Below are 576716 nucleotides of genomic sequence, written 5' to 3' on the forward strand. Positions count from 1 at the left end.
GAAAAATGCTTCCCAGAGTGACAGTTTGCAGTTTGTTTTACACATTTGGAATTTAGGAGGAAATGTAAGGAAGATTATATGAATGTGGGACAAAGCAGGACAGGGAAACCTCTCTGATCGGATTACAGGATAGTCATGAAGAATATGTGCCCTCTTGAGGGTGGTTTTACTTTGGGGGGGGGCGGTGAAGGGTGGTTTAAAAAACAGGCATTTCATAAGTGTGTTAACCTAGATGCACAAAAATAATGGACATGGCTTGCTTCAGGCAAGTATAACCTTTCACTAGGGAAGTTATAGGCCTGGGGCATGACTACAGAGCATGACCTGCTCAGTTAGGAATTTATGATCAGATCTCCCTGTGAGGTTACTTTCCACTAGATTTATTACACAGCCCCTTTTCATACACAGCATTCATCTATACATAATGCAACATTTCTACATCTCTAAAACTTTATGTGCCTTATGTAATAATTTGTATAAGGTCGAATTTGCATATGTCAAGTGTAACTAAATAGAAAGAAAAAGAGGAAAAATGGGTAGGATAGATTTTTTTTTTAATTTGGAGGTTAAGAAGGAAAGAATTATATGGAATAAAGAAATGGGAATGGGAAGAAAAAGAGAAATTATGAGAAAGGAACAGCAATTGGAAAGAGGCTAATTCTTACTTAATCATAAAAATGCTGTGCTAGCCTGAATTCGGCTCACTTCTTTATTTCTCTCTCCCTCCCTTCTTTCCTTCCTTCTTTCCTTCCATGTTTTGTTAAGCTCTTTCAGATTCTCAGAATCATAAAAGTACTCAGGGCATTTTAATTATGGTAGTTATTTTCAGGGTACTGAAGAAAATAAGAAAAGTTAAGAAAGTAAGGAGAAACAGAAAAAAAGTCTAGCAGCCAAAACACCAGGCCTTGGGGGTAACAGAAGTTTGCTCACAAAGTCAGACCTCTAGGAGAACTGGAACAGCATCCAGCTACTAGCACAGTAGTGTCTCATTATGTGCCTTCCCCTCGTCAACGGGCCTCCAGTCTCTCTCTCTCTCTCTCCCTCTCATGACTTATATTTTGCCACCTCTAATTCTTATTACTCTCTTTTCTACCTTTTACTTATTCTTGACTTGGACTGCATCATAGCCATGCCTTCTTTCTATATAGATGCTGATGTGAGAAATGTTCAAACCTGTAGGGAATTTTTAATAAGAGTTTATTTGAGCCAAACTGATGACGTATGTCAGGGAGTAAGATCTAAAATGCTTCAGAAAGTAACTGTTTTGCAGCTTCTTTTGTGCGTTTTAAATTAAGGATGAGAGTTAAGGAAGATTACATGGAGGTGGGAAAAACCAAGACAGGGATTAGATTACAAAATAGTTAACAAGATGATGTGCTCTTGTGAGGGTTAATACCCTCTTCCAGGGTATTCTAGTATTTCAAAGATGTGTTAACCTAGATGCACAAGAGCAATGAATAGACAGGGCTGGTTTAAAAACCTTTCACTACAGAAGTTATAGGCCTGGGGCATGACTACCCACCATGACCTGCCCAGTAGGAATTTATGATCAGATCACCCAGTGAGGTTACTTTCCATAGAACCCCTTTTATTTGTTAACATATATCGCAGCTTTTGCCAGACCATCCAAGGAAGTCCAGTTTATTCATTCTTTCATTCAGCTTGGATTAGACACCTCTCTTATACGTTCCCTTGACACTTCTTCCCTATATTGAATACTTTTTAGAACATCCGCCCAATTCACAAGAATCCCCTTAACTGTCCCTTTCACCCCCTTAAATTCACCCCCAAGAGTCATTTTTACACCATCCCACTTCCCTATTAGTCAGACCAGTCCCAAGATGAGCCAATCAGAGTCTTTTCTCTGGCAATTTGAAATAGTGGTGTAGCTGGCAGAGAACGGCACCAGGTGTTAGACTGGTGGAGTCACACTAGACCTGGGTTCAGGAACCTCGGTACTTGAGTTCTGGCTAGAAAAGAATTCAGAGCCAAGACTCCGACTACAAGACAACATTTATTTGGTAAATTATAGAGGTGGAAAATGTAATTTACAAGATGGCCTTAGGAAACAAGTTATAGAGGCAAAGGAAGGGTCCTTGGAGCTTGGGAGTGAGGAAGCTAAAGGTAATGTGTCTGGGAGGGTGGGGGAGAAGGTGTGGGGTGCCCCTGGGAGGGAGAGCACACTGGGTCCTCTGTCCTAAAGGTTTTAAGGGTGGAGATCTTAGAGGAGGTCCCAGGGGAAGATCTCACTATAATATTCTGCAGCTTTCCAGGCGCATACTTTCAGGCTGGGGTCTCCACTGAGAGACCCCAACCCTACTGATTGGTTGGTGCCAGGGCAGAGTGGGGAGAGGAGGTATCATTATCCATTGCAGCTGGTTCTGAGGTCAGCTGTGGCTGGTTTTGTTGCTTTTTCTGGGCCTGGAGCTGAAATACCACTGAGGCCTAGATGTTATCTCTAGGGAGGAAAAGTCAGGGGGTCCAAACTGCAAGACCAATGATATGCTAGGGGAGAAAAGGTCGCCCTGGGGGCGAAGTCCCACCCTACAATTTTCCTTCCCTAGGCACCTGTCACTTTCCACCCTGGTGACCTTCTGTACCTGGCCCGTAGTCCTTGCTCTGTTCATGTCTGTCTAACTGCCTACCACAGTAACAGAGAGAACTAGCCAGTCTCCCCAGGTGGCTGAGCCTTTAACTTGTGTAACTTGGTTATCCTTGATTCTTGCCTATTCATAGACTATTTTGTTTTCCTACAACCCAGACAGAATTCAGCTTTCTCACTAGTTTCCATGAAAATATCTGATCAGTTTTTGTAGTCTCTACTGTAAATGAGGTGAAGGGGAGAGAGGTCATTCAGTCTCTCTCCTCCTCTCCTTCCTGTCTCTTCTGGGTCACATTCGTTCTTCCCCATGTTTTATGCATAACAGTTTAGAGAAATCATCTTTTGCAACTTTTGCATGCCCTGAGGGCTCAACCACTAAGCCAATCAGCTTATCAAGGTATTACTTTCAAACTAGATATTCCTCCTCAGGGGAATTCTTGTCAATATAATTATCTTCTTCAGAAAGGTTTGTACTTGGAAGATGTGACCAGCTTTATAACAGCACTTAGACTGGTAAGCAAAGAAGTCAGTCTTTGGCAAAAATGAAGAGAAGCAGAGAGGAGAGTCAGAAAGAGAACACTGCTTGTGTAGTCGATGGCTCTCTAATTCCTGGTCCCTGTCATCCCTAAGGTCAGGATACCTTCCTCCCTTTGTCCTATGAAATAACCTGTTACCTAACAATTCTCTTTTACACTTAGATTAGCTAGGCTACATAGCACTTGTCCCCTGATAACCGAAATTAATATATTCCCCTGCCAAAAAATCATCACTTTTTATTACCATTGACAGTTATCTTGTCTGAGCTCTTCACTTGAATGAAAACTTCTTAAGGGCAAGGACTGCATTTGTCTTGTTCACTATTTTATTCTCAGCACTTAGAATGTTTTCTGGACACGTAACGACTATATTTTGGGTTTGTTTTTTTTTTTAATATATCTTTATTGATTTCAGAGAGAGGAAAGGAGAGGGACAGAGAGAGATAGAAACATCAATGATGAGAGAGCCATTGATCAAGCCCGCAATCCGGGCATGTGCCCGGACCGGGAATCGAGCCCCGATCACCTGGATTCTAGGTCAATGCTCAACCGCCCAGCCACAACCGGCCGGGTAAGACTATATTTTGAATGACTGCACAATTACTGACTGCCAGTTGTGCGCTATGCACTGTCTTAGGCACTGTGACTACAAAGATGAAAGACATGACCCTTGACCTCACACTGCTTGAGTCCAGATTACTCCCAAATCAGCCCAGTTCTACTTCTATGTTAATTCCCCCTTGTCTTAGATAATGTTCTCAGCTTTGGTGAGTAGGGCAGTGTTGGCTCAAGTGACCAAATATCACAAAAGGCAGGAATAAAACTGGGCCTTGGGGACAGCTAGAACCAGGGACAAATGTGGTCAGGACTCTTCTCCCTCTCTTGTCTCTACAGGTTGACTTCGCCATGTCAAACTTATTTCCTCCTATATTATAGCAACCACCAGCAGTTTTCACACTTACCTTATTTCAACTTTATTATGATTTTCCATGGTTCCAATTTGAAAAATCCTGGAGAAGCCCTCCAGTTGATTCAGCTTTGTTAAGTGTACTTCTCTGGGCCAATCACTGTGGAGGGAAGGCACTAGAATTATTTAGTTTGGGTTTCCATCTCGACACCAACAATGACCAGTAGTATCTGTAGAACAGTAGCACCTTATAATCCTAGTCACATGGATGGGGTGTGGCCAGAAAGGGGGTGAGTGCTCTTCCAGGCAGACAAAATAAAATATATCTGCCCACTCCATCTCCTTAGCCTCACATTCAGCAACTCCTTTCCCTGACTTTAATAAACAAATATCTATTAAATGCTCATATCATGCAAAGCATTGTGCTATGCTCTTAGACTAAGCATTTATATTTTATGTATCAAAATTAATTTTTAAAAGGAAAATGAATGTCTCTTCTTAATCCCTAGAATCATAACCCAGTTTTTCCTGCATTTATTTTTCAGAGTCCCAGCATAGCGAAACCTTCCAGCACAGTTTTATTTGGACCATCCAGAGCACATGAATCAGGTGATTTTATCTTTTGCTCCTATCCTTGCCATCCCTAATCTGTCAGGCGGTCCTGAATCTATACCATCAGGCTTGTTTGTTCTACTTCTCTATCCTTTTATCATGGTTCCATTAACTCACATCCAAGGATGTCAAGAGAATAAATAGCCCAATAAAACAAAAGAATACACTTCTAGATTTAAAAAGAAAGAAACATACAAGAAATACATAAATCATACTGTATGACAATAGCCCAGAAGATTGCATGGGAAGATCTTTGTGTTTTCTGTAGAAGAAAAGAAAAATGGAATTTCCATTCCTTGCATCACCATTTGACAGCTGGAGTTATTATATATTGGGCACTGAAAAGGAGGGATGGGCGTAAGGAATAATTTTGCCTGAAATAAGCACAATTCCATGGAGGATGACCACACATTTTCTCTGGTGATTATCTTATAATCAGGGGTAATTTAAACATGAGCCTAACTTACAGTTTGTCTAAGAAACTCTTAACCATGACCATTTCCTCCTGATAAGACATGTTCCCGTACAACATGGGCTTGGCCTGCCAACTTCCTATCACTTAATGTCTCCTATATAATGGAGACTCATGTCTCAATGAACTCTCCCCAGATAAACAGAAGGTGCTTGTCCAAGAGTAATAAACACCTGGCACACAGGTTGCTAAGAGCACAAATAAAGATAAATTTGTTAGCCTGACCTAAATGTTCTCTGGATCTCCAATTAATCTAATGTTATCTGACATTTGGCACTTTCTCTATCTAAACCAAAAAGACCCCTCTTTGGTCAGGGTCTCATCACTCTTCTTCAATTGTAATTATTTACCTGCTGCTTCAGTAGATACACTGTGACTTCGACGTTTAGCATCCAAAGTCTAGCAGAATATAATTCTAAGTCATTCTAAACCAAATAAATGTTTGGTTCCTGGAGTCAGTACTAATGTAAGGCTAAGCCTAACATCAAAGGGGAACTTTTTTTTTTTAAGATTCTCTACCTGACTTGAATTAGAGATAAATTATTTTAGCATTTTAAAACCCACTCTAGAGATCTCTTAATTTAAGTTTATAGTTTTACAGTTGAGGAAACTCAGACTACAAGAAACAATTTCCCCAAGGTCACACAGACCTTAGCGAAAGAGTGCTAGCTCACACCAGAACATTATTTTGTTTTACCTTAATTATGGAGAAAGTAAAACTATTTAACTGTTCAAAATATATTCTATACATTTTAATACATTTAGTTAAGACAAAGACTTTTTTCTGTCAATAGAAGGCTGGATCGGCAAACAGACAGCAATATAGATTCTGCTTCTTCTATAGATGCACAAGTTAGTAATTACTGACCTTTCTAGGAAATGAAGATTCAATGAACCAAGCTCTGAGGGGGAGAAGGCACTGTAGAGGGGAGTGAGAAACCACTGAGAAGGTCACGAGCTTCAGATACAGAAAACACCTGCCCCAATCTCCCCATGAGGTAAAAACAGACTTATACTAATATTATTACTACTATTGCTATTATAATTTAATGTAATCTCTGCGTCCTTCCAGAGCAAGCTCTGAAATGCAGTTTACAGCTCTTCGGAACCTAGTCCCTTTTCCTGATCAAAGCCTGTTCACTATTTACTCTCTGGAAGCTGAGCTTGCTGATAGACTGGAATAAAAGTTTTTCTCGCAACTCCCACTGGAACCTACCCTAATCTTCTGGCTAGGACAGAAGAGATGGCTTTATAGTAGGACAGAACAGACCACTGGAATCACATCTCATGTGCCTCAAACCCAAGAATCCAAAGGGCTGTGTGATCACCGTGCTCCCTGCAAACCCTTCTGGGCTTATACATTTCCTTTGTTCACCATTTTGATCAGCTGGTCAATCCCTCTCCTTTCTGGCTCTGCCTACCCTCTCCACAGGATTACTGCACAATGCCACATATTCTCCCAAACATCTGCTCATTTTATTTATTCAGCTCTCTCCCCAACTAAGTTCTTTCTCCTAGAGGACCAAATGCTCTTAGCAGAAATTTTTTTTTATTACCTGAAATTTTCTCCTCTTAAGACAGATCATTTAATTATGTATATGTTTAACATCAGAATGAAATTTAAATAAAAGGAAATTCACTAACCTTTTCTATGTTCTTTAGGAGACAGATTGCAGAAATTGTAAGCCCAGTGACAATACTGCACAGCAATGAAAAAGAATGAATTCTATCTATGTGCTCATCATGGATGAATCCCCCAGACATAATGAATCTCCCAGGTGAGCAAGAGAAAGGGGACACAAAAGAGTACAGGCTGAATAATTCCATATTTATCAAGTCCAAGAGCAGCAAACCTAATCTATGGTGATTTGAGTCAGAGAGTGTTTGCTCTTGGCAGGGGTATCAAGAGCAAGTGGGCACCAAGAGCCTGCTGGTGCTGCCAGGAAAGTTCTGTCTTGATCCAGGAGGTAGCAAAATTAATTTATACTTCTTTAAATATTCACCCAGTTGTAGACTTAAGATTTGTATATATAAATGTATATATAATATGCTTTCATTTTAAAAATTATAAAAGTATGTCATACTTGTATTTTTTATTTTTAAATTTCAAGATCTAGTGACTTGTTACAGTCTCTGATTTATACAAGGAGCATTCTTTAGGGTAACCATTCCTGTAATTACAAACTTCTTTTTCAGGATGCAAAAAGTCTGTCCTGCTAGTCTTTGTCAGTGGAAAGGCCAATGGCTCCCCCCAGCATGGTTGCTCTTCTGGGGCAACCACAGCCAAGTTGCCTCACTACACTCAGGTTAGTCTTCCAGTGTTGCTAAGATCACCTGGTGTCTTCTGATCAAAATCATCTTTTTTTAAAAAAATTTATCTTTATTGTTGAAAGTATTATAAATACCCCCCTTTTCCCCCATTGACCTCACTCCTTCCCACTCCCATCCCATCCTCAGGGCTTCATCCCACTATTATCTGTGTCCTTGGGTTACGCATATATGCGTATGCGTTCCCTGATGGATCTCTTTCCTTCTCCCCCTTCCCTCTGAGATCCCTCAGTCTGTTGCATACTTCTGTCTCTGGATCTATTTTGTTCTTCGATTTATTTTGTTCATTACATTCCACATATGAATGAGATCATGTGATACATGTCCTTCTCCTACTGGCTTATTTCACTTAGCATAATAGTTTCCAGGTCCCACCATGCTGTCTCAAAGGGCGAGGGATCCTTCTTTTTTACAGTTGCATAGTATTCCATGGTGTAAATGTCCAAGAAGATGCCTCATATGCAGAATCATCTTTTTTTTTTTTTAAATGTCTTCATTGATTTCAGAGGAAGGGAGAGGGAGAGAGAGAGAGATAGAAACATCAGTGATGAGAGTCATTGATCAGCTTCCTCCTGCATGCCCCCTACTGGGGATTGAGCCCAAAACCCAGGCTGGTACCCTGACTGGAAATTGAACCACGGTCTCCTGGATCCTAGGTAGATGCTCAACTGCTGAGCCAGGCCACCTGGTCAGAATCACCTTCTTGATATCCAGAGTATCTGCACATCTTTCTGCAGTATGACATAACCAAAAGAACATACAGAAATCCTCCAAGTATTAGAAAAATATTTTATAAAAGCAAAGCATATTATAGTCAATTCATAATCCTTGCAAAACTAATACAAAAAACACAAGAGTGGGATCCCATGATTATAGCATGCTAACAAATCACTTCTTTTCTCATATCCATTTTCTTTGTTCATCCTTGTCTATATGTATAAATAATGTAAAAGATTTTAAAGATATAATTATATGTGTAACATTTTTACTTAACAATTCATCATATAATTTTGAAAAATACTTTGTTAAATTAGTGTACTGTCACTTACAATCATTTTTAAAGCATTTGATGTGTTTCCAGTTTTTTTGGTGTTATGAATAAAATAATATCTTCAAGCATGTAGCTTTTTAAATTGTTTTGACATTGAGCATAGTGTAAATTTTCAGGGACAAGATTATTGAATGGGAAGACTTGGATGGCTCGTGGGACATACAGGCAAACTTGCTTTAGAAAAATATTACACTGCTTTCTAAGCTGCTAGCAATATGTAATAGTACCAGTTTTACCACAGTCTTGCCAACACTGAATACTTTCTTTTTTAAATAACAGCTTTATTGAAATATCATTCACATACCACTCATACACATTAGCAATCACTCCGTTTTCCCTCCTCTCAGGCACTGGCAAAAACCAATCAACTTTCTGTTTTTATGGACTTGCCTATTCTGAACATTATGTATAACTGGAATCATATAATCTGTGATCTTTTCTATCTGGTTTCTTTCACTGAGGCTAATTTTTTTTCCTTAGGTTCATCTATGTTGTAGTGTAAATCAGTATTTCATCCCTTTTTATTGCTGAAAAATATTCCATTGTATGGTTATAACGCTCTTCTTCATCAGTTCATCTGTTGATGGACATTTAGGTTGTTTCCACTCTTTGGCTATTATAAATAATATTGTTATGAGCATTTGTATACAAGTTTTTGTGTAGATGTGTTTCAAATTCTATGAATACCTAAGTAGGAGTAAAATTGCTAGGCTATAGTAACTCTATATTTAACTTAATGGAGAATTGATAAACTGTTTTCAAAAGTGGCACACTGTTTTTACATTCCCACAAGCAATGTATGAGGATTCTAGTTTCTCCGCTTCTCCCATTCCTTGCTCTTTCTTCTCCGCTTTCTTGATGGTGTCCTTTGAAGCACACATTTTTAATTTTGATGGAGTCTCATTTATTTACTTATTCTTTTTGTGCCTTGTTCTTTTGCTGCTGTATCAAGAAACTATTTCGTAATCCTAGGTCACAAAGATTTACATCTATGTTTTCTTCTAAGAGTTTCATAGTCTTAGCCCTTACGTTTAGGTCTATGAACCATTCTGAGTTAATTTTTGTGTGAATTAGTGTTTAACTTATTTTTTGCATGTGGATATCCAGTTGTCCCAGCACTATGTGTTGAAAGACTCTTCTTTTCCCTATTTGAATTGTCTTGGCATTCTTATTGAAATCAATGGACCCTAAGTGTAAGGGTTTATTTCTAGATTCTCAATTCAGTTCAACTATGCCTTATATCAGTAATGCACTTTCCTGTTTACTTTATTTTTGTAGTAAATTTTAAAATTGAGAAAGATATGTCCTCCAATTTGTCAAGATTGTTTTGGCTATTTTAAGTTCCTTGGATTCCCATGTGAATTTTACAATAAGTTTGTCAATTTCTATCCAAAAAGGCAGCTAGGATTTTGATAAATAGTGTGCTGAATCTGCATATTAATTTGAAGTGTGTTGCCATGTTAACAGTGTTAAGTCTTCTAATCTATAAATATAAAATATCTTTTCATTTATTTAGGTCATCTTTAATTTTTTTCAACCATGTCTTCTGGTTTTTAGTGTACAAGTCTTACACATTTTTTGTTAAATTTATTCCTAAGAATTTTATTCTTTCAATGTGATCACAAATGCAATTGCTTTTAAAATTTCATTTAGATTGTTCGTTGATAGTCTTTAGAAATACAGTTGGTTTTTATATATTATCTGATATCCTGCAACTTTGCTAAACTCATTTATTACTTCTGATAGTTTTTGTGTACATCCCTTTAGATTTTGTATATAAGATTATGTCATATACAAATACAAATAATTTTACTTCTTCCTTTCCAATCAACATAACTTTTCTTAAAAAAATTTACCTGCCTACTTGCTTAAACTAGTACCTCTAGTACAATATCAGACAGTAGTGGTGAAGGATGCTTGTCATGTTCCTGATCTTAGGGAAAAGTGTCCAACCATTAAGTACGATGTTAACCTCAGGATTTTGTAGTTGTCCTTTATTAGGTTGAAGGAGTACTCTTTTATTTTGAGTTTATTGAATGTTTTTCTCATGAAAGGGCATTGGATTTTGTCAAATGCTTTTCTGTGTGTGTTGAGGTGATCATGTGGTTTCTTTTCCTTTATTAATGTGGTATATTACCCTGATTGATTTTTGTTGAACTACCCATGCATTCCTAGGATAAAACTTACTTGGTCATGTTGTATAATCTTTTTTTATGTTACAAGACTTGGTCTACTAGTATTTTGTTGAGGATTTCTGCACCTATATTCATATGAGCTATTGTTCTGTAGTTTTCTTGTAATACTTGTGTTCAGTTTCAATATCTGGGTAATACTGCACTCATAGAATGAACTGGGAAGTGTTTCCTCCTCTTACATTTTTTGGAAGAGTTTATGAAGAATTATTGTTCATTCTCCTTTAAACATTTGATAGAGTTTACCAGAATATAATTTCTTTTATACATTTAAATGGTACACTATTAACACAATGTAATTTTGGCTTCTATTTCTTTGACGCCTAGCAAGGTTAACTATTTTCCCATATGTTTGCTTGCTAATTATCTCTATTGGTATGTATTGTTTGTTCATGTCCTTTGCTCATTTTCATATTAGGGTCTTAGTGATCTTCTTATCAATTTTAATGAGCTTTTAATAATAGTAACCCTAGATCATTATATTTTAATCTAGCAATTTTTCATTGTCCAGAAGTGTTACTGTATTTTAGGCAGAGGGAGGATAAGTCAAGTTTTAAAAACACTTCTGTTTATAATTATTTTCTCACAGTTTTATCCTGTTGGCATGCAAAATTATTCTATATTTAAGGGGGAAAACAAGATGTTACAAATCTAATTAAATATAACTTGATGTTCCTTGATGCTCAGACCAATTTTTTAAAATTTATTTTCTTGTATATATATATTTGTTTCTACTACACCAAACTAGGCATATCTATTAGACATGGCATATATATTAGACATATCAGATCCATAAGGTTTTACCCGTTTTCTGAGTGTTTGCTGATGGTTCCACTTGCTGAGTTTGACTTACTGAGTACCATGCCTATATGCTCAGTTTAACATCAAATTCAGCTTCCTCTGATTTCTTGTTTAACCCCAGAAGACATCAAAATGCTAATCAAACAATTTAACTAATATGTATATTAAAAACTTAATTCTGTTTACCATACTAATGAACAGCTAATGAAGAGGACTTGATGAGTCCTCTACAGTGCCAAACATTTGATTAAGAAGACCAGTTAGCATACAGGCTGATCAGACGATTTTGATAAATATCATTCCCTACAGGCCTATCACAATACCTGGACATCTCACATTAAACATGTATTATTTATTTTCACTTAGAAATATTTATAATAGTTAGATTTATATACACTGGTTAATATACCCACATACATTCTTGCAAATTAGTCAAGAGGGCCAAGTAGTAGGACACCCTAGTAAGCTCTGCTCAGAGTCAAGGACACCTCACAAAACGGAGCAGACAACAGGAGCAGCTGTGCCTATGAAGGCTATGAAGATTACTAGGCCCCATCTCATACTTCCTCTCTGCTACAAGGCGCTTTGACTCATGTTCCAGCTTCCTTTTCTGGATTCTAGCATGAAACCTGACTTTCTGATAATGGAGAGAGAGAGACAGAGAGAGAGAAATATTTGCAATCTGATCTGGAAAAATTTTATTCCACATATATTTCATGTGGGTCATGTGTGTGTGAAGTTGGGTGGATGAATTTAAATGCAGAAAAAGTAAACACAACTCACAGAGACACAAAGGTGCATTTTTGCTAGCAAAGATTATGAACCAAATCACTCTTAAATCTGCCTTAAGAAAGCAATTTAAACTGTCTGGTGTAGAAGATTTTGCTTGGCTCTTTGCACACTCACCAGAAACAAAACTACCATTTGTGTTAGATTTTTATTTTCTACTCTCTTTTCACATTAGATGAGTATACGTACAGTTATACAATGTCTTCTCCTTCCAGACCTGCAGGAACCATGCCCATGCTAACTATACAGAGGAGAAAAAGATATAATCATCCCTGGCCAGTTTGGCTCAGTGGTTAGAGTGTCGGCCTGTGGACTGAAGGGCCCTGAATTCAATTCCAGCCAAGGGCCACGTAACTTGGTTGCGAGCTGGATCCTGGGCTCCCATCAGGGTGAGTGCGGGAGGCAACCAATGTGTCTCTCTCACATTGATGTTTCTCTCTCTCCCTTCTACTCCCTCTGAGAAGCAATGAAAAATATCCTCAGGTGAGGATTAAAAAAAAGGTTTAAGCATTGTTTTTAGCTTTTTATTTTATTTTTAAATTTATCTTTATTGTTGAATGTATTTAATTATTGGTTTTAATCATTCTTGTGTTTTCCCTTCTTCTTTGGTCCATTTCTCCTGATCATAAATGTCACTATCCCTACAAATTTTATTCCTTTAAGAAGGTCCCTACAGAATATATATGTGCAGTTTAATCAAGTATAACTATAGATAGAAGCTTGCTAGACAATATATGAAATAAAATTATTTTTTCCCTAAGTTATTCTCATTCTTTTTTTTTTTTTTTTTAACTAGACAAGGCTACAGGCTCTATCATTTATGTCTACATGATCCTTATAAAAAAGGCACTTACCCTCTCTGGATCTCAGTTTCCCTATTCTTACAAGGAGTATAATTCTTCCCTTTTAAGATTGCTGAGAGGACCTATCACACATTCGTTCCAGCCCTCTTGGCAAATATAGCAAGAATAGAGGCCGTTAGCCAAGGGGCAGATAAAAGGCAGCATAGGACAGAGGAGCATCACTGAGGACCCAGCCCTGTCTTCTCTGCTGCCCAGATGATTCATAGCCCTTGCCTGTTAGCTGAAAAATCACCCTGGGTGAAGGGAATGAGAAAAGAGTAGAACAAAATCCTGGAATAACATGACTATATAAAGCCAGGGGAAACCCAGCAAGTACTGTTGTGAGGGTGTCCATCATGTGTTAGCCAGATGGATATTTTTTTCATTAACCTGCAATTGTGAGGCTCCTTCTTAGTCGTCTCTCTGATAGATGCTACAGCCTCTTCTTTTTTTTAATCCTCACCTGAGGATATTTTTTTGATTGCTTTTCAGAGAGTGGAAGGGAGAGAGAGAGAAACATCGATGTGAGAGAGACACATCGATTGGTCGCCTCTTGCACATGCCCCAACCAAGGCCGGGGATCGAGCCTGCAACCGAGGTACATGCCCTTGGCTGGAATCGAACCCAGGACCCTTCAGTCTGAGGGCTGACTCTCTAACCACCAAGCCGAACCAGCCAGGGCCACAGCCTGTTATTGTCTTCAATCCTAGTTGGATTTGGGTTGACAGAAGAGCTGGAAGATTTGAGGTAGAGGGTTTAAAGACTGTTTCTATACCCTTTCTTTTTTTTATGATATTCTCATGGATATTCTGACCATTATTATATTCTAAGTGTTGAAAACAGAAAAATTTGTGAGTCACTGCTTGAAAACTTTTCTTCAACCTGAAATCACCATTTATGTTTGAGCTGTTGCTAATGAAAACATTCTACCTAAAGTCTAGGATAAATGTACCCTTTACCCACCTTACTCACTTCATCATCAAATTATGAAAGCATCTATCATCCTGACTAAGTGTATCAACATTGCAATTAATTGCAACTGGGTCGTAAGAACTTGAAATAGATAATAAGTATTGCCATTAGCAAGAGCCTAGAGAGCAGAGGTCAAGAGTTGGGTTTTCATACAAACTAGAGGCTTCTAAAAGCTTTAACATGGGAAACTGTTTATCAACTGTGTACTTCCAGGGAGATGGATATGTTTTATTTATCTAGGGAGGACACATTGATGCTGAGAAGGAAGCACTTCCCTTCTTACAGACAACTTGCTTATTGCCATTAGCGATGAAGCTTCTGATAAAAGTCAAAGCTGTGCTTTCACATTATCTCTTTCTACAACCATGAGCCTTTCTCAGCACATCAGCAAGAACAGGAGAGTGAAGAGCAAATGAAAACCCCAAAACAACTGGTAGGAGACAAAAGCACCTAGTTTCTCATTACGAAGTTTAATTGATTTGAAAAGTTTTCTCTAAGTTTGGTGCAAACTTATTTGGCAGCAAAATCTGAACTTATATAAGACTGTTTAAAGACTGTTTATTCTACTTAGTATGAATATTCATTCGTTTCTCTGCAGAAATACCAATGTGCTTGATTGCAGGGCACAGACCTGTTGGGGATGTTATGTTACCTACTAGCACATTACATAAGTTATATGCATGAAATTATCTTCCTGAAACCTAAAAATTTCTGAATTCTAAAATACTTCCAGCCTCAAAAGCATTAGATAAGGAAGTGTGAATTTGTATTTGTTTACCTACTCAGATTACATAGAATTATTCTAGACATTTTTACTTTATATGGCATTATGCTTGGCCCATGTTTCTGATCCTAGTTTCCTCATCTGTATCCAAAAATTATAACCTATCTCTTCTTAACCAGACTACTAGGTAATTAAGGATAGCTAAGTACTTAAAATAATATATGTGTGTGCATATGTGAAAAACATATATGTTTATGTGTATATAAATACATACATACATACTACTATGGCAAAAACCTTAAATTTAGTAAATACGAATTTAATTGATACTTTCATTCAGTGATGTATTTCTCAAAGGCAAAGCTTTAATCAAGAGCCCTGGCAGCAGACTGGAAGGAGAACCACTTAAATGTCTGGTTTTAAATTGCCTGTCTTCAGGCAGAGAACACACACTGCTCTCCAAATTCCTGAATATTTTAAAGGAGGCTGATGTTCATACTGAAAATTAATTTGCCTACATATTGTTTAAAGAGCTTGTATGTGACATCTATAGGAGCACTGCAAGTATTTCTTCTTGATTACATTGCAGGAATAGGTAAGATTTAGATTATGTTTTTCAAAGAGCTGCAATATATATTGTCTATATTTGATTTTGCAGAATGGGAATAATAATAATAATAGCCACATCAAGAGTTGTCTTGAGAATTGGATAATACATTTAATGTCAAGCCCAGAGCATTCCACATGGTACTGCTGTGAGGCAATATAGCTAGCATGAGTATCCCCACTTTTCAGATGAGGCCTAGAAATTGTAGGTGGCTTGCCCAAGGTCACAGGACTAGTAAACTGAAAAACTGACACTTGATGTTATTTTGTTGGCATCAAGGTTGGTGTTCTTTTCCTACCATCTCTCTTTCTAAAAATACGTGATGGTTTCTTTTACTGTAGCTTAATCCAAAATGAAAATGGCTTTGTTATTTTTACTGAATACTCAAATAATACATGCTTATTACATAAACAATTGCACAGATCTAAAATTGGATAACTATAAAGAAAAAAAGTACAAAAATATTACTCATCATATAATCACCAAGAGAAAAACAAGTTTAATAAGAAATATAAACTTTAAGACATTTTTCTTTGCATAAATGCATGTAAATAAAATGCCACAATTAAAACAGGATAATAATGTCATGTTTTATAGCACAATTTTCCATGTAATAATATATTTAGACACTTTTCCATATCGATAAATATGTGATAGTTATGAATTTCAAAATATTTATTAAGATGCATAAAATTGCACCTAAGATACTACTTAGATTATTCTTAAAATCTACAAATAGTAAGTAGAAAAGTCAATCTGGGCAATTCATGGTGGACTCTCTTTTTCTCCTTTACTTCATCTGAGGCAATTTTTTTGATTAATGGGCAAGGGCTATGAATCATCTGAGAAGTAGAGAGGACATGATTGGGTCCTTGATGCTGCTGCTTTGTCCTATGCTGCCTTTTATTGGCAGTTTTAATTCTTACTACACTGTAGGGAAAGTGAAAACACTTAGGCTTTCTCGCCACCTTCTCCAGGTGGAGGCCCCAGTTACGTGAACATGACACAGCACAGTCATAGCAGATGCCCTGTCAGCTGACTGATGTCTGACCCATGCTGGCTGAGAGCCACTATTGTCCTGGGTCCTATAAGACTGGCCTGGGACTTTCAGAGGTGCAGGTTTGCGGTTTGTCCCAGGGGTCTGGTCTGTCCCCCGGGGTGCTGTGTGTCCCCCATGTATGCCCGGCTGGCCACCACCGGGAGAGAGTGTGGGTTTGTCTATCTTGCACGTTTGGCCTGCTGCAGCCAAATAATAAAGGAAATGTCTCATCCGCCTTCGGCTCCACGGCCTTCTCGGGATTGTCCGGATCTAGAGTGAACCTCTCTGGCCCTAGAAGTCGCCCCTACACTTGGCCTGATCCTCTGCATTATGTACATCTTCTAGAGAGTTGGAATCATTCTTTGACATATGGCAGTCAGATTGTACAATTTCCATCCATCTTATTCGAAACACAAGGACTCTTAAAGTCTTCTCACCATTCCACCAGTCTTAGTCTGTTCAGTCTGTTATAACCAAAGTGCCATAGGCTAGGTGGCTTACACAACAGACATTTATTTCTCATAGTTCTGGAGGCTGGGAAGTCCAAGACCAAGGCACCAGCAGATTTGGTGTCTAGTGAGAGGCCGTTTCCTGATTCTTAGAGGGCTGGCTTCTCACTGCGTCCTCACCTTCCAGAAGGGGTGAGGGAGCTCTCTGTGGTCTGCTTTGTTAGGGCACTAATTCCATTCATGAAGGCTCCACCTTCATGACCTAATCACTTCTCAAAGTCTCCATCTCCTAATACCACCACCGTTGGGTGTTAGAATTTCACATATGAATTTGGGGGGGGCACAAACATTCAATCCATATTACCATCTGTGCTCTCTCAGCTGCTTTCCCCATGCCAAATTGAGATTGCTCTTGAGACCACCTGCTGACACATCTAATACAGTCATTTGTATTCTACTGCTAGGGTACCCTGCTGTGGTAGACTAAATAATGGCCCCAAAAGATATTCACACCCTCATTCCCAGAACTTGTGAATATGTTACCTTATATGGTAAAAGGGACTTTGAAGATTATACTGGATTGTCCTGGTGGGCCTAATGTAATCACAAGGCCCTTATTCTAGGGAAGCAGGATGATTAAAAGCAGAAAAGGAGATATGATAATGGAAGCAGGGACGGGGCAAGACTGGAACATGCTATGCTGCTGGCTTTAGAGATGAGGAAGAGGTCATGAGCCAAGGAAAATAGGCAGCCTCTAGAAGCTAGAAGAGGCAAGGAACAGATTCTCCCCTAATGCAGCCCTTCCAAACACTGTGCTTTTTGCTCATTCAGACTAATTTTGGACTTCTGATATCTAGAATTATAAGATAATATACATGTATTGTCTTAAGTCACTCACATTGTTGAAACTTGTCATAGCAGCAATAGGAAATTAACACAAATACTAAACAAAGATTTTCTTTAAAAAGCCTGAATGTCCCTAGGTTATACCTAGGTAGGTAACACATAAGTACCCTCTCCATTGGTGCTCCCACCCAATAGAAATTTGACTTCTATTGTTCCCACTTGCCCCACCTTTAAAGCTTGACCAACGGGGACACAGAGAACTATGATCCTTCTCAGAGACCACCAGCATCAGCCAAGTCTATTACTCTAGTCTCTGTCTGTGAAAAAAACCTTTTTGCTTGCCCAGAAAGAGGAAAGAACTGGTCAGACAATCATTCTTCCAAATCTACCATTTCTTCTTAACACTTCAGGGCTTTGGCTTCTAATATGCAAAGCCAAACTTTTCAAACTCAACACCTTTCTCTCATAAATTTCAGCTCTTGCAAACCTAGAGCTTCTTGATTTAAGTTTAAATTTTCACTCACAAACATGTATGTCTATTATAGTTGTCCTCTTCTTGAGCCAATAAATGCATTGATTCAGTGATTGGTGGGGATGGAACCTGGGTTAATATCACTAGTTATATTATAACCCTGTTCATATAGATCTCCATAAACATTTTTAGTGACTGCATAATATTCCATTTCATGGTTACTCGAGAATTTTTTAATCTAATTCCCCTTTGATGGACATTTTGATTGTTGCCAATTTTTTAGTAGTATAAAAATGCATAAATGAATATAGTCATCCCTCAATATCTATGAGTAGCTGGTTCTGACCCCCTGAAGATACCAAAATCTGCAGATTGCTCAAGTCCCTTATATAGAATGGTGTAGTATTTGCATATAACCTATCACATCCTCTTATATACTTTTAATCATCTCTAGATTACTTATAATACCTGCAACAATGTAAATACTATGTAAATAATTATTATAACACAAAAGAGTCTTCACATATTAAGTATAGATTCAACAGTCATAGGCCTAACTACATAGTACACATCAGCAACAATGTAACATTTTAAAATACATTTTTGATTTGCAGTTGGTTGAATCCATGGATATGGAATCTGCAGATACAGAGGGCTGACTTTATTATTGTAAGTACATTTTTGATCAGTTATAAAATTATTTCTTTAATGAAAAACCCTTGGAAAAGATTACTCTTATTTTTTAATATATCTTTTTTGGTTTCAGAGAGAGGAAAGGAGAGGGAGAGAGAGAGGTAGAAACATAAGTGATGAGAGAGTCATTGATCGGCTGCCTCCTGCACTCCCCCGACTGGGGATGGAGCCCGCAACCCAGGCATGTGCCCTGACCAGGAATCGAACCCCAATCGCCTGGATCCTAGGTCGATGCTCAACCACTGAGCCACGCCCAGCCGGGCTAGGAAAAGATTTTCTAGGTCAATGTGTATGCACATTTTATGTTTAGAAATTTTTGCCAAGTTGTTTTCCTTTTATAGCTGAAATAAAGGAAGAATCATCCCTTTGGTTGTTCCAATTTTTGCTTTCATCTGTACTCCAATATGTGAAAGTTCTAGTTCATACACAGTCTGTTCAATTATAGGTGTTATTTTTTCCCCTATATTCAATGGACCAAAAATAATATCACATTGATATTTTACTTTGTATATCTTTGATTATTAGTCAGGTTAATAATTTTTTTATTAAACATTATTTTAATGTTTACTGGTCATTTTTCTTCCTTCTCCAGATTCACTAATCATATTCTTAGTTCACTTTCCTTTGTAGTCTTCATAGTATACTTTATAAGCCATCACAATTTTTCCCCCATACTTGTCAGTTGTGTTTCTACTTTTAATTTATTTTTACTTTTTATTTTACTTTTATGGTTTCTCTGCCCCCATGAGATTGTCAAGCATGTCAATCATTCTTTTAGATGTTCTGATTTAGGTGGCATGCCAGCTTTAATTTTAGTGCTATTTGTAATTTTCAGAATATGATATCTGAATGTTTAGATTAAGTAGAAACATTTAAAAGTAAAAACATTTTGTTGACACATGTCAATACGCTTTATTTCATAATAAATAAATAAGTGTACTTTGATTTAACTAAAGATTCAGGGTCTTTAAAAGCTGTCAGGCATAATTGAATGACTTTCTGAAGTTATACAGTAATGTTTATAATAGCTAGTCTCCAAGAAAGCACAGTCATTTAATGCTGCAGTGTAACAAATGAATTATATTTCACATTTCGGATGTTCTATAAACTAATAGATTCTCTAGAACCCAGTCACCTGGGACTTCTATTTCTGCCATACCTGTTCTTTGCAGAATTGTTTGAATTTTCAAGAGAATTTGGAACACTTAGTCTCTACACAGTTTCTTTCAATGTAACCTCTTGCCATTTAGACATGGGTGACAAGAGTCAGATCACTGTTGAGCACACGAGAATTACCTCTGTGTCTGCTTAAAGGTTAGCCTACTTTGGTAGGTAGGTGTGTACCTTGTCTCCCTGAGGGAAATGTATCCTGTGAAGTAACCAGGGGGGAAGTCTGGGACAATGTCTACACTAGACTACCACATTAAACATTTTGACTAAAATGACCGGTCAATTCAATTAAACTATTTAACTGGCAGTTAAGCAAGTAGTTGTTTCTGTGGAGTAATGAATTTAATCAGTGACTTGGTATTTTGTGATCATACACTTTATTTTGGATTCTTTAAAATTGAAATCCTTATCATGGCCTTGGTATTTTATTTCAGGACATTGTCACTTGATTCTCTGAAGTGTGTGTGTGTGTGTGTGTGTGTGTGTGTGTGTAGAGGTAGGTAAAAAAGAGAAATTCACGCATATAATTGTGTTATAGGTAAAAGTATTTTAACATGGGATTTTTTTCAAACATCAGTAATTCCTTCAAAGACACTTTCTATGAACTGATAATAATAAATAATTCTCTATGTAAACACTATTATAATTATATTCCAGATAACTTAAATGTACCTACTTAAAATAACAAAGTAAAAGATACTGTGGAATATTACATAGCCACGAAAAAAATGAATATAAATTTAAAACTCCTATTTGTTGAGGATTTTTTCTGTAATGTACTTCTATCAAGTTCATCTAACAGACAAACATACTTTAAAAATTGTTAAGCTATGAACAGCAGCAAAATCAATGCATTTATTTTTAAAAGTTATAATTTCTGGCTCAAAAATATATTTAATATTTCTAAATGTCAGATAGCTGGAATGCTAGAAATCTTTATTTTGATTTTGCTAAAACAGCTTGGTTAAAAGTTGAATCCATAAGTACTATGTTTTTTCTCCTGATAAATTCAAGTAGCTTGTATAAAAAATATCTAGTATATTTTCATCTTATAATCTTTACTACAGACATTCAAAAAGCTTTGATTCCTCTTGACCACATTCCATCTAAAGCAAATTCATTTTTGTCCTATAAAATCTCAGGCAGACTGCACAAAAATATTATTAATATTGAAATATTAGACATTTTCTAGATAATTCTATAAAAATGATAATTCTGAATAGGATTATTTTTTCCTTAATAACATGCTGCTATTCATTTTTCTTGGAACCATTTTTTTTTTCTTGATATGTACAGTTTTTCTCCTGTGGTGGTGAAACCACTATTTTGCTAATAGTTAACAATATATCTCCAAGATGGTCATCTCCTCTGCTTTGGTTCCTTGACCTTTTTTCTTTAGCACTGCAAAATTCTTTTCAACAAATTATTTCTAAAGATATCCACTAGCTTTTAACAAGGAGGTCTTCAAGGAACTCAATAAGCCCTGTGTCTAATTGCTTTTCATCTTTGACCAGCTTGTCATATTTAGCTGCTGATTTACATGTGTCCAGAATACCTAAATTCCTTATCATGTGTGTTATCAGTTGTTACTTTGACAAGATCTTTATTATTTCTAAATTGCACAAATTCCATTTCATTATTCCTGTTAATGAGAGATTTTTTTAAAGAAACAACTTCAGTGTCACAGGCATCTAAGAGACATAATTAATTTCATGCTTGTCCTCATTTATTAGCAAACTTACTTCATTTTTCTGTATTTCCTTCCCCTGATATATTTGTTAACACCCTACTGATTAGTGTTAATCCTTTATATTATTAGAATGTTTTGCTCACTCACAAACACATATCATTTCAACTAAAGTCTTGTCTCATCTAATGTGTTCACTTTACTTCCTTGTCATCTCATTTCCCACACAGATTTTATTCGTCAAAATCTTTTAGTGGAACATACTGAAGTAATTTGCTCTATAGAGTGCTCATTTCTGAAGGAGTTAAAAATATATATACTGGGTTTTTATTAAAATCTATTAGCCTGAATACTTCCTTTATACCTCTAGGTTTTATATATATATTTTTTCCCTCTGAACACTTGGATTATTTGGGATCTTTTTCATTAGTCAAGTCTTCACTATTATACTGAAGTTGATAATTTTCCTCATCTATATCTGCTTATATATCCATAATGCTCTACAAAACAGTTATATTTTATCAACAAAATATCCCTTAAAAGTTCCTAAAAAGACAGACATTGTCCTCTATTTTTTTTTTTTTTTTGTAACATCTAAGAATCTAACATTTAAGATAAAGAACTAATTTAAGAATATAATGATTCATTCTCAGGATTATTTGGATTTTGGAATTTTTTCTCTATGCATAACTTCCTTCTACTTACTTAGTAGCAAATAGCTTGAGGCAGTTTGTTGAAATGGAAAAAGCACAAAATCTATTTTTAAACAATGTTTAACTCTTGGTACTGCTATTTACTAGCTATGATCTTGGATGGGCTACATAAGTGATCTGTGTCTAGTGTCATCATCTCTAAATGGTAATGTAAAGAGTAATTTTGAGAGAAAAATAAGAGTATGTCATTGAAAGAGCTATGTAAATTGTAACACACTCTACATAAATTCCTATCAAAAACTCCCTCTTTGTTTATGTGGGGGATCAGAAAATGTGGTGTTAATTGATTTATACGTAAAGGATTGATCTGGGGGAAAGTATATACATTAAAATAAGATTAGGTGCAAGAAATGAGGTTGGAGGAAGGAGGAAAAAGAGAGGCCTAACTCTTCTTCCTTTGGAGCCTTCAATTCTCTTTTTTTCACTTCTGAATAAAATTAATTAAGAGAACCCCTCAATCTCTCTCACCATCTGTCTTTTTTTATCTTTCTACCATCCCATCATTTTAGAACAGTTGTGACCTTGAGCTGGAGGATGCAGCCAAGTCATACGGACTCAATAGGACAATGTGTCATTATCACTGTCCCAGGAAGCTCCTTAGACATTTTATACCTGATTAGGTATAAACATTTTATACCTGATCACCTCTCCCCCCGCGGAAGTTTAATACTACAGATTTAGTGTATATCTGTTTCTGTATTGTGGCCCCGTATAGAGCCACAGACCATTGTAACTAGCTAAAAAAATTTTTGGCCCTAAGTACCAATTTTTACCCTCTACAGAGTTATTATTGCTTCCATGTAGAACATGTGCCATGGGGACAAATGGTAGAACTAGTACTTCAAGCTCACCCTCCTCTGATGCAATCTCATAATAAAGGCTCTCCTTAGCTGAAAGCTAGGAGGCAAAGGGTTCACGGATAAAGTCTGTGCAGGTCAACCTCCTAAGACACAGATCTGGATGAAGAAGGGTGAACAGTGGGTCTAGATGGGTGAATGGAAGATATTAACATAGACAGTAAGCCAATTGTCATGAAATACATTTTCTATGTGCAGTGGTTTTGAGAACAGGAAAAGTCAAAAGTCGGAGAAGCTATTGTCTTAGAGGAAACAGAGCAGACAGGAAATCAAAGTAATAAACAGAGGGTTTAACACAGAAAACAAACAATGATTAGGCCAACTCAAAACCTAGCTCTTCCAAATCTAAAACGCATGAGACCTCAAACCTCATGCTACAATTGACACTCTACTGCGGGTATCTCCATGGGTTCTTTGTTTATTAAAGTTCTGCCAGGAATGTGGCCCAAAAGGGTTGAGTACATTTCATTTAATAGAAGGATAAATGAGGCTCAGGAGAAGAAGTGATGTGGAAGAACTAGAACTTGCATCTAAATCTCTAATATACCCCAGGGTTTTCCTAGTATATCACATTATAACTCTACATTTCTCTTGCTGACCCAAATTTCCCTACTCTTTCCTGAAAGCTTCTATTTAATTATTTCCCAATTCATTTGCCTTCCCATCAGATTTTACAAGTAGTATTCAGTTATAAAGTTTTATATTGGGAAATCATACCTAATAAATTATCCTCAAGCATTCACATATTTGACTAACTATAAATGACTCCAAGTTTTCACACTATATAGTAATTTGTAATTTTGCTGGGGTTATTTACGTTACAGGGTGGCTGTCATTAGCTAGTAGCTAAGACTAGCTTACTATCCTGCATTTAGATGACACATAAGAGAAGTCTTTAAAAAATGAAGTTAGAAAGAAAAAAGGAGAGACTTAGTCATTATTCTCTTCTTGATAAAGTCCTAAAACAAACTGAGTTTTCTCGATTTATCTAACACCCTTTATAAGAGGCACAAAGTAAAACAAGTAGTAATTTTAAGAGCATAAATATTGACTCTATTCTGCTTAAATATAATCACACATTCTCATGTAAAAGAAAAGATATTGGAATTAGCACAGAAGAATGAATTCATGTTACTGAGAATTCACAATTAAAATATTGAAATTCTTGCCCAGCTGGGAGTGGCTCAGCGGTTGAGCATCGACCTAGGATCCAGGCGATCGGGGCTCGATTCCCGGTCAGGGCACATGCCCAGGCTGCGGGCTCCATCCCCAGTTGGGGGTGTGCAGGAGGCAGCCAATCAATGACTCTCTCATCATTGATGTTTCTATCTCTCTTTCTCCCTCTCCTTTCCTTTCTCTGAAATCAATAAAGATATATATATATATATATATATATATATATATATATATATATATATATATATATATAAATTCTTACATTATAGAAATGCTTATAAACCCACAGCTATCCTCTGATGTCAGGATGATATTTTAGGCATTAAAAAATAATATAACCTAGAAACTCCATTCTGAACAAAGTAATTAGATAGGAGAATTTTATTAAATAAGATCAGCATTCCTAAAGTTTGACATCTACATTGAATAACTTTTGCTATTGTGAACTGTAAATATGAGCATTAAGTACAAATTTAAACCTGGTGAGTTACATTTACTATTTATTTTAATCACATATTGAGTTCTGCAATTTGTAGAAACTACTAGCAAGTTTATATTTAGAACAACTTTCAATGTTTATGTGCATATTTAAGCATTTATTTTTAAATTTTTATTTTTTTATTGAGTCCAGAGATAGGAAGAGGAAAGAGAGAGAGAGAGAGGTTGATGTGAGAGTGAAACACTGATCAGTTGCCTCTCTCACATGCCCAGACTAGGGATGGAACCCACAACCTGGGCATGTGCCCTCACTGGAAATCTAACCTGCCACGTTTTGGTGTACAGGATAACACTCCAACCAACTGAGCCACACTGGCCAGGGCCATAGTTAAGTATTTTAAAGGAATATTTCTTAGCAATATGACACCTCAATAAGTACTATATACAGGATGGGAGGAAAGTAGGTTTATAGTTGTCTGTATGGAAAATAATACAAGAATAAACTCTTGTCTCACGTATCACAACTGTAAACCTACTTTTGCCCCACCTGTATATAGTCAACTTAGCAGTGTGAATGAATTGTATTCACTTATATGTTCAATAAAAATAGAATAATATTTATTCATCTTTGTCTACATAGTATAGCAGCATTGGCAGGTAGTCACCTTTAAGTGCCAGTCTGAATCTACCCCTAGCTTTATACTTTATCTGACATTAGAAGTGAATATCAATTAGTGATACAGTTTTTAATAGAGATGGAAATATGCAATACAACTGCAAACTTACTTACTAATACTAATATATTTATTCACACGAGTGACAGTGTAACAATAAACAAATATTTTAAAAACATATTTACCCCTATGCCAAGTAAAATAGAAAAAGATATCCATATTCATTGTGAAAAATCAACTTTTTTATTTGCCAAGTTTTCTTCTACTCTGAGCTATATGCATTAGTAGTAAAATTCTCAAACTTTATTAACAAAGATAAAATTCTGTGAAAAAAAAATTTTTTTTATGATGAAGAAAACAGTGTTTCTTACTTTACAGATCATGACATTTGGCTTCTATCTTACTGGGAATGTGAAAACAAGGATATTATAAGTGAGCTGGTTTTAAGATTTTAGGGGACATTTAAATTTTGTGTAACAAAATTGTCATTTTCAATATACTTCAGTAAACTGTTATTTTCACTATCTTCATACATATATTCTCTACAGAAACATATTTTGATATGTCAGGTTCATTGTAGTTTTATTGCAAATATTTTCAATTTAACGAGAAACATCTTTGCAAATCATACTAACAATTTTTTTCTGCACTTATTTTTAGTCCCAGTAACATGCATTTCTTTTTGTTAACTATCCACCTTAATTTGTAACAAGACAAATTTTTAGGTTTTGCTATAAGAATATTTTAGTTACTAATAAGAATGTCCTGAGACATAGGATATTCTGGCCCAGTTATTTATTCTAACACTATGATTAAGTGTCATTAAGAATTAATATTAAGAATTATGATTATATACTACATGGTTTATCATTTATGATTATATGTTAAGAATTAATGTTGAGTTTTCTTTTCCACTGCCACCTACATACACCTTTCTCTTCTCAGTCAGGTGTACATGGTCACCTCTCTATCGTCTTTCTGAAGTCCTTCCATAGTCTTCTATAGACCTTTCCCAAGTAAGCAGAATTGCACAACTGCCTTTCCTTGTAAATGATGATGGATGTTAATCACTTGTGGAAGGCAGAATAATGGCACCTCAAAGATGTCCATGTCCTCACCTCTGGAACCTGCGAATATGTTACCTTACACAGCAAAAGAATGTTAAGGGTGCAGTGTAATTAGAGTTGCTAATCAGCTGACTTTAAAATAGGGAGATTATACTTAATTATCCAGGTGGACTCTTAAAAACAGAAGGGCAGGACTGAAGAGTCAGTGAGATGCAATGACATACAAAGAGGCAGCAAGGTTTGCTGCATGAGAGGAACTTGGTCTGCTGTTGCTGGGTTCGAATAAGGAAGAGGGCTATGAGGCAAGGCGTGCAGTGGTCTCTAGAAGCTGGGACTAGCCTTCAGCTGACAGACAGCAAGAAAATGGGAACCTTGGTCTACAACAGCAAAGGCATGGGTTCTACCAACAACTTGCATGAGCACAGACAGGAATTCTCCCCGTGAGCGTCCAGAAAGGAATGTGACTACACTGATATATTCATTTTTAGCTTGGAGAGACCCATTTCGAACTTCTGACTTCCACAACAGTAACTAAATTTCTTTTGTTCTAAGTCTAGTTTGCAGTACCTTGCATAGCAGCCATAGAAAACTCATGCAACCACACTTACCTCAAACCATTAATTAATTTATTAATTTAGTTACCCTATAACCTTTTATTAACTGTCTCATAGATAGACAGGGTTAATTCTTTTCCACTGTAGCAAACTAGTTGAAAGGGTTTACCACCCTTTCCCCCCCAAATTTTATTGAAATATTACTAAAGTAGTAAATAGGAGAATGTATTAATAAAAGAATAAAAAATAAGAGTGTGAACATCAATAGATAAGAGAGTTTGATGAATTTGTAGAAGATAGAGAACAGATGGAACATATTGAGGGGTAACCTGGAGCAGAAGAATCTACAGACGAAAACCTACCCAAGAAAGCTTAGGGTGGAAGTGAGCATGGCTATTTCCTGCCAAGTCCTGGGAGAGTTTGAATTCTGTATTAGAAAGTTTAGAAATAGGGAATAAAAAGTGGGACAAAAAGTGAGGTGATTATGTGAAGCTAAGTCAATAGATCAGCTGTGTAAGTTTCCTTATTTGTATCCTCAGGTTAAAAATAGATGGAATAATCTGCCAGAGAAAAGCTACAGTGTCTAGTGTCGGGGTTACTCACTGGCACTTGAGGGGTACTCTCCCTCAAACTGAAAGATGGGAGAGAAGACTTCCTGCCTATTCCTTCACTTAAAGTGAAGATAGTCAGTAGATTTAATAATATTTTTCAGATAAATGTTATAAACCTTGACAATGTAAACACAATAGTCTCACTGATAGAAGTGGCAGTTGGGAGCTGCCAACGCAGTGGTGGAAGGAACTAATCTCCCCATTTTATAGTAGTTGAGAGATTTCATCTAAACATGTTGAAATAAGAAACAATATTTAAGTAGGTACATTATTTAAAATTATGAATGTGACATACTGTGGTTGGCAACCTCTAAGATAGCCCCCAGTGATTCCTGTCTTCTGATATTCCCATTTTCTGTAATCTTCTCACTCTGATTGTGGGCTGGATTTTTTCACTAACTCCTAAGGACTAGAATACAACAGAAATGATAGGATGACACTTGAGATTAGGTTATAAAAAAAGACCTTGACTTAAAAAAAAAAAAAAGACCTTGACTTGTACCTTGAGTGCTTTCTTAGATTGCTCAACTACCAGGTTGTGAGACATTCTTGTGGAAAGGCCTGCAAAGTGATTTTTCCCCTTAGGTAAGGCTCCAGGAAAGACTGAAGTTCTAGGTGATCATTTGACTGCAACCTCATGAGAAATCTTGAGTCAGAGCCACTCGGTGTAGTGACACACACATTCCTGACTCAAAGAAATCATGAGATAGTAAATTTTGTTGTTCCATTTTTTGTATTATCTATTTACTATAGATAATAAATAATATAAGTATTATATAAGTAATATAAATGTAGGCAATTTATTATGCAGCAATAATGAATATACATGTTTCTATACATATTTACATATACACACATAAATTTTCTATTGACTTTGTAAATAAATTTTGCCATATAAAAGTTATAATTTTTGTATAGTCAAATATATATTGTCATTTCTCTCAGGAATTTTAGTTTTCCTATCCACAGATTGTACATAGAGTATACTAGACTTACGTTTAAGAATGTCTTTAAAATTTTACATTTATAAGTGTAATTCACATGAAGTGTATTTTTTGTCTACAATAGGGTCCAATTTGACTTTTCCCATATGTCTAGTCATTTTTGCCAGTAAAACTTGTTAAGTAATCCATCATTTTCTCTCTTATGTGATTAATGTAACAAATGTAATGAAATATCATACTTGGATTTGTTTCTGAAGACTTCTGCTCTGCAGATCTTTTCTCTTCCTGTACCAGTCTTAGTGACTTGAATGCATGCTCCAGCTAATTAATAAAGCAAGTTCTGACCCCATCCAAATTGCTTTTTCTGTTTACATTTATTGGCTATTCAATCTATAATTTACAAAGAACTCAAGAAGGACAAGAAAATGACAACTCAATTAAAAAATGAGCAAAGAATATAGAAAAGGTTATTTACAAAAAAGATCCAAATGACCAACAAACATAAAACTAAGTTCAAATTCTTTAATAGTTTCAATAACAGCAAATTAAATTAACAATGAGATATCATCTTACCCTATCCAACTGACTGACAACAATTTAAGAGCTCTAATATTTATTTCTGGTGAAGATGCAAAGGAAAAGGGATTGTTTTACTTTGCTTTACTCACCCTACTTTACTTACAAGGACCTGAAATATGCATTGCTATAGCCTTTGGTAATCTATCTGGAAATAGCCAGGAGAATTTTTTTGAAAAAGTATAACTTTGACCTAGCAATTCCATTCCTGGACATCTATATCACAGAAATAAATCAACAAGTACTGAAGAATATTTGTACAGAATGTTTTTTGAAGCAATGACCATTGTGGCATAAAACTGCAAGTATTTTTTATGCCCATTTGTAAAGGAATGGTTTGATACATTATAGTACATGTAGATCATGAAATCTGCAACCATTTAAAAAGAATTTTTTAAAATTATACCAGTTGATTTAGAGAGTTTGCCACAAAAAAACTGTTGAGTGAGAAGAGGAAAATGCAGAAAAGGGTGGGGAACATGATCTCAATTTTATATAATAAACAATGACCAAAAAAACCTATATAGGCATCATCTCTTTGTATGTAGGACCTTAAGAAAGATTATGCAAAGGGAAAAAAGACCATGCAAACAGAAACCATGAAAACTGATCTTAATAAGCAATAGAGAAAACTATGATTATTCTGAAATCTTTAAAAAATTTAGTCAAAACATTCAAATCTCTTTTACCCTCAATTAGTTATAAATGTATAGAGAAAGTAATTACAAAACTAACATGTATTCAGTACACTGTAAATGAAAACATTAGGAGCATTAAGAGTTAAAGCGTTTTATTTCTTTGTAAAAATCTTATTAAAACTTATTAAGAATAGCTGGATGAGTGTTGCCTTCTTCTCCTTGGATAACTATGAAATGAAGCAAGTCTTAATGCAATGCCTTGGCAAATTGTCATACTTTTAAGCTTAAATCAGCTTCTAAACATTTTATTCTTTGCACTTTTCAATATTATGAAATATCTCCAGAAATGCCTTTAATGTGAAGTTTGCTTGTTGGTGTCACTTCCTCAGGGATCTCCTTCTTTCCATCACAGTCACTTTCATCATTTCTGCTGATAAGTCCACCCCCGTTACGTTCCTGCAGCTGCCTAGCAAGAGTCTCTCGAATGGCCGCGGTGGCTGCATCCCCAAGGCTAGCTATTTCTTTTCTGACTCCACTTATGTTCAATTCTAATTTCACTTTTCATTCTTTGCTGCACTTTCATCTTTGTTGCCCATTTCCCTCTTTTGATTATTTATTTTTGTAGCCTTTGGTTTTATTACTGGGACCCAAGGAGGTGACTCAACTACACGCTTTGCTGTCTGTGCATGAACTGAGTAAAAAAATGTGCAGTGACCAGTCACCAACAGATTTTGAAAGAACTGACATGATGAGTCACTGATCATGATGCTCATTTGTTATTTGCATGGTGAGTTGTAGACTGACAGGCCAGCAGTGAGGTTGGTACTTCATGCAATCATTCACAGGTTATATTCTATAGCAACTGAAATTTGGCCATGTTGCCAGGGCGCTGGTGTTGTTTAACTGAACTGTGGTAAACGAAACTCATTTATGTAGGCACTGTGCAAAGAAGACTCCTTATATTTAAACATGTACACAATTATATAATTGTGTATTTTTAAAAGTTTTTGAATTATGTAAAAGCATATAACATAAAGCTTACCATTTTAACCATTTTTAAGTGTGACATTCGGTGATGTTAAGTATATTTACATTGTTGTAGAACAGATCTTCAGAAGTTTTTCATTTAGCAACACTGAAATTCTTTATCCATTAAGCAACGTGTATGTTTTATATGATTATATAATCATGAAGAAATATTAAATGATTCTTAATAGGCTGCAAACATTTGCTAATGTTAGAGACTGTGTTTCTAAATTGAAAGATGAAGAATTAGTCAGGAAAACATAAGGGAAAAACTGCATTGAGACGAAACCATATTATCACATTTATATAGTTATAATAAATGTAAAGATATTTGTGTGCATATATATGAATAAAAGTAAAGGTAAATAAATGAACAAAAATAAAAGTTAAATTAACAAAAACTGGGAGGAAAAGAGGAGTAGAAATAAGCTAATTTTCTCACTTGCATAATAGCGTCAGTTGGTACTCTTGAATACCAATAAATTGAAAAAATAAGGCATACATATAATATTCAACATTATGGAGGTAATGACCAGAAGAACTTGAAATGAAAACAGCTAAGTGGGGAGGTCTTTGCGAATAGAACTGGGAGTGAAGACTGGAGCTTTTTATTTTGTGCTTTATAATCTTCCATTATGTTGGATTTTTATTACTATATTTATTTTAACTTTATAATTTAAAAAAATGATAAACTTAGTAGATATTCTCTGGATGCTTACAATCAACTTATACACCACTGAAGAATTAAAGTATCACACAGGGCAGTATCATTCAACAGTACAATGATCTGTTTTAAATATATATATGTATATTTCATAGAATATAATCATTTTTCTTTAAGAAGTGAAGTTTAGTAGCAGCACTAATGAGGAGAAAGGAGGCCCTACATTTAAAACTTCTGTGATCAGTATGCAGACAGTAATGTCTAACACCATATAATACTAAGATGAATTAAGGTAAGTAGCAGGACAGCAGTAAGAACATTAACCTAAAATTTGAAACCAATTTAAATATTCTATGGTCAGCTATATTATATAATGGAAAACCATGTCAGTTTCTTCCTTAAGTGGATTGAGGCACTTTCACAATACTAGTATTAGGCAGACATAATAGAAAAATGGATCCTGATCTAAAAGGTTTTCTAGAACATGCTTGATGTCGAGTAATTTTAGTAGAAGTCATTCATTTCTTTCAAAACTAGTCACATTTAAATCATGGTTTTGAATATAATTGTGGGCAAATTTCCAGACTTCCAGGGAATGTGTGAATGTACATGAATATGGGAGGGGGAATGACTGAATTTGCCAGAATTTATGAGTAAAGATCAAATAGCCTTTTATAGATGTCAAATGCCTCAGAGAGCATGAGAGGTTGGTAGCAGCTGTGTTTGTTTTCTTGCTGCTGTTTTTAGACAAATGCATTTTGGTATTTTTGCATGGAGCTAACGAATGATGTAGATTTTTTGTTTGTGCATGATGTAAGGTTGTGGCTGGCAATAGGCATTCTTCTAAGTTTTGGTATTGAAAGATGACATTAATGTGAGAAATTCGATTTTGTTTACCAAGAGGAGCAGAAGATTCGATTACACTTTCTCAATACTAATGTTCAGAATGACTCATGTAAATGGACAGAAAGAATGAAGTAAATTAGCAAACCACATGTAAGAGAACATCTGTTGTTCCATCTTATACATGGTGATTAAGGCAAATAAACTATTTGTTTGGCCCCAGGTATCTCTGAATGCACGTGAAAATCCATCTTGCAGCTGTGACTGTTGCTTTCCAGGGCTATTATAAAGGCTTTGAATCCTCAGGGTTAAAAGAAAGGGGAGGAGAGTGGGGGTGGGAGCAAAGATAGATCGTATATTTTACATTTAACAGGTTTGCTTCATGAAAAATAAAAGAATTAAATATAGACAGAATCACTGCACATAAAAAACTTTATATTTTCAGTTGCATGATATATTTTGCAACCACATACAAAAACGTACCATGATTAAAAATAGTATTAGTCTCAAATTTAGTTTTGAAGGTATAGTTCATATTAACAAAAGGAAAGCAGAGAAAAGAATCGAGGTAGTTAGGCAAATAATTGTCAAAATGCTTAGCTTTAAAGAAGACTGACTTTATATTGGTGACTGGCCAATTCTCCATGTTACTCTGTGCAGTGAAAGCAAATGTTGATTCTATGTTTATATTTTTCTTTTACCAATTTTCTTGTTTACAATGAATCCCCTATTCAGCTCTTCCTTGACATTAAAGTTAATTCCCTCCTCTCTGAGGTTACGGAGAGCCTCTATCTATTCTTCAATAAACTTTCAATAATGCATGGGTGAGGTGTAAACAGTATACCCATGTGTAAAAGAAAGGAAACTCTGGGCTCCAGTATGGAAAGTTGAAGGAGAAAGGCACCGAAATCAAACAAACTGGACACCTAAATACGTGATGGCCAGTAGGGAATGCCTATGAAGGGGTTTGCCCTAGGATTCTTAGGAAAGTTATATTTGGTAAAATTTTCTAATTCTCTCTGTTATCTCCAAATCGTTAGAAGAGTTTTGTTTATCATTACGGGCTGTTCATTTGTACTGAGGGAAATTAAGGGACAGATCAAATCTTTACAAATAATGTGCACTGTCATTACCTGTGAAAACAAGCTCTGGAAAAAAGAATCATAGTCTTCATATTGTGAACACAAGTTTCTTGTCACTTGTCCTGCCATTGTTCTTCAGCTTCCTGCCAACCATTTTATATGTGGGTTTTGCAGAAAAGGCTTAGAGCCAGCCAGAACCACTGGGCAGTTTACACATAAATTTGAAAACTGATATCACTATCTTAAATTAATGATAATTTTTTATACCGTGGGCTTCACACTAACATTAGGAAATGTAAAAGAAATTAATATTTATTGACTGTCTATAATGTAGGATTAATCATCTCATTTTTATCTTCACAACTGTGGGTCAGAAAGATTAAAAACCAATACAACCATTGAGGCAACAAGCCAAACACAGTGGGTTTCATGTGATAATTTCCGTTTTCCTGCTCAGGATACTATTCTGTCCCAATTTTATTATTGATAAGAGCACCCCAGTTTCTTCTGAGGTACTCCCCACCAATTCCTTGTGGATTGGATGTATCTGTCCATCGTATCTCCCTCCAACCCCCATCCCCTACCCCCTACCCCAGTCCCCTGCCTCAATAAACCTAGGCATGCCACTTAGGTCTGACCCTTCAGAGACCTCTTCGAGTCTTGATTTGCTTGAATTAACAAAGAAGACTGGCTAAGCCAGTAGCAGAGAGTGAGGAAAACACAGAAAAGACAGAGAAAAGTGGATATGAGATGTTAGGAAGAAAGAGAGAAGGAAGGTCCTGGTTGACTTGAGTCATGAGCAGGACCAGCCTCATGGGTACGCAGCCTGTATGGTCACGCAGGATTCTGCACTTGGAAGGACCTTGCCCATAAGGTTTAATGCTCTGTTGTAGCAATCTTGAAATTCTTAATAATTCTGAAACAGGGCATCGTGTTTTTTTATTTTCCAAATTATGTAGCCAGTAGTGATCCTCAGGCCCAGCTTCTGAGATCTAGTTCCTTCTATTATGTGAACTTCCCTAATATTTCTTTCTGCTTTGTGGGAAAATAAAATGCCCTTCTGTGCTTAAACTAGTTTGAGTTGAGAATTTGTGACTTGCAGTGGAAACAATTCTGGCAAACGTATCTCCAAACCTGCACTTTTTATCAGACCCAGGTTGTGAGAGCTTCAACCCCTGATTATTTGTGAAGGATAAATTATCTACTTATGAATGATTTATGACATAGTTTTAACACTAAATGTTGTTTTCCTGCCATCTGTCGTGCTTTCAGCTAACCTCACAACATCAATTAGATAGTCCCTGGGATGAAAAATGTTAATAATTCCTAATATACCTTTTCTTTTCTTTCTTTTCTCTTTCCTCTTTCTTTCCTCTTTCCTCTCCTCTCCTCTTCTTCTCTTTTCTTTTTTTCTTCTCTTTCTTTCCCTTCCACCTTCTTTTCCTCCCCTTCCCTCCCCCCCCTTTCTCTCCCTCTCTCTCCCTCTTTCTCTTAATTGATTTCAGATGAGAGGAAGGGAGACAGAGAAAGATAGAAACATCGATGATGAGAGTCATTGATCGTCTGCCTCCTGCACTCTCCTTACTGGGGATGGAGCCTGCAACCTGGACATGTGCCCTGACTGGGAATCAAACCGTGACCTCCTGGTTCATAGGTGTTCAACCACTGAGCCACGCTGGCCAGGCATATTTTATTATATAATATAAATATTTATAATACAGCATTTAAAAAATAGAATATATGTTATCTATAAGTTATAATTTATGTTTTTAGGGTGATTTCCAGTTTATGAAGTGCTTTTGCATACAATATGTTACTATAAGTAGTTTTCTATTTAAATTAGAACTACTGAGCCACTAATTGGTAAACCATTCATCTGGTAGTGGGTACATTTTCATGTTTGAATATTTTGAAGTCAAATGAAAATAGTATCTCACTGCCCTATAAAAGCATGGTTTATCTACATCTGAAATTCAGTTTGTGGTACTGGCCATCGTATGCTAGCAGAGATAACAATGAAGTCCAGAAATATCCATCTATGATCAATCAAAGCAACTGAAGGGATCGGGTGCTGCTGTATGGAAACAGTTTCCAAAGACAGGAGTGCTTTCAACTGGCAGAGTGAAGGCTAAGGGAAGACCTAGCCAAAATGCAAGAAGTCACATGTACTAATTAGATGAAAAAGATCAGCTACTTCACATTCTGAAGTATTGGCATGAGGTCCTGTCTTCTGAACCCTCAGTCTAGAAAGCTAGGTCAGACCACAAGCACTACTTAATTTCAAAAAGCATTTGGGCACGTGGTTACTAAAAGTAAATAGCCTATGGCTGAACATTAAGGTCTAATGTAGATTTGATGGAGGGCTAACTCAGGTTTCCAGTCTCGTGGTTTTATCTGTCAAAAACATTCTGGGCTAGAGTCCCCTGGGCATTCATCTTCCCCGAGGATTTTAACAGGACAGGGGTGTACCTTCTTTCTGCCTCCTCCACAGCTCTTCCCATTTCTTCCTTTGCCAGGGTAATTTGTCCTTGCTCAAGACCACTATTCAGAGGATGGGTAAGGAGCAATGTTTCCTTGTCTTGGTGTAAACGAAGAGAGGATGTTTTATTTTGTTTGCAACAGTGGGCTCCCTCCTGTTAGTAAGAAGTAGAAATCAGGTTTAGGGAATCATATCACTGAGAGAGGTGAGAGATGGTTATAGAAATGGCAAGACCTTAAAATGAATTCGGGATTTAGTAACCACCTGAAGGACAACAACAGATGGCAAGTTCAGAGGTGTACAAATACAATGGGAGGAGGTCAGATGAATTTCGGTAGCAGCTGCAGAACTGCGTGATAGTTTTGAGGAATAAAGAAGAGAGGAGAAACCATATGGTGAGATGATAATTAGGCTCCAGCATTTGCCTTTAAGAAAAGAAAAATCTTGGAAAGTTGCTTTTGAAGACACAACCTAAGGTAAAGGAAAAGATTTATTGGAAAAGAAAAGAAAGAGAGATGGCAATACTATAGGTCTAAATTGCAGAATTTTGAAGAGATTTTGCAGTAAAATTAAAATTAGAAAAATGAAGAGAGGAAATACATAGAAATTTAAACAATTCAGAACTATGAATTAGGCTTCCTAATTATAAGAATAATAGAACAGTACTGAGAAATTAGACAGTGTTCCCAAAGAAATTGTTTATAAAAACTAATCAAAAACATTTTGGCATTGGACATAAACCGAGTGACTTCTTTACTTGTTAAAATGCAGATCTCTTCATGTGTGGAAGGAAAAGTAAACATCTTAAAGTGCAGAGAAAAGTCTCTGCCAAGTGTGAGTGACTGGATAAGTGTATTAAAAGCTCACTAAATTCAGGAATCACTCCATTCCCTATGTTAGGCCAAGTTTGTTTCTTTTAAGGTCAACAGAAGGCGGACATTTATGACATCCAGCAATTCGTCAAAATGTATTTCTGCTGCCAGTTCTCTAGGAAGGCAATATTGCCACATCGGTTTGTGGCAGTTTCTGCTTGACAGCTTTCCCCTCTTGTTCTTTTGGAGGGATGGGAAGGTGGAGTAGCTGGATTTTAACCCCAGGGAGTAACTAGACTATCAGGTAATCTGTTCAGAGAGATTCCTGTGGCAGCTGCAGGCAGAACGTGCGCAGGGCTCAGGGTGCGGGCTGAGAAAGAGGTTGGAGGTTTGTTCAGCCGTGGGAGTGAACAGGGAGCAGAGCTTGTTTTGAGGCAGGGGCAATGCATGCAGAGAGAATGGATTCGAGAGGTATGAAGGAGGAAGGATTGTTAGGATTTAGGGCCTAGATGTGAAATGGAGCAGGTGTCTGTGAGGTAACTGGGGAGGTCTTGTTGCTATTCATTGAGGTGAGCTTCTGAAGAGAAAAATGCTGAGTTCATTTTTGTATGTGTTAAATTCTGGGTGTCTCTGGGGTAGCCTCATGTTTTCTCCTTTCTAATTCTGACTGCCAAACTTCTGAGCATATTCTGCCATACATGAATTAATATACTTTTCTGTTGTTGTTGTCAATCTTCACCCCAAGGATATTTTTCGATTGACTTCAGATAGAGTGGAAGGGAGGGAAGGAGTGAGGAAGGGGGAGAGAGAGAGAGGGAGAGAAACATTGACATGAGAGAGACATCCATGGGTTGCCTCCAACATGTGCCGACTGGGGCAGGGGATGGAACCTGCAACCCAGGTACGTGCTTCTTGACTGGGAATTGGAACAGAGACCCCTTGGTGCTAGGGTCAATGCTCTAACCACTGAGCCATAGCCAAGGCATGCATATATATATATATATACACACACACACACACACACACACATCTATATACACATATATATACACACGCATATATATATATATACATATACACTCTTGAAGTCAAAATTGTCAATCTTTTAACCCATAAAAAACCCAATAACTTCCCAGCATATGCTAAGTTAATTAGTTTAATCCTCAGAAGACCAACCTTATTTTGCTCTTCCTACAGATTTTGGGGTGGCGCTCACTTTTTATCTTATACCGCCTTGAGTTAGGTATAATTTGTCCAAGAGAAGGGAAAGCCAAAGAGAACTTTCAGGCTTTCTATCTGGAACATGGGCAGTTGAGATTCGGATTGTGAAAGGTTCGGTTTTGTTAATGTTTAAATTGGGAATATCCAAGTAGAATTGTGATTTCATAGAATGTCAGATTGTTGTGACTTTCAAGGAGAAGAAAACTTAACATTTATTGAGCATATATTAATGTATCAAGCACTTTTCTAGAACCCTTTCATATGTTACCTCAATTAATCTTGATAATATGCTAATAAATTATTTCTCCTGTTTTGTAAATGAAAATAGAGACTCTCAGAGGATAAGTAAGTAGCTCAAAGCCACTCAGTTATTTAATGGGTTATTTAGAGCATTAGAGCATGGGAGGGAAGCCACTATCACACTTAGTACCCCATATCAAAAGTATGAAAATTGGTTCTTAGGGGATAAAAAAATGGTCACTTTTTATGTAAAGAACAGATAAATATATAGTACTTAAATATATAGTGTACCTAAAATTTCACAGAGGAAAAATGTCTACAAAGACTCTACAAGGCGTGATAATAAACAAAAGGTTGAGAAACACTGATTTAGATCCCATTTCACTTAATAAACTTTTTACTCTTTTTTTCCTTTTTTGCAGAATTTTTTTTTTTTTAAATTCTCACTGGAGGACATGTTTTTATTGACTTTTTAGAGAGAGAGGAAGGGAAAGGGAGAGAGAGAGAGAGAGATAAGCATCAGTGTGAGAGAGAAACATTGACTGGTTGCCTCCTGTACCCTGCCCAACTGGGGATAGAGCCTGAAATCTAGGCACGTGCCCTGACCAGGAATTGAACCCATAGCCTTTCGGTATAAGGCCAATACTCCAACCAACTGAACCACACTGGCCAGGGCTGCAGAATTCTTTTTTGTTTCACATGAAAAGCTTGCCAACAATAATACATACAACAGGTAAAAGCAGTGTTGCTATGGAGAGGGTCTAGATCATCCTATTTCTGATGCCTTTTCCCTCACTTTCTGCAGAGGCCCTTGAGGTACTTATATGAAAGTTTAGAGCTCTGGGCATCTTAGCTTAAATATCTGAGGGACACAATTTCACCTCTTCATTCTGCAGATTAGTGAACTGAGGCAAGCTTGTAAGGTGTAAGCATTAACTCCTCTAGTCATTTTATTATTTGGAGGTCACACACCAAGTGGAAATGAATCAGGCTTTACACCTTGAGGCATACCATGGGATGAGACATACTATCACACTGGGAGATGGAGAAGAGAAAAATGGCCTGAGCAGAGGTCAAGCAAAGAATGCTTAGAGAGAAGATGAGAGAAGTAAATGAGATGTTCAGGAAGGATACTCATCAGAAGGGAAAAAAAAATTATGTTTGGTGACAGATGTTAAATAGACTTATTGTGGTGATCATTTTGCAATATATACAAATATCAAAGCATTATGTTGTACACCTGAAACTAACATAACATTATACATCAATTATATATCAATAAAAATGAATTTAAAGAAGAAGCATACTGTAACCAATAGCAGCAAATGGAGAGATTCTTAAGGATTGAGAATAAAGATCTGAGAGCATAAAATTCTCTGGTGACCTGTGACCACAGTTTCAGGACAGTGTGTAGACAGAGCTTGATTTCACTGGAAATTGTAAATATTTCCATCATCATAAGCATAAATGCTAAGAATGTTTACTTTGCTAAATATTACATCTAATTATACATTACCATTTCATATCTAATAGAGACATCAATACATTAATCACAACAAATTGACAAAACAGGTTTTAGTCTATTGTATTAAGATGTGTTCAACTAAAGAGTCAGAACACAAAGCAAATAATGCACACAAATGAATGCCTTCAGGAGAGATCTCAGTAAAGACAGGTTTTATGTATATTTGATTTCATAGAATGCCCTGAATACAGAAATTCACCTGAGGATAAAAAAAGGGAACATATATGGTGATAAGAAAGAGACCTGGATGAAAGAAAAAGAAAATGTGAAATTTTCTATTGGGCACCATAGAATCCTTCTCCTTTATTTACATGTGTTTTTAGCTTTGAGTGGCATAGTTACTACTTGCTATTATCAGACAAATTACTATCCAAGTTACTCAGCAAATTATACTGGGGCATTACTAATTGTGCTTTAATATGAAGGAATTAAACTGTAATCTTACAATAGTCTTAATAATTACTTAATTTCTTTTTGCTATTTATTTCAAATATTGGGAGTGCAATCTGGTGATGACATATAACACTTTCAACGTAACCTTAGTTAACTGTCTCACACTAATAGAAATATTCCTGTTCTCTTTTAAATGGTTCTATCATCGACAAACAGGGGCAGATTAATTTTCTAATCAAAACGTCCTGGGAAACTATTAAGCATGACATTAAACTGTGTTATACTAATTACATTCCCTATATATACTCACATATTCATATAATACTTTTGGTTTTCATTTTGCTTCAAATCATCTCTGTTGTCCACAGTGGTTCATTATGGTAGCAAGATGTTCTTGACTTTGTTAATCAGATCTTTTAAAAAAGGTGTTAAAAGCTGTGTGAGTATGTAATATTGCAAAGGAACATACTTAACTCTATTGTGAACGTTTGTCTAAAATTAATACTTGCTTCTTACTAGAATACTATTCTCATTAGAAAAGAAAAGGAAAGAAAAGAAAAAGAAAGAAAAATAACCTAACACAAGTAATTGTTGTACATCAAGGGGAAAAAATCATTTAGCAGGGGTCAGAAAACATTTTTCTGTAAAAGATCAAATAGCAGACATTTTATGCTTTGCAGGCCATACAGTCTCTGTTGCAACTACAACTCTGCAGTCGTAGAAAGAATAGGTATAGCTACAGGACAAAACATTTTATTTACAAAAAATAGATGGCAAATCAAAACCACAATGAGATACCACTTCACACTCACTAACATGGCTAGATTCAAAAAGTCAGGTAAAAGTAATTGTTGGTGATGATGTGATGAAACTGGAACCCTCATGCCCTGCTGGAGGGAATGTAAAATGGTGCAGCCACTTTGGAAAAGTCTGGCAGTTCCTCAAACATAGAGTTACCTTATTACCCAGCAATTCCTCTCCTGTGCATATATCCAAGAGAAATGAATACTTATGCCCACGCAAAAACTTGTATGTGAATATTTATAGCAACATTATTTATAATAGTCAAGAAGTAGAAACAACCCAAATGTCCATGAACTGATGAATGGATAAACAAAATGTGCTATATCAGTACAATACAATGAAATATTACTCAACCCTTCAGGGATATTTGGAGATGCTGGATCAAGTTGGGGTGACATCTAGGGCAAGAGTCATTATTACCTGTACAATGTGGTTAGCTGAGACACATTTTAGGAATGCTGCTATACATCCTAAAATGCACAGGACAGCCCCCTACCCCCCACCCCCAACAGAGCATTATCCAGGTTCAAATGTTAATGCCAAGGTTGGGAAACCCTGGCATAGACACATACATTATAGGACTATACTAGTGATCATTCTGTGCATATAATTTGCTTTTATCCTGTCTAACGTTACATTGTAAAACAGCAGCAGTTTTAACCAAGACAGACACTCTGGAGACTGTGGAAGGAGCCATGCTGCAAATCTGGTAGGGCAAGCAACACCGTTATTTCCTGCCACTGAGGGTTTGGACTAAGAGTGCAAAGTCAGATAATTATTCTCACACCTTGTCATTAAGTACAAAATGCTATAGAATTTGTGAATAGTGAGCTGTACCCTGCTTCAGTCAGGTGCTAAAACAATGGTGAAAGTGGTAATGTGAAATCAGTTAGGTTTGTAATTACGGGGTTCTTGTGTTAATCCACTGACCACTCGGAAAGCATGCATGACCAAGAACAGCTGTGGTAGCTTAACCTGAAACCTAAAGAGGCAAATGCAGTGGATTTCCTTGTTCCTACTTCTTGCCTCTGTGTTACTTTAAGGGAGAGAAGAGAAATGCATGTGATAAGAGAGATAAAAGAAAGTGGAAAGACTGGGTGGAGGGTAGGAAATAAATTTTATTACTCAAAATTAAAAAATAAACTTAAAGGCATCCTAAAAGGAAATTACTTCATTTTTTTCCTTACAGGAATTTGATAGCTCATTGTGGTCTCAATGCCATTACTGAGCTATCAGTAGTTTACACTAAGATTTTCTGGAGGAATAGGAGGAGTTAAGGGAGCTATCTCTAAAGTTCCTATATTTCTGCTAATTTGTATATTTTGTTAAAAACTTGATATGAAACATTTCCAATAAATAGAAATTACAGAAAATAATAAAGACACAAATATACCCACCACTGAGATTAAATACGTGAACATTTTGGTAGACTTAAAATCTTTCCATTTTAATACATGAAACATTTTTAGATACGTTAGCTGTAAAGCTTCAGCTCTAATTCCTTGCTCTTTCCTCTCTGGAAGTAGGTGAGGTTGTTTGGTATATTTCCCTTTTGTTTCTGTAGTGTTATTGATACCATTGTAATAACCTGGTTGTTATTTAACAGGAAAGAAGTAAAAAGGGAGTAAAAAGGGGATAGAGCTTTGCCAAAAAGCTACATTTAACATTCCAGGTCTATTCCTCGCTGATCGGTGGAGAACAGGACTAGACAAAGGCAATACAGACACACGCTCAGCAAAGGTCTGAGTGATGTGAGACACTAATTGCCCGTCAGTCACATATGGGAACAGGTAATTGGCCGGGATGAGTGTGGCCACTGCAAGCCCTCGAAATCTAAATATATAGACTTCCAAACAAAGGAAGTTCGCTCTCTCGCTCCCTTGGCCCTCTTGCCTCCAGGGCACCTGGCCCTCTCGGGACTTACATTGCAGGGGCCCACTCTCTTGCGCGTATGGCACATGGCCGTGTTGGCCTACACACATGGACCGATAGACTTCACTCTGGCCTGAATACTAAACCACACCCTGCCGCAACATGGAACAGGAACTCTGGACACTGGCTCTGTTTCTGACTCGGCTGAACTCCCAGGTGCCCCCTCCCAGGACTGGCTTATGGGGCAGCGGCTTTGGAACCTGACAAATGTAACTTTATGCAAATAAAGCCTATTTCTGCATTCTATCCTCCTGTGTACTCTTAGAAAATTCGTTTTCTGAAGATATCACAAGAGCCTCATACCCACTGGTGTCTGGGAAGTCTGGCCCTTTAATTCCTTAGGCATCATTATTACACACACACACACACACACACACCATTTATATATATGTAGACATATACATATGTGATTTTTCTCTTTATTTTTGAGACTTACATGTAGGCCTATTTATTTACTTATAATTTATCTTTATTATTGAAAGTACTACAAATGTCACCTTTTTTCCCCCTCATTAATCCCCTCCACCTGCACCCACCCCCCCAGGCCTTCACTACACTATTGTCTGTGTCCATGGGTTATGCATATATGCATATAAGTTCTTAGGTTATCCCTCCTCCCCCCCACCTTCCCTCTGAGATTCATCTCTCTGTTCTATGCTTCTATGTCTCTAGATCTATTTTGTTCATTGATTTCTTTTGTTCATTAGATTCCACATATGAGTAAGATCATGTGATACTTTTCTTTCTCTGACTGGATTAATTTGCTTAGCATAATAGTCTCCAGATCCCACCATGCTGTCTCAAAGGGTAAGAGATCCTTCCTTTTTACAGCTGCATAGTATTCCATGGAGTAAATGTCTGAGAAGATGCTTGATATGATTTCAAACTTCTTGAACTTATAGACACTTGTTTTGGGTCCTACCACTTTGTCTATCTTTGAGAATGTCCCACGTGCACTTGAGGAGACTATATATTCTGCAGCTTTGGGGTGAAATGTTCTGTAAATGTCAATTAAATCCATCTGATCTAGTGTGTCATTTAGAGTCATGGTTTCCTTCTTGATTTTTTTGTCTGGAAGACCTATCCAGTAAAGTCAGTGGGGTGTTAAAGTCCCCTATTACAATTGTATTGCTGTCGATCTCTCCCTTAAAGTCCTCCAAAAGTTTTTTCCTTTTCAGCCTATGTGAGTCTTTTGTTCTGAGGTGGGTCTCTAGTAAACAGCATATATTTGACTCATGTTTTCTTATCCATTCAGCTACCCTATGTTTTGATTGGAGAATTTAATCCATTTATATTTAAGGTTATTATTGATAGGTACTTATCTATTGCCATTTATTTCTTTATGCCTATGTTTCTGTTTCTCTCTATTTCAACGTCTTATTATAGCAGTCCCTTTAACATTTCCTGCAATGCTGGTTTGATGGTGATAGACTCCTTTAGCCCTTTTTTTAAAATCTGGGAAGCTCTTTATTTCACCATCTACTTGGAATGATAGCCTTGCTGGATAGAATGGTCTTGGTTTCAGATCCTTGCTTTGCATTACCTTGAAATACTTCATGCCATTCTCTTCTGGCCTGTAGAGTTTTCTGATGAGAAATCAGCTGACATCCTTATGGGAGCTCCTTTGTAGGTAACAGATTGCTTTTCTCTTGTTGCCTTTAAGATTCTCTCTTTGTCTTGAATTTTTGGCATTTTAATTATGATGTGTCTGGGTGTGGGTCTCTTTAGATTCTTCTTGCTTGGGACTCTCTGTGCCTTCTGAACTTGTGTGACTTTTCCCTTGACCAGGTTAGGGAAATTTTCTGCTGTTATTTCTTCAAACAGGTTCTCTAACCCTTGCTTACTTACACCTCTTCTGGCACTCCTATAATGTGAATATTGTTATGTTTCATGTTGTCCCACACCTCCCTTAAACTGTCCTCCTGTTTTTTAATTGTTTTTTCTTTTTTGGGTCTCTGATTTTTTTCTACCTTGTTTTCTAATTCACTGATCTGATCCTCAGCTTCCTCTAATCTGCTGTTTATGCCTTCCAAAGTAATTTTTATTTCTACTATGTCAATTTCCTTCATAGTTTCCACATCTTTTCTCATGCTGTTGAATATCCTTATGATCAGTAGTCTGAACTCTATATCTGATAGATTGCTTATCTCCATTTCACTTAGCTCTTCTTCTGGAGAAGCCTTTTGTTTTTTCACTTGGGGCTTGTTTTTTTTTTTTTTTGTCTTCCCATTTTGGCTGCCCGTTTGAATTTGTTTCTATGTACTAGGTAGATCTGCTAGGACTCCCAGGCTTTTAGATGGTCTCTGGTTCAGGCCAATGTCAGATGCTGTTTGTGACTGGCCTTGAGTACCCTGTTTTAAGATTTCTGCACTTCACAGCTTGTGGTTCCCTCTGCTGAGGCCCTATTTTTTTTATTTTAAATGCGGTATAAGATTCTACTATATAATGTACCTCCACGTATTTTATTCTTTCCCTGACTTCAGGATGGTTAAATAGTAAACCCTTTTTTGCTATTAGAAAGCATTCAAGATATATCTTTGTATGCGTATTTTTGAGCTTTTCCAGGGAGAAATCTAGACATGGAGTTGCTGTGCCATTGGAACATGCACCTTCGCCTTACTAGGTATTGCTAAGTTGCTGTCCAAAGTGGCAGTACTAGTTTTACACACTCCCACAATTGTTGTAGGAATCCCTACCTCTTGGCCCAAACTTGGTAATGTGGGGCTTCATGATATTTGCCAATCTGATGAAGATAAAATGGTATCTTAGAAAATTATTTTTTATTAAAAAAACACACAACTGATAGGGAATGATCCATCCCTTCCCTCAATTTTTCACCACTTTCTTGTGCAGTCATTAAGAGTGAATTCTCAGAAGGATTATATTAGTAAGTATTTGGATGTTCAGATTACACAGATGTGATAAAGAAAAGAACATATTTCTGGATTCCAAGTTTCCCTAGGCCTGTCTTTTGTCTCATTCAACTTTGTCCTGGCCCCGTTCGCCAAGCCTGGCAGAAGGTGGCGTTTCTAAAATCGTTGACTCAGTGGGGTATATCATCTTCTTATTGAGGCATCAGAATGAGGGGTAGTGCATGCTCTTATAAGGTTTAAATAATAAACACATATAAAAAGTACTTTAAATGTAAAACTTTGACAAAGGTATTATTTTCACAGGTGCATTGCAGTTGCAAAGAATTCCTATGAGAAAAATTTCAGTGTGCTCTATGTAAAGCTTGAAAGTTAATAATTATAATAGCTCCTGCTTATGTATATTTGGTACCTTCTGCATGTCAAGGACATGAGAAAGAAAAGAGCAGTCCTTGACACCAGGGAACTAATTTGACACTTACAGCTAAAAGTCTCAGTGTTTTTAGAAGCTAGCCTGACACTCACAGCTAGGCCATGTTGTTCTCTGCATGGACATAAACAACCTTACAAAACACCAACACCAGATAAGGTCACTGTGACTGTGAAGTGAGACAGAACAAGGCTACTAACTTTCACTAAGTACAGACAATAACAAGGTCAATGTGCAAATCACAAAATACCAAACACCCCCTCTCCCGATACTATGAATGACTGCTGCTGCTTTGTCAGTTACAGCTTTAGCCTTGTTCTCTAGCCTGCCATCCTTCCAGATAAGATTTATTAAGATACCCAATCATTGAACTGTCCCCATACATGACTGGAATCTAGAGTAACCCTCTGGAGCCATTCTGCTTCTGAGGGGTTTTCTAAAATCACCTAATCAAAGTCCAAATCCTTTAAGTCCTTTCTAGTACCCTCTTACTGAGAAAGCCCATGGCTCTCCACAGTGCATGTTCTCATTCCCTGTGAGTAGTAAACCCCATTTATTCAACGACATGTGTTCCTCCTGGTGGTCTCTGGTGGGAGGGGCTTTCACAGACATGTCTAAAAACTTTACCTATGCTATATCATTTACGCTTGACAGTACCCTATTTGTTAGGCATCGTTATCATCCCCTCCCCTTTTTTTTCAGATGGAAGGGCAAAGAAAGTTTAATATCATCTCCAATATCACATAGCTATTAAATAACAGGAATTTGCATCTGGGTCTAACAGTCATCAAGACATTACAGAGCCCAGCTGGTGTTGCTCAGTGGTTGAGCATCCACCTACGATGCAGAAGACTATGGTTGGATTCCCGGTCAGAGCACATGCCTGGGTTGTGGGCTAGATCCTCAGGAGGGGGTGTGCAGGAGGCAGCTGATCAATGACTCTCATCATTAATGTTTCTATCTCTTTCTCTCCCTCTCCCTTCCTCTCTCTGAAATCAATAAAGACATATTTAAAAGAAAAATAGAAAGATTAAACCTATGTAAATGGTTTTTCTGGAAATTATCTCTTATACTATTTTAAAGGGGGGTGGAAAAACATCTTTGTTTATAGGACAATGTAAAAAAAAAAAGACATTAGGAACTGTTCACAATTCTGCTGACCTTGCTGTTCTCCTGATCTTTCTCCTAAAGACTAGCTACTCTTTGAGGGCAGAGACTGGCATATAAAGTCTGGTACAAAAACAAACCACTCCACCTCCCACAAAACTGTAGTGTCAAGACTTAGTTGGAACTAAGTCCTATTTTCTGAACCTTTGTGCCAGTATCCCTAGAGTTGCTAGAGTTGTTTCCTGAACCTAGATCACTACTGCATGTTTACCAGGATCTTGGCCCACACCACCTCCAGGTAGTCAAGAGATGGACAACTTAAGGAAAGAGTTCAAATAAAGGATGACTTTTAAACAGGGAAGAAGCACGCTGACGAGTAGATAAACTGCTTTAGTCTTATAATTGGATCTTGGGTGTACACAACAAATTCTTTTGCATGGTTTCAGCTCCGGGCCGTTTATTATATGCCCTGGAACTCTTCTTCAGTTCTATGCTCTTGACCCCTCTTGGCCTTGCTCCCGCCAGGAATGCCTTCTATCGGATTGCCCCACCACTCTTTTCTGTCTAAAGTCTATGCATTCTTCCTTTCACCTTTCCAGTTCTGCTCCTTGATTTAATATCTTCCATCCTTGTTCTCAATGAACTTTTAAAACAACTGCTATAACATTTATATTATTTTGTTATAATGGTTTGGGCACCACATTGGACTGTCAGCTCCATAAGTGCTGATTTTTGTGGGCCCCCTCTGCCACGCAGGTGGGCTCCCAGACACTCAGCAGTCGCTCAGTCAATACGTCGAGAGAGCATTTTTTTTTAAGCGTCGGGGGCGCTGTCGTTCTCTCCCGCCTAGCACCCCTTCAAGCACAGATCCCTCAACTACTTTTACCAGCCGCCCTCGCACAGGGCCTCCCCACGCCTGCAAGGAGCAGCCCACGATGTCACATTCCAGAGCTGCTCCCATGGCGGCGCAGAGGGGTCTCGCCTGCCTTCCAGGTTAGCGGGGACCCGTCTCCAAACCCCAGATAAACCCAGACAAGTGACTTCCCCAAGGCTCCGTGCGCCCCCCAGCCCCGACTCCTCCGGGGCCCTTAAGGCGAGGGGTCTGACCCCGCACAGGAGCTGAGTGGTCGAGCGAGCGGAAGGCACGGCCAATCGCATTTCTTTGTGCCCGGAAGGGGCGGGCCCGGGGGCGTGTCAGTGACCTAGCGGCGCGCGATTGGCGGGTCCCCGCGAGGGCCGCGGTGGCGGGAGTTTTTGGACGTGTTGGCGGCGGCCCGGGCTGCAGCGGTTGGGCTGAGCCGGGCTGCAGACGTCAGGAGGCTGGTCGCGCCGGACCCTTAGGCTTCCCGCCTGTGACTTGCCGAGCGACCGCCTTTTTTCCGTCCCCCGGAGCTGCGGGTGAGATGGACCGGCCCCGGCCCCGGCCGCACCACCCGGCGCAGGGCTCCGCCGCGGGCGCCCCCTACCCCTCCTCCGCCTCGCTCCGCAGCTGCCGGGAGAGCAAGATGTCGCGCCGGAAGGGCCCCCAGCGCCCTCCGCCGCCCGGCGGCCCCGAGGTGCCGGGAGAGAAGCGCCCCAAGTTTGTAAGTTTCACATGGGGCTGGGGAGGGGCAGCTCCCGCCTGGCCGACCTGAGCGCCGCTCGGGTCCCGGTGTCCTAACATTTCTTTACAGTGGGTGGGTCCGCAGGGCCCGGGGGCTAAATTTTATTCCATGTTTCCAGAGCTGACAATCTTTTTAGGCCGACTCGGTCCAGTTCTGTCTGGATCCTCAGACATGCACTGGTCATTGTGTTGCCCCACGTTTCTTAAGGCTGTTCATACGTGTATGTATTGACGTCACCTAGGTGGATGTTGTATTTTTTCTTTGTTAATTCTCCCATGAGGATATTTTTTTCCATTGCTTTTCAGAGAGAGTGGAAGGGAGGGAAGGGGGGTGGGGGAGAGAGAAACAAATTCCAATGAGAGAGAGACACAGCGACTGGTTGCCTTCCACACGCGCCCCAACCGGGGAGGGGAGCGAACCCGCAACCCAGGATGAGCCTTTCACCGGGAGTCGAACCTGCGACCCTTCGGTGAGCAGGAGGCTGAAACCCTCGGGCCACATCGGCCTGGGTGATAGTGCATTTTTTAAAGTCCAACTTCTCCCCACACCCCTAGCATCTGAGGATATGAGACATATCAAAGTGAACTTTTAGGTGTTTTTCCCCCTTAATATTTTAACCCGAGAAAAACTTACCCCCCCCCCCCCCCAAGAAAACTTTTTAAGGTAGGTATAATTTTCCAAGTCCAAACGGTTCGTTTTAAAACTTGGGCGGGGCCATTGGGTCATTGCTAAAGAATGTTGTTTTGGTTGGAAAGGAGTCTGAGTTTTTGAAATTTGCTGTTTGGATCGCTTCTCTTACTCACTTTAACACCCAGGGAGGGTGCCCTGGTTAGTGCTCTGTAAATCTCTTTGTCGGTATCAACTAGTGGAAGAATAGGCAGTGATGATAGTTTGGTGTGTGTGTCTGTAGAGGTAAATGACAGAGTATTGACGGGTTGAGACCAACAGAATTAAAAATTTAATACTGACCCTTCCATTTTACTTAGGAATATGGAAAAACACTTGTTTTAGTCACAGGTGAAATTTTACAGTACAGAATGTGCCTTCTGTGAACAAATAAGTCATTAGGAATTTAAGTTAGGATACACAGATTAAGGGGATAAAGACTTGTGGGAGAGGAGCGAATTGCTAAGTATAACAGTTAAAAGTGATAATTGAGTAAAATGGGGAGCAGAGCTCTGAGATGCTTCAGAACACTGGAAATGAGAGCCAACATGGATTAATTATGACAAATTAAGTACCAAGATGCCCACAGGAATGGTGAAATTTTGCTGGAGGATCAGATGTGTTGTTGATTGTTATCTTGACAGAGTTGAGGAATTAATAGGATAGGGTTAAATTGGCAATGAAACATCCTGCCCAATATGAGAAGATTCCACTGGGGCAATTTCTGTTCTTCCTTTTACAGTTTGCTCTCTGGGTTAAAAACATCATTTCATTTTGTCTTTGACTCCTGTACTCCAGAATATGCAGGATGTAAGTTTCTGTGACTCACTTGGAGCAAGAATGTGATGAAAACAAAACCTAAATTAATATCAGGTGATTTGAGTTCTAGTCTATGCTGTTTTTCATTTCTTAGGTGTTTGGAAAGGGTTATTGTAAAGATGAACACAATAAAACAATACTTTTAAGCTCTAAAACTAATAAACATACCTGAACTACTGTGTTTTCAGATAGGAGTCTTATTTGAACCATGACTTCATAATTAATTTAGAAGTAATTTAGACCCTTCATACTCTCTGAAACTAATTTAGATTCTTTTTTTTTTTTTAAAGGTTACTTTTTAAAAAATGGTTTTATTGATTTTAGAGAGAGAGGAGAGGAGAGGGATAGAGAGATGGAAACATCGATGAGAGAGAAACATTGATGGGCTGCCTCCTGCACACCCCCACTGGAGATTGAGCCCGAAACCCTGGCACGTGCCCTGACTGGGATTTGAACCGGTAAACTCTGGCTGGGCTAATTTAGATTCTTGCTTACATGCTAATGTAACCGAAACCTAGGTTCCACTCCCTGCCACCATGAAAACCAAACTTGTGAGACAGATGCTGCTGAAAAGGAAAGAGGTTCTAATCAGGTGCCAGTCACCTGAGGAGATGGGGGACTCTTGTCACAAAGCCCATCTCAGTATCTCAGTGTGGGCAGAGGTTTTTACAAGGAGGGAGAGGGAAAGCAGAACAGAGAAATCAAGGAGAGGGGGTTGAAACGTTCTCTATGTGCAGGCCAGCAGAGTCCATTCTGATAAGGATCTCAAAAGTGGTCCAGTGATGGTTTGGTATGCGCCATCCTGGTCTTCATCGTGGTTCTACTTCATCCTGGTTTTGTGGTTGAAGGTCAGCAAATCTCCTGGAACTGGCATGACTAAAGGTCGGGGCCCGTATCTTCTGAAGTTAGTTCCTAGGATTTTTATACAAACATGCTGTTTATCTACAAGCTACATATTACTCAGAGTCAGCGCTACAGAAAAAATGTCAGAAGAATAGTGGGGGTGGGGTACAGTTTCCACTGTTAGTTAATTCTTTAGATATGTTTTCCATTTTACAGATTTTGTTAGCTATGTCTAATCTGTTGTGTAAGCTGTTCTATTTGAGTTTAATCAATTATTTTTTTATTTCTGTAAGTTCCATTTGCTTCTTTGTCAAATCTGCCTGGTCATTCTCAATAGTTCTGTTTTTTTACTCTTATTTCTTTTCTTTCTTTCTTACTTGACTCTTTCTTCCTTATTTGATAGTCCTGGTATGTGCAATCTTTGGACTGCCTCCATTGACTTGAACTCAGTGGTGGCTTGCTCTCTCCCCCCTGTGCTTGTTGATCTTTGTAAGCTCATAGCTTCATCTTAACCTATTTTCCAGGAGGCCTAATTGGGGATGCTTGTGTCCTGAGGTTATTTGAGTGTGTTTCAATCAGGCGCCTGGGGGTGCCACTGATTTCGGACCACCTCCCTGTTGAACTAGGACTCTGAGAGGGCCTGGAGTTTCATTCAGTCTTAGCTCTAACTCTGTTCCTGGCCCAAAGCTCAGAATTCCAATTTCAGGGCTGTCTTCTGAACAGCTCTTCCCAGTCTGCCTACTTTCTCATTGCTCTCAGTCCCAACCTAGTAACTCTTGTTTTTGGGATGGAGGGTGATCTTTGGAGAGCAACCCTTCCTCATGAGATCTCAGCAGTGCTTCAAAAGTAATTGTTCTGTAGTTCAGTTTGCCATACTGCTGTCAAGTCGGTTTTGGTTTTCTCTTGATTTGGTATGAAGTGATGTTAGCCTGAATCTCTTCAGGTCACCTAGTCATTAGGTCACCTAGTTGCCTGAGGCAGCTGCTTTTGAGTAGGACAAGTAATGTAGGTTGGTGATGTGACTGGAGTAGTGAGAACTTAGGTGTTTGGTATTTTGCATACTCTACAAAGCTGCAAGCTGGTCCTGTCTTAGTTTAAGAAGGTAGGAGTTCTGGTGCCCACTGAGACCCTGGTTTACTTTGAGCCCTGATAAAGCAGACATCTTTGTTGTCTACTGAATGTATACTTGTGGGCCTCAAGTTACTTTTGAATTGTGTATAAAAGTTTATAGTATAGAACTGCTCCCCCATAGATATGTGTAAATAGTAGAAATTAGTCTATTGTAAATGTGTGATAGTTTGGCTGGACAACGAATTTACCGTTTTTGGGCTGTTTATGAACTAACCAACTTTGCTTCTGTAGAAAATGGGTGAGCAGTGAGCATTGAGATGCTGGGATAGTTGCTAGGAGACAGGATACAAACTGGAGGCTGGGAAGACAAAGCAGGTACCTGGGTGAAGACTTTGTAAAAGTGGATAGTATTTAGTAGGATCATTAAGCTCGGTACCTGCCCTAGGCCACACCCTTAGTACACCTGGACCTGTTTCCCTTCCAGAACAAAACAAAGCAATTGCCTTTCAGGGGTACTGGACACTCCATTCCTACCTCCCGCTACTGTTAGAAACACATGGTACACACAGCAGTGGCCACCAGATCCAGAGTGAGAGCAGGATATGTGGCTTCTGGAGAAATCTCTCTCTCTGGGATGTAGGCCAGTCTTTTGAAAGGGGGCCTGTAAATTTGGTGATATAACTTGGCAGAGGAGCTCTTTTTAATTAGGAATATCCTTTAAAAGTTCTTACAGACTTTAGTGTAAATCTTGCATCTAATCTTATGGTTTACATTGAATAGATTGTTTATTATTGTTTAATTATGTCATTACAGTACCCTCAATTTTGGTTGTGAGAGATTTTTTCACCCTGTCCATTAATAATATCTGTGTGTCTGCAGTGTTGGGCATCATTAGTAATAACAGTTTTGATTGAGTCAAGCACTGTTCTAGGTGCTGATATTTATACCACTGATATTTATCAATATCAGCTCCTTTAATACTTGCAACAACCCTATGAAGCAGATAGTATTATTAGCTTTGTTTGCTAGATGGGAAAACCTGGCACAGAGGTTAAATTGCTTTTGGTCACACAGTTGCCAGTTGGTGAGACTGGGATTTGAACCCAGGCAAGCTGTCTTTGCTCTCCCATGCTACTGGGAGGGAGTTTTAATCTCTACTGTTTCTTTTCTCATTCAGGAACCATTAACAGTAGTTAGCAATGCCTTTAACGAATATAGAATTAGCAATTTCCTGATTATAGGCTGGTTGTGAAGAGGAAGAGGTATTAAGTTGGAGAACTTTTGCTTACTGGACAGAGAACTTGAGTATAGTTGATCAGAGTAGGCTTGAAGAGATTAGCATGTGCTCGCCTAATTGCTTAGGGTTTATTTGGAGGCAGCTGTGGCAGGCTGGATAATGGTCCCTACCCCCAAATATATTCACATCCTAGTCTCCAGAACCTGTCAATGTTCCAAAAAAGGACTTTGCAGATATGATTAAATTAAGTTTTTTTAAATTTTAAAAAAATAGATCTTTATTGATTTCAGAGAGAGGAAAGGAGAGGGAGAGAGAGAGATAGAAACATCAATGATGAGAGAGCCATTGATCAAGCCCACAACCCGGGCATGTGCCCTCACTGGGAATCGAACCCTGATCGCTTGGACCCTAGGTTGCGCTCAACCGCTGAGCCACGCACGGCCGGGCTAAATTAAGGTTTTAATAATGAGGAGACTATCTTGGGTTATCAGGATAGGCCCTAAATGCAAACACATATATCCTTATAAGAGGGAGGCAGAGGAAGGTTTGATCACAGAAGAGAAAGCAGTATGACTATAAGGCAGGGATTGGTGATGCAGTCGCAAACCAAAGAAGGCTGGCAGCCATCAGAAGCTGGGAGGGACAAGGAACCATTCTCCCATGCAGCCTACAGAGGGAGACACTTGGTTTCAGCTCAGTGAGCCTCATTTTGGATTTCTGGCCTCCAGAACTGAGGGACTGCATTTTTGTTTCAAGCCATCAAGTTTGTGGTAATTTGTTATAGCAGCCATAGGAAGCAAGCACAGCAGGAATAGCTAAAAGGGTGACCATGTTCAAAAGTTTTGTTTAACAGTTTAAAAATGTATGTTTCAGGAGAACCATCAGGTTCACTTAAATCTCTTTCTTGTGGTTTACTTTGGAAGGGTTGTGATTTGGGAGAATATAAGATACCCAGTTTGGTCCTGTGGAATAACAACTAGAACCTTTACTCGTTTTGGTCTGCTGTGTCATTTTCATTGTTGCTAGAAAGCTGAGAAAAGATGGAGGTGATGTCTGTGTGCTCTGTTTTGAATTTATTTCTTCATTGATTCCGCAGCTAAAGTGATGTTTTCAGTTGTCCTAGAGTTAAAGTCAAGAATTGGAGGTAGTGTTCTTAGTTGAAGGCTTTAGGCACCTGAGTTTTATTCATGTCAGATTCCACCTAACCCATCAAACACTGAAACCTTTATAAGGGAGAGAAATATCAATGCGAGAAACATTGATCCGGTGCCTCCTGTATGCGCCCTGACTGGGGATTGAGTCTGCAGCCTAGGTATGTGCCCTTACTGGAAATTGAACCTGGAACCTTTTGGTGCAGGGGATGCTGCTCCAATGAACTAAGCTACCTGGCCAGGTAAAATTATTTTATTCAGGCCAGTCTTCTAAGCAAATTACTCTGAATTGTCCCAGACTTTCTTTACTTTCTGTTCTTCCTAACAGAGAATATAAAGTTTATTTGTTAATATATGATTTTTTTCAAAAGAAACAAGTTATATCAACTGGGTTTTGGGGAGTACAGTTAGCTGCTGAAAGTAGATCACATATAGTATTTATTACTTCTGGATCACTCTGGATCTTTTCTTTGTGGGTTAAGAGGGGTGGAATAGAGATGAATGTTTCAGATTTAGAGCATGGCTTAATTGCTTTTTTCAAAGACTCATGTCTTTAATTATGAAGCAAGCAAACTGACATACATTTATTACACTGTGTAACCTGCATCTCATCTAGTCTGTCTTGTAGCAATTGCTTCTGAACAGATGTTACCTGAAGCACCTTTGTGCAGTTGGTAGAATGCTAAAATTTGTCATGCCTTTATTATTGTTGTCTTGAATTAACTCTACTTTATGGCATAACTTTATTGCTGTGTCCTAGAATTTTTATGTATTTATTGCCTTATGAATTGGATTTAAAATTGGCTTTTTATATACAATGTAAATTAACATGTGTATAACTTGTTTATGCTTGCAGAATAATGCAAGAAAAAACTGCTACGTATTACACTAATGTAATTGTCTTTAACTCAGCACATAGTATCCTCTAAACTAGGAGTGAAATGAATGCTACAGAATGTGCTTACCGTCACACTCTGCTTATTTATCCCAGAAACTAATTTGACTTTTAGATCTATAAAATATAGATTAAGCATAACCTTTTACTTTGTGGGATATTAAAGATCAAAGCATAAGCTTTCTTTGAACAGGATCTACAAAGGTAACTTTTCTCTCACTAGCAGCATGATGGCATTGAAATACCTTACCATTGGGAGTAATTTTCTCAAATAGCAAATCAAAACATTATTATTAACTTAGGGGAGAATTTAGAGTTTCAATAAATTAGGTTCAGGCTACTAGCTAATTAATGAAAACAATTTGGAAATGCTTGCCATAGACTTATTCTGCAAAAAGACCCACTGCCATCCTTTCGTACAGTTTTTTAGTACAAGTGGCATTGTGGATAACATTAATGAACAGTGACTTGTACCACTTTTAGGGCTTGAATCCTAGCTATGTCATTTATTGGCTGTGTGAGCTTGGGCAAGTTACTTAACCACTCTCTGTGCCTCTGTTTCCTCATGTGTAAAATAGGGTTGTTGGGAAGATTAAAAGCTAATGTGATGTGCCTAGAATAGTACCTGGCTCATTGTAAACAATGTAAATATTTGCCACTTATAGGATTGTTGTTTTCTTCATTAGTAGTAATAGTAGTATAATTTTTGTCTAGATTTTAGGGCATCGGGGATACTACATTGCATATTTGAATAACTTTCTTATACTAGAAAGTCTGAATTGGGCCAGGCTTTTTCCTCATGGTGTGGCGGAGGCAGTCATTTTGTTCTCAGTTCTTCTCCTAATGAAGCTCATACAGCTATGGAACTTGCGTACCAATGAGACTTAAAAAAAGAAACCTACAAAGGAAACAACCTCAAACTTTGAAAAAAATTCTGATACTTCAGTGTGGACTTTAATGATAATAAAAATAATGTTACATATGTATGTATATATAGAGATAACACTACATATAACCCTTTATGCTTTTTACAGCTATAAAACCAAAACAGATTTACACATATATTATTATATATTTTTAAAAATATGTTTTTATTGATTTCAGAGAGAGGAAGGAAGAGGAAGAGAGGAACATCAGTGAGGAGAATCATTGATTGGCTGCCTCCTGCACGCCCCTTGCACGTCCCCCTACTGGGGATCGAGCCCACAACCAGGGCATGTGCCCTGACTGGAAATCGAACTGTGACCTCCTGTTCATAGGTTGATGCTCAACTACTGAGCTACACCGGCAAGGCAAAACAGATTTACATATAAACTCCAAAACAAAAATGTAGAGCCTATAAAATTCAAAATGAACAGTAACATCAATTTAATGTGATTGATGATGATGATATTTGGCTAAAATTAAGTCGTTACTGGATTTAATAGTAGGAAGATATATGTATGGTTTGCTGTTTTCCTTTTTTGTCGTCTTGACTCTGGATGGAAATGGAATCCCAGAGGCTGAGGAAGCTTAGCACAGAGCAATCAATCCAGACTCAGCCCCACGCTTCTGGAAGAGGCCTGTCATCGAGCATCATTTGCCTCTCTCACAAGGTCTTGACTTGAGGCTCTGGGTGAAGTAGTGTGAACTCCTTTTTTGTTGTTGTTATTTCTCACCCGAGGATATTTTTTCCATTGATTTTTTTGGAGAGAGTGGAAGGGAGGGAGGGGGAGAGAGAGAGACACTTGATTGGTTACCTCCTACATGCATGCTGACTAGGGATTGGGACCAACCAGCAATCTAGCTACGTGCCCTTGATCAGAATGGAACTCAGGACCCTTTAGTCCACAGGCTGATGCGCTAACCACTGAGCCATGTCCTCTAGGGCAGAAGTGTAAACCCTTATAAGGCTGTTTATGATAAAACAAAAATAGCCATATGTAAACTCTTTTTTTGGAAATTGTTGAAAAAGAGCAGAAGGAATCAGTCAAGACTATAAGCATCTATATTCAGTTTTCTCTTAATATGAGTTTTCATAGCTCTGGGAACATGGTTCTTTGAATAGTGTCATTTTGGAATTATGAACAGCCATTTGGAGCTGAATACTTCCTAAGCGGAGGAGGCTTGTAAAAACCTACGTGGCATGATGTTGATGTCTGGCCTTCATCTGTCACCATGTTGGTATATACCCAATGCAAGTGTGGCCACCAAAAGTGCCTGCCAGGCCATGGTTGGAGAGTGGTCATTCAGATTGTCTAGAATATGCTTACTTTAGTTCTAATGTTTAAGATAATTCTGGGAAAAATGCACAATTTAAAAAAATCTTACATAATTGAAGAGTCTGTGGAAGGGCTCTGTAGGCCTCAGTTTGAGGAGTCTGGAGATGACTCAAAGAAGTTAGAAGAGCATTTGAACCAGGCAAAGGTTGGCATCTTCAGTCCTTTGTCTCATGATGGATTAAAAGTGATTAGTAAATATTTAGGATGTATCAATGTGCCTCTAAATAAGTTACTCCTAAGGAGTTTTCTAAGTAGTTTTCTAAGAGTAAACATTTTTCTTGCAATCTTTAAAAATATATTTTATTATACAGAAGAGGCAAAGAACACCATATACTCACCAGTAAGCTACAGAAATGAAACTTCATAAATCCTATTCGTTTTTCTCCCTTTCTGTCTATATCTCCTGGTAATCTTTGCTTTTCATTTCCTTGAGGTGCGGACTAACAGGGCTTTTTAAAAAATTAGATTAGTTTTTTGTGTTGTTTCAGTTATATCTATCTCTTTTCTCTAAAAATAGATCTGTGAATGGAAATAATATCCAATATCTTTCTATCTCTCTGTCTTTGAGCATCATAGTCCATCTTAAATGCATTAAATCCTAGTCCCACCTTCCTTTCAAGTATGTTCTAAGAGCATTCTGTTTGCTGAGGGACTAGGGTATATCCAGGTAGCTGTGGTCCAAGTAAGACAATCATGGGTTAAAGATGGCTAACTGCCTATTCAGCTCTCTTCAAGGAAATTATTGCCAATCCTAGGTCATTCTAGAAGTAAAAAAAAAGTGCATGATCCTTTTGAATTTATGATGTAGAATTTATTGAAACTCTTAGTAAGATACATGGGTTAGTCTAATTGTAAGATCCATAATATTGCATTTATTTGGCTAATTTTATTATGAAGTTTCTTCTCAGGATGTGGGGAGTTTATCTTGTAATTGCTACATTTTGCCGAGGTGGGCTGTTTATTGGGCATCATAAATTGAAACTCTGTAATGTTCAGTTTTTAACTAGGATTTGCAAATTGGTAACATTAATTATGGACTGTACCATAGTATTAAACTGTTTTTGTTTATCTAAACCTTGGGTAGAATGCAATTCATAGTGGCAGTTACAATTCATTTCTAATGAAAACTTTGACAGCCTGAGGAATGAACATGAAAAATATAATGCACATAATCTGCAATCAGAAATTCAGTGTGGCAGTTTCATTTCTTTATAGAAGGTGACGGTCTCCAATTAAAACCATGTTCTAACCTAGCCTCTCCTCTGTTCTTCTTAATATGTTATCTTAAACCTGCTTTCAGTTGCTTTGTTCATGTGGTTCTAAGCTTCTGGAAGTCACTTTCTCTCTTGGTGGTGTCTGGTATAGGCTTGAGCTTATAGTAGGAATGTGAATGCTTGGGTAATTAAAAATCTATGTAAAATTAACCTTGTAACCTTTCACCCCCTGGTTCATTAAGTGATACTCATGATCAATTTAAATTTAAATGTTATTGATATACCTTAAATGTCTATTTCTTTTTATAAAAGATTTCAGTGATGGTGGGTGAGGGCATCAACTATATCGGGGTCATTGGAAAACTGAGCCTGCCAACTCAAGCTCCTCGAGGGGCCTGGCAATGTGGCTTTAGAGCCCCACCCCTAATTCAGATATGGCTGTATGTCCTTGGGCAAATTAACTTCCTTGCCTCAGTTTTCCTATCTGTGAAATGGAATAGAGAAACACAGTATCAATGCTTATAGATTGTTGTGAGGATTAGTTGTGGTAATGTATGCTACAATAATTTGGGCACAGTGCCTAGTAGTGTGACAGCTATTTTTAGTATTATTCTTTTGTGGACACCAAAATAGGGGAGATTGTAGTGTTGGATTCTCTAGACTTGGTCATCCTGAAGGGGATGTGACAGGATCTCTGTTGTTGACAGCACTTTGACCTTTCTTCTCCCGCTTCTCACCTCCCTCCCTCCTTATACCTCCCTTCGTGCTGGATACCTGCATTGATTGTGCCCAGGGACTGGACCTTAATTTGAGTGGGGAACAAAACAGGGGGTTTGGTCACTGATCATAGACCTCTAGCCACTTGACCTTGCCTCTTGATCTTTCTCTGTTAGCCTCCTGTTGACAACATGTTTTCCACACTAAACCCCTAAGTAACCCTGGACCTCCTTTTGACCTAGAATGCCTTCCTACTCCTTGTCTCCTCAAGCTGACATAAGGTAGAATATAAATAAATAATAGAACCTCAGATCTGCAAGCCTGGAGCCACCTGACAGGCTTCTCTGTGGCTGAACCAGGCTTCCGCATCCTGGTGGAAACCTTCCCAGGCATGTGAATGGATGCTCTTAGACACGGTATCCATGGGCCTGCTGATTGGCTGGGTCCTCAGAGCTGCTGGATATTAATCATCACCACAGTAGCTACCTTTATCCAACTCTAGTCACTTACTCTTAACAGTGCTTTGAATCAGGTATCCTCACTACCTTTGTGTTGCCGCCTGATGGAACAGAGACAGGGAGAGAGATTTGGGAACTTTCCTGAGGTGCTCCAGCCGGGAACAGGGAATGATGGATATAAACACAGTCATCTGGTTCGAGACCCCTGGCTTTGAACTAGTTGTCTGGTTGTCTCCTTTTCCATTTCTCTCAGCATTTATGCTAAACCATTATCACTCTCTTTACCTTCTTCTCTATGGACCTGATTCCTTTTTGTTGTAAATAGTTTTTTAAATTGAAAAACTAATGTATGCACCTCTTAAAAAGCCCAGCACTGTTAAGAGTACAGAGTGAAATTCACTAAGCTTCCCTTACAGCCCAGAACACCAATTCAGGCTTTTCCCTTACAGAGGCAATGATCACTTCTATTATTTTCGGTTGTATCCTTTAATGATATTCCGTGTGTATGTGTAAAGCACTCGCTTTGCATCCACACGGGCACATACCACAGCATTCACTTAAAAGATCTCAGAGATGGTTACCCCTGACTCTTAGCACTCACTTTGACACCTTCAGAGAGAAAATAAAGGCCATATTGCTTGAACTTGCTCAATTTCCCGCTTTTGCAGCTGTAATCTTCTACATCTGCATCTCTTCATCTTTCCTCCTCCAATATCCACTGAAGAAATTTAGCTTTCCTGATCAAGGTTAATCCCTTTACCCCTGTTCTTGACCCAGCCCCACCCCATTAGGAACGTTTCCCTCTTTCCGGGCACCTTCCTGTAACAGTGCTCTCCTGTCCCCCAGGATAAATGAAAAAGGGGAAGCAAACAAAAGCAAACAGCCTCCCCTCTTCAACTTCCCCTTGGCCCTTTTAGCCAAGTTCTTCGAAGCAGTTATTTTCATTTACTCAGTAAATATTTGAATGCTCTTTATATGAAGCATAGCAAAGATATGGTTTGATCCTTGACTTTGAGAGGCTCACATTGAGTCTGGTATGGAGAACGAGGTGTGAACCAACAAGTGTGAAGGCTCCCGGGGAGTCCAAGTCGTGTAATCTCTAGGAACTCAGGTTCTGGAGTTAACTGGGGTTTAAGTCCTGGCTCTGTGTTTGATAGTTGTGTGACTGTGGGAAATTACTTTTGCCCTTTCTTTCTTCGTCTGTGAAATGGGAACATTAGTATCTGTATTATAGGTTAGATAGGATGACCCAGTGTGTTACAATGGGGGTAAACACGTAAGTACTGAACAGCTCTTAGCTTGTGGCTGCTCTTGTGATGGCATTGGGGAAGGGTAGGTGCACTCATACAGGAGGGGTTCAGCCACTCCCCGTGGGTTCCTCATTTTTGCTTTTGCTGTCATTTCACTGAAATTGCTTTGGCAGATCAGTAATTGCCAACCCAGTGGCTGACATTCAAGCGTCATCTTTCTTCTTCACAGTGTCAGACTGACCCATCATTTCTTGCAATTTTTGCCATAATGTGTTCTTTTCTTCTGATCGTTGCTCAGCCCTGTTCTCAAATTAACGTTCCCAAGTACTATCTCTGATTTTCTCTTCTTTCACTTATACCCCATTTCAGCACGAACACATTCATTTCTTTAGCTTTTATTACTGCCTAGGTCAGTAGAGCTTTCTGGGATGATGGAAATATTCTGTTCTGCTGTGTTGATGTTGATAGTCACTAGCCACGTGTGGCCAATGCTACCAAAAAGCTAAATTTTTAATTTGAGTTAATTTAAATAGCCACATGTGGCTAGTGGCTAATGAAAGACCTACATCCATGTTTAAAGGGACTGTGGCCCTCAGCCTTCACCTGTGAATCACACTGCCTGCCAGTGATGAGGTGATTTACCCCTGCTGGACAACATGCACGTGTTATTCCAGCAAAGATGGTAGCCTCTGAAGCTACCCTCAATGATAGGTTTTTGAGCAAAACAAAATCAGCGATGACAGAAACAGGCATGGGATCACACATGTTAGAATGACTGTCATCAAGAAGATGAGCTAAGTGCTGCCAAGGATATGGAGTAAAGGGAACCCTTGTGCACTGTTAGGGGTTGTAAATTGGAACAGTCACTATGGAAAACAGTAGGGAGGCTCTTCAAAAATTAAAAATAGAACTACCATGATCTAGCAATCACACTTTTGGGTATATATCCAAAGGAAAGGAAAATTAGATCTCAAAAAGTTATTTGTACTTCCATGTTTATTGCAGCAGTATTCACACTAGCCAAGATATGGAAAAAACCTAAATGCCTTTTAGCAGATGAATGGATAAAAAAGATGTACACACACACGCACATGCACACACTGGAATATTAGTTAGCCATGGGAAAGAAGGAAATCCTGTCATTTTTGACAACATGGATGGACCTTGGGGACATTATGCTTAGTGAGAGAAGGCAGACGGAGAAAGACAGAAATTGTAGGATATCACTTATATGTGGAATCTAAAAAAGCTGAACTTGAAGAAACAGAAAGCAGAATGTTGGTTACCTGGTGCTGGCGGGGTGGGAGGATTGGGGAGATGTTAAAGGATCAAACTTGCATCTAGAAGATGAATAAATTTTGGGGATCTGATGTACAGAATAGTGATTATAGTCAACAGTGCTGTGTTATATACTTCAAAATTGCTAAGAGACCAGACCTTAAATGTTCTCATCACAAAAAACACATGATAATTATGGGAAATGTTAGCTAAAGCTACAGTGGTAATCATATCACAATACATACACGAATGAAATAAACACATGCACCTTAAACTTACACAACATTATATGTCTGTTCTATCTCAATTAAAAAAAAGAAACAGGCACAGGAGAATTGTCTTCCTATCTTTGCAAGATCTGCAGTCCTCAGTAATTCACACTAGGTTATTAGGATCATTGGGTGCCTCCCATGCCTGTGGCTGTCAGCTGCTGATTTCCACATAACCCTTGTTGGCTTGCTTTTGTTAGTGTGCTTGAATGGTACAGTAATGAACATGAAACTATGTACTTTTAAAATGCAGGGATGGGCAAAAGTAGGTTTACAGCTCATATGGGAAAAGCCATATGGATTATGATTATAATAATACAAGAATAAACTCTGTGTTTCCCGTGCTCACGACTGAAAACCTACTTTCGCCCACCCCTGTATACTTAGGTTATTGCTGGAGAGTCATTGCTGAAGTCTCCTTTGGCGTTGCTGGAAGATTGCCAAGGGTAGTTTAGGCTGCAGTTTGAGCTTGCAGCTTGACTATAGAAATTGGTATGCTCAAAACCTAACTTGTGACATAGAAGGTTATGTGTTAGAATTTCACTCTGTCATCCTGTGACACAGTAGAAGTTTGGTAGTTCAGTATTGTATTGGTTTGTTCTGTATATAATCCTGTTCAAGGATTTATCTCTCCATATTCCCCAAATTCTTTTGGATGACAAGTGCAAAGGAAAGCATTAGATGAGGAACCCAGGTATATTTCAGTATGTATAGCCCCAGCAGACAGTTATTTTTGTTATATTATTTTTTGAATCACAAAAAACGGAAAAAATAAGTGACCCAGGCTATTTTTTTTCTCTAGAACCTTTTGGATGATAAACTCCTTCAGGGCAGGTGCTGTGTTTTGTAGGTCTTTATATGCCTGGCCTAGTTTGATGTCTGATTAACTTAGGTGCTCAATAACTATATCCTGCTTGGTTAATATTTCTAAAAGAAATATAAAATGTGACAACACTTTATGCATAGTGCTGGGACTGCATGTAAGAGCTGGAATTGTCCCCTTTTCCTCCACTTTGCAGATGCTAACTTTGTAAAATGCAGCCATCCTTTTGACTTATTTTCAGTGATAAACCAATTTAGAGGGTAGCGATAAAAAGTAGTCAAATAATGCAAGAACATTAATGGTGATTTAGTTAATTTCCAAATTTCTTTGCCCCCGAACAACTCAGAAAAGGCTTCATTTCCACCGTGAGTCTTTCTCCCTGGGTTTGATTACAGCAGCTGTCCCATGGAGCAGTGGGAGCCATGGAAGGGAAGGGGAATGAGCTTGGGTTTGGGAGTCACAGTGACTCAGGTTCCATTTCCAGCCTGGCCACTCACCACTCTGGAAAATTCCTTGTGTGGCACTCAATGTCCTGATCTCTAAGATGAGGATAATGGCTAATTTACAGGATTGTTGGTTGTATTAGTAATTATGGCAAGTCCTCAGTAAATGGTGGTAGTAATGGTAGTGAGGAGGGCTAGATGGTATGGGTACCTAGGAACCTGTTTTGCATCTTGGGTTATTTCTCAGTAAAGGACTATTTGGCTTAAAGGAACAGACCTCATACAATATAGCTAGTTTAAGCTAGGAAAGAGTAATTGTAAAGACAGACAGGGGTGTGTTCCGGGATGAAGCACTGTACATGTAGATGGTCCTCACAAGAGATTGGAGCCAAGAACTGAAAGCTGGCCGCTTTTCTCATTCTCTTTTCTGGGGTCATACAGTCTTGTTTTGCTTTTCACTGGGACTTGCCCCACTATTGTATCTCAGACTACTGCAGCGTCTGCTGCTTCCATCTTCACATAACCAAGTCCAGAGCCGCACAATTCCACATATACATACATGCTCCTGGTCTATGCAAGAGCAGATCCTGATTTTCATCTCTGAATTCCAAATCCAGGTTTCTGGGAAAGTGAGCATCAGATTGGCTCTGCTTGGCTGGCTCACAAAGGATATTGAAGACTGCTGGGCCCACGCCCATAACAAAGAAGTGATAGTGTTCATGAGGCTGGTAAATCAGCAGGTGTCCACCACATCTACACATGTGGGTCTTTGGAGATTCCTTGATAGATTTGGTTCCAAAAGACTGAGTTCATAATACAGGCTTGTAGAGATATTAAAGATTTGGTTCCAGACTACTGAAATAAAGTGAGTTTTATGATAAGGCAGGTCATACTCTTTGCTGGTGGAAGTCTTGCCTTCAGTTTGTAAAAAACACATCTGTGAAGAACAATAAAACGAGGCATGCCTGTAGTTTACCCAATTTAGTGGTTTCTAACCTGGGTGCACATTAGCGTCACCTGGGGGAACTGTAAAAGTACTTATTGCAGGCTGGGTGTTCAAAGATGAGGGAAACATGGTCTCTGCCACATTAAAAAGAAAAAAAGACATAAACTGTAAGACAGTGATCAGTGATCCAAGGGAATTATAAACAAAAGAGCTATGGTCGGACAGATGGAATTTTTATTTCTTGATGACAGTGAAGGTTGACCCACCCTTACTATAAATTCATATGTGTAGTACCTATTCAGTCTGCTGTTTACCTCACATCTCAGCTGTCACTCTCAAGGCCCAGGCAACATGCTGGCTCTGGGATGGCAATGGGAAACTGCCACTGCTTAGAGTTCTCAGCCCCAAGAGCTGAGCCCCAAAGAAAAATGACAATACATGAGAGGCTTCAGCAGCTGAAAGAGGATGGTCCAATGTAACTGACACCCAGCAAAATAGAGCTACTGGCAAAGTGACCATGACAAAAATCCTTGCCTTCCAGCAGCCCAAGCCTGGGGGGGAGACCTGTACACATTTACATAAATCACAAATGGATTTAAGTGGATTAGAGAATGATTACAATGCTCAGGAGGAAGGAGACTTTTGGGGTGGCCTTGAGGAGAGTGAGGATGACTTGAACCAAGGTGGTGCCTGTGGGGATGTTAGTGGGAAGGAAGGAGACTACGGTTTATTAAAGCCGCCTCACCACCAGGTGTAGTATGTTATGTACTTTACCTGGCCTCAGATAAGGCTCCTAACAAGCCTATGGGGGCAGATACTTCCTATTCTCCTGGTACAGATAGGAAATTGAGGCTCATAGAAGGTTCCAGTGCTCAAGGTCACACAGCTGATCTGTATCAGAGCTGGATTCCCATCCAGGTGAGTTTAATTCTAGAACCCAGGCAATTTGCCTTTGCCCAGTAAATGCAAGCCAGTATATAAGAGAGAGACATACTCGAGGTCGGGGAGAGTTAGAGAATCTTCCTGAAGCAGGCAGCTTTTAAAAGTGAGTAGGTGGGTATGCAGGGTAACAGAAATCAGCCTGAGCACAGGTATCGAGAGGGAAGGGACTGAGGCACTGAAGTAGAAACCATGGTAGGTGGATTTAACCTGGGGGTTGCTACAAGGATTGGAAAGGGAAGGGCAAAAAGGAGATTCTGTCTGAGAGCGTCTCTGTGGCTAGGGCTCAGAAATCTATGTGCCCCTCTACCATTTGTGTTTAGACCCCTGTGGGAGGACTCTTAGGGCTGACCTCAGCCTTCTGAGGGGTCTGAGGGATTATGTTGTAACTAAGCTGCTGTAATTAAAATTTCTTTCTCACTTCTCCAAACATGGTTGACTATTTCTTCCACACTCTCTGGACTAATCCTATATTTAAAAAATAGTTTTGTTAATGCAATAGAATTAACTGAGTTTGTCCAAAAATTGCCTTTGTAAGCTTTATAGTGCTTTGGGAATATTTCTCATACTTCCTAGTGAAGGACTCCTGGCAGCTTAACCAAACCAACCACTTAAAGGGCCCTGCAGGGAAAGGATTATTTGAGAACAGACCTGTTGCTTTCCTTCCCTTCCCTCTGGTGTATCTTGTATAATGTTCAGATTCCACTATTATTTACTGTTTAAGTTGATTATTCATAATGTGTTTTTATACTTAAACACTTGTGACTATTCCATTAGGAGAATAAATGCCCCTGTCCTTAAAATGGTCTGGGACGCACCTGCCGCCGCCTCCCTTTTCTCTGTTTTGTGTTGCTGTAGCTGGGCTGGCTTCCTGGATCCTTGAACACGGCAGAAGTGCTCCTTCCCCGTGGCTTTGGTTGTGGCTGTCCTTTCTCCCCAGCTACCAACTTAGTCCACTTTCAACACTGCTTAAATGCCACTTTCTCAGTCAGGCCTGTGCTGACCCCAATTACCCACATTTAAAATTACAACCTGCAAACCCACTGGCCTTACCCTGCACTATTCATTTTTAGAAGAGCAGTCATCACCTTCTAACTTATTTGTTACGTTTATTGTCTGTTAGATGAGTTCCTTTAGGTAAGTTCTTTTAGGACAGGAATCTTTGTTTTTGTTTCCCATGTCAAGAACATAGTAATGTTGAATAAATATTAGTTGAATGAATGTTTTAGGAATCTCATTCTGTAAGAACAAATTCTGTATTGTAACTTAGTAAGTCATGGCTAAAAATTAATTGGACTTTAGTCTTAGATTCATGCTATAATGTTTGCGTGTTAATTAGCATGTATTTGAGCAAATATAATTAGCAAGTCGAGGCTCTGCTTTTCTTTCTAGTCACCATTGAATGCTCTGTTATGGTGCTTATCCCACTGCCTTGAATTATGGTTATTAACTTGTCTTGCTGTGTAGTAGAAAAAATAATTGGATTATGAACTAGGTCTTGATTGAAAAATCATGTCTTATATTTTATTTTTTGTATTTGGTATCATGTCTTCATCTGCATGAATGGGTTATCAAGTGAGTGGTTTTTACCTTAATTTTCTCAAGATGAGATAGTTTACATTTACAATAAATAAAAATGTTAGATTTCTTTTATCTCTGCCATTAAAATAAGTGTCAAAAAATACAAAAATAAAGCTAAGTTAATATTTTATGTTGCCACAGAAATTGAATTTGTGTCAGAAGGGTTTTTGCTTGTGATGTAGTGATTTGTATATTTTCCTTGAAATTAAGTCTCTAGCAGGTGACATCAATAATTCACAAAACCAAGGAGCTTTTTGAGATTGGTTAATTTATATATATATATGTGAATTAGAAAACAAATGAATAATGCGCTTAATGTACTCTGACATCTGAAAATATGCATTAAAGACCCAGCCTATTAAAAAGTTTATAAATAGCATTTATTAGATGTTTTAGATTTTCATTTTTAGTTCTTTCACTAGTACATACTTTTGTTTTTTGAAAAGGAGCTAATCTATATTTTCTGCCTGGTGTGAAAAGTATTATCCATAGTAATGTAAAAAGCTTTTCTCATTATAAAAATAAATTTATTCATTCTAGACAACTGGGAAAATACAAGAGTATGTGAAAAAAATTGCTCCAAATGCCCAAATGCCACAATCCAGAAATATAAAATTAACAATGGTTTCTGTCTTATTTTTTCCATAAATGTATTAATAAAGTTAGAATTATATTGCATATGCTATTTTAAATACAACTTTTTTCATCTAACATTGTTTCGTAAGTATTTTCCTATGTCATTATAGTCCATATGGCAGGACTATAATTTATTTACTGTACTTTTATAGTCTGGGAAATTTTAGGTTGATTACAATTCTAGCTATTTAAAATAATGCTGTAGTGATACCTATTTGTATATAAACCTTTGGTTGTGTTATTTCCTAAGTATAGGTTCTAGAAGTAGATTTAGTAGGTGAAAGAATGTGAACATAGGACTTGATTGACCAATTTGTTCTCTAAAAAGGCTTAACAAGCCCCGGCCCGTTTGGCTCAGTGGTTAGAGCGTCGGCCCTCAGACTGAAGGGTCCTGGGTTCGATTCCACCCAAGGCCATATACCTCAGTTGCAGGCTCAATCCCAGGCCCCAGTTGGGGTACATGCAGGAGGCAACCAATCGGTGTGTGTCTCACTGATGTTCTCTCTCTCCTCCTCTCTGAAAAAGCAATGGGGAAATATCCCTGGGAGAGGGCAAAAAAGGCTTAAGGAAATCCATTCTCATTACGGTGATGCGAGAATGTGAACAAAAGTCCTCACATGCATGTGAGATCATGAGTAGTGCTCTATTTTTTTTTTAATATTTCTTTATTGATTTCAGAGAGAGGAAGGGAGAGGGAGAGAAACAGAAACGTCAATGATAAGAGTCATTGATCGGCTGCCTCCTGCACGCCCCTGGCTAGGAATCGGGCCCGCAACCCAGGTATGTGCCCTGACCCGGAATCGAACCGTGATCTCCTGGGTCCTAGGTTGATGCTCAGCCGCTGAGCCACACCCAGCCGGGCGAGTAGTGCTCTGTTAATCTCTGAGATATTCAGTCTAAATTTGCACCTTGGACAAGACATCTTGAGGCACCCTCAGAAATAATCTAGTAGTTTGGATAAGCTTCAAGTTGATTCTGGACACTCAGGGACCATTTAAAATCTACCTACAGCTAATACTTTAAATACTTTTCAGCCTTCTCCAGATGATGAAAAAGGTCTAGAACTAAACCTACTTGTAAAGCTGTTTAAAAATTTAAATGACTTTTTCCTGGGCCCATTTAAGGAGTTTTTGATCTGGTGATATAGTGAAAAGAACTGGAACAGCTGAAGAGAATATCTTAAAATAGGTATTAAAGCTGTGTTACTGAAATTAGTCATTATGATTTCCCTTTAATTTTACTTCAACATCGAATGAGTTTATTGACAGAAGAAGAACACTAGGGTTCTTTTTAGAATAAAAAATGACTTGTTAGGTGCCCAGTGCCTTGATGTACAATCTAGGTGAAAGTTCCAAGTAACGATTTGATAATTGTTCTTTTTAGAGAGGTGGTTGTCTTCTAGCAGTTATGTTGCAGTCTTTTGAAAACCTTATGTTCTCTTAGAAATGAATCGTTCTACTTCTTTTCATGCTTGAATGTCCCCTGAAAGCTGATCTATCTTGATGATTCTCCTTGCCCAAGGAAGGAGTTATGGAGAAGGGAGGTCTTGATTCTTGGGTGGATGAGAGTAGAGAAGCCTTGGACAATGGAAAATGGACCGGTATTTATCTTTCTGACGTAAGCGGGATTATGGTTTTGAATAAATGGACAGATTAAAAGAAGCTGGAGAGCTTTCTCTAATTCTCAACTGTACCTAACATCTCCTCTCTCACTTCTCTCTACCTAAGATTAAAAAAATGACTACATGAAGAGCCAGTAAACTTAAAAGTTTCTCTTTATGGTATCAAAGAGCCAACTCTACTCTTAATCTCTGCTAGGAAAGCTTCAGTATTATTTTTGGACCCTTCTGAGATGTTAAATCTGGAGCCCTTGAAGAATATTTTCACATCTATGTGTGTTGTGTAGTTGCCTGGGAGATGACCCTTAGAAAAACTCTGTAGGTGTGTTTAGTGTCATGGTTAGTAGTAATATCACTTTACATTTCTACCATCTTTATAATTGGTGTTCACATTAAAATAAACACAGGTGTGTGGACCAGAAGTGTTATTAGGTCAAAATACATATTCGTAAGTGTATTGGTGGAAAGGAATAATCTGGACTTTTAACACAAGTGTGAGCAACGCTTTAACATATTACCATTATCCACAGATTATGATTAAGAGAAGACTGATTCTTGCTTTTTTTCCCCTTAAGGTATAACTCTGTTGTGCCAGTAAGTAATCTGTCACTGACTCATTTTAACAAGCAAATAGTGCCATGTCATGGTTAGATATAATGAACAATCTTGGATACTTAGGGTCTAAGCATGCGCTATGAGATTGAAATACGTATTTTAGAGATAGACTAAGCATTTGAATAAATGATGCAATTGGTAATTCATCCTGGGCACCACAAATTATTTTAAGGGAAGGTGCCTGTTACTTCATATCAGTAAACCTGTCCCAACTGTACTAGCTCCCTGTCTCTTCACTTCTTTTGAAATCCTCTTGTTTTTTTTTTTAAAAAATCTATCTTTATTGATTTCAGAGAGAGGAAGGGAGAGGGAAAGAAAGAGTAAGAAACATCAATGATGAGTCATTGATCGGCTACCTCCTGCACTCCCCTCACTGAGGCTGGAGCCCGCAACCTGGGCATGTGCCCTGTCTGGGAATGGGACCATGACCCCCTGAATCATAGGTTGATGCTCAACCGCCAAGCTATGCCGGCTGGGCTCTTGTATTCTTCTCTGTACTCTTCATTTAGCTCATTTCAGACACCAGTTTTAAAGTGAGTCTCATGGTGAGAAATTTGTGTGTGTTCAAGCTGAGGGAATGTTTAATGACTGGTGGCAGGGTGGTATGTGGAGCCCATTTCTCTGGGTCCTGGGTTTGCTGCGGGGCCCCTTAAAGTTGCAGGTTCTCCCTAGCCGGTGTGGCTCAATGATTGAGCATCGACCCATGAACCAGGAGGTCACAGTTCGATTCCTGGTCAGAAACATACCTGGGTTTTGGGCTCAATCCCCAGTAGGGGGTGTGCAGGAGGCAGCTGATCAATGCCTCTCTCATCATTGATGTTTCTATCTTCCTCTCCCTTTCTCTTTCTGAAATCAATAAAAAAAAAAAATATTTAACCACAGCAACAACAATATCATGCAGGGTCCTAAACCCCACCTTAGATCTACTAAATCAGAATCTTGGGAAGCCCAGGCCCTGTAATCTTCTTTTAAAAAGATAATCTCGATGTGTTCTTTGTGCCCACTACCCAACTGGTCTAGAGGGTCTAGTTTATGAAAATTGAGTCTGAGTCGAGTTCAGCTTTATTCTTATAGGGTTTCTTCTTGCTGGTAACTTCTCATAATGACCCAGTTAAAAGATGTAAATTTAATGGAATTACAACAGCTAAAAACTATTTTTAAGTATTATCATGTGTTTGGCTCTGATGACAGTGATCCACGCCTGCAGTCTCGACACCTGGTGGTGTCTGTCATGTATTTGATGACATTAGTGGACAGATCCTTTGCTCCCTGCTAGTTCAAATGTGGTAACCAATGAAAGGAAATGTAAAAATTGCTAAAAATCTTGGCTACAGTTGAGAATCCTTTTCATTCCGTGTGTATTCCAGGGGTTTGTATCTTGCTTTGTGTTAATTTATTTGGTCTTTGCTACATACTCATAAACTTTTACTTGAAACTAAATGGGTGGAGGTGGGACTGTTTCTTCATACCTCTTCATATTTACAGCACTTAGCACAGTGCTTTGAAAGCTCCAGATCTATTTTTGACAGCATGTACTGTCTTCAGTAAAGGTTTTGATGGGAATATAGGGATCTATGTTCTGTGTTTCTGCTCCTTTTTTGGGATCCTATGTTCTTTAGAAGAAAAAAATCTATAAAGACTTTCTCTTTCAATTCCAGAGTGCTCGTCTCGATCACTCATCCTAGGAACTGTCGACATCTACATGTGGTGTTTCTTACTTTTTAGAGAGAAAATAGAATTTGCAAGTAGAGAAACAATAGAAACAGGAAGAAGGGTGAGTTTTTGGCCCTAAAAAGTTAGGGCTAGGGCAGGAGCCCCAATGTGCTTTAATATCTCATGCTAACCAATTACCAGTGGTCCTGTGTTCAGAGCTGTTCATATTTTGATTCTATCCTCAGTTTTATTCTGTCCCATAAAGGAATAATAACATCTGGAGGATCATAGGCCAGGTAATTTAACTAAAGGTCAAAAAGTTACCTTTGTGTGACTGTTTTAATGTCTGAAACTATATGCTTTTAACTTTTTTGGGGCAAATATGACAAAAAGTTGCTTTTGGATTGTTAATATTTTAAAAAAGCATTTCTATTTAGTCAGTTTTATGTTTCTATTTCCTTTTTGGTTTGGCTATCAGCAAGTGCTTCTCCTGAACTGGATTGATGCGTGCAGTTCCCATTTTCCCTAACCAGTAGTATGGCTGGTAGCTGTAAAACAGAAATACTTCATTTTCTAAGTGTCTTAGTTAACCAGACATTTAAACAGTACCTCAAGTTCCAGTATAACAGCAATACTTTTTTATAATACAGTTTTTTCTTTTTTTAATGAAAGATATCACCCTTGTAGTTTTATACCTACAAAAGGCCAAAGCCCTATGGAATTATCTGAGGTTTTAGTCAGTCATCCACTCCCTCCACTGTCTAGAAGTCTATAATTTAAAAAGGTTGGACCTTGAGATAATGTAAACTTAATAAACTCGAATTAATATTAACATTCAGACATCACACAAAAGGATACCATTTGACCTAACCTTTACATTTTCTCAGTAAGTATTTAGTTTGTTTTTTTTTAAGTCCTATTTGAAGTGGACTGTGATTAGACATTCCAGATTTTAGTGGAAATTACTCATGCTTAGATCTATTAAAAAATTTTTTTAGTAGTTTCTTTCAGATTGCATGTGTGTAAACAAAAAGCTATGTCATCTGTTTTTCTGGAAGCTAAATCTAGCAGTCAAACTTATTCTGACTTTCATGTTTTGATACAGAAACTATTTTTAGATCAGTTTTTCAGTCATTTACTCTGTTAGTATCTCCAGTTCTATTATGGGGCTTTGAAATGATATCATTTCCTGCCCTTCTGGCTTCTCTTGCTGGTGGTGAGTGAGAATCGATAGGTAAGTGTTTTCCCTAAGAGAAGGAATAATTAGCTTCTTGCTTTTCGCTCAGACTGTTAAACTCCCCACTCTTACATTGCCTGGTTCTTACTGTTTTATGTAAGCTGCCCCTGCATTATAATTCTGTTGCAATTCATATGTTCGTTTTTGTGCAAGTGTGTGTGGAATAATGTAGATATCATAACTGGGCCTGTATACGTACCTTTGTTTTAAAAACACAAGTCAAGCATTTAACAAATTGAATCCTTTTAAAAGTCAGACCACTTAAACATATCAAAGAGCCATGCCCCCCCCCCCCCAAATTCTTATGTGTCTTGTTATTACACGAGTTACTCTTTGTTCTTTTTCTGAAAATTGTAAGTCCAACTCTAATTTAAAAGTCTGCTCAACTTGAGGCCTTTGAGGTATATAAAAACATACTTTGATATTGACATCTCAATTTTGCATTATGTAACCTACACCCCTACTTTTTCTGTCTGGTAGTTTACTTTCTATATCTTCTGTGCAGTCTTCAGCTCATAAATCTTGCATGGGCTCTACTCTCATTTCTCTTAAAATTGTCTATTTTCATTGTCTTTCTCTCTTTTGTAACATAAACTTTTATGGCATTTTCCTCAGGCAACTCAAATTGGGATTTTGAAATATTTCATTTGTGTAAGTAGATGTTTTCTCTTTGTTGTGGCATACTATTCTAAATAGGATTTCAGCTTTATACTTTTTTTTTTTTTTTTGGCCTTGCATTTTAAGCGCTAGGCCACCTAGAATGCTATTGTCAGAAGTCGGCTATATTGCTCTTGTCAGAGAGCCTTGAAATGACCCCTTTCAGGTGTGATGAGAGTTGTGGTTAGGTGATACCTTTGGTTGGAGAATGAGATGTGGTTCGCCTGATAAAAACATGCTGGAAATCTCTCTTGGCAGGAAAGCACAGACGGTAGGCAGTTAGAGGAAGGAACCTCCAGGCAGCCTTTCCACTGTTCCTTTTTCTGTGGACTTGGGGTAGAATTGGGTTTAATTCTAGTTGTGGTCTCTGGGATGAGACCAGGGCCCTAAGTGCCTCAGATTTTACAGTCTTGCCCTTGGTCACACTCTTAAGGACCTCCGTGCATACTTGTTAATTTCAAGGACTAGAGATAGTATAGATTAAAAGCAAATTCTACAGCCCAGAATTAAATACTAACCCCTTGTTAATCCCGTATTATTATTTCTTTGTTTCTAACTTAACCGGCAGTTCAATCTGGAGCCTAGTGGTGTGGCTAATGGCCAATAGTGTGGTCATTTATTCAGCTGTATTCTCTTTGGTGTGTACAAAGCTCATTTTGGGTCCCTGAGGTTGGTGTTTTCTCTGTACTAGAGAAGGAACATCTTGGTGAAAGACAAGAGAATCTGGGATAGTTTTTACACTGTAACAGTTTTTAATCTGGATCATCATTGAGGTAGATTCATGAGCGTAAAGGTGTACTCATTGCTAACAGGTCCTTCTATACTTACAAAATAGTACATCTGATTTTCTACTTAGGAAATGCACTTGATCCCTTTTCTGCCCTGTTAATGATCTAATGCCACAATGAATAAGAGGAAGGAGAATTGGAAATCGATTCTAGCTACTGGGATACAAAATCTTTCCCGACTCTGGAATTTATAAAACCGAAGATTTCTGTTTTTTCCGTCCCTCCAAATACTTCTTTTGAGCTCCACTTTGCAGGAGACTAAAATTATTCATTTTCTAAAGTGGCCTTATGTTTGTCTAGCAAGGAAATCAGCAAAAGGGTTCTCGAAGAAGCTAGCAATGAAATTGGAAGTGTCTACTGTCACCACTAGTGATAAATGAAACTGATGTTAAAGATGCAAATACTTGTTCTAGTATTCTCTTCGTTTCTAGAATTGTTTAAGTTAATTAAGCCAGCAAAGTACTTCATTATCTACTATGCTGCATGCTAATGGTAGATTTAAAGTTTCACTTTTATAATATGAACAAATTCTGAAAATTAGATTTAAATCTTTATATCCATTGTGTTCTAAGTTCATATACTTAGTGATAATTAATAGTTACTTGGGAGACTACGGTAATTGTATCACAGTTAGGTTTCTAGTTTGGTTTACAAATATAAGAAATTTTAGGCAGTGTTTGGTACTACCACATTCAGGATAACTTTTGCCCATCTTCTCAAGAAAGTGATTAAAAGAGTATATAATGCATTTTTATTAGGCTGTCAGGAATTTAATTATATTCAACTTAGCATTGTAAAAATTTAAATGTACTCTATTAACTAAAATTTTAAATAGCTGTTATAAATTACTGATGCAATTGGTTTCTTTCATTTGCAGCATTTAAACATTAGGACATTGACAGATGACATGGTAAGATTGTTCTCAGTATTTCTTGTGAATTTAACTAACTGTGATGTTGATGGCATGCTGTGCTAACACCTTTGACATTGCTAAAAACTGCATGTTTTGGAAATGTACTATTTTTATGGTGTTAAAATAAGAGGCAGAACTGGTAAAATACATTAAATTGTTGCTTTTAAATAGGGACTAGTTGACATGTTAGTTTAAAAAATTCATTCAATTACAAGTTGTTAGTCAACCTTGAATCATTCATATCAGCTCTCATACTTCAAAAAAGAGGTTTAAAAAAAAAAACTAAAGACATGTCAGCTTTTCAGAAATATGTAGTTGCTAATTAAAATAGACCAGACTAAAATATCATGTGTGTACTTTTAAAAATTTTACTTAAAAACAGGAGAACCAAGCATCCTTAGTATACATTCTGCATGCTGAAAATAATAGACCTTCTTATAAGTAATTAACATGTCATAGCACCATTACAGATTCTTGTATATTCAATCCATTATTCTGATAACTATTTCTGAATATAATTCTTGGTTAATGATAAAGGAGTAACAACAAGCAAGACCCAAATAAACAATAACACCAAAAATACGTTAGCGTGGTATAGAGGACAGAGCATTTCACTCTACTGACCAAGTTTTGAATTCAAGTTCACCTTGTATCAAATAATGAAGCAGAGCGCTTAAAACATAGTAAGCACTCAGAAAATGTTTAGCACCCCTGATAATCCAAAGTACCATCGTAGACACTTGCCATCTTAGGGTAAGGTAAACATGCAAATGTGAATAAGACATAGATCTTGACATACAAATTTAAAAAATTGAATTAGTGTTATGTTTTACTCCTCTGTATTGTATCTAAGAAAAGGGTATTTGTCAACTTTTCAGGATGACATTTATTTCTCATGTAATAGTATTTAGAAAATGGTAGCAATATGGAGCAATTATGCAGATTATTTATGTAACTTCTTACCCTGTGAAGTTGATGTTGCTCTCATTTTACCGAGTGCATTGAGGCTGACAGGTTAAGTTGGTGGCTCTCTCAAGTATGGACAGCTGGCAAGTGGTGCAGATGTGACTTGAGTCTTGTTCCACTTAGCTCCAAAACTGTATGCTTAGTCTGTTGACTTAGCTTTCAAATGGCTTCTTAAGGCTGGTAATAAAACCATCTACAATTTTTTATTTTTTAATATATATTTATTGATTTCAGAGAGAGGAGGAGAGAGAGAGAGAAAAACATCAATGATAGGAGTCATTGATCAGCTGCTTCCTGCACTCCCTTCACTGGGATCGAGCCCACATCCCCAGGCATGTGCCCTGACCGGGAATCAAACCTTGATCTCCTGGATCCTAGGTCGATGCTCAAACGCTGGGCCACGCCTGGCTGGGCCATCTACAATTTTTATGTTTGAACTTTTATGAGAATATACAGTGGTATGTTTGTAACAGCCTTATTGAGCTATAATTCACATATCATATATTTCACCCATTTAAAGTTACATTTCACTGGTTTTTAGTATATTCCTAGAGCTGTGAAACCATCACCACAATTCATTTTAGAACATTTTCATCACCCAAAAAGAAACTTCATACCCTTAAGCAGTCACTCCCCAATTACCAACTTCCCTAGCCCTAGGCAATTGCCACTCTGCTTTCTGTCTATAGATTTGCCTCTTCTGGACACTTCATATAAATGGAGTCATATGATATGTACTCTTTTGTGACTGAATTTTTTTACTTAACCAAAATATTTTCAGGGTTCATCCATGTTGAAGCATATATCAGTACTTCCTTTCTATATGATATTTTTGAGGTTTTTTTCCTATTTTATGGGCACTGTATATTTCCCATTTTCACTCAGCCTGTGGCCTTGCCTTTGTTATCCCTTTGTTATATAACTCTCTCCTTGCACATTGCCAGCCCCCAATCTCTAGAAACACTCATGTTATGGAATTGCTTCAACAGGCTACTCTCGAAACCATCTTGCTGTGATTGTACATTAATAAGTGGGTTCCTCCTCAGTGAAGACTTTCTTAATCTTTCTCCACCCTGCCTTCCTTCCTCACCTCTCCTCTAATCTTTGCAACTGGACTTGGTAAGGTCAGAGCTTTTGGATTGTTGCCACAGTGCCCTGTGCATGATTTTATCAAGGCAGTATATCATCTATTATCTCTTTTTCATTAGTTTAAATCTTTTGAAGATGGAGATGATGTGTTATTAATATTTCCAGGCATGTTCTCTGGCACACGTTTAGCATTTTCTTAAGTTCTTTGTTGAAGGAGTGAAAGAATGAGTTACTGTTTTGATAATTGCGTGGTATTGTGGTTTCCTTGGATCTGGGCCTGGTTGGTCCAGGTCAGGCTTCCCAGAGATGGAGTCTTGATTTTGCACAGGGTAGAGAAGCTTTGACAAGGACTATCAGTCTTTCTGACCACCTGCCTGGGTCGCTGACCGTTGCCTTGCCCCTGCCTTCACCTTAGATGCACACATGACCGTCTCTCCTGGATTGCTTGTTGACTCTCTTCACATTGCCTCATTGGCTGAACTGCTATGTCCCCAGCTGTCACTGTTGTTCTCTTCTGATCTTGTGCTTTAGCCTGGTTCTTGAGTGGCCAAGGCTTGAGCCCAGGAAAGGATGGACAGATAGTCTAGTGTGGGCTTTGGACCCATTGTGGAGCTTAGAGAATAAGCATGACTCCCTTGAATAGGAGACACTGACAAGTAAAGTTTTTCTTACTCACTGTTGATTGATGCAGTGTGGAAGGAGCATTGGATTTGGAATCAAAAGACTGTCATTGAAAGACAGAATTCACTTCTTAGCTCTCTGACCTTGGCAAATCAATTACGTGTTCACTTATTTGTAAAGAATGACTAATTATACTGCCTCTGCCTTCCTTACAGGGTTTTGGTGTGTTTCACTTAAGCCTAAGTAGGTTGAACTGTTGCATTTAGTTCTGTCCCTTTTTAATGCCTTTTAAAAATATTTCCTGATCGGCAGAGAGTGGCAGTGTGATGCTTTTGCAGTTGAGGCTTACAGGGTATGTGTATTGCAGATCAAAGCAGAGCTAAGAAGGGCTGGCTGGCTAGCTGAATATTTTGAGGGCTCTTTAAATTATTTCTGGTGAGTTAGAGCTCAGGGAAGTATTGCCACTGACTGATGCTTTGATGTATGCTAGCATTATGTTTCCTAATTAAAGTTTGCCACTCCCACAACATACACGTTGCACATGTGCTTATAAAAAAATTTGATTTCAGAGAGAGGAAGAGAGGGGAAGGAGAGAGAGAGAAACATCAATGATGAGAGACTCATTGATAGGCTGCCTCCGGCACTCCCCTCACTGAGGATCGATCCTGAAACCCCAGGCATGTGCCCTGACTGGGAATCGAACTATGATCTCTTGGATCATAGGTTGATGCGCAACTGCTGAGACTTCTTAATGTGAATAGCTTTTTTTGGGGGGGGGGGGCAGAACTTGAGAGAAGGCATCTAAGAGTGGTGCCCACTGTGGTCATATGTATGAATAACAAGGGTTTTAGAAACATTAAATAGAAACATTCTGGGAAGTATTAATATTAAAAACCCATTTCTTTAATTTGCTTTGCTAAAGGCCTGCAAAAGTACTTCACCCTTTAAGATTATTTGAGTTACTATTAGAATTTAATTTCATAGGACACTGTTTGGTGAAAAGAATGAAGAAGTACTATAGCATTGAGGTCCGTAGGCAAAGTTAATATGTTTTAAACAGTGTTTATTCTGTACATGTTTGAGCATTCACTGTGTATAAAGTGCAGTCCAAGGTGCAAAGGTAATACAAAGGTGAAAAGTCATTGCGTTTACCACCCTCCATTGTATTAGCTGGGTTGAAAAGAAAGCTTTCCTTGTAGAGATAAAAAGATTGGGAGGAGGACAGTGAGGGGAAACAAGTTTGAAAAGGTAAGCTGGAAGAAATCGTGGAAGTCACAGTACTGAATTCTCCATCTCTGTATCCACTGAATGTTTCTGCTCTCTAGGAGTTGTTTGCCTTGCTTTTTTTCTCCCTTGTCCCTCATAGACATTTGTCAGAAGTACAGTCCTCCTAATGATAACCTCTTCTTCTTGCCCGCTGACTTCAGCATTGCTATTGTAACCCCTTGTTGGCTTTCATACATTGACTGGGACCCACACTAAGAACTACATTTGATTTTGTAGCCTGACACACACACACAAATTCTCTCTCAGTTGAAACACGTTTTAAGAAACAGTATTTAACATTTCTAAGCATAATAAACTCGGATCCTTTCCCTTTCAGTCTTTTCCATTCTTTTTTACTCCATTCCATTGAAAAAAACCCCAAAACAAGAAGAAGAAAAAAGTGATCCAGTCCACTCTATTGATTTCATGACCCACAAACGGTTCACAGCTATAGCTAGGAAAATGGACGCTGGCCTATGTAGCAACTAGAGGAAGTTCTGAGATCTTCGTCGTTTGTCTTTCACGGAATTTTTTCATATCTATTTTATTGAATTATGAGTTGTTTGTAATTCTTTTTTATCCTTTAAATGTAGAATCTGTGTTGATATGCCCATTTTCCAATCCTGATATTGATAATTTGTGCTATTTCCACCCCTCTGATTAGTATGACTAGAGGTTCGTCAGTTTTACTGATCTTTTGAAAGAACCAGCTTTGGTTTCAGAAATTTTCTTCATAGTTCTTTTGCTTTCATTTATTTTATCTTCATTATTTTCTTCCTCTTGCTTTATTCTGTTTCTGGTTTCTTAAGGTGGAAGCTTAAATAACTGATTTGAGGTATTTTTTTCCTAATATAGGAATTTGTATGCTATAAATTTCCCTCAGAGAGCTACTGCATCATTTTCTGAATATTTAAAATACTTTCTAATTTTCAGTGGATTTTTTCTCTTTGACCCATTGGTTATTTAGATATATGTTTAATTTTCAAATATTTGAGGAGTTTTCTGATATCTTTCTATTACTGATTTGGCATTTAATTCCCTTGGCCAGAGAGCATAGTTTGTGGGATTTCAGTCCTTTTCAATTTTGAATCTTGCCTTCTGTCTGAGAATGTGGTCTATGTTGGTGAATGTTCCATGTGCACTGTTTGTTAAAACTGGTCTATCAATAGTAAGTAGGTCAAGTTGGCTGATAGTGTTGTTCACATCTTCTATATCTCTGATTTTCTGCCTGCATGTTCTGACAGTTACTGAAAGAAGTGTTGAAGTCTCCATATATAATTTAGGATTTTAAAATTATCTTTTCACTTTTATTCATTTTTTGCTTCATTTTTTTGAAGCTTTCCAATCAAGTGTATATACATTTAGGGTTGTTATGAATCCTTTATTATTATGAAATGACCGTTTTTATCCTCAGTGATATTCATTAGTTTTAGTTTTTGGAAATTTACTGGAGCATAGTTTGTGGGATTTCAGTCTCCACTCTGCTTGATCCAGTTGGCTCCTTCCTGTTTGAAAAACGAAGATTTCTTGGCTCTGTGATACTTGATTATCAGTTTCATATCCCTCTGACCTTTCCTTTTCTGTCTCTGTTACGTGTGTTTTTCCTTTGCCTGTCAACTATTGTGATTTCTCAGGTTTCTTTCCTAAAGCCACTGTTCTCCTCTGTATGTGGTGCCTGATCTGGGCAGTCACCTTTGTCTATATCTCTATGACCTTTTCCTCAAGGTGAGACATTAATGCATTAGCCTCTGAATACCTTCATGTGGATATTTCATCTGTACTTGAAACTCGACATGCCCCCAAATCAAACCCTTTACTTTTCTCTTACACTGATATTTATTCCTATATTATCCTAGAAGATAGCTTCGCCCCTCTGTTTCTAATTATTTCTTGAATCTATTTTCTTCTCTGAATTCCTTCTATTAGAGCACTGTTTCTTTTATCATCTCTTGTCAGGACTCACAACTTCCTATTGCTTCTCTCAAAAAGCCAACTTCCTGCACAGCAACCAGAGTGACCTGTATAAATTGCATTTCTGATCATATTTTACCCTATTTGAAACTGCTTAATTGCACCTGTTATGTATAGATCAAGCCCAAGCTCTTTAACATGGCACATAAGGCCTCTGTGGTAGGAATCTGCTTCTCTAATTTGATACACATTTCTCAGTCAACATGCAGGAGCCTTCCAGGGAATAGAAAGATGTGAGGTAAGTTGTTAGAGATTTTACTTATAGCTGCTGATTGGAAGAAGGTGTGTGAAGTGATAGTAAAGACCATGTAATTATTAGACCATGTGCTAAGTAGTGTTCCAAATATTAGCTTTATAAGCACATTTAATATTTTGAGCAAGCCCCTGAATAGTCATTATTATTCCCATTTTTAAAGATTGAGAAATTGACGCAGAGAGAGATTAAGCAACTTGTTTAAAGTCATGGGGCTGCCAGGAAACTCTGGCAGATTGGCCCGAGAGAACACCATCTTTAACAAGTGAGTTATACTGCCACTTAAGTGCGGTCCCTTTCTCCGAGAGTGCCAGTGTAAAATCTCAAAGTATGTCTCATTAGTTTCTCTTTTTTTCCTTAGAGGCATCTATGTGAGACTTCTGACCTTTAAACGGACAAGGAAAAATTATATCATAGCTGTTGGTCTTAATCCTGAGAGAATTATAATTGTAAAGACATTGTAGTAAGAAGTTTCCTGTGATAAGAACTATTGTGAATATTTCTGGTGAACAAAACTGAGAAAGGTTTATCCCAAAGGAACAGTGATGTGTGTGACTGAGATGGCAACAGGTATAGGATGTGAGATTATTTAAATTGCAAGGACATGGAAAGACTGGATGGAAGCTACTTCACAGATCTAGCAACTGTGGTCTGCTCCTAGTACAGGCTTTTCTGCTTCCCCTTAAGGTTCCCCATGGGGAATGGGTCCTGGAACCACTGAGGAGTCACCTGGCCTGGGTGTGGGTTCTGGTGAGTGCTTTCAGAAACATTCATTGTTCTCTATGGGCCTTCTGACTCACTCCGTATACCTAGCTGCTACCAGAAAACTCCAGCACATTCCTGAGGGGTTTTCTGTGAGCAGGATTCACTCAAAGATGAGTTCTCCAGGTGACCGTGCCTAACAGAACTGGGTTTTGTCTACCTGCAGACTGTTCCTATACCTAGACGTGATATGTCTTGTGGAATATATGCTAAATCAGACATCATTCATACAAAAATAAAATAAAATGATTTTAATGAAAGAAAAGTGACTTTGATTATATGAACATGTGCCTAACTTTCAAGTCAGTTAACAAAATATAAATTAGTTTTAAAAAAGAGCTCAACTTAAAAGAATTATTTAAAATAATATCTTATTGGTCCAGTAGGATATAAAGCTTTTATACTGTAATTTAAGTTCATTTTGCGTTTTTATGAACTTACTATATTTTTTTTTATAAATTAAAAACAATGGTAATATTTTCCACAAGTGTTCTGTAAAAACTATATACTCAAAATATATTATTTCTTCTGTGTAAACTAGAAATACCAGTATGGACTGGGGCAACTGAGTATATGTGGCAAAATACATCAAAACAAGTTCCATAAAATTAAAATTATTCACTAAGTCAGGTGGGCCTTTCTGAGCCCATTAATAAGAGTTAATTAAAGCTTCCTGTACTTAGATTTTCAGTAGTAACACTTAAGTACTACCTTAGGATCTTTAAATATTTATGAAATAGTTTAGAGAGCTCCTCCTCAAATCAGTACAAACTTGGGAATAAGATAAGAGCTCTCAGGGTTGAATATACTAAGATGTAGTAGGGTGTGCAGACTTGTTTGTTCATTCTTTTATCCATCCATCCATTCATTCATTAAACATTTATCGAGTGCCTGGAACTATTACAGGAATAGAACAATGAATACGACTGTTCCTTCCCTCTGGGAACAGTGGTGAACCAGATGTGTACACGATCACTATACATTTGAGTGCAGTGTGATAGGGGTTGGAACAATAGTATATAAGGGTCAGTGGAAGTCATAAGGTTAGCTTTGATCTTGGGGAAGACTTCATAGAGAAGGTGACTTCAGCTGAGCTTTGAAGGATGAGTTGATATCCAGGCTGGCAGGCGTTGTAACTTTTTTCACTAGTAATTTTACATCCTGAATGTCAACTGAATGAATTCCTAGTGGAAGTGTCAGGTTGGCATGTAGAAAGCAATTGCTGATATCTTCAGAAAATTTTCATGAATGGGTACTGTTGGTCTGCCTTCTAAAAAATAAAGTGTAGTAGTCACTTACAGAGCTAGTTTATATTTGTTCTTAAGTATAGATAACTAATATAGATAACTAATATATACAATTATTATACTTTGAGTAGATGTAGGTAGTTAGAACTTAAGTGTTTTTTGAATATTAAATTCTTTTAAAATGATTTTGGGCTCCTTCTCTTTCAGTGGAGATTTTCCTTGTTATCTAACTCAATGGTGTTACATTACAGAAATTCATGCTTGTTTTTATTGTAGCCCGCTGCTCTTTGATCAGTGTTGGAAGAGTCTTGGTTTTCTTATTGAATACATAAAAGGCATAACACCTGGCATTCTTCCTGATATTGTTGAGAAGGATTTAGAAGGCAAGAAGCAGTGGCTTGTGTCCCAGCTATAGAAGATAGAAAGCTATTTATTAACTTAACAAATATTAATAGAAGACACACTACATACTTAGGACCATGCTAAGTTTTAGGAGGGGTTTAGTGAGTAAAATAACAATTCCTGTTCTCAAGGACTTATACCCTGAGTAAATATCTATGATCTGAGGCAGTTTCAGAGTAGTATACCTACTATCCTGTAAGCAAGCAAGCCCTAGGTCTGAAGGATCTAACTCAGTCTTGCGGAGTCAGGAAGGCTCCTATATGAGATGTAGCTCAAACTGAGAACTGAAGATTTAATTGAAATTCTCCAGATTAGGTAGGTGGGATATCAGTTGTGGATGTGGATAGGTTCTAGGCACAGGAAACAGCATGGGCACATTTAGGAGGTTCTAGGTTATTTATTACATCTAGATCATTGAGTGTAAGGGTGGTGGGATGGTGAAGAGGTTGGAGAGGAAGTAAGGTTCCAATTACGAAGGGTATTTGAGCCATGGTAAGATACTTGAATGACACCCCTGAGTAATGGCGATGCAAAGATTAAAGGATTTTAAGCACAGGAATCATGTGGGACTTGATTGGATTTGCATTTCAGTAAGATCAAAATGATGTCAGTGTAGAGAACAGCTCCAGGGATGGTAGGGTAGAGGGGCAGTGAAGGCATAGAGGCAATTTTAGGAGGCTATAGCAGTTGTCCAAGTGGCCTGAACTAGAGTAGTGGCAGTAGGGACAGAGAAGATGAATTAAGATGGCCGTAGTTTCATGATTTATGTTTCCTTATTTTCATTATTACAATTCAACTCACTTTTCTGCTGACCTGAGTCAACATCAAGAAGTCATAATTTATCCGTATCATCAGCGAGCACCTAGAGGCTTCTCTCCCTATGCAGGTCCGTGTTTTCTTCTCATCTGACGTTATCTTTCAACTCCTCCAGGCCTCCCAACCCTCCTACTTTTCCCTTTGTATCTCAAAGCCTGTCATTTTGAATGTTTTCTTTCCTTCTTGCTCTGTGGAAACCTAGACGTTCTTTGAAGGCTTTACTTTCCTGGTATATTCTTCCTTCAAAAGCTTCCAGCTCTTCTTAAGCATTTCTGTGCATTTCTCCTAGTTGATCTTAACTGTAGGTTTTCTCCCCCCTCCCACTAATTCATTGAAGGTGTTAGAACTTGAGTTACTCTCTTCTTTTCCACCGCTGTTTCTGGTACTATTCCATGTCTACCTACCAGGGGTTCTTAACCTGGGGTTTGTGGACCACCAAGGGGTTTGTGGTAGAATTTATGCCCTTGAATCCTTGAACTTGAATAGGAAAAGATTCATTAACCTTTAAATGAAAGTTAGTATTTTTAAAACTTATGAATAATGGTACGCCCCCCTCACACACAGTAGGATATGACCTGTGACTTTATCACCACAGAAGTCACAGATGTTTTCAAAACAGATTGTAGTTATTGAAGGTATTTCAAAATATGGTTTATATTCAACACTGTTGAAATTAGACTTTGTTACCCCTTGTTATTTAATGCATTTGTGAAGATAAAAATATATTTACTATATTACAATTACTTAAAAATATTTTATAACCCCATTTTAGTTTTCTTTGGAATTGTATATATTTTAGGCATTTAAAGGTATTCTGTGAGGATCTGTATTTGTCATCTGTTGCTATATAGTAAATTATCCCAAAACTTAGTGGCTTATACCAGTAATAAACACTTAACATTTCACAGATTTTTGGTTCAGAAATTTGGACGCATCTTATTAGCAGGATGGTTCTGGTTTGAGGTATGTGAGATTGTAATTAAGACACTAGCTCGGCCACAGTCATGTGAATCCTTGATGGGGCTGGAGAATTCCTTTCCAGGGAGGCTTACTTATTACAGGCAAGCTGGTACCCAGTGCTGTTGGGAAGCCTCAGTTCTTCCCTCTATGTCATCTCTGCTGGCTGCTCTGCAACACTTGGCTGTAGATACATACTACATGTTGTAACTTACTTTCAAGCAATTGAAAGGATTTTTTTAAAATTTTCATTTTATTTTTTTCATTTTCTTTTTAAAAATTTTTATTGACTTTTTAATATTTTCATTTATATAAACATTTTTTCAATTACATTTTACATTCATTATTCTGTATTAGTTTCAGGTGTACAGCATAGTGGTTAGACAATCATATACTTTACCAATTGTTCCCCCTGATATTTCTAGTACCAAACTGGCACAATACATAGTTATTACAAGATTATTGACTATATTGTCTATGTTGCACTTTAAGAGCATAATTATTATGTTTTTTATTTAACATTAAAATACTATATGATATCTAAATGTAAGCAGATTATTGTAAGTAGTTTTTTTTTTTTAAATTCAGGTAGTGGTAAGTTTTCAGAGTGGTGGTGGTTCTGTATTTTAGTTGTAATTTTGATGTGGTTGCGGGAGGCAGCGGGTGCAGCTGTTACCTACGTGCCATCTTGTTGTTCCCCCTGTAGTGGTAAGTTTTCAAAGAAGCATCTGGCTAAGGAACTTTTTATGATTTCCTTAAAATAAATTTAGAGCTGGAAAAGACTATTCGTAACATTTAGTAATATTGAAGTTAGAATGCAATAGTAGGTGGAAATTGTTACCGAGTGATAAAATTGTAGTCTGAGTGGAATGGTTAGCTTATCACACCTAAAACCATGAATGGCCACCTCCCCCCCCTCCCCCCCAATAATAGTGGTGTCAGTAGCATTCTAGTAAAGACCATGGAACAGACAGGCATACTGTTTAGCTGATAACATGTACTATCTCCTGTAATTCTGACTTATATTAGCTTCACAGGGTTCCCTGATGGTATCACCTTTCCATAGCCTCTCCTCTCCAGAATTAATCACTGGTTCCTATTGTTGCTAATTCACATGGCTTATGATTTTCTTGGAGGTGTTTACAGTATTTTACCTTAATTTATAATTAGTCCTTTATCATATGTTTTTCCCTCGGGTGGTGAACATCTATCTGCAGGGATGGCACTGTATTTTATCATCTAGTAATTGCTCATTCATTCATACTTCAACAACTATTAATTGACTGCTAGCTAACTGCCTGCTACTATGCTATAGGCTGATCACACCATAGTGGCTGTAATAGTTACCTGTTGCAATGTATAATTATCCCCCAAATTACCCAAAGATTTAATGACTTTAAAACAGCAGTTATCTCATACTGTTTCCCTGGATCAGGAATTTGGTAGTTGCTTAGCTAGGTGCTTGTGGCTTGGGGTCTCATGAGGTTGCAGTGAAGATTTTGACTAGAGCTTTCTAAAAGTGTTATTTTTGGGGGAGCTCTGTATTAGTCATCTCTTGTATATAATAAATATCAGTTATCCAAAGGCTCAACCGGGGCTTCCAAGGAGTGCTGGCAAGAGGCCTCCATGCTGCTTGCTTCTGTAGCTCAGTTCTTGGCCATTGGGCCTCCTGTAGGTTGTCTCCAGTGTCCTGATATGGCAGCTGGCATACCCCAGAGCAGGTGGTCCAAGAGGGAGTGAGACCAAACCTGTAATGCCTTTTATGATCTACTCTTGGAAATCATACTCCATAATTTCCACAGTATCCTATTGGTTATACAAGTCAGGATTACCGGGGGCCATTTTATTTTTTATTTTATTTTTTTAATATATATTGATTTCAGAGAGAGGAAGGGGGAGAGAGAGAGAGAGAGAAATATCAATGATGAGTTATTGATTGGCTGCCTCCTGCATTCCCCATACTGGAGATCGAGCCCGCAATCCAGGCATGTGCCCTGACCGGGACTCAAACTGCAATCTCCTGAGCCACACCGGCCAGGCTGGGGGCCATTTTAGAGACTCGCTACCACAGTGACTAAGACAGTTGTTAGTTTGTCTAGCATGGCACTCACACTTTAGTGGGAAAGAGAGTCAACAATTATAAAATGAAATAATTACAGGCTTTGATAAGCCATATGAAATGACATATAAAGGGAATAAGCTGTGCTTGATAGAAAATGGGGAGTGTGTAGGCACATGTGCTACCTTAGAGTAGTCAGCTAAGGCATTTCAGGCATTTTAACCCTAGGCCGAAGGGTCAAAAGTTTTATTAGTATTAACAACTCACTGTGATAGGTACTGTCATGAAAAGTTTAAGTAGCTTGGTTAGGGTAACACAGCCAGCAGGTGGTTGGGCAGGATTCAGAAGTCAGACTCCACAGCCATGTTTTTTATCATCAATTTCCTTGTTTTAGTAATAAAGCTAATTAAAAAGTAAAGCTATTTAAACTGTTAGGTTTTCCTTTCCACTTAAATAATAGTATAAGATTGCATGGAAGTTGATAGCTTTAATGATTTTTTTTTTCTTTCTGGATTTCAGGTATACGTTCACATAAAATTGATTCTATAATTACAGTGAACTTTTGTTTGCTTAATTCTTCAGGATTGTATGAAAATATCTATTCCCTTCTGGGCTCTAAGGAAGTATTTTATGATCATACATAGTTTTCCAGACTTTTCAAGTTGTAAGGTGACGAATAATTACAATATCTTCCTTTTGTATTAAATTAAAAAATACTTCTGTTAGTATTTAAAATGTTGTAAGAGTTAAAAACTTCATTTTCACTGTTACTGAGTTATGCTATAGCTAAACATCTAGATAGTTTATAAGTCTGTGTGTTTTTTTGTTTAATTAATTTTATTTAAACTGTCATTACTGATTATCAGTGTGAGATAATACTCAGTAGGGTGCTCATTTAACTTCTCCTGAAGATAAGTGATACTAATTTATAAAACTCAGTACACCCCAGACACAGCTGTAGCCATATTAAGTGTGGTGTACTACCTCCAAATAGCATTATGATAGAATTCCCTCAGTCTTCTGTGTGTTTAACCAATTCTTTAACAAAGGCAAATTGTTTGTGTACCTCATCTACTTGGGTTGTGTTTCTAGCTCATCTTTAAGATGAGAATTTTATATAAAACTAAAAATAGCTACACAAGTGCATAAATTGTAAAAGACATACTCCCAGCCACATTGCCAAATACAAAATAACAACCATTTATAGTCAGTATGGGGGTTTCTATTGTGTTTTTATGTACAAAAGTATTTTAAAAGTTTACATTTATGTTCTGTTGTGCCTTTAAGCAAATTGTATGTGCAGTTCTATGAAAGATAAATTAGTGATTCTTTTCATTTATAAGTGAACACATAGTATCACCCCTTTTAAAAAATGAAATTTCTTCAGAACATTTAAAATGATTTGATAGTAAATTCACTTTGCATCTAGTTTTGTAATAATGTCTTGATTACATGGAATCTACCTGTAGTGCTCATTAGAGCATCACATACCTGAGAACACTTTTACTTTAAGCCTGAGGTATTCAACAGATTCAATTTACTGTTCTAGTATGGGAGGAAGGATTGTATTTATTTTTCTCCTATGGTTCCTTCCTTATTTTGTCTTTCAAGCCTACTAATCAGGGAAAATAGATTAAAGCATTGTAATGAGATTATGAAACACTGATCTTTTGTATCTCCTATTACTATTTGGACCTTTGAAGATTTAGAAGCTAGAAGAGGGATATGTTAATTTTCTTTACCTTGCCTGTAGCTAGCTGTGCTAGTGGTAATGTGCAAATTTGTTTTTTCACTTGGATAAAATCCAGCCTTCCCCAGAGTTTAAGTGCTACGCCTCCGGGAGAGGTGTGTTAATTCTATTTTATTATTATTGTATAAATTCTGATATTGTTTATTTATACAAATGTAGTTCTACTAAAAACGTAATAGGTTGTGTTTTATTTTTTCCCCCTTTATGCTATTTTATATACCAACTATTATGAAATTTTTATGTAGAAATGATTTGGAGCTTGTCCTTTATTATTTAGACATTCAGTTTCCTCATTGTAAGGATTACACAAATGCATTCAGCCTGATGCTGCAGTTCAAGCTCTTAGCACAGTGCCGAGCATGTAGCCATTGTTATTTCTATGACACTTAGAGATTTTTATTTAAGAAAGTTTTTTTGTTTTTTGTTTTGTTTTTGTGAAAACTAAACTTTTATTTCTTCAACCACTGATGGAACCATTAAGTTATGTTATCACAAAGCAGCTTGTGAATTGCTTAAGTTTACTATTCCCATTCATTGACATGTTTACATTTATAATATTGATGTTGTATTAATGATGTTTTGTTTAATTTCTTGTCATGTTTAGCATATTAATCAGGTTACACTTTTGTGGTGTGTGAAGAGTCAGCATAGTTTTTACACTGAGGGATTGATATACCTTATATAGCAGTGATGGCAATGAAGTGGTAATTCAGAAGACAGAGTAGCCAGTCTCATTTCTTAACAGTTTTTTGCTTTTTTTTTTGGTGTCTTCTAGTTTTTTTAAAACAAATATGAAGAATTTGGGGTACTAATGTACATAGGGACAATAAGTTCTGGGAATATATTCATGGGAAGACAATTTTATGTTTCTGGGTTATTCCTAAGTAGAGCATGTTTATCTTGGTGAGCTTAGATGTCCGTTTTCTTTGCTACTGTAATACATTGTACATACCTCCTGCTGCATTTTCTATATAGCTATATAATTACCTGCTTATGTGCTTGTCTCCTTTACCTGGTTGTTAGTTATTTAGGTCCTAAATAGCTCATTTACCTGTGTATTGCCAACATCAAACAGAATAACCTCTCCAATGCTCTTCATTTCTTTTTGTAAATCTGGGATTCCATTTGGTATATTTCTTGTTGGCCTGAGAAACTTCTTTTGACACTTTTTATAGAACAGATCTGCTGGAGACAGACTCTCTCAACTTTTGTGTGTCTGAAAAGGTCTTTATTTTACTTCTATTTATGAAACGTATTTTCACTAGACATAGAATCCCAGGATGACAGGATTTTTCTTTGGGTACTTTAAAGATGCCATTCCATTGTTTTTTGCCCCCATTGTTTCTGGTGAGAAATTAGTTATCATTTGTATCATTTTTCTCCTGTGTATATAATGTCTTCATTTCTATGGCTGCACTTTGATTTACTCTTTATTTTCCTTTTTTTTTTTTTTTTCCCCCCCAGCAGTTTGACTAGGAGGTTCCTAGGTGGCTCTTTTTTAAATTTTATTTTAAATCAATTAGAACAGACTTCTCAAAGTATATTTTCTCTACCATTCTCACTCTTCCTTGTTTTTTGGGCCCCAATTACACTTGTATTACAATATTTCATGTTGTATCACAGATCTTGGTTGCTGTGTTCTTTCTCCCCCCCCCCCCCCATTTTTTTCTTTCAGTTTTGATACTTTCCTTGATCTGTGTTTAGGCTCACCAGTTCTTTCCTCAGCAATGTTTAGGTTCTGTTAAGCCCATCTGATGAATAAAAGACATTAAAAAAAAGTTTCCATGACCTTGCTGCTGAAATTCCCCATCTCTCATGCATGGTGTCCACTCTTTTCATTATACCCTTTATCCCTTATATCCTTTATTTTTTTTTTCTCAAAAATATCTTTATTGATTTCAGAGAGAGGAAGGGAGAGGGAGGGAGGGGGAGAGAGAGAGAGAGAGAGATAGAAACATCAATGATGAGAGAGTCATTGATTGGCTGCCTCCTGCAAGCCCCCCACTGGGGATCGAGCCCACAACCGGAGCATGTGCCCTGACTGGGAATCAAATCTCTGTCTCCTGGATCATAGGTCGATGCGCAACCGCTGAGCCATGCCCGGCTGGGCCTTTGTTATTTTTATAGATTGATTTTAAATAGTTTGTCTGGTTATTCCACCATCTGGGCCATCTCTGGGTCTGCTTCTTTTGACTAGAGGACACATTTTCTTCACCTTTGCACGTCTCACAATATTTGATCATATGGTGGACATTTTTAAAAATTGTAGTAGAAATTAAATAATACTTGCTTCCCAAAAGGTCATGCCCTTCTTTCAGGCTGCTAGAATGGGAGGCTGAGTCAATGCAACCTCTACTTGACTGGGTTTTGGCTTCCTTGCTACTTTAGTTTTATTCAGCTCATTTGTGGCCTCAAATGTTGTGAGGGCCTGGAATCTGAGCAGTAATGAGGTTCTGGCTGTGTGTTTTTTGACTTCACAACTGAACTACCAGCTTTCAAAACATGGGGTATCTCTGTTTTAAAGTCCTGATATCCACTTGTAGGGTTATGGTAGAGTTTTCTTTATGTTTTAAGTTCCACTTCTGGCTCTCTGTTTCTTCAGGAAATCTTTCTGACCTGGAGTCCTCCTCCCAGCCTTCAGATGACAGCTGTCCTCTACTTTGTAAAAGTCCAGAATGTGTTATTGGAATTTCTCTGAGGTTATTTGTTTAGGCCAGAGGCTTCAGAGGACAGCTGCTCTGCATTGGGAAAGACCTCGCATGCCTCAGGGACCATCTTGCCCAACTTTCTGCCCTCCCCACCATTGGCATGTTACCCATGGAGATGGTGAAGACTTCAGGGGAGGAGCTGGTAGGTGGGTGCAGACTTGCTCCATGGCTGGGCTTTGTGACTGGTGCTCCTTGGAATTCTAGTCTCTCATGCCTGTACCCATGCTCCTGTCAATAGTAGTTCATTAAAAATTTGGTTTTTCTTTACCCTTGTTTAACTACTTCTTTAGAGCTGTTTGTCAGTGATGAAGGCAGCCTGTTACTTCTTGATAGTTCTTAGAGGTTTTGTTGTGTCTGCAACTTCCTGATGGGTTGAAGTCAATAGCTACTACAATTTTTTAGTTTTTGTGGCTTGTTTTGGTTGTTAGGATGAAAGCAGTGGTGTTTTGTGACTACTTTCTAAATCTCACTGGAAGCTGTCATATTCTTAGTACTTTAATGTTTAGGTCATGTTACACAGACCATGTGTGAGTGGGGCACAGAGTGTTTTCCTTAGGCATTATCTTCAGTTTAAAGACCTATTTCGAAAGATAAGTATTATTGTATTTGCATCTCATTATTTAAGACATTCTGTTTAAGTTGAGAATTTTAAGAGTCGTATTTCTTGAATGGGCTATACTTGTTCTAGCCTATAGACCCTTCTGTGGTGATAGAAATGTTCTGTATGTGCTTTGACCAGTATGGGAGCCACTAACCACATGTGGCTCTTGACCACTTGATATGTGGCTAGGGCAACAAAGAAACTGAATTTTTAATTTTATTTATGTTTAAATAGCTACATGGGGCTAATGGCTACCATAGTGAATGTAGCACGGCTCTATGTACTATACATGTTATGGCAATACAAGTAGCTTAATGTACACAGTTATGGTGAACAATTCACAGAATCATTGTGCCTTTAAGAATAGTTCTGTTCTCAATATCTACTTTAAAAGACTTTTTGCCTTTTTGATCGTTACCATTTGAAACATTGTATGAGTCTAAGTTCTTTGTGAGAAATAGAATTTGTAAAATTCAAAATAAATGAATAACTAGTGTTGCAAACTAATATACATTTCAAATATTAGCAAGCTATTTGATCTAATTGTAGAAGAGATCCCATTACAACAAAAATCGTTTTATTTCCTAAGGCTTTAACCAGCCTAATTTACAGTATTCATGAAGTTTAGATACAGACCATTCTGAGTAAAGAGAAATGTGATTATCAGGCCAACAAGCTATGGAGATAAAAATAGAATGCTTAAAATTCCTAAATCACACCAACCCACACTTCTCCAGAGTATAGTATGTATTGTGAAAAGGGCTCTGGACAAGGGAGCTGAGGGCCAGGATGCTGAATAATAGTTTGATTGCCAGCTACTAAATTAGCTAAGTTACCTTTGTAAAAGTGCTTAGATTGATAATCCGTAAAGCAAAGGCCACCTGACAGTAGATTCTCAATTCTATAATTTTAAGATTAAAAAGAATCTTTTGAGGTGGTCTTATTTCTCTTCTGCTTTTAGACAGAATGGTTACTGTAAACTTTTTACTAAAACACACACTCTGTGTGTGTGTGTGTGTGTGTGTGTGTGTGTGTGTGTGTGTATTTAGTTTTAAAGATACCGGTGCTGAATCCCTTCTGATGAAATCAAATTGATAATGTGATTGACCTTGTTTGCTTGTTTTGGGGATTAGATAAAGGTTGAGAAGGAAATATTTACATATGTGCTCTTTTATTCTTTCTTGGTAGCTGGACAGATTTGCCAGCATAAAAATTCCAGGGAGCAAGAAAGAGAGGCCTCCACTTTCCAACCTGAAGACTGCATTTGCAAGCAGTGACTGTTCTTCAGAGGCGATGGAAAACCTTCCAAAGCCACTATCAGAGAAGGAACTCTTAGAACTTTTTGAAAAGATGATGGTAAGAATTTTGTTTCTTATGAAATATCTGATGTAAAAGCTTTCTCTTTTGGTCATGTTTTAGGAGCACTAATACTTGGAACTGATGTTCCATAGAGTGGTTTCTGATGTCATTTAAATGGCACTTTAGGCATAGAATCTTTAAGATTACAGGGAGAAGAAAGTGAAGAAAAATGTCAGACCAGTTTTTTGTTTTATACAGGATATCTGAAAACACAAATACTCTAAAGTATGAAATGATACAGTTTGTCTGGACTAGATTATCTAAATGGTGTCTGTCTGGATTTGGTTACATTTTAGAATGATGGTCATGTACTCTGCTGTGTGTGTTAAGTGTGCTGATCTGTTAACTTGTTTTATTTATTTCTTGGTTCTCAGGATAACCGGGTTCTTATAGTCCTGTAATAGGTGTATCTGTAGAGGCTTGAACTCACTCATTTGGGGTTGAGACACCTGGGGCCTTCTTCAGTTGGTTCTAATGATGGGTATTCTCTGACAGACTCAGCTCCTGGCTTTCAAGCTGGCTGAACTAATTTGACCAACAACCCACATGTTAAGTATATTCAAACAATTTACCACAAATGAATGCTAATTTTATATAAATAGGTGATTTACATATATAGTTTCTACCCTCAAGTTGTTTATCTCAAAGGATTCAAAACAAACAGTTGAAAAAGTAAATGAGTAAAAAATGCCAGAAGGTAGTATTTAATGATTAAGTTATTTATAAGTTCAGAACAGGAACAAATTACTTTAATTTTTGAGATACCTCATTAACTTCAGGGGAAACCAAAATTGAAAGGAAATTGTAGTAGTTTAGGGAAATTTAGCAGAGAGGGTGGACTAGAGACAGGTCTTAACTTAGGGAAATTATTTCTGATGTCATTTAAGATGGTACTTAATGTTAGGACTGCAAGAGGTGCTTGGAGTTTGAGAAAAAGTGAATAGCTAGCTGGTCTTGTTCTTGTTCAGCTGGAATCAGCAGGTGTATTGCTGATGACACTGCCTTATTTCCTTTTCATCAACAAGTACTTGTGTTCAGTGTTGCTCCTGGACCTTCAGAAGACCTCAGAAGGAAAGGATGCCTAGTTTGCGTCTTTGTGGGAATTTTAATTAGTGTTAGTGATTCCTAACTTATCATTATTGAATATTTTATTAGTATTGTTTTGCATGAATCCTAGGCTTGGGAACTTCTTACCTATTATGTCAGTTCTTGATGAAGTGCTGATTTTGGTTTTAGTTACTTATACCTGTATACCCCCTTACTAACCCTTGTCACCATGAGTTGGTATAATTTCAGCCTAGAACAAAAAACTTATTTTGTACATTTGTAGTAATGAGGCTTGTGTAAAGGTATCTCTCCACAGTACTTCCTTGGAGGACTCAAGATGGTCAAGTACCCTCCCCCCCCCAACCACTCATTGTGTGTGGAACCACTCACCTAAACTATCTATGAGATTCTGGAAGGGGACTTTTTTGGTTCACTTGTGACTACCTTATAAGACTACTTTATAATAAGAGATAAACATTTCTTTTTCTTTTTGATCATAATTGCTGGTGCCATGTGAGTAAGTAGAGCGAGTGGGCTGTAGATATTAGATGGTCACGGAGGCCACATTTTATCGCCACAAGCCATTAAGCAACTACCTGGACAGCACTGAATACGGTTTATGGTATTCTGTCTGAACATAATTACTTTGGAAGTGTTTTCCTGTTAGTCTTAACCCTTCTCCTCGTGGAGAGCATCAATTTTAATAGTATTTACAGGGGAGATGGATATTGATATTTCTAGTGTTTACAGAACACGTATTTAATAACTGGGCCAGATCACTTGTTAAATCTTAAACAAGTCTCCATTGGCAGGTCTTTTGCAATCAGTTTCACTTTACTAAGCAGAATATGAAATTGTTGCTTTCTCAAGGCTGCCCATTTTGCTAATGAATGAGCTTGTCAAAACTTCATTTTTTTAAAAAAATGAACTCTAAACAGCCACATAATCTCAGTGACATTCCATAATAAACATTTATTTCTCAGAAAAAAATATATAGGTTCTTTCTTTTCTGATTCCTTGATCATATCACAGTACATTGTAGGGAACACCTGCTGATTCTGAAGATGAGAAGGGTCTTTTTCCTTAAATGTGGATTAGTGATATTTCTCAGGTTTTCCAGGGCACCACATTTTTGACAGATTTGAAGCTGTTTCTATGTCTGTGGGGGATGCAAGATTTAGGTTGGGTTTGAATTTTGATTTGCACCTACTTGTGGTATTTTATTAACAAAAATTCTCTTGACGAAGCAACTTTCAGTAAATTTGCCACTTTAACCTTTAACCTTCTTTACCAAAAATGTTTCATATGGTTTAAAATTTGCATTTAGATTCTTTATTTTGGCAGTGTGCAACTTTTAAAATCTCATTTAACATTATCTAAGGTATTTAAATAATTTTTACATGAAGTAGAAACTTTGTTTTGAAGAACCTCTTTCCCCTCCTCAAGACAGTCCTTTGAAAGACAGTGTGCTGATTTGATTACTTAATGAATGTGAAGTACACTGTAGCACTTCAACATGGGTACTCATTTCACTTATTTAGGAAATTGATTTACTTGGTCTCTGGGTAATAGTTTCAGTGTGCTTCTTGAAAAGTAGTGATGAATTTTAGTTCTACTTCTTAAGGGCTTTTTCTCCCATTTGTCTTTTGGTGAAAGCAGAATTTTTACCTGGGAGCCCATATTGGTTTCTCTATGGATCTAGTTATGTGAAATAGTTCTGTGGATTTCACTGTATATAAAACTTTGATTTCTGGAAGTCAGATTTTAGTAGTTACTCTTGAATTCACTGTAGATGTACGTAACTGGTCTTTTGAATGAGGCGAATGTTGTAGGTACAAGTAGAAAGTGACTCGTATACTCCACCTGTTGCCTCTTTAAACCAGCCCTCTCAGCTGCTGTTTTTCTGCCCCTGGATGAAATTCCAGGCAGGTCCTAGAGCTTTCTGTTCACTTTCGGATAACAAAAACCTTAGTTCAATATAAGTAACTTAATTTTCATTTTAAGGAAGCTTCTCTCTTTTTTTTCAAGCCCACTCCACCTAGAGTCTCCAGTAGGGGCTGTTCTTGGGGACTGAGTTTGGCCTTCTCTCTGTTTTTCCACATTCGTTTTCTCTATACCAGATGGAATGCCTCCTCCAGCGTTACACTGGAGATGAGGGGAGGAGGAACACTAACACAGGTGCTGACCTATGATATTTGTAGTTTGGCATTGGTGCCCTGGGGTGTTGTGTGTTTTATTGCTGCTCTAACCAATTACTGCAGATTTGGTGACTTAAAACACCACCAACATACTTCTCACAGTTCTGAAGGCTACAAGTCCAGGTTGGTTCCCCTTGTTTCTCTAGGTGTTACAAGGCTGAAGTCAGTCCTAATGCCTGGGCAGTTACTGGAGAGGCTTTGGGGAAAACCCTCTTCCAAGTTCAAGTTGGCAGAATCTAGTTCCTTGCTGTTGTAGAATTGCGGTTCCAGTTTCCTTGCTGACTGTCACCTGGGGGCTGTCTTAGGTTCCAGAGGCTCTCTCCATCCTTCATGTGGGCCCCTGTATCTCAGATACATTAACTCCATCCCACGCTTAGAATCTTGGACTTCCCCTTCTGTGGCATCTCTTGCCTCCCTCTGGAGCAAGTTCTCTGCTTTTAAGGGCTCATGTATTAGATTGGATTTACCCAGATAATCCAAAATAATTTCCCTAGGGATTTTAAAGTTCGTAACCTTAATTATATCTGCAAAGTTCCTTTTGCCTGACATTGGTGTAGGAGATTACAAATGCTGATTCATTGCTCCTGTGGTATTTTTGTGGTCTTTTTCTCAGTCTCATGTACAGTTCCCTTGCCACTGGTGACATCTTTGTCTAGCCTTCTGCCCCAGCCTTCAATACCCCATTCCTCTGCTGGGGTCACCTTTTTGGTGCAATACCTCTAAGATGGCCCAGGTCTGCTTCTTCCTTGGGATCCACATCCTGTCTATTGAAAGCTAGTGAGAGAGAGAAAAAGAGAGAGAAGCATCGATTGGCTGGTTGCCTCCCACATGTACCCTGACCTAGGGACCTGGCAAGGGCTCTCTTTTTTTCTTTGGACACCATGATACTTCTTTCCCTTTCCTGTATTTTCTCCTTTCTGGTCATTTCTTATCAGTTTATTTTCTAGGTTTCTTCTGTCTGTCCTTCTATTTGCTCTGAGTGTTGCCTCTGGCCATCTTGTCTTTATCTACTTTGGTTCCCTACACAGGCCTCCTGGGGCACTGGAGCCCTTTCATGTTGTAGAATGTCCCCTATATTGTGATACTTTGCTGTGTCTTCTATAGAAGAATAACTACAATCTCTCTCTCTAAAATATGCTAAACCTTAACAAACCAGACACTGAACTCATTTTCTTCTTGTTTTTTCTGCTTTATTGAGATATAGGGGACATAAAACATTGTAAGATTAAGACATTCAATGTGGTGATTTGTAGACATATATATGTAAAAAATATTCACAGGGCCACTTTAAAATGGAATTGGAACTGTCATCCCAGAGGAATTGCCTTGTAAGTCTTAAGTCCTCAAACCTTTCAAATGTTAAAATGGTAAAATAACCTTTTGGACTGAGCCTAAACATGGCATCTCAAACAGCTGCAAAGATACCAAGAAAACATATTGTGACTATAGGACTGATGACTACTAGACTAAAAATAAAAATATTGTTTAAAATTAGCAGTCAGCTTATCTACGCCAATAAAAATTCATTCTGATTGGTGCAGCCACTGTGGAAAGCAGTATGGAGTTACCTCAAAAAATTAAAAATGGAACAGCCTTATCACCCAGCAATCTCACTTCTGGGACTAGATCCGAAGAAACCTGAAACACTAATTCTGAAGAATATATGCATTCCTATGTTCATTGCCTTGTTATTTAGCCAATATTTGGAAGCAGCCCAAGTGCCCATTAGTAAATGAGTGGATAAAAAAGCTATGGTACATTTACACAATGGAGTACTATTTGACCATTAAAAAGAAGGAAATCTTACCTTTTATTACAGCATGGATGGACCTGGAGAGTATTATGCTGAGTGAATAAGCCAGTCAGAGAAAGACAAGTGCCATATGATTTCACTTATATGTGAAATATAATGAGCAAAATAAACTAACAAAGTAGAAACAGATTCATAGATACAGAGAGCAGGCTGATAGCTGGTCAGAGGGGAGGGAGGTTGGGGGCTGGGTGAAAAAGGTGAAGGGATTAAGCAAAAAAACATGAGAAAAAAACCAACTCATAGATACAGACAACAGTATGGCGATTACCAGAGGGAGGTAGAAGAGGGTACAAATGGTAATGAAAGGAAACTTGACTGGGGAGGTGAACACAGTCCAATATACAGATGATGTATTATAGAATTGTACACCTGAAACCTATATAATTTTATCAACCAATATCACACCAATAAATTTAATAAATAGAAAAAAAGTTAATTCACAATCTATGTTAAGGTATTAGTAGAACTTTAATAACAAAAACAATTACTCTTCAGACAGAAAGAAACTAGTGTTCATGGCTATTCAAGTGATATTTTTTGAATGAGATAATCAGTCAAGTGATAAGATTTTTTTTTTCCCATTTAAAGAGTAGATATTTATTTCTCAAACATACTGAAATGTTAACCTATTCAAATTGCTCATTAGGCCCTATACAATGATATGTTCTTTGTATTTTCTGCTCAGTATTTTTTTGATAGATATTTAATGAATTGTATGCATATATCAGTATATTGCGGTAAACTCATTTTAGAGCTGTTTTAAAATCAGCTTCAGTATAATTTTACACCTATGCATTGTAGTAGGTGTCCCAAGGTGTGTGTGAATGGAAGAATTGGTTAACACACAATGGTTCGTATATTGCTTGTTTAGGCCAGATATGCGTGTTCCTGTGTTCTGCTTAGAAAGAAGCCTTATTAAAATATAAAGTAAGTTATGTTCAAATGGTGCTGTGGATACAATTGGTGCCTCTACCCAGGGTGGTGCATGCATACCGCAGGTGATGAGTGTTGGCTCCTGGTTGACAGCTTCCCCTCATCCAGAGATTTGGCCTCAGGGAACTGGTGTCCTGCAGCTAATGATGACTGACTTGGGGTCTCCCTCCAGGTGGGACTGACTGTGGTGCAATTCTGGCTGAAGTGAGAATCCAGCTGAGGCCACGTTTTTGAATGTCTTTTTTCTGTCTTACCTGGCTTCCTTCACTCCCCTCATTCTGAGAGCACCCGCTCTATTAATCCTCTGCACCTGAATCTGTCTCAGGTCTGCCTCTAGGAAACCTTACCTAAGACTAGAGATACCATATGATCACTTTGAGCAAATGTAAACTTAAACAACATGCAAATTGATGACTTGCTTCCCAGTATTGTTAATGGGAAACCCCAGTGGGATTAGGGCTGCCTGTCACTGTATCCAATTCAGTGGAGGCAAGGTTGATTCATATAAGTTTATTGAGAAGGCTAGCCAACCAAGAAGACAGGGAGCATATGAGCATCCAAAACCTGTCTTAAAGAATGGCCTGAGGGATAGGGTTATATAGGGAAATGTGGTAAACTGAGGCTGGGAACAGAATGTAGCTATTGGGCAGTGCCGGAGGCCCACAGGCGTCAGCTATTGTTCTTGGTCATCTGGCGATGTCTCGATGAGGTGGTATCTTGACTCATTGTTGGGTCGGCCTGACCATGCATCTTGGTTGTCTTGAGAAGATGATAGCCTGACTTTGTTCACAGCTGTGTCGCCTTCTTAATTGCTTCGTCAGGGATCAAGGGGAGTGTATGGGTGCAAAGGCCTAGGAGAAAGAAACTTGAGGAAAAAAGAAACTAAAATCCCTGCTCACATAAGTATATGTGTTCTACAGTTTTATAAGTAATATAAATATATTTTAAATTCAGGTGCTCAACCTTTGGACATTGTAAGTGCCCCTATATCATTATGATTACCTGGAAACTGCACTAGACAGGGAATCTGGGCTCCAGCTCTCAAGTTCCTAAAAGCAGCTACCTCTGGCAAGTCATTTAATTTCTGTTAGCCTGTCTCTTCTGTTCTGTAATATATGAAGCTTAGACTATGAGTTATTCAGACTCTCATGTTGAAGGTTTTATCTTAAGGCAGAGGGTTATTAAATGAAGATGTTTGGCTTCCTTTGATGCCCCCAACTCCAGTTTCTAGGATAGCCTTAGAAGATGCCCAGCTTTACTCTCTGGAATTGTAACATAATTTTCTAGGAAAAAGCTTTCAATACATTTCCTAAGGAGTTTGTGACCCCAGAAGTTCAGTGCCAATGACTTATAGGGTTTTCTTTTATTCCTCTTTATAGATAGAAGTTCAAAATCTATTCTAAAAATACTGCACCCTTTATACGTATATACGTGCATACATTCACGCACACACATTTTTTCTTTTCATTGTTTTTGTATTTTACCTTTTGTAAAGGGCAGTTTTTCGTACACTTTCCAGTGCCATTTCCTCCTGGACATGCAGAAAAGTACCTTGTGTTAGATGAGGTTATCTCATGAGTGCTCCTGAAAGGTTTTGTGCTATTATGTACAGTGGTGCCTTGGTTTTCGAACTTCTCCAGTGATGAACACTTCGGTTTATGAACGCCGTAAACCCGGACGGAAATGCCTCGGTTTTCGAACACGCCTCGGGAGTCGAACATGTCATGTGGCTTCCGCTGAGGGCTAGATCCTGAGGCCCAGCTGTCGGCTGTTGAGTCCTTGGTTTTTGAACGTCTCAGAACTTGAACTGTCTCTGGAACAGATTACATTCGAAAACTGAGGTACCACTCTAGTTGATTCCAAACTTCTTTGTAGTATCATTTCTTCTTTGTTTCCTCTTTGTTTTCAAACAGGGACTGTCATCACACCTTTGTCATGAAGCTGAATGCCATATTTAGACAAGGGAGGTCAGATAAGCCACAGGAAAGAGGTTGGGGGAGCTCTGGGCCTCTTCCTTAATTCTGAATACACTACTTTTGTGTATAAGCTCATGTTACCTTAGAGATGCTTTTACACAAAGCAATAGCCTTTTCATCTTTCTTGTCTATCTTGAAATTTTATTTTGATTTCAGCCACGGCTAAATGGGTTTTCTGTTTGTTTTTTAGTGTTCTGTACCTATTAAGTGTTTTAATATGCTGGCTAAGGAGCCTGGGTCATGTTTGGTCATCAGACAAATAAAAATAAAAATATAGCGAATAATTTAAAATAGGTTTTCAATGTTCTTAGATCCCCCACCTTTTGTAATAATTATTCCCTAACTTCCCTGTTTTTCCAGTGAAAATCTTTATAGATAGCTAATATTATCTATACTTATAATAAACCCATAATGCCTCACCATACTGTGTAATAAAACAATATGTATCTCAGTATAAACAATTGGCCATGACTACTCATGAAGGTACAGCACAGCCATATTCTAGAATCTCTGCCTCATGCCCCTGTGAGTGCAATAGCTGCACTGTGGGTTGACACAGGTGTGCTGTTCTGGTGATTCATATATCAAAGGCAGTATTGTCCTGGGATACCTAAATTTCAGAAATGGAGCACAGCTATTGGTAAAGTTAACAACAACAACAACAAAAAACTTCAAGAAGGAAAAAAAACTGTGACTATAATTTTTAGAGTAGTAGTTGGATTCTTGGAATATCCAATGTATATTAAAACCACACAATAAGAAGTATTTAATATGCAACAATTTATATATGAATTCCATTTTGTATCTGATTCCATTGAATTAGAGTTTAGGCTTAGATAATTGATATTCTCTCTCTCTTTAAGGTATTTGCACCTGTCTATCTTTGAGAGACAGGACAGTTGTTTTATTATTCATTTATTTGTGTTATTGTGGAGGATTAGCCCACGTGTTGCAGAAAATCTAGCACACCTTCCCCCTGCCAGTCTTGGTAGTATCACCTCAGTCACAGTGGCAACCAAAATGCCCCCAGACATTTTCAAAATGCTTCCTAAGTGGTGTCAAAGGCCTGTTGAGAGTCACTGGCTTAGAGGGAAAAAAAATGAAACAAAACAAACCATTATTCACATAACAGGATATTACTAACCAGAACAGCCATGAGAGACATTACTAATACTACCTTTTATTGGAGTGTCAAATGTAATAGCTTATAAGATCTTAAATATTTGTATCACTGTGCAATGAAGGGAACTTTGACTTCTAAGTGCTTGAATGGTTTGGTAGCCAAAAACTGAGTCAGCTAAAGGCTAAACTACAGTGTCTGATGAATTGTAGCACCCTTTAAAACTTGGAAGAAATTTAACTTGCTGGGCTCCAAAGGTGGTTCAAAGTTCTGAATTTTATGGTCCCATTTCTGAGTGGATATGGTGTTTATATACATCCAGGTGTTTTATGTTGTGTATCACAAATGACCCAGGGGTGAGATCAGGAGGAAATCTGCTTGAGCTGCCCTTCTCCTTCAGCATCTTCTGTCTTAGGCTCCTCTTCCTTTGCCAGAACAGCCTCTTACTTAAGCAACTTAATTGATAGATCCTGGAAACAATTCTTATATTTATGTGGATATACTTGACTTGTATTTTTAGTGAGGATTAGTGCTGTAGCAATCAATATCCAGTCACTTAAACCCTTGGTTTGAATGTTGCTTGATCAATGTTTTAGATTTTTAGGTGGTACCTCTTTTTATAAGTGTAATTTTTATATAATTTAGAACTGAGTAAAGTTAAGTAGTTAACGAATATTTTAGATGGGTTGGAGAAGAGCCCATTAAAACTATAGAATGCTTCACCTATTGGGTACTAGGCATTTGATAAGAGGTGCTTGTAGCTATCAGAATCTGGAAAGTGGTTGGCTTATTTAGCTTTTAATTCTTATGATACATGGAGCAGCTCTTTCAAAAATGGTACCAGATAGTATCAGGTACAGCTGTTGTAAAATATATACACACATTTTGAAATTGTTAATCCTAATGACTTTATGAAAGGCAGATATCTTCAACTGTCTAATTAAATCTATAGTAATGCGAATGTAATTTTACTAGCCTGCTGTGAATTTAAAAAGCTGTTTTGGTGTTTTATCTCTAAAGATGATCTAGAATACTTTCTTCTCTGTACCTCAGCTCTTTTTCTCTCTCTTCTCCAGGCAGAACTACACGTAAATAATTTCAAAACAATTAATGCTGCTTTAGTCAGAAATTATTGATTTTCCGTTCATAGTGTATGTAGAGTGGCTGCTCTACTTAGATTCTAAAATGAGGCTTTTTAATTGTGTTTTCCAGGAAGATATGAATTTAAATGAAGATAAGAAGGCACCATTGCGAGAAAAGGACTTTAGTATCAAGAAGGAAATGGTGATGCAGTACATTAATACTGCTTCAAAGACAGTAAGTAAAACTGTTAAGTGGAAAAATACTGCTGAAATGTGGTAGTATGAAAAACAATGCATTTGTCTAATGAAGTGCTTGAGTTTGTGGGCAACTGAAATCAGAGGGCTTTTGAGTATATAATTAAAGCCACAAGGACTATAAGATTGTTTAATTTAAAAGTAGTTCTCATAACTTTTAAACTGCTTTTGTATTTTAGCCACTCACATTGCTGAGAAACACTGATTAGTTGGTTTATGTACTCCAAGACAACTTTTCTTGGTAGTGAATTAAGATGGTTATTGATTTTTGTGTCACTTGTAAATTGGGATAATATTTGTACTATAGAAAAGGGAGACTGATTTTACTCTACCTAAATCAGGATACATTATAGTGACTTAGAGGTATGTCTTTAATGTGAGTTTTCCTATGGAGAAAATTAACCTTGTAACAAATTATAAATGGAGACATTGAAAGGAGCATTGAGCCTTTACATGGCTACCAGTTTTCTGGAGAAACATGAACTACGTGGCTGGAAGTAATGACTAAATGTCTAAGAAACCATGGCTGGCACACAGAATCAATTACATTTATTTCATGGACCGACAAATGAGCTTAACCGGTCATATAAAAATTGTCAATAAATAGGTTAGATTAAATTATAAAATGGAAGCTAATGAAGAAGTGATCGGTAGAAAGACCATAGAAAATGACTTTGGCTGAACTTAAGATAGAATTGGATTAGGGAAAAATAACATACTGTAGCTTTCACTGGATAACTTTAACTAAGGCCAGGTTAAATGAATATGTTACTAATACTTTAACTGCATTTATTTGCTAGACCAGTCAGTAACTCTTTTGGAAGAAAGACTCAAGTGATGTTAAATTTTTAAACAGGTCTCATGTTTGGGCAGCCTGATGTTCACTTGTAGGAATCACTGAGTGCTGTGACTTCAGCTCTTTATATAGATGGGCTCTGTATCTGCTGTTGTGATACAAATTGCCTTTGTCCCTTAATGATACTTGGACATCACAGATTAGCATTAGGAGTCAGAGGTCTTCTGTTTTAGATCAATTTATTTGTCTTCTATTTCATTGGAGTATCCTACTGTACCTCCCTGATCCTTAATTTCCTCATTCATCAGATGGAATGAAATTCCACATAGGCTTGTTGTTAGAATTAAGCTGTATATTCCGGTTAAAACATAACATTTATTTTTTAATCCTCACCTGAGGTTATGCTTACTGATTTTTCTTTTTTTTTAAATTGGGGGGGGGGGGGGGAGAGAGAAGCAAACAAACATTGATGTGAGAGAGAAACATCGATCAGCTGCCTCCTGCATGTGCCCCAACCGGGGATCAAACCCGCAACCTAAGTACGTTCCCTTATTGGAAATGGAACCCACACCCTTTGGGTATACAGGGTGACGCTCCAACAAACTGAGCCACCGGGCCAGGGTGGATTTTATAACTGGTGACTGCCTTTGTGGTAGCAGTGGTGGTAGTAGCAATTGTTTGTTTTTTCTTTTTCTTTGTGATTTATTGTTTGTGCTGCTGAATTATTACATCATAATTAAAAATATAAGAAATGTACATCAGCAAAAATACAATTTTACTAGTAATGAGTCTACATTTTGAAAACATTCATTTGTTCACCTGTCATATTTATTAAGTATCTATGTGTCAGGCACTATTTTAGGCCCTGGAGATGGAGCACCAAGATAATCATGTGAGTTATAGAGCAACATGCAAAGGCATGTAATAGGTGAAATGTGACATGAAAAAAATAGCAAGGGAGGGGTGGGGATGGTATAACTTTTATATAGAGTAATCAGGGAAGAGTACCCTGTTTGGGAATTTTAATCCAACAAGCATGAATTCACTTAATATAATTATAAGAGATACAATATTAGAACTGGTTTAGAAAACCTTGTATTTTAATTCTTGAATTTCAGGTAATAAACAAAGAAACCATTTTGAACTTCATTATAGTGGCTCTATTTCAGTTTGCATTCACTGATGTTAAACTTTAATCCTCTAATCATTTTGACTAAGGTTGGAACCTATTTACCAGAATTAGTTAATTAGATTATCAGGATTGAAATAGAGTAGTTATCTAATGTATGATTAAAGCATTGGCTTATTTAATTAGTGTGTGAGGATCATGGCTTTTCCTAAGAGGATTCTGAATAATTTGGCAGATGTTTAACGCTGTAGAAAGTTCAAGCTGACCAGTCACCTATTTTTGCTCTGGAAGTAGAAACACATTTTATTAACTCTAGGATACAAACTGTGTTATGCCAGTATATTTAGGTTAATGAGTACTCAAAGAGTTTCTCTGAGAAAAACAATTAAAATTCATCCATAGGTTGTTTTAGAGAGGATGTGGGGAGTTTGTGTCAGATATACTTTTGTTATCATTTTAGCCTTAGAATTTGCTTTTTTTTTTTTTTTTTTGGCGATTCTCTTTTGTGGGTTGGGTATGCATTAATATAATTTATTTTGAAGTATGCTTTTGTTGATTTTAGAGAGAGAGGAAGGGAGAAGGAGAGAGAAACATCAATCATTTGCCTCCCACATGTCCCCTACTGGGGATTCAACCTGCAACTGGGGTATGTGTCCTGACTGGGAAAGATGTCTGGTCCTTTGTGGGGAGGTGGAGTTTCAGGGAGAGAGAGAAACTTAAGATTTTTAAGAGAAATGTTGTTTGTCCCATACAGTGTTCAGGTTTTTATTATGACTCCAAGAACCACCCAGTGCTTCTGGAATCATCTTTTTCTTTTTTCCAATTAATTTTTATATACAAGATGATGAGATTGTTGACTTGTATACTGATTGCAACTGGACTGCTACCTGTCGGCACCTAGTCTTTTTGTTGTTGTCCCACTAGAGGTGGATAAAAGGCTTTAGAAATTTCTCTTTGAAATTTATACTTCTAGTTCCCCTGTACTAACTGGGAATTAAAAGCTCTTACAGGCTTTATTGCCCCTCCCCCCATTTATCATTGGAATTTTGTATCATAGCTGACATGATCATAACATGATCATTTTGCGTGGGCTGATACCTGATAAGGATGGCCTAATTTCACTTTCTAAGCTTCTTAATTAGAACATCCTTTATTGCCTATTTATGTTTAGTTATCCCCCCCCACCTTTTTGATGTCTTTTTCCAGGTAAAGAAGCAGAATTTCTCTTTAATAAGTGCTCCTAGAAGTTTGCTAGCTTCCTTTGACTTTGTTTTCAACTTTTTCCTTTCCTAGTCAGTCTGGTCTGCAGTCAAGTGACTGCAAAGGCTCTTTGGAGGCATGCATTGGAAAAGTTTGTATAGTGTTTCACTTTACTCCTTGAATCCTTAACTGTTTCTGTAGTTCTTGCTTAGGCTTCTTTAATAAGAAATAGAATTAAATATCAAATATTTATAGAACTTGACTTTCAAAGGCATATAGAAAGACTAACAAGTTTATAAGCAGTATGATAAAATGGATCTAAATTGAGTTTATCTAGAGGGAGATACATACCAAAGAGGAACCAGAGGGCATAGAGTCTGTATTATTCAGAAAGCTTCTTTTCCTGGCATGTGCACAACCCCACATCCATTCTGCCTCCACGAATTCCTCCTGAAAGCAGGTGATCACCTGAATAGCTAGTCCACAGCAGCATCCCCAGGACCCCGAGCCCCTCCTGGGTCCTCCAGACACCCCCTTGTTTGTTTCTGGGTCAGCTGTGAGTCATTTAAGGACCTGTGGTCACCACAGCATGGATACCTTTGATGGTTGCTCCAGGGCCCACACCCCTCTCAGGCATGCAGCTGTGCCCTGCATGTCCACAGATTGGAACTTTTTCTTTATGTCCAAACTGTTGACAGCATTTATTTTCTCTCACAGCACAAGATGGGGTTTTTAGATGGAGAAGCGTGTGTTAGTAGGGCCTCAACAGTTTTTCTTTGAGATTGGCTTTTCACATTGACTTCCTGTGCTGGCTTAGATGACCAGCCAAACCTACCTGGATGGATGTGTCCAACACTGGGAGAAACAGAAAGGTCACTGCACCTGAAAAAGCTGCTGGACCACCCATCCTCCAGCCTCAATCTGGAAGGCAGGGGGTGTTTGTATGGTCCCCCTGCTCCTGGTGATCATCCAGGCAAGCCTTCCTGTTAGGGAGCCTGTGCACAGTGTTGTTCTGCCAGTACCTAACTCCTGACCGACTGACCCAAAATCATTCCACCCAGTTACCTTAGTGTGACTTGTTTAGAATCACCACAGCCTAAAGACATTTCTTCATTGAAACCAGTTCTTCTAAGGAAAGAACATATAGTTTGAAAGAACATATAGTTCAACTTAAATTCTCACCAAATTTCTTATTGTCTTGTAGAAATTGTTTACCCAGTTATTTAGCTTTTTAGCTCCAATAAGGTTTTCAGAATAGAAAACAATTGGCATTTATTCAGTTGTTTTTGAGGTGTAATTCCCATACAGTGAGGAGCATAGTCCAGTTTGACCAGTTTTGACAAATGTGTCCAGCTGTGTAAACCTGCACACCTATCATGATAGAAACATGCCTGTGGTCCCTGAAGGTCCCCTCATGTTGTGGACTGAATGTTTGTGTTCCCAGTTCCCCAAGTTGAAGCCCTTACCCTGTGTGAGGATGGAAGTGGGTCCTTTAGGAAGTTGTTAGGGTTTCATGAGGTCAGGAGGTTGGGTCATGGTGGGATCAGTACCCTGATCAGAGGGGAGAGACCCCTGTCACGGCTCATGCACCCAGGAGAGGCCACAGGAGCACACAGTGAGGGGACCCTGCCTGTAGGTCAGGAAGGGGCCCCACAGGCCCGGAATCTCCCAGCTCTAGTCTTAGACCCCTCGGTGCTCCCACAACTTTGAGAAACAGGTATGATCTGTGCCAACTTGTCATGGCCACTGGAGCTGATGGAAACCTCTTAAGCCTTTCCATACCCGACCCCCAGAGGCAAGTGCTCTGTTTTTTGGCACCACTCCTTATATTTGCCTGTGCAAAACCTCCTTTTAATAGAGCCTAACTGCAACTGCCCATTGTGTCCCGTCGGGGTTCCTGCGTCACCACTCACTTACTCCTGGACATGTGCCCCAGGCGCTGGCCTGGTCTCTGATGGAACTGGGGTTTCTGGGGTTTGGCTCGCGTGACAAAGGTGGTACCCATTCTTGTACATGTTTTCTGTGACATGTTCTCATTTCTCTTGGGCAGATACCTAGGAGTGGAGCTGCTCTGTGGGGCATCTCATGCTCTGAGCAGTGGCTTTAATTTACAGTTCCTTGAGCTCACTGACCTGAGCACTTCCATCTGCTTCGTGCTCATCTGTACCTCTTTTCTGAAGTGTCTGATCAAGACTTTGCCCCTTTTTAAAATCATTGAGTCCTTTATGTCTTCTAGATACAGGGCTTGTCAGATGCATGCATTGTGAATGTTATTACCTCCCATTCTTTGACTTGCCTATTCATTTTTTTATGGCCTACAGTATTTTTAAAATTAAAAAAAGTTGAGTTCATAAGTGTAGGACTATAGATTCTTGCGTGTGTATGTGTGTCTACATAGTGTTTAAAACCATTTTGAAGGGTGTTGCCATTGTGCCAGTTGTTCTAGCTCAAAAAGGCATGATCTAAAGTATGGAGGACCTGGTTTTCTGCAGTATTGTCCTTCTGGGCATATATTGATTAGAAAATAACTGTTTTGAGAAAATATTTTATGTTCAGATTTGTGTATATTTTGTCTAGATAGAAAATGTAGAGTTCATTTGTTTGAGTATCAATTTGCTGATGTTATATCATTTGGGGGCATGTTCATACTTTTCAGTGTATAATTTTTAGTTCAGTTTTTTTTAATTTTATTTTTTTAAATCCTCACCTGAGGATATTTTTTCCCATTGGTTTTCAGAGAGTGGAAGGAAGGGAGAGAAGGGTGGGGAGAGAGAGAAAAAAAAAACCCACATACAAAACATCGATGTGAGAGAGACATATCTGTTGATTGCCTTCCTCACTTGCCCAGACCGGGACCAGGGATCCTGCAACCGAGGTACATGCCCTTGGCTGGAATCAAACCCAGGACCCTTCAGTTCATGGGCTGACACTCTAACCACTGAGCCAAACCAGTTAGGGCTAGAGTTCAGTTTTATATGTTAATTTGGAAAGCACTGATATACACGTAAATCAGGTTGTTCTTTTGTTTTATTTTCTTTCACTTTCCATCACTATTTTTCTTTAAAAGGTTTATATCTTAATCATTGGAAATGTAGAGGAACCAGACAGATTTACACATTCTTGCTAATTAAAGTTAACGTGGATTATTTTTTGTCTTCCATTTCAGGTTAGGGATTTGATTGAAGCACCCTTATAATAAAAGCATAGTAAAAATTTGTGGCCACTACTTGGTATAAGACATATTAATTAGCAGTGCCCTTCCTTAAGGTACTTTGCCTGTTTATCTCCAGGTCTTGCTTGCTGACTAGGAGAAAATTTCAGAGCCTTAGGGCAATGAACCAATTTCTGGTTAAGAGTATTTCCTAATAATCTATCTGGCACTTTAATTTCCATTTGTGCCTATATAGGACAGGCTTTATTTATGTACTGTTAAATGATCTTTCAGCAGCTCAGATTCATCCGCCTTCCTTATGAGTCATTTCTGGGCAGCACCAGTGGTGTTCATTGTTCTCCGATATTACTGCAGTGTGTTTCTTTTCAGGCAGGAGGCGATAAAGAGAAAAATAGTCATCTTTTTTTGTTGTTGTTTGTTTAATAGGAAGAAATTATATTAGGTTCAAATTAGAATTGTATTTTTGGTCTTCTAAAATTATTGTTATGTAAGATAAGATTTTTATATATAAATCTTTATTATAAAACTTTAAAAAAAGACTCACCAAATATAGAAACATTGTTATTACTAGTAAAATTTACTAGAATTTTAGAGCTTGATATGTTTAATAATGTTTATACTGACTGTGGTATTAGAGATCATCTGAGATTGTTTTCATCTTGGTTATTTGAATTGTTTATTGGTCTAAGATATTTTGCTGTGCCCTTGCTCACTTTTTAGATTTTTATGAATGTAATTACATTTATCATGTCTCATAACTGCAAAAGTTGTAAAAACTGAAAGTGCCAGAAAGAAGAGGCATGTGGTTATGATGGAGATGAAAATGATGAGAAATTATTCATATGGAATGAACTTTTTGAAAGAAGGAATAGTTCTGAAGGAATAAATGAAAAACAGAAAGGTGCTACATATATACAGTTCCTTTCACTGAACAAAAGGGAAATGTAATTGATGAAATGAGGGGGAAAATCATCAGGAATAATGGCTCTTAACCTTGATATCCATTAGAATCATCTGAGGAACTTTAAAAATCAGTGTTGCCTGGCCGGTGTCGCTCAGCGGTTGAGCATCGCCCTAGGATCCAGGAGATCATGGTTCGATTCCCGGTCAGGGCACATGCCCGGGTTGTGGGCTCGATCTCCAGTGGGGGGCATGCAGGAGGCAGCTGATCAATGACTCTCTCATCATTGATGTTTCTAGTTCTCTCCCTCTCCCTTCCTTTTTCTGAAATCAATAAAGATATATTTAAACAAAAAATCAGTGTCTGGGTCCTAACATTTAACAAGTACGTTAGAATCATTGCAAGATGGGGCTCAGGTTTCTGTAAGTAGTGAAGGTCTCTGAGTGATTCCAGCATATAGTCAAGGATGAGCACTATTGGGCTGTAGGTGTCCTTTATTGTACATTCATTAAACAAAAGACTAGAAGTTGGTAGAATTTAAAGGTGTTAAGCCTGGTGAACATTTACTAATAAAATTGTTATTAAATCATTATGGTTTCAAGGCTAGTTGGTGTGTTGCATAATATCAAAATGAGTATCCAAGCAGTATACTATAGCTACTAAGAAATTCTCTGACACTTGGCTACTTGTAGAAATAATCTAGAGGCAAGATGCCTACTGTAACAAATAGAAGAACCTGGTCTGTTTTGGAAAAAGATGCCCAATAGAACAGGCGTTAACAAGGAGGAGAACAGTGAGTATGCCTGTTTTTAAAGATTTAACGCACTGATTCACCTTCTTAGTTGGTGGTAATAAACTTAAATCTCTCTTAATTCAGTTTGGACTTAAGAGACATCTTTTTTAGTTTTTACTTCTTCCTAAATAGAATAAATTCTATACAAACTTAAAAAATCCTTTATGGATTAATCATCTTGATGCACAAAGATATTATTTCCTAATTTCATGCTGCCCTGATTCATTGCCATTTCCTAACTGGTGCAAAATAATGATTTCCTCCCACCCTTAAGAGATGGTATCTCTTCTTACCCTTAGTGAAAGAATTTGAAATAACTTTGTATTAAATTATCAGAAAGCCTTCCAGGGTAGATTAAATAAACTGAGAGCTCTGCCCTTGGTATTTGTTGAGGTGGGAAAGCAGAATAATCCAGTTATAAATTTAGACAGTCTTATGTTTTGACTACTTCTTGTATATTATTACTGTTGCACTTGGTAGACTTTTTCTTGGGAAAGCTGTATTGTACTATTTTCATGAGTTATAAATTTTCAGACATTATGTTTGTTAAGGATGGCTTTGTTATTTTGTTTAGTAGATATTTTCTTAGTTATGGAACTGTTTATTTACATGAGATCTGGTATATTTTAGAGTATCTCTACATTTTCAGATGAGGAAAGGCTCAGGGAGTGTGTGACATTCCCAGGTTAGTGCTGCAGCTAGAACTAGAAACAGGGTTTCTGAATTTTTAAAACCTTTTTATTATAAAATAAAACAGTTATGGAAAACACCCCAAAACAAGTAGCTTAGTGAATTATTATAAGAACACCACCCAGATCAATAAACAGAACCTTGCCAGCCACCCTAGGAAGCAGGAAGCCCTCCATCTACCCTATCCCAGCCTCAAACCTCCATTTTTTCTCTCTAGAATTAATTATTAGCTTGACTTTTTTGGGTATTGCTTCCTTGAGTTTTATAGTTTTATCATCCAGAAGTATATCACTAGACACCATAGTTTATTCTTGCTTATATTTTAAAATTTTGAGTATCTTTAAAAGGCTTTTAACCATCAGGTGCCCCATCCATCCCTTTATTTTATCCAGGACAGTCTGGACTCTGCTAATTGCATATTCATGGAGAAGTTCACATGTTTCTCTTTCCTTTGTACTTCCTGCAAAGTGGCAGCTAGATCCAGAGGCTTGATCAGATTCGGGTTTGATCACTTTGGCAAGACCGTAGGAAGTATTATGATGTGTTATTAGGAGGTATTTTATGTTGGGTTTGTAATTAAAATTCTATAATTTCATTTTCATTTATTAGTTGGAATACATTTCTAAAGAGTTCCGTAAATATTAATTACCTCATGATATAGGAAATTTAAGATAAATACTTGGTTTCTTTTTTTTTATTTGCCAGTTTTCAAGGTACTGAGTTGGTTCCTTATCATCCTCTGAAGGCGATCAATTATTTTTAATGTCCATTAAAATTGGTGCATCACAGTTACTCCTAGTAAAGCTCAGATTGTCCAATATTTGTCATTATGAACTTGCTTAGTTTCTTCTTCAGGGATTCTGTTATCTGTATTTTGGATTTTTATCTTCAATATGACACTTTTTCTCAAATCCTATTTATCTTATGCTTTCATTTTGCCTGGGGAAAAAAAAAGTTCATTTATGAGTCTCTTATGACCTCACTTACTATGTTTTTTGTTCTTAAATTCTAGTTTAGTTTTTATTCCTGAAAATTTTTTTTTCTTTCCATTTTTTCTGGAGCTTTCTCACCTCATTTCTGAGTTTTTCTCTTTCTGCTTTAAGTAGTTTTTTCATGCCTTGTATAGTCTCTTAATGTCTCAGCTCATTTTGAAATTGGGCGCTATAGTTTGCCATGTTTTATGGGTTTGTTTTTGTGGTGGCCTTTCATCTTCTGTAGGAATGTTCTGCTTCATTGTGATTTCTCTCTCAGCACTTTCTCTACAGTGTGTGGGGCCTTGTCCTGGAACGAAGCTCTGGCAGCTCAGTGTTGTGAGTTCTCAGGACATAGACCGCTCTAGCCTTTTCAGATCTTTTCTGCCTCTTGTGTGTACTCACAATTGGAGTGGGCCAAGCTCCAGCCACTTTCAGCTGCTCCTCCCATACTGGGCTGTGATTTCCAATGACTATCTCTGGGTGATTTTAGAGCTCTCCTGTTTTCATGTTCATCAGGCACTTTATTGCTTTTTCTGCTTCTTCCCACGCAGACGCTGATACTGCGCAGGTCTAGTGGCTATTAGTGGTTTGTGTCCAGCTGTTTCTGTTTGGAGAATCTTGGAGATGCGGGCATCCCTCAGATATTGCGGGTTCCGTTCCAGACCACGGCAATAAAGCAAATATTGCAACAAAGCGAGTCATGTGTTTTCCCAGTGCATATAAAGGTTATATTTAGGTTATACTGTAGTCTATTAAGTGTGCAATAGCATTCTGTCTAAAAAAAGATGTACCTGCCTTAGATAAAATATACTGTATTGCTGAAAAATGCTGAAAATTCCTGCCTGTTGGAAAAATGGCGCAAATAGACCTGTTCAAGGCAGGGTTGCCACAAACTTTCAATTTGTTTTAAAAAAGAAAATGTGAGAAGCACAATAAAATGAGGGTGTGCCTGTACCTTGTCTCTCAATATTGTTGGGATTTTGGTTTTGCTATTTGCTTTTTAGTTGTTTTCTTTGTTTTTCTGTGGGTATCTAGAGAGTTTCAAAAACTAGACTGCTGCTGCCATCTGCCCAGATTATCTAGTCTTCTGATTTTGAATCTTATATTCTATTTTTTCTATGCCAATTTATGTCTTTGGTTAAAAAACAATTCTGGATTATTAGCATAATTCCTCTTGCTTGCCTCCCCAAACCATTGACTTTCAGGGGAAAAATTGTGATATATTAAGAAAGGACATTTTGCTGTGTAACTTGAACTAATAGCTCAAGGTTTTGCTGTTTAACCTTTAAACTTTCATCAAACCTCCTAATGGTCCATGACCAACAAATAGGTTTAAATAAAACACTAGTTTTAGCCTTAATTTCTATATTATGTTTGTGCAGTGCTATTAGCTTCTCATATAATTTCAGTAAGTTATGCGGAATGCATCCTTTTTTATATCCCAGTGATAGGGAGAAATTCAGACTGCCCTTCAGTACTTTACTCCACCCCTGGAAAAATAGGTCTCAGCTGCTTGTGTGTGTCTATAAATTAGTGAGTGTGTTAAATCTATCACAGCATGAAATCACTTCAAACGCTGTGAAAGACTATCTTAAAGAATTTAAATTGATTGCAGATGTTGGTGCAATTAAGCAGGCCTGATGAGCTCAGAATCATGTTTCTCAGATTTGAATATCAATGCAGTTTAAAAAAAAGTGATTTACTCCATGTAAATGGAGTTCACAGGCATCTGAGAGTTTCTGTCACCTTGTTCTTAAAAATGGTTCAGCAGTGTGAAAAGTAAATTTTGACCCTTTATGCAGATACTTGTATTACTTAGAATGAAGACGTATTAGTCATCATAAGTATGTAGTCCCTTGCCATCCTTAACCAACTAGAATGGACTTTGAATGATTATATCCTTCATTATTTCATTTGTCTACCAATTTGTTTGTCTACCTTTTGTGCCTATAATTCATTTATAAAATGAGTATAACAAGCCAATGAGTTGGCTTAGATAATAAAATCATAGGATTTTTTCCCCCTTCAGCTTAGATCTTTTGCCTAGTAAGAACTCTGCCTACTTTTAGTTGCTTTGACTTTAAATTGCTGAAATGTAAAAGGAAGTTCTAATTATTAAAATATAACCTATTGGGTTGCAAATTAGAAAGTGAAATCTGAAACAAGACTGTAACAAGATTAAGTAGAGTGTACTGTGTGTTCATTTTCAATTTACTTCAAATTGATCCGTGCACATAAAGTAATTAAACTCATCAATTTCTGTTACACATTGTAAAATAGTATGGACATTAGGACTTTATTACATATACAGTAGCAAAATAAGTTATAAAAATGGTGAGTAACTTTATTTAGGTACTTTTTTAAATACTAAGAAAATTATTGAAATATTTGAAATGTAGTAACATTAATGATTTGAAATAGGAACAAAGAATACATTAAATTTTTCCCGAAGTTTTGAATTAAAGCTGTGTTCGACAGTATTTTATAAAATTTACTCAGATTATATGTTTTTTTTAGTTAAGAATTCAGCTTGGTTACTTTTAGCTTTGTGATTTCAGAAAATTTAATATCCCTCTTTAAGACTTAGTTTACTGAATAATAAAATTTAGGAGTGTTGGTGTGGGGAACCTATGCCATGGGAAGTAGGGCAATGATTAAGTCTCTTAAGTTATCTCGGTATATTAAGTTCAGTCTTATCAGAGTTAAAAGTGTAAAATGGGAGTGGGTGAATGAATGCTACAGCAGAAACATTCTTAAATCTGATTCATACTGGAATAAAAAGTTGAATAAAATTATTAAATTTGGGTATCATAAAAAATAATACATACAGCATTTTTTCCTACTTAAAATATGTATTCACCTGCCACTCTTGGCTATCAATCAAAGCCTTTTTCTTTGAGTGGCTCGTACTTTGGTGTTTCTTACATAAGGCATCCCCATGAAGTATCATCTGTGCTCACCATTGTGTGTTTTAGTTCAACTAACAACTTACACTTGTGGAACAGTCGACATTCAGACTTATAAGAGATTTGTATGATGTTTGCAGTGATGTTTTCAATTATCTTACCCATACCTAATTTAGAAATGAGTTTTTTAAAAGAACTCGCTCTAATCTTGTCTTTTCTAAGTATTAAAGTAATTTATCACAGAAACAAGTCTTGTTTTTGCTCTCATGATCACATTAACAAGAACAGTTATCACAGTTCATAAAGTTTGGGGTACAAAAAAATCAACTCTTGCCCAGCTGGGCATGGCTCAGCGGTTGAGCATCGCCCTATGATCCAGGAGATCGCTGTTCGATATCTGGTCAGGGCATGTGCCCAGGTTGTGGGCTTGATCCCCAGTGTGGGGCATGCAGGAGGCAGCCGATCAGTGACTCTCTCATCATTGACGTTTCTCTCTCTCTCTCTCCCTCCCTTTCCCTTCCTCTCTCTCTGAAATCAATAAAAATATAAAAAAAAAATCAACTCTTGGTATTCACAGAAATAAGTTCATAGGTGTAACTGTGTAGCCTACAGCATGCTTTGGGCATTTTATCACTGATATTGGATGTCTATCTCTTAGCACCTTTGAGAAGTCCCACTTTGGTGAACTTTATTTTTATTCTTCCCTTTCTCTCTGCAATGGGGTCATTAAAAATATAATTTTTTGTAACTTAAAAATTGTTTTTCCTACTTAATTGTTCTGCCCTCAGTTAGAAATAATTAACTCAGCTCAAATTAACTCAGAGGAAAATAGGAGCATATTGGCTCAGGTATCTGAGTATCCCTGGGGTGTATGGGCTTCAGACAGGCCTAGACCTAGGTTCCCAAATGACCCAAGGACCCAGTCTTTCTATATCTCTTAGCACTGCTTCACTGACTTGACTTCATTTATGCAGGGTTTTTCCATGGTAAATCCAGATGGATAGAAGAAGTTTCTGACTTATCTCCTGTTTCAGTAGTATTCAAAATTTTAGATCTATCAGTTTAAAAAAGTTGGTCATATATTCCACTAAGCCAGTAAATGTTTATCATGAGCATGTTCATTGTATTAGTTTCTCATATTTGTTATTCATTTTATTTTGTTATTTTTTACGTTTTTTTCCTCACCTGAGGATATTTTTTCCATTGCTTTTCAGAGAGGAAGAGGAAGAGGGAGGGGAAGAGGGAAACATTGATATGAAAGAGACACATCAATTAGTTGCCTCCTGCACGAGCCCCGACTGGGGCCGGGGATCAAGCCTGCAACTGAAGTGTGCGCCCTTAGCTGGAATCGAACCGGGGACCCTTCAGTTTGTAGGCTGACACTCTAACCACTGAGCCAAATCGGCCAGGGCTGTTACTCATTTTATATATAACTAGATTTAATGTATTAATATTTTATCTCTAATATATAATATGAATTGACAATATCAAGATAAAAATTAAAGTATTACTGTTTCATTTGGAAGTCTTGCCTCATATACACAAATGAAATTGGTTCCTTTTTGTTTTATCACATTTTTGCTATGCTAGATTCATCACATAAACTGCTAAACATGCCTTTTTTCTACTCAAATATTTTTACACAATCTACAAATTACTTGACTTATTTTAAAGAACTATAAAGCTTTCTGGGCTTGGTGCATTTTTTTAAGGTAAATTTTTAACTTTAAAATTTCTCTTATTAGTTTTCTTTTAAAAGGTATACTCCTGCCTCTCAATTTTAAATGCCTTTTTAATTTGAAATCACCAGTTTTATTCTGTCTTATAAGTGAACCTATCATTCCCATTCAGGAATGTTCTGGGAGCCCATGCGCATGCAGTAACCATTGCCTTGGCCCAGACTTCAACCCTTCCTTGTTCTTGTCTGTACTGTTTCTTTTGTCCACTAACCAGCTCCTATCCTCCATTTAATTAAAGACTTGGTTTGGGTTTGCTGTTTTAATGTCAGCACTGCCACCCTCTGCCTATTAGGTTAGGGCTTAGGGCCCTGAGTAAGATGTGATATGCCCTAGCTCTGCCATTATGTGTTGTGCGTGGAGAAAAAGACATGAAGACATGCATCGAAGCCATGAGTCATCTGGACAAGAAAGATTCCTTTAGGACAATATTTGTGTTAATTCATGGTTGTCCATATGTGACAGATCTTGAAGTCTCACAAACTTGATTGATCAACATGCTAAGACTCAGTATGCATTCGTGAGTTGGTATACAATCTAAGCTATTAGAGACGTGTATAAAAATTCAAATATCACTTTATAATCAGAAATAATATTAAGGAGAAAATTCTTATATTCTCTTCTCTCTTTGTAGGCTAGTATATACAGGAAGCCAAATGATGGAGAGTTGCTTACTTGGTTTGTTGTATGGTACACTATGAAGATAATGGGGTGTGTGCCTGTAGTATCATAGGCTTTTGCTGTTTTAACTGTTCTCGTATTTCATGTAGTTATCCATTGGATTCATGTGATGGACTAGAAACTCCATGAAGTAAGGGAATACCTGATGTAGCACAAATTATATATTTGTGTCAATGTTTTTGTCACCCCCTTTCTGAAGGGGGAGGTGCCTCTCTGAAGGACTTTGGGTTCTGCAGGTAGCCATGTAGACTGCCTCCTCCTATAACATAACCCACTAATGTTACAGTGCCCTGAAATTGCTGAGGCCATACTTTTTTCAGTAATTAAAATCATTTTATCTTGAGGTAACACTTGATCTTGGTGTACATGTGTAACCTCTTTGGTCATTTTAATAGTTTTATCTGTTACATTTTGATATTTTTCCTAATATCATTATCTGAACTTAATTGTAATTTAAGCTTTGGGGGTATCTTATGGTTGGCAAAATGTATCTTCCCAAAGATTCACTTCTTGTCACGTTACGTTTTAGAGAATTTGATAGGAACTGGTGTTTTCACTTTATTTTCTCAGTATTTCAATTTTATAGCTCATGATCTTTATACATTTTCCCCCTGTCATTTTTGAGAATTTTCATAGGACACAAAGATTGTTTAAGTAATCAAAATGATTAGAAATTCTAAGATCAACTTGTTTAGTAATCAAGTAACATTCCAAGTATCATTCATTTATTCCACTGCTAAAATTTAAAATTATTAAAATCAAAGATACAATTTAAAAAGATAGAGTATCACTTAATGAGGTGGTCTTCAACCAACATTGAATCATTTCTTACTATCTTATTGCTTTGTTCTTCAGTGAAAAAGGTATATGCTCTCTAAACACTTTCACATTAGCAGTTCTGTAGAAGGAAAGCTTTTCTTGTGAGATCTGATCAGAATTCAAATGTCATCTTAATGCAAAATGACTACATTCATACATACTAAATGTATGAATGACTACAGTGGCTTTAAGTAATCGTTTACTTTTGCGTAATGCTTATTTTTAAGATTAATAAAACACAAGAATGTGACTAATTAGGAATATATTAAATATATTAAAATATAACAATTTTAACAATATTTTTTCTCATTTCAAAAATAATGCATTTTTACAGAAAATGTAGAAAGTATAAGACATCTTAGAGAGGAATAACCACACCAAACACTCTAACCCAAGATGAGGCATCCAGCTAAAATATTGAGGTTGTTTTGATTTCAAAAATGCCTAAAAACAATTATGATAACAGTAAAACTAAGGTTTCTGTAGCAGAGATATTAAATGTGACTTTCCCTGTTTTGTGAGAGTTTTGGCAGAAGTCCAAAGGCTGAGGATAGCAGGTGCCATCACAGTGCGGCCATGAAAATAGATTGTGAAACCGATTGCACTGCCATTAGCTCATCCTTCACTTCCAGGCTGTATAAGAATAGGTTCACAAATATTTTTAAATTGGAAGATGGATAGAGAGGCTTTCTTTGGAGGGAGAGGTGTCATCCATTGTACAGCGGCATTATCTCCAAATATTTGTGAGGGAGTAGAGAACCTCTCAAAGGTTGACTGTATCCCTTCCAATTTGGGGACACAAGGACTGGAAACTGCAAATGGTCGGCTCTAAAGGCAGGAAGCTGTGTGAGCTTCTGTGGTGGCAGAACAAGGAGAAAGGATTAGACCTTTCGTGGGAAAAAGTTTCTCATACCAGAACATTGACTGGATGTGGACCTCTCAGAGCTGACTTTGAGTTGCCGGGGGAGGTGTTTTGTCCAAGGGAACTACCGGCGCATTAAGTGACCCAAACAGAGGGAGTCTTTGTAAGGCTGTACTGCTAAGTCTCAGCAAGTGAGTCTCCAAGGAATCCACATAAGCGTCCACAGAAGGGGACAGCATTTGCATTTCAGCCACATCCAGAGGACAGTAGCACCAAAGTGCAGTAGTGCTACCTAATTACAGCAATTTTCTGTATCTTTGCTCTCTTTCCTCCCCACTCTCTTTGGTCCTGAAATGCTGAAGGAATCCTGATGAGTAGGGATCATGGTATTGAAGGACAAGGTGGGAAAACAGTGCAGGACCATACCTCTGTTTGTCATTATAGATTTCCAAGTCTGAGTGAGGGCCACACTGAGGAAGGGGAGGAATTTTAGGTTAGCTCAGATTGAAGTTTTAGTCCTGGCCGGGTGGCTCAGTTACTTGAGTGTCGTCCTGTATACCAAGAAGGTGGCAGGTTCATTCCTGATCAGGGCACATACCTAGGTTGTGGATTCGATGCCTGGTTGGGGAGCATGCAGGAGGCAACCTATCAATGTTTCTCCCCCCCCCACCCCCCCAAATCAGTAAACATATCTTCCGGTGGAAGAATTGTCCTCATTCTTCCTTACTGGGCTGGAAAAGTTGTGTGAAATGTAGACTATTATTCTGAGGTGATGTTGCTAAAAATAACTTCTGAGTCAGAGTGTGTTTGTAAGCAAGTTTAAATCCAGAAATTGTAGAGCAAAAGATGGATACATGTGATAGGTGCATGGGTTAATGTACCTAAAAACTTCCACATGGATGGTGATGGGGAGAGGGAGGGAGTAAACAAAGTTAGAAGAAATAAAAAACTGCAAGAAAATTTGCTATATATAACTAATGTTTAAAGAACACCTACAAATCATTAGGGAAAAGATGAATAACCCAATAGGAAAAATTTTAATACACAGAGGCAATTTACCCAAGAAGAAATACAAATGGTAAACAGCTCTTTGAAAACATGTTCAATCTCAATATGTAAATTAAAATAGGTATGGAGGGCATTTTTCAGCTGTCAAAGTAGAAAGGCTAAAAAAGATTGCTGACAGTAAGTGTTTGGTGAGAGTGTAGAAATATATAGCAATGCAACCTTCTTGGATTATAATTTGACAATATCTATCAAAATAAAAAACTTGTATACCCCACTGATGTAACAATCTCACCCTTTTGAATCTATTTTTATAGCAGTAGCTTGAACTTGTAAAGATCTACATATGAGGTTGTTCCTTGTAGCACTGCGCAAAATGTCAAATTTAAAACAACCAAAATATCCATCAGTAGAGAATTGATTAAGTAATTTACAGCACATTCATGCGGTGATGGATGATAGAGCCATTAAAATGAATGAGTTAGATATGACTTGGAAAGTTAGCTGATATAAAAAAACAATATAGAAGTATGTGTATGGTATGAACCAATTTTTGTTTAAAGAAAGTTGTCATGTGAGTACATACATGTATATGTGAATGAGTAGGTGCCTAAGAGTATCTCCTCAATTAAAGGAAAACTCTTGCTAGAGTCTCAACCAATTTGTAAAAATCATTTGCACTGTTTGTCTCAGGCAAAGATTGGAGAAAACAAGTCAAGAATTTACATTTCCTCCTGTACTTAAAAAGGACAAGTGGGATTATGAGTGAATTTTAGATTTTAGTGTTTTGTGTATTTCTCAGGATAAACTTTTATTTTTAGTTAAAAAAAAATGAAAAGGGTAATGTGGGGTGTAGAACTAGGGGAAGAGGGAGGGCAACCATCTACCAGAGTACGTCCTCTGATTTTTGGATGTGGCAAGGTGTGAGTGCTGAGCTTCAATGCCTGCTCCTTGATTTTAGGCTGTAGTAATCCATTCTTTTTTCTATGTGCAAGAGACTTGGGGAAGCCAGTGTGAATAAGACAAGGTCTCTAGTACTTCAAGTAGCTCACAGTTTAGTAGAGACAAAATATGTAAGCAGATGAGAAGAATACAGTGGGATATGTGGGCCATGAGTGTATGGTAAAGCGCTGGATTATTGGCTGCAGGACAGTGTTGAGAATGCATTGTACTGTTTTAGGGAGTGAATGGGTGAGGCTCTGAATCTCATCAGCCTCTTAGCTGGCAACCTAAGCAGTGCAACCGCCTGCTCCTCTTGTGGCTTTCTTCATCCAAGTTTTCAGCATTGGTACCAGAAAATGTCTTTTTACAATATTTTCTTAGCAGAAATAAAATTGAATGTTGTTTCTAACAGAAAATACCATTTTTGTCTTGTTTACCAAGTCATTTTGCTGTGGTGCAGATGGCCTGATAACATGGACCACATTTCAATTAGAAAAATAAAAACAAATCAGCAGACCTGATAGTATGCTGTTTGCAAAGCCTTTAAGTGTAACTTGGAATAGCACACAGATGCATTGCACATTCCTGTAGTAAATTGGCATTCATTTAATAATCACTTTTATTTACAAAACTTAAGTTTTGGAAACATCTGAATAAATCTGTGAATAATTTAAATGTTCAGTTTGTGATCATTGCCAAATAGTGTTTATTAAGCATTTACCTATGTGTGATGATGCTGGCTGCTGTCAGTACCACAGTAAATGAAAAATATAGGAAACTTGAAGACTTGACTCACAGAAGAGGGATATTACTCACTAAAATATGTGAAGTATTACTTATGTTTGAAGCATTTCATGTGATTTTTCTGTGCCCTAGAATTTATTACCTGAACGGTTTTGTTTTCAATCTGAAAAATTAGGGGATAGATATGATAACATCAAAGTTACTTTCCATTTCTGAAAATTCTTTGATTCCTTTCTTTACCAGGATACGTCACTCAATTTCAATCTCTGCTTTCAAAGCCATTTATTTAGTTGAAAACTTCATGTTTTCAAAAGTAATGTGTAGTCATTGTGAAACATACCTATACAGCAAAAAGAAGAAAAAACCATACCATAATTTCTTCACCAGAGATATCTGTTGTTAATGTTTTTAAATTACTTTTTTTTCATTCTGAAAAATGAGGTTGAGAATATGAACCTCAAAAGTGTTTGTGGAGAATAAATGAAATACTGCATGTTGTCATTGCACTTGTGGTTTCCGGCATGTATCCTAGGTGAAGCAATACTAACGATAGGTCCTTTCTCTAGTCATTTTTAAAGTGTCAGCCTGATCTCTAATAATTTTTCTTTTTTCTTTTAATAATGTACTGATTATGGTCCTGCTTTTATTCTGAGGCTTGATAGGCATCCTTAGTAACTGTTAACTTACAGTAAGTAGTATAAGGTACTCTTTGATAAAAATGGATTTGTCATCTAGTGTTTTTTGATATTCCCTATTTCAAGGGAAATTTTAATGTTGCCAGAGATGAGTTTTCAACCATGCCCTTGTACCAGTGAACATGAAAACTAATCAATGAAGGTAGCTTAGCAAGAAGAGAGAACTGGTGGAACCGAAGTCGAAAGCCTCTGTTAAATGGGGGAGGAGAAACCCAGTAGTTTGGACACAAGCTGCTGCAGCCACACCTGCATCTTTCGGTGCTGTGCAGAGAATAATTAGTTGGAGTGGTCTAGGGGTCAAGCAGAAAAATACAACAGTGTTTGGCTTTAGGGAGAATGGCACTGAGAAGATACCTAAGGATGAGGAGTTCCCTGAAGGACATTTGTAAGAGAAGCTCTGGGAGAGGTTAAATGGGGCCAGTAACCAAATCAGTGACATCGGTGCTGGGATTAGAACGATAGTTTAACATTAAAAGCCTTAAAAATAAGGAAGTATACATATTTCTCTGGGCAGCAAGATCTGGTAAAAATAGAAGAAAACTGGTTTCCTTGATGGAAGAGGAAAGTTGAGTCAATTTATACTGTCTAGTTTTGCTATTTTAGTACAGCAAAGGGCAAAGTCATGGTAAGAGTAGGGCAGAGAATAGGGATAGTTTCAGAAAGAGCTAATGGGTTTTGAGCAGGTATTGAGAGAATGGAATATGAGCAAAGATACCTGAAGTCTATCTTGAGGGCCCATTTGAGGTTGGAAAATATAAACAAATACTAATATATTCTAATGGTTCCTAAATTCTGTTTAGTGCAAGCCTTTTATGAAAATGTAGTCTTACATGGATAACCCCCCTCCCCTATATATCTCAAAGATAAAAGTGAATGTTTTGTTTGAGAGACTAGTGAGCCTGAGAGGCCAACTTATTTTTCAGCTCTGAGGCGCATCTACCCAGGCCTAGAACTGCAAGGGGCACAATATAGACTGATAGGAGACAAGTAGAATGCTCAGAAAAGGAAAATTATGTAGGCTAATTAGAAACTTCAAGTCTTCTCTTTGGCTATGAAGAGGCCAGAACAATCACAGTTGGGTAAATAACACCAATTCAAGGAACCCCGAGTTTAAGGTAAGACTGAGGAGGAAGTGAATGTCAGAAGATCAAGTAAGAAGCTACAATACATGCCTAGGAAATCATTTAAAGAAAGAAGCAACATGTGGGTTTGAGGGGTTCACATTAAGCAAGAGCCTCCTTCCATGAGCCTGGGAATCAAAAGAGAAGATATATAAACATTGTAGCATATGATTGACTCTCATCCTACCTCCATGCTGCCTTTGGGTATGGATAACTGAGTCTGGTGGGTGGGTTGGGAAGGAAGTCTGAGGACTAAAGATTCATCTGCTTCTGGATTTATGTGTGGCCATTGTTGGGAGACTTTCTCAGCATCTGATTTTGTGGGCATTGCAAGCAGTACTGGATGCTTCAGCGACTCTGTTGCTGCCTTCAAGTGTCACTTTTAAAGTTCAAGGAGTGAGTTGCAATAGCTTGTCAAGTTTGGGTAAATTCAATTTGAGCTTTATTCAGATTACCCAGGGGTCTTTAGAGGGGTTTATAGATCTGTTTTTGCCCCAGATTCTGAGAGCTCTTTTTATGCATCCTTCTGTAGCTCAGCTGTATAGTGAGCCTTTATGTCTGATTTCTCACTTTTCTCCAAGCACCAGATGACCTCAGCACAGGATATTTGGGGCAGCAAAACATTGACATAAATTTTGTCTTAGCGCATGGTTACCAAATGGTTATAATATAGTTTGACTTATTATTTCTCATCTTCTAAATTTTAAGTGGAGGAATGGTAGAATTATATAGGAACAAAGCTTTTCAGAATCTGGGTTTTAAAATGAGAACAAACATAAAATTGTAAGTATTTTCTAAAATTAAGAATTAGCCTTCATATCCATAACTTTCTGGCCCAGTATCTGGAAGTAAAGCTTACCTCACTTATGGTATAAAAAGAAAAATTCAGTGGATAAAAATTATGTGAAATTATGTGTTAAGAAAAAGACACATTTGTCAAATCGTAGTTCTTAGGAGTAATGTAAATAATACTGTCAATTACACATAAATTTCAAAAGCTTTAGCTATTGGTGCATTAAGAAATCATTAGAGCCCTGCCGGGCGTGGCTCAGCGGTTGAGCATCGACCTAGGATCCAGGCTATCAGGGTTCGATTCCCGGTCAGGGCACATACCCAGGTTGCAGGCTGCAGCCGATCAGTGACTCTCTCATCATTGATGTTTCTCTCTCTCTCCCTCTCCTTTCCTCTCTCTCTGAAATCAATAAAGATATATATAAAAAAAAAAATCATTAGATTTCATTTTCCTTAAACTATGTAGTGATAGTTTCTCTATATAAACATGTGGAAGTTTAGACTCGTAGATAGGAGAACAGACTCACAGCTGTCAGAGGGGAGAGGGGCTGGGTGAAAAAGGTGAAGGGATTAAGGAAAAACACACAACCTTCATAGACACTGACAATAGTACGGTGATTACCAGAGGGAAAGGGGGTGGCGAGAAGTAAGAGAGGCTGAAGGGGGATAAATGGTGATGGAAGGAGACTTGGCTTGGGGTGGTGAACACACAATACAATGTACAGCTGATGAATTACAGAATTGTACCTCTGAAACCTATTTAATTTTATTAGGCAATGTCACCCCAATAAGTTCAGTTTTAAAAAGCACCAACATGTGGAAATTTAGGAAAACCCACAAGGGTAATGAGAATGTGAAATAATTTTAGTACTGGTTTTTGGGTCCTGGCATAAAAACCCCAGTTTAACAAACTTACTAATTCACCTGATTAAGTACATCACAGTATTGGTCAAATCTCTTTTAGTTGTTAGTAATAAAAGCCCAAGTTGAACTAATGAACAAAAAAGACCTTTTATTGACATTTCTATCTGGAAGAGAAGGGATGAGTAGAATGAAGGTCTAATGTTGGGACTTTCTCTCCCCTCTTCCCTTGGCCTCTGAACATTGTTATCTTCTCTGACTACAGAACAACTTTCTGCCAGAAATGGAAAGCTTGCAACTGTAAAAGAAAACATAGGCATAATCAGCTGTTTAAAAAGAAGCTAAACCTGTTTATATACCAAATTGAGCACAGACAAAAGACAAGAGATGTGGTTAAAAATATTTCTAATGATCTTGACGAAGGGTTAATATTTATGCCCTATAGTGAACTTTCATGAGTTGACTAGAAAAAGAGAAAACAACCCAATTTAAAAAATGAGCTAATGACAATTCAAGAAGAACAAATCCAAAGACATAAATACGTATGTAAAATTTGTAGTTATATATTCATACTAAAGTCACTTGACACCTATTAGATATTTTTACTATTCTAGTAGAGAAAAAGTACCTTTATCCATTGTCAGTGGAGCTGTAAAAGGATACATATCAGACTATATGTATATACTTGATAAATATTAGTTGAGTAAATTAATTGGGAGATGTAAATTCAAAGAGAATTAGACTTTCAGCAAGAAAAAATTTTAACTTGTTATTTAGAATATATTATATACATGTAATAAGCATATAGCCCTTTAATTCATTGTCATCTCGTTATATTTAGGTTAACTTGTTAGTTAATACAGGGATGAGCAAAAGTAGGTTAATAATAATAAAATAATAATACAAGAATAAACTGTGTTTTGCATACTCACACCTGTAAGCCTGCTTTTGCACACCCCTGTATTGAGATGAGATGGAATGAGATTGATGGTTGAGCAAATCTAAAAAGAATATAAGCTGATGCCAACTTAAGGCAAAAGACATATCGGCTTGTTAAAGATTCTTAAGCAATTTGAAATTCATATGGCATTGTGCTATTTTGATTTTCACAAGAACTCTAATGTCACCAACGGCAGGGATTGTATAATTTTTATAGTGCTTCCATCCCAACCTGGAACATAGCAATGCACAATAAGTTATTGATGAATAAATCAGTGACTTATAAATATAGTATGTACCAAACACCAATTAGTCTAGCACAGTGTATTTTTCATAGGTGGTCTAGAGCCAGTTTCTCTATCATGTTTAGTAACATTGCAGTGGCTGCTTGTAATCAGCCATCTGGGGGTATTTATATCCCATAGGTTGGCAAACACTACCAATAAGTTGTTAGTGTTTTCCTGAGAGGTGGTTTTTAAAGACTTACCAGCAACGCCATTGTATTTAATTATGAATCATAACCTGTTATATGGACTGTAAAAATGGGAAAACAATTAGACATTTTAGAATTGTTTTATCTGGAATTAGTAGTGTAACATATTTATAACATATTGCATATTTACTTATATTTAAAATTTTGTTGTTATGCATTCTTATTGAAAAATTCAAGTGTGAATTACTCCATTTCCATTATTAGATTTCAGGATGGTGGTGCTTCAAGGATAACCCTTTACTTTTATGATTATTAAATGGCTTATTGCTTATGATACATATCAATGAATGGAAATTGCACTCAGCATAAATTTACAGGAATATAATTTTATCTATTTGAATGTTCTTAGTCTTTTTATAAAGATGTTTTATTAAAAGTGTTATATTTTATTTTGCTATTTAATAATGGTTTGTAGGGAATGGCAGGCTGGGAAGATAGCCTATTTATAAACTACTTTGGAATTTATGAAAATTGTATTTTACAATCAAATCCAGAGATGAAAAATATGTTGATGGATTGATATAGGCCAGGTCTTCAAGTCATGATCTTTATTTTGAGTCATTATAATAGCTCTGTATGTCTTAGATTAGTGGAAATGTTTAATCTCATTCATTCATTCATTAAAAAAAATATTACCGTTTACCAGTAAGGCAGTATTCTAGGCAGTAGGGATACTGTAATGAACAAAGCTGACCTTGTCGCTGCTCTCATGTAGCCTACAGTTTAGTAAAAGAGACAATCAATATATAAGATCAGGTCTGGGAAGTCAAAGAATTTGTATTAGTTATTTTCGTATTAGTTATTTTCTTTTTTTTTTTTACTATTTGTCTGGATTCTTCCACAGCACAGAGCTTGATAATCTGACATGTTCATCTTTTCTACCAGGACAGATATCCTTATTTATCCATGCAGGTCATGAGGGGCAGTGCTTGGTAGATACCTGAAGGAAAAGTTTAGGAGGTAATTGAAAGGAAATATGTTGAATCGCTATCTAAGTACTAATGATACCAAATCTACTTTGGAAAGGAAAGAATGACCTCCCAAGTTGGTAAACATCCCAGAAGTACATTTCTAAAACTTAATAGGGCTTTTTGCTAGTTTAGTTCATTTCACTGTTTTTAACTTGTTGAACACTGGCTGCATATAATAGATGCTCAGCAAATACTGTTGAATGAAAGAATGAGTTGTAGCTAGATTGTTTTAATCAACTGCCCTAATGTGGTTTTGAATAAGGTAGTATTTATAAGATTTCTTCAATGGTTTGAGTTCCCATTTTCTGGAATACATGTAAAGATGAGCTGAATATTTATCCTATTGCCAAGGAGTTTTTAATATGGTAGGAGTCATAAAATGTATAAATATGTTAATGAAGCCAGCTAATAATCGAAGTACAACAGGAGAAATAAACTTGAAGTGGTAATTTGGAGGTCAGAATTATCCCTTGCTGAGGTGATTAGAAAAGGTTTCCATGGGAAGGCAGCATTGTGTAGGAATGTAGGACAGGTAGGGTTTAAACATTTGAGGTAGGGATGCGGAGGTATACAAGGCTGCAGGAATCACACCAGCAAAGATGTGTAGGTGGGGAAACCGTGATGTGCATACGTAGTTGGGAAGTTGTTCATTTTATCTGTAGTGAAGTTCCCATGAAAGAGAACAGTGGGATATGAGGTTGAAAAGCTAGGTTTGTAAAAAAATTTTTTCCTAGTAGAACATTGGATATTATGAGAAGAGTGGGAGGGATAGGAAGAGGCTCCTGTGTGTTTATTCACAGGAGAAATGATTCCCCCTGTATTTTGTCTCTTAAGTGCTTTGGAGATAGAACATGCTAGGTTCCCTTGAACACACTTTTGTGGTCAACTCTACTAACCTTCCCAGCTGTTTCTTTTTCTTTTTTATAGGTTATAGTAGAACTGAGAAAATGAATTCCTTCTTACAAGTTCACCTGAACTGGCCTTGTCTCTCTAACCTCTATAAGCTGCCTCAGAGGCTCCTGTTTCTGTATTCCTTACTGTTGCTAGAGTGTCTTCCTAACATACAGCTTCTTGTATTTTCTTCCAATTCTGCAGTGACTTCCTGTTATCTTTGGGTTAAAGTTTACTTTCCTTGGTATGAGGCAGGAGCCTTCCATGTTTTGTTTCTGTGTATTTTGTGTTTCTATTCTCTGTACTCTGCACCACCTGTAATGTAGCCATGTAGTTCCTAAAATACACCAGCTCTTTCACCTCACTGTGCCTTGGCCCATGTTATCTGTTCACACTGCCCGTCAAGTAAGACCTGGTTCTTGAATCAGGGAAGCCTTCCCTGATCACCCAGTTGACAGTGGGGGCATCCTCCTCCTGCCCACTGAGAAACTGTTTAGATGCTCTTTCCCATCTAATGATGGTGAGTATCTCATGGGCAGAATTTTCTCTTACAGTTTTCTCTTTTTCTTGGTCCTCACTTGAGGATATATTTATTGATTTTTTTTTTTTTTTTTTTTTTTTTAGAAAGAGAGGAAGGAAGAGAAACATGATGTGAGAGAGAAACATCGATTGGTTGCCTTCCATAAGTGCCCCGACCAAGGATCGAACCCACAACCTAGGTTTGTGCCCCGACTGGGAATCAAACCTGCAACTGCTTTGGTGCGCGGGACAACACTCCAACCAACTGAGCCACCCGGCGGGCTCTTCCTTGTTTTTGAGTCCCAGTATTCATAATGGTTGGCACACATTAGGCACTTATGTACTTGTTTATTGAATTACTCAGTCTGGTGGATAGCTAGGTTTAATAGAACATCCTAGAAATTATGTACTTATAAAATTGGTACCATGTGACTATCAAAGGTTTTCAACTTAACATTTATGGATGCTCTTAGATGGAACTTAGTAGTTACGTAAATTTAGGCCCGTTACCTTCTCTATTCTCTCATTTATTAAGAAGCATTTATGTAGTATCTGGCAGTTATTCTGGGAAGTAGAAAAGAGATATGAGACTGTTTATGACTTTTCATATCTGTATACTTACTAGTTACAAGGAGGATTAACATAAACAAATGAATTATTAACCTCTTTGTTGGACTTGAGTTGCTTCCTCTCATTTTAGTTAATTCAGTTGTTCATGTTGCTCCCTCCCTCACCTACCCTGTAGACTATGGGTCCTTCCTTCCTTCCCTTCCTTTGTTTTGCTCTATAAACTGCACAGCTTTAAAAACTGCTAATTAAGAAAAAGCAAATATGTGCCTACTGTCACAAAATCAAATAATACAGGCATTTTCTGTCTTTAGCTATCTCTGTTATCTACCTATCTAAATGCCACCCACCTCCACTTTTTCTACCCATACCAGTTTATTCTTATATCTTCAATTTTCATATTCTGGTTTATTTCTGACATAATTATTCATTTGAAATACAGTTAGGTTCATTTGATTTGGATTTATTTCGTCTTAGGATTTTCTTCCCGTCCTTGAATTTATATTTTTCATTTTGAGTATTTGAAACATTGACATAGTTCTGAAAGTAAAAAAGCCCTGGCCAGTGTGGTTCAATGGTTAGAGCGTCATCCTGTGCACCTAAGGGTTGTCGGTTTGATTTCTGGTCAGGGCACATATGGGAGGCAACGGATCAATGTTTCTCTCACATTGATGATTCTCTTTCTCCTTCCCTCTCTCTCAAACAAAACAAAATTAAACAAAACACAAACAACACCAACAACAGAATTCCACGAAAGATACCTCATTTCTCTAAGGCATTCTACATTCTGCTTTTCACCATGTTCCCATCCACCCCTTGAAAGGTATGCAGTCTCATTAGTTTCACATTTTGTATCATCTTATTTCTTTCTCTGTCATTTTGTACACATTTAAAAAAAATGTACTTTTTCATTTTTTTCATAAACACAAGGTAATAGTCTATATATTTGTAATATTTTCATTTCAAAATATATTCTAAAACCCATGCTATATTGTTCAGAGATATCCTCATTCTTATAACTGCTTGCTACAATTGATGCAATGTGCTCATGCTTGTGGCTCACCATTGTTGATTCAAATACTGTTCTCTGGCTTTGGGTAGAAGCAATTGATTGTTAACTGTTATGGTATATCACTTTTAAGGCTTTAAAGCTAAAATAACACCTCAGGTCTGGTCATGGTAAGCAGATAGAAGTTTTATAACACCAGGATATTGCATTCAGCAGTTGAAGCAACCCTTCTTAAATACACAAAATAGTCTAAATATTCAAGTGTTACTGAAAGCAATGGGCCAATGCAGGAAAGCTTTTCTGTGAATAGAAGGGAAGTCAATACTAGTTAGGTATTGATGGATAATAAGAGAAATGTAATATGTTGTGAATATAGTGAAAAATCCTAAAATGTAGAAATTTCTTTTATTGTTACTTTAAGTTAATTTCTAAGTGTCTAAAACTAGTGTTGGATCAGTCTTTTTTTCCCTTTCATAGAGTTATTTTAGGAACTGAAGGGAGAACAGCATATTTTCTATATTTTATCATATTTCTTTGTGAAAATATACTTGGTAATTCTAAACTTTTAACGTTTGCTATTTTTAATGTACTTTAAAAGCAGCCTCCAAAATTATAGCAAGAGTTCCTGGTACGTAAATGATGCCCATTAAATGTTTCTGAAAAAAAATTTTAAGTAACTCTTTAAAGGAGCTCTTTGGTAAACTTTATTTAGTTGGTGAATGCACCTTTCTGCAGCACTTTACATCACTCATAGTTTCTACTATGAGTTTGCATAATATTGTCTCTGAATAACAAATTTTATGGGCCACTGAGATTGGTTGGGGTTGTAAATGTTCTGAAAACAAGTAATTCATATTACAATGACAGCATAGTGTTTCTGTTGATCAGTGACATGAGAGATGTTAGAAATCATTTGAAAAATGTAAAGAAATTGTCGCAATGCATTTTAATACCAATCTACATGATAGTAATTTAGATTATAATTACCCCCTCGGCAGCAACTGTGCTTACTCCTTTTTTGTACAGTGCTGACTCTGCTGTTTTCTTAGTGCAAACTATATCTTTAAATACGCTCTAGATTTTGTTTCATCTTATTTTTCTTCACAAGTCTCATCACCTAAATAATAGGTACCAAGAATTCAGGAATTGTTATACTAAGAAGAAACTGAGACAGTTCACTTATAGTTACTGACATAAATAAAAACCCATAGACACAGAGACAGATACATACACCCATGCAAGAGTACCCACACACTCTCTCAGAACTATGAGAACTTAGGCTTTTTGAATATTTTTGTCTTTATGTTGATGGAATTTTTCTTGTTTTTTGCAGTTCATGTGTTAAAAATTACAAAGTGAAGGTTATGGAGAAGGATCTTGAGTCTTAGTAACTAACTTCATACAAAAATTTCTTGTAGTTTCAACCTGTTCTTCCAATCCCCCAAATATTTAAAATTTTACATCTCTAGAAGCTATATATTTTGGGTCTTTATGTAAAATTCATAAAGAAAATTAGTGGCTGTGTGTGTTTTTTTTTTAATCCTCGCCCAAGGATATTTTTTCCATTGCTTTTCAGAGAGTGGAAAGGTGGGGGGAGGGGGACAGAAACATTGATATGAGAGAAACATGTCAGTTGGTTGCCTCCCGCACGCATGCCAACTGGGGCCGGGATCGAGCCTGCAACTGAGGTACATACCCTTGGCAGGAGTCAACCCGGGACCCTTCAGTCCATGGGCTGATGCTCTAGTTATTGAGCCAAACCGGCCAGGGCAAAAATCAGCAGTTTTAAAGTTGATTAGAAGACTAAACTATTACCTGCGGTTGAGGATGTTGAGTGGTAAATTGTGGTATAGGCTGCTTTTCAGGAGAAACAAGGTTTGATTTAATGTGTTGAATAGTTTACTCCAATAGCCATTGGAGTAATGTTTAAGGGTATACAGTGGTACCTCGGTTTTCCAACGTCTCTGTTGACGAACATTTCGGGTTATGAATGCTGTAAACCCGGATGTAAATGCTTCGGTTTTCGAACATGCTTCGGAAGTGGAACATGCCACACGGCTTCCGCTGAGGGCAAGATCCTGAGGCCCAGCTGTCGGCTGTTGATCCCTTGGTTTTTGAATGTTTCATTACTCGAATGGTGTTCCGGAGTGGACTACATTAAAAAACCGAGGTCACACTATAATTTCTGATTTCTGTGATGTCAAATAATCTAGGCATACTTTTACCTAACGCGACTACCATGTGTTAGACACTTGACTAGGGACTAAAAGAGCGTTGTCTGGACCCACGCTGACAGTGTGTTTTGTCAGTGTCTTGCAGAGCTTGCAGACTTTCTAGGTTAAGCATTTTACTTGTATTTTAAAAATCAAGTCATTTAATGGGGGATTCTCCTTGGTTGTATAGAAATCACTCAGTTATTTGAAAAAATGAAAGTCAGTTCTTCAGTATTTTCCACTGGTAACTTGAGGTATGGTATATTTTTAATTTGTCATAGAAATGGTATTCGAGATTATTCTGCAAGCGAACAAATAAGATAGAACAGTGAAGATACATACACTGAATAATTCTTACACCTGAACTGAGATGACATGCAGGCATTGAGGCAGGTACAGAAGAATCTGTTCTAAGAAGGGTCAAAGGAAATGGTTTCTATTAGTTTACCGAAAGAATGTTTAGTTTCAGAGAAACAGAAATGGTAAGGGAAATAAGTAATGAAAGCGAGGTTACGTTTTATACCTTAGAATATATTTAATAAAGAATCTGACAAGAGTAATGTATGTATTCTTCTTTCTGTCCTGCATTTGGTGTTTTAGAATAAAATTTACTAAGGGATTAAAAAAGACTTAAAAGTTATGTTGTATAAATACCCTTCTAATTTTCGTGATGTCAGGCAGACATCCTTATCTCAGTAATGTGTTTGATACCCCAGGGGATAAAGCTTTCTAAGTATTTTCATGTTCATGGCTAATGGACTTGTAGATATGCAGCCGTGAGTGTCCTTCCTGTCTCTCCCCAGACTTCGCACTTCCTTTGCAGTTATGAAAAATGAAAAAGCCCTACAAGAGGAACTGTACTTAAAAGGAATATTTCTGATTATTCATGTAACATAATATTTTTTCCCCTCAATTTCCTTTCTTTTTATACCTGCATTTTGATAGTAATATAATAAAAAGGGGGAAATAATGCTGAAAACTAATTTCCCAATTATATGGTCTGTTTCCTATGTCTTTAATTTGAAATACTTTCTTTTGAGTAAGCATTTGTTTTTTTCAGCCTTTTTTATTTTTTATTTTTACTGTCTTATTTTAATCCTCAGTCTATGTATACCTTCAGTTTTATTATAATCTTATTCATTAGTTGGATGCCAGGCCCTTTACAGGGGGCTGATGACACAGTGATGAGTTAGGCAGAAGCAGACGTGCCCTCGTAAATGCATTCCAGTGGAGAAGGCATCATTTAAAGAGGTGTTGGCGAGTACTCACAGACTCCTTTCTCCTTGGAGATTTGGCTCTCTAGCTCATTGCTTTTCTTCCTCCTACTACCACTGTCATTATTCTTGCTAACTTCATCATTCACATAGATGATCCATCCAACATCCCATACTCTTATTTCCTTGACTTTATCACTCCCAGTGATCTTTGTTTTTCCACCTAATCTCAACCATCCTTTATCTTAGTTAGTAAAATACCACCTCTAAATATGGTTTACAGACTTCCTTTCCTGAGCATTATCTATCTTTCCTACTTAATATTCCCACTTTAAAAATTCTATAACCCTTTTAGAACTGCTAATCTGTTGACTCTACCACTTTTTAATGTTACTGCCTTCTCACCCCCACCATGCCTTTGCTTCTCTCCTTATGGACCTTAGACACACAGTCCTTTGTTCTCTTGCATAAACCATCATTTCTTTTCATATAAACTCTGCCCTTGGTTAAACTTCCCACCTCCTTTGCATTTGCACCTCAGCACAGCATACATCTAGGAGGAAGCATGTAGCCACACTTACCAGTAGTCCCTGAATGACCACAGTTGACTACCAAGCTCTTATCACGTACCTTAACAGATCTCAGACCTTCTCAGTGCACTTCTTTACTTTCTGAAAGTGATTTCATATCTTTTCTTCTCACACCTCCAGTTCTGCATTTTTAGCTGATTTTATTGCTGCTTCTATCACTGAGAATGCCAAGGTAGTAGAACTGCTATACCTCACTTCCTAATCACCGGGTCTAACACTTTACCTGAACCTGTTCCCTTTGATTCTGGTTTTGATCTTCTTAAAGTGATACATATTCCCTGCAACTATGTAAGGTCAATCTTTTATGTAGTAGGACACATCCTCTGTTACCTACTCAAGGGTTTTTTTGGTTCACTTGTTTGTTTTCCTGCATCTATGCCCTCTGCATCATCAATTCCTTGCCCTTTCCTTGGTCATGAACATCAGCATACAAACATGTAAACCGCCCCCCTGCCCCAGTTCTTTGCTCCCCTTTACAGAAAAGCTCTTCAAAAGAGTGGCCCATTCTTGTTCTTGTTTTCCCCCTTAAGTTCTGATCAGGCTTATCTCCACCCTACCCACAACTCAAGCTAATATTGATAAGGTCGTAGTGATTCTCCGATGGTAACACCAGTCATTCAGTTGTTGAGACCAAGAGCTTTGGCATCATTTTTAAATTTATTTCACACCTCACATCCAAACTATCAGCAAATCTTGTCTGATTCACGTTTATGTTGAGTAACTCTCCTGTCTTCCATCCACTGGCATATTATACCAGGCTCCTGTCATCTCGTGACCAAACAGCCTTCTAATTACCTCCTTGTTTCATGTTTTGCCACTTACAGTCTGTTGCCACACAGGACTTAGAATAATTAAAAAAAAAAGTGCTTATTGGATCTTTTCTGTGCTCAGCACCCTCCACTAGTTTTCCATTTGCTCAGAATGAAATGTAAAGTACTTACCGTGGTTTGTCAGACCATATCAGTGGCTTACAAATTTTTTGTAAATCGCCAGATCCTAAACATTTGAGGCTTTGGGTCTCCATAGGGCCTCAGTTGCTGCTGCTTTGTCTTCTTCCCCCCTTTTCTCATGCACCTCCTGTCCTTTTTTTTTTTTTTTTTTTTTACAAGTTTTTAAAAATGTAAAAAGCATTTTTAGCTCAAGAGTCATATAAAAAACATTTGGCAGTCAGACTAATTTTTCCATCCTGTCTCCAGGATCAGAAGCCTTTCTGTTTTGCCTGTCCTTGTCTCTGTAATTCTGTCATGCTCACTGGGATTTAGATTTGTCTTTTTGCTGTACTTTCACTATACTAAGTTCATTCCTGCCTTAGGGCTTCGTGTTTGCTCTTCTGTTTGCTTCTCCCAAATTTCCCGTGTCCCCTCCTCTTTACTCTGGTCTCCGCTCAAATGTTTTTTTCTTAGAGAGAAAACTGTCATTTCCTCAAATACAAGTTCCTTGTAACTTAAATAGCTACGTTCCCTATCACTACTCACTCTCCTTCCATCTTCCCATTCAAGTAGGTGGCATCACATTTTGGCTTAGATCAAAAACCTAGGAGTCATCTTTAACTTTTTTTTTTTTACTCCTGTATCCATATCATGTAAACAAGGTCTGTCACACAGTAGGGGTTCAATATATCCTTTAAACAATAAATGTAAGTTATTTTAATACAGAGTGGTGTGTTTTGGAAAAGGAATTTATCAAGGGGCACTCAGTTTGTGTGGCTCCTAAAAAGCCTGTCCTGAGAAGTTAGTCTCTACCCAGCTCTAACTGATGTCTAGGAGTAGGCCTGTGCAAGGATCTGTAGCTGTGATGGTCTGGGTAAGAGGGGAGGGCTTTAGAGGCAGGAATGTCAGGTGAAAATGCAGAGGCCTTTAGGCAGTTTATTGTCTAATAAATTGTTCAAGCTAGAAAAACTTAATATGACTGAAATAAAGAAGTATTTTTAGCTAGTGAGCCTAGTCTGTTTTTCCCAGTGTTTATTTGAAAAATCTACTGGCTACTCCATTTAAAGTGCTATCCACTTTTAACCCCATCCTCCAACCAAACACACCAAAAATTAACAGTTCTGCTTGTATATCTTGAACTAAAATGGTCCTAGAGAAAAAATTGGCAGGTTGGTCTTGGTTTTTTATATAAATGGAACCATACGCTATGTACTCTTTGTTCGACTTCTTTAACTCAGCATAGTTTTTTTGGATTCATTTATTTTGTTACATTATGAGTAGTGACTTTTTTTATTGTTGTGTAGTATTCTGTTGTAAGGATATAACCAAACTTGTTGATGAATACTTGGGTTATTCCTAGTCTTTGGTTATTATGAATAAAACTGTTCTGAACATTGTATGGATATATTTATTTTCCCTTCCTGCTTAACACCTAGTTGTGCAATTGCTGAGTCCTATGGTCAGTGTATATTTAGTTTTAAAAGAAACTGTCAAAGCTTTTCTGCAGAGTGGCAATACCATGTTGTATCTCCACCAGTCATGTACGTGAGTTCCAGGTGCTTCACACCCTCACCATTCTAGGGAGTGTGTAGTTATTTTACTTGTTTTAATTTGCATTTCCTTGTTGATAAATGATTGTGAACGTCATTTCATGTGATTATTCGCCATTCATATATCTTCTTTTGCAATTAGACTTTGTGCTATTACTGTTGATTTGTAGGAGTTTGTTAAATATTCTGAATAAAAATCCTTTATGAGAGATATTTTTCACTGGGAGAGGCAGTCTGACATGGGCCCTGAATATCACTGTATATTTTTTCTGGTTATGCCAAGAATTCAAAGCTTGAATGCTCTTTACCCATGCCATTTCTCAGGGTTGCATTTGCAGTGAGTAGCTATAGAAGTGAAGTTATGTTTGTCTATGGGTAATAAGCAGGCTTGTTACTATTCACTATAAAAATGGTGAATCCCCCCAGCTCAGTGTTCTTCTCCTATAATGACATCCTCGGCATGTGCAGGCATCCATCATCCATCATTGGCCCTGCCTCATCCCTGTGGCAGTTGGTGGGTTGGGGAACCAATATATACATAATAAAGTTTTATGACTCTCCGTTAGGACTCTTGTGTTTTCTGTGAGCATCCATGAAACCGTAACAGGCTAACTTAGCTTGTATGTAGGGTAAAGTCTCAGGCATTTTGTGTTGTTGTTTTTTTTTAATTTTTTAAAAAAAAATCCTCACCCGAGGATATTTTTTTCCATTACTTTTTAGAGATAGTGGGGAGGGGGGGAGACAGAGACGGAGAGAGACTGAGACAGACATCAATTGGTTGCCTCCTGCACTCAGGATCGAGCCTGCAACAGAGGTACGTGCTCTTGGCTGGAATCAAACCCGGGACCCTTAGGTCCCAGGGCTGACGCTCTAATGACTGAGCCAAACTGGCTAGGGCTGGGATATTCATTTTAATAGGGTTGTTCTTGTATTGGGTTTTGGTTTTTGAGTGTGCCTAAAATATATTACTATATTTTAAAATATTTTCTATGATATACACTTTGTTTTTCATATTTTTGATTTGAAAAGTAGTTATTTTAGTTTGCCAACTTTTTGAGATTATGTTACTATCTTTTGTGGATACCATGGATTATGAATTTATGGATTTATGGGCAGAAGTTAGGAAATCATCCTCTTAAAGTAATACTCCTCTGAGTAGTTGTGTGCAGCCAGCCGTTAATATGAAAGGTGGGGTTAATGTAATTGTTATTTTAATGGATAATCTTCAGACAGTATGAATTAAAAAATTTTTTTGACTACTTTACAGGGAAGTCTTAAGAGAAATCGTCAGATCTCACCTCAGGAATTCATCCATGAACTGAAAATGGGACCTGCAGATGAGAGACTTGTCACGTGCCTGGAGTCACTTCGAGTATCTTTGACTAGTAATCCTGTGAGGTAATTCCCATATCTGAACATCATTAGGGCATGTTACTAAACTAAACAGTTGTTATTAATCAGTCATTTTTATTTAATACTTTCTTCTGTAATTAGTAGCCATTATGCCTCAATAACTACTTAAGGTTATAAATGAGTACATAATATTTATATGCATGAAGAAATTTAGTCTCAATTGTATTTTCATACATAGCCTATGGACTTTTAAAAAACTCACCTTTTTTCCTTAGAATTTTTAAAATCTTAGGGTGTTTTTTTTAAACGGTATTTTTTAAAAAAGAACAGTGATGATCAGAAACTACTAATTTATGTGATTTTCACTCTGAATTTTGGTATTGCATATAAATTAGTTATTCTTGTTTGACATAGCAGGAAGTACCACTAATTTATTTTTTCCTTTATTAGAAATGGTTGTGTTTGGTTAGTGTTGTCAGATTTAGCAAATATAAATATAGGATGCCCAGTAAAATCTGAATTTTAGATACGCTTACACTAAAAAAACTGATTTACTGAAATACAAATTTAATTGAGTTTCCTATATCTGGCAACATTACTATAGGTGTGTTTCTAAATCAATTTTTAGACTTTTTAGCTAAGCATATTCTTAAAAATTTTCAAGCAGTTGTTATAAATTATCATGGAATTAGAATTTCACAGCTCCAAGGGTCTAGGGTAGATCAGTTTTGCCTTTTCATTGTATATCGGTGCTTATTTATGCATAAGAAATGCATAAGAATATACCTGCATGTGTGTACATGATGAGTGTGAGCATGTGTGGGTGTGATACATATGTATATTCCAAGAGGTAGAATGACAGATTATGATTGGTTGTTGATATGTAAAAGAATCTCTTTGATACCTTCTGTGATTGTTACTTTTTTTTAACATTCCTGTAGTTAGGCTATAGTATGAAAAAATCCTTGAAAGTACAAGTATCTAAAACAGAGGTATCCACCCTGCTAAGTCATGAAACTGAGTGAGGTTTAACTAAGGAGTGTGAAGAATGAACAAATAATCTTTATTGTATTTCAACTTTAGTTGTCTTCATTTTTTCATATTTTGCCACTTGCAGTCTGTTCTCTAGGCTGTAAACTAGTAGTGGGCATGAGACCAGGGACTTCTAGACCGTGCTTAGCACATGGAAAGTGCTCGCTAAAGATTTGTTGATTGAAACATTGAGGTTTGATTTTAGCCTTCTTATGTCTTACCTTGCCTATTGATAGAAACTAAGTTGAATTAGGAATTTATTTACAGGAATAATCATACATGAAGAGCCCTAGCTTCTAACTTATTCTGTACCTTTTAAATGTATTCATTCAACAAATAATTATTGAGCACCTGCTACTTTTCAAGTACTATATTAGATGTGGGGCTTGAGAAAATAGCAAAGCTGACCCAGGCCCTGTTGCTATGGAGTTTAAATGTAGGAAGAGGGTATTTTGGGGTTGATTGGGGACATACACTCATTTCTGAGCTTATCTGGCAGCCACTGGGCACTGGAAATATTTGTGACTTTTCAATATAATTAAAAGTAGACTTTACCTTTTCTTCTTCATCTTTATCTTTTGAGTAGGTGAATATGATAACAAAAGAACAACTGAAAGGGTTTTATGTATAAACTCATGCACAGTACAATGGATAAATTATTTTTATGATTTCACCTAAAAACACTGGGGAATAATGCTATATGTCTCTCTCATTTAAACCCAATTAAAAAAAAAAATCAAGCACTTAGGGAAACATTTCCTTGAGAATGGCCAGTTCTAGAATATATTATCAGGAACCCTACAAAGTAGTCTTTTTAATCAAAAGGAATAGCAAATCTTACTGGAGAATTTCTTTTTCTGAAATCATAGCATTTTATGTAGACAGAAAATTGAGAAAAATACTTGAACATTTCTTTGTCTGGTGCTCCGATTAGAGGAATGACTTAGCTGAACATGTAAAACTTTAAATTATGCCTATTGTCAAATCTGGACTTTGCTGTCAGTTATTATGTATCTGCTGATGAAGTCAGTTTTTCTTTTTTATGTACAGTATGTGACTAAATTCCAAGAGAGAAAGAGTTCTAATTTTTGTAAGCTTTTGAGATTATTGTTTGACCTGTGGTATTACTGAGAAAATTAGAGTTAAATTCTTTAATGTCTGCGGATAGAATTGAAAAAGAAACAAGTGACCTGATTAATGATAGCTCTCCAATGCTGGGATCAGGATTTATTTAAATCAAAAATCAAGGAAAAGGTAGGAGGCGCCACTCCCTTTACACTAAGCTGATAGGCAATGTTTTAGAGCCATTCATCAATTTCTGAAACTCTGCCTAACCGTTATGGGCCACGCCAACCTTTTATTATCTAGATGGTGAATTATGTAAAAGCCATTGCATTATATACCAGATTATTTGCCTTGTTTCATGAAGAGTTGATTTGAAGATCACAAAGTTCTGCTTGAAGTTTTATTGACTATTCAATATTCTTCGTGACACCTCTATGCTAAAGACAAAATTGCTTTATTTTTGAAACACTGGAGAAGAGAGTAAGTTCTTCATATTATCAAATATTACTCTTAGTGGATCTTGACATAGTCAGCAATTACATTGAAGCTATCAAGCACGTTGAGGTGGAAATGTAAAAAGGTAGACACTAACATCATTATGATTGATATCAAACATTTTAGTCCATACCCATCTATGCACAGAGCAAAGTAGTTATAGAATGCATCTTCATTTTCTCAATTTGATGCAGCTGTCAAGGATAAGATTTCTGTCTCAGAAAATTCAGTCTTACTAGGTTTTTATGTTTTGTGATTTTAGGCATTATTTTCCTTTACTCATGGTTAACATTTTCAAGTTTACAAGAAATATTTTCTTGCTAAATTTATGTTTAAAAAAATTTTTTTAATTGATTTTGCAGAGAGGAAGGGAGAGGGAGAGAGAGATAGAAACAACAATGATGAGAGCAAGCCATTGATCAGCTGCCTCCTGCATGCCCCCTTCTGGAGACTGAGCCGGAAACCTGGGCATGTGCCCTAACTGGGAATAGAACCTCGATCATCCGGTTCATGGATTGATGCTCAACCACTGAGCCATGCTGACTGGACTAAAGTTATATTTTTGTTATGATTTCTATGGAGGTTTTGGGACTAGGTTTGATTAAATAACTTCCAGGAAATCAGTTTAGAAAAATTTATAATTAAAATATATTTGTTTACTGCAAAGCCGGTTAGCAGCCTTAGCATGTCAGTATTCCATTTAAACAGTGTTATGTTTGAAAACTAGTTTTTGTGTTGTTGTTGTTTTTTTTAATATATCTATGATTTCAGAGAGAGGAAGGGAGAGGGAGGTGGAGAGATAGAAGCATCAAAGAAGAGTCATTGATCAGCTGCCTCTTGCACACCCCCTCCTGGGGATTGAGCCCACAACCTGGGCATGTGCCCTGACCCGCAATTGAACCATGATCTCCTGGGTCATAGGTAAATGCTCATCTGCAGAGCAATGCTGCCAGGGTCTCGTTTTTCTTTTTTTCTGGCCTTTAAAACACAAAACCAGTGGAGGAGCTTAACTTTGGTGTTGATGTATGTTTAGTGCCATGTGCCACACTTGAGATGAAAGAAACAGAAAGGCTTGTGACAAGCAATGTAATCAATGTATTCATTGGCATCAATATGAATTGAAGAAAAAATTAAGACCAAAATTTAGAAATTACTAATACTTTGACTTACTTAAAAATTATTTTATAAAACTTTAAACATATCGAGTGTCCCCCCCAAAATGTGTACACACTTTGAATAATTATAAAGACAGTGTTTATTAAAATACATTTCGTTTTCAAAATTGAGCTATCAGCTATTAAAGTGTGTATGCATTTTTTGGGGACACCCTGTAAATAAAGGCTATTCATCATAACAGTAAAACAAGTACCCACTTAATGAGGCTGAGGTATAGAATGTTTCCTTTGAAGCTTCCATGAGTTCCTCCTTAATCCTACATAGCCTTCTCCCACTATCCTGTGGTGACCACTGTGTTGAATTTTGGACTTAACCAGTTTTTTTTCTTTTTATTACAGTTTCACCATATATGTATTCTTAATATGTTGGTTTCATATCCTCTTCAACTCTATGTAAATGGCATCATCTCCCCTGCATTCTTCTGAGACTTGAGTGTTGCTCTGTATTATTTTTCTTAGATTTATGTATGTTGATATGTGCAACTTTTCACATTGTCTCACAATCATTTTTTTATACCTTTATTTTTTCTTATACTTTAGGAATACCTAAATAGCATATGGCTGCTTTTTAAAAATCCTTTTCGATAATTTGTTTTTATCTTGTAGTTTTATCTTTTTGTGTTGATTATAAAAATATATTGGAATTTATGTCTTTTTTTTTTTTTTTATATATCTCTATTGATTTCAGGGAGGGGAAGGGGGGAGAGAGAGATAGAAACATCAATGCTGAGAGAGCCATCATCGATTGGCTGCCTCCCGCACGCCCCTGGCTGGAGATCCAGCTTGCCACCCAGCCATGTGCCCTGACCGGGAATCAAACCCCGATCTCCTGGATCCTAGGTTGATGCTCAACCGCTGAGCCACGCCTGGTGGGGCTATGTCTGATATTTCATTTTGAATTTTCAGTTTGTTCCTTTTCACATGTTCTTCCCCTTCCTCTCTTGCTGTCTTCTCCTTTTTCCCTTTCTGTATTCTTCCTTTTCTTCTTCTTTCTCATCCTTAAATTCTTTAGGATATATTTTTTTAAACTATGTTTTCATTGATTTTTTTCTAGAGAGAAAGGAAGGGAGAAGGGAAAGAGATAGATGCATCGATGAGAGAGAAACATCGATCCGCTGCCTCATGCACGCCCCTTCCTGGGGGTTGATCCCAAAATCCTAACATGTCTCCTGACAGAATTTGGGACCTCTTGGTACACAGGACGATGCTCAACAAACTGAGCCACACTGGCCGGGCTTGCATAGATTTTTAATCTCTCGTTTTATTTTTTCTCATTTACTAACTTGGAAGATGCATTCATTTTTTTCTGATCCTATAACAAAAAAATTTAACATGCACATGATTAAAAAGGAAATTTAACATGCATGTACTTGAAAGGGACAAAAATAAGGAAGATATTTTTTCTTTTGAACCTAAGAATGCCAGATCACCCTGTCTTGATTTCTATGCTATTTTTGTGCAATATTTTTCATTCTATGTTTTTATTGTTAATATTACAAATTAGCTATTATTTTTATTGAGTTATACTACAAATATGTGTGTATATGTTTACAAACACATATGTACTCAGCATTCTTTTTTATTGTACATGGTAAAACTCTTTTGTTTGACAGTGACTTTATTTTTGAAGGATAGTTTTCCTAGCGTATAAAATTGAGGATTTTTAGATTTTTTTTCTTAGTACATTGAAGATAATATTGTCTCTTCTTCCTTTCATTACTGTTTTTGAGAGGGCTGGCTGCTCTTTATTTAAAACTTCCCCCTCCCAGCAAATCTGTCTCTGGTTTTTATGATTTTTTAAAACATTTTTTTCTTCCTTTTTTAAAAAATAGATTTTTTAGAGAGGGGAAGGGAGAGGGAGAGAGAGAGAGAGAGAAGCGTCAGTGTGAGAGTGGAATATTGATCTGCTTCCTGAACGCCCCGTACTGGGGATTGAGCCAGCAACCCGGGCATGTGCCCTGATTGAGAATTGAACCTACAACCTTCCAGTGCACGGGAGGACACCCAACTGAGTCACACTAGCCAGGGCTTTTATGATGTTTTTTCTTGGTCTATAGTTTTATGTGTCTAGATGGATTGTTTCTTATTATCCTGTTAATTTTGGGGGGCTTCCTGAATTTGGTTGGTGCCTTTCATAAATTCTGTGAAAATTTCAGCCATTATCTCTTTGAATATTGATTTTTTTCCCTTTAATTTTGTATATGTTAGACCTTCTTACTGCATATACCATTATTTCCTAATCTCTTTATAGTTTCCATCTGTTTGTCTCTTTCTCTACTCCATTCTGGATATATTTTTTAAAGATCTTCTAGTTTCCTAATTGTTTTTTCACCAATGTCTAGTCTACTGTCTAACTTATATGTTGTATTTTAAATTTTCATTATTATAATTTCATCTCTATAATATCTCTTTGGCTCTGTTTTAAAACTCCTTGTCATTCTTAATAATTTTGTGCTTCTTGCTTATTTTTTTAGTACTTTTTATTTGTTTAAACACATTAAATATTTTATATTCTTTGTGTGTAATTCCAAAGCTTTGACTTTGAATGCAAAGTCAATAATTGCTTTTAACAGAAATACATATTTTCTGTACCTAATGAATAAGAGCTGTATAGATCAATTTCTACTTGGAAGGTCCTAGAATTGTAAAGTGTTCCAAATACATATATCTCCTACTCTATTTTATTTTTATTTTTTATAATGTTATTATTATTTTTTAAAATATCTTTATTGATTTCAGAGAGAGGAAGGGAGAGGGAGAGAGAGAGATAGAAACATCAATGATGAGAGAACCATTGATCGGCTGCAGCCCACAACCCGAGCATGTGCCCTGATTGGGAATCGAACCCTGATGGCCTGGATCCTAGGTCAACGCTCAACCGCTGAGCCATGCCCATCCGGGCTCCTACTCTATTTTAAATGAAATATAAATAGCTGTTTGAATAGCCAAGATTAATTTTTTTTTAAAATGATATTAAAATGTAAAGTCAGTCACATGTAACATAGGGTCTCAAATCTTCATTGTAAAAACAGAGTAGTTTTATAGTTATTTATGTATAAAAGGAAGAATATGTGACTGAAAACTAAATATTTGAGCAGATTAATTTACTATTTAAAGGACAACAAAACAGTGTTCTGCCATAACAATTTGGGAAAAATACTGCTAGAAAACTTACACAATTTCTCATGAATGTAAAGGTGAAATATAAGAAACTTTCCTTTTCAGTGATAATTGTGTTTTCTGGGAATGTAAACCTTATGTGTTCAAATCTATAACAGCTTTCAGTCTGAAGTGATTTATTGGCTACTTTGGTTTCTTGGGCAAAGATACATATTTTCAGTGGAGAAATTACCGCACCACAGGCACTGAAGGTCCTAGTTATTTAGTGTCCTACATACAGAGAATCTATATTGTGTCTTCCTTAGACTAATTTTTTTGGCCTTGTTACTATATAGGTATTGCTAGGTGAATTAAGGAAAGGATTTGGTATGTGTTATGTGGTATGGATAACATGGCACTCAAGGAAAGCAGAGGATGTATTTGTTAATCTACCCTTGCAACAAGTATTCACAGGTGCAGTGCTAGGTACCACAGGAACAAGAGACATATGGGGGAGAGACTTAGAAAACAAATAAGTAAATAAAACAAAAGATATAATCACTTCAGTCAAGAAAAAATAAGGTACTTAGAGTAATGGATAGAGAGTGTTTAGATACAAGAGAAAGTTTTTCTGAGGTGGTGAAGTTTAAGAGACTAAAAGGACAAGGAACTAGTTAGGAGAAGCTTAGGCCTGGGGCACCTCTTGGGCATCAGAGACTCTGAGGTTGGGAAACAGTGTGGCAGGAGGGTGCAGCCATTAGAGAGGTGTCCAGTGTCCAGGCTGTAAGGGCTCGTAAAAGATCATGGTAGGGAGATTGAATTTTTATTCCAATAAGTGGCTATTGAAAAGCTTTATGCAAGAAATGAAATATTCTCAATTTACTTGTTTCAAAGAAACGGCTGTAGGGAGAATGGATTGAAGGGAGGTGAGAAGGGAGATTATGGCAGGAGTCACAGGAATAATGAGGGTGGCTGGGATAAGGATTGCAGTAGTGGTGGGGTGAGGAGTGAGTGGATTTTGCAGGCAACTTGGAGGTAGAGACTTGTAGGACATGTTGATGGATTGGATGTGGTGTGTGAGTCAAAAATGACACGTAGGTTTTTGACCTGAACAGATAGGTGGATAGTAGTGCCATTAACTGGGATGGAAGAGGATGCTTATTGTCATTGTTCTCTTGCATTTTGAAGAAGAAAACCAAAATATCTGTTTTAAATATGTTAAATTTGATTTTTCTAGAGTTTCACAGTTTGCAATATCAAGTAAGGTGCCATATGTGTGAGTCTGGAGCTCAGTGGAGAAATGAGGGGGTACTTAGCTGTTATTTATATGTGGATTATATATAAAGACTGAGAATGGCTGAGATCCTGGGGTGGGGGGCGTGTGTGTGTACGTGTGTGTGCACAAAGATAATAGGAAGATTTAGAAGAGTGCCCAGAACAAGCCCTGAGGAACTCCAGCCATGGTCCATCCATAAAGGCAGAAGAAGCCAGGAAAACATATGTAGGAGTCGGCAGTGGGGAGGAGGAAAATCCAGAAAATCTGTGCCCAAGAGAGGAAGAGTATTTAAAAAAGAGAGAGAGTGGAAACTACACAGAATGCTACTGAGAAGTTGGGCAACATGATAGGGCCAGAACTGGCAAGAGGAGAGTCATTAGTGATCTTGAGAAAAGCAATTTTTTGGAGTCTGGATGGCAGAAGCCATATTGAAGTGAGAGTCAGTGAATGGATGGTAACTGACCATGCTTGTCATGAAATAATTTGAGATATTTTGCTATAAAAGGAAGGAGAGAAATGGGCAGTAACTGGAGGGGATCTTGGGTCATGGGTGTGGAGCCCTCTGAGCAAATGGAGAGTACAAATAAGAAGGAAACTTGAATTGGCCCTTGAAAGATGAGGTAATTCTGTGGAGGGGAGCATTATGAGTGAAGGTCTAGCAATGAATTTGATAGAATCAAGGGCAGATTATGGACTGATCTGACCTATGGGGCCACTGTTGGTCAGTAGTAGCAAGTATTTAGGGTAGGAACACATGGGAACAGGTGATGGCAATGTGATCATAATTTTTCTTCCCCTGTATACTGGTTGATTTTGAACTACATGAGTCCACTTATACATGGATTTTTGAAAATAGATGTGTACAGTACTGTAAATGTATCTTATCTTTCTTTTGATTTTCTTAATATTTTTCTAACTTTAGTAATACAGTGTGTATTACATATAATACATAAAATATGTGTTAATGGACTGTTTATATTATCTGTAAGACTCGCCGTCAACATTAGGCTATTAGTAGTTTCTGGGGGAGTCCAAAGTTATATATGGATTTTCAACTTTGCACCCTTTACCTCTGAATTGTTCAAGGGTCAACTATAGTCAGTATTTAAAATGAATAATTCGTTTAATGCTTTCCTGAAGTAATGATGCCTTTGATTTTATACTTCGAAATGTACTTACTGATATTTAATGTTTCAGCCTATTTTGTTTTCTACTGTATGTTTATTTTAACAGTGGACTGCACTTTTGATTAGAAAGAGCACATGAGTTTGTTATTTTAAATCCATAGTTTTCTTACTATCTTTTCATCTAAACATCAAGAACTCATGTTTCATGTATAGATGTTTTGTTTTTCTTTTTTTTTTTTAATATGTCTTTATTGGTTTCAGAGAGAGGGAGGGAGAGGGAGAGGGAGGAATAGAAACATAAATGATGAGAGAGTCATTGATCGGCTATGAGCCCGCAATCCGGGCATGTGCCCTGACCTGGAATCGAACCCCGATCTCCTGGATCCTAGGTCGACGCTCAACCGCTGAGCCACGCCCGCCCGGGCGGTGTTTTGTTTTTCATCATTACAGTTAACCTGGCTTTCTTTTTATTTTATTTGTAATACTTTCTCTGGACATTTTATGCCTTTGAATACGTTATGGCTAAAAAGTAACTAGGAGAAGGAACTATTGAGTCTTTTCCTCTCCTATCTCATCTAATATTAGGAGTGAGAATAAATGACTCGTTTTAAATACATAATATCTTTAAAAGTCTATTTCTAGAAAGTATACATATTTATGGTTGTATTTTGAAGCTTGACAGATTTTACAATCAAGAACAATATTTAGTTCTTGAATTCCTTGTCTGGCTGTGTAATTTAGTGTGATATTTGTAGATGCGTCGTCAGTTGGGATGTGGGTGTATGTTTGTTTTGCCCTGCAGGGCATGTTAATTGCTTTGTACTTCCCCCTCCCCCCAATGTTCATTCTAAGTATTTAGTCACCTTGCTAAGAGCAGGTGAAAAGAAAAACTTAAAATAAGCTATAATTATATTCAGCGTCGGTGATATATTACTCTGACAGAGGAATGTAAATTGGATCTGGATATTATACAGAGTATTAAAGCTGACCTTCTAAGTTTAAGGTATGAAATTTGTTACTTTGTCACATGTGACCAGTGATATATTTTTTCCTCTTTCAAGAAGCTTCTTACATTGAATTTTAGCAAAATAACTTTGTGTTTCCCTAGGCCTTTATATAAGATTGTTATTTTGGATAATTAAAAATACTTTTCTTATAAAAAATGTAGGTTCATTACAGGAAAATAAGTCAGATCATACACAAAAGCAAAATGAAGAAAAATGTATATTATCAACTACTTAGAAAGGCTATATAATTCCTTTTTTAAAAAAATATTTTTATTGATTTTTTAGAGATAGAGTAAGGGAGAGGTATAGAGAGAGAAACATCGATCGCTGCCTCCTGCATGCCCCCCCACTGGGGATCGAGTCCGCTACCCAGGAGTGTCCCTGACTGGGAATCGAACCTGTGACCTCTTGGTTCATGGGTCGACGCTCAGCCACTGAGTCACATTGACCGGGCAAGACTCTGTAGTTTTTTGGGTGGAAGCTCATGTCTACTGAGGAAGTCCTCTTGTTCAATGCTGTTGATTGGTTGGTGTGTTTTTTAATCCTCACCTGAGGATGCATTTTTATTGATTTGAGAGAGAGAGAGAGAGAGAAACGTTGCTTGGGTTGCCTCCCAAATGTGCCCTGACTGGGGATCGAACCAGAAACCTAGGTATGTGCCCTGATGACACTCCAACTGACTGAGCCACCTGGCCAGGGCTCTTGGCTGCTTATTTGAAGTAATTGGTTAAAGCAGGGAATCATAAAATAAGGGACTCAGATATACACTAAACTTTTAAAAATTTTTATTCAAAACGTAAACATCCATTTTTTCCCTCTGGACTTTTGATGTGGAGCCTAGACCTTTTCTTGGAGTAGGCGCAGGCTGATTGCATAAACCACACCCATAGTACATTGTCATCCTCGCATTGGTATTTTAAAGTGAAACAGGAATGTAGAAGCTCTTACAAAGTAATATGAGTGCAGAATTTATTTTCTTTTAAAAATGTCTTTTTGGTGATATCTCTTGACAATTTATACTTGTGCCAACATGTACTTCTATAGCACTTTTAAAATGTCATGTTTAAAAATGTTTCAAAGCCTTAGGGTTAGTTTTCATAGAAACAGCAACTCTTTTTCCAATGATATGTTGTCCCAATGATATGTTCATAGAAATATGTTCATGGAAACAAACTCTTTTCCCAATGATATGGTGTCCTAATATGTTCCCAGTGATATGTTCATGTAATTTTAATTAATTTATGTAATTGTAGCAGTAGGGGCAACTGGGCAAAAACTGGTTGGGAAATGAATGCAACTTATTCTTGGTGGGAGCAGAAGCTAGTGAATGTATGAGAGAGTAGAACATTAGCATTGTCTGTTCATTATGCCATGGGGATTAGTCAGTGTTTTATGACTTTTTTAGAGAGAGTGGAAGGGCCAAAAGTAGGCAGTAAACAGTTTTCTGCCCTGGCTGGTGTGGCTCAGTAGTTAGAGCACTGGGGAGTCTGATTCCCCGTCAAGGGCTCGTGCCTGGATGGCAGGTTCTATCCCTCGCCCGATCAGGATGCCTTCGGGATGCAACCAATAAATGTGTCTCTCTCTCCCAGATCTCTCCCTCTCTCCCTCTTCCCCTTTTCCCCTTTCCCCCTTTCCCCCCTTCCACTCTCTCCAAAAAAATCAATGGAAAAAGTGTCCTCAGGTGAGGATTAACAACAGAAAGGATGTAATTAATTAAGATGAGGTCATAAGGGAGTAGGGTGGGCTGTTACTCCAATAAATTATGTTCTTATAAGAAGAAAAGAAATGACACACAGGATGTGGTTCGGTGATAGAGATATGGGAATCCTGTATTAACAGCTTCCACCAGAAGCTAGGAAGAGGCAAGGATTCTACCCAGAGTTTCTAAGGAAGCTTGGCCTCGCTGACAATTTGATTTTGGGTTTCTAGCCTCCAGAATAAATTTCTGTTGTTTAAGTTACCCACTTTGTGTCACTTTGTTATAGCAACTCTAGGAAACTAATACAGAGGGATACTTTCTCAACTTGATAATGCAAATCTACAAAAATTCTGCAGCTTATGTTATATTTAGTGATGAAATGCTGTCCCCTCAGGATGGGAACAAGGCCAAGGGTGTTTGCTCTAACCCACTGTTATTCAACACAGTACTAGAAATTCTAGCCAGAACAATGAGGCAAGAAAATGAAATAAAAAGAATATGCATCAGACAGGAAGAAATAAAAGTGCTCCTACACAGAAGACATGATTGTTTACATAAAAAAACTCAAAGATTCTACAAAAACTCTTAGAACTAATCAGTGAGTTCAGCAAGATGGCAGGATTCAAGACAAACAAAAATCAATTGTATTTTGCAGGATGAAAATGTTCTAGAGATCTGTTATAGCAGGTGCATAGAGTTAACAGTACTGTACTATACACTTAAATATTAAGAGGGTAAATTTGTTGTGCTTTTTTTTTAAACCTGAAAAATCTATTTTATCCCTGTATACTAGCAGTGAACTTTGTAAAACAAAATGTCATTTACTACTGCTCAAAAACAAATATTCTGGTGTAAATGTAAAATTATGTATGTGACTTTTATGTTTAAAACTACAAAATAATGATAAAAGAAATCAAATAAGTTCTAAATAGAGAGATATTCCCTGTTCACAAAGGAGGAGACTCAACTCTATTTGCTTGGTCATTCGAGTTGTTGGCAGAATTCAGTTCCTTGCAGTTGTGGGACTGACATCTCCATTTCCAGTTTAGGGTTATTTCAGCTTTTTTTGAGTCTACCTCCATTTCTTAGCTCATGTTTTTCTTCCTCTATTAGAAGCTTGTAAATTGAGTCCCTCTCATGTTTTGAATCTCTTTCTTCCATCTCATGTTACACACCCAGCTGGGAAAAGGGTCTTAGCTTTTAAGAATCATGTAGTTAGATTGGACCCACTTGAATAATCTAGGGTCATTTGCCTATTTTAAAATCATATGATTAGCAACCTTAATTCCATCTGCAACCTCAGTTCCCCTTTTAACTCCTCTTTGCAGTGCAAGGTAATATATTCATAGGCTTTAGTGTTAGGACTTGGCCACTGGGGGGGGGGGGGGGACAGAGGTCTCATTACCTCTGCCTAATACATTTGATTCTTTAATGACTTCCCATTACCCTGGCAATGTATATAGTTTATACAAAATCAAGCTCCTTCCTACCTGCTTGGTTTTATCTCTGATACGGCCCCTTGTGGTGCTCAGTACAGGCCCCATCTTTAACATTTAATGTCTCTGCATGTATTTCCTCCTGCCTAGAAACCTATCTTCCTTTGCATGACTTATCCTTCAAGACTCAGGTCAGACATCAGCTGCTTTGTTCCCAAGGGGTAGATGTCATACCTTCTGTTTCCTTAGCACCATGATTATAACACTTATTACATTATGGAAATAATTTTGCTCAACATTTGTTTCAACCACTAGTCTGTGATCCTTTCAAGGGCAGGGAACATGTTTTATTCAGTTTTGTGTTTCTCACCTGTAGTACAGTTTTAAGCACACAGTGAGCCCTTCTTAAAGGCTTGCTGACTTTGTTAATGAGCACTTGAGTTTTAGTAGTAATGAAACATCACCCTTCCAGCAGCAGTCAGTCAAGTCCTAAAGTGTGATGCAGGGCAGTCTTCAGATACATCATCCTTGGTTCAGTATGGATAAGTATCAGTTTCAGAATCACGATTGTTCCTGGCTTGAAGTTTGAGGCAGACTCAGTGATGCTGCAGAGAACGTGTCATTTCTTTGTGCCTTTTTCTATGTATGTAAAGTAAGGGTGTGTGACTGAGCATCAGCAGACCTAGATGTTATTTCTAAGTGACTTTTACCTCTCTCCCTGTGTTCCTTTCCTTCTATATAAAATTGGAAGGAGTTTCAGTTTCATTCTAAAACCATTTATTCAGTGTAGTCTGTCCCAGGGGCTGGAGAATTAAAGACAGATAAGAAATGGTTCCTGTTCTCCAGGTGTATGTATCGGGTAGGATTGCCTTTAAGATCTGGTAGGCTTATTCCAACTATCAGTGATGCATTTATCTTTCCCTTCCTTAGGGCACATTTGGGAAGAGAGCTAATAACTTGAATTTTAGTCTGTGGGAAACATACACCCGTAGTGCTTTGTTCCTTTGGCCAGGAAGTAAATCTGAGGCCTGACTGTTGCCACTTCTGCTCAGTGAGGTGACTGCATTTGCTTCCTAAAGCCAACAATGCTTTGGAAACCACTTTGCACACTTGACTTCATCCTCAGTCCCTGGAAGCAGTAACTGCGTTTGAAAGCCTGAGCTGCTTTGAACCTTTAAAAGTGGTTTGAACATTTAATCCTCCAGACCTGCTCTCCCTCCTCTTTTTTTTCCCCCTTCTTTTACCTCTTCACCTTTTCTCCTTCATTGAGACTCCTGCTAGGAAGTGCTAAGTGGTAGTATACTTAGAAGTTTCTCTTGAAGCAGTTATAAGAAAAGAGTTTGATATTTCCTGTTAAAACATTTTAAGAGGTAGATTTTATGTTAAATTAGTAGTTAGCCCATTACTTTTTGCTCTTTTAAAACATTCCCCCCCCCTCATACAAATGGCATGCTAATCTCTATGCCATTTCTATTCATGAAGAAAAAACATTTGCACACTGCTCACTCATCCATGAATGCAGTTTATAGTTAAACCACGTAATGCCTGGTGGTACTGTGCTGACAGGCACAGAATAAATAGTACAGATTTTGTTTCCTGAAGACTGATCACTTATAGATCAGTTGATAATTTTTTTTCCAGGTTGCTTCTTACACTGATGATGAGAATTTTTTTACTTTTGTAGAAAGCTATGGATTTCAATAAACCTCTGTCAGGACTGCAGACCTACCTACTCAATATCACTTTTTATCTTGAACATCTTTTCCAGAAGAGAGAGGAACTGATATTTGCTCCTATTCTTAAAAGTAATGTTGCTGAAAATAGTAGGGGTGGGGCTAGGATTTTGAGAGAATGGGCTTATGGGTGACAACATGTTAATACAACAATATGTTGGCCTTGCAAATTTTTAGGAAAACAGACTTTTTATGCCTATTTAATTTGTGTTTCAATATTACTTTTTCAATGAGTACTTTCATCAGCTTCCTTTTTATGTTTAAAAATTATAGTGCTGCTTTTGTTATCAAGCATCCTAGTTTCCTCTGTCCACACCCTGTCCTACTACTTTTGTTTTTGATGTTTTGTGAAATGTAAAGTATAAGTTGCCTTTGATAAGACTTGTCAACCTTTCTGATTTTATGGTCGATGATAAATTACTTCTCACCAAGATTTAAAAGAGTATAGTATAAAGTTATTAGGCATGATGCTCTTTACATTCATCTTTGTTTTATAGAGAATTAGTTTATGTAATAGACATGAGTGAATATAAATTTTACTTTAATGATTCATATTTGTCAATGTAGAAGAGAGGTATCTAGTGGGCCCAGAAATGGTTGATTTGAGAACTTCTGTAGACCCCAATATTCTAGTCATAGTTGTTATATTAGTGGTGAAAAAATTTTAAAAATAGCTGTGTTCTATTAATTATTAACACCAGAAGGTGTATCTTGATTTACCTGGATTGATATGCTTCTTAAATTTTATGTATTTATTTTTATTTTGTATGTATTTTTTTAAAATATATCTATTGATTTCAGAGAGAGGAGAGGAGAGGGAGAGAGAGAGAGAGAGAGATAGAAACATCAATGATGAGAGAGTCATTGATCGGCTGCAGCCCGCAACCCGGGCATGTGCCCTGACCGGGGATTGAACCCTGATCGCCTGGATCCTAGGTTGATGCTTAACCGCTGAGCCACGCCCGACTGGACTTCCAGATATGCATATTAAATGCAACAAAGTCTTTTTGTTATATTAACATAATTTTAAATTTGTGTATTTTGGTATAAGGCAGTTTTAGGAATAGTAATTTCATTGTCCACAATGATTGAAGATGATAATAGTATGAATTATCCTAAACCATTTCTATCAGCTTTAGAATATCTTTCTGGATATACTTTCGAATATCGAGATTGTTGAAAATATACTTCAAACAAAACACTGAAGTCACACTGTGGCTACTAACACAGGAGGGCCTGGTGTCCTCACATCTCAGTGTTAGACAAGAAAAACTCTCAATTCCTTCTTATGTGTTTGGTTTTGAGCTTCCCTGCTGCATGTGAAATAAGAATAAATACAGAATAGGAGTCAAGAAGGCAAATAGTTAAGTGAATGCTGTAGGGGTTTTCATGAAACATGAAAGCAGCAACTGAAATGCCTACAGGTGATGGCTGCTGCTGGTAGCGCAGAGTAAACTTCACTTTTGAAGTAGCATTCTGGTTTGAAACACCAACTTCTATTTAACTTTTTTTGTCCTCTTAACTATGATAATGATCTTCAGTCTTCTTTTACAGTGGAGTATCTTTACTGTTTAACTGCATTCTTGAATTAGTTATTCTATGGTTTTCACAGAGAAGAGATGGATAAAAATAATCTGACAAGAGTCTGCCAATCTAAATTGTAAATTGCTATTTTTTTGGTGGATGGTAAAATCAGAAATTCTGAGTACTAATAGGTGGTTAAACTGTGTTCATAGAAGCATACAAATGAAGGTGAATTTTTAAACAATTTTTATTGTATAAAATGTTGCATTTGGTTTTTACCCTTATTTTCATGGGATATGTTATATTTTCATAAGAAAATGGTATTATATCCTGGTATATGATTTAAACTTGTTTTTATTCTTTATAATGTGCTGCTTTTGATTATTGGATGAAATTTGGTTTTTAACATTCCATTTTTCAAAGGCTGCATACATAGACAAAAAATCATACGTACAAGCAAATATATATGTATACAAACACATATATACAAAGAAAAATACGTATTTTTTTTTTTCTTTCCTCCACATTTTTGAAGACAAATTGTTACCATTTTATTTATTGACTTAGGCTTTCTAAATCACCACTGGAAAAAATGTACTTCTACATTTTTCTATAATCAAGGTGAGCTGTTGTCTATTGGAAGTAATTTTTCAATTACATACAGTACTGCGACTATATAAGTTTATAGAATAGAGGTAGAGACAGTTTGGTCAGGATGAAAATACTCATTTAAAAATAAGGAAGTTTTTTTCAAAAACCAATTGAACTTTGAAACTAAGGAAATTCTTAACACTTATAAGGATGCACATCACTAGCTTGTCCCAGTTTTGCTCCTTCTATCACAGCTAAGACTGAATCATGGATGATTTTGTACAAGGTGTTATTTTTATGTTATATTTATGATTAGAATATAACAAATATAATTTATGATTAGAATATTTGTGATGGTGTTATTGTGATATTCTGCACTTAGAATACTGACCTAATATTCCTGTTTCTCAGTTGGGTAGAAAGTTTCGGACATGAGGGGCTTGGATTATTACTGGACATTTTGGAAAAACTGATTAGTAGCAAAACGTAAGTATTGCCAGTTATTTTCACTTAAGCTACATTTGCAAGTCCAATTATCATTCTAACACTGATACCTTTTATGCCCATACAGAAAAGAAACCACTGTAAAGAAGAATCAGCACAAAATCATCCAGTGTCTGAAGGCTCTGATGAACACACAGGCACGTACATGATTAATCACGTTGTATTCCTTCTTCACCAGTTCTTCCAGAATCCTTAAGAACTAGAGTTGTGTAATAAAAAATTTACACTTAAGTGATGTGTTGCTTTAATATGCTGTTTAGTACATGATAGAAAATGTACTGAATTGTATGACTTCTAGTTTTGTATAAAAACAACCATCTCCCAGCAGAGAAACTTGGGGATGAATGGACCTTTTTCTGGCGCTTAACTCATGTGTAGATTAATTCTCTCTCCTTCCTTTCCTCCCTCCCCACACCCTTCCTCTCTCTCTCTCTCTTTTAATTTTCAAAACTATAGTATGAATAAGCTTTGAAATCATATGTGATTATTCAATGTAGTCTACAGTAATATTTATTACCAAAGAACCAAGTTGGAAAGGCTTAATTTTTATAGTTTATGAATTTATAATGCAGTTAATAAAAACAGATATAACAGGTCCCAGAAATGGAGCAGTGATGCTTAGTAGTACAAGTACTATTGAGACCAAATGTAGTACGACGAGTCCGTAGAGTTGATATATTTAAAGAGGATACATTAGAAGAGAGAACACTTGAAGCTCTTTACTGAAGTTAGATTTTCTGAACAACATTTTATTTTACTGTTAATTGAAGAAATTTCTCTATCCCATGCCATGTCTTTCGCTCTAGTATCTAAACACATCTACCTCAGGATGTGTGAGTAATGATAGGGGTTTTAGTTGCTGTTAGTTGACAGGAGAAGAAATTGTACTTATAGTGGTGTTATGATTTGTGTTTTATAGCCAAACTCTCTATGTGTCTGATTAATTTTATTTTTAATATTTTGCTTTATTCTTATTTTTAGAATAAGCCTTTAGAAGACTCTATGCTTAAGTACTGATATTTAAATGATTAACATTTATTTTATATATATATATTTTACTAAATGTAGCGAATATTTATGTTTTCTAATTATGTTCATCTTACTGAATTGTTTATGTATTTTTCAGCATTTTCTGGAGCTAGGTTTTCTATTTTTAGTCAATCAAACATTTTTCTCTTTGCCTCCCTCCTCTAATTAGGTAAGATCAAGGAAAATATCTGATGTAGAAATCACAAGACCTTGTATTGTCCTGTGAGAAGTAGGTTTTAGATATTTTGTAGACTATAAGAATAAATGAATAAAGGAATCAGAAACTGCTGATAGAGAAAGGTCTTTTCTCACTGTGTACACACAGCACTGCTTTAGGAGGCTCCTTTTAAAATGAAAATACAGAAATTGAAGGTTTCACTAGACCTGGAAAATCTGAGAGTAGAGAAACCCAGAAACAGTTTTTCAAACCAAAGGGGCAGGTGGATCATAATTTGAATTTGGGAAGAATATCATGGTTAAAGTGAGATGGCAGATTGAAGATAATATTCCTACTTAGTGTGAGACTGTGAATTGGAGAGGGAGTGAACTTTTCATTTATATTCTAATTAATTTAAGGTAACTTCTTATAATAACATTGTGTTGCTTATAGTTGGTATATGTAGAGCTGAAATATATTGTTATTTTTATTTATGGATGTCACCTGTGCTAATAAGAATGAAAAGTTAAGTTACTGATACTTGGAATTAGTATTACATCCTGTTTGAAATTTTTGGTAGAACTTTTTATTTTTTTCCCCCAAGACCTGTTGGTGATACCTCACTGTGCAGTCTTTATAAGAAGTCACTGAGTGATGAATAGTATAGGCTTTAGGGGAAGAAAGTGTGGTATCTTATTTTGTACCAGTAATTATTTATATAATTAAGCAGCAAATTTGATAACATCATAGGAAAGTGAATTTTTTATAACACTAAATTGGACTTATATTTTTAAATGGAAAAGATTATGAATATTAGGAAGAAGATAAAAGGATGAAAAATTAATTTATTTAAATTAAAAGGTAATTAGAGGAAGGGCTTCCTTTTGGTCAGTTAAATTTTTGTGTGTGGCTTTGAGTCGTACAACCCCAACAAGGGTGCTTTGCTCCTGGAGCCAGCCCCTCTCTGCACAATGTCTCTCTTGCTGGAATTAGCTCACTGGTGTGTGGGTGGGGGTTGGTGGTGGGGGAGTTGTTCAGCACCAGTATGCATGTAGTGCTGGGCATCCTGGACAAGGGATGCTGACCTTCCCCTACCCAATGCTTCTTCATTGCCCCGAAATTCCATCTGTTAGCTAATAATAGGCCTCGTGTAGAATGTAAATGGAACCTGGCATTGGTCCTCAGTTTAGAACCACATGAGTTTTCATATAATCCAGAGTGGGTCTTTGACACTCAGTGGAGAGACATCCTTAGGTCTTCCAAAATTTGTCACCACCTCTCTAACCTTATAATAGCCTTCATTTAATGTCCTTTACATGCCAGCACTGGTAAGTTGACTATTTCTCTTACAGAGTCAACATTTTTTGTTTTGCTTTGCTTTGCTTTGCTTTGTGTTTTAAATAATTGAATGAGAGTAATTTTACACAAGTAGGCAGCAGTTTTGTCTTTCGTTCTCAATACCGACTAGTGACAGTCTGGCCTCATTCCAGACTTAAAATGCTAACTACACATTTTTACATTAGCAAAATCAGAGAATACTGCCTATGATGGAGCTTTGGTTACAGGATGATGGTCACAACTGTGAGATCAGAGAATGCTCCTCTTCTACCCTTCATACATGATGGTTTAGGGCTTGAAGGTAGTGTGACTTGGAGGAAATCAGTATAAAAATTCCTTGAGTGGCTGGAGGAGCCACAGGATTCTCTTTCTAGAAGGACAGGCACTGACTAAGGATGGCCAGGTAGGTGGGAAATGAGGGGGAAATGCTGGAGGCAAGCTTTTCTCAGTCCTCAGGTTTTTTATGACAGAGCCAGTCCCATGGTGCTTGGTAATCCTTGACTGATTGACTTTTTGAATTGGATCTAAGTGGTACTTTATAAGCCTCTGACAATTCTCTGGAATGATTATTAAGGCATATTGTAGTCTCTGGCCCTGTGTCTGCTTTTTTATTTTTTGTTTGAAGGTATGAAGTAGCCCAGGGCATCACAAAAGTGAGCATTTCCTGGACAGTTTAATTCTCTCTGTAAACTTTTCCCTACCATCAACAAGACAGAGATTTCCCGAAATCATATTCTTGTACTTTGATCCTTCTGTTTGTCCTTTCTCCTTTGTACTTGTGTTCCCTAGATAGTAGGCTAAAGCAAATGCAGTATTTCAGCACAGTGTGAAGACTTCTTCATATAAATGACATTTATAGTAGGAAAGTCATAACTAAAATTTCATAACACTCAAAACATTTGAGTCTAAGCTTGTTATAGATTCAAACTTTGATACTTATATCTAGTGCTAATTTTGAGTATAAGCAATAGTTCATAGGTTTATGATTGGGATAAGGCCCTTTTTAATTCTTAGGAGTAATTGTAATCAACCAATTTCTCACTCTTGAGAGGATGCATGGTAGATAAATAGTGTTTTATTGATTCTCTTCATTCTTTGTTATGTGATACTTGTCTTCCATGGATTGTAAAGGGGCCTTAAGAGATGTACACATCCTTAAAACACTAAGTCATTAACATAACTTCTTACCTTCCAATTGGGTGTGACGTCCTGGGAGTAGCGAACAAACTTTGCCCTTAGCTCAGATCGTCCTGTTTTTATACCATGTTTACAGCTGCAGTCTTTCTGATGGTACGTTATTATTTTGATCGGACTGCATATGCTTCTTATTGTAGTTTCTATATGGTATGTGCCCAAATCAACCTTCAGCTTTCGGCCGTTTATGAACTAGGTGTTACTCTCTGGGCTTACCCTGTAGAATGTGGTTGCTATAGGTATGTGGCTCTTCGGCATTTGAAATGTGGCTAGTCTGAGTTAAGATGTGCTGTACACACTAGACTTTGACTACTCAGGAAAGAAAGTAAAATGTCTCAACAGTGAATGTTTTATTTTGATTATATGTTGAAGTGATAATATTTTTGGATATATTGAAATAGTTCTGTTAAAATTAGTTTTCCTTTTTGCTTGTAAATTTCACATTGCACATGCAGTTCACAGTATATTTCTCTGGGATGGTGTGCATGTACTTGTGGTGCTATATCTCTTACCAGTCTTCCTTCTCAGGAAGGATCCTTATGTCCTTAATGTCTACTTCAGTATCTGACTCTTCATTTTGTATGTTTCTGTTGGGAAATCTTGGTGTTTTAAACTGTTTCTCTCTCCAGTTGGCCACTTCTCTATGTTAGTAATTATCAGTAGTGTTGTAAAATCACCTTTGAGTGGTTTTTTGTATTTGGTTGATTCTCATAGTTCTTGATGTAAAGTGTTTATTTCTATGAATTGTTTTAGGATGTTATACATTATTTAGTATATACATTCTTTACTAAGTGTAAAAATATAGACCTTTTTTTAATAACTACATTTAAAAAAATAACTACATAACTACTATTTTTTGAAACTGTTAATGTTTAACCTCTTCTTTCCAAAACGGTACAGTATGGCCTGGAAAGAATTATGAGTGAAGAGCGAAGTCTTTCTTTACTGGCCAAAGCCATCGATCCTGAGCATCCCAGTATGATGACAGACGTGGTTAAACTCCTCTCTGCAGTGTGCATTGTAGGGGAGGAGAGCATGTGAGTCTTCTCAACTTATTTCTCTCATTATGCAATGATTTAATACACTGTGATTTATTTAATGTTTTCATTATTCTATTTTAGACTAGAATTTAAGTAAATGAAGTATACTTAAGCAACTGATTTAGATTTATATAGGCTGTGAAAAAATGACTTCTTCATCTTATTTATTTTAAACTGTTCTGAACTCAAACCCTAAATAAAAATTCTAAGTGAAGACTTTGGAAAATATACTAATGAATTCTGCTTTGTATGTGATTTTTTTTTTCCCAGATAGAATTCAAAGTGTAGGTCATATATATTCCTTTATAAGTCTGTATGTAAGGCAGGTTTAGAAAGTGACAGATGGAATTGTATTTTACTGGTTGAGGATGCACAGTTCTTGACCATAGAATATATGCTGAAGCTTTTAAATGCATTATTCACATGTTAGGACTGTAACTAAAAGACCATTACATACATATTAAAAGATAATTACAAAGATGAACTTTTTTAAAAAGAAGATTGGTGTTTCTTATTACAAGGAAGCATTTAAAAATTATTAATTTTTAAATTTTTTTTTTTAAGGAATAAACATATAAAAACCAAACAACCGAAAGAACAAACAAAAATAGCCCTCTCATTTAAGGGTAGTCAGAGCCCTGTAAGTGGAACCTCCTGAACACATTTGAAAATTGTCTTTGTAGTGATCCTGCTGGGACTAGTGATTATTGAACCACTCAATTTGGACCTAGTTGGAGAGTCACAAGCAGCACTCAGCCTTGTCCCTCTGCCCCAGATGCAACTATATAGAGATCTATGAATGAGGCTGTTCCTGCTGCAGTCCTAGCAGGCAGAACCAGACATATAGCCTCAGCACTTTCCATTTGCCATTTCAAAAAGCCCATATTAATTTTGGTGTAGAAACCGAAGAGTGAACTTAATGTTGTTTTTTAAAATTTATTGGGCTGACAACGGTTAATAAAATAACTGTTCTATAACATATCATCTGTACATTGCATTGTGTGTTTACCGCCCCAAGTCAAGTTTCCTTCCAGAGTTAATTTAATGTTGACATGTAAGATACTTCTTGTGCTCCCTCTCTGCCTTTTTTTCTCTCCCTTTTCCTCCACCTGCGTCTTCCTCCTTCCTTTGCTTCCCTCCTTCCTCTTTCTCTCACACTTCCTTTATTATTTTTTATATTAGACTATAATTTCTTACTACTATATATTTTTGGCTACCAGAACTTATATTTGATAGGAAGTAGAGTGTAGTGGTTGAAAGCATTTATATGGTTCTTACTACTCAGACTCTCTGGTTTTAGTTCCTTGCTCTACCATTTAGTAGATGTGAAACAAATTGCTTAACCTTTTCTGCCTCAGTTGCCTAACCTGTAATAATGGGATAATGATAGCACCTACCCAAAAGAATTATATATGTTAAAATGCATTGTGTATTAAGTACTATATACATGCTTGATAAATAAACATCATCATAGGGTTATTATGAGGATTAAATGGACCAAAATGTGTAACATGCTTAGAGCAGTGCCTGTACATGCTACGTAAACTGCTGATACGTACTGAGTAAGCTACTTTTAAAATATTATTGGTTGCCCGGAAGTAGTGATTTCAGAGTTTATTAAATCAAGCAATTGAATTATGGCATTTGGGTTATTTGCTGATTGCAATTTAATTATTAAAACCAAAATTTCCACTAGCCTTGAAGAAGTTTTAGAAGCTTTAACATCAGCTGGAGAAGAAAGAAGAATCGACAGGTTTTCTTCTATTGTGGAAGGTCTTCGGCACAATTCAGCGCAACTGCAAGTAGGTTTCATGTGTATCTACACATTGTTTTGTAACTGTTTTCTGACTGGTTTATATTTAACACTATATCCTGCATGCCATTTACTATTTTATAGCATTTTTAAGAAGTGTGTAGAATTCTAATTTATATCATAATTTATCTTATAGATGCAACTTGGTATATACCTGCAATTATTTCCATAGGTTACTTTCTTAGAAGTTGACTTACTGGGTTTCTCTGTAAATTGTGTAATTATAATCCCACAAAGTGTTTATTTGTTGTTCTCAAAAGTTTATTATTATAATTTTAAAGAAATTCTGGCAATTTCTCATTCTGGCTCCTCATTGTATTAGTTTTTATATCTAATATATGCTTTTTGTATCTAATCACATACACGTTATCGAAGTGGGAGATGTAGTGTCTTGTCATGGGAACAGACCGGAGTTAGGCAGGCTCTTCACATCTTAGCTGTGTGACTCTGGATCACTTTCTAAGCCTCTTCTATAGCTCAGCTTTCTCAGTTGTAAGATGGAGATAATATCAATACCTAGCTCACTGTTGATGCAAGGATTACATAGGATAATGTATTTAAAATACTTAGTGTAGTGCTTGGTCCTTTAGCAGAATTGTTGAGTAAAAGCCAGCTTTAAAAAGTAATTTTGTTAAATTAAACAAAGTCAGTGGAGAGTGGAGATTGAAAGGGATCTTCATTTTTATTTTATTTTTTTCCAGGAACATTACCAGTATTGATGTTAGAATTGGTATTTAATTATACAACTGAACAGTTACACTCTTAAACCTTTATCCCAGATTAATGAAAAATTATGTTTTCACAAAAACCCATACACAAATTTTTAGGGCAGTGTATTTTTCATAGACCCAAACTGGAAACAACCTGATGCCCTTGAACAGGTGAATGGTTAAACTGGTGCAGCCATTCCATAGAATACCACTCAGCCACAAAAAGTAGTGAACCCTTGATACATCCAACTTGCATAATCTCCAAAGAATTATCCTGATTGAAAATGCCAATTCTAAAAGGTTACACATTGTATGATTCCTTTTATATAACATTCTTCAAATAACCAAATTATAGAGATGGAGACAGTTTAGTAGTTGCCAAAGGTTTGAGATGGGGTCTGTAAATGTGTTGAGTGTGACCATAAATAAATAGCAGGAGGGAGTCTTATGTGATTGAAACAGTTGTGTGTCTTGATTGTGGTGATGGTTATATAAATCTTTACATGTGATAAAATTTCATAGAACTGGATATGTACACACGAACGTAAAGCTGGTACAATCTGAATAAGCTCTGTGAATTGTACCAATTTCAATTTTCTGGTTTTGGTATTGAATTATAATGCAATATGTTACCAAGACTTGAAGAAATTTAAAGTATATATGTCTAGAGACTTGATATGGTTTTGAAGTGATTTCTTTTTTTCCAGTATCTTTATTCAGGTGAAATTCACATTATATAATTTGCCTACCTTGAAGTATATAGTTCTGTTTATTTGCAGAGTTGTGCAACCTTTGTCACGATTTCAGAACATTTTCATCACCCCAAAAGAAATTCCTCATCCCTTCGCCATCACCATGCGTTACCCCTGTTCTCCCAGCTCTTGGCAACCATTAGTCTGTTATCTCTATAGATTTTCATATTCTGGATATGTGTTATAAATGAAATCATATAATTCCTGGTTGTTTGTAACTGGCTTCATGTTCAAACATGTATCAGAACTTTGCTTTTTTATTGCAAATAATATTCTATTGTGTGGATGTGTACTACATTTTGCCATCATTTGTCACTTGGACATTTGGGTTGTTTCTACTTTTTAGCTTATGAAAAATTATGTTTTAGCAGTTATGGATATTTATGGAGATGATTTCTTTCTAATGACTGCTTATTTGCCATATTTAGTGTAAAGGGGATAAGGGTGGTGAGGAATGGGGCTAGCCTCAACAACTTCCTTTAATAGCTGTAGAAGTTATGAATTTGATTCAGTTTTTGAGAAATTTTTACCAAAATATAGGAGGCTTGTTCTGTTTGTTTTAATGAAACCAACTGCCTTAGTTGTGAGTAATTATATTTTCTTTTATGGTTAGTAGTGTTCTTATTTTTTAAATTCCCTATAAACACTAAAATACATTTCTTGATATTGTTCTTAGAGTTTAATTTTCATTGAAAAATGAAAGGTCATTGTAGCATCACTTAAATTCATTTCTTTCTCAGTTTTTGCATAAGTTCAGGTTAATTTTGCATCCTCTTAAGAATATAGACAATGGAAACAATTGTTAATTCTTACTTTCCCTACCATTTTTACTCTTTTATTGAGGTTTCTTATTATTATGAAGCCTAATGTGTTGAATAGCTAGGAGGTGGGAAGCTTAAGTTAAAAGAGGTCCCATTTTCTAGATAGCTAACTTGGGAGGGGCAGGAAAAGTAAGTAGATCCTGTTTTCTGGGATTGCTGATTTTGCTCTATCATGTTTAAAATGATCAAGCAGCACTTTAGTAATATCTAAAAATAATTTCCTTTTTGGTGCTTCTGAATTTTCTACAAAATAAAGTATATTTTAAAACAAGCTGGTTATCAATTTTCCCGTAAAGCTATTGCTTTAAGTGCCCATTTTACTCTATTAGTTCTGTAATTTGCATTTATTAAAATGTACTAGTTTAAGTGATATTAGCAGATCACCAAATTAAAAATAAAAGTTGTCACTGAATAAAATAGATCCCAATTGTTTGCTTTTAAATGGGAGGAAATGGGTGGTAGTAAAATAAAAAAGTATTGTTCCTTTCTTGCAAACTATGTTTATAACAAAGTACTTTTTAAAGGAGGATTATTAGATTTTCTTGAGTCTGATAATAATGAAGATAATTTGACTGCCTATCATTCTGATAGAATGAACATACTTCTGCCCTGCACTATTCCCCTCCCCCACAACAGTATAGAAAACAAATGAAAAACTGAGTACAAGAAATAACTCAAAATTATTTTTAGGCCTTAGAGAGTCATATTATCAGGAAAGAAGTACAAATACAAATATACACATTGGAGTTAAAATAAATGTACATCATTCTTCTTTTGAGTGTATCAGATAAGGTTTTCAGCCTCAAGCAACACAATCTACTCTAGGTAATGTAAGCAGAAAATGGTACTGGCTGCCTCAGGCTCAGGGAACCATGTAGGGTGGCATATAACCAGAGCAATGCAGAAGAAGAAATGCCAGACCACATCTAGGGATGTTCTAATGGAAACACCATTTGCAACATTCTACCCTGGTTAGCACCCGAGACACCAAGGACAGGCAGTAGAGCGCCTACCTTCCTTTACAGGGTCCTGTCTTCATATATGTCATTGTCCGTGCAGCTTGGCCAGGTCTTTTTTAGTAGAAAAGGGTTGGCGTAAGTGTGGATAAACCAATCTCTGATTGCTGCTACACTTTGATTTTTATCTGTTATTTTCATTTTTCTCCTCTTTTTTCTCTCTCTCTTTCTCTCTCTCTCTTTCTCGCTCTCTTTCTCTCTTTCTCTCTCTCTCTCTTTCTCTCTCTCTCTTTCTCTCTCTCTCTCTCTCTCTCTCTCTCTCTCTCTCTCTCTCTTTCTCTTTGTGTCTTTTCTTCTCTTGTTAGAGCCCTACTTTGCTAGAGTATCAGAAGCATTATCTAGGTTTTACAAAGCTTGTTGGAGCCTTTGCTATTGTCACAGGGCTGGTTGAATTGTGGTAGATTTTTGTCAGGAAAAGAACCAAATGTGGGAATTGTAGAGTTTTTGAGTGGATGTTAGGCTTCCCTTCCATGTTGATGTCCTCACGCCCACAGTGAAATCCTGCTGCACCTTCCCTTTCCTATGGTGTCTTCCTGATCTAGCCTCCTTGGACTCGTAGCTGGGCAGTGTCAAGAACATGAATGGTCAGCAATTTTATACCACTTGTAAACTAACAAGTTAATCTACCACATTCTTATGGGTGCTGTCGGAAGATGCAAATTCTTAGATCAAAAACAAAGGACTTTATTACCTACAGCAATAGCAATAGCAATAGCTTATCAGTTTTGCATCAGCCCCAGTTTCCAGTTGCAGTGGGTTGTGTTTTAGTAGAGAAGCCAAGAGCTTAGGGAATACAACTCTAATATCATGGGCAGCAATCACTCTGATTTATATAGGCTGCGATGAAATCTGTTTAGTTTGTCTCCTCAAGTATTTAATTAAGGCTGCTGGTCAGCCAGACTCCAAGCAGCACGTTGAAGCTGACATGCAGTATTGACCTCAGCCATGCCTTCAACCAGATCCTGTCAGCTGAACAAATTCTATAGACCATCCAGGTCTGCTTTAAAACACCGGGAGGCTTTCTTCTTAATTTTTTCTATTGATCTTTCTACTTGGCCTGAGATATTAATTCAGGTACACAATGATGTATTGCTGATTGCACGGACTTCCCCTTGTTCAGCAAAGAGGAAGTCTACAGCAATTCTTTTATCCATAACAATCTGGCCTGTGAGTTGATACTGAGCTCAGTGCCTTCCAGGGCTGATGTGGTGTCATTGATCATTTCAGCTAAAATCAGGGACACATTTCTTACCACCTTTTCTAATTGGGTGACGCTCATAAATAGTGCCTTTAGGGTGCACATAAATAGTGATCAGTTTTCACTCCAGGAGGCTTCCTAGAGTTAACCAAGGATAGCCTCCGTTTGGAAAGATCTTTATAGATCTTTTTAGTGTTTCCTTAAACACTTGAACATCTCTTATGATCACCTCTAAGGTGCAAGTCACAGTGGTTTTGGAGGAAGAGGCAGGTTAATGTCTGGCTTCCTCACATGGCGCACATTGTGCTCTGGAAGGAAAATGTTTATAATTGTTGGGGCCCCCCATTGGACCTTTATCAGTTGGGGGGCTATGGGTGACAGTGCTTTCAACATGGCTTCCCAGCTGGCTAATAAACTTTAGGATTCTGAGTTTTGGAAATAACGGACTCCAATTTTTGACTTTGGAGGGCCTGCCCGAAGACATGGCATAGATGGCAGGTTGTCCTATAGGGGAGGATTTTTGAGTTTTGAGAACCCAAATCTTTTACAGTGGGGTAAGTGTACCTGCTTTTTGCTCCAAAGAGACATCCTCTTTATTATGTGGCATTTCTCTGTGTTCCAAGGTTACTGACTATACAAACGTCCTTGAAATAATTATCCAGAAGAGACCATCAGTGCCTCTACTTAGAATACATGCAGAAGTGTAAGAGGCCTGTAGAGAATTATCTTACAATAGGGAGTGGACCACTATACTTACTCTTGTCACCCTCTTGACTTTTCCTTTAATCTGATAGTCCTGGTGTTTCAATACATTCATTGTACCTTGAATGAAATGAAACCTTCATTAATTTTGGTTGATGTGATGCTATGTAGTATTTTCCCTACATTAATTACTGACTAAAGGGAAAACATGTTTTGTACAGCTTCTTAATCAGAGATGAGAAGAATTAGTTATGTCAGAGAACAAACATAAGGGAAGAGATGGAGAACTTTGTTTTAGAGGCAAAATTATTGTTCTTTTGTCTTGATGCTTTGTGAACCTGTAGCAACGTTAGTTTCTGAGTTTGCTCACTTAAATTATACTTAAATCCTTTTATTGAATTGGCCCCACATTTCCCAAAATTGATTTAGTATTCTTTAGATACTGATAGCTAGCAGGATTTATATTTATATTGTCCTCTGGATCACTTATTTTTATTATTTTACATAGTGAAAATAAGTCTCATAGTATTTTTTTTTTTTTAAATCTTGATTTCAGAGAGAAGAAAGGAGAGGGAGAGAGAGAGAGAGAGAAACATCAATGATGAGAGAGTCATTGATCTGCTGCCTCCTGCACCCCCCCCCCCCCACTGGGGATTGAACCCGCAACCCGGGCATGTGCCCTGACCGGGAATCAAACCCCGATCACCTGGATACTAGGTCGACGCTCAACCGCTGAGCCATTCCTGGCCGGGATTATAGTATTTTTATCCACTGTTAAAATACGTAGCTATTCTTTTTTTTTCTAATTGTGGTAAAATATACCTAATGTAAAATTTGCCATTTTAACCATTTTTTAAGGGTATGGCTCAATGGCATTACCTGCATTCACATCTTTGTGCAACCGTCATATAGTCTCATGATAATGCTATTGAAACAGTGACAGATATATCCTTATAGGATTTAGTGGAGAGGAGCAGTTGGTATGTCCTTCTAGGATTCCTGCTGTAGGTATTTCTGTATCCTACAGTATATAGGGGTGGGCAAAAGTAGTTTTACAGTTGTAATATAAATAAATAATACAATAATTAATAAATGCAAGAATAAACTTTTGTGTATTCACAACTGTAAACCTACTTTTGCCCACTCCATATTTTCCAAAGAAACACAAGTTTGAAATACCCAAGCCTTTGGTTTCTATGGAACTGTTACTGGAGGAAAATTGTGTTCAAAACACATTCAGGTATCTGACATATGCATGGTCTTTTTTTTAAAAAAATATATCTTTATTGTTGAAAGTATTACAAATATCCCCCTTTTTCTCCCATTGACCCCCTCCTCCTGCATCCCTCCCCCTAGGCTTTCATCACACTGTTGTTTGTGTCCATGGGAATATGCGTGTAAGTTTTTAGGTTAATCTCTCCACACCCACCCCTGCCTTCCCTCTGAGATTCATCAGGCTGTTCCATACTTCTATGTCTCTGAATCTGTTTTGTTCATCAGATTCCACATATGAGTAGGATCATGTGATACTTGTCTTTCTCTGACTGGCTGATTTTGCTTAGCACAATACCCTCCAGGTTCCTCCATGCTGTCTCGAAAGGGTAAGGGATCCTTCATTTTTACAGCTGCATAGTATTCCATGGCCATACATGTGGACTTGACAAGTATTTCATGGTTACAAATTAAAAGTGCAGAGGGTGCTCATATTTAGAGAAAAATAAGAAAATGTGAAAATGTTCTGTTAAATACAATGTTTTATTCATAATACTTGTCAATCAGACAATTTGAAAATGATACTCCTGCTGAAACTTGCTTTGTGGAATGGGGCTGTGTTAATCTGGGTACTCTGAGAGCAAGAGTTTTGATGTCCAAGGGAATAGGGAAATGCCTACGAGGGAATCTGGAGAGGGAGTTGGGGGAGGCTGGGAGATGTTAAACTTAGTGCAGATCTGACCCTTGATGAAGGAGAGCAGGCAGGCAGGAAGAAAGGAAGGAAGGTTGGGTGGAAGAGTCTTAGCCTGCCATACAGTTCTAGAAGAACTTGGCAAAGTAGTTGGGGAATCCTGGAGTCAAAAGTCTTGCATATTCCAGGATTACACCTGTTTAGTATTCTTGGCTATGTTCAGACATGGATAGGAACAGTCTCTGGGAAGTGTGGCTTCAGCTCAACTGTGATGGATTCCAGGGGGCAGCAGTTGGAGCTGCTGATTATTAATTATTTTTATTGCATTTATTGGGGTGACATTGGTTAATAAAATTTTCAGGTGTACAATTCTATAATACATCATCTGTATGTTGTATTGTGTGTTCACCATCCCAAGTCAAGTCTCCTTCCGTCACCATTTATTCCTCCTTTGCCCTCTTCTGTCCCCCCATGTCCCCTTTCCCTCTGTTAATCACCATATTGTTGTCTGTATCTTTGAGGTTTGGAGTTTGTTTGTTTGTTTGTTTTTCTTAATCCCTTCACCTCATTTATGTTCCCTGTAGTCAAAGATTGAGACTTTTGTTGTTATGGCTGCCACAAAAACAATGAAAAATTTTCTTAATTAAAAAATACAACGAAAAAAACCCCTCTTCAATTCCAGTGTATTTCATTGAGTTCAACTACAGACTAGATTTCTGAAAATTTGATTAGATCTCATATTGTTTTACATCTCAGAAAGTTGGAAAAAAATTGGTATTTTTTTAATTTAAAAAATTTAGAATTTTCCCTATTTTATAAGTTCAGGTTAATTAAAATATTAAAAACAGAGTATTAAAAATCACCGTTGAGTTAAAACCAGTGTACATTGAAATTTGTCATTGGGCAATAATTAGATAAATATAACTTTGGGTAGTGGTATTGAAACAAATTGTAGGCTAAAATGCCTTGTGGATTTAGCCAAGTTTATTCACTCCTGTTTGCTTTTGTTTCCCTTGGGCCTTAAACACATCCAAGTTTAATTTTTTTTTTTTTTTTTTAATCCTCACCGAGGATATTTTTTCCATTGCTTTATCAGAGAGAGTGGAAGAAAAACATCGATGTGAGAGAGACACATTGATTGGTTGCCTCCCCCACACTCCCCCACCAGAGTCGGGGATTGAGTCTGCAACCAAAGTACATGCCCTTGGCCAGAAGCGAATCTGGGACCCTTCAGTCCATGGGCCGATGCTCTAACCACTGAGCAACTGGTCAGGGCCCACCCAAGTTTAATTTTGCCTGAGATCAAATAAAGCCTTTCTTATAATGAATTGTTGTATTTTAATTTACAATTACTTTTTAAGTATCTTCCATTCCCCCCCACACAAAAAAAATCATTGTTAGCTTAAGTAATTTTCAATTTCAAATGAATTGTTCTCACATTTAATAAGAGATGAAATGAAGAATTAGGGAGTCTGGTAGAGAGTTAATTTTTAGGGCTATTGTTGGGGCAATCCAGAAGGATGGAGGGACCAATTTGATTCCTCTGTTTTGATCACTACTTTTATTGAATAGTAGTCAAAATCATTTGGATTAATTAGTAGGATCAGTATATCAATATGAATCAAACGTCAAACATATTAAATTGGACTGATAAGTAATATATCATTAAGCTAATAGACATTAAAGAAACATAATATTCAACATGAGCTCATTGTCAAATAGAGCATACCTAAGTATAAACTAGTGTTTAACATTTTTGTCTAGAATTTCCTGCCAAATTTCTGCGTCTGCATAATTCATTTCTTCACTTAGGGCTACTCTAGAACACAAGAAAGATAAACTTCACTCATGCGTCCCAGGTAAATGCTAGGTTTCATAATTAAGCAGCTATTCAGTTAATTATGCATTGACTATCGCACACTGGGTTATACTAGATTTTAGAACTATGAAGATGAATATACTCCTGCCCTTAAGAAGCTTATACTCAGCAATTTAAAGCCAGCTAATGTTTCCTATGAAAATTGCAATACTGGCAGTTTCAACAAAATTTATGGATGGAAATAGAGGAAATCAATGATGTCTCGTGAGGAGTGTCTGAATATATATTTAAAAATCCAAGTTTGTTTTTCAGTATTCCTGTTCATGTAAATTATAGTCTCTTGAATCTTGCAGGTTTTGGGGTTTTTTTCCTCAGTCTATGGGATATATGCAGTTACCCCAAGCTCTGACTTGTTCTCTTACTGAATCATTAACAAAACACTTAATTGAAAGTATAAATAAAATTATGCTACTTTATCTGCTTGACCGAGAAAACGACCGGCAGATTAGGCTGCCCATTGCCAAGAAAGCCGAACTCACGAGACAGGTCTAGTTGAGTAGGAAAGAGGCTTATCGTCTCCACCTGAGAAGATGGCAGGCTCATGCCTTCAAAACCATCTTAACGTCTCAGTGCAGACAGAGGTTTTTATAAGGAGGGAGAGGGAAAACAGTAAAGAAATCAGGGGGAGGGGGCTATGGATGTGCAGGCAGTGTTCTTGCTGGTTCCGACATGGATCTTGAATGTCAGCATACTGGAACTGGTCAGTGCCAGGCAAATTCCTGCAGTTCGGTGATCTGCTTCAATCGAAGCTGTGGTCCAGGCCATTTCTTACACAAGCAGGAACTGGAACTGCTGATGCCTGCAGTATGCTTGTTGTCAGTATGTTGTTCGTTTTATCAGTTTGTTAGTACATTTTATTCTAATTCCATTTCATGGTAAGCCAGAGTAGTTTAAAGTTTTTATTCCCTGTTACATGCTGATGCACTTGACTATTTCTGTGTTTGTCTACATTGTGTAGTCTGTTTAGTTTTTATTCTGAACTAATGTATGTGAATTTAAATTCTTTGGATTTTCTTTATTTGCACTGGAGGGAAAATACTTCTCTGTAAGCATCATTTATTCATTTTAACTTGATAAATGTGAAATTTGATTGTGTGGAGAAAGACAGATGATTTCCGCTATGGGGTAGGAAAGATGAATAGCAGCCTAAGCAGTATCTTTCGTGCCCAGGTAATAAGCATTATTCACCGATTCTGATAGAATTTTTAAGTACTTTACTAGTACTTGTTTCCAGTCTGGATTTAGCTTCTGCACCTGATACGTTTTTAATGTAGTAGGGCCATCATTTTACTTGTAAGAACCTGTTTAGATCCAGGATGAACAAGTTGACCAAAGAGTGAGCTTTCTAAAGAATTCTTGGTTTGCTGTTTGTTAGATAGCATCTTGGTTCCTTTAACACAGCCTTGGAGAAAGCATCTGCCCCGGCAGCCTGTGAAAAAATTGGGCAAGCCTTGTGGCTGGTACTCGGGCATCACACCTGTTGGTATCTCTCGAATTTTGTGCTTAAAATTGTCTGTCCTAAAGGGGTCAGAGACCAAATGTTAAAAATGCATGAAATGTTTCGTTTTTCTCATATTTGCACTGAGCATAGTAGTAACAGTTAATTGTGAACTAGAGGAAATTTGAAGTACTCTTCACATGTGAAGAACCCTCATTTGCTTCTCAAGGGCAGAAGGCTACTTTGCTGATTAAATGATATAGATTCTGGCATGTTCTTCTGTTTTGTTGTTAACCTTTTTTCTACTTCTAATGATTTTTCTTTGACCATTTGCTGTGTTCTTAAGGTTGCCTTTGAACAGCCCTGTTCCTCATATTGAATATCTGAGATTTCTGTCCACAGTTTATTTACCTTATTGTCCCCTGGTATGTGTCTTTACCTTCGAGTTTACAGCATTGCTGACATTTGACCCGCTCCTTGTAATTACCGTTTTGGCTGTTCACTTTCCTTCCCGTTGACTCTGTATGGGCTTTGCCGGTCTCAGTCCTTGTAGTGCATCTTCAGTCTGCTGCTGCCCTTGAGGAAATCCGCAACTGTACTGCATCTGAGGTGGACACACACACCCTTCCAGCTAGAAGTTACTTAAAAATACCTTTTCTCATTTAAGGCTTCTTTTTGATGACTGGACAAGAATAACAAAATGAGCTTTAAAATGTTTGCTTTTCAAATGATTAGAATTGAGTCTGTGATCTTACACCTAAAGAGATGTGTTTTACGTAGACTTGCTTAAACAAAAGTTTAAGCAGCAGTATTTCTAAAGTAGACAGATGCATTTGGAGCAAAGGAATATTTAGAGCCAATTTTAACTGTATGCTTTTGTTTACTGGTTGCATGAGGTGCACGTGAGAAGGCAAACGTTTTTCCACTTGGGCCAGCAACTGTCTCCCTTTGTAGAAACTATTCTTTTCCAGGCATCTGTTTGGCAAGGGCAGTGGTAATTGATTACTCATCTTATTTGACCTATTAGAGCATTTGACTCAGTCGATTCCTCTCTCTGCTGAGATACTTTCCTCCCATACTTTCCAATGCCACTGATGTGGAAAAATCTCATCTTCTACTTCACTGCTGGCTTTTTACTTTATTTCCTCAACCTACAAATTGAAACCTACAATTGAAATGCTCCTCTCAGCTCTTCTATGTCCTTTTTTCTTCTTTCTCTGCTACCTCCTAGATGAGCCATCTAAGATCTTGGTGTTTACATACTTTTGCTCTGGTCATCTCTTTCTTGAACTGGAGTCTCCTGTGTCCAATTTTCTTCTCTACTCTTTGACAAAGATCACTAATAGGTTAACAGATATTTCCAATTTAACATTCTTCCCAAGCCCATTTCTCCCATGGTCTTTCCCATCTTAATAGGTGACAGTTTCATTTTTTGAATTGCCTAGGCCCAGAAACTTGGAGTCAAATCTTTGCTTTTCTCTTTCTCACAGAGATTTCTTTTTTTTTTTTTTAAATGGCTGTATCCCTAGCACAAAGAACAGTGTCTGATACATAGTAGGGACCAACAAATAGGCTTTGAAGGAATGAAATGTGTGAGCTAATAAAACAGAAAATGAACTGCATTGTGATGCCCAAAGATAGAACTTGAGTTAATCTTAAAGAGGCCAGAAGCTCCTTGTTTTCTTACTCTCCTCAGTTCCAGAACTGCTCCTGAAGCAATTAGTATGGCTTAATGCAAATTAATGGAGATCGTATGCTACATTTTTGGAACATCAAGCAGAGCATGATGATTAATTCTTTATGACGAACATCTCACTTCCTTGCATTTCTGTTAATATCCCCAGGTGACAGAGGGTAGATACTCAATATCTAATCTTTGTTAATTTCAATCACACAATTTAAAAAGTGGGATTTCTTTTATTCTGGTCTAAAACTTCTTTCTCTGCTTGCATTTTATAGCTCTCTTAAGGGTACCACCTCCTACCTACTTGAACAACAAAGGTGACAAGCCTCTTGTAAATTCTTTTTCTGTTCTTCAACCTCTTGTCAATCTAGCCATCACACCAAATCCAGTTTTCTTCTTTATATTTCAAATGTTCAAGCCCTCCCTTATTGCTCATCAAAGTTACTTCTACAGTAGCTTCGTAACTTGTACCTATTGCTTCTATTATTGACTCTTCTTTGCATAAAATTCTTTATGATTTCCAGTATTTCTAGTTGTATATGAATTTTTTGACGTGGCACACAAGGCGGTGCCCCATCTATCCTGTCTCTTTGTCCAGCCTCATCTCCAATGACTTCTTCCCCTGCTCACCTCCTTCCCACCTTGCAAACTACTTAGGAAATGTGAATTTCTCGTAATTCAACAAAAGAGCCCATCTTAATTCTTTTCTTGCAACATCTCAGTCCTCTTCTTCATCAGCCTGCCTTCCTATTAATCCTTCAGAGTCTGTACCATTACTAGGCTGTCCTTGTTTTTATGTATTTTTATAAATTTTATATATTCCCATCATATACCAAATGTCTTTCTCATATAGTATATTTTTAATCACAATACCTATTTCCCTTCATATGGCAGGTAACTGTTTACTTATATATATTTTCCCCCCCAGACTTTATTTTTTATAACACTATTAAATTTATTGGGGTGACAGTGTTTAATATGAACATATAGGTTTCAGCCGTGTGAGTTTCTATGTTACAAGATCTGTATATTACTCTGTGTGCCCACCATCCAAAGTCATACCTTCTTTTGTCACCATAATTAATATACATAATATAAATTAATCAAAGATTGGTTATAGGTCATGATGGCAAGTTATTACTAGAATTGAGAAGGGAATTTTATAGAACTAAATTCATCATTTCAACTTACATCAATTTCCTATTTCTCCTCTTACGGTGAATTGCCTTTTAGCATGCTTCCTGGAAGTACTTTGTATTATCCTTTTCTTTCTCTTCAATTTCATGCTATTATTTCTCTATACATATCTGCTTTCCATTTAGGTGATATTTGCTGCTAAGTTTTGGTGCCTATTTTTGTGGCTTTGTTTGAGTGGTCTATAATTTACATCTTTTCCAGAAACCTGGTGACTAAGACTGATTTAATTTCTCTGAAGGTACAGAATCATTATTTATATGCTTTTTGAGATCTTTTAAAATTATATAGTATTGCTGAGAAAAACATTTGTGGGTACCAGGTAATGACTGGCAAGGAAGTGGAAAGAAAGCATTTTAAACTTGACCTTTTTACATGAACTGGTTACAGTACAATGAATGTGTACTGGAAAGACTGAGTCTTTAAAGCCCTTCCTTCCTTCCTCCCTCCCCCCCCCTTTCTACTCTCTTCTTGCACATTTCCCACCCCTACTTTATATAGTCTTAAGTTTTGACAGTAGAAGGATGCTTATCAGATTTTAACAGATATAAAATACAACAATTACTATATATTTCAACCAGCAGGAACTGAGACCCCTATTGGTGTCTTAATCCAAAAATGGCATTTTAAATTCATATAAACTTTGCTTTAAGGGATGGAGAAAGGACAATTTAGGGAACAGCATGAGGTTAAACAATGATCAGTAGGCCTGTCATTCTTGCTAGACTTTGGTAGAATGTAGACTTAGAAAAATAACAGGAACAGCAAAGCATACTTTTGCTTCTCTAGAGACAATCTCTCTTGCTTCCATTGTATGGATTTTAGATGATGAACTATATATTTCAGGCCAGGGTTTAAAAAAATGGAGAGTTTGAAAGTTGGTGTGTGAAACCTGAACTGAAAAAATGGAGCGAATTTTATTTCTTTATGTGTTTGTTGTAACATACAGTAATTTTGAATTTTTGCCAAAGGGTAAGAACCATTGCTTGGTAAGTTAACGTTTAGTAATTAATTGTGTAGTGTTCATAATATATTTTTTGGTTATAACAACCTCATTGACCAGATTCAGGACACTTGTTGACTATAAAGTCTTTGGGACTTTGGATTTGTCTTGAAGAGTGGAAAATTATTTTATTATCCTATTTTACATGTTAGCCATCTATTTGAGATTTACAGTTTTTCAACTAGGATGTGTGTAGTTTGTGTTGTATGTGTATGAAATGACACCTTGGGACAAGAACTTAACTTTGGTTGGAGTAAATTTTTTTATGGAACAGTGCCACTGCCTAATGTTTCTCCACCTCTCCTCTCCCACAAGGACCTCTGAATCCTTGAAAAATAAGAAACTCCACTGAAACCATAATTGTTATGTAACTTATAGCGACAAAAATATTTTACATACGAATTATTGTTTCATTAGACTCTCCTGTGAAGGAACATATTTGATATACTTGCAACAAAACCTTGATGTTTTAGTTCTATTATTCTTTTTTTTTAAATGTTGGAATTTAAGTCTAACTCTGGCTGTATAATCTGTTGTAGGTAGCATGTATGCAGCTCATCAATGCCCTTGTTACATCTCCTGATGATTTGGACTTCCGGCTTCACATCAGAAATGAATTTATGCGTTGTGGATTGAAAGAGATACTGCCTGTAAGTGCCCTGCAGTCTTCTTATTAATACTTAAATTAGAGGAGTACTTGAGTGGGGGGAAAATTTAAATTACCTTCAAGAATAATTTATCTGTGGGAAAAAAGCCTTGAATATTAAAATTTATTTTTTAAAACTAGATAAGAATTTTGAGTATTTAATACTTTAAATGTTGGAATGCTCTATAAATCAAGTTGAGTGGTTGGTTTATTGCATATGTTTTTATTTAATTTTTTGCACTATGGAAAAGAGTTCATAATTTCTATTTGATATCTCTAGAATTTAAAATGCATTAAGAATGATGGCCTGGATATCCAACTTAAAGTTTTTGATGAGCATAAAGAAGAAGACTTGATTGAATTCTCTCATCGCCTGGAAGATATTAAAGCTGAACTTGAATATCCTTTTGTTCTAAAGTCTAGACAGATATGTAAAATTACTGCTAAACCCTAACCAACCAACCTTTGCCCCATAAAATACTAAACTTCTAAATAAATAATATAAAATTAAACCTTTATAAATAAGGATAATAGTATAAACCTTTCTTATTTTTTAATTAATGTGTGATTTTTATGAATACATACAATAGTAAATGGATGTTACAACATACAGATGAATTCTGTGGATCAATATCTTATGTGTGTGTTTGTAATCTTTTTTTTCCTTTTATGCTTGGCACCTCCCCTCCCCTAATGCTTCCAGCAGTAGGAATTAGGGGACCATAGCCTACTGGTTAGCTCCTCCCTACACCCTGGATGCATTCTGATATGGTCCTTTGTGAACTCTGTGGATCTACAGATGTCTGTGCTTTTTAGAGATCCACCAGGTTCCTGGCTGCCATTGGGACTTCTCCCTGGTATGCTCTCTTGGTCAAGGCACCCTCAGAACCCAGTAGAGTAATTACAACCAGCTGCCCACTGCACCGACTGCCAGCAGCATCTTGGCTTTAGAGAGGGAGATTGGTTGAAGTTAATTGTAGAGAAGCCAAGAAGTGTCAGGTTGTCATTTGCACACAATTCCCTCTACTCTCAGCTTTAACTACCTGTGTTTGATTACATGTTGAGTATGCATGATGCCTATTTTAAATAATCTTTAGAAGTCTTACAGAGCAGATTCTGTCACATTATTTCAGTTTAATGTACAGGATAAATAAATCCACATATTCCTTAATCAATTTACTGAAGCATATGATGTATACAACATGGTGTGGAGCACAGTTAAGGAAACTAGAGCAGAGAAATATTTTATTTCTATTCTTCAGCATCTTTTACTGATTCGAAATGATTGTTTTATAAGGTAAGAGGAAGCTATATTCTGTTTTATTTTACTGATAAAATTCTATTAATAGTGAAATTCACCCGATGTTTGATTTGGGCAAGCAAATAATTTTAAGATTTTTGTCATAATACTGATTCACAGAATGTGGCGTTTCCTCTGGGCATATATTTAGATGATGGTAAAATGATATTACTAATATCTTTAAAGCTCCAGTAGATTCTTGTTTATAGCTTTTCATCTGAATAAAAATGCAAACTAGCTACAAATTACTAGTTTATCATGTGATGGATAATATTTTCTGGTTAGTCCTTAGGTAGGAGGAATGATGAGTTTCTCTTTATAAGTTACATGAAGAGCGCTTAATCATTGCTTTTATTAAGTAGGTAGAAAATGCCTTAATAATATAGGTGTGCTAATGTATCAAGACAAATGACTTTCAAGTCATTTATGTCCTAACCATCTTGACCTTATTAACAAATTGTTTATCCTGTCTGTACCTTACCTATGTGTAACTATATATTGATATTAGTACCTTACTTTCCTGGGTGGTTCTGAAAATGAAATATGGTAACATGGGTAAAACTCCTAGCCAAATACCTCACACTTGGTGTATGCTCAATAAATGTTCCCAGTATCCTCTTTTCCCTTTTATTACTATTTTATGAGGGAAGCTGAGATCTTTGAATATAAAACCATTTATGTTGCTACTAATTTAGCTTTGCTGAAGTTGCATTCTCAAATACTGTAGGTAGGAAGTCTTCTCTTATTCTAATTGCAACAAGAAGGATTTGTTAGACATGTCTCATTCAGGTCCTGTCCTCTTGGTGATGTCAGGGCTGTACTTGAGGCCTAACAAGAGAACAGAATGAGTCAAAAAAGTATTAAAGCTTTAGGTTCCTTGGGATGAGTACAGGCCATCCATCATATCTCCGCCCTTTGCAGAATCGAGGAATCCCACTGGTATTGTAAAATATGAGTTTAGTAACCTGTTTTGATGCTTAATTTTCTTCTAATATTTTATTAAAAATAAAACAGTTTAAATATTTAACCGCATTATAAATGCTAGATAAAAATATACTAATATATTAATTATATAAGATTTTAAAATATAAGTGCCCTGCTAATCGGGATATTATATTTATCTTCCAAAATTACTTAAAAGTGAAATCAAAACTTCCATTTTCTCTAAAGTAACTCCATCCATTGCTTGATCCCTGTATGGCTGGTCCTGTCATCCTCTAGTTGTTTAATGCTGTTTGAGTTTTCAAGAATTCAACACTGTTTGCTTTCAAAAATTTGAATGTGCCCCTAGTGCTGCTGGGGTGGGGTAGGCGTGGGGTGGGGTTATATCTTATGATGTTAATCCCTTCACCTGTGCTCCAAAAAGACAAGAGGTTCAGTCTAATTTTGAAACAGATTACAGCTGTCCTGGGGTGTGCCCAGGTGATCAGTCCTAGCACTTCAGTGGGATCCAGAGTCTCAGAGAAATACTAAATTGTAGCAGCACCAAAGTGATATTATTGAGGCATAGAAGTTTAGCTATTTTGGCCATCTTCTGAATATTACTTCTTTGATTTGCATCTAATGTTGCTTCCTTGTTGGCTCTTTAAGCTTCATTCAGGTCCTTGGTTTTTGTTCCAATATGGTTGCTGGGAAGGCAGAGTTCTTCCTATGGCTGGTGTAGTCCAGACAGCTCCACCTCTTGATGGATGATCCAAAATTCTCATTACTTCTTGTTGTGTTGTTTTGGTTCTTATAAAGAGGTTATACATTTATAACAAGATTAAGTCAGAATTATGTCTGTTTACATAAATTTTTTGTCATACATTCATTTTTTATTTACATACAGTAAAATTCACTCTTGGTATACAATTCTATGAATCTTGTTGGTCTTACCTTCTTTTTGGTATCACTATCTCAGATGGATGTGGATATTACCTTTCAGAAGTCTTCCATTATCGGAACATATTTTGTTTAGTGAACATTTTAAACTATTATTGATATGAATAAACATGATTCATTTAGTTCTTTAATAAATAGATTTCAGAATACAAAATAGTCTCATTTAAAAGAATTCGCAGGTAAGGAAATTAGGGTATTTGTTCACTTTCACATTTGGAACATTAGTACATTTTGCTGCAATGAACCTTGATTGGAGAATGTATGTCAAGGCAGCCCCTGCCAACCAAGAAAAATCAAATGCAGTAAGATAATGGGAAGGTGGAGTAGAAGATCAAATTCAGTTTTGCAACACATAGTGGCTTACCATGTGCCGAATACTGTGCTAGTTGAATGTGCATAGGAGATAATTTCTGATATTCTGTAAAAATATTGCAGAGAAAGTGAATATGATTTTAAAATATCCTCTAATATGGCTTTTTATCAGTAAATAATGACAATTTGTGTTCATCTCTTAAGATTATTCCCATATTCCTTGGACATTCACTAACTGATAGCACTCATAGAGATTATTTTTTCAGTTTACATTTCGGGAAGTCAGATGTACATTATTCTTTGCTAATATTGCCTCGCTTTAAGATTTTTTGCACAAAATTTCAACTACATTATAAATGAGCTCATAATTGGGAGGGAAAATAGCTACTGAAATGTTTTTTTTTTTTTAATGATGTAAGTAGCTTGTGTTAATTTAAAATATTTTTATTAAAACAGCATTAGGATAGCATTGAATGAGTAAAAAGGAATGGGAGTGCACCATTTAAATCTTCAAATGTGATAGATATAAATGTGTGTGCATTTATATACCTTAAATGTAAATGTGATTATGGCTAACACATTAGAGAATGGGAGACTATTTTTTAAAGAAGTTGATAATACCTTCTTGCTTTGATTTGTACCCAGAAACTGTCTTGAACATTTTTGTCTGACAATGAGCATTATTCTTTTTGCTAACGTTAAGCTGTAGTAAATTTTATTACATATAATGGATGGTTTATTAGGTGTAGGGTAAGTAGGTCAAGGGCAGTAGGTCATAGTTTATAGGGAGAGAAAGCCCAAATGGATAGAGAGGTCATCATATACAAAAGATTTGGAGAGGAAAAGTGTACAGAAAGTCATGGAGGGAAGAAATAAGTTATGGGGTAGGGGGTGGCTTGGGATGGAGGACTGTACCTCATTAGAATAGTACCCACCCTATCACTTTGTTTTGCTTTTCATAAAATATTCTAGCTTTTTTTTCACATGTGTTGGCTTGTGTTTTAAGGGATATTCTTTAGCTTATTACACACATGAGTCAACTGAACTGTAATGACAACATGAACCCTTTTGGGCATTTTATTTATTTTTATTTTTTAAAATTTATCTTGCCCGGCCGGGTGTGGCTCAGCGGTTGAGCATCGACCTAGGATCCAGGTGATCGGGGTTCGATTCCTGGTCAGGGCACATGCCCGGTTGTGGGCTTGATCAGTGACTCTCTCATCATTGATGTTTCTATCTCCCTCTCTCCCTCTCTGTTCCTCTCTCTGAAATCAATAAAGATATATTTAAAAAAAATAAATTTATCTTTACTGTTGAAAGTATTACATATGCCCCCCCCCCCTTAACTCCCTCCCCCTCCTCCCACAGCCTTCACCACACTATTGTCTGTGTCCTTGGGTTGTGCATATATGCATATAAATTCTTTGGTTAATCTCTCTCCATGCCCACCCCCCACCCCACCCCCACCTTCTCTCTGATTCATCAGTCTGTTTCATGCTTCTGTGTCTCTGGATCTATTTTGTTTATTAGTTTATTTTTTCCATTAGATTCCACATATGAGTGAGATCATGTGATACTTGTCTTTCTCTGACTTATTTCACATTTTAGTTAAACTTTAATTTTTGAATGAAAATTGTTACACTAAATTTTTCTAGCTTTTTTTTTGAGTAAGAACTATTTATTTGATATTGTATACAATTTACCATATCAGTTTTTAATTTACTTCCACATACATTCTAAAAGTAGCATATTGCATGGTTTGAAGAATATTCAGAGAATATTTTAGAAAAAATTTTATTCTTGGGTTCATATTTATAAAATAAATAAATGATAGCTCTTTCAGTATGGTTGATCTTTATTTAGGACTGCTTTTAAGCACATATCACTTTATCGTAATATTCTCTCTTTACTTCCTATTAAGTCTAGGTTTTGACTTATATAAGAAAATTGTCTTTAAAGTACACTATATTTGCTAAAAGATTATAAAAATACGATGTCTTAAAATCATTAGAAGGAAAGTGATAAAGTAATTGTATTTACTGTCACTCTCATGTTAAATCTGTTATGACAACTGTTGGAACTATACAAAGTAAATTGTTGAACTTGAAATCAAGCTTACCAAAATATTTTGTTTTGATGTAAAATTGCACTAATAAATTGAGTATTCACTTATTCTTTTCCTTGGTTTAGGCAACAGTACTTCAAGTTAATTGATGAGTGTGTATCTCAGATTGTATTACATAGAGATGGGATGGATCCCGACTTCACATATCGAAAAAGACTAGATTTAGATTTAAGTCAGTTTGTTGGTGAGTATTCCTCTATTATTTAAATGGAAATATCTTATCTTGTTGTCTCTTACCCCCAGATTAGCTCTCGAGTATTTATTCTCTTAGTGAGGGCTGTAGACTTCTGAGGTTCCTAATATTCTTTCTGGGGGTTCTAATAGTTAAAACTATTTTCATCATAATATTAAGACATTATTTGTCTTTTTTACTGTTGATATTTGCCTTGGTGACACAATGATGAGTAAAATGGTAAAACTGCTAGCATTTTATGAAGCAAGGCAATGACACCAAACTGTCCCTTTTTTTCTTTCTTTTCTTTATTTATTGGGGTGATATTGGTTAACAAAATTATATAAGTTTCAGGTATACAGTTCTACAACACATTATCTGTATACTATATTGTGTCTTTACTACCTCAAGTCAAGTCTCTTTTCATCACCATTTATCCCCCTTTTATCTTCTACCTCCCTCCACTACTCCCTTTTCCTCTGGCAATCACCGTGGTGTTGTCTGTGTCCACAAATCTTTCCTTTTTTTCTTTGCTTAATCCCTTCACACTTCTCACCCAGCCCCCAACACCTTTCCTTCTGACAGCCCTCAGTCTGTTCTCTGTATCCATGAGTCCATCTTTACTTTCTTTGTTATTTTGAATTCATATGGTACTTGTATTTCTCTGTCTGGCTTATTTCACTTAGAATAATACTCTCCAAGTCTGTCCATGCTGCTGCAAAACGTAGAATTTCCTCCTTTTTTATGGCTGAGTAGTATTCCATTGTCTAAATGTACCGGCTTTTTTATCTAGTCATCTACTGATGGGCATTTAGGCTGCTTCCAAATCTTGGCTATTGTAAATAACACTGCAGTAAACATAGGGGTGCATATATTCTTTCTGATTGGAGTTTCTGGATTCTTAGGTCAAATGGCAGGTCCTTTGTCCATTTCTTAATTGGGTTCTTTGTTTTTTTGGTGTTGAGTTTTATAAATTCTGTATACATTTTGTATATCAAGCCCTTATCAGAAACATCATTGGCGAATATGTTCTCCCATTCAGTGGGTTGTCTTTTCATTTTGCTCATGGTTTCCTTTGTTGTGCAAAAATATTTTAGTTTGATGTAGTCTCATTTTTTTTTGCTTCCCTTGCATGAGGCAATGTATCAGAAAAATTATTGCTATGAGGAATGTCCTAGATTTTACTGCCTATGTTTTGTCTGCTAGGATTTTTATGGTTTTGAGTCTAACATTCTGTGATTATTTGCAGTTGACGTGATACTGAATATAGACAACCCTAAAGATTCCACCAAGAAAACAACTAAAACTCATAAATGAATTCATTTAAGTAGCAGGATACAAAATAAATATCCAGAAATCAGTTGCATTTTTATATACAAATAATGAACTATGAGAAAGGGAAACTAAGAAAACCATTCCATTTACAATTGCTTCAAAAATAAAATACCTAGGAATAAATTTAACCAAGGATGTAAAAGACCTGTACTCAGAAAATTATAAGAAACTGAAGAAAGAAATTGGAGAAGATACAAATAAGTGGAAGCGTTTCCATGTTCATGGATAGGAAGAATTACATTAAAATATCCATACTACCTAAAGCAATCTGTAAATTCAACACAATTTTTATCAAGATACCAATGGAGTATTTCACAGAACTAGACCAAATATTCCAAAAATTTATATGGAACCACATAGATAGCCTCAGCAATCTTTAGGAAGAAGAACACAGGTGGAGGAATCACACTACTTGATATCAGACTATACTGTAAGGCCATCGTAATCAAAACAGCATTGTATTGGCACAAAAGCAGACATTGATCAATGGAACAGAATAGAGAGCCTGGAAATAAGCCCACTCCTTTATAGTCAATATTTGACAACACAGGCAAAAAACATACAATGGGGTAAAGATAGTCTATTGAATAAATGGCATTGGGAAAATTGGACAGATATGTGCAAAAAAAATGAAACTAGACCACCTTCTTACACCATAACAAGAGTAAACTCAAAATGGATTAAAGATTCAAATGTTAGATTTGAAACCAAACTGGCTTTTTAGCCATTGTAGTTTTCTACCTCAGTAAAGCAAAACAAAGTAATAGATACTGTCATTTTTTACTTCAGAATCTTTGATAAAGACCTAAAAGTAATTAATTTTATTAAATATTTGCTTTGAGTACACATTGTTTTAATATTCTGGTGATAAAATGAGATGTATGCATGAAGCACCTGCTGCATCTCAGAGTACAATGAGAGCATACTTGTGTAACTGAGCTGTGAGCTGAACTGGCTCTTTTTTTATACCAAAAGGATGACTGTCATACAAACTGTGACTACTCAGACTTCAATGTTTGGTGTACACTTAAGGATGAAGTGAAGTGTGTCTATATCGTCAAGGAAAATAAGTCATAGAATTTGTTACCAATGATAAAATTCAAGCTTTCAAGTAAAATTTCAAAATGATTGAATGATTTTTGAATAGTATCTAAAAAGAAAATTTATTCCTGGACATCAGGAACATTTTTTTTCTTAATGAGTGGTTTTGACATTTAACTCTTGCTGAATATAGGACATAGAAAGGAAATATAATTTAAACGCCGTTTGGCTATAGAAGTGAAACATTTTAATAGTTACAATTTATTGTGTTTATTGATATTAAGTGTTTAGAATACACTTATAGGCACTGAACAATACAAATACAGGGGAGTGTGGATGTGAGCAGATTAGAGAAGACACAAGGTTGGACAGTCGGGGAGGCAGATGTTGGAAAGTATGGGGCACAGATAACTTCACCTATTATAGTGAAAATCAAGAGATACCGTTTATGCAGTAACAGGAATCAGAAGTTTAAGTATTTACTTAGTGCTACAGTGCCAGGCAATTTAGAAAGTAAAATTACCAAAATAGGGAACAGTTTCCTCCTTTTATGGCAGGAAGTTATCTATCATGTCTTAAATAGAGAAGTCAAGAAATAATGATATGTATGTTTTGTTTAGAGTTTAGGAACTAACCACCCCAATCAATACAGAAATGTCGTTGAGGGGCTGCATTTAGGGAGTGGGGTTCACTTTTAAATGCAGACGATTTGGTTCACTATTACTTGTCATTATAAGCCCTTCTGTAATGTGTGTGTTTTTTTTTTTTTCCAGCCATGTTCATGTATTATTTTCATTAAAAAATGAAAAAGTGATACATACATTATGGGAAAAATGAAAAAGTGATAAATACATTATGGGAAATCCATATAAATCACTTCACCTGCATAGGATGCCATCATGTGGATATATATTATAGCCTTTTTAATTAATCTATTATTGATGGGTATTTATTTTTAGTTTTTTGTAGCATAAACTATCTCCCCCTCCATATATATACATATATACATATGTGTGTGTGTGTGTGTGTGTGTGTATACAGACTTCACCTGAGGATATGATTTGCTGATTTTAGAGAGTGGAGAAAGGGAAGAGGGAGGGAGGGAGGGAGGGAGGGAGGGAGGAGAGAAATATCGTTTGGTTGCCTCCCGTACTCTCCCCCACCGGGGATTGAACTGGCAGCCTTTTGGTGCATAGGACTATGCTCCAACCAACTGAACCACAGCAGCCAGGGCCTAACATAAACAATATTTTAATGAATATTCCTCCTCAAAGACAAAATGCTAGAAATAGATTGCTGGGTGAAAGAAAATTCATATTTTAAATTTTAGTATATACTGCCCAGTTATTCATTAGTCAAGTTTCTAATTTATACTTCTATTGTGTTGGCAAGTTGGTTTCTCTATGCCACCTCTGTTTGGAATTATGGATCATTTAATCTTTGCTATTTCTCATTAAAAATTTTATATTTTCATATTAGGGAAAATAAAATATTTGTTCATATGTTTTAGCATTTTTAGTTTTGTTATTCTTAACTTTCTGGTCGTTACTGTGGCCCATTTTCCTATTTTGTGTTGGATATCATCTTCTCTTCGTCCTTCAAAATGTTTATGAACTGATGATAGAAACCTTTGAATATTGTGTATTATAGTTGAACTTCCTCCTCCTTTTGCCTAATAGAAGTTTAAAATTGTGGTAGGGTTTGTCTTTCCCTTTGTTTTATGGCCTTCTTATTATGCTTAGAAAATTCTTCTTCATTCCAACATTGTAATATGTTTCTCCATTATGCTTATTTTATTACTGGCAGTGTTCTAAATCTTTTCGATGATTTTTTTTCTTTCTAAACGTTTATAGTCATAATGAGTACTGCTATGTAAAATTTCCTGTCTTTGCAATTTTAGATATTTGCATGGATCAGGTGAAAGTAGAAGAGTCTGAAGAGAAAGCATCAGAATTTTACAAGAAAGTAAGTAACTTTGACAAACTTTGCAAGACTGTTTGGGGAACCACCGTAGGTATGTTTCTGCCTTAGAGACTTTGCTTGTTATTCCCACTTTCTTCTTTACCGCCTTCAGGTATTTGCACAAATGTCATCGTCCAAGGAGGCTGTAATTAGACAATTACGTTTAAAAATTTTAGCTCCTCACACCCAACCCTGACCCTCCCTATTTTTCTTTTATTGTTTTTCTTTTATTGTATTTATCAGCTTACATGTTACATAATTTATTATGTATTTATATGTGTACATGTGAATGTGTTGTCTCAGTTTCTCTAGAGTAAATCTGATGTAGGATTTTTTGTTTGCTTTGTTCACTATCCCAGCTCCTAGAATGATTCCTGGCCTAAGAATTAAAAAAATATTTTTGAATGACTGATTGAACAAAATGTATAGTCAGAATGTTAAAATTGGTGTATTAAGAAATCATATTATTTAGGCAGTTAGGATTAAAATTATATCTAAAAATTTTAGAAGTAACTTCTGTGCTGTTGACCCCTCACCCTGCCAATTTTATGTTCTTGCTGCTTGTTTTGATTAAAGATGCTTCATTTTAGCCTGGCTGGGTGTGGCTCAGCGGTTGAGCGTTGACTTAGGATCCTAGGCGATCAGGGTTCGGTTCCCGGTCAGGGCACATGCCCGGGTTGCGGGCTGCAGCCGATCAGTGACTGTCTAATCATTGATGTTTCTATCTCTTTTTCTCTCCCTTTCCTTTCCTCTCTCTGAAATCAATAAAGATATATTTAAAAAAAAAAAAAAAAGTTGCTTCATTTTAGATCAGGTTGAACCATATAACATTATCAATTTCACAGGTCAAAAGTATCAGATATTGCCAGTTTCATTTGGTTCAGCCTAGTAGCATTGCTAACCATCCAGACATCTATTCCTCATTTTTCTTTAAGATGGTGTTTTGTACTTTTCTCTCTACTTAGCACCTACCTATTAGACTTTCTGTCTTTCTCTCTTTTCTGGGGAGATGGTGTGGTTGTTTTCTTCACATTTTAGGTAGTTGCTCTGATTTGAATTCATAGGATTGGTTTCTTACATCAGAGAGGTAATAATAATTACTACGACTACCACCTTGATGAACATATATTAAATGAACATTTACCGTGTGTTAAGCACCATGACAAACAATCTACACTTTTATTGTATTTCGCCCTGAATGAATCTTGAGAAAACTATATTTTTATAAACTTTTAAGATAAAACATAACTGCAAATGGTAGGCATTTTTTCTTAAGTTAGCCTAAGTTACAAAAAACTTTGTAAATCTCCTAAGATATCCTAAGGCTTACCACACAGTTACTAAGAGGATATTATATCCAGGCCTATTGTTTCAGGCTATGATTATAGCTGTGAATATGATACAATAGGGAAACAATGGATCACTTAAATGAAGTGTCATAAGTGGTATAGTTGATAGATGTCTGCTGTTGAGTGACCCCTCACCCTGCCAATTTTATATTCTAAGCTCAGTTAGAATATTTACTCTTCATGGGAAAGTAGTAGGAAACTTTCAAGTATTTGATATGGATGTATCCCAGATAGTATAAATTTGCTTTTTAATAATTTTTAGGTATATAGTTTATAAGAGTGATGTTAAACATGATAACTTTCTTAATTCATTGTTTTAAAACTGTAAGCTTTAAATGTAAATAGAAGAAAAACCTTGTCCAAGGTTAGTTGTCTCCTTTTAGTTAGAAGTTATGTGTCTTAGGTATATTCAGAAAATATTGTTTGCTCCATAAAAGATTTCTACTGCCATACCATTTTGTATATATCAGCAAGAACTTCTCTCTGATAGCTTTATAAGGACACATGTAAATACTTTGCTTTAGGCAGGAAGCTATCATAGTTGTTAGACACATCCTTTATTTTGGTGCATAAATTTGAAAAATGAAGACCAGAAATGTCAGAAAGTACGTAGGAAATATTGAATTATCAACCTTCTTATACAGATGCACTAATACATTTACCCTAGGGAATGAAATTAAGCAGAGCCTCAACCTTAACTGTGTTTCTTGACATTTTGTGTGTGTAATATTGTAAGCGTAATACTGCTCTAGTAACTCTTTTTGGAGAAGGCTATCATCAGTTTTTTTAAAGGACGTCTTTAATAGAGACTCATTTTATCCCCAAGGCTACTGTGATTGGACTATAGATACTATAAAAATGCTAAAGCGAAGTTTATATTTTGTTTGATCCTCTTATAGGTTAGGATCTAGATATTTTCTCTTTAGTAAATAATACAGACACTTTCAGTATGGCCATGTTAACTTATTAAACTCTTCATGTGTACTAATTATGGCTGGCTGTCTTGATAGTCCTGTCCTTGTTCCCCTGGGAAATCCTTTATTCTTTTGAATCTCATTCTAATGCCTATGAAATATGATAGTATACATATTTATATTGTAAAAAAGATGTTTTCATTCTTACTCTCAAGAATTTAATTTTTTAAATTTCTTGCTACACAGCAGTAAACATTGAGCAGTCATCAAAAGGAGACTACAGAAAATGACTTCTCAGAGGTTTTGATGCTGGGAGATTGGAGGGCTTTGATGTATGATCAGGACTTAGTTATTCAACATACAAAGGAAGAATGGATAGGAATTGGCTCATCAGTTCACTCAACAAAGATATATTGAGTTTAATTATGGATGGAAAGCTTTGGCAAGGTGATGAGTAAAATAGAAATGATTTTCACTGTTAATGAGTTTCTGGCTTGGTGAGTGTTGCTGAGGTATATACTACATTTTTATATTTTTATATTACAGTGTGATAATTGCTATGGTAGGAAAACCCTATGTGGTGTGTAAGCTTATAGGAAGTGTTCCTCACCTAGTCTTGGGTGAGAAAAGAGTCCAAAACGATGGCAACATTAAAGGTTTGGCTTGAAGACTAAGAACCCATAAAGAATTGGTAGGAGCAGACGAGTGTGTTGTAATAGCACCTAAGGGGAAGGCAGGTTGACTGTGGAGACAGATGTGTTTGTAAGTATTTATGCTTTAGAGCAGGGATGATGATATTTTATAATCTATATTGTTCGACATGGCAGCTGTCAACCAGGTGTGCCTATTGTGCCCTTATAAAATGGCTAGTGTGACTGAGGACCTGAAAATTTAACTTTATTTGGTTTTAGTTAGATTTACATTTACACCGGTGGCTAGTGGCTTCCCTTTAGCACAGCTCTAGAGAAGTCAAGTAAGGTGAGGCTGGGAGAAGTCTGGGTTGATTTGAAATGTGGTAAGCAGTGGTTTTTAGAGTGAAAGAATGATAACTAAGTTGTAGTGGATAATGAAGTGAATGAAGGTCAACAGGTCAGAAAAGTGAGTAGGGAGTAGGAACACTCTTTAAAGAAGTTGGCTTTAAAGCAAAAATAAGATTACAGTTAGGTGACATGGGGTAAGTCAAAGAACAGAAGGATAGAGAAGTTCACAGTGCAACAAAGGCATGAGGACAGTTGACTTAGCCAGTTCCTGGGGAGTCCGTGGGGGATAAGAGGGTTATCCTCTGAGATCCAATCATGCTTTGGTTTGGACATTAGGTTACTAGGTTAAGATTAGTAACTTTTTTTTTTCCAGTCCTCACCCAAGGATATGTTTTTCATTGATTCTAGAGAGAGGGAGGAAGTGGGGAGAGAGAGAAAAAAAAACATCAATCGGTTGTGTTCTGTACAAACCCTGACTGGGGATCAAACCCACAACCTGGGTATGTGTCCTGACCAGGAATAGAACCCCAGATGCTTCGGTGCATAGGATGATGCTCTAACCAGTTGAGCCACACCAGCCAGGGCAAGATTAGTATCTTTTTAAAATTGTTAATGGTAGGAGGGGTTTGGAGTAGCCTTAGTAGTAGGAGAGGTAAAAGGTACTTGGATTTTTTTTCTAGTACTTTCTGTTATCAAGATTTAGAGTAAGAGGATCATGAGTCTGAGATTTACCTTTCTAGCCTGTAATAAGAATTGTAATAATATTTCTCATTTCATAGTTGTTTTTGAGATAAAATGCAAAAATGCTTATTTTAACTGTAAAACATGGGGGAGACAATATGTATATGGCGACAGGGGGAATATGGGACATTCTGAAACTTTTACCTAATTTTGTGGTGAACCTAAAACTGCTCTGAAAATAAAGTCTATTAAAGAGCTGTAAAGCATTATTTAAAATTAATTGTTGCCCGGCCGGGCGTGGCTCAGTGGTTGAGCATTGACCTAAGATCCAGGAGATCGCGGTTCGATTCCGGGTCAGGGCACATGCCCGTGTTGCAGGCTTGATCCCCAGCAGGGGGAGTGCAGGAGGCAGCCGATCAATGACTCTCTCTCATCATTGATGTTTCTCTTTCTCTCTCTCTCTCTCCCCCTCTCCCTCTCTCCCTCTCCCTTCCTCTCTCTGAAATCAATAAAGATATATTTTAAAAAAATTTAATTGTTTAAATTGTGGTTTCATCTAAATAACTGACTTTAAAGACAGAGTCTGGCTTTCAGTCTCACATCTTTTACTTACTAGCTGTCTGAGAGACTAGTAACTGGCTCTTTGTGTTAAGGGCTGAGTAAGAGTCATACAGCCCTTTGTTAACTGTTGAGTTCCATATTGTTGGTATTTTCCTTATTGAGGTTTGATATATTTTAAAGTTTCAGGCTACATTTGTGAACTAGTTGCATTATTTTTACCTGATTGATTTTTCCCCCCCTATTTTTTTAAAGAGAGTCAAATACTTGTTTCTGCTTACGAGACCACACTCTTTTTAAATTCACCTCTGTTAGGAGAGGTTTTCAGTCATAATGATAGTAAGATGGGAACTTGTGATGAGTGGCTATATAAATTTAAAAACTCATTTGGTTCACCAAATTTTACCCTTTACCTTCCTCCCACTAGGGACTTGGAAAGATTAATTTCCTTAATCTCCCAAAGATTTATCTCCAACAGATTAATGATAAATAAAGCAGACTTTATTCTCTTAAATTGTTGAATGTTAGAGCCTACATCAGGGTCCTTAAATCTCCTGATGTTGTAAGAAAAAACGAAGTAATTGGTACATTTATATAATAGTTATTTATTAATAAAAAATAATAAAATGGAATTCTTTTAAATCATACTGATAAACTTCAGGTAAATTTCAAGTATACATTTTTGTAGGTAGGGGTCAGGGAACTCAGTACAATGCTTTGCTCTCTATTATTTTACACAAAGTCGCTGTGATATTTCGGGACTTTTAAGAAAAATGCCAGGGTTGCGGATAACTGTGGGCCAGTCTCCTCTGCTGAGAGAGGAAGGTCATAGGTCCGTCTTTGGCTTTGTCTGCTCCCTTGCAAATGATTTTGGTGGGACTTTGAGAAAGGCTGTGGGTGACTTCACAAAAATCTACCATTCCTTTCATAAAAGTTTATGTTCTGCTGCAGATGATTAGAGTCATATTTCTCTGTAAGTAGCGCTTTTCATTTCTATGTCTCTTTCTCTTATTATTTTTTTTCTTTTCAGTTTGAGAAAGAGTTTACTGACCACCAGGAAACTCAAGCTCAATTGCAGAAAAAAGAGGCAAAGATTAATGAGCTTCAAGCAGAGTTACAAGCTTTTAAATCTCAGGTAAAATACCACCTATCCGGAGTGAATTTGAGTATTGAAAGCTCATCAGGGGAGCAAAGGCCATGCCATATCTTCATAGTATCAAAATGTTTAAACTTTAATTTCACTTGCATGTTTTCATAGTATTATTCATATGTATGTCTATTCTGCTATGTTTATTTTTTTTTAAAACTTACTTTGCCACTTTTTTTCAGTCTGCATTTTTAAGAATGTCTGTAAATTTTTACTCACCAATCTGCTTCCTTATGTTTCGTTTGGGTTTTGTTCGTAATGTCACGTTTCCTAAGCAATTAAGCATGAAGGGTAAGAAAGTCTTTTCATCTTGGATTTGTCATTCATCACTGATCTTTATCCTACTACAGGAAATTATTGCTCAAGTTATTTATTTTTCAAAACCTTCAGCCTATGGTTACCTTGCAATGAAAGATAACCTCTAGCTGAATGAGAACATTTTCTGATAATTTTTCAATTTCCAAAAGTAAACAGATTTAAAACATGACAAAAAATAAAAAGAGAGCAAATCTGGATTATGAAGCAGATAGCTCACACACACCCTCTACACATAAAACATTTTATATAGCAAGAAATACATCATCTACCTATTTTAAATGGATGAAGGTAGGGAGGTAGAATATTCATAGATAAATTTCTTTTTGTAGATTTATATATAGGATGATGAGCAATTATTATCATTTTCCTTTTATCCTAACTTATGGTTTGTTAAAATAGTCTCAGATATATTTTGTATATTGGTATACTACTTCCTATATTATTGGCAAATTTTTTTTTTTTTTTTAAATATTAGTGGATGGTTTTGTTACAGAGGCTGCCTGAAGATTCCCCGAGGGAGAGCTGTCTCTTAGTTGGTCGGAGTGTCATCTTGTATACCATAAGGTTTCAGGTTTGACTCCAGTCAGGGCGTGTATGGGAGGCAGGCATCTGATTGATGTTTCTCTCTCAGAACCATGTTCCTCTCCGCCCCTTCCTCTCTCTCTCAAAATCAGTCAGCATATCCTTGGGTGAGGATTAAAAAAAATTAAAAGCTGCTATCTACAAATAAATTATTCTCAATTATCTTTTTTTCTTTAGTGCACAAAAAGAAAGGACAACAGTTCATTGAACTTTCTGTTGTTTCCTGGGTGGCTCCTTGTCTCTCATATTAAAAGGAACATTTGATTGTGTTTTATATGTCAGGTAGAGTTATAGACAATGGCTTAAATATTTATGACTAGTTTTTCCTGGTCTGGGCTAATATAAATTTAAAGACTTTCTTTCCTTTTCATTTTCTCCCAGTTGAAGGATTACTTATAAATGTACTCTAAATTTAGAAAATCCCAGTTTATAAAAAACATATTCACCATCTTTGCATATGTTATTGCTGCATGTGCTTTCATATAAAATGGGAATAAATTTGCATTTTGAAACAGATTAAATCCTATGTCGTATAAAATTTTGGGCAATGATGACACCTGAAATTAGGGACTTAACGTTGGCTACGATATTCACTTTTGAAGAACAATTGACTAATTCTTTCTTTGGATTAGTGTGTGTTTCTCGTGAAATTGATGCATTTTTGTCTTAAGATACTTCACTTTGATAAAAGCTATGCTGATTATGAAGCTTTTGAATAAAATATGTTCTAGTATTTTTATTTCATTCATTTAGTCACTGAACAACCAAGCATTTTTAGATATTGGAAATATAATGGTGAGAAAGATAATCACAGTGTCTGGCCTCATGAACAAAATATTCAAGTCAATCATACTATCAAGTGAGCTAGTCTAGAGCAGAAATTCAACCATATCTTTGTTTTAAGATGTTAATAGTTAACTACAAGGTGTATATTGAATGCCAGTATAGTATACATACATTAACATTCAAAGGGCAGTAAGTACTATCCAATATCCCAACAGCCCAGTGTAACACTAAAGTGTTTCTTTATAGTTCATCTTCTGATAAGGCATATTCTTTGATTTGTGGTTTTAATTTTTATGACACTTTTTCTTTGTGCTGATCTCATATGTCAGTTTCAGTCTTCTGTACATGATCTCTCTGTTATAACTGTGCCATAAAACTTTTTAAATGATTTATTAACATTTATTAAATTTGTACCATTTGCAAGGTGGTTTGTATGTATGTATATGTGTGGCTCAGGATTGAAGTTAGTAATTTTAGGAAAATAATCATATCACAAAAAATTATTTATGAACCCAGATCTTCTTTATGACAATCAAAATGTGTCTATTAAATTCTTACCATGCCATGGAAACATAAGGACAAAAGTGACCAGTGGACATGTTTGTGTTTTTTTCACTCCTCATTTTATCTTGCTTCTCTGTGACATTTGATGCTATAGAATAGCCTTTTTTGGGGGTTGGGGGTCACTCTCTTCACTTTTGATTCATGACCCTGTGCTTGACTCTTCTTGTCTTTAATTCATTTATCCTGCACATATTTCTTCAAAGGCTGTCATTGCCAGTCACAACATTAGATGCTGGGGAAAGAGTAGTTATACAGGCATAGTAACTTGCCTTGTAGACTTATAATCTATCAGAGAAATAAATGCTAATGATTCCTTAAATAGTTATGAAACATGTTTTTGATAACAGCTATCAAGGAGAAGTAGAGGGTGCTGTCAGTGTGAAATGAGTGGTGAGGTAAGGCTTTCCTGAGGAAGGGATATGGTTGCTAAGCTTGAAAGTAGGAGATGGCCAGGCAAAGAGGATGTTCCAGGTGGAGGGAGTAATGTATGCTAGGGCCCTGAAATTGAAATGCGGCTGGCATATATGCAGAATTGTATATGAAGGCCACTTGAGCTCTTCCAGATGATGGCATGTCTTTGGAGGTCCTACTAAAGATTTTGTATTTTTTTTCCTCAAGGGCAAAGACATGTGGCAATACTAGTTAAGTCTTTCTGGATTTTTTTTTCTTATTTAAACACTAGTGTTGTATATAATTCTGTACATAGAAATTTTCCCATGTTACGTACTCTGTAGAGCTCTAGGTGAACTTTTCTACTTCCATGGCTTCAACCATCAAGAAACTGCTGATTTTCAAATATTTAGATCCATATACCCATTTCCCTCCTGGACATCTCTACCTAGATGGTCATTACTACCTGAATATGGGGAATAACATTTCTTTCAATTACACTGTTCCGAAAACAAAAGCTATAATTACATTCTTACACTGGGAATAAACTTCTCTGGAATTTTTAGGTTAAACCACATGAAATTACTGATAGTCACTTATTTTTGTTTCAAAATAATAAATTATTATTTTAATCCTCACCTGAGGACATGCTTCGGAAGAGAGAGAGAGAAAGAGAAAGAGAAAAAGAGAAAGAGAAAAAGGGAAAGAAAGAAAAACATCCATGTAAGAGAGAAACTTTGATCAGTTGCCTTCTGTACATGTCCCTACCAGAGATCAAACCCGCAACCCAGGCATGTGCCCTGACTGGGAATTGAACTGGCAACCCTTCATTGCACAAGAGGATGCTCAATCAACTGACATACTCTGGCCAGGCAATAATACATTATTATTTTTTTTAATGTATCTTTATTGTTGAAAGTATTACAGATGTTCCTTCTCTTTCCCCCCATTGATCCCCTCCTTCCTGCATCCACCCCACATCCAACCCACAGCCAGGCCTTCCCCATACTATTGTCAGTATCCAGGGGGTTATGCATTTAGTGTACTATTTTTAAGGAAAGTGTACTTTTACAGGTTCTGTAGAGTGTTCTTAGTCATGTTCCTTATTTTATTTTCTCTCTAGTTTGGTGCCTTGCCAGCTGATACTTCTTTGCCCCAGTCAAAAGAAAATGGAATTGGGCACCCAGCACTGCTTCCTCCCCCCCCACCACCACCCCCTCCACCACCCCCTCCACTTCCAGGAATGCCCCTGCCATTTGGTGGTCCTGTGCCTCCACCACCACCCCTGGGAATTCTCAGTGGAGGAAACCCTCTTCCACCTACCCTGCCATTTGGGTTAAAACCAAAGAAAGAATTTAAACCTGAAATCAGCATGAGAAGATTGAACTGGTTAAAGGTAAATAAATAAATAAATAAATAAAGAAAGAAAGAAAGAAAGAAATGGAAAAAAAACACCTGTTACCTAAATTACAATTTAGTTTTGTTTTTACTCACATATAATTTCTAGTAGGAACCCTGTTAAAAGTGATTTTAAATAAACAGCCTTTGTTTTTTGTTTTGCTTTGCTTTTTTAGTGTTGAGATAAAGTCCTTTGCTCTTGACTATGGATTTCTGGTTTATAAATTTGGTGGGAGTTGATGTTAGTTGGTCACATAATCTTGGGAAATGCTGGGTAATGTATCCTGCACTTGAAGAATCATAGTGCACATGAGCATTATTAAAGACTCTGAGAAATGTAATTGAGAAGAAACAAACTTCATTTCATTCAGCTTTAGTCCCCCCAACTTTTTCTCTAATAAAAGCTTAACTTCCTAAACAACTCATATTTCACTGAACACTGGAGAAAAATCTTACGGGGATTACTTCATAAACATTGGCTGGCAGCTATGGGACGCTGGGTCTGAATGTAATGATTGGGCTGGGACAGATGAAACACCCAACTATTTATGAATCAGCCTTCTCTCTGATTGCAGATCAGACCTCATGAAATGACTGAAAACTGTTTCTGGATAAAAGCAAATGAAAATAAGTATGAAAATGTGGATTTGCTTTGTAAGCTTGAGAATACATTTTGTTGCCAACAAAAAGGTAAGTTTATTATCTTGATTATTTATTTTAATATTTTAACACTGCCACTTTTTATATATTAACTACCAGAAAGCATTATTTTAAGAGTGTTATATATATTTTTATTATATTAATAGGTAAATGATTTAATAAATGTTTAAAAAGAAAATTTTATTAGAGTATTTAATGAGCAATTTTTAACATGCAAATGATAAATACAAAACTTAAATTTTCTATATGATAGCTGTTTTGAAGATGTTCTAAATTAGACTTTCATAAAGGAGGGTATTTTCAGAGAGACTTTTGGCATAAGAATTCTTTGGTCATGAGGAATAGTAAAAACAAAACCAAAATGTGAGCCTTCTTCTAGTCAGATTTTAATATTTATCATTACAGTGACTGTCACATAATTTAATTAGTATGAGTCACATGAAAAAGAAATATCAATTTTTAAAGAATGTCTTGAAAGTTAATGTGAAACAGAAGTATATGAGTAGTCTATAAGATCTTTTCATGAAAAGTAATGGAATTTTTCAAATTGTTTTGTTATATCTTTTGTTCAGTGTGATTTAAAAACAACAGCAATTATATTTAGATATTATTCTTGTCTGAAAATTGAATTTATTTTATCCAGTCTCATGGGCCAACACCACTTGTTTCAGAGCTGATACCCAGTTATACTGTTAAGTTAATTTTTAAGTATTATATAACACCTATTAGGTCTTAGATCAGTAATTACCTTTAATTTTCAAAAAGAAACCCATAGACATATGTTACTTATATCTCTGGGCTCATTGAGCCCAGAGAGAGCTGGAGTGGAACGATTGTACTGAATGGAGATGGGAAGGCTTGATTTCTTGAAATGCCTACTGTGTACGAGGCACCGTGCTAGATGTTTTCTATTTCTGTTTTAACTTGATCATCACAGCAACAAGGGATGTTGGCTGATAAAAAAAAATAACTTGCATTCCTTTGAAATGCTTTTAAAAGTATAAATGTAAATTAAAAACTCTTTTAAAAAAATAATTGTTAGATACACTAAAAGGTGTAAATTAAGGTAGCTTTCTTAAATGTGTGGTAAATCCAAAGTCTTTAGCAGATGTTTTTGAGCACCGTTGATGTTGACCAAAATAGTAAAAATGATACATTTTGATCTTTGAAATCGGAGAATTTTTAGCAAGCTTATCCTAGGAAATCTTGTGAAGTAAGCAGATCTTAATTTACCTTTTGATTATGGAGAATCAAATTTTCTTTGAATAACATTAGTGTACTCTTTAGGCAATCAAGGAAAATATATGGCAGTTAAAATGTGTATTTACATGTAAAACACTTCAGGATTTCAGATTTCATAATCTGGAATTGATTAGTTTTCCCTTTGCTATCCTAGTAGGTGCAAATGCAGGTACCTAAAAGCTATTTAAGTAATACTGCCATCCAGCTACTCTCTTTTTCCCCTATCTTTCTTCTGATTACTTTCTTAATTAATGAGGCTCAAAAGGGAAACTTGTTAGCATGTCTTTAATTTAGCTGTAGTGTTAGCCCTAAATGAAATAATTGGACCTTTAAAAAATTCTTAAGTCATCTAACTTTAGCCTTGAGATTCAAGGTTGGAAAAAAAACCAATGTATTTGCTCTGTCTGACACTAGTAAAGGTTAAGGTGAGGCAGTGATGAGCATTTTCTGGATATAGGTACTTGCACTCCTCTCTGCCTTTGTACATGCTGTCCCCTCTGCCCTGTATCTCTCTTTCATTTGACTTAGAGGCTGGCAGAGGCCTGTGACTCTATTTTCTCACTTTAAATGCTATCTTCTCTTTTCTGAGACTGTGGATGGTATTTCCATGGTGAACAGAAAAGATGGGGAAGTCCAGGGTTGTAATCCTGGGCAGTGCTAACATTTCACAATGCCAACAGGAGATGAGCTGCGAAGGTCACTATTTTTTGGTCTGGATTTTAAAGAATAGTTTCTAGTAAGCATTATTTGAGGAGCCTGAATTGAGAGTGCTTAATTTAGGAATGACTTTAGTTAATTATTTTTTGGAAAAGGTGATTTATTGCTGCTTTAAGAAAAGCAGGATATCGTGTAGATATTTCCTAGCAAGATCATAAGGGAAGGCAGGAGAAAGGTGTCTGGAAAGCAAGGACTGGTGGAGTGGACAGGTAGGTGGCTTATTATGGTCTTCATTCATGGCTTGGGCACTGAGGCATTAGGTCCAAATGCTAACCAGTCCCCCATGTATCCAAAGGCTACTTTGTTTGAATCAATTTTGTAATTTCTGCAGAACTCAAAATTAAAGCTAGACAAGGTAGAAATAGAGTTGCTCTCTATTCCGTAGAGGCATTGGCTACTGGTTGATTTTCATCATAGGTTTGCTTCACAACTTGGTAGGGAAGGACAGAAGATTCGGATTACCAATGACTAGTGGGTTTTTACAGCTATTGGTGCATCTGTTTTATTTCGCAGTAACTCTTTTGACCAAGATTCGGGGCATTTGTGACAACATGGATGGACCTCGAAGGGCATTATGCTAAATGAAATAATGTTATCTCTCTTATACGCGGAGTCTAAAAATACAAACAAACCGGTCTTACGGATTGGGATTGGCAGTGGGGTGGGGAGTTGGTGGGCAAAGGGGGTATACATTTATTTTGTTTAAAAAAGAAGGCAGCCCTGGCCAGGTGGCTCGGTTGGAGCATCGTCATGTGCACCAAAAGGTTGCTGGTTCGATCCCTGGTCGGGGTGCATACGGAAGGCAGTCAGTCAATGTTTCTCTCTCTCCCCCCCTTCCTCTCTCTCTTAAAATCAATAAAAACATATTCTCAGTGAGGATTAAAAAGAAGAACCAAGACTGTTTCTCTGATTACAAAGGTGGATGTTCCTTCTCAGGCATTTATATATATATTGATTTCAGAGAGAGGAAGGGAGAGGGAGGTGGAGAGATAGAAGCATCAATGATGAGAGTCATTGATTGGCTGCCTCCTGCACGCCCCATACTGGAGATGGAGCCTGCAACTCAGGCATGTGCCCTGACCTGGAATCAAACCGTAACCTCTTGGTTGATAGGTTGATGCTCAACCACTGAGTCACGCCGGCTGGGCCTTCCCAAGCATTTAAAATGGTAGATGCCAATCCCTTGTACTTCCTTAGCGTTTCAAATAGGTAGAAAGAAAAAAGGAACTGACTCAGTCATTTAAAGAGAATCTTGAAATTTTCTCTCACATAGTATTTATTTTTTGTTACGAAGTGGGGGTTTTTTCCTTACAGAAGGCACTGCTTCAGGTTTCTGGGACTTTTAGGTTAAAGTGATTGGGCTTTAAAGCTCTCATACCTTGGGAGTTGGAAAAGGAAGAAGGACTATTAATATCTGTAGATCACCTGTGGTGTGCCAGTCCCTGAGCTGGGTCATTCTCCTGTTACCTTGATAATCTTTATCACATCTCTGCTGAGGCTTTTCTCCTGCAAAACTGGCCTGACTCCCCAGAATAACACCCTGCCTCACCTACTCATAGATAGTGCAAGGTATTCTTGGTAAGAGCTTTCCTCTTAACTCATGTTATTCTTCATTATATCTCTTTCTTCAGTTTGATTTTACTTATTTTGTGTTTTAGATGACTCTCCCTGTGACATAAATAACATTGCTTTAATGAGAAAGTGCCTTGTGCCATATCTTAAAAAGTACAGGAACCCCTCTCTAAGCCTTTTCCTGTGAAATCAGCATTTGTTCCTGATTCAGTTGAAATTTTTTTTTTTTAATAACTTGTTTTGCTATTTAAGTATCTCACTTTGGTTTCTTTGTGTCTCCCAGTTCTAAATTTTTGAAATACATCTTAGCTTTCCATATTTTAAATTCTTCTGAAAATAACCTGTAGGTATTTTTCCTGATAATGTTTCTTTTTCTCATTTTTTCCTCTCAGTTGTCCGCCCCACTTTTTATCTCTCCTGTATTTGGCTACCACTATTCAAGTTCACAAATATTTATTGGTTATCCATTGTATGTCTGGCCTTGTGTTTAACACTGGGGACACCGTTACTAGAAAGGCAGACATGTGCCCCTTCTCATGTTGCTTTTACAGTCTCAGTGAGACTCAGTCAAGTTCTTAGTTGAAACATAAGAAAGAAGAGTGGAACAATGAATGCTGATTTTGATTTAGAAAACAATGACTTATTTTATGGTCTTTGGCTTCTGTTAAGAATTAACAAGATTATAAAAGAACATGGTAGTATCTCTTCAATATTTAATCACAATATTCATGTATTGATAATTTGGTGTCATCAAAATGATGCTAATGACCTGTGTATTTTTTACCAGATTGGTAGCATCTGTTGGTTAATTTTTACAGGCTGTTGGAAAATGGATTAAAGTATACTAACAGGTTATTGGTGTTGGATTTATCAACTAAAATTAATATTAATTACTTTCATTATTCACAAACCGTTAACTTAATAGGGATTAAAGGGCTTTCTGAAAGTATATGAATAGTCTAATTCAGTTAGACTGATTTATTATGAAAATGTGATTCCACAATTGTTAGCTTCCTGAAGTAATCACATTTTATAACAGGTGCATCATATTTGCCAGATAGGGCCAATAAACTGGTTTATAAATATTTCTCAACTGAACAGTTGTGGCATATGGAAACAGTTAATGGATTATGCACTTAAAAACAAATCAAGCTGAGATTTCTAACATCATAGTTTAGTGGACAAAGAATTGGGGTACGGAGTGAATAAACTATGGATTATCCAAGGGAGTTGGCTGTGTTCAGGATGTTGCTTTTTTATTAGAAACACAATTTATTCCTCTGTGTGAACAAAAGAGTATAAAAAATACTAAATACCTCGCAAGCCTACATTCAGATGGACAGTATAATTTCTAACAGGGAGCTATGTTTCTTGGGAATGCATGCTAATAAAGAGATGATGCCAAAATGAATGTAACATCTTAAACATCTTAAAGATTTCTGAAAAGACATTTGACAAACACTAATTTGGAAAGATTGGGGAGGAACTTAGTGGAGAATTAAATATTTCTCTAGGGACTTACCATTTCGTTCTTGTCTGTGGCTGAATTTATCATTTGGTTCTTGTCAGAATTTCAAAAGAACTAAAGACTTCAGGAAATTATGAGGCAGGTCGGGGATGTCTTGTTTCACCACAAGAAAGTATCTCATTGTTACCAATTATATTGTATTCTGCGTTGGGTTCCTGAAGGAATAGCTACTTATTCTGAAAGCTTGTAGAGAATTAGAACCTAAAGAGAAAGGCTGTAGAAAGTGAGTTTATGCAGTCTGGAGCCACAGGCAACTTTCAAGCCCGCAAAATGCTTCAGTAACATGGTTGGTTACACTGCGTGTCGTTGGCATTTTGAAGCCTCCTGTAAATAGGCGTGTTTCTTGTACAGATGCTATGAGCAGAAAGGGAGGAGGAGTGAACTTGTGTGTATTGGGGGGGGTGCACCCAAAAACACAACTTCCTTTCCTGTTTTCTCTCCTCTCTTCCTTTTTCCCTGGAGAGAGGAATGGTATTAGGGCACTAGGTTCAACTCACGTCGCTTGGCTACTGGGGAATGCTGTATGTATCTCCTCCGTATTACAGGTTCACCTTGGTCTTTTAATTCTGCTAGCAGCTTTAGTGGTCCACCTCTAACTGTTGGCCCTTAACAAAATTGTAAATTCATTCCATTCCATTGTTATCACACACCTTTTTCTCCCAGGATTTCTCTTCCATTTCCTGTGTCTCCTGTCTTACCCCTGTTTACCTAGCACTTTCCTTGTTGCCCTGTGGTTGCTCAGTCATTTTCCTATTTCAGGCAGTCATTCTTTGCCTTGTCTGCATTATGTTCAATCACTCTAGACTCCCACTCATAATTAGTGCACAGTATTATTCACCTGAAAATATAAGTGAGGCTCATCCTTCTGAATGCACTATTTTAATCTTCATATGATAGCTGTAAATCTGGCTCTTCATGTTTCCTCGTGTCTCCCTCTCCTCCACTCCTCCACTCCTCCCTGCCCCAATGCCCACCTCCCCACACACCCTTTGCCAGGCTTGGAAGAGGTGGAATCTCATGGAGTTAGCATTGTAACCTCATGCCATCCTTGGACCACAGGAAGGGAGTGGGGTCATAGTAAGAGAGTCATTAGGAGATGTAGGAGGCTTCTTGCTGGATGATGCACTTTAGGAATTTGATATTAAATGGTCTAGTAAATTCTTTGTAACAGAAAAAAACTTTGTATGAAAATAACCTTATTAAATATTTTGTAACCTTGAACTTCCTAAGTTAGATTTTGAGGTAATTATATATTCATGTGTTTAGGTAAGTTGGGTATTTTTTGTCTCTCAAGGTGAAATCATTTGACCATATGATCTTATACCTTGTGAGATATTCTCTGCATTCAGCACAAGCTTTCACATGTATTTCACGGCCTCTAAGTAGACCTTTGGTTATCACAGCTCTGACCTATCTAAGCACATGTCTGTTTTAAAAGAATGGCTCCTTTGAAGCCAGACACACAGTAGTGCAGGAGTTCTTATCTTGGGGTCTGTGAACTTAGATAAGGGGGGAAAACAAACAAACAAGCACAATATTATCACTTTCACCAACCTCTAATTGAAGTTTAGCATTTTCTTTGATTATAAATATAGCCAACCAAACACAGCTGTACCTATTCCATTTCTACCTGTAACGTTCGTATATCATGCATATCACATAAGAATCATTTCAGAGAAGTATAACCAGATAGCATTGAAACTCATCACTACTTCAAAATTAGAGTACTTATTAGACCTGCAGCTAGATATTGATATTTAATACATTAATAAAGAAGCATATTTTGTTAGTTGGGTCCTCTAGGAAGCAGATACTGAGCTATCAGAATGCTGAGTTTTTTTTAGGTGGCAGAGGGTGGGTAATGCATGTGAAAGGTAGAAGAGAAGGAAAGCAGGACTGGGCAGGAAGAACCTTAGGCCATGATGAAAATCTGATGAATTCTCAGCCACTCCAGCTTGGAGGGAGCTCTGGAGCAGAGAATACCTGTTAGAGGAGCCCTAAGCTAGGCTCAGGATGTAGTATTTGTGCCATGCTCAGTCATTGGCTGGAGGCTGCCCAGGAAGAATGTGGCCTGGGCTCACAAGCTAAGGAGGATCCCAAGGATGCTAAGAGCTTGGAGTTTGTCAGCTAAGTGCACTCCATGCAACTGAGTGGAAGGCGCATTCCTGAAGGGAGATTTGAGCAGTGCATCTCCTTGGCTGCCATGAATGTTTGTTACTAGTTCATAAACTGGTGTTCAGGGCATTTTGATAGCTGTGTTTTAGTATCATTTGCTTCCTTTGAAATCCTATATATTTTTGCATTTAAACATTATTCTGAGAAGGCATCCGCTTCTCTGACTACCAATGGCGTGCATAGCAATGAAAGTTAGGAACCCGGCCTAGCCTTTCTGATTTGTGCAGTGGTCTGGGCTCTGCCTCAACTGCTGCCTATTCACATACAGGGTGGGCAAAAATAGGTGTACATTTGGTCATGTGGAAAAAGATATCCAGGCTACGATTATTACAGTAGCTTTATAAATTCTGTGTTTTGTGCACTCAAAACTGTAAACCTACTTTTGCCACCTCATATATATGTGTTTTGTTTTTTAATTCCAGGGGCCAATACATTATTTGTAATGAGAGAATTCATTTAATTTAGAAGAAATTATATGGTGGCTTCAACATTAGACCATCCATTTTTAATCCACTTTAGCAGCCTGTTGTAATGCATTTGTAAATAAAAGTAAATATCGATCTGGAAAAGTATGAAACTTTTAAATTAGACAATAATAAAACAATAGTATTAATAATAGTTTGTTTTCTAGCAGTTATGTTTCCTTCATTTATATCATTTTATTTGCTCCCCAAACCAATTCTGTGAAAGAGCCAAGGCAAATTCTGTATCCATTTTACATGTAAGAAAAAGTTATACTTTTCAAGTTAAGTTCAGCTAAAAAGAGCTGCCACTCTGAACGGAATACAGATGTGAGTGTAAAGCTATAGCTCCTTCTGCTATGCCACACTGCTTCCCTGATTAAAAGAAATCCTATTATGTTTAATTTAAAGTGCTCTTCTTTGATTTAAAATAATTTTCCTCTCATCTCCTGCCACCTTACCACTGCCCCATAGCAGTTCACCCTCATCCCACAATCTATATTAAAGGCTTTAAAAACTTGCCGTTTTTTATTAAGACCATCTTTCATCATTTGGTACCTCTATTCACTTCTGTAAGTATTTGAGCTGTAAATCCTAACAGCATGCTGTGGAGTATATAGGAGAAAGGAGGGACTGTGGAGTCCACCCTGAAAGTATGTGACCCTGGCTTTTATAGCTGTAGTTCTTCTCCACAAAACAGGGAAATAACACCCACCTCACAGGTTATTGTGAGGATTATAGAATGAATATTTTAAAGCTGCTTTTGCAGTGGCCAGCTCATTGTGGTTGCTTGGGAAATATTAACTGAGCTTAAATTTTGAGAATGCAGGCTTATTTCCACTTATAAAGTTTGGTGTGTCATCTCTGAATCTTACATAATGGGTGCAAGTGCAATGACCTCCCTCTAGCTTTGGGCCCACTTCCAAGTGAAGCCTTCCAAACCATGAACCCACTGTGTTAATTGAACTGGTAATAGTCACTTAGAATGTTACGCTGGTCTGTACCATTAACTTTAGAAAATAATAATAGAATATTATTCTGTATATCTTTTTTCTTTCATATTTGTGTGTGTTAACTGTCAAATGATTTACGTTCCTTTAGAGAGGGGGCTGTTGAATCCAGAATAAATCGAAAGACCTGTTTGGGGTTTTATTCCCTCCTTTAAAATTTTTGTATTCCCCCTTTCAGTTTATGAGTCAGTAATAGAGCTGCTTCCCAATAATTTTATGAAATTTAAAAACTGAACATTTCAATTTTGCCTTTTTTGGTGTAATTCAGTTTTAGAGCATTGAGCTAATGATTTGAGAGGGATCTTGAAGAGCTCATTCAGTTCTTTATAAAACCTTACTGGTTCTTGTTAATAATTCATTATTTTTCACAGTTATTTACAGTTGCAAAGATTAGTGAGGATGGTATGGATGGCTTAATGTAATTATGGAACTGGGATGCATTAAGGCGCAGGAAACCTTCAGCTGATAGGCAAATATGAGTGCCAAGTAGAGCTTATGGCTTAAATTCTCCCCAGGGTTTGCAGGAAGGTTGATAACTGTTAATTTTCATAGTGTACTAGCAGAAGGTTCAGAGAAATGAAAATTTTTTCTTTTTTTCTCCTCCAGCTTTGTGATATAAGCTAAAGAAGTTATTTTGGTGAATCGTATGCATTTGTTGAAATTCTACCATTTTGACCTATTGAGAACTTCATTTGGTTCAGCCTAATTCTTGTTTCCTACACTGGTGACAAATTAAGGAACTACATAATGAGCTGTCTCCAGTTTATAGCTTAATTGAAAGTGAGTATTGGTATTTCTAGTTCTCTAGCAGCTTGTCAAGTCATGGATAAGGTGCAAAACTCTTTCAGTAGGAAGTATTTATCTTGGAATGATTTATAGCTCCCGAGTCTAAGATCAGAATACCTCGGAATTTTACACGCTGCATTAGTGCATATGAATCCATCTTTTCTGTTGAGCCTATGAAGAAATTTGCTCGTAGGAAACAGTACCAAGTTAAAAGTGAGTTAAACAAGTCTGGTGGTTGGTGGTCTCAGAGTTTGTAGACAGCATCCCAGTGATGTCAGGACTCTGGTGGTAGCTTCTTGTTCATTTTCTTAGCTTTCTCTCCAGTTTCAGCATAGCTTAGCTAGCAAAGTTAGGAGTAATCATTATGCTCACAAATGCGGCTCTAAGGAAGAATTTATTTCTTACCTTTTTCAGCTTTTACAGGCAACATTTATTCCTCAGTTTGTGGCCCTCTTCCTCTAATCTTCAAGGTCAGCAGCAGGGAGGTGAGTCCTCAGAGGCCATCTCTCTCACATGATGTCCTTGATTACAGACTCTGACCTAAGTCGGTAAAGGTTCTTTTAAAGACGCCTGCTATTAAATTGGGACCACCTGGATAATCCAGGCTAATCTCCCAATTTTAGGGTCTTTAACTTTAATCATATCTGCAAAAGTTCCATTTTCCAAGTAAGGTAACATATTCACAGGTTGCAGAGACTAGGACATAGACATCTTTGTCAGAGGAGAATGCAGGCTAGGTCAACTGGATGCCATAAAATCTCAACATACCGCAAGGTACTTGGCCCCTGTTCATTTCACTCACCAAAATTGTCAGTTTGCTTTAGCTCTGTATTCTCTTTACATGAATGCTATTTTAGGGTCCTGGGGCATTTTGACTTAACTTTTTAGATTATTTGTTCTGTTCACTATTTTTTGAGCTTTGGATCTTTACAAGTTCATTAACGTATGTTTTTGTTACCACAGTTAAGTGCCTTTCTGGAGTTTTAGGAACAATCCTTATAACATACCTTTCCAAGTGCCAGGAAAGGTTTTTTCCCCCCTCCTTTATTGAAATATACTATATTTAATTAATGCGCAACAGGTATCATCGTTTACTGTCTGTTTTCCAGTTTGTAATGTATACTATTAATTTCATCTTTTTCTGGGAAATTATAGAATTTTCTCTCTCTCTCGCTCTTTTTTTTTACCTTCTTTCAATCCTCACTTGAGGACATGTTCATTGATATGAGAGAGAGAGAGAGAGAGAGAGAGATCGATTGGATGCCTCTTGTACAGGCCTCAACCAGAACCGAACCTTAACCTAGGCATGTTCCAAAAATGTATGGGACAGTGCTCCAGCCAACTGAGCCACACTGGCCAGGGCTTCCCTGTATATTTTTAATCTTACAATCTTTTAGTCTTTTAGTCTTTTAGTCTTTAATCTTTTAGTCTTTTTTTTTCAAACCAGAAATACCCTCCAAAAATCTAGGGTAAAGAACCATTAGCATTTAAAAACAAATTCGTTCTTGACTTTTACTTGTTGCTGCATGTTTTAAGAAAGAAAGAGAGAGACTGGTTCCAATTTAGGAAAAGAAATGTATTATATTTTATACATTGTTAATTTTTGGAGATAACTGTTTCTACATTGCCTGTTGAAAAACTTAATTTCCTTACCTTGAAGTTTTGTTTTTTTTTAATATTTTTAAATACAGGTTGCTTTATGATGATTCATGCATTTATCGAGAAAAATATTTATTTTTATGTGATAGAGACTTTGGGAAGAGAGACCTTTTCCTGGTTCAGCTATTATGCATCTACAAATGGATATGAATATCTAATTTCATTACAACCTGGAAAATATATGTTATTATAATTGCATATTTCACTGGATAATTTAAAATATATATAAAAAGTTTATTTTCATTGGAAAAATTTTATCACTGAGGAAAATCACATTTATCAAATGATCAAATACAACCACATTTCACACAAAATAAGCAATTTATTTTAATTAAAGTGTTGGCTCTTAGTTATTGGGCAGCCTACCCTTCTATCGTCGTATTGCCTTAGACCAGTTCTTCCTGAAGCGGGGCTCTTCTTCCTTCTTTAATCTTCTTTTCTTTTTCAATTAGAGAACCAATTATTTTTCAGGGTTTCGCAGGTCACAGTGGGACAGTTTGGCTCTCTGCTCCCACAACAAAAGATTTAACCCAAAAGAGTTGAAATAGCTGATTGTGTTTGTTTTTAAACGAGGAACGTTAATCTTTAGAGCTGCTATGTTGTGTTTTAAAATTACCCTGTTTATATTTACTTCACTTAAAGTGTTATCTATCTGTATAAAAGTGAATGTGAACTTTTTAAATTTACCAATCATTTGTATTTCCATTACCCCCTTTACAAGATTTAGCAGTGTTCTCAATCCCTGTAGCAAGGAAAAGAGCAGGTTGTGTCCACTTCCATGTGGCAACAAGACTTTTGTAATACAGTTTACTACCTATGTGTACATATATGCACATATATGTATCTATATGTATATATATACACACATGTATAATTGAAATAATATTGTTCCATAAACCAGATAATCCAGAATTGACTGATCACTGGATTGCTGTTTTATTTTTTACCATCTCTTTTTCAGCAGGCTCGAGTGCAGAGAAGGCAGTTATGATCACCATGCCTGCTTTTGTATCTCTGAGGTGTACTTTATCAAAAAAGCTATTTTCGTGAATGTGTTCTTGATGAACAAGCATAACCTACAACCTCAATAAATCAAAATTTCTCATTATTCTTGATTATATTAGGGTTGTAAGAAGGCCAGAGCAGCTTTCAGGGGGGAAAAAAAGAAATGAGAGAAAGAAACTGACTTACACAGTAAAGGGAAAATGAGTGCCCACTTTGTCCCCTTTTAAATGGGAAGGGGTTGAGGCTCAAAGTAGTTTAAAATCTGGCCTTCAGGGCTGCATCATTAGAAAGTCAAGAACTCGCTTCTTCTGGTGTCATACCTTGTTTCCCTGTCTCCTGTTGGGATACTAGAGAAAAGGGGGTGGGGTGGGGAGGGCATGAGAGCCTGCTGGAGGGAGCCAGAGTGGAAGTCCTTAAGCATTGGTATGGAAACAACCTTGTTATCAGCCACCTTGACTCCCTGTGTAGCACAATGACATTTGTTTTGGTTCTTTAAACTTTAAAAGCTGTGATAGCCATTTCATTCATTATGGACGTTCTCCAAACCTTTTTTTCTTTCTTTTCTTAAATACCTTGCATATTGTTTTTCATATTATTTCTCTTTTTACGACTGTAATGTCAGCTGTCTTCAGATTTATCATCCCTACAAATACCATATTTAGCGTCTCCCATGTGTGCACATGTTCTGAAGGAATACAGAGAAAGGACCGCTCTGTCGAGCATTCACAGCCTTCTGCAGTCAGGTCCAACTTGTATTTCTAGCTGAATTATTATTATTTTTCTGTTCTACACATGACACTTCAGTAACTTTGGCTTTCCTTTGCACTAAATTTGGCTGTGCATTTTCTTGCCTCTCCCTGTGTCTTCATCACTTACTCTGAATGTTTCAATTTGCAGTCCCTTACCCATTCTTTCTCTCCTAGGAAAATTCCTCACAGGAGCTGCTGCCACCTTATTGACAACATGCCTCTTACTAGGTGAGGCATTAGGGAGCTTGCCTAGGTTCTACACCTGTCCCCCACAGTTGTCTCTTCTGCCTTCACATGGTTGAGCCCTTTCTCTCTGTATGGGGAGAATGCCAAAGCCTTAGGAAACCCCTCTTCCCTGCTTCTCTGCTCTCTAACTTTGTCTCTTCCCACCTTCCCCTCAGTTCTTTCACTTTAGCCACACTGGAGAGCCTCTGTGATATGCCTCAGATATGCCAGATATGTGCCTGTCTTGGTCCTGGAATATTCATATTTTAGATACCTGCTTGGTAAAACCCCTTACCATCACAAGTCTTGACTCACATATTGCCTTCTTAATGAGGAGACTACACTTACCTCCCAGTTTAATACTGACGCATTTTCCAATCCCCTCATCTTGGTGTTTTGTGTTGTTTTTTTTTCTCATTTTTATCACCTTCTAACATACTTTTTCAATTTTATTTTATCTTTATTGTTGAAAATACTACAAAAGTCCCCCTTTCCCCTCCCAACATACTGTTTATTACTTATTTACTAGGTATATGTTTCTTTTTCTCTCTCTGCCCCTATTGGAGTTTAAGCTCCTTTAGGAGAGGGATCTTTGTTTCAACTGCTGATGTATACAAGTACCTAGAAGAATGCCTGCCACATAACAGGCATCAGATTCGTGTTTGCTGACTAAACGAACAGATTTTCATTCCTTTAAAGCAGAAGTAAAATAATATCAGCCTCCTTCAGCAAACTGTCTTTTTGTTCATTTTCAATAAATAGAAATTTTGGAAGGAGAGAATAATTATTTAAATGATTTAGAGTCCAGTTAACTCGGCCACTGATGACTTTAGCTCTGAGTAACAGGCTCTTTTGTAAATTACATAAAAAAATCGGAGATTAATGAAAAGGGTTGAGAATGGTGTAGGTTCAGGGTCTAGATTCTAAACTAAGTCATTGTTATTTTCTATTTTAACAGCAAGAATCAATGTAAGGAGGAAAGAGTTTAGGTAAATTCTGTTATTGTTGGATGGACCTTGAGTTGATATCTGCAAAACAGGAAAAACTGTTAGCAAACAGTTTATAGCACATTTTATAATTTGCCCCCCTGAAAATTGCTCCTTTGTTGGATATTGATTTGTGTGTGTGTGTGTGTGTGTGTGACCAAGAGAGAATTGAGCTAAAATTCACATTACATGAAATTAATGATTGAAAAGTGAATAATTCAGTGGCATTTAGTATATTTACAGTGTTGTGCCACCACCACCTCTATCTCTTCCCAGACCATTTCCACAGGTCCAAAGTAATAAAAACCCTGTGCTCATTAATCAGTTTCTTCTCCTTTTCTTTTCCCCCTAGCCCATGCAACCACAAATCTGTTTTCTGTGTCTATGAATTTATCTATTCCGGATGTTCCATATAAATGGAATCGTGCAATATGTGACCTTTTGTTTCTGGCTGCTTTCACTTAACATACTATTTTTTTTTTTTTAAGTGGGTATTTTCGAAAGATCTTTTTTTTTTTTTTTTTAATATATCTTTATTGATTTCAGAGAGAGGGAAGGAGAGGGAGAGAGAGATAGAAACATCAATGATGAGAGAGTCATTGATCGAGCCCACAACCCGGGCATGTGCCCTGACCAGGAATCGAACCCCGATCGCCTGGATCCTAGGTCGACGCTCAACCGCTGAGCCACACCCAGCTGGGCAGCATACTGTTTTTGAGATCATGCATATTGTAGTATGTATCAATACCACATTCCTTTTAATGGGTAAATAATATTCCATGACATGCATATACCATGATTTGTTTATCCATTCTTCTTTTGACGGACATTTGGGCTGTTTCCTCCTTTTGGCTATTGCGAAGTGTTACTATGAACATGTGTGAACAGACATTCATTTGAGTGCCTGTTTTCAGTTCTTTTGGGCATATACTTAGGAGTGCAATTTCTGTGTGACATGGTGTTTCTATGGTTAGTTTTTTGAGGAACTGCCAAACTGTTTTCCACAACGGCTGAATTATTTTACATTCCCAACAGCAATGTACAGGGTTCCAATTTTTTCACATCCTTGTCAACACAATTTCTTTTTTGTTTGTTTGTTTTGCTTTGGATAAGTTTATTAAAAATTATCCTTTCGTAAGGATTTGATTAAATGTAGAAAAGAATCAAGTAGGTTACTCCTCTTCTTATAAAGAATAATAAAGACTTTAATCAAGTAGAGAAACCTCAGGATACAAATAATATTATAACAAATTGAATGAATGGTGATACAGACTTCAAAGATATTATGATTGGGAAGTTCGCAATTTTACATGAAAGATATATGTGTTATGGGTTAATCTGTATTATAACTCTAAAGTATTACAGTTGACTCTTGAACAGCCAGGGGTTTAACTGCGTGGGTCTACATCCAGATGGATTTTTTTCCAATAAGGTTACAGTTGACCCTCTGTACTCCTGGGTTTGGCATCTGAGAATTCAGCCAACCACAGGTGGAAAACAGTATTTTCTGTCTGTAGATGGGAATCTGTGGATGTGGGTGGCTGACTGTATGCAGTGTGTTACCCATTTTATATGAGCGACTTGAGCATCCATAAATTTTTATATCTGCAGGGAGTCCTGGAACCAATTCCCTGGGGATACCAAGGATCCAGTGTAGTTAAGTTTTTGGGGAGTCAAAAGTTATATATGGATTTTCAACTGGAAGGAGGGGGTTGACACTTCTAACCCCCCGCATTGCTCAACTGTATATGTGTGTTAGCAGCAAAGTAAACAAAATACTTCTTATGCTTTTTATTAAAATTATGTAGATAGTTCACTTAACTGCTGTAAATGATTTATTCTAAAATAGTTATGTTAAAGGAAGTTTAGAAAATGAATTAAAAGAACATTACCACCCTAAACTTGCTATCTGACTTGAATTCATTGTAGGATTGGGCTGTATTTTATCCTTTCAAAATTTATATTTTATTAACAATGTTAATAACTCTATATATTCAGTATAATTTCTTGTTATTTTCATACATGCTTGCCATGCTGTTAAATAGCTTTTATAATATCTTGACTTACCATATAGTATTATATATTGCAACTATTATACATATTTAAAAATCTGTTGGTTTAAACTAATGTCATTAAAAAAGACCTCAGGAAGGAGGTAGCTGCACCTTGCTGATGCCATGGATACTTCATTTCTTGGCGTCAAGTGTCATTTCTTTCGAGAAATGCCTTCTGTGACTTTCCAGATTAAGAGAGATCCCTTTGTAATTCAGTCTCATATTGTTCGTTACTTTTCATTCATCGCACTCACTTGTGATTCTAACACAATTCTTATTTGTGTGTTTATTTAATGTCCTTTTTCCTGCTAGACAATAATCTTTCCATGGGCAGAACTCTGCTTGTCTTCTCCCTGAAGCCAGTGTCTGATGTTCATTGGTGCTTAAAAGACTGTTCTGTGGACAAGTGAATGAACACACAGGGAGAGGGAGCCAAGAGTGTGAACAAAGGCACTAACATTCATGTGCTGTGTGTGTTTGGGAAAATATGTCACCTTGGTTGCTGAAGAGTAATGAGGGAGTGTGCTTCGGTTTCTATGGTGATGGGGGAGATAAATGTGGCAACGTCACTAGAAGATGAATCTGGAAAGAGTTGTGTTCATTAGGAAAGTCTTTATATGCAAAATTTAGGCATTTAAATTTTGTTTTGTCACATATTTGTACATATTATTTTAAATATTAAATAAATTGTCACAAATGTTGAAGTGTTTTAAAGACATAGCATGTATAATAAAATACTTGAACATGTTAATTCAATATTGGGCAGCTCCATGTTGTAGTAGGTAAAGCCCAGAGGCTAGAACACCAGTTAAGAGACTACTGTAATTACCCAGGCGATTGGTGGTGGAGTCCTGAATCTAGGTTATGTCCACAGGAGTGCAAAAGATATGAGTGAGATTTGTAATAGTATAATCAACCAGATTTAGACAGTCATTTGCTGGTGGACTTTGGAAAGAATTGCAGAGCATAGGATGATTGAGGTTTATAGCGAGAATTAGGCTTGTGTCTGTAGATTTTAGCCTGAAGATAAATGGGTTTTATTTTTATCCAGTTGACTTGAGATATGGATCCTCACCATAGGTTATATCATAGATTGGCAAAGCTTTTCTGTAAAGCCCCAAGTAGTAAATATTTTAGTGTTTGGGGCCATATGGCCTTTGTTACAGCTACTGAGCTATGCTGTTATATGCAAAAGAGCCACAGACTCTATGTAAACTCTATGTCATGGCTGTGTTCCAGTAATACTTTATTTACAAAAACCTGTGGCAGATCAGAACTAGCCCATTGGGTTGTTTGCTGACCCCTGGGTTAGATTATGGAGGTTTTATATTATTAAATCATAGTGGGTTATGTGATTTCCTACAACGATTGTTAATCTAGAGTTGGACTGGCAAAGTGCAGCGTTGTATTTACTCAGGTTTGGTGATCCACCTCCCCGACATTTACAACTAAAGGTCAAATAAGCAAGACAGAGAACGGGTATAATAGGGACTCCCCTTAGAAGTTTGATCAGAAAGCCTAAGCTGGGTGGTGGTAGAAATAAAGGTGTGTGGGGGAATGTGTCAAAGGAAATCTCTAGTACAGGGATTAGAGATTTTTATGAGTGTTATGACCAGGCTTCTTGGACATGAGGAGAATAATGTGGACTTTTAAGTGCTATATCCTGGAATAAAGACCTTTCAGGACTAATTATAGAGAGTCAGATAATTGTGCAACCAGAATGTTGGAGTGAAATAATGGAAATGGAAGCAATATTCTGACGCAGAATTAGACTGCCTGGTGGGAATCCTGTCTCTGATTTTTTTGACTTTGGGTGAGTTTTCAATCTTTTTCAGGTTAACTTCAATTTTCTATTCTGTAAAAGAGGGTTAATAGCTACTTACAGAACTATTGAGAGACAGTGTCTATTGAATGAATGCCTGATATGATACCTGAATCAAATTACCTCATAATTAGCAACTATTTTTATAATTACATTAATTTCATTTGTATTGCATTATGGCAAAGAAGTAGAGTTAGCTGTCAGAGTTGTTATGAATGGACTGGATGTTCTCAAAGTTCCCTTCCATATTGAGGATTCCTTTTTCATTGGTATCATTCCAGGTTTCTTCAGTGATATTAATTTATGCCTCTGAATTTACATTTTTAAAGCATAGTATTCAGTACTACTTTTTTAAAAAAATAATGATCTTATGAGATTTAATAGAAAGCAATTGTTATTAGAAAGATGTGAAATTTTCCCTTTCTGCTTGGTAGTTTGCAGTTAGATAATAACTTTAGATTATGTCTGACTGTACTACATCAAAATTATTGCTTCCATCCGTAAAATGGTACAGTCACTGGGGTCAATGGATGTTATGGTTTATTTGAAAATAATAAAGTGTTAAGATAATCGGGTAGCGGGCCATGCAGAGTTAAAGTTAGAGGAGGTTGCTGGTTTTTTGTAAGGATAATTCTTTAACTTTTTTTTAAACTATTGAACATGAGCATACTACTCTTTATACTAATTGTAATGCATCACTGCATCCCATAATCTATGAGAGTGTTCACCTCTACACTCTGCCTGTCCAGCTGTTGTCTTGAACAATTATCAGTGAGTTATTATTCCGGTTTGAGCTGTGTCATGCTCGAAAGTGGGATGAAAAAAATGTTAATGAGCATGCATGAATATTGGCTGATGAAGGTTAAGTGGTTGCAGATATGCTCTCTGCATTCTTCCCTCGGAATGTTCAGACTGAGGCAATGGGCTCTGATGAGGGATTACAAACAAATGGTGCTGATTGACAGTTCTTGATTTAACATTAAAGTGGTATGTAAAGGCAAATTCTGTGTTTCAGCTGAATGACAGACACAGTGCTGTTGACCCTTGGTGCAACTCCGCACTTCATCATCAGTTTTATTTTGCAATTTTCATTTTTTTCTATTGTACCAGATTTCCAAATTCTCTAATTCTGTATTATACATTATTTTAAAGTTGTGCCTGGGGGTAGTGGTATAGTTTTTTGTTTTTTTAAATAACATGTTCATCATGTACTTATTTTTTTAGAATAATAATTTCAATTTTAAGTATAAAATTAAAATATATTATACAATAGCTGTTCAAATAAGCATGGGCCAGTACTTGTCAGTGGTACGTTCTTTCTCTCCGTGTCCATCTGTATGTGTTTCTAAATGATGACCCAGGTGTTTTTCCATCATTTGTTATTTGTATGGTAATTAAAATGTGTATATATTTTCAGTGATTTTTTTAAAGTGATTTTTGCAAATGTGGCATTTCACATGCTATAGATTGAATATGGACTTCAAGTACTTTTTTTTTTTGAAAGAAACAACAGTATAAGGAACAGTATTAAGCGTTAATGAGGCTTTTTTCCCTTATCATTTTCCTGATTATTAATAATTCATAACTTGGTCTTCCAACTGGAAGCTATGCTTTGTAAAGTGTAAAATGCTATATAAATGCTTGTTTTTAACCTTTTTTAGCTGAAAGGACAACACATAAGGATCACAGTGCTTTGCATCTTGTAAGAGAGTAGAAGTAGAAAAATTATTAAATAAGCATAGAATTAAGTTAGTAGAAATTATAGCCATCACTTGTTATTTAGTAAACGAACAGTTTTAAGGCTAAAGATAGTAGATTTAAAAACCTTTGCCAATAGAACCATCACTTGACATAAGTGAGTTAAATCCTTTCTCACTTTTTTATGTATCCTATGGAGACAGCTTTCTATAATTCACTGCATACTTAATGTAAAATTTTAAAATAATAAACCAGAGTAGTACTCTTCATTTTTATTGAAGCATATTTTAATGGGTAAAGCTTGTTTTTTAAAATTTAATTTATAGGTTTTTAATTTTTCTGATAAAATTCATAATTCTAGAAAATACTCATGCATTAACCCTGAGTTCTGAAGGAAACAGGACAGGCATACCCACTGTGCCTCTTGGCACTGGCTTTCACAAATTTTCTGTAAGATCAATATTCCTCTGCAGAAGGGGGCCTCCTTGTCTCCTAGCCCAGCAGCTCTGTGCGTAAGGACTGCTTCTTGGACCTCTGTAATCCCTGTTGAATTCAATGCTTAAGTCTTAGTGCTTCTGTGGCTTTTTTCTGTCAGCAAGTGAAATTGGATATACAAATCACAATACCTCAAGGTTAGCTACTTCTTAATACTATGTCTAGGGTTGCAGTTACCTGCCATCAGTAAGCAAAGCTCTGGTTTTAGTTATTGAATCACTCATGGCAAATTGTACAGCCCAGCTGACCAGCCAGCTGACCACCAGCCATCCTGGGAACAGTTAATTTTGGAAGCCTCTCTGATGAAAGGTTCTGTCCTAGCTCCTGGGATATAGTGCCGAACAAGACAGATATAATTCTTGCCTTTATGTAGTACATTTTTAAATGAAGAAGATAGTAAATACATTTTTGGGCAAAGAAAACTAACCATAGTTTGTGAATGTGCTATGAAACTATGATAGTGAGCAAGGTCTGATGATAGGAGCTAGATTGAAGAGGGTGGTCATGGAATGCCTTGGAGGCCATGACATTTAAAGGGAGACTCAAAGGAGAAGTAGGAGTTCCAGGCAAGGAATCTAGGGATGAGATTTCCATGTGTAGGAAATAGCATGGTCAGAGTTTCTCAGGTTGGAAAGAATCTGCAATCTAGGATCCATCAGAAATTCAGTATGGTTGGAGCATATTATATGAGAAGGAGAATGGCAGGAGGCGAGGTTTGAGGTCTGGACTGTTTGGCAGGAAGAAGGCGGCTAATTTTGAAGAAATAATGAGGGGGCAGAGGCAGAGCTGATTAGGACATAGGGATGTAGATGCTGCTGCTGGCATTGCTTCCCCACCAGATGGGGTGGTGGGCGGTGTTACAAGGCTGGAAAGTGGGTGCCTAGAAATATTGATGCTAAGGGTAAGTTTTTTCTAGAGACTTTACCTCCTCTCAAAGTTTTTATGAAATAAGTTAATGTTAAACAATTGTTTTTTTGTTTTGTTTTTTAAATATATCTTTATTGATTTCAGAGAGAGGAAAGGAGAGGGAGAGAGAGAGATAGAAACATCAGTGATGAGAAAGTCACTGATCAGCTGCCTCCTGCATGGTCCTCACTGGGGATCAAGCCTGTAACCCAGGCATGTGCCCTGACTGGGAATCAAACTGCAACCTCCTGGACCCTAGGTTGATGCTCAACCACTGAGCCACGGCCAGCCGGGCAACAATCGTTTTTTGACTGAATTATTCATTAATAAATAAATAGTTATATTTAAATAAATCACCCCAAAATCCCATTGTATACAAAGCATGGGTGGCAGTAGAAGTCAAGTAAATCTCTTAACTCCTCTTTCCAAATTCCCTCATTATGAATCTGCTTCCTTGTGAGGATTGGTTTGTTGTGAGTCTCAGAGATTCACTGGGAGTTCATGTGTGATGCTGGTTCTTGAACTGAGCTCTCTTGTGCTTCAACTGCCTTGTGCAGTAAGACTGGAAGTGATGAAGCTCTTACCCTTTGAGTTTGTTTTTTACTCAACTTTTGCCTTATATTCTATAGAAAACTTATTCAGAACTGCACTTTATTACTTTATGTGTATATGTGTATATTCATATACTTATATGTAGAAAGTGACACTTCATGGGGGATGAGAGAAAATGAATGCATTATAATCTTGTCCCCTGTTTATTTTTCAAGGCCCACATCTAATACAGCTAATACTCTTTACTGCATGACAATTTTCCTGAGCAATCTAGCTACCTGTTGTTATTTTTTTTTTCTGAACCTCCATGTATCTTTTTTTCTTTGATTGCCCTCATTTTTTTTTTTTTTCCAATAAAAATTTTTAAAAAAGAAGAAATTCACATCCATTTATTTAGGAAGTGAACATGGGCTTTTTTTTTATTCTTTAGTAGCTGTATTTTCCTATCTGGCATCCCATAGACTTTGTCACTGAACCCTTTGTTCCTCATGCAAAATGACTGTTCAGTTTAGATTTAGCCTTTCCTGAAGCAAACCCAAAACAAAAAACTCCAAATTAATAGAAAGTACAGAAATTAACCAGTTTTCAAAAGAATTACTCTAAAAGATTCATTTGTGAATTGTAACTTTCTTTCTTTTAAATAAGGTGGTCTTCTAGTATAATCAAAATATGTATCAATTTACCAAAATAAAAATGTTATTGTTTCCTTGCACAGCTTTTCAAGGCACATAAATTGTTTCAAATCTGCAATATTTGGTGTATTGCAAAAATGGTGTATGCAAACCATTTTCCCTCAAATTTAGTCTCCTCAAGAACATCCAGTGAAGAAAAAATAATCTCCTGGTGAGGCCAGAAGCTAGCACCAAATGCAAATAGAGTAGAAAAAAGAGTTTATTTTTGCCAATGAATTAACCAGGAAGTGTGTTTGGCATTGTTTGGGAATTTCTGCATTGGTCTTTCAGCTTTCATTCACTTTTCTTGTTGTGTGGATAACAGAAACAAGGAGACCATCAATAGTGGAAAGAAATGTGAAAGGAGGCAGGAATTAATCTAAACATCTGTTCTCATGTGTACTTTCCTGTGGCAGGGCTACAGAAGGTGGCCTTGGACTCAACCTAGAGGGAGAGAGAGAAAGGTTTCTAGACTTTATTAACTATAATTTTTATGTTGAGCCCCGTGCTAGGCCTTTAACAGACATCATTTTGTTTAATCTTTAAAATACATAATCCAATTCAATAGCCAAGTGATATATAGAGATACAGAGATATGGAATGGAGAAAGGAAATTAAGACACAAAAAGGAGAAAGGATATGGGTATATGTTGTGTGAAAGGAAGAGTGCAATTACAGAGCAAGTCTCATACAATGTTGAAATGAAGTATTAAAGGCAAATCAAACTTGACTGAGTAGCATCTAAGTGCTTGGTATGGTACTGAACGCTCCAAAAACAAAATAGGAAAATAAAACATGCAAAGTTCATGTCATAGGTGGATCTTGATTTTAATTCCAACTCTCCTAAAAACCAGCTAATGACCTCAGGCACCTTGCCTGATATGAGGATGCTTAGATTCAGATTCCTCATCCGTAAAATTGAGGCAGCAATATTTCCTCCACAGCTTCTTGCTTAGAATAAAATCACATGACATACAGATCAAACAATTAAAGGAGTGTGTGACATATAGTAAAGGTTGAATAAGTTGTGTCTGGTATCAAAATTCTAGTAGACTAGCATGTTTGAAATGAAGCATAATGTTTAAAATGGCAAAGCTATGTAGATGCTTTATGTAAATATTTGATTCACAAAGTTGTTAAACAAAGGAGAAGAATAGAAATCACTTTATCGGTCTCTACTTCAGTGATCTTGCTCAACCCTAGACAGATAAAATATTAGAAGCAGAACACAAGTTCTTACTTGATTTTTATAAGTCTTTACTTTTACCAAGATTCTACTTAAGAAGTAGGCATGTCCTGAAACAAATCATGAGATTAGGAAAATTCACAAGAAAGTACAGATCATTATTTGATAAATTCCTTCCCTTTGAGATAGGTACTGGACACATCAACTGGATCTCCGAAGACATCCATGTCATACCTATAACAGCACAGAGGCCAAATGAAATGCTGATTGTTTTGTAATTTTTTTGCAGCAATGCACCAGAATCTTTTAGAGGCTAGAAGCTAAACAGTAAGAAGCAGTTTCCTATGTCTAACAAGAATTTTTTCTTCAGTTTCTTTTGCTTAGTTTAATATCAAAGACATTAGTTGATGTGGAAAATGCTGCCATGACCCAAACTTCTGTTAAAGCACTCTCTCTCCATCCTTCCATCCTTCCACCATAGCAAATTAAGAAATCACATGCAAGTTTTTTATTTTTTTAACTTTTTAAAAATCCTTACCAGAGGATACATTTTTATTGACATTGAGAGAGAGACATTGATATGAGTTCGTTTTAGTTTAGTATTCTATCAGCTACCAAAATAAACATTAAGAAAACATGAAAAAATCCATTGTATCGAGGCTCAGTAGAAGAGGAACCTTGCTAATCATGTTAAGTTCATAGTATTTCTTATAAGGGGATGATGTCACTTATACACAGTTAAAATTAGACATAGCTTTTTCATATATATCTATGAAAAAATATGTATAAAGATGTTGACTGTAGTAATATTTTTGATTGCAAAAACTTAGAAACAACTTAAATACTCAATAATAAAGAAAATAGGACATTTTAAATTTCTGATACCTAGGAGATATTCTATGAAACTGTTACAAAGAATGTGTGGTTGAGCCATACATATGAACATGGAAAAATATCCAGGGTTTATTGCTTTGTGAAACAAGTAAAATGTAAAATAATGTATGTGGTAAAAGCTCATGTGGTTAAATAAAACCCTAAACTCTATATTTATATACATGTATGTACATTTGTGTTTATGTACACAGCTCATACACACTTTCATATTTTATGTGTAGTCCTTTAGAAGACTGCCTGCAGTAGGTTTTGTTACCAGTAACTTCTTTGTTGTTATTGTTAACCCTCACCCAAGGATATTTTTCATTGACCTTCAGAGAGAGGGGGAGGGGGAGAGAGAAACATCAGTGTGAGTCACATCAATTGGTTGCCTCCTGCATGCATCCGGCCCCCGGCCAGGGGTCAAACCTGCAACCAAGGTACCTGCCCTTGGCCGGAAATCAAACCCCGACCCTTTGGAGCTCAGGCCAACACTCTAACCACTGAGCCACACCAGCCAGGGCACCGATAACTATTCTTTCCAGTAGTTTTCTTTGGGGAATATTTGTAGTAACACGTTAAAGGAACCTTCACTTTGTTGCATACTTCTATGTTTGAATTGTTTTACAATGAAATTTTAAAATTAATTTTTTTTTCTTGGAGGACAATTCTAGGATAAAAGAGCAATTAACTGCAATAGTATATTTAGTCTTTTTTTTTTTTAAATCCTTATATATTTTATATGTGTATTGTTTAACTGGAAAGTAAAAAGGTGACTTTGCCTTGTCAACATAAATGAATCCCCCAAATTGTAACAAGATATGTGAGTCATTTGTTTTGTTTTCAAACAGTTACGTCTTAGAAATGACCTTAGCTTTCCATAGTGAAAGACATTTTTGTCAAGTATATTACGTACACAGGGTTCCATTAATTCAGTAAACTGCATTCAGAAAGCAATACATTTGATAGTTAATTATTCCAAATGGTGCCGATGATTAAAAGGGACACCCATTTGTAATGAAGGGAATCTGTGTAATGGTTATCCAGAAAAATGTTTGCTCAAGTGAGGGCAGAAGCAATTGATGAAGTGAAGTTGCATAGGTCTTCCTCAGGCACAGAAGGAAGAGCTTGGGAAAAGCTGAGGAAGCATTGTGAGTATTTAAGGAACTAAGTACAGAGGACTAAATATGTGGATAAGATATTAATTTGGCAATTTAAGGTCAAGTATTATATGAGTCAATAGAAATAATAAGTTTTATGTGTTATATTCCTCTTGGGCACTTATATGTACATATCGGAAATATATATTTTTTTATGCAGCCTTTCTCATTGACTTAGTCTTTAAAATTTGGAGTATAATATTTACTGCTCATATAGAGATTTTTCTACTAGAATTCCAAGGGATTTATATCCAACGTGAATTTCTCAATCATTTGAAAATCTATTGTAATATACCACATATTTCTGAAAACATGTCCACTGACGCTTTTACTGCATGCACAGCCGCCACTTACCACTAACAGAGCAAGTACACTTGTAGGTGTACTTGCTGCCTAAACACACCATGCACCATCCTCGTTCTTCAGGGCCCTGTTGTTGGTCAGAGGCCACTGGGAGGTAGTCCTTCAGTAGCCGTCCGGAGAGGAAGCTGGGCACACGTGCCCTCTGCTCCAAACCCGCTTTGGTTTCCTTTCACTCCCTAGGCCCTTCTGCTGCCCGTGGTTATCTGTGGGAGGAGGAAGGGAGCACACCTGTAAAGTTGGCTCTAAAATCTGGTCTTACCTCCTCTGATACCCTACAAATGCTCCCTTTGCCCAAGAAGAGCTGCTTCCTCTTTCCTGTGCCTAAGATTTTGTCTTTACCACATTCTACATCTTTTCTCTTCACTGCTGAGAGTGGGATCCTATTCTGTTTTATGTAGTTAAAGGAAACTTTGGTGAACGCATTATTATTTTTCCCTTTGGAAGGACCCAGCTCTTGCATTTGGACCACATAGCTTTCAAGGCTTTTGTTTCACTATAGATATTAACAGAAATGTACTGTTATACTCAGTGTTGAGGAATGACCTCTTATTCTAAGTGTTATCTGTTCCCCAGAGGAAATAAATGCCATTGATCCTGAAATAACAAGGCAAAGGGGAAAATCTCAGGGAAGAAAAAAAAAAGTAATCCACAGATATCATCTCTAGTTATTATCTGGCTCTAGTTTCTCTGCAGGGATGAATGAGTCTTAGTCATCCTGCCTTTAATTCCATTCAGTCTTCATGTCATCACATTTGCAGTTTCTACTGATGAGCTAGGTAGGCTCTAATGGCCAGGGTGGTAAAATGTCCAGAGTAGGATAAGCAGTTTGGGAGTCCAGAATCCTGATGTCATTTGTTAGGCTCTTAGTCTGTCTGTGCTTCAGTTTACTTATTGTAAAATGAGATTTTTATTAGGTGACTTTCTTACATTTAATTGTGGAAAAGGGATTTGAAGCTTTCGGGTAATCACTTAATGTATAAATTTGATGTTTTTGGCATGAAGCTAAATAGTCTGAAGAACAGGAATATGATTTATTAAAACATTGTAAAGATTAAGAATTTTGACGTGACCGAGAGAGTCCCAATTAATAGGTATTCCTTTTTTTTTTTAACAACAGAAATTTATTTTCCTACAGTTCTGATGACTGGACGTCCAAGATCAAGGTGTTTGCTGGATTGGTGTCTAGCAAGGGTTCTGCCTTTGGGTTGCAGAGAGTCACTCTCTTGGTGTACGCCTTTGAACAGTAAATTTCACTGTCTGACATTTTCAGGAAGCATTTAAACTAGAGCATTTTTAATTAATAAACTTGAATACTTTACAGTAAGGAATATTTCAGTTCCTGTAATGATGCTTCTCCACTAAGATGTTAATGCTTCCCTGTTCAAGTGTCCAGTGGCCCAACATCGTTGTGAAGCAATTAGGTTTAAAGTGAGATTCTCTAATAAGATTTAAGCTACTGCATTCCCATTAATGAAAGACTTCTCCCTTTTCCCTTTTCCCTTTTACAGAATGCTTCTGTTAAGTACTTTCTTTTTTCTTTTTAATAACACATTTGGTTAGTATGCTAAAGGTGATATGTTTTTGGGGGAGCAGGCTGGACGACCTTGGGAAATTATGATTTTATAAAAAGCCCGTAACTTTAAATTTGGACATTGGGAAGGAGGTGGTAATGTTGCTTAAGTTCTTAAGAGTTTTGAGGGGGCTCTGGGAACTATAAAGTATTAGGGATTTTTGAATCCTGCCTTGGCTTAACTCTTCTTTTTCCTTCATAAGATGTGCACAGGGATCCACAGTAAAGAAAGATAAAACACCATTTTATTGTGTGGTTTTTGTTGGCATACACCAAATATAACTCTCTAGTGTTGGGAAGTGGTCTGAGGCTGAGGCCTAAGGCTGCTGGCCTTTTGTCCAGAACCCAATACTGTACTTTCCCCGTGTGCCAGCTGCCAAATGGAGCCACGACCAAGGAGATGAGACGGGTTGTTTCAGTCCTGGAAAATGCCAGGCTCTCTTACCTGTGCTGACTCTTTAGGAAGGAAGAAAATTAAAGGTGAGAGGTCTATACTTCATGCCTAACCTTTTAAAATGGAGGGATAAGAAGAAGTTGGGAAGAGGAGCTAAGCTCTTCCTTTGATAAAAGTACACCCTCACTTTCTCACTACACACCTCTGACAGTGCTTTACATGGGCCACCATATTCTTAGAAATCTTCGAGCTAGGCTGTGACATTCAAGAAAATAGAAAACGCCCGGCCGGGCGTGGGTCAGCGGTTGTACATCAACCTAGGGTCCAGGCGATCAGAGTTCGATTCCCGGTCAGGGCACATGCCCGGGTTGTGGGCTCGATTGGTGACTCTCTCATCATTGATGTTTCTCTCTCTCTCTCTCTCTCCCTCTCCTTTCCTCTCTCTGAAATCAATAAAGATATATTTTATAAAAAAAGAAAAGAAAATAGAAATGTGACTAGGGTCTTGAAGCATGGAACTGCCTGAGAATTAAAGTCCTTGCGCAGTTTGGAGAGGTGATCCAGGGTGGGGCAGCGGAGGAAGGGTCTTGAGCAGCACTGTCTGTACCATCAGATAAGCAGTCAGACCTGCACCTATGTGTGTGAGGGGTATTGTGCAGTGAGTAAGCAGCCTCTGCCTTTGACCATTGACCAGCTCTAGGAAGAGACCGCTGCATTTTAAATCATCCCAGCTTGGTCTCATTGGAGAATTTTTGGGTTACTTAGGTCTCTCTTTTCATTAAAAAAAACCCAAAAACATGTACTCATTTGTACATTTTCAAAGCAAGAAGAGGTCAAATGAACATTATAAAAAGTGGTTTAAAATTCAGCCTTATAAAGATTTTTTTCCTATTAATAAATTGTGATTAAATTGTGGTTAAGTCATTTTTATGCAACAATCCTGTGGCTTTAAGTACATTCACATTGCTGTGCAATCGTCACCACCATCCATCTCCAGAACTTATCTTCCTCCTGATACTCTGTACTCTAAGAACTAACTTCCCATTCTCTTCTCTCCCATTTAAAGATAATTTTTTAAAACATTTCCTCAATCACAGTATAGCATGAACCCTGCTAGTCCTCCTGTAACCTCTTCCCTGCAGTCGGAAGGCATGTAAGCTGTGCTTGGTTTGCACAAGGGGAAGGCTGTGCACTGGAAGGAAGGTCTGTAGGTGAGCCAGTAGTTTTATATGACTATGTAGGATCTGCGCAATACGAGACTTGGCTCAAAGAGAAGATAACATAGATATAAAAGTATCAGAAGCTCAGATTAAAAAAAGATAGTTCCAAATTTAGGTGGTTGTGGGAAAGCAATTAGCAGAATATTTGATTCTAGAAACAGACCAGGCACATAATGAAGCTCCAGTTGGGTATGGCAATTGGAGACCAGAATGGTCCCCTACTCTAGCTGGTAACATTCTAGAACACAGAGAAAAAGAGGTCCAATGACTGAGAAATTGGGGAAATGACTTGAGTTTTCAACTGAACTATCAGAAATAATATAAAATCTGAGGCGGAAAGGATAACTACTTATCAGAAAGGCTGTGTAAAAAGGTCTAATTGACTCCATTTCCTCCTCTTTCACTCACATACACAAAATAAAAATACTTTTCTGATCAGAGAGGACATTTATACCTCTTTCCTAGGTCAATGCTAAGCACTGAGGTGGAGACAAGTCAGTGGTTCTTATAGTAGAGGTGGGGCACCAGAGCTTCATTTTTCTAGTATCGAGAAATTTGCATTGATGTTCCACATTCTGATTAGTTTTTTGCAAAAATACAAGATCTTGAAGAATACAGGCATATTGTCGTTGAAAATTCTGCCTCTTAAACCTGAACTTATTAGTATTTTGCAGTAACGGTTATTTTTATGTCTGATCACATTTCTTCTACCAGGTTTTGAATAATCACTCAGGCCATTTTGATGAAGCTCTGTTATGTTTTTCCCCACTTTCTGACACACCAGGGGCGGCCAGCTCATTATTGATATGGCATTGCTTTTTATCTCTTAGTTAATGTAACTTCTTACTTCTCTTCCCAAGTTGCTCAGCACTGCCTGTACAAATACTAATATGTTGGCTTATTAAGGCTTTCCATTCTGCAGCGTGCTGAATTACCCATCTTCATTTGGATTTAACCCTTCTTTTAAATTCAGACTAACACTGAGTTCCCATTCTTTCTGTAATAGGCTTCACCACCTTCAGTACATTCTCTGTGTATGCATTAGTATGCCATCTACTCACTTTTAGAGTCTTTGCTTTGTAATTTTTTTTTTTTTTTTTTTTTTTTTAAGCAGAGATAGAGTTCTACTTTCTATTATCATCAGAGGACATAGGAAGTAAGTTGTACTGGCAAAAACAATAATTAGTAGAAAAGTTATTTTTTATAAATGTATTATTATGACTGGGAAACAGCAACATTCAAGAAGAATCCATAGGGGGAAGGTACTTAAAGTGGGGAGATCTTGAGTATACATAGTAAAAAATTTAGGGATGTCTTTATGAGTAGCTGTGATGAGCTAAGAAAGATCGTGTGAGAATGGGCTTCAGTGTTCTTTTGGCTGAGTTTTTAACTCTCTCCTGATTTCTTTATTTCTCTCCTCCATATCTTTGGTCCATTTAATCAAAGCTCATCACAATTTGTAACTAATTTAATTACAACAGGTAATTCTAAGATACACATGATCAGTAGGCTTAACTGTCTCAGGATTATTTTTATCCCCAGTGCATAGCTTGTTAAGTTAAAACAGTGGTTGAGTGTATGAATTTGAAGGGTCGTGATATTTTCTTTGGTTTGAGCTCCTCTTTTTCTGACATTTAAATCTTTCATTATGAAGGGGTGTTTACACCAAGGGGACCTCAAGAAGGTGGGTCTTTTAGTTTGTTGTGGTAATACTTTTGAGATGAGCAAAATTGTTAATTTCTTTGATTTCAGAGGTCCTTAGAGATCAGATTTATATTTATAATATATCTTGACCAAGTTATTTCATACAGGAATAAAGAGATGGGGAAACAAATACTTTCAGGTCAACTATGTAGAAATTGTTACCATTTTGAAGTATATTTTAAAAGTCTTTTATGGAATATATTCCAAATGCCTACTGATCCCTTTGTACTTGTAGTAATGGTTCAAAACAAAATCTAGGTGCAGCCCTAATTAAGGGTTTGTTAAATAGTGAGATCCTTCTTCCTACCTATTGTCTTTAGTTGTGGAGAAAAGTTTGACATTATCCACTAAAATGGGATGTCACATAAATAGAAATATGCATTTATTTGCTATACTTTTGATTATTGCTATAATTGAAATATTCTATTCCACAAAATTTTTAGTGCTTCAGCCACTCTTATATATTATATCATTCATAGCCTGGAATTTCCAAACAGACATCGTTTTGCTAGAAAAATACTCTGATTAGTTGTGGCAGCCATATATTAATATTTGCATAGAGAAATAGCCCGTTTCTCCCCTGTTTGTTTTCTGTGTAGTTAGGTACATAGTCATTTATTTATGTGCCTAGAAATATTAAAACTGGGTTTGACAGATCAGATATGACTACAGCTATTTATACAATTATGGTTTTCAATATCAAACCATTTACCCTGACATTTTGCCAAGAGGGTATTGCCTATTTAAAAAATAATTTATTTTAAGTTTTCACTTCTTTCTGTGTATTCCATATTTTCTGCTTTTAAGCTGCCTAAATCTTTTTTGAAACCATACTCTATCACAACCACGAATAGCAGTAACTCTTACAAGTCTATTTTTCTGCCCTAACCAGTTTGGCTCAGTGATTAGAGCATCAGCCTGTGGACTGAAGGGTCTTGGGTTTGATTGTGGTCAAGGGCACATACCTCGGTTGCAGGCTCGATCCCGGCACCCTGAGTGGGAGGCAACCATTCGATGTCTCTGTCACATTGATGTTTCTCTCTCTCTCTCTCCCCCACTCTCTGAAAAGCAATGGAAAAAATATCCTCAAGTGAGGATTAAAAACAAAATTATTTTTCTTAACCATTTGGCTGTTCTCAAATTTGGACCCTTCAAAATCCCAAGAATTTTGCATACACACTGTGTGCCTGAATAACTGAACCTCATTCAGGGTGAGCCACCTTTTGAAGGTAGAACTGGGTGAAACTATGGTGCTCTGTTGTTACTGTTTTTCTATAGCTTTAAATCCTGCTCATTGTGTTCAGGAGACTGAGCCTTTTTCTTCCCTACTTCATGTCCATTCACCTTCCCACTTACTCTGTGAGAGACCATGTACATACAGCAAGGGAAAATTCCGTCAGTGTAAATGCTGAGCCTGAGCATTGCAGAGTGCTTTCCTCATGCGGATTCCCTGCCCCAGAGGCTGCTCTGGGTCTGTGGTATGATGGTCAGTGTCCTTCTCTGGGAGCTGGTCACAGCTGAGCCCTTTGTGTGACAATAAGCAAATAACTCCCCTTCTTTATGCTTAGGTTTCCTCCTCACTAAAATGAGATGATTAAACTTCATATTCCAGGGCGGTTCTTTTTCCAAAATTGGACCCTATAATTTGACACTGTTTACTAGTTCCTTTGAATTCAATAGTTAGAAAGCAAGAAGAAAAATAACCACAATTAATGCAAACTCTCTCAAGTTTAAAATGTCTCCTTGCCACAACCTCTTACCCCATTTGAAGATTGTTCCAGGCCTCAGTTTTCATTTCCTAAATATGTGAGTTATGCCTCTTTATTTCTGTAGTTGAGTTGATTTTATTGGTTTCTATCAGTGTCATAGAGAATGCTTATATAATCAGGTGTACTTTTGTCTTCTCAATGTAAAAACAATCTAATGAACAAAAGATAATTTACTGTAAAAGTGTAACATGTAAAATTTAATAGTATTTGTGCTAAGTGAATACCAGAAAAAATGGAAATGCTCAGTATTTTAAAAACATTGACATTAAATACATATAACCAGGAAGCACCAACAAAATTGAATTAACAGTAATGAGCAGCATTCACTGATACAGAAGTCCCCCTTATCTTCAGGGGATATGGATCTTTCCAGGGCTCCCAGGGGATACCTGAAAATACAGGTAGTACCAAACTCTATATATACTTTGTCTTTTTCTATACATACATACCTATGATAAAGTTTAATTTACAAATTAGTCACAGTAAGAGATTAACAACAATAACTAAAAATAGAACAGTTATAACAACATACTATATAGTAAGTTATGTGAATATAGTGTATCTCTCTCTCAGAATATCTGGTACTGTACTTACCCTGCTTGTGATGATCTGCTAGGATACAGTGCGTACATGATGAGATGATGTGAAGTACTCAGAACAGCACATAATTTAAAACTTAGCAATTCTTCTTTCTTGAATTTTCCATTTAATATTTTCAAACTGCTGTTGATTGCAGGTGGCTGAAACCCTGGAAAGTGAGGTAAAGGGGGACTGCTGTACTCAATTATGGAAAGAGAAAACTGAAGTATTACTTTCTATGCCTCTGGTAGATACTTACACATTTACAACTGCATATTCTAGAATTGTTTCAATAGTGAAATATGATAAAATTTATGTGGAATCTTATTCCTAAAAAAAGTCACATTTTAAATCAATGTGATTAAAACATAATGGGAAATGAACTGGAATTAGATGTACCAAGACATTATAATTTTAATAAAAAATTTAGTAAGATACAAAAGATTTTGAAAGATTTTTAAAATACAATTTTCCTGCTATTTTTGAAAAATTGAAAATAGGAAAAAGAGTAAAGAAAAAATGTAATTAAAAAAGACTTGTCAGTTCATGGCTCTCAGCAATATAGAAAGTTTTGTCATCTTTGGCTTCATTCTGACACAAAGCCCCTACACATGAAGCATGTGCTGTGTTAGAAATCAGAACCATTTTTGAACAGTATTAATCTTCTCTTAGAAAAATGTAGCCTTACACAGTGTCTCTAGGAAGTAAGATTAAACACAGACCTCACATGGCATAAAAGCTAGGTCACAAATATAGATGGCACCAATAATCTGACTTTAAGATTCAGAGTTTTATCCTTGTGAAAATCTAGTCTTTTAGTGTATTTTGTACTGGCTTTAGAAGAGGAGCTCCACCAGTGGGTGGGATGAATCTTAAACTCTGCTGTCCTGTAGGTTCCTGAGTTGTGGTGAGACACTCTGATTCTTTTTTTTTTTTAAATATATCTTTATTGATTTCAGAGAGAGAGAGAGAGAGAGAGATAGAAACATCAGTGATGAGAGAGTCACTGATCAGCTGCCTCCTGCATGCCCCAGACTGGGGATCGAGCCCGCAACCCGGGCATGTGCCCTGACTGGGAATCGAACCCGATCGCCTGGATCCTAGGTCGACGCTCAACCGCTGAGCCACACCTGGCCGGGCAACACTCTGATTCTTGTCCCCATTTCTCTATCGCTGCTGGAAGCGGGGAAGGTCACAGGAAGGTAATTATCAGTTCATTCCATTCCCACAACTTCTGTTAGAGGGCCAGTGTCCCCAGGTCACAGAGGAAGGATGTGAACCTTAGTGAGGTTCATTGGCGGGGGTGTGTCGGGGTGGGAGGATGCAGGACCTTGGTGTCCAGATTCTAAGCCTGAGTTCCCTGAGGGACCTGCACTCTCTCCTGGCTAGTATTTTACATAGATACTGTCAGCATGGGTAGCTGAAACAGGATTTTGTGAAAAACTCTATTCCCACTCAACGCCCTCCTTTATTCTTGTTCCTCTAATGCATCCTCTTATTGTTGCCAACATTTAGAGTCTGCTTTATCAGTGACCTTTGCATAAACATTTTCATTGGTTTTCCACTGATTTGAGGTAGTCCATTATCTGACTGCAGTTTTTTTTAACATTATTTTTCATTTCCCCATATAAAAGATTCTTGTCCATTTTATTTGGATAATAGACTGATACCTGATTTCATATCAACAAAATGTATTTCTACTTTTTAAAAAATCCTGTTGTTTTCTCTCTTAGAAAACTGCTGCTTATTCCTTTGTTCATGCTCTATCTTTAGCCAGTCATCCTTTTACTATATGGTAGCAGAGAAGAGAGAGTAAAAACTCATAATTTTATTGCATTATTGGTATGCTGATGCATTAAACTCAGCAAGAGTCTAATTTGTCATTTTTGTTAAAAGGCAGAATTGATTAAAATTGCTTCTTTAATTTGGAGGTTGAAGTGGTCAAGATTGTTAGGTATACTTTTTTTTTTTTTAATGTGACACCTAATATATTCCACAAATAGTGGAAAGCACATTAAAGTCAAAGTACAGTGATCTTTATTCTTTTATTGGAACTATTCCTTAAATTTACTTAACCTAAGCATTATTTTTCTTATCGTTAGTATGATGATGATAGTAGTAGGAGTATGATTATTATGAGTATTATTCAAGAAAGTGCAGCAGAAAGCTTTCAGTGCAGTGCCTAGTAGGTGCTCAGTAAATGCAGTTTAAAATTAAAAGTTACTAGTTTCTTTGAATTTTTTCTTTAGGTAAACTAAAAAATGTTTCAGAAAGTGAAAGGATACTGGCATTGAGAAATAAACTGATGAAAAATTAGAATCTGCCCTTCTCTAGGTGATAAGAAAGTAAAAAATATATACTTTCTAAAAAGTAGAGGATGGTCATTTGGTCAGGCAAAGGAAACAAAGTCCACTAACATAAATTTATTAGCCTTTAACTGAAACTTGTAACCACTGTAACAAGTCAAGGCAAAGGTTTAAATTCTCGGAATAAGGAGACAGATGTGTCATTATTTGCTGGTTCCTGGGAAACCTATGACAGTGGCTGGAATAACTAACAGGATTGATAATATGATCTCCATTCTAGATTTCTCTTCTCCAGTCTACATCCAGCTGCCTCATGCACATGAGCATGTACAAACTGAACGTGATGAAAACTGGCCTAGTTCAAACCTGTTGATCATTTGTTGCTGAATTAAACAGCTTATTATCTGCCTGGTTGCTTAAGCATCCTGATTGCCCCCTTTTTTCTTTATTTGGTAGATTCATATATACATACACACAAACAGCTATACGTCCATCCACACATACATATAACAGACATTAATTGAGCACCTATGTTCCAGGCCTTATTCTTGGTGCTAAGAATATAACAGTGAACAGAGTTTCTACTTTTAAGGGCCTTGTTTTCAAATAGGGGGAGAGAGAAATCTCAAATATATGGTATGTGAGGAGTAAGTGCTTTGGAGGAGGAAAGCTGGGTGAGAATGATGGTGATAGGGAATACAGTGGTCGGGGGATGGAGGGGGTTTCTATTCTGTACAAGTCAGTAAGGGAAGCTTTTCTTTAAGGCTTTACAGGATTCCTCTGCTGCAGTGTAGTGGAGGAGATTGCAGTTCGTCAAGACTGGAAGTGGGCGATACATTAGAAAGCACTTGTGGTCCAGGTGAGAAAGAACAGTAGCCACAAGCTGGGGAGAAGTAGTAAATATTTTGTAGTTAGAATTTGCCAATTCACTGATGGGTTTAAATGTGGTTTTTGAGGGAAAGGAGGATGACGTCACACTTTTTGACTTGAGAAATTGCAGCTGCCTTTTCTGAGATGAGGAAAACTGTTGAAAGCGTAGGGGTGTGTGTGAGTGTGGTTTTGCACGTGTCAAATTGAAGATGCCCTTCAACATCAAAGTAAAGATATTGAGAGTAGGCAGTTGGATATTCAGGTGTGGAATTCAGGAGAGAGATGTGGGCTGGGTGCTACTTTGGGAACTCACCCCTCTCTCCATCCTGGTTGCTGCCTCTCTAGGTGAGCGTGCCATTTTCTGTCATTTGGCTTACCATCTCTCCCTTCTGCCTGGCCTCCACCATCACTTTTGCCGCTCTTTCAGTTCACCTTCAACAGCCTGAGTTTCTCCTGAAATGCAGGAACTTTGCCGTGTCTCATGCTTATGCCTTACATGGCCCCTCCGTGCTCAGAGGATGACATCCAGGCTTCTCACCCGGTTTAAAAGGTCTTGCGTGATCTGGTGCCTGACTAGTTTCTGGCGTCATTTATTTCCATTCAATATCCTCTGCTCACTGTTCTCACTTTTTCCTGTGCCCTTCATGTTCTTGTAACTTTGCAGCCTTCAAAACACTGTCATTCCATTATTTGGGCCTTTCTCCCTGCATCCCCAAACCTCACCCGCCTCTCTCCTTTTCTCTCGTAAGCGTTTGCTTAGGCGTCACTCCCATGAAGGCCGTCCCTGACCAGCACTCGTGAAGGGGCCATTCTTCATTCCCCTCGGTGCTTACCGAGACACCGAAGACACAGCCATGCATTGTAATTGCCGTTTTACTTCATATTCCCCTCTCTTGCTCCGTAACCTCTGTGAACCTGTGCGTCTGTTTTGTCAGTGTTATTTCTGTCATGCCTAGCATAGACCCTTCTAGGCGGTGCTTTATAAATATTTCTTGTTTGAATGAAAGAATAAATAAGTAGTGCAGCTGATGATAAAACATGTATGCAAAATTCAGCAAAGTTTCTACATTCCAGCAGTAATAGTTTAAAAGCACAGCAGGGAAAAGTAGAATTAACCACCCCCACCCCCGCCCCCAAATACTAAAAAGTATAATTTAGATGCATTTAAGACACCAAACACTAAAAATAAATATATGGGTTGCCTATGTTAAGTTGAATAATTATAGACACATGTCATATTCATGATTGGAAAAATTGAAAATTGTCAACATATCAGGTCTCCCCAATCTATTTACAAATGCCTTGCAATTAAAATACAGTTCAAATGGATTATATTTTTGGAACTTTTGAATTACTCTAAAGTTCAAATGGAAAAAGAACTGAGTGAGAAAAGTGAAGACAATTTAGAAAACAAAGAAAAATTTGAACAACCAGTTAATAAGATGTTAACAGTGCTTAAGACAGAGTGATGGTAGCACAGGAGTAGGACCTAGAACAAGGCAACAGAAGTAGAAGCTTAGAAAAATAAGTATAGGATAAAAGTGGAATGTAAAATCACTTGAGAAAGATTGGTGATTACTCACAAAATTATACAGAGGTAGTTAATATTTTGACAACTATGACATTTGATCCATATCTCACATATGTACCAAACACATGTAATTATAATATGCTTTTCTGATATAATAATCATGTAATTATAATGTGCCATCCTATATATATGAAGATGCTTTTTAAGTTATTTTCTCCCTCAAATTAGTGTTCTATTTGTACATGTCTAATTAAAGACTTGACTCCATTGTTCTTTGTTATCAAAATCCTAATTTTGTAAGATGACTGACTTTGTCTAGAAGTGCTGTCCATGGACATAAGAGAAAAGATGACAGGATCACTTTATTGGTTATAGCTGATAACCTCGGCTCTTAAATACTGTGCTGTAACTATAGGTCATATGTTGTTGTTTAGCGTGATGTATTCTCATTATTATTATTACCAAGGATAGAGAGGTTAAATACATTTGTTGATTTTAAAACACTCAAATAAAATAGGCTGAGTATCAAAATCTGACTATTTTTTGAAGATTTGGAAAACAAATTGTAAACGGTCTACTATTCCAGTTTTGTTTGAGCTGTATTTTTAAATAAGCATGGTATATCAAACATAAAATAGCTGTGTGCTTGTTTTTGTTTAGCATTCTTATAGCTAACTTCTTCAACTATCCTAAGTGTAAGTGTGTGTGTGTGTATATATACATATATATATGTTATAATTGTATCTCGTATACTGTTCAAATGAGCTACCTGTACTTATTCTTGCACTCAGTGGTATTGGTTTCTATAGTGTACATTAGATTTATTTTTGTTTTTCCTGTTAGTCCTTCAAATATTTACACTTAATAGTTTTTCTAGCATAAGAGCCACCAGTACCTATCTGAAATAGTTTAGGTCTTGGGATATCTATTACTTAATTATTTTTATGACTATGGTGATTTAAAAGCTTTGTATCTTTTTTAGATTTTTGATGATGGAAAGTTCACATCCTGCCCTTTAGCAGCTGAACATCTTCCTGCTCCTAACATGGATCTATTCTTGGTTTTACAGAGAGAAGAGAAGAGGAAGATTTTGAAGAGAAGAAAGTTCTTAAAAAAAAAATTAAAGAACTTAAATTTCTAGATTCTAAAGTTGCCCAGAACCTTTGTAAGTATAAGATTTTAATACTATTAAACTAGTAAGACATGCTAGAGGTATTGTCTTTAAATTATTTCATTTTCTTTATGACTTGTTTTTATTTTGTTATTTTTTATAATTTGCATAATAAATTCAAAGATAACTTTAGGCAACTTGTGGTTTAAATTCTTCAAAAGATTAAAGCATATTATAAAATAAAACTAAGAAAACTGTTTAGAATGAAAATATATCTACAATAATTGAAAAGAAAACTACCCTTTAAATTCTCTTTTTTAAGTATATAAGTAAAGAATTAAGGAAGTAAGTGATGACATTATGAAATAAATTTTGTAGTGGATTCTTTCTTTTATATGTCTGAGTATTATTTGTAATTCCTGATCACACACAAAGGAGGTTGGAATATTAATGGAAATAAGGAATGATGAGTAAAATGAATTTCATTATTCCATCTGAACAGTTCAAAGCATTTCTTCAAAAGTACTGACTGGAAATATTTTAGATTTAATTACTGTTATAGGGAGCTAAATACTTACTATTGAACTGTCTTCCTGACTGAGTTACTGTGGGAGAAGAGGGCCAATCGTTTTGCTTCTAACTCATTTCTAACATCCTTAACTGCATCAAAGATGGTTCTGCTTGGAACTGAGATAATGTCTGTATATATTACTTTCTGATGGTGCAGGTGGGATGTCATGTGGAGAACGTAGAGGCATGAACAGTTCACATGGCTTTCAGCCTGCCTTTTAGTTATTACATGCCTCGAGTAAGCTCTCAGCAAGTATGAACAAAAGTTCTTTGTTGAGAGTATAAAGATCCATGCTATTGATTAAAGAGGGAGTTCAGGCTGTGTGTGCAAAAGGCAGAGTTGCTGTTCCTTTTGTGAAAGTCATGGAACCTCCTTCCTTTCACAGTCACTATGATAGAGGGCCATCCCTTTTCTGTAGTGTAGGCTGCTGTGGTCTCTGACTACTATATAGACATTAATGCTGTTGGCCAATACATAGTTCTTTATGTCTGGCCACAAGTTGATTGCATAACACCTTTCAAGTTAGGTGTTGACCATGTGACTTGTGGAGATGCGATAACTTTTGTGTGGAAGCATTTAATTGCTGGTGCAAGAAAGTCCAGTGCTCTTCCCCTTCACCCAGAATGGCAGTCAGAATGGTGTCCATCAGCCTGATGGAGGATCATGAGTAAGAGAGCCCTGCCTTTCAGATGTGTGTGATGGACGTGTAGTCTGAGTTAGAATTCATTTTTTATTTTTGTTTTGTGCTTTTCCACTGAAGTTTTGATGATTATTACATAATACAGCTATTTCATGGAATTTCCGCCCTTAAAGGAACATCAGCTCAGTTTAAAGCACTATTAACTTGGATAATGTCAAAAAGTTTTGTGTTCTGTGATCTGAAAGAGATGGTTATTTTCTTGAAAAATGTCCATGACCTGCATTACAAATTCTTAGTCTTGTCTCTATAAATAGCCTCATTATGGGTCCTAAAGATATATCATTTTGAATAGAATGCTTTTTAAGTGAGTCAGCCATGGTAAGTTGGCCCACATATTCCTCTTAAAGTTGAATATGTGACTTGTTGGACAGGGTTCTTTAGTATTATTTACATGTTATAGAAGATGTGCTAAATAGGATTTCAAATTTAATTATAATAGTAATTACTGATTCCCTTTATGTGCTAGCTGTGTCCTCGGCCCTTTAGCCTTTGCCACAGCCCACTGCGTAGGTAGCAGTGTTGACATGGTAGGTAGGGAATCTGGTGGGTGGAGCAGTTCAGTGACTTGAATAAGATTGCTCATTTTGAAAGTGTCCAATAGGTATATGTTAGTTATATCTATTCCTACTTAGAGATAACAAAATGACATTATCATAGAGCAGGATGCTGTTTTGTTTGCTTTAGCTAGAGAATATATATGTATCCATTCACTTAATTGTTAATCACGTTTTAAAGTATAAGATCAAAAGGTCCAGTATCATACCGTGTCATATTATGATGAAATACATTCTAGTAGTAGTCTTGCTCTCTCTGATTGTAGCAAGTGTTATGATTTAAGCTATAAGAAGCTTTAGCAGCCTTAAAATCTTTACTGTAATTATAGTTTCATTCACAGCTGTTTTTTGACTATGAAATTCAGTCTTTTGAGATACTGAATTCCGAGAAAAGAGTCTTAATGATAGTGACAAGACTCTATCTTGTTACTTAGAAATCTAATTTTTCTTCGATTTTTCTTAACTGAAATACTCTATAGAATTATGAGGAAAGGATCTAAAATCACCCATTTACTTATTTATTTAAATAAATAAGTATTTTGAGTTTATAGAGGTTTTGGCAAAGACTTTGGACGCATAAAAGATAGAATTCCAGCCACTCTAGAACCAAGAGATGGCTCAGGAGTTCTACAGGTTTCATGTGCTTTACAAGACTTTTTGGAGGGGGTATTAGAGCTGTAAAGGGAGGAACCCAGGAATCTACAAATTAACATAAAGGTTTAAATATTTATAAATTCCTTAGGAAACGTGTGACTGGTTCCAAAATCTGCACACTTTACCCTCCTTCAATGACTCAAAGCTTCCCACTGGGATCTATATAATCACATATTGAAGGATAAGATGCATGTTAGTAAAAATATTAATTTTAATGGGTTTTTTGGAGGCTGTAATTGAGTCTTATATTATTCTCAGTAACTTTTAACTATTAAAATAATGTGTTGTCTTCTGAATAGTGTGTTATGCATTAGGCCATTTTCAATTCTTTGGCAGTTTTTTTTTCTGCCCTTAGTTATAGCAAATGTTTTCCACAAAAGAATTTATTCATAAACTATTAAAAAAACGAGTTCAGTCTTTCTAAATATGTGTGTTTAATGTGTATGCTGTTTTAATTATGGAATAATACATGGAAATAGTGAATGAATTATAAATAGAGAAAAAAGTAAAGGAATAAAGTATGTTTATCTGCAAAGTAAATTTTTAATACCATACTTTATTCATTCAATGCTTAGTTGAATTTGGATTTCCCATTTTTGGTGTTACTAAGGCAGGGTGAGGCATACTGTGGCCCTTGGGCCAAATCTTGTCCATTGCCTTTTTTTTTAAACAAGGTTTTATTGGAACTTGGCCAGCACATTTATTTGCACATTGTTTATGGCTGCTTTAGTGCTACAATAGCAGAGTTGAGTAGCTGTGACAGAGACTTGTGGCTCACAAATCATGAAATATTTACTGTGTTTCTCTTTAGAGAAAAAGTGTGGTAGCCCCTGCTCTAAATGTATGCCTGTTCTGTGATTGTACCAATTTACTCTTATACCATCAGTGCTTGAGTTTCCCACTCTATGACCTCCCAAAAGCTTGTTTATCTAGTGTGGCTTTAAAAAAATAATAATTATGCTTGAGACTTGTTGAAGCTCCTTGATCTCATATTTTGTGTCTCTCTAATTCTGGAAAATTCTCTGATATTTTTTCTTCATATACGTTTCTTTCCTGTTCTTTTTGTGATTTCCTTTTGGAACTCTAAGTAGATATTTTTTAAATATCTTTACTAATCTATATCTCATAACTTTGTATTTTTCCAAATCTTTATGTTACACTCTGGATTCCAATCTTTCATGTCACAACTTTTCTGTTCTTGATGTCTAATTCATATGTTCAGTTTATAATTTCATTAGTTTTATTTATACATGTGATTTCTAAAAATTCTGCATTTTTCCCTTAAATCTTTTTGTTTCTTTTTAGTAATGTCTTTTTTTCCTGTCCAATGCTTCAAACTTTCCTTTCTTATCTTTAAATAGTTATTTTCTCCCAGGATTTCTGCTTTTCTTTCAGGACAGCTCAGAACTGCATTTAATATTAAGATTAAAAAATATATTTTAAGATACCTCTCTCTTCTAAGTATCTCTCTGCCTTACTGCCCAAAATATAAAACTATCATTTCTTTCTGTCTCAGTTACTGTATTATGCCTCAGAGGAATTCTGTCTTTTTGATTATTCTATTTAATGTTATAACCTTCTCTATATGTTGTTTCCATAGACTAGATTTCTTGAATGGAATTTATTGTTTCTCAAATGGAATTAATAATTTGAAATATTCTGATTTATCTTACTAAGTTTTCAATTCAGATTATATTTTAACAATCTGTGTTCTTAATTTGCTTACTCCTGAGGTTTAGCATGTTACATGTATTTAGGTGATTTTTGTCTTATTCTTTTAATTGAGTTTACATACATTTTGCCCATTTTCCTGTTTGGACCTAATGGTATTCTAAATGAAGTAAACAAGTGCTCTGCGAATTTTGAAGCATGTTTATCCTTCCAGCTTCCTTGCTTTTTAATTGCTTTAAGTACTTTGACATTAGTGTTTTTCTTTCATGTTGTCAGATATCAATCTTTGCATATGTTTTCCATTGGTTTTTATGATTAAGAAGTTCTCTAACCATAAAAGAGCTAATTTGCCATGCTAATTTTCTTTTAGTATTCCTTCTGTTGTCACTATTTATATTTAATTCTACAATCATATGCAACTTGTTTTGTACATGATGTTCAGATTTAGACTTTATTCCCTCCCCATCAATTATTCATCAATTACTCTTAAAGAGCATATATTAGTTACCATATTTTCTTGCTTTCTAATGTCTACTATGGGGTTATTCTTTTGTAATTCCATTAATCTCGATCTGTTACAACATCACTTAGATTCTTTATTTCATCTTGTTGTGATATTAAGGATTACACATGTTCATATTTTACACCTACTTTATAGCACTATTATCCCAGACTTATGACTGTTTGATTCTGAAATGTGTGAATGAAGCTAGTGATAAGACCATAGAGGGTGCCTTTGTTTTTCAGTGTAGGTGATACATGGTATCCTCAGGAATCTGGAATACAGCCGTACTCTAAGAGAGAAGTAGATCATATTTTCTGAGTCTGATGAAAAATAGTGTCTTTATTTGAAAATACGTACTGACAGAATTACATAAGTTCAGTATATAAAATAGTGGGCTAGTGGTTAGCAAGCCCTGAGTATGTTCAATAAGTGACACCTGTCTCTGGAGAGAAGCAACAATAATAGCAGAATAAGGGGAGAACAGCAAAAGCATCAAATCAGGTTCTGTGGCAGTATCTTGTATACCTCCGTAGCTTTTTGAGAAGACCATTGTGTTTTAGCACTAGATATAGGAGGTACCAAAAATTAAGTAATGTTGGAATTCTCAGTAATAACATAGTATCTCATATAATTCATTTGGATAGTTTTCCATGAAAATTTGTTTCTAACTGTGGATATCTAAGCTTTAGTTACATGCAAAGACTAGTTCTCTGGCATAATGTCTGAACAGTGATGTCTGGCATAATATTTCTGAACAGTGAACTATTATTGTAACTTGTAAAAGTGTTAATATCCTGCTTAGCAGTTTTCCTAAAATACTTTTTCTGAACTATTTAGTAAGGCTGGAAGATACTATACAAGCTAATAACACACATGTTTAGACAAGTATTACATGCCCATATTGGGTCTTTATGGTTCTTTTCTTTATAATGTGATATTTTTATAGTGAACCAAACATTTTATTTTTAATCACTTGAAAATTCGCACCATTCCTATGATAAGCTAATAATAATCATTAAAAATCAACCTTGAAATCAGCATAATCATATAGGACTTGTTTAAACACTGGGTCTAAAACTGGAGAAGTATAAAATGTGCTAATGAAAGTTTCCCCCACACTAATTTTATTAAATGTTTTAAAATCTTTAGTTTTATGAATTATTTTCAATTTCACATATAGAACTATGTCTCCAACTCCTTTCGTAACCTTATCCATTATGAACTGATTCTCCCTTTTAGCAATCTTCCTGAGCTCTTTTCGGGTGCCATATGAAGAAATCAAAATGATGGTATTGGAAGTGGATGAAACACAGTTGGCAGAGCCTATGATTCAGGTAAACAAAGAAGCAGAGAGCTTAAGTTCCAATATTTCATTGCAAGCTTGTCATTAAAAAGAAATCTGTAAGTGAAGCAAAATTCTTAAACCAAATCGTTCAACCGGAAAATCATTGCTGCGTAATTACTTATAGCATAACTTCTGCATTGCCAGGAGATAAAACTCTGAATGCTCTTAACTGCAAACTAAATAATAATGCCATCAAATGATTACTTTTCAATTATTTTAAATGACTGTTTTCCAAAAGTCAGGTTGTTTAATTTTACATTTTTGTTTTTGTTACAGTTAAGACTAGTAATGTGTTAATTTAAATTTATTTGTATAACCTTTTTAGAGTCTGTTTTTCTTAGGCTTATATGTCTTCTAAAGTTGTATTATTATTTAATATAAGATCAAGGGAGATTTCTCTTTACTTAGAGTAACCTTACTGATAATCCCTACTGGAGTCATTTGTGTTCCTATGCATAATACAGATAGTTTGCATAGTGTTCTGAATTCATTCAGAAAGCTGGAAGATTTTTAAAATGATTTCTACTGACAGTATTATTTAAGGAATGCTAGTGTGGTGTCAGAGTTACTTGCTGAATTCCACATAAAGCATCAATAATACATATCGAGATGAATTTCAGTTTGGAGAATCAAACCACAAATTATATAGCAAGAGGATGATATCTTTTGTTTACTATCATGTATTTTTATAGTGGAAGGGTAATAATGGTTTAGCAGTGAAAAGAAAACAAGGACTATTTATTAGTGTCAACAAGCCATTAAAATTATGGTAGAGATTTTAATTCATCAATAAATGGTAACCTTAGGACTTGTTCTTGGTTTGCCTCTCCTCTCTTGTCTTCTGAATGTAGTGGTAATATATAATCCCATTAGTGATTTGTGCTATGAATCTCAGACATAAACGACCTGATTCAACAACTCTTGTTTAAATACTTATTCTCTTGCAGTTTCTTTTTATTAGAACTTTGTCTTTGTTATTGTTGATTGTATAAGTGCCTTCTTTTTTTTAAAAAATATATCTTTATTGATTTCAGAGAGAGGAAAGGAGAGGGAGAGGGAGAGAGAGAGAGAAACATCAATGACGAGAGAGTCATTGATCGAGCCCACAACCTGGGCATGTGCCCTGACTGGGAATCCAGCCCTGATCGCCTGGATCCCAGGTGGACGCTCAACCGCTGAGCCACACCCGGCTGGGCTGTGCCTTCTTCTTAATTGATTCCAGCTTCCTTAAAGAAAATTTTTCTCCTTAATACATGTTCGTATTGTTTATAATGTACTTGTTAAACATTTATGGAGTAGCTTTTAACTTGCTTACATGACTGTTTTGGATGATCATGTGGCTTTTGTTGTGTAGAGATGAAAGAACACTTATTTGCATACGAAATTTGTGCCCAAAGAATATTAAATTCCATGTAACTTATTACTATATTAGTTTTTGATTACTGCTATAGCACTTTTCCACAAATTTAGTGGCTTAGAATTACATGAATGTGTATTATTTTAACGTTTCTGTAGACCAGAAGCCCAGCCTGGGCCTTACTGTGCTAAAGTCTAGGTGTTGGCAGGCTTGCATTTCTTTCCATAGGCTTTAGGGAAGACTTTGTTTTTTTTGTTTTGTGTGTTGTATTTTTTTTGGTCTTTTCCAGCTCCTCATGGCTGCCTCCTTCCTTGGCTCCTGGGCACCTTTCTTCATCTTCCAGGCCAGCAATGTTGCATCTCTCTGTTAGTTTCTTCCATAGCTCTATCTCCCTCTCACTTGATGGTTCTTTCTTCCTCTTCCATTTGTAAAGACCTTTATGATTATATTGGGCACATCCAGATAATCCAGGATAATCTCCCTGTTTTAAGGTCAGCTAAAAATAATATTTTGACAGGTTCTGGGGATTAGATGTGGATGTCTTGGGGGAGGTTCGATCATTATTCTGCCCACCATACTTGCTAAATATGAAACCAGTCTTACGAATTTAAAACCTAAAACTTTAGCTTGGACAATACAAAGTCTTCATATATTCATTAAAAAACAAGAATTCCATGGTATTTCTCTTTTTTTAATGTAAAAAATATGTTTCTTATTGTAAAGCAAAGAGCTGCCTATGTTGAATAGGGCATGGAAAGAGCATTGCTTTGTAACAATCGTTTGGTAGGTTTTGTTCATTGTCATGATTTCATTTTGGCATGTGTATCTATTTATTTATTCATACATAACAAGATATCAGTATCGATGTCATTTTCTCACCTCATTCTTTACCCATTGACCTATGTTCCATGTTTTGTTAATTTATTTAGTGTGTATGTGTGCGCACTTGTGTGCACACATGCATGCATATATGTGCCCACCATGTGCAGGGCACTACGTTAGGCTCAATCAGACAGACTTTACATTTTTGGAATTGATAGTGTGGCAAGGGAGATTTTATATATATATGTCTGTATGTCTGTATGTATGTATGTATCATTAAAATACAAGACAAACATAGCTGATTTACAATAGTTATAGAACTACGTAATGTGTCAGGGGAGAGCTAGGTGTGTGTATGTGTAAAGATAAGGGCACTCAAAGGCTGAGTACTGTGTGGATGTGGAAAGGGCATAGGGTTGTGTGAGGATTGGAGTGAGGGGCAGTTACTCTGGCAGTAATAAAACCCTGAGCTGTGAGGGAAAAGCTGGCAGGGTGTGGGCAACTGTGAAGAGTTTAGTTTGATAGGATCTTGGGATTTGGGAAGTGTATGGGGAATGTGGTAAAGGAGACACAAAGCTAGGCTGGGCCTGTGCTCTTACAAATCATGATAGTTTTATTACTCGGGGAAGCAAAAATAATGAAGTGGAAAATTAATAAATTCCTGATGAGAGATTAAAATTTAATTATATATTAACTAAAAATATTCAAGGGGATTGGATGGTCATATAAAGAGTGCTGAAGAAATTTAGAGGCCTGATGTAATAAATAATTCAAGTAATCCAGCTGTCAACTAGAATGATTAAAAGAAAATATAAATAACCAAGCCTTTTGGTCTCAAGCAGTTCTACTAAGAGAAATTTCTATTTATATGGAAAAATCATATACTACCTGCATGTTTTTATTCAGTTGGTAGCATTAATACTGAATGTGTTTTTTAGGGATAATCTTAAATTGCCACTTTTTATTTGTTTCTTTTTGGCCAGCCAACCAAGTTTTTGTTCAAAGATGCACAGTGAGTCAAAAACTTGTTCTTTGATTTGACTACTTTGATATATAACATTTTCTAACATTATTTTAAACTAATAACACCTTTGGGGACTTATTTCCCCATTAATATCTATAGCATGATATAGGTTTAATTTAAATTTGAACTTGAATTTGGGCTTGCACAGAATATACTGATATTATAACTTGGGATTGTGAGCACAAACTACTCTTTTTTTCTTAATTTTATTATCAGTATGCTAACTTGTTATAACACTACTATAGTCAATTATATTTTGACACAGAGGATCTACATAGACTTTGTCCGAGGGAGTGTGTAATCATATAAGTTCTAACAGGGAAAAATAATTGTATGTATTCCTTCGTCTTTCTCCACTGGGAGTGTTTCTCTTGTCTGTGTGTGTGTGGCTTGGGAAAGGCTGTGCTGGACAAAGGAGCCAAAATGACTGAACCTGTGGTTTTCAGACTGCAGATGACACAGGCAAAGGGCGTTTCAGCCACAGGCACTTAGTTCCTAAAGGGACCATATATGCATTTGCTTTTATCTGCAAAGTATATCATTCTGTGTCTTTAATGCCTTTTCACTTTTTCTTTCACATCAGAATAATTACTTTGTCTTTGTTTTAGATATCTTCATTTTTATTATTAAAACCATACTCATATTGATTAAATCTTGCAAGAACTATCATTAAAATTCCCTTGATTCCTTTCCTATGCTTTCCCTTGCCTTTTAGTAGCAATATGATAATTTCTTTTATTCCCGTGAGTGAAGTGTTAAAATATGTTTGGCTTCGTCTGAAATTTCTGACGTTTAATTCCCTAAAGCTGAAATGTAATTGATCACATTTATCCAGGTGAGAAAGCTGTTTCTTTGGTATAGGTTGAGCTCTTCTTTCTCAATTATATAACTAATCAAATAAACATTCAGTAGGGCTTGATTTGAATATATAATAACTCCGGATAGAGAAGAAGAAAACTGCTTTCAAGATGCAGAGAATACAGCTTAAGGCTTAGTATAAAAGGGAGGTTTCATAGAAATAAAACTAAAGATTGACTTCTTTACTGATTTCCTTCCCAGAGTTTATTAATAAATTTACCTAGAATTCAAGAAGCACATTTATTGAAGATATTTTCTTTTGGTTTTAATTTTTAGAACTTAATAAAGCATCTTCCTGATCAAGAACAATTAAATTCATTGTCTCAGTTCAAGAGTGACTATAACAACTTAAGTGAACCAGAGCAGTTTGCTGTTGTGGTGAGTACTCTCAGTGTTAACTCTCCTTTGATGGGATTTTAATTAATACTGTGGAAAACAGGAAAGAAAATGTCAAGCTTTTCACATCATTGTTACTCACAAACCTTTAATGTCCATTTCTTTATTTTTTTAACCTAAGGATATTTGTGGGAAATTATATTAAAATATATATTGAAACTCTAGCCATAAGGGAAGTCCAAGGAGGCTTTAAAAAGTCTAAACATGATTTTTATGTTCTCTGATATCAAAATGTAAAATGAAAATTATGATTTGTTCCAGAGCAAGAGTAGCTTCAGTTTCTCATTCTAACCACTCCAGTTCATCTCATATTTTAGATCTGAAATTAGAAATACAATTTTGTGGGGTGTTTTGTTTTGTGGCAATGAGGTTGAAAAATGAATACATTTTTAAAAATCTTCAGAAACCTTGATAATCTTGTTCCAGTTTCTTATTTATAGAAGTTGGGGTCTGAAGAGGTGAGAAGACTTGCCAATGTTATATATTAGCTGTGTTGCAACTTAAAATTAAGATTTTTATCAAGCCGCCTTTCTCTTGCCTTTTTCTCCTACCTTTAAATGTGCATTTGAGGTTGGTTACGCTCAGTTATCATGATGTACTTTAATGTAGTGTTTCATTTTTTATTATTATATGATTATTTGTTTTTTTCCTTGCTTCTTCAGTTATATTATTACCAATCTCCAGGGACAGGATGAAATTGCATTTGACATAATTTTGAAAATTTGGATTGACTAACTGAACGACTATATCTGCATACCATAGTTTGCATGTTGTAGGCATTTGCTCATAAACTCCTTCCTGTCTCTTCATAAACCCCTTCTACTCAGCCCACCCTGCAGTGCCTCCCCCTCCTCCTGTCCACCAAGTTCACAAAACTCAGAATAGAACACAGAAGAAAAAAAGCAGGTTTTTTCCTGTTTACCGTCTTCTAATTCTTATTATAAAGTTCTTTTTAACTTACTATATTTACAAAAATGTTTTCTTTTTAATCCAGTTCTTTAGGGTATTCTTTTTTTTCTTCCCCTGTACCCCTTTATTTCTTGTTGGCTTTATTTTCTATTACCTGATCACTTTGTCTTAATCCCTGTATAATGTTCTTCTTGCAATGTCTTCCATATGAGAATAAATAAGGGAAAATTTGCATTAAAATTTTAACCACAGACGTTTAAAATTTTGATCTTTGCCATTGTTTTGACTCTTGAATGAAAATCACAAAATGTAAAATTATAATTTTAGAATATTTTCCACATACCTTAAGCCTGAAACATACAAATTTATATGAAAATCTCTACCTAATTAACAACTTATGCTGCATATCACTGAAAAGATTTAAAACTATTCCCACATTCTAGTGACTGTCACAGAAGAATGAACTTAAACTAGCAAATGTTTTAGGTTTATTTAAAATAGCCAGGTTATGCCCTCCTTTAAACACTAGAGTTCAAATCATAGAGCTGTGATTTACAAGCAGTGTACTCATAGGGGTCAGAACATTAAAATAATTATATTCCCAGATACTAGTGCTAGAGGTTATAGTTTTTATTTTAAGACAGTAATGGACCACTTTCCTTTCAGGACATGTCAATTCAGACTTGACCTTGAATATACTCATTCCATCGCAGGTCATACCTGACTGCAAATGGAATTTAATGTGGAAATAGTAATGCTGTTGAAAAACATCTGCTGTGCACAATATGAACAGTGCTTTATCATCTGTTGATTATGAATATTCTAGAACACATTGTTTTAAGTTCCGGCTTGTTTGGAACTAACATTTTAAAAAATGATTGTTTTGATGAAGAAAGGGGAAATAAAGTTGAGGAAAAAGTGAAAACATATATATGGATATATATCTGTAGATCAATATATAAAATGGATATATATATACATAAATGTCAAATAGTAATGTTCTTCACCTTTGCCTTTTTCCATTTCAACTTTTTACCATTCTCAATTTCTTAAATTAGTTTCCCCTATTTCTTGACTCTACCTTCCCCCTAGAAGAGGAGGAATCCTGCTTAAAGTTTGAAGCAGTAGTTGAAAATTACCCCCCACCACCACCATATGTAGAACCATGTGGAATGCCAGAGTTTTCTATTCTTTTTTCTAGAATAAAAGCTCAATATTAAGTTCACTAATTCATTAGAGTGATATGTTTTTAATTTATCAACATTATATAAGTAATAATAATTTGATGGGTTTAGGGGACTGATTATAATTATCATGTATATTTCTGAAAGATTCCCATATTACCAAGTTTCATGTTTCAAGTAAAAAACTTAATGAAATTATGTTTTATTATGTTATGGAAAATGTGCTATTAACTTTGAGGTAAGGTAGACTGCAGATTCTTATGTGACTTTTATTTTGTAGAAAAACATTTACTTATTGACCTAACCTAGATTTAAAGTAATAATCATTTCAACCTGAAAAATCATCACAGAGTCATAAACAGAGAATCGTCGAAGGTAGAGATAGCCTTAGCACCCCCCAAATAGGGCTGAAGTTTGCCTTTTCATTTGTTTTCATCATAGACTTGTGATTAGCTCTGTTTCATTCTCAGTTTCTATAGATTCATACTGTGATTTCTAGCATTGTTTTTATTTTAACAAAAATCAGTTAAAATTCTACAGTTATATTACTTGCTGGTGAGTTTTATTATTTCTTTTATCCATTAATTTGATTTTTGTGAAGTACAGATTTCTCAGGTGTATTGTATATAAACATACACCCAAATTTGACACAATAATGGATAGAGCTCCTACAGTTGTTTGCATTATATAATCAGCTTTAATTCCATGCACAAATTATGTAAAAGAATAAACAAACAGGACTTTTGCATGCATTTACATTATTTTGTCTTTGATAGAAAGGCAGTATGCAAAAGTAACACATCCAGAATGCTAGTCACCAGAGTCAATTAAAGACCAATTAGAATACATAAGATATAACATGTAAATTAGAAATATGTTTTACTTTTGTCTTGTATTACTTTACATACAACTTTCCAGGGCTGTATGTCCTATAGAGTGTTGTATACATATATGTTATTTAGAAATGTTATGTCAATATCCATTAAATTATATGTTCTTGAAGCTTTCTTTCAACCACTAAAGCATTTGATATGTCTATAGTCTCTCCAGGATTCCTGTAATAGGGAGTTTCATATTCAGTTTTATTTATTTCTCCCTTGAAATTGGAAGCAAATTTTTTTTAAATTTTTTTTTTTTACTGCTGATAGTATCTCCTTTCCTAAAGGAACCATCTCAATCCATGAGTACTAGACATGGGTACTTTTATGAAACTAAGGGTTCAGTTGCTCATCTGCTTTTTCTAGTAATTCAGAATTTTAAGGTACCTTTCTGAACTAATAGTCCTTGTCACCCTTATGACTTGCACATTAGTCAGTCTGGTCAGGACACTACTCAAGTGTTCTAGAGCTGGTCCTGTTTATGCATTGTAGTGTATTAGTGGTGGTGACATGGTGGTGTTTGGTGGGCTGGTACCTTTAGGATTGATACCCAATGCTATGAATTTAGGGCCTAAAACTGTAGTGATATTATTGACTTGTTTTTGTAGCTAATTACAGTATATTTATGTGTCCTATATTTTCTGGGAGATTTTGGCATATGAAAAATGACCCATCAAAAATTCTGGACTTAGTGTTCTGGTCAAATGGTATTTTAGAGGAATGCTCTGGGATGTGGTCCATCTCTGTATCTTTTTGTGTGACTTGAAATGAACGAGACACTCTACATGCTGATTTTTTTGTTTAGGTTCTGGGCAGAGGACACTGAGTGTTGACTGATTTGCTTAATTTGAAAAATTATTTTCCTTGGCCAGTCCAGGACAAAACTTTTTATTGAGAAATCAGTTTATATTTGGCATGACTTAGCCTCATGCTTTATTCAGCTTAATTTTCTGTTAATGAGATGATGAAATGAAAAATATACTTTCTAGAAACTTACTCATTAGATCCGTTAGTTGCCTGTTTCTTTTCTCAGATTCCTTCCTTCTCTCTTTAGCCCCAACACTTTATTCATCCCTCAAAATATTGCCTACTTACCGAAGATTGGTTCCCATTGAGTAGAACCTGGTTTTAGTTGTATAACTGCATTTAAAAAAAATATTTGCAGTGTTTCTTTTTCTTTTTTAAATATATCTTTATTGATTTCAGAGAGAAGGGAGAGGGAGAGAGAGATAGAAACATCAATGATGAGAGAGTCATTGATTGAGCCCACAACCTGGGCATGTGCCCTGACTGGGAATCGAACCACAATCTCCTGGATCCTAGGCTGATGCTCAACCACTGAGCCACGCCCTGCCCGGCTGCAGTGTTTCTTTAATCACTAAACCACCAAGTAAAATTACTGTGCTCATAGTAGCCTGGTTTAACTATGTGAGAAATAAGATATGTAAATATTCAGTGGGATCAGAAGATTAGCTGTAGTTTGAAAAAGGCCTAAAAATTTGCATTTGAAGCTTAGTGCACTATACTTTGATTAAAAATTCTAGGTTTTTGAGTATTTGTCTCTGTATTATTTAATTCCGTTAAGCTGTCTGTCCTTCAAAAGGAATCAAACCCTTTATGGGCCCGTTAAACCAAACAGGTGTCTTGTTTGTGTGCTGTATTTTGATCTGCCATTTGGTGTCACTGTAGGGCAGGGCTTTTCAACTTTGTGCAGTAGAGGCCTCCATTTATTTTTATTTTTTTCAATCAAAAATTGTTGTAGGAAGTTCATGCATATTTCCCTACATTAAAACTGCTTCATTTTAAAGTACACCCTAATATTTATGTTGTAAAACATTCAAATAACGTATAAAAATATTGAATGCAATTTATAATTTCCTTTTATCCCACTACCCCACTGCATTCCATGTTATCATTTTTATTATTTTGTTGGACTTCCTATTTATTTGTACTTACAAATGTATGCATATTCATATGCACATTTAACATACATTTTTCTGAAACTTTTTTATCATAAAATATATTTTGGAGATTATTTTCATGATATGCTGTTTTAAATTTCTTATGTGGTATTTCGTGGTCCGTACTAAGACTTTTCCTTTTAACTATTCTCTTAATGAAGGATGGTTCATTTTTGTTTACCCCAGGGTTTAAAAAAAATAATTCTGCATACACCTTTGTGTATGTATTTGAAGGCTCTGTATCCTTGAGGTCAGTGAGCATGAACTCTGGGTTTAAATCTTAGATCGACCTTCCTATCTGTGATCTTGGGTAGGTACTCATCTTTCTGTTCCTCAGTTTCCTTGTTTATGAAATGGGACCATGTTAGTTTCCTACTGCTGCTATAACAGATTACCACCAATTTAGTGGCTTAAAACAACACAAGTTTATTATAATCTTACAGTTTTGCAGATCAGAAGTCCAAAGTGGCTCATCAGTGCTGCATTCCTTCCAAAGGCTCTAGGAGTGGAATTTATTTCCTTGCTTTTTCCAGCTTCCAGAGGCTGCTCACATTCCCTGGCTCATGGTCTAGCATCACTCTGACTTCTGCTTTGGTCCTTACATCTCTTTCTTATATCTCCTAACTTCTTATATGGATCCTGTGATTATATTGGGCCTACTTGGATAATCCAGGATAAACTAGGATAAACTCCTCATCAAAAGATCCTTATTTAGTTCCACCTGCAAAGTCTCTCTTGCCATGCAGAGTTACATATTCAAAAGTTTTGGTGATTAGTATGTGACCATATGTGGCGGAACATTGTTCTGCCAACCACAGGGATGATAATAGTGCCCACCTCCATTGTGTGGTCTTGAGTATTAAATAAATTGATATAAGGAATATGTGTAAATCATCTTGTACTCATAAACTCTTCATAAAGGTTAGCTTTTATTATTACATCTTTAGGAAAGAGTTCTAGAATTTGAATTGATAGGTCAAAAGTTATTTTTAATCTTGATGATTACTGCCAAATTATTTTTCTAGGACTTATGTCAGTTTATACTTTTATGAACAAATCCATGAGGATTCTTTTTCTTGTACCAGTACCAATACTTAATATTATATTTTTTCATTTGGTGTTTTTTGTTTTGTTTTTTACTTTATATTTTCTGGTTATTTAAATAAGATTGAAGCACTATACATTTATTGGTTATTTATGTTTCTACATAGAATTGCCTGTTAAGCATTTGTTTTTCTATTATCTTTTTGCCTTATAGTTTATGAGAGCTGCTTATATAATCTATATGTTAGTCCTATGTAAATGTTTGCAATTTTTCTTATTTTCTCTCACTGATCTTTCTGCCTTTATTTATGATATCTGCTATACCTTGCATTTTTGAAGCTTAGTTTTAGAAGTGAATTGAGATAAAGATTCCAGTTGCTCATTTAATGATAGGAATGCGTTCTATGTATAGAGAAAGCTTGGTCCTTTGTACGCAGTAGAAGTATGTTAAATAGCAGTAGAGTAAGTCTTTAGTTTGATTGTATGGAACATCTTGTATAGGTGTAAAATGAAGAGTGAGAGGCAATTGACTTTCTTTCACTGGCTCCCGAAAATCCTTTCGTTGCTCCTTATTTATTTATTTATTTATTTAAATTCTCACCTGAGGATATTTTTTCCATTGCCCTTCAGAGACAGTGGAAGAACGAGAGAGAGGGAGAGAGGGAAAGGAGAGAAACATCGATGTGAGAGAGACACATTGATTGGTTGCCTCCCACACCTCCCCTGATCAGGACTGGGGATCTAGCCTGCAACCGAAGTATGTGCCCTTGGTCAGAATCGAACCCAGGACCCTTTAGTCGGAGGGCCGACACTCTAAACACTGAGCCAAACCAGCTAGGGTACTCTCCATAATTTTTACATGGGTGTCCAAAATCCCTAAAATAGCAATTGGCCTTAAAAAACGACAAAAACTTTATTGAGATATAATTGGCATACAATAAAATGCACATATTTAAACTTTTAAAAATTTGATTAATTTCAATATATGAAAACACCCATGAAATCATCACCACAATCAAAATAATGACCCTTGCCATCACAACCAAATATTTCCTTGGGTCTCTCTCTGATCCCCTCCTCTCCTCCCGGACACCCATCATTAGGTCTTTAATGAAGCAATTCCTGCCTTCCCCTTCCACCTCCTGTCTTACTTTTTTCCTGTGCTTCCTCTTTCCTCAGCAGCTTGTTGTGCACCATCCTGAGGCCTGTCAATACGCTTCCTGTGCCCTTTGAGGAAACCTTCTCTGGAATGTGTTCCCTAATACTTCTGGTTCTCCCTACAACATTCAGTATTCTTTTTTTTGTGTTACCATAATGCCTGGTGCATATCTCTAAATGGCTCTTAACCTGGAATATAAGTCTTATTGTACATGTTACAGTCTTCATTTATGCTCAAAACTTTTTGACGGGCTGTAGTATATCATGCTCATCTTTATATTACCAGCACATGGCACATCTTCTAGCACATGGTGGCCACATGATGTTGGCTAAATGAATATATGAAATAAGGAAGAGATGAACAGAAGGGAGGGAAAATATATAGTAACAACAATAAAATAAAATAAAAAGTTAAAAAAAATTTTTTTGAATGTTAAATTTTTAGAGCAGTTTAAGGTTCACAGCAAAATTGGGAAGGTACAGAGATTTCCCCCATACCACACCCTACACACATGCATTGCCTTCCCCCATTATCAGCATCCCTCACTAGAGTGGTACATTTGTTACAATTGATGGACCTACATAGACACAATAGTGATTGCCCCAGAGTCTACAGATTACATTAGGGTTCCCTCTTGGTGTTGTACATTGTATGGGTTTGGACAAATGTATAATGGTGTGTGTACATTATCATGGTTTTATGAAGAGTATTTTTGTTGCCCTAAAACAAATGTTTTTAAAAATTTCCTTTTAAAATAAAAATGTTGATTATTTTTGAAGTAATTTTAATTTTTGTTAAAATGAATCTCTAAATAATGACTTCTCTGTGAGAATGGGTTAATTCAAAGTAGGCCAAGTAACCAATACTTTTGTGCACAGAAGTCTGAATTCACACTTCCTAAAGAAGAAAAAAAAAAAGACTTAACCATTCTATAAAATTGCCAATTAACTTGCGCACTTGTCAGCATTTTACTTTTCTTCTGATACCACACCTCCCTTGGACTTTTTCCCTGGTCCTCTTTTAAATCAGGAGGCCATTGTGTTTGTGTGTGAATACTCAAGGTATCCTATACAATACTACTTTTGGCTTCAGTGGTTTTACTTTCTAAAGAGTGTTGAGCAAGTTGTGATTTAACAATGATGGCTTATTGAAATACCTTCAGAAAAGACTGACCAAGGAACCCAATATGTAAGGAACCTGAAAGAACCTTTAAACATCACTTTCTGAGACTAAATATCTTCAAGTCTTTCTTTCATTTCTTATGTGTTGATTATTTCAAGTGCATTGCAAATGTCCAGATACAAAATCAATCATCTTTCGCAGATTAGCATTTTAAAACTTAACAAAGGATATGCAGTTAGTATGCTATAATTTCTTCTTCAAGACCCATTTCGGCTTCTTGTAATTATGACTTCTTTTTCTCTTTAATAATTCATCTTCAATCTTGTCTGTCAATGACATAAATCTTGCCAGTCTCTTTTACTGGAAAACAGTTCTATTTGCCTTTTGCTGCTGCTTTTTGGTACCTGTCCAGTTGTCCAAGTTCCCTCACATTTCATGATGTTTTAGACAGCACTTTGGCAGTCTCATCTGCAAATCTCCCTTCCGTACCCAGGGAGGACATTTGTTTAGAATAATAAACTATTATAACTATATTCCTAGCTATTTAAATCTTAGTGGTCTGATTCTCTGAAGATCATAAGCATTCAGCTGTTGTTCAGTTATTCTTGTCACATTGCTTTGCAACCTTCTTGACATGCTTCTACCAGGATCCAGGATTTAATATAGGCTCACTAGCACAGATGGCTTTCCTTTCACCTAGTTCAGGGCTTATTAATTTAGCTTCATTTCAATTATGATTGATTTGTAGCCTGAAATTCTTCCAACATTTATTACTTCTATAATTTTTCTTATGATCTGATTTCTGCTTTCCATCTCCTTCAGTCTAAGTTAAAATAGTCACAATGCCGTTTGAATTTTTAATTAAACTTGTTGCAAGTTTGTTGGTTTAAGAAGCTAAAATCAGCCGTCAGCTGAAAGATATCTTTACCTTGCTCATCCTATTATTTTGTCTGAAGATGTTATTCCTCATAGGTTTCTTCTTGGTTCTTCCTACACATGATACAGTGGGGAGGTACACATTGACAAAACTCTTAAAAGGCCAATTACATCTTTTCTATACATGTTTAACAGGTAGTATAAAATAATGTATAGTACATTTACTGATTTAACCAAATAGAATTAAATTCACAGAAAATTAGAGGCTTTATGATTGAATTTAACATGGCTTCACTGCTGAAAAATTGAGTATATTTTATTTCTTTATATTCTTTATTTTTATTTATTTATTTTATTTATTTAAAATTGAGTATATTTAAGAACTGTTCTCATGTTGATTGGAGCTCTCATTAGATGATGAGAAATGGCTCTAGGTAGCAGCTTTCCCTTAGTGTGGGCCTCAGCCTTTTTGGTGTTACAGTGGCTTGGGTTGCCAGATAATTTATGGATACGTTGAGACCTTGAGTTTTTATTGGTGACCACAACACTGTCTGAAATGTTTTATTTGAATACCTTGTTTCCTTGGTTCAGCAATGATTCATTCATTCGACAAATATTTATTGAACACTGACTGTACTGGGCATTGCTGAGTTTATTGCAGTGAACATGTCTCTTGTACCTTATTGGTCTTGTATTTTAGTTCAGTATAGTAACAATATACACATAATCAAGAATGTAAAGTAAAGGCATTCAAATGCATACTCCTCAGGAAATGGTGGGGTGAGGGTGTGTTACATGTTTGGTTAACATGGCTAGAGAAGGCCTCTCTGAAAAGGTAAACTTGGAGCGGAAGTCTGAATGCCTTTACCTAGCTGTGTGGCTGTCTTGGGGAAGCATGTTCTAGGTAGAGGAGGCCACAGCACCGCAGCTTTGAGGGACAGGTAAGTTTGGCACTGTTGAGGCCAATGGCTGTGCCAGAGTGAAGGGTGGGGAGAGGGAAGAGATGACATTAGAGATGACATTGCCACCATGGCGTGAGACCCTTGGGATTTATTCTAAGGCAGCCATTGGGGCATTTTAACAAAGAAGTGAAATTATCAGATTGATTCTTTAGGAGTATTCTGGCAGCTTTGTGAGGAACAGATTGTGGAGTGGGGGCATAAATTGAAGCCAGTGGCCAGTTAACATGCTATTACAATGATCTAATAATTAAGGTGAGAAATAGTGCTTGCTTGACAGGTTTGATGGCATTGTCACTTGCGAGAAGTGCTCAGATTCTGCAAGAATTTTGGAGGTAGGAAAGACAAGATTTCTGATTGATTGGACTGGGAGTATGAGAGGAGTCAAGGGTGACTCCAAGGTTATTGGCCTGAGTAATTAGAAAGATGAGTTTCCAGGTACAGAGAGGAGGAAGAGAATTTGCAGGAGCAGCAGATTGTGGGAGGAAAGATCACTTAAAATGTTTGTGGACATCCAAGTGGGCATAGGAAGTAAGCTCAGAGTTCAGGCTGGATGTATAAATTTGGGAGCCTTTCTCAAACAGGTGGCATTTAAAGCTGTGGAGTGGATGAGATCACCAAGGGAGTGAATTACAAATGTAACATAGGAGGCAGTGAAAGGCAAGGTGAAATATGCAAACCATACCGTTTTTCTCAATCTTCTCTCTAGAGAGAGACTTTTCGTCAGCAAGGTTTTATTTGTTTTTTGCTGCTGGTTACCTCCTCTCTGAGGAGAATTGCAATTCATGGTCTAGGGAATTGTCCAAGGTGATTTTATAGTATGACACTATTGCAGTTTGTTTAAAAAACTAAGCATGAGCTGGGGTGAAAGGGCTATTTGGCATTTGTACAATATAATTCACCAGGGACCTTTGGAAAGAAGCTAGTGGTCATGAGAATGTGTTTGTGGAAAGAAAAATCTACTTTTGCCTCCAAATCTTGCTCTCATGAAAAAGCGGAATAATCTCTACTACATCATAATAATAAGTATTTAGTGCCTATATTACGAACTAGTATGAAATTAAAATGCCAAAAATGTGCAGGTATATACCTTGATAAAATAATTCATTAAATCAAGGGATTGAGTTCATTTAGTTCAAATATACCTCAAAATAGTAATATCAAATCCTGCCGTTACGGGGGAAAATCACTAACATAGAAGTGATTGTGTTCTCTGAAGAGTGGGAGGATAAGTGGAATTGAACTCTGAATGAATTCTCTTCTGAGCTTTTGTTACCCTTGTTCCCTTGAAATTGGTAGAATGTCAGCTATATTAAATTACTTCAATTCTTTAATTTATTAGAACTAATAAAAACACAGCATGATCAGAATAATATGTTATTTCATTGACTTGCTAACTCTAGTTTTTTAAAAAGTTTGAATTTTAAACTGATTTATCTTGATCTTTTCCACTTCGTGGCAAAAGGCACACAGTTTTGCTTGTGTTTTATATAACATACATGTAAAATGTGTGAAAGAACTTGGTAATATTAAGAAATAGTATCTGTCTCATTTTATCTTCAACACAGTCTATCCTTAGCACAGTAACTTGTGACTTAAGGTAATGCTCTGTCTCTACCTGTTACCCTCTACTGGCCGCGCACCTCGGAGCACGAGCCTGAATCCGCGTGGTGTCTGTGGTGGTCTACACAGCATGCCACTGCCTGGGGGTTTCGGCCTCATCTCCTGCCGCTCTTCCCTAGCTAGTTCACCGTAAGCACGTGGCCTCTGTACTCTTCCTCATGCCAGTCACATCCTTGGGGATTTTACATTTGGTGTTGACACTCCTTGGACCTTGCTTCCTTCAGATATACTTCCTCCCTCATGTCCCTCCTGTCTTGCTTCGTATGTCAACTTCTGGAGGGCTTTTCTGAGCACTTATTTGAAACTGCATACCTAGTTGCCCTTAGCACTTCTCTTTAAGACACTTAAATGTCTTACTCAGATACTGTTTTTTAGGCTCTTTTTTTTTTTATATACCTTCCTCTTTCTTAATGATTTATTTTATTCACCACACAATTATTTATTAATAACTTTTTGAATATCTTCCAGACTTTTTGTAGTTTGACTTCTAAATACATACAATTTAATGTCACACGAAGTAGCAAAGGGGATGAGTTAGGAATATAACATAAAGGTAAGTATCGATTCATGAATGTTTCAGTTATGATCAGCTATGACTTCCAGATCTCATGTTGAGACGTGGTGCTAGAGTATTTATTTTCTGTTCTTGAGAGTAACTTTCAAGAGTTCAAGACAAATTATTGAAGAACTGATTAGAATAAGCTTCTCTTTTAATGTTAGTTGCACATGTTGAATCCAGAAACTTGAGCTTAAAAGCTCTCTGTCTCTAGATCTTTGTTGAGGTGTATCTAACGGATGACCTGAGCCTTAGCTTAGGAATCCCCTGAAATGAAAATCACCCAATTGCAGACATTAACAGCTTGATGGTTATTATAGAAAGTTTGTTCAAGGACAACCCCCTCCCCCCCCCCCCAAAATAAACCACACACAACCCTGCAAATTTATTTTAACTATCTGAGATATTACAAAACTGCAGGTTTGCCTTCTGCTTGTAAATCATGTCGTGGAATGGGATAGCTAAGATAGAGGAGATTAAAATCTTACTCGACATTAGTTTAGTCTGATTATTTTTTTAATAGGGTGCTAGAAACTTGTTATCCTTAGAAGATGAGAGTGTGGATAATAGGAGCAGGGAGAGAGATTAATTTTGGAGTTTCAGGTCAATGACATAAGTATTACACAAAATGAGCAGCCATAGAGGAGCCAAGTAATTAATGACAGTTATATGAATTCGTATAGTGATATACAGTTCACATAGTATGTGTGTGTACATTTATCTGATATATTCTTCACAACAGCCTCTTAAGTTTGCAAGAACTGAACTCATATAGAATTGGTCACTTAACCAAGACACCTCCCCTCCACACACACACCCCTCAAACAAAAGAGAAGGATTCAAACTCACAGTTTCTGACTCCACATTTCTATATTTTATTTTGTTCTGACCACACTGTTTTGTTTCTGAGTATAAGACTCTTGACCTAGTGGCAAAGAGGTGGGAAAAGGTTACTGGATGCAAAGGAAAGGTTTTACAAGATACTTTAGCTGGCAGTGTGTGTTTGTTCAGGACCAGTGCTGTTCCTGCATTTCTTTGCAAAAACCAAATACAAACCATTTTTTATCTCCAGAAACTCAGAGCCTAAAATGGGAGGGAAATGCTCTGTCCTTCCTCGAAGAGCCTGATGAGGATAGATGTTCCTGGAAGTGGCCTGCCTTGCTGGCTGATGGCTGTGGCCTCGCCACTGATTTCACTCGAGAAGCCTTTCCCTCATTCTCTGTTCCCTGGTTGACAGGGGACTGGCAGGCACCTTGATGCTAAGGGTGAGAGCCGTTGAAAGCTTTTCTGTGATATCCAGAATCAGTTGTATAAAGTTTTATTTAACTTAATTTGCATCGGGGCTTCTGGGACAGAAGGTGGTGGTGTTTTAGTCTCATGTTTGTTTAGTTCATTATAGTACTTATTTGTGTGTGTTTTTTCTTTTCCCTCTTTGCTCTGCTTATATTTTTATTTTGTATTGAATTATTTCATTAGACATCCTTATCTTCCAAGCCAGACTTGGATCTTTTAAAAGGATAAATACATTTATTTTTTCCTCTCTCTAATATTGGGTCAAGTTCCTGTCCTGAACTCAGCTATTATCTATTATTGATGTTTTTTGATTTCTTGACCAGAGATGCCAATGTTGTATCCAAGTCCATATATGTTTGTTTAAGGGTTGGGATAGGGGCCAGTTAAAGTAATTTTCCTTCCTTAGGTAAAAAATTGATAATAACTTTTGTACTACCAGCATCGCCACTACCAAATTATTTGTCCTACTGTAATATTTGTCCAAATTCCTGTCTGCTAGGAAAATCCATTTCTGTGTGTGTGTATATGTGTGTGTGTTCTGAACCATTGATAGTGCATTGACTTACACTTATACATTAAATAGCCCCGATTTAGTACAAATATTAATATGTGTAAGAGTTCTCATAGTTCGTGGCTTTCTGCTGAAACAGTGATAGGACCAGTATTCTCTTGATTTTTTTCTTCATTGATGTCACATTATGTGTCTCTTCCTGTAGTACTCTGTGTGGCATTACTGAAGTTTTATGCTGTGGGCAAGTAGAGTCCTTCAATTCTATTTATGTTTGCTTTGTAAGTAGGTCCCCTTGGAACCACTAGCCACAGTGAAGCCCCTAAATCATTCTGATCAATTGAATGCTTATATATTCTGAAGGGATTTAAGGATCCAGGAGCTTTACATTATGGGTTTCCTTGACTATCTTTATGTTTTTCCTAAGTTCTGACCCAGAGTTTTTTGAAGCATTCTATATTTGGAATGAACTTAAAAAACTATTTCATTTAGCTTCACGACAATCCTTTCCTTCACTGCTTAATTGTCTGCCTGCTGTTTTCTATTCTCATTCTATAACTTTATGCACTTTTTTTGCCTTCTTTACTTTTCTAAGTGTTTGTCTTAGGAGGGCCTGTATCTGCTGTGCTCTTAGTCACTTACTGCTTAGTGGATTTTTATAAACCCCCATTGGGACTCCCTGTGATTCTGAATGCTGACCCGAGGAATGACCTCTCTCGCAAGCTGAAGAGTAATTTTCCTCCAACTTCATCCTTCCCCAAAACGCAGCTTTCCACCTATTTTCCCTAACCTTGGGTCTTAGCTGGATCCTAATCCTTTATTATGTTCCTCATCTGAATCCTGCCTGCAGACCTTCCTTAGTCTTACCACACCTTTAGTCAGTATCCACATAGTTCTCCGAGCCTGCCTGAAGTGCAGGCCACAGACCTGGGCCCTTTGGCATCTTTGGACAAAGGAGTAGACACACTTTATTACTAAAGGGCAGAGGAGTTGCATGAAAATGTAGCTCTGTGATTTGATTTGAATACTCCCGAAACGCACCCACCAAATCAATGGCTTGAACTGAAGCATGAACCTAGACACTGAATGAATTTCTGAAAGGCCATTGATTTCTTTTTGGAAGTCCCTGAATGAATTTTATTTGTCGTAATGTAGAAACAGAATAAAAACTGCAAACAATCAATACTAAGAAACACAGAGAGGTGTCATTTTTAATGGGTTTATGTTTAGAATAAATACAGAAACACTTTTGCCATTAATATTCTGACATCAGAAAGAGCAAGATTTTGTAAAATGGCAGGGGAGAAATTAAAGTCAAGGCAAAATATTGGTCATTTAAGAGTATTTTGGGGAGAGTTATTTTCTAAAAATATCAGCTAGTTAGCAAGCATTACAGGAAAGGGCCCTTTTATTCCTTATACTTTTGAATAAGCTAATCTACAATGTAGGGAATTTTTCCTGTGTCACTTTTTCTTACCTCACTACCCCAACCCTGCTTCCTCAAGGTTTACCCCCAATTTTTTTCCTCAGTTCAAGTTTAATAGAAACTACAAAAGATCAAAAGTGACCCCCCCACTACTGGTCGCATCAGCTGGCCTGCTCCATCCATAGCAGCCTCAAGCCTTTCCTCCAGAGGAAGAACTGGCCTCCCCACACCTGCCAGAAAGACCTGTCCCATCCCTCATCTGGCTAAGACTAAGGTCTTGTGTCGTAAGCATGACAGTAGTAACAAAAGAAGCATTGTTCCTATGGCCGTCCACTGCCGCATGACCTTAAAGTGGCCCAGTGTTCACTTCTGCTTAGAGAGATGTTCTTTGCTCGTTTGGACATCAGGCTTGCCGGTATCACTGCAGGCTTCCAGCCAGCGGGGCACACTTCCCATGCTTGTCAGAGAACTGGGAAGCCTGAGCTAGTCTCCGTCTTTTCCACAGAGTGGCCAACAGTGTGGACTTTCACGGTGACTACTACTAGTGAGATCTTCCGAGATAGTGAGTCAAACGGGTCTCCTGGCTGAATTGCCTCTAAGGATCTGTTCTAGTTTTTGTTTGCAGCCCACCTCCAGCTCTGACTTTCCCTTTTGCTCTATAACTGACTAATCTGTTTCTGGTCCACTGATCAATCTTGAACTTGTAATTAATTAACCACTTGGAAGTTTAGAGGATTTAGCCAAAGTGGCTCTTGAGTATAAGTGTCATGTTCATGGTATTCTAACGATTTCTCATAATCCCTCTTGTTGAATGAAATTCTGAAAGGCAGGCAGGGACTGCCGTGCGAAGGGTGCTTTTGTTTCATACATGTTTGTGAATGACAGTGGGAAGCCAACTTTAAAGTAGAATAAAATGTGGGTATTCATTTTAGAACACTATTGTTGGGAAAAGATAAGATTTTAGGGATGGTAGTGCTGGGCCAGTCCCTCAGAGCTGTATAGATATTTATATTTGCCATTTGTTGATTACTTGTTGTGTTTCAGGCCCTGTGCCTCATGTTTTGAATGCACTATCATTTTCCTCATAGCAGCTAGTGACCTCTTGCTATAAAAATAAATGAGAATGTCAAGTCCAAGCTTAAAATACGCTAGTGGTTTTCATATTTATTTTGTGTTATATTAATAAAACCACTCCATTTTTATTTTGATTAATGATAGCATGGTATATCTTTTTTGTCTTTTTCCTTTTAACATACTATTGTTACAGGCAGCATATTAGTTGAGTCTTGCTTTAAAAAAAAATACAATCTGATCATCTCTGCCTTTTAACTGGAGTGTTTTGGCCATTTTCTTCTTAATGTGGTTCTTCATATGGTGGGGTTTGAATCTACCATCTTGCTCTTTGTTTTCTGTTTATCTCATCTGTTCTTCGGGGTGTTTTGTTTTGTTTTGGGGATGGAATATTTTATTTTGTTTTATCTTTTTGTTGGCTTACTGGCTATTGCTCTGTGTTTTAATTTACTCGTGGTTGCTTTAGGGGTTATTGTATATATTTTGAACTACCTTCAAATAAGGTAGATATAACTCTTTATGGGTAGTATAAAGCCTTATAGTAGCATAATCCCATTTTCTTCCTCTTGGATTTGGCACTATTATCATACATTTTGATATAGCATATGTTTAAAACTCTTAACACATTATTTTTACTTCTAACTCAGTTATCTTTTAAAAAAGTTTTTAAAGTCTCTATTTTAAAAAGTCTTTTATGTTTTCATAAATATATACTGTTTTCAGTGTTCTTCACTTGTTTGTGTGAATCTTTTATCTAGAATTATTTTTCCTCCAGCTGAAAAATTGCCTGTAACATTTTTTCAGTGCTAATGAATTCTTTCATCCAGTGTATGTCTAAGGAAGTCATTTTTCATCTTCATTTTGAAAAGTATTTCTGTGAGTATTAGATTCCAGGTGGACTCCCCCCCCCCCCCCGTACTTGAAATATGTTGCTGCACTGTCTTCTCATTCAAAATTTTCTGAGGAAGAAATCTGCCATCATTCCCAACTTTGTTCCTCTGTATGTGTGTCCTTTTTTTGAAAATTTTATCACTCGTTTTTTTTACAATTTGATTACTTTTTACCTTGGGCATAGTTTTCTTCATATTTCTTCTCCTTGGAATTCATTGAGCTTCTTGAGTCTGTGGGTTTTTAGTTCTCATCAAATTTAGAAAATGTTTAGCAATTATATTTTCAAACATTTTTTCAATTATTTCTTCCCTCTGTCCTCTATTTTAGTGACTTCAATTACACATATATTTTTATTACACATATATTAGGCTTCTTAAAGGTGTTCCACAGCTCACTGGTGATCTTTTTGTTTTCTTTTACTTTTTGTTTTCATTTAAAATTCTATTGTCATGTATTTCAGTTCACTAATCTTTTCTTTTGTTGTGTCTAGTCTGTTGTTTTTCCCATTCAGTCATCCAGGATAACATAGTTTTCGTCTCTAGGAACTGATATTTCTGGTACCTTTCATGTTTCTACTTAAGATCCTCAGTCTTTCCTCAACTTTCTCAAAGTATGATATACAGTTATAATAACTTTTAATTTCCCAGTTTGATAATTCTGTCATCAGTGTGTTCCTGGACCTGTTCATTAAATTTTCTTCTCATCAGTTTTATTTTCTTGCTTCTTTAGGTGCCCTGTAATTATAGGTGCAAAACAAAAATTTTACCTTATACTCTAGATACTTTTGTATTCCTTATAAATACTCTTGAGCTTTGTTTTGGAAGGCAGTTAAATTATTTGGAAACAGTTTGATACTTTTGCGACCTTTGTTAATGCTTTGTTACATGGAATCAGAGTAGCTTTGAATCTAGAGCTTATTTTCCCCACTACTGAAGCAATACCCTTTTGAGTGGAACTCAGTGTCCTATGAATGTGAGATTTTTCCACTCTGACTGGTGAGAACAGGTACTATTCCCAACCCTACATGACAATCAGACACTGTTACCTGTACTCCTTTTGCCTGATTCTTTCCCTGGCCTCCAGTAGTTTATTTACTTGCATCTGCTAATCACTAATCCACCTAAAGACTTCAGAACTTTTGATCTTCAGAACTTCTGATCTTCAGAACTTCCTGTCTGTGCAACTTCTTTTCTGGTATTGTGTCCTAAGAACTCTAACTGCTTTGGCATTTCCAGACTCCCGCCTCCCTCTTTTCAACTCATGGAGAATTCCTAGCTCCACCCAGCTTCCTTCTCCTGGTGCTGCAGTTTGGAAATTCCAGACAGTAAGCTGGGGCAATCGTAGGGCTCACCTTGTTTGTTTTCCCTTTCTCAGGCACCACTGTCATATACTCGGGTCCAAAGTCTGAAAACTTGTTTCAGGCAGAGGGGATAATTTCAGTCCCTGTTATTGCATCCTTGGCTAGAAGGGTAATTTCCCTTAGGATCTTCTAATGGTTTTTAATTATAATTTGTGAGATGATCTAGTCTCTCCTTCCTCAACCTCATATTTTACCACTTTGTTCCTTGTCCACTCTGTTCAGCCCTATTCATTTTCTGTTCCTACCTCAGATTTGCCATTACTCTGCCTATTTCCTTTGCTTCAGCCCAAACACCACTTTGTCATGGAAGCACTCATCTTGATGATATCCCCTCATCATTCTTGATCCACATGACCCTACTTACTCTTAGCTCTTACCTTATCAAAAATTACCTCACCTGTTTTATTGTTTCTCTCTTTTCCCTTTCTCTGTCCGCTTGCTTTATAGTGTACTTCATTTGGAGCAGGTCCTTGTCATCTTATTTTCAATATGAATCTCCATGGCCTAAAACAATGTTCAGCACATAATAAGTGTTCAGTAAGTATTTGATATATAAATGGATAATGATATATGATTCTCACATAACTCCAGAAATAGGTATCACCATTTCATAGATGAGATGACGTGTTCACTCAGCCAGTCAGTGTTATAGTTAGATGTGAACCATAGTTTTGTGTCCTTTAGGACACTTCTCATGGTGGCACTCACTCTGGGGTTTGTTGGTTGTTGGTGCCAACTTTACTCCAAGTTGCTTTTAGCAGTAGTTTATGTTTCATTATTGGAGCAATTTATTTTTAATATTGAAAAATTAACTTTGAGTTATTACATACAAATTACTTAGAATGTGTATGCGGGAAGTTGAATTGTTGAACTTGAAATTAAGCTTTTGGAAACTATGTTTTTTCTTCATTGTGATTTTAAATCTTCTATATAAAAAACCAAAAAATGGGATATTTAAGTCCGTAATAGGAATTGGGGAGGGAGGTGTTGTTGTTGTTTTGGTATGGAAACATTATGCTTTTTAGTCAGGCTGTCTATGTAGTGTTGAAATTTTATGGCATAATCTGCTTAATTTGTTTCATTTGTGAAAACAAAACAAAACATCATTACAGTCACATACTAATTACTAGCCATGCATCATTCATTTGAAATAGAGCCTAAAGCATTTTGTAGTTATAAGTAAAAAGGTCTCTTATGATTCATCACTTTGCAAACAGCATTGTTTTAAGGTTGCTTTTTAGATCCGAGTTTAGTGCATGGAAGCGTTTTCTGTATTCTGCCAGTCTCATTAAATAGGTCTACGTGTTCTCTTCTAAGATAGTTTTGGAAACATAATGGAAAAGGGGAAACTGGACTTAATGGAACTAAGTTACTATGGTGTTAGGCAATTTTAGCCCACTTGTGGCTAAAAGTGTAATTGTTGTATATAGACTGGTTTATTTTATGTTTCATTCTTGAAGATATCTATAAAAGGTCTATAAAGTGTATTCTTAATAAAGTTTAGTAAAATGCTATAATGAGTATTCTACTCAGTGGGCTATCCCCATTAACACAAAAGTGAATATTTGATAAAAGTAGATTATATACACACTGTGTATGTGGTCTCAAAGCATCTCCCCATAAATTACTTATTTATTGTAAAGGAAACATATAGTTACTTTTCATTGGAAAAACTGGTAAATATCACCTTAACCCAAATATGTGTGTATAATATGTATATATGTTTTCCTTTATAATGTATATTATCTAATATCCATGTTACATGGAGAAGAAAAGAGATTATGATAGAGCAAATGGGGCAAAATGGAAACAATTGGTTAATCTGAGTAATGAGTAGATTTAGTATTCTTAAAACTGAAATTATAATGAAATTTTAAAATTTTCATTTGTAGCAGCATAAGAAATAAATTAGACATAAATTTGGCAAAAGCTGTGTGAACCACTAAAAATGATAAAGCAACAAAATATGGAAGACTTCTGTTTTAAAACAGAAAGGAAAATGGCAAACCTTATAAACTCATAAACTTCATGAATTACCAGCTTTAGACCTGATGAAAGTTTTCAGTTGTAGCAGAGAGAGCTAGAGTTCAAGGCGAGGGCGTGGTTTTCTCAGAGCTAAGAAGGCAGACATCACCGTTTATGGCAGCTAAAACAGCTGAAATCTGCAGGACAGGGAATTACAGCGGAGGGATTGGACAGAAAGGAACACCAGTAGTCCATGTGGAGCTCTCCCGTAAGTCTGGAGGCTGGACTCTTTGCATGCTGAGCAAGATTTATCACGTAGCACCTGCTACAAGGTTAGAGTGGAACAGAGATACTAAGGAAAAGTCCAGCATTATGGGGAGCCATTGGATTTCTGACCCTGCCAGAATAGAAACATCTTAACAAGCCATTAACTCAGTACTTACTAAAACAAATGGAAAGGTTGTATGTACTCTAGGAATGAGTACCATACTCTAAACGAGTTCCTACTCTAGACCCACCCCAACAAAACCTATAATCAAGTCTGCCATCTCCTCTGAGAATTAAGTTTGGAAATTGAGTCCTGACAAGTTAGAGGAGCTAGGGCAACACCTCTGACTGTACAATTTCAGAGTGAATGTTTTTCCAAAGAAATATAACTCAACAGTTGTTACATTATAATATTTAATTAAAAAGTAAAGAACAATAAATGGGATGTGTTATCAAAAAAAAACAAAAAAAGGTCAAACCAGACCCAAATGGCCCAGATTTTAGATTTTACATGTAGAGACTTTAATGAGGATATTATGAATATGCTAAAGAAAATTATCTTCAAGGAATTAAAGGAAAGCATGGTCTTAATTAAGGAGTGTTTGCAGGGAAATTTCTGGAAACTAAAGATTTACGATATGGAAGTTCTCATACTGAAAATTTCAATAACTGAATGGAAATATTTAGTGTAAAGGGTTAAAAGTATGTGGCAGATAGCAGAAGAATCAGTGAATTTAAAGGCAGATCTGTAGAAATTATTTTCTTAAGAATATAGGAACAGAAGATTGTATAAAAAATGAACAGAATCTCACATACTGTTGGGTAAATACCCGTCTGTCCAAAACACCTGTAATTGGAATCCCAAAAAGATAAGAGAATGAGATTGTGGCTGATAAAATATTTGACAAAATAATGGCCAAGAAATCCCCAAATGAGTGATGAACATCAGCTTACTGTTCAAGAAGCTCAGCAGACCCAACCAGGGTAAATATAAAGAGAAAACACTGTGGTACATCCTGGTGAAATTGTTGAAAGCCAAAGATAAAGAGGAAATCATAAAAATAACTGGGGAGAGAGAAGTATAGAGCATTACATACAGGAAAACAAAGATGAGAGCTTTTGCTGGCTTTGCAGAAATAACAGAGAGCAGAAGTCAACAGAAGGGTGTATTTTAGTGTTGAAGTAAAAAACACACATTTATAAATTCAAAAGATTTTATTTATTAGATACCCTTCCAAAAATACAGTAAAATACACTTTTAAGTGATGTGAAACCTTAGAGAGTTTGGGGCCATCACACCCACCCTATATGAAATGCTAAAGGTTGTCCTGAGTTGAGGTCAAAGGAAAATGATACCATATGAAAACTCAGATCCACAAAAAGAAAACTGATGGTTAAAAAAATAACAATGCAGGATGAATTTTATAATGTACCTAGAAGCACAAGACATGATAGTAATTGCACAAAGGATGGGGTACAACAAATGGAATTGTGCTGTTGTAGCAGTACACACATGAAATGAATCAGAAGGTATGAAATGTTGGAAAGGTGAGGCAGGAAGTGAAAACCATCAGCAGGTACAGCATTTACTAAATAATTCTAAATAGACTAACACAAAAAAGATGCATTTTGTCAGTGTTAGAGCACTCAGAAAAATTATAATTAAAGATATATAGTTCAGAAGGCATTAGAAATAAATAAGATGGAATAATAAAAATTGCTTGATTAATCCAAAATCAGGAAAGGGATAAAAGAGAGGTAAAATAGGCAAATGGAAAACAAACAGTAAAAAGTAAGAAAAGTAGCATAGCTATGAATACTTCAAGGCAAAGCATATTATAAGAAATAGAGTGACATTACACAATGATAAAAGGAGTAATTTACTAGGAATAAACAATCATCTTAAATATGTATGCTTCTAATAACACAGTATCGAAATTCATGAAGCAAGAACTGACAAAATTAAATGGAGAAATAGATAATTTCTCAATAATAATGAGACTTATTTTTCAGTAAATTCTAAATAAAGTGACACACAAAAAATTAGTATTTTGGAAATCAAAACCGTTCTATCAACCCACTTAGAATTGATGTTTGTAGAACATTTCACACAATAGCTTCATAATATACTTTCTTTCAACTATCTATGGTATGTTTGCCAAGGTAGACCATATAGGAACATAAAATACATCTCAGTCATTTTGAAAAGGTTGAAACTTTGAAGAATATATTTTCTTTCTAAAAAAAAGAGTGCAATAATAGAACATCTCTTTGTTTGAAAATTGTGCAACATGCTTTTGAGTTACTTGTAGGTCAATGAAGAAATTATTTTGAGCTGAATGAAAATGAAAACATTGAAAAAGAAACCCAAATTCTTAAGTTACCAATATCAGAAATCAAAAACGGAAATGCACTACAGAACATTAGAGACTCTTATTATACATTAACATGTATGTAAAAATTGTCAGCAAAATATTTTTATATAAAATATTGCAACTCATTAAAAAGAGAGTATATATATCATGACCAAGTGATGCAAGGTTGGTTTACCTTAAAAAATGTAGTTAACCATATTACCAGAAAAAAGGTGAAAAATTATATCTAAACAAGTGCAAGATAAAAAGCGTTTGATAGAATTTTACTTTATGATAAATAAAATCTCTTAACAACTAGAAATAGAAGAAAACTTCTGCAACCTAATAAAGGACATCTATGTAAAACCTGGAGCTATCCTCATGCTTAATGTAAGAAAGTAAATGCTTTGTCAGTTAAGATTGGAAACCAGGCAAGGATATCTACTCTTATCACTTCTTTTCTGCATTATGATGGATGTTCTAACCTGTGTAATAAGAAAAAGAAATAAAAGGCCTATACACTGTAAATCTGAAAGTAAACCATTTTTTTAAATGACCTGATTGTCCATGTCAATGCATAAGGAGTTTACAATAAACTTTGTTAAGTTACCAGCGAATTTAACAAGGTCACAGGATAGTCAGCATACCAGAATGAATTCTCTTTTTCTCTATAGCAATGATATATACTGGAAAACAAAATAAAAAATAGTACTATTTACAATAGCATCAAAAAACTTAAAATACTTAGGGATACATTTTACTAAATGTGCTGATTTTCTACACTTAAACTGCAAAATATTGCTGAGATAAAGTTGTAAATGAGGTATTTACCATGCTCATAGAGTGGAAGACTTGGTATTGTTAAGATTTTACTTTTCCCTTAAATGATCTATAGATTCCTAATAAACATATGATACACATTCCCAATCAAAATCCCAGGGGGTTTTATTATAGCAGTTGACAAACGTTACAAAAACCCATATGGCATATGGAGGCCCTAGAATAGACACAATCAATTTGGAGAAGAACAGACTTGGAGGACTTAGACTACTAATTTGATATCAAGGCAGTAAGGTTTGGCATAAAGATTTACAAATAAACTTTTTCTGGAAAGTTTAGAAATAAACCGGCAAAGATACCAACAAATGATTTGCAGTGAAGACATCAAGGCTAGTGAATGAGAAAAGGAACTTTGTATCAAATGGTGCTGCAAAACTTGCATATCCTAAGGACTAAAATGAGTTTCAACTCCTGCATCACACCCACAGAATATCTAATGAGGGATGGAGTGTAGACCTACAAAGGCAAAGATAAAGTATAAAGCTTCCAGAATAAACCATGACATTAGTAAAGGGGGTATAAAATGGTATAAACCACTTCAGAAAACAGTTTTACAATTTCTTATAAAGTTAAGTATACATTTACACTTTATTGTTGTAGATATTTAATAGAAATGAAAAGACTCATATAAGGATACTCATAATATCCGGTATTAGTTTTCATACACACCCATAACAAGTGTCCACATCCCTGGTGTGGCTTAAAAGAACAGGAATTCATTCTTTTGCATTTTCTGGAGGCCAAAGTCCTAAATCAACATTTTGGCAAGGCTCATTCCTTTTGAGGGTCTGGGGAGGAATCTCTTTCAGGCCTCTCTCCGAGCTTCTGGTAGCCCCTTGTGATTCTCGGCATTTCTTACCTTGTAACATTACTTTAGTCTCCACCTCCTCCCTTGCATCGTTGTCTTCTGTTTGTCTCTCTCTCTCTCTCTCTCCCATCTGTTTCTCACCGTTTCTATTAAAGTGACATCAGTCATTGGATTTAGGGCTCACCCTAAATCTAGCACCATCTCTTCTCGAGAGCCTTAACTTCATTGCATCTTCAAAGACCCTGTTTTTAAATAAGTTCACATTAACAGGTACCTGGGGTTGGGCCTTAATTTATCATTTTTGGAGCCCCTGTTCAACCCATCGCACTACATAGCCTCAAAGTGAAACAGAAAGAAACACAAAAACCATGAACAGGAAAGTGGATGAAGAAATTTGGGTGTGTTCTTGCAATGAAATATTATTGCTTGTTAAAAAAGAACAAAGTACTGAATCACACTGTGCGTGTGTGAATCTCAGAGTCATTTGCTTGAGTGAAAGAAGCCAGACACAAAACGTGTTTAAGTTTCATTAATATAAATTTAAAGAACAGTGATAGAAATAAAAACATTGGTGTCTTATGGGAGGGTGGGGACTGTCTGGAAGCAGACATGAATGAATTTAAGACACCAGAATGGTTCTGAGTTTTATGCCAGCTTTTAAATTCATCAGATATGAAACTTTTGTGTTACGAGTGCTAGCTAAGACTGCCAAGTTAAATAAGTCTCTTGCTTTCTAGTTTTACCACTTGCAGATCCTGAGTATCTACAGAACTCACCTGGACCTCCTGTGAAATCCTTAGTGGTCCAGAATTGATAAGCACTTGTAAACAAAGACAAACAGTAGCTGATGTCTATAGCCAGTTGTCTGTTTCTTGGCTAGCTGGAGGAATATATATTTGTATCCTGTTAATTTTTTTCTTTTCTTTTTTAAACAATTCTTGGCTTTACCTTGCTCCTATGAAAACCTGTAAAAAAAAAAAAAAAAAAAAGTACCATATGTACTTGCCCGTTGTTTAGTTTTTAAAAATAATTTCAGCTTATGAGTTTTAATATCATAAGGGCACATTTATTTTAAAAACATTCTTTCTATTCTGAGCACAACCCAGGCATAAGGCACTTGAGTAGCTATGTTTTTGATGCTTCTCTTGAAGTAAAATGAATATTTCTTTTTCCTGAGAATTTTGGATATCATGAAAACATTGGCTAACAAATGGTGACGGTTAGATATTTTTCACCTAGTTTAATGAGAAAAATCAAGTTCAAAACTTTTTCCTAATAAGTGTCTTAATTTTATTATTAGATCCCGTTTCTTTCTCAGATGTCACTTTCCTCCCTCAACCCTTTGTCATTTTCTCTAGTCCTGTCTTTCACAAAGATGCATTTGTTTTTTAACATTCTCCTTGCTTATCACACGTTTCCCCCTGAGAGCAGAAGAATTAGCTAATATGAAAATATGAGTGCAGAGTACAGTGTGGAGGGGATACCAAAAGCGGATCTGGAAAAAATATTAAAAATTCAGCAGAACAGGAGGTAGTTGAATATACGAAGGAGAAAGCAAAGAAATATGTAGTAGTAGGCAGAGCGCACAGCAGGGTCATCTCCATAGTGTTTATATCTGATACCTCCTGAGGCGAAATTAAAGCCCATTCTTACTTATTGGAAATCATAGTAGAAGTAGTTTGAGTATCAGGTCATTTTTAAGTCTTGGCTGTTAATTTCTACATTGTGCTGCTCTGAGTGTAACTGTACACTTGATTGGCAGTATGTGACCTTGAAGCAGTCATTTAACCTCCCTAAAGTGCTACTCCACTATTCCTTATAATTATGTATTTACAAAATGTATGAAGTAAATGTTTAGTTAGTCAATTAAAACTGAAGTGAGTAGCTTTTTAATCAGTAGGTTACTCGTAGCAGTCGAAAGTTAAATGAATGGTTAAGTAGTTTTGTAATGACTTTCGGGAAGACTAATGAAAGAGATGAAGCATATACTAAACTTTCTTTTGAGTTTAGCCTCAACAAGTCTGCAGGCAGGGAGTGGAAAAGCCCAACAAGTTTTGAATAAATTGGTTTCTGAAAATCTCTTATTTATAAAAGAAACTATCTATAAAGAGAACCAGATATGGCATTAAACATGGTATAAAAAATGCCAAATTGATTTTGTGGTTTTTTTACATAGAATAATGGATAAAATTAAAATTGTATGTGAAAAACATAATAAGATCATGAGAGATTACATCCCTGAGGACTTTTTCTACTTTTTACCCTTCAAGTCAGATGGGAAGAATTAGATGAAATGTGTTATGAGGGCAGTAGCCACGACCTCTGTGTCTCAGCAACGAGTGGGCACTGTCAATACTTGTTGGTTCATTGATTCTCTAAAGGTACTTTCATTTAATGTTGTCCCTGCTCCAACAACACATGTTGCCAACAAACAAAATTTTGAAGTAAAAATTACCCTTAGTGTTCTGGATTTGCTTGTTTGATTTTCACTGGTCACTGTTCTTAAGATTATTCATCTGGCATGTATCCTCTGTGGTGGTGGGTGAGAGATTCCAGGAATACTGCGCCCTGCCTTCAAAAAAATAGTGAAATAAAATATTTTTTACTTCCTTATGCCTTTAGATTTATCTTCAGATTATAATTCATTATTGTCAGATTTTGGTGCTGTGGGCTTACATTGCTAAGATTCTATAACAATAAATTTAAAGGATACCTCTGTAAAAATGTAATTATAATTTTCTCTAACGTTCTAATTATTAACTATCTTAAAGCTACTTTTACTATAACCCTTTTTTTTTTTAAATGACTTTCTATCACCATTGAGAGTAGTATTTGTATGCTATAGCTCTCCATTTTTGCATTCGGCTTAGTCTTTGTCAGCCAAGCCAGGGTTTAGGTTCCTTAACAAGCAAACAAAATGCAGATCCCCAATGTTGATAGAATATGTGAAGTGATGAGGAAACATTCTTTAGGGTTTTTCAAAAAGTATTTTCCCATTTTTAAACCTACTTTTTAATTCCATCTGATTAATAAGAAAAAGAGCCCTGCTATTATTACCACAGATCCCAAGATTTAGGTCTTAGAACATTAGCTTTCCTTGAGTTTTGTTTTGTTTCGTTTCGTTTTGTTTTTTTAAATAAAAGGCGCCACCATTTGGCCTATGCGGTCAGAGTAGGCTAAATAGTGGACTAAAGTCAGGAACTAGCTCCAGGTGATCTCTCATGTTCCTTTCCAGCTCAGTAATTTCATTCACTGAAATACATTTATTTCATATCAGTCAAAATCCTAACTTTTCTAAATTTGGAAGAAAGAGCAATATGAAAAGGACATCTAATTTACAAGACTGTGGGTCAAAGACCTGTTGTTTGGTTACCTTTCCTGACTTCGCTTCGTCAGGGGTTTTTATGAAAATATAGCACTTTGTTCTGCATTACATCATAGACTTACTCTGTCTTTCCAAGGTACCTGTCCCTAGTGCCAGGTAGACTCATTATTCATACAAATCTAGGTTATATTTTTTCTAGGAAAATTAATTACTTTATACTGGCTGCATATGGTTAGCTTGTCAGCAGGAAAGCTTTAACATATTTTGGGTGGTATCGTATAGCCATTTATGCAGTCTTTTTTTCTCTTTGTGCACAGAGTAGTACACTAACATATGTTAAAATTAGTATGTTTAGTAATAATACCAAAGGTATACATGGGATACTGGAAAATTCCTCCTCATGTTTATTGCAAAGTGCTAATTACCTAAGTTCATAACCGTGAGTAAAGGCACAGACTGAAACAGATGCCATGGGCTCAGTATATACCTTGGCAAGGCCCTGCGTGTATGGACTCATGTGAGTGTTCTTTTCTACATCTTATTATCCTAAAGGATATAGTAAATGTCATGGAGTATTATTTGGAATTGCTCCAATATAATATGAATATCTACCATTTGCAATGTTTAAGTAAGGATAAAAATTTCAGGGAAGTAAGTCCATTTGGGAGCATTTTAAGACACTTGAAATGACTCTGTGAGAAGTAATCATCTCTCTCTCTCTTTTTTTTAATATATCTTTATTGATTTCAGAGAGAGGAAAGGAGAGGGAGGGAGAGAGATAGAAACATCAATGATGAGAGACTCATTGATTGGCTGCAGCCCACAAACCGGGCATGTGCCTTCACCGGGAATCGAACCCCGATCGTCTGGATCCTAGGTCGATGCTCAACCACTGAGCCACGCCCGGCTAGGCAGAAGTAATCATCTCTTAAGTCTACTTTGTGTATTAGACGTTCAGTATCCAAATATTATTCTAAATGGCCCTCACTTTGTTTTTCTAAAATTTTATATAACTTAAATTTATTCTGTAAAATCATTATTAGTAGTGTTTCCTTTTACTTTAAAATTTGTCTTTTTTGAGCCTACTAGTTTTTTACTCTCTTCCAGGGGAAAAAATTATTTTCTTGAGACAGGAATTTGAAGGCATTCCTTGTAGTCAAGTCATTTTAAGACATTCCTTAAAGTACTTTGTAGAGGGGACTTCTTGTTAACTAACTGTATTAGTCAGGCTCTTAAAAATCTTGCCTTTATGCACATAAACATTTCACATGTCAAGTGCCTGGGAGAGTACTGATGTAAAATAGATATTTATATTATTTGCTAAGAAACTTTCCATCTGAAGACACATTCTCAGAGGTATCTACTGAGAACTACCTCTTTATTGCTCGGTTCTTTTTAGGTGAGTGTGCGTGGTTATATTGTTATATCATTAAAGCAGTGTCTGCATTATCCTATTGGATCGAATAAGTTTAGGCTTTTGTATGGCATATTTTATTTTAAATAACAATCATTTATATTATTAGCAGATAGCTTTCTATCTTAACAGACATCCTGTACACCTCATGAGATAGTGTTTTTTTAGCCTTTCCCTTTGGGGGCCTGTAACTGGCTGCACTAGGCCCTATTTTAACCCTGTCATGTTCTGTCTTTTTTCTTTTCCCCCTGACCGGGCCTCAAACTGCTTTTGATGTTTATAATAGTTGTTGAAGTTCAAGGGTTATAGTATTACTGCCCCATCAGTCTCTTTTAAGTCTCAGATTCCTAATACATTTGGCCAAGGAATTCATATGTAGCTTAAGTGCCCTTTGTCTTCAGCCTTCAGGTGAGTGCGTCTTCCCCAGCATGTGTTGTTAGAACATGGGGAGTAAGTTTAAGGCAAGAACTTGCTGACACTCTAGTCCTTTTGTGTGTGTGTGTGTGTGTGTGTGTGTGTGTGTGTGTGTGTGTGTGTGTGTGTGTGTTTGTGTGCATGTTTTGACACTTTCACCCCTCTACATTCCCAACAGGGCAACCCTGAGTCCCAAACACCTGTGGCTTGGCACTGCTTCTGTCTCCTGCTACGCTCATGTTCCTTCACCCTAACTCTGCTAATTTAGTATGTGTCAGGAGTCATTCCCCTTTCCTGTGTTGCTGGAGAAAGTCAATTTAGTACAAATTGGGACCTATTTACTCTCCCTCTATCTAGCATGTATTGTTAGTCAGCAGTGCTTCTGAGGACAGCAGTTGCTATTTGAAGAAAACAAACCCTCTTTTACACCTTTCTGAATATGTTTTAAATATGACCCAGCATGTTTTGGTTTTGAACAAAAAAATGAATGATATGAATGTTTTATAATTCGTTGCCTCTCTATATTCTTTTGAAAATTTAGTTGTAAAAATATATGTACTTAATACTTAAACTTTATCATTTAATTAAAGCTTTCTTTTCATTGAGCATCTCAATAGTTACTTTTTTTAAATTTTTTTTTTCATTTTTGAGGGACGACTCTGGATTCCTCAGAAAAACAAGCAGGGCCTGTCTCTCTTCGTGCTATCAGTTTTAGGGGACATATTGCTTCTTGGGTACTGTCATACCAATAAATCATCCCAGATCACTTGCAGTCTTACAGTACTAAAGTATACCGTGCATTTTAAAGGAAATCTGCTATTTTCTTTTCAATCAGATGAGCAATGTGAAGAGACTACGGCCGCGGCTCAGTGCTATTCTCTTTAAGCTTCAGTTTGAAGAGCAGGTGAATAACATCAGACCTGACATCATGGCTGTCAGCACTGCCTGCGAAGACATAAAGAAGAGCAAAAGCTTCAGCAAGTTGCTGGAACTTGTATTGCTAATGGGAAACTACATGAATGCCGGCTCCCGGAATGCTCAGACCTTTGGATTTAACCTTAGCTCTCTCTGTAAAGTGAGTTTGGTTGTTTTTTTTAAAAACACATATTTGCCTGCACACTTACTCGTAGAATGTCAGCCCTTATTACATTATTTAAATATTTTTGTGTTGATGTGCTCATTATCAAGAACTTGAACTGAATGAACCATGAACCTAAACCCAGAGTGAACTAAGCTAATTTACTCAACCTCTGAACTAAATCCAAATATTAATTTTCTGTATTCTGCAAATCCACCTGAAGGATTTTGTTTAATAACAAAATTATGTTGTAAACCTATGCTTCTTCAAACTAATGAAATGGAACATCAGAATATTATTTAAACCTAGTAGTCATTCAGTTCAGATACCTGCATATATGATGGTATATATATTGAGACTTGCTTAGGATTACCACTAAAATTTTTACCTTTAACTATTTAAACATTTCTTTGCATTTATTTTTTGCAAGCAGACTAAAGGGAGAGAAAAGTGAGATTGCTTTATATAAAGGGGAAATTATTACTCTCCAAAGGAGAATAAATGTAACTCAGAGTTTGAAACGTTTCTATCTAAGTTAATTTTAGAGGATATGAAAATTGAGTAAGTTTAGAGGTATTTTTTCATCTGGGTTCAATGTTTTATGTAACAGAGCTCTTTCCTAAATAGTGGGCCACAGTAATAGTGTGTTATTGATCTGCTTATAACAAATTCTTCTCAGTTACACATCACAAGGAAAGCTTTCTATTGTTCTTGACCTGCTAACATTTAGCCTCCCTGACTAAGGAATTTGATTATTGCTGTTGCCAGTTAGGAAGGGAAGGTGAGAAACAAGTTCAGCTTTAGCTATGGGTTTGCTGAATAGTTAATCTCTTGGTACTTTCATGACTTTTCTTACCTGAGTTCCCCGACCTAAACCTCCCATTGGTATCAGTGCCTTGTGAGCTTTTCCCCTCTTCCGCCTCCATCTTTTTATTTCCTTCTCCTTGTTTTCTTAGCCTTCTATATTCTGTTAAGATCTGTTGCATGGATGAGGTGATTCATAACACAGGTATTGAAGACTTTGCACATATATAGCATACTTACTACTCTTGCGCCAAGTGCTTGACCTGATCATCTCATTAGTGTGATTAATATTTACCTAGATGCATGGAACTTACATTTTTCACATTTTAAACCATTAATTATGGTTAAATGTTTTAATGGAGCTTATATACAAAATGTTACAGCAGCAGAGTTAGGGGAGAGAGAGAGAGCCTTGCTGTGCTGAGGGCGGGCAGGTAAGTATTCAGAGAGGAATAGGGATTTGAGCTGGATCTGGAAGAGTGAGCAGATGTTCCCTGAGAGGAAAAGGCATTCTACGCAGGAATCAACAGTTTGTATAAAAGCTTATATTATGGCATGTGTGAGTACACCGAGTAATCCAATGCAGTTGGAGCCTAAATGGGGGAGGAGTGGAGAAAATGGAAATGAGATAGCAAATTGGCCTAGATCGTGAAAAGCCTGAAATGCCATACCTTATGGTGAAGGTTTTATGGAGACATGTTATTTCTGTAAGGCAAGTGATGTTATCAGATATCTTGTAGGAAGATAATTCTAGTAGCAGTATGGAAAAAAACTAAGCTACACACTGTCCAGTACTGTCACTGTTAGCCAAATGTGTCTATTTAAATTAATTAAAATGTAAAGTTAAAAATTAATTCCTCAGTCACACTTGCCTTGTTTCAAGTGAATCAGTCTCCATACATGCTGGCAGCATAAGCCTAGCACCTTTCTGTCGCTGCAGTAAGCTCTGGACAGCACTATTTTGGGGTTACAGTGGTAAGACTAGGTCACTGACTGAGCACCTGCTCTAGGAGAGTGACGGAGGACATGTAGCTGAGCAGATAGACCGTGAGGGCAATCTGAGATGAAGCAAGAAAGGGAAGGGGACTCACAAGTTTTAAGTGGCTGCTCAAAAAAGAATGAGTTCAGGTTATTTTGGTGTTTCCTTCCCCTTGTTTACCTCAGTGTCTTAAAGGGCATTCAACTGATGTGTCTTATTCAATTATGCACAAATATTTGAGTGTGCACTACATAATAGTCATTGTGCTTTGAGATGATGGTGGTCTGAGCTAAAGTCATAGCAGAGAGCTTTGAGGTAGGATGGGAAGTGTACACATTTAAGGAACATCTAAGGAATTGCCAGGGGGTGTGATTATGAACTTGGGGGCTGAAGGAGAAAGAGGGAAGCTAGATTTCCAGGTTCAGGGGAAGCAAAGGAAGGAAAAACAGGATGCAGAGCAAGGTGGGGAGAAGTTAGCTTTACACCTACAAATTTCCTGGAGTTTGTTTCATTGTACTAAATGTCTGTTTCTCTTTAGAGTTTGTATCTCAAAACTACAGCCAACTCACAAACAGTTGACCACACGCCCTCCCTCCTGCCTTCGTTAAAAGAGAGTTGTAGAGGGGAATCAGGTCTGATTAATGAGGTAGAATAGCTTAATGCAGTGCTTGGCACGTAGTAAATATTCAATAAATAGCTGTTGAATGAATGACACAATAGGCACAATGTTGTGTCTTAGTTATTATGTAGTTGAAAATCGACATCCTCTCATATTGAGATACAGTCGTTGATGCATAGAAATTTTAAAATCTTTTACAAATGCAATGCATGCTGTTACTATTTTACTATAGTCAATGTGCAAACTGGCTAATATGTCTCCAGATAATAGAGTTGACTGTATTTTTAGGCAATGAGACTAGATATTTTAACCATCCCTCTTAGGAGACTTCCGTTGTGCAAGAAACAAAATAAATACTAGAACTTCCTATTTTGTATTAGCCTACAGGTCAAGTTGAAAGCATATATTGAACAAGATGATACCTCATTATGTTTTTTTTCATCAGAAGCAGCAGCTTGATCTTTGACAATTGTGATTGAATTTTCACACTGAGTATTAAGGATTTGGTTTGATCATAAGCCCCCACACAAGGAATTCCAAATTTACTTGAAAGTATAAAGACAGGATTATATTTTAACCTGTTAAAACATGCTGAATAATCCTGTGACATTTAATATTCTATATCCAAAATTTTTACTTGTAAATGTCCTTTGTACATTTAGCTCAAGTATGAAGCATACATAAAAATTCATATTCATTTATTAACTTTGGACAGTTTAGAATAGTTACAGGATTTTGAATTCCATATGCATTGTATTTTAATTTTAGGAGGTATATTATATCTTACTATACATGTGTAATTGAGATGGCTAACTAAAATAACTCTAGAGTTCAGAGAGAAAGGATTTGTCTGTTTTCCTACCGAAGATTTGATATGGCTATGATAAATAAATATAAAAGTGAAATATGAGATATAAGGTAAACATAAGCTAGAATCTATTATTAAGATGGAAATAAAAATTAAACTAGATGCTTTCGGATGGTAAAAATGAAGTGCAGACATGGTGATGAAACTTTTCATGAGCTAAAAATAGTGGTTTTTCTGATTAGCCAAAGCTGGACTTGATAAGAAATATGGCATGTCTGTTGCTATAAAGGAAAAACGTGGTGTGGAGCTGTGTTTTTAGAAATAATAAGTGAAAAAAATCTATTACAACTATCTCCCTACTCTCTCGCCCCCTTATGTCATCTCCTACAAATATGTATTCAGGGCCTCTTAGGGCTTGATACTCCAAGAGCACCCCCATAGTAAATAAGGTACAAATGTCGTCTGTAGTTACAGTAATGCTACTTTGAGTTTAAGTAAAGTGGATTAAGTACCTTGCTTTCTGATGGCACAGCTTTTCAAATGGACTAAACCTTAGACTTGTAGTTTAGGACAGTGGGTGGACTACTTGTCTTTCGTGATAGTCCTCCAAATATGTGACTAGACTTTAGATAAAAACTGGATTAAAGGTAGATGAGGTTATAGTCTTTTTCTCAGGAGCTTTATTGATTCAGTGACAATATATATCCTTAGAAATTTCATTAACAGATGGTAGGTGGTTGCTTAACCAAAGTGCCTACCTAGAAAAAATTTGTATGGGGTTAGAGTTGGAGTTTTTCTCTAAAAAACCTGTTGGTAGGGCCAAGATCTTTTTTTCCTAAGTAGGTCTAGCAAAGAATGAGTTGACCCAACCATCAGAGTTGAACACCATATTAAAATATATGAGATGACTTTAACTTGTGAATATAAAAAATGATGTTATCCGTCCACATGCAGTAACTAGTGTTACTAGTAAACATGTTTAGTAACGTTTACTTATGTCTAATGAGATATGTGATTTCTGAATAACATCATCTCAGTGACTACAGCAGAATGATGTAGCTATGAAAGCAGCTCTTTGTTCTAAGTAATTATACCGACTTCCTATATTAGAATAGTAGACATAAATTTTGGAAGAGTTTACCCACTGTAATTTTTATTTTACAAATAAAAATTCAGTATTTGTGCTGTTACTTTGGGGGAAATTGCAGAAACAAATAACCATTGATTCTGCTATAAATTTATCCACAGTATCACTTTGCAGGGAACGTTCTGTTCTCTGTGGCAGTAGAAATGTGAGTTCATCTTGAGAAGAAGTCCTCACAAGGATGCACAGTGATGGGGCGGTGGGGGTAGGTGTTAAAGGTGAGGGGTTGGCATGCAAGATTGATTTTTGTCCAAGTTCTCTTTTCTAGTGTGCAAACATTTTACCTGGTGTTCTATGTATTCCCTTTATAATAAGCACAGTCCAAAACTGAGTAACTTCACCGAAGTTGTGATGGGGATTATTTTTTACAAAAAAAGTTGAACTTTCCTTTTCTTTTTTTCTTTTTCTTTAATGGCTCCATCAACTCTCATTAGTGATCTCTTGAAATTGTGAACAGCTCTTCTTGGAGGACACTGATTCTTAACCTGGAGTACCCTTTAAAAAAATTCTCACATGTCAGCCCCACATCAGGTTACTTTAGCATGTATGGATGTGGATCCTGATTAGTGGCTTTTTTTTTTTAAAAAAAAAAAAAGATCCCCAGGTGATTTTAGTGCACAGATTGAACTGAGAATCACTTTATCTGTCTTCTGCCCAACTTCCTTTTCCCACGATGGAAGATACTTAATTGGTGGTCTGGAACCAACCAACAAACATAAAAAAGCAAAACCAAACCAAAACAAAAAAGAAACAAAACTTCTTCACTTTAGGATGAGTGGTGAAAATATTTCCAAAAACTGTTGCTTCTCTTTACTGCCAAGCTGAGTACTGTTCTGAAAATGAAAAAAAGAGTGAAAGGAAGATGAATTTCAGGTACACAGTGGAACTGAAATATGTTGATGGCCAGTGTCCTGAGTTACTTTGCAGGGCTCTGCCTTGAGCAGGTAAAGTTTCAGTGATTATAAAAAGCAGGACACAAGTACATGGATCTTTTATAGGCAGTTTGTATGTTGCCTACCTGTCACAGTCACACAGGTTAATATTGTGAATCTTTTTTTTCCTTTACTCTATGAAATTAGTTTTAAGAAAGACCTCCGCCAAACAAATCCATTGTTCCTTCTGCAGTCATTGTTTTAGAACTTTAGAGAAATTTTTATTCTTTATCAAATTGGCAAAATCACAGGAGTGAATTTTGGCACTCTTTGAAAGTGAAACAGTTTTTCGCCAAAGACTTACAGATAACAAATGTCATTCTTATTTTACATCCAGCCAATTAAGTCACTGAAATACTCTCAAAGCAATGTGAAACTATTTAGAATTCTTAAACCCTTTGACTCATTCATTAACACGTTTAATGTATGGCGTTTTCTAAGAAACATTTAATTGGCTTTACTAACTAGTGTTTTTGATAAATTTTATTCACATTACCTCTGTTTCCTTTTTCAGTTGCTCTTAAACATTGTAAATTAGAATTATTATTTTAACAAATAGAATTATAAAAGACAGAGTGGCTTTGCTCACAATCAGCAAATGCACTGGCACTGCTTGTATGCTGTAGCTCACTGCTCTTGTGACAAGCATTGCTAGTCTGTCACACTTCCTTTCTCCCAAACACACAGCCTCAGAATCCCTTCAACACCTCACTTACCAACAGCTACTAAAAATCAGAGGTTGCACTCAATATAAGTCTTACCTGCCATCCTTGATTTTTACATTTTATAAATGAGAATTCCAAAATTAAATGGGATGCTCCAATTTTGATATTCTAAGAAGCTTGTTATCTAGGTCTCCCTTAGCAAGGATCTGAATTGTTTCTAGATTTTGGGGATCAGAGCCAAAACATGTAACATTATTGTCTTTACTTACCAACGGTGTTTATGAATATTCTTATGTAGTGGGAAAGAGTATAGTGATGAAATAGATGTATATCAAAACCAGACAAAGACATTACAATAAGGGAAAATTTTAGCTTAATAGCTCTCATAATCATAGGTGTAAAAATTGTCAACAAAATATTACAAATCAAAACCAAAAATATATAAAAAGTATTATAACCTATGACTAAATGGGATGTATTTCAGGTATGAATCAGTAAGATAATCCATCATCACATCAACAGGCTAAAAAGGAAAAATCATTTGATTATATCAGATATACAGAAAAGTTATTTGATAAAATTCTACTGCCGTTCATGATATGAACTCTCAACAAACTAGAAAAAGAGAGGAAGTTTCTCAAGTTGATAAAGAATGCCTACAAAAACTACAGCTAGTATCATATTTAACAGTAAAAAACAATGTTTATCCCCTAAAATAAGGAACAAGGGAAGGACGTCTCCTCTCACCATTCCTGATCAACATTGTACTAGAAATACTAGCTAAGGCAGTAAGACTAGAAAGTAAAATAAAAGGTATATAGACCTAGAAGAAATAAAACTGGTTTGTTCATAGGTGAAATAATTGCCCATGTAACCCCCCCCCCCCACCACACACACACACACACACACTCTCTCTCTCTCTTTCTGGAACTAAAAAACAGTTATAGCAAAGTTTTAGGATATGAAGCTGACATAAAGAGTCAATTGCTTTCCTAATACTAGCAGTGTATAAAAATGCAACTTTTCTGGATATTTATTTTGTATCCTGCCACTTTACTGAATTCATTAATCAGTTCTATTAGGTTTTTGGTGGAATTTTTAGAGTTTCTCTATATACAATATCATGTCATCTGCAAATAATGATAGTTCTACTTCTTTCTTTTCAATTTGGATGCCTTTTATTTCTTCTTTTTATGTGATTGCTTAACCCAAGAAAGATGGTTTCTGGGGTGGGGGAGAATGACTCAGCACAGGGATTCTGGTGTCTGTCCCTTCAGCTCTCTACCCAGAGGTGCAAACTGGGTAGGTGCAGACTCTCCTCATGAGACTAGTTTGCTCTGCCCTCTCTCCCATGGAGCCCAGGATAAGTGGTTGCAAATGAAGTTTTATCTCTTTGCCCTTTAAGAGGACAGCTGTGTCTCTAGCAGACTAATGTCTCTCCCTGGCAGACAGAATCCCCTCTAATGTTCACAGCCAGCTGTTATGTGGGTGCCTCTTCCTGGCTCTGATGCTCTGGGCTGGAGAGCCCGACTTGGGGTTGAGACCTCATGCTTCTCACCGGGAACCTTTGCAGCTGAGATACCTCCCTGGAACCTCAGCCAGTGTCCATAGAAGCAGGGCCAGCCCTTTTTGCATCTCCACGCTCCCTACCAACCTCAATGTGGCTTCTTCTGTAAATCCTTGGTTATAAGACTTCCCTCAGCTAGTCTTCATTTGGTTATTCAGATTACTTGCTCTATACTTTAGTTGTAATTCTAGTTTGGTCCTGGAAGGAGATGAGTGTAGCTTTCACCTTCTCTACCATTATCTTGGATCCCACTAACAGTCTTAATGAAAACAATTAGAAGTTAAAAACAACTTTTAAAATTCATCCATTTATATTAACTAAAGGATACTGAGCTATTTTAAATCCCTGTTGAATAAGGGAATAATATAAATAAACAGAACATTGAACAATACACTAAATAATAGCTAAAATTTTACTAAAACACAAAAATGCTTTTTATATTGAAGTCTCTGTGCTTACTAAAATCCAGAAGAAATACATAAAAAATATAATTTAAAGAAAGTATGTCTATGAAAACATGGTATGAACCAGTTGATATTATAGAAGTTGATATTATTTATAGGATTTTTTTGCTTATTTAATATGTCAACCCTCATTCTCATTCTAATGTGAAAATTAAGCAAAAATATAAAATTGTTTATATATGAATGACACAAATTTATCTAATTATCAATTTCACCTAGTATTGATTGACCTCTACCCATCTTTTAAATCATTATAAAAGTTCTTTTATATATATTAAACATGGTTATGGCAATTCCAGCTGAGCATCTTTTGTTCATACTAACATTTTTAAGTCCATTCATTTTGGAGGTTTTTGAAAAATTTATTTAGGGAGTGGTTATTTTTAATGTATTTATGTTTATCAGAAAATACCTATTCTATAATTGTGGGTTGGTTTCTCTAGTGAAGCTGACTTTTTGAACTGAGCAAATATATATTCTTTGGTAATTCGTCTTTACACATCCATTTTTGTGGGGATACCTTTAACTTATATTTAGAAACCTTATTTTATACATATACAAATCACTTTATTCTGCAAAGGATTTAAGATGAAATATGATGTTATGTATACTTGTTAAAGTCTGTTGAAGGTTAAAGTTTATGGATATGTTTTCATCAAACTATATTCATATATTTTGTCTACACCAATACATTAGCAATATGGAAAGACTTGCTGTTTGAGTTATAGGATTCAGGTGGCATTTTATTAATTTAATAGATAAAACAATAGAAAGAATATCATGCTCTCAGAACTAGAAATGACCTAAGGGTAGAGAGGGTCCATTGGTAGAGGCTTTCAAGGCTAGAATTACAGGCTGTAGCGCTTTAGTATTTTAAATTGCATTAATGCTCTTTTGTCTTACTACCGTTTTTTGTCTACTGTGTTTTTGAGAATTTTGTTTCTTTTGATGCAGAATAATAATACCCACTAGATAAAGACTTTTGTAGGGGAACTCTATTTGTAGTGGTTTAGAGCTTTGAATTCACACAGACATGGCTGCAAATCTTGGCTCTATCAGATAGCAGCTATGTGATGTGGGGTTCACTACATGATCTTGCAAATCTTTTTTCCCCCTCCTTAATAATGCTCTTAATAGTGCTCTTTTCATAGGGATGTTGTATGTTTTAAGCATAATACTTACATAGTTTTGGCTAGTCTCTGTCTCATAGTGCCACGTAAGAGAGCTGCTGTTGTCATCCTCAACATTACTACTGTTCACAAGTTAAGGTCCAATGTTCATGGAGCCATTACAGATGCCCATAATTTTGTCGTTTTTCTGGTGGTCAGCAATGTCTACAACATCTAAAATAGTCAGTGCTGTTTGGATACATACGTAGATTACAGGAACATAATGGGAAGAGAATTACTAATTTAACAACATTCTTAAGATATGTTTTATTATCTAAGAGGAAAGGGCTACAGTCTTTGAATTAAGAAAATCACCAAGATACTAAGGTTTAAGAATTTTTTTATTGTGACTGAGACAATGGAATATTCTTTAAATGTCATCCAAATTTGTGCTGAATACCTTAGAAATATTCCAAAACCTTGCATTGTAGCAACAAAGAACTTGTACTCCAGACTGACAACTAGGCCATGATTTATTATAGGATCTACTTTTAACATTATTTTGTCTGGAATGAACAGAGCGGTTGAAGAAAGTCCATCCATCTTTTTGTTTATTTGACATCTGTGCCACATTAAATGTACCTTAAAGAAACAATATATAAATAAGAAATTCTACTTAACAGTGATGATTACTCATCAGGAAGATAAATCTCTTGACAATAATACAAAAGGAATCCTGTCAAGCAGTGTCTGTTAAATTTAAATGAAGCTTATTTTTAAACCTAAATGAAGTTTCTAAGCAAATATTTTAGCTTCACTTTCTTTCCAAAAGTTAGCAATACAAAATGTGTTCATGTTGTTCTTTGTCTTCAGCAAAATTGTCACTATCTCCCAAGCTTTCCTCTTCTAGCTAATCACTGATTATGATTGATACGAGAAATTATTGGGGATAGAATGTGCCCTCTTTACTGTTAATGTTTATCAAAAAGGTGAAAAAATATTGAGCAGCAAGTAGATAAAGATTTTGACAAATACATTTTGTTGTGCTTTCATGCTGTTGAAAAGAGTCCTTTTTTTTTTAAAGTTATTTGGGGAAGGAGGGAAGGAACCGAGTATTTGAGGCAAGAAGAATATATCTTAGCAGAATTATGCAATTTTTTCTGAGAATTTTAGGACCTGAATAAAAAATGGCTGGCCTGGAATTTAGAGCCACATAGTAGTTTGTAAATGAGACACAATGTATTATCAACAAATGCTTTCAATTGGTGTTTCTTATTTGAATGTCTTATTTATTAGGTTTAATTTCAGATTTATTTATTGGAAATTTGCAGGATGTTTTTTAAGTGTTATAATTGTTAAATATAGATTTTTGAAGGATAGGAGAATTCTGCTTCCTTTTACTATTCAGAATAAACTTTTTATATTAGAATGTTAACAACATGCTACTTGCTAGTCAGTTGATATTTTTAATATTTCAACCAAGATACCGCCCTCCTCCATAAGTTAGTTTTTAGCTTTATGATTGTCTCTAAATACTTGAATGTATTTGACATACGTACTTAAAATTTATTAAACTTGTAGATACTATATAAACTATAGTATTTCCAGAATTCTAATTCTAAATTCTTATTGCTTTTGAATAAAGATCAAGATTGATCCAGGTGGTTGTTGGATCATAGAAATTTCTTGGTATATTAATCCTAGCTGTTGCTGGCTGTTTAGCTATGTTACAAATAGTACTGGAACACTCTGTCCAAGCTTCACAAAATGTAGAGCTCGATGGTGCTTGTCTTAATATTCTACACAGGCTATGTGTCCAGTTTCACATGAAAGGAACATGATAAGGAAGGATATAAACTGGTTACAGTCAGGAGGTGAGTGTACACTGAAGGGACAGGATTCCCTGGGGAATCACTGCTGTAAAGGGGGTGAAATGGGGGGGAATAAAGAGCTTTGCTACTACGATGCTTAAAAAAACACGATGGCTTTTATGCTAATTCTTGATTGTACAAGAGAAAACTATTATGTTTGTGAAAGTTTGCTACTTTTAATCTGGCCTTATCCATTTAAGATGATAGTATAAATGCAATTTTATGATTGAAAGGTAACTTTTAGAAATTGGATTAACATTCTCAGCATATGTAAAAGCTGAAACTGATAGAACGATTCTAACTGGTCCAAGCATGCAAAAATAACTTCTAAACTGAGATAATAACTAGGTTTCCTCATTTTTATCCTATTTTAAATTAGATTTTGGTATGTCTACTAACACTAAGTCCACTAGAATGCATACTTAATATTTTTGGAGTAGAAAATGAGTTGAGTTCTCTTTGTCTAGTCCATGTTCTTATTTCATTTGTGTGATAACTACGGTCCAATAACTTGCCCAAGGCTATATAACTAGTTAAGGATGTGTTTTAACTATACTAGGTCTACCACACATGTTAGTAACCATTAGTCTAGCTATTATTTGAGTCATTTTTTGAAGTATACTCTTTTAAAACACTCAGCTGGATGTTGGGAATCTCTGTTCCTTTTAAAAGGCGTTAAGTAATGGATTAAATGTTGATACAGTTCTTAAAATTCCAGGAACCATTCTTTACTTTTTATTCAAGTGTAGTTGGCATACAATATTATATTACTTTCAGGTATTCAACATAGTGGTTCAACATGGTTTGTGTGTTGAATAGGTCACTGTAGCATTTGAAGCTATTACCTGGGTACCCTATGAAAGTCAGGCTGCCTAGAAGGGTAGCTGCATGTTTCCAGGAGTACGCTAGTTTTTGCACTAATAAGTTGTGTGTGTTAATATTTATGATGGCACAGAATCGCTCCCATTCTTCTATTGTATATTAACTTATTTTTCTTCTGATAGTGATATAATATTTAGTGATGGTAGAATTTGTAAAAATAGTACCTATGGGGATATATGTATACATACTTACACATACATATTTTCAAGTGGGAAATTGTTGGAAAAGAAGGACTGTCCCCAGTTAGGTAGGTGAAGAGTTTCCAGCTCTAAGTTAAATCCTGGTATGCAGAGTGATTTTCCCCCCTCTCATTTGTGTATCTGCTCTGAATGATTACTGAGTTGTAGGAAATTCTACCAGATTACCTATTTACCCTGTGTTCACACCCAGTATTCATTCCAATGACTACATGAAACCCAAGCTAACTCCCTGTTTATTGTTAGATTTTAGCTTAACCACCTCTCCTCTCTGATTGCGTTCCATGACCATCTCAGATTATGATGGGTCCATCCTGGTCTTCAAGTCTCTGTTCTTCCTTTTACTCTGTGTACCTGTTTGAATTTATTTGATCAACTTTTTAGCTTTAGGGGCTAACAGCTCACAAATGGATGCTCTTAGACCAGTTCACTCCTTGAGTTCCAACCCCCAGAGAGATTCTCAATAGTTTGTCAACAGTTTATCACCTTTGAAGGGATAAAAAATTGTTCTTGGTGAGCAAGAATGTCTTACTGTTGCTGTATGTAAAGCACAGGTATGCATACAGTACATAAACATGTACAGTGTACCTGTGGTTTAAAAATTCCATGAGTGCAAATGATCAGAGCCAAAAAATGCCTTAAAAAGCGCCTTAGCTGATAGTAATGAAAAAAGGTTGAGAATCACTGTTTCTATGTCCTTTTTGGACATTTCCACCTTGGATGTTACTTAAAAACTTCAAACTCAACTTGTTCGTAACTGAAATGAGTTTTTTCATTGCCCAGCCCACCCAAATCTGTTCTCGTCCTTTCTGTCTTCTCTCCATTAACAGCATCGCCTGGGTTTCCACATCCACTCTGTCGCATTATCTCTATTCCCAAAGCATCACCTCGACTCAGGCTGTCATCTTTCCTTTCTGGATTATTGCTATAGCTCTTTAAATTACTCTTCCTGCTCCTGTTATTACCCTTGCTCTAATCTTTTATCCACACTACCCTACAGGGAGCTTTCTGAAATGTACATCTGGTCATCTCTCATCTGTTTAAAAACTCCAAATTCTTAGGGCTCAAAATCTTATTTCCATCGCATGACCTACCTTTCCTTTTATTTTCCTGTCTTTTCAGATTCATATCTTTTTAGTCTACCTTCTTGCCCTCCCTGACACACACTTGTATTTTGGAGTCATTCTGACTCCTCGGATGTGCCGTTTTCTTCCTCGACTGTGGCCTTTTGCAAAAGCTGCTCCTCCTGCCTTGATATTGAGCTCTTGATTTTTTCTTCCCTTCCCTAACACCATACAACTTCCTCTCTACCAATGTTCAATTTAGATGTCATGTCCTCCTAAATGTACTTTGTGATTAGTTTTACTATACTATTTGTCACACCAGAGTGAATAGGTATTTTCTGTTTCTTTGTTTTTTTCCACTAAACAGCTTGTTGAGGAATGACTGTCGGCTGCTGTGTCTCCAGCTCCTGCAGTATCTAGCAGGCATTCCACCAGCATGCGCCAAATGAGGAAATGATCAAATGTGGGGGTTGTTTAGGCACCACTGTTATATTGACTTTCCTAGGTGCTTACCATATATCCCCCCCCCCCCCCATAAAATGTCACATTATGGATTGGATTATACTTATTCCTTCTTTTCAATTAATGTTAATGACGTTGACCGAGCAACAATATGTAAAGAGTAGCTTTTGAAGTATTTAAACATTTGCTTTTCAAAATAGAATTAACTAATTTTACAATTCATTCATTCTTACCTAGAAAATACAATATTAACATTATTTAAATAGGCAGATTATCAAAACATGTTTGACTGTTTTTTTTCTTCCTCTCGCTCTGTTTAGCTGAAGGACACAAAATCAGCAGATCAGAAAACAACACTACTTCATTTTCTAGTGGAAATATGTGAAGAAAAGTACCCTGATATCCTGAATTTTGTGGACGATTTGAAACATTTGGACAAAGCTAGCAAAGGTTTGTGCTTTAATAGAAAACCTTCCACTGCTCTGGGTCTTCAGTTCTTAGAGTCAGAAAGTAATGCCTTTTATTCGAGTATGCTTACTACTTTTTCATAGTGTTTTCATACTATACACGTCACTTTAAAAATAGATGTTGTAGAACATTTGTTTTATGAATTGTCTTTGGAGTTATAAGTTTAATCGGATTAGATAATGAGGCCCTATATTAAAAAATCTGACATTCTCAAGTTTAAACCTTGTGAATATCTGCCTGCCCCACCTCTGCCACTAAGCCAAGGGTGGCCACTGTTATGCTCCTTTGACTCACTGTCATTCAGGAGCACTTGGGAACTATTATGTGTCTGAGCCAGGCACTAGTAATTAGTGTCCCCTGTTTCCACCCACCTTACAGGTGGAGCGTGCTTTTTCTGTCCTAATAGACACCGAACTTCAGAGATTCAGTTCACTCCTTCCTACTGCTGAGATTTCTAACCTGTTTCTGGCCCCCTACTGTGGGTTTAGATCAGCTTATAAAGGGCCATAGAAAGGATAGGACCTTTTATTAATATTTGGTTATAATATGATCAAATGTAATTTTTTGACTTCCTGAAGAATCCAGTTTTTATTTGTATATCACATTGATCCTATGGAAAAAAACTTTAATTGGTTCCCAACAGCCAATTTATGAATACACATCTATGAATATACAGAAATATCTGAATATGCATTTTGGAAGACAACTCACTTGAAATGGTGGACTGTCTGAACTTTTTGTGTTGAGCACTGGTCATTAGTAATGTCAAAGTATTTTGTAATCTGTTTATTTCCTTCTTAAAATTTGAATTTGTCAACTTAAAGAAGGATACTTTATTTTTTCCATATTATAGTGAATATTTCTTCTTAAATCACTTTTATCATTCTTTACTCCCTTTATTTTCCTTTCTATAAAATGGGGATTGTAGCACTTTATCAGCAAAAAGGCATGTGATTAGGTGAGATGTTCTTTGACATTTCCCTGAGATGTATGTTTCTTTGACATGTATACCTCATATCATCTGGGGGAAGGGGGGTCACAGTGCTGGAAATATTGGTCTGGATTTTTAAGACCAAAACTAAACTTTTCACTTTTCACTCCTGCCTCCCAATGCTCTAATGATACTGAATTATTTACTTGGCTCTTACTTTACCTTAAAATGTCCTCGGTGTAAGGACATTTTGTGTGTGTGTGTGTGTGTGTGTGTGAAATTTAAGAATGAAAATAATTCAAATTATTTCTGTATATTAAACAATGTGATATTAGGACCAAAGTGCATTGAGAAAAAACACACACATTAAAAATAGCTCAGTGATACTCAAAATAATTAAGTGATTGGTTCTTTAGCTTAGGGAAGGCGACTTTTCTAATGAGATTTCTGAAATTTTGGAATAAGATTTGAATTAACGGGATAAAAAAGAATTGAAAATGGGTGTTCTTGATGAACATTAAACTTCATAGTAACCGAGTGGTAGATGAAAAAGTGGCACGTGCCCAGTGGCTTGAAATATAGAGGAAGTTGGTTTTTTTTCTTCTTTCTAGTGAAAAGATAGTTGAGAAGGTAATTGCTATGTCAGCATTAGATATTTAGCAAGAATTAAAGCAGCGCAAACATTTCTGGCTAATAGCAGTTTTTATTCCTGATCACTTCACCATCTTTCCTACCAGTTCTGAAAATGAACAGTAAACCTGTACATACTTCTCCTTCAGGTGCATTGTTCATCATAGAACTTATTTTTTAGCAGTTTTTGCTTGTAAATTAAGTTTTTGAAATACCATTGATCTATCATGACCCATTTGATTGTACTTAAAATTCACGAATATTATGATATTTTGCTTTTGAAAAATACTTAACTTTCATAAGGGCTTGCAGAGTTGTAGCTTGGTAATTAGATTCTTCTGTTTGTTTTCTTTCCTGGTGTTTCTATGGGGCAGTGGGGGCCTGGGGGGTTTTAGTTTCCATCTGTTTAGCAGAGGAACGCATATGTGGATGGGTCAGCAGATACCGTTAATGTGTTTCACAGGGAGCAGCCAACTTCATATTTGAAATAGAGTAGCCATCATTGAGGTAATTTTTTATAGTGTAGGTGATTGTGGAGCATAATTTATTTCCAAGCTTATGTTACCCTATTAATGAAGGAGATTTTAGAGGAATAATTGTGATGTTTTAGGTGAAATAAGTTGGTTTGCTTTGGAGAATGTCAATGCTCTTATATTATATATCATTATTTAAAAGTTTCCAGATTTGAAATCTCCTCAGTGAGCTATCACATGAATTAAACAGTACCTTTGTTTTTGAGACATAACAAATCTTGGCCATTAGGTACTCCTGGATCAGCAGGCGGAACTTTCATTGCAACTAATGAGCTTACCCGTATGACAATTTTCAAAAATCTACTTCATTAGGGCTGCTTCTTTTCTAAGAGATAATAGCCTACAGCTTATCTGTTGTATTTCAGTGAAAGTATTTCGGGTCATTATTGTATTTCTGTACACCATTGTGATCGTTCTTTCTGGACTTCTTGGGGTTGAATACATTTTCCCGTGTCTAAACAAGTGAAATTAATGAACTCTAATCCATGAAGGTTTTATTGATTATTTCATATAACCTGTTTCATTATTAAGTTGGAATGGTATTTTATTAATGAGTCAGAAATAAGACCAAACTGTAAGGTTTCTTGGGGTGTATTAAAATAAAACAAAGGTAAGTTTATCGTGTCGCCTTGTTCAGCTCTGTCTTTTTCAGGGCTTTCATAGCTCTAGCATATATTTCCATTACTCCCCAGGTAGTCAACTCAGAATTCTAGAAAGACCATGCTAGTTCACTCTGTAACTCATTCACTCATTCATTTAACAAGCAGAGTTGTATGATTAGTCTTTGCCAGAAACTGCTCTTGTCTGGCTGCCGATCCAAGGTATGGTTCCTGTGCCTTAGTGCAACTCAGGCTCCCTCACTCATACCTGGTTTCTGTCGCCCTGGCTCCTCCCTCTTACTCTCAGTATCCAGTCCGTCCTGGTCTTCTCTGCAGCCTCTATTGCTGTTGTTATTAGCCTAATACTGAGTCTTCCTCTTTTTTCCTCCCTTTAGCTCCTCAGGTGATCTCATCAGCTTCCCAGGGCTTAAATACCATCGTAACATTAATGACTTACAAATTTATACCCGACACTTTCCTCCAGGCTCCGCACTTGTATGTCCAACAGCTGACTTGCCATTTCCAGCCACATCTCAACGTGTAAATCACAATGTGCAATAAAATGTGGCTCTTGATTCCTATACCCTTAATCTCTCCTCCCCAAAATTTCATTCCGTGAGAATCCTTCTTAGCCCCCTTCCTTCTATTCCTGTTTCTCATTTGCCCTGCCTTTTTATAGCCTTTCAGCGTCTCAGCTGAGAGCTGTGTGGTAGATTCTAAGGTAAATCTATGGGAAGTGGCAGCTGTGGCCTAAAATGTTGTCTAGTTGTCTCCTTCATCAAGTAAAGTAAATGTCACCTTCTCTTTGGTGCTTTTTCCTGGTCCTTCCTGGGAACCTCACCGAAGTTTCTGTGTATTCCACTTTGTCCTTAAGGATAAATTTATATGTTTTCCAGAAAACCTTAGACCACTATTTAAGAACTCCTACTATATACTAGAGACTATTCCTGGAATTGCTGGGAATGTCTTTAGCTTCTAGAGAAAGGGCAATATTCAGTGTATTATCAGAGTGGATTTAATGATTGCCTATTTTTATTTCTTTTTTCTGTTTCCACATGTTTAGCTTTCAGGAGTATTCTTTGATATATTTTGTATTTTTCTCTCCATTTTATAGACACTCTGCTTTTTAGGCTTTATTTGTTTGCTTTTAGCTAGTAATTTCTTGGTCTGACCCAAATATACATCTCAAATACATCTCCTGGTTTCCAATTCCTCCTGACTTTCCAACATTTTATGATGAATGCCTCACTAAATACCAAATGTTTATCTTTTGTTCACCTACTGTGAACACTTAGAACACTTAATTTCCAGGTGGCTGCCACCTGGAAACTGCATAGTGTTTGAAAATTTCAAATTCATCTGCTATAACAAGCAGAAAGCATTTCAAAGGTTACCATTAAGCTTCTATGCTGTAGGCTTCCAAAAACGCCAATTAAAATGTGTTAGTGAGTTTGATATACATATTTTGAATACTCAGTATTATTAATTCAATTGCATTTTATGTTTTAAATATATTTTGTCAATGCATTAAAACAGTTATTGTGCAACAAATTAACAACATAAGTAACACGGTGTTCTTTGGAACCATTATGTCATGAAGGTTATAGGTTGGGGCCTTATAATTTTGTGAGATAAATAATTCATGTTTCATATCAATTGTAGGATATTAAAGTTTTTGAAAATACGCATTAGTGTACATTTCTCCCCAATATAGTGAAGTAATTTGATTGGATATATTGTTGCTGGTGGGGGTATTTATATTAAAATAATTTTGTTGGAGAAAACAACCATGTAGGATATTGCTTTAATTGAATTATCAATGAAGAGCAAAAAAATATATGCTGTTTTGGGCTGAATTCTCTCCCAATACATTGAAGCCCTAAGCCTCAGAATGTGACTATGTGGAAGTAGGGCTTTAGGGGTGATTAGCATAAAATGAAGCCTTCGGTTATGCCCTAACTGGACTCCCAGAGAGACCCCCTGAGATGTGCATGCACGGAAGACAGACCCTGTGAGGACACAGCGAGAAGGTGGCCATCTGCAAACCAAGGAGAGAGAGGCTTCAAAACAAAACAAACCTACTGACACCTTCTCTTGGACTCTAGAACTTTGAGAAAATAGATTTTCGTTGTTTAGGCCACCCAGTTTGTGGTATTTTGTGATGGTAGCCCTAGCAAACAGATACACTAACTTTTCTTGCTTAGAGTGTTTTGGCCCCAGAATAGAGTAGCCTGTACTGAATGCCCTTTCACTCCATCAGATTAGCTGAAGAAACATAGACCTGCTGTGCTGAATATTCATTCACTAGTAATCGATTAGGAATATGGAAGTACAAACCACGAATTATCAAATGATTTTAAACAATTGCGAGTATGCCTCAATTCCTTTTTGACTAGACGTGACACACAAATAAGTACATGTATAAAAAAACACTGAGGCATTCTTAATAAATATATTCATGAATATATATATATATTTTAAATATATCTTTATTGATTTCAGAGAGAGGAAAGGGGAGGGGGAGAGAGATAGAAACATGAATGACGAGAGAGTCATTGATCGAGCCCGCAACCCGGGCCTGTGCCCCAACCAGGAATCCAACCCCGATCGCCTGGGTCCTAGGTCACTGAACCACGCCCGGCTGGGGTATTCATAAATATTTACATTTAATTTTATAGTTAGGTCTGTGCTATCCTCCTGGATTTTATTTTAGAATGCACTCATTTATACCGGGATGTACTCACTATATCCCAGTGTTTACTTATTGCCAAGTATCTCTGTCTTTCTAATTTAATAGTTGTAATTTTATTTAAGCTAATTGCACTGAATCACCTTTTGACACTTTTCCAAAATGGGAGAAATGGATAGATGGTTTTGCCTTTTTTTTTTTTTTTTTTTCCTTCCACTATTCTATGGAAATAGTGGAAACATTTGATGTCTCCTAGCAGGGTGGCACTGGTTTCTCAGGTAGATGGTAGAGTGACAAGCCATGTCTGTAAAGCTAGTTTATGACTTCTGTGTGGTTAGGCCTCAATGATCTAATCTGACGACCCCTAGTCACCTAATAACTGTACCTAGGAATCACAAAATAAATTTATTATTACAAGCCAAATATAAAAATGGTAAACGTATATAAAAATGTGATTCACACATAGTTTTGCATATACTTACTAAAAGGGCAGTATTTGTAAGATTAACACTTTTAACATAAAATGGTATGATGAAATATAACTGTGCCATTCACAAGGTAGTTACAAGAATTATGAAAAATTATTTATAGTGCCCCCCAAGCACTAAGGAGCTGGAAGGTCCAACTTGTCTTCTAAACAGTATTTTGTTTCAAATCCTGCCAGTTTATTTTCAGGGATTATCTATGTAGAGTTGGCATCAGAAGTTTATATTGGAGATTTTCATGCAGTATTTTATAGTGCAAATATAAACTATTTTGGAAAGCAGCAGAATGGAACATAGAAGGAACATGACCAAATCCCTAGAAGGATGAAGGATTCTGTGGGCTGACATTGAAGAACACTGGGCAGGGAGGAACTACCTGCACCTAAAGGTGTTTTTTTGCGATACTGAGCTAGGAACATTTCCTGAGCCGGCTGCTGCTTGGGCTGATAGATGATGATGAGGAAGAAAACCGCATCAGGAAGACCTCTGTATCTTTTTGGAGGTTAGCAGACAGAAAGTGGCATCAATACAGCATTAATCTTTCCGAGAAACTAACAGTTTACAGTGTTTGCAGATTTTTGGCCAGCTACAGATTTGAAATAGCTACTCAGACAGTTCTATCAGTGTCACCTACGAGCCATAGCTAACATCAAGTAACAGCACAGGATCAACAGTGACGACCAAGGTCTCAGCTCTCTTAGACTGCTGGCTGTAAAGCAGTATTTACTGCACCTCCGTTTTGCAACATGAAGTAGAAGGTTGCAAACAAGGTAGATGAAAGAAAATTTCAGAATGAGAGTATTCTGAAGGACAGCTTAGCATAGCATAGAGAAATCTAAGCAGTGGGTGGAACAAACACATTTATAGCAGTCTGCTGCATCTCCTTGCTCACAAGGTTGACATGGGACCGAATGGGTGAAGATGCATGGAGTTGACCAGATGCAGCAGATAGAATTGTCAACTGCTTCCCAGAAACCACACTGTGTTTACGCAGCTTGCAAAATGTTGAATTGGTAGTTATGTTAGCTTTGTAGGGCTGCCATAACTAATTACCACACAGTAGGTTGCTTTAACCAACAAGTTATTCTCTAACTATTGAGAAATACAGAAGTCTGAAATCAAAGTGTCAGTAGGATTGGTTCCTTCTGGAGGCTCTCGGGGATGAACCAGCCAATACCTCTCAGCTTCTCGTGGCTGCCAGCAATCCTTGGCATTTTTCAGCCTTCATTTCACATTGCCACCTTTGTATTTCTCACCTGTCCTCACCTGCCCTCATAAGGACAGCAGTTATTTGATTTTGGTCCCACCCTAAATCCTGGATGATATGTCAAGATATTTAACAGATTCTCTCTGGAACGATCCTATTTCCAAATAAGTAATGTTCTGAGCTGCTGGGTAGACATGGATTTTGGGGGGACAATATTCAACTCAGTACAGCCATGCTTGTCATCAGTCCCATAACTGATGGAGGCAGCATTATCATCTTTTAGTGTAATGGAACAGCTAAGGGAAATTACACTGATAGGTATATATGGAAAGCATTTATCATTATGCTGTGAAACATTTTGGTGTTTAACGGTTGCTGTTGCTGAGCTGGTAGAGCACCCTTTTCATACATCATATACAAATACTACAGCAGTTAAACCCAAAATTTAAAATATGCCTCTGAATTTAAGAACTTTTTATTCACAGGCAGTGACAGTTTGAATAATTACAATAAATGACTTCAGTGGGCAAAATAAAAATGTGATTCCAGTTAGATTGCAGAGGCATTGTATTGTGGGAGAGGCTGTATTACTCTGAAGCTAGACAATTGGGATTCAAACCCCAGACCTGCCTGTTGATACAGGTGTAACCTGGGATGACTTCCTTCTTCTCTCTGGGACTTGTTGTTTTTTGTTGTTGTTGTTTACCTATATAATGGGAATTGTATAATTGTGCTTAAGTCAGAGGTTCATAGTGAGAATTAAATAGGTTAATACGTAAATATTCATAAAGCTTGAGTAGTATCTACTAAGCACTGTATAAATATTCTCTACATATGTTATAGCTGTCGCTGTTATTTTTCAATGATTATTTCTTGTTGACATAGATCTGCCTATGGTGTCAATAATTGTGCATGTAAACATGAGTCCCTATGAATAATATGTCATAGAATTTTAATATATAGTCTCAAAAGTTACTCAGCACATTCCAACTGTGCCTTACCTGAGACTTATGAAAGCTTTAGAATACAAGGCCAAGAACTTTATAGATTTATGGTATGGAATTTTTTTTTAACTTTTCTAAAAATTAGAGAATATTATCCATTAGGAAATTGTACAAATCATAAATGTACAGCTCAGAGCATTTTCACCAATTGCACATTCTAGCATAGGGGATGGAGTTTGGAAAATGAATTCTATTTTCCTGCTTGTGCTTCAGCCTGACACTCTATTTTTATGTCATAGTTTGAACTTTGATATAAGAATTCTTTTGAAAAAGGGTTTCTACTACTAAATAACCTTTAAAAACAACTAGTCTTCCAGCAACTCCTCAACAACTTGCAGGAGTTTTTTTGTTTTTTTTGTTTGTTTGTTTTTTATGGGACGTGTTTGCATGTTATTTAAAAAACAAATTTATCAGCCCAGAATTATTAAGGACCGCCATATGGAAATATGAAATAACACTTAAGATAAATGATATAAGTGATAGAAACATCTAAAACAATGCTTACTCACCTTCATGGGAAAACCTAAAGAAAATGTTTTGCTCCTCTCACAAGAGGTCATCCTTAAGTATAGATTTAAAATTGATCAGTAGGGAAGCCCTTTTGTTATGTAAATATCGTTGTGATGGCAGTTTGTCAGCAGCTGTTTGTCAAACTCCTATTTTAAGGAAAAAAGAACTAGTACTCATTTATAGTTTTTGTATGTTCTGACCCTATAAGGAAAGAACTCTTTCCAAAAAATTTATTGTGCTGTCTTTGCATGGTAGACACTGCCCTAGGCACTAGTATTAGCAAAGATCAGTTTGACTTTGAGTGATAGAAAAAGAAAAAAAAAAGCAGTGGCTTAAATAAGATTCATTTATTCATTATTTCATGATTTGTTTACTTAATGCCTCTCCTGTCCCAGGCACCATTTGGGGTGCTGGACAGAGTAAATGCACACAAAGAAAAGTCTCAGCTCTCTTGAAGTTTACATTTTAGGTTGTGCATACAGAACATAAACCAAAGCAAGCAGTCAGTGTATATTATGTCAGACAGTTGGCTTTGGGCTTCCAGGGCAGGGATTTTGGAATTTATGTTGAGTGGTCAGAGAGGCCCTGTAGAGAAAGCGGCCTTTGTGCAAAACTTGAAGGCGGTGTGAGGATGCAAGGCATTTGAGTATTTGGAGACCCACTCTAGGCAGAGGGAAGAGTGCAGTGTACAGGCCCCGAGATATGGAAGTGAGGCTGAACAGAGGAAGGGGGAGTGTAATAGGAGATAAGGTCAGAAAGGTAGCAGATCCTATAGGACATGGTTGGCCATTTTAAGGGTTTGCCTTTACTTTGAGTTAGGAAGCCACTGGAAGGGTTTTGAGCAGAAGAATTGTTACAGGCACCCCACAGACACCAGAAAAGGTGTTATGGACAGCCTCCTGAGTTGAAGGGAGAGGGCTGTCCCCTCTTAGGTTCTTGTCAGACTCCGAGGAAGGACTTTAAACGAGTGACCCTGGACGATTGCATTGTAGTAAAGCAAATTTATTAAAGAAAAAAAATCAAGGCAAGCACATCTATCAAAGTACATCTGGCCTATAAGGCACAGGCAGACTTCCCAACTAATTTGGGAAGCGAGTGCAGTGGGGATTCAAGGAGTTGTATACCCTTCTGTCTATAGGTTTTTAAATTCCTCTGCCTGATATCTTGGTATAGATTAACTCTCAAGGTTCCCCTTTTACTTCATTGTGGCTTTCCTAGAATTCATGAGAAGCACCTGGCAATTTTATCTTGCCAAGCCCCCAGACTGCTGGCTTCTCTGTATAGGGAGTGAAATAAAATTTCCTTTTTTTCCCTTTCCCCTCTCCTTTCCTGTGTTCTTTAGTTAGGGAGGCTTTTAACTATTTACTCTCAAGTGTCCTTGATTTGGAGAAGATAATGGCTTGTTACTTACAAATCAGCTGCAAGTTGCCCAAACTGCTTGGCCCTGTTTAATTTTCTTGTCTCAGTTTCCCCCTTCCACTTGCTTAGGAGTTCCCTAGCTTCTCACTCTCCTATAACAAACAGAATGGCATCTGACCTGTATTTTCAGAGGATTGTTTTGGCTGTTATGTTGGGGGGAACTGCAGAGGAACAATGGCAGAAGCAGTGAAACCACTTTGATGCCCTAAGAAGAGCGCAGGGAGGGGTAATGCTGACACGGGCCAGGAGGCGGTAGCGAGTGTGCTGAGAAGGATTTAGACTATGAGTCTACCTTGAAGGTAGAACCAACAGGATTTCCAGTATGATTGGTGTGTGGGCTATGAGAGAAAGAGAGGAATCATAACCAGTCACTGACTGAGACGGAGGAGTAAAGATCTAGACAGGAGAACAACTTTGGGATATTTCAGGTCCAGAGATGTGCAGTCCAGGACTTGTTAGGCTGCATGGTCTACAGTAGCTGTTTATGAAAACTCATCTCAATTTGCAAGTCTGTCAATCTGTGCTTAATATTTACCATGGAACACAGTAAAAGCAGTAACCTGCACACAAAACCATTTCCTTGAAGGGAACATTTTGAATGCTGTTGCAGACCACTCTATTATGAACCTCTTTTGTTTAACATTTACCATGTTCTTGAACATCTTATTTATGACAAGGAGTTCTCAAATAATTATAGCTAAACATGATTTTCTATTAGATAGGCTCTCCCATTAGTATTGTTTTCTTTTCTAAAAAGCTATTTTGCCCTTATTTCCTTCTTCATAGTTGAGGAAGACAAGGCTGCTTATTTCCCCCCAGTGTGAGGGAAACAGGACAACAGAATTGACTGGCACCCTTCCATCCGCTGTGCCCATCACTTCCTCTGCTTGCCTTCTACCTTTCCTCTCTCCAGGTTCCACAGCAAATGCAGGCAGCCCTCTTGCAGAGTGATTTTAGCAATAACAGCAAACCCCACACTGCACAGAGTATGGGGATTAATTGGGGAACGCAATAGTCAGAACAATGGGAAGAAAGAAAAACTGAGCAGAGGAAGGTAGGCCACTTGGTGAGGATTACCGGCTACTCACTCAGCATTTCTGCTTTCAATTTACGTTTTCCTGTTATGAACTAAGCTGCAATTTATTTTGAGTTTGTGCTTTTTTACCATCTTGTTTCAACTGTATACATTTTCAAAATAGTAATGGGTTTTATATTGGTTTATTCTAGAACTTAGATTTTGTTACAGGCCTACTTTATATTAAGAATTTTTTTAATGCTATTGAAGTTTTTGTCCATCCAATTTATTATTTCGAACTTGCATTTATAAAATATTCTTAAGTTTTATAAAAATACCTTTATTATTACATCATCTAGGGAAAGTTATTTTGTTGGAAGCCTGAAATGGTATAGCCTCTAATTTTCCTCACAAAACAATTTTGTCAGTGAGTGTAGGAAGGTTAATTTAGGTTGAATGTTTAAATTGTTTATAGCAATAAGTTGTTGTTTAAGCATTCTTTAAAGAAATCAGTTTCCCTGGAATATATCATGATGCTTAAGAGTGAATGACATTCTTTGTAAGCTTGTTATGAAATAATAGCCAAAACTCCAGGACATATTCACATACGATTATTACTTAATTACAAAGGTTACTTAAATGTGTGTAGTAATCTCTACTCTCCTTTCCTATTTGAAAATTTAACCTGGTAAATCATTCAAGCCATCAAAATACAGAAAGCCTATATTCATGATCGCTGTAAACTTAAATATTTATAGTTGTGATTTTAATTTTTATTCAAAGCTTATTTAACGCCTGTAATGTATAATTATCATAATGATAAGGAGACAAGTCCGTGTCTTATATTTTAAGTTTCTAGATATTTAATCTGTCATATTTTCTCATTTCATTTTTAATGCTTTTTCTTCAAGAGGTTAAAGTTAAATCCAAAATCCATTCCTTCAACACGTATTTGACTGTCAGCGCTATGTTATGTAACTGAAAATACACAGATGAATAAAACATGGCATCTTCCCTTAAGGAATTCCCAATTGGGAGAGGAAGACACATGGAAAAATAAAAGTAACAGAGTGTAGTAATTGCAAAGATGAAATAATTACCAGGTATGAAGGGCAGCTCACCAGGGGGCTGGCTGGAGTGTTTGACTCTTGTATAAAGTATGACTAGGAGTGACTCTGGAGTGGGCAAGGCCAGTAGACATTATGCCCAGTGTCAGGTACAGATGGATGAAGAGGGATGCGGGTAGGGAAAGTATAAGCTGGATGTTGTGTTGGAAGTAACGGTGGCTGAAATCTGAGTAGAGCCAAGCCAGACTGTGGGTGGAGCTTGGGTGTTGTTAACATAAGCAGTTTCCTGGCTGGTTTTAAGCAGGGAAGGGACATCTTTAAATTAGTTTGTCAGGAAACCTCCAAGTGCAGTGTGGAGAAGACACTGGAGAAAAGCAGTAGGAGACCAGAAATCAGATGAGTGGAACAGTGTTCAACCAAGCAAGGAATTAGGTGCTGCTTGTCAAGTAAAATTTGAGGGGTGGCATGATTGGATCTGAGGGATGCAGCAGAGAGAAGGGTCAAGACTAGCAGGTTTCTAACACAAAAAAAGCAGTTCATGGTTCTGCTGCCTACTGAGGTGTGGAGATTACAGAAGGGCAGTTGGTTGGGGGCAGACACATGAGGTGTGAGGTGACAAAGACATCACCTCTGTCTGAATATTAACTGAGTGAAATGCAACAGTTGAAATTGCCTTAAAATAGTCTAATCAACTCTGTTTGATAATGCGTATGTTTTGTTACTTCTAAATAATGAAAAGGAATGACAAAAAAAAAGATTAATTTCTTGGTCAAGAAATGTGACAAAGTTGAAAGATAAAATTCATGCACAGGTCACATACAGACACCAGTAAATTTACACTTCTTTGAGGGTATGCAATTTAAAACTCTCTGCTGTAGTTCAGATTTCTAATATATAAAAACACAGTCTCTGACCTCAAAGAACTTGACACGTGTGAAAAATGTGGCTATAATTATGTTTGAAGGTGTATAAAGGAGCTAGCTATAGAAATATTGCTGAAAAAGAAAAACATTAAGGAGATTCGTAAATGGCCCCATCAGATGGCCCCAAACATTAGATTATATTTTATTATTCTAGAATTTGCACCTGCCTTTCTCTCTTCTAAGTGTTCTTTGGCCTTTATTTAAAAGCCAATAGTGAAAAGTTGGTTAACTGCTCAAGTTCTCAACTATAATATACAAGTAGTATACTAGGAGACCACTGATGAAGCGAGAGCCATGGTTCAGTGGGGTTTCCATCTGTAGAGTAGCCATAGAACCTTTTTTTTTTTTAAGGCGGCTTACTTTTTATGATGTCAGCTTTAAATGTTTGAATATGCTGCAGACATTATTAATATTTTACTCTTGAAATTACAATGTTTCTTGTTAGCCTGACTTCCATAACACTGTTCCTAGCAAGATAATGGTGAAGATGATGACTTACTTTCACTTTGATTCTAATAGTACTGAATTCAGTTGTTAAGCTCCTCATTTCTTACTGAGTTCTAAGAGTAAGAGTAACACAGCATAGTGCACTCTATTTTTAAAAAAATTATTCATCCTGTGTTATACCCTTTGATCTTTTATGAAATATCTGTGAGGTAAAAACATGAAGTGAGATTCTGTCCATTTTACTGATGTGGAAACTGAGTCATTGAGAAGGTGCTTCAAATCACAATGATAGCACGTAGTTACTAACGCATAGGCTACCCAGGAGTAGGAAAAGGCTCGAAGGACCACCTACGAAGCCTTTCCTCTGAACCTTAGCCCCTCTCTCATCTCACTGAGAAGCACTCACTCACTGGATGGCTCAGTGTCCAGCTACAAGCAGCTGGCCTCCTCTGAGGGCAGCCCAGGCTGTTAGACAGCTCTGAGGATGGCAACTCACGAATCAGAAACGTACTTACACCTCCTCACAGGTACTAGAGTCCTGCCCTCTGATCAGACACATACTTCTCTATCCACGCGGTATTGTAAAAAATATGCGTTTGGTCTTTTTCCTGGTTTCTGACATAGAGCTCTTAAAACCTTTTAAGTTGCTGAGGTATTTTGTATGCCAATGAGATGATTCCCCTGAAGATGGGGGGGAAGGGGATCCGAGATGTTTCAGAATTGGGGGTGGAAGGCCCTGGTTGTCAGAGCTACTAACCTTGTGCTTAGAAGGTTAAAATTATCAATCCACTCTCTGACCTCCAGGGAGGGGAGAGGGGCTGGAGATTGAGTTTAATCATTAATGAACAATAATTTAGTCAATTATGCCTATGTAATGAAGCTTTAATAAGAAGTCTGCAACCACCAGACTAAGGGAGCTTCTCTTTTGGTGAGCACGTTGATGTACGGGGAGGGTGGTGCACCCGGAGAGGGCATGACAGCTCTAGACCACCTGTGCCTACTCCCCATTCCTTACCCTATGCATGTCTTGAATTTGGCCAATCCTGAGTTATATTCTTTACTTTCCTGAGTTCTTTTGAATCATTGCCTAGCAAATTGTGGCGAGTAAGAGGGAGGGGGCATGAGAAAGTCTGGATTTATACTAGTTTGTTGGAACTATGGGTGGTCCTTGGGACTTGGGACTATCGTGTAAAGTGAGGGCAGTTTTGTGGGACTGAGTTTTTAAGCCTGTGGGGTCTGTGCTAACTCCAGGTAGTGTCGGAATAGAGTTGAATTGGAAGATACTCCGTTGGTGTTGGAGAATCGGTAGGTATTGGAATGATGTATTTTATGTCGGAAGGAAACAGCCCAACTATGTTCCCTCCTAATGTTTGCCTTGTGCTTTTTGTTATATGGGAGTCCCTCAGACTTTTATTAGGCCTTTCTCTAGATCGTTCCCAGACTTGATGTGTGTGCATAATAAAATTGGATCAGCAGATTAAATCATCATAATTTAAGTATGTGGTTTTGTTAAATGGTGTGTCACCACATTATATTTAAATGTTCTTTTAAAAAGATATAGTAGCATATTTATCTGTCATCCATCCAGAATGATTGGGTGCATTCTCCTCAGTTTAGCCATATGTGGATTACTCGGTATTGCAGTAGGCAAGACAGTTTAATTTTTTCTTCACCCACTCAACACTAGTTTTATCATCTGTAAAGTAGCAAAAATAATATCTATATCATAACATTCTGGTGAGGATTAAAAAAATTAATGCAGAACACATAAGATAGTACCTGACACACATACACTCAGTACATTTTAGCTGCTATTCCTATCATCACTACTACGACCATTACAACTATGACCGCTATTATCATGCTACTAATACCCTTGTTTTTTTGAATCTAATTCATAGCATGACAAGTGGTCGTATAAACTCTCCTAAGCACATGTTTACTTACAGCAAGCTATATTGGGGACGTGAGTTTAATCGATTGTGTTACTACACTAAACACTGTCATGATAAAAAACATTTTATGCGCTCTCTTCTCTGAGTTATTTTTTCAATTTTAAGGATCATAGGAAGGGGAAGCATGAGTGAGAAAATATGCAAATATGCACCAGTATGACTTCAAAGTGGCTTCACTGCAATGGGAGCCAAAGTTTCAAGTATCGTCATTCTTTAGGCACAAACAACCATTGTAAGTGGCTCTCTGAAGAGTTCAGTCATTTGACTGAACCTTGTATCTGAGAATTAGCTTGCTAATTGTGTTTACAACAAAATATGTTAAGGTTTTCTTAACAGCTATTAATATGTTAGAATAGCAAATTTATTTTGTATGCAGGTAGTTTAAAAAAGAAACAAAAACCCTCCATGTTCTTCTGCAACATTTTTCATGCCTCCCTTCTATTCCATTTTATTGAACCAAGATTGTAAACCATAATTTTTTTTTTTAATGTAATCCCATTTGATTGGGCAATTAAGTTGCTTTTGAGGACATTCCCATCCTTACAGGTGAAACCTGACTTACACCTCTTCCTCTGGATTAATTTGAAGCCTGAAAATGGTAGCATACCTAGAATTATTATATGCATTTTTAATATCATTTTGTATAGTTCACACTAGTGAGAATCAAAAGAAATTTTAACTAAAATTTATTTGAACCTAAAGCAAATATCCAAAAATTTGGTTTGAGCCACTATATCCTCTTTACATGTTGTTATTTCTTTTTCCTGATGTCATCTAAAATTCTCTGTGCAAAGATATTAGGAAGTGGTATTTAATGTCTGTCCTGCTGGGTGGCCAGTACATTGTCGAAGTGCCTTAGTGCCCTGCTTTACCACTTGTTCCCTCCTGTGCACTGTGAGAGCAACTTTGACAAAGAAGGAAAATCTTTATTCGATAATCACCACACATTGTGCTCAGGGTAGCAGTAAAGAAAACTTGGTATTTGTTCCACAGGTTTCTCAGTTTTTGATACCTGTCATTGCTGCTGTAGATAAGCTTAGACAATAGAGAGCATTTTCCTCATCTTCTTCATGTACTCACTGTTCCTTCTCAAAGCCATCATGATTTTGAAAAATGTTAAAATGTTATTGAAATAGGCTTAATTTTAAAAACATTTTTCTTTGCCTTTCTGTCTGAATAGACTGATTAGTTTGGGGTGTATATAGAGGTGAAGAACTCTGATTTAAGACACATTTCCTAAATGTGGTTTGCTCTGAGCTTCATCTAATGTCTTAAAGACACTTAATAAATTTTATTTTTCCAGGATTTAAAAATTGAAAGTTTTAACAAATTTACTGAAATTTACCTTTCCTTTATTATAGTAACTTTTCTTACTTTTTTATTGTAAGGTTTTTCACAAACATTTTGTTTCTAGAGTGTTTTACCTTTTATGTGTTATAATTTTGTCCTTTCAAAGTATTTAATGTCCTCTCTTTCAGTCTCTGTAGAAATGCTGGAAAAGAATTTGAAGCAGATGGGAAGGCAGCTTCAACAGCTTGAGAGAGATTTGGAAACCTTTCCCCCTCCTGAGGACGTGCATGATAAGTTTGTGACAAAGATGTCCATATCCTTTTAATATCTAAATAACTTAAATTACTAGTCAGCTAGAATTACAAATTATTTAACGTTTTAAGTACACTTGCATAAACAGAGATCATTCTATAGTGCCAAATTGTAGATCTAATCTTTGCCTTCTTACAGGGAAATTTATCAGTCTTATCATGAACAATACGGAAATATATTCTATTGATTTCCCTTTTTTCCCCTTTTTATCAACTTGAATAATATTTTCTCTCATCTTTTCCCTTCCACATGCCCTGTTTCCTTTTGAAGATCATGGGAGATTGAAAGGATATGAAAACTCAATTTTGAGGAAGTTTGAATCTAACGCCATGATGTGATTTAGATATTTTGAAATGTTTCAGGATAAAGACTGGTGTGTCTAGTCAGCTGAATTTCAAGGGTTGGTGTATACTAAAAATGGACTCATGTTCCAGAAACTTGACTATTTTCTAGAAATACTACATAGTTCCATAATCAAAATTGAGATTGTCACAATCACTGTGTGTGTAGATATTCTCCAAAATTAAAATAAAATTGACAGGTATATGTATGTGTATACATACATACATATATATATGTAAAATAAATAGCATGAGGCTTGTGTCCTGCTTAATTTAAGGTTTCTTTTGAATTTAATTATCTTTGGTTTTGCTAACTTTGTGGCTTAATCTCTAATGAGTAATTGAAGTAATAAACTTTATTTCCTGAAACTAATGTTGAATTGCTTTGCAAACCATTCTGTGAAATTAGAGACTGATATCTTTTGTGTTATAATAAAGTATTGCTACTATGCATTATTAAAATCCCATATGGACTTCAGAATTCTACATGAAAGGATAACCTACTTTTAAAATGAGCTCTTATAAATAGACACTCCTAGTATTGTATTTTAAACTAAGTTGCTTGAAATAAAGTAACTGCTTTTCCTCTTTCTATCGTTCTCCACTGAGATTTGGCAAATCACAAAATTATTATTTGGCTTGTCATAGGTTTTCTTGTATATGCTTTCAAGTTAATTGTGAATTAGTTCAATTTTAGCTTTCTTTACTATATCTTTTGGGAAATATCATAAAAATGCACTCTAGCAACAATCAATTCTGGCTAATGTGTTTCCTTTCCTATCTTTCCTACCTAGCCAGTTTCCTCTTTTATGAGGCAGGGTACCGTTATCTCTCCACTGGAGATGGTTGTCTTTTTAAAACTAAAAATGAAATCTACATTTATTCATCAAAAATATATTTTGCAGTACCTTCTCATTTGTCATGGTTTTTAAAACTAAATTTGTAAAATTTGTTATTGCAGAGTTCTATTAGTTTCACAATTCTTAACTTCAACTCAATCATTTTTATCATGTTAAAATATTCATATGTGCCAGTTTATCTTAATCATTAAGTACTGTTAATTGAAGTACTTACTATTGTTCCTACAGATAGAAAGCATTTTAGAAAAAGTTTTGCTTGCATACAGTTTCTGTTGATATGTTGTGAGTGTATTAATCATGAAGGTCAGGTTTCTAGAAGATAAAACCTAAGATGAATTCCTGAGCTTAGAGTAAATGTTGTAGAGTCCTGCTCAGCAGATGATCTCAGGACCTATCAATACTTGTATTCACATGACACAAGAAGCTGAATGATGTTGGCTTCCTGAAAGGTATGCGGCTCATAAAAAGCAGCTAGCAGGAAATCAGACACGGAAGGATGAAGCTTTGTTGGAAACAATTTTTTATTCTGAGTACAATTATACTCCATGGATATGAAAGCTACTATATCCTGTCGCTAAATATCACAACCTAGAAGCCTCTAATGAACTGATTAGCATTCATGTATCTCTTGGAAGTCAGATATATGAACAGTTGGTGCACTTTGCTATTGACAAAGCTTATGATCATAAATATTCTTCGCTGAGATTAGATTGCACTCGTTTGCTTTTCCTCTTTAGACATACTAGTTTCAAAGTAATTAAATTCATTCATTGCAAAGATTGTTTACTTTAATTAGGACTGACAACAAATCAGATCTTGAATATTAAATGCATTCATACAGATCTTATTAAAATGGCAAATTGCGAGCTTCTTAGATCTTAGAAAATAGAAGAATTTGGAAATGAAAATGCATAATAAATAAAATATATTTAACTAAAGTTTGGGTTATTAAGGCTCAAACTTTGTTTTAAATTTTAGTGCTATTAGTTGAAGCACACATCAAATGTTTGATTCATCCACCAATTCTGGGAGAATGTGTATATTATCCAAGTTGTTAAGGATGCAGTTTTACAAGTAGATATTTAGTGTGAACAATCATAATTTAGTGAACTGTTAATCTGTTAATCAAATTGTCTTAACTTATGATACAATTTTTTTTTTTTTTACTATATCTTTATTGATTTCAGAGAGAGGAAAGGAGAGGGAGAGAGAGATAGAAACATCAATGATGAGAGAGTCATTGATCGAGCCCACAACCCGGGCATGTGCCCTGACCGGGAATCGAACCCCAATCGCTTGGATCCCGGGTCAACGCTCAACTGCTGAGCCACGCCCGGCTGGGCATGATACAATTTTATTAAAATAGGAAATTTTATTAATAGTGTTCAATTATAGCATATTGTACTTTTATTTTTCCAGTACGTGCTCTTTATTTACATATGCTTCTCAATATTAAAAAAAAGTGAATTTAGTACATCCTTTAAAAGGCATGCACAATTATTTCACACATATCACTTGACTTTTAGTAATAATGCTGTTGCTTTCCAGTTGCCAAGCCTGCCCAGAAATGTAATTAGAATTGAATAGTTCCAATGCTTAAAAAATGTGTAACACAAATTCAAGGTGGGGTCATTAGTACTGTTAGGTACAACTATTATATGTGAGGTGTACACACATATTAAACTCTTATCAGTGAGAAAATTAAGAAAGTGCCAGGATTTCTGTCATGCAGTGCTTATTCCCTTCTTTTGACCTTCAAATTCTGAATCTTTATTATTTTAAGGGGAAAAAATAGATCCTAGAATATTGCCCATGAAATTCTCTTTGCATAAGCCTTAATTTTTCTATTTCCTTCTCTTCCTACCCCCTCTCCCAAGTCTCTTAAAAAAATAATTTTGCTAGACATTTATATATTTTTATATTCATCACAACTTATATAGCAAGTTACTTGACTCTTTCCTATGTTACAGTCTTTAAATTTCTTCATTGCGACCCTGCTTTATTTTTGCCTTTTCTTTTTTATTGTTCCACTATATAGCAATGTTTTAATCAATTGAAATTTCGATGTAAATGCTAAAACTACTTTAATAAATTCCTTGAGAAAAAGACATCTATATCCAACACTGCATAAAATACAGCATTTTTCAGGTAAAGGAATTCGGTACATTTTTATTTAATTAAACTATAGTTAGGAAATAAAGTTGAAGAGTGGAATGGGTGAGATATAAACTTGTATAATACACGGTCCCCTCGCAGGAGTGAGAAGTGAGTAATTGGGTGATTTGTAAGAGCAGATTTTTCTTCTCTTAAATCAGTCTTATCTTTCCTCCTTTTTCCCTTGCCTGTCTTCCATTTAACCCATTCTCAACAAACTTGTAAGACTTGGGTTAAAATATCCTGCTCCCCATCCTCTGTGAATCTTCAGATTTATATTTATATTGATCTTTTTCTTCTCTGAATCTTATTACATTCACAAAAGTGGTTACACAGTTTAGTGTTCACTGCCTTTTTAGTCATGCCTCAGTTGCTCAGTCAATGCCACCTTCTCAGTCAGGACTTCACTGACTACCCAACATAGATTAGCCTTGCCACTCTGTGTAACATCACAGTTTTTTCTTCATCATACTTATCACTGTCTGAATATTTCATTTATTTACTTTTTCATTATCTATCAGTACACTCTAGAATGTAGGTTGTTTTCCCTAGTGCCCAGAAGAGGGGAATAGAGTGGAGTTCAAGGAATACTTATAGATTGGCTGGCTGGCCGGCTGGCTGGATCCTGGGTGCTAAAGATGTATACAAAGTCAGACATGTATGACTGATTGAAGCTGATCCATTTCAGATGTGTTAATGGAAGTAATAGACATCTTTTGTGGGAAAGTACAATAACGAGGGCAAGACATAAGAATAAATGGAGAATATATTAGTGCTAGGTCGTTTGGGAATGAGCTATACTTGTTGACCAGGAATTGAATCCCAAATCTTAGTCTTGCTACTTAGTTGGCTAACACTAAGTATTTGTGGTTCAGCAAGTGTGAACACAGATCTGGTAATCAACCTACCTTTCAAAGTTTTGTATAGAAATTCATGAGAATTTGGCCTTTGTCCTGGTAAAGGAATAGAAAATAGATTTCACAAAAACATCAAGTGATTGGATAAATACCAATATTTTTGTAATGACTTTTATAAAATATTTATTTTGTTGAGTAGCTCACCTACTTCCCTAACACTTTATAAATATAGGACTTCATGCTGGGGAAATAAATAAGGCTTGACTACTACTAAGATGGGCAGTTTTATCCGCAGTTTAGCAGGTGGCACAAGAACACCTACATTTTCTTTTCTTTTGGGTGATGATGGTGATGTGTTTTTGTTTTTGTCTGAATATTTCACCATCTCTTGATGAGTAGCCCAACAATAATGAAGTAGAGTACCTCATTAATGTAACCATTTATTCCATCCTAGCAGACAATCATTTTAAACTGCTGAGAATTTGGCTATTTCCAAAATTGTGTAAGTTTAATCACAATTTTATCATTCTTGTTGATAATTCCAGTTATTTAAAGCTCTACTTTATTTCCCTTGGGAGCAAATTGTTTTATAGATAACAATGATAAGAAAATTAACTTACAAAGCTCTCAGTTTTAGAACAAAATCATGTAATTTTTATGGTTTTGACTCTTGGTCTTCTTTTCCATCACTTTTTTAATAGATTAAGTATGCCCAGGCATATTCCAAATATTTCATTAACTTTTGGTTCATATCTGAAAATCTAAAAAATGTTATTGGATAATTCTTATAGCTTTAATTTAACCTATTTACCAAATTTATTCTTGAGAATAGACATACTCCTAGGTATTAGAATTAAATTACTAGGATTTGTGAAGTCCTTGTTTTAAAGCTCAAAGCCTCATAAGCAGTGATGGGGCAGAAATTAGTAGCTATAGAACCATACAGTTAGAAACACCAACAAAAATAGGGTAACCTATTGTCCAGGATGACTGTTTATAGACTCTCTTAACTCTTAACATTACATTGAGATTGTTTGTGTGTAGGAATGTGTATATGTGCAGTCTTTCATCAGAATTTTGAGAAGACCTGTTACCCTTCCCACCAAAGTTCAAGAATGATGACACTAGGATGAAATAAATAACTGGTACCGATGTAGTTGTAGATGATTAGACTTAATACAACTAAGAAGGTGGGGCACAGCATTTAGAGAAGGGGCTGACTGTCAGAGGTGACCACCCCCTAGAAATGGGGCAAGAACAAAGCACTACTAGGGAATTGGATTAGAAGGGAAAATTCACAGCATCATTACAGATCAGTATAATGAACTATAAATGCTATACGTATTCACTGGAAAAAATGATCATTCATAGCTGTAGAAAAGAAAGCTTTGTGGAAGGGGAAGAATTTAATGAAGCTTGAATGGTAGGTTTATGCCTGCGAAGGCAGAAAACAGTTTTTCTTTTATACAGATATTAAGACTACTATATAAATAACCCATGTGGATACAGTCTCTATCTGGGACATTAATAATTTTAGGTGAGAGATTATAGATGTAATAGATAAACCCAGTGTTGATTTCTGAATTTATTAATTATTTCACTTTACAAATGAATCACCATATGATGAAACTAATCTAATGGTGTTTTCTGAATGCATGTCAAATGTGATTTTTATTTACATCAGTTCATTTTACCTACAACATTCCATGAATATGGTTATTTCATAAGACAATATATGGAAAACTGTTCCGTGTAATTACATTGTTATAATTCCTTGTGATTTTGTGATTTGACTAATTATAAGAAATTTTTGTTGCTCACCTAAGATTTAAAGAATGATACCACATAAAAATGCATCAACTATTATTATCTAGAGTCTACAAAGTATAAGGAGGCATTTCACTATTCAGTTGAATATAAACCGAGCCACAAAAAAATCTATAAATTTTCTTAAGGTCATTAAAAAAAAAAAATCAGCTCTTGCATTAAAATTCAGACTCCATATATTCTAAAATACCATATGTGTGTGTGTTTATATTCAGACTCCATATATTCTAAAATACCATATATAATATATACATATATATAATTAAGTATAAAAAAACCCCACAGACATAGAAGAGCAATAGGAACCTGTGGACTGACTGTAGACATGGATACACATGGGTTGTGATTGACTGGGATGCCATGGTTCCTTGTGGGGAGGCTGAGTTCTCATTAATAAAATTATTCTGTGGCCCCTGGATTCACCACCTATCTGGCAGTAGTGCTGCCTCTTTCATCCTTGGTCTTTATTTTTTTCTCAAAGTGAAGGGATCAGATCATTTGCCTTATTTTACCATCCGCTGGGGAATGCTCTGACAGAGGAACTGTATGTTTTTGAAGCTATGGAAATTTTTTCTTTTTAGATAAAAACATTCTGTTTTTGGTTTGTTTCTCTTGGTATGAATCTAGTTATTCTTGTTACTGGCTTTTTTTTTTTTTTTTTTAAAGTGGTGATGTCTATCCTTTTTTTTTTTTAATGTCTTTATTGATTTCAGAGTGAGGGAGAGAGAGAGAAACATCAAAGATGAGAGAGTCATTAATCAGCTGCCTTCAGCATGGTCCTCACTGGGGATCAAGCCTGCAACCCAGGCATGTGCCCTGACTAGGAATCAAACTGCAACCTCCTGGATCCTAGGTTGACTTTCAACCGCTGAGCCACACCAGCTGGGCTGTTTATCCTTTTGTGTTAGAGATGATAGGATGACTTCAGTCAGTTTGATTCTGTGTGTTCCATTTATTTAAATGCCCCAATTTAAAGGAACGATAAACAATTATGATTGGCACTCTAACAGAGTCATCTTTTCAGACTGGTGATTTTATGTCTGACTGCATCAGCAATATATCATGCCACAAAGAATTCCATGTTTTGTTTAGAAAATGTGTTCTAATGCCACCACCACATTCACATTTGGTCTCAGTCTCAGTGTGCTTGAACTAAGTTGTTATAAATGAGAGAAGTAAATCTCCTTGTGTATGTATGATCATAATTTGAAATCACTTGATGCATACTACCAATTTTCTGAAAGATACATTAAAACATGAATTTACTTCCATAATAAAATAAGTTTTAATTGTAGCTCTTAAAAATTTATTTTTGATTGCCTTTCCAACCTTAAAGCTTAAAATGAGTAAGTGGACAGTAAAATACCAAGTATCTATATGCACTCTAAATGCCATTCATTTTTCTAAGAACTTTGCATGTATTAGCTCATTTAGTCCTCACAGCAAGTCATATTAAGATAGCTGATATTACTCTCATTTTACAGGTGAGGCAATTTTGGCACAGAGAGCTGAAGGCATTTCCTCACAGGCACAATACTACCAAGTGTAGGAGCTAGAAGTTGAACCCAGGTTGTCCCATTTAACTGCTGTGCTTAATGAGTATGTTATTGATTTCAGTACCATTGATTTTACTCAGTAGCAACTACTGAACTAGAATTTTAAATCATATTGCATGATCTGTATAATATAGATAGGCAAACTGGAAGAAAAATTTCCTTGAATTCGGTTGTAAAAGAGAAATATTAACTGTATAAATGTTTAACTTTTTTTGATAATTTTGCCAGAGTTAATTAGAAATTGAATTTAAGATTTCATCACTGTATAGTATAGATTGAGTCATGAGAATGGTTAACTTTTAGAGCTAATTTGTCATTTTGGAGATGTGTAATAGTAGCTAACAGTTACATTAAAACATTTTTTTCTAAACATTACTTTGAAATTTCAAAATTCCTTAACTGTACTATACAGTTTTGCTATCAGTGCAAAGGAACAATATGAGAAACTTTCCAAGTTACATGAAAACATGGAAAAGCTATACCAGAGCATCATGGAATACTATGCCATTGACATGAAGAAGGCGTCCGTGGAAGATTTCTTGACTGACTTAAGTAACTTCAGAACCACATTCATGGTATGTTAAAAATTGTAATTTTTTTTAAAAAAAGTATTTGTATCTGTACTATCTCATCTATTGCTACTTTTACTTCATTACTTCATTCCACTCCTATTGTCTAGTAAAACCTATCTTTTCTGATGTTGAAAGTTAGCCTTAAAATTTTGTATTTTAAATCGATTGAAAAATGTGATTTGTTGCCTTTTTGACTTTCCCAATATTGAACTGTAATCAGAAATTTTGATTGAAAAATGTGACAAATTCTGAAGTTTTTCATAGAGACTCCCCTCCTTGCTGATTACAGAGCACTGTTGTAATAAGTTTGTGGCTATAAATTTGTTTCTTTATACTTGCGATCAGTTTGTATTTTTGTGGTGTAATTTAACCAAATTCCGTGCAGCTCTTATGAACCTTTTTCCCCCTTTTCTTTTCTTAATGCGTTGTACAATAAGCTACCTGCAGTTTGCCTTTGAATGGATTTTACATTCCTAGGGCTTCCTTTAGATACTTTAATAGGGAGGTCACGTCTTTGATGTGGAATCCTTTCATTTAGGCATTAAAAAGATCTTTTGAAAAGTATTAGCCGATTAGATGGGGGAAAAGAACCACACACATTAAAATGAGAAGGCATTGTTGCCTCCCTAGGGAACTGGTGATACATTTCTGCAAAGAAAAAGTATGTTATTCTTAATAGATAGGTAAGTCATTTTGGTATTTCAGCAAATGTTAGTGGGGGATTAAAAAGTTTTTGAAGTGTAAAGAAAACAATGTTTGGATTTAAAGAGCTAGGTTTTTTGGTTTTTAAAAAATCTCAGGAAAACTTTATTGTTGAATTTATTGGACTTGGTTATAATCCGTTGGTTATGATTAGGTAGCCTTTTAATGTCAGTATTTTAAAGGAAAATTGGTCTGTCTGCCTTAAATATACATTTTGCTTATAGCTTTGGTTTCTTTCCTCCACAAATTCAAAGTGATTCTTTAAGTTATTTTTATATCAGAAATGAATTTGATTATTAAATATATTATGTGCCTATATGTGTGATGTATTGAATGATATGTTATTTTAATTTTTATGTTTCTGAGGCAACATGGCGTAGTGGAAGAAGCAAGGGTTTTGCAGTCTGAAAGATCTAGCTTTGGATTGCACACCAGTTAAGTGACTATGAACACTATTTAACCTTCCTGAGACTCAGTTTCCATATTTGTAAAAGGGGACGTTAATTTCTTTCTCATAAGAGTATTTAAATATTAAATGAGATAATATATGTTGCTGTTTATCATAGCTTTTGGCATATGGTAATTGCTTAATAAATTGTTATTCAGTAAAGGGTTATTGCAAACCTTGAGCATTTCCAAAGAAAGCTCTGATCCTTGCCTGACTCCTGGAAGATCACCTCTAAGCCCTTGGAATAGCCTACCTGGTAAGGGTTCTTTGTATACCTAGGACCAGGCTAGATAGTTTATGCTAAAAATGTGATTTATGGTGAATACCTGTTTTTGTTCACTTGACTGTGTCAGGTGTTCCTCTGTGGGGTGCTGGAGACTGAGTAGCTAAGGTCATTCATGCAGGAGATCCATGCCTACATGACTGACCTCCCCAGTAAACACTCCTGACATCAAAGCTTGGGTGAGCAGCCCTGGTTGGCAGTATGCTTTATGTGTTGTCACACATCATTGCTGGAATAATCAAACTCCATTGGGAGACTACAGTATGATTTTTATCTATTTCCTTTTCCTGTAATAAACTGTAACAGTGGATAAAACAGCTTTTCTGAGTTCTGTGAGTCCTTCCAAAAAATTATCCAACTGGAGGCTTCTCTTGGGGACCCCTGACACAATTATGCATAAAATTGTAAAATACATGTATGAAATAATATCCGTTATATATTGAATATTTTCTATATATTATTTTTCCAAATGCCTTACATATATTATCTCAGCCAATCTTCTTAATAATTATCTGTCTTTTTACTAAACCATCTCTCTGTGGCAAATGAAGAAACTGAGGCACAGAAATGGAACACATATAGCTCAATGTGACAGAGGTATAAAATGGTAGAACTAGAATTTGAACCCACGGTCTTGCTCCAGAGCCAGTATTCTTAAATGCTGTGTCTTGCTGCCTCCCATGTTATATAGCTTGTGTTTCATTTTACAAAAGCACTAGCATTGGAGGGCTTTCTAAGGCGATCAAGTCCATATTGTAAGCAGTTGAATTGGGATTTGAATCAAGGTCTAATTCCCAATCATTCTGAAATCTGGTCGGATTAGAGTGTTTGGGTGTTCTGTGGGTAACTTGGAGTTTCTGTGAGTGAGTGGTGGGCAGAGGGAGAAAGGAGGTGTTTGAATGAAGAAGGTTCAGAAAGGAGGGGAAAGGAGTGGCAACTGTCCTTTGCCTATTGCAGAGTTCAGATGGTTCCTAGAAGTAGCTGCTATTAACACATACACCTGTACTAAATTAAAATCGTTAGAGCTAACTGTTTTTTAAAAGCATTTTTATCTAAATAAATAATTTGGAGATGAACTTTTTCTTAAGAATAAAAATAAGCATAAAGAAGACTGGACAGGAAGTACAATTTTGCACCCATTTTGTTCCTTTTTTTCTGGTGAATACAGTTATACTGCTTGAGTTTTAGACACTGTGTCTTAAAAAATACCAGAGTGTCAATATTAACAGAAATTATTGACAAATATCTTGTTTTCCAAAATCTTCTGATGTCTTCAGTTGCTATTTAATTTCATACTTATTCAACTTTGGAAACCAAGTTAACCTCAGTGAGCTGCTATGAAAATATTAGCAGCGATGGATGCGAGACTTTGATGCGTTGAAGGTCTGTTCTGGAAAGCCACATTAATATAGGCAAAAAGTATATTTTCTTTTTAAGAAAATAGTGTTAAAATGTGTTTGCATTGTTACTTTATCCATTGGCACTTAGGTATACTCCTGCTCATAAATGAGCAAAATTTACCATACAGTGGCTGCCTACTTTGTATTACATGTAAGGAGCCAGGAACCACTGTCTTCCCTCCACGCCTGCCTTCCACTGGCAGTTTTACATGGAATGCTTTATCTCACATTCAGGCCAGTCTACAATTGCTCTTTCCTGTCTGGAGGGAGCATTCCCTCCACGTTTGCCTGGTCATATTATTGTATGCACGTTTCTGACCTCTGCTTGAGCACCATCTAGTTAAGACCTGAGATCTATGTGTGTCTGGCTTACCTTTGGGTTTCTGTGTAATTAATGGGATATAATTAATAGATAAATTTATTAAGTAACCAATATTCTCATCTACAATGAGTGGTATGCTTTAATAGCTAACTCACAGTGCCAAGTGCCAGGCACTGGATTCATTCATTTAATTTTTGTTGTTGTTAATCTTCACCCGAAGATATTTTTTCCATTGATTTTTTTCAGTGGAAAGGAGGGAGGGAGGGAGGGAGGGGAGAGAGAGGCAGGCAGGCAGACAGACAGACATAGACATGATGTGAGAGAGACATACAGATTGGATGCCTTCCGCATGAGCCCTGATGGGGACCGGGGATCAAACCTGTAACCCGGTAGTGCCCTTGACCAGAATCGAGCCCGTGAACCTTTGGTGCGGGGGGCTGGTGCTCTAACCACTGAGCAACACCAGCCAAGTCTCATTAATTTTTAAGAATAAACAGATATGGCATGTATAGTGTTATTATACCATTTTAAAGATAAGGAAACTGAGGCTTAGAAAGGTTGTGACTTGCCTGTTGTTACATAGCTAGCAAGTGACAGCTGATTTGCTAACCAGGGGAGTCTGGCTCCAGAGTCTGTGTCATCTATGGGTAAACTTTATTAACTTCTATTACACATAGGAGTTATATTTAACAGACTCACAGGACTGACATGAAACCTAACTCCTCCCCCCAAAAATGTGGTCACCTTTACTTTTAATAGTAATTTAGTTCAGAAATAATTTATTCAAAAATATTTGTTTTAGGATTGCCCCAGATTTTATACTTAAGCAATTAAAGATGGACTCACTTTTATTCAAAGACCTTTACTATAGTTTTGACTGATTCATACAATCTCTCACTGGTGTGTCTGGGATCTCACAACTAATTTGTGTGGATTTAGCTGGCCTCTCTCTCTCTCTCTCTCTCTCTCTGTCTTTTTATAGTAGCTAAAAAAAGGAATATCTTTTCCAGTCCACAGCCTCAAGCTATACAGACCAAGGGGGTACATGTCATGATCTTGGAGCTTCCCCTGAGGAAGAGCTCTTCATTTTGACAGCAGTTTAACTCACCCCTTCTCTTATTGGGGTTTCTCAACTGGGAATTGATTTGTTGTTGTCATTGTTTCAACAATCTACTCTAGGCAGCATGATCATAGGGAATGATTTTTTATTTAGAACTATTGATTAACTTTCAAAAATAGGGAGTAAGTTTACATTGTAATTTTATTTAGCTTTTTGTTATTACCATCTTCAACAGGACAAAACCAAAAACAATCACCAGTGATTGTTTCCTTCTTGCTAGACCCTGTGCTAGTGCTTTACATGTCTCTCACTTGTTCTTCACACTGGTTTTGAGAGGTACAGATTTTACTCATGAGCTTACTGCAGAGTAGAGAACCTTAGTGCCTTTGCATAGGCCCTGCAGCGTTGGTAGAGGCAAGGGCGTTAATGGAGACCTGCCCGGCTGCAAAGCTTGGACATTATTTTTTTTTAGAGTTTATAATACGTTGCTGCTCAGAGCACTTGTAAGAAAAGTCAATGTAATTTTTTAAGATGGTTTTTTAATAACTTACTAGAGAGAATCAACACAAGGCATACTTTATTTCTTTACTCTTTTATATAATAGCTTGGTATTTACATTGATGGGTTCATGATAGAATGCTTGCCGGTCTGCCTTTATTTCAAAGGCTAAAATGTTCTCCTTTAAAATTAGAGGCTGTTTAACGGCAGGAGTGAGGGTTACGGAGAGGGGCAAAGAGTTGGCACCTTTATGTGATAGATTTTTATTTCCTTTAGGACTCCTGTGAAGCATAAAGTTTGAATTGGAGGTAGTAGGTGGAAATACTTGACCTCACTGTACAGACTGAGTAAACGGGTGGCCTGCCAGGCATCAAGCTTTACCACGTGAAGTCCATGCCTTTAGTTGTCCGGTGTTGCATAACAGTGGTCATCGTTTTCTACTGCGACTGGATTTAGACTCATTGTTACATGCCTCTTATTACTAGACATGTCATTTTCCTGCAGGGTGAATTGAACTCACCGTGAGCTTTTTGTTGGATCTTCTCTTTATCTTATTCAACAACTATAGCATCTTGATGTCTGTCCTTTGAGTAGAAACCTAATTTTTGTGTCTCGTTGGTCACTGTGGCCTTGAAGCATATTGTATATCCAGGTCCCCCCTTCCCATTCCTATTCCTATTCGAGAATCTTGCTTAAAGCGCCTTTGCTCACATAGGCCTGAATTACATGTTTTTTTCCTTTTTCGTCATTGAAAGTTCTTTTGCTGTTCTCCTTCAACCAGGTATTAGCCTGCTGCAACAGCACTCTTAATTCCTTAAGCAACTTCCATCTGACACCTTATTTATCTTTCTTAACGATCTCATTTTAGAGATCTATACTTCTGAATGCTTTCACTTCTTAGGACTCCTTTGTTATTTGTCCCCTTTAGATAACATGTTTGAAAGTAGTTTCTCCACCAAATTATATACATTATGAATAGGCCATTTTTCTGTTTTAATTAGATATGTAACTGCTATGTAGACCCTCTGAGTTTTGAATTGCATATATTCCCAAATACAATTGATGTGATTGCACCAAAGAAGTCAGACGTTTTGGTTCATGTAGCTTTTCTGAGCAAATGAACCTCTTCTGTTTTAAAGTACTATGGGCATTTTTATAGTTTCTAAGACCCTGCATATCTGGCTACCCCACATTACGGTTAGGCTTTTGAGGGCAACAGAAAGCAATCCCTGCCTTAAAAGTGGTTACTGTTGTACACACATAGTGGGAGCCTTATATTGTCTTTTTTGCCCCCTAGGTTTAGATATATTAAAATGCTAAACTTTGCAGTTATTTTCTAGTCCATAAAGTACAGTCTGTTTCTCCCTAAACTTTGTTTTTCAATTATATGCCTCCCATTAGAATTAGGTATATGACAAAGAAAGGATTCTGATTTCTTCACATCTTAAGTGATTTATGAATTCTGCCAACAAGAAGCCTCATCTTCTTTTTTTGTCTTTGAGTGGCTAAGGGTACAGGCTCTGGCATCAGATCACCCTGGGTGATATGATGGGAAAGTTACCTAACCTTGCTGTGTCTCAGTTTCCTGTTAATAACAGCATGTAGGGATGTTACATTTTGAAGATCAAGTGACATAATGTACATACCCTTAAAACAAGTTAGCTATCCACAAAGAATAGAAGTATAGTAATTTTCACCTTTCCCAATTCATTATAACAAGGCAATATTTTAAGTATTTTATTCCTTTTTTCCACATAGAATACTTTGAACTAAATAAATAGCTACCTATTTTTCATCAATAGTTCTGTCTTTAGATTACTTCTCCAAATTTGTTAGAGTTATGTTTTATCCAGTTAAAGATTTGTCATTCATGCTATTTGCAGACTTTAAGTTGATTTTTGGTTCATACAATTGAAATAACACTGTGCAGTGAACAAATGTAAAATCAATTATAACTCATTTAATCTTGCTGTGTGTTGATCAAATACAATTTATTCTTCTTCTGGATACTTAGACTAAAGTGGTGATTTGCCAAACAAAAGTGAATTCATCCAATGAGAGGGTAATTTTTTAATAAAGAGGACAGACAGAACAAAATGCATTTTGCCAAATCGTTTATATATATAAATTTGGTGCTTGTTAACTCTAAATGTAACTTCTGAGGGACACTGCATAGACCAACTAGGCAAGTAACAGGAGCTCCAAAGCGCTAAGTGTTTTCTCTGTATTCCTTCATTCTTGTAGATTGCCTCATGTTATCTGAGGAAGGAAAATCATGTAAAAGTCCTGTGGTTGGATGTTGAGTCAACCTGTGTAATTATGATAGAACATATCTTCTGTCCTTGCTTCTTCTGACTTGAAAGTGAGCCTATGACTTGAAAGTTGTCTTCATTGGCATTATTGTTATTCTGAGCTCGTACTTGGAGGTACAAAGCTGCAAACCTAGAACAAAATAAATGTTCTAAATATGGGATCTTATTTTCTTCTTATCTTTGGTATCGTTTATTTAAGGAGTTAGATCAATTCCAGGTGCTGCATATTTTGGCTATGCAACCTTGAAAATTAATTGCTAGGTTCTTCTAATCTTTATTCTTTAGGCTTTCACAGTAAAAACACACCTAGACTAATTGGCTTAATTTTTTTCTTTAGTGATAAGACTTATTCTTGCTATGCTGTGCTCAGTGAAATAATACATGCATTTGACTGACAGGTTTTGTATGACTAAATGACTGGTAATTTGTATTTCCCTTTTACATTTTAAGTATATTGTTTGTTCCCTGAAATAATATAGCAAAAGGTAAAACTGGATTATTCTAATACAATAATGAGGACAATGAATGATAACAAAGAGAAGTCAACTAAATAACTAATGTACAATCATAAGCAGATTAATCCATGTGATTGAGAAAATAACACTAAACTTGAATGCCACAAACAAAAATGAATAAAATGGCATATTATTTGTATATCAGATGTAGTAGTCTTCCACATTGTGAATGAGAGAGAGAGAGAGAGAGAGAGAGAGGGAACGAAGGAGAACACTGTTGGCTTAAGGCTAATCTTGTTATGTTTTAAACATTACCAGTTTCCCCTGGAATATTTGGGGGCAATAGTTGGGTGTTTTCCTTGAAGAGGTGATCAGCAGTAGCTAAAAAATCCTGCCCTATCACCAAGTCTACCTTAAAGCACTGCTCTTCATGGCTGCCATCCTGTGCCTACCTGTGCCTTTATTTAGCCTCACAATTGAGAGGTAAAAATAATATTTTATAGTATATCATTTCAGAACAGAAAGGAAGAGAACACATTTAATGGAAAATGAAGTTCTACTTTGGGAAAACCTTAATTATAAACATTTCATACTTTATTAAAGAAGTTATTGAATAAGTTAAAATATCTCATTGAGAATTTTACAAAGTGTTTGAAGGAACTGCAAACAAACAGTATAGTATAGTGATGAAGGGTCAGTAATGTTAAGTCCCTGATGGGCTAATAAGTAATTTATTGTTTCCTCTGAGACCAACTTTACAATAAAGAGCAACTTGAAGTTGAAACAGTTTAAACATCAGCATTGGCACATCCTTTGGGACGTTCTCAAAGGGTAGTGTCCCATTTTCAAAAGTTTCACGATCATCAAGTGTTTAACTAATAGCACCTGGTATAGAATGTTAAGATGATGAATTGTTTGTGCCAGTGTATAGTATATCGTGTTCTCCTATTCTCACTGATAGCATTTTTTATTGGATTTGGTGATACTAGAGAAATTAATTTGATTAATTTGTATGTCATCTAAATTTCTTTCTAAAGCCTCTATGTTGTAATTGCAATAGGAGTTTCTAAGAATAAACTTATTTTCCAAGAGGTAGTTATAATCCGTTGTTTATAATCCTATTTTTGCATGTGGAGGGAAATTTTATATTTAGGTGCAAAAGAAAATACTTTTAATGGAAAATGGACAAGTAGATCACATATATTTTATATTCTTAAAGACTTTTGTGACTGACATTAATTATTAAAAATGGTTTCTTTTATGTTTCAGTATAGGAATATATATAGGAGTACAGGCATACATTTTTAAGGTTAATAAAAAATACTTTCTCTTCCTGAAAATTTCATCATCAGGAATGTCTAGAAAGCAGTCATTTAGTATGGCTGACCATTGTCTCTTCTCAAGGTAAAGTCAACTCCTAACAAAGCATTTAGTGGGAATGTGTTGGACTCTTACGTGGCTGTTTATTTTGAGAAAATTAACCTGTGTTTTGATATTACCTAACATCCACCCTTCTGTAAAGCATGTGGATTTAAACTTGGTTTGTCTAGTGTTGTTTTAGAGACTTGAGACAAAAATTGAATACTTAGGCAGGAAGAAAAGATTTTTGAGTTTAGTGAAAATAGTACTAAAGAGATTACTGGCTTATATAGCTTAAATATCCATTAATGTTGAAAGAAATATATGTCTGAACAAGAAGATATTTATAAGCTGTTCAACGTTATTTTTCATATAATAAAATCTGCACTAGTTTTCTAAGTTGCAAAAATATATGGAATATTATCATATGTTGAAAAATGTTGAGTAGGATAGATGGAACTATTTAAATAGACTAAGACCCAGCAAGAGAGATAAAGTATGATACAAAAAAAAAAAAAAAAGTCAGGATCTGTGGAAGTCTATTTGTGTTGTATACTTTCATTTTTATATTTTATTACAGTGTTATAAAACTAATGTATTCTTCAAGTAGGCATATTTGGAATATAGACTATTTCTTAAGGATTTTGTTTGTTTATTTTTAGGAGAGGACAATATACACACTAATTTTTTATATTTTAAACTTTTGGGGGAATATAAAATAACCATTAATTGTATCATTGGGCAAAGGTTTTGTTTTGTTTTGTTTTTAATATATCTTTATTGATTTCAGAGGGAGAGAGAGATAGAAACATCAATGATGAGAGAGTCATTGGTCGGCTGCCTCCTGTACGCCCTCCCCTGGGGATCGAGCCCGCAACCCGGGCATGTGCCCTGACCGGGAATCGAACCCCGATCGCCTGGATCCCAGGTCAACGCTCAATTGCTGAGCCACGCCCGGCCGGGCAGGCAAAGTTTTAAATTAATTCATCAGGAATGTTTAATTTTAAGTACAAGCAATACTTTGGGGAAAGAAAACACAGGAAGCTAAACTAACTCTCTTTTCTAGAATAAAATTTCATAAAGCATATTATATTTAGGAGTATCAAAAACAGTATTTCTATAGATACATGTAAATTAAATCTTTAGAGGTACAAGCTAGATTTGAGGTCAAGAGTCTATCTTGCCTTCCATACTTAATTCACTTCTACCTTCCCTGCCAAGTAATCCAGCTGTATTGGATGCATGCTTGACAACAGCAGTTTCTATTAAATCAGTGTACAATCGTATTCCAGCATCTCAGAATAGAAAGCATTGTATTCTCATAGGAACTGTGAAAATCGGCCCTTCCCCAGTATAATAGGCATATGTATGATTGATGCATGCTAGAAAGTGGCTTTCCTTGATTTGTTTCTGGATAAATAATTGTATGTTTGAGGCACTTGATTAATAATATCATTGTAATAATGAAAAACATTTAAATTAGTAATATAATAGTAATTAAAATAATAATTGTTAACATTTATTTAGGGCTTACTATACATCAGCAGTTCTTTAAGTCATTTACATGTATGAATTAATTTAATTCTTATCATTTCCTCCTAAAATGGGTACTATTTTGCCCATTTTACAGAAGAGGAAACCACAAGTCACATAGGTATTTAGTGGCAGGTGAAGATTCAAAGATAATATCACTTCAGCTTTACTTTTCCTAACCATTATACTTTCTTTCTAATATGCAGTGATAAGCTCATATAGATTTTTAAAAATATCTGAAAGTAGTGAAATATCATACTTACTGTATTTTTTAAGACATTCTTGATTGTCAGTTCAACCAACTTTACTGAGTGCTTGCCGAGGACTGATCTTATATGTCTATCCAATATTAAACTGTTTACCTTTGGATCCTAAAATGCACACATGTGCCCAGGAAAATAATAGTATATAGAATGGCCGCATTCTACAAAAGTGTTTAAGAATTAAAGATCTGTATGTTGGTCAGCTTTCTACAAGAGCACCCTTTTGAGACTGCTCATCACAGTACTGTAATAGGGACTCTTAAAGATCCATCCCACAACAATGCAGCAAACTATTTTAAAACATGGCTGCCTTGTGAGAAAGGGAAATTTCCCAGGGCAAACCGAGTTTAAGAGAGAAAGAACAAAGCTGAGACTTGCATGTTGAGCATAGGTACACAAAGGAGAAAGCCAGGCTTGCCCTCGGATGCCAAGATCAAGACCAGGGTGAGTGCACTGAATAAGACAATCCTAGTACAGAAGGAAACTAACCTTATCCAGGTTAGAAAAGATTCCTGATTACTTACAGAAGCAAATTCAAAGCTCTTTGCAGGAGGCAATTACAATTCAGGTCCTCAAGATTCTCACAAATTAAGTTTAATCAAATAAGAGCACTTAACCCCAATCAACAAACAGAGAGAAACAAGGGGTTGAATGGTAAAATGATCAGGACAAAAAAAACACACAAAACAATAGCTGGAAACCTGCAAGACTTCAGATATGGGATAATATGTGAAATGTTTAACAGATGAGATTAAAGAGAGAGAAAGAAACAAGAAACTACCAAAGATAACCAAGCAGGTTTAATAAAGAACCAAATAGAACTTAAGGAAATGAAAGCATGATGGTTGAAATTAGACTATATTATACTCAGCTGAAGAAAAAAATGGTGAATTGAACAATAGATCTAAACAAATTGTTCAGAATGCAGTCCAGGGAGACAGTGCAGCTAGCAGTGTAAAAGACAGGATGCAAAGGTCTACCACTTGTATAATGAAAGTCTCAGAAGGATAAATGCAAAAGAATGAATGAAAGACATTATTAAGACTGATGGCAGCAAATTTTCTAGATCAAGAATCTGGAAGAACAACCTATAGCAAGACAGGGAAATTACATAAAATTCACTTAAAAAAATATTGTAGTGAAACTATGATGACTAATGCAAGTGATTTCACATCAGCAAAAATGGGAGCCAAAGGAGAAATATCTTCAAGTGTTGAGAAAAAGCCTGCTCTGCCAATTTTGAGTACTCAGCAAAAGCACTTTGGAACAAAGACAAAATTAAACTATTTGCGAATAAACAGATGAGGGCATTTTCCACAAAGATCCGCCTGTTAAAAGATCATGTAAAGCAGGGATTGGCAGACTCTTTAAGGGGCCAGCGAGTAAATGTCTCGGCCGTGCAGGCCGCGCAGTCTTCAGCCTCTCGGCTGTACTGTAGCCGAGTAAAGCGGCGGGGCAGTATGTAAACGAGGGGGTGTGGCCAGATTCCAAGGCTGCTCTGCGGTACTGGTTGGCCCACCAAGTTCTGTAGTTTACTGCCCCCCCCCCAAGAATGTATTTAAAGAAACAGCATATATTTTCCCCAAAGAAAGGTTTGAGAGACAAGGAGGCATACCCACCATGAAACCAAATGTGAAGAGTAAAGTATAAAAATGTGTAGCTTGTTTTGTAGAAAGAGGAGACAAATTGAAAGAGGTGTTTGTGGTTCAGGTGTTTTATGTTCTCTGTATTATACAGAGGAAGGAAGGTAAAGATATAATATTTAGGCCATGTTAAGTTTTAATTTATGTGATAAAATTACAAGGATGCCCAGTAAGAAAACAGACATATCCAGTAAAAATTTCAGACTTTAGGGGGAGAAATGGAACAAGAAAGACATAACTAAGTAAAAACGGGAAAAAAATAGAATAAGCATAGGTGTAAAGCAGGACAAATAGAAAGAATAATGTAAGGTGGTGAAAACGATATTTTATAAATCGCAATAAAATATTTTAAAGTTGAAAAAGCAGAGTCTAGCTTTATGCACTTTGAGGCCTACCTGTAAATCCAAGAATATGGAAAAGTTTGAAGTAACAAAACAGTTAATGAAATACAAGACAAATATTAATCAACAGCAAAAAGGGAATCTATGTTAAAAACATAAAATATACTTAAGGCAATATTACTTCAAGATGATAAAAAGTGTAATTCATCAGAAAGATACAATTCTAAACTTTGCATATGTGTAGTAACACAGCACCAAAATAAACATGTGAAAGTTGATAAACTCTAGAAATAAATTGACAGAGTCAACATTATATTGGGAAACATCAACAAAGTTCTCTAACTTGTTGGTCAGTCAGGAAAATATTAAAGACATGGGAGCTGAAACAATTCAATTAACAGACTTGATTTAATAGAACACCACTCTGCAATTAAAGGGCATGTTCTTCTCAATCACAAGTGGAACTTTTGTCAGATTAATCATGTATTAGAGATCATGAAACAAATTTAATAAATTTCTGAGTATCAGCTTCATGCATTGACTACAATAACATGAAGTTAGAAATAAAATCAAACAAGGATGAAATTTAAAACTATTTTGAAAAATTTAAAAACACATTTAGGTATCAAGGAAGAAATCATAGAAAAAATTTAAACCTGAACAATATTGAAAATACTCCACATCAGAATTTGTGAAATGATGTGGTATAAGGAAATTTATATCCTAAGTGCTTGTATTAAAAAATCAGAAATGCTGAAAATTAACAAGGTAAGCATTTGACTTTAGAAATGAAAAAGGAATGATACAATCCTAGAGAATATAAATGAAGGGAAATGAGGAAGAAACTTACTTAAAAGAGAATTTTTTAAAAGCCAAATTGTGGTTGTTCTGAAAAGACAAGTTTATTGGATAAACTTCTGAAAAAATTAAGAAAAAAATAATATTGAGAATGTAACAAGGAATATGATGACAGATACAGACGATAATAAAAAGAGAAGAGTACACTACAAAATTTTTTAGGCTAGAATTGGTAAGGTTGATGAAATAGGTAAGTTCATAAGGGGAAAAAATTACATATTGAAATTCACTTTAAAATAATTAGAAAGCTTGAATAAGCCTATAATTAATTTTTAATGTAATGATATTTCAAATCTTCCAGCTAACTAAATACTTGGCCCAGAAAGTTTTATAGTTGTTTTACCATATTTTAATGAAATGATTATTATAAACTAATAGAGTGTGAAAAAATTTATTATGACCAAATGTTCTAAAAGATAAATTCTTCAGGTCCATGTTGAATTTTTCCCAGAAATGAAAGTGTGGTTTTTTATTAGAATATTTATAAACATAGCTTTCCATATTAAGAGTTATAGTAGCTTGAAAAAAAGTTTGATAAAATTCAATCCTTGTTCAGGTTTTAAAACAAGACAACAAACTAGCTGAACATTCTACTCCCTAGTAGAAAACTAGGGACAAAAGGGAAACCCTCAGCCTAATCATGGAATTTAACTTCTAGCTAGTATAGTGGATAAGAAATAAATAAAAAGTATAACAATTAAAAATAAAGAAATTAACTGTTCATTATTATTGTCTGTGAATAATACTAAAAGGAACCTACAGGAAAATTATTAGAAATAAGGAATTTTATCAATGGAATATTTAAATATGTATATTCTTACAAAATATTAAAAATCACATTTTTTAAAAGTTACCATTAGCAAGAGCAATCGAGAAGACACAGAGAATAAAGGTAACATAAAATGCCTAAAACTTGAATGGAAAAAAAATTACTCTTCCCCCCCCAAAAAAAGATTTAAAAAGACCCAAGTTAATGGAGAGCCACATGACATTCATAAATAGAAAGACTCAATATTGTAAAGATAGTAAATTCTCTGTAATCTACAGAATCAGAGCAATTCTGTTCCAAATCCTAATAGGCCTTTTCAAAAACCTTCGTAAGTGCATTTTACAATATAGATCACAAAGCAAAGGCCCAAGAATAGTGAAGATTTCTAAAGAAGAAAGATAAGACAGAAGCTCTGATAATTAAGCCAGAGTATTACTGGTACAAACATGGATATCTTGACCAAATGGACTAAAACAGCCATAATACTTCACCACATATTATGGCCTCTTGAAATTTAGAAGTGGCTTTGCAAATCAATGGCAAAAGGCAGGCAAGTAGTGGAATGGTTATGGGTCAGCTAGTTTTCCATGTGAAAAAAGTAAATTGTATCCTCACTTCAAAAACTTTGTTTCCAGATAGAGTACAGACTGAAATGTGAACAGAACAGCATCATTAAGACTTTAAGAAGGAAATATAGGAGAATAGCTTGTCTTTGAATTAGGGAAAGATTTCTTAAATAAGATGTAAGTGGTACCAACAATATGAAAAATATTTTTGACTACGTAAATTTAAGAATTTCCATTTTCTGAAACAACATAAGTAATGTACAGTTACAGTTACAACCCAAAATATACTGATAAAACATAAGACTAACAAAAGACTAGTATCTGGAATATTTAAAGAACTGCAGATCAATAAGAACATGATGAAGAACCTAAGGGAAAGTGAGTAAAAGATACAAATGGCATTTCACAAAATAGAATAAGTTATAAGCTTGATTGGATACCATTATATCCCTGTCAAATGGATAGAAGACTGACTATGATAGTTTGGTGGTATGTATGCTCTGATTTCACAGGGATATCCATTGGCACAACCACTTTGAAAATACATTGATGCCATCTAGTAATAGTGAAGATGAACCTCTCCTTTTATTCATCAACTTTATCCTAGAGAGCAGTGGTTTTCAAACTTTTGACCATAACCCACATTGTAAAATTTTACAGTGGGACTCAGCACGTTCATGTGTATGTATTTTTAGATCAGAAAATCATCAACAAACACTACTTATTCTTACTGCTTGTGCTACGTTCTAAAATGTTCTAAAATGTTCTTTTACTTAAAGAGTGGCTGTCACCAGTTTCTAAACAGGTTTAAGAACCAACTGATGGGACGTACCGTCAAAAATCTCTTACACATATACACAGGTAGACATGTACAAAAATGTTTGTATCTGTATTGTTTATGATAGCCCAAAATTGGAAACAACCCAAATCTCACTGATAGGAGAGTAAATAATGAAGCATGATTTAATATTATAAGCAATGAAAATGAGGTGCAATTTACACATTAAAATATGGATGAATCTTAGAAACATAATGTTGAGTGAAAAAAGTCACAGAAATTTATAAGGATGTAGTTTTCAAAAAACTCAACGATAATGTTTATGATAATAACCACAATCTATGGAGGATTACACTCTCCTAGACTTTTAAATTTTGCACACGCGTGCACATGCAGACACACACATTTAGATTTACTTGCTTTGGATCATTTTGGTTTCTCTGAGAGGAAATATGTTATATAATGCTATAATGTATATTTTAACTAGATATGGTAAATTGTTGTCATATTACTTACGTAGAAAATATAAATTATAGGTGGGAAATAATTGTGAGCTCAGCTATTTTATTTCCAGAATAACCCCCCTCTACACACACACACACACACACACACACACACTTGTTAACATCTCTATTTTTTTTGTATACATATATTTATTAACATACCTATGTAATTTTAATATAGATATTCTAGAATCTGCTGTCACCATTAAAAGCATTGAGCCTTAGGAAGTCAGATAAATTATTGATTATGCCTTTGAAATGAACAGTCAGAGCTGACCGAAGTTTTAGAACCCTCTATGCTCGTTGCTGCAGACCAGCGATTTTCAACCCTTTTCATCTCATGGGACACATAAACTAATTACTAAAATTCTGTAACACACCAAAAAATATGTATTTTGTCAGTCTGACAAAAAAATAGATATAATTTTGATTCATTCACACAGGATGGTTATTGTTGTGTTGGCTGTTGTCCTTTTTTTTAATTTGACAATCTAAGGGAAAAGAGGTCAGTGCCCCTGACTAAATAGTCAGGTAGAGCATGTTGTAAATACTCTTCCGGCACCCACTTGAAAGTCACTGCTGTAGACTAGTAAGCCCACAGCACTTTCAGACAAAAGCCTGGGGCAGGCTGTGTATCAGAAGTTGTGCAAGCAACTCAGATAATTTCTTTTGGCATTACAAAGCTGAAAGTACTTGGTGGCAGTGCAATTTATTTATTTACCAATCGAATAAATAGAAAACCAGGTCAAGAATAAGATGGTTTTAAAAATCAATGTTTTATAGCTAATTATCTTCATGTATGGCTGGCTCACCCTTGACATTTTTTTCTGGCTTTGAATTTAAAATTAAAGTAAGAGGCAATTGTTTTTAGGATAATGTGGTTTTCTAACTTCAGCTTTTCTATTTTAAACTGCTTTTACTTCACAACATTTAAAATAAAAGAAAATCCCAAATTACTGTTTGAGCTGGAATATTAGTTTTAGACTAAATACCTATTTCTATGCTGTCTGTTGGTATTTTTCCAGCTAAATTCTTCTCCTAATAGTTATAATGTCAGAGTAAGATATGTTTTAAATGAGATAGGCTTTTAAATGAAAATCAATAGTGCATTTTCCATAAAACAAAACAGCTTTAAGAACTACTTCAGACCTTATTTCTAAATATAAACATTATTTTTATAGGTCTTGGAAAGTAATTTTGACTTTTTATTGCCCAATGGAATACTTAAAAGGTGTGGTAATTATATCTGGTAACAGGTAGTCTATTAAATGTTCTCATTGAAATGCATCCAGTCATTAAAGTGGAAAATTCACATCAGAAAATGTTATACTTTAATAAGTTTTAAAAATACGCTATATGATATATATATTTTTATCTATCACCATTTCCTTTTATTCACTTCCCTCAAGCAAGAAGAACAGTTATAATTCCTGAATATTTGCTTATGTTTTTCTTCACAATTCGCTCTTCCTACACCATCCCCTTTATACATACATACATGGGTGCACATGCACACACATACAGATATACACACTGGTCTTTGAAACCATGCTTTTTTTTTTTTTTTATCTTGCCTTCTATCTTCCCAACTTATGTTGATTTTTATAGTAGTTGTTGTCTTATAGCTGGCACTTAACACATGTTACCATAACATGATGCAACATGGTGGAAAAACATAGAATATAACTAGCTTTCAAATCTTTCCTCTGCCTCTTAGTGGACAAATACTTAACCATTCTGTGCCAGAATGGAGAATACAGAATCCATTTTGCAGATTGGAGGGATTGCACATGAAAGCTGGTATTTCATAGCTTAGCAAAAATAATGTGTTAATATGTCATGAACTGTGAAGAGTATGAGAATTTACCTTGTTAGCCTGCCAGCAGCCCATGGATATTGGCAGAAGACAAAAGACTGCAGGGTTAGAGACAAAGAAGTTTATTACAGCAATAGCAATATCCTGAATAAACAATTTGTAGATTCCTGAGCCCAAATTCCCACAGGGAAATGTTAAGAGTGCCAGGTTTAAAACCTACATGCTTAGTAGTTTGTGTTACTAGAGAAAAATTCTGAAATTAGGGAACCCAGTCTTTTTAAAGAGATAAGACTGCCCCCCCCCCCCAATTTACTATACTGAGCAGCAAATAAATCCATTTGCTTAAGCTATAGATACCACCTCTGTCTTCCAAGACTCTTCATTATACAAATATCTTTGAAAAGACAGTTTGAAACAAAGATGCTTGACTAGTACTTATATCTTAGAGCGCTTAGTCTTACACTCTCCTACTTGAAAATCTGCAATTGTTTTCCTTTCCTTAAAAGAAATCCAACTGGCCTAGAAGACCATAAATACTAAATGATGAGGCCTCAGCAGACCCCCTGACCTCACTTGACCTCACTATACTGGCCACCTATCTCTCAAACCTACCAGCAGCCTTTGCATTTGTTCCTTCCCAAGATCGACACCGAGCTAGCTTCTTGCCATTCAAAATTCAGCTTGAATCAAAGCAGTGAGTGAGGCCTTACTGACAGCCTAATGTAAAGCAGCTCCCCAGGCATTCCTTCACACCACTCTATGTTGTTTTTTTAATACTACAATATTTATCAAACTGTTTATTGTTTATTGCCTGTCTTTGCCTTCTGCCCCACCCTATCACACAGAATGTAAACATGTTTTAGAGCTATACAAATATCTCGTCTTTAATCTCATTTACTAATCAGTCTCTCAGTATTTATTGAATGGATGTGTGGATAGTTGGATATGAATGGATGAATTAATATTCTCTCTATGCTTTCTGTTTCTCCTTTTTGCCCCTTGTACTTTCCATTATTTTGGTTAATAATATTAAACTTTATTATTTGATTTCTAATGAAAAACTTGCACTATTTCTGTGGTTAAAAAATATCACAGTAAGGGAGGAATTAAAATTTTTCCCAAAATAAGATAAGCCACCTACTTGTTAAGTTTAATTATACACTTTTTATTTAATACTATTAGTGATAAGCTAGCAATTAGATAACCTGTTTGGTTTCACTGGTACTGAGAATACAAACTCCATAGGAGATTGTAATACAATGCCGTGCTTAGAAAAGTCCCAATTTATCTGCTAATTCCCATTAATGCCACACGAGAAGCGTTTCTTGATTTGTATAAAACTTAGAAAATAAGAAATTAACTGATCACATATCTATTGAGATCTTCTTATGGTTTACATGTTATTTGTTTGGGTGAACAGTTAAAGGCCTGCCTTTGAAATGCCAAATCTTTCTTTAGTCACCCTTATGACACTTCTCTATGAGAATTGTTAAATGATTGTAGTATAAAGGAGCCATTACAGAATTTCAGCTCCTTTTTATTATTTGCTCAAGTATGTTCCTTGTATTCGATAGTTTACTAGCAGAGGAGGTATGGGAAACTGAAATAAATTCTCTAGACATTCCTTTGGACATATATATAGGAAAACAGTTTTGATTTGTAAATTAAGTAGTTTTTATTTTTAGTTTCTGTCTGCTTTCTGTTAGTTGATTCCACTAAGATGCAGATACTTTAAACATAACAGTTATATTTATAGATACTTGACATATTTAACAAGGATTTGTGTGCTGATCTTTTAAAAGACTGTGCTAGTAATATAAGTTGCCATTATTTAAAAGATATTTAATCACAGTTTTACAGATTAATAATTTTCCATTTTCTTTGTGGAACTACTGTGGTTAAAATTGATCATTTTTCAAAATTAATTTGTTATAGCAAGCATTAAAGGAAAATGTCAAAAAAAGAGAAGCAGAGGAAAAGCAAAAACGTGCCAGAATAGCCAAAGAATTGGCAGAGAAAGAAAGATTCGAACGCCAACAAAAGAAAAAGCGCATATTAGAAATGAAGACTGGTGAGTACTATCAAAGTTGCTATTTATACTATGTACATGTAAGATTTATACTGGTTACTGTATTAGTAGTTTCATATACTTCAGTGAAAAAGGAAGCTTCGGTTACTTATTTGTATTGCTAAATCATAGAGCAGTTCATTTTTTTATGGGCTTTCCCCTTTAGTTTACTAACTAGTAGTGTTTCCATTCTTACTTTGGTTGTAAGTGATTTTGCTTCTCTGGTGTATTGTAGTTCCAGATTTCACATTTCTTTGACTACTGTTTCAACAAACAATGTATAATAACTTATGTCAATTAATAATTAAACAACTTGCCGGCTGGGCGTGGCTCAGCAGTTGAGCCTCGACCTAGGATCCAGGCGATCGGGGTTCGATTCCTGGTCAGGGCACATGCCTGGGTTGCAGGCTCGATCAATGACTCTCTCATCATGGATGTTTTTATCTCTCTCTCTCCCTCTCCTTTCCTCTCTCTGAAATCAATAAAGATATATTTAAAAAATAATAATAATAATAATTAAACAACTGTAGGAAACTGTGGGAAACTCTACAGGCCAAGTAATCCTGTTTCTTCAACAAAATATCCTGAGGAAAAAAGTGATGGAAGGGAAACTTGATGATTAAAAGAGAGTTAAAAGACACATCAACCAAGACATCAAAAGGAACTTAAGTATAGGGTGGGGCAAAAGTAGGTTTACAGTTGTCGTATAGAAATTAATACAATATTTAATAAATAATGATACAAGACTAAACTGCTTCCATTACTCACAACCATAAACCTACTTTTGCCCCACCCTGTATACTCCAATCCAAACACATGTAGGAAAAAACAGTCGGAAAATTTTGAATACTCTTTATTTTCTTATAAGAGTGTTACTGTGAATATGTTTCAAGGTCTCTTTTAGAGACTCACTGAAATTTTATAGATTTCAGTCAAAATCATCTAGTGTGACTGGAAAGTAGGTGGCTAATAGATGAAACAAGATTGGCTATATGGAATAATTGCTAATGTTGGGTAATGGGTACGTGGAGGGAAGGGGATGTTTACTACACTATTTTCTCTACTTTGGGATATTTTAAAATTTGACTTTGGGTAGTGGACACACATTGCAATCAATATATAGCTCATGTATCATAGAAATGTACACTTTAAACCCATATCCTATTAACCAATGTCACACCAATAAATTTAATTGAAAAAAAAAAAAGCTCTTAGAAAAATTTAAAAAGAAAAAATAGCAAAATTACAGCTTTACAGAGATATGTATGTATATTTTCCAAAGCTAAAAGATACCACAAACTTAGAAGCAAACAGATTAAGTAAATTATAGTTATATTTCACCCCCTGAAAATTCTGGCTCTTCTACCTCCAAGCCACTAAGGATTGCAGAGGCCTTTAATTAAAATCCATCAACTTCACTGCTAAATTACCATAGTTTACAATTCAGGGCTGCAAATTCACCTAAGGTTTCCCGGGGGGTACACAGAGATGCCTTCTTGCCTTCTCTCCTTTCATTTTTACAGACATATTTTATCTTTAATAAAGCTAACTGAGTACCTTAATGTATCGCACATGTTTCTTCCATGGGGAAAAAAGTCATCCAAGCACAATTTCTTTAAGAGTACACTTGAAATTCAAGAAGTGTTCTGAGAAACATCTTAAAGTGTAAACAAAAATGGAGATCAGAAAGGTTTAGCATTGATTTTTAAAATATGCTTCTGAAAGTCACTTTAAAATAATTTATTATTGCCTAGTTTACCAAACATTCTGGTATTTGAACATTAGCTCCTTTAGTGTTGGTTAAAGAGTCATCTAGACAGTTCCTTGATGGCAGACCTGCTGTATTGTTTATTGTGGATTTTGCCTGAAGATTTATAACACAGAGCCTCTCAGCAGTTCTTTGTTCCATTATCTAGAAAGTTAAAACCTGATAGGAAGCAAACATTTTATTGAAACTTCAAATCAATGTAATCTTATTAAAGAGTTTATTTAAATTTATATTTCTCCTGATGAAAAGTTCCAATTTTATGAATAACTGTTTTGTTTTTCCAATTTTAATACTTCTGTATTATAGAAAACACCTAAAAAGTAATAGATCTTAAGACTGTCACCCCATAATCCTCCTATCTAAAGAATTACTATTACTATTTTGGCACATTTTTCTTTTAGTTTTAAATCTTTCTGCCTTTATTTATTTATTTATTTATTTATTTATTTATTTATTTAATTTATTTATTTATCGTTCAAAATATTTCAGATGTCCCTTTTTCTCCCCATTGACCCTTTCCCCATTGAGTTGTGTGAGTTCTTTGTACACTTTAAATCTTTCTGCCTTTTAATAGCAGCTGTATGATCTAGTGAATATGCAGTTTAGTGTCTTGCTTTATCTTGCTGAACTTTTTAAATGTTTTGTGTTCTAAGTTGTGATTCTTCATATCTGTGTCATCGCATCCCCTGGATGTGTGATTTCAAATTGAACTTGCATTAGTCAGCAATGAAGTCACAGAACAATAGTTATTTCCATTCATTTAATGAGATACATTTATGCATAAATAATTGAAAATGTAATTATTAGGACATGTAATAAAAAAGGATAGATATCTGTAAGACAATGGATTTCCAATAGTAGCCTAATTTCACCAGTTTTTAACAGTAGTTTATAAATGAGACTTGGTTGAGTATTCTCATTTTTTAAGATTTTTGTTAATTTAATATATTAAAAAGTTTTTTGTTATCTTTTGTATTTCTTTGATTACTACTGAAGTTGGACATTTTTCAGGTATTTAGTCTACTTGTATTTCTTTTCGAATTGTGTTGTTTCAGTCTTTTTCTTATTGATTTACACAAGTTAGCTCATTATGTATTAATATTTACCTTTTAACTATGTTTTCTCAATTTGGCCTTTTATTTTTCTATCTTGACATAAAGTGTATTTTTTTATGAGGATGTTACTTTTCTAGTCTTAATTATTAAAATAGATTTGGATGTTTTTTATTTTTAAAATAAATTTAAGGAAATGTTTCTGTTGTATCATTTGTTAATCTTAGAACTCATTTTATTTGACCTCTTGGGTTATTTTATAAAACCTTTTCCATACTATCTCTTTCCAAACCTGGTATGCCAGTTATTATAGATGGGTCTCAAATAAATGTAAGGCTCTCACTTGATAGGCATTTCCAAAGCTTTAATATGCTGGGGTTCATATATGCCATACACTTTGATATTCTCTGGGAGAATATTCTTCAAAGGAGAGTCTCGGTAACATTGATTTATATAAATTATATTCAATAAATACTTCAAAATAATGTCTTTAAAATAAATACCATATATTATGTGGCAAGATTTAATCAACGTTACTTGATATAAGATGAGACAACATTTGATACAACAGAAAGCTGTGAGTAGTAAGCTACTTTTGAAACACTTTCTCTCTTTCAAAAAACATTTGAACAGCCCTCGCCCTGTGGCTCAGTTGGTTGGAGCATCATCCCATACCCCAGAAGGGGCTCGATTTCTGGTCAGGGCAGATACTAGGTTGTGGATTTGATCCCCAGTTGGGCAAGTATGGGAGGCAACCTATTGATGTTTCTCTCTCTTTCTGTCTCTCCATCCCTTCCTCCATCCCTCCCTTCCTCTCTCTCTAAGATCAATAAAAACATATCCTCAGGTGGGGATTTTAAAAAATTAAAAAACTAACAAACATTTGAATATTTGGGAAATGAACTTTTATTTATTTTGGAGACTGGAATTTAAAGAATCTAGGAATAAATTCCAAATTTCATGTAATTTTCTCACCGAAGTGAAAGACCTCTTCTAAAATTTCAGTAAATGATGATTATTCTGAATAGTCTTTTGTTTTCTTTTAAACATAACACGATTATTAATATAGAAAAACAAAGTATTTAGTCTCTTATTATTAATGTAGCTGCTACATTATAAGTATCAAATATATTATTACGTATTTGTCGATACCTTTTCCATATTTAAAAGTAGTACAAATATGCAGTCACCTTTTCCTTTCCATATTAGATGTAGAATATGGTTTATGTCAAATCATGATTTTTATAACATTTGGAGGCTTTGTGAAGTAGAAGTTACAAAGCAGTATGTCTAATTAGCACTTATTACTGAAAATATTCTTAGGCAAAATATCAGTTTTTGACACTTTTAACAGATTCATTGAGTTTGATGCATTTCTGAAATTTGACAAATACGCTCCTCAATAAAGGCATTGTATTGTTATGAAAAATGTAAGTGCTGTGGTCTTCCAGTATTTTTTATTGGTATAGCAAAGAAATGTAATAGCTCGACCACTTTTGTTTCTTTTATTCATCAACAAATAGTTTTTTTCTGTATGCTGGATTACAGTGATAAATAAGATCCCTGCTGCCATGAAGTTTAAAATTCTAATGAATGAATCAGACAAACAACATGTATAAGGTAATTACAGGTTATAAAAAGTTATAGGAAGTAAAACAGGACAGAATAATGAGAGGGAGATGGGGACTAGTTGGGGTGGTAACAAAATTTGTCTTGGTGAACGAAGCAGGGTATTAATGCATACCAAACGTACTAATTTAAAATAGTAGTTATATAAAACTACTTAGAAATTGATAGGAAAACCAGTCATTTTAGTATAAAACATGGTACAGTTGACCTTGAACAACGCCGAGATTATGGCCTTGGTCCCCACGCTGTTGAAAATCCACGTATAATTTTTGACTCCCCCAAAACTTAGTTGTTCCTCAATATCTGCAGGGGATTAATTCCGGGACCTCCACAGATGACAATGTCCATGGATGCTCAAGCTCCCTATAAAATATGGTGTAGATCAATGCATACAGCTGGCTCTCAGTTTCCATGCCCTCCCAACAACTGATTGGAAACAGTACAGGTGTTTATTGAAAAAATAAAGCCCACCTATAAGTGGACCCACACAGTTCAAGCCTATATTGTTGTTCAGGGGTCAACTGCACCGCTCTTATCTTTGTGGAAGTTGTCAGCCTAGCATTCCTATTCTTTAAAAAATGTGGAAGGGGAATTGTTGAATTGCATTATTGTTTTGTCACTTCTCTGGACCAGGAACTTTTGTTTCATCTTATTTTAGCATGTAGGACCCTGCATCTCTAAATGACGATGGGAGGCTTCTTCACACAGTCCCACCGTAACCCCGTGGGGAGCTTCCTTCTGTATATTTTCATGACTTTCGTATTTTTACCATGCAAAGTAAAGCTGCATTTTTTCACAGATGTTCACATTCTTCTATCACCACCTGTGGTAGTAGAGTAAACTAAATCCCTGCTTTTTCTTATCCACCATCAATCATCACTTGCCTTTGGCAAGAAAACAGGCAACCGTTTTCAAGTCTACTATTTATTACCACTCTCATTTCAGAATGTGATTTTTGTTAATAGAGTGAAGATAAAAGATAGACTAGTGCGCTAGATTTCCCTAAGAAGAAAAATGAAGCATTTAAAATCCTTTTGAGCAGCAAAACTAAGAAAGCACAGCATCTCATGTTATCATGTTATAGCATTAAAAGAGCATTTTTCTTTTGTTTTCTCTAAAAATGATGAGCTTGGAGGTTACTTAAATATTCACATACACAGTTTTGGCTTTTTATGTTGAATGATTTGATATTATGTTAAATAAACAAGCAAATTAACTACATTTTCATGATGTCTTTATTTAATTGGTATGTGAATTTTGAGTATTTTTCTGAGGTTGATGTTTAAATTTGAATTATTTTAATTTAGAAGATATCCAAAGTCTTAAATATCTGATGTAGAAACTAGTAAGTATAGACACTAATATTTATTTATTTAAAGTGCATAGCTATCTTTGTGTGTAATTATTTCTAGTAAGACAAATAGTAATAGTGATTTTATGTGATTGTGTACAAGGTTTTCAAAACCGCATTTCTGTTTCTTAATCATGGAAACGAATAGGGCTTTTGATAATAGAATTCAAATATTATGCTTCAAGACTTCCTGAGTATGTAAGTTGATTCACATAATTTTTAAATAGCACATCAGAATGGCCTTGAAATGGACCCAGTGTTGTATAATTATGTTTTGTGAGGAAGTAAATAAGAGCTTATTTAATGGAGCAATAAAAACTATATGAGCAGCTCCTATATTTTAGTCTTTAGGTTACAATTTGTTTATTATTTATTAGATTTAAATGTCTCATTTGGTGCAACTTCAGTCTATTAAATAAAAAGATAATTAGCTTTTAGAAATCTGTTGTTTACCCACATGGCCTAAACTGCTCCTTTGTTTTCCATTCTGCAATTTAGAATAACTAAGCAATTAGGCCTCCAGTTTAGAGGAAATGCATGTTACATAAATACTACTTGGGAATGTCTGCCAGTCTCAGCAGATAGCAATTAATGTGTATACTTGCTTTCATAAAGGCTTTGACAATTACTCTGTCCTCTTCAGATAACGTAAAACTTAGATTATTTTCCATAATTGTTATATTCTAGTTTTATGCAGTAGCGCTTTCAGTTTTCGAGCATTATTGGCAATTGATAAACATAAGTAGGCCAGTAGCTTTAATCATTTCTCTATTTAGAAGAATATAAAAAATTAAATTGCATTGACTTTGATATATTTTTCTTACCCCACCTATTTTGGAATAGTAATACTACAACTAATAACAATAGCAACAACAACTCATACTACTACTAATACTACTACTACTGCAGTTGATCCCATTCCAGGCTCATATGTGTTAATTACTGCATGTAATGCTTACAACAAACTTAGACTATTTTTATCGAGGAATTCTTTAATATTTTTGTACCTGGTCAGATTTAGCTAGCAAAGAAGCCAGTACTCACGTTTTTTGACCAGAGATCATATTTTTAACTATTGTGCTATTATTCTTTTACTGCTGATGATTTAACCATAGTTCAGGAAAAAAGGACCAAAACGAGTTTTAGTAATTGGTAACTAGCACTAGACTGTCCCTCTGTACGGAGGTTGAGAATTATCTTCCCTGGAAACCTTTGAGAGGGACAGCTGTCCCTTCGGTACCATATTCAGTGGTTTTAAACTAGATAGCCTCTTCCTTTGGGAAGTTTTGGGAGGATTGACAAATTAGGAAGGCTTCCCTACTCCAGTCCAGGCTCCATTTTGATTATTTTGCTTGTTCAAAGATTTGTTTATCCCAGTGCCCAGAACTAGGAGGGTAACATCAGCACCACTCTTCCCTTCTTGAAGGAGGGATTTTTCAATGGTCTGAGTAGTTCTGGGCCCAACAGAACTCATTAATTCTGAAGAGGGTGGAAACATCTTCTGTATTTTTATTGTTTGACCCAGGCTGGAAGTTAAGGAACCAGGAAATTTATAATATACTAGTTTTGGGGAGGGGCACAAACACCTTAGTGTGTTGTATTCATTCGGGAAGAAGTACCCACTGACACCCCACCACCACCAGATCTACCATTTAACAATTTTTTTTAATTTAAATTTTTCAATTGCAGTTTACTTTCAATAATATTTTGTATTGGTTTCAACAGTACAGCATAGTGGTTAGACAATCTTATACTTTACAAAGTGTTCCCCTATGATATTTCCAGTACCCAGCTGGCCCCATACATAATTATCACAATATTATTGACTATATTCCCGATGCTGTACTTTACATCCCAGTGACTGTTTTGTGACTACCAATGTATACTTTTTAATCCCTTCACCTCTTTCACCCAGTCCCCCAATCTTCTTCCCCTCTGGCAACCACCAGTCTGCTCTGTGTCTATGAGCCTGTTTCAATTTTGTTTGTTCGTTTATTTTGTTCTTTAGATTCTACATCTAAGTGAAATCATATGGTATTTGTTTGTCTTTCTCTGACTTATTTCACTAACCATAATATCCTCTAGTTCTATCCACGTTGTCACAAGTGGTTAGATTTTGTTCTTTTTCACAGCTGAGTAGTATTCCATTGTGTACATGCACCCCAGCTTTTTTATCCATTCATCTACTGATGTACCCTTGGGTTGCTTCCAAATCTTGGCTATTGTAAATAATGCTGCAGTGAACATAGGGGTGCATATATTCTTTCAAATTAGTGTTTTGGGTTACAATTTTTTTTATTTTTTATTTTTATTGTTAGTAAGAGACTGAGATTCCATGAATCAATATCAGGGATGACTGGTGAGAAATTTTTCTAAAAGTCTCGTTAGTAGTTATACAGCTTTTTACTTATGCGCAGGAATCTCTCTCACTGGAATAACAGCTTCAACTGAGAAAACTCATTCAGAGCCCAGCCTTGTGGGCGCTAATACTTGTCTTCTGTGTATAGCTGTGCAAGGCTCACACCCCATCCTGGCTTCTCCAGCACAACATACTTGAAGCGTGATTACTTTTCCTCCTCCTCTTCTGTTATTTGTTTCTGTTGAGTTATGCCTGCCGCTCTTGGTTAGACATCTTCATGGTACAGCCACATACTTACTGGTTACTGTTTATCCATTTAAAAGCCATTTTCAAGATGGTTTTTCATTGCCCTTCTTATATTATAAGGGTATTATATAATGTTAACTATGTGATGAGTAGAAAATGGACTCCAGGTTTTGTTTACATTTGTTTTGGAGTTCAAGATTCAGTCATAACTATCATAAATTTTACTTAGGACACAATAATTTAAATGTTTATGGTGTAGCATGGATTACTTCTAAGAATTTTACCAAAGAAATTTTTATGTTAACATCATTTATTTATAACTTTTCTGTTATCAAGCACAATTCACCCTGTTCACATTCTTGGCCAGAAACGATTACCATTCAGTTCTTTTGTTGTTACTACAATGTGGAGAATGCTATATACCTTTGATAACATCAACGACATTTATTGTATTGTGTTTGAGAAATCAATCACAGTGCCATCTTCTTTGTGTACAGCATTGCATACTCCCCAGGTAACTGTCCCCTGTAATCGGTAGTTATTTACAGAGTGTACACTTTCAGACCTGTGGGTGTTGTCATGAGGAGCCCTTCCGTGCCAGATTCCCAGTTCTGAGTGGAATTAACTTGTATTTGATGGGAAGTTATTCATTTATTTTCAGAGATAGACAATGAGTATTGTCTTATTTTCAAACATTACCATAAATCTCTCCAGCTGTTAAGAAACTTATCGCATTTACCCTGAGAAAGAGACTTCTAGAGATCTGCAATTGTTTTAGAGCCAAAGAAAGATACACTTTTGTGCAGCTAATCCACTTTATGTCTAAACCCCTTTTGCAATTCAAAAATGCAAAATGCTCTGAAAACCGTAATTTATTTTAGTAATTTTAGTGCCCAGGCACATTTGATGCCAAACCTGACCTTAACTGATAGGAGGTCCCATCAAATGTGAATATTAATGCTGCAGGAATAATAATAAGCTTAATTAGAGGATGTTGCCCCAGGTTGCTCTGGGTGTGTTAAGATTCTACAGCATGTACACCTCTTTGAATTTTCTGGTCTGAAAAACTGATTCTGAAATATCTGACTGCAGAGGTTATGGATAAGAGACTGTGAACTTGCACTTTCAGTGACCGTTCCCTATCTCTGTCGAACTGGTCGCACTGTCCACTACCTCGGTCATAGGCATTCCTACTTCTCTGCATTTATTTCTAGTGTTCTCTTTGCCACAGATACCTTTTATCTCTTTTTAAACTGAGTATAACAAAATATGATTAGTTCAGGTTTTGCATTCTTTAAAATATCTTCTAAATATTTGTCTTTGATAGTAGATAGTCCTCTGTATAAACCATTATAGTCTTGCCATATAACTTTATGTGTGGAATATTTTATTAATGCTCACTTTGTTCACTCTAGTCTTATGCTTCTAATAGATTGTGTATGTTTTTCAAGAATATGGCTTGATGCCTTTTTTTGCTCATAGGACCTAGAGTTCTGTGTGCACATAGCCGATACCACAGAAGCCACTCAAGATTTGACAAACGATTGATAAAAATGTAACTGGTCAAATGACATCTCTTCCATTTTGAGTTCAGTTTGGAATACTCATATGTAAAGAAAAATATAGATCACACTACAGTCCTCGAGCCAAGTTAGCCTGCACCTGTTTTTGTAAATAAATTTATATTGGAAAATAGCAACACTGAATGCTTTACATACATTGTCTGTGACTGCCTTGGTGCTACAAGTGCAGAGCTGAGTAATTGGGGCACTGGCCATATACTCCGCAAAGCCTAAAATATTTGCTATCTGATCTTTAACAGCAAAAGTTTGTCAACTCCTGATGTAGATCAGTAATTTACAGAGAATAGTCTTTGATTTTTATAACACAGAATTAAAAACAAAAAAAAACAAAAAAAAAAACCTGTTCTGTTAATTTTTTTCTTGTCTTCTTGTAGCCAAAGCATGCATTTGCAAAATGACTGATCTGTGTTGGAAAATGAGCATCTAGTAGTTAGAACTGAGTAAAAATATTGATTAAAGGTAATGGTACTTGTTAGGAAAACTTAATCTTTCAGCACATTTCTAGCAGCAGAGAATATCTGTTTTTTAGATTCTATTAATTTGAAAGGGAAGGCTGTGCAGTTGAACTTCTGAAATGCCTGTAAGTGCCTGAGCTGCCAATTGTTGCAGTGACCAATGAGTAACCAACCATTGTGCTCCTTCCTTTCATCCCAGCTTACAGTTCCTCGTATTTCTGTACTATTGTTTGTATATCTTTTGAGATGAAAATATCAATGTGTCAAAAGGTCATAGGGTGAGCCAGATTTTTATTTTTTTTATTAATAGGCTGCCTCTTTTCTCTTCCTGTTTCTGGTCATTTTGACATTAAATCCTTAAAGTTGAAGGAAATCCATTCAGTGCTGCTGAACTTGGTCATGAAGGTTGCTCAAAGTCTAAAGTGATTATCTTGCCTCATGAAAAAGGAACTCAGTAGTATTTGGCTTTTGATGATGAATAAATATACCCTAGGGCAGGCTGGGAAAATTAAGCAGAGAAATTGAATATTTATGTGTTACTTGAAAATGGCATAAATAGCCATTTGTGTTCAGATGAAATTAGACATTATTTTGTAATAGGATTTTAAAATATTGTTTCCTGGGTAGCTTCCTTCCTCACTATCCAATGTTCTTCAAGAAAATTAGAAGCAGCATAATATTAACAGAGTTAACATTGAGGGCAGCCTTAACACAGGCTAGGATGCCCCAAGGCAGGAAGAATTTTTGACAGACTAGTGTAATAACAGAAAACAGATGACTGTTTTTGGAATGAGCAATTCTTGGGAGACCATTGCCTGGCTAGAGTGAACTGTCACAATATAGCTCCCACTGATAATTATCATTAATGGGTAGAAGTGACAGTAATTTTAATTCAATATAATCCTTTGAGTGTTTATTTTTAAACTATTAGTGATATTCAGGCAAGAACCCTTGCAAAGTAGAAACATTTTTGTCAAATTATTGTTGAATCAGAGGCTCCATCACTAACTCTCAAGAGTGTTGTGTAAAGGATAGCTGCATTAGAACTGAATATCCCCTGTCATTCCAGCTTTGATCCTTTGAATTGCCATTCATTCTAAAGATTTTAAGTGTTTCACACATCTCTTTCTAACCTAACCGCAAAGTAGCCTTCAAATATCATGAAGTCAAGAAAGCTGTTTAGTGCACAAAAAGGACTACCTTAGTTCAGAAGCCAAGAAAGGCAGTGTTTCCACTGCAGTTCACATATCTAGAAGTATTGATTCTATTGCTGTAGAATTGCAATCATGATCTCATTTCTACTGGATATTCTTGATGCAAATTAAATTGTATTTTCTTTTGAATTCACATGTGAATATAAGTATTTTTTTACTAATTTTTATGGACCGCTGATGTTTTTCTCTTAACAAAAGCATAGTGCCTTTTGATACTGGTCACTATTTATTTTTCTTACCTTATTTTTATTGTTGACACTATTACAGATGTCCCCATTTCTCCCATGTCCTTTGCCCACCTCCACCTAGCCCCCACCCCCCTTCCCTCTGGCCATCACCTCACTTGTTTGTGTCCATGGGTTATGCATATATGTCCTTTGGCTAATCTCTTCACCTTCTATCATCCAGCCCTCCCCACCCCTACCCCCAACCCCAACCCCACCTTCTTCTCTGACAGTCACTCACTGTTTCTTGAATGCATGGAATAGTTTTGTTGGATAAATATTAAATCAGTCAATAGGTAAATCTAAATATTTGAATAGATTATCCTACCATTTTGCTGTGTAGTCTAATTTTAACTTTAATAGATAAAAATATATTTACAATAATTAGAAACATCTTTAATTTTGCAAAAAGACCCTAGTGCTGCCCACTTTCCCCATAGAACAAAGCCTTTAGAGACCTTGTCTATGGGATGCTAAAGAGCCTAGTCCACGGAAGGCCTGGGGTGGGTTATACTGTGTTCTAATGACTCTTCCATTTCACCACTTTAAGGTGCAGAGCATTGCAGTATGAGCAAGTGCCTGTTCCTAAGTTATGAGATTGAACATAAAAGGTCTTAAGGTTCTATTTGGAGGCATAGTGGGAAGTTTAAGGCGTGCTTCTTCTCTGCCTGGAAAATTAGAAGAACCTAAGTGATATCAAGCCTTGTTCAGAGCTGCCCCACTCGTGTGGTGGGGGAAAGCTGGGAAGAAGTGTTGTTTTCCAAACCTTTTCTCTCTCCCATAAGAAAACTTCCATTTTATGGTTGGCACCATCCTATTCCTAAAACATTGCACTGTGACATAAAAGAGCTAGAATGCTAACTCAGTCGCCATTCATCAGGTCTCAAAAGGGGAAGGTAAGAGAAGGGAGAAATATCTCCAATGTTTAGCATTGTTAGAATCTGAGGAACTCTTGGAGATTTAAAAATGTCCATCTGAGCATTACAGTTCAGTTAACCACAGCTTGAGTGTGCAGGCATGCTTTTAGCCTGCTCCCATTTGAGGTCAGTCAATTTGGAAAATAGAAATCAAAAGTTTTGAGAATTTAATGTATCCTCCTCAAAACTTATCAGCGACCTCTTTGGTATAAATGTCTATTAATTAGATGATATTTATCTTCTATAAAATACCAAAAAAAGGGAAAATGGTATGAAACATCTACTATAGTTATTTTAAATATTTCAGTTAATGTTCTGATTTAGCTATAAAAAGTTTATTTATATATGAAAATTAAACATACCATTATTTTTCAGTTAATCTTACAAAAATAAAATTCGTTTATAAAAAATTCACTGTGTTTAAAAAATTAGCCTTTGTTGAGCTGCTGTTTTTAATATAGTATCTTTCCACAGCAAATGTTCAATAAGCACTTATAAAATATTTATGGATTCATGTCTGTTGGACAAAAATTCCTCAATCTGTACATATTCTATTTGAGTAGACTCACTGAAAGGTAAATTGGCCAATCCTGGGACAAGATACGGCATCTGCCAAATTTGTTTTTTGTGCTCTTTTGGTATCGGTGACAAATAGGTACTTCACAGTCAAGACAGCAAACTCAGTTGTGCAAAGATGTAACTCTTTCTATAAATGCAGTTTAATTTCTGACTCTGAGCCCCCAACTGAATAATGTTAAACAACTTAGCCAATTTCTTCCCCATGTCCCTCCCTTTCCCTCTCCCTCTGACTTTACTCAATAATTTCAGTGTAGAATTCAGTTGTTTCTATTTGAAATTACCTTCCAGTTTCTCTTCTTATTTTTCTTCTCCCTAAAATAGACCCCAAGCTTGAAAGCTGGCTTGGGGCACACTTCTACGGCTGTGCACTCTTCTAGCTTTACTTTCTTCTGGGCCTGAAATAGCCTCTCTACTTTGACACAGTTCCTCCCGTCCACTTTTGTAAAGTGATGTCTGCTTTGCTCTTGAATGGTAACCTGGGAGATCTGTTGGATTTCTCTTAGATACCATCTCTGTCCCTGACATTGACGATCCTGAAAATGTATCCATGATCTTCACTTGCATTTGCACTTTCTCTCTGCAAACTTCTCCCCAGCCTGTGCCCATAGGAAGTTCCTGTGCTCCTCCCACAGCACTCAGCTGCTGGGGCTGGGGAGGGGGCTACAGCCTACTTGAGCCTAGATTGGTTCCCTGGCACCTCTCAGTTGCACATGATGCATCTGCATGGTGCGTCATCAGTGGATCTGCCCCCTTCCCAGTTCTGTATGTTGGACACAAGATACTTTAACTGTTGGATTTCACTCCCTGTAACTACATGGGAAATTCCATCCTGTAAGTCCCATTTTCCCCCTAGAATGAGGAGCCTGTGTGCAGGGCTCCTACACTGCATGGAATCTCCTCCCTTCCCACTCTCTCTGTTCTTACCGTCCGTAAACATAGTGTTTGTTCTCTCCTATGTGGATAGTTTCTATTGCAAATGGTCCTTTTGGCTTTCACAGCAGGGTGAAGGAAGGAAAGGTGAGTTGACATCTGAGCAGCAGTGCTCAGACCTCTCCTGGTCCTTTGAAATGCAGAATCTTGAATTAGGTGGATAGGAATCCAAATTGAACACAGTTAACTGAGAGAGGGCTTCCACATCTAGGAATCCCAAGGAATGAGTAAATTAAGACGCAGAGGCAGGAAATGGACAGCAACAGATAAGGTAGCATGCCTGGAGTGATCTTCAGGTAGAGCTGTGGGAAGAGATGAGATAAATTGGAAGTCAGGAGAGTGCTGTGCTTAGAGGTTTCGCTTTCTGCTGCAGGCACACCCCAAGGGCATTCAGCGGAGCAGTGAGGGGTCTTGTTTGAGAGAGATGAATCTGCCGGTGAAACTGCAGATGGATTAGAGGAAATGGGAGAGTTAGAAAGAGTGAGGCCAATTAAGAGACTTGTAATTGGCAGGATATAAATGCCAAAAGGCCTGAATAAGACTATGCTGAGAAAGAGAAGACTGGATAGATTTGAAAGGCGGTTTGAAGTGGTCCCAGTGGGCTTTGTAACAGCTGGTTGGATGTGGGGATAACGGGAGAAACTTTCATGATGGTTGGATGATAACCTCTACCAGCTTTAGGACACCTTGATTTTGCATCTTCAGTTTCGCATGTGGGGGATAACTGATCATCTGAAAGGGCCTGGCAAAGAGTATGAAACACAACTGCGTGTTAGCTTTTTTCTTAAAGGAAAATCCTTTGTTAACAAAGACATTTTAGGCATTCTTTTGTAACTGGACTAACCAAAAACATTTGGAACCAAATCGCATTAGCTCCTGAGGGTAAGCTGGAGTTGGCCCTCTCCTGGAGAGTCTGAGGCTTGGGATATGGGTAAGGTAAGACAGAGAACATGTCCCATTATCCCGGTGTAGGAAAACCTTCCACTAGAGGACATCAGCCCAGGATTCAGGCTCTGGAGTTCTCATTATTGAACTTTGCTTTCATGTTTGTTTCCCTGGCATATGTGATGTTGTTTTAGTCAGTACAGTACTTTGTTATTTTTTTAGGCATTAATCTTGTCTTATCTAGCATTACAAAAGAATTTCCAAGGCTCTGTGTTGTTTGCTATTGTGGTTTAAAATTTCTAATAGGAAGTTTATAAAATTTTTCATTGGAAAACCTTGTTTATTAATGTAATTATTGTGGTAATGGTGAAAAAAAAAAAAAAGCTTTTCCATCAAAATGTTTCCTTCATTCAACAAATATCTATTGAGCGCAGTTTCCTGGGGATATATCAGGAAACAAAACAAACAACTCGGCCCCTGTGGGCCAATATCCTGGTGAAGACAAACAACATTTAAGATAAATTTTTAGTGTTAGAATTTAGTGAGTTCTAAAGAGCATAAAATAAAGCAAGGATGGGAGGATAGGAAGTGTTGAAAGGAGTGACATTTTAGATAACGTAGTTTTTTTCATTGCAAAAATTCTCTATCTCATGGACAGTGTTGTCATTCCCTTGGAACACAAGCAATGTGCTATAGTGCTGAGTGCTGTTAGTTACACAAAAAGCATGTTGTCTTAGAGCCTAAGCAGGCAAAATTTCCAAGGTCCTCGTTCACTCATTCTATAGCACTGTCCTGTATTAAAATACAAACTATGTTATAAGATACTTTTCATTTTGCAGTAAATATGAGTCTCTGTCCATGTGCAATATATTTTTTTTTCTTTTCATTTGATTATAGGACAAATGTATCTGAAAGTTAACCTGTTTAGAATGTTTTCCCCACATTTTTGATCAGTAAAAGAGAGAAAGGGGTTTAGAAAAAGTTTGTGATAGAGGGGACTTAGGGAAATACATATGTATGCAGGTATGTATGTATGTATATGAACACACCTTTTCATTAATGACTTGTGTCAATTACTAGCGTACTATCTATGCTTGCTTAAATTTTTGAATGGAATATGTTCAGTATGTATGTAGAACAGAAATAAAAATGTCATATATTACAGAATTAGTTGAACTTTTACAGATTGACAACTTCTCATTTTCCCTGACAAGTACTTGATCCACACTTCAGTCTATTAAGAATAGGGCTCATTAACAGGCATAAACTAGCGGCCTGATCTAGTTATAATGACTCTTTAATGTGTGACATAGTATAGCTCCTTAGTCTTGTAATAAAAGTTAGAATGGCCTCCAGTGATCAACAAGGTTCTAAGATCAATTTAACCTGGAAAAGACCTTTATCCATAACAACTGTCATTAGGAATGAGTAGCATCTCACTAATTAGCTCATCATTTATAACCCATAAGCTTCTCACAGATGGTAAATGTTTATAAACACCCACAGATGTATGCACAGCTGACTCACAGTTACCCACAAAAATAGGGGATGTAGATTATTTAGACTCACTCCCAAAATGAACCCCTCATTTTAGCTACTTGCAACCTTTTTTCTCTTTGGACTTTTTACCACAGCTGTTAATGAAATAGTAAATTAATCTAATTTCAACTTGCCCTCTTATTGGTGCACATACCCCCTGGTGGAACCACTAATATGTACAAATGTAGTCACGAGATGGTTGGCAAGAGGTTGAAAATGGGAAGCACAAACTAAGATAAATATATTGAGCAATGGAGAGTTGTTCATATTCATTTGTAGCTACATGTCTAATAACAAGTTTCAAGTTATGAAACCACAACAAGCAAGCCACCCACTTCAACAGTGTTCTACCTAACCTCTCTGGGACAGAAGAGAATATCTCCTTATATTTGAGAGAAAGGAAAGGACACCACTTCCTGTGGCAGTATAGTCTTCTGTTAACAATCATTTCTTTTCAGATAATTATTTTCGTAATTTAGTGTCAGTTTTGCATTGTAATGTCAGCCCACATACTGTCTCATATTGAATGAAGTTGAGATGTAAATTATAATAACCCGGGCACCATGAAGTTACTTCTTTGCCTTATTTCCTTTGGCTGAAAGTCTTGGGCCTTGCTCTTGTCTTGTGGTTTCTTAATATAAAACTTCCATTAATTCTCCTTTGTGCACTGGACTGTATTTCACTTATCCAGGCAGTTTTAAAGGCAGTATTTGATAGAGTGCACCCAGAGCCAGGAGCCGTGTGGAGATAACAGGTCTGCAGACCAGTGAGAGAATGAGCTTTGAAGGGCAATCATCTTGTTTCCCTGTAACCCTACAGAACATCCACTGTGTCTTCAGGCTGGGGCAGTCATAAGCTAAAATAAGTTGTTTTTCTCCTTACTCAAGGAATACTTCTTTATTTTAGCTTCTTGGAGAAGAAAATTAATCATTCCATAACAATACGTTGCAAATAAATATTCCAAGGTATTTAAAGAAGAAACTTAATAGTGGGTTAGGTGGAAGTCAAAATTATTGTCAAGAACTTGAATGGTGGAAGAACATGACACTGAAGAAAAAATCTTGCACCACTGGAGCTATCCAATCGACCTAGCTTTTCAGATAAATGATACATTCGTTTTTATTGTTTTTCCTTGAGAATTTTTAAGTGCTAACAGTTTAAATAAGAATTTTATTGGATAGTTCTCCAGGAAGAAAGGCTACTGGGAACTCAGTGTGTTGAGGTACAGAGACCCTTCTATGTATACTTGCCTTCTACATTTGCCTTCTGGCTTGAACAGGCAGTGCCATTCACCGAGATAAGGAGCTCAGGAGGAAGAAGTTTGGGGAGCATGATGAATTCAGTTTTTGTAGCCGTTACATTTGAGGTCTCTATAGGACACCTGAGTTGCCATGTGTAATGAGTGCTTGGGCTAGGGTGACCATCTCATCCCCGTTTGCCTGAGACTCTCCTACTTCTAGCACTGAAAGTCCTGTGTTCCAGAAAACCACTTGGTCTTTGGTAAACAGGGATTGTTGGTCACTGTAGTCAAAGCTCAGGTGTAGAGCTTGTGCTGGTGATAAAAACCTGGAGTTCTCAGTATACAAAGTTATGGGAATTAATGAATCACTGATGGGGAATGTGAGGAATGGTGTAAGGAAGAGGAGCCAGGAAGAGAGCTTGAGAAGACGTCACCATGGAGGTAGCAGGGGAACCAAGATATTCTTGTATCATGAAGCCCAGGGCAGAGACCATTCCAAAGGAGAAGGTGTAGAACATTGTCAGATGCTGCCAAGAGTTCATATCATAAACAGACTGACAATTGTCCCATTGGCTTCAGCTTAAAGGAGCAGGTAGAGGGTTGATAAATGAGTATGGGAAGTGAGACAGAGTTAAGAAAGGGTGTAACTAGAGGGAATTGGAGGGGTTCAAGGGAGAACCAAGTAGGTGTTTGAATTTGTTTTAATGTAGATTGGGAGGAATGAGAAAAGAAATGCTGGGAGAGAGTGGCACTCAGTAGAGCAAGGTCCTGAGGGCAGCAGGGGGAGCGCAGAAGGTACGATACCCGCTCAGGTGGAGGAAATCCTCTTGGAAAGCAAGGGCTCTGCTTCTGTGATGGGTGGGAAGGAGGAAAGGCTGACTTTAGATTTGATGGTAGGAAATTAAGGGTGGTTTCTCAGGTGGTTTCTATTTTCTAGCTGAAATAGAGAAGTTCTCTGCTAGGAAGGGCAGCAGTTGGTCGAGAGGCTTGTGGGAAGAGAGGGAGCACTGAAACAGCCCCTTTGGGGGAGTGGTGGGGAGAGCCCACTGGTGAGACACAGCAGTAGTAAGAATCCAGCTGATGTTGGAACTGACCCTGCAGAATTATTTTTCTCCATTATTACTTAGCAGCTGGGGTAGTGCCAAGCAGGTGGAATTGGGGGTTCATTTATGTTTCACCAGGACTCTGAGAAAGAGCATCAGTGGAGGGGGGAAGTAAGATACTGGCTTGTTAGCCATGAACATGGTGAACCACAGAGTGTAAGCTAGATAGGCAAGAAAATGGGGCAGGACATTAAGTATTTCCATGGACAGGTGTCAGGACTAAGGAGAGAATGGGAAGAGGAGAGGGAAGGACTTAGACAGGAGTCAGAGCATGGCTTGTATGAACTTAAGTTATGAGAAGTAAAATAAAGCAGTGGTGGGTGATGGCACAGTTTAGATTAGACATAAGAGAGTAATAGAAAACAGAAACTTCGTTCCCGGGAGATGAGGGAGGTCCACGAACTCAGAGGATTTGCAGTTGGATTTGTTGTTCACATGGAGTTGAATTCATGAGGACTTGATTGGTCGGAAAACTGAATCAGATGACAAAGTCTGTTTTGAATGTGAAGGGAGATTAGTGCTGATTAGATGACATTGAGCTAGAAGAATGACAGTGGTATAATTGAATGACGTGTGTCTCAAAAGAGTGGTTTTTCATGAGGAGGGAGGAAGTGATCACCTGATGTCACAGTAAAGATAGGAGAAAACAAACTCCTCTCGTTCACCCTCACCCACAGATCATGTACAATAGGATGGGGCAGACTAGAAAGGGCCAGTGGACAGCATCACTCCAGTTTCCAGGTGGAACCCATTTCCAGTTAAGATAAAAGGGTGAAAGGAATGTTCACGGAAAACATTGAGACAGTAGAGAAGTCGCTTGTACTAATAAGTGCTGGAGGAAATAAAGACAAGGGAGGAGTTAACTCTTGAGCAGTGATGTCCCAGAATGATAGTGATACTGGTTTGGCTGGCCTCAAGTTTTTAACCCATGCAGGCATGCCTTAGAGATATTGGAGGTTAGTTCCAGACCACCACAGTAAAGTGAACATCACAATATGGCAATTCACACAAACTTTTTTAGTTTCCTAGTGCATATAAGTTATGTTTACACTATGCTATTACCTATTAAGTGCAAGAGCATTACATGTAAAAATACAATATACCTAACTTAAGTAAAATATACTTTATTTAAAAAATGTTAGCCCTGTACTGTATGACTCAGTGGTTAGAATGCCGGTCTGCACACCAAAGGGCCGTGGGTTCGATTCCCTGTCAAGGGCATGTACCTGGGTTGCAGGTTTGCTCCCTGTCCCTGGTCGAGTGCATGCGGGAGGCAACCAGTCAATGTGTCTGTCTCACAGTGATGTTTCTCTCTCTCTCCCTCCTGCACCCCCTCCTTTCTTTTCACTCTCTCTAAAAAATCAATGGAAAAATATCCTCAGGTGAGGATTACCAAAAAAAAAAAAAGCTAACCATCATCTGAGCTTCAGTGAGTTGTAATCATTTTGCTGGTAGAGGGTCTTGCCTGATGTTGATGAAAGCGCAATATCTATGAGATCTGCTGTATAGGGAGGGACCAGGAGGCCACTGCAGACTGAACTGATTCTAGCATTTCTAGATATGTACTCCTGGTCCTTGGAGAGAGATGTTTCTGGCCTTTCTCTGTGAGGAGGGAGTGATCTGTAACCATCTCATTTATTGCCAGGTTCTGGGAAGAGGAACCTGGCCCCCATGAATTCGAGGAAACCTAGCTTGTGCTTGTTGGCTGAGTACCCAGCTATGAAAGCTGTTGTCTTTTTGTACCTTGAAGCATTTCCTAAAATACTTTTATGTACAAGTCAGCAAAGCTAAGGACCTGAATACTTATCAGGTATCATATACCACCTCTCTGTGTTAACAGAACAGAAAGAATATGAGCTTTAGAATCCAAAAGATACTGATTCAGATCTCCTCCTGCTGCCTACCCTCGGTAGGGCTGTGGGTACCTCACGTTACCTCCTTGAGCTCCAGGTTCCCTGACTTTAATATGGATCTGATCATAGCTATTTTGCAGAGTTCAAGTGAGAGTTAGATTAGAAAATCTAGGTAAAATGCTCCACACACACCCTAGTAAACTGGCATTCAGTCAAAGTGATGGTTCCTCGTATATCTTAATTCATGTTTAGATTTTTGTTCTTTTTCTCATGCATTTCTTCTTTTCTAAATAAAGTTTTTCTCAAACTCAGTTTTTATTGGGGCTTTCTGTAATTTGTCTTGTCAGCTTTTTGTAGTTGAGAGAAAAACCTTCCATTTTTCTCTTGAGAGTTCAGCACATTTTTGCCTTTAGTTTCTTTTCAGTTAATGAGTTCGTGGAAAGTTCAGTTGTCTCCCATTTTCATCTCTCTTCTGTGTTATTTGCTTTCTCCTGAAGCATATGTCAATTCCTTTCCTTACTTTCTGCTCATTCAGACTTGCCTTATTATCTTTGCTGACTTCCTTCCTTTCAAAAATATGTTGCTGTTACTCTTAATATTTTTAAATTTCTTCACTTTGTAATATTAATGCCACAATTTCCGTGTCTGATTGGGGCAGGAATGGGGAGGGAATGCCATACTTGTGCAGAATAAATCTGTATTTCAGACGTCACCTTTCAACAATAAAGATAAACATAATTTTTTTTTTTTTAAAGCAAGGAGAATAAAAAGAACTTGGAATGAGGTGGGGGGAAAATAGATCTATATTTCCCCTTTGACATGAACTGAAAAGATAATGAATACTTAATACTTTGAACCACAAATTCATATTAGAAATGAACCTAGAACTTGAATCTAGTAAAATCACTTTGGGCAGGGTTGGCACCAGTGAGGTGGTGCTTCACTGAGCACATTCTTGGTACCCAAAATGCCAATACAGAAATTTCCACTGCTTTACTGTACTAAGTGTAGGGTCCTACGTTTTAAAATACAAATAAAACAGTTCAGGAATATAAGTACAAATACGAGAATCCAAGAATAACCCCTAAAGTTATCTTGAGCGGGCCTACTGCCTCTGTATTAGGACACTTCATAGCAGTCTGCTTTCTCTTTTGGAACATTCCTTATACAGGTTGTCATAAGTTATGTGTTGAAATCACCTTTAGACTGTAAGTCCCATGAGAACAAGGGCTGGGCCTGGTTTCAGTGCCTGGCACATATTCCTAGTGCATACTTGTAGGGTTGAATTGAATTACAACTTTGTAGTTTTATGTTTCCAACTACTTGGACTATTCTGCTAGCACCTCAAAAATCAATGCATCTAACACTTAACATCATGTTCCACATAAAACCTGATTTTCCTGTTCTTATTTTGGTTAATGATACCGCCATTTTCCCGGCCACCCAGGGTTGACACCTTCACACTGTGCCAGCTTTAATCATATGAAGTACGGTTTTGATTATTTCACACCTTTCAAATGCATTCTATGGCAGGTTTTCAGCCTTGAATCCAAGCTCCCTCAGCCCCCCTCCGTGACCTCTTTCCCCCTTCTTCCCGTGTGCGCCATATGCTGCTGTCAGAGCTGGAGTGTTGGGGCCCCTGTGGGCCCCTGTCAGTTGTTCCAGGTGCCACTCACTGGAAGTGGCTCCTCATGGCCTCAAGTCCGTTTATTCCAGCTGCTCCTGAGGGATTCCTGTGAAGGCACTACTGTTCCCTAGCTTACCGTCCCCTTTTTTGGATTTTTGGTATTGAATTAAGCATTTTCATTTTCTGTATCTGAAGTCATTTTATTATTTTTTCAAAACTTTATGAGAGTTTTTATAACAAAGATATCAAAAAGTCTTTCCCAGAATTCTTCACCAATATATGAAAACACTAAAACAAGTCTAAAACATATCCTAATGTATTTTCAACGGGAAGTAAGCCGTTGCCAAGCTTCAGCACTGCCAGGCTTATTTCTCAGAGCAAAGTGAAGTTCTTGTGGGTGGCAAGTGCAGCGTCTGAGGGGAGTGGTGATTTGCCCTGTAATTAACCTTTTCCTCTCTGAATTACTCTTTGATGAAAGGGTCATGGGTCTTCACTGTGTCTGAGAGTCGCATCTTGTTAAATGTCATTATCATTTCACATCTACATATATATTTAAATAGGTACATTGTTTTTTTCCCTAACATTCTGTACATAACACACAGGAATAACTTGGGCTGCATTCTTTTTGCCAGTGAGACAGCACTGGTTTTTAAATGTGGCTTTCTTTAGTAATCATTAGAACAGGTCACTGTGACCAAGCTAATCAGAGTCAGGCAGTGGAATACTTACATGGGAGACATTTTGACAACATTTAACACAGAAGGAATTTAATAAGTAATAACTTCCTTCAGTATCATGTGGTGGAGTAATTGCTAACTAAGCAGGAAGTCAGAAAACATCCTCTGCTTTGTAGCTAATAGCTGTGAGTGGTCATAGAAGGTCTGTGTCCAGTGTCCCCATTGATAAAATAAATGATTAGCTTTTTCACTGACTATGTTTTGGAGATGGTCCATATCAATAATTTAAATATGCTTCATTATTTTTTCACACCTGAACTTATTTTCGTATATGAATGTCATCGTTTATTTGGTCTGTCTCTTGCAGATGGGCATTTAGGTTGTTTCAGTCTCCTGTTGTTATAAACAACATTGTAATGAACATCCTTGTGTGTATGCCCTTGCATACATGTGGGTTATAAGTAGGATAATTTTCTTAGAAAAAAATTATTTCATCAAATGGTATGTGCAATTTTATTTCAGATACAGATTGCTAGATTGCGTTCCAAAGAGGTTGCATCTGTTTTATATTTCCATCAACAGTGTGGAGTGACCTGTTTTCTAACCTTTACTATGGTTCTAAATTTTTATTATTGCTGCGCTGATAGGTGAAAAAAGATCTCTCATTGATGTATTTGGAATATCTTTAATTCTGTGTAAGGTTGAGGATTATATTCTCTGTATAAAAGTCTCATTTGTTTCTGTGATGGGTTTCCTGAACATATCATTTCTCTGGTTTTTCATTGTTTTTATTTTTGTTTTGTTTTTAATTTGTTAGTCATCTTCTTACTGAGCCATAATGTTCTTTATTTAAAATAAAAAAAATCAGTCTTGGGGAATACCTGTGTGTTTTTTTTCTCGTTTTTCCTTTCATTGTTTATGTGTACACTTTGTTCTCCTTAATCTTTCTATTTATAGATATTTAGTAGAATACAATCTGACATTTGGGTATTTAGATTTTTCATGGGAAGATCTTTTTATTTCAGAACTAATGAAAAATATACTTTTCCATATTGTCTGCTATACTTTTGCAATTTAATATTTTAATGTTGAAATGTTTGACCCACTTGGAATTTATTTTGGTGTAAATAGCAGAGTGGGATTCAAATAAATTACCTTCACCATAGTAGTTATTGAAATTTTCTTATAGTCTACTGATTTGAAATGCCACATTTATTATGTATCATGAATTGAGTTTTCATGTGTTTTTGATATTATCAAGAGCAGTGTATACTGTGCATTATTTTCCAAGCTTATTTGACTACAGAACCACCCTTACTTTCCCCACAATACACACACACACACACACACACACACAACTTCTAGTGGGACTATCATTCTGTGGTATACACTTTGGGAAATTTTGTTAGCCTTATTGAAGTTTTGTTTTTGTTTTTTAAATATGGGATGTCTATTGAATACAATCTAAGTTTTTGCTATATTTTGCATTGATAAACTAATTCATTGATTATATGGTTACTTTTAAATCTTGGGCCTGAAATCTGTTTACATTCCAAAAATGGTGTGTCCTTTTTTTTTGAGAGAAGTAAATGAGCAGGCAAATAACTTACATTTCTGGAATTTTGCCTATTGTTTATGTTAGTTTTAAAAATGAAAGAACTTTAATAGAAGATTCCAGGAGAAGGAAAGTTAGATATCTTCATGAGTTAAACTAAATAGGTATGATACCAAAATCATTTTCTTATCACAGAATTGAAATTATAAGAAATTTGAAAATTAAAAATTAATGACAATACTGTATGATTTGTTACAGTATGTTTATATCACCACTTTTTCCTGGTTGTTTATATAATTAAAATAGTACAATGCTTTATACATCACATCCAATAATGGTGTTTTTTTTAATACTAGAGAATTCATATAAGAAAAATCCTTTATTTTACTATCTCTATAACTCTGTTTACTATAAGACATGAAATTCTAATTTGTATACAGTATATTAAATAGTATGATAATTATGATGTTACATTCAAATATACGTGTAAAAATTTTTTTCACTCAAGCTTTGAAAATATAGCCTTATATAGCAACTGAAAGTATGATCCTGTTGTCTGCGCTCAGTTAAAAAATGATCGCCACGGGTCCCAGCATGTCCAAGGTAGCAGGGAGAGGGGAGAAATAACGGGTCCCAGCATATCCAAGGTAGCAGGGAGAGGGGAGCAATACGTGCTGGCTGCCATAGCTCCAGTAGATGTTCAAGATAAGAGGGAGAGGGGTTATCAATCTATGCCTCTTCTATTCCTAGAAACACCTATGCTTTACTCGCCAGAAATGTATTGCATGCTCCCCACTCTCCACCCCAGCTTCTATGCAAGGGAGCCTCAAAATCAGGTTTTAACTTTTCCAGCCTCTGTAATGGAAGCAGACGAGAGAGTAGAGAGTTACATTGGCCAGTCATCAATGTGTGCCATATTAGTGAAAAAGAATGGTCATCGTAATATTAAAAATAATAGCTAACATTTACTGAGGCCTTACCATGTGTGAGGCACTATTCTAAGCTCTTTACATATATTAACTCAATCCTCACAACAGCCTTTGGAGGTGAATACTCTTATTATTATTGTGTCCATCTTATCAATAAGGAAATGGCACAAAGCTGGTAAGAGTGAGAGTCAAAATTTAAGCCAAGCCCTTGGACTCCTTGATTTTGCCCTCAATTGTTCTATTTGGGGGGGGAGGGAGGGGGACTTATTTCTTATAAAAGATTCTAATTTTTTTTCCTTCCAACTTATAACAGGAAAAATATTTAATTCAAGCTATGCAAATAATGAAGAGTAGTGGAGAAAAACAAGTATTAGAATATTATTTTTAATATAAAATTCCACTTATGGTTGGGCCAGTCATTTCATTACAGGATGAAAGAGAACCATTCTAGTTGTCTTTTTATCAGTTAAATTCCAATGAAAATTAGCTTTCTGACTCCTCTGACTCAAATTTTTATTTTCATATCTAGATTAAGAAAGTTCAGACTTTGTTTGCTGTCTGGTTTAAGTAGTATTTTGAGCTTTGTTCTAGAAGGTTACAGGTTGAACTACATTACCAGGCAAAGCAAATGCAATCTTGTTCCCAGAAGGTCAATAATCAGCAGCATAGAGCAAGAATTTATATAATTTTGTTAGGGCAACTGTCTCATGTTTCTTTAGAAGGAGTTGGGGTAAACTATGAGCCTGGGAATTGGTGCATCGGCTGCATACTTTCAGTAACTGGAGAAAGGGAACATTTCTTCCCTGTCCCTGCTCCAAATTCCAGGGGGTCACCCGTATGTCTCTTACTACTACTGAAATCATATAAAAAGTGGCAAGACATATTAAGCTAAGTGAAATAAGCAGACTGTGGAAGACCAACACTGTATGATTTCACTTACTTGTGTAATCTTAAGAAAAGAAAAACAAAACATACCAATCAAACCAAACCAAAGTCATCCATGAGAGAAAGATTGGCGATTGCCAGAGGGGGCGGTGGGTGGGCAAATGGATGAAAGGGATGAAGGGCACAGATTTTCAGATACAAAGTAGTCAGGGGATGTAATGTACAGAATGGTGACTATACTCAATAATATTATATTGCAAATTTGAAAGTTGCTAAGACAATAAATCTTAAAAGGTTTCACCGCAAGAAAAAATATTTTGTATAACTTTGCATGTTTACAAATAGTAACTAGGGTTATTGTGGTGATCATTTTGCAATATATACAAGTGTAGAATTATGTTATACACCTGAAATTAATAAAATGTCATGAGTAAATTTTTTTTTAAGTTCTGGGACTTAAAGAAGGTATGTCAGGAGACAATGGGAGAAAAAGGGAGCTCTGAGACCACATGCAAAATGTACACAGTGGGAGGGCACAGGCTGGTTCAGCACTTGGTGAATAATAATGAACATGTGTCCAGGTGGCCAAGCCAGATAGATACCTGGGAGTCAGCCTCAGCTTCATTTTCTACTGCATCCATGCAGAACAAGAGTTTTCTGTTCTTCCTCCTTTCTCTTTCATTTTCACCACTTCCATTCCTTACTTGAGCCCTGTAATCACATTTTGTCTAGATTTAAATCACTAAAGCCGCTGTCTTCGTATTTTCCTAGCCTGCCTTCCGTATTCTCTCTTCTCATATGATCTTTCTAAAGCAGAAATCTGACCATAGTAATTCCAAGTTTAAAACAAGTTAATGGCTCCCTTAAAACCAAACTCACTCCCTAGCCTGGCATGTTCAGTGCTTGGTGCTTGGCCCCTGCCTGCCGCCTCAGCATTGCCTCTCAGCACCCCGCCTGGTAACCCTCTCCGATTCCTGCATCTGAGCTCTCCCTGGCGTTTCACATCCCTCCAGAACCTCAGCCTTATACAGCTGTCCCTGTTCAGGAAGCTCTGGCAAACCTAAAGCTCTTCTTTAAGTCAGGTATCCAAGGGACCTGTGACTACAGTTCCTTCTCCCTTCTCTCTTTGTCCCCATACCAGGCGTCCTTTCTGGGCTGGAGATCTCCACCGTGATACCCATGACGTTGTTGATCCATTTGTTACCTCTTCCCTGTGTCAGAGGCAAGCAGTTCAGGTCAAGAATCCCTCTCCCCCCCTCCCTCTCCTCCCCTTCCTCCTCCTCCTCCTCCTCCCCTGTCTTTCCTCTCAGGAATTTTTTTATTAACTTTGTATTAACATAATGTCTGCAAATTCCTAAATGAAACCTAGTAGGCTCACAGCATAATAAAATATTTTCTTCTCTCCTCTCAACTGCCTCCCACTTCCCAGAGGCAACGTTTTCCACTCTTAGGCTTTGATCCCTAGTACTTGCCTCTTCCCCACGTCTAGATAACACGCTTCGGTGATCATTTGTCAGGTTTGGCCGTTACCAGTTCCTGAGGAGTGGCTGAAGACTTAGCTCCCTCATGCCCTTTCCTCATACACCCCTGCTGACTTCACACTGTAATCGTATCACATTTGATGGTCAAAAGAATAGCCAGTGTTTGTAGTGCTGCATGTGTGTGAATGTTCTCCAGCCCTCCACTAAGTACCCATGATTGTTCTCTGTTGGACAATAGCGTTATTTCTAGGTTTTGTTAAGTTGCTTAGTACTCCTGTGTACTTGTTACTGTTTCCTCCAACTGCTCTGACGGTCTGTGGAATAAGCAGCAGTTGTTTTTGCCAGTGGTCCAGCGCAGCAGACCTGCTTTCAGTTCCTTGGCACTGTTCTTTCCTCTGGCCTAGTGTTCTCCTCTGCGACCTGAACTGACTCTCCTGGGCTGGGACGCAAGTGCTGGGCTGGGCTGGGAATTCTTTTTACCATTTTGCCGGTTCCTTCCCTTTCTTTTTCTGGATCCCATGTTTTTCTTTTTCTTACTTTTCTTTCTTGTTCTGTAAAAGTTACACCTTCCCGTGGCTTTCTAAGAATGAGTGCATGTAGAACCTTTTAGGATCTTCTTTGTATCCACAGTTATCCGCAATATCATTGTTGTACCTTGGTTTGGGGAAAATGTAATAAAAGAAAGATCGTATCACTGCCTTATCTCTTTTCTCCTCTCTGGCCCTGGCTGTTGGGGCTCAGTGATTAGTGTCGGCCTGTGCACCGAAGGGTCACGGGTTGGATTCCCAGTCAAGGGCATGTTACCTGGGTTGCAGGTTCAATCTGAGCCCAGGCTAGGGCGTGTGAAGGAGGCAGCCAATCAGTCTATCTCCCCCTCCCTCCCTCCCTCCCTCCCCCTGTATAAAAATCAGTGGAAAAAATATCCTTGGGTGAGGATTAACAAAGATAAAAATAAAAATAAATGCTGCCCCTTTGGATGCAGTCATATGCATTTCCAGAATTTCTCTAGCACCTATGAGGCAAAGAGAAAGTATTTTCCAAAGCCTTTCTCAGGGTCTGGTCCTTCCTTCTGAATGAGCATTTTTTGTAATATGAAAATGATTTCCAAAAATACTACCCAAATTTTTGTCTGAATTTGAGGCCAGAATTTTCAGCTTACTTCCAGAAGTTATCTGGAGGTCCCTGCTAGCACCTTGCACTCACCGGTCCAAAAGGAAACTCATTATCTTCTTCAACACTTGTCCCCCACCAAACTCAATATTAATTTTTAAATTTCCATATTTTCTATTTCTCCAGTCATAGGCTCCAAAGACCTCAGACATTTCTGACTCACTCCTTAGCAACTTCACTCCCTGTCTGTCCCCTCATCCTCTTGGTTCTGCTTTAGAAATATCCTCAACTCTCTCTTCTCCATTTCACTGTGATTTTTAAAAATACCGTTTACAAATTAAACCAGGTGCCATGTTATTCAGACAGAGCAAAGCTTTGACTGACTGTTGCAGTCTATTTATTTGAAAGAGTTTCACAGCAGGAGAGAGGCTATAAATATTTTGAATATAAATTGATTTGCAGTTAGAGAAATTGAATTCTAGTCTATAATAAAAAATGGCTAATTTTCATTTCTCTGGTTTGTATGAGAGTAATGTAGATATGAATCATTTAAATACTCTGCCTCACTTTTGTTTTTTCTCATACCTTTTGCCATGGTGCCTGCTAGTCTTTCTGCCAGGTGTGCTATTTCTCCCCCAGTCCCTGCTATGGCTAACTCCTGCCTCTTTGTCAGGTCATCATTCACTAGGAAGCCTCACATCTCCAGTAGTTCATATAGATTCCTCCCATAGCTATCCCACTTTTCTGCTTCTTGAGAGCAAAAAACGTATGTTAACTCTTGGTGTCTAGTATTCTTAGTGCTTAGTAATGTCCTGGTATACAGTAGACCCTCAGTAAACATGTGGAATGAATATTCTAAATGCATTTTTAACATTTGGAAAAATGCCTTCATTATATCTCTTCATCTTACACATTGGATTACAGTAAGACATACTTTCTATTAGAGTTTCCCTTAGAAATTATGTTATATATTATGTCCTTTGCTAAGGACATGATCAAGTACACTGTAGAAGATTTATTTAATTTATGATGTATCTAAAGCTGTGCTTGAAACATAATAAGCAGACATTCATAAACTTCCTAAAGCACTGTGAAGTTCATTTATGAATTTGTTTCTCTACATTTTTATATCACCTAGCAATTTACCATGTGCTTTTATTTCTATTATCTCATCTGATCCTCTCATTAACATTAGACAGGTATTGTCTCTGGTGCACATATCAGGAATGATTATGGCTCTAGTCTGGCGTCACACAGGTAGTTAGTTAAAAGCTCAGACTAGAATGCAGGTGTTCTTCAGTATTATATTCTTTCTATTATGTGTGTGGGCGTGAAGGCCAGGAAGGGCCATCAGCTTGGGGGGACCAGAGCAGAGGTAGAGGTTCCAGGTGGAGGGTGATGGACAGGAGAGGGAATGTTTGTGGAGAATCTCAGGCAGTTGCTTTAGCTGAAGAATAGGTTGTGATGTTGGAACTAAGGTAAGATTAGAAAAGCAATTAGAATCAGTGTTGGGAGCAAGTGAAAGAAATGGGACTTCATACTGTGGGAAGTGAGAGATATTAAAAATGTGTGACTAGGTGACTGAAGATTGTAGCTCTCCTTTAGGACTTATTAGTACTGTAGGAGATGCATTAGAATTAGGGAGAAACTGGAAGCAGTGTGACTCCAGGCAACTCATGCGATGTTTCAGGTGAAAAATAACTCAATTCTGGGCCAACAACACAAAGTTTAGTCAGAAAAGGGGACAGCGAGTCAATTCATGAGATACTTGGGAGTGCTCATTAACAAAGTGTGCTGGCGGAATGATGCCTGAGACAAGGGGAAAGGAAGAAACTTAGCAGCGTGTTGTCTACAAGGTGATGGGAACAGACTCCCACCATGTCCCTGGCCCATCTTCACCCTGCTCGGGGATTCCTCCCCGCTGACCACATTGGACCACGTGTGCTAGTACAGTCAGCACGTCTCAGGTGTTAAGGGTCAGTGAACACCACAGTCCCTGCCCTCAAAGAACTCATTGTCGGGGGGTAGGAGCTTCAGGTCAACAATATTGGAAAGGATGCGTTGCTCTACGTAGCGCATGCCATTAGGACACAGAGGGCACCCAGTTCAGCCCACATAGGCCTGGAAAGGAGACTCAGTTACCTGTCTTGAAGGAGTAGGAGTGAGCCTGGTGAAGAAAGTGAGCAGGATGTTCTGTGTAGAGAGCAGCATGTTTGAAGGCGAGAACTAGAGAACATGGGACTGTGGTGTAAGCTGTTGGTGAGCCTGAAAGTGTCGGCATCGATCTCCAAAGAGCAATGGAATTATTTTGCCTATCCATAATATAATTAATCATCACACTCAGGTATCTTAACGTTGGTACAATATAATTCTTTAACATCCAGTGCATTGTCAAATTTCTCCAGTTATCTCAATAATGTCATTTATAACCTTTTCACTTTTCAAGAGCTAATCAGAGATTGTATGTTGCATTTACTTGTCATATCTCTTTAATCTAGAATGGTTCTCTGACTTTTTCTTTATTTTTCTCTTGGCCATTTATGATATTGATGATTTTTAAGAACCCAGGTCAATTTGGTTTCACTTATGTGGAATGTAAAGAACAAAATAAACGAACAAACAAAATTGAAACAGACTCAGACACAGACATGGGACTGGTGATTGCCAGAGGGGAGGGGTGTTTGGGGACTGGGTGAAAGAGGTGAAGGGATTAAGAAGTACAGATGGGTAGTTACAAAATTGTCATGGGGATGTAAAGTACAGCAAAGGGAATATAGTCAATAATGTGACAACTATGTATGGTGCCAGGTGGGTACCAGAAATAACAAGGGGGTCACTTTGTAAAGTCTTTTAACCACTATGCTGTACAGCTAAAACCAATACAAAATAATACTGAAAGTAAACTGTAATTGAAAACTTAAAAATAAATAAATTAAAAGTGGTAAAAAGGAAAAAAAAAGAAATGAACCCAGGGCAGTTGTCATGCAGAATGTTTCTCAGGATTTGTCTGGTTGTTTCTTTCCATTTAGATTCAGGTTAAATATTTGTGTGCAAAGTATTGCACACGTTATGTTGTCCTGCCTCAGTGCATCACTTCAGAAGGCAGTTGTCAGCGTGTCCTATCATCCTGACGTCAATAATTTGATTATTTGGGTAAGGTCATATCAGCCAGATTTCTCCACATTCTGTTCCCCTCAGCTTTATACAGATTGGTTTTGTAACCACTGATGATTTCTGCCTGAATCAGTTCTTACTATGTGAGTTGTAATACGGTGATTTTTCTATTTCTCTCATATCTGGCTCCCTTGTATTAATGGAACTCAGTCTTCTTTATCTCTTTGACATCTACTAGTTTATGGTCTTCTTTAAAGAAGAGTTTTCTCTTCCCTCATGTTTATTTTTTAATACTTTAGTATCAATATGGATGCATGCTTCTTTTCTTTTTTTCCTGTGTGTAATAATCCATTCCCATCATTACTTATTCAGTGCTCAAATTGTCCTGTATTTGTCTAAAGCTGCCCTTCAGCCTGGCTCCTCTGCCTTTTTGACACGTCTGTCTAACTTTGAGCACTTTCGTGTTTTCTGGCTCATTTCACAATATCTTCGTCTCAGCCCTAAAATCAGCCATTTCTCTAAGTATTCTGCTTTCTGTTAGTAAGCAATGATACTTAGACACCAAGGTCCAAGAGCCAGGTATGCACATTACTAGTGCAATGTCATTACTTCTGGGCTCTTTGGGGCCACAAAGTGAGGAAAAGTATTTTTTTTAAACCTTGAGCTTATATGATACTTTTGAATCTAATCCAATACTCCATAGCTCTTCCTCTCCTTCTATCATTTTATATTTGTATTTCCTTTCCCTCAGTGAGCAACAAAAACATATTTACCCATCTGTTCCATCTTATAATACACATAATAACTTCAGGATCACTATGTCAATACCACTACCACTACCAATAGTAGACTTACTAAGGAAAATTCAAATTTTCTTTGTAGTTCTTTTGTTTTCCTTAAAATGTATGCCATTTATCTCATGCTTGTTTTCTTAACATTTTAGATTTTTAAAATGTTTCCTTTTACTAATGAAATACATTCAAAATCTTAAATGTTCCGCATTACCTATAGTTCTCTTTAGGAAAAATATAGTTGAGTTTGGGTGTAAATTTTCAAAGATAGCTAGGTAGTTTCTAAATAAAGTGCCTTAACTATTTAATGTATTTTAATTAAAATACCCATCAAGCCACTTCAGAATTAAATTCACATGTAAATTAACAATCTCCAAATGTTCTATTTATCACCCACTTTTTTTATTACACCTACAAGGTTTAGTACTTTTCTAAATATATGAATTAGAACCAGATGGAAAAGGGGTCGATGCATATTTATATTTATATATAGTTTGTAAACTGTAAGTTTTTTATTTGTATTCTACTGTATTCGTCATCTGTTCCCTATCAAGTGATTACATCTCAAAAAAACGAAAGAAAAATTCCAGAGGAAAATAGTTTTCTATTACTTTAGACATAACAAGATACTAGCCGTACAATTTCATAGAGAATGCCTGCAAGTAAACTCTAAGGGACAAAAATCTTTGGTGTTTCTTTGTATTTTAGTTGGACCAGTAGTATTGTTGAAGCTTTTTTCCCCAGCTTTCTTTAAATAACATTTAGCATTGACAACTATAAATAGCTATGATTACAAGAAAATCTGATATTAGTAGAGAGAATTGGCCCTACAACTCCATCATTAATCATATATAGAATATCAACCTAAACTAATCGTAATGTAATGCAGTCCTTTAGATTTTGAGATCCTCCCTTTGTTTTTCATTATAGAAGACAAACTTTTCATGCATTCTGTAAAAATTTGTAGTGTTATTGTTTGTCACCTAAAATTAGGGGACGATTATCCTCTGATATAAAGAATCAGTCGTTGGAAGCATATGCTCAAAAGTTAGCCTGGAAATACCATTTTGTGCAATAAGTTTAGACAGCAGAATATCAATAACACCAACAAAAGCACTCCCACATCTGGTGAATTTTAGCACAGAAACTGATGCTTTGAAAATAACCCATTTCTGCAAGGGAAATGTTATTTATGATAATCTGAGACAGAGATATGAGGAGAACCACATTCCCTTTAAAGTTATTGTGTCATTGGACTATAAAAGCAGTGCTGTGAAGTGAATCAGTGGAACTCAGTTCTCTATAGTGGACGGTAGCACAGGCACTAATGAGACAGATTTCATTAAAAGATATTTGATTTATGAGAAAGGTAAAGTCCTATCATATTTTTAAATTGCTGGCTTAGTCCTGGCATCTGATCTCTTTCCCCTACCATCGCCATCATGCTTCTGTGTATGCTTGACATTGCTATGGTAACCCCTGCATCTCTTCTCACAGAGGGTGATGAGACGGGAGTGATGGATAGTCTGCTGGAGGCCTTGCAGTCGGGGGCTGCCTTCCGCGACCGAAGGAAAAGGACACCAAAGCCAAAAGGTGAACGTTATACTTGTTTCATGTTACTTTCTAGGGAACTATCACAAAGAACAACCCTTTTATATTTTTTAATTCTTTTAAAGTCATATGTCAAGAATGTAGTGCCGTGGGCAACAACTCTTCTGAAGTTTCATAAGTTTTCTTAATCCTTCCCTTGCGATGACAAATGTCAGAGAGAGAAGCATTCCAGTTGGCCAGTGTCAGTAGCACATTACAAATCAATGTACTGAACCCAGGAAATCTGATTAGTGTGACAAGTCTCAGCTAAAGAACCATATGTACTTTATCCCAGTGGAGTTCACAGTGGCATAATTAAATGGGAAGTAAAAGTCATAACATTATTGCTTTGCTTCCAGAAATACTTAACCTTGGAAAAAATACTGTTACATTTCTGGAGAGGAACAGACCTCTCTATTAAGTTTCTTTTATATTTTTGTTTTAACAGATATCCGGCAGAGTCTCAGTCCCATGTCTCAGAGGCCTGTTCTGAAAGTTTGTAACCATGGTAATAAACAGTATTCATAAATTGCACATTCTTATCCACTTTATCCTGTTGATCTGTGATTTTAGGAAGCTGCTGTGAAGTTCTCAAGTTTCAATATAACCCTAATAGTAAAAACGTGTGGATCTCCACATTTGTTATGAGATGGTATACTCAGATTCTGCCTCCTGACAGTAGTGCCTAAGATAGTGGCTAGGGTTCTTCTGTCAGGTCTTGAGTGAATTTCTTATTATTATTATTTGAAGTGACCTCACACATTTCTGATCTGTGTTGTCCAGTGTATTCTCTCAAAAGCATTGTGCTCTCATAATACTACTTTAAGTAGTGGATTTACTTTACATCAAGATACAATTTGAAATGTTGAATCTGTTGCCTATTTTACTCTACCATATTTGCCAGTACAGTTTGAAATACTATGACAAGCATTTTGGCAAAATCATTAATACAGATGAACTTCATGTGATATTCTGGATGGATGTGCTAGAATCACTAAAAAAAAGGTAAGTTAACTTAGTCTCTGATTTTTATGAGATTTAGTCCTTTCAAAAATCCCTACGAGACTCCTGCACACCCAGCCTCAAGATGCTAGTTTGTGTTGACTGGGCTTCATTTACGTTGGTTCCCTTTTTCTCACTGTTACGTATTATGGGTTCTGCTTACCTTCCTTAGTCAAAAACAAATTCGTCCATTGTGATCACCATTTACTCAGAGTGAGAGTGTCGCCAAATTCACCAGATTTGTAAATGGAAAAATACTTCACAGATTGCTTTCAAGGGTGGTTTGGGGTACAGATGAGTTAAGCAGTTAAGTTCTAGTACTGATGTATGACCGAGTAGAGAAACGTGTCGAATTTTTAGGAGAGGCTAAAAAATGATGAGGTAACTAAGAAAAAGAGATGGATATAATGATCTCTTAATAACTATGGATCCCTACTGCTCAAGGTAAAATACATATGGCAGATGCTTAATAAATAAAAGGTGAAACCCTGCAGCAAAATTTTATATAGATCTTTTGACTTTTTTCAGCGGCATGTTGTTGTTGTTTTGCCTTCTACTCTAACAATGGGAAAAGGGAATTGTAATAAATCAGAGAAATTTATTGTAGATAATTAGTTCCTAATTTGGGGTTTATGATTTAGAGTCATTGCGACATACAAAGTAATGGCGAACAGTGTTTTCCTGAACCTTAGAGATTATTTTGTTTCATAGATGAATACATGGGAAACTGAGGCTAAAAACTTCTCAAACTACACAGCTAGTTATTGACACAACTATGGTGATGATATAGTTCTGAATGCCATCACATTTCTCTTTTGATTGCATATAGGTACTTTGGTTATACTTTATTAGTAGTAAAATATATAAAATAAGTAACTCAGCCCACTTTGTAAGTCATTAAAGGACCATAGCCAGCACAGTGATCATGGTATGATTATACCAAACGTGTAGCCCCAGCCTGTTCGGCTCAGTGGTTAGAGCATAGGCCATGGACTGAAGGGTCATGGGTTCAGTTCTGGTCAAGGGCACATACCTGTCTCTCTCACATCGATGTCGTCTCCTCTCTCTCTCTCTGAAAAACAATGGAAAAAAATCCTCAGGTGAGGATTAAAAATAATAATAATAATAATAATGGCAAACATGTACCCCTGCCATGCTTAAATTTTAATAACTAGGTATAATGTTGGGGCAAATTATTTCAGATAAATTTGTGCACTGGCCTCAGGAACCCTGTCCTTCTGTGACTGATTTAAGAAAGTGTCCAGGCTACAGAGGCTCCTGTATAATTACATATAAATTGTGATATTTCAATCCACTTGGTAAAAGCAGATGAGAATTGCATTTCTATCTTTACTAGAGGTTATAGAAAGCCAAAGGAGATATACCACAAATATCAAATTCTCTGTTGTAATATAAATGTAGTGCACTGACATGTTTCTGAAACTTATTTTTTATTGATATTTCTGCTGTGTTTTCCCTTCACATTTTTAAGCAAGTGAGAACAAAATCCAAATGACCAAATTAATCTTTAAGAACTGTTTGTATAAAGATAGATTTATTGGACTAGATGTTGAAAAATGAAGAATATGGTAAGGAAAGTATATTCATTGCAACAAGGATCATGATTAGTTTGACAAAATGATATTTTAGAGTCTATTTGTAATCTTCCTATTTCTAAAAATTGTTTTCATTGAAAACTGAACTATGTGATTGAAATGTAACATGTAACACCTTTTACTTTTTAATTTGCTTTCATTTACTTAAACAAAACTAATGTTTGATATTTAGATTTTCTACAAATATATAGTAGTTGATATTATGTCTTAACTATTTTTTTTAAATATGTTTTTATTGATTTCAGAGAGAGGAAAGGAAAGGGAGAGAAATGGAAACATCAATGATGAGTCATTGATCGGCTGCTTCCTGCAAGCCCCCTACTAGGGATCGAGTCTGCAACCCAGGCATGTGCCCTGACGGGGTGTCAGACTGTGACCTGCTGATTCATAGGTCGACACACAACCACTGAGCCAAGCAGGCCGGGCTATGTTGTAACTATCTTTAAAAGATTTATATGATTTTCTGCATGGTTACTAAATGCCAAGCACTATGCTGAATATTTTATGTACATCCCATTTAATCTTTTCAGTACTCCTATCAAGTAGTCAACATGTTTATCTTCATTTTAGAGTTAAAAATAACCAAGGGTTAGACAGGTCCGATAGTTTGCTTAAGGTCTTGCCGTCAAATTTCGAACCCAGGCCTATCTGGTTCTTAATCTCTCTGCCGTGACGTGCTCTGAATCATCTGCTTGAATCAGTACCTGTCATTCCCATCCTTGAGCTGATGAGCTGGTGTACATTTTTTTCTCATGATATAAGGTTGAACTATTGAGATACACCCTCTTTGAGGTTTCTAGCCTCTGGTGTGTCTAGTCTCTTACTCCTAGATTGAACCACTAGGTAGCACTCTTTTCCTCGTCTGAGGCTGGATTACAAGGATATACCATCTTCTGGAATTATGACTACTTTTTATCCCTTTAATAAACTATATTAAAACATCTATATTAATTTAAATAAATGTATACTGTATTAGAAAAATCATAGATGATTAAGATTATAAATATAGATTGAGAAATATATATATTGCATATTTTATTTTAGAATTAGAAAATCCTGATAAAGTATCCTCTGAGACCTTGCCATATATATTTTGGCAAAAGATGACCTCAAGCATTCTAACTTCTTTGGGCTTCAGAAGCACAGAAATTGTACACACTGAGTAACCCAGCCCTTGTGCTGTTCTCCAAACTTCTAACAAAAATACTTTGGTTAAAGCCTTTACCTGTTTTGTCTTTTTGTTTGCTTGTTAAAGTCTAGGCAGAAATTAAGTGTTTGGTGTTTTTCCTTGCTAAATCTTCATTAAGTTAGCAAAATCTATTGAACACTTGCTAGGCACTTAAGATAAAGAGATACCCTCTAAGAATTCTCCATCCAGTTGGAAAATAGATGAGTAATGACTCTCATACCTGTGTATTTGCTTAACGCCAAGTTAAGGGTAGCACGCAGTCTGAACAACCAGTTCAGACCTGGCTTCTAGAAGGACTTGAAATCCAAGCTGAGTTTTGACGGATGAGTGGAAGTGAGGCCAAAACCTGAGGACAAAGGGAAGCCAAGAAAGCAGCTGCATGTGCATACTTTCTCAAGAGGTCCTTTTCAAACCCCATTCTGAACTTTATATGCTCTTATTCTCACATTATTAGCTAATATAATAATGCTTTTATTAGCACCCTAGTCTTTCCCATTTTGCAATACTCATTTTCTTAAAAATGTTCATATTCAATGTCTGTTACTTTACTTATGAGCCTCTTCAGGGTGGGGTCAAAGCAATAAAGGAGGGTGCCTGTCTTGCTACTGCTGTGACCCCAGTACTTAGCTGGGTTAGTGCCTGATACATGGATGTTTAGTAAGAATGTATTGAATGAACAGACATGTTTAGGTTTAGGCTTGAATGGGACAATTAATGTATATTGAGCAAAAGTAGGTCTCTCAGTATCACCCAAATAAGTGGGATTATATGCCAGTTGCTGAAGTTCAGGCTGTGCACACTATTAATCCTCTCATCTCCCTAAAATGTTATCTGAAGGAGATACTTGATCATCACTGGTCTAGGCTTCAAAAGGTTGGTAGATCAGATGTGGAGGGTGCAAGTTAATCTTGATTGGATGATTCACTCCTTAGAAATGGAAGGTTACTTATGAGTTAAAATTTTTCCCCTTGCTTAATTAAGTGAAGTTTAACAAAAGTAAATAAAACAAAACAAAAAACATCTTAAGTATAGGGCACTGTCTCATTTCTTTCCTCAACAGAGTGCATTCTAGACTTAAAGATTTTCTCTAGTCTGTAGAAAATAATAAAATTTCCTTTTAAGTCAAGATAATGTAAGTATTTATTAATACATTTTTATAAAGTTCTTACCTTTTTTGGGTGTTACCAAATTAACTGGCCTAATTGAAAATAAAGGACCAGATAGGGGCAAAATATATTGAGAATCTGATGCCAGACCAAGAATTTGGACTATTGAGGTTTCTGAGCAAGAAAATGACAGGTCTGCCCTGGCCACTGTGGCTTGGTTGGGCATCGTTCCATGTGCCAAAAGCTGCAGGTTTGATTCCTGGTCAGGGAACATGCCTGAGTTGTAGCCTCCATCCCCGGTAAGGGGCCTGCAGGAGGCAGCTGATCGATGTTTCTCTCTCTCCCTTCCTCTCTCTCTCTAAAAATCAATAAAATGTCTTCAAAAAAAAAAAAAAAGAAAAAACGGCAGGTGTGAGAAGTTTGTTGGAACTGAAATGACAACTGTCTGAGAGAGAAAAGAATCTAAAGGACTTTACAGCTACCTTGATGCTGACATGAGTTGGCTGCAAGGGGTCAGGACAGAGTCAAAGAGCTTATTAAGGTCTGAGGAAGGAAGGCGGGTCCAGAGCTCTGGGTTGGGACCCTCACAGAGAATTGCTAAAGCTGCGTAAGCAAATGAATTATCTAAAGGAAAATCTTTAAATCTAGAGAACAGTAAATCAAGGGCTAATCCTGAGGATTGAATCCAGGTGAGTGATGAAGTAAGTGAGAGGAAGAGAAAAGATGAAGAATTGGGGGGAGACTGCACAGTAATGGAGCCAGCCCACATTGTGGTTGAAAGACTTGCAAGGGGTTTGGTTTCTCATTTTTTCCCCTCTGTTTCTTTCTTTCTTTCTCTGTATAACTCAGTCGTATACCACGGAGTAACCTGTGTCCCTCTCTTCCTGCCCTCTCCAGGACATCTCTTCCCCTGTATACTCTATAGACTTTATAAAATATCTGTGACAAAGATTTCACACCTTATGCTGCTTCTCCCTGTAATCTGACTGCATCCTCATTAGGTGGTTCCCTTTTCATTAAGTAGTACAGTGGAATTTTTTTTCTCAGTGAGATGGATATAGAGTAATCAGAAAAAATTCTATAAACTATATGCAGTTAAAATCCCTAATGATAAAACTACTTAACTGTGACAAAATAAGATAAAACATAATCAGAATTTTAGGCAAACAAACATTACACATCTTTAGTGAATATCCATAACCTAAACAAAATCTTGCTGTATTATCTTTACATTAAATCAATTCTTAATAGCCGTAATTTGGATTTGATTATCTATTTTTACTCTCCCACTTATATGTGGATCTTTGAGAGATTTTTATAGAGAAATAAGATTGTATTGCCTCCAGGCACAGCTGCTCTGCCACTCTAGATTTGAAGTCAGAATTAAATGTGAAGCTAGTTAGATATTTTTGAATTAGCATATTTCTCTACAAAATAACTCTAAGACACACAAAATGGGCTTTGTTGTTGATGTATCAAAACTTCACACATAACCATCCCCCCTTCCTAAACCACTCAGTATAGGGTCCCTTTTTTCTTGACCTACCATTTCCCCAAACAGCAATAATTTGTCTTTAGGCAGAATTATGAAATTTGTAAGGTTTTCAATCGTGTCTGCTGAGTACTGGCTCCTTTGAAAACAATGACCACAGTGCGAATTCAGCTCTTATCTAGAATCCAGTACTTAGCTAGAATCTAGCTCTTGTCTAACAAAGTAGTAAGTATTGACAACCACCATTTCCATGTTCTAAACTGTATCCTATTTTAAAGTAGAAAGAGCATAGGAATAATACAGTAAAATTGTATGCTTTTGCTAAATGTCATTGGCTTATTTTTTTGAGAATTTTTTTGCTCTTTTTCTGATAAACTTGTACCTGCCAACTAACCTAAGAAAGGGAGTTATTAAAACACTAATTGTTTTTGGCACCCTTACACTTGGGCTTTCAGGAAGAATCAAACGCTACCTGTAGCTGTCAAAAGACTTAAATATTTTTAAGGAGACTTTTCTGGGCCAGGAATGTAAAACTGTTTGGGTGATTTTACATTTTATTCAAACATCCGTCTCTCCTATTTACTGTGTAGTCAAGCAAGAGGAAGAAAGTACTCAGCGGGGCTCCTGCCTGGGCAAGGATGCCCTGTGGGTAGAAGGAAAGGCCTTTCTAATTTATTTTCAGGGCAGGACAGCCTTTTGGCTCAGGCACATTATCATGCAGACTCTTAAGCATGAGCAGGTTAGAAAATTCTCAAGTAGTGAGCACTTCAAGTTGCTTTCAAAGGACATTTATGCGAGAAATAGCAAATGCCTTTCATTTAATGAGCATTCACAAATGTACGCTGAAGGCTGGGACCAAACTGAGTGACAAGGAGATAAAGAACTATTATGTAAGGAAAGCAGTGCCCTTCACTTCGCGGAAATCGTTATGATTAATATGTCTCTTTTTCTGTTTGTCTATAGTGGACTCGAGTTATTATGATCTTTTAAGTTTTTTGACTCTTAAATTTCTCCTTTTGCTTATAGCATGGGTTCAAAATTGGGCTTATATGGAGTCGTGGATAAACGACTTGAGAAGTTCCTTGAACTCTCTACTTTTGATTTAGATTTCGTGTTTGGGCTTTTTTTTCCTGGTGAAAGGATCTATTGATTTTTATCAAACCCCTTCTCCCCCCAAGAAAAAGATTACAGAATAATTATTGATTTTGCTGTTTGATTGGTGGTTTGTTACAAATTTTCTCTTTCTACTTGTTATTTTTATATGTATATCCTTAAAAGGAAGCCACTTTTACTGTAATTGTTTGTCATATGAGAACTAAACTTTCCTTGATGTAATCACAAATGTGGAAAACACGTCAAATGATTGGCAGATCGACGATTTTACTGACAAATTGTTTAGGATAAACAGCTAAGGTCCAGGGACAGGGTGACCCTAGCAAGTTGTTTCACCTTTGAATTTCCTTTTCTTCAGCTGTGAAAACAGAAATCACACTATATGTACTTCATAGACTGTTTGTGAGATTAAGTGAAAGTAGGAGAGAGTATGCCCCTGAAATACCTTGAATCGAGTAGATACTCAGTAACTCAGCATGTTAATGCCTCGTTCCTTTTCCTTCACCACCGCCCTTCCATGATGCATTTGCCGATAGAAAGTTATTATAAATTATCTAGCAAAGTGGCCGTGGTATGCAGAATTGGGCGTGATAATGAGAGAGGTTGAAATTAATTTCCTCACGATGAATATTTCCTATATTGCACTTACTGTGCATTAAGTGGTATGAACTAGTTTAAAAGAAAAAAAAAAGTGAAAATTAAAAGACGATAGAGACTTTTGGTTTTAAAATACTATAGTAAAGATGTTTTTACCCTCCCCTCACCACAAAGCCAAAAAGAGGAGTAACAAAAGCAATCTCAGCTTCTGTGAAACCGAGACATCTTTAGCCTGGGACATACAAATACAGGATCGAGAAGGTGCCGCGGGAGGGAGAAAGCTGGAGTGCAGCCGCGTTCCTTTGCGAGGCATCGGTAACAGAGCACCATGCACTGGGGCTTCGTCAACGAAAACTCTTCTCTCACAGCCCGGAGACTGGACTTCTGAAGGCAAGGTGTTGGCCACGTTAGTTCTTTCTGGAGGGAGAGTTGTTCCCTTTCTCCTATCTCCTGGCGGCCGGCGGTCCTTGGTTCTTGACTTGCACCTGTATCCCTCTAATCTCTGACTCCACCCCCCGCGGCATTCTCCCTGTGGTCTCGCCACTTGGCCTTCTTGTGGGGGCACCAGCCATTTGGTTAGGGCTCACCCTACTCTAGTGTGTCTCCCATCTTAACTTGATTACATCTGCAAAGACCCTATTTCCGAGTAAGTTTACATTCACAGTAACCAGGGGTGAGGACTTCAGCATATGTTTTGGGGACACAGGTCAATCCACAACAGCAGGCGTCTTCAATGAGAAACAGAGAAACAGACTGAGTTACTCCTCAGAGGACCACATAAGGGCTCAGGAATTACAGGTTCCGGGAGCAGCTGGCAGAAGGAATGAGGCACAGAGCTGAAAACAGAGATGGTAAAGGAGCAGTTTGCCCTCCATCCAGGCAGTGTGGCTCCAAAGTCCAGACTTGTAACCACTGTGCTGCTTTTCCCTCCCTCCCTTTCCTCCTCCCAGCCAGGAGTGGAGAGGTAGATTGTCTGGGGAAATGGTGATTCTCTAGAATGGCAGTACAAGCCAGGGATGAGGTGTGCCACTGGAAACAGGGATTATGTGAACACAGAGGAGGGTCTCCAGAGAAAAAAGGAGTGGCAAAATCCTCTCTCTTCTGGCCCCCTCCCACCACTTAGTCCTCAGAACGTAGGAGCCGAGCTTAGACTCCAAGCAGATCACAAAATATTCCTCTGAAGGTAATGAACAGTCTAGAGAAAAGGTCTTCAGATACTGGCATTTGGAACCCCTATCCTCCAAAAATGCATCCCACAGAGGCCCCGCTCAAACTACTCTTTAGAAGTTAACAAACCTACTCACCTGTATAAAACTGTTACTCTTAGATAATAATTTGTGTGAGGATTCATCAGTTTTGAGGAAAACAGTCAATATGAAAAACAAATCCACGGAAGGAACTCTTAGTAAACAGAGAAAACGTGGAGATAACGTGATTAGTAATTACAACAGTTTCAAAGATTTCAATGATGAAAAAAAGCATCCAATAGATAGATATTGTTGGTTCAGTTCAAGATCACATGCAAGAAAGCAAATCGCAATAAAGTCAGTCACAATTTTGGGGGTTGTGGAGTGTATATAATAGTTATATTTACACTATACTTAAAGTCTTTAAGTGTACAATAGCACATGTCTAAATAAAAACAATGCATACCTTATTGAAAAACGCTTTCTTTTTAAAAATGCTGATCATCATCTAAGCCTGTTGGAAAAATGGAGCCAATAAACTTGCTCAATACACAGTTGCCACAAACCTTCACTCTGTAAGAAACATACCTGCAGAGCTCAATAAAGTGAAGCACAGTAAAATGGCGTATGCCTGTATTTGCAAAAGTATTATTAGGAAACAAAAAGGATATTTTGAATATGAAAAATTTGGGAGCAGAAAAAACATAATGCAGTATTTGGAAAAGCATAAACAATAGAGGGTCCCTGGGGAAGATCAGTGGGAAAATGTAGAAGTTACAGGTAATCTGATATATTTGACCGTGTATACAATTGTATTATAAAGCTTTGGGGACAGGTGTGGAAAGAGTTGAGGGGCACTAAGAAAAGAGGCAATTATTAACTCTAGAAAAAACAAAAATGATATGTAGTCATCGTATACTTGAATTTGAGATAGCTTTGCGTGCTATTTTACAATTATAATAATATAAATGCTGTGGTAGCCAGACTCCTAGATGGTCCCCAATGATCTCTGCCCCCTGGTGTTCACATCCTTATGTAATCACCCTAAAACATTTCCAGCGTTAGTCTGTAACAAATTGAGTAAGACAGAAATAATGTCGCATCTGAGATTAGGTTTCAGAAGATACCGTGACTTCCATCTTGGGTGTTCCGTCCTGCTTTCTTCCTCTCATTTGGCTCTGGGGGAAGCCAGGTTGTGAGCAGCCCTTTGGAGAGACCCAAGTTGTGAGGCAATTAAGCTTCCATCTATCATAATGGGAAATCAGTAATGTCTAACATTGATTAATCAAGTAACAGGAGGAGAAACATAAGCAAGGCAGAGTCAGGGATGACGATCTGCTATATTTCATTGGAGGCCTTTTGGATTTCTATGCAAAGTACCAATAACTTTAAAGAAAATTAAAGTTTACAAATATTAAAGGTTTTAATTGGCAACAGGTGGGCGATTATGCTAGGAGGACATCTCCAAGAATAACGTAGTTTATCCGTATTAAAATAGAACCAGAAGTCAGTTTCACTCATTAGCTCTCTCCTCTCCTAAAATATACTGATCGCACTTTTATTCTTTTATTTTTCCCTTTCCTTTTCTCTCTCCCAATACTGTATATGATCCTAAAGGGGACTTCTCTCTGTGTTAGCTCCCGGCTCATCACTGTTATGTGATCTAGAAGCTGAAGTGCTCTTTAATGTGCATTCCTGAGCGGTAGGTGATGGTAAAAGTCAATAATGGTGGTGCCACTAGCTCAGGATGGTAAATACACTTCTTCACATGAAATGGACACTTGTCCAGCCTTTTGGGTGTGTGCTCTGTAAGTAACATTGGTTAGGGGTTTTGCAGCACATATCAATATTTCTTCCCTTGTCATTCTTTTTTTTTTATTTTTTATCCTCACCCTAGGATATTTTTTGCATTGCCTTTCGGAGAGAGTAGAAGGGAGAGAGCGAGAGAGAGAGAAACATTGATGTGAGAGAGACACGATTTGTTGCCTCCCACAAGTGCCTCAGCCAGGTCTGGGGCTGAGCTGCAACCCTGGTGCATGCCCTTGGCTGGAATCAAACCCGGGACCCTTCAGTCTGTGGGCCGACGCTCTAACCACTGAGCCAAACTGGCTAGGGCTCCCCTTGTCCTTCTTGATGTGAGAGAACAGAGAAAATCAAAATCAAGTACCACTCTTTTTTTTTTTTCCTTTTAGAGCAAAAGTAGCCTGGTGAATCCTTAGAGAGCAAGAGAATGGGATGAAATTAGCATTTTGAAACAAAGTTATTTATAATCAGTGGCCCTTTTGTAAGTGTCAATATATTGCACTGGCTTTGTGAAAGCCAAGGACGTAGCTAGTATAGGTTGACCTGTTTGTAATTTGGAGGGGATGGTGGCCCCCTTTTCATATGACTATTTGTTATATAGTCTAGGTAAGGAGATAAATAGTATTTTTCTACTTGACATGGGTCTGTAGGTTTACTGAAGAAAGCACTGACATGCATTGAGCACTGACAAGCTGACTGTCCCATTGACTCCCACATAAATTAGAAATTATTAGTGTTGGCCATGATGGCATTGTTGTGGTGGGACAGCATTTGGCTTCAACATTTTCACCATTTATTAGCAGTGATATTAGAATAAATGGTAATGATCATTTAGTGCTATATACATTATCATTTAACTAATTATGCTTGCAATCTCCTTCTATTAGTCAAACCCCTTTTGGTTAATTAGTCAAAGGAGCTGTCCAATTTCTAGAGAAATGATGAAAGAATGAAACATTGAAATATCCTAAAGAAAGTGACAGTATATGACTGTTTACCTCATATGCCAATTTTATTTACCCTCACCTAGTCCATTATAGCAGCCTCAAAAAATTCTGGCAGGTTTTTTTTTTAATTGTGAAATATGATGATTGGGTTATTAAATTATAGTGAATACCCATTAAAGCACTTATGCAGCAGAAAAGTGCTAATATAATATGCAAATAAAAACAAAGTCCTTATTTACCAATGTATCCATATTGAAAGATGAACCAAGAAAGACTGCTTAGATTTAACATTAAAAATGTTAATAATGCCCGGCCAGGCATGGCTCAGTGGTTGAGCATCAACTTAGGATCCAGGAGATCGCAGTTTGATTCCTAGTCGGGGCACAAGCCCGGGTTGCGGGCTCGATCCCCAGGGGAGGGCATGCAGGAGGCAGCGGATCAGTGGCTCTCATCACTGATATTTCCATCTCTCTCTCCTTCTCCCTTCTCTCTGAAATCAGTAAAGATATGTTTTTTGAAAACATGTTAATAATATCTTGTATTTTAGTTCTGACAAGCCATTAACTTAAAATCCATAAAACTTCAAAACTGCACAACTCAGACAATTTTATCAGTTCTCCTATTACTTCTTGTTAATATAGTTAGCCTGAGGAGTTCTTAAGCTGATGTTTGGTAAACCATGAACAGGGTTTTGTTTATAATCCAAAGTATATTTTATCACTGGATGTAAAGCATGTTTTCATAAGTTGTTCTTAGTCTTCCGCATGTCCCAAAGGAGGGAAGAAAAGATAGAGAACGGATCTTTTAAAATTCATTGTGATCTGTCATCAGGCATCTTCTCAGGTGATGACAGTGATGCTCTATTTTGAACGTGCAGCAGGAATAATGAAGAGCTCCCAGGACAGCCTTGCAGGGCCCAGGGAAGTGCTGCCTGGGAGGTTCCCCGGGGATTGTGCTGTACTTGCAGCCTTGGCAGCCGCATCCTCTCTAATCAGCCTCAAGGTTTCCATCACGCCTTCCACACCGGCCTTTCTGTTGGCTGCTCACTTGCTGGGGGCCAGACGCGGCCCGGTACTCTCCGCTCTGTCAGCCTTCTTCTCTCCCTTGCTGATCCCCGTTGCCTTTCTTCACCTGAACATGAAAACACACCATCTGCTCAGGGTAAGAAACAGATACATTCAGTGGTGGAGCGAAGTAAGGAAAGTCGGTAGCTCCGCGCGCTGTGTTGTAGAAACTGATAACATTTCCTAGAAATGGGCTACATGTTTGTTTTAAAGGTAGTGGAGCTTTGTATACCTTCCTAGTATTCCCTCCTGTCGTCATTTCTATGCACCTAGGTCCATGCCTGTTTTTAAAAGTGTCATCTATTTTTTTCCATGTCATAGGTTCCTATTGGTCACATGTTCCTCTACTAAATAGATCTCTGATCCTATCTAGAAACCTCTTAGAGTTTTGCACTAAGATTTTCTTTAACCCTGTTACTGTCCTCTTTCAAGAAATGCCAAACACTCTTTCTACTTTCACATTGCCTCAGCAAAGCCCTCTCTGTTCCACTGAATTACTGGCACTATGTATTGCACTGAGAGGTTCTGTTTTGTTTAAACAGTCCTTATACTTGTTTTGCTTCTTCCTTTATTTTAAATGTAAATTTTATACTGAAGAATAACATAAATGTAGAAAAGTACACAGCTGCTAAGTACATGGCTGATGGATGCTCATAGAGTGAATTTACCTATGTAACCAGTACCCAAATCAAAAACAGTATTAGAAACACAGAGGCCCCTTCCAGCTCCTCCATCCATAGCCTCGCATCCCACCCAGGCCCTGCCTGGGACAGCATAAACTCGCCTTACTTAGTCCTGTTTGAAAATGGAGTCACACTTTGTATCCCTGTGGTAGTGTAAAGTTGTAATTTGTTCATCCTTATTAGTACTTAGTATTTCACTCTATAAATATACCAGGGTTTTGGGTTTTTTTTTACAAATAATATCTGTGATTCCTATACATGTCTTTTCGTTCTGTCAGGTAGAGACCTAGGGTGTAATTGTTATTTCATTGTATTTGCATGTGTTCAGTTTTAGTAGATGCCCCCCAACAGTTTTCCAAAATGATGGTACCCATTTATACTTCAACAACAACGTTTGAGTTCTGTTTCAACAATCCTAGTAGGATAGCCTATTGTGGGTTCGATTTGTATTTCCCTTACAAATAATTTGAGTACATTTTCATAAGTTTCTTGCCTTTTTGGATATCCTTTTATGTGAAATGCCTGTTTAAGTCTTTTGCCTATTTTTCTGTTGGCTCATAGATGTTTTTCATAGTGAGAATAAGTAGATTTGACATACTTTAGAACTTTATCATAACACTTATGTCAAACTTCTAATTAAAGGAAAGGCTGTGCATCACTTTATAGTAATGTAATACTCCATATCACTCAGATCTTCCAGTAAGAGACCTTAGAATGAGAGGTCCGCTCAGTATATGTGTTAAAAAAGCAAGCATGTTGTGGAATCTGCTAACTGCTTACCCTCTTCTGTTGAATTCCCTTCGGTGCACCTGTCCATTGTCTTTTCCTCCTAGTTGTCATGTGATAGCAATCCAGGGCCCCTCTAGCTTCTCGAGCTGAACTGTGGACACTCCAATAATGTTATTCTAGAAGGGAAGACTATGTCATGCGAAAGACTTCAGAAAACCATTTGCTAAATGAATGAATGAATGCATGAACGATCGAATGCGTGACTATGTGAATACATGAAGGAAAGAAATAAGCAAATGACTGTATAACTAAGTCTTGAAGTCTGGCCTCCCAACTCTAAGTCTGATGTAAATTCTGTTATGCCCCAATACTTACTATTTATCAGGAAACATTGCTTGAGTGTGGTAAATTATTGTCATAAAATGTTGCCTTAAATTATTGTCAGCTTGTAGCTCACAAATATGAATCAGGTGAGCTGTCAAAGTAACAAACTTATAATATTTAGATTTAGTTTTATGATAAAGGCTGAGTGGCTTCTTTATAAACTGCTTTTAAATACATAGCCTATTACCAAAGAAAATATTCTTCATATTTAAAATACCCCAAGCACATGATTCTATTGTTGATGAATTAGTAAGTATGTGTTCCTATTGGTTATCACTCACCATGTTTCTTCATCTATGAAATATGGTATTAGGTAAATAGTTTTTATTCTTTTATGACTTAGACCTCCCTCTCTCTTCTTTGTAAACTGAATATCTGTTTTGATTTACATTTATAGTCACGATATAAAATATGGCAGTTCAGTATCTAGTCTATTTCGACTGCTCTGTTTGAAACAATTGAGCTGCCATTTAGGATCAAATATGCCCATTAAAAGTAAAGTAAACATTGAGTTTGTTTAAAACCAATGTCTTTGAGTGTTCTGATGCAAGCATCTATTAAGAGTATAATATTTTTAAAATACAGAAAAGTATAAAGGAGAAAATAAAGTTTACCCATAGCTTATGTAAACATTATTGGCATTGATTTTCTAATTCTTAACATACATCCTTTTTTTTTTTAATTGATTTCAGAGAGAGGAAGGGAAAGGGAGAGAGAGAGAGAAGCATCAGTGATGAGAGAGTCATTGATCGGCTGCCTCCTGCAGGGGCCTGAGCCCGAAACCCAGGCATGTGCCCTGACTGGGGATCAAACCTCGATCTCCTGGATCATGTAGGTCAATGCTCAACCGCTGAGCCATGCTGGCCAGGCAGCATACGTACATTTTTAAATTCAGAGACGTGCTGTGCATAGTAACTTTGTTATGAGTATCCTCCATATAAGGTGAATTTCTCTTAACAATGTTTTAATTGATAGGTAGTATCTGGAGTAAGGTTGGGCCATACCTTTTTTAACTAGCTTCCCCAGGGTTTGACCTTTAGATGCTTTTAAATTTTTTTACCATTATAATCAGTAGCAGTATTTCTTCAGAGTAAGTTAACAGGTCTGTACAGTTTTGAGGCGTTTTATAAATACTGTCACACTGGCTTGGGTAGGGTAAAGTAATCCCTTCATTATGCTAAATTATATTCCTACTAGCCACCAATAGCAGTGTCTATCCCTCAAACCCTCCACTGCACTAGGTGTTGCAAAATTTTTACCAATCAGACAAAATGTCTTGCTGTTGTTTTCTATTTTTAATTAGCCATGAAATTGTATCTTTTTTACATCTTTAATTATAACTGACAAAATGTGAAGGGCAGGTAGAGAACTTTCTTGGTATTTCTTATCAGACTATGTCATCCATTAAGGAAAAATCATCAACTTTAATGTTATCTCCTCTATCTTATTTCTTCAATAGCAATTATTATCGCTGTGTATTGTTACGGTTTTTCAGTGCTGCCAGCCCAGGAGTCAATTTATTTATACATTTTGACTATTAATAATAAAACATAAAATCAACTCTTGATTTATTGGAGTAATGAGATGGAGATAGGGGGATGAAAGTCAGAGCTAGACCTGTTTCCCAGGGGCACATAACTGGTTAAGGGAGGCTGGAATCTCAGTGCACTTGCACTTCCTTCCCCAAGGTTTGCAGGTCACTAGGCAGCAGCTTAATAGATCTGTAAAGATGCTTGTGACTAAATGCAGTCTCCTTGATGCTAGCAGAGCCAGTTGAAAGGTGAAGAAACTGAGCCCACTGACTTTTCTTCTGGATGATTTTTAACACCTATTTTAACAGATTTTTTTTTCACTGAATTTATAACATGAGTTCATTTAAAATAAGAAATATTCCAACAATGAAGGTATTTGTATGTTGTGATCATACAAATGTGATTTTTAAAATATTTGTAATTTATATAACTTGAGATGGCTTACTAGAAAAGGCATATCCTGTAAGAGAAAACAGGTGCTACAAGAAAACAGAAGTAAGTTGGCTCCTTAAGCTTAGAGCCTTGGTTCTTAATTTAACATCTATCAGAATCACCCCAGGGGCTTATCAAACCACAGATTGCTAGACCCAGCCTGGAATTAGTGATTCAGTAAGTTGGCAGGGACATGAAAATGTGCATTTTTCATAAACACATAGATGTTGTTCATCCAGGAACCATGCTTTGAGAACCACTGCCCTAGATCATCTTGTGTCTTCTTTGAGTATTTAGAATCATGATTAATTAATATTATTTTTTATTAGTTTCTTTTTGTGAACCATCTATCCCACTGTCTGGTATGTAACAATAGTAGCCATTATTTCCCTAAGGCTCTTGATATGGATGTAAAGGATATGATTGCGGGTTCTGAACCTTGGCCACATTAGACACACCTAGAGACTTTTTAAATAGCACCAATATGGAGCCATATTTTGTATATTCTGATTTAACTGGTCCATGGTGGCACCCAGACAATATATGTATTTTTAAAACTGCCTTTTGATTTCAGTGTTCAGCCAGAATTATAAGCCACCAATAGGTGGAGCGAAAAATAGCCCATATTGCCAATAGATAATCTGGTGTTTTCTCTGTGGCTGGGTTTGTTTTTCCTTTGCTTTTCCCCCCACCAGTGTGTCTAGGTACTCATTCCTGTTTTTATCTGTGGGGTATGTTTTTGGTTCTTAAATATGCCATTTTTTTCTTCTCTTAATTAGACTTCATCTGTTTTTGATGAAACATTTCTCTAATCTATCAAGGTCATTTTAAATTCTTTTTTTTTCCTAAAGTGTTTAACCCCTGCTCAAATAAATATCATCTGCAGATTTAATGAGCAGATTTTCAATTTCCTAACTGAGACTGAGCTCATTAAGTTTCAATATTTTATAATTTTATTGCAAATTATTTCTATCATGTAGGTGACACTACCTTGACTTTGCCCTAGTCCTGCACATTTTCTTCATATCAATGGGCATTTATTTAGTGCTTAGAAGTTGTGGTATTGAATCAAATTCTATGACTTCTACATAGTTGAAAATAAGTGTTGGATCTGACTCTGTGTAGTTTTAACACTAAGGAGAATATGTGTATAAAATGAACTGTGTAAACAGCACAGAACATATAAGCATTTGGAAATTGAACGTTGAAAACATATGTCATATAGGTGACTGTAATGTAATGATCTAACTGTGGCTTATACAGAATAGAGATAGGAATACCAGGGGCTACTTACTGGCTGTGTTTCCTTAAGCAAGTTACTTGATCCTTGTGCCTCGGTTTTGTCATCCATAAAATGGGATCTTAATCATTCCTGCCTTGGTTTTTTATAAGGATTTAAATCAGATAACACATGGAAAATTCTCAACAGAGCCTAACTAATTGCAACAGTTCAAATAAATAAATAGTAGTAATTGAGTCAACTGAGGAATTGATAGATGTTTTAGGTTTGGTTTGACCAGACTGGTAATTAATAATCTAAGTGGCACAAGAATGACTGTTTTGGGATCTGTCTTTATTGACTAATAAGGCTAATCTGGAACCTTCCATTTTGACAAGTTTATGTTTTTCTGTAAGCAAACAGAGTTTAGATTTTAATTCTCAATGCGCTATGTTTATTATTGGAAAGTGTGCTTTTGCCCATAACTGTAGCTACTAAGTGACAGAGCCAAAATTCAAACTCGGGACTTCTGTCTACAAGTTGATCATTGCTAAATGGTAGAAACAGAGAGAATAGATTGTCCCAGACATAAGGGGTAAAAGGAGTGGGAATGTTTTTTTAGAAAAATAAGATTCCAGAAAGAATATAGTAGCCAGTATTTGACCACTTGTCAGGCATTATCGAGTGCATTATTTACATTGTCTGAAACTGAAACTGAAGCTTCGAAAGGTTAAGTAACTTGCCCAAAATCATAAAGCTGATAAATGACAGAGCCAGGAATTGAACCCAGATCTGTGACAGCAAACTCCATTCTCAAAATCACTCCAATAAATTGCCTATCTTTGAATGGAATCAGGAAATCACTTTTTCTGGAATGGAAGATTCACTCAAAAATATTGGAATGAGAGTACAGCAAGATAACGGCAGAGACAGGAACTGTGTTTAACTTCCTGTTGTGTGGCAGGATAATGGGAAAGTCAGCTGAGGGATTTCCCCCCCCTTAAGTTTAGCATGTGTTTAAATTAGTCAGACAGCTAAAAAGAAGGTGTTTCAGAAGAAAGAGGCTATACATGGACTAGAGGGGGGCTTTAAAAATAGAGATAGATTGGAAGGTATGATTTAGAAAGGTGGACAATTTATATACTTTATCTTTTCTCCATTGGTTTACTTAAAATAAGTAAGCATCAAGAGTGATCTCTTTGAACCCATAAAAACTAACACTTTTTTGGTGAAACAATTTATAGCACTTTACAGTTTTTGGAGTGCTTTCTTGTTTGATCTTAACATATTGGTGGGCACTTTTATAATGTGCTTCTATTATCCTAAAATATCCATAAGTACATGAACATGTTTATACCAAATTGGACAGAAGTCACAACTGTACTGAAGTTTCTTTGCACATACCTTTATAGTGTGTTTTGTTTCATTATAAATGACAAGTTTAATCGTGATTAAACATTAAAATGTAGGGCCCCCAGCCTGTGTGGCCTAGAGGTTAAGCATTGACCTAGGATCCAGGAGATGGAAGTTGATTCCGTCAGGGCACTTTCCCAGGTTGCGGGCTCGATCCCCATTGGGGGTTGTGCAGGAGGCAATCAGTGACTCTCATCATTGATGTTTCTATCTCTCTCTCTCTCCCCCTCTCCCTTCCTCTCTCTGAAATCAATAAAGACATATTTTTAAAAAAATTAAAATGTAGGTATTATTTGGAAAATACTGGCCATCAGTGTCATGGGAGATCTTTGCTTTGCTTCCCTCTCATTTTACACCTTTGTTTTCTATCTAAAAAAATCTCACTACTACCAGTGCTCAAACATGTTTAGAATGAAGTAATTTTCCCCATGTAATGCAGTTTATCAATTTGATAAAATACTGTATTTTGCAGGCTTGCATTACCATAGCATTTAGAGTTATAAAAAACTTTGTACTGCATTTTGTCTGAAGTTTGACAATTTACAAAAACTCTTGTTTTCATAAATTAGAGTTACATAAAAAATAGTAATTTATGAAAGTAAAAACCTCAGATATTGAAATTCCTGAAAAGTCTTATAATATTTGCCCTTTACTATTATATTGTACTAAAATTAGACATAATTAAGTTTATTTGTCTATTTATAAAAACATTTTTTAACTTCAAAACTATGTGTTTGGGTTCTTGACCTGGCTAGCCTGGCGTTAACCAAGTGTGGTATGATGGGAGCTGTCCAGATAGCATTTCAAGAGCTATAAAGCAGGATTAGTTCTCCTAGATGGTAAGATAGTCTTTCATAAATAGCTACTTACTACTAAAAAAGTGTTTCCTTTTTAAAATATTTTACAGAATGAGAATAAATGTCTACATAAGTTAAGGGATACAATTTCTGGTCAGATTATTTATATGTATGTTTGTACCAAAACCAGTACTAGCTAATATGCTCAATGAGAGGTCAGTTCTTTCTGTCTTCACCACCCCCTCAACCACACCCATGGTAATTATTTACAAAATTGGACCAAATTAAGCATTGTTGTGCTTATCTTATATACTACTTTTTTTTATATATATACTTTTTATTATAGAATTTGTACTTTCTGTACAAATTCTGAAAAGAGACCAAAGCTTTAAAATTACTACATTATTACTAGTTGTGGTGTAACTCTTAAAACAATGGCTGAAGGAAAGAAAATGCTATAGGGTGTACTCGATTTTGAATTCCAGCTTTGCCTCTTATGTGCCAGGAGTTACTGAATCTCTCTGCACCTTGGTTTCATCATGTCAATGGGCAGAAATCATGCCCATCATATAGGGTATTTGTGAAAACTGAATTGAACAAACTTTGCAAAGCACTGTGCATCCAATTAATGTTAACAGTTACAGTGGATGATACTATCTGGTCCTGTGCTGGCAAGGAGGCTGGCTAGGAAGGAGACTGTATTCTAGAAATATCTGAGTTTTGAAAATTTTAGAAAAGAAGGTTATCATCTACAAATTATACCAATGAGCCTCCCTGTCCTGTGCTGCCTGAGCATATCCCCCTCCTTGGCTCATTAAGAAGTGCTCCTGGATCAGCTCCACAGAGTGGTGTGCAGGACTATGAGTGGCACTGATACAATTATGTAGCTCAACTGCAGAGGCATTTAATGGTGGCCAAGGCAGCTTATTTTTATGTCATTTAGATTAATTTTTCCATTTTACTTGTACTACCAAATCAACTTCAAAACATTTTAAAAATTTACTTCACAACCTATGTGATAAATAGGCTCCTGCTTGATTTCAAATGATTTAGGAGACCTGGAAGATTGTACTTCTTGCTATAACTTGCTTAGACTTTGTTGCTCCTTCCTTCATAGAATTATGAATTCCAGAGCTTGGGTGAATATCCAGGTTTGAGGAAGCATACGTTAATTTTTCACAGGTTATATACATCTATATCGTAGCAACTGATTGAGGAAAAAATGGGTTTGGAAATAACAGTTGCAGCAATAAAAGTAAGGGATGCCTTTTAAGGTAGGAAATAAAATCAAGTTAAGAGGAATCTAATTTCATCACTCTGATTATTTTACCAGAATTTTAAAAGAATGGATCAATAATGTTATTTTGTTTCAGACTATTAAGAGCCAGAAACTTGGCTCACCAAGTTAAGAAATCAGTTCTTGTTAATTAAAGTTAAATATGATGGCAGAGATCTTTGTGCCGTGAACGGAGAGCCTGATCTGCGGCTATTTTGTTCCATACTTGGTATAATACAGTACACTGTTCTCAGCCAAAGCCCTGTGTTGTCCGGGCAACTCCTGTTGCCATAGCAATGAAATTCTTTTGCGGGAGCAGGGCGAATGCTAATTGTAGCCATTTGTTGTTCCTTCTGTCGATCCCTTAACTAGCACAGTTGTAGAGCAGCCAGAGACTCTGGGAGAGCAGCATGGAGTGCCCCCAAAAGCATTGCTGCTGAAGGCATCTGCCTGCACTGCTAAAAAATCATTTGAGCAGCCGAGTGCTGACAATGGCACAATGTGGGCAGAAGCACAGCTTGACTCAGACCCTGACAACTGTTGATCTGGGACTTAGAGGGAAAGAGAAGACTGTTTAAAACCTGTTGAGAAGGTACTGATGACATGGAGATTAATTTGACACCAGTCCCTCAGAGGTAGGTGCTAGGCATATCATAACAACTGTTTATTCAGGCTAAACTCAATACTGGAATGCCCAGAGGCTGTAGGAGACAAATCAATGATTCTTTCTTTTATTTCCATCTGAAACTACATTACTGTGGCCTAAGGTAAAAATAGTCATTTGATTGGAACCAGCCAATTGTAGTTCACATAGGTATTAGATTCGGGTTGTGCTGGTAACTCCTTTCTCTCTTTATAATCCCTTATTTTTAGAGACTTATGATTTAACTGCCAGAAATGAATTGAAACTGAAAATCAACTCAATGTAAATGAGAACAGACCCCTTTTGAAAAATAAATGACAAAGTGGTGTTTACCAACTGTATGGTCGTTTATGCTCATTTAATTTGAGGAAATGTTCTTAAACCTGACAAGTAGTAATGCATTATAAAACCTAATTGCTATAGGTACTTGGGAAAGAAAAAAAATGAATGGAAAGAGAAATTATAATGGTGAGAGAAAACATGGGAGCTACTATTATATTATAGTTTACCTTTAAAAGTGTATTCACCCTTAAAAGTGGTCAAGTTCATGAGGATTTTAAAACCAGCTCCTGTGTAAACATACTAATAAATTTCAAGGTAGATTTTTAGGTATAAATTTAATATATATGCCACTTAATTGAACAGACTGAAGATGCTTCCTGGCTGAAACGTTTTCACAGTTCAGAGGAGCTAATATCTTAGGCTTGTTCTATCAAGTTATTCCTCTTCAAAGCTGTATGTTTGTTTGTATTGAAATAGTCAAAATTGGTATAAAGGTGGTCGGATCATAACTCCGGATTCCTCTCTCCTGACGAGCAGGTTGAAAGAAGGCCTTTCAGTTCAGTGTGATTGCTTTTTCCTTGATAGAGCCCCGTGCATACTTAGTGTTCTATCATTTGTCTTCTTTCCAGGGAGACAGCTACCAGAGTATCGTTCAGTGTCCTGACAGAAATTAGCTTCTGATGATAGTGATCATAAGTCATTTGCATGCTTCATACACTCAACAAATTAGTCCCATCTCATCGATTGAAATACTCAGTCCATAAATTCCAAGGAGAAAAGAATCAAAATGTATTTGTTGAAATTTTCTAAGACCTACTGTTTTCATATTTTTTAATTAAGACAAGGCCTACAAATTATATGTATAACAAATACTATTTTCTAAATATTATATACCTTTTATTTATGAGTTTTATATGCAAGGTACCTTAGATATTTCTTAATAATAATTTATGGAGTATTTTTAAAGGTTATTTTTATTAAATCCTCAACTTTTTAAAATATATTTGGCTGTACTTCTAAAACACTGTATTCCCAGTATAGTAAATGAGAAGAGTGCTCTAAAAGGTAAGAAATACTCAATTCCTTATTCAACAGAGGTCAAGTTACTGTCAAATTTAGCACCAGTCATGACTTCCGGTCCCCTCAAATGATTAGGTCCCCCACAGGGTTCTGAAAACAAATGAAGTTTAAAATAGTCTTACCATGAGGATGCACATCCATGTTTCCTTGGCAGAGAGAATTTGTGTTAACACAAAACTTAGCAGTGGGCTGGACGATAACTGGCAGGATAGATTCCATCATTATCAGACCACACAGTGGCCCTCTGGAGAAATAAGAGTAGATAGTCCGTCCTCACTCTGCAAGTGTGTTTCTCCTTAGTGGCCAAAGAGATGAAAGGCCTAAAACCGGAATATGGGATGAGGAGTGCTCTGATATCAAGGAGGGTTCTGGAAGCCCATAATAGCAATATTAAGCCTCATCAGGAAAGCCAGCTCTTTGTGGTAGTACTAGTGTTCCCACCAATTTTCTTCTGGGGACAGAATCAACCATTGCCGATTGTGTTCCATAACCTTCCAGTATAAAAATAGGCAGCCCAGTTTATCCTATTGGACGCTTTGTAGGCCTTTGCTTTTGGTGATGCAACATGCTCAACATCTGTCTAGCTGAACTCATGTGGGCCAGGACAAACTAAAGCATTCCTGAGTAATGTCTAGTGGAAAGTGACAGGCCACAGGCTTTTAGAATCAGGTCCTTGACAGGAGTGGGACTTACACAGGCACTGTCACCTGGGAAGGAAGAATTGATTATGAGGAAAAGGAATCCAGGGACCAAACTGGTTGCCCTACCCTCAGTCTGATTTGGACGGCAGCATAATCACTTCCTAAAATGAGAAGAATTAAGTCATATTCCATTTAAATGTGGGACAGTTGCTCATAGAGGAGAAAGGATATCTACAGTAGGGTGTAACTAAAGCAACCCAAGAAATGATGTTGTCTGAGTGCTCATAAAGTTAGATGACCCTCTCTTTCAGCTTCAGATTTCTTCTGAGCCATACCCCACTGGGAAAATGAGAAAACGAGTGACCTGAATTTAAAAATTCTGTTTTAACCCCTGCTCAGACCACTCATTCCTTGTTCCTACTTTTAAATAAAGGAAGCTTGAAGGAGCCAAGTCCTACTGTGATCATCCCACCATCCCCCTAGGAAAGTGAAGAACAATTCTAACAATGCAGAGATGGAAGCTGGCTGATTTAAAAATCTAGCTGAAAAACCTGTACCTCATGTGGATATTTATTAGAAGATTCAGTCACTCTTGATCAATGCCAGAATTCCCAGGACATTATCTGAAATCTCTCCCTAAGCATGTATGCCTCAGTAATAGTTCATGGTGGTGACTTTTTTTTCATGTATTGGTAAATGGTAATATGGATCACCTTAGTGACCTGTTAGGTATTTTTTAGTATTTCTGTGTTTTAGACTTTGATTCACTTTTATGGTTGTTTTCTGTTACTTTCAGCCAAATTTGTCATCTTCACAGTTTCGCAATGTTATCTAAATTATTTTTAATTGTACCCAGCATTAAGCGATTTGCTCCTAAGAAAACTCATCAGAAACTGTTTCCAACTACTAATTATAAATTTTTGCATGTATGCATGATTTTATAACTTTTGGGTATGGTAATTCAGGTTTTTAATTTTTAAAACTTAAATTTGTTTTTCTCTTTGTCAGTCATTGCATGAAAGTGATTAGTCAAGTCAGTAACTAGCACTACTTAAATTATAAATTATGCGTAGTGAGGAAAACTCTATCAGTGGTTCCAAACCTTGCTATTTGTCATAATCAAGTAGGCAGCTTCTTTTAAAAGTAGTTTTATGCGCCTCATTCCAGACCTACTGGATCAAAACTTTTGGAGGGAGGTGCTCAGGAATTGTTTTTTTAAGCAAATTCCCCAAGAATTATTGTGTCTCTGAGATGTCCCCGGTTGGAAAAGGAGCATTTTGGAAACAATGATCTAGAGTAATATTTTCCACTTTTACATATCAGGTTTCAATGTGAAAATTAAGACTTAAAATCTTGATGTCAATTCCAGGAATATTCAAAACCAACCGGCTTATATTTTTCTTTTTTGGTTATTTTTTGATGTTTGCTTTTCTCTGAAAGGAAAAGATTTCAAATATTTCAATTTAAAGAAAATATACAATAAAAATGATGTATTATGGACTGAAAATAAGTTTAAAGTAATAGAGAACATGGCCAGAATTACTGTTTTTAAGGTGTAAAAATTTGTTAAAGAACATTCCAGAGTACAAAAACAAAAAATTGTGACTTCATCAATCAGTGATTGGAAAGACTCATTTTCAATCCATATCCTTCCAGACTATTTACTTAGAGCTGAAAACATACTTTCAACATTAGTGAAAACTGCCAAACAGAACATACATAAATGCCTAAAATGTCTTTGTTGCACACACCAGCCATTAGTGAATTTATGTCTCTCACTAACCACTAAAATAATGAGGCACCTGGAGCCACTTATTTGCAAGACCCCTCCCCACTATTTTGCTCCCCCACTACTGGAAGTATCACTCTTGAGATCGACCAGAAGAAACTGCTAACACCTTTGGCATTTTGCTTTTAAAAGATAGTTAACCCCTAGGGTAAGCAATATTCAAGCCTGAAATAGCATTAGCCCTGCCATGTTAGGTTTTGGTCCTGTCTCCCTTCTTTTTTTGCCTTTTTTCATTTCCTTGCTCTGTTCCTTGTTAAACATGCTTACAAACCTGAGGCTGTGTGTTAAAGCTAAAGGAAAAAGAAAGACAAAAAAGTAACTAAGTTTTAAAACACTTTCTTCCTGGCAGGCTAATGTCGGTTCTTATGAAAGCAACTACAGCAAGAAACCTTTCCTGAGCAAAAAGGCTCTGAGTCTCACCAGTTGTCCATAAACTCCACTTTAGTCATTCTTAACTAAAATGCTTTAGTCTCTCCACACCTTGGGTCATTCCCTCTGAGATTCTTTTTCTCCTTTGTCCAGGAGCACTCTTAGTTCCAAAGCTCGCTCTCAGATGCCACCTTCCTGGTCACTCCTGTAACAATCCCTACTGCTCCGTGCTGCTGTAATAGAATGTTCTGCCTCTACTATCACTCAGTTAGTTGTTGAATATGGAATATGAACTCCTGGAGGTCAGGACTCATCTTCTTCATCTTGGATTCCCTAATGCCTTGCAGAGTGCCTGGCAGATAGTATGTATCAAGTGAGCTTAGTGATGATTATTATTATTTCTACCCATAATGTCATTGGTCCCTAGATGATACTTTTTTTTAATGGACTGGTATCATCAATCCAAATATTGGGTATTACATCTTTATCTGGAGTCAGGCTTATTATCTTTTTTTAAAGTTGGGGTTTTATTTTTGCTTTTCACTATTTTTTATTTTACTGATTTATTACATACATGCAGAAAATGCACAAATTTTAAGAGTAAATATAATTCAGCGTATTTTTCAAAATGGACTCGCCATGTAACCAGCACTCATGGTTTTTTAGCAGTGTAAACACTTACCAGACAAGATAATTGATCCTAACATAAACGTAGTATAGGAAATAGCATGGCCTGCCACAGTTTTACTTGAGAGTGTGTGTGTGTGTGTGTGTGTGTGTGTGTGTGTGTGTGTGAGTGTGAGTGTGTGTGTCTTCAGACAAGGACATGACAGTGACACCTGTGGTGTGTAGACTTTTTTCCCCTATTAAAGTGCTTTTTTATTCTCCCTATTGCAGTCCCTTGGCAATTTCAGAGGAAATTGAATTTAAATACGCTTTTCTAGCTGCATTTAAATGTATGTAAATGGATTGTAAATAAAAACTTTAAAGGAAATGAAAATGCTTTACAAATATCCCATTAATTCCCCAGGCATCTCTATATGACTCTGAAAAAGACAGTTGTCATAGAATCAAAAGACTGGTGGAGAACCTGCAGTATATCTGTGAATAGCCGTTACTGAAAGATAATTGGCCACTTTTTCTTTAAAATGTTCAGAAAAGGAAACTTTCTACTTTCTTGTGGCAGTCCTCAGTTTTGGCTGTCATGCAGACCTGAGGGGGTGAGGCAAGGATGGGAGCCTTCTCTCCCTGGGTGCTCATCCCTCAGGCACCCAGCTCCTAACTCAACCCCACCTGCTTGCTCTTTATTTCCTTCCCCACACTGGAGGCCTCCTCCCGTGCCTCATGACCACCATTACCACATACACACCACACTCGTCACCAAGTACAGTTACGCCATCTCCATAAGGTTGCCCATATCTGGCCTTCCTCCCTTTGAGTGCCGCTGCCTTTCAGTCCACTGTCATCTCTAGACTGTTTTATTGCAGTAGGGTCCTGATCACTCTCCCTCCCTCCAGTTTTCCTGCCGTCCACTTCATTCCTTCATACTACTACAAAAGAGGTCATCCAAAAATACAAATATTTCCATGCCCTGTGTAAATTCCAGTGGTTTAGAGTGTAAACTCCATCCGGTCCTGTGTGTACCTCCCAGGCTCATCTAGTTGCCGTCTGTCACCAGATTCCAGCACTGTCTTGTCTCACCACTGCCGTACCACCCACAGTTCCTGACATGCCCCACACTTTTCAACTTGTAGTAGTCTTTCATCTTCTAGGAATGTTGCCTCTTTACTTCACTTTCCAATATTTCATTAAGATTAAAAATGTGGCCCTGGCTGGTGTGGCTCGGTTGGTTGAAGCGTCATCCCATGCACCAGAAGGGCACTAGCCGCCTGCCTTCATTGCTGGTTCTATCCCAGTTGAGATGGGTATGGAAGGCAGCTGGTCCATGTATTTCTGGCATCCCCCCTTTCCCTCTCTAAAATCAATTTTTTTAAAAGATAAAATGTAAACAGCGCCCTCTCTGAGAATGGCCACCTCAGAAATCTACCATTTCTTCAATTCTGATGAGTCCTGTTACCTTTGTTGAAGGGTAAATTGTCAGAGCTGCTAAAATACAAACAAAGCGTGCTAGAATAAAATAAAAACATGGCCTACTATATACAGTAGAAATATCTTAATCTGTTCTTTGTACACATTCTTTTCTCTATTTTTTGTTCCTCCTTTTAGCAGCATCTATGCTTGGATCACATGCTGGTTAGGTTACTGCTCATTGGTGGGTTGCTGAAAATAGTTTGGGGAGGAATTGAAGTGGGTCGGTGGTGAGAGTGAATTTGTATATTCTCAAGTGGAGATTCAAGTCTTCAAATATTTTCTTTCCAGTGCCCTGGGTTTTCTCTTAGTGTCCAAGCAGGTGTGGCACTTAAGACTTGTAGCTGTTACCCTTGGCTGTGAGGGTGATGTGTCATCACTATTTCTCTTCAACCTCACATTCTGCACTATATTGCAAGTGTTTGGGTGCATCTCTTCCCTGCCCCAGCCACTTCTTTAATCAAATGTCTTTCCAGACTTTGAAACCTACTTTTAGAAAATCTGTGTTTTCTAAATTCTAATATTTCTGCTGGAAATCTGCAAGGGTATGTGCCAGCAATTAGTATCTTCCACTTCAGTGTTTTGCAGATATGCCTTTTAGTGTGTATGATCCTTCCCAGTTTTCATTTAACATTGAGGTCTTTTGTTTTTATTTAAATTTTTTCCCGGTTTTTGTTTTAATAGTTCTGTTTGTTATTTTTGATCTTTTTAATGAAATGCTACATACATGCAGAAAAATGCACAAATCATAATAGTACAGTTGAACAACATGAAGGTTAGGTGTGCTGACCCCTCCACCCCCTACGCTGGTGAAAATTCACTTACAACTTTTGATTCCCCAAAACTTAACTGCTAACAGCCTACTGTTGACCGGAAGCTGTACTGATAACATAATTGATTAACACATGTTTTGTATGTTACATGTATTATCTACTATATTCTTAAAAAAGTAAGCTAGAGAAAAGAAAATGTTAAGAAAGTCATAAGGAAGAGAAAATACATTTGTAGAACTGTACATATTTATTGATAGCATAAGTTTACATCATCTGTTATAGACCACAGATTTTCTACGGGTTTTTTCAAATTACCAATTGGAAAAAAAAAATGTATGTAAGTGTACCTATGTTTTTCAAACTCAGGTTGTTCAAGGGTCAGCTATGTATAGTTCAATGCATTTTCTCAAAATGAGCACAACATATAACTCCACACATACCAAAGAATAGAACATCACCATTACCTCCAGACACCCGATTTTCTGTCCCCGTCCAGTCACTCTCTCCTCTCCTTGCCTCCTCCCCCACCTCCAAGGATAACCACCCCGTGCCTTCTAACACTCTGTTACTTTTGCTTGTTTTGAACTTTATATAAATGGAATGTCACCATCTGTCTTCTGGAATTTGCCTTCTATCACTCAGCACGTCTGTTACATTCCATCACAATGTTATATATAACAATTGTTTGCTCATTTTTACTGTCTAATATTCCATTATTTGAATAGTGTATAGTTGGTCCAGTCTGCTGTTGAAACACATTTGGTTTGTTCCCAGTTTGAAGCTCTTCTGAATAGTGTTACTTATGAACATTCTGAAACGTGTCTTTTGGTGTACGTATGTATGCATTGCTGTCGAGTATACCTATGTATGAATTTCTGTCGAGTATACATATGTGTGCGTTTCTGTCAAGCATACATGTGGGAGTGGAATTGCTGGATCACAGTGTATGCTTATGTTTAGTTTACATGAATTCTCCTGGAAGATTCTCCAAGGAAATCTTACCAATTTATATTTCCATCAGCAGTGAATGAAATTGTTTCATATTCTCAACACTTGGTATTGTCAGTCTTTTAAAATTCTTTTTTATTTTAATCATTCTGGTATGTATTGATAGTACAGTGGGGCTTTAATTTTTATTTCCTTTAATGTGTAACCTCTTATGAAGTGCCTGATCAAGTCTTTTGTTCTTTTTTCTCTTGGGTTGTCTTTTCTTACTAACTCAAGGAGTTCTTGATATAGTCTGGATCCAAGTTCTTTGGCGGGTATACGTAACACAAGGGTCTTCTCCCACTCTGTAGCTTGCCTTTTCCCTTTCTCACTGGTGTGTTTATGAATAAAAGACCTTAGTTTTAATACGGTCCAATTAATTTGCCTTTTCCTTTATGGTTAATACTTTTAGTGTCCTATTTAAGAAAACTTCGCTGACCTCAAGATTATGAATATATTGTTTTCTTCTGAAAGTTTTCTTTAGCCTTCCTTATTTAGTGCTACCATCTAGAATATGGAGTTTTTAACCTATTTTTTATACTTTTTATTTATGCCTTTATTATGCCTATATTTTCCATCCTTTTTCTTACATACTTACATTTTTTTTACCATGCTAATATATCCATAACATAAAGTTTGCCATTATAACCATTTTAAACTATACAGTTGTATGGCATTAAATATGTTCATATTGTTGTATAACCATCACCAGTATCCAGCTCCAGAACTTTATTTCCCCAAATTAAACTCTCTACTCATTAAACACCAACTGCGCATCTTACGTAAATATTTTTAAGGAATAATACTTTCTACCTTTCTTGTCACAAAGTTAATATATGATCCACATACAAAAACATTTTAAGTCCTTAATTTCTCATTTTTACAATACTGAATTCCTAACTTTAAATACAAACTGCAAAAAAAGAATATAACTTAAGTAGTTGAAAATGTTTTACTCTTTGTTTTATATATTTTAATTTACTTTACATAATTCAACACTGTTATGCCGAAACAACACACAGAAGACAGAAAAAATATGTGAATTGAAGGCAATACTCGTGATAAAAAAAAATCATATAGGAGACTATGAATATGATTAGGGTGCAAGTAATTTCCACAGACTTCTTTTTTGCTATTTCAAAGTCATGTTAATGCTGAATAAATAGGTCAAATTCTGGAACTTAAGTGACTATAAACTTTTACTGTTGGTATGTTAGCTATATTTGAATTGGGCTGTAGATTTTATTTTTGTATGAAATCTTTATCAGTCTACCTAATCATTTTTAACTTATTTAAGATTACATAAATAATTTGGCATTATAGAATGGAATGTATCTGTTAAAAAGTAGCATTTTGCAATCCATTCACTTAGTGCTGGCAGTACTTACAGCTGTGCCTTCCATTAGCATTCTTGTCTCTGAAGTACACTTACATGTGTAATATTTTTATTATGTAGATATGAGAAGAAATTCAGATAAGTAGTACAATAACATAAGCGCTATCAGAGTGTTTCTTTCCCCTTTAGGGATATTTACTCACATTTTCTCTTTGTATATTTGTGTCTCATGCACACCCCCCCAATTATTCCTATGATGAGAGGAAATTCAAGAAAAAAAACCCTTCCTGAATATTTCTTCTCTCCTAATTTGTCCCATTCTCTTTCTTTTAAATTGTACCTGCTTAACTTGAAAGTTTCTTTTAAGCTGTTCATGTTCTGTTGTCAGGAATACAGCTGGTTAAAGTGTAAAAATGATGTCTCCATGGCCAGTGAGCACAAGAAATAACCAGTTGCATTGCTTCCCTAACCCAGGTCACCACTCAGCCTCACCTCTACCTGCCCATTGTCCCCATTGTCGCCCCCGCCCCCCCCCCCGGCCTTGGGCATCGATTCCTCGAGCAGTTCTGCTGCTCACCAGCCCTTAGAGAAAATGCCCTCCATGCTTTGGGGCTCCCCTTCCTTGTTCATCTTATTCTCTCATGCTGTGCCCCTCACCCCCTTATTAGAGGGTGAAAAATATATTGTATCTCTAATATAGTCCAAAGGATTCTATGTTGTAGAACAAAAATTAGACAGCTTATCTAATTCAAGCTTGTTCCAAGTTTCTTGACCCTCTACATACAACTTGATGAAGCTTTTCCCGAGATACATAAGCTAGAATTTAACTTGCTTTTAGTTTTTTCCATGGCATTTTTCTGTACTGTTTAAATATCCTTTGTTTGCTGAGTTCACAAGTTATAGAAGGCTTTGGTACATGGTGTTAGACTTAGCATATGGGAAATCCCAGCACACAGGCTAATTAAATGTCATTAGTACTATCACCGTAATTAATATCAGCAGATACCATTTTCTGAGTGCTGTCTGTGTGACAGGCACTGTTACTTATCTTCCCTCTTACAACCGTCTTGTGAAGCAAGACAGACTGTTCCCATTTCAAGGTATTGAGAGGTGAAATCATGTATGTGGTCTCATAAGTAGAGTATGATAAAGGTGGGTTGCAGCTCAGATTTTTCTAACTAAAAAATAGGTATCTCTTAAGTTCTATGCTTAAAATGTATTTTAATTGTTTTTAGACCACAGTGTAGTTCCTAAGGAAAGAATATTCTAAAATGATTTTGCAATCTACCCTTGAGTAAGTAGGTAAAATGAGTATATGTATGGCATTGAACATATGAATGGCACATGTCTGCTAAAGTTTCATAGTTAGCACGTGTTTCCTGGTGTCCTCCACTAGTGCGTGACAGGAGTCGCCATAGCATTGTGGTAAGACCGTATGCATTAGGATAAGCAGGCCTGGGTTCAAATCCCAGCTTTGATATTTACGTTAATGTTTAAAAATCTTTCTGTGCTTGTTTTTTCTTTTAAATCCATAAGAGAAATGTACTTTGTAAGTTGTGTCAGGTACTAAATAAGTTCTGTATTTAAAAGGTTTTCCCAGAGTGCTCGGCCCAGAGCGATTATGCTTCTGATGCTCCTGGCACTGTCGGTACTGTCGCTGACCCTCAGCCAGCACTGAGAGTGCACATGCTGATATTAGTAATCTTCATTACCAAGTGAGAAACTGGGTGCTCAAGAGTAGTTAACTGACCAGCTCATATTGGTACGTACCGAATAAAGAATTTCTGATTCTTGCGTTTGACGTGGTTTTTCTACTATACCAGGGAGCCTTGAGCAGTTCAGTATTAGCATGCTAAATGCATTCAAGAACTAAATTAAAATTCAGGAGATGAAATGTGATTATTTTGTACAGCACGTTATTCTAGAGGATCACATTCTTAACGAAATGCAAATTCAAAACTTCAAATCCCTTTTACTAATCCTTCTCTACTAACAGTTGTTAATTTTAATAATTTGGACCTAAGCATAAGGAATAGATCCTTACAACATGGTCAGGAGAGATGAGAGGCCAGTAGGGAGAGTGTTTAAACTTTACCCCTGAAATGTTCTTAATACATGAAATTGTATTGCTTCACTGCTGCTTTTGTGTGTTTTTTGTTGTTGTTTTTTTTTTTTTAAAAAAAAACTTCTAGAAGTGGGAAAACCATTGGTTGTAAACACAGCCAAGTTTCTGTGGAGAGATAGTGTGTTGAAAAGATTTCAGTACACAAAGAGGCATATAGGTAACATGTACATTGGTCAAACTAAAATTTATGAAGGTACAATTCAAGTCAATCTGTAACAGTTATTGGAACAGGTGCAGAATGGATTTGATCTATTCTATGAAGGAGCAGATTTTTAAAGTGGTACCACTTAAAAATATTTTCATGGATTAATGGGATTATAGCATGTAATCACAAAATGTTGAGGAATATATTCTCTGTTGCTTATTTTCTTCTTAGTAGTCCTAGTATTTGACAGTAGGTTACATCTCTCTGATCTGGGGTCTGCCTGGAATAACAGCTCCTTCTCTCCCCAACACAAGGAGGAGGGAGCAAGCTAAAGGGAATACGACAATTCTTGAGCAATTTAGGTATTGCTTTGGCAAGTCGGCAGGCTCCAGACCTGGCCAGTCCCTCTGGAGGCCGCTCTTCTGTGCCCTCTCTACTCCTCCTGCTGGCCACTCCAGATGTACCCCCCCATTTGCCCACACCCCCTTTACTGCTGTGGTCCCTCACTTTGGCTGGCCACCTTCTTGACCAGGATCTTTATTAAATTGACCCTAGGCCATTGTTACCATGGGTACCAGTTCTGCCCAAGGATTCTATAAATCAGGTCATTTTACATTTTAAATGAGGGAGATAGGTCTTGTATATCTCTGAGGATGGTAACTAAACTTGGAAGGTGTTAGAAGGTGAGAATCTGTAATGGGAAAGTGGTACTAATGAGCAGCTACCGTGTGCCCAGGGTTTTCTTGTATAGATTAATTCATTTCGAACTCATGCTCACCATTTTGAGATAAATCCATTCCAGATAAGAAAAAGGTAAGGTTGGTCCTGGCCGGGCACCTCAGTTGGTTAGAGTGTTGTCCTGATATCCCAAGGTTGTGGGTTTGATTCCCAGTCAGGGCACATACAAGAATCAACCAATGAATGAACAACTAAGTGGAACACACCAAATTCTCTTTCTCTGTCTCTCTGTCTCTGTCTCTGTCTCTGTCTCTCTCTCTCTCTCTCTCTCAAAATCAATAAATAAAAAAAGGAAAAGAAGAAAAAGGTGAGGTTAAGAGACTATCACGTCATACAACTAGTTAGCTGAACTGAGGTTTAAGTCAAGCTTTGTGAGCTGGTAGAACTGTTACTTCCTTACTCACGTGATGTTCTCTTATTTCCCATGGCTGCTACCACCTCCTTGGTTTTATGTATGTTTTATTTGCCTGTAGGACCAGTGCCTGCATTTAATTCATTTTTATATGTTTGATGCTTAATTTAGCTTATAACATGTAGTAGATTCAGTATTTTTTGATGTTGAAAATTGTGTGGTAAGGGGTTAAAAATTCTGCAAGTGTTCTTGAAATTCTGCAAATTACATTAGTGTTGCTTATGTTAATCAACTCACAAAATACATAAAGTGCACTGGTCTCAGTCTATAAATAATAACTTTTTCAGAAAATTTTATATTTTTATTTGTGCAAATTACAGTCTTCTACCTGTAATTAATATTCACTGCTTATTGACTAATATTTGTTTATAATATTGCATAAAATTATTTCACTTTTGCAATGACATTCCTGAATAGTAAAAATATTTTTTTCAGAAGTTTTGTTGAAATATCTTTTGTCAAAACAAGTAAAAGCATGACATTGATCTGAAGTAATCTGAAAGGAAATGGCATTTTTCTCTAACTATACATTTGCAGAATTTCAGAGTGTAAAATTTTCTCTTTCAAAGTCTTAGTGTTATTTTAGTCATTCGCTTTAGAAATCGCATTAAAGAATAGGAACATGTTGTGGTGTTAAATTATGAGATTACATGTAATATTAGACACTTCAAGAAATAATCTTTTGGCATTAATCTTGCTTAATAATTATATATTTGAAAATAAAATGCGGCCAGGTGGACTAGAGCGTCTCCAGCCCCTTTCCGCGTGGTGAAATTGCTATTGATTTATAACAAATGCCGGTAAGAGCGGGCAGGGGCTGGTTTGTTGCTTTAGATGCGAACTGAAAACAAACAGGTTTTGTTATCAATCACTGGTTGTCGGTGTAAGACAGCAGCGGCTGTTATAATTGATTTGATGGCTCCGAATGACTTGAGCTTTAGTGGCCAAAGCGGATTGTGGCAATTCAGCCATGCAAGATGTTGACATGAAGAGGAAATGACATGACTCCTCAGAGGCAAAGTCAGATGATTTAAAGGGGCAAATTTGCTCACCAATTCAATAATTCATAAACATTAACTTTTGATATGAAATGATGTTGATGAGCAAAAAGAGAAAATTAGGTTTTTGCTTTTAACAGTCAGGCTTTATGGTGCCTTTTGTTGGATTAGCCTAGCTTTCCATTTTTTCGTCCTGAAGACTCTATTATGCATTAAATAGTACTTAAGATATTTAGTTTAATGCAGAACATCACATATTATGTATCATTTCCATTACTGAGCCACTTGATGGAAATATGCATTTTAAGAGGGAGCAAAGAAAGGGAGGTTTTAAGAACCAGATATCTACCTTCATTTATGACCTTGATTCCTGAGTTTGAAGAATATGAATAAGTTGAGTTTTGTTAAATCAAGCAACTTCACAACCTAAACACAGTGAGAAGTCAGAATAACTAACTATATCATGCCTCGTTGTTATCTAAATCAAACCAGATTTCTGACTGGATGTGTGTATCAGTCATTTGGGCAAACTTACAGGGAGGGGTGTGTGTGTGTGTGTGTGTGTAATGGCAGCTTGGTTTCCATGCAAAAGTTTTCTGACATAAATGGATTCTGATGTGGGCCAGATAAGGAAAATATTTCCTCTCAACAGTGTATTGACTAGCATTTATTTGCTTTCTGGAAGGCTCAATGGAAAAGAACATTGTTCTCATTTAGTGATGTCTGTGATGGGTACTGAATAGGAAAGTGACATATACCACACATTTGCCCTCTCAGCAGTACTTTCCTGTTGAGGTTGCTAGTGGGGAAAAAATTGGGGTGAATATGTGCTTGGGGTTTCCTTTTCCTAAGCAAACATATTAGAAACCTAAGGGTCATGATACTGAAGGTATGGAATACTTAAGTATAGCTGAATCCTCATATCTCCAATTATTAATTTTATCTGTAATGAATTTATCAGAGGCTATACATTTATCTTTTATAAGGACTCTTCCAGAAATCATCCAGGATATTTTTATTTCAAACATTAGAATAAGATTATGGACACACTAGCTACACAATAGTAGACTTCATTATTATCTTCTCTGTAGTTAGTTTATGGTGTTTTAAATTGAAATTTTTTATGGAAAGTAAGTTCTGGCTTTGTTGTTTGTTTTGAGAAAAAGAAATTGCCAAAAACCATTTCTTCCAAGTTTTACTCAGTAATGAACTTACCTTATTCATTTATGTGCTTACCTATTAGAATTTTCTTACTAGTTTCTTTCGGATAAAATTGCATGTAATTCACAAGTAGTTCTTAGTGAACAATGATATAAGAAGAAAGGTTAACATCTGAGTGCCTTAGAAATTATAGAATTTAGATCTTGAAGAAACTGAGTGATCTTCTCTCCCCAGTAGCTTGATTTCAAACCACGTTTAAAAAACATAATATACCAAGACCCACTATATATATCTGCACACATACTTACTTAAAACCTGAAAATAAAAAAAAAAATTGCAATTTTTACCTTTGCTTCATATAATGTAGTCTATTTTCTTTTGTAATACAATCTGTCCTAATCTATATTCCATTAAAAAAATATATGATTCCAGTTTTGAGGGATAGAAACCTGGTGTTTAGAAAATACATTCTAGTCTAATTTTTCATTTTATTGATTAAGAAATGAAAGCCAAAACTGAGAGATACCCTTTGTCAAAAAAAAAAAAAAAAAAAGAAGCAAAAAAACAAATTTAATGCAAACACCAGTCTCCTATTAAGAAGTAACAGAAATTAAGCTCCAGGCCCTCAAGGAATTTATAGACTGAAATGTAAATAGGACAAACACAATTAAATATATTACATCATTAACTACAACCCCCTTAAGACCAACTTATAACAAATAGAATTGCATATAAATACTTAGATTACACTAATAAGAATATGAATAGACTAAAAAACTGTATAAATAAAATATTATTTGAACGATATTCTGAAGGGGTAGAGAAAGGTAAACTACCCCCCCCCCCAGAAAAGGACCTTTGGGGAAGGTGTTTTATAATAGCATTCTGTATAGTAAATAAATCATGACAAATCAGATTTTACAAAACAATGAGGGTCAAAGTTGGAGTTTGTTAATTCACTTTGGCTGTATAAAGTACATTATGCTCTTATTGTTCTAAATCTAATATCCCATGAAGATTCAAAGTAGTTTAGCACAGTGGAACTGTTCTCGTAGTGACAGACTTTTAAATATTTCCAGGGACATAGACATCAGGATTCTGCCAGATGACCAGAAGAGACCACCTACATGGTAAAAATCTTTAAATTCAAGTGAAACCATCAGAAAATAAACTAGAAGTTTTTCTAAATTTAGGTTCAAACATTTTCATTTTAGCTTTGAAAATCTAAACACCCTTTTTGGTTCTTCTTGCCGTTTTCCCTCTTTTTAAATAACTATATTAGCCTATACCTAACAAGCAGCCTCATACGATCTTTGAATATGGCAATTATGTCTTTTATATTGATTTACTGGCTCATTCTCTTTCTAAGCTTTTTAACTGTGGTGATTGGGGTAATTACAGAGCTGCCTCTCTTGTGTGAAGGCACAATTTGCAGGTCAAAAGTGTTACACAGAAGTAGGTATGGTAGCTGTCTAATTAGATTGCTTAATATTTATCAAAATGGCATTCTTTTTTGTTGTTGTACTGTTGCTTGTCTCAGTGTTCTGAATATTCTTTCTTAACATAATTATATGATTGGATTTTCTTTTGAACTTTATGAGACATTAATCAGAGTTAAACCTTTAAACTCAAAATATGATTTGCTGCTGTGCATAAAATCTGCATTTTCTTCATCAGTGTCTTGTAGTTTAATTCTGAGACATTCACTCAGTAGCTGTGTCTTGTGCAGCTCCTAGGAGCGTCTGTTTTTTATGCTGGGGCTCTAGCTGTACCTGCTATTGTGGACTTTACAAGGCCCACCTTCGCTTGCAACAGCAAGCAAATAAATAAATGAAGTAACGGCTTATTATAAATGCTGTGAAGGAAATAAATGAGAAGATGTGATAATCAGAAGAAGCCGTTCTTAGTAATATTTGAGCTGGAAAATTGAAGGGCGGCCCTGGAAGGTCTCAACTAATAAAAGAGCTAGGGATAAGCAATAGTGAATACATGGGGTCAGGAAAAGTGTGGGCTTGTTAGAAGAATTAACTGAAGAGTGATGTTGATGAGAAGGTGCTGAATGAAGGGCAAAGAAGAATGAGTGGAGAAGTTAGAGGTAGGCTGGTGCAGAAGGCAGTGCGTGGTCTTTGTAGGTAAGATAAGGAGTTTGGATTTTTATCCTGAAAGCGGTAATAATATCACATTTTTACTGAGCACTTACTAGGTTCCAGGAACAATGCTAAGTGTTTCATGTGTGTATCTCATTTGGTCATCACAATATCCTTGTGAAGTAGGTGGTAATAATTGTGCTTTATAGATGCCAAAGTAAGATCAAAAGAGATTAAATAACTTCAATGGAACAAGAACTAGTATGAAGAGGAATCACTTCAAATCAGATTCTAGAGCTTAGATGTTCTATTTAGGTTCTTTATATATATAGAACCTATGAGATATATATCATACTCTTTATTCATTTTTAGTGTATTATTTGGTCTTTTTCTTAGTTATTTCTTGGAATTATTTATGTATTAGTTCATAAAGATATCAATCAATATCAAGTCATTTATAATAAAATCACCTACAGAATTTTTCTTGGAAATAGATAAGCTAATTCTAAAATTCAAATAGAAAACCAAGCAAGCAAAAACTAGGGAAAGTATTAAAACATAAGCGTAATCAGTGGGGCTATAGCCTTACCAGATGCTAAAATATGAAGCAACAAACAAGAAACTGGAATATATCTCCACTCACAAGAACTAATTTCTCTTCTATTTATCTATTTCTTTTTTTTAAAATATATCTTTATTGATTTCAGAGAGAGGAAAGGAGAGGGAGAGAGAGAGAGATAGAAACATCAATGATGAGAGAGTCATTGATCAAGTCTGAAACCTGGGCATGTGCCCTGACCGGGAATCGAACCCCGATCGCCTGGATCCTAGGTCGACGCTCAACCGCTGAGCCACCCCCGGCCGGGCTCTATTTATCTATTTTTTTTGATGCCAAATTGTCAGTCTTGTCAAGTTTCTGTGTCTTTTTAAAACCACCCCAGGCAGTTTTCAATATGTCCTTACTATTTGGCAACAAGATGTCTCAGGCTCATTTTGACTAATTTTTTTCCCCTGCTGCAGAACTTAGAATCAATTACTCTTCACAGACACTCATTTTCTGTAATGGAGAAGTATTGGAGACCAAAATTTGGGCATTTGCATGTCAAATTATATGTATGCTGGTAGGCTGGCTGCGTAAGACCACACCAGGCGTCTTTAATAACAAACTAGACAGGAAATGCCATTTTTAAGTTCACAATGGTTTATTTTCTCTACATCACATCTTTCTAGCAATAGAAATATGTTATAGCTAGGCAGTGTTTTGCTGTTACGTGTGTGTGTGTGTGTGTGTGTGTGTGTCTGTGTCTGTGTGTGTGTGTAAAACTCAAGGCACAGAAAGGTTAAATAACTTGCCCAAGGTTAAATCGGTAGAAATGGTAGAGACAGGATTCATACTTATGCATTTGTCCATATTCTTTACTTGAGGAAGATGGATCAGTGGCAATCAGGACTCCTGTAGAAAAGAGTTTGCAAATTCCCTGGTTCGTTTTAGGCAGACGTTTGGGAAGGAGGCAGACTGCGAATCAGCCCAGACAAGTTCTAACAGTACTCTTTTCTGAGTATCAAATAATTGTTTACTGTGCTCTATGTGTCCTGCTTATCCCAGCTTCCTAAACAACCAGCTATAGCCCTAAGGAACTATATTCTGGATCTGACCACCCACTGTTGCCAGGGGAGGATGAAAACCCCTTGATTGCTGCATGCAGGTCACAGTGACCTTGCAACAAGTCCACAGAGATTTACTTTGTTTTTGAAGAGGTTTCTTCAGATAGAACTAATTCACTGTCTCCACTGAGAGACGTGATAAGGAATGAAACAATGTAAAAAAAAGAAGAGAGACTCTATACCTTTGAAGGTCTTTAATCTTTTTATAGAAAAGATAATTTGTATGAAAAGCCCTTATCAACTGAGTACATTTTATTATCATCATTGATTCTAACCTCTAATCTCTACTCCATTCACTGGGAGCTCTTAGCCAGCAGTCCTACACACTATCATTTTTAACATGTTTGTATTTACTTCTTTGCACCTGAGGCTAATTTTTCCATTATTATCCTGTTACATTTTAACACCCACTTGCCTGTTTTTCTCAAATGTCTAGTGAAGATAGTTTAACTATTAGTTAAAAACTGAAGTAGTGAGATAGGAAGAGTCCAACAGATCACCCCTCTTATAAGTGAGGGGCCCCTAGATCAGCCATCTGGAGACGCTGAGGCTGGATCTGTGAGTAAGAGAAAGAAGCATGTGAGGGTTGGGGATTTCTGAGTTGATTTACTGGACCAGAAGGCTCAGTTATCTCATGAAGCAGGTATCAGGAGCTATTCCCATAGCACAGAGCCCGGCTATGGAAAAGTCAGAGGGTTAAGAGCATGCCTGTGGACCCAGCCATTGACTGGGGCTGCGGACTACCCTACCCTGAGGTGTTATGTTTAGGTTATCTAGTTCTATCGGTGAGGAACATATTCACACAAATTCAGAATTATTATTCCTGTTTTGTGTGAGCATGCTGGAGAAAACATCAGTTCTATAGAAAGAGTTACATATGTGTATACATATGTAGGTCTATACACACACACATTATTTATATAGAAATGGAAATAACTGGTTTGTACAAAATGCTTTCCATAAATTTGGTTATATGAAATAATATATGTAAATCTATATATTTAATTCTAGAATAATACACTTGTAAAGTGAAGTTCTAATTTATGTAATAGAGTAGGCTTTACATCTTAAATATGGCAGCTATGTTTTTAGAAAAAAACTTACTAAGTTAATAATCAGCTTTGAGTTTAATTAGTAATCAGATTTTAGCAGAGAAAAGGCATCGGTCATCAAAGCATGAGATGTTATTTTTTTTCTGTCTTTTACTCTCGTAATAAGGCTTTTTCTTAAGTTGCTTTCTGCCGTTTAAAATGGTCGCATTCGGGTTCTAACAATAATTGTAGAGGTTTGAGTTATTATAAACTTTGAATATCAATTCCTCCCCTTCTGTGACAGTTCTACCACCAGGGAAGTCAGACTTGCAAGGTCTAATTACTGCAGCATTTTGATATCCCCAGCTATAGTATTGGCAGGAATTTAAGCCATGGTAGAATTCATTGGTGACACCGCTGTAACTAAAAAGCACAGAATCTGTTTTTAAGCTTGTTTTGGATGGAATCAAGTATTGGATGATGTCAAATAGTCTTGCTGCAAGTTCAGAAATGCCTTGGATGATTCTAATATGAAATGCTAATTATTTGCAATAGAATGTAAATAAAGTGGCACTAAGTCTTATTTGCAGTGACTAATGAAAGCTGTTGTACTGTAATCAGCGAGATGCAGAGCAACAGGGCAATTCATTAGGAAAACCACAGTTGACAAGCAGTTAATGCATGCCATTCTGGACCTTTCCTCTTGCTTCTGTTTGCTCCTATTATGCCTTTCGTTGATAATAATAAGTCCCATATGGAAAATGTGTAACAAGGACAAGAAGAAACTAGCAGCTAAAGTTTGCCCAGCTATGCGAAATATCTGCAGACTAAGTCTTCCTTAGCTTTTCTTTGCCTGTGAAAAACAACTGCCATATTAGCCTGATGGAAAAAATAGTGATTTTTCTCATCAGCAATTGCTAGTCTGAGAATTTTTCATATTATCTTTCCAGACTTGAGCAAAACTTAACTATGCTGCAAATTATTTTATTTTCCATATAGATATTACATATCAAAACTTAGCCACATTTTCACTTCTCATCCTTTAGCAGTAGAACACTTTTAACAAATGAAAACATGAAATTGCTCAGCACTGCTCTCCTTTCTGTGTTATGGAGCAGGGCCTGGTAAATAGAAGTTGAGACTCGAGAATGGCTTTTCTGCTCTGGGGCGTCATTCGTCACTGCAGCAGTAATGCGGGATACCACACTGCTTTAAAACTTGTATAGTGAAATTTCTAACTTATATACTTGTTAAGGTAAACACAGTAATTGTGTTTTATTCCCCACAGATGGGAAAATTAGGAAGGTGACTTCTACTGTGTGTAAGTTTTAGAACTTTTTCTTTCACTAACTACTCATGACTACCCCAGAGGGAAGCCAGCTCATTTGATTCCAATATTTCATGGCCATCTCTTATTTAAAAGATTTAAAGTGGCTTGTGCATTTAATGGATGAAGAAGACACTGAAAGTCAAACTGATTTATTTTTGAGCTTCTTGACAGCCAGGGCACAAAAGGAAGCAGAGCTGGTCATAGGGTGCCGAAACAGGGGCTATCTCTACTGATCAAGAAAATACTTGGATCTGGGTTCAAGGAAACAAAACCCAGGAAATATCAAGAATCTGAGACCAATTCAGAGTTTCATTTATTCTTTATTCCCCATTATTTAAAACACCATGAATGGTTCACACTTCCCTCTTTCCCTTCTATCTGAAGGTGGATGTCTTAGATCCTCAGGGCCAGGCCCCTTGGCTGCTGCAGAGTAGGACCACTCTTCAGTGGTGGTGCATGCAGGGGTTTTCCACAACTAGAAGTGTCAGAAACCGTCAGGTAAAACAGAATTTTCACTTAAATTTCATTTACAGATAATCAATACTTTTTTAATATCAGAAGTCCCATAAATAAATACTTTTTAAATATAAGTATGTCCCAAATATTGCATGGGACATTCTTATACTTAGAAATTATTCATTATTTATCTTAATTCAAATTTAACTGAGTATCAGCATTTTTCATTTTATTTTGCTGAGCCTGGCAACCTTACCCTGAGTCTATAAATAAGCCTCACGAACTATAGCAGGAGACTGTCCTTTTATTACAAAAACTGGAAGACCATGGTGACAGCCAATCATAGTCTTTTTTTCCCTTCTAACTTTTGTTGAGTCGTTGATGGGGATAGACCATGATTTTCAGGCAAAGAGAGACTTAAAAGAATCTTTATACAGTACATAATACCACCACCCTTAAAAAGAAACTTTTATCAGGAGACTTGAATATTTCAAGTGAACTATGGGTTGGTGGAAAAGACCCCCTCCCCCCACCACACACACATACATAGTATAGTTAAATTAAGTTTCCAGTTGAAATAGCCAGAGACATAGCATCTTATGTTAAGTCAAATAACTTCATGGCAGGAGTGGATGTAGCCTATCTCAGAACTCCATTGCCTCTAGGAACTAATAGGGGTGCAGCTGCCAGGACCCATTCCCAGAAAGTAGGTTCTCGAAGACTTTGAGAAGCTTGGTTCTTACTGTACTTACTGTTCTTTTCTACTTGGAGTTTTTAGTCTTGGGTATTATTCTGGAAGTAGTTATACTAACAATCTGGACACTTTGAGTCAAGGGAGTATTTTAAATATTGTCCTCTCCTGGTCCTTGAACATATCTCAGTGTCACCAAGACCAAGTCTTCATTTTAAATGAGGGAAAGCAGAGTGTAGCAATCATTTATCCCTGAACAGTGTGTTGCAGTGCTGAATTCCCTGTAGACTTTAAACCTTGCATTCTCCTTCTCCATTGCAAATTGGAAATCCATTTACTGAAAAGGGTATGTATGGACTGGCATGTGTATAGATCAGGGTTTAGCTACAAAAACCAGAATCAAGTTTAAGCAGAAAAGTATTTATGATGGGATATCAAATGGATTACAGTATTATGGGGAGGACCAAACAAACGATCTAGATTGAGCTTTGATAAACAACATCAAAAACCATAATGCTGGCCACCAAGGCAATTGCTCTCTCCTCTGTGGTACAGAACCTGCCTACTCAGCTGGGAAGCTCCTGCTTCAGCTGCCACTCTCTGAGAGGAAGTTCCTGTGATCAGAAAGCTGCCACCATTACTGCCAGCTACAGAACTGTGCAGGGCCTGTTACAGTTTAGCCAGCATAACAGATACCCCTCTTCCTATTTTCTAGCACCCACAAAGCTAGTCACCAGATATTGGGAACTCTGCTGATGGGGGGGGGGGGTATAAGAGGAAGACAAATGCTTCCAAAGTCACTCTTGTGAGCACAACCAGCAAAAAGGAGGACCTCTATTTCACACCCAACTCCCTAACCTCGGGCAGTTTGGTGACTGGCCAGATCAAACCACATCTAAACTACAAGAGGATTTTGAAGTGGTTTTTAGCTCTCCAGCCAGTACAATATTCTAGTAGGTGGTTAAAATGGACACGGACTCTCAGTGCCCCATACAAAAGGGAAAAATCAATAAAGACCATGTCATAAAAATCTCAGATACCTTTTGGAAACTATTTCTGAGGACCTTCTTTAAGTTAGATGATGATTATTTCCATCTATAAGGTCATATACAATTCTTGAACAATGACAAGATTTTTTTCTGGTCTTAAATTCCTAAGGGCTTTGAACACAGAATTTTTAACAGGTATAATTAGATATCTTATGGACATTGTTTTTGACAAGTTTTTATCAAATATAAAAGCAATTCATATAGTTGTATCTTTTGCCAAAGGAGCTTTTACCTTGATTTTGCTGTCAGATGGAACCTAGCTCAGAAACTGGTTTCAGATCCACCTTGATATTGACTCTGCTTTGTGAGTAACCTGATGGGACTGGAATTCCTTCCTTCTTTCACCTGCTCTTATGGCCTGGTTGATGCCAAGTGGCGCATGCTCAAATCCACCCAAGTTTTGCTTTGTTTATGGTACAGCCATCGTTCCCACTGTCATTACCATTGTTCTGTCAGATGGACCCAAGGTGAAAAGGTTCATAAGGCAACAGTGAGAGGCAAATAGGGTAGAATTAGTGATAGAACAGAAACATTTATAAGGCTGTTACACCCATTTTTTTCCTTGAGACTTTCATTTTGTAGGACATAGAGAAACCCACATCATCAATTCATCTAGTTCTTATACAGATGTGGAAATGTTGACAAATAACTTTAAAAGAGACATGAGTGAACAGCTCGAGTACTGAACTGTGGTTCATCCTTTCATATTACTTGAGGAGCCATAGTTGAATACAAGTCACAGGGCAATAAATGCCATAAAAATCATCTTTATTTATCAAAATAACATTTGTTACCAAGACATGAAAAATGAAACTGACAAAGTAAGTTACACATTCCTATCGATCGTTTGAAAGTTTCATGGATGTGCTCAGTAAAAAGGCCTTACTTACATACTTGCAAATTCCATGTGAGCTATTCTAATCAGGTTTTCATATAAGCTTGATAATTGTTAACAACCCCTTTTGGGAAGATGAATGAATTTTTTAATAGAACAATAAAAATGAGATGTTATAGTATAAGTGTAAAATTTTTTGGTATGAAAATTTAGCCAAGTGCACATTTAGTAAGTTGTATTTTTTGCATTGCTTTAATAGATTAAAAATAGTAGAAAAATAAAAATAATGGGAATTAGGGCAGTTCCTATTATACTTTAATAGCAATTTTACGCCCCACCCCACATAAATACCTTTTAACTTTAACATGAGATTATTACAAATGCTAGTCAGCCAGTGAATACTTGCAGAGGAAAATGAATTACTGAGGTAGATAAATAAATGGGCTTATAATGTTTGCTTACTAGCTTAAATAACTACCAATAACTGTGTTCTGCTAAGCTTCTACTCAAAAATTATAATCTTTTCCCTCTGTATTTGTCTAAAGTCTTCCTCATACATTCAGTTTTATAGATAACTGTCAGGCACATACAGAGGCGAGCACTTGCAATGGTGATGTATTTTATGGCATTTTATTTGTTCAGTCAGCATTTTCGAGCACCAGTCACATGCAGAATCCTAGACTAGCTGCTCTTGTAACAAAGGTGAACATAATGGTTCCTGTCCTGATGTACTTCAAAGCTTTGCCAAAGAAACCACTGAGGTTTATATCACACTGCCCACCTTAAAATACCTTATGTACAGATTTTTATGAACTTTTTTTATAGAACAAACTTAAATATTTTCATAAACAATAACAATTTCCTATGTTTCAGACATGGTATTTTATTAATTTTTTAGTATTTTTAAATTAACTTTAATTTAATTTTGACTAAGGGATACATTCACATGGTTCAAATTGATACAACACTTGATCTTAGCCAAAAGGCCAAGAAGGATCACATGGCTCAAATTGAGATTTTCAAAAGAAAATACCATGAAAAACCTCTCTTCTTCCTGTCCTCCAACTAGCCAGTTTCCCCTCCCTAAACCCCCCCAGAAATGCATATTGGTTAGGATTAGATTCAAGTGCATATAAGAGAAAACAAAATTTTCATTGACTCTTAAATACTTCATTTAAACAGAGAAATTCAAAGGCGACGCTTGCATGAAGTTCTACGATGTCATCAGGGATGCTTTTGTTTGCAGTTTTATAACTTTAACAATAGCGGTTAGTTCTTGCCCACAGTAACTGTAAATTTTTGAAGGTGGTAACAGGCACATAGATAACCAACATATAGAGCTCGTTCGGTGGATCTTCATCCTATTGCATTTTCCGGGCAACGGCACATAGATTAGTGTGGGACATCCCTACTCCTTTGGCCCAGACAGCTTTGTGGGACCTGGTGCCAGTGTTCACATCTCGTTTCCATCTCCTTCCTGGTAAATTTTCAATCTCTTTGAGTGCCTGAGAGGCGTGACGCTCACTTCTTGAAGCCCGCTCCATAGGCTTGTGAGTGTTAATGGTTTATTCTCTGTCCCCACCTCATTGATGGCATCCGTGCTCCTTGCCACCCCTCTCTGTGGGAGCCATTCTGCTGGGACCAGGTTGGAAAGAATGAATAGGAGGGCTTGTCGCCTCTGTCCTTACGCTTACCATCTTTATCCTTTAGCTTCTAATGTCAGGGTTGCCTGTTGGTACAATTTGGGACTAAAGCCTCTGTCATTTCCATGTTCCAGGAAGGAGAAAGAAACTCAATATGAGCCGAAAGGCATGGCTCTCTAAAGAGCTTTTTGCAACACCAGCAAGAGGAGATGTAGACAGATATGAGGCATTACCATTTGACTTTGGAAACTTGCTTTTGGTGATCTTTCTGCCTAGTATCGTCTTAACAGGCGCAATTAAGTTCATTTGTTAAGCACTTCACGGGTAGTAGCTAAGAATGGGATTAGGTCATCTGTTTCATTTAGGCCAATAGTAACACTTTGGTGTTTACAATTGGTAATGCTTTTGCTTGAATAAAACACTATTACTATTTCTGAAAATTTGAGAGGATTGTCAGTTGCTAAACAGATTTTATTTTCTTCTTCAGCTATTCAAACAGATTTCAGAACGAGGAATTTAGCTTTGTAATTATAAGGACGTCCCATAGCACCTTCTCTAAAGGTTTAGAACCTTATTAGGGTGGTTTATGTTCTGTGATACTCTTTTTAAAGGGAGGAAAGTTCATGTGAGTTTTTTTTCCTCACCACCAGCAGCATGGTGTCAACAAGGTCACCAACAGCATGACCTTGGCCTTTAAGTCTATTTCCTCACTGTAAAACAGGAATAATAATTCCAACCGTGAAAAGTTGTTATGAGTCTGAAAATGAATTTATATACAAGGACTTGGCTTAGTGCCTGGTATATACCAGCTCAGTAACTATTGATTTTTCTTTTTATTGCCAAAAATCCATGGCGTGTGTTTAGTGCTCTGTAGAGGTAATTAGAGATAAAAAGTTCACTATGATTAGTGACATACAGGACTATTTATTTTAATAATTGTCTTGAGGTTTACACGAATGACTGGGTTTCATGTCTATCTAGTAAGGACCTTCAAAGCTCAAAATTATACCTGCTAGTGATATGTTTCCTCATCTCCTCCTCTAAGCAGATGCCATAGCCAGAAGATTTGATCTTAAGGTTTCCTTAGAGCCCTCAAAAATACAATGCTACAGAGCAAATGCATTAAACAAATATTTGATCAGCTACCATGTTTTAGGAACTTTGCTAAGCAGGTCATGTGTGACTTCTTGAGGTGAATCCTGAATAATTCCAACGATGTGGTCTCATTAGCATCTAGATAATCTATGGTTATATAATAAATGGTTAATGTTGGATGAATGAAAGAAAGGCTGCATGTAGATAGATTAAGGGGGGGGGGAGTAGGGTCTATCCTACTTGCTAGCATATAATAAGCATTTCAATTTATAAGAAGTTTTAGTTAAAAGATAAAACTTATTTCATTGTTGCCCCTTGTCATTTGTCTCCCTGCTTCCTTATTGTATTTGGGGGGAGAGGAAGTTGATTGGAGATTTTTGTCGTTGTTGTTTTGGATGCATAGACTACTTATTTTTGTTCACCAAAAGGAATTTCTTATAAAATTGAGCTCTATATTACATAGTAGAAAGTGGAATTGCATATTCTCCGTATTCTCAGCCAGCTCCCTGAGGACCCTACTTTGAGTGAGGATATGGCTTCTTATTAGAGAAAGAGGGACAAAAAAAAAGTAAATGTATAAAAACATGTTTCAGCCCTGGCTGGTGTGGCTCAGTTGGTTGGAGCATCATCCCATACCCCAAAAGGTGGTGGATTCGATTCCCGGTCAGGGTACATACCCAGTTGCTGGTTTGATCCCGTCAAGGCGCCTTCGGGAGGCAATTGATCCTCTCTCCGTCCTCCCTCCCTCCCTCCCTCCCTCTCTCTCTCTCAAAATCAATAAAAAAATGTTTCAGATCTTAAAATTTGTTTTCTTCTAGGTAAAACTTATTTTCATTTTTTATTCAGGGTGCAACAATATCATCAAAGGTTTGGATGACCTTCCTCTTTGCTCTCTGTGGCTTTGTTCTTGGGCTCACTGACTCATGCTTGGAAGATAACTGGCATCACATCTCCACACAGCCATGTCCAAGACGTCAGGGTCCAGGAATGGGCTCTTCTCTTGAGTCTGTGATTGCAGGAGGGAAATCTTTCTCAGAAGTCCTTTAACAGACTTTTTAAAGACTTAGTGGCCAGAACTAGGTTACATGGCCATGGGGATGGCTGGCTCTCCCATCAAAAAAGCCTCTCACCTAGAGTATTCTAACAGCTCCCCAACGGCTCTTCCTTCTTCAAGGCCTAACACACTGTAGTGTATCCACTGCCACCAAGTTTTTCTACCCAAAACACAGATCTAATCAGATCATTCCACTGCCTAAAGATTACTCGTGGCTTCTCTTTTGCATATTGAATAGAGCCTACTCCTCACATCTTACCCATCTCAGATCCCTCTGCACAGTGCACACATAATGTCAGCCCTCGATGGAGGGGGACTGGATTCTAGTTCTTGTCTTTTTTTTTTTTTTTTAATTTTGGAGAGAGGAAAGGAGAGAGAAAACCATCAGTCAGTTGCCTCCTGTACACTCCCTGATGGGGGATTGAACCTGCAACCTAGGTAATGTGCCCTGACCTGGAATCAAACCTGCTACCTTTTGGTGTATAGGACAATGCTCCAATCAACTGAGCGATACCGACCGTGGCTGGTATTCTAGTTCTATTAATTTTGAAATATTTGTAAACGCATTTCAGATCATATATTGAGGTTTTCTTTAGTCTAAAACACAGATCTTCAACTTACTGCAGATGATGTATTATGTGCAGAAATAGCAGTATTTATTAAGCAAATATTTATTGTACACTTATGGGCCAGGCACTGTACTTAGAGAATGGGATTAAACAAAACAAACACAGTATTGTCTCCAAGAAGCCTATAGTCTAAAAACAAAGACTTATGAACAAGTAATTGTTCATTGTGTTCAGTAATTGTTCAGTGTTAAGAAAGGAGAAAGTAGCAGAAGACCCCGTCACAGGAGGACCAATCTTACTCTGAAGTGAGCTTCCCCAAAGAAGTGATGTTTCAAGTAATCTCTGAGTAAATCCAAGCGAGATGCAGAAGGTGTGTATGGGAGCCAGCGATGTGGAGAATGGACTAGGAAAGGCCAGACTAGAGTGGACGCAGACCAGTTACGAGGAAATTGCAGTGATCTCAGCAGAAGATGGTATTGGCTTGGTCCAGAATTGAAGCAGAGAGGATAGACAATCTAGAACATGGTAAAGGATTGCATGTGGGGAATAAATGTCTGACTCTGGAGTTGGTGACTTGAGCAGTTGGATGAGACTGTTGTTTCCTGAGTCAAGGATCACTGCTTGGTTAGAGAAAGAGGAGCCAGAAAGGTATGAAAGAGCATGTCAGCGTCAACCACCTGGAGAACTAGAATGCTGTTCAGGACACTGCCATTGCCCCAAGGACACTGTACCATCCTAATGATGCGTCCTATGTCTGTCTCTCCCTGCTTCTATTGTCATTACCAGCAGATACAATGCTTTTACCATTTTGGCTTATGTTCGCACTGGTTTTCTTGACTCAGTGGTTCTAACCCATTGCCTTCTCTCTGGTTGTTGATTTTAGTGTCCTATGCTATTTGTGCCCTTCTCTATATGATTCATTGTTGCACAAGAGGAATTTACAAGGTGACTTAGATAAATTACGTATAGAATATCCCACAGGGAAGTTGTCCAGTGAGCTGTCACCATTGCCATATGGCCCCAAAGCATGGCAACTTTTACTTATCCATTTATTCAACAATTTTTCTTTTTTGATTTTAGCGTCAACTGTGCCAAATGATACACTAGGCCATGGAAAGAACAGGTGCCTTAGGTTATTAAAAGTTAGATCTAAATTCTGGCTTTTCCATTCATCAAATATATGCATGTAGACCAAAAATTATTAAGTTCTCTATGCCTTGATTTCCTCATCTGTAAAATAGATACAACATATCTGGAGTTGTTCTGAGAATTAAATGGAGCCATAAACGTAACAGAATTAGTGTATTCATATTTATCATTAGTGGTGGTGGTAGAAGGGTTAGTGGTGGTTACGGTGGTGGCTGTAAGAGCGATAGAGGGAATCACTGAGGCAATGGGAAGAATGTGATGGGAATGGATAGTTTCATTCTTGGCAGTGGTGGGGGTGGTGATAGTAGATTATATGCACAAAAAACTGCCCTGTCTGTTTTGCTCAGAAGGGCTGTGGATAAGAAAGGCACTCATTTCAAGGACTGTCCAGTACAAAGGAGTTTTTAAATTTAGTTGGACTCTATTGTTAGGAAACAAATCACTGTACTCACTTAAACTTGGACCTTGGAGAGTATATTTTATGAGTTCAACATGAATTACTTTCACAGTTCAAGAACACTGACAAAGTGACTTAAAAGTGTACAACAATTATCTAACTATTTCAGAGAGTCAATTTCGGTGTGGAAAGTCTATTAAAATGGAGAGAACAATGCTCACTTGCATGGACTTTAAAGAGCAAGTTAAAGCCTCACTTCTTGGCCAGGGAGCATTATCGTCATTCAATTACATCCTCTGAGCTTTTTTGTCTTTTCGACAGAACAGACTGATTTCTTTGTTCTCTGTAATAAACTGTGTTGTTTAAAAACTTCCAGGCAGAATTCAGAGCTCAGTGTGAATATTCTCTTTGTTTTACTTGTTTAACAAAAATAACAAATTATTTTTGTTACTTGTTCATTTGAATAGCTTTGGTGGAAAAAAAAAGTCTTAGAAAAAAAGAGGAGGTAGTAAACAAGTTTGAGGAATTAAATGTAATGGTAATGATAGCTAACATTTGTCAAGCCCTTAGTTTACAGACCAGTGCACTATGCTAAGATATTTAGATAAATTATCTCACTCAGTAATCACAATCAGTAGAAGGGAGCCAGTATTATCTTCATTTTACAGATAAACTAAAACTCCGACAAGATAAAGTCAGCATTCACTGCACAGGTTTATTGTTATGGTGGTAATATGTTTTTATTGATTTTAGAGAGACAGGAAGGATGGGAGAAACATCGCTCGGTTGGCTCCTGCACGCACCCCCACCAGGGATCGAGCCCACAACTTGGGCATATGCCCTGACCAGGAATCGAACAGGTGACCTTTCAGTGCACAGGATGGCGCTCAACCAACCGAGCCACACCAGCCAGGGCCACAGCACTTGGTTTGACCACATTTTTAACTGAGCAAGCTTCTATTATTTTTTTTCTTGATTGTTTAGCAATAATTAGATGAGTAACAATTGAGTTCAAATTCAATGGAAGTTGGATTCTATGCATTTTTGAGGGTTGAATCATCATCTTATTAATATATCCCCAATCTCCTCTCATATTTAAAATTGCATGCCTTTTTCACATTTCAGTTTGATTACCATTTGTTGTCAATTTTTAACTACCTTTAAATGTAGAAAGTACAATTAAAATAACAATAAGGTTTTTTTCCTTTACTTGAAGTCTGTTATAAAAGATTTTCAGATATACCTTGGTATTTTTTTAATATGACCTTTCTACCTTAACTGTCATCAATCTGTTATTTTTTTTCAAAAAGACCAACTTAATAAAAATAAATCATGTTAAACTAGTGAGTCTATAAAATTGTAGGCTCACTCAGAAATAAAAGTTATTCATTAAAAATAGAAAGCGTACAAAAGATATATGCCCATTTAAAACATTTTTATCAGGTGGTGGTTTGTTTCACATGAGTATATTCATTTATTCATAGATTTTAATGAATATTTATGTGCCTGAAAATATATACTATATAGTATATATGGTTATGGAAGATCAGATGATTTTTAAGTTTCTCTTTTTTATATCCTTCACACCTAGCAATTAAGAAAAATCATACACGTCAATGCACTTTTAAATAGTCTTTTATTTTAATCCCAAAGAAAAGCAGAATTTTTGTTTGGGGTTTTTGTTTGGGGGGGTGTAATTGTAAAACAATACATCTTATTTAAAATATTCAGAATATGCATTCCAGAAACAGGTCAGGGCTATGAAGATATAAATTTTGGAATCATTAGTAGCCAAGTGATATTTAAACACTGAGACTAGAGTCGATTACTCTGGAAATAGCTGTGGACGGAAAAGAGATAATGTTCAAGGACTGAGCCCTGGACTTGCTAACACGTAGGGTTCAGGAGGAGGGGGACACGTCAGAATACTGAGAGAGAAAACCAAGCAGGGCCGATGTCCTGGGAGCCGAAGGCAGGCGCTTTTAGGAGGGAGACGGGCAGCTGTGCCCAGGACTGCCTGCAGTGACCACTGGGGCTTATCAATGTGGAGGTGACTGGTGACCTTGAGAAGGAACATACTTTGGGTGCAGTGGGTAGGGCCATTACCTGCTTGAAATGGGTTCCAGAGGGAATAAGAGGAATTAGAAACTGAGACTATAGATAACTCTTTCAAGGAAGTTATCTGTAAAAGGAAGGAGAGAAATGGTTCGTAGTTTGAGGAAGAATTGGAGTCAAAGAAAAGGCATTTGTTTGTTTTTAAGATGAGAGAAATAGTATGTATGTTTGCTAAAGAGAACAGTGTAATGACGTAGGGAAATTGATGATGTCAGAAGGTGAGTGGATTACTGGAGCAAAGTCCTGGAATGAGAGGTCATGAGGTCTGGGGGCAAGCGGAGGAGCTGACCCTGACCCTACCCGAGCTTTGACAGTTAGTTCATCATAGAAACGGGAGGGAAGGCAGAGTACCTGGACCACAGAGCGGTCGGTGAGAAATGCCAGTGGAGGGAGGTTGTAAAGTTCTTGTCTCACTGGTTTAGTAATTAATTTTCATTTCTTCTCTTCTAGTTTAATAATTTTATAAAAAGCCTTTTTTCAAATTGTACTTTTTATTTAAACCACCTTCACAAAAATATTAAACCTTGATATGAAATGTATCATCAGCTCTTCTAAGAAATACCAGATTTTCTACTTCAGTCCCTTTGAATCTAATTGCCTTTGGTATGTTCACCCAATTTTAACTTTCTAAAGTCTTACTCTGCAGTTTGCTTCCTGATATGTGGTGACTGTGAGGAAGTCCATTTTATTCTCTGAGCTATCACATTTACTTGATGAAGCCCTGTTTTCCAGATATTTAACCAGTTTCTAAATTAGTTAACCAGGTGCCAGCGCACTGCATTTAATGCAACAAGTAATGATTACTGATTGCTGGTCAACCCATATTTTAATTGCTTTTCCCCTCAAGGTACTGTTCTCTGGGGGGAAATTTTCAATGTTCAGAGACCAGGAACATTTTAAAATGCATTAAAACTTAAACTTGGAACTTGGCAGAAACATATTTAACTGGCTTTACTACTAGGTTCTAATCACTTCTTTCATGTAATGAATATGACTTCATTTTGTGTTAAAGTCTTTTCTCAGACAGATGGATATAACCATTTTCCAAAATTATTGACACAATAACTTAATACATGATTATAATTGCTTCCTTGCATTTATATGTGTGTCAGTTCTATTCACTCAAAATATTCCTATAGAAATATGTGTTGTTAAAGTAAAATATTAACATATTTTTGTTGGTAGTTTCAATTTTAAGAAATCAATTTCATTGTCTTTACTGTCTAAAAATGCTAATGTAACTAAATTATCAATAGTAACCTAGAAATAGAAAATGACTAACAGGAGAAAAAGAAGGAAGAAAAGAGTCCCTCTCAGGGACTACTTTTTTTTCTTATTAGCAGCAGATCTCTCATAGTTGAATCTTATTTTTTCAGGAATCTAAATAACAAAAGAAATAGCTTCCTAAAGTGGTGGTTTATGGCTTACAGACACTTTCAAGTGCTTGTTTATTTTTGGCCTTCCAATTGTTTGTAAATAAAGATATCACTTTGCAAAGTATATTAAGAAATATATTAGACTGGCTTAATCACCAGTATTTGCAGCCAACTTTGGTTTTCATAGTTTGTATTTTATTTATATTTTTTTTCTTTGTCTTTTAATATATCTTTATTGATTTCAGAGAGAGGAAGGGAGAGGGAGAGAGAGAGAAACATCAATGATAGAGTCATTGATCTGCTGCCTCCTGCACGCCCCCAACTGGGGATGGAGCCTGCAACCTGGGCATGTGCCCTGACCAGGAATCGAACCCAGATCTCCTGGGTCCTAGGTCGATGCTCAGCAGCTGAGCCATGACAGCCGGGCTTTATTTATGTTCTTAATGTTTCTCTTGCCTTTCTACCCTATTTGACCTAGTAGCTCCACAACTGAAGATGGGAAAAGGTGGCTTTTTCATCTACTGTTCACTTTTATTTTATGTTTTCTTAAGTTTAAGGTTGAGGGTGATTCTGGATTATAAGATGTAAATAATGTATACATTCATTTATCTTCTTAAGTGGATCGCATCAGTATATGAGGAAAACTGTGATGCTTCATGGACTCAGTTCAGTATCATGAAACATGAAACAGAACTGATTGTTGTTGAAGACCTGCTTAATAATGTAAGCTCAGGAAAGAGATGTATTCTAAGCTGTGAAATACAGGCTTTGTGATATCTAAATAATTTCATTTACTATAACAATCCCAAGTACGTCTCTGTATTCTTAATACGCTAGTTTTCCTTTCAGGTATTCCTGAAGTCTCCCCTTTCAATAGGCATTGTATACTCTGAAAATTACCCTTTTAACCATAGGACTAAAATAACAAAACAGAAGACTAACATACTTATTTCAACAATCTTTTCACTCAAAAATTTTTCAGTTTCTTGAAATTGCCTTCAGAGCCAACTTCCAAACCACACAGGAAAAGGAGTCCCATTTACTTCAATCTTCCCTCATTAATCAGAATTGATTTTATGAGTTTCTTTTTTAATCAAGCGTCACTCCAAAGGGTTTCTGATTGTGTTCAAAAGTCAAATCTACTTTCAAGGGGAATTTTTTTTCTTTTTCTTTTCTTTTTTTTTTTGCCATCATTGAAAACAGAAATGCTGCCAGACCTGAAGGCAGTTATAGAAACAGGGCAGCTTGTTCTGAGCAGAATCGGGGGCGGCAGGGGAGTAAACTTGTAACTTCCCACAGAACCCTTTTAAGGGGTTATTAATTAGGGTCCTCGTATGTTTAAAATTCATTGTTGCTCTCTTGTCATGAGGCAGAAAAGTATGTTTTCTTAATCTGTATTTTTTGCTAGTCTGTTTTTTGGGAATAGGAATATGTTGTATTCATTTTGAATGCCCAATTCTTAAGGTACTGTTTGGCACATAGTAAGGGTTAAATAAATGTCTATTTCTTAGGTAGACAAATCAGTTTACTTTTACTTAAGAATCACTTTTATTCAGGTTTTATTTCTTACAAATGCATTGGTTATAAATTTATTTTTTCATTCTTTCCACATTTTTTGAGAACTGAGGATACAGATAGAAAAAACAGACAAAAACTCCTGCCTTCCTGAAGGATACATTCTGCTGAAGAGAGATGATAAACTAAGTAATAAGAAACATAGATAGTGACTTGTTCCATGAGAAATAATAAAGCACACTTGTGCTTCTGGGTGGGGCTGGAGCTGGTGGCAGATCGTCATTCCTGCCAGCAATAATTAGGATGCCAGCTGAAACACACAGATCATCCAAGAGCTGTGGAAACACAACCCATTCCCAGGAAGTGGCATCCTGGAGAGAAGTCTGTGTTTCATTGATTCCTGCAGCTGAGCTATGTACCTGCTCCTGTGAGATATACCTGCAGCTGCTAAGGCTGGAGGCTGGGAATGTGGCCCCAGAGAGAGGGCAGCTACTTGGGAGCAGGGAAGCCAGCCAAGTTTTGGCAGTCGTGTGGGGCTGGCGTGGCAGAAAGGGAGACTGGGAGGGTCTCACACAGACGCATTTTCCCCTGTGTGGTGTATAATATATTCTGAAGCTATGGGCGATGAGGAATTGCATGAGACTAAAAGTCTAAGAAAAAAACACCTTATTGAGGAAATAACCTGTCAGGCAATCACTCAAATTCTAGAGAGCTCTGCCCTAGGAACTGGGGCAAAGCTGAGTAGCCGGAGTCTTTGTAAAAGTGCAGCTTATCCCAGGGTCAGCTCAGTCTCTGCTGGGATAAAGGTACTTGCTCTTCCTAGGAGAAGAAAGAGTGAACCCTCAATATTATCTGGGGTATCCTATGCTTTTTATTTTGTCTTGTTTTTTAGTATATACGTAATGTCCAGATTTCATTAAAATATTTCTAGGCATGGCAAGCGATAGGACATACGAACACACACACATGAGAAAAGGATATGCAGACAATCCAGACATTAGAGTAATTGGGTAGGGACTTGAATTGAGATTAAATTTTTCAAGAAAATAAAGGGAAAGAAAAATAAAATAATGTCTTACTGGAGAATTAGAATTTATAAAAATAATCAAGTGGAAATTTTAGAGTTGAAAAATACAAAATATGAAATTAAACTGATAGGTAAAATGGCAGTTTAGAAAAATGGAAAACAAGGTTGGTGAGCTAGAAGAAAATGTCCAATCAGAAGCACGGGGTTGGGGGGTGAGGCAGAAAAGCTTAATAGACTTGAGATACTTGAAAAGGTTTAACAGTGCTGTCTAGTAGACTTATGATGGCAGGACACATATGAAACTTAAATATTTGAAATTCTTTTTAATAATATTTTATTTAACCCAATGTATTCAAAGTAATTAATGTGACAACATTAATCACGTGCTTTTCTTTCTTTTGTTCCTATAAAGTCTTTACCACATCTCAGTTTGGACTCTCCATTTCAAGTGGCCCCTAGTCAGGTGGCTGTGGCTACCATATAGGACAGCTCAGACTCACATGTATGTAATTGGAACCCCGAAGGGAAGGGAGGGGATAGAGAATGCTAAATATTGGTAGCAGAGGACATGAGCTATCCAGTTTTAAATAAAGAAGTGAGGCCCAGCCAGCATGGCTCAGTGGTTGAGCATTGACCTCTGATCCAGGAGATCGAGGTTCGATTCTGGTCAGGCACATGCCCTGGTTGCGGGCCCCACCCCTAGTAGGAGGCGTGCGGGAGGCAGCTGATCAGTGACTCTCTCATCATTGATTCTCTCATCATTGATGTTTCTCTCTCTCTCTCTCTCCCTTCCTCTCTCTGAAATCAATAAAGACATTTAAAATTTAAAAAAAAAAAAAAGTGAGGGAAGGCCTGAACACAGGACAGTATTTGAGGATGGACATGAAGGAGATGGCAGGGAGTAAGTGAGCCTTGCAGGTAGGTGAGGGAAGAGGCTGAAGACAGAGTCCTGAGGTAGAATTATGCTGGTATTTTTAATTTTTTTAATAATTTTATTGGGGTGACATTGGTTAATAGGATTATGTAGGTTTCAAGTGTACATTTCTATAATGTATGATCTGTATATTGCATTGTGTGTCCACCACCCAAAGTCAAATCATCTTCCCTCACCATATATTCGGCCCCTTTACCCTTTACCACCTCCCTGCCCCCTTCCCTCTGTAACCACCACACTGTTGTCTGTGTCTGTGAGTTTCAGTTTTATATCCCACATATGAGTGAAATCATACGGTTCTTAGCTTTTTCTGACTGACTTATTTCGCTTAGCATAATATTCTCAAGTTCCATTCATGTTGTTGCAAATGGCAGTATTTCATCTTTTCTTATGGCTGAGTGGTATCCATTGTGTACATGTCCCACATCTTCTTTATCCCGTCCCCTATCAAAGGACACTTTGCTTGTTTCCATGTCTTGGTCACAATGAATAATGCTGCAATGAACTTAGAGATGCATATATTTTTGTGAATAAATGTTTTCAAATTTTTCAGGTAGGTACTCAGAAGAGGGGTTGCTGGGTCATACGGTTACTCTGTTCTTAATTTTTTGAGGAACCGACGTACTGTTTTCCATAGTGGCTGCACCATTTTACATTCCCACCAGCAGTGATTGAAGGTTCCTTTTTCTCCCCAGCCTCTCCAACACTTGTTAGTACCTGCCTTGTTGATCATAGCCATTCTAACAGGTGTGAAGTAATATCTCATTGTAGTTTTGATTTGTATTCCCCTAAGAGCTAGTGAAGTTGAGCATCTTTTCATATATCTGCTGGCCATTTGTATGTCGTCTTGGTAGAAGTGTGTGTTGAGGTCCTCTGCCCATTTTTTAGTTGGATTTCTTGCTTGTTTGGTGTTGAGTTGTATGAGTTTTTTATATATTTTGGATATTAACTCCTTGTTGAAACTGTTTGTAAATTACAGACCAGTATATCTAATAAATACAAATACAAAAATCCTAAACAAAATACTACCAAATTGAATACAACAGTACATTAAAAAATAATAATACGTCACTATCACGTGGGGTTCATTCCAGGGACACAAGGATGGTTTAACGTAAGCAAATCAATGTAATACACCACAATAACAAAATAAAGGATAAAAATCATATGTTCTTATCAATAGATGCAGAAAAATCATTTTCTAAGATACAACGTCCATTTACGATTGAAACACTCAATTAAATGGGTATAGAAGAAATGTACATCAATATAATAAAGGCCAGATATAATAGACCCTCAGCTAATATACTCAGTGGTGAAAAACTGAATGTTTTTCCTCTAAGATCAGGAATAAGACAAGGATGTCCACTCTCACCACTCCTATTCAACATAGTTCGTGAAGTCCTAGCCAGAGAAATTAGACAAGAAAAAGAAATAAAAGGCACCCAAATTGGGAAGGAAGAAATAAAGCTGTCACATTTTGCAGATCACATGATCCTATAGACTCCACCAGGGAACTTTTAGCAACAATGAACAAATGTAGTAAAGTTGTAGGATACAAAATCAATGCTGGTATTTTTTTAAAAAACATCAAGGAGACTGATGTGTTGGAGGGATTAACTGGGAGACTGAAGAAGATTAATTCAGAGAAGCAGATGGAGACCATATCGTGTAAAGCTTTGCTAGACTTCTTGAAGTTTATTTAGAAATAAATAATATATATATTATCATATTTTGTATACTCACTTTATATTAGGGGGAAAAAAATCTTCCGGGCTTAAAAATTAGCTCTGGTTTTTCTACTGTTATTAATTTAAAAAAAAAAAAAAAAAAGTGCTAAGAGTAAAGCCATGCTGGACCTTCTTATAAATGTGCCACTAAATATGTAGTGTGAAGAGTCAAGGAAGGTACGTGTTTGTTTTGAGATTGGTTTTCAGTCCCTCTAATGTGATCAAGCTCTTTTGGCATAAATTTTTTAAGTAATAGCTTTTCCACGTCTAGCAAGAAAACCAATACACTTATTCATTTTCAAATTTCTTACATTTTGTTTTCAGTTTTAAAGATTGAAAATGACCACAATTAGTAAGTTGAGCATGAATTTTTAAAAAATACATAAATAGCTCATTCTTTAGTATATTATGTTAGGCTACAGGAAGATATTTAGTTGAAAGGATAAGGCATTTGCTCGCTTGACAAATGAAGATTTTAAAACTAAGAATGCCTGAAGGTTATATATTGTCTTTCTGCTCAAAGGTATGTAAAAATGTAATTGCTATAGACAAATGGGAAAATAAATATGGGTCTTCATTTTCTAAGATTAGATGAAAGGATTAATTATGGTAAAGGATCTTAGGAAAGGAAAACAAACAGTAAGAAGAAAAGGTTGAAAAGTTTAAGGGCTAGGTTTCTTCAGGGATTGATATTAGCTCTAGGCTTACTTACCACTTTTACAAATAACCTAGAGAAAGCCGTTACTTGGTCAAATATCAGGTTTTAGAGAACAGAAAGCTTTCTAGTAGGAAAGAGTCAATAAGTTGGTGAGTGTCCTCAGGAAAGATTCATGCAGCTCTGTGCAGGTAGGAAGTTGAGTGTTGAAATGGGCAAATGTAACGATATATTGCTGGTATATTTGAAAATCCAGTGTGTGTGTGTGTGTGTGTGTGTGTGTGTAACTTTAAAGCAGTGATTTCTTTTCTGTTGTTGAAGGGCACCCAGATTGACTTCTTTGAAAATCTGATTAAAATTATGAAACTTTCCCTAGGAAAAAGCTCATAATCCCCACAATAAGTCATACTTCAAGGTAGTGGTCTTGAATTAGCTTTAAAAAGCTCAGAAATATGTTTCCTCGATCCATTCATTCAATGAGTGAACAAATGTTTATTGAGCTTCAGTTATAAAGGTGGTCCTATATTAAGTCCTAGAAACACATAGAGACCAAGACAAACTTGGTGTCTGACCTCACACAGGTCACAATCTGGGGAGGGAGGGAGAGAATCAAGCATTTGCTCTGTAATGTGATAACTTTCCACCCCATGCCAAGTGCTGTGGAAGCCTGGAGGGCACCTAATTCATACTGAAAGGGGAGACGGAGTTCAGAGATGGCCGTGAGGGGGCATCTAATTGGCATCCAGAGGTCACCTTCGGTCAAAACTTTACCTCAGAATAGTCCAGACACAGAACTTTATTATATGTTTATTGCATATATTTAGTACCTGTAGATCTGATACACCTCACGATACATGCAGTGGAACGAAGCAACTAATAAGAACCAAAGGACAAGAGAAATTTTTAATGTATGATTTTTTTGGTACTAGAATGCAAAGGCTGAGAGAGCACTATTAAATAGACATGTGTGTGAATGTGTATATATACACACAAATATAAATTACACATATATCTACAAATTGAAAGAGAATCAATGTTTTATTAAAAGACTTACCAAATCCTCCAATAGAATAACAAATATTCTTGAAACTTGATCTGGGTGATGTTCTTTACTAAGTAAATCAATTTCTGCATTCATTTTCCTAAAGATAGTACTGGAAGGAAAGACTAATGGAAATTAAGATTTTTGACAAATTTTAGAAGGACAGAAGTACCAAAGCAATCTATTTCACGTTGAAGGTAGATTTAACCAGGATAACCGAGCAATCTTTATTAGTCGGGGTAATGAAGACTCACTGTTATATCAGACAAACCTGGAATCTCATTGACTTACCTCAGTAAAGGTTCCTCTCTCCCACATGACGTCTAGCCTGGGTCAGACAACCTCTTACCATGTAGCCGCATCCTCTGGAAGACCAGTCCCTGCGGAAGGGAAAGAGGCATGGAGGAGACACTTGGGCTCTTAACTGCCTTATCCCAGCTGTGACATCAACTCACACTCAGAGGCTAGAACTACGCCCATGGCTAATTGCAGAGCAGTTCGGGGATTGTGGGAAGCCACATGGGATATTTGGTGAGCACTATGTCTACCACACCCTCCAACATCGCATTCTTTGGGGGTACTTGTCAACAAAAATATTGCGTGGCCTAACAAGGGAACTTGTGTGCACTCTTGTCAAGGGTTCTCAAAAACCAGCTTCCACCACAGAAATATCTGGCTACTGTCAGATTTCTGGCTGAGGAATGCTGGGTAAAAGGTAGAGAGATACACTATAATTACTATTGTTCTTTTCTGCCCTCCATCCTCCCAGAGGATACAAATAATGAGCTAAGCGGGGAAATGGTGATACCACTACACAAAATAGGGAATTGAGGAAGAGCAGGTTTTTCTCTCTAGGAGAAAATTAGTCTGCATTTAGACATCAGCAATTGGGGGGGGGAGTAGGAAAGAAGGCAGCAACATTCAGTAGACAGATAGAAACAGGGGTGCAGCCTGAGAAAAGTGTTCAGGACAGAGGTGTAATGTTTGCAGCCAAAAGCCTCAGGTTGAAGCATAGAGACACGTGAGCTCTTTAGGGGAAGATGCGTACTTTAAGGTTGACCGAGATAGTGTGAGCTTGGGGGAGAAAGAGGGTTACAGGGGTAAAAGAAGCGAAGGAGCAGTATGTCTTTAGGGGCAGCAGAGATATACCAAGAAGTTCTGAATAAAAAAGAAGGGAGGGGGAATAGCCCTTTCCACCCCATTTAGAAATTATAAAATCTAAGTGCGGCCATCGCTCTAATTCTGCTCCAGCAGCCTGCGCCAGGTCAGTTACTGCGGCCTTGCCCGGTGGCTCTGCTCCACCTGCCAAACTGTCCAAAGCCCCTGAGCCGTGAGGGCGTCCTGGAGAAAATCCAGCTACAAAGGGAGGTGGAGGGAAGGACTGAAATCACTTTCTAACAGAAACCCGGGATGAAGACAAGTCTCTGCTTCCAAGCATTTCTGAAAAAAGTGGGACACCGGGAAATAAATGAGAAAGTCGGTATTGAAATGCTGTTGAATCGACATCGCAAGTTTCCTTGGATCTCTCTAGGAAAAGCAGCCTAGTCCCGTCCGCTCTCACGTGGGTCGTTGGACTCGCCTCCTAACTGACCTCCTTGCTGCCGCCCTGTCCCCTCCCTGTCCACTGAGGGTGGCAGCCAGGGTGAGCCGGCCGAGTGTAGGTCAGACTGCGGAACCTCCTCGGACCGCTCCAGTGGGGTGGGAGCCAAGGTCAAACCCCGCGTGCCCTTCAGCTCTCCCACCTCATTTCTGGTCCTCCCGGCTCCCTCTCCTCAGCTCTTCCAGATCCTCGCCGTTCCTCGGACACATCAGCGTCTACTTGCCGTTTCTTCCCGGAGCATTTTCCTTCCAGGATGTGCACATGCTCGCTCCCTGTGTTCCTGCAGCGCTCCCTGCTCCATGCTCGCTCTATCAGAAAGGCTTGTTCTGACCATCCTTTGTTAAAAAGGCCACCCAGCCCTCGGCTCCTTTACCCTGCCTTTTCCTCCAGCATGCCGACCGCCTCGGATGTGTTTCTGTCCTGTGGGCCGCCTCCTTCTGTCCCCCAGGAGGCGGGCTCCCTGCGGCCAGGGGACCTCCTCAGCTGTGCTGGGTGCTCTTCCCAGAACCCAGCTCCGCCCACACATGCCAGGAGTTTAGTAACTCATTGTGGAATAAGTGGGTATAAAAGATGGTCCTTTGCAGTCGCCTATATTTCATTTTTTAATAAGAATATTTTAACATTAAAAAAAGACATAATATTCATTTTAAATTTGTATAAATTTAGCTTCAGGAATTATTTATATTTCATTTTGCCTCAGTGAACGCTTGCGAGCAGCTGTTGGGAGCCACCACACCATGCGATCCTAATTCGCTCAGATCTATTAATCCTTGCCTTGTAGTGTTTGTGTTATCATAGGAAATAAACCACTTCGAGCTGATTTATGAAATAAGAATATTGCTTACTTCCTGTTTTTTAAGAAGGCAGGAATGTGATTTATTATGCCATTTCTTTTGTCAAGATACGCAATTACAATACTTTTTCATGCACTAATTTAGCAACACTTGTTTTTTGCACATTTGCTCCATATGTTTGTACAACAGAGATTTTTAAAAGATGGATGAAAGGGATATTTGCTGGTGCTTTGTTACCTTTAGTATCATTAAATATTACTCTCATACTCAAGTTGCTTCAGCAACTGCTGTGCTCTCAAGTTCTGATTTTCAGACATAGCAGGTTGTCATATAAGGTTTATTGTTAATTCTTTTGTTCTCCTTGGTATTTGTTTTGAGGCAGTAAAATAGTTTTGTGTTTCTTCATTAGTAAAACATCATTTTAAGTTATTTTAAGTCCTTGAAAAGACCAATTTACCACAGGGAATTGGAGATGGCAGGCAGGAAAAGACTTTAAAATCCCACATTATGCTCAGAGTGAAATTGTAATCAGACAACCAATTATTTAATTTTCTTAACAATGCACTTTATAAATGTCAGTGCAATAACTTGTCATAGGGAGACAAATAATAAGAACATGAAATGTATCGATAAGTATAAAAAAGGAAGAAGACAGATCTTTGAAAGGACGTTACCCCTGTTTCAGTAGTTATAAAATAATTATTCTTTGGTTTATGCACATTCGGGCGTATGTATTGATTGAACTTTCCGGAGTGTTTAATTCTTGCCAGTACATACCAGAGCTTTCCTTTCTTTGACTACCAGAATTTAAAATATTATTAAGAGAAAAAAGAAGCCAGGAGCATTATTCCCGACAAACAAAGTTTTCCGTAGAAGCTACCATTGTTTGCAAACACAATTAACATCTTAGAATGGAAGCTTAATTATTCACTGTTCATAACCCCTTTCTTGGCAATACAAAACCATTAGCACAATAAACAAGTAGTTGATAATTAGTTGGATGATTTAAAGTTGTTTTTAAACATCATGAACACTCCTGTTCTTTGCTTTTGTCAATAGCTAGTCTTTATTCATAGCTTGTGTAGACCTAAAAACCCGGCCTTCAGCTCCCAGATTCCAGGTTGTTCCAAGTATCAAGCATGGGTCACATTCCTTAGAGGGAGGAATGATTCTTAGACTGTCACATATTTACAGCCAAAGAGGCAGCACAGCCTCCTAGCAGCTAAGGATGACTAATGGGCATTCATACATTGTCTGTTGATAGTGATGTTTAAATAAAATATATATGATATTTATAATATCATAATAATATAATACATAATAATTGTAGATGTTGCTACATGAGCCTCAGTTTCTTCCTGAAAATCTTTTTGCCCTCTTAACTATGTTATTGTCAGCATGTGGAATACAATGTATAGAGCATGTAGAAGAGGAACTATTATTAATATTTCCCATTGATATGTCTGAATTTTTACACCTATCTTTAGGTTATATAGCTCTCAATATATACCATATGCTAGTCAAGTTAGTTACATGATTCGGAGATTTGGAATTACAGAATCCACATTTCTTGGAAATGTGATTCCTTAATTCACTTGAAATACAATTCAAAGTTTATTTTATAAGTAATGAATATAGAATTACAAGTTCACTTTTACTCATTACTTCCTGAAAGCAAAACAGGCGCATCTCAGTTAATAAAATGAGATGTTTTTTGTTTATTAATCATTTACATGAATCAGGAGCGTACTTATCACATACAAACAGAGAAAACACAAAGCACTATAGAAAATCCAGTTTAACATTAGTGTGATTACTGCATCACCCAGCTCTTTATCTGTGCTAGTATATGAAAGCACTCCTAACAGTGCATCAATTTTCACAGCCATTTAGTAGATTAGAAAGCAATTGTAAATAGCGTAAAACCCACATTAACTCCTGTCAACAATCCTGCCTTTTGCTCAGTTATGGATTTGTTTGAAATAACAGAGATCTCAAATGATTGCATCGACATCGCAGATTGTATTATAAATATGAATGAACCCATTGTAATGGGATGCGTGGCACTCTGTGGCAGGCATTGGTCCTCCCATCCTGATAACAGGTTTGTGACATGCGGGAATGTGGCGTTGCCTCCAAGAAATAAATCCACATGATCTCAAGTGGCAGTTGTATCAACTGACGGGTTTTCAAGTTGCCCTAAATTTTATATTCTAATATTGTACCATTAATAACCGCCTGTTACTTAATGTTCAAAAATCAATCCAGATGACATGAAATCTATGAAGCTATTTCTAAAGTAATTATTAATTTAAATAATATGCCATTTTGATTTTTAGTAGATTATCTTGATTGATCTCCTCCAAAAAGCGTAAGGTCAAGTAACCACCTCATCTGAATGGGAACTAGTGGGTGGGGTTGGACTCACTTACACGGAAATTATTTTGAGCGGCAGACAAGGGCTGCATCCTTCCCGTTCAAGCCTCTTCAGTAAGGATTTCATAATCTGTTCTTTTCTTCTGTTTGGAAAGCGAGGATGTATATCTCAGTTTCTGGGTTTTGTTTGATTTTTAAAGATAACTACATTGAGAGGTTTTGATGGTAGAACAAATAATTTCTTTTTAAGACTTTTTCATATTATTAGATTAGAAGAAAGGGTACCAGTGCATATCTTTTTAATTGCTTGATTCAGCTTGACCTGTCATTCTTTTTTAGATAAGGGTCATTTTATTCCACTGCTTAATGTCCTTTTGTTGGAACACTCTTATTCTGGTTAAAATTGTCGTCGTAACTTCTTGAGTACATCTTTAGTCTTCAGAAAGAGTCAGTGCACGTTTCAGTATCAAAACCGTGGACCCAACTGGGCTGTGTAGTGACAGTTCACTTATTAGCAGGTAATTGACCTGGTCGTGGGCCTCTCTTCTTCGTCAGGAGCTTTGCTGTTAAGGTTTTCCCATGCTTAGGAAAAGGGGCAGGTGGCCAGCTGATGGAACTATTTGTTTAGTGACTTTTGCATGTGGAGCGCTGGGCTTTGTGCTTTACACACACTGTATTTTCTCATTTAATACAGTCTCCCTTGAACTGGTAAATATTTGAAGAGGGGGGATCACCTGGATGTATTGCAACAGTGGTCTTTTTCTAAAACACAGTTTATTTGTGAAAGCGAGTTCCAGGAAAGAGAATTTAGGTTTAGTATCATTCCCCCTGGCTTTCCTCACCCCAGCTCTAGCCGTCACCCAGCATCAGTACCAGAGAAGATGAGGAGCCATGGTGCACTCTGAGGGAAAGGCACTTCTGCTCGCCTTCAAGTCTCGGCCACCCCAGGAATATTTACTCCCACCCGTTTCCCTCTAAAGGGGTGTTTGATGGCACTGGCCACATCCTATCTATGGGAATCCTGTGTTCGCATCGAGACCCCCAGCACAGTGGAGCCAAACTAGTAACCTGCAAAATGTATTCACTGGAAGCTGTGGTTCACAGTTAGAAAGATGGTTAGTATATTTATTTTTATCAACTGTAGCACTTTATGATGCTCCTGGAAATATTCTTGGTAAATTATTCAATCAAATAAAATTTACATGAGGGTTTTACTAACAAGTTAAAAATTATTTTCAACTAAATTCAGTCAGACAGATGGATGTTTTTCTCCAGGTGGTTGCGTGTTCTTTGCCTCATAACGTGCTTGGCAGCACTCTTTGAACCTGTGAATATTTCTGTTTTGTGGCCCTCTCAATAATTAAGAAATCCACACTCAGGACCAGATGTTTCAAATGACTAAACAGCTTTATTTCATTCTAAAACTATAATATTTTTTACTCTGTTTTTGTTTCTAATAACATTTTCCCAACAATCAGGAACAAAGCAAATATTCACTAAAGTTTTATGTTCACCAAGAAGCTACATTAAGGTTAATTTGCTTTATTAAGCAGAAACATGGGCATCCCAAGAGCATTATTTATTTTAATAATCAAATACTTTAGAAGCTATAAAAATTAGCTGTTTTATCATGTTATCAATTACTTTTGTTCTTAGGTTGTTAAAATGTCCAACTAAGAAACAAATTTAACTTTAGACTATGAAAATATGCTTTCCTTCAATGTATTATCTGACTTTTTGACATAGATCTTTAAATTTTTCTTTTAAGAATGAAGAATGACATAGCTTCCCTTCTAGTAAACTAGATCAAAATCGAAGTGTTATCAACACTTCGAAGTGTTATTCCAAGTGTTATTCTTGGAATAAACCCTGCCCTGAGAAGAGATTCTTGATTCCTGTAACAACTAAATCTTGAGTGTCCTGTGAAGGTTGGGGGTCGTACACAATTTTTCTTTAGTTTTTTTGAGTCTCCTATTTGTTTTACCTTGATTAGATATATTCCAAGAATAATTTTCTTAGTGTGATTGGGGTTGATTATTGGTTATGAATACTGTTTTTAAAGGCAAAAACAATTTAATAGACTCTCATCTGTGCTTTCTCTATAATGGTCAGCAAATTGAAGATGGGGTATTTGGAAACTTTGGTTCATATATAGCACCACAAGAATAACTTAGGATCACAAAAATGTAGTCATTTGTTTGAAAAATCACATTTCAGTATATTACTAGGATTCTTTATGATGAAGTTAGCATTTGTATACTAAACATATTATTTCATAATTTATTTCATAACTATGTCCTTGAAATCTCACTTTTGGCATTACTTTTAAAATGAGGATTATAAAGATCATTTAAAATTCAGATTAGAAAATATAATTTCCATAAAGCCATAAATTATGGCTTCAAGTTCATTGTTCAGCTAAGAAACTCAAATTTGCCATGTAACTTTGTAACAATTTTCTTTGTCTTTTTATAAAATATCTTTTCACTGTTTTGAAGATGTCACATGCCTCTTGAATTTTTTACAAACTTTGTTAATTTTTTTCTAAATTGGGGTAGTATACTGTCTTCAATTTGTTTTCATGTCAGATTGCAATACTAGGATTCTGTACAGTCTATGATACCACAGTCCTACATAAAGACTATCAAAAGAGCATTTGCTTTCATTGTTTTTGCAAATAGGAGACAGAGATTTGCACTGATAATTCTCTTCATTCTTTGGACTAATAACATATTATTTTAAATCTGAGTTCTATAACAAGGATCATCAGAGAGATGCATATCTGGCCAGGCCACACTCCTGCTTAATATCTTTTAGTGGCTTCCTCAGTTCTTGGGATAACATTTCACATCTCTCCAGTATCAGTCAGGTCACTTTTACCTTTAGTCTCTGTACTCCAACCATAGGAGCCTTCTACCCAAGGGCTTCATGCTGTTCCTTCTGCCTGGAATGCTGTTCTCCCACCAAACCTGTCTTGCTAATAACTCTTTATCTTTCTGGTCTCAAATGTTATTTTCTCATAGGAGCTTTTCTACAGTTGTCTTTCTTCTAAAACATAAATCAGTTCCCCCATTACACTTCCTAATTGCACCCTTTACTTTCCCTTCATTGCACTTACAATTTATAATTACATATTTGTTTATTTGTTTAATGCCTGCCTCTCCCAATAGTGTGTAGGCTCTATAATTAAAGAAAGAGTTGGAGTCAGAGGAAAGACAGTTTTATCATAATCAGTATTTCACATTTTTGACAGTAAATTAGACCAAAATAATTCCCAGGAAGTAACAGCTTGAAATCCTGGAAACCGAGGAAAGGCTATGTGGTGTAATGCAGGTGCACAGACTGATTTCCACAGGCCTCATGGAGTAGAAGGGTGGGGGTGGGAGTAGGTGGTACATGGAAGAAGTGTACCCTGATAGTTCATCGAGGGCATGTTTCTAACCTTTCTGGGCCTCAGTTTTACTACTACAGTATTGTCAACCTGAAGCAGAATTGAGGGAGGCTTGGGCTCAAGTATTCTTCTGTTTCCAGAAGATGGGTTATACTCATGAGCCATGCCAAGGATTTCAGACACAGGCAAGAATGTAGGCCTTCTGTGGGGAGAAGGGGAATGTAGAAGGGCTGAGGGAGGGGTACAGCTAGAAACTATTTACCTAAGTGACCTCTTTGGCTCCAAATTCACAATTACTTACCATCCACACTCCCTTCTTAGCCCCCTAGTCCTAAACCTCAGTCCCCCTTCTCACCCAATCTCATGGATGAATTCACAGTGCCCAGAAAAACAGCTTAGACTTCAAGCGTGAAAGCGGATACTCTTTTCTTTAGAAAAAGAACGAACCAGCTAATAATTTATCAAAGCTATAAGGAATCTATACCAAGTAAGACTGGGGGAGTTTCATTCTATTTTTAGTTATCAAAAGCATAGAACAGAGAATACCATCAACTACAGCTGTGATTTTCTACATTCTGAATTCTGTACTTGGCTTTTTAAAATCCTTTTTAACTTGTCTTAGGCTAAATGAAGTATTTTAGTCCCAGTGTGTACATTGCATAAGCTTTACACTGAAGGGTCAGGATTATTTTTAACTAATGTTTACAAAGGATCAGTGGACTGGATCTTTTTGTTTATGTTACACATGAAAAAATACAGTTTACTTAGTCCCGAACACCCTCAGTCAGCCATCTGGGAATAGGTGATGTACTTGAATATAAAAAAGTTTCCCCTAAATTTAAAATATACTTGAGCTGAAACATTCTTTCGTCTTTGTTTTCTTCTTTCTCTTCCTCTAGCTTTGCTTCCTTCTTTGCTTATGGTTACTAGTTCTACATGCATTAACCAAAATTGATCTGTATACAGGCTGAAATGTCAGATGAACTTCTATTCTGAATTTTCCTGAAGCATGTGTTTATGGTGAGACCGTTTCTGGTGAGACCGATCGTCAAAAAGATGATACTTTTAATACAAAGCACATTATTTAACAGAAGCAAGCATAAGGACACTGTTGAAATGTGCCAGTTTTCATTTTGTGCTGATCCTTTACCATAATCTCTAAAATAGTAATTATCATGAGGCAGACTTTTATAAGCTTAGATTTTATATAGTTTGGGAGAAAATTGGTATAGGTGGGTCAGATTACACAAGGAAGTTAAAACAATACTAATGAAGTAAGTAAGCAGCAGTTCCCACCTTTTCTCGGGGTCAGGGTCTATGTAATTTCTTGATGTAGTCTTCCTCTTTCCTTTGGAAAATCTAAGATAATATAGTTTAATATGCTCCAATATGCACCAGTTTTGCTGATACACAAATTTTGATCCTTTCCTCATTAGTTCTTTCTCCAGCAATTACCTAAATTTTTTATGACTAAAAAGTATCTGGAAGTTCATAGCCAAGCCCCTCCCCCCGTATTTCTGCTATTACTTCCTCAGACCCACCAGACCCTTTCACATGCTGGTATTTTGTGTCTGCTCTCCTCCCCCCTGAGATGCCCTCCCCCGCCCGCCCCCCAAGATGCTCTCCTCCCACCTGAGATGCCCTCCCCCCCCAGATGCTCTCCTCCCCCCTGAGATGCCCTCCCCCCCCCCCCCCCAGATGCTCTCCTCCCCTTCCTTACTGGGCAGGCTTGTACTCACCTGTCAAGACAACACAAATGTTACTTCCACAGCCAGTCCTTTGGAGGCTTAGTTCCTCTGTCCTCTTTGTTCCTGCAGCATTTTCCCCCCATAGCTCTGTTTTAGCACTTATTTATAATTTATTTGTTTTAATAATATGCTTCTCCCTGCTAGATATGAGTGCCTCAGGGTCTAAGGCCTTCATCTTCGCATCCCCAGCCCCAGCACAATGGCTGGCGGGTACATAGTAGGTAATCCATTATTGTTACTTCAGTGCCTGAATTAAGTAACCAATTACATGAAATGTCTGACAGACAATCTTCTACTTTGAAACCAGTTGTATTCCCAAAGTTAATTTTTAAATCAGTTGTTTTGGAACTCAAAGCAGTTTCCCACAGAAACAACTATAAATGTTATAAATGGTGGTTAAGTTACCAGGCTAGCCCTCAAGAGTCTATTTAACCCGTAATGTAGCTTAAACACTATGCAGTTGTAATGAAAAATAGCAGAAAGCAACACTGTTACAAATGTGCAGTGTTTTCATTACATTAAGTAAATACAATTCCTCTTCTGTGTAGAAACTGCAACAGGGCAAATTGTACCAATGGGCAGGCGTAACGTGACGCAGCAACAGAGCAGGATCACCGAATATAGGCCAGGCTATTTTATTAACTTGCCCTGTAAATAGTTTAACTTTACTATGAGTTACATCTGCGCCGCCCCCCCCCCCAAGGTGGTATTTCTTGCCTGCTCCCCCTGAAGACAAGCAAGGTAATGTAAATAAGTACACACTAAAACATATAGAACGCTACACAAACGCAGCGTATCATGGTATAAAGTACCCACAGAAAAATGAAATTAAACGAATTATGAACATTTAATGGAGTAGAAAATAAGTATCAGAGTTGGGGTTTACACCTCAGCTGGCCTGACCCCAAAGCCTGGGAGCCGGACAACCAGCACGTTACCCCTCATCCGCAATGAGCAACTCTAGGAGACACGAATTGATCTTTCTGGGCCTTAGCTTCCTCTCGGGCAAAGTGACATTTAGATTAGATGACCTTCCAGGTCTTTTAATGTGAATGCCTTTACTTAACATTATTTGGACAGAGTGGTAACTTTGGTAGGATCAAAAATGTCCTGGAGGGGTAATAAAGATGTTCTAAATTTATTCAGGTTTCTCTTCTATGCTTAGTTTCCTTCAAGCACCACTTGCATAACTTCACATCTTTACTGCTTGATACGATGTTTTCCTTAGTCTGCTAAATATGCTCATCTTTAAACCAACTTGTTCCCAACATCAGGATCTACTGAGAAACTAACTCCTGGGACATCGTGTTTTCATCCAAACTGGCAGAAAAGCAGTCTTCTTGTTCCTCACTCAGAATTCTGGTTTATCCCATGAAGAGGGAAGCATCCCTTCACGATTAGCCTAAGAATTTCTCACTTCATTCTGGTGCAGTAGACATGTGCTCCAGCTACTTTCTAATCAAATTTGATTCTCTATTAAGAGCCATGTTTGCCAACGACAACTCTGTTGTTTTGGTTTTTTTTCAATAGTAAAAAGTCAAGGTGGTGGTTTTGTTGGGGTGAGGGTTTTTTTTGCATGGGAGAGGAGTGTAAATAAATTTACAAAAGTTTATGGGCCAATAATTTTAAAAAGACAAAAAAAACCCACAAAAAAACACCCTGCATGGATGCTAAATGGAACATATAAATAAATCCACTCCAGGTCAGAGATATTACAAGAACAGTCTTACAATCTTCATAGCAAGAGTTAGCATGGAAACCAGGCACTGAACAGTAGCGACGCCAGCAGATGGTACTGTGATCGTTATTTCATGGCCTTTAGCTCTGTCTGCCACTGGTGACCCCTCCTAAAGTCTTCCTGCCCATTTCCTTACTGGCCTCTTCCTTGGCATCCTGCTCTGCAAACTTCGTGAACGTGTTGATTTTAGCATGACTCATTCTAGTTCCTTCGTCTGTTTTCACCACACCACCCGCACTTCCCAGTTTCCTCGCTCATTCCTTCCTTTCACTTGTGTGGCAGGGTCAGAATGTAGCCAGCACGGGTCTGCTGCCCCCAGTCAGAAAGCTTGAGGCCGCCCCTTCTCTGACTGGAATGCCTCCCTCCCCAGGTTTCCACGCCCTCTTTATTTTTGGCCCTATGTTTGAACTTCCTCAGAAAATTTGTGGCCTTTGAGGAATTTCTTCTGGAAGAAGAGAATGAAGTTGGTAAGCTCCTGGGACCTTTAACTTGCTGTAACTAGATTCACATTTCTCTCTCCCTCAGTCATTGCTTTCCTTCTGTGCCTGAGGGTCAACTAGTACGGAATAAACTTGTAGCTCCTTCTACAGAAATGACTGTTACTGGGTCAAACTCCATTACAAAAACATTGTCTGTGTGAAATTTCAACACAACTTGATGCTAAAAATGTTAGTAGTAGATGACCCATGTTATGTGTTTTCTTTATATGTTCATCTGCATGAGTGTCACTTGTCCTGAATCACATCCACACGGGGGACGTTTAGCATGTTTAGTAGATTTTTCCTTAGGTAGGTTTCCCTGCAAACTGTTTCTGAATTATCTTCAGTCCTGTTGTTACTACAAAGCTCGGCTGAGACTGTGCCATTGTGAAGACTGCCTTCTCTTCAACTGTTTCTAGGTGGACCTCCCCCGGGGCCTTCCTGTTGCTTTTCTAGTGAGCACAGCTCACTTGGCACCTCAGTAACAGTAAGAGTGAGCCAACATAAGCGCTTCTTTTGTCCGAGGTCCCTTTCAAACCAGCAACAGTGCCTTAAACTTCTCACTGGTTTCCAGCTCTGCAGCTTATACGTGCAAGTGCTCAGTGAGCATTTACTGACGCATTATTCAGCCACACACACTCTTAAGTTGAAGCTTCCAACTGATTCATTTTTTTACCTTTTCAGTTACCATTGTTTTGCGAGTGGTTTTGATTACCCAGTTGCTTTTTACCATCGATAGGTTATATCTATAAAGAGAAGTCTAGAGGCATTTTTAATGTGTTCTGGGAAAGAAATTGAATTTAAAAGTTCAGATTTTAAAATTGCAGATGAATATTGTGTTAGCGATTAACTGTAGCAAGCATATTTTCAAACAGTTTAGCTGAGAACAACAGAGCCATCCCTAGTGGCCACAGTTTCAGTGGCTTCCTTCAAATCAGCGTTTTAAAGTTTTTGTTTCCTTCTCTCTTTAATCTCTCATGTTATGAATAGTATTTAGCTGAACTCCCAGAGCAACTGGGGGAAGAAAATCTTTGGTGTTGATTTTGGATGAAATATGAGACATTTACTTTTGTGAATTTTAATCTCAGAAGAATTTAACACAATCTTTTGTTCTCTGGGCTCTTGTGTCATTCAAAGATTTAAATTTAAACACCAGAGTGTTTTTAACCACAAGAAATCCCACAGAAACACCTAAGTATGAAAGTTTTAGTTATGAATATCTATAGAATTTCGTCATTTTAATTACCATTTCAGCAATTCCCTGATGGGTACCAGTGCACTTGGTGGCCTGCCTGTCCTATAGGTAGTTCATAGGATAGTCATCCTATTGTTACACTGCTTTGTAATTATTTATTTCTCTGAGCTTTTGATTTGACCTATATTTGCTTAGCAACCAAGTTAATTGTTTAAAAATTATCATTCTACTTAATTACTCTCAGAATCTTTGAGATATATCATTTCAAAGCACTAAGAGATGCCAGATTTTGTCCTGAATTTTTGTCAAAAGAGTTAAAACTGTTTTCTATATTTTGACTTAATAAATTTTGCTCTTCCTAGAAATTTTCAACTTGATTGATCACAAGGTGCATCAAGAGATCCGAAAATTCCTGTTCTTTAAAAAGAAGTAGTTGTTGAGGATGAATCCTTACATTAGATCCAAAGTTTTGTGAAATATAATTCCCTTTTATATGCTTTTTTTTTTTCAAAGTCCAAACTAAGCTACTTCTCTCTGGTTTAAACATGTTGGTTGATTTTTAGACTTGGATGAATTTCACTGTAAATTGCAGTTCAATGTGACTGGAGCACCCAGGAGCTGTCAGGATGGCTCAGTGATTTAACGCTGGTGTCCTGCAGCTCTGACTGTGATCAGCAGATGCTGTGGTATTACCATAAATGTTTTCCTAACTGCTTCTGTCAAAAAGAGAATGTTCTTCCTGCACTGAGTCTGTCTGCTGCTTCTGATTAAATTCAGTTTGCCTTCTTTTGCATAATTAATGTCCCATGATGATCTCTAACCTTTTGTTTTTAATATTGCTTCTTAGTCTAGACTCACTCTTTATGGGGAAGCTCAAGTAAGAGCAGACAAAGAGAAGTGGAGGTGCTTTTACATGAACCCCCCAGCACCTCCATGGCTCTGAAGTTGTTACTGTGTTATATTCCAGCGCTTGCAAAGATCATGAAAGGTTCTGGTCTTTGCAATGTTTCATTGTTGAGCCGCTGTTCTGTTCTCCTTCTGAAGGCTGTTTCTGCAAGGCTTTGGTGCCCATGGTTTTGCCTGAGGACGTGTGGTGATAGGATCTGCTTTAGAATGTGCTCTCCCTGGGTGTGTAGACTGTGATAAACCTCTGGCCCTAACCAGGCAAAAGGCTTACTTTCTGCACAACTTTCTGTACCCCTAGCCCAAAGTAAATCAGATCCTGTATTTGCCACAGCAAAGTCAATGTATACAAAGCAGAAGTACAGCAGGTCCTAGAATAACGTCATTTTGTTCAACGTTATTTTGTTACAATATTGATGAGGAAAAATAATTGATTTTCTGTTGAGGCCGCTTTTCTGTGGAGTTTGCACATTCTCCCATCTGTGTGGGTTTTCTGCTGCTTCATCCCAAAGATGTGCACATTAGGTGATGGGCATGTCTGTACTGTCCCCGTGGGAGTGAGTGTGGGCGTGGCTGTGACTGAATGAGTGCACCCGGTGATGGAAGGGCGCCCTGTCCCGGGTGGGCCTCCTCTGCTCTCCTCCTGAGCTGCTGGGTGAGGCTCTGGCCACCCCCGACCCTGAACTGGTGTAAATGGGTTGCAAAATCGTGATTGTGTTTTTATTCATCTTTTTAAATGTATGTATAGCTCACATTTATTTCATTGTTAATATCAGAAGTGTTTGGGGACTTTATTTAGCAGTTTGGTGATGTTTCTGTGGCCAGAATATGCCACAGGAACTTAACTCTTGCATATATCAATTAGCTTATGGAGAAATTGGTTTCCTTATATGTCGTTTTGTTTAAAGTCAGTTTCCAAGCAGCTATGGGTGGTGGTAGGTGAATGCCCTGTTTTGTCAGTGGGGAAAGACCCTTGGATCTGCTGAGGAGCAGTACCTGCCTCCTGCAGGGCCTGAGCTGCTTCGTCGTTGTCCTCACCTCTGAGCTCTCCTGCCTGGTAACCACCTGTGAGCTGAAATTTTTGTTTCTTTTTCAAGTGGAACATTGATGTGAACAGATATCCTTTGTGATGTTACTCTTGCAGTATAAGATTAAAAAGTGTGTGTGCCATCTCTAAGGCACGCAGGAAATCAGGCCAGTAGGAAGAGGCACATTTGCAGCTTAGAACTGCTCTGTAATCATATTATCTGAACAGGATTCCACCTGCTCTCCTTGTTTCAGAAGAAAGGATCAATGGCTGAGCTTCACATTTCCTGCGGCTTATCGCCTTTTTCCCCTGGGGGATTCTGCTAGCAAATATTTATCAGATTATTTTTAGTATTTCATTTTCTTCATAGAATCAAAGAACTTTCTAATAGAAAAGGATCTCAGAAAAGTGCCCATTTTGTGACTGACGAATCTGAGCCTAAATGAGTGACGGACAACCACGGGTAGTGGCCCATTTAGTTTGGGGATTTGCAGCTCTTAACTACTGAAATTTCAATGTAGATTTTCCTTTATCTCAGATTAAAACCAAATAAAGGAGAAACACAGAAATTTCAACATAAATGTATCAGTCACCAAATAGATTCCACATAAAAAAAAAAAAAAATCCGTTTTTTGTTATGATAAAACTTGTTTTTTTGTTATCCAAGCTCGTTATTACAGGATATCCAAGCTCGATGTCCAAGCTTGTTATACAAGCTCGTTATTGCTCTTTGACAGGACAGCTGCTTAGATCTTCTGCAGCCCTAATCTGTTGTTTTTCTTCCTATACGGCCACCAACAGTACCACTTTCCCATCGCTGTTCATTCTCTCTCCATTTTAGCCAACCTCCTCTGCAATGGAGAGCACTCCCTTCAGCGGCACAGCTGATTCGTGGTCCAGCAGACAATGGCCACGTGTCGCAGGGAACAGGAGGACAGCTAAATTTCCATCCTGCATCGGCCACTTCTTAGCTCTGTCATGGGAGTAATCCACTTAACTTCTGAGCTCAGTTTCCTCGTCGTAGTTGGAGATAAGCAGAGACCATATCACGGGAGGATTGAGCAGATGCCACATGTTAACGTCCACAGCCCTGCTCTGAGACCTGTATTGGTAGCCACGGAGAACAAGGAGGGCTTCGAGTTCGTTAAACCCAAGAGTTCAGTCCTTCCTAGTCTATTTCCTCCCTGCTCGTGTACTCAAGAGCAGAATGTGTTAGCTACTACTCAGAAACGGTCACAGATGTGTCTCTCATAAGATATTGGAAAGTGAGAATGGAAGGAAGTCACTTAGAGAAGCACCAACGTTTTAGGAAAATGTGAAATGTTTCTCTGGCTCTCCACAAAGAATCCCTCCCCACAAAAACACCAGCTTTTCACAATTTTTAAAAATAACTCTAGATGCCCTGAGGTCCCCAGGTTTGATTTTAAACGGGTTGCTGTTACCATTCCTTAGGAGGAAGCTGTCAGTTTGTTTTAAATGGCAAAGGCCTGCGATTCCTCACTCCTGCAGCTGCTGCTGTCACCTGATACATTCAGAATTTGGATATCCACCCACCTTACCCCAGCAAATTAACAAATAAATACACGTTGCTGGATTTATCACTGTACCTGGGTTTAATAACTACATGCAAGCGAAAGTTATTGGCTGATGGGACAGATTACATTGAAAGTAACAGAAATGTTTTTTCCTTTATTTTTTTTACATTAAGAGAGATATCTAGGTCAGTTATTCCAGAAGCATGGATGGCTCTGTTTTCACTCAGAGCTCTGTGATTTTAGGAGCACCTGTTACTAATCTACCTGCCATAATCATTGGAAAGGAAGCCCAGAAGCAGCCTTTCAAGATTTGTGATGAGAGGACACCTTACACATGCCTCACCTTTGTATGGTGATCTGTGCTCACACAGACCTTTGTAGGTTTAGCTTAATGAATCATCCCAATAAACAAAGAAAGGTACAGAAGTCTATAGAGGTTAAGAGAATCATTCCAGGATATAAAATGTGAATGATATAGCTAAGCAGAAACCCTTACAATTTTTCCTTTTAGATATAATCTAACCCCTGATGGAGTGCCCTCTGATCTAAGCAGTCACAACTGTAGAGATTGCAACTAACCAGATGAGCCAGGGAAAACTGCTTTGGATTCTCTTTCATGTAAATCCAAAGAACAAACAAATCCAATGAGCATACAGCTTGAAAAACAAAAAGGTTGTTCTGTGGCAGGAAGCTCCATTAAAGCCAAATCTGTGGAGATAGCAGAGGAGGGGAGTAAAACTGAACGTGCCTCCCACCAAATGGCCTTTAATTTGCCTGAGGAGATCATCAAAGTCCTCTCCAGGAGTCCCGGCTGTCAAACTGTGGGCATTGCCTTGGTCTGACAGACAGTGGCTGGCCTTGATATTTTTCCTGTATAATGGGGATATTAACAACAGCTTTATGGAGTATGTGAGGATTAGCAGGGGAAATGTTTTCAAAGTGCCTCGTCGAGTTTGGCATTATCATCACCATTTGGATAAACTCAGTGAAAGATTTCTTTATTGGAATGTAGTAGAGGAGACAGGTGTTAAATATATAATTACCCAAAACATTATGTTTATGGTCCGTGCCATGAGGGAAAAGAACAGGGTGCTATCTGAGAATGAATGACAGGAGAATGGGGTGGGGTTATGGTCGGTTCCCTGTCACTGACTTCTTGCTTGGAGCACTCTGACCTGGTTTCAGACTGATCGTGGAAACTGCAACAGCAGCCTCTTAGCAAGGCCCAGGGAGAACGGTGGGTTCAGACCAGCCTCCTCCCTGTAATATAGTACTGACAACAAGGGTAATCGGACGTTAACTGCAGTGAAAGAGCAGTGGAGGCAGCCACTCTTCTCAACTACGTCTGGAGCAAAAGTGTCTCAAATTCAGGGCTTCTGATTACTAATCCATTTCCTCCTTCGTGTGTTATTCTTCAAATCTTGCCTAATTCATCCTTCATGAACTCTTCCTGATTTGACCAACTCCATACCTGCATTGCTACGTATTCTGTCCATCTCCCACCTCTTAGTCAGTCCCCCATAGCTAGTTCTTCCATTCTCCCTGTAAGATATCCCAAATAGGCCTTTTTACCATCAGCATTGCTTGTGTTCCCGTCAGTTATCATCTGCCACAACTGACACCCCCTCCAGTCTTAAACATTTTAAAATATCTAGCACACTCACAGGACTTAAATATCTGTTTATTTTTTAAGAGGCATGGGTCCTAATTTTGCTAAAAGCTGTAACAGATACCAGATCCAGTAATGCATTTAAAAATGAGAGGCATAATTGACTACTCACAACACTCTGAGTGGTCTTGCCATTTCTCCTTGTTAGAGGGAAGGTAATAAGCAAGTACTCTGTAGAGGCTGATACAGTGTGTGAGTAGACTGTAGGCTTCCTGAGGCAGGACCCGTGTCTGCTCATTCTGTTATATCCTCACACTCACTACAGCATGGCCCCTGGACACACTCAGCATTTCATGCTAAGTGAAAACATGCTTTCCATCTTGTATCTACAGTAGGCCCAGAAATTGTTAAATACAGTCTCTGCCCTCTTGACTATAGACTCTTATGGTGATTTATGACACATCTGCATGTAAAGTACTGCTCTTAACTCCACAAGACATGATAAGAACACAGATCCTACTCTAGGGAGTTCACGGTCTTGTGACTCAACTCTGCCATGTAGCAGGGACACCAGAAAACCACAGCACTAAGCGGACCAGGGTACGCAACATATGAAGGAGTACAGTGGCAAGTGACATCACGACCTTTTAAGAAATCAGTAGCATTTGAGGGATCATAGATTATTACAGACCAGGATTACAACAGATGAACAGAAAGGGGTAGCATTACTCTTTTTTAGAGTTCACTGCATCTAAAAAAGTTAGAACGCATGTTTTAATTTCAGGAATTGCTCTATTTTCTTTAAAAATATATATATATAGTTTCCTCAAGCATGGATTACTAGTGAGAGAAATCTATTCAAAAATTTAAAAATTTAGCCCTGACTAGTGTGGCTCAGTTGGTTGGAGTAAAACGAAAGGTCGCTGGTTCAATTCCCAATCAAGGCATGTACCTACAGGAGGCAACTGGTCAATGTTTCTCCCTCCTTCCCTTCCTCCTTTCCTCTTTCTAAAAAAATCAATAAACATAGTTTTTAAAAAATTAAAAATTTAAACTTAATAGAGACATTTGTGGTTAGCTCATTTTACTAAAAAAAACCCAAAAAACATTTTATAGCTCCAGACTCCCTACTTGGTACAAATTGGATAGTATGAAAATGTTAAGTTGTTTTTATATGTAATGTCAAAATACAGAAGTTGCACCTTGTCCGCAGTTTTGCTTCCCCTGGTTTCAGTTATCCTCTCAGTTATCCACAGTCTCAGTTGCCATCCGTCACTTGCAGTCGACAAATATTAAATGGAAAATTCCAAAAATAATTTTTTTAAGTTTCAAATTGCATGCCGCTTTGAGTAGTGTGATGAAATCTTGCGCCGTTCCGCTCTGCCCGTGAGGCGTTCCTTTGTCCAGCATGTCCGTGCTGCACGTGGGCGTTAGTCAATTAGTAGCCATCTCATTTATCAGACCAACTCTCTAGGTATCGCAGTGCTTATGTTCAAGTAACCCTTATTTTACTTAATATTGGCCCCAAAGCCATTCACATAACTTGTACTACAGTATATTGTTATAATTGATCTACTTTATTACTGTTGTTAATCTTTTACTGTGCCTAATTTATAAATTAATTTTATCATAGATATATATGTATGGAAAAACATAGTATACACAGGGTTCGGCACAATCTGTGGTTTCAGGGATCTTGGAACCTTTCCCCTGCATAGAAGGGCCGGATCATCATAAACTGGCTCTTTGTATTTTCTAATATACTATGAATCTGCGTAATAGATTTTGCTTCTTCTATGAATAGCTAGTTATATTGCATTTTAAGCACAGGTGGTACTTTGTACAATACAATAAAAAAACCTGGAAAATATATTCCTGGTTCTGTTTAACTAGAGAGCTCAATCGATTTTTAAGGTATTTGTCAGAAACAATATCAGTAAAAATGAAGTGTCTCTTAGTTCCCTTTGGTTCCTTGTGCTAATATAGGCAGACTGCCTGCTTCTTTTTCAGCATTTAGAGTTTGTTTTTTTTTAAGTCAGATAACAGTGGTATAGTTGGGAGCTCTGAACTGAATTAGGGGACTTGGACTTGAATTCAGATTTCACCTTCCCTCCTGATGTGCGGTAAGCTCCTTCACTCCCCAAAGCCACCTCCCTTCCTTGTCTGTGAAATAGGTAAAAGTCATACTCCATTAGGCTGTATGACAATTCATATAAAGGCACTTAAGAAATGCTCAAACACATTAGTATTGTTTTTATTTTTAAGTCTTTTGTAAAATGAAACTTGAATGGGGAAAAAACCTTACAATTATTTTATTAATTGTAATTTTATTAATTGTGATAAGATGTTAAGAAAGTGAACATAGTATTTTTTTAGAACTAAATCTGAATTCTATTTTTACCAGATTGTATTACAGTTGGACAAATATTTTTTTAATCAGTTTTGGTTTGTCACATAATAAACCTCATTTGACAGGTGAGAAGTTAACCTCCCCCCCCCCATTATAATTATTTTTTACTGTGATAAGTAGAGCTATAAACATGAGAGATAAGATTTGTATAATCCAAGAGAAAATAGACATAGGTTAATTTCATTAGAGAAATAAAATGGTTCCTATTGGAAGGTCCATGAGTGTTAGGGTTTTCCAAGTGGACTTGGGAAAACTGCAGAACACATCACTTTGTTCTACTCCAGAAGAGGCCTTTGCCTGTCATGGGATTCCATTAATTGTGAAGGTTTCTAGAGTTAACTAATGGCAATGATTTCTTTCCTCTTCCAATTAAATGAGAGCCAGTATAGAAAGGCAGTAGCATTGCAAAATCGAAGAGCCTTCGAAATAGAATAATTAATTAGCAGACATTATTATTATACTGTAATAGTTGTAAAATAATGTTTATGTTCCATATTTTTTAAGTGACTAGAAGTAATTCAAGGTACTGTAATGCCCTCCTAAATTTAATGATTGGTGACAGGTGTAACTATCTGACCTCTAGTGGCTAGAGCTATAGCTGCATCTCGGTGAGTTTAAAAAAACACTTTAGACTGTGGGAAGAAATCCTCAGATCTTAATAACAGAGTTCTACAAGTGAGTGCATGATTAACTTCCCTAAATTTCTACCAGTCTAATTGTTAGGGTACTGCCTCAAAGAACAGAGTTCAGAGCCAACATTGTTGATCTGTGAGTTTAGGTGCTGGAAGTGTGCTCTTTATTCATCATAAGTTAAGGATGTTGTTTGTGACCAGGAAATAAATTGGAATTGACCAACAGTTTGGGGCATAAACTCTCTGATTATACTGAGCCACTGAACTAAATAGACTTAGACACTACATTTTATATGATGCCCAAATTGCAAAAAACTAAGAACATTTATATATCTTAAGGTTGAGTGATAAAAGAGAGAACATTCTGTCATGTGGTAGTAACGTAGCTTCCTTTGTCTTTAGCATAAACCATACTGGAATATTTGATTTGGTTTTTTTTCTTTTTATACTTTGTATCTCAAATTAGGTGAGAAATTTCACCTCAGTAATTTAATGAACCATAAATTGCTGGACAGTTACAGTTAATGTGGATCTCCAGTAATTTTTTTTAAAATTTCAAATACCATGTGGATTAAAGTTTCCATATACTTTAAGGCTTCTACTGAGCAAACCCTATAACTCTTCTAATAGCATATACAAGAAATGGACAACTGACATTTGCAACATCCTGTCCTCTGTCCATTTTTCTGTAGTCAGCACCTAATTTCTTTCTTTTCTGCCTGCTGCTTGGTACATTTCTAGTGCTTTGTGTTTCGTGTTACCATAGAGACAGGAGATACTCCAAAGCCCTGGGAAGATGAGTAGAAGCAAGTCTTTGAGGAAACAGCCCCCTCTGGCTAGATAGGGAAGCCTGAGGCAGGAATCTATAGCAGTAAGTGGAAAGGGGGAATTGTGTGTTCCGATCCAACTGTGTCCATAGGGCCTCAGGAAGCACAGGCCTAGCCTATGCTGCATTAAAAATGAGTTGTTTACAGAAGCCAGTTTCTCAGAGATCCCAGTGCAGCCTCTAACCAACTTAGTGTTTTATTTGCAATAAAGTAACTGAAGTAACATTGAACTATCCCTTTTACAGTGTCCTCATTAAAAGGGAGCAGCTTCTAAGAAGGGCCCTCTTTGCCTGGCTTATTTTGCCAATCAAAAATCTCACCTTTAAAATGTGGATCGATATTCTTTGACTCAGCCGAAACCATCAGAAGTCAAATTGCAGTTTGAGTACAAAGGACTCTACAACCAGCACCCAAATCATTGATCCAGATATACTAGTTCTAGAAATGAGTAGTTTATATGTAGTTACCCTAAATTCTTATATATTCTACTCCTTCCATATTTTAGATACTTAAAGCTTTTAAATATTTCTTTTGATTTAATGAATTGTTTTATTTCCTACTATATTATTTTAACTCATACTTGTTAATATTTTTATTTAAGAGAAAGCTGCTTGAAAGATTTAAAAAGCATATAGATTTTTTTTTCTCTTGCTTTTCCTTACAAATATTATGTGGTAAGTCTGTAGGGAACCGGGGAAGAGAAAAATGAAAATAATGTGAAAAGGAATTTTAAAAAAACAAATGTTATTTTGTAAATTAAAAACCATTCTCTGTTTGAGGTTTTGGGGTGGGGAGGGTTGGGGTTTTCTTTGTTTGTTTGTGGGGGTTTTTTGTTGTTGTTGTTGTTTTTGAGTGGATAAGATCCATAATCAGGGTGCTGTTAGATTTTTGTCATAGATCTGGTAATCTAAGCAGGGAAACTCGGAAAACATCAACATATCTTCCTAGGCTACGATCCCAGGGCATAGTATGCAATACTGTACTTCAGAAGAAGGCCAGTGATCTGCAAATCTGTGAACGGAGGAAGGTTGAGTAAGGTCCTTTGAGCACTCACTTTCCTCAAATTGACAGTAGGAGGCACTAGTGTACCAGTCTGAGCTGCTCTCTCTAAGGTAATGGCTATGACTCAAGCCAGATCTTTTTTTTTTTTTTTTTAACTCATTTTCTAGAAATACATGAAACCAAAATCTTAGAAGTAGTTTCAGATTTCATAGTGAAACTTGGTACCATCAATCCAGTACTAGATAATGCTGCTGGGCTATGAATAGAACAATCAAAGAAGGCAAGTCTATTAGCTTCTAACAGTGGCAACTCTGTGCACCTCGGCTCCAATTTGAATAGAAGAATGGCAAGAAATAAAGGCCAATCTCATTTTGGAAAGAAGGAGAGTCACATTTAATGTTAGATCCTTCTAATTTTCACTGACTTACTAAAATGTGTATAGAACTATGAAGGAAAAGTACAAGAGTCTCTGAATGGTAGCCTGGTCTTTCTATGCTTAGGTGACTGGATAAACGTGTCAACACAGACAGTAGCAACAAGCAGGCATGTCATTATTAGCAGTCACTTTTCATGACTGTATTTTTCACTTTAGCCATTGTCTGTTTTACCATTCACAAAAGCTACATAAATCCAAATTATCTAGGAATGTACAACTGTCCCTCTTTATGTAAAACAAAATCACAAATGCTAAATTTTGGAACATTGCATTCTTTCACTTGATTGTTTTTATGTAGCTAAGAAAGCAATAATGTTGAGCCCAGCCAGCGTGCTTCAGTGGTTGAGCGTCAACTTATGAACCAGGAGGTCACCATTGGATTCCTGGTCAGAGCACACGCCCACGTTGTGGGCTGGATCCCCAGTAGGGGGCGTGCGGGAGCCATCCAATCAGTGACTCTCATCATTGATGTTTCTATCCCTCTCTCTCCTCTCCCTTCCTCTCTGAAATCAATAAAAACATAAATAAAATTAAAAAGTATTATATTAAAAAAGCATTTGCCTTCTGTAATAACTGATTTTGTTAATAGGTTATATTTCATGTACTGACCTAATTTTAATAAGGTCTGTATTTTGGGATTACCTCAGTATTTGGAATGTATTTGTAACTGCAATTATTTCCCTATGTAATTCAAACAGCATATTTATTTGATAACTAACTACAATTAGTGTACAAGCTGTGACCATAGAACAACGCCAAATTTACTAGTCCAAACTACATAGGGAAATAAATTGCAGAATAAATACATTTCTAATACTAAGGGGAAAATTCTAAAATACATACCCATAAAAGGATGGGGTTTGTGATCTTGATTTTATGACTTTTGCTCTAGCCAAGTGAACTACACATCCGTATATGGTGACTTAAAATAAATTAAGGGTATTTTTAGTAAATATGAGTAAATTAGCAATATTAATTTTCATTATAATATGGATTATTTCAATTTGAACTTTAATGTTTAACTAAAGTTTTAAAAATTATTTTTTGTAATGTCTAATTTATTTTTAATATTAGGTTTTTAATAGTACAAAATCCAACTTAAGATGAAATTACTCATTACTGAAATTTTCTATAAAGATAGCCAACTCAAAAATGTGACAAGTAATAGCACTGGTAGAAACTCCAGTTAGATCTGTGCTGTCAGTACTATAGCCAGTAGCCCTATGTGGCTCCTGAGCTCTTGAAACATGGCCCGTCTGAACTGAGACTATACGGTGCTGTAAGTATAACATACCTATTTGGTTTCGAAGACTTATGCACCCTCCACCCCCCAAAAAAAGAATGTTAAAGATTTTATTAATATGTTTTATTTTGCTTACATGTTGAAATAATAGTCGACATTTGTTTAAGTACATTTTAAAAATTAATTGCACCTGATTTTTCCCAATATTTAACATGACTTCTAGAATATTTAAGTTGCGTATATAGCATATATAGAGTCACATTTCTATGGGCCAGCACTGTCCTAGACTCAATGCTATGTCCTCAAGAGGCCAGAAAGCACGAACACACATATTAATAAAAAATGAGCCCTGGCCAGCGTGGCTCAGTGGTCAGTGTCGGCCCGTGCACTGAAGGGTCATGGGTTCAAGTCCTGGTCAAGGGCATGTACCTGGGTTGCAGGTTCAGTCCCCGGCCCTGGTCAGCGTGCATGTGGGAGGCACCAATCGATGTGTCTCTCACATCGATGTTTCTCTCCCTCTCTCCTCGCCCCCTCCCACTCTCTCTGAAAATCAATGGAAAAAATATCCTCGGGTGAGGATTAAAAAAGAAAGAAGAAATTGACGCCATAAGTGTGTTATTTAGGGAATGTTATTCTGAAGTGTTTGTTTTTTAAGGATTAATATAAAACATTAAGTGAAACAAGGTGGTAAAATGATGCTATGCTTAGATTCAGTCACTCAAGAGATAATGCATTAAACATTAAGAACAGGCACTATTATTCTGAGTACAGCAAGTCTTCAAATAACATTTTTCATTCAATGTTATTTTGTTATAATATTGATGAGAAAAAAAATCAGTTTTCCTCTGGGGCAACGGTCTGTGTAGAGTTCGCATGTTCCCCCATGTCTGCGTGTGTTTTCTCTGGGTACTCCGGTTTCCACCCACGTCCAGAAGATGTGCACATTCGGTGAATGGGTGTGTCTGCATTGTCCCGGTGTGAGTGGGGGTGGGGGTGGCGCACCCTGTGATGGAAGGACATCTGTCCATGGTGTGGCCCACCTTGGGCCTCAAACTGCGGGATGAGCTCTGGCCAGCACAACCCTGAACTGGAATAAGCAGTTGGAAAGCAATGATCGTCCTTGTTTTTATTCATCTTTCTTAAATGTGTGTATAGCTAACATGTTTTCAGTGTTCAATAGTAGAAGTGTTTTGGGTCTTTAGAAGTTTGGTGGTGTTTTTGTGACCAGAAATATGCAGAGGCAGGTGTCAGTAGCAGACAGCAGGACTGGTGAACAGATACTATGGTTGGTTTAAGTCTGAAGAGGAAACTACTTTGGGTGTGACAGGTTGGTGTGAAAATGTGTTGTTTGGCGTCATCACTGAGGTATAAACGCTTCAGGAGGCTGAGCGGGGCAGTAGGGGCGCTCCCCCCGCTGGGCTGGAGGTGCAGATGCGGAGTCTCCTTCCTGGAGGAGGTGGCTGCAGCTGTCAGCTCTTGGCCAAAACAGTGTGGAAAGGACAGAGAAGTGGGCCAAGGATGAAACAGCCACACTGAGACAGGTATTGTCGTGTCTGAGAGGGGTTTGGAAGGAAGAATCAATTATCAACGACAACTAAAATCAATCATCAAAAAGTAGGAGTAAGCATCGCCAAGGGCTCTGTTGTGAGACAGCATTCTCCCCGGGAGCCTGAAGACTTGAGTTTTGTCTCTGGCTCTGCCTGAAAGTTATGTCTGCTTCTTCAACTTTATGTAAAACAAGGTAAATATACCACGTCATCTCTCTCTCAGGATTGTTTTAAGAAGCAAATGAGTGGATGTATGAGGAAAGTGTTTGCAAAATATAGAATAGCCATATATAAAGGTAATATAATCTTGATATTATTAATTGTATAGTAATATTCAAAGTTATGAATAACATTCTATAAATACCTATAATGCCAGCTGCCCAGAATTAGGCCAAATTTCACCCATCTAAAAGCCTGTCCTTCAGACACCAGCTGAAAGTTTGGGGACCCCCAGTCTACCCTCACTTTTGACCAGCTGGCTTCAAATGGGCAGGTTTTACTATCCCTTCAGGTTTGATAATTCACTGCAGTGACTCCTAGAGTTCAGAAAAGTGCTATACTTACTATTACAGCTTTATTATAGTAAAAGGACACAAATCAGAACTAGCCAAAGAGAGACCACACATAGGGTGGGGTCTGGAAGGGTCCCAAACATGAAGCTTCTGTTGTCCTCAGGGATCCATGACCCCCCACCCCTCAGGAAATCAGTGTGTGACAACATGTACTACCAACCAGGAGAACTCACCCGATAATCAGTGGCCAGAGTTTGTACTGAGGCTTCATTCCTTAGGCCTGATCGATAGGCCCCAGGATTGACCTCGGCCTCCATCCCTCACCCTGTGTCACCTATTACCATCAGCCATCTAGGGGCCGTCCAAGAATAGCAAAGACGCTCCAAGGGTTTAGTGCAACCTCCGGGAAGCCCGGAAGAAGACTAACCAAATTTTTTGCTACACACTTTCTATAAAGTGTTGCAAATGTAGGAGAAAATAAGGCGTGAGAAAATTCCATTTGAGTTCAGGACTTCTGGGGTGTCTGGTAATTTTTAGGGAGCAGTTTCAATACAGAGGTAGGAATGAAAGCCAAATGAGAATTGCTAACAATTGGGTAGAAACATGAGAAAGAAGAAAGCAAATACAGAAAGGAGCATTCAGCTCAAGTAATTAATATATTACAAGTCAGAAAGACAAGGAGTTGAACAGAAGGGCTCGCATTGCTGTTCTCTTAGAGGAAAGAGGCCGGACTTACCCTGGACGTCCTCTGCTGCGGAGCCGCACCCTCCCCCGCTCCTCCAGCCGAGACCGGTGGAGGGCCCAGCACAGGAAGCTGCGGGACGGCCGTGCTGTCTCTGACATTGTATGTAAAGGGCAGTGATGTAGCACAGATAGAACAAGGCTGAATAGAAGTGCATATATGATGAGTTTCTGCCACACAAGAAAAGAAGAAAAAGTTCTAGTTAAATTGTCAAGCATCTCCTCTATTCAGAGATATATTTTATTCATCATCCCTGCTTTTGTTGGTTCTGTTCGAGCTGGGGAAGTATTGTTTTGTTTTGTTGCTTTTACATATGGTTTCAGTAAGAGTTTCTTGGCACTCCAGAAAGATTTTAACTATATACCAAATGCCCTTTTTGCTCTTTTTATCATTTTTATACACTTTCAATATAAAAGGTAAAGTAAACAGCAAAATGAAGCTAAGGGAAGACAGTTCTTTAGAGCATCAGTAAATCAACAGTAGAAAAACCACAGGGATATGGGCTGCTGGCGTCCAGCACTAACTTCCGTTGCTGCATAGATTAAAAACATATTTGTCACACACTTTACTATCATGTAGACCCAGTAGTGCTTTAAAAATTGTATTTATGGGTCTTTTTTTTTTTTCCCCTCACCAAAATCAAGTCATTGCTGGGGTGAAACAAACAGCTACTTAGTAGGTCAAAGTAATAGTTTAGAGCAAAACGTAAAGGATTGTAAGGAGAGACCAAACTTCAGGAAGACCAAATAAATGCAGTCCATTTGGGGCACCGGAGCTCTCCATTCTGCCTCCTGTCAAAGCTGCCACAGGCTCACCATTGACCACAAAAGGCAGGAGCTCAATTTTATATTTCATCTGAGAGTTGGCACTTCTAAGAAGCTCATGCCCATTAGAACCACAATGCGATGGGGGATCAATACTGACTTAAAGGGGATAATGCCTCTTCCTGAACCATAACTGATATTTCCTGCAGCTGAGAGGGTTTCCCCGGGGGCTGTCAGCCGGGGGGTGAGCCCTGCCTTCTTAGCTCACGAAGCATGACTGCTGGCTGAAATAGTTCCTCATTTGATACCAAGCTGCATATATTTATATTTACTTATTTTGTCAGCAGTGTTCCTGGTTTTCTCTTGTGTTTTGTGTTACTCAAGAAACAATGGAAGTGTTAGCTCAGGATGTTGGGGTTTTTGTTTTTTGATTAAGTTGTTTTTTTTGGTCACCCAGATCTATAGCCTGCCAAAGGCCATGTGGGATCCCACATCGGTGTAGTTTGAGTCTCTTATTCTCATGTTTAAGTCTAGTGAGTTCTCTGGATTTAAAGGCCATTCAACTTTTCATTCACTTTCAGAAAAAAGCAAAAAAAAAAAAAGCTATAGTGAGAGTATCAAACCGTATAGTAAGACTCTTAGGAAGAAGTAGATTGAAATAAGTGAGTTTTCCTATGTTAAAGGAAAGCATGTACTCTCGCCCTATTTATTTATACAGAAACCCAAGTACAAGATGTGTGGACTGGATTCCCTGACTGACCTGGTATTAAGAATAGCAGCTGGGCCTTGCTGATCACCAATGGCCCTGGATATTGGCAATAGTCCTAGAGACATCATAGTTCTCTTCAGAGATATCACCTCTAACATCTGGGGGGCAGGGGGAATCACAGCCTTGGATTCAATGCATAAAATAATAGCACAAACTTTCTGTTTGGAGAGTTAAACGGTCATTCTACTTTGCCTTAATATTTTTAGTTTCCATTTTAAAAACTGTATTGATAAGGATTTGAGTTGATGGGAAATAGAAAATGCTTTTCTTTTTCTTGACACCCAGCCCTGTTTTCTTATTGAAAGAGGTCATGTGTTCAAGGTATGTCATTTTGTATGGAACTGTCTAATGCTTTATGAGAAGCACAAACCTACTGGCCTGAAATTACAACTTATTTCATGCCTCTGAGCACCTATATGGAGTTCTTTCCAACACACAGGTTTGTGGCATCCCCTGGAGGTTTGAAATGAACCTTCTAGAAATTAAGTGCATGTTTTAATTGCAGCAAGTTCATGGAATTTGGGTTCAGCCCAAGTGAAACCACCAACAGGGGACTTTTAAAATAATAGTAATAGCAAAAGACACCTGGCCTTGAACCAATATTACAATAACATTTTTATATAACAGTGAACTTCCATCTGGGACCTTCCTCTAACTGTGAACATTTTCTGTAGTTGCAGTGGGATGGAAGATGTCCCTAACCCAACTTCATTTATCTGCTTCACAACATAAAATGTGACTCCCTCCATTCTACATTTTGGATCTCCCCTGACTGGGGAGCCAGATGGGGGCTGTTGGGATGCTGAGAGAGAAGTGTGAGGCTGGAGGAATTTCTCACAGAGCTGTAAGCTCACTGTTAAAGAGGCCCTGTGCCCCTTCCTTTTTATCTCTTCAGTGGTCTCAGGAATGGCCTCTTTTCATCTTGCTTTGTTGCTTCTGAAGAAAGATTCTCCACTCGAAGCCACAGAGGAGTTAAATACCAGCTTGGTTTTTCTCTTATCATTGTGTCCCTAAAGCATGCTCGCAGCTATTTGTGGAATTTTCTCAGAAGAGTAGAAAGGCTCTTGCCTGCATCGACCCCCTTTGCTCTCCACCTCAGCCAGGGAAGGAGTTCAAAGAGCACACTCTAAAAGAAAAGCCAGGCTCTGCTGGGCATTTCATCCTTAGATCTGGCTTAGGCCAAGAAAGGAAAGACCAAAATATCCAACTGGATATATCCAATCCTTGTTTTTAGCAACTTGCAGTTTATTAGTGACCCTGACAGGAGCTGCTTCAGAAGAGCAAAGGGTCAGAAGCATGATTGGGGTGGGTTCGAGAGAAAATGGGAAGAGAGGAACCGAGACAGTACGTAGGGCAATTCTGAGAGGTCTGCTGTATAGTCAGTCAACAGGTGAGGTAGACGGAGCGGGCTATGGAGTTGAAATCAAAGAATTTGACTCCAGCTATTTGTGGAGTTTTTCTCTAAAGGGTAGGGTTACTACAACATACTTGTACGCTGAAGAGAATGGTCACACGAAGAAGGAAACCTTTATGAAGTGGTAGCAAGGACACAGCGGCCAGAGGGATGTCCCTGAGTAGACAAGCAGGAGTGTGTGGTGCTCACCTGAGGAGCTGTGCTCAGAGCAGGCAGAGCCTGACGGAGGGAAGGGGTGTACGTGTGGGGTTGGTTCTCCTGATTGCTTCTATGAATAAGTTAAATGAGAGCGAAGGAGATCATCTGGATGTTTGAAAAGAGATGAGATGTGAAGTAGTTGTCTAGGAGAAGGGAGGAGTGCATGGGGTAGGGGACTCAGTGGGGCTATGGTTGTACTTGAAGTTTATGGTGTTGAATTTAAGTGACAGCAGGAAAAGAAAGGAGTACATGTGTGACCTTGGACATTCTGTGTGCTAAGGTAGGTTACTTAGTAGAGCAGATACTAGCTGTTCTACAAAGTTAGTGGGAGAATTAAATGTGTCAGAAAGCTTTCTGAAAATCGCTTCTTGGCCCATTGGCTAAGATCAAGTGTAGAGAAAGCGTTTTGAAGTATTAAGTACAGGACATCGTTATTATGAAACTTAGCTTTGAATTACTTAGCACCTTTCCTTGGCAAAAAGCTTTTCAAGTTTCTTTAAGACAGCCTTAGTATCTCTAGAGACAGCATTTGGCTTCTGTCACTGATTTACTTGGTAACTAAGTCTAAGTGATGACTTAACCTTCTGCTTTTACCTCTCAATCTATAACGTGAGGGTGGTAATGTTTAAAGTGCAACAAATGCTTTATAAATAAAGGTGTTACCTAAGTACAAGCTATTAATAAACTGGCCCCAACTGTATGGTCACCAGAAAGTCAGGAAGGTCAGAGCATCTGAGAAAGTCATAAGTCTTGGGTGGTAGATGCCTCCCTTGGAAAGCTCTGACAGGAGGAAGACCTGAAATCCAAAGAGATCAAGTAACCTGTGAAAGCCAAGTGGCAGAGCTTAGATTTCAACCCATTGACCTCAAAATCTCATGCTCTTCTCACTTGGGCACATGTAGAATTGGGCTTGATGGATGATAGCTATAGAATGTACAGAATAATCTATTTATATATGTGTGTATATATATGTATACACATATATACATATATGTATATATATAAATAGATTATATATATAATCTTTATATATATGTATATATATAATAGGCCTACATTTTAGCCCATTTAATCTCTTCTCTGCCATCAGATAAACTGGTTTATTGTAGATATCATGATAGAGTCATTTAGAAGAAATCAAATGACAAGAAAAGACAGGAACACCTGGGTGAAGGAACAGTAAGCTGACTCAAAATTTGCACCTAGCCACAAATACAGTTTTCAAATACATTTTGGGACAGAAGGGTGGATGCTAGAAAATAAATAAATGTGTGCGGTCATGGGAACTGCAGGAATACCATGTCCACTGTGCCCTTTACTGCAAATGCAATATGTACCTTAGAACTATGGAGCATAAACTGCTCTAAGGGAAAATCCCTGCTCTATTAGATTTTTATTTTGGGGTAACAATTACCCACCTGATAAAGAAGGTGATAGGAAAAGTATATTTATTTTCTTTCCACAGCTAAAAGGTGATCATACTTCTAAAATTTGTTGAGAATGTCCAAAAAGTGTGTAAAACACTCATCCATCACTGGAAAGCCCCTGGTCAGGAAATGACAGTGCAGTAAATATCTTCAGCAGCCACCTTTTAATGGACAAGCTGTTTTCGGTTGGAATTTTCAGCACTCACATAAAACACTGTCATGAGTGACTGCTTGTGCTCCAAAGTCATTACTATTGGGATAATGGAACATCTCTCCGCAAATAACCAAAAAACTTTAAATGTCATGTCAGGTTTGTTGAAGCCATTTGAAGCCCTTCTCCAGGTTACGTGAATATTGAGGGTGTCTGCTTTTTCATAGTTTGAGGTCTGAGAGAGAGATCATCCCTACGGTTGTGCAACTGAGAGTCAGTCAATTAAAGGAAAATCTAGTGTTCTTTGGGAAAGTCAATCAGCCAGAGCCATTTAGTCATTAGCTATTGCAGCTCTCTCCTTACAGCCTCGATAAGCCAGCATCACTGTCGCTGACCAGTAACAGAAAACATGTGTCTATACATGTCAGTATGTAAACGTGTGTATACATTAGACAATCAAATTATTATATAAGTCTGTTTTGGTAGGAAGTTTTAATTTGCCTGCCAGGTTCAATATTTCTTTAGGGGAAATCATTGACTTTTAAAATTCTTATAGAAATGTTTCTCCTTGGTTTTGTTCAAAATGGAAATTAATCTCATTATTGTTCAAACTAATGCTTATCTTGGGTCACGGAGTGCGGAAATAATGTATTTACCCAATGCATATGTATTGATCACCTTCTATGCTCCAGGGCCATTTAGCCACCGATGTTGCAACAGTATTTAAAACAATGTTCCTGATTTCTCAGAGCTCACATTCTAATAAAGAGATAGACCCTGGACAAGTAAACAAGTATAGGATGTCCAGTGGTTATGAGTTCTGTGGAGGGAAAGATGAGAGGATAAGGCGATATTGTGATGAAAAGAGTGAGTGTCATGTTAGATGGATGGTCAGAGAAGAGTTCTCTTCAGATGGCATTTGAGCAGAGACCTGAATGAAATACAGAACCAAGCTCTGATGATAACTGAGTGATGGGCATAAGGGAAGAAGGAAATAAGCGTAAGTGCCAGTGAAATGATTGTCTATTTATATTTCAATTTATTCTTAACCTCTGCATGTTTAATATATCTAAGAGACTTGTTTATTGAGAATAATTATTTTAAAATTTCATAATCTTCACAGCCCTTGCTTATCACAGTGATAAATTTTATGTTTCTTCCTTCCTGCAGAAAATCAGAAAGTGCAGTTGACAGAAGGGTCACGTCCACACTACAATATCAATTGCAACTCAACAAGGACTCCAACCGCCAAGGAGCTTAATTATAATCTAGACACTCACACGTCTACAGGGGGGATCAAGGCCGTTGAGAAGAAGGAAGCCTGTGATGTAGAAAGCAACAGAAAAAAGGAAAGGGAGCTTCTTGGCTCTGTTTCTAAAAACGAATCCATGCCTGAAGTTGAAGCCCTGCTGGCAAGATTACGAGCTTTATAAATTAAACTGGTAAAAAAAAATGATTAAGCCAAACTTTTATAAAGCCATGCTCTGAGCTATAACACTTGAAAAAATTGCTTTTTATATAAGTTACTTTATATAATTTAAAATTATGATATCTATTAGAAAAATAAAGCTAAATATATGATGCAATGCTTTTCCTATGCACTTGAGGCTGTGACTTACCAAAGCCTGTTACAATCCTGAATGTTTTATTTCACTTGGTATTGGTTAAGTCACACATAATGCTTCAGAGAGCAGGTAGGTGGCCATGTGTTCAGCAATGTGTCCTTAAGAAAATACCATCTTTCTAAGTCAGCTGTAATTTTTACTTTACTATTTTCAACATTAAGGAACATCAAATCTTCAACCTCAAGTCTTGCTACATATCAATGTATGTTATTTATATAGACCCAGATATCTCCTGAATTGAGATCTACATGCTATTACATGGTATCAAAAATATAAAACTGAATATGACAGAGCTATGAGGAAATGATTGGTAAGCTCCTTACCATCATTGAATTCATGTTAATTAGACCTGTAGGAAACTATAAGACCATTGAGCACATTTCCAAAATTGAGGTAATGGGAATGAATGTATGCACTCTGCAAAATGCACAAGCTTTTGTGTAAAGCTGGCCATACATGGTATTACAATGCTGCTGAAACTCTTAGCTGAGAGCACACCCCACCCTGTCCCCACCGCCACCCCCAGGATTATGACTCTGGGTAGAATTGCCATTTTGAAACTTACTTCTTTATTTCTGTGAACAAACTTGAAATTGCAGTTTGTTTGACCTGACAATCAGTTACTTTAACAAAGATCTGAAGAAATGTTTCAAGTAAAATCTCCTTATGCAAAATTTACAATTGTACTTCGTTTGGGGCATATAATTCTGTATCAAAGAAAATAAACTTGTTACTTGCACTAAATGAGAAAAGTCACTCTTTTCTTTTTTGTAGTGAGCAAATTCTGTGGATAAGCTTGAAATAGACTGCGATGCAGTCTCTCTAAGCATCTGTTTGGCTTTATTACCTGCAATAAGTAAGTGACTGCTCTTTTACCTTCAGTTAAAAAGCAGTTATATGGAACTAGTCTGCGAGGCCCACTGCTTTTTATTTCCTTGTTTAAGTTGCCACCTCCTTTCAACTCCAACTTAATAAAGTTAATTAATTAGAACTATGAACCAGGCCCTGTTTATAGACATTGGGGAACAGTGTTACCCATAGCCGGTGTGGCAATAAATTGTTCTTGTGTGTATTGCTGAAATGTGCATTTTGCCCTCCCGTTGCATTTCCTATTTTCCTGAACACAATTCTTAAAAATCTAGAAAAGTGAAGGATATTTGCACATTTAAACAGACAGGAACCCTAACAGGAAGGAGAGAAGTTAAATGAAAGAATTCGGATTACTGGTTCTTAACATGATTTTACAAAGACTTGGGCTTTTCAGAAACACAGCTGAAATTCAACCAGGTAGTTTGGATACACCAGGTGGCGGGTAAACACTCTGAAAACCTGGAGCTAAGGAGCAGCCGCCAGGGAGAAGCATCCTGGCGAATAAAGGGAAGTGAAGATGACAGACTCCCGGTGGCTGGCAGGGAAGTCACCAGATCGAGCAGTCAGCTTCCAGAGCATCTGTCTGCAAGAGCTGAAGGACAGCTTTCTAGCAGGAGGGCCAGGAGCCTGAGGCCAGCACAGCCACTGCAGGTCAGAGGCCCACGTCCCCTCTCCCTGACTCACTGACAGGAGCCTGTTCTGAACAGGAAGACCATAACTATGAAGAAGAAAACACGAGTTGACAGAGGTAAGTGCCAGCTAAGAAGCTGATCATTTTCTGTGATTTCCTTGATAAATGTCTCTTCAACAAGAGGCTAAAGGTGTAGAATTCGGGTTTTTAAATGCATATGTTCCTTTAGCCAACTGGAAATAAAAACTATATTAATGACGCTTAACTTGAGGGCAGATAGTGAGGTACAATTTTGTGTTTCTGAGCAAACAGTTTGTTCATTTGAATGAGCAGATAGAAGTCCAACTTGAAAACACCTGACAGAGCTCAGTGCCCTTGGTGAGCATGTTCTATCCAGCTGGTGACAAACCCCAAATAGATTCTCCTCTTTCTCTCAGGCCAGTGTAGAAAACTTGGCAAGAACACAGAGATAAGTAAGTGATCACTGAGTTGTCTAAGAGCAAAGACCTGCACCTAACAAGTTTTCACAATCAATGTAATTTAAAAGTAAGGGAAGCATAGGCTTCCGGTGAAGAAGGCAGAGTAGGTAAATGCTGGACTTGTCTCTTCTCACAACCACATCAAAATTACAACTAAATTACAGAACAGCAGTTGAGAACCACCTGAACACTAGCTGAACAGAATTCCTATAACTAAGGCTATAAAGAAGTCATATGGAGACTGGTAGGAGGGGTGGAGTGGAGAAACAGGCTGGCCCCACACCCATACGTGGTGATTAAGAATCAGGGAGGATATCTCGGCTGCGGAGGTCCCACCTAAAAAGTAAAGGGTCCTGCCTCAAACCAGGCTCCCCAGACCAGGATAACAGTTCTGGGAAGAGGAGTCCCTATAACATCTGGCTGTGAAAAGCAGCAGGGATTGTGTCCAAGTAGGACAGTGTGCTGCAAGAGCCCTAGACACTTAAAGGGCCCAAGCATAGACTCACTCACTCACTCACAAACACATGCACTCCGAGCACCAGCACCGGGGCTGCATCTTGAAAAGCACCAGGGACATACTGGGAGGAACTAAATTGTCTAGTTTCGGGGTGAGAGCTGGAGGGTCAGGAGTCAGGTCAACTCTCTCCAGGATGAAACTGCCGGCAGATACCACTATTCCTGTGTTGCATGCTCCCCCTACCCAACTGGCAGGCACCAAATCTGAAAGCTCCATTAACTCTCTTTGCCCCACCCTGGTGATCCTGAGACCCCCCCTGCCACACCCAACTTGCCCACCTAGCCCAGACTTCTTTCAGTGAATTTTCCACACAAGTGGCTGGCCTTGGCATGCCTCATACAACTTGCTAAATGGCCCCAAGCCTGTGACTAGTGTAGCCAGCCTAGGTTTGCAGCATAGCCTTTCCTAGGTGGCACTTAAGCCCAATACAGGTGGCAACCAACTGCAGCCACATTGTAGCTGTTACAAGGTGGCCCCAGGCCAGATAACACAGCAGCTGAGTTGGCCTACAAAGGAGCCCTTCCAAGAAGCCTCAGAAAAAACATACCCAGTGGCCAGCTTCAGACCACACCAGCGCAACACCCAACCAGCACCACAAACAAGAAAACAAATGGGCAGATTTGGCAGGCTCCAGAGCCTTGTTAGAGCAATTCCTACTCCTTGGGATGAATCCCTGCACAGCAGCTTATCTGCTGCAGTCACAGCCAGTCAGCTTGAGGGTCTATCCCACCCACTGATGTGCCAACAGCAAATCAAGGCTCAACTACAACAGAAGAGCACATATAAGTGACATAGGAGACACTTCTGAAGCACCTGGCTCAGGTGACCATGGAGACTGCCCCACTGGGCCATACAGGACACCTTCTACATAGGGCCACTCTGCCAAGACTGGAAGGCATAAATAATCTACCTAATCCATAGAAACAAACACAGGGAGACAGCCAAAATGAGAAGACAGAGAAACATGTCCCAAATGAAAAAATAGGAACATAACTCCAGAAAATGAACTAAATGAAATGGAGACAAATATTCTACCAAATACAGAGTTCAAAACACTGATTATAAGTATGCTCAATGAATTTAGAGGAAAAATAGATTAACTTAGTGAGTACATCAATGAAGAGATGGAAACCATGAAAAAACCAGTCAAATGAAAAGTACAATAACTTGAAATGACTATATTATAGGGAATCAACAACAGATTAGATGAAACAGAGAATCCAATCGGTGATCTGGGAGGCAAGGTAGTGGTAAATACCCAATCAGAGCAGCAAAAGGAATTTTTTAAAAAATGAGGATAGTTCAAGGGACCTCTGGGACAACATCAAATGTAACAACATTCACATTTGAAAAATTAATGGCTGAAGGAAATAGACATATAAGTCCAGGAAGTGCAGAGAGTCCCAAACAGATAAAACCAAATAGGACCATACCAATACACATCATAATTAAGATGCCAAAGGTTAAATACAAAGAGAGAATCTTAAAAGTAGCAAGAAAAAAGCAGTTAGTTACCTACAAGGGAGCCCCCATAACTTAGCTCATTTCTCAACAGAAACTTTGCAGGCCAGAAGGGAGTGGCAAGACATTCAGGTGATGAAAAGCAAGGACCTATATCCAAGGTTACTGTACCCAGCAAGGCTATCATGTAGAATTAAAGGAGAGATAACAAGCTTCCCAGACAGGAAACAGCTAAAGGAATTTGTCATCATCTAACCAGTATTATAAGAAATGTTAAAGGGGCTTCTTTAAGAAGAAAAAGATTTTTAAAAATGGGAATAATAAAATGGCAATAACTACATACCTATCAATAATTACCTTAAATGTAAATAAATGTCCAATCAAAAGACTAGAGTAGCTAAATGCATAAGAAAACAAGACCCATACAAATTCTACCTACAAGAGAAACACTTCAGATCAAAAGACACAGAGACTAAAAGTAAAGGGATGAAAAAAGATATTTCATGCAAATGGAAACAACAGAAAAGTTGGGGAAGCAATACTTCTATCAGGCAAAACAGACTTTAAAACAAAGGCTATAACAAGACAAAGAAGGACATTTTATAATGATAAAAGGCATCACTCCAACAAGAGATTACAACCCTTGTAAACATTTAGAAGCACCTAAATATATAAAGCAATTATTGATGGACATAAAGGGAGAAATCAACAGTAATACAGTCATAGTAGGGGAATTTAACACCCCATTGACATTAATAGATAGATCATGCAGGCAAAAATCAAAAGGGAATACAGCAACCTAAATGACACATTAGATCAGGTGGGTTTAATTGATATTTTTAGAACATTTTACCTCAAAGCTGCAGAATATACATTCTTTTCAAGTTCACCTGAATCATTTTCCAGAATAGATCACATTAGGCCACAAAACAAGTCTTAATAAATTTTAAGAGATTGAAATCAATTACAGTCAAACCTTGGTTCTTGAACATCTCCCATCTCAAATAATTCTCACCCAGACAACCCTTTCATGCTGGTACCTGTATGATCATTCACACATCTCTCAGGAGACAGATAAAGGAGAGAATGTGTGAGTATGGGTCAGTTTACTGCTTAACATCACGTTGTTAACATCTCAGGAAATTATGCTGTGAATATTTTCCTGGTTTTTTTGCTTTTGTTGCTGCTTATTATTAAATTTTTATCTTTTACTGTATGTTTCATTTCTTTTGTTTAATTTGTATTTACATCTCATGTCCTTTTTGTTTTTAAAGTGTTTATAGATTAAACAGTACATTAAACATGTACTATATATAAGAAAGGTTAAAACTGGGAATTGTTTGGGGGTCTAGAATGGATTAATTCAATTTACATTATTTCTAGTGCAAAGATATGATTCAGTTCAGTTTTCAAACAGCCTTCAAGAACAAATTGAGTTAAAGAACTGAGGTTCCACTGTACAAGAAAACTGAAAAACATACAAACACGTGAAAGCTAATAACATGCTACTAAACAATGAATGGGATAACAATGAAATCAAAAGATAACCTTGAGGCAAATGAAAACACAGCAACCCAAAATTTACTGGACACAGCAAAAGCAGTCCTAAGAGGAAAATTTATAGCAATACAGGCCTAACTTGAGAAACAAGAAAAATCTCAACACATAAAGGAACTAGAAAAAGAACAACAAACAAAGCCCAGAGTACATAGAAGGAAATAATAAAGGTCAGAGTGGAAATAAATGAAATAGTCTTAAAAAACAAACAGAAAGATCAATGAAATCAAGAGCTGGTTCTTTGAAAAGATAAAATTGATAAATCTTTAGCCAGACTCATCAAGGAAAAAGGAGAGAGGGCCCAAATAGATAAAATCAGAAATGAAAGAGAAGTCACAACAAAGACCACAGAAATACAAAGATAAGACAATATTACAAACAATTTATGCCAAAAAATTAGACAACGTGGAAGAAATGGATAAATTCCTGGAAACAATGTTTCAAGGCTGAATCAAGAAGCAGCAGAAATCTGAACAGACCAAGAACTATTAACAAAATCAGGTCAGTAACCAAAAAACTCCCAACAAACAAAAGTTCTGGACCAGATGGCTTCACAGGTAAATTTTACCAAACATTCAGAGAATACCAATCCTGAAACTATTCCAAAAAACTGAAGAGGAAGTAAGGCTCTCAAACGCTTTTTATGAGGCCAGCATTACCCTGATATCAAAACTAGACAAAGACACTATAAAAGAAGAAAATCACAGGTGAATATCCTTCATGAGCATATATGCAAAAATCCTCAACAAAAAATTAGCAAACCAAATTCAGCAATACATTAAAAAAATCATACTCCATGATCAAGTGAAATTTATTCCTGGTATGCAAAGTTTGTTCAATATCTACAAATCAAATGATATATCACATAAAACAAAGAAGAGAAATCATATGATCCTATCAATTAGATGCAGAAGATTTTGACAAATCCAGCATCCATTTATGACAAAAACTCAGCAAAGTATCGTTAGGGAGAACATGTTTCAACATAATATGACAAACCCACAGTTAACATCATACTCACTGATAACATCATAATGATAAAAAATTGGAAGCTTTTAGAAAAAAAAAAAAAAAGGAATCGATACCCACTTTCATCACTTTAATATAATATTAGAAGTCCTTGATACAGCAATCAGACAAAAAAAAGAAAAAAAGAAAAAAAAAGAAAAGGCATCCAAATTGGAAAGGAAGAAGTAAAACTTAATATTTGCAGATGACATAATATGTAGAGAGCACTAAAGATTCCACCAAAAAATTTTTTTAAGTGGTTAATGAGTTAAGTATCAGGATACAAAATTGATATTCAGAAATTGGTTGCATTTTTATACACCAATAACAATCAGAGAAATTACAAAAACAATCCCATTTACAATTGCATCAAAAAAGAATAAAATACCTAGAAATAAATTTTACCAAGGAGATAAAAGACCTGTACTTGGAAGGAAAACTATAAGAAGAAAGAAGTTGAAGATACAAATATGGAAGCATGTAATGTGCTCATGGATAGGAAGAAGTAACCTCATTGAAATATTGATACTACTCAAAGCAATCTACAGAGTCAATGCAATTCCTGTCAAAATACAAATGGCATGTTTTACAGAAGTAGAATAAATAAATGATCCTAAAATTTATATGGTACCACAGAAGACCTCAACCAAATAGCCAAAGCAATCAAGAAAGAAGAACAAATTGGAGGTGTTATGCTACTTGATATCAAACTATACTACAAATCTATAGTAACCAAAACAGCAGAGTACTGACATAAAAACAGATACATAGATGAATGGAACAAAATAGCTAAGAAATAAATCCAAACCTATATGCTCAATATATGACAAAGGAGCCAAGAATATGTAATGAGGTAAAGACAGTCTCTCCAACAAATGATGGGGAAATTAGACAGATAGATGTAAAAGAATGAAAGTAGGTCACTTTCTTGCACTCTGTACAAGAATAAAGTAAAAATGGATTAAAACTTAAATGTAACACCCGAAACCATAAAATTCCTAGAAGAGAACATAGGCAGTTAAATCTCTGACATTTCTCTTAGCAATATTTTTTCACAGATCTCATTGGACAAGGGAAACAAAAGAAAAAATAAAGTCACTACATCAAACTAAAAAGTTTTTGCACAGCAAAGGAAACCTACAGATTGGAAGAAAATATTCACCAATGATACATCTATTAAGGGGTTAGTATTTAAATTATATAAGGAACTCATACAATTTAACAGCAAAAAAACCCCCAAACAATTCAATTAAAAAATGGGCAGAAGACCTGAATAGATATTTTTCCAAAGAGGACATATAGCTTGCCAATAGGCATATAAAAGATGTTCAGCATCACTAACTGTAAGGGAACTTGAAACTGAAAACGCAATGAGACATCACCTCACGCCTGTCAGAATGGCTATCATAAATAAATCAACAAACAAGTGTTGGCGAGGATGTGGACAAAAGGGAACTCCTATGCACTCTTGGTGGGATTGCAAATCGGTGCAGCCACATGGAAAACAGTATAGAGGTTCCTCAAAAAATTAAAAATGACCCAGCAATTACACTTCTGGGTATTTATCCAAAGAAATCCAAAACACTAATTCAAAAAGATATATTTACAGCAGCCAAAATATGGAAGCAACCTAAGTGTCAGAGACAGATGAATGAATAAAAAAGATGTGGCACATATGTACAATGTAATATTACTCAGCCTTAAAAAAAGGAAATCTTGCCATTTGCAACAGCATGGATGAAACTAGAGGGTATTATACTAAGTGAAATAAGTCAGGGAGAGAAAGACAAATACCAAATGATTTCACTTATATTTTGAATGTAAAGAACAAAATAAACAAACAGCAACAAATTCATAGACACCGAGAACAGATTGATGGCTGCCAGGTAGGAGGGCGGGTTGGGGAGGTGGGTAAAATGGTAAAGGGGTTAAGTACACATTGATAGCTACAAAATAGGCATGGAGATGAATTACTACAGCATGGGGAATATAGTGAATAATATTGTAATAACTATGTAAAGCGCCAGGTGGGTACTAGACTTATAAGGATGAACACGTCATAAGTTATACACATTTCTAATCACTGTGTTGTACACCTGAAACTAATAAAGTATTGTATGTCAACTGTATTTGAAAAAAGTATTAGGAAAATGGAAAAAATATGGGGAAGGACTGAGGGTGGGGCAGATGCAGGGTAGAGGGATCAATGGGGGGGGGGAAGGAGACATCTGTAACACTTTCAACAATAAAAAATTAAAAAATTAAAGTGACAAAAGAAAAAAATAAAACTGAACAAAAATACCTAAAAAAATAATTTAAAAATAAGGAAAGCAATATAATCATATATTTATGTATACCCTTTGTTAACATTTGAATGTTCAAATACATCAAAAACACCCAGTGTTTATGAGGTAATAGAAATTTCAATAATCCATATCAAAATTTTCTGGTAAATCTGGAAAATGCAATTATTTATCCAAATTGTTACCATACTATTTATTCAAAAACAGGAGTCACTAATGACTTTAAAATGTTAGTTTAGCCACAAATGATTACAGCCAAATCTCGATTCTCAAACATCTCCCATTTCGAGCAGTTCAGTTCTCGACCAGGTTTTTCACGAAAAAGTGTCACAATTGTAAAAAAAACTTTGGTTTCCTACCAGACAACCGTTCCATGCTGATACTTGTATGATCAGTCATGCCTCTCAGGTGACAGACTAAGGAGAAAATGTGCGGGTGTGAGGCAGTTTACCACTAAACCTTGTGTTGATAACATCTCGGGAAATTGTGCTGTGAATATTTTTGTGGGTGTTTTTTTGCTTTTGTTGTGGCTCATTATTATTAAATATGTAGAGTACTTCCATGGGTCCTAAGAAGGTTAGTGATAGCAGCAAAATGAAAACGAAAGCTGTGAGAACAACAATTGAGCTTAAAAAAGAAATAACTGCAAAGTATGGTCGGTGTGTTCGCGTGTCTGAACTTGCTACCGAGTATGGCCTGCTGAAATCAAAGATTAGCACAATTTTAAAACATAAAGAGGCCATCAAGAATGCAGATGTTGCTCACAAAACAAATATCACAGGCAACTGAGAAAGGTTAAAACAGGGAATTGTTTAGGGGTCTGGAGCAGATTGATTCAATTGACGTTATTTCTAATGGGAAAAATGATTCGGCCTTGGAACAAATCGCTTCTCGAACAGCCTTCCAGAACGAATTAAGTTTGAGAACTGAGGTTCCACTTAATTTCTTGGGTGGGTTGATTCATTCTTATTTTAAAATATCATAATCCAATGTAAATCTGAGTTGACTAGTTAGAAACTTCGTTCAGGCTAAAATATATATCTGTGCTATCTTTCATCTTATTAATTAGGCTCTCTTTGTAGGTAAGCACATGGACTGGGAGCACATTTGGTGATTAGTTTGATGGCGACCTTTTATACAGACTGTGTAACTTTTGGAAAGTAATATATCCTAATATATAAACTGTGAATTTGATTGAAAATAAAAATGTGGCATTTATATTTTTTCTTCATATTAATTATTAAAAATTTTGAGATACAGGAATTGTAGCTGGCAGTGACTCAGTATTCAATTTTGTCTGGTGAATTATTCAAAGGAAGCTGTTACATGCCCTCACCAGGCACGAGTGTTCTTAAAATATGTCCTAGGGCCAAATTGTTAAACCATTTTGCTCTAAGAGCTACTGTTTAGCAAAACATATGGCGTTGCCAAAAAACCAGACTGGATGGCATTTCAGAACTGAATCCAAATCTCTTCGTAAAATAATGGAACCTTAAACCATAAAAACTCAATATTCCTAAACAGAACTGTACCTTTTAAAATAGGTTTAAGGCAAAGGTTACAAGTAGGGTGGGGAGTGGGGTTCGAGGTAGAATGAAAGTTAGCTGTGGCCTCTAATTAGGGTTTGACTGTAGGGGCCTCTTTGTCTTCTAGTGACCTAATTAGATTTGAGTATTATATTTGACTTCAGTAATACCTTCCCTTCAGGTATCTCCAAGAGACAAGAACTTAAAAGGAATCTTCTTGTTTTTTCAGGAAACCTTAAAATGATGCTGTTTCCCCCTCTCTGCTATCCATTTTAAAACTCCAGCCATTGAACAAAAATATTTTAAAAGCTCCAAATATTTCCTCCTTGCAATTATTACCACCAACATTCTCCAAGTTCTCGCAGATCTACATCATTATACATTTCATATTTGAAATCTAATTTTTTAAAGGCATTCTGATCATGGAATTGGAAGCCAAATTTCTGGATTATCTCTTCAGGGCAGCTTCTTCTTCTTTTTTAAATATATAACTGCCTTCTGAAGCATTTAGTAATCTCTCTCATGTAACTTAATTTTTAAATTTCACTGTATCTAAAGTTTGTGGCTTTCCATTTTTCTCTTGGCATTTTTATTCCATGTTATATTTGTATTATAAACCTATTTCTAAAATTTTCTCTTTTCTCTTTTTTGAACTATGGGTTACTAAAAATTTATTTTGAAGATGAATCTCCAATGAGAATCTAATATTAATATTTTATGAATAATCTGATGAGATGTGACTGATGGTCAAACAGGAGGCCTATAATAAATAATCAAACAGACTGAAACAAGCATTCTGGTGAATTATCTCGAGAACAGGACCAGGTCCTCAGATAGATACACTCCAATAAATTTCTCCCCAAAGTGTTTGTTTTCACAGACTTGGCTGGTTTGGGTAGAAAAGGTCTATCTGTGCATCAAAAAACAGTACATTAACTATAAATACATAATAAATGTACATTTAATTTAATAAACTTAATAACATATATAAAGGCAAATAGGCATGGATATATACTAGTAATATGGAAATGTCTACTTATATCCAACATTCTCCATGTTCTCACAGATCTACGTCATTACACATTTCATAACTTCAAGGCTCAGTGTGTACAAAGTACTTTCCATTAAAATACATCAAAATTAGGCAACAGAAGTTTAGACCTCACAATTAAAGTACCCAACCTCTGAGGGAAGCTTCATTTTAAAAATGAGTTACTTGAACAAAGAGGGGACATATGCTGGAAGCCAAGGTATTTTTCAGGTAGAAACTCCTTCAGTGCACCTCCCTGGTGAAGTCAGACTTTTCTACTTTGTCTTAAGATTGTCTTGCAAATATTTTACCTCCTACATGGGAGTACATCTTATTTGTCTATGAACCCTCTACTATTCCTTGCATATACTAGGCATTCAAATATATGTTGATTAAAATCCAATTTTAAAAAATCATTCTGATTTACAGAAATTTACATCTACCTTGTCTGTGATGAGAAAGACAAAATGTGAAACACCAAATATTTGTGAAGCTAAACTAGGAATGTTCAGAACAGTGTTATGAACCCCTGGAGAGAAAGATGTAATATAATTAAGGATAAACAAACTTATTCAAATAAAATAAAGGACTCTCTAAATTAAAAAAAAAAAATGAGTTACTTCTTTCCTTCCCTTGTATCAGACCCAAATCCTTGGCCCTCTCAGTGCAAAACCAACTAGTTACCTCATCAAATCAAACAGGTGCCGCTCCAGTCAGAAAAAAAAAATATGGCATTTTCTTTGGAGGGTCTCATCTCGACTCCTCGCCTTTCCTTAATGACCTAACGAGCCATCCTGATGACGGCCAAGGCTGTAATCGACGGCCCACGCCTGTGGCCGACCCAGAGCGTCCAATTTGACTGTGGTAATAAATAAAATCTTCTCATACCAGTGGAGGATGTTTGGCAAGGGTGAGAATTAAGGTGACTTTATAAGCCCCGCGGGAATCGGGTGGCATTTCTAATGTGATCTCACATCAAGTTGTCCTGCCTGACCTTCCTTGTATCCCCTCCTGAGTTATAGCTGTATCCACGACCCGCTCCGCCTTCCACCGCCTCCCCAAAGGAAAAGATTGCTGACCTGAAGAAAACAAATCTGATTTTTTAAAATCTCTATAAGAATGTCAGTTAAAATGTCCTGGAAGTCGCTCCATACGTTTTCTGCAGAACATTTACTGCCTCCATTGATTGAATGTTATGTCTCACTTTATGAAATGAATCCTGAAGGTCTCTCAGAGATTAAAGGACCTCATCAAGAAGTGTCCAGCCTCCTTCCTCAATAACTTCTGGGGTCTCGGGTGTCATAGGAAACATGTATGTACCAAGCTCACCAATTTACCACTCACGTTTTCAGTGATTAGTTCCTTCATCCTGGCAGTCCCTGGAGAGTGTTGCCTCTCAGGCACTTCCTCATGAACCCACCCAGAAAAGGAGTTTTTAAGTATGTTGTAATAGCTTTTCTTATCCACTCCAGAAAAACTTAACACTTTCTGTCTGATGAGCCAAAGGACAGGCACACTTCAAGGGCACGGTTAGGCATGAAGATATCAGTGGCACATGGGAATGGCAGCCAGGCCTGTGGAGACCCGATGCCCGGTTCACGTAGGATGACTGCGTCTGGGATGACCATTCATGGGCATGGCCGACACAGCATGAGGGAGGCAAAGTGTGATTCTGATAAGGCACACGGTTTCTGAGAGCTGGGCTTTTGCTTTCTTTATGTCTTAACTTCCTCTATTCTTGAGCATCCTCTGTGTTCTTTAAAAGGATGGTAACAGCAAAGGGTGAATTCCATAAGGATTTGAATTTTCACTTACATCTGACCTATAAGGGTTGAAAGTCTACTAATGGAAAACCGAGAAGCAACAAGCTGAGGGAATCTATGCTCACTTATTAAACTGAACCCTGAATCACACCTTCCCCTTTCTCCTTTTGTCTGAACACCAACCACTCTGTCTGCAAGCAGAGCCACTTTCCCCTTGAATGCTGAGATCAAACATGCACCAAAGTTCCTTGCCTCCATCTTCCCTGTGGAGCTGAGACAAGATGGGACTTGCAAAAGATTTTACAAAGCTCTGAATACAAAGTGAAGGGGAAGATGGAGGTAGCAAGGAATATGAAGACATCTAACTAATCCCCAACGGTGCTCATCCCCACAGCGAATATGCCCCTCACATTTTGAGGAGGAGCTATGAGTGCTGTCCTCTGGTGGGACAGCCGAGGATGAAGAGGTCTAAGGGCCCATTCCTGAGGAACAGCCCGGCCCCCTCACAGCTTCAGGTATCCCACAGAGTAGAGCAGCAACCACTGATTGTCCCTGAGTTAAATCTCACATATCCGTGAAGATCATCTGGGCATTGTGGTCTTTCCTAAACTTCAGAAACAAGACACCAGGCCTCACCTGAACTGTATACTATTGTCAGAAAACACTATATGAGAGCCAGTTGGACTCTGGGTTTGATGTCTTTATTGGTTTGGGTACGTGGTCCCTTTATGATGGCAAACAGCAACCACCTTCAGAAGCCACACTCACCACTGGGCTGACGGTGCACAGAATAAGGAGCGTGGGATCAAGGGGGCTTGGCTGAGCGGTGCAGGAAGGGAATCCCCCATGGTGAGGGCTGGAAGCAATACAGATGCTGAGCACGTCTGACCACGCTGGGGGAGGGAGGACTCAGAGGACAGCTGCCTTCAGATCCTTAAAAGATTCACGTGAAAAAGACAATGAGCTTATTCTGCAGAGGACAGAGTGGGGGCCAACAGTGTATGTGGAAAAGCAGTTTAACTGTAGAGCTGCCCAAGGATGAGAGAGGCTGTCCTTCGAAGCTCTGAAGTCATTGAGTCTTAGAATCCGAGCAAGTTCTCATGAGGGACATTAGAAGTCATCTCATTCAAGCCCCTTAACCTCCATCCGAGGGGCGATGCGACTCCCCGCCCCACTGGAGCCCATGTCTCCTTGCCCTTTGCATTCCCTCCCTCATCACACAGCCTCCAGCCTCCCTCACCAAGTTACCTCAGCGAGCCGAGGCCAGTCTCCGCTTGGGAGATAATAAAGGCATCTATTATTCTGGTAGAAGGTTGGCATGCATGAGCACTGAAGGACTTTATCACTCTTAGAATACATATTCTGTGATTTTATGGAAACAAAAGTGGGCACCCCAGCCTTGGGAATTATCACCTTCAAGCCATCACATATTCTGCTTGCTTATCCTGTTGAGGGGCATAATAACTGTCTTGGTTTATTCATGTGCCTGCACCAGGTCTTGCAACTGAAATAAATCAGCCCTATTCTGGAAGGAAGTGGTCTGGAAAAGCAAGAGCCTAGTGGGAAAGAACACCTGCGAAGGACCTGGTGCGTTGCCTCAGTTTGAGATAAAGCAGCTCACGGCCAGCAAACGGAAATTAGTAATGAAAACACTCACTATCGTGGGCACACACTTACATGCCAGACACTGTTCTAAGCACGTTCTGTGTCTTATTTCACTTTATGTGTATAACAACCTCATGAAGAGGGATTGCTATTGGAGCCATTTTACCAGTGAATCAACTAATGAGTACACAAGTTAAGTAATTTACCCCTGGTCACACAGCCAGTCAGGAGTGACCTCAGGATTAAAGCCTAGGCATTCCAAGACTCCAGACCCCACCATCGTAAGCCATACTGTCCCCCTGCACAATTCTAAACTGCCTCCTGGGAAGCACCAGGGGCAAGGATCGATCACTTTGCCTGCCCCATGCTTTCGCAAGCAGTTTGGTAGCTGCATTTATAGATGACTCACCACTCAGCTTCATCAGTTTATTACAAAATGCTATGATTGCCCAGAATCTCCAAAACCTATATATCAAAGATGAAAATGGATAAATTTTATAAAATGCTTTTTTAAATTTTAATTTCTATCATCACTGCTTTTCTTTGAAGTATGGTGCTGTCAAATAATCATACACATAAAGTTAAGGTGAATAAATTTAAACATGAACATTTGCTGCCAGAGTTGGTCAAAATGGCCAACAGTTGACAGGGCCCTGGGGTCCTGTGAGACTGGCCATCCTGCCATGCACGGCTCCCACTAGAAACGCTCTTCCTGCACAGATGAACAGCTTGTCAGGACCTCTGTGTTTTGAAGACTAGTGAGATTTCTGTAAGTATGGTGTGCACGAGAGATGAGTTCTTCCCCAACCATTAGCCTCTCTGCAAAATAACAATGTTCATCATTTTTGTTTTTCCCTTGGCTTCCTTTTTTCTCTCCCTTCTTTCTTTCTGAAGTTAGGAAGAAATAGAAGCACAATACATAAGTCGTAACTTTGAGAAGACTTATTTTTTGCCAAAACAATTACTTTGTTTAAAATAGACCTTTTAAATCTCTAGAAATGTAAATGCATTTACATTTTAAAAAAACAAATTCAGAATGTGTGAGGTTTTTAGGAGACTAGTCCATTCATCAAGGTCACACCTTTGATAAGTAGTAAGCAGTGCATTTTGGATAACATTTTGAGAGATTTCAGAATTTTGTCATTTGGATAAGAGGCAATTAATGTTCCAATCGTATAGAAACTAAGATATTTATTGTGAATAAATTGAACTTGGTATTGGCCTTCCATATGTATGCTTTTTCCATCCTATAACTAGCAATACTGACACATAAATAATTGAATTTTAAGACAAATAAAAAGCAAATTTATCTGCTATTACTAAAGCATTCCAGCCCCGGCCGGGCGTGGCTCAGCGGTTGAGCATTGACCTAGGATCCAGGAGATTGCAGTTTGATTCCCAGTCAGGGCACATGCATCTCCAGCAGGGGGCGTGCAGGAGGCAGCCGATCAATGACTCTCTCATCATTGATGTTTCTATCTCTCTCTCTCTCTCTCTCCCTCTCTCTCTCTGAAATCAATAAAGATATATTAAAAAAAAAAAGTATTCCAGTATAAGGTTTCAATCTGTCCAACCATTTTGTTCCCACAGTGTAACCCTTCCAAAGCTAAAAGTTGCAGACATCCTTAGCATACGTATCTAGCAGCATGTATATACATTATTTAATTTGCTAAAGAAGAAAAAGAGCTGTTTTTTAATTATATCAGTGTACTGTATGATGCATGGCATAAGGCTCAACAAAATTTACTTTAACTGTGTTGAAGATAATGAGTGAAAAATCTGTTTCGTGAATGAAGACCAAGGAATCCATTACCAAATGATCTAAGTTTATTCTTGGACAACCAAATCCATTTAATGTATTAAAATAGCAATTAGATGCAAGATCCTGTCATAAGCTGTTCAGATGTCAATCCTTAACGTAAACCCATTCATTTAATCATGCCAGAGACCATGCTAAATACTGGGGACCTGAAGCTCAACAAATAGAGCCCCTGCCCTTGAAGGGTGTATAACCCACCAGGGAAGATAAACACAGAATAAGTGTGCTTGGTGCAGAGGAAGTACAGGTTTTAGGAGGACAACAGAATGGGGGGCTGACTGAGCTGATGGGGGGTCAGGAAAGCTTCCTGGGCAGTGGCTAAACCTGAAGCAGAGAGGATAGGCAAAGATGGGCAGGCAGGGAGTGCCAGGTAGAGGGAACCGCAGGTGCAGAGGCTTTGAAGAGGGAATCAGCATGTAATTTTCATTTGGAGGAATAAAATAGGTCTGAGGTTTAGGGGAAGCTGGTCAAACTAGCATACTGCTTCCTCTGTAACACACAGACTCATATATTTTTCTTAAACTATTGGAAATCTGTTTAAAATTTGACCACGAGTTGTATAAATTTTGCTGAGCCAACTACAAAAGGCAAATAACTAAAAAGTCCTCGTGGTATCACACGTCCTTAAGTTTTGTTTCATTTTCACAAAAGTGAAATATAATTAAATTAGGCTTCAAGTTTTTATTAGTTTTACACACATCAAGATTTCTACATTTAAGGTATTCTAAGGTGAACATTTGTTACTATACTAATTATTGCAAAAATTAATCTGCACTAAATTATCCTGGTATTTAAGGCAAGCACATTACCTTCCCTACCTGATGCATTTTCAGTATACATTTTCATGTGATTATTATAGAAAATAACCACAGTTTGAGATTAAGCCTGTCACTCTAATTTTACAAAATACCATTAGATCACCCACATCACTGTGGGATGTACATTCTTTAGAAATGATGGGGAGAAAAAACACGAATATGTAAAAATAACCATATTGTCTGATTTTTCAGAGAACTCTTGTTTTTCTCCATGCATACTTTTCTGCCAAATACTAACAGTGGTGTTTTGTCTAGGATTCATGCGGGCAAGGTTGTATCCACTAGGGAGCTTCTCGGAGTCAGTAATTATCAAACAATAGAGCAAAAATGCATAGATCAGCCAACTAATTTATGCTACATCAATTTTACACACCCAGAATGCATGAAACTTTAATATGATCTCACCAAAGTCAAATAAGCCTAAGAGAAGCTACCAAAACAGGCCTGGCCCTTTTATCTCTACAAGCTTATGTCATGCCTTTTTGCAGACACAATGTGTTCAGAAAGGGCAGGGCGGCCATGCCTCTAAATGCATGTTCTATTAGACAGCAAAGAACCACAGAAGACGCTCAAAGCAAAGTGCCTGGGAAACCAAGTTGATTAATGTGTAGCCTTATTTCGCTTCAGGGGTAAAGGGCTGGAGGGAAAAAAGACCATAAGCTCATTTGACAACTATAAAGGTCACAAAGGAAATGAACTTTTCAGGGGGGCCAGAGACCCAGTTCTCAGAAATGTGTGGCAGAAGCTCTGGGAATGAGGTGCCAGGGGGGCTGCCAGCCATCCGAGGGTTCAGGCCAAATGAAAAGGGAAGTGTAAATATGGGCCCCTCAAACCCCAGGCTCTAGTTCAGGGCCCTCTTCACCAATCAGCGAAGTGAGCAGATTATCTGGCAGTAGGATCCTGGGCTCCTAGTTCAGAGAACTTTAGGCCTCCATGTGTTCAATGTAGTGTAAGTACCTGACATTAAGCCTTTGATGGTCAAAGCATCCACTTCAAATAAAGCATCCACCCCAAATAAACATGTTGCCAGCTACACAACTAGATAAAAAAGCTAGGCATCCCCACCCATGAAGTTCCCTTTTAGAAAGCCCTGAACAAACTGGATAACTGACAAATTGGGTGACCCCATTTCTCTCTACACTTTAATTACCATTCACCTGCTTTAAATTTGCTAAAAACAGAGTGAACCCATGAAATCCTAGATACCCCACCCTCAGATGCTAATAAAAGCAGAGCCCCAGCATGGCCAGGTGGCTCAGTTGGTTGGAGCATTGTCCCATAAACCAACAGCTTGCGAGTTCAATTCCTGGTCAGGGCACATACCTAGGTTGCAGTTTCAATCCCTGGTCAGGCTTGTGGGGGAGGCAACTGCTCCATGTTTCTTTCTCACATCTATGTTCCTCTCAATGTTTCTTTCTTTCTCCCTCTCTCTCTCTCTCTCTCTCTTCCTCTCTCTAAAAATCAATGAACATATCCTTGGGTGAGAATTTTTTAAAAATGCAGAGCCCCACGTCCACATTCCCTCCCTCTCTCTACCTGTGACCTTACTTAGTGGCCCTCTGTACCTTCCATGACCTGTGAGTACTAAATATTGTTCTTCAAAGTTCCCTGACATGTTTTTTCTGACTTGCATCCTGCAATCACAAGGACGGGCCTAGCCACAATATGGGCCCTGGTGGCAAATGGTGGGGAATGTCCATGGGGGCTCGCCACAAGTACCAGGGACTGGGCTAGTGTCTCAGGCCATTTCTAATGAAACAAAACCCAAACACGCCCCTCCCCCTGCCACAAATCACTGGAGCAGAACAGAACAGCGACATATCTCATATTCTTTTGTTCTCACTGGCTCACAGAAGTTACCCTGCTGCAGGCTCCCAGGTCTGATGGGATGTAGAGGTTACAGTGCTAGGTCATCACCGTCATTTCATGTTATAGAGCAAGGATGTGGGCAGAACCACAGATATTGAAGAACTGGGCAGATGCTCCTATTGGTTTGCTTCAGGGAGAACTCCAGGCAAAGGACCTGTCCTTAAAGGTCATATGAAAGAATGTAAGCCTTACAGAACTGCATTTTTATGAACTCTGTAGTGTTAGGGTTCTGACTAAGATGGAGATAAATCGAAAAATTCTCAGCCACTTATGTCAATGGACTGGGAGCATTAACCTCCCCAAACTGATAACTCAGAATTACAACTGATACTGGTAGAGCTCAAAGCCTCACCCTCAGCTGCTGGGCCTTGTCTTTCCCTGAAACCTTCCCAATTCATTCATCCAGTTTAGGGCTATGGGGCTGTTGGAGAACTAACAGCTTCTTCCTGAAAAGTGGAAAGAGCATAGAGAAGAATCATATGATCGATACAACCTCATAAAGCTTCCAGATCAGTATGACAGGGACAAAAAAAATTAATATGTAAGAATTCACCACCTCTCTCTTTCCAGCCCCTCATTGCTGTCCCTGGGTCTCTGCATGGTGGTTAAGGTGTGGAAGGGAGAGTGGAATATTGGGGTAGCTGTCGGGTAGGGTAGCAGGGTCTACACTGAACAGAAGAGAGGGACCAGCAAATGGAGAGGAAAGAAGAGGAAAATGGAAAGTGATTACCCTGGAGAGAAGGGTCTCTGCAGCCACTGTGGGATCTGGTGGCAATGGATGGGTGAAGAGGAATCTGGAGGCATCTTCCTGTGTGTACCATGTATGAGGCCTGAGCAGTCCTTCCAGGAAACCTTTAGGAATTATCTATATTATTTCTCAAGGTTTCTGGAGTCAGATTGGGGGGGAGAGGGGTATAAACGGCTCACCTATACTGAGGTAACATCTCAGGCTACAGAAGAGCAATCAAGACAGTGAGCTTGTTCTAGGAGGAGACAACGCTGCTGAAATTTCTGCAGCCTGCGCTCGAACAGCACGCGCTATCCTGTTTCTGTGAGAACTCTCCTCTTAAACCTTTGTTTCCTCTAAATATAAGACATGTTGCTGCTATTTTTGCACTTTTAAAAATTGCAGTTTCAGCTCCCAGATCACATTCCCGTCTGCAACTGTAACAAACTAAATGGTTCTGGTGGAAAAATGCTGCTCTGCTTAACTTTTGGCATCTGAGATGTACCCCACTGAGTGTGCCTCTGTGTCACACTGAGTGAAAAGACGAGCAGTTTCACACCCAGGAGATCAAACTAACTAATGAGGTAAATCTGACATTCATGGGTGAAACCCCACACAGTGTTTAAGGATTCATCTGAAAAGGACTTTACAAAAAGTCATTAGAGGAAAAAATGTTCATTCGCAAGTCATTATGAGCGACTCTCAAGAACTGGCCACTATTTTAGAGTGGGCAAGACAATGGAAGCAAAGAGACCCGGAGCCTGCAGGCTCGGCGTGAGAGCAGTTAACTTCCACTCCCCAAATCCATAGGCTGGAGAGGTGGAGGCCGGGGCGGGGTGAAATGCTCCACAGCATCATTCAGGGCCCAGGGGAGCCGCGGCTGTGCCATTTCAGCCCTGGTGGGGGGTGGGGAGAGTGAGGGCCAGGGGGCCTGAAGGGAAAAAGAGGAGAGGACAAGAGAGGTTTTCCTGGCCAGGCCTGGGAGCAGCAGACGCCACCGGTGCTCATGCTCCACGGATGAGCTGCCACCTCACTGTCAGGGAAGCTGAGGACCACCGTCTAGCCGTGTGCCCAAAGGGGGGCCAACGAGGGAAAGCTGACGGCCTTCACCACAGCCGCTTCTCGGATCTTATTTTCTGCCTTTAAGAATATTATTTACTAGAGAAATGTTTTTAAGTGTAATAATGTACTGTTAGTTATATGCATAAAAGACGGCGAAAATACATGACGCCTGGTCCAAGAGATTAGGACAATGATGGTGCCGCTGGTGAAATAAAGGCTGGGAAGTGTGTAGACATGTGGAGTGCTTTGGGAGGGAGGGAGAAGGGTGGAAGTAGAGCAGTTGGGCAGTGAGGTGATAATAAATAGGACAGTAGCTAGAAGAGGTAAAATTATATATATATACATGCATGCATATATATCTATATAAGTATATAAAGTTACATAGATATAGTTTACATGCATTAAATACAGAAAGCCCAAAATACAGGGGTCCTCTGTTATAAGGTGACAGTTACGTGGCAACATGAATTACAGATGTGTTTTTATTAAAACAATATCATGAGGGAAGAATGATTACTAAATACCGACATGTAGGAAAAATAGTGATAAGTACAGCACAGATGGGTCTTTATAGTTTATAAAGCACAACCTACCTTAGGAAATTCAGTTAGAACATTAGAAACCATCAAAAAATATTTTCAGGACAACCTCTAGGGAAATACAAACATTCGCTTTTCCAAGTCAGAGAAAATTCCCTTTGTATGTCCTCAAGTCAGAGATTTAGTTTTACACCTACCCTGTTTTGTTTTGTTTTTAGGTAATATCATAAATACAAATATAAAGAATCTGAAAAATACCTAAAATTTCACTAAAGAGCACTACTAACATTTTGGGAATTAAATGTATTTTCTTCTTGTCATTTTCAGACAAAGAACTAGCCTGTTCCTTTATTTCTCTAAGTCAGGTAATTGTGATATGAGGTGACACTTCTCTGGCCCATGGAACTTCCATCACAGTCACACCTGGGGACTTGCTCTTGTTATCAGTGGGGAACGCGCCTCACCCCCACTGGTTGCCGGTGGGATTGGGCTTCTTGAGATGTCCCAAGAAAAAGACTTTTCTGAGACTTGCACAGGAGGAGGACATTGTAGAAAGGTTTACTTCTGTGGAATTACACCCCTGAGTTTCCAAGTTTCCATTTGCCTTTGACCTGCCATGGAAGAAGTCCAGCTGTGACTTCAATAGGGCTAGAATTAAAACTGTTGCCCAGAGTTTTTTTCCATGTTAGAGCACAGTCCAGTCCAGCATCAGGCTAGCTTAGTCCGTGTTCCCTGCTGCAGTCCCTCAGTCCATTGCATGTGGGGTCCGCAGGGCTACATGGCTATGGAAGGAACACAGGCAAATGCAAGGAAGCAGGAGCGAAACCAAAAGAACTTGAGAGCCAAGGGAGCCAAGTGATCAAGCCCTTTTGTCTAGGGGATTATAGATCCCCAAATTTTCATGGGCTTGCATTGGCCCTGCCCCCTCTGGCCAACGCTCTCTGTTCCCAGGTTTGACTGACAGGCATCTCCCCTACATCGCCCCAACTTTACTGCACATGCATCTGTCTCCCTTGTTGGACTCCCTTCCCCCAGTGATCTGTGGGGAATGGGCTGGCAGTTCCCCAGGGAATGTAAAATTGCAGCTTCCTGGTGAAGCTCCCAAATGGCCATGCTTATAACGCCTGGCCTCCCTTTTGCTCCTTATTAATAAGTAGCTAATTAAAACAGTATCACTCTCACTTCTCCATGAGAACAAACAAGACTCCCAGGCTAAAATGGTGCCAGAGAAACCCAGGAGAGGTTCTGGGTTCTTAATCTATGTTTTTCTCCATCTTTACCATTGAACCTTCAGTTCCTGAAGTTGCTGCTGAGAACTGGTCCTCGAGTGCCCTCTGAGTGCTCTGCTCTGGGCAATCAGAGGCACCCTTCTGAGTCCATCCTGCCAGCGACTCCACTGACCCCAGGCTAGTGGAGGCCATGCAGAGTAGCCACACTTGGTGTCCAGCCTCCACAGACTTTCTGAATTTTGTGTTCACTGTCCCCTCACTTTTCTTTGTGGTTTTTCCATATATATGAATATATAAAACACTTAAACAATCTCTATGTAACACATAAATAATGCATTTTAGTCTTATTCCACTCCCAACTTTTCTCACTTTATTTATTTCTTCTATAAGTTTGGAGGTTATCGTCTATTCTTTTAGTAGTTTGCCTAGCTATTTTGATAGTTTAACTTCAAAAGTCTAAAGTTAATTACTTTTATTACTTTTTGTAATTAAAAAATTCTTTTTTCCCCTCCCTATATAGGGAAAAACCCAGGTCTTTCCTACTATTTTTCTCTCCTATGTGTCTCCTTTACTACTGACACAGAACACTCCACTTGTGGCACTTCTGGTCATGCAATGAATGGAGTTTTCCCCACAACAAGCAGGTCTCATACACCAGCTGGGTTTCCCACAATTTAACTCAGTTCTAACACTATTTATCCATAGATTGTATCAGGTCCCACGGGCTAGGGGCTCAGTCCCACAAGGCTGCTCCCTGACTCTGAATGCTTGCATGTGCTCACGCACATGTGCGCACACACACACACACACACACACACACACACACACACACACACACTTTAGGTGCCATTTGCAAGACCAGGTTATCACCTGTGCTTCTGACCTGCTATAAATCAGATGTTCCACAGACCCCCTCCTTTGGGCTTGAAATTTGCTAGAGCAGCTCACAAAACTCAGAGAAACCCTCGTGTTAACCAATCTAGTAAGGATATGGCAAAGGATACACATGATGAGACACACAGGGCTAGGTCTGAGAGGGTCCTGAGCATAGGACCTTCTTGTTCCCATAAGTTGGGGAACATCACCCTCCCAGTGTGAATTGTGTTAGTCACCTGAAGGCTCTCCAAACCCCCAGCTACTAGGATTTTAGATAGAGGTTTCGTCACATAGGAATGATCAGTTAGTAACTTCATTTTCAGCCCCTCTTCCTTCCCCAGAGGATGGATGATTGGGGCTGAATATTCCAACTTCTAATCATGGCTGGGTCTTTCTGGTGATTAGTCCCCATCTGGGAGTTATCCAAAAGTCTACCCAGAGTTACCTCATTAAAAGAAATGATGCTCCTAGTGCTCTTATCACTTAGGAATTTACAAGGGTTTTAGAAGCTGCCCTGTGTCAGGGACAGGGTCAAAGACCAAATATTAGAACAAGAAATGCTCCTAGTGCTTTTATCACTCCAAAAGTTACAAGAAATTATTGTTCTATGCCAGGAACTAGGGGCAAAGACCAATATAGATTTTTTCTATTATTTCACACTGGTTCGAATAATAGAAGTTCCTTAAATACCTCAACATTAAGACCCTTAAAAACAACATGCTTAAGTTGTCTAATGTTTTACATCAATCTTTTTTTAACTCCATGAGTTATATATTGTTATCACTGTTTTACACCATTTTTCCTTTCTATTTATCCTATATTTACCAATATCTTTGCTAATCATTTCTTTATCTCAAACCCTCCTGAAATCATTTTGTATCTAACTTTAGAATTTCCATTAGTATGAGTCTATTGGTGGTGAACTCTTTCAATTCTTGTTAAATTGTTCTCTTCATTGCACTATTATTCTTGAAAGATAAATTTATATTTGTGTGTTTTATTCTAGCACAATGATGATGATATTTCACAAGTTACATCGTTGCCGCTGAGACACTGATTGTCAGTCTAACAGCTATTTTATTTAAGAGGTAACTTTACTTTCTCATTGACTGCTTTTAAATTTCTTTATTTTTTAGGCTCTGCAGTTTCACTATGACCTATCTAGGTAAGGCTTTGTTTTATTTATTTTTTTCTAAGGTTTATTGAATTTCCTGAATTTGAGCTTTGGTGTCTCTTCACAGTTCTGGAAAATTCTGGCCATTTTCTCACTGAGTATTGCTTCTTTTCTGTTTCATATCTTTTGGAACTCCTATTAGATACATACAAGACTTTGTCTGTCTTCTATGTCTCTTAACTGTGCTTTTTAAAATTCTATTTAACACTCTATGTGACACTCTGGATAATTTCTTCCAATCTATCTTCCAGGATACTAATTTCTCTCCAGCTGTGTCTAATCTTCCATTTAACCCACCCACTGAGTTTTTAATATTAACAATTATATAGTTCATTTTAGAAATCCATTTGCTTCTTTTCCAAGTCTGCTTGGTTGCTTCTGATAGTCTCTTATTTCTTTCTCATATTTCCAAGCTTCCCTGGTATTTAGCTACACATCTTAAATATGTTATTTTATAGTTTGTATCTGATAATTCTGACATCTAAACACTTGGCCAGTTTGTATCTGCTGGCTCTTGCTTCTGGTATCTTATTTCCTTTATTTTTTACTATGAACTTATTTTCTTTGGAACATTGTCTCTGGAAGTTATTTGAGGCCTGCTGTTTCCATCAGAGAACTTGCATGCCCTCTGAGAGGATCTGCACTTGCTTCTTCCCATTGCCCGGGGCCACTGCCAGACGTTTTTTGGTCTAACTACACCAGATAATGAGAACTCTGGCTGCAGAGCCCACAATGGTTGGCAAAACCACAGGGAAGGATGTTTCCATTCAGTGGAAATGGACCTGTTCATTCATTGCTAAGGTGGCCATAGGCAAGTTTCCTTGCTCTCCATGCAAAAGGGCTTAGTGCTTATTCACTCTTAAAATAAAGGTACAGCTTTTGGGGTCCCAGTGCAGGCCTTTGTTTAATCTTGTCCCCTTCCCCCTGTATAACCACCAAAAAAAGAAGATGTGTGTCAGCAGGAGTGGCAGACACCCTCAGAGCTGTCACTGATCTCACAGGATGCTACTTTAATTTCACTTCTGACCTCTGCAAACTCCTTAATTTTTCATCCCAGCTTAGCAATACATATAAAGAGCTTCAGAATATTTTATCCAGCATTGTTAGTTGTTTTCAGCAGGAAAAAATTTCAGGCTGTCTATTCCACAATATTGTCAGTAACTGAAGTTTTGTCAGTATTATTTCTTCACATACATCCTCTTTTCTAAAGTATTATTTTGTATTTTATATTTTTTTGACATACTTAAAAATACCCATACACTTGCTCCAGGATTATAAAAATATTCAAATATATGTTCTTCTAAAATGTTTAGTGTTTGATTTTTCCCCCCATTAAAATATTTGATTCTTCTATAATTTATTGTGATGTGAACAATGAGGTTGGGAATCTATCTTTTTTATTTCTTACAAATAGCTGGTCAGTTAATCTAACACCTTTTATTAAAATAATCATTATTTTCCCTATTAGAAATATTACCATTTTCACAAACTATATTTCTGAATAGTGTCCCCATATCTTGTGTGGACTTCTGGGCTATTTTTTTAACTGATCTGTCTTCTATCCTTATACTAGTGTTACTTTGTTTTGATTAGTGAAGTTTTATAATCAGTGGTAAGATCTGACAAGTTGAGAGCTCTTTCATCACTTTTGCTTTTAATTTCCCCCCCAGAAATTTCCTGTCTATATTCTTGAATATATATATATTTTAAAAATGTCTTTATTGATTTCAGAGAGGAATAGAGAAGGAGAGAGAGAAACATCAATGGTGAGAGTTTCTGTGATCGGCTGCCTCCTGCACGTTCCCCACTGGGGATCGAGCCCACAACCCGGGCATGTGCCCTGACCGGGAATCGAGCAGCAATTGCCTGGATCATAGGTCGATGCTCAACCACTGAGCCATGCTGGCCGAGCTATTCTTGAACATTTTTCTTCCTAATAAAATTTAGAATTATTTTATCAAGTTCCCCGATATGGCTGTTAAATTTTTGACACATGGTTATTTCCATACTACCCTTTATATATTTTCCAAATGCTATCATTAAAATATGGCTGCAGTTTCCTTCAGGGAGCAGTCAGGAAGCAGATGGCACCCTTAAAGTGTTTCACTGAAGAGAGGTTAATAAAGAGACTACTTCTGATACCATTGTAATTAACCTAGTAATTAATAAAGGAAAGGAGCAAAGAGAAGGCCAGATATTATAGGCATGTCATTTGGACAGCTTTGCCAGGAAGCTACAACTTTACACTCCCCAAGGGACTGGGCAAAGGGAAGATAGATGCGTGCCCAGTAAAGTTGGGGGAACTAGCGAAGGTGTTTGCTGACAGTCACACCTGAGAGCAAAGGTCATTGGACAGAATGGACATGACCACTGCAAGGGCAAGACATTTGGGATATTTAATCCCTGAACAAGAAACTTGCTCTCTTGTGCCCTTGCACTCTTGGTTGCCTTGTGTGCTTGGTGCTCGTGGCTCTCTTAGAACTCTTGTTGCAGGGGGTGCACTCTCTTGGCTCCCCTACATTCCCCCTCAGTGCCCACGCCCATGTGGGCCCCGCACACAATGGATTAATGGACTGCAACTAGCCTGGTGCTGAGCTGACCTGGCTGCAACATGGGACACAAACTTTGGACACTGGCTTTACTTCTAGCTCTACGGAAACCTCAACAACACTTCTTCTATGACTGGACTGGAACTTCAGAAACACAGAGATGTAATTCCACATAAATAAAAATCACTTGTTCTCCCATGCGAGTCTCAGAAAATTCTTTTTCTCAAGAGATCATAAGAACTCTACCCACAGCACTCAGTGGGGAAAGGGATACCCCAGTATCCCCAATAACACTTCCAGACGTGTGAGGGAACCAACAGGGAGTGGAGAAACACCCAGGGGCCAGCAGTGGGAAGTCACTGGCAACTCTGAACCGGCAGGGGCAAAGGGAGAGACCCTGGGACTGGAACCCACAAGAGGAGCCATGGGGCAGAACACAGCTAGTGCCCAAACCTGGCAGAGGAGGGAAGGAGTAGAAAGGGAACAGGGGAATATGTTCCCTGACCTCTCACATCCTGTCCTCTGATCCACTGGGGCTTCTTATTAGATGAACCCAATCTGAGGCCAGAAAACAAAAAGCTTCATAAAGGCCAGCCTCCTGCTGCACAGAGAAAGCCAGAAAATGGATCCGGGGGGGGCACGTGGGGAATAACAGCACAGCTCAATTCATGGCCTGGTAGCTTTTATACTTGCAACACTGTAGTGTTGTTAAAATTTGAAATGTGTTCACAGAGAAACTCCGCTGAAAGTCATTCTGGAGAAATAACTGACTCACTATCCTGTAGCCAGATGACTCTGCGAAAATCAGATGCCTTGTTACCTGAATTGGTCGGGGTTGTTTTTCACTCACTGTTTGACATGTTCTAGGCTGTGAACTTTGTCAGATGGCAAAGTTGAAATGTTTCTGGTGACAGAGAAAAGCAGCAGGCAGACTGCCTGTTTCCTGCATCCCTTCCCTCCACAGACACAGAGCCTATATCCCATCTATTACAGGATGATCTCTCATTAGCTTCAACCCTGAAACGCAATTTTCTACTTCCTGATTGTACAATCCCCAAAGAGGCCTCAGAAGTTTTCATTTTTTCCTTCCAAGAAATGCAGAACGGTAAATCTTTCCACAAAGAGCATCCACAGAAACTAATACACAATAGTTCAAACTCAAGAGCACCAGGAAAGAGTGCGGAACTCAGCAGGGGAGAACAAATTGGGCCCCTTCCAGGAAAGGTTATTTGGGATCACTGCTCTCTTCCTTCCTCCAATTTCTCTGCCGGGCAAAGAAACCACATGAATCTGCAGGCAAATGCCTCCAACTTAGAGAGTGGGAAGTAAAAAAAAACCCAGTGAAATCAGCCTTCGTCAGCCCTCTGCTGAGTGGCATTTTCCCTCCGGAATTTACCTGGGGCCAAGAAGGCTTCTGAGCCTTTGATCTGAAGGCCGGCTTCAGCCCTCCCTTCCCGGGCATGCGAGGAAAGCGTGGGAACGCGGAGCCGACAGATAGCCTCCGACCCCGCGACGGACGAGGAGCTCTTAGCCCTTCGCATTATCGGCAGCCATCTCCCAGATTATATGCCAACAGGGGCGGATTAACCATGAGCCATTGTTTTCCATAGAAATAACTGGCCTTCAGTCCTGATAATGTGCTTTGGCATTGGGGCATCAAAGTAAATGCAGAGAGTGCCCTGCACTGGCCCTGGCTGCTCTGATAAATCACCCATCAACAGAGCCTCAGAGAGAGGCTCGAGCAAAGGAACAGATTATTGAATTTTTTCAGGTCATTTGAAGCATGCCAGCCTGCCTCAGATAAAGAAAGCAAATAGGTCTCTTTTCTGTCCCGCTCTTTGTGATGCAGCTTCTTGAACAGAACAGGGTGGCCCCAACCTCAAGGCCAGGCTCACTCTGGATAATTTTAGTTAATGCACCATTTTGTGGATATATATATTTTTTATAATTCCAGAAACATTTGCTTTTTGTTTGCTGTCCGGAGATGGATATGTTGGGGCCTGATTTCGCGTTTCCTTTTTGAAACTCTCTTTGCCTCCTGTGGCCCTCAGCAGTCCGGGATCACTTCCTAATGCCTTCTTCCACTCGCTGACTAATGAAGGTCATCTCCAAGGTCTGCTCCTGGGCACCATGCCTTCCCTCTCTCCACCCTTCAGCCTTTCACCCAAGTCTGCATCCACAACACAAATCCTTTGCTTAAACCCAACATTTTCTCTGGTCTGTTGGACACCCCACCCTATGTCCTCCTGATACCTTAACTGCACATGCGGGAATTCAACTGACCATTTCTATTCCTGCTCCTAATATCCCATTTCTTCTTCACTACCCCTACACCATTTTCTAATACAGTGGTACCTCGGTTCTCAAATGTAATCCATTCCGGAGGCAGTTCGAATTCTGAAATGATCAAAAACTGAGGGATCATCGGCCAACAGCTAAGCCTCAGGATCTTGCCCTCAGCGGAAGCCATGTGGCATATTCGACCTCCGAGGCAAGTTTGAAAACCGAAGCATTTCCTTCCAGGTTTACGGTGTTCGTAAACCAAAATGTTCGTTAATGGAGACGTTGGAAAACCGAGGTACCACTGTACCCAGGATAAAACCAACAGAGTTATCTTGCAAATTCCCTCATCTCCTCACCAATCTTTTCAGGTGAGACTCATGTCTCTTACCTAGACTGTTTCAATAGACTCCTAATGGCCCTCTCTGTGCCTCTAAGTCTTCTCACTTAGTTCATCAGAGGGGGCTGCCAGATTAATCATTAAAAAATCACTTTAATCTCATAACTTCTTTTTCCAAAAACTTGCTGTGGCTCCCTATTACTTCTCTAGGAAGTTATCGACTCCACAGCTTAGAGTTAAGGGTGATGCTCCAGCCTCTAATTAATTCTAGTTTTCTCATTTCCCTGGTCCAGGGCCAGCAAACTGCAACCCAAGAGTCAAACTTGGACCATCACCTGTTTTTGTAAATAAAGTTTCATTACAACACAACCAAACCCACTTGTTTGCAAACTGCCTGCCAAGCTTTCACACTACAGTGACAGGGTTCAGTAGTTAAAACAGAGACCACGTGTCCTGCAAAGCCTAAAATATTTACTATTCAGCCCTTTATGGAAAACGTTGACGGATCCTGGCCCTAGACATATTCTTTTCTTTTATTTTGTTTTTAAATATGTCTTTATTGATTTCAGAGAGAGGAAGGGAGAGGGGGAGAGAGAGATAGAAACATCAATGATGAGAGAGTCATTGATCGAGCCCGCAACCCGGGCATGTGCCCTTACTGGGAATTGAACTGCAATCTCCTGGATCATAGGTCTACACTCAATCACTGAGCCACACTGGCCAGGCCCTAGACATATTCTCATAGTGTTAAAACTAAAGTATATTATTTGCCACTTTTCAAACATTAAGCCCCAAACTTCACATTTATACATTTTTCACTCTCCTGGAATGTTTTTCCTGCCCCATGTCTACACTTCCTTCAAAATTCTCCTCAAATGTCCGATTCTTCAGGAAAACGTTGATCCAATTGCTTTCATTCATTCCTCACTGAATCACTAGTTCAGTAAGTGCCTTGACTGAACATCTCTGATCCAGGCAGTATGACAGGCCACGTAGGCATTGTGAGAAATACTGGCCCTAATGAAGCTTGCTGTCAAATGGCAAAGATCTACACTGAATTGTAATAAATGGCATGAAGAAAAGTAAAGGTGTGTAATTGACTATGAAAAGGGATCTAATTTAAATGAGAGAATCAAGAGAGTCCTCTTTGAGGCAGAGGCTTAAATGATGGGCAAAGAATTGGGGTCAGAGCACTCCAGGCTCAGGGAGTAACTAGCAGATGGCCCTGGGGGAGAACGGAGCTCGGCATGTCTGAGGAACTGAACGTGTGCTAATGTGGCTGGTGCCCAGCCAGGATGCAGGGAGGACTGCGTACGTGGCCAGGCTGAGAGGCAGGCCCGAGCCCGAGCTGGAGGGGCTTTGAAGACCATACTAGGAATTGAATTTTTTTTTTCTTTTTTCATGAAAAACCATTGCATAGTTTTCTGAGCATGGAAGAATATGCTCAGACTTTAACTCACTTTGGCTTCTGTGTAAAGCACAGATTGGAGGGGATGGCAAAGTGTACCCTGAATCATACACCTCCCACTGCACTTTGTTATTCCTGTTTTATGACCTCCATTGCTTTTACTTTTGTTATGCTTATTTGCCTAATACTGTGCATTGTTGTTCTGTGTGAACATGTCCTGTTGCCCTGCTAGGTGGTAACATACAGACTCTCTTATGCACCTTAGAATCTTCTGCACCATCCAGCACACTGAACGGGGCACAATATAAACACATAGTAAATAATGAATGAATTAAATTGAATTGCTAGCCCAAATGGCTCTGAATGCACAAACTTCCATATTTCTCTGGCCCATAATGTTTAGGCTCAGCTCTTCCCATGAGTCTCATTGGAGAGGAATTGAATTTCCCCTACATATCTCCTTAGGCAGAAGCAGGGCTGCTGGGGGAAAGTTATAGGGAGCTGATTTAGGCAGAATATTGTACAACCTAAGACCGTCTTTAATAAAATTAGAGTTTAGCCAAAATGGAATCACCTGTGAGGGAAGGGGTTGCTAGTCATTACAAATGTGATCTGTGATCATGTGCTATTGGCCAGAGACACTATGGGTGATATAGTGGGTTGAATGGTGGCTTCCCAAAGAGTATGTCCAGGTCCTAAACCCAAAAACATGTGAGTATGACCTTATTTGGAAAAAGGCTTTTTGCAGATATAATTAAGGTAAGGATCTCAAGATAAGATCATTCTGGATTATCTGCATGAGCCCTAAATCCAGTGAGAACTGCCATTGTAAAAGACAAAGGGTGAGCAGACACAAATGCAGTGGAGAACGCCATGTGAAGACAGAAAGAGAGATTGGAATTATGCTGCCAAAAACCAAGGAATGCCCAGAGCCACCAAAAATCGAAAGATGCAAGGAAATATTCTCCCACAGATATGATGGAGGGAGCCTGGCCCTGCTGGCACCTTGATTTTGGACTTCTGACCTCCAGAACTATGAGAAAATAAATTTCTGTTGCCTTCAAGTTTGTGGTAATTTGTTATAGTAGCAACAGGAAACTAATACAGATGGGATTCCAGTAAGGGGAAATTAGTTTGCCTAGATTCGGGCTTTCCAGTAATTTTTTTTTCAAAGTTTAGATTATTTAGTTCCAAAGGAATAATACTGGTAAAACAAGAGGTTAAACACATAGGCATTTCCTCTGCTCTGGTGAAAAGAAATGGCTGGAGTCCTGCCTTCCTGCCTTTTCTTCGCCCTGAAGGTCTTCACGAAGCTAGATGACTTGGAAGTTCCAATCCAGCTCTGAATTGGTAGCTTGGGGTTTTATATGACAAGGGAAGATAGAAGTCCAGAACACACGGATGTGTTAGGTTGGGTTCCCTAGAAGCCGACTGTTTATTTAGGATGCTATCCCAGGAGGCACCAGCAGGGAGTGAAGAAGTGAGACACGGAATGGAAGAAAGCCAATATAGCGTACATTCTGTGGGTGACTTGGTTAAATCCTGTAAGGGCCTCTGGGAGATGGTAGAGAATGTGCCTCAGAAATGTTCTACCTGAGAGGCAAGGAAGGTGGGGTACCAATGCACTCATTTCAGTTCATCACTGGTTAGGGCTGCTCCAGGGCTGGTAATTCCCCAGTGTTTCGGAGCTACTCTCCTCTCAGGCCGAGCATGCACACAGCCAGCTGAAACTCTCAGACAGAGAGCCCCGAGTGCTGGCAGCATGGAGCCACTGGCATTTACTGGAATTGGGTGAAGTGAGGGGATGTGACCAGGGCTCTGTGGCCAGTCTGGGAAACACTCCAGTTGGCTTCAGTTGCCCTCTATAAGAACCAGTTCTGTATGAGACCATCTACACTGTCCAGAAGGGCATGGCAGAATAAACCCCTTATGTCCCCATTATTAATCTTATTCCTGGAATGGAAGCTTTACCCTGAAATGTGCTTCTATGTAGCTAGTCTATTTGTATAAATAAATCATAGAACAACTGAACATTTGCAAAACATGAATGATGCACACAATGTATGAGAAAAGTAAGGAAAGACTAGACAGTATTAATTACCCAAATCTACTATCTTTGTCTTCAATAAGTTCCCATGATGAAGAACTAGGGGCATCCATAATATTTTTATGTAAGGGTATTGAGGATAAGAAACCCTTAAATTAAAAGAGATACGAGCACATGCTTATCAGGCCCGAGGGTGAAATACTAAAGAAAGATGCATGCAGCAGACAACACAGCATGTCACCGCTCGGAGGGCAGTTTCTGGCTGGTGGGGTACACATACCACAGGGCATGTGGAGAACTCATACAGCCCAAGATAGCGGAGGGAGCACAGTGCGGTGGTTAAATGCAGGCAGTTAAGTCCTGTCAGACCTGGGGCTGAATCCCAGGCCACCACATACTGGCTGTGTCGCCCTGAGCAAACGGCCCTTTCTCTGTGTAACATGGGGCAGCCTAATTCTATTGAGGCCTCAAGAGTGATGCATAAGGACTAATGCCTACACATAGCAGGTGCTCAAAACGTTATTTTATTTACCTATGTTGTTTGTAAGATGCTCAAGTCATTTGTTTCTTTATCACTCAGGGACACATATCCGAGGAAACAAGCAGAACAAATGAGATTTGGGACCTTCCACTTCTGCGAGGGCACAGGGAAGGGGTAAGGTTTTCAGTGACTACAAGTTTCTATCAAGATACTCAATCCTGGGCATACCATTTGGCTGAGATCATGTCAAGCAAAAACTTAAGAGCCAAGATAAAATCTAAATCTACAGGAGAAGGGAGTAACTTCTGTGCCCAGCAGCACGACTTCCTGAAAGGCCTGGAGTTCCCTGGTCTGAGGAGAAATGTGTGCTTTTTGGTGGTCAGGCTCCTGTGGGGAGCTTCTGGCTTATTACACAGTCTTGCTGTGGCTCCTCAAACTGTGTGTCTGTCTACTTTCCCCGGAGCATCCATATTTCCCACTAATTGCAAAAGTGCCCTCACTCTGAACTCTCCTTCCCCAACCCAGAGCTAGATGACAAATTCGTAAGTATTTTAAGCAGAAGTGGTGGAATTAACAGAAAATCTATTTATAGGATTTTTTCTTAAGGAACTTGAAAATAAATTCGAGCCATGCAGAAGTCCTCCTGGAGCCATTTCTGTACCTGCAGAAAGGTAGATTAGAAAGATGACTGTCGCCTGATGAATGGTGTAAATCGTCTTCAGGCTGAGATCTTGGAGTTTGGTGCAAGCTGTGCTGTCAACCCACTGGCAGGCCAAGGCAAACCGCTGACACTTGCTGTGCCTCAGTTTTCCCATATGCAAAGTGGAGATAAAAATACACCTCCCCACAGGGGATGTTCTGAGGATTAACGAAACACTGCCAGGGAAGCTCGTTGTGGTGCTATATACCCAAAAAGGTAATAACATTATAAACACGCAAAATTTAAGACTCTTTTTTATTTGGTGGCTTTGATGGCATGAGCAAACTTCTCCCTCCAGCTTTTCAATATGATTATAAGTCCTTTACAAGAATACAGCTTTCACGCTGCACAGCAGGATACATAATATTTCTTATAAATTTAATTTAGGAAACGGCAGGAAAATAATGTTGAGGATTTGCCTTAAACCTACTAAAGCAAGGCAATTCCATTAATACCGCCACTCCATCTTTAACGCGACGCCTTGTGCCTTAAGATGACAGTCTTTTCAATCCTGCTATTCTTTGGAACAATAAAGGTAAACTCGAGATATGGACACATGAAGCCTCTGAATTCCTTTTCCCTAACGCCGCCTGGTCAGATCCCCAACAAGCTCCTGATGTTTACTTCTTTTGAAGCAGTGATTTGAAAAGGCCAGAGGTAAGTTTCATGGAGACTTCCAACAGCGAACGCTCCTTTCCTTAGCATTCAGCTGCCCACCTAGGATTTCTGGACACCTGCGGTCTCCCGGGATCTGTGATGCCACAGCAAGGTGTGGAATTGGGAAGCTTTTAGTTTTGGGTTAAAACAACACACACTAATTATCTTATGGTTCTGTAGATTACAAGTCCAACGTGGGTCTCTAGGGGAGCATCCATCCTTGACTTTTCCATAGTCTGCATTTCTTGCCTGCAGCCGCTTCCTCCATCTTCAAAGGCAGCATCTGTGGGTGAAATTCTTCTTATGCTGCGGCTCTGACCTTCTCTTCTCCTCTCACAGATCCATGTGATTGCATTTGGTCCACCAGGGTAATTCAGGAAAATCTTGCCTATCTCCAGGTGAGCTAAGGGCCTTAATGCCATCTACAGCCTTAGGCCCCTTATCCTGTCATTTAACATAGTCACAGTTTCCAGGGATTAGGATATGGACATATTTGGGGGTAGAGGCTGATATTCTGCCTGCCACAAAACCCAAATATATTTCCCAATATTTGCTACAATGGACAGCATGGGTCCCTTGAACTCCAGGGTTGGTACAATGGGATGTCACTCTTGTTATTGGATGGTGTGCTGAACCACTGAACTTCCCTACCCCTCAAATTTCTCACTCTTTGGGCAATACCTTCTTCCTTATTAGGTCTCGCACCCCAAATGCCAGTCTCTATGCTGCTCATGGGTGAGAAGCTCAACAAATCCAGGTCAGTGCCCACCTGAGCATCTCAGGTAGACAACAGTTATCTTTTTACAGTAATCCGAATGTATTTTAGTGTTCTGATTATTGACTGCTAAAGCTAATCCTCACCAGACCTCTGCCCTATATTTATTGAAATAACAACTGATTTATGTTTTTGCGTCCCTGACTGAAGCCATGTCTGGCCAAGGTTAAGTTCAACAATGAGTGGTGTTTTTCTCTATTATAACACATCTATGTGGCATGTAGGCACTATGGAAAACCCTCTGCACACAGGATATCATTTACTCCTCAGAGAGGTAAAATATCTTACCCAGGCCACATAGTCCCATCATCTTGAACAAACCCAGATTACTTTGACCTTAAAATAGCGTTGAGCCCTCACATGGGCACCCAGTGCCCTCATACATCTCGGGACACTCAGTCCCTTCCTTAGTGTCTTTTGTCATCCCTTTTCCATTGTCCTTGGATGGAATCTGTCTTAGGGTAGACTCGCTGGTCAGAAGCAAGGGGTTAATTATTCTAGGGATTTCTTATCCTTGGGAAGAAGTCCTAAGGAGCAATGGAAAAGGAACAGGGGTAAGGGCCCATATCCAGGCACTCAGACAAGAAATCACCTGTGGTCCTCAGGAGTCTTCAGAGTTTTCCACAGGGCAGCTGTCTACATTTCAGGCACAGCTCATCCCGTATGGAAGCAAATGAAGCCAAAAGCATCCCCTCTGTGAAATTCTGTAGTATTTGAGGAAGTGAGTGAGTTAGACTGACTGGCAACCAAAGATTAATTGGGTCTGTGTGAGTAAGTGGTTGATGGGACAAGGTCAGCCTCTGTTCTGTGTCAGCTTGAAAGAGGAAGTTGGGAGTGGAGTCAGGAGGCTGTGAAGGGTGGCCTTGGGGTCAGGATGACAGCGGCTCGGGGAGGGCTCTGGGCTGTGAAGTAAAACAACCACAAGTGTAAATGACCTGGGGCTCTGACGATGTGCAGCAGAGATGTTCAGGCTTTTAGACTGACATTCAAATGGCTGAAATATCACCCGCCTCTGCAGGCTGATCTACACTAAGGGAAGTGAACTCAGATCGTCAGCCGGGGGATTGCCAGTTACTCGACAGAGTGTTAAAAGGTTTCTCAGTCCCTAAGGTTTGAAGTCTTTGTAATAATGTCACAATAAGGGGCAGCTAATGCAACGCATGGGTGGCCCATTTAAAATATTTACCTCTAAATGAGCCTATTAAATTTCTAAAAATATTAAGTCTCTAGCAGATATAGCCTTTCCCCCCAAAGACAGATTAAAAGAAAACACATCAAATGCTTAGGCGGGTGTCACTCCTCATCTATTTGAAGCTTAACACTGCAAAGCAGCCCTAGCTAGTTCTTATTCTAGGTGCATATGCATCAAGATTTGGGGGAGGGAGGTAATGAAAGATAGGAAATATTAAATAGAAGAGTGCTTAGATTCAGAACTGCTGTCCAGGGCAGCCCATTGGTCACCCTCCCTGGGGTGGGTCTCCTTGACGCAGCCACTGAGTCAGGGCTGGAACTTCCACCTTGGAGGCCCCACATCTTGGTATTTGGTTTTTCCCAGAGATGAGTAGTTGAGAGGAACCGACTCGAGCCAACCAAACTCAGAAGAGACTAAAGGTAAACACAGTGTTCTTATTAATATTCACTGGGAAATATGCCTTTATTGGCAGTTAGGATGCTAATAAATCAGATATGTAGGAAGTCAAGTTAATAATCAGAATTTTTTGATGTGCAGAGAATCATAATAAAAGAAGGTAGAAGCTGTTGAGGTGTAGTCCACCCAGGTCAAGAGGTGACTTATTAGAATTATCCAAGAACAAAACAAAGTACGCCTAATGATAATATAAAACTAATATTTACTTATGACTCATACATCATGGGCAGTGAGATAAGCAGTTTACATGCTTGCAATTATTATTCCTACTTTACAGAAGAGAAAATTGTGGCTTAGAATTGCTAACTTATACTTAGATCTCATAAACTACAGAGTGATAGATTTGAGGCTAAACCCAGGTCGGTCTGACTCCAAGCCCAGACTCTAACCACCATTATATATCCTCTGCTCTCACTGGAAGGCTCAGATTCTCAGATTTACTGCCTCTTCCCTGACAGTGTTGGAAAAACACTGCCAAATCCCTGCTTTCCGACTCCCCTTCATTTAAGCTGCCTCACTGACCATTCCTTTCTGTTAACATAATTTTTCTTGTCCTCTCTCTTCTAATTCATTCCTTACACCACAGCCATAGTGATCTTTCCAAAACACAAATCTGATCCTGTCACTCCCCTACTTAAAACCCTTAATTGGCTTCCACGGGATATAGGACAAACTCCTTTGCTTGGATTTCAGTCTGTCTACTGCTTCCTCTCTGTCCGTACCTACTTCTACTCCTACTCCTGCCGTATTTAACTTTTTTCTGTCCTTGGAATCTGAGTCTCAGAGTAGTTAAATTCTCTCTGGCTCCCACGCTTCCTGCTTTGCGAATGTCTCTCCACATTTCCCCTTTTCCCCTCGCCTTATCTCCCTCCAGCTCCTTTCCTAACTAACATTCATCCATTCAGTCCACAAATGTTTACTGAGCATTCTGTACTAGTCAGGCACTGTTCTAGGCCTTACAGTTTTCGAACAGACTAGATAAAAGTGGAGCTTTCATCCTAGAGGTGATAGACAAATAAGCCAATAAAGAGGGAAGCCCCCAGGTTATGATAAGTGGTGTGCAGAGAGTTAAAGTGGTGGTGATGTGAGGGGAGGGAAGAAATCAAGGAAGACTTCTGAGGATGTGACTCCGCGCTATGATCTGAATGACAAGTGAACCAGCTATGTGAAGATTAGAAAGACCAGCCTGTCCAAAGGCTCAAAGTTGGGAAGGAAGTTGGTAAATCTGAGGCACAGAAAGGCCCATGTGGTTGAGGGCTGGCTGTAAGAGTAGGAGCTGAGCCTGGCGAGAAAGACAGGAGATAGATCATATGTGCCTTTAGAGCCTAGGAAAATAAATTCGGATTTTATTCCGTGTATGAGGGGAAGATATTTTACACAGGTACACAGAACAACCTGGTTTCTGTTTTTAAAAAGTTGACTCTGGCTACTGAGTTGGGAATAAATGGTGTGTGTTGGGGTGGGAAAGGAAGAGCAGGAGCAGGGATGATAATTAAGGGTCCACTGCAGCGGGCCAGTGAGAGACGATGGCCTGGATGAGGAGAAGCTGTGACACTGGAAGAAAAGGTGGATTCGGGTATGTTTTGGAGTTGGCAAAGTAAGCTTCTGGATCGTGTGTCTGGGGGTGAGAGGCCAGAGGAAGTCTGAGGTGAAGGAAAGAGAAGAACTGAAGATGACTCCTACAATTTGGTGTAGGCAATTTGGTGCATGGATATGGTGATATTTTCATAGCTGGGAAAAACTGAGGAAGAAACTGGTAAGCAAGTGGCGTAAGTTCTGTGAGGGCAGGGAAAGGTATGCAAACAATAAATATGTGATATATGAGTAAATAGGTTTAATTAATTATTTCAACTTCTCTATTCACTGTTTTGGTTTTAAAAAAAATAGCTCCGACCCAACACAACTTTGACTGTTTATCAGTTATGTATTTTAATCTCTTGGCCATGTACAGATTATTTCTTGAGATCAGCCATTTCTTTATGTAACTAACCTCATCTCCTGGATTTTGATTCTGATTTCGCTTTCAGCAGCTGCTGAAGGTCCTGTGGAGGGCAGGACTATGCTTTATTTGTTTTACCACCAGCACCTAGAGCAGTATCTAGTGTGCAGCAGAGGTTCAGTAATAATTTATTAGATGAATAAATTGGTCAATGCCTAAAAAATACATGGAAGCAGACTTCAGCTTTATCAAATATTTTATAACAATTGGGGCACTTGGGGTGCCAACCTGTCATCTCCCAAATCTGAGTTTTTCACAATAGAGGTGGCGAGGTAAAGTGACATGTGTACTTATGAGGGGATATTATTTAAAGGAATACATTATTTACAGCAAAACAAAATGCAGTTTCAAACATTCCTATGACTCTATTTATCATCATTTCTTTCTAAGGGAAAATCACTTAGAAACTCCTCAGACTGAGGGGACCCCTGTGACAAAAAATGATGTTCAGGATGTCCTGCGCTTAGATTTCCAAACTGGTCATGTAGGTCAAGCACTCAGGTTCTACTTAGTGCCTTAGATTTATCTATCACTTCTGAAGTTTTTATTTGTTTCCTGGAAAGAAGACAGGACTGTCCTTTGAGTTAGAGAATAGCTACCAAGACAGGCTGACTGGGTGATGGGGGAATTATTTTTTGCAACAAAGGGAGAAAAACAAACAAGCCAAAAAAGAAATAAATTTTAAAAAATCTGGAGTTAACATGCTTTCCCATACGGGGAAACAAAACAAACTCCTTCCGCCTAGCTAAGACTTGATGATTTTGTCTTTCAGCAACCCCCCAAACATAGATAAAGTGCTTCAAGTGCCAATTTGAATTTGGCAGGCAAGTGGGCTGCAAACGATCTTATTTATCTCAATTCAAATCAGCTTAGCAAATTTGGAAGATGCTACGTGAAAATAGGTAACATGGGAGTCACAAACACATGAATTTTAAGGTCTTTAAGCAAAAATGATTTCCTAGGACAAACTACTTCCTATGATACTTTCAGTAAACAGTACATGTGGAAACCGCATCGGGCACAGGACAGGCCGCTGGGTAAAAAGTCTTGCCTATTTAAATACTTGGCTTCAAAATAAGAATTACTAACCACCTGCCTTCTTTCCAGAAGGAAAGGAACTTTCAAAATGCAGCAATCTTGTTGAAAACCTAGGAAAAAGTGGGAGTACAAAGGGAGACCACAGTGGGAAAACACAGTAATTATTCAATAATTATTGGCAGTGACTAAAATGCATGAAACGCAGGTGTAAATTATAATGCAAGAATGCCATCATATTCGAACAGCAGTGCCCCCTCAGTCCAGGAAAGAGCACCCCTACAGATTCCTTTTCCAAACCCTTTACTTTGCTTAGGGGAGCATTAGAAAGAGCAGCCAACTGTGGGGTTATAAAAGTCACAGCAAATTGAGTAAGAGGATTGGGGCTCAGGTCGCCTAAGAATTTCGGAACTTCACTTTCCCTTTTCTGAGCAATTTTAGTATAAAACATAAATGATAACTGGGTGCTTTAGTTCCTTAACCTAAGAACAATAACAACAACAAAACAGCAGCACAAAATAAATAAATAAACTGAACCGAAAAATGAGGCTTTTAGGCACGGCAAACCTATTGTTATTTTTGCGGCAATTGGGGCCACTGAAAACGAATGATGAGTGTTAGGCAGCGCCTTGTGTTGGTATATTGCTTTATGGTTTGCAAAGTACCTTTATATCCATTTTCCATGTGGCTCTCACAGCAACCTTGTTTTAGGCAGGAATTATTAAACGAAACGAGTCTATAAGGTGTCTGGCATATGCTTGGCAGCATTAGCACTTTATAAGTGAGAGCACTGGGGTGCAGAGAGTTTAAGTGAGGAGCCCAAGGTCACAGGTCCTTTCTGTGCCAAAACCACCTCAAACCCAGGTCTTCAGACTCCCAGGGCAAATCACTTTTCCACCACCTCATACTGACTTTCTGCGTTCTCAGGGCACAGAAAGAGACAACCTGAAAAGATCCATGTATGCAACAGTTTCCATTCCTTCCCTCCGCAGAAGCTGTTAATTGGTTGTAATGTCAAATGATTTACGTATCACCTCCTTATTTAATTTCTTTGTTCTCTTATAGAGGTGATGATGGGTAGAAAAATGAGCCATCAAAAGGGGAGAGGGAATTTCAACCCCCACTCATTAATCAGTCCTGCTCTCCTGAAAAACTGCAGAAGATTCAGGGCTTTTTCATGCACGCATTTTCTGGTTCTACAGCCTCAAGCAGGCAGTGCATTTATCTGATCTGCGCATGGTGGAAATTTTCTGTCTCATACTTTTCCAAATCTCAGTGCCCGCCCAGCACAAAATGAGGACGGGATTTGGAAAACATGGGATTGATTTTATTAACATATAAAACTGGAAACCTCAGGACTCAGGGGGTTTCTATATCTGAATCTCTCTGCCTGCTCTTAAATATTACCAGGGAGATAGACTCCAACTGGAGCCTGGGCAAGACTTCAATTCATCCCCTCCTCGGTAACAATACCTTCATCTATTGTCCCATCCAGGCATCTTCTGAGCTTCATATCCCAGTCCAACTGGCTCCTGGTCACCTCTACTTGGATGGCTCACAGACACTTCGAAGTAAACATTATCAATAAAATTCACCATCTTTCCCTCAAAAATGTCTCTCCTTCATTACTAGTGTCTTGGAGGATGACTGCACCATTTGCCTATCATTCTAGCTGAAACCCAAGGGGCCACAGCAAGGTCTGCATGGGCCCACAGACATCCAAATGCCCCTAGGAGAGAACCTAGCCCTTACTCCCTCTGCAGGCAGAGTGGAGGGCTCTGTAGTACTATGAACTTCCAGTGAGAATATTCCCACCATCCCCCTCCTACCTGCACCTGCTGTATCCCTGAAACTGCCTGAATTACAGTCCCCAGAACCGATCGGCCACCCCCATTTCCTGATGCATTGTCTATGGCACCGCAGCATTTGCTCTGCAACGGCAGAGCTCAGGGGTGGTGACAGAGCGCTTATGTTCCAGAAAGCCTAACCTGTTTACTATCTGGTTCTTTATAGAAACTGTTTGGTGACTTTAGCCCTAATAGAACATCAGATTAATCCTGTGATTTCCTACATCTCTTGTGACCAGTCCCCATAAAAAGTCCAAGCCTCCCAAGGCATGATCATGGCTGTTGGGTCAGCTCCCTCCTGACCCAAGCTACCATTCCTCTGAGCTCCTAAACTTTGCAACTATCATCTTCTCTAGAACTCTTGGTTTATCATCAGCAGAATCCCCTAAATCCTCACTTCAAAGTTCCTTTCATCTTCTTGTTCTTACAGAAATCTGGCTGTCCCCTGAGGCCAGTGCTTTCCCTGCAGTTCTCCCAAGTGATGACTGTTTTCTTTCCAACACCCCACGTACCACTGCACCTAAAGGGTAATGTTCTTCATTACCACTTCCAGACCGTTGCTCTCCCTGCCTCCCAAATGCCTCTGACTACACACTTTTATACCCTTCTTTTAATAACCACTTACCATCCTTCCAATCTATTGTCTTTGTTAGTTGAAGAATTTAGGCCATGGGTTACTGGAAGTTTTCCTACCATTATTCTGCTATCATCTTTGTGTTTTTAATACCTATATGGATTTTAACAGGCTTGCCCTTGCCTCCAGTGATTTTATCTTTCATTGCACCTCAGTTATCCAAACTCATAGTACGCTCTGTTACCTAGTCCGCATATCTCCTCCAAAATCTCAGTTTGAAACATCCCACTCTGATCACTCTCTCCTATTTTTCTAGCTCATTTATTCTAATACCCCCATACCAATAAGCTGTTTACTCCCTGGACCTTCTGTCCATTGACTGTACCTCTTCCTACTGTCCACCGCTGCCCTATCCCATCATTTCCCTCCTTTATCCAACTTAGATGCCATAGTCCATATTTATAACTGCGCCCTTGCAGCACCATCAAGTCCCTTCTCCTCTTCTCTCTCCACTGTGTTCACATTCAAAACCCTAACCCTGATTAAGTCCAGCTTTTCACATTCTCCATCACTGTTCCCAAACAGCTGATCACAGCTAAGGAAAAAAAAATATGCACACAACCCCGCTGGCTTTAAATTAATGACCACAAGTCTCAAGGGGCTTTCAACATTGCCCAAGAAATCTACAACATTTCCATAGTCAATGCATTCTCTCACTGTCTTAAATAAATATTTCACACTTATTTTTCTTCCCTGTAGCACCTCTCTCCCCTCCTTCACCCACATCCACACCCACACTTAATAATACCCTCAAGGAAATATGTACAACATACTGGTCTTTCTGCATCCAGCTCTTCCCTCTTGTTCCACCTTCCCCCTTATTAACCAAGGAAGCATGGTGTCTGTTCCCATCGAAGATCAACCCCTCCACATGTGCCTTCTTGCCCAGCCAAGAACTTTGCTTCTGCTTTTAACCCATTTTCTTCCTGTATCATGCATTTCCCTTCTTTATTAGACTATTCCCATCAGCACTCAGACTTGCTGAAATATCTCCAAGATAAAAATTTTAGTCAAAACAATAGCAATAAAATCACCTTCTTTGACCACACATTGTCCTTCAGTCCCTTTTTTTCTCTTCCTCTTTGGGATAAAATTCCTTAAAAATGTCCTCCACACAGCCTCAAAAGTGAACTTTCAAGACTGTAATTCAAATCATGCCATTCCCAGCTAGTCAATCCTCCAGAGTTTCCCCAACACACTGAGAATAAAATCCTGAGTCCTTGCCACAGTTTATAGAATTTATATAATCAGATCCCTGATTTGACCTCATTTTTTCCCTAGTCACAGTTTTTATTTACTTATCCTGCTTTACATTTCTTAATAGCAATTAGTACTTGATTGTGGTTGCCCAAATGATGGTCCCTAAAGATGTTCATATCCTAATGCCCAGAATCTGTCAATATGTTTGTTATCTTAAATGGCAAAAAGGGACTTTGCAGATATAAATTAAGAATATTGAGATGAGGAGATCATCCTGGATTATCTGGGTTAGAAAATAGTCCTTATAAGAGGGAGGGAAGAAGATTGAAGTCAGAGAAGATATGACAAGGCAAGCAGAGGTCAGAGTAATGCCATTGTGGGAAGGGGCCATGAGCCAAAGAATGCTGGGGGCCTTGAGAAGCTAGGAAAGGCAGGGAAATGGTTTCTCAGAAGGAACGCAGTCTGGTTGACACTTTGATTTTAACCTATAAGTTCCATTTTAAGACTCTAACCTACAGCACTGTAAGATAATAAATCCATGGTGTATTTAGCCACTAAGTTTATGATATTTTGTTACTGCAGCAATGGAAACTAATGTATTGATTTTATGTTGTTTATTTACCATTTATTGTATGTCTTCCCCAACACAATGTAAGTCCAATGAATTGAGAGTTATTTTTTTCCTCTTTTTCACTGTAATATAATCAGTAGTCAGAATGGTGGATATTTGTTGAATTAACAAATGTATACATGACTGTAGAAAAATGAATGAGAATCATTTCCTCCCTGGCTGAAACCTGTCTTTCTGCTTCCTTTTTGCTACATGGCACTGGTCTCTGGGACCAAAGACTACAATGAACAACCCAGAAAACTCCTTTGACCCCTATGGGACCCCCATTTCCATGCAGGATCTAACAGTATAAAAAAGTAAGTCCTGAACTCTTTCCAACACCCGATAATCTGCCTCGTGGATCATCATCAGGATGTTAAATTAAGGAGTTCATTTTACTTTCTGGGAAACTGTCAATTTCTCCTATATACTGCATGATAAATGAGAAGATGAATTAATAGGAAGGGCATTAACTGGAAATTGAGTCTTAAACTCACTTAAACCCATTTGTTTTTCTTCCTAACTAGACTATAAGCTCACTAGGATCCAGAATGTTTAATTCACTGCTTTATCCTTGGGGCTCAGAAGCATTCTTGGTACTTAGTAGGCTCTCAATCAGAATTTAATGAATGAATGAGTTTTTTAAAAATTTCTCCTTTCCCTCAATTTCAAATACAATCTCCAAGTCCTATAGATTATCTTTCTTTGCATGTTAAGTCTGCCCACTCCCCTCAATCTCCTTTGCTCCTACCTTAGTTCAGGGCCGTCATCCTCTCCTGCTGGGATGACTGTAATATTCTCCAGATTCCAATCCCTGGGTCACACTGATGCTAGAAGGGCTTTCTCAGATCTAATCATATTAACCTCCCGCCTCTCTCTAAGACCTCTTCAATGGCTTCCCCATTGCCCATAGGATGCAATCCTTACCATTTGATATGGCATCAGTGATCGTCATAGCCTGCTCTGATCCTGCAGCCGTATGCCATGCCTTCCTTCTCTCCCTTTTCTCAATCTTCGTAAGCCTGTGAAGCTCTAAGTCAGGCTGTTGCTTAGTGTCCTTGTGCCATTAATTAGGCTTCTTCCTTTGTCTGTGTTCTACTTATCTACTTGTATGTAAGGACCACCCCAAAACATTATAGGTTAAAACAACAACAGCCCTTTACTGTTATTATCTTTCATGGTGGTAGAGGTTGATGGGCTCAGCTCAGTTCTTGCTTGTGTTCTCCAATGAGGTTGAGTTCTTGCTTGTGTTCTCCAATGGTGGCTGGGGCTGGAGTCATGTCAAATGTTTCCTATGTTTGGAAATTAATAGAGACTGTGGGCTGGGAGTTTAGCCAGGGCTAAGAGCTGGGGGCCCTTGGTCTCTCTCCACGTGGGCCTCTCTGTGTGGCCTAGGCTTTCTCACAACATGGTGCCAAGAGCAAGCATTCCAAACAGAGTAGACAGAAGTGGCGTGGCTTTCTATCCAAGCTCTGGAAGTCACACAGTACACACAGTATCTTATTGTGCGAGTTAGAAGGAGTCACTAAGATCAGCCCATATTCAAGGATAGGGGAATTAGATCCCACGGTTGATGTGAGAAACATCATGTACACACAAAAAGGGAAGGACCTGATGGTGACTAGCTTTGGACACTAGCTACCACAGTCAGGAATGCTTTTTCCTCTCTCACCCCACTTCCATAAGCAAACATATTCTTTACCTTTCAAGATCCACTTTATCCCTGACTCCCAGGCCTCAAGGCAGAATGAAGCCTTCCTGCCTTTGTAGGGACTTCTCTTCCCCTTGTGAAAAGTTGACATAATTGGAGCCATTTTAAAATGGAGCAAGAGCAGCCATGACGGAAGAACTGCTTGCATTTCTTACTCCTTGAACCTTTGGAATATTTGAACTGGACAAAACAACCTTTGGGCAGCATTGTCTTCCAAATAACTGTTTGTAAAGCTAATAGAAAAGCAGACATCTTGACCATAAGAACTGATCATTATGGGCACTCCTTAGAAACAGTAAACAGCCCTGTATAGCTAAAAAAAACCAGTTTTTGTTTTTTTAATCCTCCCCTGAGGATATTTTTTTCCCATTGCTTTTCAGAGACAGTGGAAGGGAGAGAGAGAGAAAAAACACATCGATGTGAGAGAGACACATTGATTGGTTGCCTCCCACCCTGATTGGGGATTGAGCCTATAACCGAGGTATGTACATGCCCTTGACCGGAGTCGAACCTACGACCCTTAAGTCCACAGGCTGATGCTCTAACCACTGCACAAACCATCTAGGGCTGAAAAATGCTTCTTAACACCAATAGAAATCCCTTTCCTCTATTCATGTAATTACTTTTCTTCCTTTTTCTTATAAAACAAACAAACAAAACAAAACCCTTGCCTTCACCCTGAAATTGGGACACAATTTGAATATCTGTCTGAATCTGTGCCTTAGGTTGCAATTCTGTGATCCCAAATAAATGCTTGTTGCCTCTCCATTTGGCTTTTTATTTTTAGTTTAACACCCATGTGCACTTCTCACTTGGTATCTACAACATATTATTTAAATGACTCATTTACACTTCTGCCTCTCCTAAACACTTCAGGACCTGAGTCTGTGCTTTATCATCCGTGCCTAGGAAAGTGCCAAATAGAAAATAGGCCCAAATTAAAAAAATAAAAATAAAATATTTTTTGAATGAAAAAAATCTGTTTGTTTTTGAGGATTAAAATAACCAGAAATATATTCTACACAATTCCTATTTGAGAGAAAGAAATTCAAATGAAGATACTGACAGGTGAATATTAGGAGGCTCACACCAAAGGCACACACACCTGGGTCTCCCTGCGTTGTGGTGGGATTTTATAGAATCCTGGGCATATTCAGGAGCAAAAAAAAAAAAATAGCTCAGTGTCAGGAAGTATTTTAAACTTATTTAAGAGGTCAAGGTCACAGCTGTAATGGAAATTTGTGCTGAAAGAAAGAGGTATTTTGAATGTCGCTGAGCATTTCAAGTGTTCTTGGCTGGAAATGCCTTTGGAGGGGAAAAAAAAAAAAAAAGCTTTAGTGCTTTTTTTACTCCTCAGTGGACTCCAACTGTTTGTGGTGAGTGCCCACAGGGTGCCAGGGTACCTATTGAGATAATGGGCAGCTCTGGAGCTCCAGCTGACACCAGGACTAAGAATTATTCCCAAAGTTTACTGACTGAGCAAATGCATAATAAATTAAGAAAACCGTTTAGCCAGGAGTGATAAGAAAATCTAAAACACTTCTCTGTTCAGATTTAATTTTCTAAGCAATAAAGTTTCTAATATTAACAAAGATGGTGGAACACCTAACTTATTTAAAATCTTTTTAAATTTCTTTGAATATCTCATCCCAACGACTAATCAGAAGAGGATATGAAATAGGAGGTGACTTAAATTGATACATCAGCATTACAAAGCTAACATTTTAGGGATTCAGTCCTTTGGATTTAATTTCCTAATTAGCTTATAAAAGAGAGTGCAAAGGTTAAAAGCGGCTGCCTTTTTTTTTTAGTTTTAAATGAATTTACTGGGGTAACATTGGTTAATAAAATTATCCAGGTTTCATGTGTACAAGTCTATAACACATCATCTGTACATTGTATTGTGTGCTCACCACCCCAAGTCAAGTCTCCTCCCATCACCATTTATCCCCCTTTATCTTCTTCTACCTCCCCCACTAATCACCACGCTGTTGTCTGTTTCTATGAGTCTGAATGACTATCATCAATAAATAAAAAACAAGTGTTGGTGAGGGTGTGGAGGAAAGAGAACCCTAGTGCACTGTTGGTGGGAACGCAGACTGGCGCAGCCACCGTGGAGAGCAGGGTGGCCCCGCCGGGCGTGGCTCAGCGGTTGAGCATCGCCCTAGGATCCAGGAGATCACAGTTCGGTTCCCGGTCAGGGCACATGCCCGGGTTGTGGGCTCCATCGCCAACAGGGGGTGTGCAGGAGGCAGCCAATCAATGACTCTTATCATTGATGTTTCTCTCTCTCTCTTCCTCTCCCTTCCTCTCTGAAATAAAAAAATATATATTTAAAAAAACAAAGTTAAACAAAGCAATCTGTACAGAGCATCTTAATAAATATCTAATAAAATCTGTTTATAGATTAACCAAACTGAGATTTATGACATATCTTGCTATGATCAGCTCCTTTTTAAAACTCAACGCTTTATGGGCATAAATAGTGTCTTCACAAACCCTATACTAAGGCTTATTTCATGCTCTTGAAACAGCAGTTTTCTGTATATGTCTGATATTCTTTCAGCTGGGGCTCTACATCAGGCTACCAAGAGGGGCTGATTTTTTTCCAGCAATGGCTGGAGAAGCAGTGAGAGCATGCCTCTTGTATTCTTTGATAATCCTGTCTATATAGTACAAGCTTTTATTATTTAATTTGACTCACCAAATTTTAAATAGCTTCAGAGAAAGTCTATGTATCTTTTCCTTTGGTTTCTTTCATGATTTCATATTTAGAAAGCTCTCCAAATACAGATTTCAGAGAATGTACAAATGTACACTCATGTTTTCTTCTATGATTTTATTTATTTACATTTTTATTGAGGTAAAATTTACATAACTAAATTAACCATTTCAAAGTGACATTTAGTATAGTCATAATGTTGTATGATCATCACCTCTATCTAGTTCCGAAACATTTGATCACTCTCAAAAGAGAGCCCAAACCCATTAAGCAATCACTTCTCATTTCCTACTTCCCCCAGCCCCAGAAACCACTAATCTGCTTTTTGCCTCTAGGGATTTACTTATTCTGAATATTCTGTATAAATGAAACCACACGATATGTGACCTTTTCTGTCTGGCTTCTTTCACTAAGCATAGTGTTTTGGAGGTTCATTCACCTTGGGACACGGACAACTACTTTAATCCTTTATATGAATAATATTTCATTATATGATACACTATATTGTGTTTATCGATTATCCACTGATGCACATTTGGGTTGTTTCCACCTTTTGACTATTGTGCATAATGCTGTTATGAACATTTGTATATAAGTATTTGTGTGAATGCCTGATTTTAATTATTTTGTATACCTTAGAGTGTAGTTTCTGGGTCTTAGGGTAATTCTATTTTAACTTTTCAAGAAATGTTTATATTTTTATGTTTACTTTTTAAAATTTATCTGTAAAGTTAGATTCTAAATGGATTATTGAGTAATTTATTCTTTAACCTAAAATTTGTGGCTCTATTGTTTTGCCTGAATCTTCTTCCAAAATCAGATACTTAAAAAAATTCCTGCAGCTCTAAAGATTTTAAATCTCTATTAAAGAGAGACCTCCTTTATTATTCATCTTTTTCAAGATTTTCTTGGCTAGTCCTGCCTTTCATTTTTTAGATTAAATTTATGATTACTTTTCTCAAGTTAAAAAAAATTTCGTTGCTATTTTTTTAATCCTCACCTGAGGATATTTTTTCCACTGCTTTTCAGAGAGTGTGGAAGGGAGAGAGAGAGAAACATCCATGCGAGAGACACACTGATTGGCTGCCTCCTGCACAAGCCCCGACTAGGGATGTGCCTTGGCAGGAATCAAACCTGGGATCCTTCAGTCTGCGGGCCAACGCTCTCACCACTGAGCCAAAACAGCTAGGCTCATTGCTATTTTAATTGAAATTGTATTCAATGTTATTTTAGAAGTAATTGAGTTTATATTCTGTTTAGTTAGTAAGCCTCTTCATTAAGTCATATTTTCTTTAGGATCCTTCTATAAACTTTATAGTTCATTTTTAGGGGGAAGAAACTTTCTTTACCCTCCTAGGTTCAATGGCTGGGCCCCTAGAATCACACTGACAAAAAGGTAAGAGACAGATTGACAAGAGAAAACACAGTTTTAGTTACTTATGATGACTGATGAGCAAATGAGACTTAGGGAAAAGGCTGTATGATTGAGGCTTACAGACTGTCTTATGTTAAACAGAGGAACAGGGACTTGGGGTACCTGGGTGGAGGAGGCATGTTACAGGAAGGTAAGGGGAGGGAATGGGTGCTAAAAGGGTTGGCTGATACAGGTAAGAGTCTCTCAGGTGATTAAGGCTTATCTCAGGAGACGCTCTCTTCTAGTTGTGGAGATAACTTTACAAATGGAAATTCCCTTTATAAAAAGGAATATTTATACTCTACTTTTAGGCAGGTAGGGACAGGGACATAGCTTTTCCTGCCTTTGCTGCTGCTCGATAGGCTATAGCTCAAAATACTTCATGCACCAAAAAGGCATATTTTGGAGTGCTGTATTCTAGTACCCTGCACATTCATACTGGTGTTGCATTATTTCTTGGTAAGGTGCCTAGCTATTTTATCTTGTTACTTTATGAATAACATTTCCTCCCAGTATACTACTAATTTGGAGACACTTACATTTTAATCTCACTGGTTAATTATACTACATTTTCAGTGGATTTGGTATTTTCTACAAAAACTATATGATTTGTAAGTAACAATGATTTTCTTTCTCTTTTCCAAAAGCTCTATTTTTATATCTTCTTGTTTGGTGAAAACTTTCAAGACAATAGACTTTGTTTAGCTTATTTTCACACCCCCAGTGCCTAGAAAAAACATATGAGCTTAATATGCATTTTTAAATGAAGAAAAGAGTCTGTGTAATAATTATAGTAGGCATTCTTTCCTAATTCAGATTTTAATAGAAAAGCTTACAGTTTTTTACCATTTAGTATGATATTACCATTTGGCTTGAGATAGGTACTCATCATTATAGGAAAATAATCCTCTATTTCTAATTTTTAGGGACCTTAAAACTAAGAATGGGAGCAAATTTTTATCAAGTGCCTATTCAGAATGCACTGAGATTATCCTATAACATTTCCTACTTTTTTGAGTTTTAAGCGGTACATGGACAAATTTCCTGTACAAATTATGCTCGATGATGGTGGATTATTATGTTAATGTACTGCTGAATCTAATTCACTAGAACTTTACTTGTTCATAAATTTTCAAAATGGGTGTGAAATTCAAACACCACCGAGCTCTTCCTGCCTCACTTCCCTCCTGGGTGTGGCCCATGTGTTTCTGGAAGGACTGGACCTGATACCAGAAAGGGGAGGATTAGCTCAGCCTCTAAGGAAATGGGGCCCTGGTATTTCTTTCACATTGGAAATCAATTCTCATTCTCTTCAAATTCTCGGAAGCCATGAACTGGCGTCAGCTACAGTGATGTCTGATACCTACTGTCAGGTCCAAGCACTTCCACCAATCCCTAACTGCCTGCAGATTTTCCTTCCTTTTTCCATGGTCATTTCCTTGAAGGAGACTCAAGCTATCATAGAACTTATACTTTTCCCATTTCATGGAATGATTTTATTGTTGTTTATGTGAGGTAGGTCCTGCACTGTTATCTGCATGCATGTTGTTGGGCATTAGGACTCACTCATCAGAAGTCAGAGTAACTGGTAGAAAGAGTAAACAATTCAGAGCACAACCACACAGGCTACCCTGAGGAGAGTGCTACCTGGCTCACTATTAACCATCTGGTATCCTAGCACCACAAGCACAGAGCCAAGAATGCATAATGCAGTCTGCTGTGCAATTCTTACTGCCTCTGAGCACAGGATAGGGTTCAGGGCATGGGAAAATTATCTAGTAACTTTCAAAAATGTTTCTGCTACAGGCTGAATGCTTGTGTGTTCCTCTGCCCCCCCGACACCAGACCCCCAAATAAAATCCTACGTTAAAATGCCCAATGTGATGGTATTAGGATGTGAGACCTTTGCAAGCTACTTAAGTCATGAAGGTAGAGCTCTCATGAATGGGATTGGGACTCATAAAAAAGGACACCCCATACAGCTCCCTCTCTCCTTCCTCCACTTCAAGACTAAGATGTTTTCAGACACAGTTTTGTGACTAATCAGTGCTACTTGTGACAGCAATGAACTGACTATGCATGGTTCAGAACACACCATAAAGACAAAGAGAAAAGATTGTTTTTAGGAATAAGCCAATGTGAATTATAGAAAATATTACTTCTTTGTAGATAATGTAAGGTTGACTATAAGCTAGGTTCATTTTTGTATGCTCATAGTGGATGCTTGGGTTGCTAAACTTTATCTTTTCAACCATACTGTGGATGGGTTGTGGAAACATTTCAGACATTCTCAGGCTGTTAGGATCTGTCTAAGCAAGTTGGCTTGACTGAAAGTTAATGCCACATTCACTAGCTATGATATTCATGGTGCCTGGCACATTCCAGATGTTCGATAAATATTTGTGAACTAAACAGATGGATGGATATTTCTCGTACCAAAATATGCAACTGATTATATTTAAATAAGTATAAAGAAAGTAACCACTATTTTCTATTTGTGAAACAGTATATAATCTTTAAAATAAAGAGCTGAGAAAAAAATCATAGAGCACTGATTTCTATGAAGTTACTTAAAATAAAATATCGTGACCAGAAACTGATAGGGATAGCCATCAAAGTTATGCATTCGAGGATTAGGCTAGCACATTCCCTTCCCCTCATATCCTCTTATTAGCTGACATGAGGACAGGAGCAGGGTGGGGGTAGAGTGGAAATTCAAAATGAGCTTCAGGGAAGAGCAATAAAAATGATGAGCAGGTTGGATATATGATTATGAGGAAAGGCTAAGGAAATCGACTTTAGATAGGTGAAAGAAAAATGAAGAAAACTTAATTTTTTTCTTCAAGGATGTGAAAGGTTATAATGGGGAAGGTGCTGACCAGCCGTTCTCTACTGTCACAGAGGACAGAACCAATAAAAAGAAGGGTACTTCAGAGAGAAGTAATAGAACTTCATGGTGAGGTCTGTTAAGTACTCGGCTCTATAACCAAAAAAAGTGGCGGGGTAGGATAGCTCAGTGGTTCTCATGTTGCTAATGAACCAGCCCATTAGCATCACCTGCACACTTATTAGAAATAACAATTCTTGAAACATGCCAGATCTACTGAATCAGAAACTCTGGGGTTAGGGCTCATCTATAGGTGTCTGAACATGCCCTTCAGGTAGTTCTGATGGACATTAGGTTTGAGAATCATTGGGACAGATAAATTCTCATGGATGCTTAGTTTCCAGATCACTTGAAAAGCAAAGGTCTTGAAGAAATAAAGACTTTAAGCCTCTTAAAGCTTAATATTGTTTGTCCTTTGTCAAATAGACACCCCCATCAATGTAGTTTATATCCATCAGTGCTATAAACCTCAAGAAATAAAATCCGTCTACCTTGAAAGATAAAGTTGGTGGCTGTATTGAGATATAGTTTGTAATCAGCAATAGTGAAAACTGCCTCAAAGTAAAAGAAAATTCCTTTTGTTCCAGAAGTTATTGAAGATATCCCTCAGAGTGCTACATAAAAAATAAAAATAAAAAATAAACCACCAGCCCAATGTGAAAACTTTTAGGATCTGGCAAGAGATGTGGACACACAGAGTGATGGTCATAATTAGGGATGCTCTTATGGATCAGAGTTAATAAAGAAATGAGTACAGGAATCATTTGTACTAGGGAAGAGGCTATAAAATAAGCTGTCTCATACTCTGCTAGAAAGATTGAAAAGGCTACAATCACAATCTCGCTGGAGAAAAATTTGGCAAGATGCATTAAGAATCTTAAAAACGTTCTACCTCATTAATTGACTAATTTAACTTTTAGGAATTTAAACTAAGGAAACAATCAGAAGTGTAGTCTAGAATGCTTGTTGCAGTCTTATTTGTAGTGGTGAAAAAAATTTTAAAGCAATCCTTAATTGCCTGCAGATTTTATTCCTGTAAATATAGTCAAAGAAATAAAAATGCCCAGTATATAAAGGGTATATGTAAATGGATAACTATTCATATATTGTTTGTAGTAAAAACCAAAACCAAAAATAAAACCTTAGAAATAATGTGAATGCTCATCATTAAGGGAACAGTTTAACTCTGGTATTCTATACGATGGAATATTATGCTAACATTTATTAAAAAATTTAAATCATTGGCTTGGAGAAATTGCCATGATGCCCTGTTAAATGATAAAAGCAAGATGAAGGGAAGAATACATAACACGTTTTTATTTTAAAAAATAACAACTCCCCCATATACGTACACACATTTGTCTATGATAATATTAGAATGTGAATGTGGAAGCAAGCCAAAATTTGCGTTAAAAAATATGGCTACACTAAAGCTGACATGTATAATAAAGTCTTGTTTATGTAAAATTATACCGGTTTATGTAGTAGGAAGATATTTTATTTGTAGTAAGATATTTAAGAGTTAGTTTGTTAACAGTGGTTCTCTGGGTTGTAGGATTCAAGGTGATTTTTACTTTATTTCTTATTTGACATATTGCTTGACTTCTTTGTGTAATGAACATGCAAAACAAAACATATAAAAAGCCCCACCAGGAGAAGTATAAAAATGAAAGAAGCTACAAATTGTCATCATTTAGGAACTAGGATGTGTAAGTAAGACCAGATATCACTTGTCTAGAGAAGTATTAGATCAGGCTAAGTGGCAAAGCAGCAGATGTTTAGGAGAGATGGCGGAGGAGGCAGCAGTGAGCACAGCTTAGGGTTGGTGAGTGGGAGGAAATGGGCTCTTCGAGTCTGAATTGAATGCACCCTGAGAAGAAGGATTCCAAGCGTCTGAGCACCACTGAGACTCTATACTAGCTCTGCTTGTTGGTGACTGGGGAAGGTATGAGTTGGGGCGTTTTCAGGGAGCTTTTTTGTGGAATCCTGACATTTGTCCCCTCTGACTTACTTTGATGATTCCTATTCTCTACACCTCCCTAAACACTCTCTGCTCTGCCCTACTTACACTTCTGGACAACTGGGGCAGTAAGACGCAGACAGACACAGAAAAGCAGAAAAGATAACCCCTGGTTCTTTACAGAAATAAATGAAACTCCTGCCTTCCTCCGATTTGGGGGCCCTGGAGAGAAGAACATCCTGTAATGGGCTTCCTTTCTAGCACTTAACATGGTTTCTAGTTTCTTATTTGTTGTTGCTACAGTGTTTGCAATTGATACCATTGTAATTAGCTAGTTATTAATAATAGGAAAGAAGCAAAGGGAAGGCCAGACATTATAGACATGTCTGCTTCAACAGGAAGCTGCAATTTCACTCTCCCCACGGAGCACCAGCCCATTCCCTGCAATCACTGGGGTGGGGAGGGGTCCAAAAAAGGGAAGACAGATGTATGGCCAGTAAAGTTAGGGAACAAGGGAAGATGCTTTCTGACAGTCAAACCTGGGGACAGATGGTTGGCTAGAATGGGCGTGGCCACTGCAAACCAGTGAAAACTGAGAATACATAATCCCCTAAACAATGAAGTTCGCTCTTTTGTTGCTCTTGTTGCTTGGAAAGCGCTCTCTTGGTTCTCTTGCATTTGCCCCTTTGGCCCATGGCCATGCACACCCCACATGCAATGGACTAATGGACTGCAAGCGGGAAACACAAGCTAAGCTGGACTGATGCTGGACTGGACCCCACTCCAACATGGAAAGGAAACTCTGGACACTGGCTCTGATTTAGCTCTACTGAAGTACCAGCTACCTTCTCCTATGACTGGACTAAAGGAAATGGGACTTTGGAAACCCAGGCATATAATTCTATAGAAATAAAGCTTTTTTACCATATCTCATTCTCCCATGGGGGCCTCTGGATATGCTTATTCCAATGGTACCCCAAGAACCCCACTTCCACAAGCAACTGGGGGAACAATTATCTTTAAAGTTCTTTAGAATTCCAATATAATATTATAGAATGTAAAACTTAGGTTAAGCCAATACCCAGGGATTAATTTAGAAAGCACAATCAAGAAATGGTCAGCTAGTATGCTCATTAAGTACAGCTGAGGGTTCAGATAGCATTCTGTCAGAAAGGACCACACTCCAGAGGTAGCTATCACAGGCCCTCCTGTTATCCACATCTCCATCAACAACAGATTGTTTTTAATTAGCATATTTTATGTCAGAAATAGGTTTCTATTTGCATAAAATGTAGCCTATTGCTTAATGTAGAGAATATTAGAAATGAGCTGTCACTGGTGAAAATAGGGTACTTAATATACATTGAATGTTTAATAAATGGCATAAATAGGGTATAAGAATCCAGCAAGGCTTGTGACTATACCCTTAGAGGTTGCACTTAAAAGGTCTGGTTTGTAGCCATGAAGTTTAGATTCTGTCAGGCCACCAAGGTGACAGAATCCGGCCTCTGGAAACTTGGCATTGCCTTAGAATGGGCCTTTCATGCAAAAATAGTGGTTAAAGCATCTGAAAGGAAAGAGAGTGGAGGCCTTCTCCAGTCTACAGAATTCATATGAATTGTATTTTCAATACTTGCCTTGCTCATAAAATTTTATTTAATAAACATCTGTTGGTCTTAGACTTACTTTTAGCACACACGTTGTCAGGAAACAGTTGACTCTCTCCACTTCAAACTTCTTTGGTGGCTACTACAATGTATAAAAGACCCTAAGAATTGTGCATACGGTCAATAGGTCAATTTGCAACAGTTGACAGTCCTGTTTATTGTCTTCCTCCTTCCTTAGACTGTAAACTCCTCATCTGGTTTATACATTGACACTTAGCACAGGGGCTGCTCTGCTCAATGTGTGGAAACAATTAGATGCATGCTGTGAATCAGTTGGCAGAGCTCTCCATGCTCCTTTCTACGCTTCTCCACTCTTCCTGCTGAAAGTAATCCAAGTAACAGGACCTTCTGAAGCTGCCCAGAGCACATCCCAAAGCTTCAATGGGTTCTGACAGGGAAAAGGACTCTTTCCCGGCTGAGTTAAACATTTTATTCTGGGCCCTTGGGGCAGAGTGCCCCTTGGCCACATGTTTACCTGAACTTTTCAGGAGTGGTTGTGGCAGATTGGACAAGTGGAAATAGAATAGTGCAATGATCAAAAGAGTGGTCCTAGAATCAGTTAGCCTAGTTAAACAGGGGTCCTCTACTAAGTGGTACAGCCTTGGACAAGCCTCACTTTCATCATAAAAGTAGTCTCGACTTCAGGTATGCGGGGAGGATTAAAGGAGATAACACAGGTAAAATACACAGAAAAGAGCCTGCCAGGCCTGAGGTAAGCTCTAGGTGATAATTAGTATTTTTTGGCACTATCATTTATACCAGGAATAACAGAGTTGTGAATAAAGTGTTTGGGTACCAGGTGCTCATTTCTCTAAGCATTTTCAAACTGGAAAGAACATTGAATCATCTGGAGTACATGTTAAATATTTGGACTTTCAGCCCCTACTTCTGGAGACCAATTCATAAAGTCTGTGATCAGTAGCCAGAGATTCCCCTCAGGTGATCCTTATGATAAGCCAAGTTGAGGAAAGACTGTTTTAAGTGAGAAAGAAACCGAATTTCTAAGCACCTCCAATCATCTAGTTTAAAGTTGGCTTCTGAGTAAGAAACCTGCCTAGGGCAGTCTTTGGTGCCTCAGGGCACCGTTTGATAGTGAAAAGCTATTTTTTTTTTCTTAAAGCAGTAAATTAAGAGTATGGACTTCGGACTCTAAAACCTGTGGATTGAATCTGGAGTGTGACCTCCAGCCTTTCTCAACTTCCATTTTCTTAACTGTAAAATGTAAATAACAACAGTTCCTTCCTCTTGGGATTCTTGCAGGATTAAATGAGATAATCTATTTTTGTTAAAAAGACACAGTTCCTATGCAGAGCAAAGGCTCAGTAACTAATTACATATCATAATTAGGATGAGTCATGGTCAGACTTCCTTCCTTCAGGTATGGCTGAGCAGCTCCTACTGAACCTCACTTCCTGCTGATAACAACTATAAATTATGGACAAAACTGAAAAACAAATGACCTGAAGGCACTAAAGAGGGAATAAAAGCTGGCAGATCCTAGACAAGAGTTGACACTTAATAAAAGGGAACCACATGGATAAATTACTTATTTTTCAATAACATTAGTCTGAGGACGGACCAAAGTTGGCACCAAGATGTCACTAAAACTTGAAAATTCTCAAATTTTCTGGCCTAAAGAACCAAAGGACAGAGTTGAGGGAACCATAGCTATCGGCAAATGAAGGGAATATCCCAGGTTTGAGAGGGAGAGCTCCAGGTTCTGTTGTAAACTCTGTCCAAATCTCTGGCTAACTGTTAAACCATGATACAGGGGACAGACTCCAGCTAAAGATTAAAGAACTAAACTGAATTTTAAGGTGTTGCCCAAGAGGCAGTGTTTTCAGTTTGAGTCCAACAAAGTAATTGCTTTCTAGTCAGAAAATCTACACTCTTCAGAGGATTATTAAAAAAAAAAAAAATTCACTCTCTAAAAAATAACATTTACAATGTTGAGGATACAATCCCAAATAACTTGAAATTCAAAGAACCAGAAAAAGATAACTGATTCTTAAGAGTAAAGATAAACTCTGAGGAGAGCAAGATGTTAGAATTAGCAAACAGCCCGGCTGGAGTGGCTCAGTTGGCTGAGTGTCATCCTGTGCACTGAAATGTTCCTGATTCAATTCCTGGTCAGGGCATTACCTGGGTTGTGGGTTCAACACCCGGATGGGGCATGTATGAAGGCAACTGATTGATGTTTCACTCTCTCTCTCCTTTCCTCTCTCTACACATGACCTTGGGTAAAGAATAAAAAACAAATAAATAAATAAAAAAGAATTAGCCGGCAGATTTTTAAAAAAACTATACTGAAGGATATAAAGGAAATTATGTTGGCAATAAGTGAAAGTGAAAACAGGAAATTTCAGCAGAGATAATGAAGAACCATTTGGGTATTCTAGAACTGAAAATACAATACCTGAAATTTATAAAATCACTAATCGGGCTTAACAGTAGAATGTAAATAACAGGAAAATTAGTAAACTTGAAGTTATAGTAATAAAAATTATTCAATCTGAATAGAAAAAAGGTTGAAAAAATGAAAGGATCTTCAAGAACCTATGGAATGATACAATAAGAACTAACACATAAAATCGGAGTCTTGGAAATAGAGGAAACAATGGGATAAATCCTAATTCTAATCCTCAAGTGAGTGAATAGAGATGGGGTAAAGATGTAGGAGAAGGCATAAAGAAATTTTATAGAACTTTATCCTGTGGAGAAAAAATTCTTGTGCACACCTTTCCTAATCATCTGTCAAAGCTTTTCAAGTTTCAAAGTGTAAATAGCATCTCCTATTTGAAGTATTGATTCTTTTTTAAGTTATTTCTTCCTTCCTTCCTTCCTTCCTTTCTCTTCCTTTCTTCCCCTCCCCCTTTCTTCCTATGATCTATCTCTATCTATCTATCTATCTATCTATCTATCTATCTATCTATCTATCTAATCTATCATCTATCTACTATCTATCATCTATCATTATCTCTATCATCTATCTATCATCTATCTATCTATCATCTACCTATCTATCATCTATCTATCATCTATCTATCTATCATCTATCTATCTATCTATCTATCTATCTATCTATCTATCTATCTATCTATCTATCATCTATCTATCATCTATCTATCTATCTATCATCTATCTATCATCTATCTATATCATCTATATCTATCATCTATCTATCTATCATCTATCTATCATCTATCTATCTAATCTGTCTATCATCTATCTATCTATCATCATCTATCATCTATCTAATCTATCTTTTAGCATAGGACTGTGGACCCGACATCTAAGTAGTAGCTTACCTGTCAAAACAACTTGATGACACAGCCAAGGGGTGGCCCACCTGTCTCAGAGCCCTAGCCACAGCAGCCTTACTCACCAGAGAAAGCCAAAATTAGTAAACTTGGGGAAAAAATTGGGCAGCCCATCACAGCCTACTCTTCCCATACCCTATCTGATCTCCTCTCCTGTAGAGCTCTACAAACTCTCTGCTTCCTGAACCCAGGAATTTCATTTACTCTTTATTGAAGCTCCACACATCTCACTAGCAAGGAGCCATCCCTTAAACCCTGCCACCCTTCTACCTGTTTCCCAGGCCCAAGCAACTCACACATGCTCTGAGATCCTTGACTTCAGACGACCCCAGTTACCAAATATCTCACAATGCCCTATTCTAGATGTCATACACACTGGGTTAATAGATGGAAACTCCTTCACCCATGAGGGGAGGAAAGGGCTGGGTGCTCTATCGTCTCGTGTACCCAGGTTGAGTCAGGCCCACTCCCCATAGGAACCTCTTCCCAAAAGGCAGAGTTCAGAGCCTTAACCTGAACCCTGACCCTAGTTTCTGGACTCTGAGTGAACATCTACAATGACTCCAAATATGTATTTCATACCATCTACTTGCACACTGCGATTTGGGAAGAGAGAAGGTATCTCACCACAAAGGGCTCTCAATATCACAAATGGGACCCTAATCTTAAAACTCCTCCAGGCTGCCCAGTTACCTAAAGCTGTGGTAGTTATTCACTGCAAGGGACACCAGACAAACAACGACCTGATCACTCAGGGCAATAACCTAGCTGTCCAGGAGGCCAAAAGAGCTGCCCTGAGGGAAGCCCGGCCACCCAGATATTAATAATCCCCAATACTTCCATCTCATACTCCTCTAAGAAGAAACAATCCTTACTAGCAGCGAGGACTATATTGGAGGACCCCTGGCTTTCCCTCCAGGCCAGATATGTACTCCCACGAGAACAAGAATGCTTCATACTAGAAACCATTCACAATTCACTATGCCTAAGCTACAGACCCCTTCTACAACTCCTGAAGCCCCTAATCTCTTGTCCTAACCTTTCTTCTATTCTTCGAGACATCACTCGCAAGTGCTAAGATGCACAGTCTCACTAAATGTTTTCTATGCACCTTATCTACCCTAATAGGCCAGGCCATCCCTGCACCTCTCACCCTGTGGCATCACTTAAATTTCACATTTACCCCCACCATACACCAAGATATCTTCTTTCTGGGAGGGAGTACCCCCCAAACACAGACCCTCAATTAGTTCTCTCAATCTCTACATCCCCAGAAGCCTACCACCAATCTCCACGGCAAAATCCTGAAAACCACTCTTTCTTCATCTGCTTTTCTCTGTATTGAAAGCTCCTCCCGGAAACCAGGCCCATTCCTAGGCAACATCTCTCAATCTCTCTGCACTCATACTATTACTATTCAACATGGTTTCTCCAGGGAGACTCAATCCACTCTCCCTCAAAATCCCCCTAACACTATCTATCAATCACCTATCATTTCCCTGTCAGCAAAAGTTTATTGAGTCTCTACTATATTCTCTGGAGAACAAGAACTTTATCTAGTTCTTCCTGCTAACCTCCCACTGGAGAGCAGCTATAAAGCTCTTCGTTTGGTTTTAAGTACTCAATACATGCTTAGGTTGAATTGGTGAAGTCTGCTTCAGCAGTAATTTTCTCTTATCTGTTAGACTTGGTTGAGATCTAAAAGGTCAAAGGTGAAGGACCACCACTGGACATTCACTCCAGCACCAGATTCTCTCTGCTACTTCTACCTACTCAGAACTGCATGGAGCCTGGGCCTCAAGGCACATGGGTGTAGATCTGCTCTGGATTTGTATAGGACAGCTGGGAGGTTTGCAGTTGTCTTAACAGTTACTCATATCATCTCTGGTTTTTGCCACTAGAAGTTTTCTTTCTTATTTTGCTCACTCTCTGGCAATGCATCCCTTAAATATCTTCTTTACTGGGAAACTCAAGCATCTTTTTTTTTTTTTTTTAGTCAAATCTTAACACTTTTAAAATTTTAGTGGCTCATAGTAGCCTGCCCAGCAGAGTCTAGGCATCTTATTTTGAGATATAGGCTGCTTGGAACTTCCAGGATCATCTTAAGTTCTCATCATCTAATTTAGATGCCAGTGTGCCCTGTTGCTTCCTGTCTGCATATTTCCCCTCCCCTTATCTGCCTGATGGAGTCTATGCAGCATAAAATAACAAACACAAATCATGTTCAGATATGATCTTCTCTGAGAATCAACCCAGACCATCCCAGAGAAAATTAACCATTCTTTCCTTCATACCACCATATTAAATCAAATCTAAAATTCACTATTTGTCCCCTAAATCTTTTTTCTGACATCAAGATGCCTTTATCATGGCTGGTATCCTATGATCACTAATGGCCAGGCAGCAGTCATAATATGGTTGCTATTTTATGGACATACTCTGGGTACTATTTATGGAAGCATGATTAAACAACTGCAAACTCTCATTGTCAACAGACTATTTAAGGAAGGCTTTCAAAGAAGGATCATGAGTCTTAACTGTTTGAAACCTTTTGTTGACAACCTCTCCATACGGTCAAAAAGGGTTATTACCAAACCCTGAAGAAACTTGCAGAAAAAGTATCAGCAACGTGAAAGAAAATCATGTGCTATATTGAAATACATAGACATAAAAATCTCTGACTCAAAGAGTAATATTAAGCCCTGACTGGTTTGGCTCAGGGGTATTGGAGTGTTGGCCTACAGTCTGAAGGGCCCTGGGTTTGATCCTGGCCAAGGGCACGTACCTCGGTTGCAGGCTCAATCCCTGGCCCTGGTCGGGCCTTGTGAGAGGCAACCAATTGATGTGTCTCTCTCACATCAATGTTTCTCTCTATCTCTCTCTCCTTTTTCTCCCTTCCTTCCACTCTCTCTGAGAAGCAATGGAAAAAATATCCTCGGGTGAAGATTAAAAAAAAAAAAAGAAGAATATTAAAAAGACAAATTCTGAATTAGAAGAAGTTTCAGAGACATCTTAATTTATTTTACTTACATTTTCCCTTTAATATATATACAATATGATAAAATGCTACATCTAAATAAGTTTAAAAGGCTTTTTCAATAAGTATAAAATAAAGATTCTAAGTGATAAGAAAGCATGTGTTATTATTTAAGTGGTAGTAGTGTTCCTTAATGGTACATAAAATAATGGTACATTTTATAAGCCATGGAATCTTAGCTTTGATAAAAATAAAGTATTTCTGTATATTCTATTATTGTACCTTCAGTATTTCATTTATTTGTTTGAAATCTATTGAAATATATTAGCTCAATCTTCTTAAAAGCCAAGTAATGATATATAATCTCCCTGCATGAAGCATGGTGTGTCTGGAATATACAAGATTTTCATAGTATTTCTTAAAGTAATCTAAACAAAATTTGTAAAGAGCAAATGGATCAGAAGAAGTCCTAGGTCAAATGTGCTCTGGGCACAAAACCTCCTTGACTAACCAACTCTTCCCATTCGCTTTTTGTTTAGACTGGCATTGAAAGTCTACTGTCTCCACACCCAAAACAACTGACTTTAAGATTGGCTCTAGGAAGGGTGGAGTGGACTTTGACAGAAGTGCAAATAGGAGAGGAGTTGAATCCTAGGAATCCAGTGTGAGTGGCTATGTAGCCATGTGGTGGTAACAGATGATCAGCATCTGTAGTGGTCTGGGACAGTGGGAGAAAGGGACAGTTCTGAGACATGCTGGGCTTATGTATACTGTCTACAAACATTTTTTTGCCTATTTGCCCTCCCATACATTTTTGAAATGCTCTCAAAGATTTTTCATCATAAGTTTAAATAACTGCAAAAGAAGTAATTCCTAGCATTTATTAAATACTGGCATTTAAATATGAAACTACTATATCATTCTTTTAAATGTATCCAATAGGATCCAAATACCATAATTTAATATTCGTTATCATCCAATTTAAATGTATATGATTAAGCTCTCTGTCAAATTTGAAAACTTTTACAATTCCCCCTTGTCTCTTTGAAATTGAGTTTTCAACTTCAGATAAGTACAGTATACCAAAAAGGCTCTATACCAAAAAGTTATCTATTAACTTTAAATTTATAAGCACCCTGTTTTCCCAAACCTAATATACATTCAGAAAGAAGAGGGAAAATAAATATATTGTTAATTTTATTCTACTTTTGCCAGTAATATAAGTTTGATAAAATATGTTTATTTTATCATGTGGCTTACTTCATTTAAAGCTTAGAGTAGAAAATTTAACTTGTTAATGATCAGCAAAGAGTTTATTTAGAAAGCAAGGACACATTGTCAGACAAATCAACCAAATCAGACTTACTTCATTTTAGAAGTCTGACTTCACTTTTACGGGGGAAAAAATTAAACTTATTTTGAGATCATTATAGATTCACAGAAAATTGCAAAACCAGTAAAGAGAGGTCTCATGTAGCTTTCACCTAGTTCCCCCAATGGCTCCATCTTACACAACAAAACCAGGAAACTGACCTACGTAAAGGTGTGTATATAGTTCCAGGCCATTAATCACAGATACATATTCACGTATGCTTTTTTTTTCCTGCCTCCCTGACATTTTCTGAAATATATTTTAGAATTCCATTTTGATTTATCTATAGTACTTTTTAAAAAAAATCCTCACCCAAGGATATTTTTTTCCATATGTTTTTCTCACTTTTCAGAGAGAGTGGAAGTGGGGAGAGAGAGAGAGAGAGACATCAATATGAGAGAGATACATCAACTGGTTGCCTCCTGCTTGATCCCGGACCAGGACCAGGGATGAGCCTGCAACCGAGGTGCATGCCCTTGGTCAAAATTGAACCCAGGACCCTTCAGTCCGCAGGACAATGCTCTAACCACTGAGCAAACTGGCTAGGACTCTATAGTGCTTTTGAGTGTATATCTTGGTATTACATTGTATGTAGGTAACTTTATACAGTCTACTGGTGTTTACATCTGATCAATTTGAGTGAACTGAGAGGAGAATCTTACTTCTCCTTTACCCCTTACCCCTTCCCCATTTGTATTATAATTACCTTAAGTGTTTTCTCTACATTCATTGATGACTACATGAGAAAATATTATAATTTTTGCTTCAACCAGAAAACATAATTTTTAGAAAACTCAGAAAAGTAGGGAAGTCTATTATATTTACTCCTTATTCTTTCCATTGCTCTTTCTTCTTTAATAATGAGCCAATATTATTTCTTCTTCTTCTTCTTTCATTTCCTTTTTTGTTTCAAGAAATTCCTTTAGCTATTCTTTTAGGGTAGGTTTGCTGGGGACAGTATTCTCTTAGTTTTCCTTCTTCAGGGAAGGTCTTAATTTTCCCTTCAATCCTGAAGGATACTTTTGTTGTATATAAGATTCTGGTTTGATAATTATCTTTTTCAGCACTTAAAAAATATTTCACATTTCTTTCCGACCTCCACGTTTCTTGATGAGAAATCTATCATTAGATGCCCCCCAGCCCCCAACCCCCCCCTTACAGGTAAGGGGTTTTTTTCTTGCTGTTCTCAGGGGTTTTTTTCTTTAAGTTTTCAGAAGCTTGATTATGTTGTATCTTGGCCTGAATGTCTTTGGGTTTATTCTATTTGGGGTTTGCACAATTTTTTTGGGTAGGCAGATTTAAACCTTTTGCCAAATTTGGGAGATTTTGAGTATGATTTTATGGGACTCTGGATTTTATTTAAATCCTTTATTTTAGTAGATCTCTTCTGATACCATGAAAGAAGGTAAACTACCCAGTTGCTGTCAGGTGGGGTTAGATGTCCAGGTTCCATTAACACTCCAGGAGAGGGCGCCTCATTACTGTTGGGCACCGATAGAGGTTTAGAATCCCCATGTGGCCTCCAATGACAACATGGGAGGGGAGCTCCCCTTGCTACTGGATGGTGCTGAAAGTCCTGACTCCCTTCTTGGCTTTCTCTGACACCGCCCTGGCAGCAGGGAGGCACAACTTATTATGGCCTTATGAGATGGCCGTCTAACCTCCCAACTTGGCCTTTGCTGGTGGAGGTGTGGCCTCAGTTTTTTCCATGTTGTGTGGCTAGAGTAGGGCAGCTATTGTCTGAAAGTTTTCTCTCTCTCTCTTTTTATTTAAAATATATCTTTATTGATTTCAGAGAGAGGAAGGGAGAGGGAGAGAGAGATAGAAACATCAACGATGAGAGTCATCATTGATCGACTGCCTCCTGCACGCCCCTGACTGGGGATCGGGCCTGCAACCCAGGCATGTGCCCCGACTGGGAATCTCCTGGATCCTAGGTTGATGCTCAACTGCTGAGCCACACCCAGCAGGGGAAAGTTTTCTCTCTTGCTAGGCAGCCCTTTCCTGGCCCTTTGGCTAGAAAGAGCAGGCTTTTTGTGGGGACTTTCCCCCTATACTTGTTGGTGTTACTGGATTGCTGGCTTCCCTAACTCCCAGTCCAGGGTATATAAGGCAAACAGGAAAACCAGGAATTTTACTGCTATGCTGTTCTATAGGTCTCAAGGTTCTTCACTGGTCTGCCTTCTTCTCCCCAGCTTTGAGTCTCGTTTGTTTTTTATATAATGTCCAGAGTTTCTAGGTGTACTTAGTAGAAGCAATATAAAAAAGTGTGTTTACTCCATCTTATCTTAGAGTAACAAATCTCTCTGACTTCATTTTAAATTAAATAAATGTGTCAATAAGTTGGTTTTTAGGCATACAACTGAATCAGTTTGGCAGCTAGCATACTTTTATATTTTACTGATAAGGGGTGGAAATGTTAAAGTTTAAATGAAATTAAGATTAGAATAAATATTTTAAGATATGACTAGACAAAATAGTTTTAATTTCCTTGTTGAATAACACATACTGGATCCAGAAAGAAATCATACATGAGTTTATCTATGAACTTTATCTAATTTATCTTGAAAAACTTGGAGTCTCAGAAAACCTTCCCTTATATTTAAAAGGTCTGCGTCACTAACCCATACTGTTTCAGCTGATGGAAGGTCCTTTATTTTTGGCTGATGGAAGTTGCTTTTTTTCCCAACTAATAATACGTCTTATGGTGAGCATTGAGAATAGCTGAAAAGAAGTGCTTACATTTAAATACATAAAAAAGAGGCCATTTTTAGTGTTCAATATTTTCCACAGATGCTCTTTTTGCCTTGTTTTCAATAGATTCTCCCTCATGAATAATGAATTATTCAATAGTAGTCAGGGGATAGAAAAGTAAAGTCATTAAACAAAAGTTATCATTACTTCTCCTTTATTTCATTTTTATTTTTATTACCACTGGCCCCACTTTATTGCATATCTGCATTTAGAACATCCATACAGGGACCCACATTTTTCATTTTTAATACGCACCTTCGTTTTTATCAGGAGTATATAAAATAGAAGGAATAAGCCCTAAGAACTTATAGTGTCTTGAGCAGTCATAAAAGGAAGTACTCTCGCTTTTTTTTTTTTTTTTTTTGGCACCCTGACAATTTTCACATTGGGATTGGGGAGTGAGGCCATGGTTACTTTTTGATAAATTGAGGAAGGGGCTGTTGATGGACACAGGTGCAAGCTCAGACAAATCTTTTAAGGAAAATTTAGGAGTGGAGTTTGAAACCCAGGAAATTGATTTTCTTAAAACTATCGGGGGTGCTGATTCAAGAGGGTGACATGAGTATCCTGAACTCACCTCCTCACACAAGCACACTGAATCTACAGCTACATGGGGAACAACTTCCACTGAGAAAAACCTAAAAACTGGCTGAGTGATCCTTGTGCAATGGATGAATGAGAGATGGACCCCATTGAAATGGTAGGAGAGGCAGACACAATGTAGCCATAAACCCAGCCCGAGTGGTGACCACAGTTAATAATATTGTACTGCAGCGTAGTGACTGCAGTCAGTAATACTGGAATGTATATTTGAAAGTTGCCAAGAGATAAATCTTAAAAATTCTCATCACAAGAAAAAAATTTTTTGTAACTTTGCGTGGTGTTAGATGGTAACTAGACTTATTGTGGTGATTATTTTGCAATGTATTTAAATATGAAATCATTATGTTGCATACACGAAACTAATACAGTATTATATGTCAATTATATCTCAATTTAAAAAACAAAACATAATGCTTGAAAGTAGCTAGGAGGGCAAGTCTTAAAAATTCTCATCACAGGAAAAAATTTATTTTGTAACTTTGTGTCGTAATGAATGTTAACTGGACTTATTATGGTGATCATTCTGTAACATATACAAATACTGAATCATTACATTATATACATGAAACGAATATAATGTTATGTCAATTGTATCTCAATTTTAAAAAATGCTGAAGAAAACTATAGAAATCCCCGTATTTTTTTGTTAATCCTCACCTGAGGGTATTTTTTTTCCACTGATTTTTAGAGAGAGTGGAAGGAAGAGGGGGAGGGGAGAAAGAGAGAAAGAGAAACATTGGTATGAGAGAGATACATCGATCGCTTGTCCCCTGCACACACCCTGACTGGGCGGAGAATCGAATCTGCGACCCTTCAGTGTGGGGGCTGGTGCTCTAACCACTGAGGCTGGCCAGGATGAAATCCCCATACTCTTCGAAAGTCTGTATATATTCCTAGGGCTGTGAGTACCCCAGACTGACCATTGCTGCACAGATCACTGCTCTGGCATATGGACCTTGGGATGTGAGAGGGAACAAAAGAACTGAGGTGATATTAAGAACCTAGGAAGTGTGCCTCTTTTAATAACTGTTAGATTGTCCGTGTATTTGGTGAAAACTTAACATAGAAGCTGTGAGAGATACCAGAACACATGCTGAGTTTGAAAATTTAGGATTGCCTTTTTTCTTATTTGTTAGAATAACCATAGATTCCTTTTTGTGCACTCTTACTTAGTTCTGAAATTTTGACTCTCTTCATTAAACTTATATGGGATAATCACCCATTAATAGAAATTTGAAATTAGCTGAAAGGGTACAAAGGTCACTAATCGATTGGATTAATTAAATCAAACAATGAAGCTCTCTCAAGGCTGAAAATAGTGCACTGTGCTCCCTTTCTCACGTGAGGAGCTTGATTTTTGTTGATAACATTGGCATTTGTGAAGAAATGAGACAAAAGGACTTGCAGATTGCTTGTCTAGCAGCTTGAGAAATCCTCAGGATTTCTGCAGCTGAAATGAAGATCTATTGGGTAGGGGTCATTAAAATGTAAAGATCAGAGGCTGGATGGTACAGAACATCCTTGAGTAGGAAAGAGGGAATTGACAGCATCTTTGTTTCTGAAAACCCAGAGTAAAATCTTATATGTCAGAACCTACAGGCAGGCATTTTACCAGCCCCTCCCCCATGAACCCCTCTAAGCAGGAAATAAGTTGGAGCACTTAATGCTCTTATTTAAAACATGCCCAGACCTATAGTTACCATTTCCTTTGAGTACACTATAATTAATTTATGCTAGAGGTACAAGACAAGAGATATAGTACTTCTTTCCAGATGTTATGGTTGAGTGAATTGATTCTAATCAGAAAATCTGTACGTTTGAGTTTTATTTTTGTGCTTTTCTCAGTAAGCCCATAGTAGTGATGAGCTTGAGATGAAGGGTGTATAGATATCTTTTAATGGAGTGGAGGTAAAGCACCAAGAAAGTTTATAATAATTTTAATTGATAATAAGGAGGCAGAGGAGCAGAACAGAGGATAGTTTCTTAGTATTTAGAGACCCTGAATTTATTATTTCCTTTGCAAAGTTCATTCGTTACCCCTGACAAGAAGCCTACAGTTTCATGTGTTTGCAGTTGCCTGACCCTTCCAAGTTGCTCTCTGTGTGCTCTTTATTGGCCTGGCTGCTGGAGGCCCTGGCTGTTTTATATTCATTATTTCATTAAAGACTCAAAAACTTTATTAAGAAGGTATTTTCCTAATTTTGCAGCTGTTAAATATGCGGTTCAGAGAGGCTTTGCCCAGGGGTCACAGCTGTAGCCATTGTCAGAGTTGGCATTGAACCCAGGGCTGCTCAGCTCAGCTGGACACGCTCCTTCCACCACATGATTCTACCCACACCATCCATGGAAGCCGGGGACAGGGTGAACCCAGAGAAAGGTTCTTGGGAGTTAGCTGACCCTTTGTGTCAGACTGGGCGGACAGCAGGCAAATCTCCTCCAGAAACAGACCCCCCTCTGCCCCCCACTGAGCAACTATTCTCAACTGGTTCCTACAGTCCTGGTTTGTAGAAGGGGTTCAACCCTAAATTCAGATTCACAGTTCTAGCTCCCTGCCTCCTACCCATCCTTCAGAGCCCAGCCTAGACTCGATTCCCTCAAGAAAACCTTCTCCCACACTCCTTTGAAATGGGTTTCCAGAGCATAATGCTTATCAAATCATGTTTACTTATCTGTTTTCCATTAGACAATAAGATTTGTGAGTTCTTTGCTTACTGTTGTTATTTTTCAGTACCTAGCAAAAAGTCTGTAGCTTAAGTATTTGCTGAGTAAATGAAAAATGTCACTAGCACTTTGAGTGACTTGTGAAAGATGCACATGTCCAGTCTCTGTTTCCCCTGATGAAAAATGGGGAGGTAGATGACCTCTATGATCACTTCAGATGTAGGGTTTTATGATACTAGCTGCAAGCTATGCATTTGCATTCCTTGACCTAAATTCCAGGAGATTTTCCTACTAATTTTTGCAGGGAGAAGAAGGGACTCTGTCTTGCTTTCATTGTTTTTCAGGACCTATGGTACATGCTCAATATATATCCACTAAATGGATGGATCTTTGGTTCCCGATACGCAGTGTACAAAGACTACAAAATCTACATCATCAGCGTGAACATGTGGCTGTGCACAGGCAGGATTCTACACTTGGCTTTGAGACAAGAGCAACAAAACACTCCATAGCTGCTGCCTTCATTTAAAGACATCTAGTGAGAGTTGGTGGGCAAATGCTCAGTTTCACATTAAGCAATAAAAACTTAGGCTCCTAGTGATTTTCAATATTCGATTAACATTTCACAGCTGAGGAAATCTGAGATCCTTAGAACTAGAGTGATCTTTCCAGGGCCCCCTAGGCAGGGAGTGGCAGAGCTGAAAATCGGTGCCAGACCTTCTGACCCTGTCTCACACAGTTTAAATCCCTACTGTTGCTTACCATAAGTGAATTCTCTTGGCTCACCAAGACTAGCATACTGAACATGCATGTCGCTGATCACACCGAGAATGATTTACTACAAACCCATCACCATGTCCTGACACAATTGTAGACATATACCCCTTAAAAGGATATCATCATGATAACATTGAGAGGGGAATGTATACAACACTTTTCTTTGATGCTACTGGAATTCCCACTGAGAACCAGGAATTTCCTGCCTCTCCTTACCTCCTTCAAGAGGAACAAGAATTTATCATGTATTTTCTCTCTAGACTGTCAGATTCCTAGGGGCAGTGACCATGAGTATTCTCTGAAAATCCATGTCCATCACAATAACTATCACCCTGAGACACTCAATCCATAGTTGCTAAATGAATGAAAGGACATAGGGAACAGAAGTGGCTTGTCTAGATTGAATTAGCAGTGAGGAAGTTAAATAAATATTGTATTACTGAAACAAAATAAAAACTTAAATAACTCTGCTTTCTTAAGAAATGCCAGTTTCCTTCACTGTGGCCTCCTCCAGGCTTGCCGAATTTGATTCCGAGACTGCAGTTTTATCTGCTGCAATTCTGTGGATTCAATCTCTCCTGCTTCCTCAATTGTCAGGCTGCTTCTCTCTTAATGCAGCATAAAAAACTACTTCAATAATGCATTTTTTGTACAATGAGGTCCTCTTAAATCTAGTTCTGATGGCTGTTTGGAAGCACAATATGGTTATAGTCTCAAATTTTACTGTTAAAGAAAACTGAAATCTGAATATTTCCCTATCATTCTGATAAATTTCCATCATGGGCCCTCATGTGAATAGTATAATTTAGCCAATGGCCTCTTATAGATAATAGCCCAATATATCAGAATTAAACAGAGCTGAGTCCATGCATCTTTTAAAATCATCAAATACGAAGTCCTTCTGATCACATAAATATAAATGAAAGCTTGAATGTACCACAGTCAGCAGGAGTCTGGCATGTGTGATGGTAGCCGGCATGCCAGCATAAGCTATTGATTATTAAAGTCAGATATGAATTTTTTTCAGCAGTGTCTCCAGAATTTAAACTCTTTAATTTTCTCTTGGTGGCCACATTTTGTAAAATCTGTTTCCCCTTCTGTATGCAGGAGGGAGGGATCTTTCTTAGGCAACCAGGGCAGTGCTTTGGGTGTCAGCCCAAGGTCTTGCCTGAGGAAGATGTGTTCTCCCCTCATCCTGCCACATGCTGACACTGGGCCCCAGGTGGCATGGTCCTGGGAAGCTAGAGGAGGATTCCACATGACTGTACTGATGCTGACCAAACTAGACTGTTGTAGATGGCTTAAAAAATATATTTTCCAAGCAAACCCCTAAGTTTTTCTGAATTCCTTGTAATTTCCCTTCCAACCCAATACTAACTTTACAGAAATGAGAATCCTCACATGCAGTGAGGAACTGGGGATCCACAGAGGTGTACAACAGGTGACATTAGCAGAAAGGATGGATTAAAATGTTTCTCTTTCCTAAGATCTCAGGAAGGGACACATTCTGGACTTTAGTGGCTCCAGAATTTCTACATGTGAAATTGAAGCATGAAAAATTGCTGACATTCAACCACAGAAAAAGGGTTCAATAGAAGGGTAGGAAGAGTCAGCTGTTCGGTGATAGGGATGTGGGAGACTTGTAACTGGGTTTGCAAAAGAAAATCACATGGTTTTACTCATATTTTTCTTGTCTTCTTACATAGATTGCTTGAAGGAAGCATTAATGGAGATGATTAGGGGAGTGGGGTGGAGCTGAAACCCTCGCGGTAGCCATCTGTTGATACCAATACTAATTCTGAGCTTGATGGAAAGAAGACAGGTATGTGAAGGACCCTGATGTAGCCATTAGTTAACGTTAGTTCAGATTACTTTCATACACACACTTTTCTTTCCTTTTCGGCTCTATTTTTCATATGCCATTGACCTGAAGGAGAGAGAAAAAAGGAACTCACCAGAAATTAGAAAATACCCCCAAAATATATCAGCTATAAATAGAGTCAAACTTCAGTGAAGCAGAATCAAGCATATGAATCATAAGCTGTGATTTTACTAGTGTAAGCAGTTTGAATAGCAATTTTTCGATATGAAAGAATGTATTTTGGAAATCAAAGAAAACATACTTTAGGCACTCATGGCTGAGTGTGTGCATTTGATGTGGTGCAAGAACCCTGGACAACCAGACTGTAAGTACATGGCTGCAGTAGGGCAATCTCTGCTTCTGGGGCTGAGAGAGAGAGAGAGAGAGAGAGAGAGAGAGAGAGAGAGAGAGAGAGAGAGTGTGTGTGTGTGTGTTAGGGCATTCTCTGTTTCTGGGGCTCAGTGTGTGTGTGTGTGTGTGCGTGCGTGCACACATGCCATGCGTCGTGTATGGGGTGTGACTTAGGAGACTACAAGGACATCTATAGGTATATAAATCCCTTTGTGAGTCCCTTTCTTTACTCCACCCCCCAAATATTTTTGCTGCTTGGCTTTGGCCTTGGATGTCACTTAGAGGAAGGAAAAGGTCCTGGTGCTGTGTCCTCAGCACAAAGACCACCCAAAGCCCTGAATGAGGTGGTCTTAGGGTCTTAAAGCTGTTCATTCTACATCTGAATTCTCATAAAATGTAAGCACCCCTAGGAAGATGGCACGTTGGCCTTTTCATTTCCATCATCTCTAATCTTCACTCCATTACTAAATCCTGACGCTTTCATTTGCTACATGTTTTTCAGGTTTTTTCCTCTTCTTGCCGTGTCTACTATCACTGCCGTACTTCAGCCTGTCATCATCTTTGCCCTGGACTTCTGCAACCACCTCCCCATGGTGTTTCTGCCTCCAGCATTCTGGTCCTGTTCTCTCCAAATGCACTTCCCAAACTTTGGCCAGGGTGCGCTCTCTAACATTCAAAGCTGACCAGTTACTCCACTCTTCAAAACCCTTTCTCCACAGGGTAAAGTCTAAGTGCCAACAGACAGACAACAGTCCCCTCCTCAACCCCCATGGAACGATCCATCTCTTCACTGCCCCTTCACACAGGTAATCTACCACACTCAACAGGATACGTCAAACCTCTTCCCTGTGCTCAGGCCATCCTTTGTGCCCAGAATGACTTTCTCCAAACTTGGATCCATAGTATTTTTACATAGTCACAGCCATGATGAGTTGTGCTTGCATTCATTCACTCATTTCCTCCTTCAGTCTTTCTTTTCCTGCTCTGTTGTAATGGATAGAATGTTAAACCACAGGTGGTACTGACTTCACTTCTACTTCAAGATGAATATTAAGTTTCAACAAGTTGGGCTTTTGTGCAGAACAAAAGCAAGATGGTATTTTAACTTGGAATAGTTGTCTAATATTATTCCTTAGAGATGGGTTGTTAAGGTGGGATCCATGGACCTTGGGTGTCAATGTGTTTCTTTCTGGGGAGAAAGTCTATAGCTTTATTTAGATGCTTAAAGGGATCCAAGGCCCCAAAAGATTAAGAATCATGACCCCAGAGAAAATGTGTGTATTTATGTGTGTTTGTGTGTGTGTGTGTGTGTGTTACAACTACTCTTTTTATCCTCAGAAAATTTCCTTTCATTTTAGACCATTTCTACTCACATGCTTTTTGCAATAAATTGTCTTTTCTTTTTTACATTCCCATTTATGATTCAATTGAAAAATCCTCACTGAAATTTTAAGCCATTCTTTATCTTTTCCATAAAACCATATTATTAGTAAAAACAGATGTTTGACAGTCAATAGAGAATATTTAAGCCTTGGCTTCAAAGCTTTTGAAAGATGTCAGATTACAGAAATAATGATTACTTTTATCATAGATCTATTACTAAAGGTCAAAGTCAGAAAATAAAAAAATGTCAACACAACTTAGAAAAGGGTAAAACAACAATAACACAACAGCACAGATAAAAAAAATATATCCAAAGGGGTTAAAAGCACTGTTCTTAAAAATATATACTTAAATCTAACATGATAAAACAAACATAGATGTATGCAGACAGATTAAAAGCCTATCAAATGCTTGGTTAAAACACAATTTTCCAATAAAACTATAGATGTGAGAGAGGATTTCTATTTTGGGGGGGGGGGGGAATCAGAGACAGAAACTGAAAATTTGTAAGGATTATTATGAGGGAATTTGGAAACAATTCCTCTGATTTGAAGGAATCAAACCTTGAACTTTTAGACAAATGAGAAAGATTGATGTCTTTATGCTAGGAAGAATAATTTAATGTAATAGTCTCAAGATTTTTTCCTTTATTTCTGTGTGTGCTAAATATTCTATGACATAGTCTATGCTCTAGGTTTAAGTGGACAAAAGTTGCTCTGGGAAATTTTGGTAGGGACCGTGCTTCTCCCCATTTGGATCAGGCAGTAGATGATTGAAACTATGAAAATGATGAATGTGCAAAGTGAAAAAGGTAAAAAAAAAAAAAAAAAAAATAGGAGAAGAGGGACAAAGAAAAAAATAGAGAGAAGAAGGAACAACAGAGGAATATAAAAGGCTAAAAGAAGAAAGAGAGGTGTAAGGAAGATACAGTGGGAGGGGTGAGGGGAGGGGAGGGATGAAGAAGGGACAGAAAGCTGATTGGATTCTGCCATAAATCTGTCCTCTCAGAACTCTGTTGGTGGGCCAGAATGAGTTCTTGGTAATTGCTGTGTGGTTCTGAAAAATCTTGGGAATCATGTTCTCTGACTCTCTAAACTGACTGGAAAAGGGTAGAGAATTACATGAAGGCAAGATCCCAATGGCTATGGACTGAAAAATGTAAGATTGCCTTTTCATAAGGTCTTAGTTAGTGACTGAATTTACAGAAGAAAGAATCTGTTTCAGAGCAAAAGGCTCGAGACAATGTGATCATGCCATGGGATTCACTGGTTCTGCAGTGGCCGTTAGAAAGACATGAGCAGAGTTAGAATGGTTAGCTATGGAGTGAAGGTCACCAGGGTGGAAAGCCCTGGGTGCTTAGCAACAGGCAAAACTGGGGTGGGGCCTCACTCCTAGGGTGGCCTTTCCTCCTCTAGAATATTGCTGGTCATTTGGTTTGGACCCTCCCCTGACCTTTCTTTCCCTAGCACATTGCTAGTCATGTGGTAGACTCCCTTAGAAGAGGAACAAGGGGGCGGGAGACTAACCTCATAGGACTCCCATTGAAGTCCTTGCATGACCATTCCCATAAGCATTAAGACCTCAGGACAATGAGGTTCTGGCCTGCATCAAATAATCTTAACAAAGTCTTGGATTTGTTGACCACAAAGACAGAGTTTTGGTCAAACTAGAGATAACATCTAGGCCTCAGTTGTGTTTCAGCTCCAGGCCCAGAAAAGCAGCAAGGGACAGTCAGGGCAATGCCATGGTTGACATCAGGACCAGCTACATTGACTAATGACCCCCTGCTCTGGCACTTACCAATCAGTAGAGACCATGACCCTGAAAGGACACACCTGGAAAGCAGATGCATATTCCATTGAAATCTTTCCCTGAGTCCTCCCCTTTGAAAGCATTAAAACCCCTTAAGACAAAAAGCTCAGTGCCTGAGTCTTCTCTCTCTTGAGCATGCCTGCACCTTTCCCCACCCTTTCTTCCCTCAAGGTGAATACCTTTGCTTTTTTTCTCCTTAGCTCCAAGGGCCCTTCTTTTGCCTCTGTAACTTATTTCCTGAGCCCACTCAGCCCAGCTGGCTCACTTCTTCTAACCTGTGACTTTCTAAAGAAATTTTCACTTTTATTTGAGACTTGGATCTGAATTTTTTCTTAGCCAAAACTCAAGGACTGAGATCTCATATCTGGTGGCATTCACTGTTAACAGTTCCACTGTGTACTGCCATACAGAAGCAGGTGGCCTGATATCTCAGTGGAGTGGTCCATTGAAGATTCACTTTTGGCTCTGTTGGGTAACTGCTCCATGTGCAACCTGTGAGCTACTCTACAAGACGTGGGTTTGACTAAACCAGTGACCAGTATTTCGTGCTGTTTCCCCATAGCCAGAAAACTGGGGTCCTGAAATCAAGGGGAGTGGCAAAGGCACATCTCACTATTATAACCAAATAACTTCAACAGCCTTTATTTTCTCTTTTTGCATCTTTGGACTCTCCTGGTTTAAGGGTCTGAGAAACCAAGAGAGAAAGTTTTCCATCATTAAGAGATACAACAGTGTTGGAAGCCGAGATTGATACTTGGCCACCTAGTGTTCCTCTTGCTTCTGGAAAACAGGCAAAAATAAGGGTCTCACGCTAACTGAGATGGCTGATCATTTTTATTAATGGGAAATAGGGTTGCTTTTACACAGTGGCGACAGGGAGGGTTCTACATGGAACCCAGGGAATTCTCTGACATGTCGCCCAGTTTTTCCTTATTCAGTGATAAAAGTAAGGAAACCACAGTGACTCTCTATAGGCGAGATTACCAAGGGCTTATCTACTTTAGGAATAACATTTGGGTTCTCCCAAACAGGCAGTGAATTCTGACCTACTGGCTGATGACAATGGGAACATGAAATGTGTAGAAGAACAAAAATAAAAAATACTACTATAGCTTCATGACCAGTTCAGAAATAAGAACTGTCTTACTTGCTCATATTTCTTCCTTGCTGTTCGGTGCATATATTTGCACAATTTTATCTAACATTTCTTTCTCTATTATGGCCTTCCATATTTTACTTAAAGTGAGTAAAGTCTACAAAATAGCTCATGGCTTAAAGACAGTCCAGACAGAACTGTGAACGTTGTAGAGGACACACACTGACTTGCAGACCTTGTATTTGGACCTGGAGGCAGTAGCAGTTCAGACTTTGTCTCTCTTTTGTCAGGTGGCTCTTATGAGATATCTATTAGGTGGCAGTATTTTTGCCATAGCTGCTAAATCTGTTGCTATTTAATCTTAAACATGAAAAAAAGTATGTGTATGTTACTGTTTGGGAGCCAAATCCTCCAGTAGACATTTGTCATGGTTTTGGGTGCCCAACATCTCTTAAAACCCTTCCTGGGTTTGAGGGAATGTTCAGCCGCATGAGTCCTGCCACCCCAATTTAGAAGTCACAATACCCCTCTTCCCAGATTCCCTTGCAGTTAGGTCACAGGCAGTGGCCTAGGCTCTGCCAATCAGACATGCGAGACTGATTGAGAACAGAAATGCTGTGAGTGGAATCTTTTGACAGGAGACTATGACGGCCCAGGTATTTGGCTATTGCTGTCAGCAGTGCTGCATGGTCAATTTTGGGCACAAAAGTGGTGATAGTGCTGATGGAAGCCATGGTTGCGGTCACACTGAGTTTCTGACAGGTGTATGAATGGCAGCATCTCCACACGGCAGAGACTTGGCCGTTGATGGTGATGGTGACCATTTCCATGATGAACTGCCGGTTTTTGAGCAATGGCTCCTGGAAGTTTAACTTTAAGCCCATTTTTCTGTCCCCCCACCATTTTAATAAGATATAGTTGACATATAACAGTGTATAAGTTTAAAGTGTACAATATAATAATTTATGTATAAATTGTGAAATGATCACACTAAATTTAGCCAACATCCATCACCTTACATAGTTATAAATATTTATTTCCCTTAATGGGAACTTAATAAGATCCACTCTCTTAGCACCTTTGAAATATACCACACAGTACTATATTGTAAACTATAGTCACCATGCTGTACATTACATTCCTCCAGAACTTATTTATCTTATAATAGGAAATTTGTACCTTTAACCACCTTCACCCATTTCCCCCAGCTCCTGCCTCTGGCAACTGTCAATCTGCTGTTTCACAGGAGAATTAATTCTTAGAGGTCACCAGGAAAATGGGTCAAAGATCTTTTCTAAGCACTTCCCATATGAATAAAGTCTTTTCTGCTCATCATTTTCTTTTTCTTCTTTTTTAAAATATATCTTTATTGATTTCAGAGAGAGGAAAGGAGAGGGAGAGAGAGAGACAGAAACATCAATGATGAGAGAGTCATTGATCGAGCCCACAACCCGGGCATGTGCCCTGACCAGGAATCGAACCCCGATCGCCTGGATCCTAGGTCGATGCTCAACCCCTGAGCCACGCCCAGCCGGGCCTGCTCATCATTTTCAAGACTTGAAGGAGATGTTCTGGAAATCATGAGTCTTCCTTCCTGCTGGTAGCACATTCCCAGGGGTCTTTGTTGGTGCTACTCAGCCCCAGGTCCCTGCTTTCCCTGCTCTTTGCTCACTGGCGTGCTAATGCTTTCTCTTAAACCACCTTACAGTCCTTATTACTTCTCCTCCCCACAGAACGGAAGGTTTTGGGAGAATGTTTTTTGCACCTATTGCTTAGATCTAATAGCTTTTGTGGCTGGGGAAAAAAGTATCCTGATATTGCTGAAATAGTGCCATACTCAGTTTCATTATTTTTGACTTCAGTTCCATTAGAGTTGGGAGAAAAAGATGGAATTTCTTCTCTTCTTAAGACTGTGTCTTCATATTTACCCTAAATTGGGTCTTCTTCTGGGGGACATGGTAGCTTTATATAAGATCACAAAATGTGCATATTCTGTATTGCTTTCAGATGTTTTCTGTCTTTGCTCCTTTTTGTTCCCTGTATTTTTAAACATCACAGGTTTATTTATTACTACGTTGCCTCTACTGGTATTAGCAACAGCTCTTAATTTAGCATTATCTGTAAACTTCATTTAAGTACCATTTGCTGTCTCTGCAAGATCATTAATAAAAATGTCAACCGTAGCTTCCTGGAAAGTTGCTACAACACTTCTTCATCTGCAGGACAAAGTGAAGATGCAGAGAAAGTTTTCTCTGACATAAACTATTGAGATGTTCTCCTTGTTTGCTTAACTGTCGAGGCCCACCCAAGTGTCTGCTGAGAGGCAGCCTGCACCGTTGCAGGGACTTGGTTGCATGCTGATTTTTGTCATGTTTTCACTGTGTTAAAATGAGTTTTCGTAAAATTTTTTAAAAATTGCTGGCTTGTGTTAAATTGACAGGAAAAATGTCAAATATTTCTAAAAACTTGAAATGTTGATGTTTGGGAAGTCAGGCAAAGAACTGAGGAATAAGAGATTTGATCCTCAAAAAAAACTGATTTAGAGAGTTTTTATTCTCTCCGGAGGTGGGTGTGGGTAGAAAGCTGCCTAAAGAAAGGAGCCCATTTACTTGCCCTGGTTGTGATTTGGGTGGAATTTATATTTTTCCCTCTTTTTCTCTTCTTATCTGTCCTGCTCAGGGCTCTCTACACTGTCCCACATCCATCTGGTTGCCTAGGTTTGGGTAATAAATAAATGCCCACCAAGCTTTATACAGCTTCCAGACCCTTTATTTTTAAACCATGGGAAAAAATTTGTAGGTACAGCAGTTAAATAAATAAGCTTTTCCTCTTTCACATTTTTTCTTGCCACTATCCTTTCTTTATCTTTGAGAAATTCAGACACAGATACAAGTTATTAGGTGCAGGCTAGCTAACCTTTTCAACTCTCCAAAACCTGACCAAAAACTAGGAACCAAGCAGAAAAGAAAAGGCTCTGTGAATTCAAAAGAGATATTCATGTACTGAAGCACATTGGTTCTGTTTTACAGAATCCCAGGAAGCTGGGGGCAGGATAATTCTTACAGGTGATTATTTGTGGTTTGTTTGCTGTATTTTCCTCTCTTTTCCACTTTAAGCAGGTAGACATTTTGCAGGGTGGAAAGCAGAAACCTGCTTAAGGGCTAAAGCATTTTCTGTCAGTAATGCTAGTCTGGACTTCAGGCTTTCACAATACCTTCCTGAACATTACTGAGGGAGAGAAGAAAGATTTACACAAAACTGGGAAGGTCAAAACAGCTCTGGAGGCCCTGCCTGCAGGGGTCCTGGGACTTGTTTCCCTGCAGTGCTAGGGTAAGGGGGGGATTTTTATTTTTCCCTCTTTTTGTCTTCTTATCTGTTCTGCTCAGGGCTCCCTACAGTGTCCCACATCCACCTGCTGGCCTAGGTTTGGGTAATAAATAAATGCCCACCAAGCTTTATACAGCCTCCATTGGTGGCAGAAAGAACCCAGAGGTAAGGCCTGTGTCCTGCATCTGTGGTCTCAGAAATACCCCTGTGCTCAATTCAGATGGAGATAATAGCGAAGAAATCAAGAGAAGGCTGAGACTCAGAGGGAAGCAGTGGCAGAATTAAGACCAAGAGCAAAGATGTGTCACTAGAGACCAATGCTAATTCCCAATTACTATGTACAAATGTGAAAACTGGACAGTGGAGAAGCTGATAGTAAAAAAATAAGTATTCATTTGAAATATAGTATTAGGGGAAAGCTCAATGAATACCCTGGACTGCCAGAAAGATGAACAAGTGGGTTCTAGAGCAATTGAGCCTGAAACATTGCTAGGGGTAAAAGTGACAAAACTGAAGCATTCCTACCTAGGGCACGCCATGAGAGGGCAGGGTTCTTTGGAAAAGACAACAATGCTGGGGAAAATAGAAGATAGCAGAAAAAGAGGGAGACCCAATATGAGATGGATTGCCTCCATAAAGGAAGCCATAGGCATGAGTTTACAGGAGCCGAGCAGGGCCGTTTAGGAGAGGACACTGTGGACATCACTCATTCGTAGGGTTACCAGGAGCCCACTCAAGGGCACATAGCACACACACAAAGCAGGTGACTTGTTTACTGATAGTTACAGAGTTTCCACTGCTGACATAAAGACAAAAAACCTTAGACATGTGGGGAACAGTTAATAAAGGACTCCTAAGGGCCTACTACGTCCTAGCAGATTTGGAAGAGATTATTTTCCCCAAGTATTTCTTCTCTCCTCCCTTTAAATCACAGAGCACAGCCCCTCCCACTCTACTTCCTAGCTTCCCTTACAGTTTGCTGTGACCATGAGATCAAATTTTGGCTAATGGAATATGAACAGAGGTGATGGGAGCAACTTTTGCTCCACATCCTTAAAAATAAGTTGCTTGAACTTGCTCTCTTTCCCCCTTCCTATAGGCTAGAACAGGAACACAGCACCGACTCAGCTATGATTATACAGGGGGAAAAATAACTCAGACGAAGATGGAGAACCAAGATAAAAGGAACAGGGTTTCCTGAATGACCATGCAAAGTGAAGCTACTCAACAAGTCTATACCAGCCAGAGGATTGCATAAGAGAGAAACAGGTCTCTGTCTTATCAAAGCCATTGTAGTTTTGGTATCTTTTTGTTACAGCAACTTAGCACTTACTTTAACATATATAGCAGATGCAAATATTTGCTTGCTATAATAAATCTTTGTAAAAATGTAAACAATCACATTAGAGATAGAATTATAAACATTTTGAAAGATTTGATGTGTAAGTTTTAGCATATAGCATATACATAAATATTAGCCTTGTCCTTGAATTTTACATTTAATATACAATGAGCAGCTCTACCTCCCCTCCCCCCATGTCACTAAATATTATTTGGAAACATTATTTTTAATGACACAACATATGGATATCTGTAATTTATTAATGAACCTCATGCTGGTAGGTGTTTAAATTATTTCCAGGCTTTTATGTTATTTGTAGCGCTGCTATGAATATATTGGTTTGTAAATCTTGGTCTTCATCTTTTATAATTTCCTTAAGGATGGGACCTTAGAAGTAGAATATATTATATTACCTTTTCTCTTTTTTCCAACCCTGGATCACCCAAGACCCATCTTCAAACAGCTCCAGTACCAAAATTTCTTCATATGTATCCCAAATAGAAAATATTTTAAAACCAAGTCTTATCCAAATTTGCCTCTAGAACCAAATCCATTCTCTATAATATGGACTGCAGGATCCTCCTCAGTTAGCCCACAATTTGCCTTTTACCATCTTATCTTTTACTGCATCTGTATATGAATACTCTGCTCCAGTTAAAATACTCTACTTTTTGAATGCACCTCAGTGTTTCCTACCTTCACGCCCTTTCACCTGAATGAAACACCCTTATATCTTCTTTCCTCATAGTCATTCCCTACCCATTCTTTAAGATATCACTTCAATTCACTTTCTCTATGCAGACTTCCTGGAGCTTCAGTCCACATGAATATCTGCCACCATGAGACTGGTGGAGCACTTCTGTTTTTACTGCATATACATATCTCACATGACAACTCTAGGATAGCCAAAAATGACTGCCCCTGCATGGTTCTTCAACTTTTAAACATGCATGTATATGTATAAAGGATATGTTTGGAGGTACTTACTTTCTTACAGCCCCAAAAGGTCAGCTCTAGACTCCAGGTGCTCACAAACTTCCAACCAAACCCATTAACAGCAGATGAATTTCTGAGCCAAAGGCAAATATTGCAGATGGATGATATTGGTAAGGATGATGCTGCCTGATAGAAAAAAAGACACAATGCTGGTCATGACAAAGTAATGGAGCCCAGTGTTAAGTGTCAGGCTGGCCTTGGCTGGTGTGGCTCAGTTGGTTGGGTGTCATCCTGTGCTGAAAGGTTGCCGGTTGATTCCTGGTAAGTGCACATGCCTGGGGTGGGCTCGATCCCGGGTAGCGGGTGTGCAAGAGGCAGCTGATTGATGTTTCTCTCACTTCCTTTCCCTTCTTCTCTCTCTAAAAATCAATTTAAAAAAATCTTAAAAAAAAAAATGGAGTCTGGCTGTGTTGGGCCATATTCAGATATGCAAGCAGAGTAAACCAGGTAAGACAGAAAGGAATTCAGAGCAAAGAAGATTAGAGAACTTGACATCATGAGAGGGAGAGATTAAGTGCCTGTCTCAGTTCCTAACACCATGTCACTTTCCAATTGTAGTTTACATGAAACTCATCCATATTTCCTTTTCTTCTGTGAGATAGCCTGACAATAAATCACCCTTTTATTTGAGTTATCTTGAATGGATTTCTGTTTCATGTGATTTAAAGAACCTTGAATAGGACAAGTCCAACGCAGGGTTCAAGTTCTTTAATGGTAAGAATATGGTATAATTTGTTGCCTCTCCTGCAGCATTGTTCTATAACTTTCTTAAAAAAATTTTTTCGGTCTCTTCACAATCTCTTTTTTTCTATTACAAGTGATATCCTCTCCCCAAAATGTAGCCTATTATCTATACATTCTTACAACTTGAACATTTATATGGGTCTGATTGGATTTGAGTCCCAGTTCTATCATCATTTACTAGCTGTAAAATCTTCCTATAAAGGGAGGATTAATACCAGAAGGCTGCCAGAAAGATGTTTTTGACCATTGGGATTAGAAACCATGATTAACCACCAGGAGAAGAAATCTGAGTTCATTGCCTAACAATTCCATTCATAATTTTCCCACTGAGGAAGTGCCAAGCAGGGATGAAAATGTAGAATTTTAAAATAAAAGCTAAGTTCATCAAGAGGGCATATGAAAACATTACCCTATTTGGGGTTGGAAGAGGTAGCACTCTACTCAGATCCTGTGTGTGTTTATGTAAAATATAACTTAAAAAGAAACAAAATAGATGTAAAATTGAAAGTAATTGAGACAATGCTGCTGGATAAAAATAAAATCTAAGACAGATAATGAGATCTCTTAGGTAATATATTACTTGGTTTGTTATAAAAGTTTATATTTAATAAATATCTTTGTTTGGGGAAAATAACGACAGGAGCCCACATTTATTGGGTTCTTACTACATGCTCAGTGTTGTACTTGCTTATTACGTGTATTATATAAATCAACCCTCAAGCAGTCCTAGGATGTCAATTCTGCAATAATTTCCATTTTACAGAAGAGAAAATTGAGGTCTAAGGAATAAAATTATCTTTCCAAGGACCTGAACATAAATAATTTTTGACTTATATTTGTGCCAAACTATATCACTTCTTTATAACTTCCTTCCGACATGTAAGAACGAAGAACAAACTCTCATTTATGTCTTAGTGTTTCTTGCTTATACCTGCTAGTGCGGGACCTCCAGAGCCTTGTAACATTCAACCTAGTTACTTCTAGCAGTATCCAGAGGGTGTTTTGTTTGTGTTAATGACCAAGTCAGATTGGCCACCATGGGGTGCAGCAATTACCCAGGGTCAGATAATTGAAAGGACTGGCAGGACTCTAACAAGGTATACTCAGCAAGATTACAAGGGAAGGACATACAGCACCAGGAGCAAGAAAGCACAAAACAACATTACAGAGGCCTAGAACACCGGGCTCAGCTTCCAGACTCTGCTCTTAGTTGTACGGAATATGCTCCCTCTTGGGCTCATAACCCATCAACATGAGAACAAGATATGTCTCAGGGAAGAAAGCACAAGTTTGCACGGAGGTCTTTTATACCTCACTGATCACACAGCCAACATCAGGCTGAGTGACCAGGTAAACCAGGTGGGGACCATCAATCTGTACATTTTCATGAAACAATGCAGACAAGCTAGCACCTAGTGCCTCCAGGAAACTTTTGGGCTTTAAGCAGCACATTATAAATCATTAGCTAGTATATTTCTTTCCTATCTGGGCCACAGTTCTGTAGCAAGGCTCCAGGCATCCCTGGAGATGCCAGCAAAGGTGCTATAACTTAATCTTCTTCTTACATATGTGGAATTGTCATTGAAGCAGTTCCTCCCTTGCTCTAGCCCAGCACTGCCAACAAACTTTCCAGAAAGGCAGAAATGTTCTTGATCTGCAATGTCCAATACAGTAGCGACTAGCTGTAACAACTAGCGGCTGCTGCGCACTTGAAATGTGGCGACTGTGACTAAGAGACTGAATTTTAAGTTTTATTTAATTGTAATTTAAAGAGCCCCATGTGGATAATGATTACCATGTTGAACAGTGTGGCTATGGTCCCTCCCTGTGCTGGACTCAAAAAAAATCTGCTGGGCACCATCATGTCCACCAGGCACCACGGAGGCTTCCACTTAATACCACCTTTCCTAGTGGTTAGTGCTGCCACTGTGCCCGGTAGGGCTCTGCCTGCTGGGTTCCCACGTGCTCTTTAGCGGATGCTGAGGCACACAGGGGAGTGGTAGCCCTGCCGATCGCCTATCCTATGACAAAGCCCCACTCGTTTGATGGCAGCACCCACCCTCCCCTCTGGAGACTGAACATTTCAGATTCTCATTTTCCTATCCCTTTGCACTTACAGCAAGATTCAACCTTGGTGACTTTAACCTGGCAGAATGTCTGCTGTCGTTACAGAGAAAGATTCCCTCTGTAATAAAACAGAGATGCATGGGAGGAAACGCTTCTTTTCCTCAAGCAGATACTGGGATTGTGGCAATGCCCAAGGAACGGCACAGGGGCAAGTCTAGGGGCCGAGCCAACGCTCTCGGGACACCTGTGTAGAAGGACTCCGGCTCCTAATGACATGGTTGCATGACCGAACCAATCCTGGAAACAGCTGGTTCCCGATTTCGTGCTATGTTTCAGGATAAACACTGTGCTGCAAATCTCATAGTGCTTTATAGCCCCCCTCTCCAAAGCCACAACTGCATGATGGGCTGGGGTAGGAAACAGTTTTAACTTATAACACCGTATTTTACTCAGAGTTACTTCTACTCAAGCTTTGTTGCTGAAAAAGGAAAAATTTCAAAAGAAAAAGTGGATGGGAGGTAAGAAAATGGGGACCTCGTGTGTAACAAATCCTCGAACCCTCTCAGGAAGGCAGCCCAAGTAGGACGGTAACTGGGGGAGATATCATCACCCCAAAGATCTGTGGAAATGTTGCTGGGAAAACAAAACAAACACAATACACAAAACAACAAAAACAAAACAAAACAAAGTGAAAGAGCGAGCCTGGATGCAGGGGTCAAGTGCAGTCAGAAAGTGGGACAGATCTCTGATTTTAAAGCTTTCCCTTCTCTTTCTTTCATCTTTAACTTCTTTCTGCTTTGTCTAACTGAACCGGTTCACCTCACTCAGCAGGTGAGGGCAGGCTGGCCGCAGTCCATGGCCCCTGCCACAGATTGAGAGCTTGGTTGCGCGGGGCAACCAGGTTTGGGAAGATAGGACTAGTGGGTCCCCTACTTGGGGATCACACAGTCAGACACTCACTGAGGGGAAAGTGGCTCCTGCTTCAAAGCAAAACCCCTCAATCTCTGTCAGAGTCTCCAACTCTAGCTCCCCTGGAGGGGCTTGCTGCAGCTTCAGGTTGGGTGCAACCAGCCAGCCCCTCTGCAGGAGTGACCTCAGCCACCCCAAGCTCAGTGGGATAGATTAAAAGTCTCCCATTGGCGATGATGCCAGCCCATCCCGCAGGAGAGGGCTCAGCACTTTGTCCCAGTCCCAGACAGTAGTCTCCGAGGGTCTCACACTTTGAATGTCCCCGCTCTGAGATGCTCTCCCTTCCTCCCGCAGAACTGCACCCAGTGAGGGTATCTGGGACTTGGCAGGTCTGATCCAAACAGCCTCCTTATTGAGAGTGGTGCCCACAACCTGTAGGAGGGGGGCAGGCACTTCTTGGGGTAGCACAGGCTGAACTCAGGGGGGATTGGATTTGCCTCCTGCAGTGTAGCCTCGAAGCCCAGCACTCGCCCATCTGGCTCCCAGACAGAAGCCTCCCTGGGAGACACAGTTTGAAAATCCCTGCTCTGCTCCCTGTGTCCCTGCCACTCCTCTGCTGCCGAACCAAGCAGTATGTAGCCACAGGTCCCAGCTCTGCTCGGCACTTCAATCGCTCCTCATGGATGGCTGGTCTCAGCAGGATGGGGCAGCCAAGCGGCTCAATAGGTGGAGAGAGGGGTACCTGCTGTGCCCTGGAGGCGTTCCCCAAGCCACAGTTTAGTCACTGTCTAGGTTTCTGTCAAAAGCCTCCCCAGATACAAGAGAACCCCTTAGAGTCACAGCTGGGTGTAGCCAGCAGACCCCTCTGCAGGACCGAGTATGGCAGTGTGGCCTTGCCAGCGGGTGGGGTCCAGACCATGAGCCCCCCAGGCCGGGGCTGTAGCTACAGGAGTGTTCTTTCCTGGGAGTGTGCAGTCTGAGTCTCCAGGGGCGCTGAATCTCCACGGACTTTTACCACCAGATGCTGCATGGGCATCTCTTCCCATCTCGGTTGCTCTGGTTTGGGGATCCCTGCATGAGGTTGAAACCCCATGCTCCTAGGGAGAGTGAGTTTTGCAGCCGGGATATCTCTCTGACTTCTCAGCCATCGCCACACCTCGGTTCCGGGGCCGGCCCTTTCCATGTCTCTGCCCTTCTTACTAGTCTCTGTGTGGCTTTTTAAATTTTTGGATATAATATTTCAGATCAGCTAGCCTTCAGTTGGTTGTTCAGTTTGTTGCTCTGTAATTTAACTGTAAATCCAATTTGGGGCCAGGAGCAGGTGGATGCAGCTTGCAACTACTCTGCAGCCATCTAGGAATCTCCTAAGTTTTTGTTTTTTTTAATCAAAATTTATATATGACTATAGCTTAAAAGAACCAAATTGTTTCATAAAGCTTTTAAAATGATTTTTGCCACACCCCATCCCAGAGACCATATTCAACTTTTGTAGCTGATTGGTATTTGCCTCTAAAACCTTAAATGTTTGTAGCACTTAGTTTTATAATTTCGGTTTTACCTATTATCTTTTGATTCCTGCCTTTGGGAGACAAAGTTGTAGCTCTCTTTTCCATAAAAACCCCTCTACCACACACTGCCAGTCCTTCCCTCCATCTTTTCAGTGTAGCTCTATTATAAATTTTATTAGACTGATATGTTTATTATGCCTCTGAGACCAGTATCAGAGCTGAGTTATACAGTGACCAATGATTAATTTGTTTCCTGTACAATTTTTCCTTTCCTTTGGGGTTAATAAGAACCATTTTGTTTGCTTGGATGTTTGATTTTCTTTCTTATTTTGATGAAGCCCACTGTCAGATTCCAGAGAAAATGTTGATGGGAGTTTTTTCAAACCTCATTTTTATTTGATAATTTGATGGGGAATGGAATTCTAGGTTAAAAATAATTTTTCTTCAGAATTTTACCAACATTGAGCAACTGCCATGTATTCTTCAGTCTATTTATTGCAAGTCTGGTACCATTTCATTCTTGATTCTTTTAAATATACATCAGGCGTTAGCAAACTATGGCCCATGGGCCAAATCCAGCACATTGCCTGTTTTGTTAATAAAGGTTTTTTTCTTCTTTTTTTTTATAGAGAGAGGAAGGGAGAGAGAGAGAGAGAAGACCATCAATTGTTGTTTTACTTATTTATGCATTCATTGGTTGATTCTTGTATGTGCCCTGACTGGGGATTGAACCTGCAATCTTGATGTATCTGGATGATGCTCTAACCAACTAAGCTACTCAGCCAGGGTTGTTAATAAAGTTTTATTGAAACACAGCCATGCTCATTTTTTCACATATTACCTATGGCTGCTTTCACACTATGACAGATGAGTTGGGTAGTTTGGACAGAGATTGTATGGCCTAAAGAATTATAAAACCTTCACAATCTGGAGTTTTACAGAAAAAGTTTGCCAGTCCCTGGTATAAGTCCTGGGTTTGTTTCCTCTTTAAAAGTTAGTAAGATTTTGTCCCTAGCGTTTTAATATATCATGGTCCATGTTCATTCGTTGGGCTGTGCACAGTGTCCTTCATTTCTGGTATATTATCTTGAATTATTCTTACCATCATTTCTTTTGCTCCTTTTATAATTTCCTCAGCTCTTTATATTTGGAGCTTCTATTATTTGAACCATCTTTTATTTTTTCTCTTTTTTTTTTTAACCTTTTTGTCTTTTTAACTCTAATTTCTGGGATATTTTTATAACGATTTTCTCAAGTTTTCATTAGGCTTTGGTTCTGCTATCATACTTTAATTCCCTGCCCCCAAAATAGCTTTCTGTTCTTGTTTTAATATATTCTCCTTTCTCTCTGAGGATAGTTAATCACAGTTTTATTTTTTGACTTATTTTTTTCCTTTGTAGTCTCTGTCTTCCATGCTTTTCTTTCCTTTTTATTTTGGCCTCGGATTTTCACATTTGTTGATGATAAATGCTGGCGATCCTTGGCTCATATATAATGTGGGCCATTAAATAGTTGTCTAAAGCTTTATGTCTATGGGTATGCTTGCCACCACCAGATTCTCTATAAAGTGAACTGACAGGGACTTTTTTTTTTTTTTTAGAAACCATTAATGTCAGTATCTCTGAGGCCTTTTCTCTTGGGCTAGTCAGGTTTTCTAGAGAAGGCTCTTTCAGTATTTGACCCAGGGGTTTTACATCTGGAGTTAAATGGGAGAAGAGGTCTGGGGGTGGTGTCTCAATATTTAATATGTTCATTTTTTCTTAACCTGCCTGTTTTAAGAACTGTCTCCCTGCCATCAGCCGAGTCTGGTGTTCAAATCATGGGAGCATCAATCCTACGCCTCCTCTTCTGCCCATAAGAGGCAAGGGTGATTGCCCAATTGCACAAATGGAGAATGGGATTTAGGAGGGGCTCTTTGCTGAACCGGTAGATGGCAACTCAGCTCCAATACACTTTCCGTTCTTCCTGCCATCATGACTCTTCTAAGCTCTTGCTTGTATTGCAGGAGCTAGAAGCCCAGAAACTAAATCCCTAGAATTACTTGCTGGCCAAGTTCTGGATTCAAGTTTGTCAATGAGAGACATGCCTACAAGGTTAGAAGGCATAAAAAAGGTATATATCAAATTATCGTTCTTTGGCAGCTGTGGGCAATTTTGTGGACTTTAGCAAATACAAGATTTTACAGCAGCCTCAGAGTATTTCCTTGCAAATCACCAGCTATGATGTTTCAGGCAGCTATCTATGATCATCTTCGGAAGTTTCCTAAGTTCCTGCAACTTCTCAATTTTCTAAAAACTGGAGGAAATCTGAGAAGTAGCTGTGGCTTTACTCTAACCTGCATTTCTCTTGTTATTCCAAGCAGCTAATTCTCTGTCCTGAATCCCTTCCTAACTAGTACAGAGTCTAAGTGCTCTTTGAATGAACTTTCTACCAATCCTTCTATTTTTAGCCTCATCTTTACCCTACTTCTAGAGACAACTTGTAAATTGGGCAACTTCTTAGCTTTCCCCACTTCAGACTTTCTCAGATTTGATAAATCAATTACCACTTGCTCACAGGCTTTGCAGGCTCAAAGCCTTGGTATCAAAGTTTGGATACCAAGGTCTCCTCTGCATCTCTCTTTGTTCTTGGGGATTTATGCTTTTTATAGAAGAATTATTTTCTGTTTGTCATTTCTTAGTGGGTTTGGGAAAGAAGCAGAGGAATTCAATCCTGCATTCATTCCACCACCATCCTATATTGACTGCCCATTCACTCCTCAACTGCCCAGTCTGGGCACTGGCCTTCTCTCCAGCTTCATCTTTTTTCTTCCCCCCCCCCAAATTTATCTCTATTTTTGAAAGTATTACAGATATCTCCTTTTTTCTTCCATTGATCCCCTCCAACCTGCATCCATCCCATCCCCAGGCCTTCCCCATACCAATGCCTGTGTCCATAGGTTATCCATATAAGAATATAAGTTCTTTGATTAATCTCTCCCCACACACTCCCCCAGCTCCACCTTCCCTCTGAGATGCCTCAGTCTGTTCCATGCTTCTGTGTCTCTGGATCTATCTTGTTCATCAGTTTATTTTGTTCGTTAGATTCCACATATAAGTGAGATCATGTGATACTTGTCTTTCTCTTATTTCACTTAGCATAATATTCTCCAGTTCCCTCCATGCTGTCCCAAAGGGTAAGAAATCCTTTTTACAGCTGCATAGTATTCCATGGTGTAAATGTCCCACAGCTTTTTTATCCACTCATCTACTGATGGGCACTTGAGCTGTTTCAGATCTTAGCTATTGTAAATTGTGCTATAAATGTAGGGGTGCATAAGTTCTTTCTGATTGGTGTTTCGGGTTTCTAGGAATATTGGGTTTCTTAGGATATATTCCTAGAAGTGGAATCACTGGGTCAAATGGAAGTTCAATTTTTAATTTTTGGAGGAAACTCCATACTGTTTTCCACAGTGGCTGCACCAGTCTGCATTCCCACAGCAGTGCACTAGGGTTCCCTTTTTTCCACACTCTCACCAGCACTTATTGTTCGTTGATTTGTTGATGGCAGCCATTCTGACAGGTGTGAAGTGATACCTCATTGTGGTTTTAATTTGCATCTCTGATGATTAGTGACTTTGAGCTTTTTTCATATGTCTCTTGGCCATCTGTATGTCCTCTTTGGAGAAGTGTCTATTCAGGTCCTTTGCCCATTTTTTAATTGGATAGTTTGTCTTCCTCTTGTTAAGTTGTATGAGTTCCTTATATATTTTGGATATTAACCCTTTATCAGTCTCCAGCCTCATCTTGTACCACTTTCTTCTTTATTCCAGTTACACTGAGCTTGGTGATAGTCCTTGAACCCATCAAGGTCTTTCCTGCCTCAGGATATTTTGTTATATGTTGTAAGTAATATGTTATTACCTTTTCCTGGTTCATTATTCCCCCCTCTACAAGCCTAAACTTGCATTAATTTTTTACATCTCTTAGAGTTGCTGTCCCTGACCATACTCATATATATGTAAATTAAGTTATCCCTGTTTTATTCTCATAGAAAACAATTTTTTCGTATAGTGCACTTATATTTTACAGTCACGTTTATTTATTTAATATCTATCTCTCCTACAAGAGTATAAACTTTATACCCAGTATACATAAAATCTCCAATAATCAAATAAACAGAAAAATTATTTTAAAGAATATTTTTAAAAATTATTCTGTAAGTTTAAGAAAACTTATAGAAAGGGATCCTTACGTGTTGCCTGGTGTGATCGCTGGAATAGCAGCAAGATCATTCCAATAGAAGGGACACATTACAAAAGGTCAATTTTTAAAGACTGACCCTCAAAATATAAATCTCCTCATCTTGTTTTAATTCCACAAACTATTATCAAGAAAAAGGAGAACAGGACCAATTTATAGGCTATAGGCCTTATATCCACATAAGCTCTTTATTTCTTCCTGTTCTTTTTCTATCCCCTTAGGCCTGAGCCTGTAGAAAAAAACTTCCTTAATAGTGTTCAAATAAAAAAAAAAGGAAAAATGATGAGAAAATTAATATAATGAAATAATCAATGCAAATGACATTCCATTGTCCAGAAAAAACCCCTCAATCAACTCTCTTAGAATTACTGAATCTGATGAGTAACTGTGGCTTAATCTCTAATTGTAAGATCAAGGCACGCTGTCAGAAGTACTGCCAATATTAAACAGACATTTCATGGCGCTCATTTAAGGTGGAACTTTAAAGAAATCGAAACCATTAATCAAAAATATAAATCATCCAAACCAAGTATTAACTGAAATCCCTGAATCTGGTAAAACAAAAATTTATATTCATCATCAATAATACCCATCAATGCTTGAATCTTCAAGAACAGGACAAACTTGGTAAAAATTTTTATAAGAATTTCAAACTGAATCCTCATCAGATGACCAGGTTGAAGTATTTCCACACAGCAAAAGAACTGGAGTTTTTTAAGGGGAGGGAGAAATTTACTTGTTCTATGAAAATATATAACAATGTAGCCATTGTTTAAATTCTTCTTCCATGTTGTTTTGGGAAAACAATTTAACAGCATTTTATGTATGTACACACATAGCCGTTTACAGTTTATAAAATGTTTTCCCACGTATGACTCATTTTACAATTTTTTTATAATGATTTCTTAACCTAATTAGACCTTATAAAATGACGTGACTGGGTTAAGCAATCATTAAGGTTCTTCCCAGCCTTGATTCTATTATGTTTTCAAACAGTGGCTCTGCCTAATCACAGGCACAGCTCAGTAAATTCCTCTCCTCTGCGTGTTTCTGTTTGTCTCCGTCACTTTGGTGTTCTCCCAGTAGACACATCGAAGGGCATGCTGATTAAATTAGTCAAATTAACTCTTTGCCTGACTCCGTCCTCATTAGGCTAATGAGCAGGCTCGAGAGTACATCTGTGTGTCTCAGCTGTCTTAGGTCAGAAGTACTGTCACTAGGAGCACCAATGAAAAGTTGTAACTGTGACACTCTTTAGAAATTTGTAGCTGGCAGCTCATTTTCCAGCCTTCTCAAGAGGGAGCATGTGGCTCCGCTGAACAGAAGCTGTAATGCGCTGGGCAATCTCATTTTCTCTGCTGGATCATTGTAAAAGAAGGTGTAATTTTGTTTCCTCCCCCAGGAAAGAGTTTCTTGGGTAGGCAAGTGTGAGAGTTGTTGAACAAGCATTAATCAAAGGCGGGGGGGACCCTATTATAACCATAAGGTGCCGTGAAGTGATAGATCTTAATGATGGAGTAGCCATGCGAGTAGCTGCTCTACAGATTTGCTTCGATTAAGTATGTGTATGTATGTCAGGGATGAGAGAAGGTGACTTGGAAATAGATTTGGGGAGGGACAGACGAGGAAGGGAAACATAACAACTAGCTTCAAAGGTTGAGTGCATTCTGATTCTAAAAGGAATATCTCCCCTGCCCAAAGTACACAATAGAGTATTTATTGGACTAAGTGACATTTCATATACATAGTAAGCATGGATCTAAAATTTTTATGCTGACCAGATGATTTTCATGCTTGGGTACATTTATAAAACTTAAAACATGAGGGTTGATAGTAAAGTGATGTAAAACACATGTGTTTGAGTGAACAGAAGGACACTGTGATCGACCATTGTGTTTAGATATTATAGCTGGCTGAGTCCCAGTGGGAGCTGGCAATGACCTACCTTCACAATAGCTTACTCTGGATGAGCAAATAGTATATGAAGATACTGTTAATGAAGATAGGGAAATACATTCAGGGATTGTGGTCCATTAATAATTGAAACCCTTTACTGGTTTTTTAAAAGGAAAAAAGAGGCTATTTCTAACCCTATGAGTACTGGGTGAGGCAGACATTTCTCTCTTTCTCTTTGTGACTCTCAGGGGTACAATTATATCACCACATAGGCCTGGAAGTAAAAATTGTTCATGTACACAACCAGCAAATGTTTAATATACTGGAAATTATAAGAAAACTAGAGTTCTTAAAAAGTATTAGACAATTTTTTTTTGAAGTATGTCTTTGTAGGGCACACACCTTTTTTTTTTTTTAGTTCAAATCTTAATACCTCCCAGTTGTGTGACATTCTCCTGGACAGCTCAGAGCATTGATCAATAGATCTCCGAGCTGTGTTTACGGCTCTGTGGCAGCTGAGAAAGTTGCCTGTTGGGAGCCATACTGATCTGAGGAGCACCTGGCACAATTCCTTTATCAACAAAGTCTAAGTTTGTATGATTCCTGACTTTTATTTGCCCAGATCTTGCTTAGCAATTTTGGAACACCTAGTTCCATCCTGCAGGCATACTATAGTGACAAGTACCATGGGAAATACAAAAGCTTTTGATAATGGTACCCTCCTTTGTCACCAGTTTCAGATTTCACCAGCAGGGTTTTATCCTGCCTCTGCCTCCTACCATCTGTCTGTTCTGTTAGTCTCTCTACTGATAAAAAGGGGATGATTAAGCCGCCTATATCATCAGGTCACTGAGACAGTTAAATGAAATAATCTATGCAAAGTGCTTAATACTCTGCCTAGAGTTTAGTAAGTACTCAATAAACGTTAGCTGCAATTACGAATGTGGCCTGCTGGGGCTCTTTCTTGAATTTCAAAGTATTACAGTGATTAGCAACAAAGCTTTTTTATTTGATAAAATGCAACATTTTTTTGCCTGATGAAGTAAAATAGTCCTAGCCAAGAGAAGGGCCCATAGCTACTATGGACCTATGATACTAGAATGGTTCCTTAAAAATTGATTTATATCTTACCACTCTTGCAAAATAAGGAGGATGCTCTTTTCCTATTTTCTCCATTGAAGGGAAAGGCTATGCCAGCAAAGTGACTTAAGCCCTGCAGTGTAACTGAGTTTGGTGATGGAGTCTGTGCCTACCCCACGGGCACAGAGGAACAGACTTTTAAAGTAGTACTGAAAATTTCATAGGAGTTTTTTGGGTATGGTAAGCATTCCAGAACAAATCATGTTCAAAGACCCAGGAGTTTGAATGTAGAACAAGCTCAGGAACATGTGAGAATTGTTGGTGATATGTTACCTGGGGCCACGGTGAGGTGGAAAGATTCCTCTCCAAGTGTTTCTATGTAATAAACATTTAATATATCAGAGCAAAGATATATGATTACCTTAGTGAGGCAGAATGCCTCCTAGGCTAAAGTTAAAGTATTCATATGGCAAAAGAAAAAAATGTCTTCATCTGAAAACTGATTGGTCAACAATAGGGTGAGTCAAAGTGGGGGCATAGATGAATTTTCTATTTCTAGCCCTGTCCAGAAGACTGGGTTTCCTGAACCTGTGCAGCACAGGTATCCCACAGAACTCTGAGGACTTGACCACAGCAGTCATTTAGTTTAAGCAATAACCTCTGATTCCATATCCATGAAGTGACCTTCTGGTGAGCATTGTCCTACTTAGATCTACCCACGGAGAGTGATAGTTTTGATTCTAAAAGAATAAATTTGCACTCTGAATGCTTAATATCAGACGTATGAGCTGGGTTGGTTTGAGTTACATCCCTGAGCCTGATTACCTCTGGATGTATTGACCGCTAAATTTCCAACTCCCATATCCATGTCCTGGACCCCTGGGGACCACACCAAGGCTCTCCCTCCTTGTGTGTACCTGTCTGAGGCCAGTTGGCTTTTCCCAGGAAGTGTTGCTCTATCTTTTTCAAACTGCAATCTGCATTTGACACAACCATAAGGGAAATTAAGGCCTTTATCAATGCAATTAGTGTTAATATTGTTGTTGCTATCACCATGGAAATATTTAAGAAGGAGATTTAAAACTTTCCTCTGTAAACATAAAAGCCTTTACAATAGGGCTTTTCCATTTAGAGCAAAATAAAAACAAAAGGCAAGTCTCCACCAAAACAATCTCGTCTACTGTATTTTAAGTAGGAATGTGTTCAGATGAAGTTTGTAAAACAATAAAATTAGTATCTCTGGCATAAATTGCTATGAAATCTGACTCGTGAGCAGATGCAAGAATGATCTCTGGCACCACTGATCAACAAATACTACCAATGCCTTATGTTTGTAAGTGCTTTAAATCTTTCCTAACGTTCTTTTACCACTTGCATATCATTTGATATTTATAAACCCAGTGGGGTAGTAGATAAATGAATATTGTTATTCCTACTTGAAAGCTGAAGAAACTAAGAGATACAGAATTTATGAGGCTTCTCTATATAGCACATCAAATGGCTGGTTAGTGGAAGGGCTAAGAAGCAGGTAAAGCCTCACCTCTGTCCCCTGTGCTCCCCCTCTCCCCGGGCACCCTACTGTTTGCTCATGTTCACTCTGGCTGTCGACAGTAATCATTGCTGCAGAATTTATTGCAGGACAATCTCCACAGATAGCAACAATAGATTGTGCCCTAATCTGCTCATTTCATGGCTATAGATAGTCAGCCTAGGAAACCTTCATTCATTCAGATTAGTTTGTGGGGACTGTTTTTAATCACCCTGACCCTTTATTAAGCATTGTTTTTCTATAAATTGTGGCAAAATGAACTCTATCGGTTCCATATTACACGTCTTTTCAAAATGTTTAGCCAGGAATGAAAGTCTAGTTTGTGGTCATGGAAAAGTTTGATTCCTATAGAGGTATCAAATCTGTAATTCCGGTCTTTTCATTCTAGTCTCAGATAAAAACCATCGCCTTATCCTTTTCGACACAACTCTCAAAATGGTCATGTATTTTTTTTTTTTTTTAATAAACCTTTGTAACTTTGTTGCCATTTCCTTCTGAGATTTCCTATATTTCACTGATTCCACTCCAGTCCGTTGAAAATGCTAAAACATTTCCCTTTTTTTCACCAGACCTGTTCTCTTCCAATCCCTCCGCTACCTTCCAAACCACATTTAAACTCTGCGGGAATTTTTTCTTTAAGATTCCGATCAAGCTGAATTTTTAAACCAATCAAAAGAAAAATAACTATAATACGACTCCTCAATTTTCAGCAATAAATAATTCTGGCAATGAGAAGGAAAAGGAAATTAGACTACTGAATGCATTTCCATAGCATGCTGAGAAGAATAGCTGTAGGAAATTATTAGATTCTCCTCTGTAAATGTCTTAGTGTAGAACCTGGCATTTTGCAGTTTTATTTTCCCCAGAGGGGTGTGAATTATCTAGCCAAAATTTCCTATAAAGGTAAATGCGTACCAGATAGTTATAAAGAGCACAAGAAAGGGAGCCAAGGAGGGAAGGGAGAGAGAGGGGTGGAGGTTGATTGGTTAATGAGAAAGCATCGCTGCGCGCACGCTGCTGTGGTGCGATTGTCTAGGAGAAGGATCGGCAGGATTTTTCTACATCCATAGGGGCTGCAGGCTCGGAGACTTTCCAGCTTCTTCAGAACAACATGGGATTGATCTGACTCCTGCGGTTTCTCTGTGTGTCCCAAGGAATAGGGACAGGCGTGTAAGGAACCACCAGAGAACGGTTTACTGGAGGCTTGTAATCAAATAAAAAAAATTGAACTTTCATTCCTGCCCCATTTGGGAAATGCAGCCCCTGTTGAACAAAATGATGGAGGCACTCTACAATGCATTATAAACACGTCTACAGGCAACTGTAAAGGATATTGCCTCTGGAGACAAATGTTGGTGGCTTTTTCTGTAAATATGGTTCGGGTCACGGCCTGTCAATCTTGATTCACTGACATTTTGAGCTATGCTGCTGGAAGTCTGGGGAAGGTGGGGCTGACATAGTAAACATCAGTCCTTTCTGTTCCAACGGGAATATTGAACCTGATAGTCAAATACTCAGTATAGAATGTTATTTAAATCATGTCAGCCTCCCCATTGGCAGGAATGGAATACAATAAGCCTCAAGTTTTCAGAATTACTTTATAAAAAATGACATAAGTCAGAAATCAAATTTAAGATGAAGTATAATTTTGACAACAGTCCATTACATTTAGCACTTACTGTATTGACTGGTCTATAGCACAGCCCCGCCTAACAATGCAATGCAGGTGCATCTGCTCCTTTGTAACTGCTTATTTAGGTGGAAGTCGGTGAGCTTTCCATGCTAAGTGTCTTGCCTTAAATCTTTTTGTTTCACATTAGTAAATAGAAATAAGCTTCCCCCCTTATAAATACAGACCAGAAAGGATCAATAGAATGGCAGTAATAAGTTTTTCAAGATTAATAGGTGTTAATAAATAAGGTAATGAAATTGCTAATTGGATTTAGAAGGTAGAACTGTGGCAAGGAATATTTTTTAGAGGGTTTAAAAAAATTACTCTTTTATTAGAAGGAGGTAGATTAGAGTTCAACCTTGGTATTGGGATCTAGAATGGCCTACTTTTTCATTTTTTGGAAAGTCTCCACTTGCTGGTTTATTGAATCCTGTATTCATAACTTCCTTGGAGCTGGGTGCTCAGTCTTCTAGATATTCTTCTCAAAATTACTTGATTTCAATTGATACTATTTTCTCTGGAAAGCCGCAAAAGGCAGCAGGCAGCAATTACTTATGCATTTGCTCTTTCAATGTTAGTGCCCATATACCTTCCAACTGGAATTGCTACAGGTAAACATTTCATATTTGCTACATCTACAATGATATATTGGTAATATTAACTACTACTATCTTTGTATATGTGTATATATGTCCATACATATATGTCTTTCCAGAACATTCTGGACAAGAATATTCTGTATACAGCTGGAAGAATTTTAATTAAAAAAGGACTATAACTTTGATGTTAAGATAGAATGCATGGAAATACATTTGTAGCTTCAGACCAATTGTCAAAATAATTCGAGGCCTAAAAACCGATAAGCCTTTTATTACTATACTTATGTGCTAAATTCTTTTCTGAATATTTAGTAGATTGAAAATTCCTGTCAGTGAATGAGTCTTATCTGCCACAGCATCTACTAAGTAAGAGTTCTGAGCACTTTACCTGGTCATCTGTAATCTTCTCGTTTCAAAAAAGTAGTTCAGGTGGAGTATCACTGAAGACACACAGAGTAGAAGTGCTAAAGAGAAAAGGGAAGAATTAAAACTTGATAGGTGGGAGAGAATTAACCTCAAATCTGGGCAAATATTGAATTCTGCAATTTTAGCTCTAAGCTTCCTGTTAAGACAAGAAAGAAAACATTATGGATAAATATTTCTCATTATTGAATGCAAGAAAGTACATCATTTTGACAAGAGCAACAAGCTTTTACAGATAAAAGAAATTGAAAATGGATTCATCATATGGAACTGTATAGGGAGAATATTGAACTATATGAAGCCTATCCTGAAGAGAAATTTTTTTTTAAAAGGCAGAGATGTTCTTGATATGATTATTTCTTATCTTGATACCTGGAAAAACAACAACTTGCTGGCCTACTATTAAAATGTAACTCAGCAGTCATCACAAACAAAAGTGTTGTGAGGGAAAATTGCCATATCCTAGAAATTAGATGGCTGCCTCAAGAGTTACATTAACGAAAAAGCTGGAAAGAGTTCAGCACAGTAACAGTCGCAACAAAAATAAACTCAGGCAAAAGCTTCACAAAACAAAAGCCTCAAGGGAAGTTACTCAGATTGGGCAGAGCCCTTCCTGAGAAACCTCTCTGCTTCCTGGTTGGGAAGGCTTTCCCCCCAAATCCTAAGCTTTTCTGGTCATTTCATCTAAGAATTCTGCCCAGAGCTACTTTTGTTAGGCTCCACAGCACTCACCTCCTCCTGATCCAGACAAGTGAGACAGCCTCTCTTACCTCAGGGCCTCGGCACATACAGCTCCCTCCGTTAAAAATCTCTGATTCCAGCCACCCCCCAAAACCACAACTCCCCTCTCCCCCTCCCCACACTGGGCCAAAACCTACCTTATCAGTCCAGGAGTCGTGTTTGCTTAAATGCCACCTCCTTCGCAAACTCCCCTGACCGCCCAAATCCAAGTCAGGAGCTCCCCAGGTCAGTGATCCTCAGCCCTGGCTACATATTAGAATCACCTGGTGTGCATCTGAAACACGCCAGTCTCCACTTTCAGAGGTCAAAACTAGAAGTTTCTGCTTTAATTGGCCTGGGAGGGGCACCGGCACAGAGAGTTTATAAAGTTCCCCCAGGTGATACTAGTCAGCAGTTAATGTTATGAACATGTGATCTATTAGCTCTCTGAACTTCCCTATCATGAATGACAATTATTCGTTCGATTTAATGTAATACTAACTTATTGAGCATCTGCTATGCATATAGGATAATTTGGTGAATAATTAGGGAGTAAAACAGGCAAGATCTTTACCTTTCTGGAGCTTACAAAAGAGTATGATAGTCAGCTGTAACAAATCTAATCTAGTAGATGGAACGATCTTTTGCAATTCTTGACACCAGTCTTATTATAAGTATCCGTCTACACCTTACTCTGTAACTTTGCAGGGCCCTCCCACAATGCCCACTTTCCTGCTGCACTGATGTTGAGCCTGGTTGGGTAACTTGCTTTGGGCAATGAAATATTAATGGATGTTATGGAGCAGAGGCTGCAGAGTAGGTGACATTTTGTGTGCTAGTGATCCACCACAAGGAGATCATGCTCTGAGAAGCCTGTGGCCCAGAACGAACACAGTGTCTTACATTTGAACCCAACTCAGTGAGGAGACAGACTCACCCAAATCTTCAGCCTGAAGCAGCACCTCCCACGGGAGCCCAGCCTGAATCAAGCCAACTATAGAGAACCTGCAGACCCGTGGGCAGGAGAATACGTGCTTGTTTTTGTAAGCCGCTGAGTTGTGGGGTGGCTTGTTATGCAACATTGCTGTGGCCACAGCTAACTAATAGACGGCTCTGGGGTTCAGACCACGATGTATTTGCCTAAATAAATCGTGTTTACCTTGCTAATCATTGTATTTCCTGTCCCTATTACACTGTGTAATGTGTAGCAGGTGCTCAAAAATATGTGATGAAGGAATGAAAGTATAGTTTCTGACCTCAGTGATCTCATAGGCTAGTGTGCGAGACAGCTCTGCGAACAAGTAGTTACCATGTGAAGTGATAAATGCAGCAACAGAAGAGCGATGATAGCAGGAGGTGGAAAGCCTTCAAGCGTGGTGTTACCTACACCAAGGAAAAGTGTCAAAAACCAAGCACTCAGATTTGAACAGGATAAGAACCACTTACTCTATCATCAGAAGCTTTTATTAAGCTCACTGGTGCAAGCTGGGCTACTTTCAAAGTCACATAAATAAACTTCTAGCTCCTGCCATGACTCAATAAATTACATGCTTAAAGATTTTCAACGTATGTATTGAATAGATTGAGATGTTTTATCTATAAATATATTATATGTTCTACACTTTATGCAAGAAGAAGGGCAGTGGGCTCAGAGGTGGGGCCTAGTGAAATGGAATATCGGAGACTAGTAGACTGGAATAAGTGTTTAAATACCCTAAAAGGCAAATTGTAGCTTTATGACTCAAAATGAGAACCCATGGGAAACTGGACAGAGGGATGGGAAGTGAGAATTGGTGGAGGAGGGAAAGATCACAATACAGGATGTGCCTACTCTCTGTTTCCTACTTCACGATAAATGGTCCTCCCCGAATAACCAGTGCCAACCAGCATATTCTCTCCTCTGATCGAGGGTTCTACTTCATCTGGCACTCTCTGCAAGCGGCCCTTTACGAACTTATTCATTCTTAAGTTAATCAACGTTAGAAATGTGTTGTCATTCTTGACCGGTATTGCAGGGAGAGAGAGAGATGTTTAAGAAAGTTTATCTATAGGGAAGAAATAACAGGATATTTCCAAGGGTGGAGCCTCTCAACATTTGTTAGGGTCAACTGGTTGGCTTCTCTTTGGAACCTTCTCTATAGGCCTCAGGCCATTTTTATTTTATTTATTTTATTTTTTGTCTTTTAAACCATTTCATCTACTCTATCCCTCTTTTAAAAATGTATTTAAATCTTTAATTTACTGAAGTCTCCCCTTGCACTCTCTTTTTCCTTGTGTGTTAATGCCCTTTTACTGCTATTTTAACAGGATTTGGGGAAGCAGAGGGCTAAAGTGTGTGTAATCAATCTGACATTGTTTTAAACCAAAATCCACAACATTATTCATTTTGACTAAAAATTGGTAAACAACCTACATTTCTGCAAACCAGGAAGGTGTTGAGTAAATCAGGTGTATGTGTATGCCAAGATAACACATAGGCACCAAACATCCTGGTTTTGAAGATTATTTAATGACAAGGAGAAATGCCCCAAATAGAAAATGATTATAAAAGTCAGAATATAAAATTCTCTTTATAGTCTGACCCCAATTCTCTCATTCGCATATCAAAATAATAATAGTATCATTGGGTGGTGGAATTGTAACAAATTTACTTTATTTCATTCTTTTTGCAACTTAACATATTCAGTTATTTTATGTTACTTTATCATTGGAAAAATAATTTTTAAAAATCTTATGTCAACCTTTTCTTCATATCTGATTTTTAGAGAGTAAATATCTCTCCAATATTTACTATAGATATTTTTATCTGTTAGTGAATAAAGCTATAGCAGTTTGATTATTTTACTATCCAATTTCCAGAATGACTGATCACCTTTTTTTCCAAGGCTTTA

The 576716-nt window shown here is 37.4% G+C and overlaps 1 protein-coding gene across 2 annotated transcripts; it reads left to right on the forward strand.

Moving 5' to 3' along the window:
* The first annotated feature begins 48744 nt into the window (after positions 1-48744).
* DIAPH3 (diaphanous related formin 3) lies at positions 48745-473092 on the forward strand. 2 transcript variants are annotated; one of them, XM_081128431.1, is made up of 28 exons: positions 48745-49050; positions 76014-76046; positions 94706-94873; positions 105176-105280; positions 141272-141402; positions 159028-159102; positions 159188-159257; positions 163739-163875; positions 165575-165680; positions 180531-180641; positions 180918-181036; positions 181818-181934; positions 186321-186439; positions 190704-190768; positions 196278-196382; positions 200158-200430; positions 201008-201122; positions 240000-240095; positions 245936-246030; positions 250379-250480; positions 281541-281780; positions 295671-295800; positions 312711-312834; positions 320839-321004; positions 340846-340981; positions 375572-375667; positions 376113-376172; positions 471897-473092. In XM_081128431.1, exons 1-28 carry the CDS (start codon positions 48871-48873, stop codon positions 472157-472159), a joined length of 3537 nt encoding a protein of 1178 aa, XP_080984557.1. In that variant the 5' UTR covers positions 48745-48870; the 3' UTR covers positions 472160-473092. The 2 variants fall into 2 exon arrangements, with proteins under 2 accessions (XP_080984557.1, XP_080984558.1); XM_081128432.1 differs by lacking the exon at positions 76014-76046.
* Positions 473093-576716: the final 103624 nt, after the last annotated feature.

Source organism: Miniopterus schreibersii, assembly GCF_964146895.1.
Source record: "Miniopterus schreibersii genome assembly, chromosome: 2".
NCBI lineage: Eukaryota > Metazoa > Chordata > Mammalia > Chiroptera > Miniopteridae > Miniopterus > Miniopterus schreibersii.

What these genes read in the sequence shown, in the direction of transcription:
- DIAPH3 (XM_081128431.1), top strand. Translation starts at nt 48,871, where the DNA reads ATGGACCGGCCCCGGCCCCGGCCGCACCACCCGGCGCAGGGCTCCGCC. An exon ending in GATATTAAAGCTGAACTTGA is followed by an intron (nt 181,037 to 181,817) that starts ATATCCTTTTGT and finishes TAATCAATTTAC; the next exon opens with TGAAGCATATGATGTATACA. An exon ending in TAAAGTTGCCCAGAACCTTT is followed by an intron (nt 240,096 to 245,935) that starts GTAAGTATAAGA and finishes TCTCCCTTTTAG; the next exon opens with CAATCTTCCTGAGCTCTTTT.